The 516,238-nt window shown below is 53.2% G+C and overlaps 158 protein-coding genes and 3 non-coding genes across 161 annotated transcripts in view; 86 read left to right on the top strand and 75 right to left on the bottom strand.

Moving 5' to 3' along the window:
• Window positions 1-141, top strand: part of BDP55DRAFT_689655 (ICE2-domain-containing protein) — a gene marked incomplete at both ends in the record, with an annotated part of 1,445 nt that extends 1,304 nt beyond the window's left edge. Inside the window, one exon of the mRNA XM_060576761.1 lies at window positions 1-141. This exon is cut by the window's left edge and continues 648 nt beyond it. Within this exon, the coding sequence (XP_060436484.1) occupies window positions 1-141 (141 nt within the window).
• Window positions 142-609: 468 nt separating this feature from the next.
• Window positions 610-2,270, top strand: BDP55DRAFT_141613 (uncharacterized protein). Its single transcript, XM_060565564.1, has 3 exons — window positions 610-629; window positions 876-1,582; window positions 1,710-2,270. The coding sequence occupies exons 2-3, from the start codon at window positions 970-972 to the stop codon at window positions 2,198-2,200; spliced, it is 1,104 nt and encodes a 367-aa protein (XP_060436483.1). The 5' UTR covers window positions 610-629; window positions 876-969; the 3' UTR covers window positions 2,201-2,270.
• BDP55DRAFT_643993 (uncharacterized protein) lies at window positions 2,271-3,599 on the bottom strand. The gene is made up of 2 exons (XM_060573551.1): window positions 3,248-3,599; window positions 2,271-3,033 (listed from the first exon to the last, which is right to left on the bottom strand). The coding sequence occupies exons 1-2, from the start codon at window positions 3,451-3,453 to the stop codon at window positions 2,340-2,342; spliced, it is 900 nt and encodes a 299-aa protein (XP_060436482.1). The 5' UTR covers window positions 3,454-3,599; the 3' UTR covers window positions 2,271-2,339.
• Window positions 3,600-3,606: 7 nt separating this feature from the next.
• Window positions 3,607-5,429, bottom strand: BDP55DRAFT_643992 (Mur ligase). Its single transcript, XM_060573550.1, has one exon. It carries the CDS (start codon window positions 5,020-5,022, stop codon window positions 3,775-3,777), a length of 1,248 nt encoding a protein of 415 aa, XP_060436481.1. The 5' UTR covers window positions 5,023-5,429; the 3' UTR covers window positions 3,607-3,774.
• Window positions 5,430-6,023: 594 nt separating this feature from the next.
• On the top strand, window positions 6,024-8,247 carry BDP55DRAFT_141539 (uncharacterized protein). Its single transcript, XM_060565563.1, has 3 exons — window positions 6,024-6,236; window positions 6,571-7,132; window positions 7,188-8,247. Exons 1-3 carry the CDS (start codon window positions 6,226-6,228, stop codon window positions 8,097-8,099), a joined length of 1,485 nt encoding a protein of 494 aa, XP_060436480.1. The 5' UTR covers window positions 6,024-6,225; the 3' UTR covers window positions 8,100-8,247.
• Window positions 8,248-11,437: 3,190 nt separating this feature from the next.
• On the top strand, window positions 11,438-16,281 carry BDP55DRAFT_539367 (uncharacterized protein; the record flags this gene model as incomplete). Its single annotated transcript, XM_060568026.1, has 10 exons — window positions 11,438-11,611; window positions 11,718-11,852; window positions 11,915-11,944; window positions 12,002-12,066; window positions 12,116-12,557; window positions 12,614-12,986; window positions 13,047-14,044; window positions 14,094-14,237; window positions 14,292-14,781; window positions 14,831-16,281. The coding sequence occupies 10 exons, from the start codon at window positions 11,438-11,440 to the stop codon at window positions 16,279-16,281; spliced, it is 4,302 nt and encodes a 1,433-aa protein (XP_060436479.1).
• Window positions 16,282-16,962: 681 nt separating this feature from the next.
• On the bottom strand, window positions 16,963-17,569 carry BDP55DRAFT_723214 (uncharacterized protein; the record flags this gene model as incomplete). Its single annotated transcript, XM_060578714.1, has 2 exons — window positions 16,963-17,208; window positions 17,405-17,569. The coding sequence occupies 2 exons, from the start codon at window positions 17,567-17,569 to the stop codon at window positions 16,963-16,965; spliced, it is 411 nt and encodes a 136-aa protein (XP_060436478.1).
• Window positions 17,570-18,355: 786 nt separating this feature from the next.
• On the bottom strand, window positions 18,356-21,298 carry BDP55DRAFT_723213 (uncharacterized protein; the record flags this gene model as incomplete). Its single annotated transcript, XM_060578713.1, has 4 exons — window positions 18,356-19,387; window positions 19,440-19,709; window positions 19,760-20,641; window positions 20,693-21,298. The coding sequence occupies 4 exons, from the start codon at window positions 21,296-21,298 to the stop codon at window positions 18,356-18,358; spliced, it is 2,790 nt and encodes a 929-aa protein (XP_060436477.1).
• Window positions 21,299-22,318: 1,020 nt separating this feature from the next.
• Window positions 22,319-24,956, bottom strand: BDP55DRAFT_643985 (DNA repair protein/CtIP). The gene is made up of 2 exons (XM_060573549.1): window positions 24,585-24,956; window positions 22,319-24,528 (listed from the first exon to the last, which is right to left on the bottom strand). Exons 1-2 carry the CDS (start codon window positions 24,670-24,672, stop codon window positions 22,457-22,459), a joined length of 2,160 nt encoding a protein of 719 aa, XP_060436476.1. The 5' UTR covers window positions 24,673-24,956; the 3' UTR covers window positions 22,319-22,456.
• BDP55DRAFT_141317 (uncharacterized protein) lies at window positions 24,773-25,285 on the top strand. The gene has a single exon (XM_060565562.1). The coding sequence runs from the start codon at window positions 24,913-24,915 to the stop codon at window positions 25,210-25,212; it is 300 nt and encodes a 99-aa protein (XP_060436475.1). The 5' UTR covers window positions 24,773-24,912; the 3' UTR covers window positions 25,213-25,285.
• Window positions 25,286-33,461: 8,176 nt separating this feature from the next.
• Window positions 33,462-35,258, bottom strand: BDP55DRAFT_689648 (acyl-CoA dehydrogenase; the record flags this gene model as incomplete). Its single annotated transcript, XM_060576760.1, has 4 exons — window positions 33,462-33,798; window positions 33,874-33,982; window positions 34,059-34,335; window positions 34,440-35,258. The coding sequence occupies 4 exons, from the start codon at window positions 35,256-35,258 to the stop codon at window positions 33,462-33,464; spliced, it is 1,542 nt and encodes a 513-aa protein (XP_060436474.1).
• A 5,120-nt stretch (window positions 35,259-40,378) lies between these two features.
• On the top strand, window positions 40,379-42,026 carry BDP55DRAFT_539920 (flavin-containing amine oxidoreductase; the record flags this gene model as incomplete). The annotated part of the gene is made up of 2 exons (XM_060568075.1): window positions 40,379-41,051; window positions 41,128-42,026. Coding segments are annotated over 2 exons (1,572 nt in total), but the record flags the coding sequence as incomplete, so codon positions are not given.
• A 2,172-nt stretch (window positions 42,027-44,198) lies between these two features.
• BDP55DRAFT_626264 (ATG C terminal domain-containing protein) lies at window positions 44,199-50,520 on the top strand (the record flags this gene model as incomplete). Its single annotated transcript, XM_060571615.1, has 3 exons — window positions 44,199-44,372; window positions 44,456-50,440; window positions 50,503-50,520. 3 exons carry the CDS (start codon window positions 44,199-44,201, stop codon window positions 50,518-50,520), a joined length of 6,177 nt encoding a protein of 2,058 aa, XP_060436472.1.
• A 2,710-nt stretch (window positions 50,521-53,230) lies between these two features.
• On the top strand, window positions 53,231-54,452 carry BDP55DRAFT_539714 (family 8 glycosyl transferase; the record flags this gene model as incomplete). The annotated part of the gene is made up of 2 exons (XM_060568054.1): window positions 53,231-53,267; window positions 53,467-54,452. The coding sequence occupies 2 exons, from the start codon at window positions 53,231-53,233 to the stop codon at window positions 54,450-54,452; spliced, it is 1,023 nt and encodes a 340-aa protein (XP_060436471.1).
• A 280-nt stretch (window positions 54,453-54,732) lies between these two features.
• Window positions 54,733-58,305, bottom strand: BDP55DRAFT_643932 (SNF2 super family protein). The gene has a single exon (XM_060573548.1). The coding sequence runs from the start codon at window positions 57,988-57,990 to the stop codon at window positions 54,838-54,840; it is 3,153 nt and encodes a 1,050-aa protein (XP_060436470.1). The 5' UTR covers window positions 57,991-58,305; the 3' UTR covers window positions 54,733-54,837.
• A 273-nt stretch (window positions 58,306-58,578) lies between these two features.
• On the bottom strand, window positions 58,579-59,720 carry BDP55DRAFT_643931 (uncharacterized protein). Its single transcript, XM_060573547.1, has one exon. It carries the CDS (start codon window positions 59,405-59,407, stop codon window positions 58,829-58,831), a length of 579 nt encoding a protein of 192 aa, XP_060436469.1. The 5' UTR covers window positions 59,408-59,720; the 3' UTR covers window positions 58,579-58,828.
• Window positions 59,721-60,953: 1,233 nt separating this feature from the next.
• On the bottom strand, window positions 60,954-63,152 carry BDP55DRAFT_643929 (very-long-chain acyl-CoA dehydrogenase). The gene is made up of 2 exons (XM_060573546.1): window positions 62,874-63,152; window positions 60,954-62,819 (listed from the first exon to the last, which is right to left on the bottom strand). Exons 1-2 carry the CDS (start codon window positions 62,968-62,970, stop codon window positions 60,994-60,996), a joined length of 1,923 nt encoding a protein of 640 aa, XP_060436468.1. The 5' UTR covers window positions 62,971-63,152; the 3' UTR covers window positions 60,954-60,993.
• Window positions 63,153-65,346: 2,194 nt separating this feature from the next.
• On the top strand, window positions 65,347-65,913 carry BDP55DRAFT_626259 (membrane-associating domain-containing protein; the record flags this gene model as incomplete). The annotated part of the gene is made up of 2 exons (XM_060571614.1): window positions 65,347-65,619; window positions 65,692-65,913. 2 exons carry the CDS (start codon window positions 65,347-65,349, stop codon window positions 65,911-65,913), a joined length of 495 nt encoding a protein of 164 aa, XP_060436467.1.
• Window positions 65,914-70,931: 5,018 nt separating this feature from the next.
• BDP55DRAFT_643913 (uncharacterized protein) lies at window positions 70,932-72,763 on the top strand. Its single transcript, XM_060573545.1, has 5 exons — window positions 70,932-71,402; window positions 71,456-71,844; window positions 71,902-72,295; window positions 72,351-72,443; window positions 72,507-72,763. The coding sequence occupies exons 1-5, from the start codon at window positions 71,050-71,052 to the stop codon at window positions 72,673-72,675; spliced, it is 1,398 nt and encodes a 465-aa protein (XP_060436466.1). The 5' UTR covers window positions 70,932-71,049; the 3' UTR covers window positions 72,676-72,763.
• A 332-nt stretch (window positions 72,764-73,095) lies between these two features.
• On the bottom strand, window positions 73,096-73,664 carry BDP55DRAFT_643910 (uncharacterized protein). The gene has a single exon (XM_060573544.1). It carries the CDS (start codon window positions 73,622-73,624, stop codon window positions 73,358-73,360), a length of 267 nt encoding a protein of 88 aa, XP_060436465.1. The 5' UTR covers window positions 73,625-73,664; the 3' UTR covers window positions 73,096-73,357.
• Window positions 73,665-75,554: 1,890 nt separating this feature from the next.
• Window positions 75,555-75,977, top strand: BDP55DRAFT_140195 (uncharacterized protein). The gene has a single exon (XM_060565560.1). It carries the CDS (start codon window positions 75,675-75,677, stop codon window positions 75,888-75,890), a length of 216 nt encoding a protein of 71 aa, XP_060436464.1. The 5' UTR covers window positions 75,555-75,674; the 3' UTR covers window positions 75,891-75,977.
• A 1,814-nt stretch (window positions 75,978-77,791) lies between these two features.
• Window positions 77,792-79,410, bottom strand: BDP55DRAFT_140200 (WD domain-containing protein). Its single transcript, XM_060565561.1, has 2 exons — window positions 79,092-79,410; window positions 77,792-79,029 (listed from the first exon to the last, which is right to left on the bottom strand). Exons 1-2 carry the CDS (start codon window positions 79,307-79,309, stop codon window positions 77,811-77,813), a joined length of 1,437 nt encoding a protein of 478 aa, XP_060436463.1. The 5' UTR covers window positions 79,310-79,410; the 3' UTR covers window positions 77,792-77,810.
• Window positions 79,411-80,064: 654 nt separating this feature from the next.
• On the top strand, window positions 80,065-80,871 carry BDP55DRAFT_626256 (uncharacterized protein; the record flags this gene model as incomplete). Its single annotated transcript, XM_060571613.1, has 2 exons — window positions 80,065-80,200; window positions 80,258-80,871. The coding sequence occupies 2 exons, from the start codon at window positions 80,065-80,067 to the stop codon at window positions 80,869-80,871; spliced, it is 750 nt and encodes a 249-aa protein (XP_060436462.1).
• Window positions 80,872-82,366: 1,495 nt separating this feature from the next.
• Window positions 82,367-83,933, bottom strand: BDP55DRAFT_140165 (uncharacterized protein). The gene has a single exon (XM_060565559.1). It carries the CDS (start codon window positions 83,662-83,664, stop codon window positions 82,858-82,860), a length of 807 nt encoding a protein of 268 aa, XP_060436461.1. The 5' UTR covers window positions 83,665-83,933; the 3' UTR covers window positions 82,367-82,857.
• An 801-nt stretch (window positions 83,934-84,734) lies between these two features.
• On the top strand, window positions 84,735-85,842 carry BDP55DRAFT_140069 (uncharacterized protein). The gene has a single exon (XM_060565558.1). It carries the CDS (start codon window positions 85,011-85,013, stop codon window positions 85,611-85,613), a length of 603 nt encoding a protein of 200 aa, XP_060436460.1. The 5' UTR covers window positions 84,735-85,010; the 3' UTR covers window positions 85,614-85,842.
• Window positions 85,843-95,253: 9,411 nt separating this feature from the next.
• BDP55DRAFT_139965 (uncharacterized protein) lies at window positions 95,254-99,759 on the top strand. The gene is made up of 6 exons (XM_060565557.1): window positions 95,254-96,355; window positions 96,414-96,523; window positions 96,582-98,123; window positions 98,177-98,278; window positions 98,328-98,981; window positions 99,034-99,759. Exons 1-6 carry the CDS (start codon window positions 95,609-95,611, stop codon window positions 99,500-99,502), a joined length of 3,624 nt encoding a protein of 1,207 aa, XP_060436459.1. The 5' UTR covers window positions 95,254-95,608; the 3' UTR covers window positions 99,503-99,759.
• On the top strand, window positions 99,760-101,114 carry BDP55DRAFT_139958 (uncharacterized protein). Its single transcript, XM_060565556.1, has one exon. It carries the CDS (start codon window positions 100,016-100,018, stop codon window positions 100,943-100,945), a length of 930 nt encoding a protein of 309 aa, XP_060436458.1. The 5' UTR covers window positions 99,760-100,015; the 3' UTR covers window positions 100,946-101,114.
• Window positions 101,115-107,178: 6,064 nt separating this feature from the next.
• BDP55DRAFT_643882 (autophagy protein) lies at window positions 107,179-108,863 on the top strand. The gene is made up of 2 exons (XM_060573543.1): window positions 107,179-107,821; window positions 108,282-108,863. The coding sequence occupies exons 1-2, from the start codon at window positions 107,516-107,518 to the stop codon at window positions 108,801-108,803; spliced, it is 828 nt and encodes a 275-aa protein (XP_060436457.1). The 5' UTR covers window positions 107,179-107,515; the 3' UTR covers window positions 108,804-108,863.
• A 549-nt stretch (window positions 108,864-109,412) lies between these two features.
• Window positions 109,413-111,707, bottom strand: BDP55DRAFT_540111 (uncharacterized protein; the record flags this gene model as incomplete). Its single annotated transcript, XM_060568093.1, has 3 exons — window positions 109,413-110,896; window positions 111,053-111,221; window positions 111,303-111,707. The coding sequence occupies 3 exons, from the start codon at window positions 111,705-111,707 to the stop codon at window positions 109,413-109,415; spliced, it is 2,058 nt and encodes a 685-aa protein (XP_060436456.1).
• A 979-nt stretch (window positions 111,708-112,686) lies between these two features.
• BDP55DRAFT_139926 (uncharacterized protein) lies at window positions 112,687-113,240 on the top strand. The gene has a single exon (XM_060565555.1). The coding sequence runs from the start codon at window positions 112,795-112,797 to the stop codon at window positions 113,086-113,088; it is 294 nt and encodes a 97-aa protein (XP_060436455.1). The 5' UTR covers window positions 112,687-112,794; the 3' UTR covers window positions 113,089-113,240.
• Window positions 113,241-113,561: 321 nt separating this feature from the next.
• BDP55DRAFT_643874 (methyltransferase domain-containing protein) lies at window positions 113,562-114,989 on the top strand. Its single transcript, XM_060573542.1, has 3 exons — window positions 113,562-113,661; window positions 113,733-114,508; window positions 114,566-114,989. The coding sequence occupies exons 2-3, from the start codon at window positions 113,758-113,760 to the stop codon at window positions 114,733-114,735; spliced, it is 921 nt and encodes a 306-aa protein (XP_060436454.1). The 5' UTR covers window positions 113,562-113,661; window positions 113,733-113,757; the 3' UTR covers window positions 114,736-114,989.
• A 134-nt stretch (window positions 114,990-115,123) lies between these two features.
• BDP55DRAFT_626250 (uncharacterized protein) lies at window positions 115,124-116,635 on the bottom strand (the record flags this gene model as incomplete). The annotated part of the gene is made up of 1 exon (XM_060571612.1): window positions 115,124-116,635. The coding sequence occupies one exon, from the start codon at window positions 116,633-116,635 to the stop codon at window positions 115,124-115,126; it is 1,512 nt and encodes a 503-aa protein (XP_060436453.1).
• A 652-nt stretch (window positions 116,636-117,287) lies between these two features.
• BDP55DRAFT_643871 (malate/L-lactate dehydrogenase) lies at window positions 117,288-118,783 on the bottom strand. The gene has a single exon (XM_060573541.1). It carries the CDS (start codon window positions 118,589-118,591, stop codon window positions 117,521-117,523), a length of 1,071 nt encoding a protein of 356 aa, XP_060436452.1. The 5' UTR covers window positions 118,592-118,783; the 3' UTR covers window positions 117,288-117,520.
• Window positions 118,784-118,917: 134 nt separating this feature from the next.
• On the top strand, window positions 118,918-121,487 carry BDP55DRAFT_139890 (fungal-specific transcription factor domain-containing protein). The gene is made up of 4 exons (XM_060565554.1): window positions 118,918-119,146; window positions 119,205-119,299; window positions 119,354-120,401; window positions 120,457-121,487. The coding sequence occupies exons 1-4, from the start codon at window positions 119,048-119,050 to the stop codon at window positions 121,456-121,458; spliced, it is 2,244 nt and encodes a 747-aa protein (XP_060436451.1). The 5' UTR covers window positions 118,918-119,047; the 3' UTR covers window positions 121,459-121,487.
• Window positions 121,488-121,516: 29 nt separating this feature from the next.
• On the bottom strand, window positions 121,517-123,493 carry BDP55DRAFT_539803 (dehydratase; the record flags this gene model as incomplete). Its single annotated transcript, XM_060568062.1, has 3 exons — window positions 121,517-122,722; window positions 122,777-122,988; window positions 123,049-123,493. 3 exons carry the CDS (start codon window positions 123,491-123,493, stop codon window positions 121,517-121,519), a joined length of 1,863 nt encoding a protein of 620 aa, XP_060436450.1.
• A 451-nt stretch (window positions 123,494-123,944) lies between these two features.
• Window positions 123,945-124,769, top strand: BDP55DRAFT_539874 (oxidoreductase ucpA; the record flags this gene model as incomplete). Its single annotated transcript, XM_060568069.1, has 1 exon — window positions 123,945-124,769. The coding sequence occupies one exon, from the start codon at window positions 123,945-123,947 to the stop codon at window positions 124,767-124,769; it is 825 nt and encodes a 274-aa protein (XP_060436449.1).
• Window positions 124,770-125,005: 236 nt separating this feature from the next.
• On the bottom strand, window positions 125,006-125,851 carry BDP55DRAFT_643863 (uncharacterized protein). Its single transcript, XM_060573540.1, has 3 exons — window positions 125,585-125,851; window positions 125,291-125,519; window positions 125,006-125,205 (listed from the first exon to the last, which is right to left on the bottom strand). Exons 1-3 carry the CDS (start codon window positions 125,811-125,813, stop codon window positions 125,082-125,084), a joined length of 582 nt encoding a protein of 193 aa, XP_060436448.1. The 5' UTR covers window positions 125,814-125,851; the 3' UTR covers window positions 125,006-125,081.
• A 1,113-nt stretch (window positions 125,852-126,964) lies between these two features.
• Window positions 126,965-128,851, top strand: BDP55DRAFT_540233 (major facilitator superfamily transporter; the record flags this gene model as incomplete). The annotated part of the gene is made up of 3 exons (XM_060568102.1): window positions 126,965-127,955; window positions 128,011-128,248; window positions 128,302-128,851. 3 exons carry the CDS (start codon window positions 126,965-126,967, stop codon window positions 128,849-128,851), a joined length of 1,779 nt encoding a protein of 592 aa, XP_060436447.1.
• A 56-nt stretch (window positions 128,852-128,907) lies between these two features.
• BDP55DRAFT_139863 (uncharacterized protein) lies at window positions 128,908-129,401 on the bottom strand. The gene has a single exon (XM_060565553.1). It carries the CDS (start codon window positions 129,234-129,236, stop codon window positions 128,964-128,966), a length of 273 nt encoding a protein of 90 aa, XP_060436446.1. The 5' UTR covers window positions 129,237-129,401; the 3' UTR covers window positions 128,908-128,963.
• A 1,209-nt stretch (window positions 129,402-130,610) lies between these two features.
• Window positions 130,611-130,698, bottom strand: BDP55DRAFT_t23. The gene has a single exon. It is a non-coding gene; the product is annotated as a tRNA-Asp (tRNA).
• Window positions 130,699-130,997: 299 nt separating this feature from the next.
• On the bottom strand, window positions 130,998-135,106 carry BDP55DRAFT_643854 (subtilase). Its single transcript, XM_060573539.1, has 12 exons — window positions 135,004-135,106; window positions 134,685-134,800; window positions 134,285-134,626; window positions 134,172-134,235; window positions 133,990-134,101; window positions 133,883-133,940; window positions 133,773-133,832; window positions 132,423-133,720; window positions 132,154-132,366; window positions 131,889-132,096; window positions 131,667-131,836; window positions 130,998-131,607 (listed from the first exon to the last, which is right to left on the bottom strand). Exons 1-12 carry the CDS (start codon window positions 135,032-135,034, stop codon window positions 131,496-131,498), a joined length of 2,784 nt encoding a protein of 927 aa, XP_060436445.1. The 5' UTR covers window positions 135,035-135,106; the 3' UTR covers window positions 130,998-131,495.
• An 844-nt stretch (window positions 135,107-135,950) lies between these two features.
• On the bottom strand, window positions 135,951-137,749 carry BDP55DRAFT_626243 (Gpi16 subunit; the record flags this gene model as incomplete). The annotated part of the gene is made up of 2 exons (XM_060571611.1): window positions 135,951-137,346; window positions 137,397-137,749. 2 exons carry the CDS (start codon window positions 137,747-137,749, stop codon window positions 135,951-135,953), a joined length of 1,749 nt encoding a protein of 582 aa, XP_060436444.1.
• Window positions 137,750-138,113: 364 nt separating this feature from the next.
• On the top strand, window positions 138,114-138,992 carry BDP55DRAFT_540287 (uncharacterized protein; the record flags this gene model as incomplete). Its single annotated transcript, XM_060568107.1, has 2 exons — window positions 138,114-138,470; window positions 138,528-138,992. The coding sequence occupies 2 exons, from the start codon at window positions 138,114-138,116 to the stop codon at window positions 138,990-138,992; spliced, it is 822 nt and encodes a 273-aa protein (XP_060436443.1).
• A 673-nt stretch (window positions 138,993-139,665) lies between these two features.
• Window positions 139,666-141,051, bottom strand: BDP55DRAFT_626241 (uncharacterized protein; the record flags this gene model as incomplete). Its single annotated transcript, XM_060571610.1, has 1 exon — window positions 139,666-141,051. One exon carries the CDS (start codon window positions 141,049-141,051, stop codon window positions 139,666-139,668), a length of 1,386 nt encoding a protein of 461 aa, XP_060436442.1.
• Window positions 141,052-141,463: 412 nt separating this feature from the next.
• BDP55DRAFT_723184 (uncharacterized protein) lies at window positions 141,464-141,958 on the bottom strand (the record flags this gene model as incomplete). The annotated part of the gene is made up of 1 exon (XM_060578712.1): window positions 141,464-141,958. One exon carries the CDS (start codon window positions 141,956-141,958, stop codon window positions 141,464-141,466), a length of 495 nt encoding a protein of 164 aa, XP_060436441.1.
• A 2,222-nt stretch (window positions 141,959-144,180) lies between these two features.
• BDP55DRAFT_626239 (WD repeat domain-containing protein) lies at window positions 144,181-146,906 on the top strand (the record flags this gene model as incomplete). The annotated part of the gene is made up of 2 exons (XM_060571609.1): window positions 144,181-145,203; window positions 145,251-146,906. The coding sequence occupies 2 exons, from the start codon at window positions 144,181-144,183 to the stop codon at window positions 146,904-146,906; spliced, it is 2,679 nt and encodes an 892-aa protein (XP_060436440.1).
• Window positions 146,907-147,053: 147 nt separating this feature from the next.
• Window positions 147,054-149,060, top strand: BDP55DRAFT_643841 (asparaginase). Its single transcript, XM_060573538.1, has 2 exons — window positions 147,054-147,574; window positions 147,707-149,060. The coding sequence occupies exons 1-2, from the start codon at window positions 147,437-147,439 to the stop codon at window positions 148,982-148,984; spliced, it is 1,416 nt and encodes a 471-aa protein (XP_060436439.1). The 5' UTR covers window positions 147,054-147,436; the 3' UTR covers window positions 148,985-149,060.
• Window positions 149,061-149,575: 515 nt separating this feature from the next.
• BDP55DRAFT_139479 (Tim17/Tim22/Tim23/Pmp24 family-domain-containing protein) lies at window positions 149,576-151,188 on the bottom strand. Its single transcript, XM_060565551.1, has 9 exons — window positions 150,917-151,188; window positions 150,831-150,857; window positions 150,638-150,691; window positions 150,513-150,581; window positions 150,430-150,448; window positions 150,301-150,323; window positions 149,854-149,942; window positions 149,693-149,794; window positions 149,576-149,631 (listed from the first exon to the last, which is right to left on the bottom strand). The coding sequence occupies exons 1-9, from the start codon at window positions 150,957-150,959 to the stop codon at window positions 149,590-149,592; spliced, it is 468 nt and encodes a 155-aa protein (XP_060436438.1). The 5' UTR covers window positions 150,960-151,188; the 3' UTR covers window positions 149,576-149,589.
• On the top strand, window positions 151,141-152,238 carry BDP55DRAFT_643830 (acetyltransferase). The gene has a single exon (XM_060573537.1). The coding sequence runs from the start codon at window positions 151,403-151,405 to the stop codon at window positions 151,907-151,909; it is 507 nt and encodes a 168-aa protein (XP_060436437.1). The 5' UTR covers window positions 151,141-151,402; the 3' UTR covers window positions 151,910-152,238.
• BDP55DRAFT_643829 (uncharacterized protein) lies at window positions 152,239-153,439 on the top strand. Its single transcript, XM_060573536.1, has 2 exons — window positions 152,239-153,184; window positions 153,257-153,439. Exon 1 carries the CDS (start codon window positions 152,415-152,417, stop codon window positions 152,937-152,939), a length of 525 nt encoding a protein of 174 aa, XP_060436436.1. The 5' UTR covers window positions 152,239-152,414; the 3' UTR covers window positions 152,940-153,184; window positions 153,257-153,439.
• BDP55DRAFT_139490 (uncharacterized protein) lies at window positions 153,252-154,425 on the bottom strand. Its single transcript, XM_060565552.1, has one exon. It carries the CDS (start codon window positions 154,219-154,221, stop codon window positions 153,565-153,567), a length of 657 nt encoding a protein of 218 aa, XP_060436435.1. The 5' UTR covers window positions 154,222-154,425; the 3' UTR covers window positions 153,252-153,564.
• A 1,688-nt stretch (window positions 154,426-156,113) lies between these two features.
• On the top strand, window positions 156,114-157,061 carry BDP55DRAFT_643816 (uncharacterized protein). The gene is made up of 2 exons (XM_060573535.1): window positions 156,114-156,235; window positions 156,289-157,061. The coding sequence occupies exons 1-2, from the start codon at window positions 156,158-156,160 to the stop codon at window positions 156,889-156,891; spliced, it is 681 nt and encodes a 226-aa protein (XP_060436434.1). The 5' UTR covers window positions 156,114-156,157; the 3' UTR covers window positions 156,892-157,061.
• Window positions 157,062-158,687: 1,626 nt separating this feature from the next.
• Window positions 158,688-160,301, top strand: BDP55DRAFT_539419 (ASST-domain-containing protein; the record flags this gene model as incomplete). Its single annotated transcript, XM_060568031.1, has 2 exons — window positions 158,688-159,560; window positions 159,615-160,301. 2 exons carry the CDS (start codon window positions 158,688-158,690, stop codon window positions 160,299-160,301), a joined length of 1,560 nt encoding a protein of 519 aa, XP_060436433.1.
• Window positions 160,302-160,615: 314 nt separating this feature from the next.
• BDP55DRAFT_643807 (X-Pro dipeptidyl-peptidase) lies at window positions 160,616-163,121 on the top strand. The gene is made up of 4 exons (XM_060573534.1): window positions 160,616-161,733; window positions 161,791-161,960; window positions 162,014-162,182; window positions 162,236-163,121. Exons 1-4 carry the CDS (start codon window positions 160,814-160,816, stop codon window positions 162,777-162,779), a joined length of 1,803 nt encoding a protein of 600 aa, XP_060436432.1. The 5' UTR covers window positions 160,616-160,813; the 3' UTR covers window positions 162,780-163,121.
• BDP55DRAFT_139421 (fungal-specific transcription factor domain-containing protein) lies at window positions 162,969-165,792 on the top strand. Its single transcript, XM_060565550.1, has 4 exons — window positions 162,969-163,307; window positions 163,372-163,452; window positions 163,510-164,132; window positions 164,185-165,792. The coding sequence occupies exons 1-4, from the start codon at window positions 163,136-163,138 to the stop codon at window positions 165,757-165,759; spliced, it is 2,451 nt and encodes an 816-aa protein (XP_060436431.1). The 5' UTR covers window positions 162,969-163,135; the 3' UTR covers window positions 165,760-165,792.
• A 33-nt stretch (window positions 165,793-165,825) lies between these two features.
• BDP55DRAFT_700219 (unsaturated glucuronyl hydrolase) lies at window positions 165,826-167,526 on the bottom strand (the record flags this gene model as incomplete). The annotated part of the gene is made up of 2 exons (XM_060577909.1): window positions 165,826-167,425; window positions 167,450-167,526. 2 exons carry the CDS (start codon window positions 167,524-167,526, stop codon window positions 165,826-165,828), a joined length of 1,677 nt encoding a protein of 558 aa, XP_060436430.1.
• A 244-nt stretch (window positions 167,527-167,770) lies between these two features.
• Window positions 167,771-170,268, top strand: BDP55DRAFT_700218 (major facilitator superfamily domain-containing protein; the record flags this gene model as incomplete). The annotated part of the gene is made up of 10 exons (XM_060577908.1): window positions 167,771-167,906; window positions 168,290-168,415; window positions 168,478-168,510; window positions 168,563-168,668; window positions 168,714-169,328; window positions 169,390-169,646; window positions 169,702-169,736; window positions 169,792-169,872; window positions 169,938-169,998; window positions 170,063-170,268. 10 exons carry the CDS (start codon window positions 167,771-167,773, stop codon window positions 170,266-170,268), a joined length of 1,656 nt encoding a protein of 551 aa, XP_060436429.1.
• Window positions 170,269-171,087: 819 nt separating this feature from the next.
• On the bottom strand, window positions 171,088-172,338 carry BDP55DRAFT_723171 (uncharacterized protein; the record flags this gene model as incomplete). The annotated part of the gene is made up of 1 exon (XM_060578711.1): window positions 171,088-172,338. The coding sequence occupies one exon, from the start codon at window positions 172,336-172,338 to the stop codon at window positions 171,088-171,090; it is 1,251 nt and encodes a 416-aa protein (XP_060436428.1).
• Window positions 172,339-176,809: 4,471 nt separating this feature from the next.
• On the bottom strand, window positions 176,810-178,232 carry BDP55DRAFT_571250 (pectin lyase fold/virulence factor). Its single transcript, XM_060570746.1, has 2 exons — window positions 177,348-178,232; window positions 176,810-177,291 (listed from the first exon to the last, which is right to left on the bottom strand). The coding sequence occupies exons 1-2, from the start codon at window positions 177,964-177,966 to the stop codon at window positions 176,924-176,926; spliced, it is 987 nt and encodes a 328-aa protein (XP_060436427.1). The 5' UTR covers window positions 177,967-178,232; the 3' UTR covers window positions 176,810-176,923.
• Window positions 178,233-181,492: 3,260 nt separating this feature from the next.
• Window positions 181,493-183,919, top strand: BDP55DRAFT_626226 (uncharacterized protein; the record flags this gene model as incomplete). The annotated part of the gene is made up of 5 exons (XM_060571608.1): window positions 181,493-181,565; window positions 181,902-182,374; window positions 182,427-182,606; window positions 183,107-183,343; window positions 183,506-183,919. 5 exons carry the CDS (start codon window positions 181,493-181,495, stop codon window positions 183,917-183,919), a joined length of 1,377 nt encoding a protein of 458 aa, XP_060436426.1.
• Window positions 183,920-185,647: 1,728 nt separating this feature from the next.
• On the bottom strand, window positions 185,648-187,582 carry BDP55DRAFT_763492 (uncharacterized protein; the record flags this gene model as incomplete). Its single annotated transcript, XM_060580909.1, has 2 exons — window positions 185,648-186,376; window positions 187,577-187,582. 2 exons carry the CDS (start codon window positions 187,580-187,582, stop codon window positions 185,804-185,806), a joined length of 579 nt encoding a protein of 192 aa, XP_060436425.1. The 3' UTR covers window positions 185,648-185,803.
• A 653-nt stretch (window positions 187,583-188,235) lies between these two features.
• Window positions 188,236-188,960, top strand: BDP55DRAFT_139350 (uncharacterized protein). Its single transcript, XM_060565549.1, has one exon. It carries the CDS (start codon window positions 188,379-188,381, stop codon window positions 188,826-188,828), a length of 450 nt encoding a protein of 149 aa, XP_060436424.1. The 5' UTR covers window positions 188,236-188,378; the 3' UTR covers window positions 188,829-188,960.
• Window positions 188,961-190,042: 1,082 nt separating this feature from the next.
• BDP55DRAFT_540258 (glycosyl hydrolase family 61-domain-containing protein) lies at window positions 190,043-191,161 on the top strand (the record flags this gene model as incomplete). Its single annotated transcript, XM_060568103.1, has 2 exons — window positions 190,043-190,197; window positions 190,273-191,161. The coding sequence occupies 2 exons, from the start codon at window positions 190,043-190,045 to the stop codon at window positions 191,159-191,161; spliced, it is 1,044 nt and encodes a 347-aa protein (XP_060436423.1).
• Window positions 191,162-194,329: 3,168 nt separating this feature from the next.
• On the top strand, window positions 194,330-196,669 carry BDP55DRAFT_643787 (major facilitator superfamily transporter). The gene is made up of 4 exons (XM_060573533.1): window positions 194,330-194,680; window positions 194,741-195,583; window positions 195,642-195,880; window positions 195,958-196,669. Exons 1-4 carry the CDS (start codon window positions 194,478-194,480, stop codon window positions 196,275-196,277), a joined length of 1,605 nt encoding a protein of 534 aa, XP_060436422.1. The 5' UTR covers window positions 194,330-194,477; the 3' UTR covers window positions 196,278-196,669.
• BDP55DRAFT_710255 (uncharacterized protein) lies at window positions 196,653-198,246 on the bottom strand. The gene has a single exon (XM_060578151.1). It carries the CDS (start codon window positions 198,058-198,060, stop codon window positions 196,660-196,662), a length of 1,401 nt encoding a protein of 466 aa, XP_060436421.1. The 5' UTR covers window positions 198,061-198,246; the 3' UTR covers window positions 196,653-196,659.
• A 6,970-nt stretch (window positions 198,247-205,216) lies between these two features.
• Window positions 205,217-206,973, top strand: BDP55DRAFT_626221 (fungal-specific transcription factor; the record flags this gene model as incomplete). The annotated part of the gene is made up of 3 exons (XM_060571607.1): window positions 205,217-205,248; window positions 205,282-205,982; window positions 206,036-206,973. The coding sequence occupies 3 exons, from the start codon at window positions 205,217-205,219 to the stop codon at window positions 206,971-206,973; spliced, it is 1,671 nt and encodes a 556-aa protein (XP_060436420.1).
• Window positions 206,974-207,816: 843 nt separating this feature from the next.
• On the bottom strand, window positions 207,817-209,988 carry BDP55DRAFT_599301 (sugar transporter; the record flags this gene model as incomplete). The annotated part of the gene is made up of 7 exons (XM_060571032.1): window positions 209,511-209,988; window positions 209,287-209,430; window positions 209,131-209,237; window positions 208,933-209,067; window positions 208,494-208,867; window positions 208,292-208,413; window positions 207,817-208,232 (listed from the first exon to the last, which is right to left on the bottom strand). The coding sequence occupies exons 1-7, from the start codon at window positions 209,743-209,745 to the stop codon at window positions 207,817-207,819; spliced, it is 1,533 nt and encodes a 510-aa protein (XP_060436419.1). The 5' UTR covers window positions 209,746-209,988.
• Window positions 209,989-210,223: 235 nt separating this feature from the next.
• Window positions 210,224-212,818, bottom strand: BDP55DRAFT_139261 (uncharacterized protein). The gene is made up of 3 exons (XM_060565548.1): window positions 212,656-212,818; window positions 211,465-212,582; window positions 210,224-211,408 (listed from the first exon to the last, which is right to left on the bottom strand). Exons 1-3 carry the CDS (start codon window positions 212,734-212,736, stop codon window positions 210,328-210,330), a joined length of 2,280 nt encoding a protein of 759 aa, XP_060436418.1. The 5' UTR covers window positions 212,737-212,818; the 3' UTR covers window positions 210,224-210,327.
• Window positions 212,819-214,151: 1,333 nt separating this feature from the next.
• Window positions 214,152-214,214, top strand: BDP55DRAFT_t27. Its single transcript has one exon. It is a non-coding gene; the product is annotated as a tRNA-Lys (tRNA).
• A 3,009-nt stretch (window positions 214,215-217,223) lies between these two features.
• Window positions 217,224-219,873, top strand: BDP55DRAFT_539479 (copper amine oxidase; the record flags this gene model as incomplete). The annotated part of the gene is made up of 5 exons (XM_060568033.1): window positions 217,224-217,573; window positions 217,630-218,489; window positions 218,541-219,475; window positions 219,532-219,582; window positions 219,640-219,873. 5 exons carry the CDS (start codon window positions 217,224-217,226, stop codon window positions 219,871-219,873), a joined length of 2,430 nt encoding a protein of 809 aa, XP_060436417.1.
• Window positions 219,874-223,877: 4,004 nt separating this feature from the next.
• Window positions 223,878-225,344, top strand: BDP55DRAFT_513577 (uncharacterized protein; the record flags this gene model as incomplete). Its single annotated transcript, XM_060567733.1, has 1 exon — window positions 223,878-225,344. A coding segment is annotated over one exon (1,467 nt), but the record flags the coding sequence as incomplete, so codon positions are not given.
• A 428-nt stretch (window positions 225,345-225,772) lies between these two features.
• Window positions 225,773-225,867, top strand: BDP55DRAFT_t28. The gene has a single exon. It is a non-coding gene; the product is annotated as a tRNA-Ile (tRNA).
• A 2,108-nt stretch (window positions 225,868-227,975) lies between these two features.
• On the top strand, window positions 227,976-230,993 carry BDP55DRAFT_723161 (fungal cellulose binding domain-containing protein; the record flags this gene model as incomplete). The annotated part of the gene is made up of 9 exons (XM_060578710.1): window positions 227,976-228,030; window positions 228,081-228,259; window positions 228,312-229,166; window positions 229,218-229,832; window positions 229,886-230,028; window positions 230,086-230,177; window positions 230,236-230,511; window positions 230,589-230,896; window positions 230,985-230,993. The coding sequence occupies 9 exons, from the start codon at window positions 227,976-227,978 to the stop codon at window positions 230,991-230,993; spliced, it is 2,532 nt and encodes an 843-aa protein (XP_060436415.1).
• Window positions 230,994-232,624: 1,631 nt separating this feature from the next.
• On the top strand, window positions 232,625-233,561 carry BDP55DRAFT_643764 (uncharacterized protein). Its single transcript, XM_060573532.1, has 2 exons — window positions 232,625-232,897; window positions 232,966-233,561. Exons 1-2 carry the CDS (start codon window positions 232,826-232,828, stop codon window positions 233,476-233,478), a joined length of 585 nt encoding a protein of 194 aa, XP_060436414.1. The 5' UTR covers window positions 232,625-232,825; the 3' UTR covers window positions 233,479-233,561.
• A 600-nt stretch (window positions 233,562-234,161) lies between these two features.
• On the bottom strand, window positions 234,162-235,640 carry BDP55DRAFT_643761 (uncharacterized protein). The gene has a single exon (XM_060573531.1). The coding sequence runs from the start codon at window positions 235,177-235,179 to the stop codon at window positions 234,355-234,357; it is 825 nt and encodes a 274-aa protein (XP_060436413.1). The 5' UTR covers window positions 235,180-235,640; the 3' UTR covers window positions 234,162-234,354.
• Window positions 235,641-235,963: 323 nt separating this feature from the next.
• BDP55DRAFT_643760 (uncharacterized protein) lies at window positions 235,964-238,742 on the top strand. Its single transcript, XM_060573530.1, has 4 exons — window positions 235,964-237,862; window positions 237,914-238,258; window positions 238,323-238,402; window positions 238,459-238,742. The coding sequence occupies exons 1-4, from the start codon at window positions 236,017-236,019 to the stop codon at window positions 238,573-238,575; spliced, it is 2,388 nt and encodes a 795-aa protein (XP_060436412.1). The 5' UTR covers window positions 235,964-236,016; the 3' UTR covers window positions 238,576-238,742.
• Window positions 238,743-239,523: 781 nt separating this feature from the next.
• Window positions 239,524-240,411, bottom strand: BDP55DRAFT_626212 (uncharacterized protein; the record flags this gene model as incomplete). Its single annotated transcript, XM_060571606.1, has 2 exons — window positions 239,524-240,053; window positions 240,138-240,411. The coding sequence occupies 2 exons, from the start codon at window positions 240,409-240,411 to the stop codon at window positions 239,524-239,526; spliced, it is 804 nt and encodes a 267-aa protein (XP_060436411.1).
• A 1,482-nt stretch (window positions 240,412-241,893) lies between these two features.
• Window positions 241,894-242,547, top strand: BDP55DRAFT_626211 (uncharacterized protein; the record flags this gene model as incomplete). The annotated part of the gene is made up of 2 exons (XM_060571605.1): window positions 241,894-241,998; window positions 242,062-242,547. 2 exons carry the CDS (start codon window positions 241,894-241,896, stop codon window positions 242,545-242,547), a joined length of 591 nt encoding a protein of 196 aa, XP_060436410.1.
• A 349-nt stretch (window positions 242,548-242,896) lies between these two features.
• BDP55DRAFT_643757 (succinate-CoA ligase) lies at window positions 242,897-244,380 on the bottom strand. The gene is made up of 5 exons (XM_060573529.1): window positions 244,114-244,380; window positions 244,026-244,042; window positions 243,845-243,961; window positions 243,408-243,786; window positions 242,897-243,352 (listed from the first exon to the last, which is right to left on the bottom strand). The coding sequence occupies exons 1-5, from the start codon at window positions 244,268-244,270 to the stop codon at window positions 243,018-243,020; spliced, it is 1,005 nt and encodes a 334-aa protein (XP_060436409.1). The 5' UTR covers window positions 244,271-244,380; the 3' UTR covers window positions 242,897-243,017.
• Window positions 244,381-244,547: 167 nt separating this feature from the next.
• Window positions 244,548-247,081, top strand: BDP55DRAFT_643753 (cutinase transcription factor 1 alpha). Its single transcript, XM_060573528.1, has one exon. The coding sequence runs from the start codon at window positions 244,687-244,689 to the stop codon at window positions 246,790-246,792; it is 2,106 nt and encodes a 701-aa protein (XP_060436408.1). The 5' UTR covers window positions 244,548-244,686; the 3' UTR covers window positions 246,793-247,081.
• A 795-nt stretch (window positions 247,082-247,876) lies between these two features.
• Window positions 247,877-250,703, bottom strand: BDP55DRAFT_138908 (kinase-like domain-containing protein). The gene is made up of 3 exons (XM_060565547.1): window positions 249,347-250,703; window positions 248,480-249,292; window positions 247,877-248,412 (listed from the first exon to the last, which is right to left on the bottom strand). Exons 1-3 carry the CDS (start codon window positions 250,406-250,408, stop codon window positions 248,101-248,103), a joined length of 2,187 nt encoding a protein of 728 aa, XP_060436407.1. The 5' UTR covers window positions 250,409-250,703; the 3' UTR covers window positions 247,877-248,100.
• Window positions 250,704-252,222: 1,519 nt separating this feature from the next.
• BDP55DRAFT_626207 (uncharacterized protein) lies at window positions 252,223-256,597 on the bottom strand (the record flags this gene model as incomplete). Its single annotated transcript, XM_060571604.1, has 9 exons — window positions 252,223-252,949; window positions 253,007-253,769; window positions 253,841-254,180; window positions 254,238-254,240; window positions 254,291-254,293; window positions 254,380-254,382; window positions 254,555-255,664; window positions 255,719-256,416; window positions 256,543-256,597. The coding sequence occupies 9 exons, from the start codon at window positions 256,595-256,597 to the stop codon at window positions 252,223-252,225; spliced, it is 3,702 nt and encodes a 1,233-aa protein (XP_060436406.1).
• Window positions 256,598-257,920: 1,323 nt separating this feature from the next.
• On the top strand, window positions 257,921-261,001 carry BDP55DRAFT_710240 (glutamine synthetase). Its single transcript, XM_060578150.1, has 2 exons — window positions 257,921-259,372; window positions 259,425-261,001. The coding sequence occupies exons 1-2, from the start codon at window positions 258,245-258,247 to the stop codon at window positions 260,907-260,909; spliced, it is 2,613 nt and encodes an 870-aa protein (XP_060436405.1). The 5' UTR covers window positions 257,921-258,244; the 3' UTR covers window positions 260,910-261,001.
• Window position 261,002: 1 nt separating this feature from the next.
• Window positions 261,003-261,916, bottom strand: BDP55DRAFT_643741 (thioredoxin-like protein). Its single transcript, XM_060573527.1, has 3 exons — window positions 261,773-261,916; window positions 261,679-261,699; window positions 261,003-261,625 (listed from the first exon to the last, which is right to left on the bottom strand). Exons 1-3 carry the CDS (start codon window positions 261,817-261,819, stop codon window positions 261,013-261,015), a joined length of 681 nt encoding a protein of 226 aa, XP_060436404.1. The 5' UTR covers window positions 261,820-261,916; the 3' UTR covers window positions 261,003-261,012.
• Window positions 261,917-262,583: 667 nt separating this feature from the next.
• BDP55DRAFT_138787 (amidohydrolase 3) lies at window positions 262,584-264,596 on the top strand. The gene is made up of 2 exons (XM_060565546.1): window positions 262,584-262,792; window positions 262,841-264,596. The coding sequence occupies exon 2, from the start codon at window positions 262,922-262,924 to the stop codon at window positions 264,557-264,559; it is 1,638 nt and encodes a 545-aa protein (XP_060436403.1). The 5' UTR covers window positions 262,584-262,792; window positions 262,841-262,921; the 3' UTR covers window positions 264,560-264,596.
• A 134-nt stretch (window positions 264,597-264,730) lies between these two features.
• Window positions 264,731-265,494, bottom strand: BDP55DRAFT_689606 (DJ-1/PfpI family protein; the record flags this gene model as incomplete). Its single annotated transcript, XM_060576759.1, has 2 exons — window positions 264,731-265,377; window positions 265,464-265,494. 2 exons carry the CDS (start codon window positions 265,492-265,494, stop codon window positions 264,731-264,733), a joined length of 678 nt encoding a protein of 225 aa, XP_060436402.1.
• Window positions 265,495-265,905: 411 nt separating this feature from the next.
• Window positions 265,906-267,622, bottom strand: BDP55DRAFT_626202 (aldehyde dehydrogenase; the record flags this gene model as incomplete). The annotated part of the gene is made up of 4 exons (XM_060571603.1): window positions 265,906-266,887; window positions 266,952-267,144; window positions 267,223-267,422; window positions 267,495-267,622. The coding sequence occupies 4 exons, from the start codon at window positions 267,620-267,622 to the stop codon at window positions 265,906-265,908; spliced, it is 1,503 nt and encodes a 500-aa protein (XP_060436401.1).
• Window positions 267,623-268,440: 818 nt separating this feature from the next.
• BDP55DRAFT_643733 (uncharacterized protein) lies at window positions 268,441-269,916 on the bottom strand. Its single transcript, XM_060573526.1, has 5 exons — window positions 269,806-269,916; window positions 269,532-269,737; window positions 269,386-269,466; window positions 268,843-269,312; window positions 268,441-268,774 (listed from the first exon to the last, which is right to left on the bottom strand). Exons 1-5 carry the CDS (start codon window positions 269,820-269,822, stop codon window positions 268,505-268,507), a joined length of 1,044 nt encoding a protein of 347 aa, XP_060436400.1. The 5' UTR covers window positions 269,823-269,916; the 3' UTR covers window positions 268,441-268,504.
• BDP55DRAFT_643730 (aminotransferase class-III) lies at window positions 269,917-271,667 on the bottom strand. Its single transcript, XM_060573525.1, has 2 exons — window positions 270,383-271,667; window positions 269,917-270,319 (listed from the first exon to the last, which is right to left on the bottom strand). The coding sequence occupies exons 1-2, from the start codon at window positions 271,545-271,547 to the stop codon at window positions 270,270-270,272; spliced, it is 1,215 nt and encodes a 404-aa protein (XP_060436399.1). The 5' UTR covers window positions 271,548-271,667; the 3' UTR covers window positions 269,917-270,269.
• A 745-nt stretch (window positions 271,668-272,412) lies between these two features.
• BDP55DRAFT_599264 (fungal-specific transcription factor domain-containing protein) lies at window positions 272,413-275,208 on the top strand. The gene is made up of 2 exons (XM_060571031.1): window positions 272,413-274,095; window positions 274,149-275,208. Exons 1-2 carry the CDS (start codon window positions 272,710-272,712, stop codon window positions 275,115-275,117), a joined length of 2,355 nt encoding a protein of 784 aa, XP_060436398.1. The 5' UTR covers window positions 272,413-272,709; the 3' UTR covers window positions 275,118-275,208.
• Window positions 275,209-275,210: 2 nt separating this feature from the next.
• BDP55DRAFT_710232 (uncharacterized protein) lies at window positions 275,211-276,407 on the bottom strand (the record flags this gene model as incomplete). Its single annotated transcript, XM_060578149.1, has 1 exon — window positions 275,211-276,407. The coding sequence occupies one exon, from the start codon at window positions 276,405-276,407 to the stop codon at window positions 275,496-275,498; it is 912 nt and encodes a 303-aa protein (XP_060436397.1). The 3' UTR covers window positions 275,211-275,495.
• Window positions 276,408-277,631: 1,224 nt separating this feature from the next.
• Window positions 277,632-279,393, bottom strand: BDP55DRAFT_763468 (FMN-dependent dehydrogenase; the record flags this gene model as incomplete). Its single annotated transcript, XM_060580908.1, has 8 exons — window positions 279,058-279,393; window positions 278,893-278,995; window positions 278,603-278,837; window positions 278,356-278,538; window positions 278,224-278,298; window positions 277,905-278,158; window positions 277,767-277,843; window positions 277,632-277,707 (listed from the first exon to the last, which is right to left on the bottom strand). Exons 1-8 carry the CDS (start codon window positions 279,183-279,185, stop codon window positions 277,632-277,634), a joined length of 1,131 nt encoding a protein of 376 aa, XP_060436396.1. The 5' UTR covers window positions 279,186-279,393.
• A 796-nt stretch (window positions 279,394-280,189) lies between these two features.
• Window positions 280,190-281,939, top strand: BDP55DRAFT_539701 (Aldehyde/histidinol dehydrogenase; the record flags this gene model as incomplete). The annotated part of the gene is made up of 2 exons (XM_060568050.1): window positions 280,190-280,790; window positions 280,882-281,939. 2 exons carry the CDS (start codon window positions 280,190-280,192, stop codon window positions 281,937-281,939), a joined length of 1,659 nt encoding a protein of 552 aa, XP_060436395.1.
• Window positions 281,940-283,257: 1,318 nt separating this feature from the next.
• Window positions 283,258-284,903, top strand: BDP55DRAFT_539610 (putative proline-specific permease; the record flags this gene model as incomplete). Its single annotated transcript, XM_060568047.1, has 2 exons — window positions 283,258-284,247; window positions 284,310-284,903. The coding sequence occupies 2 exons, from the start codon at window positions 283,258-283,260 to the stop codon at window positions 284,901-284,903; spliced, it is 1,584 nt and encodes a 527-aa protein (XP_060436394.1).
• Window positions 284,904-286,132: 1,229 nt separating this feature from the next.
• Window positions 286,133-286,536, bottom strand: BDP55DRAFT_643725 (uncharacterized protein). The gene is made up of 2 exons (XM_060573524.1): window positions 286,465-286,536; window positions 286,133-286,399 (listed from the first exon to the last, which is right to left on the bottom strand). Exons 1-2 carry the CDS (start codon window positions 286,499-286,501, stop codon window positions 286,173-286,175), a joined length of 264 nt encoding a protein of 87 aa, XP_060436393.1. The 5' UTR covers window positions 286,502-286,536; the 3' UTR covers window positions 286,133-286,172.
• A 719-nt stretch (window positions 286,537-287,255) lies between these two features.
• Window positions 287,256-289,020, bottom strand: BDP55DRAFT_540023 (glycoside hydrolase superfamily; the record flags this gene model as incomplete). Its single annotated transcript, XM_060568085.1, has 5 exons — window positions 287,256-287,605; window positions 287,679-288,078; window positions 288,131-288,600; window positions 288,674-288,816; window positions 288,890-289,020. Coding segments are annotated over 5 exons (1,494 nt in total), but the record flags the coding sequence as incomplete, so codon positions are not given.
• A 587-nt stretch (window positions 289,021-289,607) lies between these two features.
• On the bottom strand, window positions 289,608-290,104 carry BDP55DRAFT_643724 (uncharacterized protein). Its single transcript, XM_060573523.1, has one exon. It carries the CDS (start codon window positions 289,860-289,862, stop codon window positions 289,689-289,691), a length of 174 nt encoding a protein of 57 aa, XP_060436391.1. The 5' UTR covers window positions 289,863-290,104; the 3' UTR covers window positions 289,608-289,688.
• A 1,976-nt stretch (window positions 290,105-292,080) lies between these two features.
• BDP55DRAFT_511834 (ankyrin repeat-containing domain protein) lies at window positions 292,081-292,560 on the top strand (the record flags this gene model as incomplete). The annotated part of the gene is given in 2 exon segments (XM_060567720.1): window positions 292,081-292,332; window positions 292,345-292,560. Coding segments are annotated over 2 exon segments (468 nt in total), but the record flags the coding sequence as incomplete, so codon positions are not given.
• An 8,575-nt stretch (window positions 292,561-301,135) lies between these two features.
• On the top strand, window positions 301,136-302,398 carry BDP55DRAFT_723140 (uncharacterized protein; the record flags this gene model as incomplete). Its single annotated transcript, XM_060578709.1, has 1 exon — window positions 301,136-302,398. One exon carries the CDS (start codon window positions 301,136-301,138, stop codon window positions 302,396-302,398), a length of 1,263 nt encoding a protein of 420 aa, XP_060436389.1.
• An 801-nt stretch (window positions 302,399-303,199) lies between these two features.
• Window positions 303,200-304,860, bottom strand: BDP55DRAFT_689597 (recombination protein rad52; the record flags this gene model as incomplete). Its single annotated transcript, XM_060576758.1, has 3 exons — window positions 303,200-304,086; window positions 304,144-304,799; window positions 304,853-304,860. The coding sequence occupies 3 exons, from the start codon at window positions 304,858-304,860 to the stop codon at window positions 303,200-303,202; spliced, it is 1,551 nt and encodes a 516-aa protein (XP_060436388.1).
• A 1,983-nt stretch (window positions 304,861-306,843) lies between these two features.
• BDP55DRAFT_689595 (Cut8 six-helix bundle-domain-containing protein) lies at window positions 306,844-307,893 on the bottom strand (the record flags this gene model as incomplete). Its single annotated transcript, XM_060576757.1, has 2 exons — window positions 306,844-307,688; window positions 307,815-307,893. 2 exons carry the CDS (start codon window positions 307,891-307,893, stop codon window positions 306,844-306,846), a joined length of 924 nt encoding a protein of 307 aa, XP_060436387.1.
• A 2,138-nt stretch (window positions 307,894-310,031) lies between these two features.
• On the top strand, window positions 310,032-311,923 carry BDP55DRAFT_643697 (uncharacterized protein). The gene has a single exon (XM_060573522.1). It carries the CDS (start codon window positions 310,169-310,171, stop codon window positions 311,435-311,437), a length of 1,269 nt encoding a protein of 422 aa, XP_060436386.1. The 5' UTR covers window positions 310,032-310,168; the 3' UTR covers window positions 311,438-311,923.
• A 1,481-nt stretch (window positions 311,924-313,404) lies between these two features.
• Window positions 313,405-314,475, top strand: BDP55DRAFT_626187 (ankyrin repeat-containing domain protein; the record flags this gene model as incomplete). The annotated part of the gene is made up of 1 exon (XM_060571602.1): window positions 313,405-314,475. One exon carries the CDS (start codon window positions 313,405-313,407, stop codon window positions 314,473-314,475), a length of 1,071 nt encoding a protein of 356 aa, XP_060436385.1.
• A 758-nt stretch (window positions 314,476-315,233) lies between these two features.
• On the bottom strand, window positions 315,234-317,080 carry BDP55DRAFT_723136 (peptidase M24, structural domain-containing protein; the record flags this gene model as incomplete). The annotated part of the gene is made up of 6 exons (XM_060578708.1): window positions 315,234-315,290; window positions 315,355-315,441; window positions 315,523-315,687; window positions 315,797-316,060; window positions 316,128-316,963; window positions 317,038-317,080. 6 exons carry the CDS (start codon window positions 317,078-317,080, stop codon window positions 315,234-315,236), a joined length of 1,452 nt encoding a protein of 483 aa, XP_060436384.1.
• Window positions 317,081-317,750: 670 nt separating this feature from the next.
• On the bottom strand, window positions 317,751-321,130 carry BDP55DRAFT_723135 (C2 domain-containing protein; the record flags this gene model as incomplete). The annotated part of the gene is made up of 2 exons (XM_060578707.1): window positions 317,751-320,823; window positions 320,895-321,130. The coding sequence occupies 2 exons, from the start codon at window positions 321,128-321,130 to the stop codon at window positions 317,751-317,753; spliced, it is 3,309 nt and encodes a 1,102-aa protein (XP_060436383.1).
• Window positions 321,131-325,816: 4,686 nt separating this feature from the next.
• BDP55DRAFT_138450 (SIS domain-containing protein) lies at window positions 325,817-327,733 on the bottom strand. The gene is made up of 2 exons (XM_060565545.1): window positions 327,656-327,733; window positions 325,817-327,492 (listed from the first exon to the last, which is right to left on the bottom strand). The coding sequence occupies exon 2, from the start codon at window positions 327,410-327,412 to the stop codon at window positions 326,153-326,155; it is 1,260 nt and encodes a 419-aa protein (XP_060436382.1). The 5' UTR covers window positions 327,413-327,492; window positions 327,656-327,733; the 3' UTR covers window positions 325,817-326,152.
• A 3,004-nt stretch (window positions 327,734-330,737) lies between these two features.
• BDP55DRAFT_643678 (uncharacterized protein) lies at window positions 330,738-332,018 on the top strand. Its single transcript, XM_060573521.1, has 3 exons — window positions 330,738-330,959; window positions 331,159-331,526; window positions 331,585-332,018. Exons 1-3 carry the CDS (start codon window positions 330,911-330,913, stop codon window positions 331,762-331,764), a joined length of 597 nt encoding a protein of 198 aa, XP_060436381.1. The 5' UTR covers window positions 330,738-330,910; the 3' UTR covers window positions 331,765-332,018.
• A 318-nt stretch (window positions 332,019-332,336) lies between these two features.
• On the top strand, window positions 332,337-333,311 carry BDP55DRAFT_539938 (phytanoyl-CoA dioxygenase; the record flags this gene model as incomplete). Its single annotated transcript, XM_060568077.1, has 2 exons — window positions 332,337-333,026; window positions 333,081-333,311. The coding sequence occupies 2 exons, from the start codon at window positions 332,337-332,339 to the stop codon at window positions 333,309-333,311; spliced, it is 921 nt and encodes a 306-aa protein (XP_060436380.1).
• Window positions 333,312-333,480: 169 nt separating this feature from the next.
• BDP55DRAFT_723131 (uncharacterized protein) lies at window positions 333,481-334,743 on the bottom strand (the record flags this gene model as incomplete). Its single annotated transcript, XM_060578706.1, has 1 exon — window positions 333,481-334,743. One exon carries the CDS (start codon window positions 334,741-334,743, stop codon window positions 333,481-333,483), a length of 1,263 nt encoding a protein of 420 aa, XP_060436379.1.
• Window positions 334,744-335,543: 800 nt separating this feature from the next.
• On the top strand, window positions 335,544-336,620 carry BDP55DRAFT_723130 (proteasome A-type and B-type; the record flags this gene model as incomplete). The annotated part of the gene is made up of 5 exons (XM_060578705.1): window positions 335,544-335,550; window positions 335,626-335,688; window positions 335,810-335,904; window positions 335,963-336,175; window positions 336,234-336,620. 5 exons carry the CDS (start codon window positions 335,544-335,546, stop codon window positions 336,618-336,620), a joined length of 765 nt encoding a protein of 254 aa, XP_060436378.1.
• A 1,746-nt stretch (window positions 336,621-338,366) lies between these two features.
• BDP55DRAFT_138022 (uncharacterized protein) lies at window positions 338,367-339,573 on the top strand. The gene is made up of 4 exons (XM_060565544.1): window positions 338,367-338,683; window positions 338,773-339,010; window positions 339,069-339,234; window positions 339,306-339,573. The coding sequence occupies exons 1-4, from the start codon at window positions 338,674-338,676 to the stop codon at window positions 339,435-339,437; spliced, it is 546 nt and encodes a 181-aa protein (XP_060436377.1). The 5' UTR covers window positions 338,367-338,673; the 3' UTR covers window positions 339,438-339,573.
• Window positions 339,574-340,599, bottom strand: BDP55DRAFT_743623 (uncharacterized protein; the record flags this gene model as incomplete). Its single annotated transcript, XM_060580495.1, has 3 exons — window positions 339,574-340,040; window positions 340,103-340,243; window positions 340,299-340,599. The coding sequence occupies 3 exons, from the start codon at window positions 340,597-340,599 to the stop codon at window positions 339,970-339,972; spliced, it is 513 nt and encodes a 170-aa protein (XP_060436376.1). The 3' UTR covers window positions 339,574-339,969.
• Window positions 340,600-344,175: 3,576 nt separating this feature from the next.
• On the top strand, window positions 344,176-344,485 carry BDP55DRAFT_723127 (conidiation protein 6; the record flags this gene model as incomplete). The annotated part of the gene is made up of 2 exons (XM_060578704.1): window positions 344,176-344,357; window positions 344,416-344,485. The coding sequence occupies 2 exons, from the start codon at window positions 344,176-344,178 to the stop codon at window positions 344,483-344,485; spliced, it is 252 nt and encodes an 83-aa protein (XP_060436375.1).
• A 133-nt stretch (window positions 344,486-344,618) lies between these two features.
• Window positions 344,619-347,367, bottom strand: BDP55DRAFT_643649 (ABC1 family protein). Its single transcript, XM_060573520.1, has 3 exons — window positions 346,705-347,367; window positions 346,483-346,633; window positions 344,619-346,425 (listed from the first exon to the last, which is right to left on the bottom strand). The coding sequence occupies exons 1-3, from the start codon at window positions 347,064-347,066 to the stop codon at window positions 345,103-345,105; spliced, it is 1,836 nt and encodes a 611-aa protein (XP_060436374.1). The 5' UTR covers window positions 347,067-347,367; the 3' UTR covers window positions 344,619-345,102.
• Window positions 347,368-347,820: 453 nt separating this feature from the next.
• BDP55DRAFT_626176 (uncharacterized protein) lies at window positions 347,821-348,571 on the top strand (the record flags this gene model as incomplete). Its single annotated transcript, XM_060571601.1, has 2 exons — window positions 347,821-348,138; window positions 348,194-348,571. The coding sequence occupies 2 exons, from the start codon at window positions 347,821-347,823 to the stop codon at window positions 348,569-348,571; spliced, it is 696 nt and encodes a 231-aa protein (XP_060436373.1).
• Window positions 348,572-348,782: 211 nt separating this feature from the next.
• BDP55DRAFT_626175 (Pex19 protein family-domain-containing protein) lies at window positions 348,783-349,980 on the bottom strand (the record flags this gene model as incomplete). Its single annotated transcript, XM_060571600.1, has 4 exons — window positions 348,783-348,878; window positions 348,927-349,505; window positions 349,562-349,782; window positions 349,839-349,980. The coding sequence occupies 4 exons, from the start codon at window positions 349,978-349,980 to the stop codon at window positions 348,783-348,785; spliced, it is 1,038 nt and encodes a 345-aa protein (XP_060436372.1).
• An 806-nt stretch (window positions 349,981-350,786) lies between these two features.
• Window positions 350,787-351,677, top strand: BDP55DRAFT_137732 (SUMO-conjugating enzyme ubc9). Its single transcript, XM_060565542.1, has 4 exons — window positions 350,787-350,922; window positions 350,986-351,149; window positions 351,214-351,237; window positions 351,299-351,677. Exons 1-4 carry the CDS (start codon window positions 350,888-350,890, stop codon window positions 351,550-351,552), a joined length of 477 nt encoding a protein of 158 aa, XP_060436371.1. The 5' UTR covers window positions 350,787-350,887; the 3' UTR covers window positions 351,553-351,677.
• Window positions 351,678-352,950: 1,273 nt separating this feature from the next.
• On the top strand, window positions 352,951-355,344 carry BDP55DRAFT_540301 (asparagine synthase; the record flags this gene model as incomplete). Its single annotated transcript, XM_060568108.1, has 10 exons — window positions 352,951-352,976; window positions 353,106-353,156; window positions 353,211-353,236; window positions 353,311-353,337; window positions 353,394-353,429; window positions 353,479-353,630; window positions 353,699-354,694; window positions 354,753-355,036; window positions 355,112-355,216; window positions 355,302-355,344. The coding sequence occupies 10 exons, from the start codon at window positions 352,951-352,953 to the stop codon at window positions 355,342-355,344; spliced, it is 1,746 nt and encodes a 581-aa protein (XP_060436370.1).
• A 1,240-nt stretch (window positions 355,345-356,584) lies between these two features.
• On the top strand, window positions 356,585-357,905 carry BDP55DRAFT_539744 (mitochondrial outer membrane protein porin; the record flags this gene model as incomplete). The annotated part of the gene is made up of 5 exons (XM_060568058.1): window positions 356,585-356,629; window positions 356,776-356,898; window positions 356,997-357,027; window positions 357,172-357,689; window positions 357,756-357,905. The coding sequence occupies 5 exons, from the start codon at window positions 356,585-356,587 to the stop codon at window positions 357,903-357,905; spliced, it is 867 nt and encodes a 288-aa protein (XP_060436369.1).
• A 137-nt stretch (window positions 357,906-358,042) lies between these two features.
• BDP55DRAFT_137886 (uncharacterized protein) lies at window positions 358,043-359,543 on the bottom strand. Its single transcript, XM_060565543.1, has 2 exons — window positions 359,027-359,543; window positions 358,043-358,814 (listed from the first exon to the last, which is right to left on the bottom strand). The coding sequence occupies exons 1-2, from the start codon at window positions 359,272-359,274 to the stop codon at window positions 358,181-358,183; spliced, it is 882 nt and encodes a 293-aa protein (XP_060436368.1). The 5' UTR covers window positions 359,275-359,543; the 3' UTR covers window positions 358,043-358,180.
• Window positions 359,544-360,894: 1,351 nt separating this feature from the next.
• BDP55DRAFT_643623 (uncharacterized protein) lies at window positions 360,895-362,926 on the bottom strand. Its single transcript, XM_060573519.1, has 5 exons — window positions 362,263-362,926; window positions 361,837-362,153; window positions 361,486-361,733; window positions 361,276-361,415; window positions 360,895-361,213 (listed from the first exon to the last, which is right to left on the bottom strand). The coding sequence occupies exons 1-5, from the start codon at window positions 362,479-362,481 to the stop codon at window positions 361,007-361,009; spliced, it is 1,131 nt and encodes a 376-aa protein (XP_060436367.1). The 5' UTR covers window positions 362,482-362,926; the 3' UTR covers window positions 360,895-361,006.
• Window positions 362,927-364,178: 1,252 nt separating this feature from the next.
• Window positions 364,179-365,956, top strand: BDP55DRAFT_599221 (cytochrome P450). Its single transcript, XM_060571030.1, has 3 exons — window positions 364,179-364,632; window positions 364,715-365,278; window positions 365,333-365,956. The coding sequence occupies exons 1-3, from the start codon at window positions 364,317-364,319 to the stop codon at window positions 365,923-365,925; spliced, it is 1,473 nt and encodes a 490-aa protein (XP_060436366.1). The 5' UTR covers window positions 364,179-364,316; the 3' UTR covers window positions 365,926-365,956.
• Window positions 365,957-366,215: 259 nt separating this feature from the next.
• On the top strand, window positions 366,216-367,468 carry BDP55DRAFT_643619 (Alpha/Beta hydrolase protein). Its single transcript, XM_060573518.1, has one exon. It carries the CDS (start codon window positions 366,337-366,339, stop codon window positions 367,321-367,323), a length of 987 nt encoding a protein of 328 aa, XP_060436365.1. The 5' UTR covers window positions 366,216-366,336; the 3' UTR covers window positions 367,324-367,468.
• A 3,717-nt stretch (window positions 367,469-371,185) lies between these two features.
• On the bottom strand, window positions 371,186-371,997 carry BDP55DRAFT_723117 (uncharacterized protein; the record flags this gene model as incomplete). Its single annotated transcript, XM_060578703.1, has 4 exons — window positions 371,186-371,341; window positions 371,402-371,569; window positions 371,650-371,886; window positions 371,956-371,997. The coding sequence occupies 4 exons, from the start codon at window positions 371,995-371,997 to the stop codon at window positions 371,186-371,188; spliced, it is 603 nt and encodes a 200-aa protein (XP_060436364.1).
• A 1,178-nt stretch (window positions 371,998-373,175) lies between these two features.
• BDP55DRAFT_626166 (major facilitator superfamily transporter) lies at window positions 373,176-375,204 on the bottom strand (the record flags this gene model as incomplete). Its single annotated transcript, XM_060571599.1, has 5 exons — window positions 373,176-373,364; window positions 373,444-373,586; window positions 373,671-373,992; window positions 374,068-374,588; window positions 374,661-375,204. The coding sequence occupies 5 exons, from the start codon at window positions 375,202-375,204 to the stop codon at window positions 373,176-373,178; spliced, it is 1,719 nt and encodes a 572-aa protein (XP_060436363.1).
• Window positions 375,205-376,080: 876 nt separating this feature from the next.
• Window positions 376,081-377,575, top strand: BDP55DRAFT_137682 (uncharacterized protein). The gene is made up of 3 exons (XM_060565541.1): window positions 376,081-376,599; window positions 376,711-377,058; window positions 377,257-377,575. Exons 1-3 carry the CDS (start codon window positions 376,316-376,318, stop codon window positions 377,294-377,296), a joined length of 672 nt encoding a protein of 223 aa, XP_060436362.1. The 5' UTR covers window positions 376,081-376,315; the 3' UTR covers window positions 377,297-377,575.
• Window positions 377,576-380,241: 2,666 nt separating this feature from the next.
• On the top strand, window positions 380,242-383,746 carry BDP55DRAFT_539356 (uncharacterized protein; the record flags this gene model as incomplete). Its single annotated transcript, XM_060568024.1, has 3 exons — window positions 380,242-382,295; window positions 382,472-382,887; window positions 383,211-383,746. The coding sequence occupies 3 exons, from the start codon at window positions 380,242-380,244 to the stop codon at window positions 383,744-383,746; spliced, it is 3,006 nt and encodes a 1,001-aa protein (XP_060436361.1).
• A 186-nt stretch (window positions 383,747-383,932) lies between these two features.
• BDP55DRAFT_763444 (DnaJ domain-containing protein) lies at window positions 383,933-385,722 on the bottom strand. Its single transcript, XM_060580907.1, has 2 exons — window positions 385,230-385,722; window positions 383,933-385,141 (listed from the first exon to the last, which is right to left on the bottom strand). Exons 1-2 carry the CDS (start codon window positions 385,397-385,399, stop codon window positions 384,067-384,069), a joined length of 1,245 nt encoding a protein of 414 aa, XP_060436360.1. The 5' UTR covers window positions 385,400-385,722; the 3' UTR covers window positions 383,933-384,066.
• Window positions 385,723-390,094: 4,372 nt separating this feature from the next.
• Window positions 390,095-391,201, bottom strand: BDP55DRAFT_626162 (uncharacterized protein; the record flags this gene model as incomplete). Its single annotated transcript, XM_060571598.1, has 1 exon — window positions 390,095-391,201. The coding sequence occupies one exon, from the start codon at window positions 391,199-391,201 to the stop codon at window positions 390,095-390,097; it is 1,107 nt and encodes a 368-aa protein (XP_060436359.1).
• Window positions 391,202-391,858: 657 nt separating this feature from the next.
• Window positions 391,859-392,412, top strand: BDP55DRAFT_137363 (uncharacterized protein). Its single transcript, XM_060565540.1, has one exon. The coding sequence runs from the start codon at window positions 391,997-391,999 to the stop codon at window positions 392,306-392,308; it is 312 nt and encodes a 103-aa protein (XP_060436358.1). The 5' UTR covers window positions 391,859-391,996; the 3' UTR covers window positions 392,309-392,412.
• Window positions 392,413-396,146: 3,734 nt separating this feature from the next.
• BDP55DRAFT_643595 (mitochondrial ribosomal protein subunit L20-domain-containing protein) lies at window positions 396,147-397,515 on the top strand. Its single transcript, XM_060573517.1, has one exon. The coding sequence runs from the start codon at window positions 396,418-396,420 to the stop codon at window positions 397,054-397,056; it is 639 nt and encodes a 212-aa protein (XP_060436357.1). The 5' UTR covers window positions 396,147-396,417; the 3' UTR covers window positions 397,057-397,515.
• Window positions 397,516-397,797: 282 nt separating this feature from the next.
• BDP55DRAFT_643592 (uncharacterized protein) lies at window positions 397,798-400,158 on the bottom strand. Its single transcript, XM_060573516.1, has 4 exons — window positions 399,456-400,158; window positions 399,082-399,373; window positions 398,684-398,916; window positions 397,798-398,610 (listed from the first exon to the last, which is right to left on the bottom strand). Exons 1-4 carry the CDS (start codon window positions 399,692-399,694, stop codon window positions 398,133-398,135), a joined length of 1,242 nt encoding a protein of 413 aa, XP_060436356.1. The 5' UTR covers window positions 399,695-400,158; the 3' UTR covers window positions 397,798-398,132.
• A 5,693-nt stretch (window positions 400,159-405,851) lies between these two features.
• Window positions 405,852-408,361, top strand: BDP55DRAFT_723109 (uncharacterized protein; the record flags this gene model as incomplete). The annotated part of the gene is made up of 2 exons (XM_060578702.1): window positions 405,852-405,935; window positions 405,968-408,361. 2 exons carry the CDS (start codon window positions 405,852-405,854, stop codon window positions 408,359-408,361), a joined length of 2,478 nt encoding a protein of 825 aa, XP_060436355.1.
• BDP55DRAFT_643580 (uncharacterized protein) lies at window positions 408,109-408,884 on the top strand (the record flags this gene model as incomplete). The annotated part of the gene is made up of 1 exon (XM_060573515.1): window positions 408,109-408,884. A coding segment is annotated over one exon (237 nt), but the record flags the coding sequence as incomplete, so codon positions are not given.
• An 85-nt stretch (window positions 408,885-408,969) lies between these two features.
• BDP55DRAFT_723108 (uncharacterized protein) lies at window positions 408,970-409,851 on the bottom strand (the record flags this gene model as incomplete). Its single annotated transcript, XM_060578701.1, has 1 exon — window positions 408,970-409,851. The coding sequence occupies one exon, from the start codon at window positions 409,849-409,851 to the stop codon at window positions 408,970-408,972; it is 882 nt and encodes a 293-aa protein (XP_060436353.1).
• Window positions 409,852-416,029: 6,178 nt separating this feature from the next.
• On the bottom strand, window positions 416,030-416,752 carry BDP55DRAFT_137209 (uncharacterized protein). The gene has a single exon (XM_060565539.1). The coding sequence runs from the start codon at window positions 416,698-416,700 to the stop codon at window positions 416,215-416,217; it is 486 nt and encodes a 161-aa protein (XP_060436352.1). The 5' UTR covers window positions 416,701-416,752; the 3' UTR covers window positions 416,030-416,214.
• Window positions 416,753-416,902: 150 nt separating this feature from the next.
• On the top strand, window positions 416,903-419,667 carry BDP55DRAFT_643571 (glutamine synthetase). The gene is made up of 5 exons (XM_060573514.1): window positions 416,903-417,213; window positions 417,365-417,400; window positions 417,508-417,600; window positions 418,490-419,399; window positions 419,461-419,667. Exons 1-5 carry the CDS (start codon window positions 417,211-417,213, stop codon window positions 419,496-419,498), a joined length of 1,080 nt encoding a protein of 359 aa, XP_060436351.1. The 5' UTR covers window positions 416,903-417,210; the 3' UTR covers window positions 419,499-419,667.
• Window positions 419,668-420,238: 571 nt separating this feature from the next.
• Window positions 420,239-420,748, top strand: BDP55DRAFT_643568 (uncharacterized protein). Its single transcript, XM_060573513.1, has one exon. It carries the CDS (start codon window positions 420,432-420,434, stop codon window positions 420,675-420,677), a length of 246 nt encoding a protein of 81 aa, XP_060436350.1. The 5' UTR covers window positions 420,239-420,431; the 3' UTR covers window positions 420,678-420,748.
• Window positions 420,749-421,255: 507 nt separating this feature from the next.
• On the top strand, window positions 421,256-423,034 carry BDP55DRAFT_643567 (WD domain-containing protein). Its single transcript, XM_060573512.1, has one exon. It carries the CDS (start codon window positions 421,412-421,414, stop codon window positions 423,017-423,019), a length of 1,608 nt encoding a protein of 535 aa, XP_060436349.1. The 5' UTR covers window positions 421,256-421,411; the 3' UTR covers window positions 423,020-423,034.
• Window positions 423,035-425,251: 2,217 nt separating this feature from the next.
• Window positions 425,252-426,512, top strand: BDP55DRAFT_743605 (uncharacterized protein; the record flags this gene model as incomplete). The annotated part of the gene is made up of 3 exons (XM_060580494.1): window positions 425,252-425,303; window positions 425,340-425,581; window positions 425,664-426,512. 3 exons carry the CDS (start codon window positions 425,252-425,254, stop codon window positions 426,144-426,146), a joined length of 777 nt encoding a protein of 258 aa, XP_060436348.1. The 3' UTR covers window positions 426,147-426,512.
• An 818-nt stretch (window positions 426,513-427,330) lies between these two features.
• On the top strand, window positions 427,331-428,261 carry BDP55DRAFT_137086 (uncharacterized protein). Its single transcript, XM_060565538.1, has 2 exons — window positions 427,331-427,588; window positions 427,653-428,261. Exons 1-2 carry the CDS (start codon window positions 427,378-427,380, stop codon window positions 428,204-428,206), a joined length of 765 nt encoding a protein of 254 aa, XP_060436347.1. The 5' UTR covers window positions 427,331-427,377; the 3' UTR covers window positions 428,207-428,261.
• A 717-nt stretch (window positions 428,262-428,978) lies between these two features.
• Window positions 428,979-430,789, top strand: BDP55DRAFT_137074 (saccharopine dehydrogenase). Its single transcript, XM_060565537.1, has 6 exons — window positions 428,979-429,171; window positions 429,232-429,516; window positions 429,575-429,633; window positions 429,698-430,146; window positions 430,204-430,441; window positions 430,509-430,789. The coding sequence occupies exons 1-6, from the start codon at window positions 429,075-429,077 to the stop codon at window positions 430,731-430,733; spliced, it is 1,353 nt and encodes a 450-aa protein (XP_060436346.1). The 5' UTR covers window positions 428,979-429,074; the 3' UTR covers window positions 430,734-430,789.
• Window positions 430,790-430,845: 56 nt separating this feature from the next.
• On the bottom strand, window positions 430,846-431,948 carry BDP55DRAFT_689577 (TatD family hydrolase; the record flags this gene model as incomplete). The annotated part of the gene is made up of 2 exons (XM_060576756.1): window positions 430,846-431,784; window positions 431,874-431,948. 2 exons carry the CDS (start codon window positions 431,946-431,948, stop codon window positions 430,846-430,848), a joined length of 1,014 nt encoding a protein of 337 aa, XP_060436345.1.
• Window positions 431,949-432,197: 249 nt separating this feature from the next.
• Window positions 432,198-433,872, bottom strand: BDP55DRAFT_643549 (haloacid dehalogenase). The gene has a single exon (XM_060573511.1). The coding sequence runs from the start codon at window positions 433,399-433,401 to the stop codon at window positions 432,679-432,681; it is 723 nt and encodes a 240-aa protein (XP_060436344.1). The 5' UTR covers window positions 433,402-433,872; the 3' UTR covers window positions 432,198-432,678.
• Window positions 433,873-434,549: 677 nt separating this feature from the next.
• BDP55DRAFT_710195 (uncharacterized protein) lies at window positions 434,550-435,074 on the bottom strand (the record flags this gene model as incomplete). Its single annotated transcript, XM_060578148.1, has 1 exon — window positions 434,550-435,074. The coding sequence occupies one exon, from the start codon at window positions 435,072-435,074 to the stop codon at window positions 434,550-434,552; it is 525 nt and encodes a 174-aa protein (XP_060436343.1).
• A 5,097-nt stretch (window positions 435,075-440,171) lies between these two features.
• BDP55DRAFT_643538 (Snf7 family protein) lies at window positions 440,172-441,880 on the top strand. Its single transcript, XM_060573510.1, has 4 exons — window positions 440,172-440,755; window positions 440,816-441,020; window positions 441,077-441,282; window positions 441,343-441,880. Exons 1-4 carry the CDS (start codon window positions 440,572-440,574, stop codon window positions 441,420-441,422), a joined length of 675 nt encoding a protein of 224 aa, XP_060436342.1. The 5' UTR covers window positions 440,172-440,571; the 3' UTR covers window positions 441,423-441,880.
• Window positions 441,881-464,795: 22,915 nt separating this feature from the next.
• On the top strand, window positions 464,796-466,734 carry BDP55DRAFT_723099 (multicopper oxidase; the record flags this gene model as incomplete). The annotated part of the gene is made up of 5 exons (XM_060578700.1): window positions 464,796-465,120; window positions 465,185-465,386; window positions 465,446-466,149; window positions 466,213-466,514; window positions 466,576-466,734. The coding sequence occupies 5 exons, from the start codon at window positions 464,796-464,798 to the stop codon at window positions 466,732-466,734; spliced, it is 1,692 nt and encodes a 563-aa protein (XP_060436341.1).
• Window positions 466,735-468,658: 1,924 nt separating this feature from the next.
• On the top strand, window positions 468,659-470,496 carry BDP55DRAFT_723098 (major facilitator superfamily domain-containing protein; the record flags this gene model as incomplete). The annotated part of the gene is made up of 4 exons (XM_060578699.1): window positions 468,659-468,900; window positions 469,026-469,218; window positions 469,310-469,807; window positions 469,873-470,496. The coding sequence occupies 4 exons, from the start codon at window positions 468,659-468,661 to the stop codon at window positions 470,494-470,496; spliced, it is 1,557 nt and encodes a 518-aa protein (XP_060436340.1).
• A 1,101-nt stretch (window positions 470,497-471,597) lies between these two features.
• Window positions 471,598-473,730, bottom strand: BDP55DRAFT_539902 (uncharacterized protein; the record flags this gene model as incomplete). The annotated part of the gene is made up of 2 exons (XM_060568072.1): window positions 471,598-473,257; window positions 473,327-473,730. 2 exons carry the CDS (start codon window positions 473,728-473,730, stop codon window positions 471,598-471,600), a joined length of 2,064 nt encoding a protein of 687 aa, XP_060436339.1.
• A 676-nt stretch (window positions 473,731-474,406) lies between these two features.
• Window positions 474,407-475,626, bottom strand: BDP55DRAFT_136631 (SAM-dependent RNA methyltransferase). The gene is made up of 5 exons (XM_060565536.1): window positions 475,052-475,626; window positions 474,959-474,976; window positions 474,778-474,888; window positions 474,596-474,714; window positions 474,407-474,506 (listed from the first exon to the last, which is right to left on the bottom strand). The coding sequence occupies exons 1-5, from the start codon at window positions 475,362-475,364 to the stop codon at window positions 474,450-474,452; spliced, it is 618 nt and encodes a 205-aa protein (XP_060436338.1). The 5' UTR covers window positions 475,365-475,626; the 3' UTR covers window positions 474,407-474,449.
• A 1,859-nt stretch (window positions 475,627-477,485) lies between these two features.
• On the top strand, window positions 477,486-479,520 carry BDP55DRAFT_626143 (serine carboxypeptidase; the record flags this gene model as incomplete). Its single annotated transcript, XM_060571597.1, has 3 exons — window positions 477,486-477,628; window positions 477,750-478,110; window positions 478,165-479,520. The coding sequence occupies 3 exons, from the start codon at window positions 477,486-477,488 to the stop codon at window positions 479,518-479,520; spliced, it is 1,860 nt and encodes a 619-aa protein (XP_060436337.1).
• A 646-nt stretch (window positions 479,521-480,166) lies between these two features.
• Window positions 480,167-481,377, bottom strand: BDP55DRAFT_626142 (cytokine-induced anti-apoptosis inhibitor 1, Fe-S biogenesis-domain-containing protein; the record flags this gene model as incomplete). The annotated part of the gene is made up of 2 exons (XM_060571596.1): window positions 480,167-480,474; window positions 480,573-481,377. The coding sequence occupies 2 exons, from the start codon at window positions 481,375-481,377 to the stop codon at window positions 480,167-480,169; spliced, it is 1,113 nt and encodes a 370-aa protein (XP_060436336.1).
• Window positions 481,378-482,864: 1,487 nt separating this feature from the next.
• On the bottom strand, window positions 482,865-485,490 carry BDP55DRAFT_643498 (U3 small nucleolar ribonucleoprotein complex, subunit Mpp10). Its single transcript, XM_060573509.1, has one exon. It carries the CDS (start codon window positions 485,384-485,386, stop codon window positions 483,170-483,172), a length of 2,217 nt encoding a protein of 738 aa, XP_060436335.1. The 5' UTR covers window positions 485,387-485,490; the 3' UTR covers window positions 482,865-483,169.
• Window positions 485,491-486,428: 938 nt separating this feature from the next.
• On the top strand, window positions 486,429-487,229 carry BDP55DRAFT_723092 (flavoprotein; the record flags this gene model as incomplete). The annotated part of the gene is made up of 3 exons (XM_060578698.1): window positions 486,429-486,762; window positions 486,834-486,913; window positions 486,969-487,229. 3 exons carry the CDS (start codon window positions 486,429-486,431, stop codon window positions 487,227-487,229), a joined length of 675 nt encoding a protein of 224 aa, XP_060436334.1.
• A 703-nt stretch (window positions 487,230-487,932) lies between these two features.
• BDP55DRAFT_643483 (glutaredoxin) lies at window positions 487,933-489,291 on the top strand. Its single transcript, XM_060573508.1, has 3 exons — window positions 487,933-488,166; window positions 488,272-488,548; window positions 488,638-489,291. Exons 1-3 carry the CDS (start codon window positions 488,140-488,142, stop codon window positions 488,808-488,810), a joined length of 477 nt encoding a protein of 158 aa, XP_060436333.1. The 5' UTR covers window positions 487,933-488,139; the 3' UTR covers window positions 488,811-489,291.
• A 221-nt stretch (window positions 489,292-489,512) lies between these two features.
• On the bottom strand, window positions 489,513-491,600 carry BDP55DRAFT_540093 (gamma-glutamyltranspeptidase; the record flags this gene model as incomplete). Its single annotated transcript, XM_060568091.1, has 4 exons — window positions 489,513-490,823; window positions 490,911-491,260; window positions 491,353-491,371; window positions 491,436-491,600. The coding sequence occupies 4 exons, from the start codon at window positions 491,598-491,600 to the stop codon at window positions 489,513-489,515; spliced, it is 1,845 nt and encodes a 614-aa protein (XP_060436332.1).
• A 3,248-nt stretch (window positions 491,601-494,848) lies between these two features.
• On the top strand, window positions 494,849-496,774 carry BDP55DRAFT_626138 (uncharacterized protein; the record flags this gene model as incomplete). The annotated part of the gene is made up of 3 exons (XM_060571595.1): window positions 494,849-495,391; window positions 495,449-496,421; window positions 496,497-496,774. 3 exons carry the CDS (start codon window positions 494,849-494,851, stop codon window positions 496,772-496,774), a joined length of 1,794 nt encoding a protein of 597 aa, XP_060436331.1.
• A 594-nt stretch (window positions 496,775-497,368) lies between these two features.
• BDP55DRAFT_723088 (uncharacterized protein) lies at window positions 497,369-498,229 on the top strand (the record flags this gene model as incomplete). The annotated part of the gene is made up of 1 exon (XM_060578697.1): window positions 497,369-498,229. One exon carries the CDS (start codon window positions 497,369-497,371, stop codon window positions 498,227-498,229), a length of 861 nt encoding a protein of 286 aa, XP_060436330.1.
• A 118-nt stretch (window positions 498,230-498,347) lies between these two features.
• On the bottom strand, window positions 498,348-501,435 carry BDP55DRAFT_643475 (hydantoinase B/oxoprolinase). Its single transcript, XM_060573507.1, has 2 exons — window positions 500,464-501,435; window positions 498,348-500,412 (listed from the first exon to the last, which is right to left on the bottom strand). The coding sequence occupies exons 1-2, from the start codon at window positions 501,333-501,335 to the stop codon at window positions 498,615-498,617; spliced, it is 2,670 nt and encodes an 889-aa protein (XP_060436329.1). The 5' UTR covers window positions 501,336-501,435; the 3' UTR covers window positions 498,348-498,614.
• A 2,474-nt stretch (window positions 501,436-503,909) lies between these two features.
• Window positions 503,910-507,206, bottom strand: BDP55DRAFT_539453 (PXA domain-containing protein; the record flags this gene model as incomplete). Its single annotated transcript, XM_060568032.1, has 1 exon — window positions 503,910-507,206. The coding sequence occupies one exon, from the start codon at window positions 507,204-507,206 to the stop codon at window positions 503,910-503,912; it is 3,297 nt and encodes a 1,098-aa protein (XP_060436328.1).
• A 1,331-nt stretch (window positions 507,207-508,537) lies between these two features.
• Window positions 508,538-509,118, top strand: BDP55DRAFT_626134 (transcriptional Coactivator p15; the record flags this gene model as incomplete). Its single annotated transcript, XM_060571594.1, has 2 exons — window positions 508,538-508,693; window positions 508,801-509,118. 2 exons carry the CDS (start codon window positions 508,538-508,540, stop codon window positions 509,116-509,118), a joined length of 474 nt encoding a protein of 157 aa, XP_060436327.1.
• Between the last annotated feature and the right edge of the window lie 7,120 nt (window positions 509,119-516,238).

The following is a 516,238-nucleotide window of genomic DNA, read 5'->3' as shown; positions in this document are numbered from 1 at the left end:
ACGTTGAGAGGAGGCGACCCGGGCGGCAACGTCTGGCGCTGGACAAACGTAGCAGCGACAATGACTCTGTACGCGATCGAGTTGTACTTGGGTAACGAGGATCACGATGGTGGTCTGACAAATCATTGGAAGATGGATTAAGAGCGAGGTTACCAACACTCGCGGAACAATTCGACCAAATTTGCTTCTCGATGGCATGGGGGGTTGCCCTATGTTGTCGGGACTTAATGAGTGCAGTCTGCCCAGGCAGGCTAACAAAGACGGATCGATCATCGTACATAGGTCGTAATGACACACGGGCTAAGGGAACGGAAAGGGAACGGACAGGCACAGAAATACGGCGTTTAGGGGGTGAAAGTCTGCATGCTCGAATGGCGATTCTTTTACTTGCGGACTCGGCTGAATAGCTAAAGGGAATTTTGATGATTGTTGCTTGAGAGCACTGACTGGTGCTTGGGCCTTTTCCAAACTACCTACATTAGTTAGAAAACTCATCTTTTAAATCAATGGCCTTGGAAATAATGTCTATTATATTGCCGACGATCGCCTTGATGGATTCCAAGATTTTGCTCCATCGACAGTGTGTCCTGGTCTTAATCCAAGTCCTAGGTCGGCTTGTTGAAACTGGTGTAAGTTTACATGATCGAAGTCTATAATCGGAGTCGAGGTTCGGACGGGCTGCGAGCTGCAAGCTTGCTCGGCCATAACCACGGGGCGCATCCACTTTGACGTTGCACTCGCTCCGTCGCAACTCCGGTCTTTTCTGGGGGGCCTCGGCAACTCCGCGCTTATCAACTTCACCTCTCTCTCACTTACACCTCTTTATCCTAACAGCATTCGTCCCTCGGTGGTTTCTTAACGTCGTTCTCCTTCAGAATACGGCCTAGGGGCAGAAGACTTTCCGCAAGTTTTGTCACCTCATAACATTGTATTCACCGATACGTAATTAACCTACGCATCCAAAGAGCCATGGCAGCAACGCACAACCCGATGCGGGCATCCACCCCGCCGCCCGCCGTCTCCAAGACGACGATCCACATGTCGGGTCTCCTCTGTGACGTCTACGGTCTCGAGGAGCTCGTCGCGCGTAAGCAGAAGCCGTCGGCGGTCTCGTGTCTTTGGCTTCATCACCCGCGCTTGCGTGCAAAGGAGGACATGGGTGATATCGCGAGCCGGGTGATTTCCCAATGGGAGGAGACATCGTCGTCGTCTGCGTCTGGCAGTACCAGGGCCCTCATCGCCGTGGCGTTTGACCAGCAGAACCACGGCACCAGGACGGCGTCGGCGGCGGCGCGGGATAGCTGGCGCGAGGGGAACAAGACGCATGCGCTGGATATGTGGGGGATGGTTTCGGGTATGGTGGCGGACACGAAGGGGTTGTTGGATGTTGCGGAGGGGTATGTGAAGATGGAGCTGGGGCAGAGAAGGGATGGGAAGGCGGCGGCGGAGGAGGAGGGGTGGGAGATTGATCAGCATCTGGTGTTGGGTGTGAGCTTGGGTGGGCATAGTGCGTGGCAGACTATGTTTAGGGAGGAGAGGGTTGAGGCCGGGGTTGTTATTATTGGGTGTCCTGATTATATGGGTAAGTCCTCTTTTTTTCCTTCTTTCTTCTCTCAGCTGCGGATAGGGGATGTGTTTGTCTCGTGAGATGGTGAGGTATGAGAGAGGGGTGAGAGAAGGTCTTGACTAATTCGACTTGTGTAAAACAGCTCTCTTGTCAGACCGCGCGAGGTTATCCAAGCTGGCAACCTTTTCTGCGCAAGATAACGGCGCCTCGTTCCTGGGCAGCAGAGACTTTCCCCGCGACCTCGTAGCCTCTTGTCTGCGTCACGACCCCAAGGGCATCCTCTTTGGCACCAGCGCCATCTCGGAACGGGCCGCCAGTCTCACTCAAGACGAACAGGAGCGTCTGCGCGGCGTCCTGGACGGCCTACGCCTCCACGGCAAGAAGTTTCTCATCTGCTCCGGCGGCGAGGATAAGTTGGTGCCCTACGCCATGTCGGCGCCCTTTGTGGAGTTCCTGACGGCTGCTACGGGGACGTGGTTTGCTGATGCTGGGGTCGAGGTTGAGAATAAGGTGTATGAGGGGGTTGGACATGCTTTTAGTGAGGGCATGGTGGAGGATTCGGTGAGGTTTTTGGTTGGGGCTGTTGCTGGGAAGGATGCTGGGGCGGGAGCTGGGGAGAAGTCGAAGATTTGAGGGTCCGAAAGCTTAGCAGAGCAGAGCACACTGAGGGATCAAGGAGGTTGAAGACAAGGGAATATATACATGTGTGTGTGTGTGTGTGTGTGTGTGTGTGTGTGTGTGTATGTGTGTGCGTATCCGTAAAGATACTGTTCTACGCCCACGGCCTCTTTGCATCTTCTACAAGCGCCTCATGCCCGTCTACAAATATCGTAACGAGACCACTCTGTCTCCTCTCCCCTTCGCTCGCGAATAAAGTATCCTCCAGGCCCCACGGGTTCCTCGCCTTCCTCTTGCCCGCTAGACTCGCGCCCACGCCGTGCGGATCAACCGTCCACTCGTCCGCGGCGTGCTTTACGCCCGCGATGGCTCCCGCTTTGGAACCGTCACCATCGTCCTCCTCGCCATCATCCTCGTCGTCCTTCCTCTCCCCGGGGGCAGCATTAGTCGTCGTCGAAGCAGCAGCAGCAGCGGCGCCCTCCATCCCCGGCGGATCGATCCCGATGTACCTGGTCTGATCCAAGGGGAAGCCTATGGCGGCGCAGTGGCCGTCGAGGATGCGCGGTTTTTTAAAGGCGTGGCTTATGATTGTTAGGGTGCGGGGGTAGGTTGAGTAGAGGCGGTGGAAGAGGAGGAGGGAGTGAAGGATGTTGTGGTAGGAGTCTAGGGCGAGGGTGTCTGTGTGGATGAGGGGTGTTATGGGAGGAGATGGAGGTGTGGTGGTGGACGAGGAAAGGGAAGAGGAGGGAGAAGGTGGAGGAGGGAGGATGCCAAAGTAGGCGTTTGCGGCGGCGAGGTTGGCGTAGGATTCTGCTTCGGAGAGGCGTGTTTCTTTGCGTGTTGGGCCCCTTTTGGTATTGGGAAAAGGGTATGTTAGTTTTTACAGATATAGAGGTGTAAGAAGCTATCATAAAGAAGGGTTGAAACGCATAGCGATAATATGAGAACACACTGATGAATGTGAAGTGACGCCTGAACCAAACTACAAAGTAAAACGAAAAGGAAATCACAATCGCCAGGGGTAATACAAGTGAGTGATCGGGGGCGGACTATGGCACGTACCCCGAAAACACGAGCGCGGATGCCGGGTACTCGTCCCGCAGCGCCGTCAGCCCGGCCTTGATGTGCTCGACAAACGTCGGAGTTTCGCCGGTTTGGAAGTCGGCGATGAGCCACTCGGACTCGGCGGCGCCGTTGGTGGGGCCGCCGGTCCAGATGCCGTGGCAGCAGACGACGATGAGGTTGGTCGGGGGAGGTGTTGTTGTCATTGTTTCGATACCTAGATATCAAATTCAGGGGTTTCTTGTTTACAAATGTGAGGAGACGGTACTTGTGAGTTTTCGTTTTGGAGCTTTGATGTGCATCAGATTGTGGATCATGTGATGTTGGTGGCGGTGAAAGTTGCAACTTCTCCATTGTATGATACACCTTGCTCATTCTCATTATTGAGCTTTGAAGCTGCCACCCTTAAGGTAGCTTGCGTCGCATACTGTGGATATACGGCACGAGAAAGGGAAAGGGCATCCTCGATGGATTATAGACCAGTGAGGTAGCGGATTTACAATTACTTTTGATTATCCCGTGGCTGCTCACGACAGAATTCTATATGCGTCACCGACTAGATAGAGACTCCCCGTCAAGACAACCGGACCGTCTTTGGCAGTCTCAACAGCCCATCTCGTAGCTTCTTCGAGACCGTCTTTGCTTTCAAACACCTCCTTGGCGCCCGCGCTCGAGGCCATCTCCCTCAAGGTCTTGAGCGGCAAAGGCTCAACCCAGGGCATCGTCTCCCGCCGAGAGAAGCCCACGCAGGCGACATTGTCTCCGGGCCTGAGCAGCGTCCGCAGCATGCCGCCGGCGTCCTTTCCGTCCTGCTTTGATACTGATACGATCCACGTCACGGGCTTATCAGCGTCCCGCAGACGTCGCTCGACGTATGTGGACAACGTCTCGGCTGACTGTGGGTTATGAGCACCGTCAATGAGGATGGGATTTCCTTTACGTGACGGATGCCTCGCCTCGACATTCAGCCATGACAGTCTACCCAAGTGACTGACGTCCTTCAGAATTGGCAGGGCCTTTTCCACAGAAAGATCGAGGTGCGGGTACGCGAGCTGGAAAGCCGCAATGGCGCACGCCATGTTCTGCGCCTGATGCGGCATCAGCTCCGAGTCGTACAGAGTCTCGAGCAGACCGGGCTGGCTCGTGGTGAGGTGCAACGGCGCTGAGACGCTAGCGGCGTGCTGCCGGAAGACCTCGAGGACCTCGGGCGGGTTGCTGCCGTCGACGACGCACGGCACGCCGGCCATCATGATACCGGCCTTTTCCTTTGCGATCTCGGGTAAGGTATTGCCGAGGAAGGCCTGGTGGTCGAGGCCGATCTTCGTGATAACGGTGACGCTCTTGCGGCGGAGAGCGTTTGTGGAGTCGAGGCGGCCACCGAGACCGACCTCGACGATGCCCATTTGCACGTCGGCGCGGCTGAAGGCGCCAAAGGCGATGAGAGTGGTCACCTCGAAGAGGCTGAGGGCCTCCTGGGCGGCATCCTGGGATAGACGAGCCTGGTCGTCGGCGAGGATCTTGCGGTTGACGTCGGCGTAGACGTCTTGCGCCACGGGTGTGCCGTTGATCTTGATGGCGTCGCGCGGCTCGATTAGGTAGGGCGATGTGAAGAGGCCGTTTGAGATGCCAAAAGATTTGCACAGGGCTGATAGGTACGTGCAAGTGGTGCCTTTACCGTTTGTGCCTGCGACGTGGATAGCATCCCACTTCTGGGGTACACCCTCGAGGGCTCGCGAGATGCGGTGCAGGCCTAGGCTGATGCCTTTCATCGCCATGTTGTCTGTCGTTTTCCTGCTAGGTCTGGTCCTTCGCCTCTCTGGTAGAAGGTGACGGAGTGGTTCTGGCTGCGTCCGGGTGTTAAGACCCAGAGGATCACCAACGGTCTATCCGTATCTCGGTCTCGGCTCTGGATCCGACAGACACTTTTTCGTATAGGGCTGCTCGGACTTCGTAGCCCGGCAACGACTCAATGTTGCTCTTCTACTCCCTCAGGAGTGAGTCACTGGAAAGCTGTGGGAATGATAGGGTCTTGGATTATCAGGATCACGAGGATGGTTTCCGGTGCCGAACGATGTCAGCGAATGATCATGAATGAGCATTCCAGATATTTGCATCTGATCCTGAACGTTAACGGAGTGGCTGCCGTTATGTGCAAGCAGGCACGGCAGGCACGAAGCTCAAGCAGGTAGGTACCCTGGGCATGGTTCCTGCTCCAATGGTAAGGCGAGGAGTACGTACCTGAGTAGGAGCCAAGAGGAGGTACGTACCGAGATGTATTCATGGAAGTTGGCAAGTGCCGCTCCAGCCACACTTCCATTGGAGGCAGGCGTGAAGGGCAAGGCAAGGCAGGCTCACCACGGACCAGTGACCATACAACGGGAAGGCTCCGTGATTGGCCAAAGATGACTTGCTTGAGGAAGCCCGCGCCACAGGGGGGAAAGAGAAAGGCAGAACTCCATGACTGCGACCGGGGAGGGATGGCGCGGCCAGCCACTCACAAAAAAGAAGTAAAGCGGCTATTCCCCAAAGACCCGCGCTTTTTTTCCATTTTCCTTCCTGTTCCTTTTTTCTAATTGTTCCGCAGTCTGCCTTTTTCCCCCCTCCCGTCCTCTCGCCTTAGGTTGCTCCATTTCGTCCTTGACCGTCAATCCACGTCCAGTTCCAGTGGCCCCGTCCCAGTCCGTCACCGACCCCCCAAGTCCCAAGTCCCAAGTCCCAAGTCCCCCAATCCTCGCTCCCGCTCTCCCGCCTGTCCGCCCCACGAGGGAAAAGCCATTTCGGATTCGCGCAACTCGCCGATTCCATCGCGAATCTATCGCGAAACACGGTACCGCGGACCCATTCTCCATCACTTTCATCACGACGATAATCGCATCAAATCTTGCGATCAAACCGAGACTTCGCACCGCCTATCTACCATCCCCGCTGCCTTTGAATCCAATCCATTCGTTGTGCGCGCGCGCCATTAGTCGGTCACAATGGGACTCCCGTAAGTTTCTCGCCTACCCCTGCGGCTTTCCTGGTCGCGCTGCATTACCTTTGCCTTTGCGCCTGGCCTGTGGGACGCTGGCTCAATCTCGACCTGCCAGTCGCATCGCGTAATCGCATCCGCTTCCACTCCAATGCCTCCATCCATATCCATCTCGTTCATCACAAATCCTCCGCATACTTTCGTTTGCGATTCGTCGACCGCCTCCAAAGACTGCCTCGGCCACGTCGTCGCCGCGGTCGCTGCCGAGTTGTGTTCCAGTCGCGGTGAATGCACACTGCTTCATACCCTGGCCTCGCATTCCATCACTAACATCACATCTCCCCATCCGCAGACTCTTCATCGCTCCCGTCGAGTCAGATGTTCCCGCTCAAATCGGCGACAAGTCTGCAGCTGCTCGGCAGCCTCGCTCTACCATTCGCCGCTCCCGCCGCAGCGTTGACGCCCGCCCCTTCCGCCGTCGCGCTGCTCTACTCCGCGATAACTACCCCACTCCCGGCCCCGAACCTATCCCGCGCGCCCGGTATCCATGGATCGAATCTGGCCATCCTCCGCCTCCCGAGGCGTACGTTGCACCCCCCTCGCGTTCGACTCCTCCAGTGCCCGAACGCCGTAATCCCGCTGCTGAAATCATCGAACGTGTGAACGAAGCACGCAATCGTCGACCTGACAACAATGAGCCCAGCGAAGCTCGCCTGATTTCCATGTATGGTGATGAATGGGTATTGAACCGCATGCCCAGGCTCTCCAGCGGGGTTACCGTCACACCCCCGACCGGGGAAGAGGACGCCAACTGGCAGGAACCCGACCAGGCTCAGCTTGAGGGCTCATCATCATACGCCGACTACAGAGAGCGACGGAGATTTCGTCGGGCACAGCTCGATCGCATGTCAATGGTAGGCATTTTTGATTGTGACTCCGGAGTACGCTGTTGACTGACATACCAAGTAGCCCGCCCCGCCAGTTGCAGCACGCTTTGACCGCAGTCCCGAGCATGCAACTTCCGCCAGGTTTGCAGGACGTATGCGTAGACCCGACTTGGAATCGCAACCGGATCGCGCATCGTCCCGGCGCGTACGCCGGATTCGTCCGTTTGGCCACTTGATCGAGGCCTCTCTCGCAGACGGCCTTGGCGACCGTAATAGAAGCATCAGCCCTGATGAGGATGGCGTCTGGGATACACTGTTGACCACGTTGACGCCCGACCCGCAGCCTCCCAGTGCTGGCTCGTCCTTCGCTTCGGCTTCGGCTTCCGCCTCTGCCTCTGCATCGCAATCACAGAGCGCTGGCGCATCCTCTCGCACGTCTGTAGACAGACCCGAAAGGGCTGAGGAGTCTACCGAGCAACCTTGCGAATCCGGGCTTGACAACTCGGATAGTGAGGGCCACGAAGACTTGCACATGGGAAGGGGCTGGCCTGATCACTGGTCGATGAACTACCCGTCCAGACACCGGCGATTCGTCTCCGACCTGGACGCGAATGATCCGAGCAGAATATCCTACGTTCGTGGGGACAGGGTTCCGGGAGCTATGAGGGCCATGAGTAGCCGCGACATCGAAGAGATGCGAAGTCGTCGGCGACTGGAGCTCGCTCGGCACTACAGGATCGCGACTCGAGATCCCACTCCGCTACCAGAGCTGCTCGACCACATTGTCAGAGATTCGAGCGAGGAATCACGCGATGCAGGCGGCCAGGGGGATGGCGACGGTGACGCAGCCCCCCCGAGCCGCACCGAGTCGTCCAACGACAACGCACTGGAGGGTATGCAGGAGATTGTACGGCATCTCGCACGGCGACAAGACATTCCCGATGAGTGGTGGGCAGGTGCTGGGCTTTCCCGGACTCTGCCAGATGAATCTTGAACCGCGCACGATTCGCCGGGCTACGATTTTCTACGTTTAATAAGAAAAAGCGAAAAAGCCTGGGAAGTAAAAGAAGCTTCCCAAGGCATGATGTTTGGAGTATAACGGCTATAGGACCTGCCATTGGGAGGCAGTCAGGGTTCATTTTGGGGTTTATAATGGCGCCATGCAGTTATCTGGGCGGGCCATCTGTATAATACGTGTATTGAGATGGAAGCGTGACGGTTTTGAGATCGATGATAACCGGATAGGTTCCGTATGGGGAGGGAGGCCTGCGAGAAACCCATGGTGAAAAGATGCAGAGGATCTTTGCTATTCGAGGCGAAGAATCATCAAGAGAAATGAAACGGCCGTCGGCCACATTTTCTTTCCCGAGGAGGCTCTTGTTTATGTTGATTGACGTGCCCGTGGTATGCTTGTTAGCATTGGACGTGAGTGAAGGGGTGAGAGTGGGTAAGAGCAAAAAGTGCCAATGGTCATGTTCCCCGTGTCTCAGTCGCAGAGAGTGAGGCCGCGAGGGGGGCATGTTGATGTCTCTGCTGTTTTCTCTTTTTGGTCATCCGACTGGTGGATCTACGGATCTACGAGCCTATACGTTTCTTAACTCCAGAGGGGCGCTCAGGAATGTGTCATGTATCTAATCTGAAAGGCTCGTGTTGTGTTGTTCTGAATGGTCGTTTATACCTACCTGTATTGGCTGCATGCTTGGGGAGTGAGATGAGATGAGACGGGATGAAATATCAAAGAGGGAATATTGGCTGCCAGGAGGAAGGTCAAATCATAAGGATGATCAACTTAGGTATGTATGTACTTGAATCAAGTAGGATCGTGAACGGACAAAAAGGCGTGGTTCTCCGAATCTGGTGTAGACGTTCGCGGCTGGGTGTCAAGGTAAGGTAAAGTATACATTGGGTAAGATGCAGGTCGTCGGGCTGGCCACTCACATGTCACGAAGCCGGGCGGCGTGCCTTAGTGTGTTTTTGTTCCCGCGCTGATCACCATACCTACCTCACCTCAGGGCAGTCCACGGGTGGGTGTGCGGACGTGTGTGAGCGAGCGCGGCTAGTGTTCGCTCTCCTGTCCCCATTCTTCCCCTGTATTAATACGTGGACGGTTAAGGTAGGTGATTACGGAGTACTTTCATAAGCGCTTGGATGGGGGGACAAGGGATTGATTCGTACGGATACCCAAGAGGAGTGATATTCGGAGTAAATGCCATGAGGAACTGAGAAAAAAAAAAAGACGACGTCAGGTAATGAGAGGGGGACTCGGTGGCCCTGTCGCTGACATGGGGGAAGGTAGGGGTAGGTATCCGTATTACCGTAACGGGGGTATGTTGATCTCGTCTAGACGAGACACTGTCACGCCGTTACCACGGCGAAGAGCGATTTCTCACAAAACAATAATGGATTGCGGGATGGGGTGTGCATTTTGTAGAGGACGGGGTTTCTGCGAAACCTGAAGTCACTCAAAGGGTTCAAGAATGCAAGGTACATGTCTATCCGTAGACGCGTGCCATATCTGGGGAAGATCAGGAAGGATGGAAACGTGTCTGTGTAAGACGACTGGAGCGCATTGACTTTCGAGACCGAGAAGAGGGGATTGGCAATGGGCAGCCCCAGAGATATTGACCTAGCACGCCTAGGTTAATCAATGTTCGGTGTGCATTTCCATAGCTAAGGTAGCCAAAGCGAGGTGACGATATGAGAGAGGAACAGGATTGAAACTCGGGTCGTTCTTTTTTGGTTGTTTCCAGTTCAGGTCGGGTGCGTGTTAGCGCGCTGGCGGAGTCTCTGGGGGGCGGCGTGCGAGAGCTTCTAGCGTTGTTAGCGCGAGAAGTTTGGAATGGGATTCAATGGAAGCGTGCCCGGATTGCCCAAGCCTCGAGGTTGTCCCACCTGGGCCCCGCCTGTTCCTCTGCACCGATGGCAGCCGGCCAGGGCCAGTTGTGAAGTACACTAATCCCAGAGCGCGGCCAAGACATGCCGTCACACTGCATCGATCTGTCTTTGCTGGGGTGGGCGATTGTAATCGTAGTACCGTAAATAATGGCGAGGTGGTGTATGTGATAGTGACTGGAGAGATGGACCTGAAGCCTTTAAACCCGTGCCTGAACGGATGACCTGGGTAAGGTAGTGGTGACTGGTGAGGTACCTGGGTGCATCGCTGCCCTGCGGCTACCTGACCACTGATGGCACTCGCCGGCTCGCCCATTCGCCCACTGGACCTTCCCACTTGTACAGCGAAGTGCCTTGGAGAGAGCCAAATGCGGTTGCGCGCGTCAGCACCAGCGAGTCGAATCTCTTCAGCTTTCATCTCCCATCTCCCGTATCATTTCTGGCCCGCGCGCCTGTAAGTGTGTGTACGGTGTGTGTGTGCGTGTAAAAGTACCTAATCCTAGACTCACACATCACCTTTCACAAAATACATCATTATCCCCAAAGCTCCAGCTTCAGCTCAGAGAGAGTGTGTGGTGCCGACACTTCATCTCGTGTGTCTTGTTTTTTCTCGTTCGCTTTTGTCTGTTGATGCCCACATCCCACCCCCGGGAACCCCTCCGACATCATCTTTGCCAAACCAACCCACCACCCACGACTTCGCCGCCCGTCCGCCGCCCAATTCCCGTCCGCTCGTTTACTCGACCTTTTGCACCCAAACCCCTCCACCGCTCCCGACCAGCAGACCGAACGCCTCTGACCCGATCGACCGGCCGTCCTTGACGACTGCAGCGACGACGTGAAACTCGATAGCGGAGGGCATACCGAACTTCTTTTGTCCCTCTGCCCAAGTACGAATCGCGGAACGGAGGCACTAGCTGGCTGGCCTTTGCAACCTCCAAGGGTAGCCTACGACACCCACGATTATTTCTTTGTGTGTTTCCGCTGCCGTCATTTCCCACCAGTCTGGGCCTCTCACATTGGGGAAATCACCACCACCAGCCGCGCACCCGCCCTCACGTCACCACCCTCGTTCGACTGGGTTTCTCTCTCCCCTCCCCCCGCCGCATGCCCACCGACATTTTCATGGTCTAGACAATTACCCTACCGTAAACTGCCAAAGAAGAACGAAGCCCGACGACCGAGAACCACGACCCCGAACTGCATCCGACTGGCATGCCGTCCTGCTGCCGGGCAATGTGCAGCGCGCCCTCACTTTTGCCGTAATCGCCGCTCGCTTGACCTTACGATCCTTTTGCTCGGCTACTTTAGTTTGAGAAGACCAGGTCCTTCTTCTACGGAATCGCTTCTGCTTTGCGACGGTTCATGCCGATACCCTCGAACACCGACTACAAGATACCTGCCTCGTGATTGCGCCAGGCCTCCCATCCGCCGACCACCATGCCCAATCCCTCGCCACCGTCGTCGGCCTCGTCCTCTATCGAGCGTCAGTACCACGTAAACGGCAGGGCCGCCGTGGTCGCCTCCCGCGAGAGGGGTCCAGGAACACCGCGCAAGGAGAAACAGGGCCCCAGAGAGAGCTCCGCGCTGCAAGACCCGGGTTTGAAGGATTATGTGCGTATACCCGGCTCTGAGGACTCTCCCTCGACGTGAAGATGGAGAAAGAGGAGGGGAGAATGATGCTCGAGGGCCGCAAAAGCTGACAGGTTCCTTCATACAGCGTTTGGGAGAATGTCTCGGCAAGGGAGCCTTTGGATCCGTCTACAAGGCTTTCAATTGGGGAACGGGCGAGGCCGTTGCGGTCAAGCAGATCAAGCTTGCTGATCTGCCCAAGAGCGAGTTGCGCATGATTGAGGTATACTTTGCCCTTCGCTCGCTTGCCTTGTCGGTGGGATACCGAGACTGACATCCTTCTAGTCTGAAATCGACCTTTTGAAGAACTTGCATGTAGGTGCTTCCGACTAAAGAAAATGTACAGGGCGCTTGAGCTGACGATGCTTGCAGCATGACAATATCGTCAAGTACATTGGTTTTGTCAAGTCGGCAGATTGCCTCAACATCATCCTCGAGTAGGTTGAGCTCTCATTTCATCCGATCATCGCTGACACATCGGCTCAGGTACTGCGAGAATGGCTCTCTTCACTCAATATGCAAGTCATACGGCAAATTCCCCGAGAACTTGGTTGGCGTCTATACGACACAGGTCCTGCAAGGACTGCAGTATCTTCACGATCAGGGTGTTATCCACCGAGACATCAAGGGCGCCAACATCCTCACCACCAAGGACGGCAAGGTCAAGCTCGCAGACTTTGGAGTTTCGACGAGCACACTCGCAGGCGGGCAAGACAAGGAAGCACAGGTCGTTGGCACTCCCTATTGGATGGCACCAGAAATCATTCAACTTTCTGGCGCAAGTCCTGCGTCCGATATCTGGAGTGTTGGCTGCACGGTCATTGAGTTGTTGCAGGGCAGGCCGCCGTACCATAATCTCGCAGCTATGCCCGCGCTTTTTGCCATTGTCAATGATGACCATCCGCCATTGCCTGAGGGCATTTCGCCGGTTTGCGCCCCGAGCCCCTATTCTCCGTCTGGGTTTGTATGACTAACACGATTTAGGCGTCCCGCGACTTTTTGATGCAGTGCTTCCAAAAAGATCCAAACCTAAGAGTCACGGCGCGAAAACTTTTACGACACGCATGGATCATCGGATGCCGAAGAAGCGATGCCCCCGTTTCCAAGGCGCCAGCTAATTTCAGTCAAGCTGTGGAGGAAGTAAAACAGTGGAATAAGGCTCTCAAGTCGTCCGAAAGCTCACTTAGGGCGTCCACCGGTTCCGACAGCGGGGTTCCGGGGATGCAAGGTCATCCCGGGTCAAGATACAGCGCCAACGAACCACTCCGACCGAGCCTGATCACTCAGCCCAAAGGACCTCTGGCCCTCGCGAAACCGAGACGGACACCTGAAGCCTTTAGGTCTCCGGAGCTTGCTGGTAAGTATTCCTTTGATGCGGCTTAGTTCGATTGAGGATGACATATTGACTTGCTAGTAGATGACGACAATTGGGACAACGACTTCGCAACGGCCATCTCACCGAGCGCACTGCACTTGCCTCACTTGAAGCCACAGGACAACTTTGGCGGGTTGCTCTCCGCAGATAAGCTCAAGGCATTTGCTTCGCTCACGGATGCTCGCAACGACTCTGAAAGTTACGATGACGACTTTGAAGGAGAATTGTTGACTATCAAGGGGCCGAGGCAATTTACAGATTTCGAATTCCAGGAACAGACACTCCGTCCGACGCCTCGTAAGAAGAGCGACAAGTTCCCAGAGCCGATGAAGCAGCAATCGCCGTCCAAGCCAAGTCCGCGAAAGGCTGGCCATGCGAGAAACCCGTCCCGTCCCAAGTCTCCTGTCAAGCCGCAGCTAGGCCCCAGCAAGTTTGAGATACCAGCTCCCCCAGACCTGGCATTCAGGGAACAGAACACAGAAGACTACTCGGATTTGTTCATGGAAAACGATTTCAACGATGGTGGACTAAACCCTTTCATCAAAAAGGTCGATTCTCCTCAACTATTTCATCCTTCAGATCTCACGAGCTTGCCTCGTTCGACACAATCACCCGTCCCGGGAAGCTCGAGACGACCACCTAGCGCGAAGCTGCGGCCTTCGGTTTTGCCAGATCGGCCCATGCGAAGGACGAGATCATCGATTGAGATTCAAAAATTTGCCGAGGACGAAGGCGACGAAGATTTCTCCGACATTTTCGGGCCCGAGGATGCAGTCACAGAGAGGGAGGAGAGCGATCGGGGCTCGGAAGATGGCGGCCTCATGGTGTTGTCCAAGTATTCCAACAATTCGTGGCTCGGGGACGACGAGGATGAGGATGATCCATTTGCCTCAATGGACCCAGGGTGGGACGAAATGGACCTGGAAGCAAACATTGCCAGGGACAGACACGCCAGGCTAGCAGGCAAGGTGGAAGAGCTCGTACGGTCTTTGAAAACGTCGGAAGGCGAGGAAAAGCTGTGCGAGCTGGCTGAAGACTTGGTAAGTTTCATGTCTTTGCGTCCAGGAGGCGTTTTACTCACGTGCGTAGCTCGCCCTGCTGTGGGAGAACACCGAGATCAAAGATCTCATTCTCAGTGCTCACGGCCTGTTGCCGATTTTGGAGCTTCTCGAGCCGTGTACAGTTAAGAGCAGGCAGCAGATGATTCTGTCTCTCTTGAAGGTCGTCAATACTGTACGTAGCTTACTCCTTGCGATATGAGTTGGTGTGGTTCTAATGCGTCGACAGATTATTTTGGACGATGTCGAGATCCAGGAAAATCTCTGCTTCGTTGGTGGCATTCCAATCATCACCAAGTTCTCGGCCCGGCAATACTCCAACGAAATCAGACTGGAAGCGGCAGCTTTTGTTCGGCAAATGTACCAGACGTCCACTCTGACCTTGCAGATGTTCGTCAGCGCTGGTGGTTTGAATGTTCTAGTCGAGTTTCTCGACGAAGATTTTGATGATGCTCGAGACCTCGTCTTGATTGGCGTCAATGGCATCTGGAACGTCTTTGAGCTTCAGGGCCCAACACCAAAGAACGACTTTTGCAGAATCTTTTCGAGAAGCAAGATTCTCTACCCTCTTGCTTTGGTCCTCCACAGAGTCCTCGACGAGGAGGGAGAAGACGAGCTCTCCGAACTGATAGAAGGCCGGATCGTCAACATCTTCTACCTGTTTTCTCAGGCTGAGAATTACGTCAAGGAAGTTGTCGCGGATCGACAAGTGTTGAAGAGTAAGTCTTGTATCAGATACAATGATGTTATCAACTAACAACTTCACAGGCGTCCTGAAGGATTTACGACGAATGACACCAAACCACCAGATCACGATGCTCAAATTCATCAAGAACCTTTCCATGCTGTCAACGACGATAGAAACGCTGCACACAGCTGACGCCATCGAGTTTTTGATTGATGTTCTTGGCTATAGCATGAAGAAGGGACACCAGCACTTCCGAGAGATCTCCAACCAGGTCCTGAACACCCTATTCAACCTCTGCCGTCTGAGTAAGGAGCGACAGGAGGACGCTGCTGTTGGTGGCATTATCCCTTTGCTGATGAAGATTATGAACACCGATCGTCCGCCCAAGGAGTTCGCATTGCCCATACTGTGCGACATGGCACACTCGGGAAGCAAGGGTCGTAGATACCTCTGGCAGAACAAGGGCCTGGACTTTTACGTATCGCTGTTGGCCGACCAATACTGGCAGGTCACAGCGCTGGATGCTATTTTTATCTGGCTTCAGGAAGAAACGGCAAAGGTCGAGAGTCACTTGCTCGACGGCAAGTTTACTGACGCCATTGTTGCCTGTTTTCACACAAACAAGCTCAACTCTTTTGATGCCAACCTACTGGAGCCCCTGTTGAAGCTCCTCCGCTTGAGTCCTTCGATATCAGGCTCACTAGCCAAGCCGGAGATGTTTGCTGGCATCGGCCAAAGACTAGGCCACAAAAAGGCCGTCGTACGGTTGAATTTACTCCGTCTAGTCCGCAACATTATGGACGCATGTGAGCCGGAGATGCTGGGCATGGGCAACGGAAGCAGCTCCCTGAACGTCAAACAAGTCAGGTCTCTGTTTGATACGATCCAAATGCTGGCGGACAAGGACACTGCTGTGCTGGTTCGCAACCTCGCGTCTGAACTTGTCAAGTCGCACAACGAAAGCGAGCTTTATGACATGCCCTCGGAGAGGAAGGGCTCTTCTGGATCGGTAGCGTCCCGACGCTCGGGATCCGGACCCAGACGGAAATCGTCCTATACCCCGCCCGGACTTCACCATGCCATGTCGATGCCCGCCACACCGACGCAGTCACAGTCCCGCCATCACAGGCTGTCACAAATACCACCAGGGTCAGGCGGCGCATACATTGAGGTCGCCGCCAGTCCGAGACGGACTGCGGTTCAGGAGCGCGAGGCCATCTTATACCGCCCGCGCAGCAGAGATGGTGTCACGAGCATTCCCAGGCGGGTAAGCGGCGAGATGTCGTCAAGCATGCCTACCGGGCCATCCTCGGGCAAGAGCAGGCTGCCTCGCCACTCATTTGCGAGACCCAGCAGCGCCTCTGGGCAGCCTCCTCTAATACGATCCGAGAGCTCTCTGTCAAATAAAGAGAACGTCAGCAGAAACACGTCCGCCGTGTCAGCTCCCGCCGCATCACCTGTCCTGCCAACGAGCATGGCCAACAAGCGGCGAAGCAGAGCTCCAAGTTCGGACGTCAAATGGTCGTCATAGTAGAGGTCATAACATTGCAGCCATGACCGGGCTGCACTTTCATTTTTCTTAACCCTTTTTACTTTTCCAGTTTTGCATGTGCGGGTTTTCGACTCGCAGGGCTTGGGCAAATGATACCTCGTGGGTATACACACGGCTGGCTCGGATGGAGGAGAAGGAGGCATGAATTTATAACGTTGCACACGTTTTTCTTTTTTTTGATATGAGACGAAGGCTACCATGAGTCTATTTATGTTCATGTTGAAGCGGGGAGAAGAGAAGAGACGTGAAGCAAAAAAAGGGGTCCACGCTAAAGATTCCCTATGTAAACGTTGGGTTTGACAGAGGTAGTAAAAAGTCCTCTGGTACTCTGGGAGGGAAACAAAATCTTGTTGTCTTTTGTCTTGCAACTCGGATCATGAGAGGGAGCTTGTTTTTTTCTTTTGAGCTCCCCTGCGATAGCGGATGGCATTAGAAACAAATTCATGGCAAGCAATTGCACCCCCTATTCAATGGCTACGGCCGCCTTGAGTTTTTCCGTGTCTGGTCTAGTATCCTGTGGCTCCAGTCTCTTGTTTGCTCATTCATGATGAGTTCCTTCCGTAGAGAACAACCACCCCGCCGTCATCGAAAGACGTGACTGACCATCCTTCCCGAAAGGAACCTTCTCTTCGAAATTGTGTTATACCCTCGAGAGGTTTCTTAAACAAGCCACGCATCACCACCAAGAACCTCACTCCACAGCTGTCCCTCGGCCCTCTCGAACCCCTTTACGTCCCCGACGTCGGCAGCGCCAAAGTTTCGTCCGTGGAGATGGGGGAAGGCGGAGGGGAAGGTGCCGGAGGGGGGAAACTCCCATTTCATTGAGGAGGCGAGGGGTGCGTAGGGGAGTTTGAGGAGGTGTAGGGTTGTGGTGGTTGCGAAGAAGAGGTTTGCTGTGTTGAGGACCTGTTGTATTTGTCAGTTTTGGTTGTTTTCATTGTGGGGGGGGGGAGGAAAGGGGGAGCTTGTAGGATGAGTGTGTGTGTGTGTGCGTGAGAGGGGGCGGGAAGGAATGAGAAAGAGGGAAGAGGTGAGTTTGGGGAGTGAGATGTCATATTGGGGTATGTGAGAGATAAGCTAGAGAGCAAGAAAAGCATCATACCTGCTCCGCCGTACTCAAGTGAATAAAGCCGTCGTTACGATCGAGGTCCGAGAGGGGGAACTCAGTTGGCAGCGGCGAGGGCGGCGCCTCGGGGACGATTTTGTAAATGTATTGCGGCTTTTGCGTCGGTTCGGCAATTTTTGCGTCCTGTACGGGAGTATTCATGTAATCCTGAGAGAGGTGCTGGATGGATGTCTATTGACTGAGGATGCTGTGTGTGGAAGAGGAATGTCGACTTCTGAGCGGGTTTGTGCAACTCTCCTCCCGTAAGAAGTTCGATAAACCCCCACTTTCCTCTTCTGGAAGACCTGAGCTCCGGCGGGCTTACACCTTGGGTGGGGGGGATCGGAGGCATTTCTCATCTCACATGAAGCACCGAGCGGATAAAAACCACAAATCGTCATCAATGGGGTTTTATTGTTACAGAGACCTCCCGGTCCGTGTGTCCTATCTCATTGATCCATTTCCACAACCTTTTACCCCCATACCTTTCTTCGTACTCCGGGACGAATAACCACGCCCCAAAGACAAAAAACCGACCGCCCCTACTCACTCACTCACACCTCCTAGCTTGGATCACTAACTGTCGTAAAGAAGCATCTACAAAATTCTGTAGATGACTAGTAAACTTTTGCTTTTTTCCCTCTCTCTCTCTCTCTCTCTCTCTCTCTCTCTCTCCCCCTCCCCCCAACCCTCCCAGAGATGCTGAAATACCGCTTCGAGTGTGTAGTCAAATTAGATTTGAGACAACCATAGCACCACCAGCCGTATCCTCTCTGTTCACTCACTTCCTCCCCTTTTTCTTACTTCGTAGACTTCAAACTCTTGCTTGATATAGCTCAGTCTGCGCCTTTTGAAGCAGTTCACCACCTCTCGTGCTCATCCCCACGCGCGCCTATCGACGCGACGGTTTCGGTTGAATGTTGGGATCCCAGACTATCTTTTCACCGGTCAGACTCGCTGGTAGAATAGCAGGTAGGCAACCTTGTTGTCCTTGATGTTATCCTTGGCCGGCTTGCCCTTGGACGCCGTGCCATTGCCGTTGGCCACGGCGCTCCACTTCTTCTCGCCGCCCTTGTCACCACCCTTGGCGGAGGTGGTGACCTCCTTCCAATCGTCGCCCTCGTCGTCATCTGCCATGGCACCGAACCGGTTGGTCGACGCATCACGCGAGGCAGGACCCGATCGGCCGGTGTCCTTGGCATCCTCCTCCGCACCGGCTTCGGCCACGTCCTCACTGCGGACACGCCGAATGATCGTATCATCCAGGCGGATCCACTCGTTTTCGTCTTGCCTTCGCACGTCCACGGTGTAGTGACCACCGTTGGCTTGCTTGCCGTGGTGGTAAACGACACCGATGAGCCTGTACTTGGGCATGCCGGCACCCTCAGAGACAAGAGCGTTGCGTCGTCTCTTTGAAAGAACTTCCGCCGGAAGCTGCAAGTCGAGAGGATATCCGACCTTCTTGCCAATCTTGGTCGTTCCTTCGGTGTCAAATTTGAAGCGCTTCAAGTGTAGAATGAGAATCGGCGGCAGAGTCTCGATCAGGGTTTGCTTAGTCATAGGAGCAGCATCGCCTTGGAGTCTCTCAGGTACTGTCAGTCCCTTTATCGCGTCAACAACGTTGTGAATGTACGGAGCACCAATGTCCAGCTGAAGAGATTGGAAAGGCTCGGTAGTCACCGAGTCCTTCACACCGGGACGGCGAAGCTCTGATCGATACTGTCCACTGAACAACCGAGTGATGGGCGTCGTCGAGCTGGCCCCGGACGAGCGCGTCTCGACTGCTCTCTGTCTGGACCCAACCTCAAACCATCCATCTGCACCATCGTTTGACTCAACAACGCTGGCGGCGGAGGATGTAGGCCGGGTTTCGGCGGCCCCGTTGGTAGAGCCACTCGTGGACATTACCTGGGCGCATTCTTCGTCGATGGCGTTGAGAATCAAACCCAGGAACTCCTGAGCGTCTTGCTGGTGTCCACGCTGCAGAAAAAGGTTAGCGACATGTAAGAAAATGAGTTATGAAATAACATACTCTCATGCTGGCAAACGCCGGGAGAGGCTGGATGGCCTTGTATACAAACTCGGGAATGAACGAGTCGCCGTATTGCTCCAGCTGCTCGCTCTTAAGCTTCCGGCGCAGTTTCTCGACTGTTTCAGTCGAGTCGATGACCCGGAACTCCCTCATAAACATAATCATGGCATCTATGACGGGCGTGTCGCTCTTGAACTTATGCACAGCCTTCTTGCTGACCTGATCCAAAAAGTTGTAGAATGGTGCGCAGAAGAGAAGAACTTGCAAAACCTGACCTGGAATTAGCACAATGCTTGGCTGTATGGGCACAGGATACTGACTGAATTCATGTAACACATATTGCCGGTGTTGATCAGGCCTCTCGGCTCGATGAACTGAACCTTGGCAGCATTGCTAACGCGGAAGTCCTGGATGGCAGATGCGAGGGAATTTGTGTTTCCTGCGGAAAACACGGGTGCGCTTCCGTTGACAACACCATCGCCATTCGTGGAGACACCATTGGCCACCGCCGGAACAGCAGGGCCGTTGGCAGTGGGCTGCGCTTTGGGAGCAGCTGCCGCGGCGGCTGCGGAGAACAGTCCACTCCATGACTTCGGCGCCGCCTTGGCGGGAGCCGCCGGGGGAGTGTCGACCTTCTCTTGCTCCGCACCAGCAACTTCCGTGCCCTCCGCTGCTTCAGTAGGCTTCGCCTCCTGAGATGCTGCTTGCTTGGGCTCTTCTGCGGGCTGGCTGATGCTTGCTGCCTTGGCTTCCTTGGGACTGCTCCTCGGGAGAGCTGGAACGACTGGGACAACAGGAACGGCGGGCCGGGACGCCGACGCGCTGGAGTTGCTTGTGGTGGGTCTGGCGCTGTCCTTGGGTGCCTCAGATGCCGGCGCATTCACCTTCGGGCTACCCATGTTCGAGACGCTAGTTGCCGACCTGTCGCTCTCCTTAGGAGTTTCAGACGTCAGGGAGTCTGCTCTCAGGGTCGCGCTCTCAGAGTCGGTGTCCTTGGAGCTCCAGGGCGCCGCCTTCTTAGAATCGGTCTTCGCTTGGGAGCTGTCTTCCGCGCCGCTTTTGGTGGCCGACTCCAGAGCGCCTTCGTGCTGCTCCACAGGCAGTGTCAGATTCTGGGCGTTCGCGCTCATCAATCTTCTTCGTCGTCTTGACTTGGGAGCCCTTCTAGGGAACGGTGCTTGGTCGGGCGGTGTCCAAGGGAGCTTTCTTTGCTTAGCTACGAAGCCAATATGACTAGGATGTGATCGACTTACTGGTGCGCGGAATTCCTTTGCATCTTTGGAAAGCTCTGGACTCTGAGGAGCGGGGGCAGGGGCGGGGACAGGGGGCGCCGCTGCCGGGTGGAATGGCTCAGCGAAAGGCGTGACAACTGATGAGGATACGACCGAGGACACTACAGAAGGTGTGACGACTGAAGGCTCTGGCGTAGGTTCAACGTGTGGAGGCGGGGGCGGAGGCGGCGTCTGGATAGCGTTGGCAGCAGGTACAGGAGGCGGGTGATACGGCGTTGACAGAGCAGGCGATGGTTGCGAATACGGCTGTTGAACGCTCACGCCGGCCATGGGTACATATTGAGGTTGAGGCATTGCCTGCGGTGACCGCACGTAGGGCTGCTGTTGCTGATAGTGCATGTAGCCAGAGGGCATGCCTCCGTTCTGGTATTGATGCGGCAGCTGATGGTAGTACGGCGTCGGTTGAGCGTAGGGGTTCATGTAGTTTGGATACATGGGCTGCTGCTGATACTGTTGATACTGCTGGTATTGCGCATACGTCGGTTGTTGCTGCATCCTCCGTCTGTTGCCTCCTCCGGGACCACCACCCATATCAACTCCTCCTCCTGGCCCTCCGCCCCCCGGCATGGCTTGCCCAGCCGGCAGATGACGATTGTTCATCCTGCCGGCTTGGGAGTCGTGTATTTGCAGTGATCGTCCACGGCTGGAACTATCACTGCCTTGAATCTGCGGCTTCCTTCAACACGGTTGTCGGCGCGTTCGCAATGGAGCGTCGACAAATTGGTCGGAGGTCGGTTCGTGTATCGAGTATTAGATTGTTTGATCGTGTGGGATGCACGAAGGGAATATTTCCAAACGCCTTCAGTCGTGCGTCGCTCTCGTGAGGGTTGCGGGGAAAACCGTTGGGAAGAAAATGGGCCCGACTTGAAGTATTGCGAATGAGCGAAGGTGGGAAGAAATAAAGTGAACAAGTCGCTCGCCACAGGTGATTAATCGCGCAGAGACGGAGGGACGAGCTGCGATGAAAGGCAGCAATGGTGAAGGGTCGAGGATTGGCACGGGGCGACGGCTACGAAGTTAGCTGTGCGGTTGCTTCCAATGGAGATGACAAAAAATTAAGCCGCGCGCGGGAGAGGTAGAACCGTAAACCTGGAGCTAGCGGGCAGCGGGCTCCGGGCTTTGTTGGCGCAATGCGATTGCCTGAGCCGAAGCCTCGCGCACAGATCACTATTCGATCATCGCAGGCATGTATTGGCTCTCTTCTTCCGCAATTTGCCCGAAGTCGGCCCCACTGTAGCTGGCTTGACCGGTGAATACCTTCGAGGCTCCAGGTGAGCTCGGTGAAGCTTGGTGAGCTTACCTGCTTGGCTTCTCATAGGGTATGCCGAAAGGGGTTACCATTACATGATACCTATATTTCTGGCATTCTGCTCACGGATCTTGCAACAAGCTCCGGCGTGTCCCGTAGCACTGTGCTAGGTCAAGACCTCGTCTCGCTAAGACAGCATTCACTCTTCCGTGTCCGGACGGAACTCGAAGGCTTCACGGCCTTTGAGTGATCCATAGCTCGAGTCTGCGCAAAAGCTTTCCGGCTTCTTACTGGTGTTGAGGCCTGCTTAATCTTAGTCATTCACTCCTCAATATGAAGGGCACGCCAGCTCGGCCTTGACTCTATTTTGAAAGTCCTGCTACGACAACCCAGTCTGTACCCAGACCATCAACATCTGCTGTTGAAATCAAAACGCTCCTATGCACCTCGCTAAGGATCCATCCTCGACAGCTACCTCACTCGTCCTTGAAGATCCAGCGTCCTCCTCCTCTCATCGCTTCCCGATACCGTTCTTGGACCATCTGCTTCTCCCTCTTCTCGCCTTCTGCCCTCTCAGCCTCATCCTCCTGCGTAGTAGGGAAATCCGCGTTCCAGAATCCCGGAGGAGATGGCCTTCGAGCATAACGGTGACGATGTTTGCTCAACTCATTCGCAAGCTGCCATGTCTTAGCTTCTATCCACAGATCTTCTTTCTCCGCCTTGGACATCCCCAAAATGACGGTGATTCTGTCACCGAGATAATCCTCAAACAATTTGGTGTCTGCCGCCGGAGTTCGCTCGACGTTGTTCTTCTGGGCTAAAGCCATGGCGCGGAATTGTGGACCACAGCAATTCATGTCTGTACAGCCAGGTAAGCAGGCTCTGTCGTCTCTGTTCCTGACCACTTCTGAGAATGCATAGTCGGAACCGCCGTTGAACTTCGGGTTGACCTTGAAGTCCTCGAGACGCAGAGATGAGGCGGGCTTTGATCTTAGTGAACTGTTCTGGGGTGACAGCTGTGGCCCAACCGTCGCACGATTTCGGGACTGCCCGTGGGTTATGACAGGCTCCATGTTCTCTTCGTGCTCCCTTTGATTACGGGGAGCTCCCATCGAAAACTTCTCCCGGCGTTCCTTATTGAATGGCAATTCCCGACGTTCAGGGAATTGAGGTCCATTCTCCGCCATTCGCCCTGTATCCCGGAGACGAGGTGCTGACCGTACTATGGCAGGAGCCTGCTCAGGAGACGGTGCATTTAGCAGCGTGCTCAAGCGGCCAGGCGGTTGCGGAGTGCGGAAAAGCCCTGCCGGCTCTCCACGACCTGTTCCATCATAAAAAACCCCGTCCTCGGCTAGACTTCTTATGCCTTGGGCGAGTCCTTTCTTTGTTGGCTTCTCCGCGGTTTCGAACTCACAAGGGCGCACCAGACGAGCGTTAGGATTGACCGGTGTTAGAACTGCTGTTGAATTGGATATCCTGGCCGTGGGCTTGTTGGTGTTGTCCGGCCTGACAAAGACAGGTGCGGCCGCCTGAGCTCTCTCCATGTCAAGTTGACCAGGCGTGGCCAGGGCATCGGCCAATAACCTATTCTTCCGTGGCGTGCTAAGTCTCTGACCGACCTCATCCAGATCCATGCTTTCTTGCTGAAGCTGGCTGGTGACAGTGTCCGTAGCAAGATTCGAGCTCTCTATCTTTATTCTGCGTCGTCCTTGTTGTTCCGAGGAGGAATCAGCGTGCTTTCTCTTGCCCACAAGGCGCTCGGAGACGATAACAGGACCGTCAGAGGAGGGCTCTGGTTTGATGCGAATGTCTGAATCCGTTTTGGCGGTCTGTCTCAATGGCGGAAGAGTGACAGCATCGGCCTCCCTACTACCCCCGGTCGTCTCTCCCTCCGTCGAGTCTGAGGCAGGCAGATCCTGCGTCTCTACTCCATCTGACTGTACGGGAGCTCTTTCGGCAGAAGATTGTCGCAAGGCCCCCGAGTTGCTGGGTGTCGTTAAGATACTAGTCTCGGGATCAAGCGTCAACCTCGAAGTCAAGTGAGCGCGCGGCCTACTTTGGTCTGGAAGGGCTCCTGTTGTGTACGCCGCAGCATCAGCGCCATCATCACGTTGCTCCAGAGAGCTTATCTTGGCCTCCAACTCCGTCGCATAGTCTTCCCATCTCTTGATCTCCTCCTTCCTCTCGTCCCTTCTCTTGTTGAACTCTGCCTTCAGGATTCTGAAGTTCTGATCCAGAGCAGTGTATTTCCGGCGTAGCTTGTGGCTCTCCCGTAGAACATTATCCAGATCGCCTCCACTTCCAGAAGCCTCTGTAGACGCAATGTCTGTGTTGGTGGCTTGGTCGCTGGTCACATAACTCGGCCGAGGGCTTCCTCGAGATGACTCGACGGATCGATTTTGCTGATGGATTTGGAGAAGTTTCCTCCTAAGCTTTCGGTTTTCCTCCTCCAACCGATCAACTTCGTTAGAGCGAGATCTCAATATTTCAAGCTCTTCTGCGAGAAATTCGCGTGATCGATCGCCCTCTTTAAGCCTCTGCTCGATCTCTGTTGAGAAGCTAGTATCACATTATCATTACGTCAGGGTATCTACGAGCACATACCGTTATCCAGTTGCTTGCTAACTGTTTCACGCAATACTTCGAAAGCATCTTGGATTGCTGCCCGACCTTCTGGCGACAAGTTCTCCATGATTTACGACAGCAGTTCTACCAGGATACATGGAAGTCTGCTTGTGGTTGTGCGATGGTCAGTTGAAGCTGGGTTTCACGTGGGTGCGTGTGACGCCAAATTAAGACGCGCCTTCCCTGAAGCGCGTCGTGCCAAGACATTTCCAGGTCGATCTACGCGCCACATTTTGGTCTGTGCAAATGTGGCTGATTCACCCCAATCAGCCACTAACAGCAGCTTACTCTGCTCCAACACCATTTTATGCAGAGCTCCTCGACCAGGGTTTCTGCATCTCGATTCCGAACTGTACCTTATCATGCAATCTTCCGAGTTCTGGGAGCCCTATTTTCTATTTCTTCTTGCCTCGCAGCTCCCGATATCACTACAACTTCGGGACGACCTAAGTACGAAGGCCGGCGGTCTGATTCTTTGCACCTTGCACCTTGCAATGGAGACTGCATCGGAGCCACTGCCGCAGTAAGAAGACCTCGGGCGGGGCGCAGGATGGAAATGCAGAGCAACATGCCTTCGGTCAATTGGTACGGCTGGAATGGCTTGTGATACGGATACTGGTGGGCCTGCACGGCTACTCCGATATATCTACGGATACTTCTAAACGTTTCAAGGCTAATAAGATTGAAGACACTTTCTGGCCAGTGGGCCCCCCCGAAGTTCCCCACGGACTACGGTCGTCCGGCCCGGCAGCTCTTCAACGGTCACCGACCCTAGCGAATGATCGTCATGGTAGACTACAACATGGGTTGATTCGCCGACCACAAAGATGTCTTGTAAGTCTTGTTTCTGACTCTGCAAGAGCTCGGTGGAAGCTCAAATTGGCAATGCCGGGCTTCATATATCTCTCGCCCCTCGACCTTGCATACTCGCAGGAACACCGGATCACTGATCACTCTGATGACCACAAAGCGCCACGTTTACAAGACCTGAATTATGGGAAAACGACATATCACAGACGAGGCCAGACGCACCACCTATCTGGGGTTGAGAACACTTGCGGGATCTTGGGCAAAGACATCTGGTGCTCAGCCTGGCTTTCGCGCTGTATTGACTAGGGACAGCCCAGAAATGCTCTCAATACCACACGCAGGAACGCAGAGCCAAGCTTGGAGAAGCATATCGCACGTGGCCAGTGACTCTCCCTGCACGGCCTGGTTATCAACTTAACATGCTTGGTGTTCTGCGACTCACAGAAGCTACAAATAATTACTAGCAGCCCACAACACCACTCGCACCCGATACCTATTTGGTTACAGCAATCAGCGGGACTCTCAACGCCTGTCAATGCCACGTCTCCGCTCGAGAGATATGTGGCAGACAATCTAGCGGACAAATGCCGGTATCCATGAGCAGGCTCCATTGCTGGTCTCCGCGCCGCCCCTATGACTTACGGGCTCTCCTGCATACTGCTGCGGTGGTTTGTGGTTACATGCCGTTCTAGCGTCTTGGGTCGCAGGTGCGGCCTCGAAGAGGCCAGTGGTCCGGTAGAGACTCCACACAAGTCGCATTCGAAAATGCTTCACATTTGCAGAGATGCAGTGGTGCCGTCATGTTTTCCCGGCGTCCGCCCATGGAGCTGATTCGGGCAGGTCGCGACCATCGCCGCTTCATTTCTCGGGTGACAGGTCTGCGCACTATGCGCCTGGAGCCCACGAGGTCCACGAGGAAGCCCGTTTGCTGCGTCGCAGCGGTTGGACACAAACCGCAGTCAACGATACCTAGCTTGCAGCTGCAGTAGACATGGGTTTAGTTGCACAGTGCACCCATTTCGTTGCGCGTTTGTTGCGTAATGGCTGGCTAAGCGAGAGAACATTCGATGGAATATCGGTGCCAACCAACAATTGCGGCGACAACAGGCACAAGCGAAGACGGTCGAATTGAACGTCGTGCGGAAGACCAGTACGAACGGGTAGGCCAGGACATGTTTCTTGGCAGTTGTGCAAGCGTCGCGGATAAGGGAAGGGTTGCCGGCGTAGCAAAGTACGAAGCGAAGTGGCTGTCGGTTGAAATGGGTGACCGGGTTCATCCGGTCTGCGTGACTTCACAGGCCCGGGCGAAAAGCTTACCACCAACCTGAAAGGGAAGACTGGCCGAGATTGAACGCGGCAGATCTGACCGGACCGGAAGTGCATCTCGATGGAACGAACCAATCCTCTGCTCTGGTTCGCTTGGAGGGCATGGCTAAATGCGTTTCCGAAACTCGAGAATGGAATGAAACTCGTGGGATTTGTGCGTTTATTCCTCCAGTGAGATATCACGAAATGGGTTCCGAGGTGAGTAGGGGAGTGGAAAGGACGGAGCCGATGATCAAGGCTTTTTGTTCATTTGGTCCTCTCTCTTCCGTGAATGGGGTTTGCCTTTCGATGAGGGGACGCTGCCGATCTAGAGGGGCCGTCCAAGCCTCGGTTCGGTTTAAACCTACCCTGATGGCATCTCCGACAGGGCTGTTTATCAGCCTGTGCCCTGGAGGCTGGAGCAGCGACAGGGCGACAGTCGAGGCAGATGGTTCTTGATTCGAAGGAAAGAGCTGCGAAGAGACACCATGACACGGGAAGCTTTCTGAGGAGCATCTTCGAGTTTCGGTATTCCGCCAATGATCTGCAGCGGGCTTACGAGCTTCATGAAGCTAAGGCTGGAGCTGGAGCTACGTAGTAGAACCACGCACACACCACTGACACCAGCAGTGCGAAGAGACCACAGTGAGGCATGTGTCATCCCACGGACGCACACCCAGCAACACCAACGAGTGGCCAGGCCAGGCCGGGATCGCGGGGTACGAAATTGAGGCATATGTAGCCGACTGCCCAACACAGGGTTAACAATACGCGAATTAGAGGCATACAAATGCAAAGAGTGCTCATACGGTGTAACCTCAGGTTGATTATTCAGACATTACATGAACAGCCAGAACATCCTACAGGCTACGGCTCGAAGCAGCACTTACCAGCGACGACTTCACACTCGAGGACAAGGTGAGCCTTGTCTGATTGACGACACAGTGTGAGCCAGCGTATCCGCAGTGTGCGAGATTCCCCCCTCTTCCATTCTCACCTCAGGCTCTGCAGGCTGTAGAGTGCAGACTGCATGAGAGGGGCAGGAGCTGCGGCAGTCTGGCAGAGGCAGAGGCTTGTGAGACGGGGAACTTATCAGAGCCCGCTCATCGGGTGAGGTGGGAGCGTGAGTGAGAAACCACTGAGATTGAGAGCCTGAGAGGAGCATGAGCATGAGCAGCCCCTCATCACACCTCACCCTCCTCGAATGTCAGGACAGGGAGAGATGCAAGGGACGGGAGCACAGTGGCACGAAATCAAGGATTTCCGACCCCTCGTAGGGATGGAAGGGGTTTAGCGAGGTTTGGGGCATCGGATTTCACAGTGCCTTGGGGCCTTTGGGTAACTTGGGGCCGGGCCTGGCCTGCCATTTTTGCCTGCCAATGCTGCCATTTGACCTGCCTCTCGGCGATTTTTAGAATCTTACACAGGGGTACCCCACCTGCCTGCCTTCGACATGCTGAATTTTCTGATTGGTATTTTTGTTTTCCCCATGGCAGAAAAAAAAAGTGTCGAAAAAAATGGAGGGGCAAAAGTGAAATACGGACTGCGCGAGGACAGCGACGGATGGTGGGGAGGAAGGGAGGGGGGGGGTCTCACGAGTAACTCTAGCAATTCACTTCATTCGATCGACTCAAGCAAGAATGGAAGCAAGTAAAGGAAAGCACTTTACTTTCACCCTGACCAACCCGGTCTGGAGCATCGACGATGGGAATTTGAATTTGTAGAGTCACCTGCCTTTGAGTTCACCGTCCCTGGAGTTTACGAAGAAACGGGCTCGAAGTAAGCGCTTCCATTGACCCCCGACGGCTTCTTCTCTGTTCCTCTTAGGCGCTTTCCCCCCCATCGGAAATGTTAGAGTTTTGTGTCCCGTCCTGTCCGGCCTTATTGGAAGGTTCTTTAGGCTATCAAGAAACCCGAGCTTCAAGTGTCTTCATCTCAACTTCTTGAACCTTCGTTGTTATTGGGGGGGGGGGGGGGGGGGGGGGCAGCACCCAAGTCTCCAGGGAATACCTACATAATGTGGTATGAATTTGACCATAGCCCTTGATGGCAAGCCGGGTTGCTTCCTGACGCTGCATTGGTGAGGCAAACTGATAGCTGGTGCCCCCTTTTGCCTGGCCTGATTTTGCCCAAAGGTGTTCCAACTGTGTCATTGTGCCCTAGTATCTGAAGCTGACAGACGGCACAATCTCATCTTCGGCTATGGGAAAAAGGCGCCGGCGCGTGTCGGGCATTTGGAGGCTACCTTAGGTTATTGGAGCTGTATTGCTGTAGCTAGGCACAAGCATAGAACAAGGCAGGCCAGCCACGATCATAGGTGTATGAGGGGAACGAGAGATGAACAGGCACCTAGTTGGGATACCGACTCGTCAGATGTGAGGCAGGTAAGGTATGTCACAACCGTATTGACTGACAGTGATATAGGTGTATCTGGTCTTGTAAGACGTGACATGGAAGTAAGCTGGTCAGGTTTATATGACGCTGGTAATGACAACACTCAAGGGCATCAGCTGAAGAGTACTACGGCAAAGTGTACTGAGAGTTGAGGTGAGGTGAATGCCAACTGTGTTAATCCGTCATACACACGCACACGCGCACACACACTCATCTTCATGGGCACTTCCCGTCACCAAGTTGCAATCAAAACACAAATGCCGCCTGCCCGGCCCCAAGCCAGAAAGCCCAAGGAAAGGCCATAAGGGGCGCCCAGAGACGGGCTCTTCCCCTTATGAGAAGAGACTTGCCTATCTGATTGGTGCCTCGGCGCCTGCCCATCTACCAGATTTTCTTGGGCTCCACAAGGCGGTCTGACAACCCAAATTCGTTGCCTTTTCTTTTTTAACCTTGGCCACTCCCTGCCGCAACGACCGCTTCCTTCCCCTTCTCTCCCACAACACAAAACCACCACCACCCATCGCAAACCTTGCAAAACCACTACGAAAAAACACCCCTCCTTTTTTTTCCTTTCCTTTCGAGCAGAGATTTTTTGATCACGGCTCGATTATCCGCCCTTCTTATGTGAGTATAGCCTCTTTTCTTGGCCGTCGTCCATAGAGGGGGGAAATCCCCCTCCTTTCACCAATTTGGGATATAATCATTCACTCGACTGGGATCCCGTCATCGACATCAACAAAACCCCTCCAGAGCTTGCCAGCTGCCAACCACAAATTCACCTCTTGTATCTGACGAAGGCGGCGCACACGCACCTCCATCTCCAACTTCCCCACATCGCGCACCGCACACACACACGCGCGCACACACACACATGCCACTTGCCCCTCCCCACGTCAACCACATTGCGACGAGCCATCTTCGCCTCCCAGATCTTTTTCCCTTCTCACACGAAAAGCTTGGCTCAATTCCTCCCCTCGACAAATCTCGAATCACCTCATCGACCTTGCCGTTATTCTAACGTCTTTCTTCCAGTCCTAAACAGTACCGTTACTACTCCTCACCAACCCAATATCAATTGCAATGGATTTCCAGGGATCTGCCGGCGCCCCCCAGGCTCGCACCTGCTTCACCTGTGAGTAGCCTTCCCAGCTTCAGCGCTCCTCCTCCCCCCCCGTCTCGCCACTTTTCCAACCTACGCGCTGCTTTCATGCTTTTCAATTTTTCCACTTTCGTTTCTGTGGGTGGCTTTGGATTTCGGTATCATCTGCGCACCTTATTCCGAGATTTGGTTGCCATTGGTTCACCGAGGTCTCACCGCTTCCACACTGAGCTTCTCTCGCCTGTCATTGGTGGCTGTTTCATTTATGCAGCTTGCCTCTGGGCCCCTTATGTCCGAGTTCACACTTCTGTGTCCACCGGATCTCGAGGTTGCTGGCAAAAGCGGGCGCTGAGAGCTCTATCAAGCAACTACATGACTTTTCGAGTTGGTGTTTGGTGGGGTCTTCTCAGCACGAAGCTGGAATTATCACTTGAAAGAAGGCCTGGCAAAGCATTCGCATTGGTGTAAATGCTTTGCCAGCTTCGCATTTCCGGACCAGATCTGTCAAAGAAGCCGCGTGTATGCCCTTACTGCGTCGTCTTACTGACTCTGAGCTGGCGTGCCAGTGACACCTTGATCCTGCCTTTCCCCCAAACCTCCCTACAATTTATGAGCGCAAGAGTCTAACCAGAGATATTTAGGCGGTGCTGCTGGTCACCAGGTACGACTTGCTGGAGGATGTTACGATGTCTAGCTTCCGACTTACTGACTCTGTGTAGGCCCGCGAGTGCCCTAACCGTGGCGCCGCCAAGTGGTACGTTGGCATGATCTTTTTTTTTACCGGGTTTGCTCCATACTAACTTTGACATAGCTACAACTGCGGCAGTGAGTTTTGATGTATCTGTGTATTGCCGACGAGATGACTGATTGACGTTCGCTCTAGACGAGGGTCACATGAGTAAGTTCTTCTCAGGATATTCATGAGATCGTTGACTAAAATGCTTCAAGGCCGTGACTGCCCCGAGGGCCCCAAGGACACCAAGTCCTGCTACCGCTGCGGCCAGGCTGGCCACATCAGCCGTGACTGCCCCCAGGGAGGCAACGTCGGTGGCGGTGGCCCCTCCAGCTCCGAGTGCTACAAGGTTCGCTTTCCTTTGCCCTGACCGCGATGTCTCCTGGTACTAATACGATATAACAGTGCGGTGAGGTCGGTCACATTGCCCGCAACTGCCCCAAGGCTGGTGGCGGTTACGGCGGCGGCGGCTACGGTGGTGGCTACTCCGGTGGTGGTGGCTACGGCGGTGCCAGCCAGAAGACCTGCTACTCCTGCGGTGGATACGGCCACATGTCTCGTGAGTGCTTGGGATGCTCCCCGGATGACCACCTTGACATTGCTAACATGACACAAAGGCGACTGCACCAACGGCTCCAAGTGCTACAACTGCGGCGAGAACGGCCACTTCTCCCGCGATTGCCCTAAGGAGTCTTCCGGAGGCGAGAAGATCTGCTACAAGTGCCAGCAGCCCGGCCACGTCCAGTCCCAGTGCCCCAACAACTAAGTCTGTGATGACTATCGGTGATGAGTTGTCTGCCCTCCCGGCAGACTCGGTTTCGAGACAGTTCGACGGCTTCGAGGCCACCGTGGCTCACTTTTACGATATCAACTAGGCATTGCGGACGGATGCTTTGTACATTTCCTTTTTCTCCACGTCTTTTTTCGTCTTTTCTTCCTTGCTCTCATGTTCTCACGGCAATCAACTCTGGGACTCGGCCCGCGGAAAAGTTTTACACGGACAACGGCATATGAATCACGGCTTTTTCTTAACGCACCAAGATACACCTTTCGCATTGGGTCCGTCAACAACCTCGGCAAAATGCGGGGTTTGGTTCGGATCGTTTGGATGACGATGGCACAGCAACGCAAAAGGGAGACACAAGCTTTTGCGCTGAACCTCTTCTCTGGTTTTTCTTTTTACGAAAAAAAAAATAACTAAGAGGAGGGGGAGTAAGCAGGCAGAGTGGGAGGGCCTCTTTTTTGTGGGCCGGAATAGCTTTCGACCTCTGATAGACTTGGTCTTTCGTTGCATCTTGAGCAGTCCAGGGAAAGGAAATGGACTCTCAAAAGTAACGAACGATCTGGGCAGTGTGGGCCGTTCTAGGCGGTCATGGCTGTCGTTCAGGGCAGGGAATGGAAAGTTTGCGTCGTAATCTCTTGTTTTCTTTTGCTCTGGTCCAGTGTCTGTTACAGTGCCCGTGATGTATGCCCGTCGTCCGTCTTGATGAAATGGTCTAACAGTCCAAGCAGGGGGCTACGGTCCTAAGTCAGAAGGTCTTTCTTCTGCCCACCGTATGAGATGGGGGACGTTGACGACAGAAAGGACAAATGTTTCTGAAACTTGGGGGTAAGCGCGTCGTCCCAACGCTGGAAAGTCTCCCCGTTGTCAGACTCCGTTGGGTAAACTTTGGACGCCCGCGTTTGGTTTTTGACATCCGTGCTGAGGTGTTGTGGGTGATCCAACCAAGTATGTACATGATGTTCCTTGGTATAGTCAATAGCCCGCCCCCATCGGGGTTTGCCTGTTGAACCTGGATGAAATACGGAAGGGGTCGACCGTGAGCCCCGAATCCCTGAAATTTGATTGTATTGTCTCTCAACGACTAGGAAATGTTGTAAATTTGTGTTGATACATAAGGTACGTAAAAGATGAAAGCTATTCGGTCTCCTTTTTGTGAGAGAGAGAGAGAGAGAGAGAGAGAGAGAGAGAGAGTCCTGAAGGGGATGATGAAAACGAAAACCGCACGTACCGTGACGGCGTCTTTCCCCCCCTTCTCCGAAAAGAGCAAATCAAGCCCGGTTCGAAACGAACCCCCCTGCGCTCTTAGTCCCGATTTTGGGCTGAGCACAGGTATAGGTCGTCTCGTCCCCCGGTGTATATCCGAACTCTGTTCACTCTGTTCAAACTCACGAGAGATGGCAAAATTGGGGAAGAAGGTTCAGGTCAGGATTGTCTTTGGAGCATTAGGGGGGCTCTTTGACCGTTGAGAGGGTAAGAGGTGATCATCCAATGTCTTGTCCTTGTTCAAATGCCTCTCTTCATGGAAGAAAGTTTGGCGAAATATTCCAGAATGATTCCTTTTACAGTACAGATATATAGCTGACAAATTAAACCCCCCTTCTTCATGCCGTCTCCGTGTCTGACAAAAGGCGTCATCTCGGCATGGTGTAGCGTAGTCTACCCCTTGGATAAAACGCAACGGGACACCGATCATGATACAATATGATATCCAGATCCCAAAGAGATTCCACCTTATAACCTCGACTTGGGCATAAATTTCATAGCCTGCCTGACCCCCAAATCACCAAGCACCTCCTCTGCGCCACCGAGGATAGCATCAAACTTGTACGTGCGGTTAAACATCTCAATCACGCGGCCCATGCCCGTCCGCGTGAGCCCGCGACCGCCCCAGATCTGGACCGACTCGTCGGCGATCTCGTGCGCGGCACGGGTGGCGCTCATCTTGAGGAGGCCAATGGGTCCGCCAAGGTGTTTTGCTTGTTCCTTGTAGGGCATCGAGTTCATCTGGTAGGTAATCGTCTCGAGCCAGGATTGGTGGGATTCTACGAGGGCGATCATCTTTGCGAGTCTGTTGGGGGGAGAAGTGTGTAAGTGGGAGATCGCGGGTGAATATAGCGGGTGGGAGGGGGGTTGAGGTCCTTACTTCAGGCGGATAACGGGTTGGTCGATGAGACGTTTGCCAAAGACGAGACGCTGGTTTGCCCAGAGGAGACACTCTTCAACAACGGCTCTGCATTGGCGGATAGTGGCGCCTGGAAACATCACGGTCAGCTCGTTCTACCCCCCTTACAACTAGGGTGGACGTGGCGTCCAGAGACGAAAACTTACAAGCCATGGTCCACCGCTCGTGGTTGAAGTTGCTCAGGATGACGTGAATACCCTTGTTCTCCTGACCCAACAAATTCTCTACTGGGACCTTCACGTTGTCAAAGGTGACGAAACCCGTTCCTGCGGCCGGAGAGTAGGATGTCTTGATAGGCCTGGTCTCAACCCCTTCGCCTCTCTCTATAAGAAGGACGCTAAGGCCCTTGTCTGTCTTCACGCCAACAACAAACAATGAGCAGTACGTAGCGTTCGTTATCCATTTTTTTGTTCCATTGACGATCTATTCAATGCTTTAATTAGTAAATCATCACTGTGTGTTGTTGTGGTGTTGTTGTGGTTGTGGTTGTGGGAGAAACAAGTGGAAACAGAAAACGGTGCACTCACATAATGTTTTCCGTCGGGCGTCTTTTCCGCAGTGGTTCTGATACCTGCAACATCACTTCCAGCAAAGGCCTCGGTAATGGCTAAGCAAATCTTGTCTTTGCCGCTGAAGACTGAATCCGATACGCGTTTACGCAAGGACTCGGAGTTGGCGAAGTTCAGGACGACAGGCAGGCCAATCGTCATACCCGCAAGCATACCGTCCTGAAAGCCACGACAGTTGGTTCTGGCCAATTCCTGGCTGAGAATCATGTCGTGGAAGTAATCAAACTCCTCGCCCTTGACAGCACCACCCAAGAGCTCTACACCGTGCATGTGCTTGCCGGGCCCGAGACGCATGTGCAGCACACCAGCCTTGGACATCTTGTCAATGAGTTCCTGGGGGATGACCTCGCCCTTCTCCTCGCACTCGAGGGCCACGGGGGTGATGTGCTCGTCGGTGAACTTGCGAATGGCCTTTTGCAAAGAGCGGTGCGAGTCGTTGAAGTAGGGGGACTTGAACTGTGGCGTGAGCCAGGTAGGCTCGGCGTAGGGCACGGGGGACAGCTCGCCGGGGCCGGTGACGACGACCTGAGGTTTCTCGCCCTCGACGGTGCCGATGACGAGGGTCTTGTCGTACTTTGTGAGGACATCCTGACGATGGAGGTTGTAGAACTGGGTCGTGGCGTCCTGGCCTGCGACCTGACGGAGGACGGCCTCGCCACCGGGGTGACCCATGGCGAAGTCAGTCAGGTCGTAGACCTTGGAATCGATGATGCACCATAGGGAGTCCTCCGTATTGTTCTTTGCGATCTCATCGCGGGAGAACGTCTTTGCGGCCATGGTGGGCGGTTTGGGGTTCGTGCTTGGACTCTTTGTTACTCGAACTAACGGGGGAGAATCGATGAGACAAGCTGACGGCAGTCTGGCAGTCGAAATATAGGTTCGATTCGTCTACGTGGGATGGGAAGTCCGTCGAGGTAGGAAGGGGAGTTGAAGTTCGCTCGTCAGAGTGCGGATTCACGAGGATAAGAGAGAGTCCAAGCAGGTCGCACCGGCGGTCTGGTCACTTTAGTTGAGGAGGCAGTGCGTCTCTCGGTTGACATCGGTCTGGGGGGAATGGACGGCGTCCAGCCATGTCTGGAAATGGTGCCGCGAGCCTCGGCTCTTGTGGAGCGTGGGCGACCTTCCGGGTTCGTGCTGATATTCGGCGGAGCTGTGATTGGACGGCGGGAGGCTGGGGAATGAGGCGGCGTCTGGGGATGGCACTTTAGCCTGGCCGGGGGGCAGCGGGGAGGATGTCGAAATGTTGACTAGGTAGGCCAGAAGCTTTCCATTGTGTTTGCACTTTCGGAGTCTACCGCGGCCTTTGTTGATTAATCACCCCAGTGAAACCTGAAGACCCTTAATCGAAATTGACTTTTGCCATTTGATGGGAATCTTGAGAGAAAACTTGCTGCGAAACTTGGCTCCAAAGTAGACATGATCGCTGGTTGAGACGTCTGAAAGACTGCGCGGCGCAGAGCCCCCCCTGTTGATGCTCCCCACAAAGGCGGGAAGCTTTTACCCCGCAGAGGGGCCGTCTCTCCCGTACAGTTGCATCTCTCAATTCAATATTGAGATTCCGAGGTTCGAGGTCCCCTTTCAGTAAACAGAAAATCAGCCAAATCTGTTCACACAGGGCGGTCTGACCACACGCGATAAGGCCTCACAGGTATGTGGTGTCGATACTGCAGCCTCTCAGGTAAAATGATCAAGGATGTGTATGTTGTTACTCACGGCTTTGAGAGATCTGCCCCCGAGCTCGCAGTGTCTTGATGAGTTCCTTGGTTTTGGTCAGACAGTGAACATTACGCTAACCTTGACATCAGACCACGCGAATAACTTTACCCAACATCGGACTGTTGTAGGTAGGCGAATATATCCGTCGTGAATATCTTTTGTCCAGCTGGGTACAGTAGACACGAGTAAGGCAGCTTTTTCCTACTTGGCTGGTCCCTGGCTCTTCATGGCGTGATCTCATCCCAGCACATCGGTCCAAGCCGGTTTCTAAGTACGACTCGGATCATACGCAAAGTCAAACATGGCCAGTGCAACCACAACATAGGCTCTCGCCAAAGTGGAAGAATGACGTCCACAGGCTTTGGAATGCCGTACCGATTGCCTGTTGTAAGGTGTATCCGGGCCCATCGGGATATCCCAGAGTCCACAGGACCAGTCCGATTCTTCAGACCCAATGACTGAAAGAGCCTTCGATGTCGATGACACCGTTTGCTTTAATCACTGCCAGCTAGTGGCACTTTCCTCCAATAGCAGTCACAAGTTCAGTTGACCACAAGACGTTACCGACGCCATATAGGACATAAAGACCTATGACATCTTTCGATGCTTGTAGGAACGCAGGCCGCAAAAGATACCTGACGTGATGCTGCCAAGAAAAGCCGTTCCGAGTATGCTAAATATAACGGCATGAAAGTGCGTCATGTTTGCTCGCGTAGTCGTTTCGACTACAAACCATCCTAGGAGCAAGTGGGAGGCGACAATGGCCAGAGCTTGTCTCAAAGTCGTGCGGCTGTCTCGAAGTTGGTCGTCCACAGCCGCCTCAAGTCTAAGGAGCGGGAAGTGGACCGGAGGACGGAGTAGACTCCCCGCCACGGCTTCGATCAGGCCGGTCGCCCTGTGCCGGCCGTCCGTGGGTCCGGCTATACATAGGAGGCCGAGCAACAACTTATCGAACGGGGAACTGGCGAGGAAGACTGATGCTAAAAATTGGCCCCGGAAGATATTTTTGCAAGAGGTCAACTCGATTGCTTTCAACAACAGAGAGCCCAGGATGAAAGCGACATTATGAATCAAGGTGTTGCGCTGCAGGTTGACCATGTCACTGTGGGAGATATCTATATTTGTGCAGTATTTGTGCGATGCGACAACTAGAGTCCATTCAGAGTCGTGGTAGTGGAAGCAAAAGAAGTTGAGAGCTTCGAGTGAGTTTATGACGCAGACAGCGGGCAACTATCTGAGGCAAAAGCCCCGTTCCGAGGGGAACCCGCAGATCCTCCCGCACGGTTGGATTGCCATGTTGAGTACGAGAGCGAGGAGGGTCCAAAAGGCAGACTGCCATGACAGGTGATTCTCTAAGGTGTCGGTGGATGATAGTGGCTGACTGTCATCCTGCGACTTGCCGGCACCGGTGTGTACTAGGAGAATGAAAGAGGACGAGTGATGATGGCGGAGGCGTCGTGACCTTGGGGGTTGAGGCTCTGTCTGGTACTTGGCCGGGCGCGGTAAGTGGGAAGGGAGATTGGTACTCCGTAGTCCGTAGACGGTAAAGGAGTAGAAGGGATTCTGTCCGTACTTTGTAGAAGATGGCATGATCGGCGGGATTTTGACCTAGTTGCGTCAGCAAGGCCCGATTGGGCGTGTTGGAGGGCCTATCAGCATCAGGTGTGGCTCCTTTGAGGAAAAGATGCAACAAGATGGATGTTGGCACTTGGCACTTTGTTTGCTGTCAAGACTCAAGGTAGAGAAGAAAGCTTGAGGGTATCGTCGGCTCCTCTTATTTGCAGTTTCAGTACGTTTCCTGGCAGAGCATCGAGTCAGTTGGTCGGCATCGTGACAGGGTGGGCATAACAGGAGGTGTGTCAGTCGACGAGAGGTAGGCTGGCGGAGAGGGATGTGGTGACTTGGTGAGTCTGTGACAGGTGGAAGGGGAGAGAGCATGGATTCATGGATGGAGATTAAGGTGGAGGAATGACGCTGTTGGTGGAGAAGGAGCAGTGAAGTGTCACCGGTCCCAAAGAGAAATGCCCCTCCTTCTTTTTCATCGAGTTCCACCTTCCCAAGCACCGTGGCACCCTACTCGTGCCTACCTGGGCTGGAAGTATTGATTCTGCACACACTTTCTCTCATTCTCTGATTCTCTACGGATAGTTTGTTTCTCTTCACCTGTGTTCCGTCAGGCAAGGTAGATGCGGAGTACGATATCAGAGGTACCTTGGTCCTTCCCTGTTCAAACGTAATGTAGCCTGTAGGTAGGGACAGCAGCAAAGTACCTCAGCATTCCATTTCTCACGACACTCTTGCGCCGTCGACGGGCTTCCCAGGTTCCACCGTTTCCAGTTCCACCGCACACCAGCACAACTTTCATTATCCGATCCCGCCCTTTCCTGGCAACTGGGATCTAACCCAAAAGACCCAGCAAGAAAGACCCTGAACGCCCAGGTTCATTGCCAAAAATTTCATGACGGGAGCTGCAGCTCACCGAAAATCCAAACTGGTCCCAAACCAGCAACATCAACCTCTTCCCGTTCCCTCTCTCCCGGGCCTCTCTTTCTTTGTCCCTTCCTGGGCCTTTCTCGTCTGCCTCTGCGCCTCCGTCTTCGTTTACGCCTACGCCCGAGTCCCTCGTTCTTCTCTGCCTCTTTCCTTCGTTATCCCACATGATATCGAGGCTTAGCGCGCGTGCAGTCTCCCCCGCCCGATCGCGTATTGCATTGTAAGTTCTCACCGTCGATACCGATGCTCTCCTTCGTATCTTGTTCTCCCTGCCCTCTGCTCTGCCTCTCAATTTCCTCCGTTCAGTTCTTAGTTCTCTCTTTGCCACCCCTCGTTTTCCCGTTACACAAACACACGAATATGCCCTGCGTCGCATCCCAATGGAATACCTGGCATAGCCAACCATCACCTCTTCCCCGCGGAAAGCCTCAAGAGCGATGGCGCCGCTGAACCAGTCGAGCCTCAAGCCTCAAGCGCAATTACTTTCCACGTGTTGGTGGCTCAATTGTAGGCTGAGCCAAATTGCGAAGGGCGTTGCGTCGGAGCACAAAGGCGCCTACACCCCCGGCTATTTGGACCATCTATTACGCCGTTTCTACGCGAGCCTAGTCGGCGACAGCCCCGAGTACTTGTTATTGCCAGTGCCTCGAGAGGGGAAAGATGACTTGGAGGTGTAGTTGGGAGTTGCTGTGTGTTGAACAGCATCTGCATGACAACCTTTGTCGGAAGAAAAGGATCAACGTGTTTTTTTTTTTGGCAAGCTGCAGAATCTGGAATGGCAAACATGTCCCCCCAGTCATCTTCCTTCTGCCACCTTCTCCGTCCGATGCACCTTTCAAGTCTTTCACGAACCTGTACGGCCACGCAAGGTATTACCATCACCTCCAATCGGTACTACCTCATGTGGCGCACACCTTGGCTCAATCAAAGGCACTTCCGTCATCAACATGGGGAGCCCATCACCTTCACCATACCTTATCTGGACTTTCCTCGCGCTTAACCTTCCCGGCCGCTGCACCCAGATCCACGGGTCCTCTATATCAATTTAACCACCCTGGATCCTGACCAGAACGTCTTAGCCGCTGCGAGCAAGACATTTCACCACTTTCCTCCCCCCCATTCTCATCCCCACAGTCATTCTACTGCCTCCTCCGCCTGACCTCTTCTCCCAACCCTCAAGACCGCAATAGCTCCTTTTTCTTTGTCTCACTCAGTCTGGGGTTCCCCCAAACCCATCCGCAGGCCCGCATCCTGTGACTTCACTTGTTTCCGCTGTGGATTAGCATTCAGCCGGCAGCGTTGCGGCTTAGTTCGCCCGCGCTCTCCCCCGTTTAATCAACTTCCGTGATCAGATTGTCAAATACTATTACAATACCCTCTCTCTTTCTTTGCATTTCCTCAGATACTTGCCGCCATGGACGCTTACTCAGTCTCTTACACCAGCCCTGCCAACCGGAGTACATCCCGCATTTACCAGGATTTAGAGTCCTGCCGAGCCCAGAGCGTCTTTGGGTCCGGACAAGACAAGCTGTTGATCAGATCGCTGACCATGGACTCACTTCTGCGGGTAAGTCTGCTGCTTCTTGTCAACTACGTGCCCAACGTTGTTAGTGGGATGCTTCGGGCCGGGGTCACCGACTGTCTCTTCTGACGGGCGAGAAACCCGCCTGATTCTTACCACGCCCGTACCTTTGATATGTTATATGCATCTCAGTGTACAAGACAAAAGCCACATGTCATGTTTGTCCAGGCAGTTTGCTCCTGACACGTTACAGCGCAAACAATCAGAGTCGGGTCCAAAACCTCACATTGCTGTCATCGGTGCTGGCCTCGCCGGTCTGCGCTGCGCTGATATCCTAATTCAACATGGTCTGCTAGTGACCATTATCGAAGGCCGAGAACGACTTGGAGGACGTATGTTCCAGGAAACACTACCCAATGGCCACACTGTAGACCTCGGTCCCAACTGGATCCACGGCACGGACGACAATCCCATCAATGACTTGGCCAAAGAGACTGGAACTGCCGTGGGCAGCTGGGATCACCGTTCGTATGTGTTTGATGATTCAGGGAACTTGTTTAAGCTGGATGAGAGCGAAGTCTACTCGAGTTTGATGTGGGACATTGTTCAGGACGCCTTTCAACACTCGAACAAGAACACGGCCAACATACACCCCGATGAGAGTCTCTGGGACTTCTTCCAAGAAAGAGTAGTCGAAAAAATCCCCGAATGTGAGGAGAATTTCGCTGAAAAGCGAAAAACCGTTCTCCAGATTGCAGAGCTCTGGGGCGCTTTCTCTGGCAGTCCAATTACAACCCAAAGTCTCAAGTTCTTTTGGCTTGAGGAATGCATAGATGGAGGTAAGTATTTTTTGACATGGAGTCTTGTAGACTTGCATGGCTCGTTGTGATGGTAGCTGTAACTGACCTATGGAAGAAAATCTGTTCTGCGCCGGTACCTACGAAAAGATTTTCGAGCGAGTTGCAGAGCCCGTGAGGCACAATGCCGATGTCAAGTACGATACTATCGTTACCAAGGTGGAGCTCAAAACATCGGAGCGTCCGAAGCCGAGGGTTCACACCAACACTGGTGAGGTCTTGGAGTTTGACGACGTCGTCATGACGGCACCCCTGGGCTGGCTGAAGAAAAACCTTGAAGCATTCGAACCGCCGTTGCCTGAGAGACTCGAGCGTGGAATCCAGGCCATCGGTTATGGATGCTTGGAAAAGGTATACATCAGCTTTCCCAAAGCGTTTTGGCTTGAGCCCGACGCAGAGGGTCGCGTGGTGCAGGGCTTCTGTCAATGGCTTGCGCCAACGTATACGCAAGAGACCAACCCGAAGAGATGGAACCAGGAGATTGTTGATCTTGCCTCGATAGGCGAGCATTCGCACCCGACGCTCTTGTTCTACATTTTCGGAGAGGAGTCCAAGTTCATTACGGAAGGAGTGTCGAGGTTGAAAACGATACCAGAGAGAAACTATTTCTTGTACGACTTCTTTAAGCCTTATTACTCCCGCCTACCACACTACGACGAGAATTCGCCCGATTGCAAGCCGACGGGAAGTCTGTCGACGGACTGGCTGCGAGACGATCTGGCCGGCAATGGCAGCTACAGCAATTTCCCAACGGGACTGTTGGAGGGCGACAAGGACATTGAAGCGATGCGGGAAGGCGTACCGGAAGGCGGTCTATGGCTGGCGGGCGAACACACGGCGCCGTTCGTGGCGCTAGGGACGGCGACGGGAGCCTACTGGAGCGGTGAGAGTGTCGGCCGAAGGGTTGCCGAGGCCCACGGGCGGGCGAGCAGCAAGACGCCAGGGGAAGACCAGTAGCTAGGGCACTGATTGTCGGCATTACGGAAGCCCGGCCAATGGAATCATCTCTCGGTCAGCCTTGATTGTGGTGGCATGGCTCGGAATTGGGCGATTCGTACGGCGAATGCTGCATGGTGGGCGATGGGTGGGAGTAGTTGGTGTCTTGCAGTCTGGCCAGGGTTACTCTGCCGAGAGCCTTTGTGCTGCGTTCTCTTTGATGTAGATGAGATGACCACGACGATGACGGCCGTCATTTGATTCTTCAACGACTATTTACAATGAGTATATTTTTTTTTAGGGCGAAGAGCCTCAACACTGCTATGCTGCATTCATCCCCGCTTGGTGAATCTTGGAAAGACTTCTTACGTCTGGATTGCATATCTGAGCTCTGATGATCTGAAACAATGTCACTCGGGCGAGAGAGGCTAATATGACAGACACTTCCCAGACCATTTCGTTCTGCGCCTTTGTTGTCTGCTCCTTGTTGTCTGCTCCTTGTTGATCCGAGTCTTGTAATGGGAATCGTGTTGAAATTGGCTAAGACATGCTAGACAACTTGATGGCTGGTGGAATGTGGGTCTGTCCTTCTCTCATGACAACTTCACATGCAGATAAGTCTCTGAGGGAAAGATAAAGTTGTGTACATCTAGGTACTGTACATAACCCCAACACTCTCTGGGCTATGTATATGCCTGGGCTACTATGTGAGAGATAGTTAGCATAATACCACAAGAAATTGAAGAGCACATAGAACAGTTCCCCCCATGGAGTGAATGAGCCTGGACAGTCAAGAAACATGTCAGTGGGTGAAGTTCATGTGTAGTTGAAGTCATCTTTGATTATTCGTGTCTGGTGTTTGGGGACAAGACAAAGAGGTACGTACTCCGCACCGTGAAGTGAGATCCAATATCGAGGCGAGCAACAGAGGCGTGGCGGGTTCTGCATCAATCAGGTGGAACGGACGCACGGGACACTGCACCACCATGGAGGGGACATTCCTCACAGTCACAGGTGATGGACTCATGGAGCCCCTCCCCTACCCTCGCCTCTCCAGTGTCCACCTCACTGAGGTGGTCCTGAATGCCCCCAACATCAAACCGTCCTATCGGCTTCAGCCACGGTCATTGCTCTCCCCTTGTCTACCTTACCTTATCGATAAAAGCCCATTTTGGAGCAAGTCAACTGATAGAGGACCCCTGCCATACCCTGTCGGTTGACGGTGACGTGAACTCGGCCAGAGTCACGCGCTGTTAGAGGCAGTGGGTGGGGGGCAACCAATCTTTAGTGCATTTGCTTGGCTGGGAGTGAGTGACGGGAGTGACCTGGATGCCTGTGTCCCGCCTTTCCTCCTCCTCATTGCTCATGCTTCGTTGTTGCTCATGCTCTCATGCATGCGTTTTGTCCAGACCTCCTTTGCCTCCCATCTGTACATGTACAGCCCAGTCAACAGTCTGTCTACCTTTTGCCTCACCTTACCTTACCTTAGTCACGGCTTTGGCTCATCACAACGTCCGGGCATCAATGATCTATCTGCCTTAGGTTTTACTCTTTTGTCACCACCACCACCACCACCACCACCACCGGTTGCCGCTGTCCAAGAGCACACCAAGGTCTCCTCCTCTGTACCTTACTCTTCTTGGAGTTCCATCTGCATTTGCCTTTGCCCAACTAAAGCGCTTTGGGTCCAACCTTGAACTACCTGACACCTTCTTGTCCTTCTTGTTTCTTTTTTCCCTTGTACATCTCCGACCTCTTTAATTCCGCCTCTCCGGCCCCCGTCGGCCTTTGCCTCCTCACTTGTACCTAGTTTCCACTCCACCTACGATCTATCTCGACATCTGAACCTCTGTCGTAGCGAAACCTTTCCCTGGATGACCAGCACACCATGAACAACGCCCCCGCCTTGGGCAGGGTGTCTTTTGATAACACGGCGATTGCAGCCTGCAATACCCATGCACGGTGAACCGCAGCGTATTGACCCTCCGAATTCGCTTCAAGACCAGCGCAGCTTCCTACTTCCTCCAGCCTAAGGACCACATTCGGGTCAACCTTCTGTAACTTCGAGGCTATCCTCCTACCTTGCACCTCCGAGACCCCCAAGCCGATCGATAAACCACGAGCTACCGTCGCTCTTCTCCCCCCCTCCCCCAACAGAGCAACCCTCCGAGGGTTGCGAACACCGAGCTCAACATGGCGACGATATTCCAGAGCTTCAGGAGCTCGACTCTGTCGAAGCGCCTTCTCATCTACGCTCTGCGACGTCTGGAGCTGTTGGACGAGGAGACGCTCGATATGGAAAACCTACAGTTTGCGCTGGGCAGGACAACAACGGCCGAGTTCAAGGATGTTGGAGTGCGCCTCAAGGTATGTCCCGTCTCACAGCCGGTCGCTTGATTGAGATTCATGACCAAGTCGGAGGACTAACAAGATCCTTACGTACCCTCTAGAAACTCGAACGACTTCTCCAGCTCCCCGCTTCGTTCCAAGTCCAGAAAGCCAAAGTGCTTAAACTCAACGTTACTATTCCCGTCGACTTTTACACGAGCCCTATAATTATCGAAATCGACGGTATCGACGTCCGGTTGAAGGTGTCAACTCTTGGCGACGACAAAAAGACAAAGCCCGTGGCGAGGAGTGACGATACTCAGGGTCTGCCGAATACGGTCAACCTCGCGCAGTCGTTCCTAAACGAAGATGCGGCGCTTAAAGATGCGAAACTTGCCGAAGAGAAGAGGAGGTTGGAGGATGCTCTTGCGGCCGAGACACAGGATCTGGGCGGTTCCACAATGAGTGAAAGTTCGATGAGCGACGATGGAAGCCAGTTCGGTACAGGGCAGCCGTTGTCCCTGCCGGGATTCCTGGCCGGCTTCCTCCAGGGCATCGTCGACCGCATCCAGGTGCGCATCCGAGGGGTCACATTCCAGATGGATGTCGAAGTCCCCCTCGAGCCAAACTCGACAACGCCGGAGCTCGTCACTTTCCAGCTCGCGTTAGATCGCATAGATGTTGAAGGTGTCACCGCGGAGGCGCACAACGACGAGGGTGCGCCGACGATTGTGCCGAAAGACGGGAAGCGGCACATTGCGTTGTCCAAGATACGTGCCTATTTGATTTCTGAGGCAACTGTCTTCTCGCAGTTTGCACGCTCTCCGTCCGTCTCATCTCCAGCCGTTTCTCAATCACCATCTTTCAGCGAGCGCACCTCGGCATCAAGACACAGTACCTTCCGACCAACCATGCAAGAGAGCTTTCTCTCTGATTCTACAGACTTGTCCGAGGTTGACGATACGTTATTACAGGACAGCGAAGAAGCGTTCAATATTCCATACGATTTCTCGAGTCAACCAGAGGAACAAGTAGAAGAGGAGGAACCGACAACGCCCAGAGCCTCGATATATCAAGACTTTTCTCCTCAAAGACACGTTCCACTATCCCAGTCCACCATCCAGGGAGACGAAGATGGGCCTGTACCGTGGGCCAGTTTCCAAAGAGAAGCGAGGTCAGAACCGTCGCTACAATCAGCAGACAATGACATGCTGAATGATGTGGGTGATTTCGGACCTACTGAGGCGCTGCAGCAATCCGTTGCAGCCTCTCAGAGCTCGAGCTCTGGCGAGGTAGATGATCTGGCGCAATCTCACGTTTTTACGCACGAAGAAGCTGAGAGCATGTACATGAGTGCCTTTTCGCAGGCCGAACCATCTGGATCGCGGATGCCAGGAGGGTGGGACGCAGATTCGAGTCCAGAAGCCTCTCCCAAGCTGAAGAAGTCGAGCCCCGTACCGAGACAACAAACTCCGCCAGCATTCGAAGCAGCCCCTAGTATTCCTGAGCAAAAACCTCTTGACAATATGGAAGCGCCGGCATCGCAAAGGTCTCAGTCGCCGCTACCAACAGATCAGGCCGATCCTGGATTTGAGGATGCAAAGGAGCCGCCATCGACGAGTTTCACAAGGGACGAGTTCGCAGATGCGCCAGCACCGGCCGACGACGTGGCAACTCCAAGAGGACCGACGAGACTGGTCAAAGAACTTGTTTCTCTACAAAACATTTCCCTCTATGTTCCATCGCTGCATCAGCATGTACATGTGCCAGCCGATACTCAAGCCTCCATTCTGAGCCAAACACCAGGCTCACCTGGTCTGGCGAGATCAGTCGCACCTCAACTTCCCGGAGCGTTCTCAGTGTATTCTCAGCCGTCAGCATCGAGATCAGGCTTTGCGCCAATGCCAACCGAGCTTCCCGTCGCCGAGCCAGACAACGATGGGGCGCTGGAGGTTCTTTTGTCGCCCTTGGAAATACGTTTCGACGCTTCACTGGCATACCTACTCGCGGTCGTGGCTGGAAAGCTGTTGGATGCATTGAAGAGTAAAGACAGTCCTTCTCCTGCTCCAAAGACGGCTGCAAAGCCACAGCAGGAATCGACCATGCCCGATATTAACGTTGTGTTTGAGAAAATTTCACTTCACTTCCTCCACCAACTGGGTGGTGTTGCCGATACGGCGGAGAGAATACTGGGCTCTCCTGGTTTGCAGATGCAACCTGAGATTCTCCTCCGAACAGATCTTGATAATCTCAACGTATCACTCAAGTCATCGCAGAAGGGTCTAGAAACGACCGTAGATCTCGAAAAGTTCCGCTTCGGCTACGCAAGGGACGACATCATCTCATTCGATCAGAGCCTTCAGATGAGGGCCTCTGTTATGGACAAGTTCCCTTCAGCCGGCTCCGACGTGACTGTGAAGGTGGTCAAGTCGGCCGACTCAATTCGGACAGAAGTGACTACTTTACCTCTACTGATACAGCTCGATTTACAAAGACTGGACGAGACATTCAGTTGGTTTGGTGGCCTGAGCAGTTTCCTTAACATGAGCTCCTCGATGTCATCGAATGCTTCGCCGTCCGTCAGAGCGCCGGTACAACCACCTCCCAAACCCCGAGGAGTTCGGTTTGACGCCCCAATCAACCCGGATGACAAGTCGGCCTCGGCAGAAAACAAGATTGATATGCGGATAGGCGGCTTCAATCTCGAATTAAAGGGCAGAGAGTGCACCGTTGGTTTGGAGACGAGTGCGGTTAAGATGGTAAGCCGAGATTTAGGAATCGGCTTTGCAATCAGCAAAGTTCGCTTGGCAGGGCCGTACATGAGGAATTCCCGATCAGAGCCGCCCATTTCCGCCGAGATTGGAGGTGTACGGTTCGAGTATCTCGCGACGCCAAAGGACAAGGACCTTGAAAGGCTCCTTGAACTCATCATCCCGTCCAAGGTCAAGTTCGACCAGGGTGACGATGAGATTATGGTGGACACGCTCCTACGACAAAGGCGCAAGGGCGGTGTTCTACGGGTGACTTTCGACCAGCTGAACGTAAGGGTCGATCGCATACATCAACTGAATTGCCTCCCCGCGCTGGGCGAAGAGGTGGCCCGACTGGCGACCGTCGCAAAATATCTCCCAGAAGACGACAGGCCTGGCATCCTCCTTCTTGCTGAGGTCAAGGAGCTTGGTGCTGTCGTCGACTTGGGCGGCAAGCTTGGCATGATCAACGCGAACCTGAAGAATTTCGAAGTCGCTCAGATTACGGTGCCCTCGTTGGTGGCATTCGGCGTCCACGCCATCTCCGTGAATCGCAACCATCGAGAAGAACTCGTGAGCTCTTCAACAACTTTACCGCCGGGAACGCTCACCCAAGGCCCTGTCCTCATGGTACGCATGATTGGAGATGAGATGGAGCCGGTGATCAAGATCAAGATGCGCGATATTACAGTCGACTATCGAGTGCCGACGATCATGGATGTCCTTGGACTCGCGGAGGATGCTACACCACAAGATTTCGAAGCCAGCCTTGCCGCATCTGTGGCCAATCTCGGCGAACAAGCACACTCTGCCTTGACCGGCAAGAAGCCTCAACCTCCTCGTATGACTGATCCTGCTCGACCGAATAGTAAGCCTATGACGGTCGACTTGGTCTTCCGCGATTGTTTGATCGGCCTCAATCCGTTGGGGCTGCCCTCGAAACTCCTCATCGCCCTGACTGATGCTCGGCTTCAAGTGGTTCTTCCAAAAGATGTGGATACCACGGCCAACTTGGATCTCCACAAGGCTTCGATCTTGCTCATTGACGATATTACTAACGTAGGAGCAAGCTCTACCGTAAACCGTCGGCAGTCCGCGGATATGTCTTCCCAACAGGTCTCGCGACTCGTTTCTCAAGGCTACGTGAGCATCTGCTACATCTCATCCGCAAAGGCGGTGGTCAAGGTGTCGGAAAGCCGTGACGATGGTGAAAAACATGTTGATGTCGAACTCCGTGATGATCTACTTGTGCTGGAGACATGCGCCGATTCGACTCAGACCCTCATCACCCTGGCCAATGCGCTGACGCCACCTACACCCCCGAGCAAAGAGAACAAGTACCGCACCTCAGTTGTTCCTGTCCAGGATCTGCTGGCTTCGATTTCTGCCGAAGCTTTTGGCAGAGCAGAAGGCGATTATGACTTTGACAAAGACTTTGAGCTCGCTCAGGAGCTAGGTGGCAGTGATGAAGACGACATGTCAGGCAATGACAGCCCGTTACAAATCGACTCACGTTATTATGAGGACGCTGGCCCTTCGGAGGCACTCTTTGACGCGGAGGGCTCAATTACATCGAACGCTACAACGACTCAAGATACACACGATGGGGTGTTGCTTACGAGCTTCAACGCAAGTGCATCACACCATTCCGATGATGGCAGTGACCTGGTGATTCACGAGAATTTCTTCGACAAGGGACCCGAGACCGACGGTAGAGCCCAGGTTTGGAACTCGTCGAGGAACAGCTACGACGCAGCGCCGAAGGAGCTTGTCAAGAGGAGCCCACTCCGAGTCTCAGTCCGCGATGTGCATGTCATTTGGAATTTGTTTGACGGATACGATTGGGAGCGCACGCGCGATGTCATCTCGAAGGCTGTGCGAGACGTCGAGGATAAGGCCTACGAACGCCGCCGCAGATCAGAGCGTGCGGTCTTTGAAGACGATGTGGAGGAAGACGAGACGGTGATTGGGGATTTCCTCTTCAATTCCATCTACATCGGCATCTCATCGAAGCAAGACCCCCGAGAGCTCGCACAAATGGTCAATCAGGAGTTGAACGACAACGCCACAGAGACTGAGTCTCTCGCAACAACAGCCTTCACGACGGCAACCGGCCGAACGGGAGCACCCAGACCCAAGAAGAGATTGAGGTTGAATCGGAGCAAGCACCACAAGATTACGTTCGAGCTGCAGGGAGTCAACGTTGATCTAATTGCCTTCCCACCTGACTCTGGCGAGACTCAAAGTTCCATCGACGTACGGATCCAGACTCTGGATGTGTTTGACCACGTCCCTACATCTACCTGGAAGAAGTTTATGACCTATGACCAAGACGCTGGCGAGCGGGAGATGGGAACCAGCATGGCTCACCTGGAACTGCTCATCGTCAAGCCACAGCCGGATCTTGCGGCTTCAGAGATGGTTTTGAGAGTCACTCTATTGCCACTTCGACTTCACGTTGACCAAGACGCACTCGACTTCATTACGAGATTCTTCGAGTTCAAGGACGACAGCGCTCCCGTGCATAGTTCAACGAGCGATGTGCCGTTCCTTCAGAGAGTCGAGGTTCATGATATTCCCGTCAAGCTGGATTTCAAGCCCAAACGAGTCGACTACGCAGGTCTCAAATCAGGCCGGACCACGGAATTCATGAACTTTATCATCTTGGACGAAGCCCGTCTGACACTGCGACACACTATTATCTACGGCGTTTCTGGATTCGACAGAATGGGCAAGATTCTCAATGACATTTGGATGCCTGACGTCCAGGGCACTCAGTTAGCTGGCGTTCTCGCAGGTCTCGCGCCAGTGAGGGGTATCGTTAACATTGGCAGCGGATTCAAGGAGCTTATCGAGGTCCCCATCAAGGAGTACAAGAAAGACGGACGCATCGTTCGAAGCATCGGAAAGGGCGCAGCGGCGTTTGCCCGCACCACCGGCACTGAAATGGTCAAATTTGGAGCCAAACTGGCCATCGGAACGCAATATGCGCTACAGGGCGCCGAGGGCCTCCTCAACAAGCCCCAGACTGACAACACGTGGGAAGAGGCTGATCTCGATCCAGAAGAGAAGAAGCAGATCTCTCTGTACGCGGATCAGCCCACCGGTGTCATTCAGGGGCTGCGTGGGGGCTACTCGAGCCTGACGAGAGACTTGAACATGGCCCGCGATGCCATCATTGCGGTTCCGGGCGAGGTGACGGACAGCCAGAGCGCGCAAGGTCTTGCCAAGGCCGTGTTGAAGAGGGCGCCTACCATTATTTTCCGACCGGCTATTGGAGCTACCAAGGCCATTGGGCAGACGCTCATGGGCGCGACGAATAGCCTGGACCCGCAGAACAGGCGGAGAGCCGAGGAGGTGAGTGACCCGACGTGTAGTCAGATGTTCCATGATGTCGTCCTTGCTAACTCTTGGATTAGAAATACAAGAGGCATTAAAGATTCCTGTGGAAATTCTTTTTTACAAAGAAATACACGCGCATTACATACACCAGATACCAGGAATAAGGCATTCGGCACTTTTTCTTCTTCACTTGTTTCATTGAATTTGAGTGCGGCGTTGTCATCAAACCGACAATTCCGATACGACCGCATGAAGACTCGCATCATAGACTGGCGAAGGAGGACTTCCCCCCCCCCCCCCCCCCCCTTTTTTTTATCTTTTTTTTTTTCTCTCAGTCTTGAGAGTTTTCAAATAGGGTTGCAGTTTTTTTTCTAATCGGCCATTGGTCATTATCAATTTGGACCTTTCTTTTTCTTTTGTTGTTGTTGACTCGATCTTCGATCTGGGATGTGGGGAACTCGGGAATGGGAAAGGGTTTCTGATTTTTGTTTGTTTGGTGAGATGGGGAAAGGCGGGAAGAGGCAGTTTGAGAGGCAAAAGAGGGTTGTAAGACTGTCTTTTGAATCATTGTAACCCGCCCGTAGGGTATTAACCATCAATTCCGTTGAAGTTGAAACATTTCGATGTCCTTTTCGTGGCGATGATGGGAGCAGTGCTGTTGAGCTTCTGTGCCGCTGTTGCTCTGGGTCAGGCCCATGCCGATCTCAAAATGATGGATGTCGCGGGGACAGGTCTCAGCTCAATGGCATCCCCTTCTTCTCTACGAGGAAGGTGACTTCCGGACACTAAACGTGGTGCAAAGCGCGCGAGTCTCTCATGAGACAAGATAATCACCACGACGATAATCGGAGTTTTTAAACGCCGGAATCTCGGAAACCGATGTACTCCATAGTGAGGGGTGCCTAGCTTACATATGCAAGCAAATACCAGCAGATGCGCCTCGCTCTCGCGCGCGCGCGCGCGCACATGCTGGATGCAGCCAGGTACTGGGCCGCACCGGGATCGCAAAAGCACGTCAACGGCCGTCGAGCTCTGTAATTGGTTGCGCCGTCCGATCTAAGCTGCGCGTTGACGAAAGCTAGCTGCAAGGGTTTTGGGGGATTTCCCGAAGCTCTTGCGACAAGTTGTCGGGGAAGCTCTGACGGCGAGTAGCGATGAATGATTGCAACTTGCGCAGTGTCATGGAACGGAATGATGGGAGTACGGACGTCGGGAACCGGGAACGGAGGAAGCTTAACAATCACAAGTGTGACTCGCGGATTTTCAATTGCTGAAAATAGGGCTGACAATGTTGCATCTTTTTGTTGAGAGTTGCCCAGCGTCTTTGTTTGCCCAGGCCGCCGGGAAACAACGCAGTTGCATTAGGTTAGAGGTGTCAGATGCAGGGATGAACTCTATGATAAGTTGCCGTGTTGTTTCTTGCCCGTATTATTTCTGGGCAGAAGCTGAGAGCGGAAAGTCTATGACTCTCACACACGGAAGCCATGGGAAAACACCCCCTCTTTTTTTTTGAACATGGGCATTTCTTATTATGCCATGTTAATCCATGCGACAAAAAGGAATAGAATAACTAAGAATGGAGACGGATAGTTTGTCAATTTCGCTCCACGCCCTTTGGTCGCAAAGCCCGGGCCCGTCTCATCACCACCACCACCATCAACACCACCAACACCACCTTGATCAACGAGTCACTTTCTCTGACCAACCCAGACAGAGTTCAGGTTGGGTGGAGGGCAAAGAGGAGTAAGTCCGAATCTCTCCGGCCCGCCTCTCTTTTACGGATACATTTCGCTATTTGTGTGTCTTGGGAGGAGGCATCCGTTTTGTTCTGTGAGCAATCTTATTAGCTGTCATAGTCTCTTCCCCCAAACCGCTCAGGTACTTCCCTACCTACTTTCCTCCGTGATCCGATTTTCCAAATAAAGATGGCGTCATCGATATGACGGCCGATCGGAATCAGTCGCTGTCTATCAGCGATTTCTCTGTTTCCAACCCCGGTTCAGCCTAGTTACTTCTCATGTCAGGAACTAGGAAGCAGGCCCGGCGAGGACTCCGTAAGGTGGAGGAAACCATTCTGGGTAAAAAGTTCCCTTTTGGCCCTTTTGGCAGCGCGTCCAATACCACATCGTGGGGATGACTCGTGGCCCATTCGGGGCTTTTATTTTGTTGCTTTGCTTGCGCTTTGTTGCATTTTCTGTGTCCGTAATCCCGCAACGAGGATAGCCAGCTGAAGGGGGAGGGGGGAGGAGGAGGAGGTATGGTAAGGTCAGGTACCTTTGGCTAAACACTAAATTAGTAGTTGCCATTGAGTACTACTTTGCATTCCCGTGAACATGCTAATCTCGTGAAACCGACTTTTTATTTTTCCCGTTCCCTTCCCTCCATCTTCATCTTTCTCTCCTTCTCTTTCCTCCCTCTCACACACCTCTTGCCTCACATCACGAAAGGAGCTTGACAACGACTGACCCATAACGCAAACGCCAGCGACACAAGAATCAGCGCGCGATATCATAGAGAGAGAAGCTTCAAGAGAGATCAACCACGACAAAAAAAAAATACATTCCGGTGATTCCGCCAGCTACTTGTCACTCGAGAGCGTGTTATCTCGCGATCTACCCCGCCTCCACCATCGGAATCTGCCCCGCCAGATTCGCACACACACGCATACGCACGCGCGGCGCGCATTACACACAGAACAGTCGCAATAAGATAAGGTTGTCTCCCTGAAAAAGTGAGGCAAAAGTCGCAATCGTGGCGATAATCACCGACACTACCACTCCTACCACTCCTACCACCACCGCCAATATGTCGGACGGGAAACGCGCCGTAGAGTCGGACAAGGGTTTGTAATCCCTTTTCCCTTTTGCGCCTTTGCACCTTTTGTCGCAATGCAAGAAAACATGGGATTGAATTGCTGTTTCTTTGATGTTTCCGCCGCAACCTCACTTGCTTTCCAACATGCCCAAACTCCTTACTCCGTCACATTGTCGCAAACGATGAATAACCCCCCCAAAAACACCAAAGCTGACTGCAACCCACAGTCTGGACAACCCTCATCACCAACCTAGACTACCTCTCAGGCCTCCTCACCCTCAACCACTCCCTCGTCAAGTCCGGCTCAGCCTACCCCCTCGTCGCCCTCTACACAGACACCTTTCCCGCCGAGGGCCTCGTCGCCCTCGAGCGCCGCGGCATCCCCGCCCAGCGCATCGAGTACCTCCTCCCGACAAAGGGCCGCGACTACTCCAACGACCCGCGCTTCTACGACTGCTGGAGCAAGCTCTCCCCCTTCTCCCTGACGCAGTACACCCGCGTCGTCCAGCTCGACTCGGACATGCTCGTCCTGCGCAACATGGACGAGCTCATGGAGCTCGAGCTCGACGACGGCGACTTCGCCGCCGAGCAGACCCCCGGCGCTGCCATCGGCGGCAGTCCCCCCAAGAGCCCGACGCTCGATGACCTGGCCGTCAAGAACCCGAGCACCCGCGTCTTCGCCGCCGGCCACGCGTGCGTGTGTAACCCGCTCAAGAAGCCGCACTACCCATCCGACTGGACGCCCGAGAACTGCGCCTTTAGCACACAGCACAACGACCCGGAGACGGCGCAGCACACGGGCCCGGACCCCGTCACGGCGTCGCCGCTGGGCTTCATGAACGGCGGGCTGCAGGTCGTGAACCCGTCCGAGGCGCTGTTCCGGCAAATTGTGAAGCACATGGAGCAAGGGGCCATGGACATGGATTTCGCGGACCAAAGCCTGCTGTCGGATCTGTACCGGGGGCGGTGGGTGGCGCTGCCGTACGTGTACAATGCGCTCAAGACGCTGCGGTGGGAGGGCGTGCACGGGGAGATTTGGCGGGACGAGGAGGTGAAGAATATTCACTACATTTTGGCGCCCAAGCCGTGGGATGAGATTGATGCCGTGACGGGGGAGTGGACGGGGACGGAGGAGAGTCATCGGTGGTGGGTTGATTTTAACCGGGAGAGGAAGGCGATTGAGGTCGCGAGGGGGGTTGATGACAAGTTTTGAGCATCGTGGCGTGGAGTTAATGACCGGGAGAAGATGTTTTGCTGCCTTTATGGCTTTATTTGCGCTTTGATATTCTTTTTGCAGTTCAGAGTTTTTGAGAGTCTGGCATAACCGGTATGAGTAATGGGGCTCATTAGATATATGTCTTCGTCGACGACAGGTTTGAAAATAATAATACCCGGGGTATTGATCACATACTGAAATGGGAACGAAACCTCAGGTTTTCCAATCAAACCAACCACACGTCTCATCAACATGGTACCCACCCACATTTTCAAAAGCTTGATTGGAGCCGCGAAGCTTCCTTTTCTATTACTCTTGGTAAAAAATCTCCAAAGATTCTAAACGCCGTGGGGTATCTCATAGCCATTGCCCAAAAACGCCATCAAAGTTCATCATCGTCACTGTCGTAGATGAAAATCGGCGTCCGCTTCGGACCACCACCATCCTCATCCTTGATCGTCAGCTTCCTCTCCGCGTCTCCTTCCTCCTTGACGTCTTCGTTCTCATCTTCGTCCTCCGTCTCTGTACTGCTACCTTCGACCGTCACATTCTGCTTCTTCACCTCAGCCTTAACCTCAGCCCCCGGCTCATCCTTCACCTCGGCCTTGACTTCCTCCTCCTTCACAGCCGCCGCCACCTCCGCCTGCGTCTGCACCTTGACAGTCTCCTCCGCCAACATCTTACCCTCGCGAATCTTGTAAAACGCCTCCAGGCAATTCCGCCTCTGCGTCTGCGTCCAGCTGCCGACGACAAGCGCAAACTCCGTCGCCGTCGCGAACCCGAACTCGCGCGCCATGGAGCAGAACTGCCGTCTCATGACATCCTCTGGCGGGTTATAGACATACGAGAGGCCCTTGAGCTTCTGCGCCTGCGCGTCAAACACCTGGCTATCCGCAAACAGAGCGCTGTCGCCCTCCCCCTCGATATCGGAGCTGGCGACCATCTCTGCCTTGCGCGAGAGCTGCTCCTCGATCTTGGACGTCCCAATCACTTCCGAGTTCTCGTGCGTGTACTCGACGCCCGCCGCAGACAGGATGGCCTGTACGGCATCGCTCTTGGCCTGTTGGTTCTTTGCCTTTTCGCCAGTCTTTGCGGCCAGGAACGCTGCGAGTTGGCCCATGTCGCTGTCTTCCGACGCATCCGCACCCACACCCCCTTCCAGCTTCACCTTGCCCAGCCCCTCACCTTCCTCCTTGGCGAGCTTCTCCATGTCGACGGCGGTCATTGCGATACCGGTCCCGGCCTTCGCTTCTGCGATGTTGGTCTTGTTGACGATGTCACGGATCACGAGCTGGTTCTCGCGGTACGTGAAGAGGTTCTCCAATCCAAAGATTTCTCCTTTGCGCTCAGAGTCCTGCTGAACACCTTTGAAGTAGCGACGTTCGGATGAAGCTGTATAACCAATATTTGCCTGCTGCTGCTTGTAAATCTGTCTCGCGTAGACAATCTCTTCAATGGTTCCGGTAGAGACGAGTCGAAAGACGTCGACATCCCGAACTTGACCGATACGGTATGCTCGATCTTGGGCCTGGAGATCGTACGATGGGTTCCAGTGAGGATCGACAATGACTACCTTGTTCGCAGAAGTGATATTCAGGCCGACACCACCAGCCCTGGTCGAGATCAAGAAGACGAACTGAGTCGGGTCAGAGTTAAAGTCATCCACAGCCTTCTGCCTGTTCTCGTAGCTAACGGACCCGTCCAGATACGTAACACTGTAGCTGGTATTGTGGAAGAGATGCTGAAGAATTCGAAGCAAGCGGACACTATGCGAGAAGACCAATACTTTGTCCCCGCTGTCATGCCAGTACTTGAGGAGTTTCTTCAAGACCTTCCACTTTCCGCAAAACTCCGGGTTGGCCAGGTTCATGATCGCGTCCCGGTTCTTGTAGAGGTATTTCCACGTGTCTGGACAGCAGGTTTGAAGCGTGCGCATCTCTCTCTTATGCTTGTCGTCTTGCTCGTTGCCCGTAGCCGGGATCAGGAGAGTGAGATGGTTTGACAGTTTCTGCAAAGTCGTTACGCAGGGGAAGATGATGGACTGCCACCCCGTGCCGTCGTCAAGCGTCTTGCGACAACACCATCCTTGCTTGTTGCCGGAGCCACATTCACAAGGGTCCGATAGGGTGCGCAGAAGTTCGACATCAGGCCTACTGATGAAGTTCTTGTACGCTTCCTGCTGCTGGTCCGTGAGGGGGCAAAAGACGACTCGGTCGCTCTTCTTTGGCAGCTGGTGGGCGATCAGCGTCTTCATCCTGCGCAAGAAGAAGCCGGGGAGCAGATTTGTGACGAGCTTTCTCGCGGTAGTTCGAGCGTCCCGCAATTGGTTCAAGGTCGCATCGTGGGATTGGCCCCGCGTCAGAGGTCTGGTAATGGTGGTGTTCCATTCCGACAGCGTGCCAAAATGGCCAGGGTTGGTCCAGTTCAGGAGAGTCCACAGTTCTTCGTACTTGTTCTGGATCGCCGTGCCCGTCAAGCCGATGCGACAAAGCGCGTTCACGTCGTTCATCGCCTTGGTGACCTCGGAGCTCCTTTCCTTCATTTGGTGGCATTCGTCGGCGACGACCGCGTCCCACTTGACTGTGTTGACCAAGCTCTTGTGATTCTTGTACGTCGAATAGGTTGTGATCATAATCTCTATCCGGCCTGCTCTGGCAGCGGACAGCACATCCTCTTTCCCCGCGCCGTGGAAAACGTCGACCTTCCACCATCCCCAGCGGTTCAACTCGTTCTTCCAATTCTCGATGATGGATCCTGGGCAGATGATCAGAACTGTCGGATACCAGCGGCCGGAAACGTCACGAATCTTCTTGAGCCGCTTCTTGTCCCGCTCGTCGGCGGTTTTGCCAAAAGCTGCCGTAAGGAATGTCGCAACCTGGACCGTCTTGCCAAGGCCCATGTCATCTCCGAGAATCCCTCCCCTTTGGTAGACGAACAGACGGTGCAGGAACTTGACGCCGACAATTTGGTACTCGCGCAAGTACTGGGCGATAGAAGCCGGTATTATACCTGCCGAATACTCGAGCTCGACATCTTCGTACGGCCTGCAAGGCTTGATCTTCGTGCTTTCGTCGAAATGGGGACGTCGCTCGAGATTTTGGGGTCGATCATCTTCGGGGAACACGACGTCCGAGTAGTCCGGTGGTAGCAATAGCCCTGCCTCCTGCAGCCTTTCCCGGGTCTGATCGAATTGTTTCCTTCGTTCTTTCAGATAGTCTGGCGCTTCCGCCACATCAAGGTCGTCCTCTTCCTCGGTGTCGTCGATCTTCACAACGCCGTTCTTCTTGGATGGCCTGCCTTTTCCCTTCGCCTTATCTTTCCTCCCCTTGCCAGTTGCGGCGCGCCGGCCCTTCTGCTTCTTGGGCTTGGGGAGCTCCAAGTCGGAATCGGCATCCCAGACTTCCTTTTCCTCGAAGTCAATGTCTACCTTTCGTTTCCCGAGGGCTTTGCTACTCGGATGTTGAGGTTCGTCGATTTCCGATACCGTCTCGCCATCTGATATCACTATCGCGTTTTTCTCGACCGGTCGGGTCATTGTGGCTGCGGTCGCATAAATCGCATGGCGTCATGGGTGTGTGGTAGCAGGACGTGAGGATGGTGGGGGTGTATGAGGACGCGACGGGACGCGACAGACAAGGTACTAGCACCTTGGGGTAAAGTTTCCAGGTGCCACAGGCCTAGGCAGCGCTGAAGGATGCGGGGGATGCAACCGGAGATGTCACTACCTCTTTTGGACATTATTATGGGTTTACTAGGTAATCGGAGATACGTATTCTACAAAATGCTATGAGCCTTCGGTTTAAGGTACTCCACAACTCCGCCCGGGGCCCGGGATTATGGGGCGACCGGAGCCCATCCCGCCGGCCAAGATGCCGGCGGAGTTTTCGGAGAGTTGCTTCCTCTCCCTCACAACCTACACTCTGCCCACACGAGTTGATAAACAAGAATAGTGTTTCAGCTGCACCGCATACCTCAATTGGATGGTCTCACACCGGGGTCGAGCTCGCAACACTGTCTGTTTGGCTTTACGCGCGTCTGAGACTGCTTTATCTGACCAGCACGTAGAAGCCCGACGTGGGAATCTTCCATTGACACTTTCGTACTTTGAGTACTTGAGACAAAACATGGTCTTACTTGGAACAGTCAATTTCTGCAAGTTTCTTCAGAGATACTTTCATTTGACAGTCAGTTCGCCATAGGCGACAATATTCTTACATAAGCACAGCAGCTTTTCCTGGCCTACACACTTTCCAGTCTTGAACCCGTCCTATTGCTCCTTTTGGGTATCAGTGTATATAAAGTCAATCATGATGGGGTATGCCTCGATGCTCCAGCGCCAAGTTCTCATCAAACCCCCCTTTGCTTTGAAAACGTCATACCGTCTCAATGCCTTTCAAGCTTTTCGTACTCGTATCACCGCTCTTCGTTTCCAGCTCGTAGCTTTCTCCGCTACCTGTGTTGTAGGAGCCCGCCCGCTCGGCATATTCCCGTCGGTATCCTGCCTCTTCCAACCGCTTCGCCGCGCTTGGGCTACGTAGCACATCTCCCTCTTCCTCATCAATGTACTTAAGAACCATCGTCCCCAGCCAATTACCAAACCTGGCGTTATTGGGAGGCGTTCTCGGACCGCGGAGCCGATCGTAGTAGTCTCGAATATACGGGCCGCGGCGCCAGAACGCTCTCGTGAACAGCGGGCTGAGGACCGGCAGGGTGACGGTGATGAGGCCGACGGCGGTCTCGCGGAACCCCCAGCGGTTGATATTGATGACGGACGGCGCACCGCCCAAAGTCGTGACCGCTCGAACGATTGCCGTCGAAATGACAAATACGCCGGATGAAAGCAGGATGCCGACGCCGATTTTGCGCTTAAAGGACACGCGGAGGTGCCAGAGAATCGGAACGGGGATGGAGAGGAGAGCCGCGTCTGTCAAGACGTTGAGCCACAATAGCATCCAAAAGTTTTGCGGTCGGAAGGTGCATTCTGGGCCTGGTAGAGGCCGAATTCGCCAGTTGTCGGAGTAGCTGTTCACAGTGTTAGGACGGCGATCGCGTTTGTCACGGGGAACGTACGGTTGACAGCTGAGTGTCACGGTGAGACATAGGACAATGTACGATAATCCACAGATCCAGAACAACGCGACCAGACTCCGTCTCCGTAGAATTCCAAGTGTTAGACGCTTGTAGAAAAATAGTACGGTGAACTTCAAGACCCCTAAGATTTCCGGGTCAGGGCGGTGTGTCAACTTGGGGGTAGGTAAGGCTTCTTACATATGCAACCTTTAATGACATTGTTAATCTCTAGCGATTCCAAGACACCGAAATATGCAGGTAGTGAATACGGCTTACCTGGGTATGTATACCAGGACATGAACTCCAACTTGGATCCCAGCTGGAGAACTGCGACATCGTGATCCGATAGCGATGGTACTGCATCTGCGGTGATGTCGATATTGGCTCCTGTGTAATAGCAGATTTGTACTACGTAAACATTGATGCTGTACAACACGAGATACTGCAGCAAACCAACATCAGTGCCAATTTGAGGAGTTTCTTCTTCCATCCAGTAACTCACTGGTAAAGCCAAGTAGTCGTCGCCGCGGAAGCCTCGAATCCCGACAGTACGAATACGAACCGCGAATCGCAGGAGGATTATGAAGACGCCGATGGCGTACCAGGCCTGCCAAGCAATACCCCATTAGCTACAAATGTCGATTATAGGCCGAGGAAACCAGAGCGGCTTACCCAGACTTCGGGCAGATAACTGTCGTCTTTTTCCAAGTGCACATTTGGACTTGGCTCCAACATGATCTCGTGTTGAGTGTGGCGAGCATCCGCATCTCGGTCGGTGGATGGTCAGATGGAATCGATGGAGAGCTATGGTGGAGAAAACGGGCAAACGATGGGAAGAATGTCCAAGAGCATCCCCCCTCACACATAAGGAAGAAAAAACAGCTTGTAACAATCCCGGGTAAACCCCTCTCCGGAGATCCCACGCCGAAGAGACAATGAACATGGGGGAAATCTTGCGGGCGGACAAAGGATAGCTTCCTTGCGAAGAATCCAAATCGAGCAACGCTAATCGGGTGGGCGCCCGGACAGAAACTCTAATTAGTGAGGTTGCCATTGGCACGTTGCTGCCACCGGCAGACGAGACTTGGGACGTGGCACTTGGGCCTCTATGATTGAGAATAGCAACGTGGGTGTGAGAGTCGGGGAGTCAGAGAGCCAGGATCTGCTATTACTCTCCGCGTGGCCGAAGTTGCCTGAGCAGGACGACAATGGCAAGTACATCACAATCTGCAAGAGATTGGGCTCAAGTCCGTCGTCTAGAGATGTAACCACCGGCCTCCCGGCTTTGTCCTTTTCGTCGTTGATCGATGGGCATCGAGTTAGTGTCGATCGGGCGGATAGACCATCGCCCACATCACGGACCTCTCGGGACGCCACGTGGGACTGCCGAGCGGTTTGCGTCTTTCACATCAGCTTGAGAGATGTCATGTTGAACTTTAATATTCTGCATATGGCAGGAAATGCGGCTCTAGAGCTTTGAAAGAGGCGCTTTGTTTGAGCCCGATCTACCGTACACGATGGTAAAGTTCCTCTCCAATCTGTCTTGTGTACCAAGCTGCGGCTCCTTCGACGTTCCTGGAGCCGGTTTTCCAAACGTCTCACCGCCACAGTTAGCTTGGTGGCGGGAGAGAATATCGAATGCTGCTTGACTCTCATCTTTTTGATAGTCTGCGTGAAGCAACGCGCCAATGAGCGCTTCTGCCACGATCCAGAGGATGCGTCTTGCGTCTCCAATGAGATCCGCCTGCGACTTTTCCATCAGGGAGGCTTTGACTGCAGTCCACGAGTCTTTTGGTTTCCAAACATTGGCCTCTCCTTCGACATCGCTTTGGGAAAAGACAGCGTCAAGCGCATCTATGGACTCCTGTCCTCCCTTTGGATGCTTCAATGCTCGCAAGAAGTCTGTTGCGAGAACATCCGTGGTGCCTTCCCAGATCGACAGCACGCAGCAGTCGCGGTACAGCCTGGCGATGTTCAGGTACTCGGTCTCTTCGTTCAGCATGTACCCGACACCTCCGAGAGCCTCCATACAACTGTACAGCAGCGGAAGCGACTTTTTGCAGACATAGGCCTTGCAGAGCGGTGTCAGGATGCGCAAGAGGGGCGCAATGTGTTCCTGGTCTGGTGTGATGGCAGCAAGAGCATCCGATAGACCAGACCTGCCCGCTTGCGGGTTCTCGTCCAAACCCAAAACGTATGCCGTGAAGAAAGTCAGAAGCATGAGACCGTGATACTCTCCAGTCACCTCCGCCAAGGTCTGCATGTGTAGCGGGCTTTCCGTCAGGAGCATCCGCTGACGCCTTCCTGCGCCGACTTGTCTGACTTTGGCGTATGCCCTCGCGACAGCCAGACCTCGACCCACGTATCCCACAGCACCTACGGCGGAGTGTATGCGCGTGAGAGTGAGGATGGTGCTAATCTCGTTGATGCCGCGGCCCTCTTGGCCCAGGAGCCAGCCTCGCATGCCATCGAGCTCGAGCTCGGCCGTGGGAAGTGACTGCGTACCAGACTTGTTCTTCAGTCTTTGGATCCGGACACCGTTTAGCTCCGTTCCGGCGGCGCCTTTAGGCCGTCCAGTCATTGTCACTGCCGTGGGGCTGTGTCGCCTCATTGGTGCGAAAAAGGCACTGATACCGCTCTGCGTCCTTGCGAGGAGGACAGTCATGGCTGAGTCCGTGGCGCTGGAAAACCACTTGAATCCTGAGATTGACCATGGGCCTAGAGGGATATTCTCCACTGCGTTTGCGAGGGCTGTTGCCGAGGATGGAATGTGCTGAGCAACTGTTTCGGTGAGAGATACATCGCTTCCACCGGTTCGCTCGGTCATCCACTGCCCGCTAGTCCAGGCAGTTGCTGGCTCCCGAGACAGAAGATGTTGAAGCGCATTCTCCAATGCCTTTCGTTGCGTTGGTTCCATGTCTCTTGAAAGATGAAGTTGTAAGAGTCGAGCTGCCCCATCTTGCATAGCCGATGGGCAGGTGACGTTGGAGGCCGAACTCCCCCACAAGTGAATCCTCAGGAACTGGACCACGCGAGCGGAGGAGCCGAGTGAAGCATCGTACCCTGTAGCGACGATGCCCTTCTTGATACCAAAGTCTTGCAGGCTGCGCCAGCCTTCGCCGACGACCAGCTCGGACGTAGGCCGGCCAAAGGAGTCACGGCCGTTACCGTTTAGGTACGGCTTGTTCTTCTCCGAGTCTGTGATCCAGGAGAAGACTTGGTCGGATAGTACATCCTCGCCGAGTTGCGCGATGTCGACTTCGACACGCTCTACAATGTCCCTTGGTAGGAAGACTAGATAGGTTCAGCAACATGGGACGAAAGCGATTCGACACTGACGGTACGTACGCCTCAAAGCTCTTTGAAAGCTGGCATCATCGAAGAATTGGTTCGGCAGAACCGGGAGCTCCTGGAAAAAGCCAGTATTCGAACTAGAGGGTTCCATGGCGGCGTATCTCGGACACTCAGATCTTTGGCAAGCGGCTAGGATGGGTGAGAGACTTGAACACTGTCTCGGGCTTCCTCCAAACTCAGGTGAACTAGGAACAGGTGCATGGCTATTGAACCCCAGATCCGGACCAAGATGTACCCCGGGTTCTGGGCCATGTATGATGTGAGACACTCGCGGGGCCGGCAATTTGTGGAGTTGCCGAGGGACCCCACACCCATAAAGTGCCGGGAGAGTGCCTTTCGGAGCCGACAGCTGTTTCGGCCGAGTTTCCGCGACGATTCTGCGAAGTATTTCCATCCCATCTTGATTGAAAAGGGAAGCCAGGCTTCCCGGTGGTCGGCTCAACAATGATCCCTCGATCTTCACTCCTCTGGCAAGTTCGGCACGGAAGCTCACATCTTTGGTCTTGGACAACATCATATCCCCAATCGAACGCGTGGCTGCGATCCACTCACCGCCAGATCGAGCCGACAACCCTCAATCTCGCAACTAGGACCATCGCCGGACGTGCCCTTGGCCCTACGTAACAGCGAAGGGCTAACTCCAAGCTTCCAATGTCTAAGTACCGGCATTCTACCTAGTATCTTTGGGCGGTACCAGAGGCCGCATGAAGACTACCTGGTAGGTAATATGTAGCAACGCCAGTACGACGAGACGATGCTACCAGAAGCAAGCGCAATAGTCCTGAATCCATCATCAATGTCCGACCGCGCATCAAGAGCTAAGGCAGGAGAGATTGGTCTCATTTGCGGATTCGGAGACGGCTCATGAGGCTTGCCGCTTGAGAGGCGTTTTGCGTCGTGTGGCTGAAGCTGGTTGGGCCGCTGAGCTATCAGCCCCGGATATTCGATGTGACTGTGACGTCAGACTCACCTTGTTCGGTGAACCATGATTTTCTGGTGATCATCTTGGGACAACGACATTCCAACGCAAACAGGGCAGCATCAGCCACATCTGGCCAAACATGTCGCACTGCGCTGGCCGCGTGACGGCCCCCTCAAAATGACACCCAAGCCTGCTTTTTCCTTGCTGATCTGGGAGAGTCTGGAACCAGTTGAGCCACAACGATCGCCACACACGTTGCAAGCCATTGGAAGGGCGGCCTCTTGTAAGTCACATTCTGGGCGATGCCGCAGTCCCGATGTTGCGCAAGTATTACTAATTCTTGTGTCTTTCAGACCGAAGAGAATTACGGCACAGAATGCCTCCATCAGTTGAATCGTCCGATGAAGTCATGCTGGTTGGATCTCATTCTTCTAATGGCCACAGGCCGCGATGTGCTACAACCTACACGAGTACTGCTGTTTTCATTTAGGGTAGTTCGACCTAGTGCTCTCGGCCTTGTTAGCCTTGCAATTTCCTTTTCTTTGCCCAGAAACCCGTCGCATTGGCTGACGGCATTCGAAATTTCGCCAATCTTACACCAACAAGCCTAACCGCCAGCCAAAACCCCCAACGATTATCTAAAGAAAAAAAGGTCGACAAAGGGGCAATCACCGCGCTTCCTGCAGTGCAGGGCAAGGATCGTAAGTATCGCGGCCCCCGGCAAAGGCTTGTTTCAAACTTCACGACCGGGATGGTAGACAACCACATCCTATCAGAGTCATGCTAGCCTGACATTGTCTATTCCTCTGGCCATTCCAGCCCCCGGTCTGATGACCTCACAAGACTGGGCAGAGACTCAGAGAGAGAAAGAAGAGCCAACACGGACTCCCGACAGAGTGCCACGAAGCCCAAACCCCGGTGACATTCTTAGCCAGTCCCGCCCTTGTTCCCTCCCTCCCTTTCCTCGCGTGTGCTACGGGTGCCGGGAGGAGGAGGAGGAGGAGGAGGAGGAGGTATCGTATCTTGGCAGGGACTCTGCGCGTGTACCGCCGTCTTCCTGCAGCAAAGGTCTCGGGACTTGTGTCGTTACACATCCCTCCTGTTAGACAACCTTTTTTCCCCCTTTGCTGGATGGATGTTGTTTGTCAAAATGGGTAAGCCCAGCGCTTTAGTCAAAAAGTATCGGCACATCCAAGCCGTGATCCAGACGCGTCTGTTGTGCTCGGCGGTGACGAGAAAGTCTGCAGGACTCCCCAAGACCATGGCCTACCTAACAAACCTGCTTTACCACCAGATCGTCATCCTGATGTGACTCTCCTCTTACTGGTCCGTGTCGCACAATTCTTCTTCGGCCTATCCTGAGGAGAGGTTGATAAATAGAGTAATATCATCTCATACTTTCCCCTTCCACTTTGGTTCTTCATCCATCCGACAACAAGATCAGCAGACCTTCCGTGCGACAAGTCCATCATCCCAAGCCACTCTAAACCCTCTTACGAAAAAAAGCTTGTAAGATTGTCAAAAAAGCCAACAACATCAATCACAATGGCGATTGATCGTATTGTGCAATTCATCCTCCGCGGAGCTCAGCTCGTGTTTGCCGCCATCGTGGCTGGTATCACTGGCGCCTACCTCCACGCGACTCAAAACACCTCGTCGTGGGACAATGGCCGTTACATCTACACCATCGTGGTGGCCAGCTTGTCGCTTCTTTTCGCCTTGATATGGCTCCTGCCCTTCTCGGGAAGCTTCATTCACTGGCCCATGGATATCTTCCTCAGCATCCTCTGGTTTGTCGCCTTTGGTTTGCTTGTCAACGTAAGTTCATCACATACTCTCTTCTACTACTGGAAACCAAACTCCGATCAAAACTAACATGGTCATCAACAGCTTATCGGTGATGGCTGCGGTCCCATCTTTGACTGGAGCAACGTCCACCCCCGCGGTGATGCCTGCGGTCGCAACAAGGCCAACATTGCCTTCTGCTTCCTGTCCGCCATCGTCTGGCTCGCCTCTGCCCTCGTCGGCCTCTTCTGGGTCCGTCGTCGCACCGCCGTTGCCGACAGCCGCCCCGCCGGCCGCCGCCGCTGGTACCGCTCTTCGCGCGTCTAAGGCAGCGTGTGCTGTACCTCTCGAATGCCGACACTTCCTTGATACCCTTGCCGCACTGTTCTCATTGGCTTGTACAATCCAAACGAAATGTGTGGCACTATCCATATTTGTCTTCTAATGATGTCCTGCGCTTACGTCCTTGATGGACAACGGCAATAGGAAGGAGTTGGAGGGCTAATCATGTTCTTTTCTTTTGCTTTTGCTTTGTTTACGAACGCATGAGAGAATGGCTTGACTCTTCACTGGAAGATCTGATACCCGATAATACCCTGCCTACTATATCATACACCCTAATACTATCGAATTTTGCCACCACTATACGCTGCTTTGTTCATGAATATCGTGCTTCCGTGAGCCCCTTACGTCACCGTGAGTGGGACGGTTTATAGACGCATTACACGATGAAAATATATACAGAACCTATCTACCAACGTTCATCCCGTCTCAACCATGGTGGATGTAGTGTTGTAGACGTCTGCTCGCCACTACAACAAGGGTTATGTTTCCAGCTTTCCTGGTCTCGAGGATTAACATGAACGGGACCCAGTCATCAAAGGAAACCACACAAAATGAGATGCGCTATCATACATGCATACTTCTTATATGTGCGTGTGTCTGCCGGGTGATACAGCCACAAGTCAAGCCACAACCTACCGAAGCATCTGAACAACCCCTGATAACCTTATTCCCGATTCAGAGTTCCTATCAGTTTAGCATCACCACCTGATCCGGCTGCTGACAGCCGGCAAGAGCAAAAAGCTCCGCGGTTCTTGGCAAATAGGCGATCCGGGGCAAGTGGGTCTCCCGTCGGGGCCGCAGCCCTAGGAAGTCCGGATGAGTGCCGCGACGTTTCGGGGATGCTGACTGCAGCCCACTTCGAAGGTAGATATTCGGACGTTCTATCGAACAATCTCCCGTTCATGATATGACTTCAAAAACGAGCGCTGTGTAATAATGAGGTAGGCGCAAGAGATCGGCATGTATTCAGAATGATTATGGTCACATGTTTCATTCGGAGGTTCACCGCCGCTGGAAGCATTTGAATTTGAAGTTACCAACGCAATTGCAGTCTTCTGACATTTTCCAAGTCTTTTTTGACGATCTTGCAGCTCATGTCTTGGATGGTCTGTTTTGTCAACGCCAGCGAGCCTGCACCAGCGTACGGCGATGCGTCAAGTTTTCAGCCCGGCGTGAGACAAACTTCGAAAACGTGTGTAACGGCACAGAACCGTTTGACTTTTTGATGAGACCGGTCTCATTTGGTTATCAACGGGGTCCAACGCTTGTGTGGACAGACCAGTGAGCTTACGGCGGCACATGCCATCTAATAAGAATGTTGACCCTTGAAGGCCTGCACAGTGGTGCGCAAAATTGACATCAAAACCCTGGATCGTGAGATGTGCGGGATCGCGATCACCACTTCCAACCCTCCTGTCTCGAAATGGTCTCAATTCATTGAATAAGGTGGATCATACGGACCACGAATCTGCACCATTTTTCGGCTTCACATGAACTTAGACTCTTAGTCCCGTTGCCGCTCCAATCGCCGCGCCATAGTGACAGCGGCACATCTCTACGTACTTGAGACAACACTGGTGCTAAGAGGAGTATCGGGATGTTGTGATAGACAGCAAACAAGCGATCGCGGACGCTAGGGTCTAGGAGACGGCTAAACCTCGTGAATGACGTAGTTTCTTAGCGAGCTCGCACCGAAGGATCAGACAACGTGGGAAGACTAGGCAAACAAGTGCCGCAGGATCTGAGAGGGATTCCCAGAGAATGGAATGGAATAGCAGAGCCGTTGGAAGCGCGATGAAGGGAAGCAGGCAAACCAAACTAGCCAAGTCTCACCAACAGCATTCTTACCAGGAGGGCGAATGCCCAGCCTCGGTTACTGACCGCCTCCCGGGCTTGCTGGGTCTCCTCTCTCTCTCTCTCACCTCACCTATGCACGCCACGGCCACCGCCTTTGCCCGTTCCGAAAACAGACGTGTGCTCCGCGAAGAAGCGTTTGAGAAAGGCTCCTCGTGACCCTTGATCATTGATGGACCGTGATGGGGTCTACGGAATCTGCAGTTCTGGACCGCTCCAAACCAGAGAACCACAGACCGTGGACCGTGTCTTGGGGGGGCGTGAGGCGTCAAGCAAGTTTCCCCATACTCTTTGCTCCGTACCTCGTTCGAAACTCCCCAAGCCACTGCAGTCTGCTGCTCCCGTGAGCGGGGTTAGGACGGGGACATCGGGAAACCATTGGGTCGAAAGCATTGTACCATTTGCAACTGAAATTACGTAGGATCCCGCCCTCCAAGCTCTTCTCCGACAACAAGTGAGATCTCTCTAAACTTTCACGATCCGCGATCACTCCAGAGGGGGAGACCTGCGACGTCTGGTGTCTAGACCTCTGGGCGGGCTGAGCAGAAATTGGGGGCCCCCCAGACCGCTTTTGAAGCTACTGTTGCCGTACCACCTTAGTTCTAACTCCAACTTGGGACTAGACTCTTCCTCGAGTTACCACGGCAGAGCAGCTCGAACTTTTGGCAAACACCCCTCGGGGACTGGCTTGTTCTCGTAAACGTGTGATTGAAGAGAGAGAGCGCCCGACTTGCGGGAAGACCAGCGCGTATTTTCTTCTTTCCCACTAGCTTGGCGTCGAAAAAATAGGTCACGCATACCCAAAGAAGATGACTTAGTGCGGGGGTCTTGCAGAAAGGAGGGTTTAGGCAGATCACTGTAAGGAACGGCGGCAAAGGTTTACGAGGCTTGAGTGTTGTGACTGCGTGGTGGGATGGGAATCGCGCAAATATGCCTTTGGTATGACCGAATTCCCGGCGATCTTTCTCTCTGACAATAGGTTATCACGGTTATTTCTGGACGTTATTTAGGCGGAGGGGGCCAAAAATGTAAGGGCGGGCAAGGGGCGGCTGGGTTTCTGCATCCAGGTTCCTTGTCAGGATCTCCCAAACGGGGACGGGGATTGTCAAGTTATCGGCTCCTCTGTGTTGTCACCCTAGAAACAAACAGAGAGGCATGGAGGGGTAAAAACAGACTGACGAGAAATGGTTGTCGAGCTACTTTGGCTCAGTAAGAGATGTGGTGGGAAGGACAAGTCTCTGTATGTCTCACTCTCCCCCACCTCCCACCTCCTTCATCAATGTTCCTCCGGCTTCCTCCTGACTGTCCGATGAGAGCCGCATGGCGTAATGCCCCGCAAGGCCGCGTTGAGGCGGGGTCAGAGAAGGAGGTCAGAGTAGGCTACATACAGGCATTCAGGCCCAGCTAGCGCCACGGCTTCGAGGAGCTGAGCATCGATGACCGCATTTTATGGAGTATGTGACGCCACACTACGGCACAATCTCACAGCGAAAACACCAAGGATCAGAGATCACTAGCCACATCACAATCTCCCATCATCTCCGGTCTCCAGTCCGGGTGTCCAATCATTGAGCTAACGCCACACGTGGGGCCGCTTAACCGAGCCTTCATACTGCGTCATTGGAGGGGGGTTTCTTTCTGTTGCCTTGGTTCTGTGGATGACTGGGTATCCCTGGCGGAGGCTGGAGCATACGCTTTCGGGAATGTCAAACCTCGATCCATGTCACATCACTCCACAAAGTCCACACGGCTCTGCACCTCAACCTCTAAGACCTCTCGCCTCCAGGAACACGACACGAACGAGAAAGCTCGGATCACGTCTTTTCCCCCTCGTACAACCGCCACCACGGATTGCGTTTGCCCGGCTCAGGCTCGTAGTCTATGTAGAGGTACCTTCGTAGGGACCCAAGTGTGAGATCTCCAATGTCTCACAACTCTCACTCAAATGCTCGCAGGAGTTGGAAAAAACTTGAGACTTCTCGCCGAATAGGCTGTGAGACACGACGCGCGGCGGCTGGTCCGTCTCTCGTTTTTGTCTCCAACGCTGCGCTACCCCAGTCAGATGCCAGCTCAGCTTGGCAACTTTGTCACGCTTGGACGAGACGGAGAGACGAACAGGAGCGCCAGGCGGAACAGCTAGGTACCTAGTTTCTGATTTCTCTGAAGCTTCCCCTCCTCCACCACGTGTGGTAGCGTACCTTAACGAAAAAGAGACATGATTTTCCAGGTTACCAATGGACACTCCAGTCCGAGCCAAAATAACCACACGTCCCCAATTCTTCTTCATTCGTCTTCGCCACATTTGCTGTCCATCTCGCAGCCCTATAACGTCACCAGCCACAGATCTTCATCCCTCTCGAACCGTCGTGACCCGCCGTGTCTTTAGACTATGACGGCGAATCCTTGACATGTTGCGTGCTGTTGAGTCTTGGGAGCCCTCTTCGGGGAGGCAATGAGTACCTTTGTACCCTATTCTCATGTGTACCATGTCAAACGGGAGGCTCCTATGAAGCATAGCAAAAAGGCTTGACGGAAACAAGCGCAGTGTCACGCCAGACAATGCTGCTGGGTCGTCATCCAGCCATGGCAAACTGGGTCTAGTTCACCAGTTCCCCATTGGTCTGGGGGATACATGCAGTATGGTAGGGGGGGGGCCCGGTCTCCCTCCGGAGCAGATGTACCGCATTACCGACCATGCTAGTCCTGGGCCAACGCCTCACCCCGACTGGCTGACAATTTTGAAGCTTGTATCCCGAATGAGACACCTGCGTCCAAGACCTATGACGATGTATGAAGTAAGTGCCCAAGCTGTCCCTCACCTCTGCGGCCCTTTCTCCTCCAAACCAAACCGAATCCATGCCGGCATGTATGGGCATTGGCGCTGGACTGGCCTAGACAAGCAGGCAAGCAGGCGCGGTGATGCAGGTTCCTTGATTGTTGTCAGTCACAGCGCAGACGTTGCAAGGGTGGTCACAGAGTGAGCGAGAGGTGGCCAGCCACGGGGCTTACTTGCTGGATCGGGATCGTAATTGTATGATCTACCATCGGAAAGGAGTTTTGAAGATGCAGCTTCTCGATGGTCTTTAATTCTATATAACCTCCAGAACCTCTCCTCCTCAGTCCAGTCTTTTCTTCTCTTCTCTCCTCATCATAACACAAGATACCCCAAAACAACCAACTCTCACAACCAACTTACAACCACAACCACCTCTTTCATAACCATTTGATTTAATTTTGATATCCCAAATCATCAGATAGCCCAATATGTCTTCCATTGTCAACAAGGTCAAGGACGCTCTGTCTTCGGACAAGAAGCACGAGACGCCTGAGGGAACCCACGGTCATCACGACAGTCGCGCAGCAAACGCCGCCGACCCCCGCATCGACTCTGACCGTGACCACCGCGCCAACCCTGCTGGTACCACCGGCACTCACACTGGCACTTCCGGCCTCACCGGTACCACGGGTACCCACACCGGCGCCCACGGAACCACGGGCACCCACGGCACACACACCGGTACCACCGGTGGCCTTACCGGCTCCCACGCGACGGGCACTCACACTGGTCACACCGGCGTTGGTGGCTACGATGGCCCTGCCCCCACAACTGCAGGCCCGTAAGTCTTACCTGCCGCAACTCTTATTTGAATTGTCACCTAACACCTCATAGTCACAAGTCTGACGCGCTGAACAAGGCCGACCCCCGTGTCGACTCTGACCACTCCAAAGACTACAACACCCACACCACCGGCGGCTTGACCGGCAACCCCGCTGGTGCCGGCCACCACACCACCGGTGCTCACTCCGGTACCCACACTGGTACTTCCGGTCTCACCGGCACTGGTACCCATGGTACCCACTCCAACGTCACTGGCTACGATGACCCCGCCGGTACTCACGGCACCCACAACTCCAGACTCGCCAACCAGGCCGACCCCCGTATCGACTCTGACCGCGACCACCGCGGCGCCACCGGTCACACCGGCATCGGCAGTACTGGCACTCACACCGGCACCCACACCGGCACCTCAGGTCTGACTGGCACTCACGGCACCACCGGTACCCACGGCACCCACACCGGCACCTCAGGTCTGACTGGCACTCACGGCACCACCGGTACCCATGGCACTCACACCGGCACCACCGGCGGTCTGACCGGCTCTAATGTCACCGGCTACGACGACCCCGCCGGCACCCACGGCACCCACAACTCCAGACTCGCCAACCAGGCCGACCCCCGTATCGACTCTGACCGCGACCACCGCGGTGCCACCGGCCACACCGGCATCGGCAGCACTGGCACTCACACCGGCACCTCGGGTTTGACTGGCACCCACGGCACTACCGGTACCCACGGAGTCGGCTCCAACACTCACAACAGCAGCCTCACTGGCAACCCCAACACCGGCCACACTGGCGGCGTTTCCAACACCGAGAACGCAGCTGGCCACGTTGGCTCAGCCGTTGGTGGCGTCCACGGCACTGGCCCTGCCCCAGGAACTGCTGGCCCGTAAGCTTCAACTTTCCAATCCTTCGCCCTGAACCTCAAGCTAATACCTTGCCAGTCACAAGTCAGACTTCTTGAACAAGGCTGATCCTCGCGTCGACTCCGACCTTGACGGCTCAAAAACCGTTGGAGGAAACAAGACTCACGCCCAGTAAGCGATTTCAGCGAGGGCTAAAACGATCCTGGAACGATGGGGGCTGACAACAGACCCCAGGGCTGGAACATCTTCTCACGCCAAGGACCCTACCGATGCCGCTCAGGTACCTCCTTCCGTGCTCGCTAAGCATATTGGAGAGCCGGAGACTGCGCACGGCGGTGTCCATGGAGACCATGGTCGAAGGAACTCGATCCCTTCTCACCAAGATACCCACCGTGGATTGTAAGGGAAGGGATGAGGAGGATTGCATGAAATGATACCTAGTACAGCTGTACCATAGCGATATGACCTAATGAAATTATTATTGCTGAAAACTTTCACTTTCTGGCGCACCTGGTTGAACATGTGTCTATAACTCAGGAATCTAGTGCAAATTCTATCGACCTTGTATTTTGGTCTTGTATTGCCAACGAACACTCTGCAGAACGTTGCCAGCGCTTATAACATCTTGCTTACTTTCTTAGATTAAGCTGCGGTCTTTGCTCCGTTTCCGAAGAAAGAGCTCCTAAATATCTTACTAACTCCACATGTGAGCCCCTGGAGAAAGATGCGTGATCGGAGCTCGTTAAGTATGCATGCCGACTTCTCAGATACTAGAAATTATTTGTGTTTCTTCCTTTTATTTTCTGCTTCCTCTTATAGCTACCAAGTGTTGACCTTACCTATTCACGGTGGACAAGGGCATCGGCGTTTGCCTACTCTCCCTTTTAGTTCACTTGATTAAGGTCACAAACAAATTCCTGTTTGCTGGATACATATGTTGGGCCATGTTTCACAAAAAGACAAAGTACTCGATGACCCCCGACACATTTCTAGCCAGAAACGCTTCGTCCTGTCTTAATCATTAGTTCTAGCCTCACGAGCGACCAGCAGCGCCTAGACTGCTCCTGATATGATGCAGATAGAGTCTAATATATCTTCTCCTCTGTGTTGTTCAGGCCATACGCCCCAAATCGACGCTTGGTGGAGGCGAGAGTAGGAAGAAGAAGAAGGCCGAGAAAGTAGTGGACAGCAGTTTCTTCGTGTAAGCTCATGGCAGGTAGAGGCTCGAGATGAAAGCGTCCGAGTTGTGGGCGGTCCACAAGACGCAGGATAGTATCCAAGTGGACACAACTGCCATTATTACATGAGCAGCCATAGAGGATCACGATTAAGATTACTAGAGTACCCAGCATATCTTGATGTTCTTCTGTGGCGGGCAAAAGTTGTATGACGGCTCTGTTTCCCTGCACCCCTTGTTCTGCTAGGCCGGCTCAGTGTCACGAGAGACTGTCCTGGCCGGTGCAGTCACGCCTCCGAATTCAGGCGCAGGATTAATACTATCAATGCAGTATCCTTGCAAAACACGCATGGGGAAAACCGAAGTACTCAAGCTCGATCTCAACTACTTGCTTGCAACAAGATCAGGTCGCAAGAGAGTCAAGAGCCTGCTTCCTGTCTCCTTCCTGACTCCAAGGGCCAAGAGAGAGTTAAAATTACACGGCCAACGTCCATCTTTATCTACTTGATCTGCTGTTGATACAGCCTCGTGGTCATATATTTGGGCAAAGCGTGGGACGTTCTAACTCTAATCTTCATTGAACGGGAATTTGAAAGAAACTCCATTCAAACTTGCCTCATAGGCAAGTTGATAGAGAGCCGTCTCTGCTAGCACACAGAGAGATGAAATTAACGGCCGTATATTCAATGACTTGCTCGATGCAGTGGATGTGCAAATTGTATCCAGTTCCGAGATGACTGGCCTCTTTCGCGACGTTCCTACCTAGCTCCGTCCTCCCCAGGCCAGGCCGCTGTTCTTATACAAGTAGCAGATGGGCCCGCTCAATACTGATATATCTTCTCCAGCCACTCAAACCTGAGACAAATACAATTCTCCCAGGCTTCGATTTTGTGACCCGATCTGTGGGCCTGTGAGTTGGCTGCTGAGTCGCCTATTGAGCTGGTGCATGTCGTTTCTAGCATTCACTCACGGAACTAATCTACCCAGAGACGCAAACATCTATGCCTACAAGTCACCGCTGTCCATGCATTCTCTTCGGTATATTCTATCAATGGGAGAAAGAGAAGGATAAGGGTTAAGTTTTAAAAATACTAAGGAGCAGTGTTCTGAAAAGCGAATCGTACCTTACTTCGGTAGGAACAAGGAGCAAGTTGACCCTGAGCCACACGAGCCAGAACCCAACGCTGATTGTATCACGTATGAACATTACATGGTGGGCAAGCTGATGAAAGTTCGCTTCACCGCTTAGCCTTATTATCATGTGTTCAGTCTCAGAAAGCTCAACGAGCGTAAGTGAGGTTGGTATCAGTGACCTCACCTAAGCAGAATAGATGCATTCATATTACACGCATGCCGCGATCCAAATGGATTGCAGATGATCATGGCAGACCACTGTTCCAACTGCGAGTCATAGATCAGCACATACAGCATGTTCGAGCCCCTTCCCGAACGTAGTATCAAAAGGAAGCAAACCGGAGATAATCTACTCATCAGCTAATCAATTTTTCCCTTAGTAGTCCGTCTCTAAGGGGTCACGAATAAGTTGAGTCCATGAAGGGCACGTCTGATATAACAACTAATAGACTTCGAATACCGCCAGAGTTTGCACGAATAGACGTCAACTCAACTCTGCTCCGGGCCCGCCGTCTCGGAGCCAAGCAGCGGCCCTCCGGCCCGGCCACATCACCGAAAGCCGGAGGCGTCTCACCGGCTCACGTCGGGGAGGCGGTCTCCCATCCGCCATCCTCCCCAACTCCCGAAACTCAAATTGACAACCTTCCTGTCTGATTACGTTTTTACCGTAACAAGCAACCCCCTTTTGCTTCTCTTTCCAGAATCCTATTCCTCCAATACCCAGTAACCAGCGGCAGTATCCATATGAACAACTCACAACGTGCCATCAAAGCGGCCAGCCCTCCATCAGCCGGGAATAGCGCCAAATACAGAGAACATGCCCGCGCGCGCACACACACACACCCATACATGAAAACAACGGCAGCAAAAGGATCTGCCCTACGTAAGGCAGAGCAAGGAAAAAAACGACCAAGCTAAGCCATATATCGAGCATGTCGCGGGTGTCCGCGGGCGTCCATAAAGATCTTCCTCCGCGCGCGCCCAAACTTTTGTCTTGCCTGGGTCGGAATACATGTATCCCGTTCTTTGGCCCAATACCACCCCGGAACAGCTCCGAGAGGAGGGCTAATTAGAGGTAAGGGCAGGAAAGAATGAAGGAAGGAGGGGGAAGGGAAGGATATGACGAGTCCCCCTTCGGGTTGCAGTACCCGAACCTCTCTCGCGTTCCTACTCAACCCACGATCTCGATACCGTGGCAAGCGTGGCCTCCTTTCCTGACCCGCGCGCCGGCACGCCCGCTTCCCACGAGTCAAGAGCCCCTCGAGGCTTGCGTGCAGCGTCGTAGGAGCATCGAATCTACTACGTAGAACGCCCTTCCTTTACCCCCCTGATAGCGCGCCATCGGAAGAGGGAAGTGGGGGCCCCGAAAATGATGTTCTGATGCCGTCCGTAGATCCTCTTGTTCGGGCGCGCTGGGCGGCGTACGCGGGAGAGGCAATCATACCGCATTCATAGGCATATAGGCAAAGAAACCCCCTGCATTATTCGCCTTGTGCTAATGTAAAGTCAGGGGGGAAGAGATAGTTTCGTGGGGCTGGCACGGCTGGTACGGAAAGAAAAGAATGTCTAGTGTGTATGTCTAGTATGGGGGCACGGGGGTTTGATAGCCCCAAGCCGTGCGTGGGACGGTTGGCTTGCATGAATGCGAGACCATGTGAGCCGGCTTGAGATGATGGCCTTGGCCTCTTGTGGATAGGGCGAAATGGGCGGAATGGGCGTGGTAGAGCGAGAGATGGTGCACAGTCGGTGAGGATTGAACGTCGTAGCGCTATGCGGGCTAGCACCGTCATCTTTGCAGTAGAGCGGATTTCCGCAGACACATTCGCTGAGAGCCAAGCAATGACAAAGTGACGACTAGCTCTTCTGGCTAGAGGAGAGTTTGGGTGGACGAGACACCTTGATTTCGTCTCATTGCAGGCCGGGGCGGCACAATAAGTTTGATGCCGTATGCCGTTGAGAACGCTAGGCCGTAATGGCGACTTCGGTCAGTATAAACCAAACCTTTCAGCTTTGACCTCGAGGGAGACCCCGGCTATTTGTTGCGAATCATCGGGTTACTCATTTCGTGCATCTGATCTTCGACAACCCCGTCTGTTCCCCCATTCCCCAGGTTCCGATCCGACGATGGTGGTGTTCTGGGTCGCTCATGACCATTGACCACCGACCGACCCCTGGCGGTTCATAACCCCTGCCGCGTCCGAGGTCTCTTTTGCTAATTTGCCCATCTCGATGCACTCTTGAGCCAGCCCCAAGAAAAAAGAGCTGAATTGCACGGTCCTACACATCTGGGCGTGGGCGAGAGGCCTTCCCCCTCCATGGCGAGTAAGATGCGTTCTAAGAACCATGATGCTGGGACGGCGCGGGAACTAATGCAGGAGGTCGAAAAAGGAGCGACGGGGAAGGCTTCCGGTGTGGTCCGGGCTGGCCGGGGGTAGGTTAGGTTGGGAGCCTCTAGTGCCGGGCGAATGACGGAGGAGAAGAGGGCGACGAAATATTGAAATGGACATGTTCCAGCCCTGTACGGAGTACTCACAATGTGAGGCAATTGGAGCGATGTAACAGCACTACACAGAGTTCCCATGGTTCAAAGGATTGATTGAGGGGTGCGCTGTGCTATTGATGCATGGACATCTAGGCGGGGATGATCTGAGTGATCCCCACAGGGCGACTGAGTAAAGTAATAAGACGATGGTAACCGCGACAGGCACGAAGTGCCGATGATACTGATGTCGGCATGTCGAGGGTGCAACTAGGCAGGCTACTTCCGACCATTGAATGAGTCGTCCTCAACGCCAGGCCGCGACGAGTTTTGCGTCAAGCATGATTGCCAAGTGGTCTCTTTCACCAAGCTGAATAGCAGGGCTAAAGAATGTAACCTCTCCACTGCTAAGAGATGAGTCCTTTGAAGAGGTGGCCTTTGGCTTTGACAAGCTGCAGACGCACCCCTCCTCTTTGCATGTCAAAGTCCGAGTTGACACGCATGGGGGAGCTTGTAGGCTACGCATCGCGGCTACGTGATGACGAGTTTCAGCCTCCCAGTAGTGGGCGGATGCGAATTCCGATGCGCCTGGAAGGGCCGAGGAATGCACGCCACACAGCATTTAGTAGATACCTGGATGTGAATGCTCTCGGCGACGTCGAAGACGAGACTCCGGATTCCCTCTCTTTTCTAAAAATCGGAATTGAATGAGATGGACGCACCGACGAGGCGTCAAAGTCAGACGGCGTCAACTAAACGTAATCTGCTTGCCCATGAGACTCCTAAAGGCGTCATCTAGTGCCTTGCGCTTGCGGCTTCTTTCCTCCTCATTGGCATCCTGGGGATCCGGGGTATCATCGTCGTCTTCGGGTCCAGGCAGCTGGGGCATCCATGAACGTATCTGGCCATCTAAGTGAGCCGTGTAGACGGCACCAAAAGAGCTCCCACCTCCCATTATAGGTCCCTTTTGCAGACCGGAACCACCACTGCCACGCCACACCATACTCATTGTGCGATTCTTGACGTTCAAGCCAGTGTTCTGATGCGCAGCCGCCGCCGAAGGTCCAGGAACTCGTAGACGCGTCACCAGGGTGCCATCATGTAGGTCCATGACTAGGATCTCTTGCTCGTTGGGGTAGAATAGCAGATCCCGACGTGATGGGGTCAATCGAGCGGGCGTCACAAACATGTTGATGGTCTTTGGCTGTCGATTCTGTATCATGGAACCAAAACTAGCTAGCGTATTTGCGCCAGTAGCAGCATCCCACACACGGATTCGACGATCCAAGCCGGCTGATATGATGTACTTACCATCGTCAGTCCAGGTCAAGCCGTTCACACCCTCGTTGTGGGCTCGAGCTGAGTCGCGGAAATGAGGCATACGTTTCCAATCGAGTCCAGAGGCCATAGCATGGTCGAAGCGGTGCAAGACACCAAGGCTATCCTCCTGATCAAGCTGGCCGATTAAGCCAGAGGCGCGCCGTATGTCCCAGACGCGGACCTTCCCGTCGACATGTCCAGTGGCAAGAGCGTGCTCCTGACGAGGACTCCAAGCTGCCGACAAAACAGCGCCCCCGTGGGCTACCAGCGAGCGAATCGATGATCCTGACCTGAGGTCAATCAGCCGAACAGATGAGTGTTGGGTTGCGCAGGCGACCAAGAGATGGTTGGCGATGGAACTGATGGCATGAGAGTAGATATTGGCATTGAGGTCGAAATTGGCGGACACAGTCATCCGTTGAGTAGACCACAGCTTGAGTGAGCGATCAAAGGAACTAGAGAGAAAGGCTTCATTGTCGAAAGGGTAGAAGTCAAGATGAGTAATACCGTGCTTGTGTGTGTTCGTCTCATCTCCAATGGATCTGGCAATATTGGCGATGGGTTCAAAGATGTGAGGTTTGCATGGATTACTCTCTTGATGAAGATCCCACAGCTTCACAGAGCCGTCTGCACCGCCAGAAAGTAGTCTGCCATCGAGTATTGGTATTAGATAATATGGAGGGGCAGAGGATCGAGCAGTGATACGTACAAACGACCGTCAAATTTGTCCAAGGCCAGTGCATTAACACCAATGCGGTGAGCCCAAAGATTCACATGGCGGCCCTCTTCTTCGATTCCAGCACCTTCTCCGTCAAACCGGTGCTGCGGAGCGGCAGCAAAGGATCGGACGAGCCGTGAAGTGGTAGCTTGCGCAAAGCCGTCCGGGCTCAGCTCACCTGTTGAGCGGGCAAACAAACGGGACTGCATTCATCTAGGCCTGGGCCTTGAACTGACAAAGTGACCTGGAATGAGAAATCGATTCGATTATTCTCAGGTGAGCTTGACGTAACTTGGAAGATGCGTGGTTGAAGTTCAACTTGCCGATGAGGCTTAGGTAGGTAAGACTCACGGAGGATGTGGTTGCCAGATGCAGTCGTGATGATGTCAGCAATCGACTCTCTCCAGCGCAACTATCCCCCGTGGACTGCTGTGGCTGCCCTGTGGCTGCCCTGCGGTTGCCTTTCCAGGTGCAATGGGCCAACTGGGAGTTCAAGGTACTCCGTAGGAATGAACCAGATCCAAGCTCTTTCATTGGCCTGATTATATCTAGACCCACTCTTCAGAGCCTTCCATTCTCTTTCAAGGCAAGCATGGCAAGGTCGGCCAGGACATTCCTGCCCAACCTGAGAACAAATTTGGAGGGCAGGTGCAAAGACTCAATTCTTACTCTCGTCTTTTCAGGCAGCGCCCTTTCCAACGTCTTCACAATTTCCTCGAGATATCTTCCTTTGACTGCGTTGACGACACCTCAATCTTCCGCCTCTTTTTGGCCCGCCGCAGAGAACCAGAAAAGCTGTCTTGAGAGCCAACTAGGTACCAGCAGCAATCATCGAACTAGACAGTACTCGGCACTTCCCCCCAAACAGCTCGCTGGTGTCTTTGTATGCCAGCTTTCGTCGACCAACGGCAACGACAATCTTACGGGATCTACCAGCTATCAAATAGGGACCTGACCATACATCATGGAGAAGCGGCTGACAGATAACCACTCAGACATCTACGACCAGTCTGATGCACATGACCCCGAGCTTGTTCAACGTCCAATAGAAGAGGCCAAGCGGTCGCAAAGACATGCTAACGTCTATGATGCCGTTGCAGGTAAGCATGACCCAAGTTCAGGCTTTTCTGTTTGAATTCGTACCAACTCCCTGTCAGGAAGAATCATATTTGACACCGCATTGAATGCCGCTGTTCGGGATGAGAAGACGCCTCACGCCATCTCCAAACCGCCCAAGCTGACTAGACATCCCCTCAACGCTTCCGCGTTAGCTCCGGAGGAGGTTCTGTTCCGCCGCAAGTCAGCACCCGAGCGCTTTGCCGAGTTCGATGTCTACATGGCACATGACCGGAACCTCGCAGATGGCGGCCACACATCCCTGCCAGACTCTGATCTCCTCAAATCGGTACACACCTATGCGAGCTACTTTTATTCTGCCCTTGGCGGCCCCAAGCGCAATCTCTCGTACCAAGTCGGCGCTCGCAATATTGACGAAAGAAGTATGGACGAATCGGCCTTGATCGCCTTGGGCATTCTGCTCGAAGAGGCTGGCAGAGACGTCTTAGGAAGTAAAGGCGATATAGTCTTCACCGAGGGCCTCGAATCATCTGCGGATAGCGACCCGACGGTTCAAGAACAATGTGCTACGTCCAACACATCAACGCATCCTGTTTTTGGACACGTGAGCCGAGAGGCAGCCCCTGTCGGTTTTGCTGACGTTGGTTCCTGGAAAAGAGCTACCAAACGACAAAAACTGGAGCGATTCCGATAATGCCTAGAGCCTCTCTGGATTTCTCACTTTCCGAGATGCTGGTTTCAAGACTCCATGCCAAACCCTTGCCACAACTCACTTGTTAATGCCTTTGCAATTGGCGACCGTTGCCAGCAATCCGGAAAAAGAATGGATCCTCGTTTAGCGACCGGGAAGCAATCGAGATACGGCAACTCGGCATCTGTTACTTGCATACACGGAGATAGTGTCGACTGACACAGCCTTGTTCATTGTTTGCTACTGTTAGAAAGACTAGCAAACACATCGGTCACAAGATCCACGGCACTCTCGACACGAGTATCCGGGCGTGGCCAGCGACGGCACATCCCAACGATAACCAAGCTCGGCAGTTCTTTTCATATCGAGACACAAAACGAGTTAGCCGCCAGACGCCCAATCTCTACCAGGGATCGCATTCTAAGCTCTAAGCAGCCTCGATCGTATACCTAAAGCGCTTCGAACAATCGGTTCATTGACAGACTGCTCTTGACTTCGCAAACGCTCTATATCCGAACATGCTGCATGTTTCTCTCCTTTCAGTCAACCGAGAGAAGGAGCAAGCTCATCGAGCTCAACGCAGGTGTGTTTCCCAGCATATCTATGTATTTTTCGTGGGTACTCGTTCTCATGGTGTACGATTCTGTATAGAGACATTACATCGTGGCCAAGTCCAATGAAGTTTGTTGGAACAAATGCTTCGCTTAACAAGATACCCACCAAGACTCGGGTGGAAACTGAAAGTTGTTTGCGATAGACTCTCAGCAGCCACCGGCCATACCCACCAGTTTGCGCGTCAGCCGTCTGCTGTCGACCGTTTTCGTACGACATCGTCTATGCTTGACGGAAGTGTGACGAATCGAAGCAGCTCGCGACGTCAGACGCTGTGTCGTCTTTCCTTAGGACCGATCAAAATCCCCTTCTCTTTGTTCCGAGTTGTGGCCGACACAAGGGGAGCAGTTCGGAGTCATTCACGACCTTGCTTGTGTCGGCATAGACAGAGATGAGTGCGAGGAGAGGATTGAAAAGTCTCGTTTCATTCCTGGAAGTAGTACCTCGATACCAGGTCGGAGCAGCGTAACGGAAACAATGACGCGAGTTCAATTCCCCCGTCCACCGCTAGCGATGGCAACTTTTCTCCACGGGCCGCAGAGTCCATGCCCACAACCAAATGTCATCAATATTGAAACCCGGACTACGTCAAGTTTGACGAAAAAGAAACTTTAGATATCGCAGTATCTTGGCGCGGATGATGACCTCTTAACTTTGTAGGCAAGGCATGTTCGGCCGTCAAGGATCCAACCCCTGGCAGCCGTTGGTGCTCAATCGAGGAACTCATATCACAACGGATTGTAAAAATCGTACGTTCTCAATATGAAGCGAAAGACTCCATTCCGGTGATATGGCCGACTCCCCGACTCGAGTGGGGTACACTACGAAGTACACACTGTTGTCCTCCTCCGGGCTAGCCTTCGATGCATCACTGACCGTTGGGTCACTTGAAGACGACATCATATCGAAGTATGAGAACAATAAAGACCCGTGAATCGCCGTCCTAACCAAGTTCTGTCGTTATGAAGACACATGTTCTGGCATGAAGGTTGAGAACACCGCCTGAGTCTCACGAGCGCGGGCTTACTAAGCTTAAGTAATACACTCTGACCGCTTTTCATACTCAACTAGGTGCCCTATTCTGACTTGAGGTTGCATACGACGCACCGGACCGGAATGGAGGTGGGTATGGATCTGGGCGTCCGGTTACCGGTGTGGGGGTCTCATCCGGCATGTCGCCCGATAACTTCACCCGCTCCCGGAGAGCTTCAGTGAAGGGTTCAGACTCTATTCTTGCGGCTGAGATCGGAATGTAGCGACAGACTCAGCAAACATGTTCCGTCAGTCGTCAAGCTGGATTTTATTGCTGGACACAATCGTACGAGATCGCGCCCATTCTGATTTCGTAGCTCGTCATATTCGCCAACTGTGAGAAAACTACAATGTCCTAGGATACGCATCAGAAGCAGTTCTGAAAGCCGATGAGGGCAAACCCCAGGACCCCAACACACAAACAAAAGGGAATCTCAATCCAGCTTGGCGCATCTCGACCAGGGCTTTGGTTGAAATCGGAAATCGGAGATCGGCTTGACTCCCTTGCAAGAAAAGAAAAGTCAGTTTCGTGAGCCCTGAGCCTCTGAAAATCTGGACAATACAGAATCTTGCTCTTGCTGCCCACCTCAGCTGTTGACACTGAGCATGGCCTGCACTGCAACGTAACAGAACCCCCTTTTCGGCGCCCGCTGTGTGTGAACTGGAACACGAAAATTTTGCCTCTGGCGGCGACACTAGGCCGGCGGAGATATTTAGGGGTACACTATCAGAACAAGGCATTGTGCCGTCCTCAATAGAGATCGAAGTCGGAAACGCCGTCCATGGTTGTGGTTGGGCATCGAGATCAACATTCATCGACCTTGCGACGAAAGTTTGTTCAACCATGTGAGTTACGCTTTGACCGCTTGACAGTCCTCGCACACCAGAACCCCCTTGGCTGCTTGATGGCATTTCCCACCTAGATTTGCAACATTCAGGCATCAGGCTCAAGCTGGAGTTTGATCCATCCCTGAGGGCCACGCGATCCGCAAGGGGGCGTATCACAGTTTCGGTGTCGCTCTCGTCATGTGACCGTAGATGCAACGGTACACCGATGTTGTAGTTGGCAGCACATCGCTTGTGCCAACAACTTCTTCGACCTGCATATGGATACCGCGTGCAATAGTTGCATTGGGCAAGAGAATTCCTCATGAATTAGGGACCGCCCAATGACCGCGCAAGCTTGAGAGATCTTCGGATATGATAACTATGGGCTGAGGCGAAGCAATTAGACATGTTGTATCATCCACTGTCATGAGTACTGCACGGCTCAATACCATTCGTCGCCGGCAGTATTGGCGCCACTGTACCTCGAAACACTGCAGAGGGGGCCAAGATTCTGTTGAAGAATATCACGGCGGATCGTTCGCAAAAAGGGATGCGCGTTGTCACGGCCAAAAAAATATCTATCCCGGTCTAGTGCCAGGATCTCCTTTCAAACTTGTCATTGACTGATTTCCCCAACCGTTAGACTTCGTGGCCACCTAATATGCGCACGGAGAATGGGGACGACGTCTGTCAGAACGGCATCTACCGACGAGCTGAAAAAAAGGAAGCAAAGGAAGAAGCGGAGCACCCCAAAAATGACAACTGTTTGGACCAACGGTCACCGTCTCGCAGTGTGTCTTGTGTCCATGCTCACCGACAGCCCACCGATGGATCCGACATGCCGGCCTCATGTCCAGGATCTCAGCGTGGCTGGATGGAGCAATCCCTTTCATCATGACGGTGGCTTAGTTTCAGCTTCTGGCTAAGCGACCACTTGTTCTTAGTCTCGGGGGTTGGAACGGCGGTCCAACCTTCTCGAGCTCTTGGCCCCGAATCTAAAATGGAATCCGTCTCCAGCAACAGAAAACAAGAGACGGTATTCGATGTGGACTTGTTTCGGCCCGGGCGCCATGAAAGCTGGATGTACCGAATACACGGCAATATACTCACGCAAGGCATGGTCGTTTCCAACAACTACCTAGAACGTCTTAAGTAACTATGGAGGCAAAGTTCTAACAACACGGCGCCTGATCCACGTGGCTTCCAGCTGCTGCGACTTTCTTGACCGACATACGTGTCATTCGCCTGCGGTACAAGAAATCACGTTCATCATAGGCGCTTGTTTGAAGCGAAAAAGACTGGTCCACCAAGCAGTGCGGCTGCTATTCTAAGACACTGCGCGCTCCGCTCCCGTTGCGTTGCTTGCCTTCCCGCCTGTGGCGCTGCCTCCAAAATTTGGACGCCATGCGAGGACCCCGATGCAGCTCGGGATGATCGACGCAATGCCGGCCGAAAAGTATTGTCACAACTCAAGTCACAAAGCCTTTTCCAACGACCGAGTCTCGAGTCTCTCAACTTGGCCAACTTGCACACACGTAACTCGCAAGGGAAATACCGGAGGCGCCTACTAGTTTGACCGGTCAAGACGACCAATGTTGATCCTTGGTTTCGGTGTGACAGTAATGGCCTGATTAAAGTGCGCGATCGGAAAATGAACCAAGCTTGGACCAATGTCGAATATTCTACACCGCCAACCGAGGCTCCGAGTTTCTCAAGAGTCAGGCGGGCGCATTCCAATTTCCAGATGCGAAGGTGTCATCGCTCGTGGACAGCCGGTGCATCAGCTCGTAAGAACACAAAGACCATGCGGGGTTGCTGGTGAAATTCGAAGGCATCTTGACACAAGGTTCGGAGAACAGGTCCTGTGCGCTGCAGACCGGAAGATCCTGAGAAATGACAAACGCGAGGGGTACCCAGCGGGTCTACGTTATTACTTTAATCCTATGGATTCGCGTTCAACGCTCACCTATCCGTCTCATGGATGCAAATCCTCGCCTCTCAGCCGCAGCTGTGTATCCCGAATACCATTGTTAACTCGTGCTGATACTTCAGAGCAACTGCAAATAAGCTATCGGATAATGCAGGGAACATGGCCGATTATATCCCTTACGAGCAAGCCCTCTGCGGCTCAGGCAATCGCTCGGGTAGTTTTTGGGCTGAAAGGGAACCTTCTGCGGCAATCAATGCTGGCCTCAAAACGGGATTGCCAGAAACCAAACAGTCCATACTACTGGCGCTCCTATGATAACACCAGTTGTGCTTTGTACCTCTGACGGCCATCCCACCCCGCCCATTGCGACCTAAGCCGTAATCGGCACGGCTATTCTTCTCATCGCCAATGTTCAGATGTCATTTTCGATAGACCGACCGTCAGCACGACGGTGGTATTCTGTGGAACAGTGGAACGAATTCTTTCTGACGCACGAAGCCGACGCCTGCCGCCGCCCGAAAACTCAAGAGATTGAGAGTGAGGAGTCAAGATCAGGCTTCCGTCTTATCTACAATGCGTTGAATGTTGCGACATGGCCGCCTGGTTCTCTCAAATACCCTAGCAAACCCTGGTAAACCTTCGTCTCCAGTCGGCGGTGCACCAATCTCCGAACCTCCAACATCTCCTCGGCTTGCTCTTTTGGGCCCTTTGGGAAAGCGACCGCGCCAGTCAGAATCGGAGAAGAGGCGCACTCGCAATCACCGATACTGATCCAACTTCCAAGGCTTGCTGCCGAAGGTGATGCCGGCCGGGCATGCACGTCGCCTATGTGTGACGGCTCTCGCTCAAGTCATCAGCCTTTACGAATATCGACTCCCCCATGGTGAAGAACAATGGCTGGGCGAACTTGGTGGCAGTCACGGCAGGCTAGTTTCGGGTCAGCCAGGAACAGTGGCAGGCGTCGCGAAGGACAAACTTCGGTCGTCAATGCGACTATTGAAGGCGAACCCTGTCGATCCTCCAACTAGATTTGTTCCCCGCATTCCGCGTTCTATGGAAGACAGCCACTTCCTTCGCGGACACGCCTTTGAGTTCCTTTACCGCCCAACGGTTGCTTCGCATTTGGTCGAGCCGCTCAGCGGGTATAGTCTACACTATACTACGGGCAGTTTTGAGACGAGACGAACAGAAGTCTAGCTTCCGCCTTCCCCGGCGCAACTCGCCGACCTGCTATCCCTACAAGGGTACTTTCGCGGATATGTCTGCTACAGATTTCTGATGGTTGTGTGCGCTCGTCCTGTTGTCTCTGACGACACTGTATCCTTTCTTGCACAATAACAGATTGGAGACATCGACTTCCTGTCTCGAAACCTCATGGTGGGCTTGTGCTCGGACGCTTGCCCAGGACCCTACCTCTGTTCGGCGTACTTGATACGCAGTTCACAATGCCGCCGCGTTGCTCTTCTGCACAGCTTCCTGCAGCTAAGCCCACGGACGTTGAGAGCAAGTCGGCAGGCTTATGCTACAGGGAACAGCCTAGCAGTGCAACCTACGAGTCAAAGTCACCCCATTCCCGATACTGCCATGTCTGCTACTTGGCGCGGATTGGAATATCTGCTTTGATGGCTGTCGTTGTGCAGCGTCTGCCTACGGCGGCTACTTGGCAGGCAGCAGGTTGAGCTAGAGAGCCTGATCAGTCACGTTGGTGGCGAGGAGCTGAAGCCATACCTGATAATCTCATCGAGGGTAAGGAATCAACAGGATAGCACCTGCGCCCCGGAACCTTACTTGGCGATCATGGCAGCTCGTGAGGAAAGTTGTGATACGGATACAGATCCAGCTCGCACACCTCACAACAGCTCACGTACCGTTTCTTAGGCGTAAACCCGGGAGTGAGCAGCCGCTTGTGCTGCGGCAGTTGCGATATGCGCCTAAGTGTGCGTAATTCTCTGACGAAATGAGGAAATTTGACCTCAAGCTTGCTGACTTTGCGGGGGTTGTAGACTAACAACGTTCTGCTGATTAGACTTAGAACCTACGAACCAGCCGATTTGGACGTATGGCCATCCTCGTCAACCACACCGGCCCACTGATGGTCGTCAGAGCCTGCAGATCAAGAACTCTACTCACGACCGCGGGCTACAAAAGGCGGTGACTGATTTGAAAGCAATATCGCTAGGCGAGTATGTTCTTCTAATGGAGTCTCTCAGATACGAGACGAAGCTGGATGTCATTAAACAACGCTGGCGTCTCGTTGGGTGGGTCGTATCGGCTCACATCTTGTGTCACTTGCACGGTCGATTGAGATACCCAAACCCGTCCAGTCATCAATGGCAGTAAACGGTGTTTCTTAGACTTTATGTAAGAAGCCTGTATGCCGGAAACCTTAACTGGGGAAGTGATCTCATCTCGAGGGGCCCGGCTGTGAGGTATTCTGCCCAGCATTGAGCTCGGGGACTTTGGAGGAGACAAGTGACCACTGACCAGGCACTTTCAACGGAGCGAACTCCGATACCTCTTTACCAGCTCACCCGCCTCGCCCTTGTTCACAAGAGACTACGCTCGGCACTTTCACTCCCATTGTCCTCGATAGGAGGTTGCAATAGCTGCGAAACCACTTTGATCTAGGCATCGGGTGCGAACTGGTATGTCTGATATCAACAGCGGCAGAGAAGAAAAGATATGTAATGTTATCCTTATTTTTGGGTGTTACTGGAAACTTCCAGGGAAAGCCTTGTGAAGCCTCTGCGACATAATTCGCAGAGAACGAATACCTCCTGTTACAGTTCTTCGCCATGAACATCTCGAGGGCACACTTCAATGGCTACTCGGTGCCCCTTTCGGACGTAGCTCCATGCTGTGGGGTCACATTCATATTTCAGACACTATGGTCGGGCATTTATTGAGGCGGCTCGACTGCGACGGGTGCTTCCACGACTCCCGACAACGAAATGGAGATGCCGACAGCCCGCTCAGGGACTAAGCTTGAATACGGTTCATTGGCGTAACGGCGTTACAAATTGCCCTTCACTGTCCATATGACGGGTGGCTAGGCATGGGCGCAGATTCATGGGAATGATTACTGAGAGTTCGGGACTGGCAACAGTGGACATGGCTATGACGACGGCCTCAGCAAAGAGTCTCAGCAATTGCTTGTCGGAGAGGCACACTGCTTGCATGTCACCATGTCCCACGATACAACTGGCGACCGCACGCCTCACTGTCCAGCCTCGCACGCAGAGTTGTCACGACCAAAAGCGCGCTTGTACTAGAGTCGGCAACATTGCGCTGGTCACGTTGACCATACCACAAATGTCAGTCGCTGGACGAGGCAGGGATCTTCCGCAGGATTTCCCTCGGTACCTTGCGCTCGGGCTGGGCTCGGCAGCCTTTGACCCGTTTTCGAAGCTAAGGAGATTTGGAGGCGTGGCTTTTTCCCTCTTCTCATCCCCCCTGCTGGGTGACGAGCTTCTTCCTAACAAGCAAGATGCGGCAATGAACTTGGAGTAAGTCGGAGGGAGCCGCTCTGATGCTTGGGGCGGGAAGGGACTAAAGCATGTACTTGCGGACCATATCCGCCGCATCTTTTATCAGCACTCGCATCTGTCGCACACAGCTATCTCACATTGGCCGCGGCGGCCCAAAAAGCCCCCGATGAGCTGTCAATTATCGATAATCCAAGGCTGGTTGATGGGATTTGCGGCCTCCGACATGTTCCTTGGACAAAGTATCCTGGGACAGAGTGGCTGTATCCGTATCTGCAACTGCATGCCCGAGCTCAGGCCTGGCGTGTTGGACATGACGCACTTAAGCACCGACGATGACAGAACGTCGTTGTCGTACAGTAACGGATGCGCGCTGTGTGTGTTGATGCGCGAAGGTACTCCATTCAAAGTACTAGGAGTGACAAGACACGGTACCTGGAGAAGAGGGCAACATGGCAGCGTTCCTAGCCCACGTTGCCCTACGAAACCTTGTTACAGACGACACAAGATTGACCAATGTTTGGTTCTGTCGATATGAACAGACTTTCGACACACGGCCGATGAGTCTACGACCACGTGCCTTCAAGCTCGCCGGCGCTGCCGAATCCGAATCCGGGACGGACTTGAGGCGATTATCACTTGCCGAGCACGCAAAATGATTCCTTGGCGCCTTTGCCCTCTCGTTTGGACCAGGTCGATGTTGAAAGGGGCTTTTGGAAGAGAACGAGTCAACTCAGGATGGCGCAACCGCGATCTTGTCAAGTCTTGACAAGCTCTCAGACAGACAAGCAAGCAATGGACCTGGACCATGCTGCAAGGAGTTGCACCACCCACCAGTGACAGCTAACAAACTCCGAGACACTTTTCTCTGTTTTCTGGAAGTTACAGGGCAGCATTTGATGCTCATTGGAAGTCCTGACAAAGTACAAACCGTAGAGGTGGGAAGAGGAGGGGCCACGGCGACTTGAGGGTGGGGGAGAAGAAAGAAAATTTCAAACCGTTCTGGGGTCAAACCCCCACTAATCAGCTCCACAGCGATGGGATCCTCTTGCCGAATTGCAGACGGCTCACGGCGCGTCCTCGAAGACTTGAGGCCCCACGGGCTGTTCGAGTTGAAAGTCGGTGCCCTCGAATGGTTACCCACTCGGGAGTCGAATGGTTCGGAGAGACGAAGATCATGTTGCAGAACCCGATGAGCGTTGGTGTGGAACATGAGCTGCCCAACAGTGTCCGTATACGCAGTAGGTATACCAGAAGCCAGCCATGAGTCGCAGGTCGATGTATCGTGTACGAGCCGGCGCTTTTGAGCTGTGCCGCATGTTGCGCCTTAACCGCCAGAGGAGGCGGTATCAAGTACGCGGACCGTCGGCGCGAACTGTCGGCCAGCGATCCCCCTCCAAGAGAAAGTGAGGGGGCTGACAGTACTTGAAAGATACCTGGTTCTCTCCCTGCGACGTCACCGCATCGCGAGTACACATGCTTGTCATCTGTCGAGACCACCGCCGCCGGCCAGGTGACTTAGAGTCTTGACCGACCCGGCCGACAGGAGCGGCCTTTCTAACTGCGCCCCGCAAGGGAACAGCTCCAACAGCTCCATCAATTTTCAAGTTCAACCCCGTTGCGCAAACGCCGCCATTGTCCAGAAGAGGCTTGAAGTGTTGCGACGAGGCCTAGGACGTGCAAGACTAAGACCAAGATGTACGGAGTAGAAGCAGACTCAAACAACCAGCCGGTCAGCAGACCAAGGGCAAACATTGCGCCCCCAGTGGCAGAGCGAAATCCCCCATCGGCGTTCTGGAAGGCATTCTTGTTGCATATCAATGGACAGAAACACGTACGGATCTACGAGCGTGTCAACGATGATAGGATGGGCGATACCCGTATCCGTACAGCACGATTTTGGACTTCAACTCTGTTGGCCAACTTTACTCTGGCCAACCTTCGGCTGGCACTTATCACACACACACACTTTTTGTTCAAAGTTTGGCTTCTCCGTCACCGCCGACTTTAGGATAGGGCGGGCAATCCGCAGGCAAGACTGCTTCTGTCAGTCTGTCTCGGGCCCCTCACCTCCATTTCGGCAGCTAACCACGACTGACGGGCAGCATATATCCTTGCTCCCTTGCTTCCTCTTACGCGGGCGTCAGCGAGCAAATGGACTTTGCCCACCACCCTCAGCTCTGCTGGCTTTCCGCTCGCGAGTGACTTTTGAAGATGGTTAACCTAATCTGTTCCCTCCATCCTCGAGCCAAAAAAGTCATCACAGTCCACCATTAGCACCAACAAGCAACAAGCAACTCTGAACAGGCTGCTGTCATATTTTGCTTTCCGCACGCCCCCTGCCCCTCGCCCGCCTGCCGAGGACCCCTCCCCCTTCCCCTCCCATCCCATCTCATCCCACATCTCCAAAGCTACTCAGACCGACCTCAGTCACCCCAGTCGAGCGCCAGCAAGGCAGGTCCCTCGGCGCTCCGAGTCTTTCCAGGCAGCCTCCGTGCTTCCCAGGTACCGGTCCCTTGGACCACAGCTTTGGAGCAAGTTTCTGCTCTTTGACGGTTCACCGTCTCTGCAAATGAATCGTTACTACTGGGCAGCAGTTCGATAAACAGTATCCGTATCCCACACTATCAGGATGGTTGCCAACAACTAGCCGGCTTGGCTCTGGTTTTACTTTGGCGAGTCGCATACTTTCGCCCGTCCTGCGGCAACATTGCGCGCCCACCACAGCTCATGTTTCTCTCTCTTGACATTCGTCAGTTACTGCGACGGAGGCAAGCTCCGGTCTTCAGCCCTTCTGTTCCGGCCTTTTCCGCCTTTACGTAGTCAGCAACGAACGGGCCTTTTCGTCCATGCATTTGGGTTTTATATCACCGATGGGGAACGTTATTCGTTAGATTATTGGTCAACCCCAGATCTGAGCAGCGAGCGAGCGAGAAATGAAGAGAGTAAAAAAGAGAGAGAGGTTGAGATGCTTCAGAGAGGGAACTTAAGGGAGAGTACTCCGTAGAAAAAAGGCTTTTTTTTTTCTTTCGCACACCCACCCTGGTATTCTTCGCCTCACGCCCGCCACCAAGGAAGGGCCCTGTGTACGACATTCAAGCCGCTAAAATAACGTCGCCGCTTGTTTCTCTTCACGACTCACGTCGATTCGCTTGATGAAGGCAAAAGTTGGAAAGACTCGCCCGCCACGTCCGCCACGTCCGCCACGCCCGCCACGAACAGCCTCGCCCAATCCAAACGTGGGCCAGTCTAGCGGTCGGCACCCGCGAAAATACCAAGATATCGCGCGTGCAGCACCAGCACCAACAAGCAAGCAAGCAGCACAGCACAGCACAGCACAGCGCAGCGGTCAAGTGACGAGTCGAGGCGGCGCATTGCGAACGGATACTAGTGTAGTTGGAGAGTTGGGGCATGGATTGCATGTCGCTGCTCCGCACTCGTTTTGTCATCCCATCCCATCCCGACGGCTTTCGCATAGCACCACATCGCACGCCCGCGGGTTTCCAAACCGAAAGAAAACCTAATAATACAGCAGACCCTTCTTTTACAAGGACCTGCCGTCTTTCTATTACACCGCAACCACACGTCAGCTCACCGTACATTACACCGGGACAGCTGGCCCCTCGGGGACCACCAGCGACGTAATGATCAATACAAGACAAGAGGGGAACCAGAGCCCCAGAAAAAGCGGAACTTGGACATTCCTTTGCACGGCCGTTACTGGAAAGCAAATTTCCTTCTCGAATCCCGTGACCACTTTTCCCCAGTTGTCTGCCAGTTGTCTGGCATGGAGTATGATCCAGAATGCGCCGGTCCATGACTCTATGAACAGACACCGGACGGCATACACCGAGAGATTCGGAGAGAATGGCAAGAAACAAAGATAATGAAGAAGGCTGGATGACACACAGAGAGAGAGGGGGAGAGAAAGAGGGAGAGAGAGCATGAAGATGGTCCCGTCTCTGAGGTTCGGTCATCCATGAATTTGCGCGCCGGCCCCCCTCCCCTCTTTCCTTCCGACAGCATCTCCGTGCGGCGCGTCCCGTCCGGAACTGGCATTGTGCCTTGGAAAGCCTACGAGAACTGCTGCTGCATCGGATCCAAACAAGCGTGGGAAGCGGTGTCGGGAATGGGAAAGGGATTGGGAATGCCATGAGTCGGTCTGCTAGCCGGCCACTACCCATCCCTGACATTGAGTAGTCAACTCTTGCTACCGCAGTATCCGTACGACTAGTGCGACTGCTGCGCAAGTGTATTCTGTTTGTGTGTGTGTGCGTGGTTGATGTGGGAAGAGAGAGAGAGAGTTTCTATGCTTAGCACCGCATCCGCCGTCCAGGTACGCAGTGCAGCTTTTCAGCAAGCAAGCAAGCAGCCAAACAACCAAGCAAGCCATGAGCAACACAAGAACGGATTCCCAGGCTATTGGAAGACTTTCCTAAGACAAGCATACCGACCTGGGGCATAGGTCCCTCCTCAAACGGTACTCTGCGCGGCGCAGTACACGTAGAGTACCGTACATCTGTCTGTACATGCGCGTGTACATGAGGATTTACCTGTAGGCTGTGGGAGGAAGCAGATCAAGTCGGGCCAGCAGCAGCTTCACACGCAAGACACGCGCTCCAACCCCGTCAGGAACGCACGCACTTCCACCCTCTCGTCCATTTCCAGGGCGGCGCGCGTGGGAGAAACGGCGGGGGGGGGGGGTGTTTGTCGATGAGGATGGATGTCAATGACACGCCCCTCCCTTAGTCCCTTTCATCTTCATTTTTCCCACACAGCGCAAAGCTCCAAGAGTCCAAGGCGAGGACGACGACGACGACGTGCTGCGGAGTAATCAGTACGTAGACGGAAAGGAAAAGTACGGTAGGTATTAGGACGCCCACCCCCCCCCTCGTTCGCTCACACGAAGATCCCTCGTCCTAGTCCAACTCCCCCAATCCCAGACTTTGTCCAGATAGGTAGTGTGAGGTCGCCGCGCTGCTGCTACGTTTTTTTATTTTTCTTTTATTTTTCTCCCCCTTCTCGTCCCTCCTAACCCACCCTTGCTACTTTTTTCATCGACCCCCCCTGAGCCCTGCTAGCTTTCTGAGACTTTTTTACTTGGCAGGGTCGATTGGATTTGCCAGATGGTCCTCTGTGTCTCTCTTCCATTCTCTTTTCTTGGAGGAAAAAGAGTCCAAGACTGAAGGACTTTGTCGCGAAAGTAATTCCCTGCCTTGTCTCTATCGGTCACTCTCCCCCCCAGTCTCTACCACATCCCACACATCCTTGAGGTTGAGATACTTTGAGATACCACGCTGCGTGCCCCTCGGCCAAGCTCCAGAGAGCTCCAAGAAGGCATAGAGAGTCAGACCAGGCCTCCAAAAGCAGACCGCCTTGGAACGGGTGGTGCCCGTTTTCTGCCTTTGCCTCCAACTTTTTTCACTCGCACCCTACATCCGAGTCTACACACCCAACCCGCCATCGTACATTAGAGTAAGGATACTCCGTCCAGCAAGCGTACCGAGTACCTCGTGCCGACACCTCCACTTCGTGCGTGTACCTTGTATACTCTCTGCGCGGGAGCAAGGTATATGGGAGAGACCAGGACATCACCATCCTTCCGTCCCGCCGCCGCTTGAGAATTTTGACGTTTTTCTCGACCTTCTTTTTCTTCCCTCCTCTACGCGCAAGTCAACAGTCGGACAGAGAGAGAGAGAGAGAGAGAGAGAGAGAGAGAGATCCCTCCCCACCTCGCTCACACCTTCACCCCCGTCAAACCTCCAAGGCAGCGCAACCCGAAGAAAGAGGAGAGAGCAAAAATAGCGGAAGCTCCATCTCTGCCCAACGCGCTGATCCCCGCCCCCCTCGAGTTCCAAGCCGACCCTTTGGGCATCCGGGCGCATTCGCAGAGTGGGAAAATCCCATTTCCCAAGTTTCAAGAACCACACAGCCGGGAACACTTCAAACCGCTCACCACATCGGGTCCCCAAGTCGAGTAAGAAGACTTCTCGAGTCGAGTCGAGTCGAATCGACGACCCTTCCCGTCCTCGCCGCGCGCCGCCGCCGCCGCGTCTCTTCCGCCCTTCCACTCTCCGACTCCCAGTCCCCCCCTACCTTACGGATACCTTCCTTGGTCCTTGGCCCTAGACACCCAAGATAGGTTCTACGGATACATCCAGGTCTACTACGGATACGGATACCTCGACTCCCAACGACTTAGATTCCCGACATTGGGTTGCCAAGTACCTCCTCCTACCTTCACTACTCCTCACCCTCACCCTCCTCTACTATCTGTACCTCTCCGACTTTCACACCGACCTACCTACCCTTCCCGTGCGCACTTCGTACACATACGTTGCACTTCTCAGTACCGGTAAACCGTGGACCACATTCTGTACACTGCCTACCGTACGTACAGACACGCCGCCATCAGGAAGAGGAACCACCACGGCCCCATGCTTTCATCCAAACACTGAGAGCCTCCAATTGTTGCTGCCCCAGACCCAGAACCCAACCTGATCTCCGTTCCCCGTCCCGGCTTCCCTCAACTCACACAGGCTTCCTGCTTGATTGATTGATTGCTTGCTTGGTCGCTTGGTTACTCGCTTGTCCGTCTTGCTCCTCCTCTCCTCTCCTCTCCTCATCCCCGTCCACTGCTGCTCCCGTCTCTGCGTCGCGTTGCGCTGCGTTGCGCTGACCCAGCTTTGAGAGACTACTGGACCTGGACCGGAACTGGACGTCTGGCTCTTCCTCGTTGCCCAAAGCTTTTCCATGGCCGCCACCTTCTCCTCCTCTGATCCGGCCTGACCCTATTTTCGCTTCGTCTCTTGTTTTTTCATAAGCATTGTACGTATGTACATATATATCAAGCATGGATCCTCCGGGGCAGCCTGACAACAAACGCCCCCGTCTTTCGAGCACCAACTCGTGGTCACCAACCGGCGCACCGCAACACCATCTACCACCACTCCACCCGCCGCCCTCGCACCCGTCGACGCCTCACCAGGCACATCCTCTTCCGCCTCATCAACAACACGCGCCGCCGCCTGCGCCATATAACCACCAGCAGCAGCCGCCTCCGTACCCTCCTCGCTCCGTCGAGCCTCACCACCCTCCTCACCCGGCGCCGCAACATCATCCCGACGACCGACGACACCATGAGCAAGAGCCTCCTTACACGCCGATGCAGGACCACTATCGACACCCGCCCTCACCTGCGCATCCGCCTTACCCACCGTTCCCAAATCGAGACCCTGGCGGTGTGAAGAGGGAACCGCACGACGAGAACCTTTCCCACCCACGAAGGCCTCACTCGACAGGAGGCGGGCCACCGGACGGCCTCCCTCCTCCGCCGCACTCTGCGCCGCCGCATCCTTCCCACCAACCGTACCCCGACGACTCCCGACGACACATGAGCTACGATAACGGGCCACAGCAGATGCCTCCCACGCCGGGGGGCTACCGAAGTAGCTTTCCTCCTCCGCCCATGGCCCAGCCGCCACCACCACAACCTCAGCATTATGAACAGCAGCCGCAGTACCAACCGCAACCTCCTCCTGAGTCGATCTACGCCCAGTTCTCTTCCACTGCCAAGCGCAAGGCAACAAGAGCCTCTCAGGTACGACCGCGCGAGTGTTCTCTCATGTATATCAGTTCGCGCTGACCATGTGTACCAGGCTTGTGACAGCTGTCGGCAGCTCAAGGCGAAATGTGATGAAACTAAGCCTTGCAAAAGTTGCAGAGAAAAGGGTGTCGAGTGCAAATATCGTGATCCTATTCCAAAGGCGTCAGTCGAGTTTGCCTCCCCTCCCTCAAATAATGTATCTTGCTGATGTTGGAAATAGGATCGACAAGGGCCAAACAGACATTCTGGAGGCCATCTCCGAGATGAAGAGCGCAATGGAGGCCAAGTTTGAGGCTCAGATTGCGGCCCAGCAAAGGTGGATGCAAAACATGGAACAGAGGCTGAACATGCACAACATCAAGATGGAAGCCGAGGCGCCGCTCTCGGATGACTCCCCAGCCGATAAGTCGCATGTGAAGTCGCTATCACCGGTCCCCGCGCCCCCTGTGGAAAACTACCCTCAACATGATGAAGACATGCACGAGCCGGAGCCGCAGCCCATGGCTGTTGGCGAGACGGACTTGGCCCACCAGATGCACGATACGGACATGGACAACGACGATGCGCCCGACAACCCACCTGGGCCACCTGTAGCGCCGGGTCCTCCTTCGATTCCGGTAAACCACACAACCAGAGCCGACACCATTCTGTTCTGGCCGGGAGTCAAGGAGATGACGCAGGGAATTCTGGAGAGAGAGAATGTAAAGTATCCTCAAGAGTACCCCATTGCTCAGGAAGAGAAGCGCGGCGTTCTGCGACTCTACGGACGTGGAGAAGGAAGTGGTCAAGATCCCAGTCGCGGCGTTGCAAGCATTGCGGCCTCGGAGGCGTTTGGCACCATGGACGTCATGGAAGACAACTTCTCAGAGACTGGAAACTCACCTTCTCCGGGCGAGGCTTGGGGACAGGTCGGAGGACTGAGCCCGCCAACAAGCATGGGTTACACCAGTGGGACGCTCACACCCGACGGGGCTCCGGATTTCTCTGAAGAAAAGGTCAAGGCCTATATCACCAGCTTCGAGAAGCACATCCTCAGCCTTCACCCGATTATCCTGTCTGGAGATCTGAGAATTCTGGTCAAGCGCTTCTTGGACAATATTGCACAGACCGAGAAGAAGCCCAAACCGCCCGCACCCGGCGTCGCCAAGTTTGTTGCGCCGACGAGCAGCTACCCCGAAATGTCAAACAAGCGGAAGCGGTCCTCGCCAGCACTGGATCAACCAGAAGAACCGATACAACTCCCCAAGAAGGCTGGCAGGCCGCACAGGACAATTGAAAACGCTCTTGTGTTGGTCATTCTCGCCTTGGGCAAGATTTGCCTGCATCAGTCCAAGATCCCGGACCTTCCCCGGGACATGGTAGAACACAGCCAGAACTCTCCCATGAACAGGAACGGATACCCGTCCTCCCCCGGTGCCCAGGCATCGCCTCCATCATACTCCTCAGCGCATTCATCCTCTGGGTTACCTTCGCCAAAGGAGCAGGCCAATAGTCTTCCCAGCAGACGGCCTTCGTTGCAGGGCAGCGGCGCCGGCAGCCTTAAGTCCAGTTCGACGTTGAAGCGCAACTACGATATCATTCCCGGTCTCGAGTATTTCGCCTATGCCTCTGACATTATGGGCAACCACATGGCTGGCTGGACGATGAAGCACGCGCAGACTTTCATTTTTGCTGGTCTGTATCATGGTCAACTAGGCAGAGTATTGGAGAGTGATGCCATGTTCTTCAATGCCGCCCGAGCTTTGAACATGATTATGCGTCGGTAAGTTGACTCAACACGAATATTAAAAATGATGAGAGACTGATGTCAAGCAGTGACATGGACCGCTTCTCGAAGATGGACCCTTTTAACCCAGTTGAGAAGAAGCGCGATAACATGGTCCTCCTAGCATACTGGAGTTGTCTGCAACTCGAAAAGTAGGTTTTGCCATATCCCGACTCTTGGTTCATACTAACAACTTTCAAGCGACATCATTGCGGAACTTGAACTCCCACGATCAAGATGTCTCGATTACGAGCAAATCATGCCTTGGCCCAACATGAAGCTCATAGAGAACGAAACCACTCTCAGAGTACGAGACTCTTACATCGGACAGCTGTACCTGCGAAAGACGTTGAACACGATCCACAACTTGCTCTACGATCCCCAGGACATACACGTTTCGATCACTGACAAGATGAGAAAAGTGCAAGACTTGGAGGAGCAACTGAGAAGCATGAAGTGGGTATCAAAGGACTTCCACTTCAACGAGGACGACGAGCCGGCGAAAGAACTCATTGACGCGCGGTTGCGTGCCAAGTACTGGGGTGCTCGAGTCATCATCTACCGACCCTTTGTCAGATTCGTCCTGGAAGTTTCGGACAGGCTAAAGCAACGGTCTGATAGTTCCGGCGTGCTCAACAAGGAAACGGTGGGACACATCGGCGTCTTCACCCAACACGATGCGACCGCGTTTGTGGGGCAGGGCTCTCACGGGATCCGCGGTCACGATGAGCTCACTCAAGAAGTCAAGTCATATGCCGACAGAGGTATCAAGGCCCTCATTGAGAGTACTCGGGCCTTCCACGGTGTCGACAGCAAGCGACTTCTCGTCACCAACATCTTTGGCACAGCCCATGCGTAAGTTGTGGCTTTTTCCGTGGCTTTCATGAAATCATACTGACCGTCACAGGCAATGGGGTAATCTTTTGATTTTGGCGGCCGCCTTCCGCGATCCTTACCTGCACCATCTCGTGTCGAGGGAAGAACTGAAGATGCTGTTCCGACGGACCATCAGCATGCTCGAGATGCATGCCCAGTCATCTAGCTCACTGACGATTGACATGCATATCCTGCAACACATCGAAAAGGAGCTCTTTTCTGAGCACCCGAGGGTTGGCTCCAGCAGCTTCGGCAGCACCAATAGCCACACGGGGCCGACAATCCCCCCGCCCCCGCCACCCACGTCCGCGCCGCCGGCCAATCACCACCACCACCCGGGCCCCATGTCTATGGCATCCTTCATCGAACCTAACCACCGCAGCGCGAACAACTCGCCTAACCAGGGACACCGCTCGCTAAGCAACGGATCGGGCCACGGTCATCCCCCGAATCACGGACACAGCTACCACGGACACCCTGGACACCCTATGCAGATGTAAAAACGGGAAACCCCCAGACGCAGCGCCCCCCTCTACCAAGCGGAGAACAGTACACGAAGAAAGCTCTCCTGCGACGCTCGCGATTCAAATGACGACAGAAACACCTGGGATCGGGATGGGACTACTTGGTATTATGGAAAGCTTTAAAGGCAACAAATTAATTGGGAGGAATCAAAACCGGGCGGAACGAAATGCCCAATGTGTATGCGCGGGCCAGAGAAAAAAGAGACGCGGGACGGACAGACGCGCCCTCAGCTCTTGGTCATGAAATTCTTCATACCCCAAACAACAAACATCCATGAACCGGCGTTTTGCGAATTCGAATATTGCTTTTTTACTTCATTTCTCGTACCTACTTGGAGACACTTTACCCCCTTGGAAACCTGGAAATCTGGAAAAAACATTTTTGTTACAAAGGAATCCCTATACGATTACGCAGTACAAAAAAAACACAGCCCTCGAATCTCGCCACCTTTTTGAGTTTTTTGACTGGATCCTCCCTGGTTTTGCGACATGTTATTATGCCTTGTATACGCATCAGGCGAGAGTGTGCTCTACTGGACCGAAAACTTTCTTCATTCACGGCCGACTTGTCAGCGACTATATACATATACCTACGCTCGAAACCGGACGAAGAAGGGAACGGACGGGGGAGGAAGGAAAGGGGTGGGTTGGCAGGGACAGGGCAGCATCGGGGGGTATGGGGTAAGGAGGGGAAAGGGGAAGGGGAATGGAGAAACGGAGGATTTGGACAAGAGCATGTTTAGCAACTCTCTGTCGTTCTTAGACGACGCTGGACCTCCGCAGGGTCGTTTTTGGAAATTGGTTCGGAGACAAAGGAAGGGATTGGTGCGGTGGAGGAAACTCTTTGGGGAGGAATTGCATATAAAAGACAAGACTCGTAGCGAGTCTTTGGTTCGCGCCCTTTCTTGTTGTTTTGTTCTTGTTTTTTTTCTGTTGTTTTTTCTCTCTCTCTCTCCCTCTCCCTTCTGGTTGCTGTTGTTGCTTTCGACTCTGAGAGAGCGATTTTTAAACAACAAACCCCCTCAAACAAAGCATTGCATCGAGAGTTTTTGCGTTTGCGTACCTATGTATCTGGCAGCATTTGCACTCTTTTCTATTATATATTCTTTTTCTGGGGTCTTTTTTCAGCCTTATCATCATCGTTGTTGTCGTCGTCTGTCCCCCACCCGATCGGAGAACTGGATTCACCAAATGTTTGGTTTTTGTCTTTTCAGTTCTGGTTGTTCCATGGCGGGGGTTTGCTTGGAAGGGTTTTATGGCGGCGGGAAGGCAAGGGAAGGGAAGGGACGTTTTTGTGGAAGGTGTTCTTCCATTGACAGGCTTTGTTATATTTCTAGGGTGAGATCCTTTTTAGCGGAGGAGATACCAAATGTGGAGAGAGAGAGAGAGAGGCGTGGTGGAGTGCCTTCTGTCTCTTGAGTTATGTTTTCCTCGTATATTAGTACGTATTATAACTATTGCCCTGAACTTGGTTTTCCCGGGCCGTGATGTGGTGATGATCTTGTTTTGCGTGGAATGAAGAGTTTGACATTGCCCGAGACGTGTGAGGTTGAGAGGGGAGTTTGGATGATGAATATCAAGCACCAATCCCTCCTGATCCATACGAATTGGTCAAACCCATCCTCTCTCCGACGAAGTGGTATATCGATGTCACGTCACTTATTGATAGCTTGACTTCAATGCCCTACCACTAGGAGAATTGAGATGAATCATTTTTTGAGTTATTGGTATAAAAGCTCCGTCTAAATCAGCGGCATCAAACTGTTATCTTGGCTTTTTCACATTCCTCGACGGCGTTGATAATGTAAATCGCAAATTGTAAGCCTAAAACAGAAGGGCACATCTGGAAGGAAGGGAAAAAAAAGTAGAGAGCTAACAAAAAAAAAAAAAAGGAGACGTTTGACTCGTTATCCAAGCCGTTTGAAGAGCCTCTCCAGCGCCGCAAAAATCGGAGGGGGGAGGGGGGGTTGTTTGCAAAACGCACGCGCGTTGCGTCCGTTCGCGACTCTTCAAATTCTTGAGAACTGAGCGATGGCAAGGTCTGCGCGATCTTCATATATCGACACAGTCCTCCAAAACCTCTAGCCAACTCCGAGAACCGAAACCCAGCAAACCCCACACCCACGCAATCTGCGGGCGTGGTACTCTGTGCCGCACCTTGGATTAAAAAAAAAAAAAAAGAAAAAACCTAAACCTGAAGTGACAGTTTGACAAGTAACGTCCCCCGTCGCATCACACTCACCTAAGTGAAGAATTACATGCAAGTATCTAATCGCAATCATCACATTACGCTCAGAACGAAAATACAGATACGTCAGTTTTCTGCCCTTTTTCGCCTTTTCGCCTCACCTGTTTCAGGCTAGAGAGGTGGAGAGAGGTGGGAACCACCCTGACCTGGAGTGTAGGCAATCAGGAAACCAACAACAGGCCCAGGCCGCCGCCTCCCCGGTCTCGGGTATCCTGATCGCTGATGCTGTTGCGTATACCGTATATCGTGCCGCGTTTTGCATTGCGGCCGAAGATTTGCAGCCGACTTGCCTTGCCTTACGTCCGAAAGGCAGTAGCAGGGAACACGAAAAGAGACGTCTGCATAAGAAGGCTCGATTACCGTACCTTACTAATAGGCACCATACTTCGCCGCACCGCCTTGGTAAGAATGTTCCAGTTCACTGATCACCATCACTGTTTACGGAGTCCCGTGAGTTGTAAATTGCCGTCCGTCGCGTCCGTCCATGTTGGGAAAGTCCCTCCCGTAGCTGGGCTGACGGGCGGACGGGAAACAGGGAAAAGCTATCATCTATAATATTCCCCCCTTGCGCTTTACCCCCGGCGTATGTTGTAACCCAAGTGCCTAGGTACTCAGTAAACCGGTGTGAGATTTTTTTTTAAAAAAAAAAAAAAAAAAAAGTGATCGATGTTGGGTGCGGGACTTGGCGGGTTGGGAATCGGAATCGCTTAGGAGTTGCATCAGTCATTCATCATTTTTTTTCTTCGCCCTCTGGTTCCCATTATAGTTGCCCTGTCCTGTCAAATGGCTATTGACACTTTGACAGTTTACCTAATCCCTTTTATTTCCAAGTCTTACTTTGACTAGGTTCAGAGACAATGGTAAAGGTTCCTAATCTACCTAGATAGTGGTAATAGAAACCTAGGCGGCGCATCTTTCTCAACCGTCACTTCACATATCTACAGGCCACCTAAGCTGCCCTCCAGTGTGAACAAGATAGGGGTTAAAGACACGTTAGACAATTCAACTCTTCCAAGGGAGCTATCTTCGCGTTAATTCAACTTCGGCACTTGAATCTGGCATGCCCACACGTGGTCAGTTGAACCTCTGCTACTTGTTCCCGCGCGTCGCGGCTACTAGCCCAGGTCAAACAGAACGTGACCAACTGGGCGGCAGAGCAGGCAGACGCGCACGATATTGCTAAGGTGAATCTTTACCTTGACACCTTAGGTACGGATAGGAGGTAAGCAAAAGGCAAGGCACATCATGCACCCCGATGCGCCGGCTGCTTTAGGCTGGGCTGGGCTCGGGGGGTAGGAGAGGTGTGATCGACCTGGCTGGCGTAGTATTTTCGCCATCCACACTTGACCGACAAACGACCTAGAACACTTCAGAGCCCCCCCCCAAGAGATCCAGGGAACCGGTGATGGGGAGATGTGTCGTGGCGTCTGATGGGGTGCCACCGAGTCTGTCATCTGCGTGGCGGCGGCGTGGTTCTCCGTCGTGCGTGTTCCGCTCCTCCAGATCACATCTCGACACGACGTTGAATCTGGAAATAAGGGAGAGAAAAGGAATCAAAATCAAGGATACCGCTTAGCTGTAAGCGTACTACCCATAAGGGGGACACCGGGGACTGACGGACCGGGACCCAGTGCCATGGGATCAGTTTTCTTGAGCCGGGTGGCCCCCTTCTCCCGGGGGCATGGGTACGGTAGCGGTAGAGCTCATCCAGGTTGATAGTGCGGTTGTTTAGTGAGTGAGGGACGGGGATAGGAGGGGGAGGGGGGTCTTGCATCTTGCTTACTATGGATTATCCGATTAAAAGTACTCCCTTTCTCTGCACTGGCGGACGGGATGGACGGGCACGGCGATGAGCGACTGACGGGGGGGCTGGGCAAGGCCAGGCCGGCGGCACGGACGGTCGATACGGATACGCAGGCGGGACACGGGACGCGGGAAAGGGGTGGTGAACGTGATGGTCGCCTACGAACGCAGACTAGGAGTTCTAGGACGTGGGCGGCGGGAGGCCCAGAACCAGAACCAAAGACACAGGGGAGGTGACTGCAAGCACGGGATGGGGCGGTAAGGCGACGGGAAGACCATACTCTGTTTGGGAGTTTGTGCCGGGTTTAGGGGGGTTAGGAAACGTGAGTTTACGGTTTTTGGGCGGTCACTCACCACACCTTTGAGAGTTGGAGGTTTTGGAGGAGCTAAGATGGATTTGGGGGGTTACGTTTTATTCTGGCGATTTTCAGATTCCCGGCCTTCTGCGGGCATCGTGGGATATGGGGAAAACGGCGAGAATGTGATGGGAAAGTGACGGGAACAAGCACAGGGAATAGAGAGTAGCAGGGAGAGGGGACGGAGAAGGGGGGGGGGGGCGTGTGAGCAAGGCAGAGAGGTTTGATGACAAGGGTAGCTTTGTGGGTTTTTGAGTGGGAGGTGATGGTGAGAGCCTCGAATTGTTCGAGACTGAGGTGATGATCTGGTGCTCTGGCTGACTTTGTCACTCAAAAGTCACTCGACCTCAAAGGTACTTTGGGACGGACGGACTGGAAACTGAGAGAGAGAAAGAAGAAGAGCAGGGCGGCGGCGTCAGCGGCAGAGCCAAGCAGAGAGAGGGACGCAGATGCAAGGACATGAAAGAAGGTCGCAGCGCATGTGCTGCTGCTGCGCTGTGCTGCGCAGCCATCTCGTTTGAGTGATTCTGTCAGGAATGAGAAGTGACGAGAAGAGGTGGAGGGGGTGTTGACCAAGTATTATGTAGACTCTACCAAGCACGCATAGAAGTCTGCAAATGGGGGCAGGAAGGGCAGGACATGCCAGATATAATCCAGCGCCAGCCTGCAACCTGTACGGCGGCCGGCGGAGAAGGAGAAAAAGCAAAGAAACAGAAACCAAGACTTACCAAAGTTACCAAGGTAAAGTAGCGTAAAAGGAGGTGCTAGACTCGCTTTCCATTTTGAGTCCCGTAAAGCTAAAACCCTGGATGGCATTCCAAGAGAGTTGGAGTGTGTGAAGTGTGTGAAGGTGCCTAACCAGCAGCGGAACACTGACAAGGATGCGTTTACTGGTACTACTGCGCGGTATTCTTTGGAAATCTGATAGCTCGCGTCGATTGCCGATTAGTAAACTGCGCTAGGACGGCATTAAAGCGCCACTATGGGATCCCCTCTTGGTGATATGGTGAAATTGAAATGAGAAAGCCTGAAAGTAAGAGAGACAAGAAGAAGAAGAAGAAGAAGAAGAAGGGTTTCGCTCTAGTTTGGTTGGGGACACATTGACTCGTCACCCCCCTCCATGTCCATGTTCCCAGGGCGGTCAAACCGCCGCGGATTCAGATTGGAGATGGAGAGATGTAGATTGAGTGCGCTCATGTGAGATACTGCAGTCACAACTTCTTGTGGCCGTGGACATGTCGAACGAAAACCCCGGCATTTTGATCTCCAAAGGATATTGGTCCCCCTCCCCTCCCAACCCCGCCCCGCGCCATGTGAACAGATCAATCATCACCTCACCGACCTCGTGGTCCAACGGTCTGACTGGGTTGGTGAGATTTATTCCGGGGAAAATTTGTCCATAACGTGCTGTGGCCACCGACACGGTCCCGAATGCGACCAAGACTGCTCTGAGACTGGGGAAAATAAAGAGCTTTGCGAAGAGAAAAAAGCAAATTAATGAAAAGGAATGTCTTGGAAAGAAGCTGTATGAGAAGGCGGAGGCTGGAGCTCGGAGCTCGTTGGCAAAGAGCTCGACGAGGGAGGGGTGTGCGAGTTGTGTAAGCTTCTGGTTGGTTGATAACACCCCCAGATGGAGAGAGCTCAGAGAGCTCAGAGCCAAAGAGAGTGTGAGAGTCTGAGAGAGAGCCTGAACATTATAGGAGGAGAGAGACACAGAGGGTGGGGAGCTCTCGTTCGTTCTCGTGTAACCAAACCTCTTGTCTCGGAGCTACAGCGTGGCACGCGGTGTATTCTTGCTTTTTCCTTACCTGCGTCCTGTGTTCTGCCTGCGCGTGCGGCGTGTCGCGTAGCATCGGCCGCCGGGTTGAAGAGAAGACTACGGGGTGTGCGAGGAGTGACAGTGTCTGTATCCGCAGCGTGGTAGTGCACCAAGTAGTGCGAGTGATGGATGGCGATTCAAATTATTGACGACTCAGTGAGCAGAAAAAAGAAGACAACCCCCCAGAGGGATAGCCTTGGTCCTTGGATACCTAATTCCCTTCCCGCCGGTGACCCATTTAGGAATCCAGTGGATAGTGTTGGGCCGGCGGACATTGGACAAGGCGGGCAAAATGGCCAAGCAGCGTTGAAAATAGCGATGGGTGTATGGTATCCATACGAAGTGACGGAGACGCATGTGAGCGACGACGATTCGGCGGTCGACGCGAAGCGAGGGTGATCGGCCGGGTCATGTGCACCCTCGACTGACCACGACATGCCGTTGAACTGCTTTTCAGGTTTGGCGTGCGACCCCTTTTGGCGCGCAGCGCGCGAGGCGGGCGACGAATCATGCCTGGATCGAACAGTAATCTTAGGGATTACCCATCGTCGTGGAAGATGCACAGGCATCAAGGCCCAAAGACTGATTCTCTGAGGAGTGATTCGACACTCGCAGGCGGCGTGTAAATAAGAGTGAGATGATGCAGGATGTGATGTCTGGCTCGCCTTGCCGGACTTGCTTCAAGAGTTTTGCCGCGGGCATCAGGATCTCATGGTCAGGGACTCAGGGGCTCTCTCCTCAACATCTCGCCGTGATAGCGCCGTCCACCAGCAGTTGCTTCAAGACGGTTGATGCTTTGCGCCGACCATGGATGACTATGTCTCGGTTCTGATGCTTGAAAGTATGACCAACAAAAAGCGCAAAATCCCAATGGCAGGCTGACAGCGGTCAGCAGGAGATGATGTTGTTGAGGTTGAAACCACAACCACAACGAGCTGTAGTTGCAGTAGCATCTTCTCAGCTCAGCGCCCTAGTGCCGCCCGGAAAGCATGGACTTCAAGGAGGGACGTTCCCTGTGGACGTGGAAGGAGCCGCTGTCAGGCAGAGAAAACCCCCGACCACCTCTTCCTAAGTTGCTCCTACTGGGACCAGGTAAGCACGTAAGGTACTGCGTAAGGTAAGGGAAGGACAAGGTCAGGTAGGACGAAATAATGCCGATGGTGTGCGAGCTGGAGCTGGAGGTGTGCAGGGTAAGCTTCTAGACACCCGGGCGGCTGGACGGCTTGCAAGTTGGGGTAAAGCAGCAAAGCTCCAGGCAGCTAAGCTCCAAAGGCTGTCTCAGCTCCAGGGATGACCCGGGTAACTCGAAGAGGCAACGCGGCGGTGCTGCTACAAGTTTGGGCAAGCTTAGGTAAGCTTGGAAAAGCTTATGTAATCATCGGACGGCGGGGCTTTGTTTCGGCCGGGCTCGTGAGTCTGACCTGGAGTTCGGGTGCCCCACCTCCGCCTCCGTCCCGACCGTCACTTGTTCAACGCCGGACAAACTGCAACGTCAGTCTCTTGAGACTCCGCGCCGTGCTCATCCGGCCTACGAACCCCATTTCCGCATACCCGCAAAATTGCCGCCGGCCATAGTGAAGATCCGATCGAGCGTCACACACTACTACCTACGATGACTCCTTGACCTGCCTCTCACCCGCCTCTCATCCCACCACATCATCGAAACCACCCAAACTCTCCATCCCACATCCCACATCCCACATCCCACCTTCATCTCAACCTCACTCTTACCACTCTCACCACAACTTCATCCTACCTCAATAATGTCCACAATCCCCCAAACCCTCTGGTCCGCCCAGATCCCCCTCCACATAATTCACCCCTCCGCCCCAAACACCCCGCTCGTCACCTCCCTCCCGCGCTTCTCCTACCTAGCCCTCCTCGTCCCGCGCTGCTCCGCCTTTTTCCGCCACCCCGTCTCCGCCTTCCACCACGAAGACCTCCTCCTCCGCAACCTGCCCCTCGGCCTCCTCGTCGACCTCTACCAGCCGACCTTGCCATGGCGCCTGACCGTCAGCGACGGCGATAGCTGGGATATCGGTGACACCTTCCTCAACTGCGTCAAAGAGGTGAGTAGAGTTACGCAAAACATGTCTTTCTCTCCTTGTCTCTGTCTCCAACCTCTTCAATGTCTCTCTTTCTCAACCCCCTTCCCGTCATATCTTCGCGCACACTCTCTCCCTTGTCTTACTCTGTACATCGAGAAAGGAAATCTCCATCTTCCCAGCGACATGTCCATTCCCCGTCACCCAGACACGTGTCTCTCGTCCAAGCTGTTTTTTTTTTTTTTTTTTTTTGCTTTTACACAACGCCACAAGAAATCACATCACCTGCCCCTCCATCTTTCCACATTCTTCTCCGTCATCACCTCACACTAGAACACAAACGCACGCACAATGTCCCATCCCACAAGGAATGAATCCACAGTAGAAGAGAGACACACCCGCCTCAAGAAATGTTTGAGACCTTTGCTCGCCAAACTGCCTTTGTCGACCTAACATGACCTAACCCGCTCCCCTCCCAAAACAGGCAGACTTTGTCCGCTACGGCAACGCAAAACGCATAATGTCTCTCTCAAAAGCAGACACCTCGTCCCTCTGGAACGCAGTCCAAGACAACGACTACGCCTCCTTTTCAAAAATAAACGCCCTCCTCCTCAACGCGCCCACCCCTCTCCGCAACATACCCCTGCGCGTCTACATCCCGTCGTCGCCCCCGGCCGGCACAACCACAATCCCCACCTCCACCTCCGCCGCCGCCATACCCCCGTCACCGACAGCACCAGCACAAGGAGACACACCAGGCCCAGGCGCCTTCAAAGTCCTCCAAACCCTCATCCCGCCCGTCGTCCCCGGCACACGCACGCGCCAGACCCTAGGCCGCGCGCTGCAGTCTCACCTGCCCAGCCTATTCCCCTCCAGCCGGGACCCTGTGCTCGCCAACGTCGTGCTGCACGGCTCGCCTGTGCCGTTTTCGGCGCCGTTGGAGGATTTGATGCGTGAGGCGGCGTATCCGGACGGCTGGCTTTGTTTGGCTGTCGTGTTGCTGTGAGGGATGGAGAAGGGAAGGAAAGGTGAGAGAGAGAGAGAGAGAGAGAGAGAGAGAGAGAGATGGAGTTATCGGTACTGGAAATGGACGTGGCAATGGGCATCTTACGGACTGGGCTGGGGTTTGGAGTTCACGGGGGTCGTCTTTGTCGCTAGAGCCGGAGAAAGAAGGATTCTTCAAAAGACGTAATCGGCTACATGAGTATGTACTCTATACACATCATGACTTTTTGCGAAGAGGCGATTTAATTTTCTTGTGAACCCAAGCCAGATTTACGTGGACAGTTGTACTCGAGACATTTCACTTACACGCAGCAGCCAATACCTGGGTTGTCTCTTTTCCCGCGTAACAAGGGTTGCGAATGTTCGTTCCCCGGCAATTGTACTCGTTATACACGAGTCGTTAGGAAACTGTAATCACGCAGCAGAGGAAAGCTCATTTTCGTCTTGGAACCGTGTTTGATTAAATCGAGTATGCATATCCGTGATTAGAGATGCTCTTCTCAAAGCGATCTCATAGTTGATAAAGTTATGACATGGAGATTCCCGAGCCGGTCGGAAGCACAAAACGCAAAACACAAAACTCAGATCTATATTCCCCGCCTACCTTACCTTACCTGATATACGGCGGTACAAAACCGCCCTGCTCAAACTCCGTCTGCCCAGCACCAGGCAACAACCCATTTAAATCAGCAAACAACGCCTGCGTATGCGTGTCGTAATACATGTTACCATCGCGGTTGAAATCAGCTTCCCCAAAGTCCTGGCCTGTGAACTGCACAGCCATATCCGGCGGCACCGGCATGGGTTGGACGATCGTCTCCTCTTGTGAACCATATTGCGACGCCTGCGTCCGCGTTTGCGTCCGCTGCGGCTGTGCCGGATCGTCTTCGCGCCGGGAAGAAGATGCCCCGTTTGCTGGGGAGGCACGGCTTGCTTCATCGGACTCTGTGCGCGGCGGCGTGGCGGAGACGTTGGCATCGTGAATCTGTCGAAGGCCGCGACGCGCCATCCATGCCTCGTAGATTCTTTCCTGTAGCTGATTGAACGCAACGCGGTCGTACATGGCGGCTCTCCTCTCGTCGTTTCCCGATTCGGGGTCTCGGGACGCCAGGTATTCCAACATCATATCCGTCCCGACACTGGTATAGAACTCGCGCAGGCTGCAGAGGTCCTCGGAGAGCACACCATCGATATACGGTGACGACGGTCGTGGCCTGGAGGGGAACACGATGTCCCAGATGGTGAACCACTGCTCCTCCGGACTATGACTCGGGTTCGCGCGCTTCGAGACCTGCCGCATCCGGCCCTGGGAGAGGCCTTCGTGGTTGGTGATGTACCCCTCGTTGACGACCTCGCAACGCCGTGCACGCGCGTGCTGGTCCCGTGTCTCCTCGTCCTGGAAGGCGGCGCCGCAGCAGGGGCAGGTGATGGGCGCGGCGTGGAACCGGTAGAGGTGGCTTTTGACGTACTTTATCTGGCTGAGGACTTTCTTGTAGCATTGGCGGTGGTTATCGGGGTCGTTTTTCCAAAAGGGGCACGCGAACATTAGCTTCGAGGGGTTCGCTGGGACCTTTGGCTTCTTGAACCCAGGTATCACGTTCGAGTCCCCGCCGTCGGAGGCGTCTTGGTCCGGTAGGTCGTCAGAGTGTGAGCGCTTCCTCGACGAGCGACCAGAGTCGGGCGTGTTGGTATTGGCGCGCTGTCCCGAGGCCCGTCGGCCTTGTCCGCCGCCCCTTTCGCGGACACTCCATTCTTGGTAGCGCTGGAAGATGTTGCCGACAATGACGCCCATGTGCGGTGCCAGCGGATCATCCCGATCGAGTTGGCATGGCTCTATTGGGGAGTCTGGAACCGAGAAGACGCTGGACTCGACCGATGATTCGTCTCCGCTGTCGTTGGCCGAGTCAGACTGCTCCTCGACGGGAAGGAAAGAGGGTCGAGGCGTCAGGTTTGCGTGCCAGTTGAGGGGTAGCTTGGGCGGGCCGGAGACAGGTCGTGGCATTCTTAGTGAGGCAGGCTGGATGGGCCGTTCGAACCTTTGGGGAGATTCCACCGAAGTCTCCAGATGTAGGCTCGGTTTGGCGATGCGTGTATCTGGACGGAAGATGGGATGACCATCTACGTCCTCCAATAGAGAAAAGCGATTCTTTGCCCTCCGAGTGAGATCATCTGCAAATGTGGAGCTTCTCCGAATGGGTGGTGGCCCAACGAGGGAAGGCCGTCGTTGTGGAAGATTATCTTTAGGAACACGCGGGACGTTTGGTGAAGTGGTGTTGGGCGCTCTCGTGACCCCGATATTCGATGTTGGGGGTCGCGAATTGTCAACTGGGTCGCGCAGAGTTGTGGTTCCTTTCATTCGTCGCAGACCTTTAATGGAATTAAAGAGAGAATTCTCCAATCCCTCTTTCTCAGCGTACATCTTCCCCTTGCGCATTGCCAGTCTTTCTCTCTGGGTCGACAGCCTCTCGCACATTCTCGTATTCTGCTTGGCAGGTCCGACCTCTTGTTGTGCTGCGGGAGATGGTCCATTGGGCTGAGCAGTCACGACAGCGGCGCTATGTCTGCGCAGATGCCTCTTGTATCGCCGTGGGATGCCCAAGGCCTCGTCGCTGTCTGACTGGGGTGATGGGCAGCGGGGGATGAGGCTTTCGCCTAGTCCGGCTTGGATGTTCACGCATTCGAGGCTCACGTTCCGGCGATCGGAAGCATCCCCGCTTCGGTCGCGACTTCGGCGCCGCGTATCTGACCCATAGCCGGAGTCGCCCGAGATCCTCTTGCAGTGTCTCTCCTCTGTCGAACCTGGTCGCTCTTCTAGGCTATCACCAGAAGGGCTTCCCCTCTGGTGCTTCCTCGGGTTATGCGGCTGTGGTTGTTGCGGTTTGACACGATATGCCAGGCTAGACATATTTCCTGATTCAAACGACGAGTGTCGGCGGTCTCCAGGTTGCAACGGAATATCGAGGGTCCAGGAAAGCGGACGCTCTGAAGAGACAGCACAGGGTGGAGGCATCGCGGAAACTTCGGTGATGTGGTTGACGTTCGTTGCACGGCGTGAAGAGCGGTTCATGTGAAGGAACTGATATGCAAGGTCCCTGGAGGCCTCATCGACCGTGGCTGACGCGGTGACTGATGACCTCGATGATGCAACACCATCGTGTCTTTGTGTTGCATCAAGCCTCGTTGTACGGCTGCTTGCGACTGTCTTGCACCCCATGCTGTCAACAAAAGTAGCGTCAAAATCCAGGTATCGGCAGAAACTCCGCAATTGCGAAGCACGAAATGTGGAAAAAAGGCGTCAGGAACAACGACGAAGAGATGGAAAGAGGGACAAAGGAGGGGGGGGAAATCAGGCTCTGAAATGCCCTCGAAAGTAAGCCACAGTGACATTTTGAAAGGGCGCATTTGCGCTGTTGCTCTCGTTCGAGTGAGCAGCTGCGCCTTGCCAGAGGGGCAGCGATCCGCGCCAAAATCTAGGCAACGCATGGAGATGCAGCCAATGATGACGATCATGTTGACCGAAATTACCCTTACCCTCCTTCGAAAACGACTCAAGATGGCAGTCTGCGAGACTGAAGGATTGCGCAGCGTCGCGTAGCGTCGCGCAAGTGATGCGTGAGGTGTTCTTCACCCTTCCCCACGATTTATGTATTGAGATTGAGGAAGATCTGGAAAGCCTCACTGAGGCCAAACGTGGGCCAAACAGCGCGTTCGTGCCTTTGCGATTCCCTCAATTGAGCAGAACTTGCTGGAGGCCAACCGCGCAAGTCAACGATTGAAATGGCATCCTCAGGTTCCCTATATGTACGGAAGCTTTTCCGTGCTGTGGATATGAGGCATCTCGTAGATACTATCGCGAACATTCATCTTCCTACAGCTGTAGTCGTGCATTGCAATCTGCAAGAAATCAATCACTCCAAACACCAATAATCTCTTACCCCTTTTCTTCCCCACGATGTCTCAACGATCCGCACCGTCCGGCACCACCACATCAAATGGCGGGTAAGCTTTCGCCTCTTTGCCTCTCTGGCCCTGATCAGTTGGTCGCAGAAGGAATATCAATGCTGACGGGTTGTGGGGTTGGTGTGTTTAGAGCAGCTGCCTATTACACGGCGTCAGCGCCTCAAATGGACAGGTATCTTCGAAGCCCGATGGAGCTGCCAGAGAGGCTTGTCTCTATTGGGAACGGCACCTCATCAACGCGGACGAGTTCGAGCAGTCGCCAGCAGACACAGCGCTCCTTGACAGCGTGGGATGCGAGATGGACGCAGGCTGGCCAATCGTCGTGAATGACACCCCCCTAGCTTGCATGACGTTGGAAGACCGGGGTCATCAGGCACGATGTCAGCATTTCGCGCGAGACATACTCCGTAGATAAGGAACCAACACGGCCACCGCAGGAGCGAAGACGTTTGAAAAGGTCGAATGGTGTGAAGTGCTGATGAAGCCAATGTTGCGATTGTGTGTGCACAAGTCGAGTAATACTTGGAGCCGCGATGGATGTAAAAGGAGACAAGACACAAGAAACAAGAAGAGAGAAGAGAAGATCACGCAAACAGAGAGGGGGGGGGGGAGAGAGAGAGAGAGAACTGTCAAAGGAAGCTGTCTAGATCTAGACACCGAGGAGAGTTTGGTGGGGTTGGTGGGGTTGCTATGTACGATAATGGCATCAACAGCTTGTCACTGTATTCGATAGATGCATATACCCGGCTGAATAATACCTCTTTTCTCAATCGGCATTTCGGCCATTCCCTGCGAAGCTCCCACTTATAACCCGGCCAGCCCTCGTCGGACACACCACTTTCCAGGTTCCCTCGGGTATTTCGTTCTTCTGATTGTGTATATAACCCAGTGTTCAGTCTGTAAGCTTCCCCTGAGCCCTGAGCTCGTTTCCCCTCACCTGCCAGATTCCCATTTCTAACACACACCACAGATACTACTCTCTCACACGGCGATAGATGTCTTCCCTAGCTGAAGCAACCGCAATCTTCTGGGCCCTCGTAGGCCCCTGGATGTTCCTTCTAAACGCCTTCTCCTACCTTCCCCCCACTATCCTCCGCCTCTTCCGCGAGGGAGACTATGCCGCCCTCACCACCCCCTCCCGCGTCCAAGACGCCTGGTTCTCCGCCTTTTGGGCCTGGCTCGGCCCCAACATCCGCGTGGGCAGGTCAGAAATGATGGTCGCTCTGCTAGAGGGCCGCGTCACGGACGGCAAAGTCGTCGAGGACCCCGTCCACCCGCCCGTCAGCGGCGTCGTGCTGGAGATCGGGCCCGGGTCGGGGATGTGGGTAGACATCTTCGCCAAGGGCCGCGAAGGTGATGAGAAGAAGAAGTCGGCCGACGCAGCGGCTGGCATGGCGCGCGGCGGCGTCAGGAGGCGCGTCGCGGAGGGTGTGAAGAGAGTCTACGGCGTGGAGCCCAACACCGAGGCGCATCCCGCGCTGAGGAAGAATATCCAGGCCGCAGGGCTGGAGGGCACGTACGAGATCGTCCCCACCGGCATCGAATCCCTCTCCGACCCGACCGCGTGGAATGGTAAGATTGAAAAGGGAAGTGTTGACTGTATCGTCTCCATTCTCTGCCTCTGCAGCATCCCTGAGCCGGAGAAGAACATTGCCGAGCTCTACTCCTATCTCAAGAAAGGAGGCAGGTGGTATCTGTACGAACACGTCGAGGTGATGCAAAGTCGACCCATACGCCTATATCAGCGCAAGTCAATTCGAGGAGAACGACTTAGGAGTCTACATCGATGCTAACTAATGCTAGGTATCGTCAACCTGGTTTGGCCGCGCGCTTTGAACGGCTGCCAATTATGCCGCAACACTGGTCAAAACCTTAGGTCCGCAGGATCATGGGCAAACATCGACGTTCGTCAGCCTCAAGATGAGACATGGTTTCAAATAGTGCCACACATCTTCGGAACTTTTACCAAGTGATCCATGGCACAGGAGAGTCGACCAGGCGCTGGGCCGACCACCAATGGCCGGCCTGGGGAAATTCACATCATAGTGCAGTTATGTTTGATAACGGGCAGGGGTTTTCTCATGTCGCCATCGCATTGCAATTGCATTCAATCATGCTGGGCATAAGCGATGCTCATATTATGTGACTTAGGTAGCTAGCTATACTGCTCGTCCCCATTCACCATTAGCGTGTACCTCAACCCATCACTCATGACCGTTGTGCCCTGATCAACAGGTGATTCACACCAATCGATGCAACAACGTGGTTTTTTTGCACTGCGTACACCAATCGCCCCCTCGTCTTTCAATCCGTCAAACTCCAGCAAACCTTTGGGTATCCTTTGCATCAAATCTCCGTAGTCTAGTTCAAAGCACCGGATGCATTAAAACGGGAAATGATGTCTCCAAGTGTTTGAAATAGCTTATGTTCGCCAGACGGAGAAAGACGGAAGTAAACGGATAAGCCAGCTCGGAGCAGCCTCCAGGTGCCATCAAGGCCGAGTGTTCTGTAGTCGATTTTGAAAGCGTCTACTAGGTCCTCTATTTTTGATGGTGTGGTGGAGAAGATGTCGTAGATGTCCTCAGCTCCTTCAGTTATGGTCTGGATGTCAGCTGCGGTGATTCTGGCAAGGTAATACTGAAACGCATTGGTAAGTTCCTCCAAGTCGGCATTGCCCTTCAATATCGAATCAATAATTCTCATAATTGACGGGATGTGATCACAGATCGGGCTGCAGAGCTCCTCGCAAATGAACTCCAGAACAGCTGAATGGAGAGCATTATCAATGACAGCAAGACTGCCTTGGTCGTTTGAATGCCCCGCCCGGGCGGAGGTGCCGCGGCTGGTCTCGGACAAGTCTGGTAAAGCTGGGCGATTGAAGTCCTCAAGACCTTGGCCTGTGAGAAAAGCCTTGTATAGCCTCGCGACGTCGGCAATGACTTCCATGGAAGACAGAACGAATTCCATGACAGAAGGAATAAAGGCACACGTGGGAGGATATCGCGTGCAGACGCGTTCCATAGCGTTTTGGATTGCTTGGACGGCCTTTGGCGGCGTAAGTCCAGAAATGTCGGAATGGTGACACCGACTGGAGACTTGACACCAGATGGAGCCAATGGCATCGTTGAATGCGTTGTCTGAATGAACTGTCTTGGAATTCAACATCCACGGCAGATAGGGGCATCTGTCTGACTCAGGATGATCTCGACACCATCTCAGATACTGGTGCCAGGCTGGGAGGGAAGGCTTGGCCCCCGTGCAGCGAGTTCCATCAGAGATTGGAGTGGGAGAAGGCGAGCTGGTGATGCTATGTCGGAGACTCAAGCGCCATGGGCAGAAGGTAAGTTGGGAACAATCGGGATCCGTTGCGTGATGAAAGCACCAGGCGCACTGAGCTTTCACCTTTTCCAAGCATATGGTTCTTAGCAAAGAGGTACACGGCGTCATTTGAGGGCGTACCGATGCCTTGGGATAGTCGACGGCTGGTGGTTGGCGAATGGCCAAAGTAAAGTTGGTCGTGGGAGATTCAGCGGAGCAGCGGAGACTACTGAGTCCGCCGTCAAAGACGCAATTGTTCCCTTTGCTATCTTGGACGACTCCCGTAGCATGAATGTGGCAGAAGCCATCGGTTAGGTGCCCGTTGACAGGTCCATGGACCAGAGAGACACTGAACTCGTCAAAGTCAAGGTCGAAAGTGCCGAGGATGAAACAGGTACGATCTTCGTGCTCCTTATGGTCTTTGGTGCCTTGGGGGATAATGTTGGAGACGCCTCTGGGAGTATATGCTTCTTGTGGTAAAGGAGGCGACACTGCGGCAACCAGTGAAGCTGAGCCAAACAGCAACGGGGCCGTAGCGAGAGTAGTGAATCTCATGATGGATACTGTTGACAACGGGGGCTCCAAAAAAGAACGATAAAATGAATGGGTATCGGACGGAACGGAAGTTGTGGGTGGATGATGGAGATGGAGATGATGATGATGTGTGGGCGAGGAAGATGATGTGGGAAGAATCGAGGTCTGGTCGACCACAAGCCACCGAGCACTTTGATAGCCTGTTCAGCGACACCTGCATTATTGGGAAGAAGGTTTAGCCGTTGATTCAGTTTGACCTCCTCCTAGAAGCAAATCGTTGCCTAAGGAAGGAAGAGGTGGTTGGAGATTCGGTTTTCTAGGAAAGGGGCAGGGCTGACTCTCTTGCCGAGTCTGTAAGATAGTCAAGTTGTCTTTCGGATTGAGAAATAGCCATGCTTCATTCAGCAAGGCACTCTCAGGTTCATGATACGTACTTTGAAGCGATAGGAAGGGCAGGAAGATGGCACATTACGCTGGATCCGGAAGAGGGTATCGATGGCCTGGGAGAAAGACACGGCTCATACCAATGGCTGCCATAATACTCTTCAGAAAATGTCTGTGCCGAATGTCGTGAAATAAAACTTAACTCGATCGCCGTTTGACAGTTCTAGGCTATATCTGCAACTATATCTGCCTTTCTCTCCTCAATACCAAATAACGAACAGAATACGTGGACGGTGACGACTTGAGAATAAGGAAGCTTGCTGGTCTCAGCAGTCCAACCTGGTCAACTACCTCTCAAGATCACCAACAAGGCCAGAAAAGAAATTTCTTCAACCTACCTACTAGCTCCATTCGAACTGGAAGCCATGCAACATAATTTTGCAAGATCCCGTTCGATAAAGACTCAATGTGATGGGATGTCGCGCACTTTCCCGGCAGATGCAATCGTTAGAGCGATGTATTTCATGCAGCTACCTGAGTTACCAAAGGTTTAGCGCCTACTCTTGTTGCCTCCTCGTTGAGAGCGTCGATCTCGGCCTGTACTAAGGGTATGCCTGTCTCTTCTCTCTCCTGTTGTTGCAGCTGTTCAATCTCACCCGGAAAGTATATCCTATCTACTCCTGCCGCCTTGTCTGACCCAACAACACGCTGGTAGAGATAGGCCATCCTTTCGCGGAAGTCGTCGAGACTCATGAAGAGGTCTGGCTTGATGGCGACTAGGAAGTGACCGACGTCCGCCGGTCTTGAAGGGTCGTACGGGTTAGTGACGTGACCGGCGAACGCAGAGCCAGAGAAGACACCAGAAAAAACATCCATCATGATGGCTAATGCCGAACCCTTGGGACCACCCATCGGCAGCATGACACCTCCCAATGCTGCCGTGGGATCATCCGTAGGACGGCCCTCGGCATCCAGCGCCCAGTCCAAAGGAATCTTTTCGCCGCGTCTCTTGGCCTTGTAGATTTTTCCTCTGGCAGCAACTGACGGTGCCATGTCCAGGATAAACGGCTTGTCCTTCCCCGGTGCACCACAAGCAATCGGTGAGACACCCATAAGCTTGCTCTGCCCGCCCCATGCCGGGAGCGCAGGACTCGAGTTGGTGAATACCAGGCTCATCATATCCGCATCAAGGGCCTGCTGCACCACCCACGCACTCATGCCAAAGTGGTTGGAATGCGACACGCTTGCCATGCCAATGCCGAAAGTCTTGGCAGACTCGATGGCGGCTGCCATGCCCATCTCCGCTGCAACGAAGCCGAAGCCGTTCTTGCCGTCGACGTGCGCCACAACGGGTGTGACCTGCTTCAACTCGGGTTGGGCAGTGGCGTTGAGTACACCCTGGCGGACGCGCTCCATGTAGGAAGGAATGCGGTTCATGCCGTGGGTGTCAACGCCGCGAAGATCGGCAGCGACGAGGCACCGGGCGACAATCTTTGAGTTTTCTTCGGGGACACCATTGCCTTTGAGGATATCTTCAACGAGACGGCGGGCCTCAGAGGCAGCCACGGGTATCTTTTGGGCCTCGTCGGCCATCTTGGCGAATGCTTGTGCGGAATTTAAGGCGCAGAGTTCCCAACGACGTGGCGTGCGAGATTTAGAGATGATGTGGAGTATTGCACGACGAGTTCGATTGAATAATCAACGACCGGATTGATTGAAGACGAGTTAAAACACCCGAATATAAAATCTTCCCTCTTGATATACCAAGGCAATGTGAATGGCGTCATGAGGAAGGAGGCAGTTGAGCAAACGCATTTGCACGGAGATCAGCCGACGGTGCGGGCAAACCCCGGCACAACAAACTGACAAAGGATCCGAGGCCGCGGGGTTTCCCCGCACCACATAGCAGTCCGCAGTCTCCCAACTTCATCCTCTGTTCCACCTCGGAGAATTCCCGCCTCGCTCCCTTCAACCTACCCAAACACCACATCGCTCTCTTATCGTTATGACGGAAACCAGCCAAGCACTGGCTGTCCTGAAGAACGCAATATGCCCGAAGAAGCCAGCTCCCGGCCGACGACCCGCCAGGCCCGCAGAACCGCGCGGTTGAGACTCGCTTGCTCTCGGTGCCAGCGGCGGAAGATCCGTGTAAGTGGACCTCCGGACCCCGTTGAAGACAGGATGGTGCTAAGTGGAGGTCTGATAGTGCGATGGCCAATTGCCCGCATGTAACAACTGCAAAAAGGCCGGAGTTGCTTGTACCGACGGCGAAAGTGTCCGCCTTCGGGATCTTCCTAGAGCGTATGGCCACCCTCAACGCTCGCTTCTGGGCAGATTTCTCTAACATTCAGCTAGCCAAATTTCGAACTTGATCGATAGGGTTAAGTGGCTCGAGAGCATTGTAAGGGAAAGATGTGCGGACGTCGACCTGAGCCAAGGTCCGTCTGGAGACTTTGACATGGAACTCGACGGTGATGAAACCTTTGCGAGGGATTCCACGATCAGAGTCAACAGTGCATCACCTGAGGATGGTCTCAACCTCACAGGCAGTCATCCTCCGCAAGCACAGCCGATGCAAACTTCGGAGCCAGTGCAAGCCACTCAGATCACCCGCTCAGGGCCTCGTTTGGTCGACCCCATTGCTAGCAGTACGCTATCACACGAGATCGGCATGGTGTCGTTGGGTAGTAGTCAAGACCCGAAGTATATTGGGCCGTCAAGCGGATACTTCCTCGCCCGACTAATGTTGACTTCGAGTCGACAGGATGACCAATCTTGGCCAGTCAGGGCCGGACCATCGAATCCATCCATACCAACCGCTCTGGTTGAGGCAATGCATGGCCCGATGTCACTGCCAAGCAGACATCACGCTAGACAGCTCGCAGACAACTACTTTGATGTTATCAACTGCCAGTTTCCAGTTTTGCACCAACCTAGCTTTATGGTTTTGATGGATCAAATGTACGAGAGCGGGATTGACATGGAGTCAACTCCCACAGGGGCCTTTCAAGTATTCATGGTCCTCGCTCTGGGGTCCACGGTGCTCTCTCGTCGAGTGAGAGCACGTCTTCCTGGAGAGTCATATTGCCTCTCTGCGATGCAATATTTCGATCGGATCAGCATTGACAGCTCGATTCCGGGACTACAATGTCTTCTGTTGCTCACAATATTTACGATGCATAGCTCCAACATGCGTCTCAATGTTTGGTATTTGAACTATCAGTGCATCGCTGCTGTCCTTGACTTGGGCCTACAGCGCGACATCAACACCAACGCAGGTATCTCCCTTCTCGAACAAGAGATGAGGACTAGAATATTTTGGGTAGTTTTTACGCTGGATAGAATGGTCGCAACCATGATGGGACGCCCCATTGGACTGCGAGACGAGGCATGTGATCTTCGGGTATGTCCATCTCAGTACAGGTTCTGTCACCCGAACTTGGCTAACATCCTCTTAGCTTCCCCAGCATCTAGAAGATGCCTCTCTGCAGGGATCACTCCAGCCACCTGCCCATAAATCCCCGGGTCATATGGGCTTCTCAATACACCTGTTCCGCCTAGCAAAGCTCAACTCAGAGTTCAAATACGTTGCGAATAGCATTATTCGCGACACACCACGTTACGCCTACCCAGCAGTCATCGACATCAATGAGTGGCAGCAAGGAATGTTGGAACAGCTGGACGAGTGGTACAGCCAAATTCCCAACACACCCGACTCGGACTACATTCGCACCATCTGCCAGATCAGATGCTACGGCCTGCGGATGCTCGTTCTGCGGCCTAGCCCCGCCATTCCGAATCCATCGCCCGAGATCCTCAAGAAATGCTTCGGAGCCGCTCTTGAGGTCATCCGTCTCTTTGATCATCTGTACAAGAAGAATTTGCTCATACATACATGGAACACCTGTCACTCAGCAGTCCTCAGTATCATAACTATGCTCTACTGCCTGAAGATGGTGCCCGAAATAGCAAAGCACACGGCTTTAGATGCCCTCATGTCTGACTTTAGCGCCGGGTTAGGAGTCCTGGCCGCAACGGGCGAGCACTGGTCTGGCGCAAAACGTTGCCGCGACATCCTGGACGACATGATCCGGGCGACCATCCGATGGGTCAAGGACATTTCTAGCCAAACCTTCGATATAGAACCTCCTACTCACCGCCGATCTTTGCGATTAGATCCCGCGCATTCGCATACAATGAGCCCGTACAATGAGAATGCCAGCCTTGGTGGGGTGGAACCCCCAAGACTAAACTTCTCGGAAGGCCTTACCCAACCACTGTCGATGAGTTCCGCGACTGGAAGTAACTCGGAAAGTTTTCTCCATCAAGACCCATTCGAATCCTTTCTCGCCAACACTGCATTCGGCGATCTGATGCACACAGGTGACAACACAAATCTGGACAGCATCATGCGAGGCCTGTTTGATGACTTTATACCAACTTACCCGAGCTTCGCTTGATGGCCCTGTCTCTGGGCATGGACTATGCAAGAGCCAATTGGATTCTAATTGTCTAAGACTATTGGGATGGGCCATTCGCTGTGAGGAAGTCAAAATCAGCTCCCCCTTCTGCCTGCATGACGGAACGCAGGTATAGTCCCCGATAGCCGCGGATTCTCTTCTTCGCCACCCAAGGCGCATTACTGCCACCGTTCTCTTCCTCCTTGGCCAATGCTTCCTTTTTCTCGGCAATCCTTTGTTTGATCTCCTCGTCAGATATCTCAACCTTGATGATGCGTTGTTCTACGTCGCAGGTTATAATGTCGCCAGTTCTGACTATACCAAGAACCGATTCGGGGTCTGCCGCTTCGGGGGAGATGTGCAGAACGATAGTCCCGCCTGCTGTGCCGCTCATACGCCCGTCAGACAGGCGGAGCATGTCTTCGACTCCCTGACTTGCCAGCTTCCGAGGGATGGGAATAAGACCCGCCTCTGGCATACCTGGGTTGCCGACGGGCCCAATATTTTGAAGAACGAGCACACTATCGGCCGTCACCTCAAGATCAGGATCGTCAATACGAAGGGCCATGTCGGCGGAGCCAGCGAAGACGACTGCTGGGCCGGAATGCTTAAGTAGTCGGCGGTATTTTGACGCACTCTGCTTAGTGACAGCCCCGCCGGGGGCGATGTTGCCACGGAGCACGGCCAAGGCCGAAGCTGGATATAGAGGATCATTGAAAGGTTGAAGACAGTTGACCAAGCTATCACGGGGAATAGGGGTGAATGGCGTGCTCTCCAGCTCCTCTCGCAGCGTCTTGCCTGTCACCGTCATCGCGTTCAGATGCAGCAGGGGCTTGAGCTGGTGCAAAAGTGCCAGCATGCCGCCAGAATTGTGGAAGTCGTCCATGTAGTTCTGACCGCTGGGCTTCAGATCAACCAACAACGGTGTCTTTCTTCCGATTTCATCGAACGTGTCGAGCGTGATTGTGCCGGCTACAGCAGGGTGACGACCTATAATGGCCATCATGTGTACAACGGCGTTGGTCGACCCGCCAATGGCCTGCAGGACGGTGATAGCATTGAGGAAAGACTCGCGGGTCAGCAGGTCTTGCGGCTTGAGCTTCTTCTGGTGGAGGGCCACAGCCAGGCCTCCGGTCTGTTCGGCGATGCGCAGTCTTGTCGACGAGACCGCTGGGGCTGTGGCACCTTTGAACGGCATCATTCCCAGACCTACAAGAATACAAGCCATGGTCGATGCGGTACCCATGACACCACAGGTACCTCCCTGTCATAGCGATCAGCAAACGAGAGTCTTTTTGTAGTGACAGAATGCGCCTACTGTGGGTGCGAGCTCGTCGTTGATAGCCGAGATGTCTTCGATATCAATCTTACCAGCTCTGTAGGCAGCCCAGTTGTTGCGACAATCTGTGCAAGCACCAATTCTCACACCTTTGTGGCTTCCCGGCATCATGGGACCAGTGACCAGGTGTAGGATAGGCTTGTTCGCCGATATACCACCCATCAATTGCGCAGGCGTTGTCTTATCACAGCCTGTCCGGATCAGTCAACACTCATCTCATCTTTCAACCTAGCTGAACACAGCTCACGTACCTCCAATCAGAACCACTGCGTCACATGGCTGCGCCTTGATCATCTCCTCCGTATCCATACTCATCAGATTCCGCAGATACATGCTCGTCGGCGACGCAAAGCTCTCGTGGATACTGATGGTCGGGAAATCAATCGCTAAGCCGCCATTGAGCTGGACGCCGCGCTTCACGGCCTCGATCAGCTGTGGGACATTTGCATGGCACGGGTTGAAGCTCGAGTATGTGTTGACAATGCCAATAATGGGCCTCGAGAGCGCATCTTCACTGTACCCGAGAGCCTTGATGAAGACCTTGCGCAGAAACAGCGAGAAGTGAGCGTCGCCGTAGGACGTCAGGCCCTGCCTCAACCCCGCGGCGTTGGGGTCGATTGGCGTCGAGAGGTCATAGTCCCCCGTCACCGGGGCCTTGCCGTCTTCTTTCTTTGGGATTGATGCTTGGTCGCTCATATCTGCTGTGGTTTCGGGATCTCGGAGTCTCAAGCGACTCCTCGAAGGAACGATGTAATGCGACGGCGGGAATTACAATTCCTCATCTTATGGTTGGTCCGAATCAGACTTATCCGGAGTCGTGTTGTAGATGCGGGGACTCCGCATGTCGTAATCGTCCGGTCTAATTCGGTAATAACACGAGCAAAGGGGCCGAATCGTCTTCGGCGCCGTCGGGATTTCTCCGTCTAAGTGCTCGCGGACAACGGGGCCGTCGACGGACATGTCCTCATAGGACCTTGTGATATGCTTGATGCATAGAGCAGATAGGCGCATGCATCACTGTTACTTATACCCAGCTTCAATATGACTTTTTGTTCGGTATTTCAACAAATTCGCCGAGGGCTTCTCACTGCATCTTGAATATTGCCGCCCGCTTTTCCGCCTCCTTATCCGCCGAAATCCATCACCAATGCTCAACCTCCAAGGAAAAGTCGCCCTGGTCATCGGCCTCGGCCAATCAGGCTCAGACGGCTGGGGTATCGGCGCCGCCTGCGCCGTGACCTTCGCCGCGCAAGGCGCCGCCATCTTCGGCGGCAACCGCACCGTCGAATCCACCGCCAAGACCAAAACCACCATCGAGGAAGCCGGCGGCGTATGCGACGTCGTCGCGACCAACGCCACGTCCTCCGCGTCCGTCAAGGCGCTCGTGGACATGTGCGTTGCGAAGCACGGCCGGATCGATATCCTGCTTGCTAATGTCGGCGGCTCGCAGCCGGGGTGTGCGGCGAGCATGGGCGAGGAGACATGGGATGCGCAGGTGGAGTTGAATCTCAAGAGCGTGTATCTCGCCTGCCACCACGTCTTGCCCGTCATGGAGGCGCAGGCGACGGGCGGGAGTATTGTTTGTGTGTCGAGTATTGCGGGGATGCGGTATATTGGCAAGCCGCAGGTGGCGTATAACACGACCAAGGCGGCTGTGATGCAGTTTGTCAAGGCGACGGCTGTGGTGTATGCCGAGAAGGGGGTAAGGTTGAATACGGTTGTACCTGGATTGATGGAGACGCCGTATACAAGGCAGTTGGCGGAGAGGTTTCCAGCCTCGGATGGTAGCACCGGCGGCGGGTATGAGGCGTTCAAGAGGATGAGAGAGAAGCAGGTGCCGATGGGGCGGATGGGAGATGCGTGGGATGTTGCGAATGCGGCGGCTTTCTTGGCGAGTGATGAAGCGAGGTATGTTACGGGCCAGAAGATTGTTATTGATGGGGGGATCACTTCATCTACGGGGCGTACTTGAAGTTGTAATTCATCATAGTGTGCGTATGCTGTATCATCTACGGTCTCCCAGTCGTTGCCACGTAAGGTTGAGAAGTTAGTTCTTTATCAGATTCAGATTTAACAGCCTGAGGGAAGAGTTCTGAGACTGAAGTCAACAATGGTCTTGTTCGTGGTCTTCAACCAACACAAGCGTCTCACTTCATTCACATGCCTGTAACGAGGAGCAAAAGCTTTCTAAAGGTATTGATGAGAATTGTTGTGCTTGGGCTTGGGTTTCTAACAAGTCTATACTCTAATCGCAACATCCGACCTGTACCTGACGCCATTCCTCCTACGCCGACCCATTTGCTAATCCTCTTGCCATGAACTCGCACATATACTCGTCCTCCTGATCAACTTCAAAGTCAAACCTCGTCACATCCTCCTTGAACGGCCACAAATACGTGCTCGTCACTCTAGAATCCCAAAACTTGCTTCAGCTCCATGTTCGACTTCCTTACACTTGGGGTTCCTCGACAGAGAACGCGGGGTGGGGCTTACCTGTGGTGCTCCGGACTAGCTTGATACGCCTCTAGCGCTTCCCGATCTTGATGGAAGCTCAGTAGCGCGAATTGGTATCCTTTGCTCCTCTCGATAGGATCCGTGATGGAGGGCCCGCCGACGATGAGGCGTTGGTCTTTGACGCAGGGGAGAGACTTTAGGGTTTTGAGTTCGCGGACGAATGTGGACCTGTGTTCTTCCGAGACGTCGGGACGGAACTTGAACAATACTTTGGAAAAGGGAGGTCAGAATTGTCTCACGGAACGTGAGGGAGAGTAACGATTTGGGGGTTACCGATGTGGACTACAGTCATTGTGAAGACGTCTTGAGTGGGTTGAGAGAACGGGACAGTGTGTATGTTTTTCCCAAATTTCTTGACTGAGTGAAATTCTATTTTCTCTAGTAATTGGAAAATCGAACTAGGGAAATTGGAGGTGTTCTGGAGATTCGTCGATGGTTTTCGTGGCTGAATCGACTTTAGAACGGGTTGTGTTGTGCCCTGCCGCGAGTCTGAGATGGCCATCCTGGTGGTGAAAGTCACTAACGGGCGAACCCCGCAACCTGAGCCCACGGGCTCCACGCATCTAACGGACGAACCCCGTCGCAGCGGCTTTGATGGACGGACTCGATTCCGTGTAAGTCCGGTGTTCGAAGACGCGGAGATTTTTTTTAGATTTTTTTTGCGCATAGTCACAAAAAATTTGAGGAGCCATCTCATCAAGACTGGTTGTGTTGTAGCATGAGTTCACCAAGCTAAGGTAAAGTAGACGAGGATGGTCCGGGAATGCCTGCTTGATCGTCATTGCCGACTTAGACGAGGGAGTGGGGGCATGGATGATAGAATAGTCAACCGCTCAGCACATTCTCGGGTCCTACTTCTATTATAACTACTACTTCCGTTACCTCTACTACGTCTATTTACATCGGCCTTGCTTTTTTTCCCCCGCTGGTTCCTGTCATGCATTCCCTGACAAATACACTTGAGATATTCTGGTAAAAGACATGTAAGGATAGTGACGGTGATAATGGAAAAGGCGGTCATAGGTTCTTTAGTACATGCTTGGTTGCCTCGGTGCGTTCGCACTATTCTTCGAGGTTGCCACATAGATGTGTGGTCTCGGTCATCCAGATTTCGGTCTTGATAGCACTCCGGTATTGAACAAGATCGGCCGGCTCGGCACGGGCGCCTGTTCATCCGTTCTTTGTTTGTTGGCGAAACAGCATGTGGAGGCAAACCGGAAGCAGTGATGCATCAACACAGACCCGGCGACGTCGACGAAACATCCAATAATGAAGAAAGTTCAAATATTGGTCTAATTAAGAGACATTTAGAGATGCAGTGCTGCCCTACAAGGCTAGCCATTAACCATATCTTGCGGGGTAATATCAAATATTGTGGCCAATGTCTGTGTGGGTGCATTGTTCTGAACGCGTTCCGTGTTTCGGTGCGCCATGGCGTCTTGGTCTGTGTTGAAATCCAGGGTATCAACATGGCCAGACCCCTCGTGGCTTTTGCATGTTATTCAGAGGGGTTCCTCTTTGTTGTTGCAATGTGAAATTCTCTTCCGACCTTTGGATCTAGTCACTGTTTCCTGCCTCTCCACACAATCAAGGCCCAGTATGGAGTTCAATGCTACAGCCGCACAGGATTCACGACAAGTCACTCAAGAAACCATGGACTATCACGTTCAAGAAACTACGCAACCCGCTCCCGTGCAGGCCGCGAGATCATCAGCGGGTTCCAGCTTCTTCGAACCGCTCTGGCGACGCAACGACGAAAAGGATGGCAAGCGAGGCTTCGAGGGCAATCAGAAGTCTCACTTTAGCAGTCACAACAGCTCGGTGACAGACATCAACAAGGGGGTGAAGCATGGAGAGACCTTCCAGACGTTTGATGTAGCGGCACCAGAGGGCGTCCTCTACAAGGACGGACAGCTCATCCTCCAGCCGGCGCCGACCAAAGATCCGCGGGATCCCCTCAACCTGCCCATGTCGCGCAAAGTCCTGGGGTGCTTCTGTCTCTGCTGCTTCGGTGCGCTGGCCGCTGCCGCCGAGCTGATTCTCGGTGCAATGTTGCCCGTCTTTGCTCTCGAGTACGCCGGTCTCGACCCGAAGATCCTCAAGCCCTTGACCGACAGCGGTGGTCTCCCTGCTGGTCTCGATCCCCTGAAGGTTCTTTCGAATCTGCCGAGCGCACCGCCAATCTTTCAAATCTATCTCTTGGCTTCGCTTCCAGTGTTAGTGATTGGACTGTCCAACCTGGTTCTCGTGCCAATGGCTATCTCCGTCGGCCGTCGCCCCGTCGTTCTTAGCACCGGTGTTGTTGCCATCGTCGGATGCCTCTGGGCGGGCAGCAGTCAGTCGCTGCAGTCGCATCTGCTTGCTCGTTGCGTCCAGGCTGTTGGTGCCGGTACCGTTGAGAGCTTGATTCCGTTCATTATTCAGGATATGGTCTTTGTGCACCAGCGCAATGTCTGGATCTCCTCCATCTTTGCCGCTCAGGGTCTCATCATCATTGTTCTTGGAATCGCGGCACCGTACATGATTATCGACTTGAGCTGGCGGTGGATTTACTACATCACGGCCATCGGCGCGGCATTCTTCCTTATTGGTGTTTACTTCTTCATGCCTGAGACCAGATGGCAACGAACACGCGCCGAAATGAGTAAGTTGGAAGCATACAGAGTCTTTGAGGGCATCGGCTAACTTTGAGCTTCAAGATGGTATCCCTCGTAATGAGATTGGTCATGAGCGTGGTCCCAGAACCTTCCGCTACAACATTGCTCTCTTCCACGGCAAGATGGACTGGCGCAAGGGCTGGAATGCTTTCGTCGACACTCTTCGCACCTTCTTCTATCCGCAAATCTTCTTCATCACGATGCTTAATAGCGTCATGATTGCTTGTGCTTTCGCTGCTGGATACACCGTGGCCCCAGCTCTCTTGACTGCACCCTGGTCGTAAGTACTTGGTTCTCGGACGTGGCTGAGAAACCTGACTAAATCCGAGACAGATGGGACTTTATGAACCTCGGCCTCTGCCTCGTGCCGGTCCTCATCGCCGCCGTCGCTGTTGCCTTGGTCACTGGAAGTGCCGCCGACTGGATGGCAAACCGCATCGCGAAGAAACGCGGCGTCCGCGTCCCCGAAAACCAACTTGTCAACCTCATCATCCCGACCCTCGCTGGTATCATTGGCTCCGTCATCTTCGGTCTGGCTGGCTCGAACCAGGCAGAGTACTCCTACTTCACGTTTCTCACCGGTCTCGGCCTCATGGCGTTCGGCTTCTTGGGTGCCAACACCATCGGCGCAGTCTACGTCCTCGAGTGTTACCCCCACCTCGCGGGCCCGGCCCTGGTCAATATTGCCTCGTTCAGAGGCTTGCTGGCTTTCGTTCTGTCATTCAAGATCTCCGACTGGGTTGTGGACATGGGTTACTTTAACGCGATGATGATTTACACCGGGTTGATCAGCGTCTTTGCTGTTTTCGTTCCTGTGGTCTACTTTTATGGGCCTGCTTGGCGCAAGAGGTGGCCTGCCGAGCATTTTGGTGACCACATTTGACGAAAGCTATGTTACAATGAGGATGTAACTGACCGGATGGAATATGTATACTAATCACTTGGGAAGGAATTCTGACTTTGGTACCGACAGGCCACACGTGTGTAATATTGTGCTACAGCCCGATGTCCGGTGGATGTTCACTCTGGGCGTGGGAACTCGAGGAAAATAACCAAAATGGGGAGTTTGAGGTGAGCCGCTGTAAATGAAGCAAGCGTCTGCGAAGAAGAACTGGTACAAATAATGCAAGATTCACCCGCTTAGTCTCATCTCTCCACGCTCCTGGAGCGACGTTAGATACTAGTAATATGCGAGCAATCTCTGCTTCCATGCCAAGTAAATGAATGAAAAATAAACCGCAACTACTCAGCTTCTGACAACTTTTCATAAGAGTAAGGTATCCCGTACTCCAGTTTCCTGAGAAGACAGGATACCGGAATGGCTGTTGGCCGTTTCCAGCGGCAAGAAAAGAGTTCTGCCAGCCATGGTAGAGCAATTGCCAACCCCGACAGAGACATATCTTAATGACTTGACCTGGCAGAGATGGGTCATGAATTCAGCGCGGCGCATGGCCAGCTTGGCTGGGGAACAAGAGAACCTAGTACCATTTCAGGTGCAAGGAGCTACAGACGGCCATACTCGTTCTTTCGTCACCTTTTCCTCAGCTGTAGGATTATCCGCGGTGCAATAATAGGGGGATAGGATAGTATATTGCCAACTAGTCGCTTTGTGGAGAGCAAGACATCTTACCAGGCACCAGGAAACCAAGTACCACGTAAGATGTGAGTCCTAGCTCCGACGAGACAAACGTGGAAAGAGGCAGGACAGGGCACCGGTTTCGCGTCTGAGCTATTGCGCGCCGGCCGGGTGCCCTATGCGGTTCTCGCGACAATCGAGGAGCTTGAGAACCGCCTCAATACTTCAAGCTCGGCCATTCTGACGGACATCGACCATCCTTGGGTGGAAGAACCCACAAGTCGCGTTATTGGGAGTCTACAGGCATGCAGGAGCTTCGGGAAGGACGTGACGTTTCCGACTACCATCGCATGAAGATGAGGGGTCCTGTGACGCCCTTACCAGCAATCCAGTCCTCAAAGAGTTATGTTAAGTTACTTAGCTTTAAACCGGCCATGGAGCTTAACTCTTCATCATTGTGAGGGCAGCGCTATGTTTCATGGACTTGAGCGTGGCGCTCTCTAGCGGCATGGTGGCCCAGAGGATGTGGGTGGCAGCATTGAATGCAGATTCGACATGGTGTCGCCACGCCTCGTCCAAGTAGTTGTGCTTCAGATGCTTGAGTTCAAGAGTCACGATCATGACCGAAAGAGGCTTAACCATGGAGTACACCAGGACTACCGAGTTCTTCAGCTGGGTCCCTGGGGTACCTCCGATGCAGAATAATGATTTGACATCCAAGCGCTGGGAGAACCCCATCTGACCGCGCCGGGATTCTCTACTTACCTCACACTGTTTGGGTCTCATCATATGTTGTGGCAGTCATGAATGCAAGAATTCGTGGTCATCAGTTGAGCTGAGCAGTGGCTGCAGTGAGGAGAGGAGGGTGCGAGGTCGTCGGGAAGTGGACACTTGACAGCAGCCCCGGGGACCCACATGCAGAAAGAACTGCAACTTGCCACCTACATTCACCTTGCACCCAAAAGCACAGCAACACCACCAACAATCACAGCACGCAAAAACGAACCCAGCATTCACTCAAAAACATTGCAATACTCGTAGATAGAGCTACAAAAGGCAAAAGAAACTCCTCGACGGGGAATTGAACCCCGGTCCCCTGCGAATCGTTGAAGATCAATGACAAGCAGATATCCTCACCACTAGACTATCGGGGATTGGTGGATGTGGGCATCCAGTGATAGTTGGTTGAGAGGTGAGGAGTGTCAAGGTTATAAGAAGGGTTGGACACGACCCCACACCTGCCTTAGGTCGCAGGTGGGGACCACAGCAGCTGCGCTGCTACGTTGTTCTGGCTGTAATTCAGGGTGTGCGTCTGCTACCAGTTTCTCTGCCGAAGACCCGGCGTTGATGTTTGTTTTATTCGGCCAATGAACCAGTGTTTTTGAATAGAATCCGATGGCGACGTGGGAAGAAAGACTGGACGAACATGTGAAGAATGAGGTTGCGGCGTTGGCAGACGGAGGCTCGATTGGGCAGACGGCACTGTTCCCATTCGCTGAGCGCACCGGACAGGGATTGCGAGGCGGCATTAATGCAAAGCTACTTCTCACCACGGTTCCCTCTTCTACTCTCTGTCATCGTATCGTGGACCTTGGCCCAAGGCCCGGACATAATGATTCGCATCGTATCCATAGCTCATCAAGTACAAGCAGAGAAATAAAGGGCGCTCGCTACTGTGGCTCGGATGACTCGTTCGTCACAGCGCCTTGGCGGACCTCATCAAATGCCGCAGCCAATACCATTGTGGGATGGAAGGTACGCACAAACACATTAGTTCTTCCACCTTTTTGACCTAGACTACTACCTATGCACTTGAATAGAAAACAAGTGTGACGAATGCACCTCCAAGGATGGGGAATCGTCTAGTTCTTGCTTGGACGACATCTAGCTCCCGAGCAAGTCGTTCCTAGCTTCACGAGCAATACCCACCTTCCAAGTCAAGATCTGTGACTTAATTATCAGACGGCGTCTGGTTGCCAATAATCTCGAAATCACGCCTCCAGATATCCCAGTGGTCGCTCTTGGTCGGGTCTCCAAACGGGCTCAGCGCAGCGACACGCATGCTGATGACGATTCATTAGTTCTGGCGACAGAATGGTATAGTCACACCAAGATGACTCACGTATAGTTTCCAGGCTTAATCTTTGATCCGTCAGAGAACCGTCCAAGCCACCAAACTCGCCAGGGAGAGTAATTGTAATCCTCCCTCGAGAACTCTCCCATGGGACCTCGAGTGAGGTCCAATTCGTTGTCATTGTCTGGGTCGAAGACGGTGGCGTGCTTCTCGTTGTCCTGTGTACAAGTCAGCGTTTTCTCAAACAAGTGAAACCCGTAAAATAACGACCATGGTGTGTATCGAGTGGCATGAACTAACCCAGGTCGCAGCATGCCCGATGAATCCACCTTCACCAGGAATAGGCGGATACGTCCCCCAACTCTTCTCCTCCCAGCCGCGCTCAAAGATATCCCAGCGCAAGACGGCGCAGCCCCATCGAAAGTTCATGTGGAGTTTCGGGAAATCCTGCGCTTCCAAGGAGAGGTCGAAGGAGAAGCTAGGAACCAACACATCAGTAAGTTTGTTGTGAAGGGCATGCCAGTTGGGGTCTTACTTGGTTTTGTACATCATAGGAAGGTCATCCGCTCCCGAGTTGACGTACGGGTAGTCGTCGACAAACATTTTTCTAAAAGTCTTGCGCAGATCGGAGGCGACGCCCATGTAGGGCACCGAGAGCTGCTCGCCGTTGGAACCGTGGATGCGAACCTTGCCGCTGTACAGTGGCATGGCTGTCTGGTTCCCGCCTTTGGGATGTTCGAAGGTGAACCTGGAGCAAGGAATGAGTTGAAGCTGGTCAAAAGGAACGCGATGAGGGGTGCTTACTTTGCCTCTCTGGTCTCTCCCGGGCCGACGGTAAACTCCTCAGGAAACGTCACGTCCGGGACCAACGGCGCAGCCAACGGTACTAAACCCGTATATTGGGGCCCTGTCTTAATATTGTCCCTATCATCGATAACCTCATACGTCCCCGCAGCCTCGACGCAGAAGCTGTACGTGATGGTACCCATGCAGTTGTTCGTAATCATGGCAGAGTGCGACGCGCGAAAGTTTGTCGTGTCGTTAAGCGCAAACTTGGCGTACGAAAGCTCCGTCCGGTAGTCCAGGACCTTGGTGGCATTTACCAGGCCGTTGCCAAGTTGGAAGACCGGGGCACGCGTCGTCCCATAGTTTGTCATGTTTAGCCCATTATTCCACGGAAGCGAGTCGCCGCTGGATAGGATCCGAGCCGAGAGCATCTTGCCGAACCCTGTGCCGTGGATGTTTCTGCCTCCATACTTTGAAATAAAGAGTGCCGCTACACCAGCCACGTACGGAGTAGCCATAGACGTGCCCGACTTTAGACCGTATTTGCCGTGAGGAATGGTAGAGAAGATATTGCTCCCCGGCGCCGCGATATCTGGCTTGATCTGGAGATCATACAGCCCACCCATAGAAGTGAAATAGGAGCTGACGACGGCGGGGTTCTTCACGTTCACTAGATCCGAGTCAGACTCGTTGAAGAACCTGGCCGTAACCTTGGCGCCCTTTGCCAGCGCGGCAAGGATCTCGACACCGGCGGCGTGCTCAGTTATACCCTCCGTACGGTAAATGTCGTAGCTGCTAGGCATCGGGAAGATCTCGTCATCGTTGAATAGCAACATGTATCTCGCGCCGGCAGACTGGAGGGCATAGCGCTTGTTGAATCCGTTGCAGTCACCACGAGGAACCATCACGAGGGCGCCAGTCAAGTTTACCATCCCAGGTGACAGGAAGCGGCACCCAATTGTGGTATTGAGGGGGTCGTAAGACAGCGCGGTGATGGGAAGACTTGAGTTAAGCGGGAAGCTGTGAGTGAGACCGCCGTAGAAGAACCCGTACCTCGACTTGTTGACATTGCCGTTTCCGTAGTCGAATGTAACCTCAAAGGGCATTCCGGGGACGTAGGAGGGCTCTGTGGACGCCACTGAGAGCACACTTCGTCCAGATTGACCGTTGTCCCCAAGGAAGGCACCACCTTCGCCTGTGTTGCCCGCGGATATCGTCACTACAACGCCCTGATCCACGAGACGGGAAGCAATTTCGGCCCAGGCGTTGGACGAGAACCCTCCGCGACCTCCGATAGAGGAGGTGATGATGTCAGCCTAACACGGGGTCAGATGAGGCAATATCAGGTTCCGAGATCATCAGACTTACGCCATCGCTATGAGCCATCAAAAACGCCTCAATCAAGGTTTCTTCGTCTGTGTCGCCACTCTGTATTCAGAGCATCAGTATATATATCAGATTGAGAGAGCTATGCTCACAGTTCCGGAAAACACCTTGTATGACAAGATGTTAGCTTCAGGGGCAACTCCTTGCCAGCTAGAATCGGGTTAGTGTCCTGCTCCAAGCCTTGAAAGCGAATACTGACGTATCTGATTTCCCAGCGACAATGCCAGAGACGTGCGTGCCGTGTCCACCAAGAGAATTTTGCTCGTATGGGTCCTTGTCGGGTCGTTTGGGCCCATCACCATCAGGCCAGTCTTCACATTCGCTTGTTAGCCCTTGCTATTTGAAGAAATGTTGAAGAAATGTTGGTGATTCTGCTCTCACCTGAGTCGCCGACGAGATCATAGCCACCAATGACCTTGAAGCCCTCACCAAAGCCACCGCCGAGCTAAGACATTAGATATCACCCTCTAGTCAGGAAGGGAAACGACACTTACAGCGGGATGTGTATAGTCAACCCCGGCATCAACAACAGCGACTTTGACACCCTTGCCTAGGACACCTTTCTCATGAAGCCTCTGAACACCAGTGATGCCATGAATGTTGTAGTTGTTCCCCGAAACATCCTCGCTGAACTCTTGGCTACTCTCGACCACGGCCCTCTGGACTCTGCGCGACGGCCAAACGTTGCTCGCTCCCCGAAGAAAACGCAGATCCTCCTCGTTAGGGCCCGTCAGCTCAACACTGACTCCGGTGAAGACATCACTACGGAATGTCTTGTACACTGTCGCACCGGGGAAGGAGGATATATCCGACGTGAGTTGCTTAAAGTCCGAGTCCTACGCCAAGTGAGTTTGTTAGTGATGTCTCGGAGCGACCAACACCGTGACATCTTACTTTCGCCAGCTCCACGATAAAACGTCTCGTTCTGGATGATGGGCTCTGGCTCGGGGTCTGCTGCTGTTGTCCAAAGCGAGCCAGACTCGCGCCCACAGTGGATAAAATCGCAAATGCTGATGTCAGGCGCATGATGGTTAGCGTAGAACGGACACTAGCTTTTGAAATCGTCTAGTGAAGAACAAGAGAGACGGAGAAGCGAGGTAATTTTCGCATCATATGTATTGCAAAACTTCCTGCTGTGCTCTTGGCAATGAAGAGTAGACTGACCCATCAGACCCATGTAAGATGCTGGGCGCAAGGACACTTGCATACTCACCTCGCTCAAGATCCATAATGGAAACAAACATATATACCCGTTCATGTCACAAACAGGTCTTCGGACACCGCTTCTCCCCAGGGCGATGGATGCGATGATGGGCACATTATAGCTTGAGAAGAGGCTTTGAAAGTCTGACCCAGCGGTGAAGCTTGCGTATTTCGCAGGGACAGTCGCGAGATTGAGAAGTACCTACGGTTATCAGGCTACATCTCGACGCTCGAAGTCGATCACCGGCAGTGGGAAAATGGGCGTAATCAGATGATCTGCCATTCACAAGGCACACAGGCAGACAGATCTCGTTCGCATGCCGTTCGCCGTGACGGACAGGCTGGCAGCTCTTGGCTACCTGCATCAACTGCCATGTTCACGGCATTCGTGTGGAACAGGCAGTGACGAGTGGCAGTGAGATTCTGATACAGCACAAGGACGCTCGTTAGAATAGACATCAGTAGACTGCACCTCATCGAGGTGGTGAAGTCGGACGCCAGTAGGGACTTACGGATAGTAAGGCGAGGTCGTTGACGAGTTTGCAGATAGGGCCGAAGGCAGTAAGGAAGATCCTGCAATTCCTGGTGACACGATACCGACGAGTATAATCAATAGGATACGGTAGGGTCACAAAAGATCAATTGAAGACGCCAATGCATCGTTTCACCCGTTCAGGTTCCTGCTACTCTGCGGCCGAAGGACATGACAGCAGATTGGGAACGTCTGTCAGACGATAGAGATGGCGTAATTTGCGTTGCACGACGGGAAGAGGCCGTTCCACAGCCCCTGAATCATGTCAAACTCCCGTATGGCAAACCTCGTGGCAGACGGATTCGGATCGGATACAATGGCAAACAGACTGTGGGCTCGGATAGCAATCGGTGCGGAACACGCGTCTACGTCAACGGAACATTGACAAAGCCGAACATCGGAACGGATAATACAAACACATTTCTCTATTTCTTGGCTGACCGAATGCCCTTGAGCTTCGCCAAGAGACCAGCTAGTTTGGCCTTGAGCACTGGACTGGGGCCTTCGTCGGCGCCGACCAATCTCCGAACTAGGATATTATACATGCCGCCGAAGGCGAGTGCGATCGCCGTCGAGGTGAAGATGATGACATTGTAAGGCATGCTGAAGTCTGGTGTGGGCAGATTCAGTAGCAGCGTGGTGGTGCGTGTACTTTGCGTACGGGGGCTGAGAGTAGTAATGACCGCCGCGGCGATGTCAAAGCCACGATTCGCGTCCGGCGGGTATTCTGTATACCGAAGAATTGACTTTTCAAAGTCGTAGGTGAGGAAGACTGTAGAAGCAGGAGGGATACGCATCCGTAGCTCGAGCTGTGTGCCTCTTGCACGGTCGACGGCGGGACGGTAGTAAATGTCCTCGACGATTGACGGCTGCGAGCCCGATGATCCCTCAATGCGCGCATTAAGAGTATGGAGATAAACTCGCATAAACCAGGGAAGCGACTCCATGTAGATGAACTCAACCTCTGTGTCCTTGCTTGGGTTCGTGAGAATGGCCTGCATACCACCATGCTCCTGTCCGTGTCCAGTGAAACTGCGCTCGGCATAGATGAGAGGAGTGGGCGGTTCGACCAGTTCTTTCGTGGGGTCCTGACCCTCCTCACCTTCCAGAGGTAGAACAATTTCCAGCTCTGACTCTGCACCAATCTTGAAGCAGCGCGATGCTCCATTTGGGTTCAAGATCTCCGTAGCTCCGCCAGACGTGTACACACCTCGGGTGTGAGGAACCTCGATACAGACCGGCGGTACGTCTTCGTCCGTCAGAGGGCAGGTACCCTTGATTGACTTTCCGAAGATCTGGGACAAAGTCCATTCCTGGCCAGTGGTAAGACCGGTAGGATAACATGTTTCGTCGTTGTGGTAAGGCTTAGAGGTATCACACTTAAGCTCGTGTCCAGGGGGTGGACGGGGAATCGGGTTATCTCTCGGTCGCTTGGATCGGTCAATATCGAGAACCATATCGATAGTCTGCTCAATTTGCAGGATACACTCCTGGCCCTCGGGGCAGACAGGCTTAATATCGATGGCCATGCTTTGGAAGGAGGAATCGAAGAGCTTGTGGCCGTCCAGCAGACTCGAGATTCCCGCCTTTCCCTTGCAAGGAAGCAGCTTCAAGAAGGGCGTCAGGTTCTCCGTGCACACCACCTCTTTCGGCAGAACACCGTGTAGGAGCTGCATGTTGGGGATGGACGCTTCGGGGTGGTCACCCTCGGGTTGGAATGACATGACCGGTCTGGTGGTTCGGGTTCCGTCGACGAAGTTGAGCGATGCGCAGAAGAGTCCTGAAAGAGCATTGGTAAGAGTCAACCACTTCTGATCGGCCCTATATATGTGTTAGTATAATTCAACTGCATTGCGACATGAGTGACTTACTCTTCGTCCGTCTCAGCCTCAAGCCACGCCCAGAGCTCCACACCCGTCCCGCCCTCGCGCTGACCATCCCAAGGTCGACTTCCCCAGCTCTCAGCATCCCATCTTCCCAAACTGAATCTCAAATGAAGCTCTCTCGTCCCAGCATACTGTAATATTTGTCCCAGTGAGCGGGGAAAGTATCGGAAGTTTTGCAAGTCGAAATCGGATAGCGACGTATTGGATCGGAAGTTGAAGCTCGCAAGGAGGGCGGACAGGGGCAGCGGGCGGAGGTTCAACTGCTCGTGGTAATCCGCAGCCAGGCCAAAGGAGGCCAGGCAAGAGAAAAGAACGGCCGCCAGAAGATGGCGCATCATAGAGAGAGTGTCGCAGCGCAAAAGAACGAGATTCGCGTCTGCTGCGTTCTCTCCCCTACACTGCGGCGCAGGTAGTACCGTTGTAGGTGAGGTCGTGTAGGTGGTCGTTTGGAGGGATGCCGAGGCGGTGGAGTCCGGCAGAATCCCTCTTATGTAACCACACCTTGGGGAAAGTACCTTTTGCAGCTCTCCACATTCCGCCCATGGTTCATCCCGCGCGACACGCTTTCCTCCCCAGAACTTTGCGAATTTCCTTACACTCCATTCTTCAAGATACCCAATTGACCCGCCCACGAAACATAATTCCAAGAACGATAGACGACACGATACGAATCATAACACATACTTCCGAGCATCACGTACAATGGCCGCAGAACAGAGAAAGCTGCTGGAGCAGCTCATGGGCGGCTCGGCTAGCACCCGGGCAGCCTCGCTCTCCATGACAGACCCCAAGGTCTGCAGATCTTTCCTCGTCGGCACATGCCCTCACGATTTGTTCACGAATACTAAGCAAGATCTCGGTCCTTGCCCAAAGCAACACTCTGAAGCACTGAAGGCGGAGTACGAAGGACTGTCAGATAAGGAGAAGCAAAAGTACGGCTTTGAGTACGACTACATGCGCGACCTTCAAAAGTACATCGACGATTGCAACCGGAGGATAGACTCTGCGCAGCGCAGGCTAGAGAAGACGCCCGACGAGATCCGTCAAACAAATGCCTTGGTACGGCCTCAGCATTCCCCCGCATTATTCTGTAACTTGTAGCTAACCAAATGACAGCTCAAAAGCATCGCCGAACTCTCCTCCACAATCCACAACGGTACCCTCGAAGTCGAAATCCTTGGTGAAATGGCCGAAGTATCTCGCGCGATCGACGAATTCTACCGAGTACGCCAAGCACAGCAAACAAAACTGGACCGCGAGAAGGAGCTCAAGGCCCTGTCAGACACCTCAGGCCCGTCTGGTCACCAGAAGCTGCAAGTTTGCGATGTTTGCGGCGCCTACCTCAGCAGGCTGGATAACGACCGCCGCCTAGCGGATCACTTTTACGGAAAGATGCATCTCGGCTACGCCCAGATGCGCAAGACCTTTGACGCGTTCCCCAAGGAGATGCGCCACCGCCAACGGCAACCGATGGATGACGATAGCATGGGACCCGGCGGCCCCAGAGGTCCTCGAAGCGGTGGAGGGTACCGCGGACGGGGTGGCAGGGGATACCGCGGTGGCGGTGGCGGTGGATGGTAGGCGTATCCGGGGAAGCAGAAAGAGTTGAAGAAGATTGCAACTCAACCCAAACCAGAGACTGAAGAATTGTTGGGCGATAATCGGATCTTGGAGATCAGGTCGACGCTCTCCGGCAGATCTCGGAGAAGAGCGACAAAATACCCAGAGCGCTTGGAATATGAATGAGTATTGCCAAGACCGGACGCCAACACTCATCGATCCACGAGTCAAACTTGTCGAACCCAAACAAACAAACAAACAGACAAACGTTCAGCATGATACCTACAGGATGTAAAACGTGGGTGACGATGCCACTGGAGGTCGATTTACTTCATACTAAGTCTTCTAGGCCTACTATCACAACTGATCCAGTCGGCGACAGCATGATAATCAGAATATGGTCTCAACGGTGCGAATGATCCAATTAAAGGGCACATAGATGGCGAAGTTCGGTAGTCCCGGACGGCATTCTGTATTTACGCTCGTAACGGTACCTACTAAACACGAGAGTCGCAACCTGGGTGCCCGCTTAACAAGGAATCATGCTTAGAAGCGAACTATAATGCACTCCAATTCCTCGTCATCCCCCCTTCGTGGCGTATCCAAAAAAAAGTGTCGTCGCTGTGTTTTTGGTGATCCAACTCGTTATGCTGTTCCTAGTCACGAAAATTTACCGTTAGCTCAGGCAAAGTCCTCACGAAGAAGACTGCGCGGCGGCGCTCTTGAGCTTCTCGTCAAATGCCTCCATCTCGTCGTCCCATCTGCCCAGAGGCGACAACACAGGAGGCGAAATATCACCGCCCGTAGCCTTGCCAGGCAGGGCAGGGAACTCCTCGGTGCTGATGACGGGTGCCGCCGCGGGAGCCTGGGCGACAGGTGCCTTGGCTTCGCGAGCACCATTTGAATCCCCCCGTTCGTGGTCATTCCCATACCCGCCCCGACCGCCGCGCCCACCCCGCCCTTGGCCACGACCTCTACCACGGGCCCTTCCACCCCTACGCTCCTCACCACCGGCATACCGATCACCCTGTGACGCCTCATCCTCCCGCGAAGCAAACCGACTCCCCGCAAGCCCCGCAGACCTCGTCCCCCGAACCCCACCATTCGCCCCGCGGAACCCCCTTCTCTCCTCCTCGGCAGCAAGCGCCTCCTTGCCCTCATCCCAGCCGCCCTCCTTGATACTCATCGCCTTGAGCTTCCTCTCGCGATTCTTGGCCCTCTCGTCATCCATGCGCCGGCGCTCCTCCTCGCCGCGCCGCCGCCTCTCCTCGTCAACCTTTTTGCGCTGCCGCGCCTCCTCCATGCCGCGCGCGTAGGCTTCCGCGTGACTGCGCTCGTCTTGCTCCGCCTGTTCGAACTTGCGCGTCTTTTCGGCGTTGAGGATGCGCATCTGTTCCATCTTCGCGGCGAGCTGGGATTCGCTCAGCTTTGTGCGCGGGTTCGCGCCTGAGCCGAGGCGGGCTTCGGCGTTGAGGGCTGTGTTTGCACCGGGGGCGGCGGCGGCGGCGTTCTTTTCGCGGGGCGCATGAGGTGCTGTTGCTGGCGCGGGGGAGTTGCTCTTTGGCGAGGCGGCGTCGTCTTGGGTAGCGACCGTGGCGGCGGCAGCAGCGGTATCCGCGGCGGGAGCAGTCGGTGCAGCAGCGGGAGCAGATGAGTATTGCGCCGCGGGACCGGTCGGCGGCTTAGGAGTGGTTGCGGTCGCGATCGGAGAGGGAGTCGAAACGGCGGCGGCCGGGGAGGCTGGCTGACGAGGGGCGCGCGGGGCAGCAGGGGCTGGCTTCGGGTCGGCGAACCTGGAGTTTGCGAGACCACCCCTCGGCGCCGTTGGCGGTTTCTTGTTGGCTGGGGCTTGCTTTTGCGGCTTCTGCTGCTGCTGCTGCTGCTCTACGGATTTGGGCGCAAGAGGCGCGGGCGCAGTTGCGGGTTTCGGAGGCTCGACTGGTGGCGTCGCGACAGCTGCGGGAGGAGGGGGTGGAGGATGAGGGGCGACAACAGTTTCGACTGTCTGGGGATTGCTAACGGGCTCAAAGTCGTCAAAGAAGAGGTCGTCGTCTGTGCGGCCTCCGAATTGGTCGTCCATTTTAACAGAAATATGTTCTAACAATTATACTAGACAAAAAGGTATGAAGGAGAGGTCGTTGGTAGGAAGCTACAGCAAGGGAAGCTAAGATATTTGGAGCAGATGCACGAGGTTGGTTTACGAAGGAGTTGCCCTCGAAGCTCTGGGTGTTTGGAGGGCCTGCGAACCATGTCGGATTAGGCAAGTGGGGTTATCAAGCGCAAATCGAGTCTGGAGCGGGACTCATCAAAAGGAAATACTCTCGGCCCGGCATGTGGGAGAAAGCGGGTCGAACGTCGTCGGACTTAACAGAGCCGTGTCTACGGAGCGTTTCGCACATGAACAGCAGCCTCTCCCCCGATCCTGAATCATCCAGGCCAAACATTAATTACGGCATGAAGTAGAGATCCGCAAAAGAGCAAGGCCATTTTCATCAAGCCTTGACACCGATTCGCGCCAGTCCTTGTATAAGCTCTTTGCAAAGAGCCTCGTAGCTTTCAACAAGCGGAATCTTGTATCTCGAACAGACGACTTGAACATTGCCCCTCTTCTTGTATCCTTCAGGACAAGCGACGATGACCCTGCTCCCCGAGTGAGCACAGAGGCCCAACTCGAGCAAGCTAATGTGGCCTTCTGTCTCTGGTTCAAAGTAGACCACAATGATGTCGGCCCTCTCCTGCATGTCCAGCTCCCACTTGACTTGACTGCTGAACCTCTCGTCCGAGATGTCTTCCTTCCAGGTGCTGTCCCAGTCTGGTCGGAAGGGGTCGAATATGACCACCGGCAGATGGGACAGTGAGTCTGCGAGATCCTTGCGCCAATCCTTCTTGCTTGTTGTGCCCGCAAGGAAGATTGTTGCTTCGCATGTCGACTGTTCCCTCGTTAAAGGGCGGATGATCCTGCTCTTCTTGGGTGGTGTGGTGCTCATGGCGGTGACTGGACAGTCTCAAGACAACGTGTGCAAGTCTCCAGGTTCTTAACTCAGCTTTTTGATGACTTTGTGCAAACTGAGGACGATTTTCCAGGGGACGCTTGGATTTCGTGGCTTTGTCTTCCGGAAGAAGTTGGTGGGTGAAATATATCAATCCTGCTGGTCAGCCTGGAGACGGATGACAGTCATCATGCAGCTCTATCATTGGCCACTACTGTAGTAGGCTTCCAGCTGGCTACCTCCCGTTCAGTTGCTGAAGGTCGTAGCGTAAAGTATCTCAGTCTTACTTGCCCAAGGAAACACGTTCGGAGCCTTCATGTCTGTTCAAGCCAGCGCCGCCGCTGTTTCTTCCCGGTCTACTGTGAACAAGACGGGTTTCGCAATGCCCCAAGATTCCCTTGCATTCCCTGGGTAGATGATCGATGGTGAAAACTTTAGGGAGTAAGGCGAAAGTTTGAGACCCATACTCAGCTACTGCTCCACCACCTCAACCCAGGTAGAATTGTTTGTGCAGTGATATCTTGTCCGCCGTCTGATTCAACCAAACAATGATACACGGCTTACGGCAGACTCCCTACCCGACGGATCTGCAGGTTGTATGTGGCTATGTGTGAGAAGAGAGACCTATCGGGTGAATCCAACGGACAGATGCTTCGATAACACCCTTGCCGGTCCGTGTCCCTTCTTGGACAGACTTGGCCGTTCACCGGTGCTCCGTTTTCGTCGCCGGGAGCGTGGTGCCCTCCAATAGGACAGAATGCAGATTGCTGGGGGCCGCGGCTTCGGAAGATCACCACGCGCACCCTGGAAGTGGATTGGGGTCTGCCCGTCTGGTCACTCTGGTGCTGCTATGCTGGCACATTTGGATACCAATCTTGCGGTGAGCTGCGCCGCTGTCCACTGTTGAGGCCCTCTACCATATCTCACAGGCTCATAGGGAGGTCGGCGAGCATCCCGGGCTGTCTCAGCTAGGTGTCACTAGCTGAGGAGTGACACCTAGCTGAGGAGGATCGTGGATGGCTTGAAATGGATGCCGAAGCGGACAGACTCCACGTCCGTACTGTACGAATAGAGATCCAGGCGAGAATAAGGGCTTGGCGCCCGACATTTGTCTTCGTACCAATGGAAGTTGTGAAATGTGAAATCACGCAACCGATCTCGGCCCTGCGGACACTTCTTCCTTGACGCTTAAGGTCATGGCCGCCCGCTTTCCTTAATCTCGTTTCCTTCAACTGAATCATACCTAATCATACCAAAGTTTTGCAGTTCCGTCTCTGTTTATCACGGGCGTATGATACCATCCCCTCCAATGTTGCGTCATGAAGCGGTGAGAGAGTCAAAGCCATCAGGACGTCCGTACAAATAGAGAAAAACCCTCCCCACCTTTGGCTTGGAGCGAGTTACCCCAGGATCGAAGTCGATTCAGCACATCTACGGATATATTTGCGCCCCTAGCTACGGAGACCCCGAGTCAGGATTGCGGACATAACCACAACGATCTCGAGGATCTAGATGGCTGTGGTATATAAGTCGGGGGAGCACCACGCTCCAGGCGAGGACGACTGCGAGGGGTGCCGGAAGATTCACCGGGACCTAGTTGAGCTATCGGTTGGCTCTGAGTCTTCTGAAGAATACGAAGATGGTGAGTTCTCTCTGTCTCTTTTCGTAACTTGATCAATTTCATTGCTAGGCTTTGAGTAAAGTTCAAACAAGGACAGGTGTCACGAGACGTTGATGCTTCAAAGTGACAATTCGTGTCACATTGGTCCCTGTAGTTCCCCTGAGAAAGCAGCAGTGGACCTTGTAGCTACGGGAGCTAGAGCACTTGGGCTGGCAAGAACTGCACCTAGGGACGATCCACTCAGCCCAAATTCTTGGGACGTCCACAGCGTCCCACCCCTAAGGGAGAGGTCCCCTACGGGGGGGATCCACGCTCCACTGGGGGGATGGTGGGCGGAGTGACTCCCCTTTAGCGCATTTCGTCATTCGCCATTTTCGTTGCGAGTTCGCAGCCAATTTGGCCGATTCATCTTGGGAAATGCGTCACAGCCTAACGTTCACTACTTCTTGCTTTCTGTCTCAACACGCCACTTGACTCTTCCTTTCCCTTCAAACTCGATCGGCCCATTCCTTTCTCACCGTTGGGTCGACCGTCGTATTCTTTCTCCCAAACATCACCGCTGACAAGCTTCCGCCCTCCCCGCGCGACAGAAGACACAATGCCGTCCGCCATTGCGGCCTCCGACCTCTCCACGAACCTGAGCGATACGGACGACTGCCCCCAAGTCGCCCCCGAACTCCTCCACAACCTCAAGCACGACAGCTCCGTCCTCGCCCTCGCCGTCAGCTCCGAGAACGATCGCATATACGCCGGCACCCAGGATGGCGAGATCGTCGTGTGGTCGCTGGCCACCTTCCACCAGGAGCGCATCGTCCAGGCGCACAAGAACAGCGTGCTGAGCCTGTTCCTCACCCCCGACGGCTCAATGCTGTTCTCGAGCGCCGGAGACCCTCTCATAAACGTCTGGTGCCCCAAGACGATGAAGCGGCTGTACGAGATTTATAGCACCTACGACGTTGGCGACATCTTTTCCGTGGCCTACAGCGCCCAGCGCGAGACGGTGTACGTTGGCGCGCAAAACACCTCGATACAATGGGTCAGCCTCACCGATCCGAATAACCGTACCACCCATGAATCTTCACAACATCCCGACCGTCGGAATCATAGGTTCTTCGACTCGCGAGCTGTGGGAGGAACCACGACGCCACGCCGTAACGATGAGAGGTGGACGTTGATCCCGCGATCTGAAAAAGTGGTGGAAATTCATCCGGGGGCTCTACAGATGTTTGCCCACTATGGCTACGTCTACTCGATGCTCATGGCCAAGGGCCCGACGGTGCTTGTGGAGCCTGACGAGGAGGTGCTCATCTCGGGCGGCGGAGACGGTACCATCAAGTTGTGGAAGCTTGGTGCTGAAGGGGATGATCAGGCGGCTGAAAACGAGCGCGAACCCGGCCTTCAAGAACTGATGTCACTTGGCGCCGACGATGCAGAATCAGTCATGTCTCTTGCGATTGACGGGTCTTTCCTGTATGCTGGCAAGCTGCAAGGAGTTATTGAGCTGTGGGACTTGGACACCAAATCCAAGTTGCGAGTGATTAAGAGTCACAGAGGCGATGTGATGACATTACAGATGGGTTGGGGCTATCTCTTAAGTGCCTCTCGCTCTGGTTCTGCGAGTGTAAGTTCTCTGGTCTTCTCAATTCTTTCATGGCTGACAACGCTTAGAAACACACTACTGCCCACTACGGTAAGTACCAAGACAAGCAGGTCGCGAACATTAGCCAAAAGTACCAGTGCGTGGCGCGCTGGAAGGCCCATGAAGGCAAGGTCCTATCATCAGCAGTAACAACATACAACAACAGACAGTACTACATTACCGGTGCCAACGACAACGATGTTGCCATCTGGCATATTGACTGCTCACAGTACGAGGATCAACAAAGGGAGGTGGAGGAAGCCAACGATGTCATGATCAAGACTCTTGGAGAGTTTGTGTCCTACCGGACAGTGTCATCACGCCCAGAATTCGCAGAGGATTGCCGAAGAGGTGCAACGTTTCTCGGATCCTTGTTCAAGAGGCTTGGCGGTCATGTCGAGATGCTGAGCACGGAAAGCAGTCCCCATAATCCCGTTGTCCTTGCCAAGTTTGACGGTGTTTTGGAGCCGGCTGAGAAGCGGAAGAAGATTCTGTTTTACGGCCATTACGATGTCGTCCCGGCAGATACCAAGAAGGGCAAGTGGGAGACGGATCCGTTTCAGATGAAGGGTGTCAACGGATATCTCTACGGCAGAGGCGTCAGTGACAACAAGGGCCCGATTATGGCTGCGTTGTTCGCTGTGACGGACTTGCTGCAAGCCAAGAAGCTTGCCAACGACGTGATCTTCTTGATCGAGGGAGAGGAAGAATCGGCTTCTCGCGGGTTCAGGGAAATTGTTCGCAAGAACAAGGACCTCATCGGCGACGTCGACTACATCCTGCTTGCCAACAGTTACTGGCTCGACGATGAGGTCCCCTGCCTGACCTACGGTCTGCGCGGTGTCCTGCACGCCACTGTCTGCGTTGACTCACATTTGCCCGACCAGCATTCTGGTGTAGACGGCTCCTACATGAATGACGAACCCCTGTCGGACCTTACCTCTACGCTTTCAAAGCTTAAAGGGCCCGGCAACAAGGTGCTCATCCCCGGCTTCTACGACGACATCCTCCCAGTTACGGCCGAGGAGGAGACGCGCTACGATGACATTGCGTCAACGCTCATGCGACAGAACCCAGAAAAGGGGCCTGCCGACAAGCTCAAGGCGGCGCTGATGGCGCGCTGGAGGGAACCCAACTTGACGATCCACCGGTATAAGGTATCAGGACCGGACGGCAGCCTGGTCAGCAGCCACGCGAGTGCTAACATCAGCTTGCGTCTGGTGCCGGGCCAGGAGGTCAACGACGTCATCGCCTCACTGGGCTCGTATCTCGAGAGCGAGTTCGCGCACCTCGAGTCCAAGAACTCGCTGTCCATCAAGATTGACAACAAGGCCGAGCCGTGGCTGGGTGATCCCACGAACGCCATCTTCCAGACGCTCGAGGAGGCCATCATGCAGTCTTGGTCGTCCGTCTTTGAGGGCGGAGAGGCCGCGGGCGGCAGTGCCGGGGCCGAGCCGGTAGAGACGGCGGATACGAATACGCAGAAGCCCAAGAAGCCCCTGTACATTCGCGAGGGCGGCTCTATTCCCGCAATCAGGTTCCTCGAGAAGGAATTTGGCGCACCGGCCGCGCATTTGCCTTGCGGACAGTCGTCAGATTCAGCGCACTTGGACAATGAGCGGTTGAGAGTCCTGAACCTCCTCAAGAGCCGGGAAATTATCGGGTCCGTGTTTGCTCGTTTGTAGATGGAGAGACCATCTGGGTATTATCCAGAAAGGTATAGTTTAGAAGGCGTTATGGGAATTGGGCAGCGGCACGTCCAACGGTACATTGTACAAAAAGAGAAAGAAAAGTAGAGGGATACCCCAAAAATCAATGCATTCTTAAAGCTTGTCTCGTTTACCTGTGATGCATCTGGTGAAAGTGCCGCTGCTTACTTTTGTGCCTGACTCGTATTTTTAATATTGCAAAGATGGCACTTCCAACCCCTCCGTTGACGTGATCCGACCATCGGCAAGCTGAAGCCGAGCGTCGGCCGTTGAGCTTCCCAATTCGGCTTGCCGGTTCGGACAGTCTTATCTTATCATTCAACCACGACTCTCTCTACCACCTTACGTCTCACTTGAGACGACTTCCGTACACCAACTTGATTTGCTTGCATTGCAAAATATCTGATACGAAATACTTGCACGAGGTAGTTTATCGGGCTTGCCGCGTTGTAACTCATCGGCTTTGGATTCAAGAGATCGTCAAGGACAAACCAGTGAGACAGAAGATGGAGTACAAGCGTCAGTCTCCGGCCGCCGTCAAGGTGAAGCCGCGCCTCATCATCCACGGCGGAGCGGGCAATATCAAGCCGTCGAATCTGCAGCCGCCAGAGTATGCAGAGTACCGCCACGCCTTGTTGACGATTGTAAGTTCAAGAACCATCAATCAACTCACCTCCCCTCGCCTTCACTGCCCGAGAACCACATCGAGACATCCCCTCAAGACTCTCATCAACAGCACTTCAACTCCCTCACACCTGTAACTCACACGCATACAGGTCAGCAAAACAAACGCCTACCAAAACACACCATCCCTCACAAGCACAAACACCACCACCGGCGCCCTCCCTTCGGCCCTAGAAACAGCAACCCACGCCGTCACCCTTCTAGAAAACAACCCCCTTTTCAACAGCGGCCACGGCGCAGTCTTCACTCGCGACGGCATCAACGAGCTTGAGGCCTCCGTGATGGTCTCCCGCGGCTTCGCGAAGTGCGGCGTAGGCGTCACGGGGCTGCAACATGTCCGGAACCCCATTTTACTCGCCAAAGCGATTTTGGAGCACGGAGATGAGGATCTGGGCGGCAATCCGGAGAGTAGCCATCCCTCTTCCATCAATAGTACTGCTATTCCTGCTTCTGAGATCGACGCCCCCTCAGCACAGGGACACACCCTTCTCCACGGCGCCACAGCCGAGACCCTCGCGAAGAAGTACGGGTTGGACCTCGTCTCCACGGAGTACTTCTTCACCCAGCGGCGGTGGGATGAACACATCCGCGCCCTCGAGCGGGAGAAGGCAGGCCAGGGGTTGAGCACGTACAGCACGACAGAGTTCCTCCCGCAAGGCACCGTCGGCGCCGTGGCGCTGGATGAAGAGGGCGTCGTGTGCGTTGCTACGAGTACGGGCGGGCTGACGAATAAGTTGACGGGCCGGATTGGGGATACACCTGTCGTCGGGGCCGGGTTTTGGGCTGAGGAGTGGGTTGAGGAGGGGGATCCGACGGGGGCGTTTGCCCGCGCTGCTGGTGGTGCTGGTTTTGGTGGAGATGGGTTCCTTGTGTTGAGTGAGGGTTTGAAGGGGTTAATGGCTGATTGCCTTCCCTCGCTGAAAACTTATTCCCCTTTGCCGAGCGGCGTAGCTGGGTTTCGTGAGGGACTGAAAACCACGCGGGCGATTGCAGCCTCCGGGACGGGTAACGGAGATTCCTTCATGCGCGTTGCGGCAGGCCGGACCGTCGGCGCCGTGGCGCGGTGGAAGCCGATTTCCGGGGCTGACGCCGTGTCGTTCGTTTCTGGCCCGGGCGGTGAGTTGCAGCGTAGTGCGGGTCCGCGGTGGAAGGTTACCGGCGAGGGCGAGGGCGGCATCATTGGGATCGAGGTTGCGGTTACGAGGGACGAGGAGGGGAACGTTGTGGGTGTGAGGTCGGAGGTTCTGCAGGATTTCAACTGCAATGGAATGTACAGGGCTTGGATTGACGATGATGGCAAGGCGTATGCCAAGATCTATCGCGATGGTGTTGAGGGGGTTGATGTGAGGGAGTACTCTGAGAAGTGGTGAGCTCGGGGGGACGCGGAACGTAGACTTAGATTTCGGGAGATGATCAAGTGGAATAAGACCAAGAGATGAGAAGAAATCAGCGAGTTGATGGTACAATTATGGACACCTCTATCCCACACAGATTCAGTATACGTGTCAAAAAATGGGAGAAGAGACTGTCTCTCTCCTCGGATCCAAACCCCAGCCGCGTCAAGGACAAACGCAGTCAGACTCTCTGTCCCTGACCTGCCGCCAAGACGACAGCATTCCCGCGCGCCGTTCGTCTGTGGGTTAAAGATCCCTTCAGAGATCAAGATGGCCGTCCAGCCCCTTGTCTCCAGTCTCCGGTGACTGGTAGCAAACTTTTGGCCCCTATTCTACATGTAACGCCACCCTCTCCGATGTTGCGATTTTTTCAATGGATTACAGAAAAATTGGGATCGAATTGCTTCGCTCCCTTATGATGTGGAAAACAAATTTGTCGAGCCCTCGTCAAAAGGACAAAAAACAGGCTTCGAGCGTTGGAGTAGAGAGGGGTCCGAGTTATTCTTCTTGTTGGCAAGGCGGTCGCCTCGATTCACCCGCCGTTCGTCGGTAAAATTGATGCTTCGCGAAGGGTCGATCGTTTATGCAAGAGCCCTCTCGTCGGAAGGAGGAGGCGCGGGCATCTACCAAGCAAATTGTCAGTCTCACTTTGCCAGTCAAGCGCTCGCGACTGTTTCAACTCACCTCCAGCTTTGTGCTACCCGCGAACATCTTCTGGAAACCAATACCGACACCCTCGATGACGGCAAGGAGCAGCGCGCAACCAATGGCGCCATTTCGGGCGGCCTTGCGAGCCAGTATGTTAGCAATTTGCGGCAATAGACCAGATGGACAAGTAGCCTTACCTTGTATCCTCCACGGATGGCTAGCGCACCACCTGTGAGGAAACCAGCTGCGATACTGTTCCAAGGGTCCTCCTTGTGTCCACGAAGACCTAAGCATAGAATGTTAGCGTCTGATACATCGGATTTCCGTGTCACAGAATACAGAGGGAAATTGCTGGCCCTGCTCTGGCTAGGAGGCAACGAGCAAGCTGTCGTCTAAACAAGTGCTCGATCAAGCCGACCCAGAATCCCATGATCAAGGCCTTGGAGAGCATTAGGGCCAAAGTACAGCGCCTTCTACTCCGTCTCCAAAGCTCTGAATATGATGTTTGCAGTTTCCGGGCCTGGAGCCTTGAAATGCTAGCTCAAGCTGACGCGCCATATTGCGATATCACCTTCGCTAGTGCGAGGCCTAGCCCTTTTCCCTTGTATCCTGTGACTGAACGGGTATGGGGGAGCGGTTCATACTTTTTACGGAGCAGTCGAATGTTCTGTTTTACATCATTGCAGTCAGTAAGAGGTCTTAACGTCGCCAGAAAGTTTGTAATGGCTTGGGGCATGATCGGTATTTCGGGAATCGCCGAAGAAGTCACTCACGAGAAAAGACCTCCCCAAACTAAAGAAAACTGTGTTAGCGCCTTATATGGGATCAAGAGTCCTCCATAGAGCTATATGCTTACCTCCAAAGTTTCCTCCCAGTACGGGAGCACGCATCTTGATGGCTGAGATGGCACCGATTCTTCTCTCACCTGATGCGCTGTTAATCATCACCATCTCTAAGATAGCGCAGAGGGGTAGTCGTTACCATAGGGCGAGTTGCGGTAACCCTTGATACCGTGCCATACCGTTCCACCGATGGCTAGATAATGTCAGAATGCAAGAGTCGTGGCGATAATTATCGATGCGGGAGCTCGAGGTTTCGAACACGAGGTGGATTCGAGATTCGAGATTCGAGACGGGTATCGATAACCGTAATCGCAAGTGGCTAGATTACTCACCTCCCATAGCAAAAGCACCGCCAAAGTCTTCAGAATCGTTAGCCTTGTCCTTCCAGGGGTCGAGGGTGATCGGCTGAGGACGTTACCATTGAGGATGACCCAGGGGCAGGGATCGCGGGTGTGGTCCATTATGAATGATTTCGTGTGCGATCGAAAGGTCGTGTGATGGTTGGCGTGAAGATGGGAGCTCTGGGACGCGACGTTTCGGTGTGGGTTCGCTGGGTGGTGGTTGACGTGGATGGTGAAAAACCAGGTTCGAGATGCGACTTTGGTGATGCTTGGGTGGCTACGGCGGGTCAGGATGCGACGGGTGTCGTGAATGATTTCTCCGACGGCGGACTTTTTCGTCTGATTTGTTATCTTATCGCCCTTCGCCCCCTCCGATTGGCCGCAGCTCTCCACTATCGGCGTTATCTCGTCATTGGCTCAATTAGGCAATGTACCTCCCGTCGTCAGCTACAGCAAGTCAGAGTCACCAGGAGTGACTAATTGTAGACAAGATCTCGTGCGACGAGATGAAATGTCAACTGAATGATCTGCAGCCCAATCCAATGGTTTATAAATACTGAGCCATGGCCGAACAACAATTCGAACCAACCTCTTCTCGTGAAGGCTGCACTCTCTCGAGAGCCAATGCGGAACATGTACCTCACATTCAGTCCATGACCAGAGCTGCGTACTCCAAGTACATCGACCGTATCGGCAAAGAACCAGCGCCCATGAAGGCCGACTATCACGAACTCATCGAGACGCAACTGGTCTACATTCTTGGCGAAGACGAGAATGACACAGTGGTCGGCGCCATTCTCCTTCGCCATGATCCCTCAGCCAGCGCAATGCATATCAACAACCTAGTCGTAGCCCCGGAGGCTCAGGGCCGTGGCTACGGCCGAGTCTTGATGAAATGCGCTGAGGACGTGGCTCAAGCTTCCGGATGTACATCTTTGCAGCTGTACACCAACGTAAAGATGTACGAAAACCTCATCCTGTATCCCAAGATGGGGTTCGTTGAGATAGAGAGGAAGACGGAGGATGGATATGAGAGGGTGTACTTTCGTAGGGAGCTGGTTGACGCCTAGGCTCCATTGTGGCCTGTGAATCCACAATCAGTGAATGAAAAGGACCTTACGAGCGCAACATCCGGAAGGCAACGGCCGCTGTACAACCCAATTTCTGTCGTTCCTAGAGAATAAGAGTCTGAAAACAAATTAGCAATGAGCAATACCTACGAGTTTGTCAATGTAAGACATTGCAAGTGCTGTAGGTCTTCAGCGAGCTAAACTCGATTGGCCCACTGCAACCGAGACAGCTCAACCAATGAGGGTCAACAGCAGTATTCCGTTCCGTCAGCGGATCAACTCATGTGGCACGTCATGTACCTTACCTCACCTGCAATTCTATTGACGTTCATCTCATTGATGTACGGACAGCTAATCCACCTTCACATCAAAGCCCCGTTCCGCAACTCATTCATTATCAACGGCATCCACCTCATTCGTTGACTCCTGAGTCCTGCCTCACTTCATCTTTGACTCTTGGGCCCGCCGTCGTCGTCACGAAGTGCAGGCCTTCGCCACCGTAATCATGGCCTCCGAAACCAAGCCCGACGACACAGGCTCTGACACGGGTTCAGAGTTCCACACTCCGATCATGACACCTGCAACAATATCCTTAGCAGGCGATGATGACAAAGATGATCAATTAAGCGACATACCTTGGCCCGGCAAGTACTTCTACATTATCGACAAGGAGTCTGGCAAAGCCATCACACTCGTCGATGACAGGCCAGTCCTCATGGACCTCCAAGGCGTGCGCGATCCCGCGACCATGTGGTATTGCGTCGAGAAGCAAGGCTATTTCGGGTTTCTCAACAAGAGTTGGGGAAAGTTCATCGGCCACAACAGCAAGAGCGACGTAGGTGCATGGGCTGGAGAGTTCAATGAGTGGGAGTCGTGGGTTCCAAGGCAACATCCAGATGGAGGCTACCAGCTGCTGTCGCCGTACTGGACCCATACTATGATGCAGCTTTGCGTTGCTACGGACAGGATCAATTTGTGTAGGCGGTCTCATGGCCCGACGTTGTGGTTTTTCATGCAGGTTCCGTGGTAGGTCTGGCCTAGGGATATACAGACCGAGGTCGCAGATTTCTTTGTCGGTGTTTGATCGTTAGAGCGGAATCGAAGGCGTTCAAGAGTTCGTCCAACAGGGTTGATTGGTGACACTCGTCTATTCACCCATTGCTGAATAACAGCCAACACTGGGACGTTGGCTGAGCTTCTGGGCGCAGTACCATGTTGGATTTTGTTGCCAGGCAACACAGCAATAACACGGTCACTGTCTCAACACTGGAAAAGGTGAGCTTCCTACGCCTCTCACCCTAACGCCGTCTTTTGCGAACATCTGGCATTAACGTCTTGCCTTCCTAGTCTGATAAGGACTACCAAGGATAGGGACTACCCAGCCTTCCTCATTAACCAGAAAAGCCAGTGGAGCCAAAGTCTGTGGATGCATGGGGAATTCTTCCGGCCAAACTGTAGGGTATCATTGGTACTCAGAAGGACACACTTTGCAATTGTAGGAGAGAAGAACACATGTAAGCATGAAAAAATAATCCATTGTCTATTACAGCATTATGATATTGGGTCCTAAAAGTTCAAGTCATGACCAGCTTCACAGTATCAGCTGTGGAGGTCTATTCGTGCCACGTCTATATATACATGTATCCTCATACGCCCTACAACAAGGCAGCGCCGATAGCAACACCAGCCACGAGACCAAACAGCTCGCGAGACGCACCAGTAGGAACGGCAGCGTTTGGGCTGCTGGTCGCAGCTGATGTCGCAGCAGAACCAACTGCCCGCGTGCTACGAGCAGACTGGCTTCCGGATCCCGACGCAGCAGAGGTTGTCATGGTAGTCATGGTCGCATTGCTGAAACCGCTCGAGGTAATGACAACAACAGCCGAGGCAGACGCAGAAGTCTCGCTCTCAGCGGCAGCGGAGTCTGTTGATGCGGTGACGGTGGCGACAGACGCGCTGTCAGTGACGCTGACGGTAGTCTCCGGAGCGGCAGTGGTGATGGCGGCCATGGTCGTCGAGGCCTCGACCGCGGCGCTGGTCTGCAGGGGCAGGAAGGAGGGCGAGTAGGTCTCGGTGCCCTCGTAGGAAGGGCAGCCGGGGACGGTGGTCTTGGGAGGGGCGCGGCCGCCGCCGCAGTCGAGTGCAGCACAGATCTCGCCGGTGCCGGGGACGTACCAGACACGGGTTGCGTAAGGTGTGCCGCCCTGGGTGGGCGTGTAGACGGAGTCTGAGGAGACGCAGCCGGCGAGGTCGGTCTTGGCCAGGGCGGCGGTGGCCATGATGGCGAGGGAGGTGATGTATCTGAAAGACATTTTGATGTGGTTTCGATTTGATGTAGATATGTATTAAGATGGTATAGTGGCTCTGGGTGCGATGTAAGAGCAGCTTAAACGACTGTGTTGATTATGAACGAATGTAATGACCCGAGGGCAGTGTAGGCTTCTAGATTGATGGCCGGTATTAGGGATGAAGAGAGCAAGGAGAACCAGAATATTCCTCGTTGTCAAAAGATCCTTTTCTCGCAGACTTATAGTATTTCGAGTTCTCAATAACGGCTGCCTTGATCCTGGGTCCAAACAACGCCCCTGGACGGAGCTAAGCGGGGTCTGAGACGGGAGTCTTGCGCCACCTCATCTCGGAAGCCGCCCTAGCGGTCATTAAGGCCATCCAACAAACGCCCGATCCCAACGGCTCTGTGATGCTGTGGCTGTTTGGTAAGTCTCATAATGGGGCCCATTGAGATGCCGTTGCAGCCGTTCCGGTCTCCAATGATCCATCGTTCCATGAGGGAAAAAAGCTTTTCTTCCTTGGATGCAAACGTAGGTAGGCACGTAGGTCAACACACTAAGAGTCTAAGACGCGCCAAAAATAATCCTCAAGTTCGTAAAAACTGCACCGCCCCCTTGACGGTAGTCCGCCGGTCTCGAACGGGCGATTACGGCGCGGTGGCCCGCGTCGGGATCTCGATCCTTGCATTGCTTTTTTTTTCTCCAGTGGTATTGTTGGTCCCCTCAATCCTATTTGCTGGGGCTTCGTATGCTAATTCCTTGCTGCAGGTACCAGTAACACGAAAAGCAAGCAGAGTGGTCCCAACAGTCGTTTGTTTTGAGAATGAAATGAAATCATGCATACATCGTTGAGTGAGAGTCCCTGCCGTGCCCGCCATGCCTTTGGACACCAGAATAGCCGTTCGCCAGGGACTCTCTTGAAAACCGGCCATGGCCTGGGCGGCCATGATGACACCACGTCCTGGGCCCCTTGCAAGTACATGTATGACAGGCTCGAGCTCTCCTTGAGTGAGCTTAACTTTAAGATGTCACATGACCGGTTGCGGAATTTCTTTTCTAACTGTCGATCAAATCTCCGACGATAGATTCGCTGGTATGCACGTATGGCAGATCAACAACAAAGAGGTCGGTGCTCCAACAACTTCAACCCTCAAGACGCGTTTTAGCTACTTACGAAAACAGCTGGATTAGCAAAGACCATGCGGCGTGGAGACTCTGCACGGTGAGAAAAGTTGTGAACTACATCTTCCCTGTCAAGTCTGAACTTGAAGGTAACTCTCAATGGCAAAGCCTCCATTCTTTTTTCAGTTCAAAGATAAGTCACGAACTAGAAGAAATATCTGAGCACATCAACATGACGGAAAAACTCAGAGAGATGATAGAGCCGTTCAGGCGGTTATTGCAGTCATTCTATCAGGTAATGTGCAACGGTTCGTGGAAAGCCAAGTCGGGAAGAAGATGAATCGTGATATTGAGTATAGATGCCAAACACTACAAAGGTCCTCGAGAGGCTCTTTGTTCATTTTTCTATTTGATCTTGAAAGGCACTAGATCATGGTGCGCGCAGATGGAGCATAATACCTTTGATATCTTGCGCGCAGAGAATTTTGATCCTCTTTATCCAAATGTTCGACTTCTGTTCTCCCGCTCCCGAGCTTCGATGATTTCAGACAGAAACCAAGGCCTTATACGGGTCCCTTCGGATTTTCAAGGTTGGAAAGTTGAATCTAGTTCTTGTTCCAACAAAGAACACGCCCAATGTCGACCTGATACTCGATCATTCTCGTCGAGTCCGACACCAGTGTGGTTGTTCCTCGGAGATGTCATTGTTCCAGGCGGCTCGATTAAGGACTATTTGACCGCAAGAGGTCATTTTGCCTGACGTGTTCTTTCAGATGAGCCCCTGAACAGGCAACATTGGCGGTTGATTTACTTACTTGTATGCCTAATGTGTTGAGCAATGAAACCCTCTTGTAATCAAAGTGTCTACAGTTCCGAACTATCACCATCACTCGACTATCAGCATATCTCGAGAGCTGTCAGTATACTCAATCATCACTCCTATTAGGACCACTATCAACTAAACCTCAGTCATCACAAGCGCCCAAACTCCATCAAACGGCCAAAATGTGTCAAAAGGTCGAGATTCTCATCGTCTGCTGCGAGCAGCACTGCTCCAACGTCTACAGCAACAGCCTACGAAAGCCTCAGATGCGTCTCATCCCCCACCCCGAAACAGCCTTCGTCCTCTGCGGTGCGGCCCTCGACCTGAACTACATCAGCGACCGCTTTTTCATGGACCTCCCCGTCTGTTCCACCGTCCCCAGAAATTGCCCTGACCTGCTTGAGAACTACAAATTCCAGCTTGTCCTCTCGCAGGTCGCTTCGAAGCACATCATGGAGCTGGAAACCAACTCGCGCGTACAGTGCAACAGCTGCTCTGGCACGGGAAAACCTCAGCTCGTTTCGAAGACTGGCAAGAAGTCGACTATACAGTCGATGGCTCCTTCTGGAAAGGCGCATGTTGAGGCTTTGTGGACGTGCTGTGCTGAGGGCAAGTGTAGGCCTGGACAGGAGTGCCAGTGTCAGGCTGCTGCTCTGCTTTGTCGTGATTCTGATTGGGCCAAGGAAGGTGAAAGTTGCATCATGCGAGGCGATGGCGGTTTCGATCTCGATGTTGAAAAAATCGCTTAGAGGTTGGACGGTCTCATGCTAAGATATTTTTAGGAAAATTGAGACGTTCATAGACTCGTGATAAATCAGGTTGCGGTAGAACTTAAAAGATTGATTAGTGGTCAGGCACAATAAATTGAAACGTACTTCCTCTGTGCGTGACGTGATTCATTGTAAATGCTTGCTCGCGGCTTCGAAAGTAGCAGTAAAAGAGAACGACCTGGAACTTGAATGTAGTAGTTACTTGCGCACTTATTGCTCCTTTCTCATGCAAAGAAGCCTCACCCGAGCACCCATGAAGTGGTTGGTCTTTAGCAGTGGGAATTCACTGCCATGCTTCCAGCAACTTACACGGAATCGAGCATGACTCAAGTTGTTTATCATCTTTAAAGCTCAGATGGGCATATGCCGTTACCCCAGGATGCATCGAGCCTCACATTGCACCATACAGTGGACCAAGCACGCCATGTGGTTGTCCCAGCACAGAGGATAAGCTTATTTTTGACCTTGCATGGCTTATTCTGGAACACATGCAGATGCCATCATGGCTCAAACTACTATCAGAGTTGAGTCGCTGATACTCGATGCGTGCGCGAAAAGCTTGCATACCATTCAGCTACATCTTTGGCTTTCAAGCGTGGGATAATGCTCGAACATGACCCGCTTCGAACAATTTTCATGGTCTATTGGCACAAACTGCTCCATTGACGCAGTACTTCTGGCCACTTTTTGGCCGAAAATTCGGCTTGTAGTATTATTGTCTTCCTAGATATACTCAAGTTGTGCTCCTTGTCTACAGCAGCCGTCATAGATAGCATATATGGCTCAAAATCATCGTGAAAGAGGATCCGGCAGTCGGCTGGTATGTGAGCGACCGAGACCGAAGACCGTTAATCCACCATTCCACCTCGATCCCCGAGAATTGACTGTCCAAGAACGAGCTTGGTCCCGGGACTAGTAAGGTAGCACAGTAGTTACTTGGACTAGGATCCACCAATATCCATGCTTAATTGCTTTCCGTCCCGCCCGTCGGGAAAAGTCCGACTCAGCTTGGCACTCACTTGGCAGCAGCATTTGTTGCCCACTCTCTCGTAGAATCCTGGGGTATTCAACTTCAATTTCTCAGGCGTTCCTTAATCTTGAATTCGACAGCATCGAGTCAAGTTTCCGAAGCAATGGCGCTATGTGAATTCAGGCGTCCGTCTAGATAAGGTACCGATAGTAATGTTGTCATTCGCAGACATGCAACTGGCATGATCGGAAGTCGGATCTCACATTCTGCAACGGCACTGAACACCGAATTCCGCTGCGGACTGACTCCTCAAGGTTGTGGAAATTTTAGCAAAGAAGCCTCCACGGTGGGTTCTTTGATTTATAGACCGGGACCCGATGTAACCAAAAACATAGGAAGATCCCCCACAAGCCGGCACTTTGAGGGAATTTACTGTCGACGATTTTTATCAATCTCATCTTATCAGATCCTTGATTGCCGTTTGGATGGAGACACATGACGATGATCTCTCAGGTACAGCCGGCGTACTTCTCGGAACAGACCCACACACCATGCAAGATCGCGAGAAAAACGGTCGAAAACGTTGGATCCATGACAGGGGCGAGGGCAGCCTGTAGTGTTTGTTGAAGAAAAAGTCGGATGTGAAGTCAGAGTCAATCGACCGATGTCGGGAACCACACGAATGCCCTTGAAAATGAACTACAGAGTACAAAAGCCTCGACGAGACTCCTTTCCTTGAGTCTGGTTTGTTCCGTTTCTCAAGGCCTCGCTTCCTGTCAACCATACCCCCAAGCCTACTGTCACCATGGTCCGCTCTACCTCCCTCCTCAAGGCAACCGCCTTGCTCGGCCTGAGCCATGCCGCCTCGGCCCAGAACAGCACCAGCAACCCCTGGCCGTGGCAGACCTACCGCTCAGAGCCCGCTCTGCAGCCCCCGTCTCTGAAGATCACCCAGACCGGTGACATCGCCGAGGGTCACCTCTTCTTTGACCAGTCCGGCTCCGGTGGCCACAACTACTCCGTGTTCATCATGAGCAATGAGAACGAGCTCATCTGGGAGGGCCCGTACGGCGACATTTCCGCATGGCGCGCCCAGACACTCTTCGGGGAGCCCGTCCTCACGTTCTACACAGGAATCACGATGCCGGAGCCCTACGGCTTCGGATACGGAGCTGTCTTCATCTACGACCAGACCTACAAGAACATCTACAATGTTACTCTGGACCAGTACGCCAACGGCCTGAACCTCCAGACCTTCACCGGCTGGGACTCGTCTGGTCTTACTGGCGGCAGCTGGCTGGATATGCACGAGGACTACATCACCCCCGAGGGCACCATGTTCGCTCCTGCTGTGAACGTTACCCAGACGGACCTCACTTCCGTTGGCGGCCCTGTGGATGGCTGGATCGTGGACTCGCTCTTCTTCGAGATCGACATCAAGACGAACGAGATCCTCTTCCAGTGGAGCCACCTGGACCACTTGGACGAGATCTCTCTGGCGTCTGCTGCCCCTACCTACCCCTTGGAGGACCTTGGACTCAACCAGACCTACCCCTGGGGACCTTTCCATATCAACTCGATCGAGAGATTCGCTGATGGTGGTTTCCTCATCTCCTCCCGCCACTACTGCTCCATCTTCAAGATCGCCAAGGATGGATCTGTTGAGTGGACCCTGAACGTAAGTACCTGCTTTAACATTGCCTGAACACGGACTTCAGCTAACAATACCCAGGGCCAAACCGGCGGCTCTTTCGCCCTCAAGAACGGCCTGTCCTTCTGCTACCAGCACGACGCCCGCATCCACGCCGAGGGCAACGGCACCGCCCTCATCTCCCTCTTCAACAACGACAACAGCGGTATCCGCAGCGGCGTCAACGAGACGTCGGGTATCTTCCTCACCGTCAACACCGCCACCTGGGAGGCCACCCTCAAGCAGGAGCTCATCGATCCCAACGACACAATCTTTGCCGTCTCCCAGGGTAACGTCCAGGTCCTCAACGACGGCAGCGGCCACACCGTCATCGGCTACGGCAGCACGCCCAAGATCAAGGAGTTCAACGCCGAGGGCGAGTGCGTCTTCACCGCGCAGTTTGGCGAGGACAAGATCGTCCAGAGCTACCGTAACCACCGCTACCCCTGGGTTGGCAAGCCCTACTATGCGCCCAAGGCTTTCGCCTGCGACGCCGGCAACCAGACCGAGGTCTACATGAGCTGGAACGGCGCGACGGAGAACAACAAGTGGACCGTCTTCGCCGGCGCTTCGGAGGATGCGCTGAGTGAGAAGACTTCTGTTGAGAAGACTGGCTTCGAGACCAGGGCTACCTTCTCCGGTTCGGCTCAGTTTGTGCGCGTCGAGAGCGTTGGCGAGGGCATTGAGACTGGTGTCAGTGAGGTTGTCGCTGTCGAGAGCCAGTGCTAGAGTAGTCTGATGTTCATACCAACGCACTCACTTGTGACTAATACCAAATTCGCTTACAACAAGAAAGATCAATTGCTTAGCTGAATAATGTAATCTCAAGAACATCCTTAATGAACGAGTCTGGCGCAGTGCGAATGAATCGTGTGTGAATCGGGTATGAGCTTAGCATGACCGTTGGCGAGGGAGGGGAAACAAGATGCAAGGAACCCGCTGCCTCCAAAAAGCATCTCTTCAGTGCACCTTCCCACTAGGGATGTTATCGGCCCCACTGAAAGAATGATGCCCGTGCTGCAACGTTCCCTCCCCTAAGACTCGGCAACTGGGGCCGAGATAAGACCCCGCGGCCTCCCGTCCGGAGTTCACGCCTCGTGTCTCGGCCGCTGCTTCAAGGACGAAGCTTTCCCCGCATTCTTTGCATATAATCATCACTGCCGGATGCTACGTCTCAGTATTGCACCTCACCAACTTCAGGCTTCTCTTTATAACAGCAACACAAGCTACACGTCATTGCCATGGCCACACATCATCTCGTAACGCGGCCTCATCTGGCCAGTGTCTCGGATGGTGAGTGGGTTGATGTGGGCGACAGCCGTGAACGACACGCAACTACTGCCAACCCGGAGTCCATGCCGGAGCGTATCACACGTGTTACCACGGACGAGAAGAATCTCAACAAGTTTTACAATATCAAGTTCTCAGCCACAAGGTCTCATCGACTGCAGATATACTACAATGAAGAGCTCGACAGTCTATTCAAGGCTCCATTTGATACCTACAACCAGGAGGATAAGGTAGACTTTTTACTGCTGCGAAACTACTTGAGGCGTAATCTCCGAGTCTTGCTTCTGGATCGCGAGCGAGACGAGCTGGTGAAGCCGGTTCTACCCTTTATCCAGCCGCTCATCGAGATCTGCGAAGCACGCCAAAACATGGTCCCAGTCGACTGCAAAAAGACGGCCATGATATTAAATGAGACGGCCAAGAGGATTATCGCAACGACAAAAGCCATTAAAACCAACGGAATTAAAGCCAATGACTCGACCTTCTCGCGTGCTATGAGCACCATTGACCAAATCCGAGGCCACGTCGATGAGTCTTACGGATTCTACGCCCCTTACGACCCCCTGTTCCCATTCTGGTGTGACGCGCCCAAGAAGGAACTGGACGAGGCCCTCACCGGCATCAAAACGGCGATAGACGCCAAGCTCGTTGAGAAAAACGGGTCCGGGTCTATCCGTGCTGCAGTAGAACCCATTGGGCGCTCCGGGCTGATCACCGAGCTCGAAGCGGAAATGATACCCTACACGCCTGAGGAGCTCCTCAAGTTGGCGCAAGAACAGTACGATTGGTGCGAAAAGGAGATGAAGAAGGCTTCACGCAGCATCAAGGTGTGCTCCGTTCGACCGGAAGGGAGTCATGGAAGCGTATCGGGGTATGTAAAGCCGACTGGCCCTTTGCCCCGGATCATGAACTAACCCTCACTCACTAGTCTGGAGGCTCCAGATACTGGCTTTGGCGACAACTGGAAGGCGGCACAGGAATATGTCAAAAATTCATATGTTGAGCCCGGGCAACAGCCTGAAATGGTGCGCCAGCTGGCCTACGAGGGCATGGCTTTTGTGAAGAAGCACGACCTAGTCACGGTCCCAGAAATCGCGGGCAAGTATTCCTATGAGCTTCTCTCGGCGGGACGACAAGCTGACTTCTTCCAGGCGAGACATGGCGTATGTTCATGATTTCCGCAGAACGTCAAAAGGAGTCGCCCTTCTTCCTCGGTGGCCCCTCCTTCTGGGTGTCTTATCCCACCGCCGCCATGGATCATGACCTGAAGATGATGGTCATGCGCGGCAACAACCCTCACTTCTCAAGAGCGACGGCATTGTCAGTCTTTCCTCTTCTTTCCCCTCTAGTATACACTGCTAACGTGATCATAGCCACGAACTAATTCCCGGTCATCGTTTGCAGCTTTTCATGGGCAAGCGTCACCATCCCTACCGCGAGCTCTTCTCGACGCCCTTCTTTGTCGAGGGCTGGGCCATGTACTGGGAGTTCGTCTTCTGGAACAGAGGGGACTTCTTCGTGGGCCCCGAAGACAAGATCGGAACTCTCTTCTGGCGGATGCACCGGTGCGCGAGAATCATCTTCTCCCTCAAGTACCACCTCGGCGAGATGACGCCCCAAGAGTGCGTTGACTTGCTGGTTGAATGGGTCGGTCACGAGCGATCCAACGCAGAGGGAGAGGTCACGAGATCCTTTGGTGGGGAGTATTCCCCTCTGTACCAGGCTGGATACATGCTGGGGGCATTGCAGATGCACGGTTTGCGGGAGGAGGTGTTGACAAAAGGGTTGATGGGCGAGAAGGAACTCCACGATAAAATTTTGAGGGCGAACACGATGCCAATCGAGCTGCTTCGAGCGCTTCTCCTGAACCAGCCATTAGGTCCGGACACGGAGGCTCAGTGGAGGTTCTACGACTGAACAGGAGCCTCACAGTCATCATTGCCCAAATGGCAAATGAACGACGCGCGTCACCCACTCTTGTACGTTACATTGCACTCGGCCGAGAATCTTAGCATTTTTCAGTTGGAAGGTTTTCTCTCCTTGATCGCTCTCAACTTCCTTCTCCCCGCAACCCCGGACGGCCCCAGCCCCATGCAGCCGCCGATGTGCAATGCGGGGGAAGACGGTGCGGGGCCGCCTCGGTCTTCGGGTTATGTCGAGCGGGAGCGCGGCCTATTGGCCGTGGAACCATAACTATGCCAGCCTCCGCTTTACTTTACGCGTAACTCGCAGAAGCCCCGGGCTCGCTTCCTGTCCCCGATCAATGCCTGACTATGGATAACGGTGCTGAGCTGAGCCACCAGGGCGACGAACTCGCCGATGCGGGCCATGATGACTCGGGGGGCGCGTCGGAGGCTGCGGCGGCACTCGCTTGCAACTGTTGCCGACGCCGAAAGCTGCGGTGTTCTCGACAAGTGCCAGCATGTCAGCAATGCCGCAAGACAGGTGGGTCATTAGTTTCACTCTGCAGATGATGAACCTTCCTCTTTCAGGAGTTGACTTGTGATAGGAAGCGATTGTGTCTACGAGTCGAAACGGTCCAAGCCGGGGATGAAGGCTGGGGCTATTGAGAACTTGCATCGGAGACTGGGTTTGTCTCGATATGCCGAGTAACCTTGCTTCATTGTTACTGATTACAAGGTCTCAGATGCTTTAGAAAGAACCGTTCACCAACAACGGACTAAGAATGAGTCAAGAGACCACAGACAATCCGAGTCAAATCACTCACCCAATCAAGACAGTGCCAATGGCACCAATGGCGGCCTTGAGAATAGTGCATACACCATAATGGCATTCTTCGCCAAAGAGCTACACAAGTTCAACTCTAAAAACGGAAGCTCACTTGGCGAAGAACGTGCAGAAATCGAGTCACTAGGACGAGCCAAGCGGCGTCGACTTGATGATCAAGAGCCGATTAACATTGCCTTCACGGGCGGCTACAGCCCTGGCCTCCCTGCCTTGCCGGATGAGGAAAACCTGGAGATTGTACTGAAAGCTTATTTCGCACACATTCACCCATGGATCCCGATTATACACGAGGCGAGATTCCGCCGTCGACTTCGCGAGCCCGGAGAAGCCAAATTTGTGTTGGCAGTGTTACATGCCATGGTCCTCTCTGCGTCAAGGTACATCTCAGATGAAGATGTTGCAACCAGCGTATTCGGCTCGCACCAGCAAAGAACTATGACTAGAGACTGGATCGTATCGACCTCGATGAAGACTTTCAACGTGGAAAGCCATCAAGCTCTCATAATTGTCGCATTCAACGACGTGTGTGTCTCAATGCCCACCAGCCTCATTTAATATTCGCTAATATCAACAGATCGGAAGTGGCGAGGCCGCACAAGCCTGGTCCCTCGTTGGTTCACTAACGCGAACCGTCGAGTATCTCCAACTGACCGTTGAACACGACGATGCCGACCGATCATCACTGTCTCGGCCTTTTGTCTCGCTTGTTTCGCCAGACAGTTGGACTGAAGCCGAAGAAAGGCGCCGGGTCTTTTGGAACGTCTTCAAGCTCGATAGACTCATCTCAGTCACCATGGGCTGGAACACAAGTCTCACCTCGGACGACGTCCACTGCCGCCTTCCCTGCGACGGCGTCCTATGGCGCAAAGAAGACAAAGTAGTGACGCCCTATTTCGGTATCTGGGACAAGGCCGCCGGCAGAATCGGGAACCCTATCGCCTTTATCCCGTCCCACTACGCGCCGACATTGCAGACAGGTGCCACAGAGGAAGAAATCCACACGCCCTCCGACGCCGGAACGTCACCGGGAGCACCGGCCGCCAGCATCGACATGTCCACCGTCGGCGCCTTCGCCTACTGCATCGAGGCGACCGAGTCCCTCAGTAGGGTCACGAGCTACTTTCTCCAGCAGAAGATCAACATGCGAGACCAGCGCGACATAAGCAGCTGGCTCACCCGCTTCAAGGAGCTCGACCTGCGTCTGGTCCATTGGAAGATGCTTCTGCCCCAGAAGTGGAAGGCCAACATGGCGCGGCAGTCGACGCGGATGGACCCCAACCTCACGCTGGCGCACGTCACCCATAATACCTCAATGATCCTGCTCCATCAGTTAATTGCCTTCCCACCGAGGGAGTGGCCTTTCAGGGCTCGGCTGCCGAGTATTCTGAGCGCGGACACGTGCCAGGCGGCCGCCGTGGAGATTGCCATTATTGCGGAGAATTATCTGAAGCACGCGCCAGCGGCGATGCCTGTTTCAAGCCAGTTCGTATTCTGTGTCTATGTCGCTGCCAGAGTCCTCCTTCTCCGTTGGAGGTATGATCTCGGGACCGAACTGGCTTCTGAGTTCTGGTCCTTGGTGCAAATATTGAACGATATGGCGACGCGGTGGGCTGGTCCGCATAGCTTGGAGCCTGCGAGAGACAACCTGGCTGGGAAGTATTCGAGGAAGCTCACAGAGATGCATTCCCGTTGCCGCGATGATGCGTCTTTCAACATCAACGTTCTAAGCTACACCACCGAAATCGATCATACGGCTCCTCAAGAACCTTTGGCATCTCCTCAGCTCAGACGGAATGGTAGCGGGCAGGGGGAGACTGCTTCCAATGGGCGGAACAAGCGATTTACAGATTCACAGCTTGAGCCTCCAGGCAGCCTCAACACTATTGTTGAAGCTCAACAACTCCCGCCCAACAACCCGGCATCATTCTCCAGCCCGCCGCAAAACGCCATGCTCGCACTCCCAGGACTAGGGTTGAATGGTGTTGAGCCAATGGCTCAACCTTCTCTATACCCCAGAAGCAGCATTGGTAGCGGCGAGTTGAGCAACATATCCCAGATGCTCCTTGACCAACAGTTCATGGACATGGACAGGATCATCAGCTACGATGACGGTATTTTCGAAACCGAATACGACGGTGGAGGGTGGTAAAAACAAAGAGTCTATATTGAGTACACAAAAAGCCAGGTCTAGCAACGGAATCCCGACACTAATGCTCTACGCCAAGCCCATGTTCAAAAGCCTGTTTCCAAATTCGACAAGATAGTAATCTCCATAAACGAGACCATGATTCCAGTACCTTCGTCTAGCATTCTCATTGTTATTGGCCGTTCCGTGCTTGATGATGCCCTCGAAACATCTGCCTGAGATGGAGTCTTTGACTTCCCACCCCGCCTCGTTGCTATCTCTGGTGAACTGAGCCTTGTCGCCTGCGAGAGAGTAGTCAAGGGTGTCTCTAACGATCTCAACCGCAGCGTCGAAGAACCGCTGCGCCAAAGCATGTTCTTGAATGCCCTTAAGCGCCTGTGATAGCACCAACATGCCGTTGGCAGCAATCACCCCGGCCGACGAGTCTCGCAGAGGCTCCATGGGGTCCTGTATCGGGGCATCAAAGTCCCAAAGAGGAACCCTCCGCCCCTTTGTCTTCTTTCGCTGCCCATCCCGAGAGCAACAGTGTGTTGTGTCCTCGTCGGCCACCGGGGTATCCACGCACGACGGTGCCGTGTCGAGGTGGTAAAGGAAGTATTCCGCAGTACCCAAGGCGGCCTCGAGGAAAGCTCTGTCTTGAGTCCATCGGTAGGTCTGAGCGTACCCCAGGATCGCCCACGACTGGCCGCGGGCCCAGGTAGAATCATTCGCATACCCCTGTGCCGTCCAGCGCCATTTGAGATCACCGGTGGCAGGATCGATGTTGGCGACGTGACACGTCGAATAGAGCTGACCTTTGTATCCGCTCTTCGCTAGTGTGCCCACGGACTCTGGACGTAGGTGTGTGTGTAACAGCGTACGGGCGTGCTTGGTGGCGATGTCGGCGAGTGTACCATCGCCTGTATGTGCTGCGGCGTAGAATAAGAGGTCCAGATTACAAAGACTGTCGACGATCGCGAGAAGATTCGTCGTCATGTCCGTCACAGTGATGTCCTTCTTCAACAGGCAGTCCCAACTGCGGATGGCTCCGGCGGCGGGGACATACCGAGTTGCAAGAGAATACGCAGCCTTGACGATGGAAGCGAGACTTATCTCATTACCATTCAGCTCCCAGTCTCTCTGCAAAGCTGGCAAAATGATGAAGCCGATGTCGTGCGTATCCGTCCGGCCGGCCATGTCGTGTAAGGGATCAGCCCAGACCTTACATAGCCCCCGCAGATACTGGCGGAAACTCGCGACATTGACCCCGGGCCCGGCACCAGCGAGTCGCATTGTCTGCGGATACTTGATGCTTCGCTCCAATAGGGCATACAGCGTTCCTGGGAAGAAACCGCAGGTCCAGAAGTCTGGATCTCGGAACTCGTAGTGGCCCGCATTGGGGCCATCCTGAGGTACGATCTCTGGGAAGACGACCGGAGTCTTCCGGATCTTGTTGGATGTTGATGATGTCTTCTCTTGGAGGGACTTGGTCGCGGTGCGGCAAATCTTGGCTGTGATGTTTTCTTCGAATAGCTCAGTGAGATGAGTAGAGAGCGAAATGGATGGTTGAAATGTTGGCCATTCGTTGATTTCTACCGCCGCATCCGACCATGAGGTTTCGCTGTTTCTGTCTGGACTTAGCTCTTTTGACGGTATGGTTGATATCGAAAGCGGTGTTTCGGAGGAAATGCTGTCGTGACGAGGAACCGTTGACGGCCTGTCCTTAGCGTCATCATGGGAGTGAGTATGCTTTGCCCTGGCTGGCAAGCTTGCTATAACAGAAGCGTCCATGCTGGATACTTCTTTGCTCTAAACCTGGAGTCGCAAATTATGGTATATAGATGTGGCAGATACCGAAGCTGTCATTTTGTACATTTTTCAAAAACCTGAGCCATCACGTAATTGATAGACACCAAAACCTTGAGGCAAATTAATCAACTCCGACGGGCCGTCGGAAGCGAAGGCACATATTCCATTGAAGCGGTCCTGCGGTTGATCTCTCGGTGAAAAATCCTCGCGATGCATCATGAATTGAATGGCCCATTTGCGACGCAGCAGTCGGGGTATCGATGCCCCTCGTCCCCGAGGACAATCCCCCGAGCGGGCGTCGTTGGCTAAGTATGGCTATCGACCGCAAGCAACTCCCCCACACCCCGCCCTCAGAATCGGGCGTGCGCAGACTGGGGTAGTGAATGCGGGGAGGGCATTAGAGACAACATAGCTTGGCCTTTCTACAGTCGGCGGACTACTCCAGCCTGTCACCATAGATGCGAAGCTTTTGAGGATGACGGCTTATTTTCCATGATATAAAGCATGGGGTTATATCACCAAGAACTTCACTCTGAGCTCTTGAGACTTCAAAACGACTCGACTTCCATATTCGGGTCTCTTGACCTTAGCAACAAACTACAACCTGAACTGCCTCTCGATCTCACAGGAACCTGACTACCGTCTAAGCGTTAGCACACCTCCAACATGGCGGACAGGGTCAGCCTCGACAGGACTGCTCGAAATGCGGATCCAGTTGCCACAACCAAGCCGCTCGATAATCAAGAGCTGGTTGTGAGCTCTTCGACGCCCAAGCCGCAGACAAGGTCGCTGTGGGTGGCTTGGCTCTACATCTTCGATTGGTACCCCAGCCATTACTCCAAGGAAGAGAAGAAGTTGCTTCGGAAGCTTGGTACAGTTCCACTTTCCACTCATCCCTGTGCTTTAGTCAAAGCTAACGAAGGTTCTCAACAGACAGCATTCTTCTCTCACTCTGCTGTTTGATGTGTATTACTTGCTGATAGTCAGTCCTGAAACGTAGCCACTAACGTGACATCAGTCTTTTTGAAATGGCTTGACTCAGCCAACATCAACCACGCCTATGTCTCCGGCATGGAAGAGGACTTGAAACTCACAGGAAACCAGCAAGTGAACCCTCAATTGATGTATCATCACACCCGAATTTGCCAGTATCTAACAAGTGTTACTAGATACTCACTCTTTGGAACATTCTACAACATTGGGTACCTCATCTTCGAGATCCCCTCCATGATGATTATCTCCCGCCCACACATCACTCGCTGGTACCTCCCCACAATGGAATGCCTCTGGTCCATCACGACCTTTGTTCAATGCAAACTCCGCAACGAATACGACATTTACGGCATCCGCTTTCTCCTCGGAGTTCTCGAGACCCCGGCAGCCACGGGCGCAATCTATCTCCTGACCTCGTGGTACCGCAGCGACGAGCTCTTCAAGCGCGCAGGTGTGTGGTATGTCTCGTCCAACATTGGCGCCATGTTTGGCGGGTATCTCCAGGCTGCGGCGTACAACAATCTCAACGGTGTCGCCGGCATGGCTGGCTGGCGGTGGCTGTTTATTATTGACGGCATTATCAGCTTGCCCATCTCCATTGCGGGATTCTTCCTGTTCCCTGGCTTGCCGACGAGTCCCAAGGTTTGGTGGCTCACGGATGCTGAGCAGAAACTTGCTCAAGCACGGATGAGAGATGACGGGGTCAAGGAGAGCAAGAGGATTGGGAAGAGGATGCTGAAGCGCGTCTTCACTCACTGGCACTTTTACCTCGCCGTTTTCACCTACGTCTTGTAAGTCATGGGTAGCATTCTAGCCGGACTCTGCACGAAACTGACACCGCCATCTCTTCAGCTTCCAATGCACCTCCTATGTCGCTGGTCAGATGGCACTCTGGCTCAAGCACGAGGCCACTTTGCATGGCACATACACTGTTGCTGAGATCAATGTCATCCCCACCGGCGTCCAAGCAATCTCCATCGTGGCCGGTGTCGTTGCCACTTCGCTGTGTATGATCTACCCCATATGGGCCGTCATGTGCGTCGTGGCAAGCATCCTCTTCTTCGCAAACGTATGTCTCCTGATCTGGGACATCCCAACTGGGCTGCACTGTAGGTTTTGCTTTAAACGGCGTAGATATTTGTTGCCTGCTCACTGTCAATACAGTTGCCGCCTACTATATGCTTGGCCTCACTAGTTGTGTAAGTCTCTGCTTATATGTAAACAACACGCTCATGGTCGCTTACGCTTGCAAAGTTCACACCGATATTCTTCCCTTGGATCAACATGATTATGAAAGACGACAACGAAGCCAGAGCTTTCACTACCGGAGCCATGGTAAGTAGAAACATCACCGTCGTTATCACCACTGACGAAATTCCTGCTAACATCATTTCCCTCAGATGACTTGCGGGTGGATCTTTTTCAGCTTCTACCCAATCACCGTCTTTCCAAAGCTAGAGGGTGAGCAAGCCATCACGGCATCCAGACGCTCGAAACCAGGCTGACTAGTCTTCCCCTAATCTAGCTCCCAAGTGGAGGAAAGGATTCACAGTCAATACCACCTTCGTAGCCATCTGGTGGACTCTTTTCATGGTTGGCCAGTACCTGTGGCGTCGCGATATCAAGAAGGGAAAGTACAGTACCGACGCGGACGCCAGCAGCGTACAAGATATCAAAGGAGACGACATGATGCATGTCGAAGTTTCTAGCGAGAAGGAGACAAAGGTGTAGAACATATCTACGGTGATTAAATTTAGCCGTTATCTATTGTGCGACGTAATGGGAAGAATTAAGCACTTGCTAGTCCATTGAAAACTTTTGGGGGTTCTCGTTCAACTCGATCACAGTGAGATCAAGGTATGAGCGCTCAAAGGTCGCGCTCTCGGTGTCAAGGTCCATTACTTGGCGGGCAACATCGAGTCCATAGGCTTGGGTAATGGTCTTAACGACGTATTTTCTGAGGGAGTAGAATTTAATTGCCTGTATCTGAGATCTCAATGTCCTTGGCTCTTGTCTTGATGTGTTCGGTCAAGGGGCCGCAAGTCACTGATAAGTAAAAATAGCAATATATGTCTCCCGCCCTTCTTGGCTAACTCGATTTCATACTCCTCTCATTTCTTCTATGTTTTTGCTTCGTTCTCCCTCTCCCCTTCTCCGGGTGTTCTTTTATGAAGACATTATGAGACGTTTAGGAGTGGAATAAGAAAATCAACGTTTGTCAGAAGGAAGGGAAATACTTATCAAAAGCTTAAAATGATTATTATCCTATACCTTGATTCAACCAGAGCAATTCAAGGTCGAACAAAATGCATATTGAGATGGGTTGAAATAATCCCCAATAAGGGAAGATGCTATGTCTAAGTTGAGTCTATATTATTCAAGCACTAAAAGCAAACATCGGACTCTCCAATTGTCTCGATGCAGGATCCAATAACTCCATGTTATGCTGGGTATCAAGCGTGCCGTCCGCTATGTCGCCGCATAAAACTTCAATCCCTCCGGCGATCAAATTCGAACCCGTGACTTTTACAATCCCTGCAGCTCCATCGCTTATTTCTCGTTCCTAACCTGCTCTTCATCGGACTGCAAAGTTACTTCTGTGCTAGCAGAGCGAGGCGGAATGGAGACTGTGTCGTCTTGCTGAGCCGGAGCTGGTGCCTTTGCAGCAGCGGCAGCACCAGCTGCAACAATGGCAGCAGCATCAGCGCAGCGCTTGCGGGTGGAGAAGACAGAGCCGACGTGGCCCACGAGCCACCAAGAGAAGAGAACAGGTAGCGCAACGCGCGTCTGATCGGCGCAGCCAGTCCAAGCCTGCACCAAGAGGGAGTAGACCTCGTGTGCCGGGAAGGCGTAGCCAATCCTGTAGAAGCCCGCTATGATCTCAAAGGGGAACACGCTGCTCGCAACGTTGGTGAGCATCCAGGTGAGGAAGAAGAAGGGGATGAGCTGCATAGGCACAAAAGATCCGATAAGGGACTCCAGGACCTGCCACTGCACGTCCATGTAGAGCCAGAAGACGAGGAGGGTCTTGCCGAACTCTGGGCCGCCGACGGCCCAGTTCTCCCTAAAGGCCCAGAGGTAACCCGTCACGGTGACGGCGGTGAGGAAGCCGTAGATCTTGCCGATGGCGAAACGGATGAGCCAGACGTCGCGGACTCTCATCTTGGCGAGGAGGCCGGAACTCATGCCGATGCCGTTCAGGGCCAGGATGTAAAAGAACTGGGCGAGGGTGGGGACGATGATGTTGACGGTGTTGAAGAAGACGCGGCTCGCTTGCGTCTGGGCGCCGATGAGGTCGGGGGTGGACGAGATCGGGTTTAGGTAGGCGGCGATGGCTGCCGGGTTGGTGGTGTTCAGAGATCGGAGGGCAGCCGTGCCGTTGGGCGACTGGTAGTAGAAGGCTCTCGATGCGCCGACGACCTTTTGGATATTGCTATTGATGGTGGAGTCGGCGATTGCAGGGTATCGGGCCTGGTTGTAGGTGTATGTGACTGAGTCGGCGGCATTGTAGGTTGAGGTCGAGGTGCCGTTGATGACGCTGGCGAGCTTCGCAGAGGCACCCTCGTTGATGTAAATGGCACCCCAGTAGTCTCCTTTGCACACTGCGTTCTTCACCGCTGCGGGAGTTGAGTACTTTGAGGCGGAACCGAACTCAATGGTCGGGAAGTTGGCGGCTTGGAAGCTCTTTGATGCGCCTACAATTGCTGAACCAATGGCGCCCCCGTCCAGGTCAACGGCCAGAATCTTGAGTGCGTGTGTGCGCTTCCCTTGCTCGAATGTTGCTCCAAAGAGATATGACATGTTGGCAAGGACGAGGACCAAGATCAGTACTGATGAAATGACCATAGGTATGAGGATACCCTTCCGTTGGGCAGCACTCCATTGTGAGAGTGGTGTCCTCTGTGGGACGTTGTTGGGTGACATGGCAAATGAATTTCTCGTTCTGATTTGTTACTGGCTCGTTACAACCGAAAGGCGATATCACACAGCTAGGTTAGATATGTTGAGAGCCGAATCTAATCTAGTTGGGTAGTTGATCTCCTGCGGCCTGCGGACGTGGTGTGAAAGGAAAAGAACCGATGATGTGCCAAGGGGTAGGGCTGAAGTTAACAATGGGGAGACTCGTAGTCTTAAAGAGGACCATAAAAACGAAGATCCTATGTTGGGCCATGTGGCTCCCTAATTGGCGCCAGAAAGGTAGGTATACTATTACTCTGTAGATAAAGGGAGACCCATTAGTTTGAGAGAGCGGAGGCCGGCCGAGACGGACGGTCAACGGGGTATGGTAAACCCGCCGGGGCTCGGAGCGCTTTGGATGCCATTATTCGCCATTATTCGTCATCATCCTCCTCGTCGTGACTCTTACTGAGTCTAAACTGGCATGGATAGCTTCGAGATTCTTCTAGGCTGCCGTCCATGACCTCGGAGCTAAGTCCAAGATGCGAGGTAGCGAAGGGCCGAAGCAACCTCGTTGGCAAGTTGGCCTACTTTTCAGGCATGGAAGAACCCGCGATGGAACTGGGAAGTGGGTTAACTTGGGTGTTGGTGTGGTCGAAAAGTCTTCCGATGCGTCGCGTCGGTGAGGGTGCAAGGGGTGGCCCCCTTAGTTTGAGTTATCTAATATGGATCCGGCCGCTAGACGGCGCATCGGTGCTTAAGTTCGCCGAGCACCGGACTTTTTTTTCATTAGCATCTAGCCATTCCCCCGGCCTGTTGGTCGTCCCAGTTCATCCTTTCTCCTGACCACTCTTTGAATGCTGACCAAGTTCCAGACTCATTGATAATCAGCTAATCCCCAACCCCAGATTCAAGAAATGTTCTCGGGCAATAGTGTTATCCGTACATTGACCAGCGTCAATCTAAGATTCTACGAAGTCCGAACCGAAGCCAAAATCCACACTGCCAACGCACAGACAGCTGTCACTGGGCAATTAGCACAATAACTACCAGCACTGCTAAACTTATGTATGACAAGGCTCGATACATCATTAGATCTTTGCAAATTTCATGATGGCATGCCACGAGCACATTGCACCACAATGTTGGGAATGTTGCTGCTGCGTACCCACGTACCATAAGCAAACGTTTTGAGAGTTGCTCTGGGTGCTAGGCGGGTTGACACAGGAGGCATGCTTGCGTGTCCATTCCACAGACCATGTTTGTCTTTGATAATTGATCGTTGGTGGCGGCAACGTCAACCCCCGCTCGCTTTCGGGTAGTAAATTGGAGCTTCGGCCCCGACTATTCTAGGTTCTGGGCCCAGTGATCCAGCAGCATTGTTGGTATGATCTCCCTAGGTCGTATCCGTACAGCTCTCGGATTTATGTACAAAGAGGCTCCGGCCGAAGCATAACCCAACACATTATCTCCAGAGGTGCTCCGGCCCGGCCGAGAAAATTGCCAAGTCGGGACGGTATGCTCATGGTCGCCGGAGCATGGCCCCCAGGCCTGATTATCGTTCGATCGGCAGCAAATCACGGGACACATGGAAAACAACGCGTGCACCGCGCAGCGAAAGGCGAGGCTTGAGACTAGGGTCTCCGGAAAAATCTGGTACTGAGTGCATTAGCACAGCGAAATCTTGAGTAGGATCTCGACTTTGCTCACGACTTAGTGCCCCAAGCAAGATGAAACAACTACGCGCTGTCAGGCCTTGTGAATTGCTGGTACCGAAGGCAAACCTTCATATTTTACCGCGCCTGATATGGGCTTCGGTTCCCTTCAAACCCTCTATTCGCTCTAATTTTCCTCGACTCAGAAGCGCACCGAGACTATTTTGAGTCAGGGGGGATATTTGCCATGTGTGGGTATCAAGTAGGTAGAAGATCCAACCGTACGGATGTCGGATTTGCCCCACCCGCGTTGGGATGGCAACATCTCTGTACGATTTCGCTTGCACACGTCAATCGGCAACTCTTGCCTCACACTAGAAGAAAATTCCGATCTCAGATACATACAATTCAAGCAATTTTCACGATTAAACTTTCATGTTTCATGTTTCTTGAAACCTGACATGACATGTGTTTGGTCATCAAGATGTGGTAACCCGACTAACCTCAGTTTCGATTTTCCAGCAATGTCACAAGCAATTGTCCTGGTTATATCGATATACCATCTCATTCAATGTCCTCTAACGTTTCGAAGTATCACCTCAGAATAAGTATTGAAGTCTGCGTGCACCTTCACAATCCAGGAAGTAGAGTAAAGCCAGCCCAGGGCTTCTGAGCAATCGTTTGCTTCGCGCTGGCGGCATGTATCAGCCATCTCGCCGCTCGGATTTCTTCAGCAACCACCAACGCAAGCACGACTTTTCGGAAGGCTATCCCATGAAAATAACGATCTGTTAATTCATACCCAGTCATACAACGGTGAATGCCGGACTTGGCAAGCCTTTTGGCGTCTTGGAGGATGTAGATGTTTTCAGGAACGACGTTTTGAAAGCTATCTCATTGTATCCCAGGGACACTCAAGTGATCGCTTTTTTTTTCCAAGTGTAATAAGTCATTTGCGACATAATGAGATGGTCATTTTCTCTGTGCTCTTAGCCCACGATTCATTTCCTGCAGATTTCCCCTCTTAATTACAATTCACCTATAACTCAGAAGCCTGGCAGTTACCTATACTTCATACTATGTTCTTCTAGAAAATCACAGACGATGGCTATGTCACACTGAAGTTCCCCATGTGTCAACTTTGTAGTGCCAGGGGTATGCTGAACCACTGTGAGAGTTGAAAGAGTGGCTGAAAGAGCGTCTGTCATTTGTACTTTCAACGTGAAGATACGTCGACTTTTCAATAGTTACCTTTGAAATCGCGGAGCAAACTCGCCTAATTACTAGAACACCGCATTTAACCTTTGAAAGAGATTGATTTTCGAAACCTGTCACTTCGTTAGGACTGTGATCCTATTGTGATAGACGGATTTCTCGTTTTTCTTCAATTATCTCGACATTAGTAGACTTAGCAGGAATTTTACCGTCTAGTGGCTCGGCGGAGACTGGCTTGAATCAACTTTGCCTACTTGATTCTTTATAAAGCTCATCGAGGAAGTTGACTTCCTGACTTTCCCTTCGTCTTCTAGGTTTCTGAGAATCCGCTGGGCATTGCTTAGAATTCTGGCTGATCACCGTGCCTAGTTTGACATTACGTGACCACAGATCATCACACGGTTTTACAGTCGAACATTCACTTACCCTGGCAGTAGGGCCCGATTGATCATGCTCCTTGCCGGGATGCCCTAAGCTGAGCTATCTAGTCAGAAACCAAAATACCTCAGTACACTTCTCACATCAAATTTAGAAGAAATCGTACCAACAACGTTTCTCATTTACGAAACTCACCTTTAATGGTCAGACTCCTTTGCAAGTCACTTGAACAATCTCTTTCCGCTTCCAGACTTTCTCCGTCAGAGACAAGTGAGTGGCTCTGGTCTCAGTCAGTACGCAACTGTGTTCCATACATTGTGCGCTGACCAAGACGGCGAGGTTTTCACCGCAATACTATCCGAAACGTATCGACACTCTGTGATTCTGCGTGAAACTTGATTAGCGCGTTTGCAACTTGTCAGTCATTTGTTTCGATCAAGCTAACTTGGATCATCGGGCAGTCTTTTTCGTATGCAAAACGAGATTCAGCTCAGCTTCGCAACATGCGTAGACCATGGCCAATTTGTCGAAGCTTTGATTCTGAGATTAAGATTAATATGTGGTGCAGCTAATGGCGCGTTGTCCTCGTCCTCAGGACAAGGAGCTTCTAAACTCTGCCGGGAACAGAAATGAAATCGATATTGTGCTCAGGCAGAACTTTTTGGTGTGGGCAGTTGTCAACTAAGTCACGTAACACCAGCTGAACATAGCGCTTGGCGCGGGGGCAGATGTTGCGCGGCCCAGGCCCTTTTTCTTTCCTCGCCCGTCCTTTTGTACCTGAAACTAAGCCTCAATTTGCAATGTTTCACCACGGGCCATAACTAGCAGGGGCAGTCCACGATGAGCAGAAAAGCAGCTCGTTCTTTTCCACGCTGGGTGTAGAAACAGTGGACGCGCAGCATCTCCTTTTTGAGTTTGCACTTTCTGTCCGTGAAAGAACCGGTCGATCGCGGGGCACGAATCGATGCGCATACTGCGACTGCAGTTATGGTTCAAGAGTAGAGCTACGTCACGGGCTGGGTGCCGAAGAGGGACTCAGACCACCAAAAGATGGAATCAAAGTCATATCGAGATTGATGTGGACGACACACAATGCGTTGGTTGGCATTCACAATAGTTCCAATTGGAACTGACGAATATATTCAGTAAAAGAATATGTACGAAGAAGATGAATATGGTTCTGCCCGGCAATCCGAGGCGTTTCCAGCTTAAGAAATCCTGATCATCCCTTACATGTAAGCTTACATGTAAGCGGAATCGTAGTAAGCTGCGCTGGTGTAGCTGCTGCCCAGAATGCTGGCAGGAGTAACGGCAGCGCTGAGCTTCTTGGAGAAGCTAGCACGAGTGCCCTGGGAACCAATGCCGGTGTTCTGGTACTCTCCGAAGAGGACGTTGGCGGTGCGAGGGTCGCCGTCGTTCCACTGCTTCCAGCCCGCGGAGTTGATGACGCCGGTCATGGAGGTCTTCTGGAAGACGACTTGGGCGTACTGGCCCCAGGGACGGCCGAGGTAGTAGGCGCCGTCGGCGACAGTGTTTCCAGAGGCGGCTGCGATGTTGCAGCTGTTGAAGACGTACTCGGACGTGTCGGACGAACTGGCACGGCCGTTGGCTAATGTGTTTGTTAGCTGTCTGTCATTTGACAGCGGCTTGTTAGGTAGCTCTTACCAGTGACATAGCCGAGAGAGGCAGTCACAACACGAAGGTCACACTTCTCGAACCAGGCCATGGCCTTCTGGCCAAAGATGAAGTCCGTAGCACCCTGGATGAGGCACTTGGAGTACAGCTGGTTGCCCTGCTGGGCAAGAAGGGTATCCTGGAAACCGGTGAAAGCGCTGGCGTAGTACGCGCTGTCGGCGTATGCGCTGAGAGCCACGGCCTGGCTGCCCTTGCCATAGGTGTTGGCAACGTTGACGTTGTAGAGCTTGAAGTTCTTGGCCTTAATACGGAGGGTGGCGCTGGCGTCGTTGTTGAGGCCGTCGGCCTGGCTCTTCTTGGCGGTGATAGTCACCTTGTTGCCGGCATAGCTGCTCGTATCGGCCGTGTATCCGTATATGGTGAGTTGAGCTGTCCGCGCGGGGACGAGGACCTGCTCGCTGTAGGTGCCCTGATCAATGAAGATGCATTGCTTGGCAGAGGCGGTGGTAGAAAGGGCGTCGACGGCCTTCTGGATGGTGCTGTATTGGCCGCCAGACTTCTTGACAGTCAGGCATCCAGAGGGGGCGGAGGTGCGGCTGGCTGCCAGCGCCGCCGTGACGAAGGTAAGAGCGGTAAGAAAAGACTTCATTGCGTCGAGTAAAAAGAAGAATGGAAAAGAATGTGGTCTTGGTTCGTCCCAAGGTTGGCCTAAGAGGAGATCATCCAGACTAGTAGCTATAGAGCGGCTTGGCTCTCCTTTATGTACTTCAGTCAAGAGGCCCACAAGGCTTCTGGTGCCGAGGGGTTGGATGCGAAAGTTCAAAAGTTACGAGAGCTTCGTCTTCCCTCCCTCTCCGCGTGTTCTGTGAGATGCCGGGTTCCTCGAGCTGCCCGGGCATGATTGGTGGAGACGGCCATCGGCAGACAGGAGTTGCTTCGTAGATTAAACCCGATTAAACAACCAATCCCGAGCTTTTGAACTTTAACAGGGATAGAGTGCTAGCTGGGGTACACCCCGTAGCGGCAGTCCGCGGCCACAGGGGGCTCATTACTCTGGAACCGAGCCTTCTAGACCGGCCTCATCCTGTTGGCGGATTAATTTACCGATGACCCCATCTTGTACCGCCACGGAGGTTGACTGTGCAGGTCGCCAAAGAGTCGATGGTGGAGAGCATGAAATTTGCGGGGTGGCCAGCCCAGCAATGGGCAAAGAGGTTCAGTAATCCGAGAGCGATTTTGGCTTGGTATCGTTTCTAGAACAGTGCTCACTGCGACGCAGGGGACCGACGAGTCAGACAGTCGCGATGAGCCCAGAGCGCCGTAGCATCCTCATCCCAACAGGGGAGATAGGGGTTATGTGGATCGTCTGATGTGAAGCTGACGAAACATTTGGGCTTTTAAACTACATACTAGAGAAAGCTTGACCGAGCAAGAACATTAAACTCTCCATCATGGCTTTTGCTGTCGTCAGCTATTGTCGGCATAGGGCCAGATCTAATATGGCCTATTTGTCCTGTGCGGCAACTTTGCTCGAAGCAACAGAAAGCGCCACAGCTTTGATGCTGGGTCAAGGTGTGCATCATGTTTGCGACTCTCGCGGATGGCGGCAGGAGTTGATATCAATGATAGTACATTCGATCTGTTGGGCCTCCACACCTCCGAGCCGTCCGGGTCTTCGTTACGTATCGACGTTTTTTCTTCTCAATAACCTATATTAATCCGTCCTAGAGAGGTATCCATTAACACGAAGCTATGTAGTGGCTGGGCGCTTGGCAGTTTGCTAGAAAAGCAACGATGAACCAAACCGCACCTGACAACTGCATCAAGTGACACAGCTCAATAGGGCAAACTAGTTTAGACTTATGAGGACCACACCGGGCCGATGTAACTATCAGCCTCAAATGCAACTGTAGTCTTCTCTGATCGTCCAAACTTCTGCTTGCATCCTTCCACCAATCAAAAAAATTAAGAACACGCCCAGTATTGATACAAGAGGGTAAGCCGCAACGGTGATCGGAACATGGGTTTCTATTAGATAGATCGAGACCTTCTGGGCCTGTCATTTACCAATTATTACATAACGCAAAGTACACCTCGCACAACAACTGCTATTCTCGCAGCCAGCCGCCAAATATCTGTACTTACCTATACGAGTTACTCTCGGCTCAGTGTCGTGTTGATTGTCTGTGTCTTTGGACTATATTGAGCCCCCGGTCGCGGTTGCAAGTCAAATCAAATCACTACAAACATGCGATCGTTGTATTGACAAACTCGCACATGACATAGACGCCATCTATCTATGGCTAACAACCAGTAAATACTAAGTGTCCATGCAGCTAGGTAGGATCTATATTTCAGGTCAATACAATTCTGCTCTCACAGTGATTTTGGAGAGTAAGCTTTTCCTCGGTGTTTTTACCCAGTAAGCTCATCCAGCCAGAGAGAGTTTCGAGTTGCATGCACTCTGGGGCGCAGCAGGCCCAGGGGTTGCGGGTATCTCGGCCTCAAAAATTCCACGCTATCGGGCAATCGGCAAAGCTTACAGTCTAAGAAGAGCCCAATCCCGGTCGTATTGCTCAATTGAATGTTAAAGGACTTTTAGCAAGTTTCACGTCATATTTGCACTTGAGGGTTCTCGGGCCACAAGTTCACGCGACATGAGTGTTTCGTTGCCGACATCCGATTGAAATTGAGTGAGATGCAATCATTGAGCTCTGCGAGTTCAATTGAAATGCTCATGGTTTTCCAAGATGATTGAATCTTTTTATGTAGCGCCAAGCTTCCTTGCATGATTAATGATTGCATAGTACTTTTCTTGGACCATCAAGAAGCAGATGAATCGACAGTCAACTCCATAGAACGGAACAAAATACTGTAGAGCTTGTGCTCTAAGAATACAGGAAGTCTAATTGTGGAAGAATGCAGGTTTCTATGCCTGTCTCATGTTGAATTGAATTCGAGTTGAGGTAGCTTCGGACCTACTCCATCATGGTAGTTACATGCATTGACTTAGTGAGTCTGGGTGTAATTTTTGCGAGAGGTGAGCCCTGGCAAGTTCAATGCGCAGACGTACCTAAGGTAGTTAACTGATATTTAGAAAATCCATCTGTAAATCAGACGTCCTATTCACGTGTTGCTTCTATCGCTCAGGGGTCAGCTACCATACGCAATCTTTCGTTTTCGGCTGTCTGTAATCGTTCAAATAATCTACCTATATTGATAGTACATTTGTTGTCAATGATGCTCATATGTGCAGCATATGATACGCCCTGGACTGGAAGCCTTCTTTAACATGCATGATAGTGCCTCGGATATGATCATTGATCATGAGCGAGGCGTACTTAACAGGCATTCGACGGTAGTAGTAGAGGTTTCAAATATTAATAGTGCGAGTTCCCAGCCGTCAGTATGTGCAAAGATCACTTGGGAACAACATATCTTGCAGATGAGATCGCACTCATTTGTACCTCATCCACACCGAGCGACCATAATTACCTTACTCTATGGGTCTATGACCCTCTTCGTACTTCAACAGACTCTCATAAAGGAAAAGACCGCCAAAACACATAAAAAAGGGTTAGCATCTCAGAGCGCGACACAGAGCTCCCCGAAATACACTGAATCGGCAAAGGGGCTGGCGGACTATGATATTCGAAGCTGTGAGATGGATAATATGATACGACACAATACAATGGAAGACTTTTATTTAATTATTTTATTTTTTAGCAGACATGGTTCTTGGCAAGGTTCTATCGTGACGATAAAGCTCATATTAGAAAGGGCTCTCGACTTAGACGTTCAATCCCTTGACATCGTCCAGAGGCGACTGCGATGTTGAATCAGGCCTAGATATGTTCATTCTCTCTGATAATTGGGTGCTCGTCGAACTAATCTCGGCTAAATTAGGCAGGGGAAGCGTCTACTATGTTCCATTTCTCGGGATTGCTGCAGTTGGAACACCCTGCAAGTCGCTTTTCTGGACGGTGACTGCAGCGTAATCTCGTCTCGTTAGGTAGAACTCCTCGATGAAAGATATGGCCAATGTTCTCATTTTCCCTGCTGGACTTCATGATCTCTCAACGAACTTGGTGAGCACTTTTGCGCGATAAAATCTGGGCAACCGTACTCATAACCAAAAGCTCCCTAAAAGACAACATTAATTTCACTCCTCGACAATGAGAATGATTGTGGGATGGTCATTGATGCTCTACCCTGCGGCTTTTCATATGGCGGTTGTCTTTGCTGCCAGTGAGAATATCCTGTCTGACTTTTACAATGAGTCAATGACCTTGTCAAAGATCTTACGCCCTTTCTCTCTTTCTTTGGCGAGTCCATGGCCAAGCAGTATCTCAGCGAAAGCACGACTTGGTGTGACTACATGGGTTTTGCCATGGGCCCGATGGATACATATTCTTACAACCATCATTTCCGTTACTCGACTTTGCGGCTATTCATGGCTCAGAGCTTTCATCGAGTGGTCTCAAGAGGGAACTGCTACAATTGAGGTAGAGCTTTGTACATCGACAAGCCGCGATGTCTGTGGACTTCACAAGTTTGGATTCTAAAAACTTGAATGAAAAATAGTCCGAGTTGGTGCCAAGGCAAAAAGCATAGCCGCTGCGATTTGTCGGATTGCAAATAGTTGTATCTATGGAAAGAAGGTATGGGGTGATCTCAACATTCAGATACCGAATACTGTCCAACGCGAAAACGGTCTATTTCACTCTTTCCACTGCTCCGCAGTGGAAGTCGCTCTCAAGGCACCTAATGGTTTGTCTTCCGTGGGTTGGACGATAAATGTGGTGCGACTTGAGGCGGTCCTGGGTCTCACTTTGTTGGCGCTGATGTTAAACGACGACCGTACACTGGAAGAATACTCTGAGATTGAAACCATAGAGTATGCGAGAATTATCTCTCTCGGCCGATGCAGCGAAATTGAGACGGGTCTCTGGTATTATTCTGACGTTGTGGGGCATCCAGAGGAAGGCGTCATCCATTTTGACCTCAAGGAGAAACATGACCTGTTGGATTTGTGGCACAACTCCTCAGATAACGAAGTGAAGCCCATATGATATTATTCCATGACAAATCGACTTTATTCGGACGAAGAGCTTACTGGTCGATATCTTTGCCCAAGAGCTTTTCACAAGTCTGCTCACCGGACTCAAGGATGGAATGCTCAGAGGCCTTCCCGGGAATGATTTCGATGATGCCAAAGGCGAAGTCTTAAGCTCCAGCCGGGGCCAAACCATGGAAAGCTCTGTGGTTGCAAAGGTGGTCGATGTGTTCGTAAGTGCCGGTGTGGGCAAACGTCTAGACGCATTGATTTGCGTGGTTCCAGCGTTGAGAAGTCAATTTCCTACCCACTTCCTTGAGCTCAGTATTTTGATCTCTCTCACGAGGGGAAAGCATGGAGACACCATTACTCAACTTAGAGCATCATGCAACTTCTGCATGGATTAGCTGGAAGGCCTGAATAATCATTCTATCGGCTCCTTTTACCGGCTTTTATGTGATGGTCTAAGATCAACGCACGCTCAGCAGCATCATAGATAATCCGAAGTGTACACCTTGTTTGAAGAGCTATACGAGCAACGTCATTCTATTAACGATCACGCACCCGATGCAGATGATAACTGTCACCAGCTTATGGATCATCTCGCGTCTCTGAAGTCTGAACCAACGCGCTGTCCAAGGCGCCATCCACGAAAGGACCGCGCAGTCTGCGATTGACGTTGCTACCCAATTGAAAGACTCTATGGTATCAGGTGGTCTAGACAACACGTTAGCTTTCCTGGCAAAAAATTGCCTTTGATGCGGCTCACAGGAATCTGCCAGCCTTAGGGAGGCTTTCCCTTGCCTTGACGGAGTCCGCGAGGCAAGGTCTTGTGGGGGTGCTTTGCATCTTATTGAATCTTGGCGTTGATTCAAACCTGCCTGACGAAAAAGGCGAGGCGCCTCTTTATGTCTGTTTCGAAAACGGTTACGAAGGATGCGCGAGAGTTCTCATCAGCTTTGGAGCTTCTGTACGCGGACCCCAACGTCGAGGACTGGGATCATGGAACCATGCTGTCATAGCCGGACAATAGAGAACAGTCAAGCTTTTGTTGACTCTACTGAAGATCCGACCCTTTGAGTCTATGGCGGCGGTAGGGTGGGCCTCGCGTCATACGGTTTACAAGATATAGGATCCGTCCATCCTGTCGATGCTTCTTCAACATGCGATCGACAGCGGCATCGGCCCGGTAAAGATCATCTCCACATATAGAACCCAATTCTTGGGCATGAACGAAGAATTGATCCTTGATGCGTGTCTTGGAACGAAGATCATTGACAGGTATGGGCATCACATGATGCTTTGGGCACTATCCGAAGACTATGAGATACACGACGACGTCGTGCGAAAGTTGGTTGAAATGGGTGTAAGCCCTGATGAACCACTTGCGATTCAATATAGTAATACGGCACTGCATCTTGCTGTCAAAAGTCCTGCTATGTTGAAAATCCTCCTCGCGGACTACTCAGACAGCTTGAACGACTCAGACGAGAAGATACCATCCAATCTCGACGTGAACAATGGCGCAGGCCAGACACCTTTGTGAAAGGCTTTTTGTGAAGGCAAGTACGATTTGGCCAAATTACTCCTGAGCAGACAGGCTGCCCTGGAACCTGTCGGTCGTGGGCAGAGACCTATGGACTGTGCTCCTCACAACAAGGATGAGGAGATGATGAAACTTCTTCTGAAGTATAGTGCAAATTTCACGTCAGTCGGTGGTAAGAATCAGTCTGGGATGAAGAAGAAGAGATGCCCGGCGGAAGTGGACAACATACTAAGTTCATGGAAGAAGGCCAATAAGTCAACTTGATCTGGCAAGTTCAGAGAGACCGATAGACCCTGTGACTGAGATGACTGGGTGCCTCGGCGGGACCTTGAAGTAGAAACTCAGTCCTACGAGCAGAAGCCGGACCGGTGAGGGGAAGTTACCATCATGGTATTCTGGAAGTCGATGCCATGTGGACCGTTGGGCGATTTATCTTTCCTTGGAACCATAGCCGCAGACATCGGTGACCAGACGAAAGTAGACGTGTCAAGAAGACCAAGTGCTGGTGCCTATCTTAGGATATTGTATTGGGGTAATAATGCCTTTGTTTTTAACTTTGGTTTGGTCTCATTTTCGGCGAGCAAAGGGAATGGCGCCTGATATTGTTTGTTCAGATGATGAGAGAAAAGACGGTGACAGGTATCATCTCAAAAATGAGCAGGGCAACACAAGCCCCTAATCAAGGCTTTGTTCACTTAAGTTCCTTCAAAAAAGAAATTGAGAGGTGTTGACGACTGTGAAAGGTACTACTTACACTATGGAGTGCCTATGGATGAGGATCAGGCGAAACGTCCCTTAGTAATAGATGAACCCGGATGAGAATCTTGCAGCTAGCGCTACCTTATGATTCGCAGTGATTCTAGCAACGAATATTGGCTTGTTTTCCCAAAGAACACCAAAGTCTCCCACGAACTCGTGTTATGGATGGAAATTTATCATCAGAAGCAAGACTACGTCCTCAAGACATCCACCTGGAGCTCGAGAGATGAAAGACTCTAAGGCACGTTGCGAGCCGACTTCCTTCTCGAGTCTGCATCAAAAGGCACATTCGCACTGGATGAATGATCCATTGGACCCAACTGCTGTCATGCTACCATGCTGCCATGGATGTCGATTTCCCCTGTGAAGCGTTGGACGGTTCCTCTATTGTTGAAACAATAGTGGCTGACGCGAAAACAATGGCTTGCTTTTCATTGATGAAGAGCAGCAAGCATCAGTTCCGATTTTCCCGATCTTCCCGCTCATGACATACCAACAAACAAATCCCAACCAGGGCCAACCGATGGCCGGGAATCATGAACAAAGGCCGATGTTCGAACACGTCGCTGTTCGCGGTGCAGGGGTGAAGGCGCTTACGAGGGGCCAAGCTTTGTGTCAAGTAACGGGCAGAGTGTGCCCAGCCGGCCGCGAGCGAGAGATGGAATGAAATGCTTGACTGGTTAAGATGGAGTATCGGGCCCTGAGACGGGCCAGGATGGTAGCGGTCAGGGCGATTGTGGACAGTGTTCGTGGTCGGGGGAAGCCGAGGCACTCCGTAGGGTACCGATGACTCGTCCGTGCCGGTGGCCCGGTATCCCTGGCCCACCCCCGTCGCAGATATATCGGTAAAGTGGCCGTCCCTTCCGCTTGGGTCCAGATACTCGAGTCATCTTTCCAACCGCCTACGATTAGCTGACATTTCCACGGCCGAGATATTCACGATATATTGGATAGTCTTTGGACCCATTGTAGATCAACATGCAATGATATGATTCGTCTTAATAGATTGTGATCATTCGCACTAGCCCAGATTATGCCCTTAATATCCCAAAGAAAACATGCTTAAACGAAGCAAGAGAAAAGGAAGCATAAAGTCAAAATCGTGAATTACACAGCCTCCTACGGCTAGTGGAAACGAGTCTTGCCGTACTTGTCAATGTGAGGCTTCTCACCGGCGAGACAAGTAACCCAACCATCCAGCTGCTGCTTGGTGTCCATGCCAGTAAGCCACTCCTCCTCCATCTCCTCTCTCATCTTCGTCTTGGGCTTGCCATCTCTCACTCGAAGCTTCTCAAAAAAAACATAGGCCGCATTAAACACGCTACTGGTGTCGCCGGACGCGGGGCCCTTCTTGTTCCTGAAGTTAGTGAGCAGGTTGGGGGCAATCTTGTGGTCTGACCCGGCAGGGTACGCGGCCTTGACGATGGTGCGGAGGAAGACTGCCTTTGTGACGCCCTCCTTCTTGAGCATGGCGCGGATCTTGGTGCGGACAATGTCACCCGTGTCCCAGACAGCGACGCTCATATCATCGTCGCCCGGGAGTTCGATCTCTGAGAGGTCCGGGAGGGGATCCTTCTTGTCGGCAGCCTTTTTGGTTGCCTGCTTCTTGGGAGCCGGCGCATCGGCGGCGGTAGTATCACCATCGGTAGCGGCGTCTGACTTGCGCTTGCGGGACTTGGGCGCTGACTTTTCGGCGGGCTGGACGTGTCACGATGTTAGCGTTGGGAGTTGTGTCACGGCATTGGATCCCAAGGTAACGGAAAGGAAAATTTTGGCATCCGAGTTGTGAGAAATGGCGATTGTGAGATAGCACAATGAAATGCGTCTTTGAGATTTTCAAGAAGTTCTAGGCGCCGTTGCGTATCTTTGCGGCCGTGTTTTGGCCCGCGATGCGATTCGCGTTGGCCTCACCCAACGGGATGGGCGCGGCGGCAGTGGCCTTCTTGGGCGGCATTCTCAAGACGTTGCGGTTTACGGAGAGCGGACACGGGTCCGGTGAAGTGGGCAGAAGTGGTCTCCGAGTCGGGTCCCGTGTGTGAGGTTTCTCTCTGATGCCTACTGTGTATGTAGAGCTGTCTACGTAAGAGACGCGTCGAATGGGCCGGTTTCGGTAAGTGGCCGCCAGGGGCCCCCAAAAGTCACGGTAGGTGGGAGGGCTGGGGCCTGGAGGGGAAGGAACATTGATGGAAGCATAACGTCATCGGATAAACAGACACGGGATGAGACATGGGAGCACGGAGATATTGATCCATAGACACTTTAGACAGATTGACAGAAGCCAGTGATACAGGGAAGCATCTCCATTTTCGATCCAATATCCGTCCTATTGGAGAGGAATGAGGAAAGCATTGGAAAATACTCGAAAAATTGGGAATGGGCGAGAAGCACGGGCCGGGTGAAGCGAGGGGCTCGGAAGGCAGGAGCTGGCGATGCCGTGCAGGACACTTGGAAGGAACAATCAAAATAAATTGAACTGAGGAGAAAAGTAAGGAAGAAAGGGACATTTTTGGCCCATGGCTGCCAAGAATTGATGATGGGTGGATACATCGAGGAAGAGGAATCCACTGACAGAGATCCATGGATCCATCCAACTCCATCCCTGTGGCGGTACGTATCCACGAGAACGTGGAGAGGAAGGAGGTGGAAGTGGAGGTTGCAGTTTCAGGCCGCGCGAATTTGGGTCTCCAGGAAGGCGCAAGGATGGCTATCAATGATTCGACAAGCAACGATTTGTTTGCTGGCAGGAAGGAACTTCCTGAATCATCAATGGCTCTTTCTCAGAAGAGACGCGGGTAAGATGAGCCCTGGTTGGGTCGTCCGAACCTGCGCCCAGCGGCAAGAACCCATGCAGCCATGCCTTCCCACGCAGCTGCCCAGCCTTGCCCCTGGAACCTATACGGACATAATGGCCGGAAAGGGGAGGAACCCTGCAACACTATTGGCTACTCCTTCCCGTCAAGCTCTGAGGTCCCATTGAATCCCAATGAGTCAGCAGTAGGAGTCCGAGGAAAAGTCGAGAATGGAAGAAAAAGAGGGTGTTGCCAGTTGGTCCAGGCATAGAGTTGCGGCTGCACCCTGCGGGAAGTAGGAGACGACGATCACCAAGAAATCAAAAATCCTCTTCCAGCTGCACCCCTGACCAGACCAAATTCATTAACCAGCAGCAATGAGCATGGCTACATGAACAGCATTACCCCTTGGTGACACCACATGGGACACTGCACTGCTCTGCACACACACACACACCAAAGAGACAGATTTTTTACTCGCCTGAACCCCGTCGAGCACAGATCGAGGCCTTTGCACAAAGTCGCAAATAGATTGCTGTCCCGAAGCCCAACGACATGCGCTCACCCAAAATCCCAGACTCTCCCTGTCATCCAGCTTGCGTTGTTGGAACTACGCGGCAGTTGACCCTTTTCTTTCCACCAGTTCATCTCGATTCTCGGCTTTTCCACCATGTTCGTCGTCGAGATTCTCACCGCTCGCGCAAGCGCCCACCGGCAGTTCCACTGGCCCCCGTGAATTTCGAACCAGAAAGGCAATGGCTACGGGGATGAATGGCCTGTTGCTCGATATTGATACGAAGCCTGCATGCAAGTCCATATCGAGGTTGATCAGCTCCCGAATCGAGGTTATGGTCAGCTAGGCTCCATGAGCAGGTCCGCTGCTTCGAGAACAGACACCAGGGGGCTCGACGATGTTGACAGTTCGGCTCCGTCGTCCACGGCCCAAGACTCCATGTCGGAGTCCAGGTGGGAAGCCAGACATTCGAGATGAGTACCAAGCATCGCCAAGCCCGCCACGCTTCCTTGTTGCGAACAGCTGGATATGCTGGATCATCCATCAACATGGCGTCAAACCCCTAAGAACTACGGCCTGCATCCCTCCTCGCCTCACCACAGACGTGCCAACCCGTTTCCTCCACCGCTATCCACCCCAGTTTGCTTCTTTACCCGCCTCGACTCGTCATCCCTCCCGGGCTTCAATTTCCAAGTCTCCAGTCAATCGGGTATCGGCTCACACTGGAACTCGTCCAGGCCCGGCCTGCATTTGCCCAGTCAGCCAGTCAGCCGAGGGTCACTCGCTGCTGCAGTGCAGCCAGCCAAGCACTGCCTTGCCGCCAGTACCAGTCAACAGCCAGCACTGACCACCCACCTCCCTTTTCCAACGCTCAGACGAACTGCCATCCCGTCATTCTCAATCTCATTTCTGCTCCTCACTGCCACTTATGCTTACTGAAAGCCTGGCTTAGAGTTTGCTATCTGACCCAATATGATGTGGGCGTAAGTGCGCTTCGGCTCATCGACTCCGAAATAACCTACGATTTATGTCTTTGCCAGTCCCAAGAGAGCTGGTTGTTCTCTAAGCTTAACCTTGAGTGGATCATAGATCTTCACAGCAGATGCTACTATGATTTTCGTCGTCGCTGTTATGCCACCACCTCTGAACCAACAGGTCTTACCACTCTCAATAAGCGAGCAACAAGATGGCCGCCGTAAGCACACCGTTTTGGCGCCAAAGATCTGCTTGCCGCGCCGTCAGCGGCCAACGTGCACTAGGTCACCTTGCTTCAACCCTGCACTGCGGGATGCAACAAGTCACCACCTTCATTTATGCTGAAACGGCTTGATCTCGCCATGGCTGCTCGGCATGGCCACTGCCCCCGCTTGTTTCCCGCCTTTCCACCTATGGGCACGTTTCCAGCCGCGATAGCCTCGCTTCGGCTTCTGCTTGCGGTTCTAGATCCCGGGTGAACAACGGGGGGCAGACGCCGGCCCCACGACCCCCTTCCTTTTCGATGCAAGGTGGGCGCCTCCTGCTTCAACGTCGAACCCCCGCCTTGCGATTCCACTTCATCACAACCCGTTCGCAATCAACTTGTGCCTGGGCAACGCAACCTGGACACCGCCTGGTCATGGATTTGCACAGGGACTCCTTGAACATGGCCCCTGGCTCTGCTACGTGAGGGACGGAGACGGGGCCGCAGTGGTGCTAGCATGGCTTACATGGGATGAGAATCGGTGCTGTCTCCTGATGGGCGTGGTCGAGATTGCTTGAATCCACGCAACGCAAGTATACGCCACGACCCACGACCATGAGCGCTACTCCAGTTCATCTCGAGATATAAGGTCCTCTCCTCTTCGTTCATAACATCTGTTCCTGTTCTCTTTTTCCTCATCCAACAGGCTCATTCCCGCAGCTTTCCATTCCCACACTCTTTTCCGCTTTTCAGCACATTTCTTTCATTTGAAGACTTCATTGATTGAAGTTCACTATCTTTACGACTTGAAGTCAATATCCACTCTTTCCGACCGAAACTACACCCAACACCAAACTCACACTTTTGGAAAATCTGCAAAAATGCCTTCCTTCAAGAACTCCGCTGTCCTTTCCGCCATTGCCGGCGCCGCCTCTGTCATGGCCCACGGTCACGTCAACTACTTCACCGATGGCTCTGAGCAGTTCGCCGGTTACGACGTCACCTCGCTCCCCTACATGAGCAGCCCCCCCGACGTGTAAGCAGACCCCCATCCAGAGAGAGAGAGAGAGAGACAGCCTCATTCGCGACTTTGATATTGACAATATTGTAGCTATGGCTGGAAGAACACCGCCACCGACAACGGCTTCGTCGAGCCCGCCTCCTACGCCGCTGCCGACATCATCTGCCACAAGAACTCCGAGAACGCCAAGCTCACCGCTAAGGTCGCTGCTGGTGACAAGCTCCAGATTTTCTGGAACACCTGGCCCGAGTCCCACAAGGGTCCCGTCATCGACTACCTCGCCTCCTGCGGTGATGACTGCTCTACCGTCGACAAGACCTCCCTCGAGTTCTTCAAGATCGCCGAGGCCGGTCTCGTTGACGCCTCCGCCAACAAGTGGGCTTCCGATGAGCTCATTGCTGCCAACAACTCCTGGGCTGTCACCATCCCTACTTCCCTGAAGCCTGGCAACTACGTTCTCCGCCACGAGATCATTGCCCTTCACTCCGCCGGTCAGGAGAATGGTGCTCAGAACTACCCCCAGTGCCTCAACATCGAGGTCACCGGCTCCGGCTCCGACCTTCCCGCTGGTACTAAGGGTGAGGCTCTCTACACTGCCTCTGACGCTGGTATCCTCATCTCCATCTACAACTCCCTGACCAGCTACTCCATCCCCGGCCCTGCCCTCCCCTCCGTCTTTGGTGGCTCCGGCTCCGGCTCTTCCGGCTCTGCTTCCTCCGCCGCTCCCGCTGCCACCTCCGCTGCTGCCGCCACCTCTGCTGCCGCTGCTTCTTCCACCGCCCCCGCTGCCACCTCTGCTGCCGCTGCCACCACTACCGCCGCCGCTGAGGCCGTCGCCACGTCCGCCCCTGCCTCCAGCTCTGTCTCTGCCCAGCAGCCTGCCGCCACTGGCAAGCCCTCCTGCGCCGAGAAGCGTAAGCGCAGCCTGGCCCGCCGTATGGCCCGCCAGCACGCCCGTGACGTCGTCCGCCGCGTTTAAATTTTGCACCTCAAACCAGAGCGAGAAGCGAGACTCACTTCGAGTGAACCCTAAGCCGTTTCAGTGATGGGGGTAGCTCAACCCAACAGGCTCATCAAGACATGATTGCTTTGTTGGACTTTTTCAATTGTATATACTATAACGACATTTGTTGGTTTTCGTGTACAACACCGACGTGGACTTTGGATAAAAGACTTCTACCTTACTACCTAGCTACATACGGCCGTGCCGGAGTATACTAGACGAATGGAAAGGGCGGACTAGAATGGTCCTGCTTATACACTTCACTTGATGTTCCCTCGCTTCTGTGACATATCTTTGCTCTGTGCCTGGCTAATGACGAAGAGTTGCCAACCGTCGCTGGCATGCTTGGCCTATGACCCATTCGGCATGCAGTTTAATTCGCCTTAATTGTGTTACTAATCCGCCTAAAAGACATGGACAACCCGGGAAGGCGAGTAATCAGCCCGGCAGATCTGTGGGGCATTTTCTCAAGGTTGGAGAGCCGTTTTCTCCGCCCCTCCGGGAGTTCGGTGCCTGTTCCCTCGTCAGGTCAAGCCCTTGAAGTTCGAGCATCAGGTGAATAATATGTTGGAAACGATGGTCATTTTTTGGAATCCATATCTCGTCCGAACTTTGTTTCCTTGCGGATTTCCCCTGGGTTTGGAGCGTGCTGGATGGTCCGTCCGCGCCGGTTCACCCGAAGATATGATGGAGTTGACGACTCGCTGAATCATGAGCAAAAGTGAGCTTTATTGAGGTCTCCTGATCGGGAAACATTTCGCCGGGTGATTGGTTGTTGGGTGGCTGCGTCCAATTCAATTTCTATTCTCTGCTCTTCTTAACATCATATTGGAGGTGACTCTCTGTTCATTTAAGTATCAATACACATCTCATTTCATTCGCCGGCTGGCTTCTTGTTTATTCCCGGTGCTCGCCATGCAGTGACTGAGGCACTGCTGTCTTCCATAATTAGGTATGCCTATTTAGAAACTTCAAAAAGATAGAGTTACCAAATATAGGAATTTTGTCCCTCATTTGGGGAAGACTTTATTCTAGGTACGTTGAATTCAAGGACTTGTATCAGCAGTATGACGCACTCTGTGCCGGCCGTCCTTAACTTCGATCAGCGAAATGCAAGCTTCACTTTTCGGGTGAAGGTTACGACAAGTAGGTTCTTTCTTATGGACTCGAGCTTACGTCAAGCGTCTCATTTAAACGCCGCTTGGGATACTTTAGCCTAATAAAAGTATTAGTACATGGCAGCATTCACAGAGAATTCTCACTCAGACGATGTTCATCGAATAACCTACTTCTGGCTGCTCCCGGGCATTGCAAATCTACAATATCAAGACCAGTTGAAAGATGATAAGATCTCAGGCAGCGCACCACTCAACACAACGCAGAAAACCAGACAACATCCTCGGTTGCCAGTACTATACTAATACTAATCGATTGAAAGGCTTCGATGAAGTTTTTTGCTTACAATGCGTGAAGCGCTGATTCGACGTTGCGGATATCCGGGATCACTTTGCTCATGTGCCAAACGACTCACATTAGACATAACATAGTAAGAAGTAACACTTATTTGATTCTTCATAGATCATCACAAGCAGGACTTATCGTGCTGATTTGGGGGGATTGTGGTTGGGTTATGAATGAGATGAGTACCTACCCACGCGAGGTCGTGCTTAACCAGCCACAACCTTCTTTGCGCCGCACTGATTACTCCCCTGCAGGTCCTGATGATGTGGCGTGGGATGGTGATGTCTGGGGATAGTCCGACCTGCAGTTGCTATTGGCTCCCGCCGAGCGATTTCGCTTATCGCCCGGCATGAAGATGTCGCATCGTTTTTAATCATCTGTATTGCTCAAACACGCTTCATCTTAGCCCAGTCATAGAGGGCTGGTCGACTCAACTCAGGCACGGTAGTCTTGAGCGTGTTTCTCGTCCCGTTCTATTGTCTTCATCACACATGAGTGTCACAGCTTACGAGGCTAGATGTTGTCTCAGATTCGAGTGATACATGAGTGCGAGTGAAAACTCTAGGCTCAGTGAGTCTGGCCATCCCTAGTACCGCCAAGGAAGGCAGTGAGTGAGTGACTTGCCCTCATCGGCCTTACGAAGAGTCGCAGTCGCTTAAAAATACAGAATCTCGGCATCGAAAAAAGATTTGCCATGTCCGACGAAACGATGGTCACCCACGCCAAGATAAGCCCTAAAGCGTTCGCGAGATGAGATGTGTATATTCGTCGACTAATCGCTCAATGTCTGTTCGATTTCGCATCGCCGGCATCTCATCCAGCCAAGGCCAGAATCATCAAGCATGAAGTCATCTTCAGACCCGGTAATAAGTTCGTGAGTGACACGAGTTTTAGACCCGGACCGCCACGCGAGACGATTGAATATTCCCCGCAAAAACTTGAGCAGGTAGCTGCACGTCGTGCGACAGACTTTCTGCATCGAGACAACAAACGTCAGTTCCAACATCTTGGGTCGCGGCATCTTATCAGTCGAACGGCAGAAAATCTGACTAGAAAGCGTCATCTTCAGCGGTAATGCCAGTTTTGGCGAAGCGTGGGAGTTGGGATGGAAAAGGAGAGGAGAGGGTTTGAGAGAGGGAGAGATAAGGACTTGAAGAGCTGCCGTTGCATTCTTCCTTATCTCTTGGCGGGTCCTCCCCTCTTGCCCCGGCACACTCCCGTCCCTCCGAGGGCCCCCTTCCCTTCCAATTTCTCCACCCCCCGGCCTTATCTCTTGACGTTCTGCGACCACTTATCGAGCAGAGATGCCCAGTTGCAATTCATGCCAGGGCAGGAAACCAGTAATCGACCAGTGAGATGCGAGAAAGGAATTATTCAATGGCATTGCCTAACACAAGTTTGGGGGGATGGCCCTCGATGGCAGGGGTTTTGTTGTGGTGGTTTGATGATGCTGCAAATCTTGTGCCCATCCGAAAGCTTGTCTCCCGGAGTCTTGGGTCAATGTCTGCCTTGGGATAAGGCACAGACGAGGCTACAAGGGTGCGGATGGTGTTCTCGCATTGCAGACGGCTATCGATTGATCATTGACTTTTGTAGATAGGGGGGGGTGGTGGTGCAGGCTTTTTGATATACATATGCGCAGGTCCGTCCCATCATTCCATCAAAGAAAAATTGCTTTGAATCACTGTGGTTTTGGAGGTTGTTTTTGTCTTTCTAACGATACCCCTAGCCTTTCCCAATGTCCTAATCACCTTCAATTCCAAGCCACTTGATCATTTGATTGCGCCACAACAACGAACCCTCACGAAGGACTACGAGTCTGCAACTCACAATGGCAGACTCGGTGAATGAGAAGGAGAAGATTGGTGCACCAACACGACCTGAGGAGAACGGCATCGGCAAGACGACACAGGAGGTCACACTTACCAAGGATGGCTTCAGCGTACACCCCCAGCCCGTCGTGGGCGACGCCATGGATCCCCTCAACTGGTCCGCCTTCCAGAAGAATACTATCCTCGCCATTGTGATGGCATTGTAAGTCTGGCCCCTCACGCCTTAATAAAGAACATCGGTGCTGACCTCATTTAATCGCAGATATTTTATGTTCACCTACATCACCACAACAACGGTACCCTCCTTCCCCGAGCTACAGGAGCAATATTCCCTCACCCTCGAAATGGTAAACTGGACCGTCGCCATCCCAGCCCTGGGCCTCTCCATTGGACCTTTGCTTTGGTCATCCCCCGCAGACATCATCGGCCGCCGGCCCATCTTCATCGCAGGCACCATCGTCGCCTTCGCCGCGACCATTGGCGCCGCAAAAGCCCCTTCGTACGGGGGCTACATGGCTGCTCGCCTCTTCCAAGGGCTTGGCGTCAGTCCCGCTGCGACTGTTGGCCTGGCCATCATCAACGACATGTTCTTCGAGCACGAGCGCGGACAAAAGGTCGGCCTATGGGTGTTGGCCATCGACTTGGGCCTTCTTGCGGGTCCGCTGATTGGGGGGTTCGTGGATCTGATTGACCACTACTGGATTCAATGGATGACGGCCATCTTCTTTGCCGTCATCCTCGTCGCAGAGCTTGCGTTTCTGCCTGAGACGTTGTATCCGAGGGACTACATGCTTTCCAAGACCAAAGGTGTCGTGTCTGGTGCCACGAGCGGAGCCGTGGACGAGAAGGCTATTGGTTCGATGGCGGCGCCAGAGGCAATGGAACTTGCGAGGACGAAGAATTTGGGCTTCTTGAACCTGAAGCCTGTTCCGGCAATGAAGCATCCCAAGCCGTGGGCATCGATTGTGCGGTTCGGGAAGTTATTCAAGTTCTCCGTGGTGCCCATCGCGACAGGAGTGTACTGCTTCGGATGGTACTGGTGGGTGTTGTCGGTCATCACGATGATTCCCGTAGCCTACATTGATTACTCGCCGCAAGTACAGGGGTAAGCGACATAGGAACCACTTAAGTTGAGCGTCGGGAGCTAACAACAGACGTTGCAGACTCTTCTTTATCGGCTTAATTGTCGGTACTTTGATCTCGGAAATTTTCTTCTCCGGGCAGCTGAGCGACTGGCTTGTGATCAAGCTCGCGAAGAGCAACGGAGGCGTAAAGACTGCAGAGATGCGTCTGTGGCTGGCATATCCCGCGGCTCTACTCACATCCATCGGTCTTATCATCTGGGGCGTTAGCATCGACAAAGCGTACCACTGGATGGTCGGACAAGTTGCCTTTGCTCTTTGTACGTTCATCCAAACACCTTTCCCAAGAACAAGAGCCCCAAAGCACAGACAGACTAACCTCGTTCTCAAATTATAGTCGGCGCAGGAATCCAAATGGGCAACACGGCCATCTGCTCGTACATTGTCGACGCGTACCCGCTCCAGAGCATGGCAGTCATTACCTTTTACGCGGTGCTGCTCAACCTTAGCGCCTTCATCGATCCCTTCTTCATCGCACCTTGGGTCACAAACGTGGGTTACACCTGGACATTTGCCGGACACGGCATCATTACAATATTCTTCTGCATACCGGCGCTAGGTCTGTTGCACAAGTTTGGAGGTACACTTAGACAGAAGGCGGGAGAGCCGGACTGGGTTAACCCCGAGTACGATCATGATATTGTACAGGAAGCTTGATTGTAGTCTACCTTTCCTGTCATAGTTGAAAGGATAGACTACGCGTACTCGTCACCATTTTACCGCCGTTTTGCCCGTGAAGCAAGTAAGAAAAGCGAAAACGAGAGTGCGACGTTAGCTTTCTGATCTCTACGGTACGCACGGCAAAGACTTTAACCGTTGAATGATGGACTCCGACAAGTTAAAGTATAAACTAATTCGGGGCGTTTGACTGAGTTGAACATACTGCAAACTAAGTTTGTAACTTGTCTCCTGCAGCCCGGAAGCCTCCTTAGCAGTCATGGGCCAGTGTAAGTTATATTCTTTTGGTCACAGAAGCTCTCTGGGAGACGTTTTGACCAAGTGGTAATACTCATTTGTCATTTTCTCACTTGACGCTACATCAAGACAACCATAATTCCACCAGCCGAAGGTGGTACTCCAACTTTGTGCGGGTTTCCTGACCCATAGCCCCCATCGCTTCTACCAAACTTTCCGATTCCAAATATGCAGGCTCTTCAATCGACTCCTTCTGTGTTTCGCCGCCCATCCCGTTAAGTACCCGCGCAAGTCTCCGAAGTCGGCCCTTGAGCAGTTCGTAGATACACAGATTCCCACCGCTGCCGCCGCCTAGACCCGCGTCGCCGACCTGCGGCGAACTTTGGCTTGATTGCTCGTATGACGGTGATGAGCTGCCGGGAGCAACTCCGCGGAGCAGAACTTTGTCCAGACTGTCGACGATCCAGTCGATGACGGGGCATAGCATCAGCATGAAATGGGATAAACGTGGCTTACAGTCCTCGCAGTGTCGGATGGTCTCTTCAGTCTGGTGTATGGAGTTCTCAATGTCGAGGAGAATGCCGAGTGGTACTTGTGAGTCCATCTCACTGGAAAGTTGCGTGTGATGATAGACAGACTCCTGTAGTTGACAGATGAGAGAGAAGCAACTGCAGTCTTTGGCCTTTGTGCGATGAGATGTGGGCTCAGAGGCGCTAATCGGGTCAGTGAGCCGCTGTTGTATTTCGCTTCCTTGCCCTACATCTGGCGTTGATACCGGGCTCAATCTTGAGTGTTCGGTCCCTGAAGTGTGATTTGGATAAGACATTCTGAAATATGGTAGCGAATCTGGAGTTGAAACGCCCATATACTGATGCATTGGTTGCGAGGGCGATGATTGTTCCATTGAGAAGCATGATGAGGTGAAAGTAGGACTTGGCATATCCAAAGTGAGTAGGTCATCAATGGGAAATTTTGTGTCGTAAAGAGGACTCGTGATATCGATACTGTAAGGCAACAACCAATCGAGATCTTGAGGAGCTGGTAAGCATTCCGGACGTTGGCTCCAGTTGGATGAGGTGCTGTCGAAATGGTTGAGAAGCTTCGCCTCCATGTTTTCGCCGGTTGAGGGGGTCGACGTCCGACGGTCTGAGAAGTCGGTTGCTGATGTGTCTGCCATGCAGTCAATACTGCCGATACGACTGCTGATGCTGCTAATACTGCCGAAAGAGGCATCACTCGGGCTGGGCGTGCACGGGAGAAAGTCGATCCTGTCGCGGTCTGCTTGAGTTTCCCACATCGGGGCGGCGGCGTTGTGACGTTTATTTGGAACCTTGGGTGGTCTGCCAGCTTTCCGTACCCGACTGTAGACGCAATCTCGCCCGCGGCGAAGACACCGGTGACAAGTTGGTTTTGATTGATCGCATTTCAACTTTGAGCGGGTGCAAAAATCACAAGAGTTTCGTAGCCTCCTGGTGTTTACGTCGATGCGATGCGCAGAGTTTGGGGCTGTGTTCATGTCTGTCATGATTGCGTTGATATGGGTGGTGTTTGTCCGGAATGCCAAGTCGATGAGAATTGGGTCTCAAGAGTTCAGCTTGTAAGCAAGGTAGGTAAGACCGGTGAACGTATAGCCAAGACAATTGGCGGGGCTACTACTTTTTGAGTGCGGCGGGATAGGTGTCAATTAGTCCTCGGGTCGACTCAGGTCAGTACACTAGCGCGTCTCCTCATTTTGGCTACGGGAAGTTAAACGGTCTTTCAAACAGGAATAGAGTTGATAAACACGACTAGAATGCCAGGTAGCTCTTAGTGGTGGGTAAACGTCCCGGCTGCCCGGCATGGAGCGCAACTCTGCTGATATAGGGTAAGGCTGTGGGTCACACTGGTGGGCAGGGGACAACTGCTAGGTGGAAAGTCTGAAAATGTGATTCAGATAAGAAGGATTCAAAGTGTAGTAGCAATGGAAGCAGCCAGAGCCGAGGCCGGTGTCTCGAGGGGTGTGTGAGAGTATGTGTGTGAGCCTCGGTGCATGTAAACAAACCGAAAGGCCGGGAAACCTGAACAGGTACCCTTGGTATGAACTACTCGCGATTAAGGTCGGCAGGCTAGAAGCAGGGCCATCTGCGGAATGGTGGTGGTGTACGGGGCGGCCGCCAACGATCGACGGCCTGCTCCTAGGGTTGAGCAGAAATTCGAGGTGACGGGGCCCGGTGGAAGAATATTGGCGTGTTCCACGGCAACCTTCTGTACCACAGGCAGATACATTGTATCGTCCAATCTTTCTCCACGGGCCAGAGTCGTACGCGCGGCCGAGTCATTTCCATGTCCCTAGGGCTGAGAAAGCTATGTTAATGTCGATGATGACCCGAGGGAGTTTTGCGGTTGCCGATAACATGGTACCGAGGTGTTGGTTAGCCGGCACTTGTGACAACAAGAACACACAGAAGGATCGCATACATACTTCTTCCTGCTGGAGATGATGGATGCGATAAGGTTTGTGGGGGGTATGTGGCCTGGTGACGCCGGCAGGCAAAGCTGTGCTATTCTGCCGCCTGGGATCCAAACCGCTCGATGTCGCGAATAACGTGAACCTTCCGCGCGGAAGTTTTATCCACAAAAAGTTGCTTGACAGTGGAAAGACTTGGATTTGCTCGGGAATCTTCTGCCCATAGCTCCTCTGCATTGTTTCATGGCATTGGCGGGGCAGAGAGGGCTTGATGAGCTTTCGCCAAGGTGGCCCGGGCTGTCCCCGACAGAGTTGAGAGAGTTGGACCTGCATGCAGGTATCTTACTAGAAATGACGGGCAAAATATTTGGCAGACGAGATTCGGTGCTCCAGGACAGATCTCCCGCTACATGACATTAAGAGCTCATTTCTCAGTGTTTGATTTCCCGCGGGGTTTGTTGCAAACACTTGCCTACGGCAACGTTTGAACTCAGAGTCTCAGAGAACCCCGAATGTACCTCAGTGTAAGAGCGTAAGTGGGGCCAGAGCGAGCCGATACCAAACCGAGTGCTGCTCTGCCGGCCGGAGTGTGGTAGAAGCCCGGCACGACGGAACTTTAAGTGGTCCTCAACATTTCCCGATCGGGCCTACGTTCAAAGTCGTCCTGTATCTCAGCCGCCAGCCTCAGATGGCCTCAAATGTGATCGGGTCCGCTCCCGTCGGCCTGCATTGGACGAAGCTCGAGCAAGCATAGCAAAAGGTTGCCCATCTTCTCATCGTTACTCACTTGGCAACAGTTGCTCAAAAGTGAAATTCATCAAGCAAGTCATCCGAAATAAGAGAGAAAAACACAGATCTCGTCTCTCTTCCGTAGTGAGCCAATCAGCACCAAGTCGCACCCTCGTGACGGGAGATCTCATACACCTAGGGGCTGGCAATGCATGCGAACGATTTCCACTGCAGCAAGAAAGGGAATGGTCGACATTAATGCCAGATTCACGAAAGCAACACATCTTAATCTATCGTGAGAGCGTCAACGACGCTTCGATAATGTATGACTTGTAATCAACGCTGGCTCTGGGTACTAATCAACACACCTAACACACACTGGCTTGAGCATCCGCAGAACTTCACGGGAAAAAGAGCAACGCCTGAAGTTAACGAAGCCTCCGTGCGGGCTGTTGTAGAGACGCAATGCTAATTCCTCACGGGCCGTAGTTGGGCGTGATGAGAAGAGCTTCTCCTCTCGACACTTAACCTATTTTGGACTATTGCTGCACAGATGTATCTGCGGTCACTGTCCGTGTACTCGGATTTTGAATATCGTGAGTGTATCTCATTGAATCATGAGTGGTGTTTTACTCTCGTGGTAGATCAGTTGGGATGAAGTAGAAAGCGTATGGAATCTGGACTCTGCACATGAGAATCAGGCAAGGACACACATCGTGTAAATTTCTCGTTGAATTCACCTCTAGTCATTCTAGAAGCCAGACAGAACGCCCATGGCGAACGATATCTGAACTCAGTCCACACGCAGGGCATAGAGTTTCGTTACTTAAGCAGACCAGCCCGGAAGAATTCTCGCTGCTTGAGCCCTACGGGCGAGTCAGACTTTCGAAACCCTTTACTATTCGAGAGCCCAATGGCACACTATTGAGCAGAACATCTACCTATACTGCCGAGGACGGCTTGTGCGACAACAACAAGCTACAAGTTGGCCCCTCAACGCCAAAAGTTTACCTGTGTTCGTCTCGTGCTGCAGACCCGAAACCGTGGATTGCCATGTGCAACGCCGCGCATTTTTCTCCCCTTCCAGATAGCAGGGCGATTCTCATGATTTACACCTCGCCCCCTGTTCAACGGAATCTTCGAAGACATAGCCACACACGCCATTCGTAACTTTCCGACAAGGGAGCCCTCTGGTTGGTGGAGACTTCCGGTGTTCTACCTCTAAGCTCTTCTCCATGGCACCGGATGCTCCAACCATCCGTCCCCGGAAAGCGACTGGGCCACCATTTCGGCTCGGAATTTTCCATACGGCGGACGCGCGGTCGCGGAGTTTCTCCGCCGTCGCCCGTTCACCCCCTCCTCTCGGCATGGACTTTGAGAAGTGTGTCCTGCGTAAGCGGCATGATGGCGCCCGCTTATGAGACTCTATCCCCTCCTCTACGCTAGACGGAATACGTTTAGGAGGTCGACTTTCTTTACACGAGCATGGTGAGTAGGCGTATAGAATACGGATATTCCAATGAGTACGATTGGTTGAATTGTAAAACTCCCATAAACTAAGAATGCTTCATCCAGCACCGGCCAAGGTTTGGAAGTGGAAAGCCACACGATGCTTATGTGGTTTTCCTATTCTGCTTAGATGGCCTCGACTTATTTCCTTGGGTGGGGCAAGTGATGACAGAAATCAGATGCCAAGAACCTTCAGGTAGCTGTTACTTTCAACATCGCAGACACGCTTCCCCGCATGTCTACTGTAATGAAGCTCTCTGTGTAACATGAAATAATAAGGGGACCATTTTGAAGTCATCGTTGCTGTAAATGTAAGTCAAAGCAGTTTGGACGCATTCTGACTTGCGCACCGAGCCTCATTCATGAAGCGTAGTAAACAGTACTATCGCATTTCTAAGCTTTAATATTATAGCCTATACAAATACTTACTGGAGCATGTGAAAAGTGCACAGTCATAACCGTGACGGCGCAAACCATTTCTCTATACGTCACCTTTCTACCGCCGCTAAAGAAGACATGTAAAGTGGAGAGTCATGCGACAGCCGCCACGAACTCACATGGTTTACGCTGCTTTACCCTTGTTGGAAGACGCCCTTGACACAATTTCCTACCTTTCAACTCTTTCCAATACTCAAACTCGCGACTTGTTACGTCAAATCGCTTGAAATTTCCGTTAAAGACAATTCATACATAGCAAGAGCAGGTTACCGCGAGAGTCGGGTATTCACCCAACCCCGGAACTTAATCGAGATTCGAAGTTCATCGCGATCTTTTTGGGCCGGGGATGACAGGTGGATACCGGGAAGCTTAATGCAGTCCCCGATGTCGTGATGAGAGACTATGCGTACCTGGTAAAATGGTGATGTGCAAGGTTAGGCTTGCACGTTGGCATTTTTCGTCAACTCGGCTTCACGACGGAATTATGTTCACTATTTCTATTCCGAAGAAAGGGATTGAGTTGAACTAGATATGTAAATATCAATGTCTTACTGTGAGCCCGTAATGTTCACTGCCCGTTTTGACAGCTAGTCTCAAGTAACGATTAGTGATGTGGCCGTGTTTACTTCGACGGCATTCATTTGGATTGGCGAAAGGGACACCTGCTCAGAGACGAAGATGATGTCAGAGAGCATGCTCTTGGAACCCACGATTATGGCACTTGATGATGGGCTTAAGAAGGGAAAAAAAAAAAAAAGAAAAAAGGGCTGTGTGTATTGAGTCATTCCTACCAACGTACCTAGCTAGCTACTATTGGATGCATCAAGCATCAAGGGAAAGTCAGAACGTGGCCTTTTCAAGGGGGGCAAAAGACCGCAGAGATTTCCATAAAAATTAACAATAGATGCTACTCAGAAAGCATTTTATCAGCTGAGTTTCATTGGGCTGTTTGTTTGTAGAAGAGACAACAGTGGAGGCAAGATCGCATGGCATAGCTGAGACATAACGATTCACCTGCAAGCCTGAGCAGGTAATTAGCGACCAAAGGGCAATGTAGTCTTTTCTTGCCTGGCAGTTTCTGAGAATATTCGCATTTTGATCCTTTCCAGCAAAACAACAGAAACATATCTTGTATGCCATTCAGGTGCTGTCTCTGACGACACGTCTTTACCCCTGCATATGTGGATGGAGCCATCAAATAGAACGAGCCGTGCCACATTCCGCAGATCTCCCCGCATTCTCCACGCCGTCCCGCGTAGCGGTTTCCCGCCACTAGCGGGTTTACTTTGACGGGACTGGCGGACATTGTTTTCTCGTCCACTCCTCCCTGGCGGAATTCGGGATTGAAAAATGGTTTACATAACATCTTTCCCGTGGCCATTTCCTCTTCTCTGAATAGAATGGAATTTTTTGCTCGTTGGTTTTGTTAGAAGAGCCTTTTCTTGCGAATAGCATCGATTCTTGTGACTCGAGAAGATTTTCGGTCGATGGTCTTCTGCACTGAAGGCCCTGCACGCTGCATAGCCTGAATTCTTCAACCTTCAATTCGCAAAGAAATAGAAAAAGAACAGAGCTCGCTTCTAGAAACGAAGTTCCATCAAATTCTTTGCCTTCAAGCCAGCACCACACGATTTGATCATTCAGCTTCTATCGGCCGAAATATGAGCTATTGTGGCCGATCCCGAAGACCGACCGGCGACTGTAGTACACATGTTTACCTGAAGGTTCGCAACAGGCATGTATGACAGGAGGGACGCACCGAAAAGAGACTGGCCGGGAGTTGATACCACATTATGACAGAAATCGGAATGAAGCAAAGATCTAAAGAAGTGCGCTTAGTTAACGAGAGGGTTGCTAGGTCGGATGATAGTCGAGCTTGCGGAGAGTACGATAACCATTCCCGACTAAGTACCCACGAAAAAAAGACCAAGAAAGCACGCCGACGTTGCTAGGTGCCCGGGCGAGTCGAGTTGGATAAATTCGCGGATCCAAGCATGAATTCGAAAGACGTGCGACATCACGCCTTTAGTTTCCTGGCTTCAGGAACATTTTGGAGAAGAGTTGAGCAGAGAATGCCGGAGACTGAGCCAAGTTACTTCTAGCAGGTTAGTTGAAACTTCTACTCGCAACTCTAGGATGGGTGACTGATGTGTGCAGTAGTCTGGCAAGCTCCCAAACAAGCGATATACTCCATCAATCTTGTATGTCGGCATACGAAACGAACGGTGGGGCAGCACATGAGATATTCATGACCTCAGTACTTTTCTCCACCAGTGCCCTCGCACTGATGGAGTTTGGAATCCGATCATCAGAGGCAGTGACATAGTGCCGCCGTACTTTGGGTCGTGAGCGCTTTCATATGAGACATCAGCCCAGGCGAACTCAGGCCGAGCGCCGTGGCTATATGCACAGGATCAGGACACATTTCACGATTGATACGTCGATCGGCGGAGGTATCTGGACATCCGTTGTATTCAAAGATGTAAGGCGAATGCAGCGGCTTTCTGGGGACTTCTCCGCGTGGCAAGTAGGACCATTAGTCTGCGGGAGCTCCCGTCTGGCCAAGACTCGAAAGGAAATCGGCCCTTCGGAAACGACGGAGAGGGACTGTCCAGTGTCTTTGTCCCAAACAAGGCTAGATATCGAAGCACTCCGATAAAGTGGGATCCCCTTTGGGCCGATGTTCAGCTGGCTACTGCAAGCAACCTGCCGATAAAGTGCTGGCAGACAGGAACGATCGGCGGACATTTCGGATCACCAGGATTATTCCAGGGCTCGGAGCAAACATTTTAGTACCGAGATGAAGGCAGGCTTCGAGTAAAGGCCCCTCATTTCGACTACGCCGCGGTGGACTGAGGTTGCGAGCGGGTTTGATTGGATAGGAAACACGACCAAGTTTGGAAGTGTTGCATTCACCGAGACCGTTTCCATCAACTTAAACCAACAAAACACGGGTCCTCGATCCGGAGAGTTATGCAGGCGCGGTATTGGAGGCATGAAGAGCGTCGCATTGAATCGTATTGTTCCCAATTCAGGATCAGGAGCATGGGGAAATTGAAGAGTAGGAACAAAACGACGAGACCTCAAAAAGCGGCCAGAAAATCATCGGCTCGTCGCTCCGCAATCCCACAAACGGCCCACTACCGAGCTAGCCCAACTGAGTTAGACCAGGAAATAGGAAGGCCCAGACGGATGTCTGTGATGCGGAGAAGACCCATAAATGAGGGGCGTTTGTGCTAGCCGAACCACTGGGGGTCCGGGAAATCGTTGTGGGAAAGCGGGGAAGATGCGCCTTCCTGGCCCAGTAGCTGCAGCTGTGGCTCGGGGGAAGGAGGCACTTGGAAGGAAGCAGGTGGCAGGTGACTTGCCGTTTTTTGATTTGATTGCCACATGCCGAACGTCGACGTCCCCTTTCGCGCAGCTTCCTGTCAGATCAGGCGAGAGAACGACATCATCGGATGAGACAGATCACGACGAGGCACAGGGCATCAAATATCGACTGCAGTCCACTTGGAATATTGGATTCTACTGACGGACAGCCGACACCCCAGGCTCAACAATGAGGTATTCTACAGCGTGCTCGGCGTGTCGGTAAGTCAGTTTGCGGATTCCTCCCTCTTGAAGATTGCTGGCGTTCCCCCGACCCCTTCGTTCATTGGCTTCGAGGCGCATCGCTCACCGACTGAATGACAGCGCACGACGGCGGAAATGCGAAGTTCCTAACGGCGGCGGCCAGTGCACTTACTGTGCGGCCCAGAACATTGCATGCTCGAGGGCTGGAACTATCATCCAACCTAAGGCGGCTCCTATCAGCCCCATATCTATCACAACACCGAAGACGCCGATAGTCACCGAGATCATTCTTGCCAGTCCGCCAGGCATCACTCCTTCCGCTGCTGTTGCCGACAAGGCGCTATGCTTCGAGCTTGTGGAGTTGTACTTTAAGTATATTCACGACCAGCTCCACTCCCTCTTCCACAGGCCCAGCTTCATGCTGGATCTACACGAGGGAACCGCCCCTCTGGTGCTTGTCTACGGAATGATGGCACTTTCAGCACGGTTCTCGTCGAATCCAATCTTCAACGGAATATCGCCAATGTCGAGGGGCGAGCTTTTTGCCAATGAGGGAAATCTACTGCTCAATTTGCGTGACGTTTCACTCACCACTGCACAAGCATGCGTGTTACTCGGCGCGTACTCTATCGTAGAGGGTGAGGCTGGTGCAGAAACCATCTTCTACTCCGCAGCGTGCAGGATAGCCAACTATCTCGATCTACCCAACCTACCGACCCCAGATCCGCTGCAGAGAGAGATCCACATCAGAGGTAGGAAGTCGGCCTTCGGATTCACGTCACGGTACAAGTACTAACTCTCTTAGTGTATTGGTCACTCTGTATGATCGATGTATGGTCGTCAACCGGAGTCAATCTTCCACGCCTCATGGATCGTCGAATGGACGTCCCATTACCCATGAACGAATCAACTTTTCTCAACATGACCCGGGCAAACAATAACCACTTTGACTTCATTCTCTCGCCAAATCGCGAAGATTCTTTGATTGCTCAAATGATCAAGCTGAACAGTATTCTGATGAGGGTCAATGATGCCATCAAGAGTCTTACATCCGATGTTGACGTGACTAACATCGACGAGACCGTGTCTCAACTGTCACAAGAGCTCGAAGCCTGGGAAGTGGCTCTACCCCATAATCTTCGCGATACCCCGAGTAACCTCCATGCCTTCGCCTCTCAAGGCCTGGGGCGAATCTTCATTGCCGTGCATACTGGCCACTACCACTACAGCCAGCTGCTGTACTACCAGTATCTTGACGAAGTTCAACGCTTTCCTGCTTCACCAACAGCACAAATGTTTGCGCGCAAATGCAAGGAGAACGCTATTTCCATGTCACGCATCATCGATCTCGCGAACACAACACCTGGCTGTGACGCCAAGTTCAATATGCTTGGGCATATCATTGTCATCACGTCTTCAATCTTTATCCACACTCTGTTGTTCGAGACGGACGAAGCTGAGATTGCAAATGCCCGTGCTACACTAGAGCGTCATTTTAATACCCTTGTCGCTCTGAGAGCGTACTGGCCAGCACTGGAGGTATGCTTCGCACGGCTCAAGACGTTCCATGAGCTATGTCGCAAGAGTATGAACACCAGCTACCGCATGGATCGGTGGATGTTGCGGTTCTTGACTGAGTTCGCACGACCCATCGACGAGAAGGAGCGTGACGAGGACGGCCACATGGACTTGGATCGCTGGAGCGTGGGTAACATCGGAATCAGTCCCGAGAACTGGGCATAGCAATGCAAGGGCCCGGGTGCATAGGCTTCACAGCACGTGCTCGTCGGCTGAGCATCCGGTGGCATGTCGAAACGAAACGAAGCACACGCATCAATGGATTCGGAAAGCCCATCCCCCGATCACAGCGGCAATGCGTTGCGACAACCTATTGGCAGGTTTATGCTGGAGATAATAGACACATGATGCTTGCCCAATTGCATGTGGGCCGAAGCTATATCGTCATGGACGTCAATCTCGCAGAGAGCGGATCCAAAAACCGTCTGAACCCAGGCCAAAGTCCAGTCCAAGGCGGCTCTGCTCAATGCCAACAATAACAGCCATGTCGAGCCAGATATGTGGTAAAGGGGGCGGGAGGGCCCGTATCGTGCGGCGTGCCTGGATGCCAAGCTAACAAGATATTGCCCAATCACAACTTTGCCGTCGGCAGCTTAAGCGCCGAGTCAAGGAGTCTGAGGTGCTGGGGAGGGTTTGGTGATGATCCAATATGCAAGGTTTGGCGGAAAGTAATGTGGGATGATTTGTGTCACCAAAAGGATGAACGACACGCTATCAAACTTTGATTCGGTGTTAACGGAAAAAGATGCCGTGGGGTACACCATGGGGTACACGTGGGGTCGAACATATGTTCTACAGTAGCAAGCAGAATTGTCGGGAAACAGAAACCTTGAACGCGCTGCACAGATGTCAAACTGGACTCAGAAAATGGATATTTTCATGCGAGAAGGACTTTCAATGCCCTCGAATCCATGGTCCCGACTCGAAGGTCCCGACTCGAATTGCCGAGTCAAGGGCTGCCGGTGGGCTTTCCAATTCATCCTGATTCTCAATTCCTGTCTTCGACCTTTACTTGACCTCCTCTAGCGTAGTATGCTGATCACCAGCCTCTTCCTCATCAACGACCTTGACCGTGCTGACCTGAATCTCGGATCTCGGATAGTCTCCAAAGTGCCTCACCGGCACGCCGTCGTGAAACATGCGATCAATCTCCTCCAGACTCCTCCCCTTACACTCTGGCACGCAGAAGAAGACAAATAGCGCGGAGCAGACTGCGATGCTGCCGAAGATGAAACCGACCTTGCTCTGTAGCGCGGCGTAGGGCGCGTTGAGGAGATAGGGCAGGGTGAAGTTGACAAGGAAGTTCATGAAGATGTTGACGAGGGAAGAGACGCGTTGAGAGCGGTCGCGGAGGCGGAGGGCTGGGACTTCGGTTACGACTACGTAGGTTAGGGGGCCCCATCCGAGACCGAAGCCGGCGCCGACTGTAGTAAAGTTTAGTCAAGTATACTCATCGTTAGCGTGGGTTTGGTATTGTCCTTACATAGGAGGAGCATGCCGACCATGCCTGACTTATTGGCATTTGGTACAGGCTTTGGCACGCCGAGGCCGGCCATTGTGTAAAGTGCAACTGCCTGAACCGTAGCACCAACAAGTAGAATTTTGCTTGAAGTAAAGTCAGTCCCACTCATCTTGACGTCGAATATCTTTCAACCACTAATTGCAGGGAACAGGATCTCACTTACCGTCGTCCAACCCGATCCGTTAAGAAAAGGCAGGTAATAATCAACCCCGTCGTCAGGGCTGACGACCCCAAGGTGACGTCAAACGGGTTCAGTGTGCCGAGCGACTTGACCCAGACGGCTCCATACTGCGACGCAAAAGCCTGACCCGTCGCCTGCTGGAAGAAAGACATGCCGACGGCGATGGCAGTGCGCTTGCGGTTCACGCCCTGGAAGAGCTCTTTCGTTCGACCTTGTTCGGGTTCATCGAGGAGAGATTGTTGAATCTTGGCAAACTCGTGGGCGATATCTTCTTCGGACATGGTTCCTTCGCGGAGGAGATGGTGGGACTTTCTAGCTTCATCCACGCGGTCTCGGAGGAGGAGCCAGCGGGGAGACTAATCAGGGGTTAGAAGAGTTAGTCTACCAATGTTGAAGGATGAGAGCGTTGGGACGTGTTTACCTCTGGAATGAACCAGATCAAAGCTAATACGATTGATGGAATGACGTAAAAGAGACCGAAGGGAATCCTGTAAGCACGGCTATCTTGAAAGTTTGAGGTTCCGCGGCAGATAGAGTTGATAACAAGTCCGCCAAGCTACAATCTGCAGATTAGCAATCGCCTAACGGAATAGGGGGGGTCTTATAGAGTTGTGCGTACACCAATGGAGAGTTGGTATGTTCCAACAACCATTCCTCGAACAGGAGCAGGGACGATCTCTGACTGGTACACGGGCACAACAGCTAGTTCAAATCCGACGTAGACATCTGGAGTCTGTCAATGATTGCTCAGTTGCTTCAGGTAGGTCTGTCATACAGTTGAGAATTCTGCCTACGAGAATTTGTTCCTTCGTTGTGGATATAACCACCACTGTGGCACTAATCAGGGCGTAGACACTCATAACGATCATCGTCGTTCGACGGCCGAAGCGTGCGCTGTTTAGACTGCCGACCACAAGACCTGAAATATCGTGTTAGTGACCACGACCTGCAAGTCGCCCTCCAGCACCCGAGCTTCAAGTTTCCAGAGCATGAACGTACCGGCAGCAAAGCCAATGTAGTTCAGACTATTCAGCAACGACAAAAAGTATGTCGGAATCTTCCACTGCCTCGTCGTGTCGTCGTACTCGCCAAATTGCCGCTCAAAGGCATCCATGGCCTGCGTCGAGGTGAAGGCCTGGTTGTCGAAGCCATAGTTGAACTGCGACACGGCGATGAGGAATACGGAGGCGAAGAGTCTCTTGTTGAAGTGCTGTGTAATCGATTTGAGCCCCATAATTGCTGATGATGCTCGTCGAGAATGAGCTCAAATAGGTTCAGGGAGCTAGTTCGTTCATCGTGGTTTCGGGCTTGGGGCGGGAGCGAGAGTTATATGGTGGTTACATACTCGAGCCTTTGCTACACTAATAAGACGTCGAGGTATGTCGCCATGCCGTGACGCTGACAGTGACCGAAGCCAGGGACATGGGATTCGTGACTAGTGGTCGTGGTGGAGTATTGAAATGCATGGAAAGTCTGGAGAAGTGAGTTGCAAACTGCTTGCAGATGGTTCGTGTCAGCGGATCTCGGCGGATGCGGCGTTGTCAAGGGGTCAGATGTTCCCCAAGGTGGTGTGAGCGAGATCCGGCGAGATGCGGTAGAGACCCACTTGTTCTTCGAAACATCATCTCGGCCCCGTCTTGCGTGCTTGGGCTGGACAGCTTCAGCCTAGTTCGTAGTTCCGCGAAAGTCTTATAGTTCCAAGTAGGTTTCTCCGTTGTTGAATATTTATTATATGGCATCTAGGTCTACTCAATCCGAAATGTACATATATCTTCCAAATTCCAACCCAGTCCGCTATTTCCACGTCTTCGCTTCGTCAAACATTGGCGGGATCCGGATCCATGTAGCCTGATAGAAACCAGCTTAGCTCACCGCTCATATCGAATTGCGAGGGAGCTACAAAGTAATCTGGCGCCAGTTGGTTCTCTGCAAAGCCAGACCAAGTAAGCGGTCCATCCAGGCTGGAACCAATGTCATTGAGATTAGCGGCGCTAGCTAGAGAAGCCGGATAGATGTCGACAGAGTCCGGCATCGTCAAATCCGACGTTTCTGAAGTCTGAAGAATTGACGGCGGTTGGGGAGGATCGGAGTGTTGAAGCGCGACTTCGTCGGCTGTCTTGGCATTGCTGTCGAAGCTCTGGGAAAGTGGGTGGTATCTGCTCAGCAAGTTGTTCCGCTGGACCTCACTACTAACTGGGGCGAGCTCTTGCGTCTCTGCGTCGTTCTGTCTTTTGTCTTTGTCGGCTTCAACCATCTTTTCCACGTCTTGCTGTAGCACCGCAATGATGGGGGCGATCTTGGCCATGTCGTCCAGCAAGGCGATGTTGCTATGGCATAAAGCCTCCACTGCCTCATCATTGAGCACTGCTGTATCGCCGGTTATCGGGTCAACTAGATCGTCGTAGAGCTTGCACCGTCTTGCTGTCAGGATAGTTTTGGTGCACTGATGCACCATGCTGCCATACCCTAGTCGGAGGGGAATACGCGTCTGCTTTGACTGCAGGGCGCCCCTGGCTCGAAGATTCTGGAGATGCTCCCACAATCTCGCCTGTCGGAGAGCGTGTGATACCGCGAGAGCGCGCCACTCAGATACAAAGTCTGGCGGGGCGCTCGCGAGGAATTTCGGCGATGCGCTCTCCCTATACGCAGCTGGGAGTGCGACGCGGAAGAGATCGCAGGCACACTGGAGGTACCATGAGTTGAGTGTCAGGTAGGACGAGAACTCTGATGTGGTTGAGTGGGAAAACATGTTGAGTTCGCTGAGTTGAAGGTGTTTTGGTGTGTTCTTGAGGAAGAGCCTCAGTCGGTCTCGTAGGTCTATCATGGTTGTGACTGCTTTGGAGACTGCGGCTGGGGAATGGTCTGAGTGGCTGTCTAAAACAATTCTCTTTGTCAATCTGTGTATGTCAGTGTCGTTACAATGACGAGTGGGGAAAGGTTTTCAAAAGCATACCGCAGTATCTCACAGCGAAGCGGTAAGAGCATTATCAAGTAGGCATTAGGACCAGCTTCATGAGATGCAAGCGCTTCTACCCCATCACTAAGCCTGCCCGTCGGCTTCATCAGCCCATGACAAAACGCATGCTCCGAATTTGGCAACGAAATCCTCATCCACCGATCTGGCAACGAGGTGAACTCATCCAGACCTGCCGAGAGCATCTTGTCCATGCTCCATACATGCCACACCAGACGCCGCTCGCACTCGCGCTTGATTAGTGCAGCTGTGGTCCCGTTGTCAGACGCCGGTTTCTCGTCGTTGAGCTGAAATGACACTGCTAACCTCGCGGCCATGCTGATAAGCAGCCACATCTTGCCAAACTGCCTGTAGGCGAAGTTTTGAAACATGGAGAGGATTAGCAGCTGAATATTGAGCACTTTGAAAACGTTGAGGTTGCCAAAGATGTAGGCGTCTACTTCTTTGGCCCACTGAACGGACAGGACTCGAGACTCGCGTGAGCGAGAGACGAACATTGCTGCGGTCGCGCATATTGATGTGCAGAGTATTGGCGGAAGCTTTCCGGCGTAGAATTCTTCCATTACGGATGGCCGATGAAAGAAATCGTGGCCTATTGGATAAACGTGGTCAAAATACACCTCAAGATGCTGGCGGATCACGTCCGTACTGAGGAGCGTGTGGTCTAGGGCCGTGTTCAGAGACATCCTGCCCACGCCGTACTGTTGGTGCAGTGTAGAATCTGCCTCGTAGGAGGCGCTCTGGCTGAAAGTGCTGCTCGATTCTGGAGAAGCAGACTGTTGCTGGTGTCCACTAATATGTCGACTCTTGCGCCTTGATGCCGATGATGGGTATACACATGATAGGTTCCTCCGATTGCAGTGGAAGCATTGCGGGCGGTGACCGGAGCACTTGGCTTTCTGGACGCGACACTCCGTGCATGCAGCCGCGATGCGCCGGCGTCTGGTCCCGGCTTCGGTTAGAGTGTCTGCCGGGGCTAAAAGTCCTTGTGGATTTGGGACATCTGGTGACTGGTTGATCTCTGAGTAATTGAACGTACAGCCGAGTCTAAGTCGACGACAGTTCTCACACGGCTCGGGCCCCCCGGTGCATTTGACCTAAGCTGTGTCAGTATGCTTACCCATTATGTGTGGAGGCGGGGAACGGGGAGCCACAGAGAGAATGCTTTACCTTTCGGCGCTTACACGTCAAGCACCGGGGCCTGGGTAGCGGTGCTGCTTCAGATTCGGCGACCGAACTGGGGCTGGGCATTGTGTCTCGGTCTCCTCCGTCTTTCAGGTCGTAAGTTTGAAGAAGAAATCTACCCGCCGCGAGGTTCGCTCATCGAAACTTCGTTGACAAGACTCGACGGCGGACCGGGATGCGGAACCCGGAAGAGACCGAGGATAATATGCCCCGGAAGCCCCAGTTTTCCCACCGAAACACACTGACGTGCTCAGCATGCGGGGTCGCTCTAAGCCCTTTTGGACGCAATGCAGCCCACAACGCATGGGATGTAGCGAACCCAAGGGCGGGAGGGGGCCCGAAGGGGTAGAGCACATCATTGTGAAGAAGAATTGCGGAAGAGTTGCCCGGCGCAATTGGATAGTTAAATTGGAGGCTGGTTAGAAACCCAGCCAGTATTATCCAAAAACACCGAATGGTTATCAGCCACTAGTTTCGTGATATTGACTCTACAGTCTGTTGCACTTTGCTGCCATCGTTCATGGCTAGGAGATGTACTGCGTATTTTCCCACGCAGCCGTCGATTTGAAGCTGGAAGTGAAGGATTCCGGCGAGCATCTTGCGAGTCATTTCACATACGCTTTCCATGTCGCCACAAAGCATCCTTCAATCAAGCGCAGGTAGCAATCGGTGCTTTCAACTGCCTTCTGATGTGGATTTATCCAAGAAGAATATAAGCAAGCCAACTTGGCCTTGGCGTCGGCTCGCACAATTAGCTAGAGGCCTACTTATGTGATATTAGAGGCATAGCTACCTCAACCTAATTTACGAAACCCATGTCTCGAGTCTCTCCTGACAACCCAGAACCTAGAATTCATAGTGAAAAAAATGGAAAACTCAAATTCAGAGAGCAATTCGACTTCTCGTTCGAGATACATATTTAGACATGAGTGGATAGAGGTGGAAGTCATCGCTAACTCGCAAGTGACAACCTTGACAGGGGTCCGTGTGAAAGTCGAGCCCAACGTGCGACATGGAAAGGCACAGCCACTGGGAAGTGATTGGGAGAGTCTATTTTGACTACGAAACTCCCTGACAATGCAGCAATCCTGTGTCATTCTTGATTCAAGCTGCTTTGTGGCTGGCTCCACAGGTGACAGAGTTGTGGAAACTTTTATGCTCGAGGGCGCAATCAAGAGGAAAAGGCAAGCCCTGGCTAGTGGGATGAGTTTGCATAAGACAGAGCCAGAGCCCTATTTCACTCATCAAGAGTCTTGGTTCTTCTAACATTTATGAGTGACTGAGCTGCCAAGGCCACATACCGGGAGCGGACTGGATCTCGTTCGGAGCCGACCCGGAGCCTTCGAGTGGAGTTTACTTCGGGGCATGCAAATTTTGTCGTCCCCATCGCACCAAATCGTACCAATTTTCTATATTCGAAATTTAACCTCTCCCATTCTCGGTCTTCCCATCAACCAGCCAATGTCAGCCTTGTCTGCCCGGCTAGCTCAATCGGTAGAGCGTGAGACTCTTAATCTCAAGGTTGTGGGTTCGACCCGTAAGCATACACTGTCTCAGACACATGTCACCAACACTAAACTAACTCAAACCAGCCACGTCGGGCTCAATTCCCGTCAGCGATTGACGATATCTTTTTGTCCGTTTCATTTTTGTATTAATACATAGGTGGGAGAGTTACATCATTTATTCCTTTGCTGACTGGCTTGCCTTCGATCTCACTGAGATGGTCGGATTACCTTCCTTTTTTATGTCAATCTGAGAATCAACTTGACCTTTTCCCGGCATCATTTCTGCTTTAAATCAAGAGATAAGTTAACTGCCTGCTTCAGTAGGCTTTCAAGTTGAGGGCATTAGCTTGCGGAACTCACTCTGGAGTCAATCACCAGGTCTTTCGGCTAGGTCTACTTTGGGCTACTCTACCTTAGATATGTCGATTCACCACAAGCATACGAGCAACTCGGGCAACTTCAAACTACTTCTGCCTTCCGCCAAAACACAGGTCTTTGAATCCGTCTAAGGCTTGTCGGGAATATGGTGCGCCAATCCGCATGCAGGCAGGATACCGGGAAAGTTCTCCCACTTCAACATTGACGGGCATACAATTCGGGTCTTGTGAGCGAAACGCCCGCTGGACCGTCAAGTCAGCTATCTATTGGCCCAGCCAACCCATGTGATACTTTCAAACGCCCGCTGAAACGCACCTCAGTCGCCGGATAGAGTGACTATCAGCCCTTACAGCTAGGCAGGGTGAAGACATGAGGACTAATATTTCCCTGGGTCTCAGTTGAGAATAACCATATTCTCCAAATAAAGATGCTGTATGCCCAAAACTCCGATGCGCCACCAACAAGACGCATTGTCCTTTTCTCTGTGAATAACTCATCACCATGGAACTACACACATGGCAACGGCAGTTGCCGATTTCCCGATGTTGGACCAAGCAGACATCAAGGTAAACAAAGACGAGACGAACACCCCCCATTTATTTCTTAGCTGACCTCGGTAAGGCTCTTGTTATGCTGGAAATTCTAGATGCCCCTGAAGGTATTGCAACGAGTCCTAAGTTATCCTTGTGATGGCCAGATTTCGAAGCCCAGCTTGGCCGTGATCATTCCGTCATCATGGATATGGGCACAACCAGCGAAAGACCCGACAATAACATTTCTCTGCATCTTTCCTCATCAATCCGCTGACACCGAAGTCGGAGCTCACGCGCGAAGTTGAAAGTTGAAGATAGCAAAGACCCCAGAAATGGTCTATCAAACTGCCAAATCTGGCGGTAGCGCATATGTGGTCAGCCGGACTTCCCCAGCTCTTCGTTGCTCGACCATCGATTTCTCCCCACGCCAGCCTACGTCAGACCGCTGAACGTGGCCGGGGGCGGCAGACAGCACCAGGGCTTTTGCATTCAACATGCACTGTTATGGAATTAGTCGGAGCTTGTTTCGCAAATCGCCAAAGCCCGGCTCATTTGGTTTACTATCCGACTATCAACCATGCAGGCTTATCAGTGATCCATCTGCCAACATCCCGGCGCGGGAAGTGGGAAGTGGGGGCCGTTCTACGGAGGACCCCAGTCTTTACTAACGGCAGTTCGTCGTCTTCAACCGTTCGTTGGTAAGCAAGTAAGTTTGTTTTCGCTCAGACTTACTGGATGAACGCAAAGCTAAGCTTATCGATAGATGGGTCTTCACCCCAACCATCCATTACGTCGATCTGTATTTCGTTGCGACTGGAGTTCTCATTCTGAATACGGATAAACTATCCTGCCTTGCCTGCCGGAGCTGATCTTGACACGCGCACGAGAGATAAGCTCGCAACACCAACGGCATAATGCGGCTGAAAACTTCAATGTTCCTGCAACGGTCTTCCATCCTTCATCGTACCAATTGTAAGAAGGAGCTTCCTGAGGCTCTTCACGACCCGACGACAGTACTCCGATTCAAGTACTGGTAGCAGAACTCGAGAATTGAACCGGCGATGTCAAAGCTCGAGAACCTCAACTCCCCCGCACAATGCTCACAGACGTTGGGTCAGCCCCACCTTGAATGCATCCCTGAACCTCCTCTTAGAGCTAGGAATGCCTTGCCCATGACTCCGCATAACTGGACTTCGAGATAAGAAATCACCAGTTAATTACCGCCGTGATGGCGACTTCGATTGTCGATATGCCATTCAATTCCCATTTACTGTCCTATCAGCACAATCTCGGATTCGACTGACGAATTTGGACTGGCGTTATCGACAGCTACCCCCGCCCCAAAGCTACGGGCCCGACGCCGTTGGCCCGAGTGACCCGACTACGCCGACCCATCTTGATGCACCATCTGAACGTTGAAGCAATTGCCAAGACTGAGGCCGGAGGAAGCAAACAATATCACGCCGCTGTATTACATACAGCCCCACGGGATGAACGGCAAGCAGTTCTGTCCGTAGGCCGCGGCCCGCAATATCATCGAGCCCCTGCCCTGGCTCGCTCGCATACCGTCGAGACATGGGCGCCACGTTCTGCAGCTCTTGAGCGATTATTTCTCGCTTGAGCAGCTCATCCCCGACATGATAGGATACTTTCAATGTTGCTCAAAAGTCATCAAGGCAATGATAGCTACTGTGTAGCTACCCTGCCCCAGGAAATCGAATTCCTCTGGGCTTCTGGAGCCATCCAATCCTCTGGACCTGGCTGTTCGAATAAGGCTCCCTCGTTTCTGCCTTCCCTTCGAATCTCTAGCGGCGCTTTCACATACTGAGAGTGGTTTAGCTTGCATTCTGCAGATTATTCGAATGTTGCTGTCAGTTGATGGTCTAATGAACAAGTCCACGATTGCCCATCGATGCAATCTTATCACCGGTGTCGGGGTAGTAGTAGGTTTAAAATGGCTGAGTCAAGTTACTCAGGTGCAACATCACTAGAGACTCAAGGTTCCACCAGAGCTTCAGCCATCTTTAAGCTGTCCATAAAACCCGCCAAGATCCACCATAGTTGAGCGGACGGGTTTGTGAAAGATCCTTACGCCTCTCTGAATCCCTCAGTGTCCATTGAGATCTAGGACAACATGGGCTTCACTTCAGTAACTCGCGCCTTTGGCCTGGGAGCACTGCTTCTGCTAGGCTCAGACTTGATTCCTCAAGTTCATGGCCTTCCCAAGACGTCATGGGCTCAACAGAGGGCCAAAGGGCACGGCAGGAAAGCTCTCAGCCAGTCCATGAACAAGCGTCACACCAGCAATGGCAGTGAGCCAGTAGACTGCGTGGTTCACGATCCGATGGACATTGATGCCCCCAAGGACAACATTTGGAGCGGGTTGACGGGCCCAGAGGCTGCTGGTGTCACGGAATGGCTCTTCGCACAGAAAGAGCTGAACCTTACTCTTAGTGACAACGCTACCTCGTGGGATAACACGATGTAAGTGAAGTCATGAAAGTCTCACTTCAACGCGATCTTGACACTGATGAGAATAGTGTCTTGGTCGAACTTATGCAGCCAAACAAGTCAGATGCTCTGGCATACATCGATGGTAGTGGCCATGCTCCAGCTCGATATGCCCACGTCTTACTTGACTTCCGCGCAACCGAGGAGCCTGAATATCAGGATATCCTAGTCGGCCCATTGCCAGTCACCAATGGCACCACTAAGTGGGAGCGACTGGATTACCCTTACACACGCAAGACGAGTGGCCGTGTGCGAAACCTGGATGCCGACGACGATGCTATGCAAGAATGGCTCTACGATGTCAGCAAGAGCATCGCCGACATCACGAAAAACCTTTGGAACGCAACTGCCCTTGGACTCGAGAACGACACCTTGGAGATCTGGGGTATTGATCCTTACTACCAAGATGATGGCCGCATTCAGCGATGGGACACCTTCTGGAGCATTCCCGACTCCATCTTTGATGTCGGCTCGATGATGCCCATGGGACTGTTCTTCATGTCTGACGTTACCGGCCGCGATCCTTCCAAGTGGATCTTGGAGGGATGGTACTACAACGGCGTCTTCTACGAGACCACAGAGGAGTTCCGCACTGCGTACTGGGGTGGTAATGTCGAGAAGCTCGGCGGCAACTTTGCGGGCGACTGGTCAGCTACCGATCAGCAAGGTCAGATACTCCCCATGGACACTATGGCTCCCCCGACTGCCGTTGCTCCCCAAGGTGCTAGATACTCTGTCGATGCTGGGAGGAAGTATGTTGAGTGGATGGGATGGTCGTTCTACGTTGGATTCAACAGAGACACCGGCATGGCTCTTTACGACATCCGCTACAAGGGACAGAGAATCTTGTATGAGCTGGGTCTTCAGGAGGCGTTGGCTCACTATGCTGGTAAGATCTAGCCCCAAACCTTTTGCGAATGGCTAACTGACAATTTGATAGGGAGCGATCCCACCCAGTCTCACGTGGCATACCTCGACACGTACTACGGATTCGGTCCCTTTGCCTTTGAACTACTCAAGGGCTACGACTGCCCCTCCTATGCGACCTATCTCAACTCATCTTTCTATGTTTCTGAATCCACCCACACTCACCTGAACAGCATCTGCATGTTCGAGTTCGACGCCGACTACCCCATGGCGCGCCACTCATCGCAAGAGTACGTCACGGCCACGAAGAACGTGTACTTCACCATCCGCTCCGTCTCAACCGTTGGAAACTACGACTACATGTTCAGCTACAGCTTCTTCCTCGACGGCAGTGTCGCGGTCGAAGTCCGTGCCTCCGGCTATATCCAAGCTGCATTCTACGCTGAGAACGACGGTTACGGCTTCAAGATCCACGACCAGCTGTCTGGCAGCATGCACGACCATGTCGTCAATTTCAAGGCTGACTTTGACATCTTTGGTACTGACAACACGGTCCAGCGCATGCACCAGGTCCCGACAACGCAAGTCTACCCGTGGTCCAAGGGTAAAGCGTTCAATACCATGAAGGTGGAGCGCGAGTTCATCGAGAACGAGGACCAGGGCCGCTTCGACTGGAGCTACAACAACCAGGATCAGCTCTTCGTCCTCAACCAGGATGTCAAGAACAAGCACGGCGAGTACCGCGCCTACCGCATCTTACCATACACCGGTGCCGCGCATTTGACTGTCAAGGACTCAAACATTCTCAAGAACTCGGCAAAGTGGGCAGGTAACGACATCATGGTGTCGAAGCGCAAGGACACGGAGCCGCGCAGCAGTCACCCGTACAACAACCAGGACACCGAGAACCCGCCGATCAACTTTGATGCCTTCTTTGATGGCGAGAGCCTCAACCAGACTGATCTTGTCATGTGGCTCAACCTAGGCATGCACCACGTTCCTCACACTGTAAGTCACCATATCTTTAGCCACCTGCCTTAGACGGGTACTGACCCGATGACCAGGGTGATCTTCCCACCACCGTCTTCACCACAGCTCATTCCGGAATCCAATTCGTAAGTCCAACTGGCTTCATCGAGTGAGAATTTGAGCACGTACTTACCCTATCACAGATGCCTGCCAACTACTTCGATATTGGTCCGAACGTGGAGACGGTCAACATGGTTCGCATCAACTACTCCAACGGCACCACGACGGATGTCTTGACCTTCAACGCCGAGACAGACACATGCGCGCTTGACTACGAGCCTACGCAGGCTGACTTGTGGACTTACAAGGGTGATGTAGTTGTTCGCAAGTTCCCCTACTTACCGGATGATCCTTACTATGAGACGGATAGCATCTGAATGTTGAAATATGATAACTCGCGTAATATTAATGATGGTGAATGATTTGACACGAGATAATGAGGAAGATGGATAAATAAGATTACCGGCAGGCTACAGTAGCAGATGAAATACACAAATAGTACAGACTACTTAGCAGGTCATCTTGCACTTTGCAGCGAGGCTTCGGACACGGGCGAACAAGGAGTGAAGCCACTATACTGCGGAGACCTAAAAGGAATCAAGGGCCGAAGTGCCTAAATCCTTCGAGAAGGCTATGGTAGCCTTGTGATGGCTGACATTTTGCAACATTAGGCTGCGGCGTTTCTTCAAGAGGGGATGAACCTCAAATTTGAATGATCAAGTCAGCAGTCAAGGCAAGGGGGCGGCACGAGCATCATGGCGTAGCATCGCAGCTTACTGAGCTAATGTATGGTGAAGGGTCATTGCTGACGACTATTTGGAGAAGTTTTTGGGTTTACATGACATTTTGTTCAACCCCAAAATCAGATCCGAGAAGGCGGTTGGCTCGAGATCGAGAATCTCGTCCAAAAAAGAAAGAAAACTGCGGGAAGGATTTTGAGTGATGAGAAGAGAGACGCCGTCAGGTACGACTCTCGTGCGCTGGTCCAATGAGGTCTTTGGCTCGGTAGAGATTTTACCCAGAATAGCAGCGGCGCTTCGGGGGCTAATTTTCCCGCGGCGGTGCGATACGTACCGATACCCGACCTCTGGGCTCCCGTCATCCCGTCAAGACATCCCCCATGTTCACATCTGCGCATCATTTCACCATCCATGTCTTTTCCATCCTGGCACCGATCGAACCATCTGGCATCACCATTTCAACAGAAAAAAAGTTGAATGAGAATCACCTCGGAAACGGCAGCATTTCCAATAATCGACAGGGGCACCCGTCGAAGCCAGCAACCGGGTGGGGATTTGCGGCCCAAGAGAGATGCCCGACTCAAGTTCGACTCTGATCAATGATTGATCAGCGCTGATCGTCCGGAGGGGGCTCCGCGTGGAATTCTCGGTTGTGGACCATTGACTCAGCCAAGTCACCGCAGTCATCCCAGCCGGCACTCATGACTCAACTTCCCCGGGGCATTCACGCCTGGGTCCAGTTCACGAACGCTGATCCGGGTCGTGTCGCACTCGACTGCGCAGTAGGGCAAGACGGTATCGGTCAATGACGATAAGCGACGTTCGATAATGCCGCCGACATGTTCCTCCTCGCCAGGCGACAGGCGGAAAATGAGGCGTTCTGTTTCCTCCCTCCCTTGCTCCATCGCCAAGTGGCTGGTTCACGCCTCGGACGTGCAGATTCGGCAACCCCTTGCGGCCCTGAGGCCTTGGGCCCGGTAGACGCGACGTAAGTCATCCATCTACGATCTACTCACCTAGTCAGTAGTCAGATTTCCCGATTCGACAGCCAATAGCCGCGGTGTGCTCAAAATACCTGCCCGTCAGCATGACCGCCGTGCCGTGTCGCGTCAAACCACTCGGCGGCTCCTCCAAATGGCACCGCGCCAGCGCCTGTCACCGTGCCACTGAACAGAGCACTTTAGGGTTCCGCCATCAATGCAGCCAATGTCACGTAACTAGGTCTCCGTCTGGCGGAAGCCTCAAGCGCCGCATGGAGAGAGAGACGCTTTTCCGAAAGAGGAGTCAAGTCTCTACGCCCTACTCTGGCCTCCCTTTCCCCGGCAACTTTTCGTTCGCTCCGTTCATCGCATTTTCCTTGATTCGGGTGGTTCTATCTTTGCTTTTCCTCTTCCCCAGTGAGACACTGGTTCACCTTGGCCATCAGCTGGAATCCGAGCGACAGGATGCCACTAGTTCGCCTTGTCACTGGGGCCAACGAGTTGATTGTCGGTGCAGCTCTTCAGCGTCCATCCACATGCGACTTGCTATGCGACGTTGAAGATTTCCCAGTGGCCTGGCGTTCTACGTGCCACATCCCCTCCTCCAAGAAAAAGGCGCCGCGAACCAAGCCAGCCCTCTCATCATCGAAGAGATATGCCACCTACCGCCCACCGAATTCTCCATGCCAGTGCTCCCAGCCACAACTTCGAGAAGGGAACTAGCGCGAATCCTCATGCGGCCGGGATCAGCTTCCTGGGCCTGGCTCTCTATCTCGGTGTCTGCCGTGCGAGCGAAGGCGTGGTGGGATGGGGCCAAGCCCACGGTTCGTACGTCTTCACTCACGTTACGCACCCGCACACCCACGGTAGCCAAGGGCGGGAGATAATCGGAGTCAGGGTCGACATCACCCATTCCTCGGCTCGGTCGAGCAGGTGCAAGTCAAGCTTAGCTCCCGTGATGACAACTTTGGGGCGAGACACGCATCCACTTTTGACAGGCTGACTCTCGGCCATTGAGCCTGTTTCGACGGCCTCGGTGTGTTCACCTTTGGGCTCACGAAAACAAACGGTCGAGTGAGTGTCCCCGGAAGTCCAAATTCCGACAAACGTTGTCTTGGGTCTTCAGTTAGCATTCCAGCACAGCATTCACCTCAGCTCAGTTGGACCTCCTTTTCGTGTCGAGGATCCTGGGAAAGTCGAGATATGATTGATTCTCGCCCGTTTAGGACGGATAGAAGGTGGACAATGGCCAGATGGGGGACAAGTCTCCAGCCCTTTTCCCTCTATCGCGCGCACAACAAACCGCTTTCTACTCTCCGAGTTGACTGCTCATCTCTTCCATTCTCCATCATCCTGTACTTCCAATTCCAGGCCAACACTTGTGGCATGATATCCATATGACAATCTGACAAGTGTCCGATATCTCGGATCAAGCCGCAGTGAAGGGACTCCTGTGACTTATGTGAGGCTGCGCTAGCTGCAAGCCTCACATCTTTCAACAGTTAAGCCTTGCTTCTCGTGGTACCATAGTTCGACCACGCCTTGCATCCATGATGCAACTAGTTACTAAGGATATCCCCTTCGATGCGCCACGGTTCCAAGGGCAGAGCAGTCGCTGAGCAGAGGAGAGAGAAAAGCAGTACTCAATGTCTGCGCAGCCAATCCCAAGTCCTCTGCGGACTTCCACATCTGACTTTCCTTTAACACGTCTATTTTGAGACCCGGCCACCCGGCTTGGCCGCATCCACTCTCGTGGGAACATCGGCCTTGGACGCAACCATGCCGCTGACCGTGCCGCCGCCCGCATTCTCTTCAATCCTTCCATCCCACCCCACGTGACTGGCTCGGAGACGACGGCGACCGTATGCCACCATCGATGATCCAAATTGAGCACCTTGAGGGAGGCTAGACCCCAGCGCCGGAGGGTATCTATTTCGGATGCGATTGTAGTCGAATGGCCCCCGTCATGGCGCACGTGGGATCAAGGATACAAGGCATGTGAAGGGTTGATAGAGACATTCCCTGAGGATCACGAAGGGAGTATTTATCAGACCATCGAGTCCCCCTCAAGTCGTGATGTTGTCTCCTTTCAGCCATTCAAGTATCAAACCTCATCATCTAGTGGTGCTCTCTGATTATCTCGCTCGCCCTCTTTTCTTTTTCGATCTCCCCATTCCTTATTCCACACGGGCCTCCATCTCTGTGCAAGAGTTCCTTCTTTGGGTCATCTATCTCGTACTGGCCACTCTCTCAGTCGTAGCATTTCATATACTTGGATCTGCTACCCACGTAGAAGGGCCACTCTTTCGTTCTCTTTCGTAAGTCACATCGATGAGCTGTCGAGGTTGGTGGCGGATGGCACTGACAGTAATGTTAGCTACTTGTCTTTAACCTGTATCAGCCATGTCTTTCACAACGTCTTCTTCAGTCACATTACCAGTGCCCGTTGTAGAAGATGCTCAACACGACCTTCCAGTCAAGACCAGCAGCGAGAACAGCCCCGAGCTCACCTTGACGCCTCCGACTAAAGTCTTCTTCCCGCCGAGCAGTAACTCATCAACGCATACTCTCGTGGTCACCGATGGCGGTCGTTCTCAACCCTCGACTCCTCCCGCTTCGAGTAGTTCAGTCGACGACACCGACGACGACGAAGACGAGATCCCCGTTCCAACAAAGAAGGGCAATCGTCCTTACCGATACCTGCGCTGGAACTTCGGCTCCGTTTACAGACGTATCTTCAGTCTCGCCTTCTTCGGCAACATTGCAACCCTCGTATTCGTCATCATCCGCTCCCTTGTCGGAGGCATCCAGCTCACTCCCCAAACTTGCGCCACGGCCGTCTCGGCAAACATCCTCGCCGCCCTCTTCATCCGCAACGAGCACACCGTCAACGCACTCTTCAAACTCTTCGTCCTCTTCCCATCTGCGAAGGCACCCCTACGTGTCCGCCGCACGTTTGCCAAAATCTACTCATATGGTGGCATCCACAGCGGCTGCGGCGTAGCCTCCTTCTTCTGGTTCGTCGCCTTTCTCGTCGTCCTCACGGCGCAGCTCAAAAGCCCATCAAACGCCGTGCGAGCCTACATCCTCCTCGACAGCTACCTCATCTGCGCCCTCCTCGCCGCCATCATCGGTTTTGCACACCCCAGGGCCCGCGTCCTTCTGCACAATTGGTTCGAGGGCACCCACCGCTTCCTGGGTTGGTCTGTCATCGTATTCTTCTGGGCCCTCGTCCTGATGCTCGCCGCGGATGATAGCACGACGACCAGTACCCCCTACGCCGTATCCCTCATTCTGACCCCGTCATTCTGGATGCTCATCGTCATCACCCTCCTGGTCGCGTACCCTTGGACGCGTCTCCGCCTGCGCGATGTCGAGGCCGAGGCCATGTCGGACCACGTCGTCAAGCTCAACTTCAACTACGCAGACGTCCACTATGGCCAAGCTGTCCGCCTCACCGACGCTCCCCTCCGCGAGACCCACGCCTTCGCCGTGATCCCGAACTCCGCCGCCCCATCCACCGACATTGAGAAGGCCCAGACAGGGGGTCTCTCTAACGCCGGGAAGAAGGGCTTTTCCGTTCTCGTCTCCAACGCTGGCGACTGGACCAACAAGATCATCAAGAACCCGCCGAAGAAGATCTGGACCCGCGGCGTCCCACAATACGGCGTCCTCCGCGTGGCAGGCCTCTTTGAGCCATGCATCGTCATCGCTACTGGCTCTGGAATCGGACCTTGCCTGAGTCTTTTCGTGCAAAAACCGGATCATCCCGTGCGCATCATTTGGTCGACGCAACGGCCGGCCGAGACGTACGGACAGGCCGTCATCGATGCGCTCCACCGGGCCGACCCGGACGCCGTCATTATTGACACCAAGAAGACGGGGCGACCGGACTTGGTTGCGATCACGTACCGTATCTGGGAGAGTAGTCGTCGCCAGGCTCTGGGTCTCGCACATAATGAGGGTGTTGCCGCGACGACGACGACGACGACGACGACTACAAACAAGAAGAAGATGGGTCCTTGCGAAGCTGTTGTCATTATTTCGAATCAAAAAGTGACGAGAAAGGTTGTATATGGTCTTGAGAGCAGAGGCATTCCGGCATACGGCGCCATTTTCGACTCATAGACTTGGGGGGAAGCATGAGCCGCGACTGTTTTTCTGTGTTCTTCACCTGTCACATCTTGTTTTTGTTCATCTTTTTAGACTTGTGCCATTTGTTAGAACTTGCATAGCGGGCATTGCGGCATATGTAGTGGGCGTTTGGGGGGGGGTTGGGCATGATAGATTAAATGTTCATATTTGTTTTATTTCTGTACGCAAAAAAATACCAGAGGTTTAGAGAGTGGGCAGCCATTGCTCTTTTGCGTGGTTGATGAAGAAAATAGATCGCATAATTGGATTCACTCAAATGCAAACATCCCATTCCCTCGCAGGTGATTCCTCTCGTCGCGAACATCGCGACTGGACTTAGACGAGAGTCTTCGTGCATTGATTCACCGGTATGGATGACGTTTAGCTACAATAACCCATCAGCCAATCAAGGCACGCTAACTGGTCGGTTAGCTCAGTTGGTTAGAGCGTGGTACTAATATTTCACCTTAAATGTTGTGTAATGCCAAGGCCGGGAGTTCAAGCCTCCCACTGATCATCTTTTGCTTCTCGTCGCGATCACTGTCTTCTTTTGCACTGGTGAGAATAGTTTGGTGTTTTGGCCTGAAAGAATGCTTTGTTTTTTTTTACCTTCGTTCCTTTTCGATCCTTCCCTTTCGGACGAACTTTCCTTGGTGGGAAGCGTCGCAAACGCACTGTGTACAAACGGCAAGCTGCCCTGCTCCTCATCGGCAGCACTTTCCCCGTCTTGGAGCTCCCTCCTGCTGTTCGGAGGGTGTCTTCCATCGGTTACCTTTTGGTAACTATACGGTGTGTGAAACCTTCGCTTCACCTCTACAACCTGCGTTTCTTCCACCCACTTCCATGTTCCAACATCTTCACCCTCGCGCGAGAGGAAACACGCAAAGACAGTGGCGAGGCCTTTCCATGTAAGTCGACAAGATCCGGCTCGGGGCCTGATGACTCATCATCAGCTCATCAATACGCAAGCTTCATGGCGTCGCACCCATCTCGTTTGAAGATCATGAACCACAAGATTGCCGTCAACTCAGAATTTCCTAAAAGAACCCCAATCTAGGCCAGCGACCGAACAAAAGACCCTCATCGACCTGTCGTTTACGGACTCGGAGCTCAATCCCGCATTCTTGTTGAGGGCCGCAGGCATCCAGAAGTCATATATTACGGGCCCTCCACCACTCGAATTGGGGCTATGTGACCTCCCATTTCCACCACCCCTTCTCGTTGCGTTTTGTGGTTCTTCCAATCGGCGACATCGCCAGCTCGTTGTCGCCCTTGGCTTCGGTTGAATCAGTACCGCGCCGTCGCATCGCCACGAACCGAAATGGAACACTACAGTACACGGCAGGCAGCCTGTCAAATTAGCCGGCTACATTTTCTTGCTGATGAATACGTGCGAAGCCAACAACGGACGATAGTGAAGAAAATGCACGAATCCGTGTAATCACACCTTGGCTGAACAATTCTTACGAATGACTCGCACCGCATTCGAGGGAGACGTCTGGTCCGGACTCGTTTCATACAAGAATCTAAAAGCAAGACACTACGCGCCGCCGCACCAAACGCTTGGGTTCTCGACAAACTGACAGATGCGTTTGCTTCTCGCCCATACCCCCGCACTCTCGTGGCAAAGCCTGTGGCGTTGTCTTGGTACGGATACAGGGGCTGTCGAAGGACGCATCAACAGCGAGATGCCCAGGTCTTCAGTGCACTCGAGGGTTGCATCCTGATGATCCTCTCTCCTGACAAGAAGCCAAGAAGTCCCAGCTGACGCCCCTCGACCCCGGCTAGACCCCCGTCGATTTGGGAAGCCCGGATCGAAATGCCGCACCGCAACGTGGGGCTGCGCCTTGTTGCCTCCGTATTCCGTTCCTGGCAATGCCCTGCACGCCTGTTTCGACCTCACTTCACTGTCCAAGACATTGCATCTTGACGTAGCCAGACTCGCGGTTTACCTGTCAAGATCAAGGCTTTCATATACGTCAAGCACAAGCTGAGGCTTCATCGGCGCTTTCTTCTTTTTTGATTTGCTTTCCCGAGCCTCGTTTCTTCTTTCTCGCCTGCTGGTTCGTCTCATGTGCAAACATCCGAGTCCCCGGCGTCCACCGCTTCATCCCGTCCCTTGCCCCTTCATCTGATTGTTGGTTTCTCCCGCTGCCTCTGGTAGATTGATGTACCTGGACCAACCCCGGCCATGAGGCTTGACCAACAAAGGCAATTCAGCACTGTTACATTCCGTTGGAAAGAGGCCCAACCCCACCACTTTCGACAACCTATGCCGCTGTCCCCCATACTGTGATGGACCCCCTGAACAAACACCATGCAACATTTCCTCCTATCGGTGCATTTGCAAACCATGCATCCATCCACAATCTCGGGAGATACCACTGGTCAAGCCAGGTGGTGGGAGTCTCTGGTCATGTGGCAACGGCGCCAACTCCAGGGTTTGATATCTGAAAGAAGAAAGTAGTAGGTCCTAGGATAGCGGCGAGGGAGAGGGCACAAAGGAGGTGCTGGGCCTTGGCAAATGTCACCGTTCCTTTAAATGACCTCTCGCCCTCCCCGATATCGAAGGCCAGATCCGAGGTTTCGGTTGCTATACCTGTGTTGACATTGACGTCCGGTACCATGAAGTTCTTCAGTCGTTCTGGTGCTCTGGCAGCACTCCTGGCTACGACATCTCGTAGGTCTTCGATATCACCAGAGAAGCGTTCTGCTAACATAGTGTGCAAGTCCTTGATGGAGCTGCGGCCCAGTCCCCGACACCGGTCGTCTTGACTGACTCCAAGACTGGCATCATCTTCGACACTTGGTCCGCAACGAGCGCTCAAACGGCCGGGGGCATGACATACGGTTTTGCTCTGCCTCAAACTGCTTTGACGACGGACGCCAACGAATTCGTTGGCTATCTCGTAGGTCTCATAAACCTGCTGTTTCCCTCGCCAACTGACATCATTCGTCCAGCAATGCGCCTCAAAGAACGGCCAGGGCACCGGCTGGTGCGGTATCTCCCTCGGTGGATCGATGACGAACAAGCTGCTTCTCATGGCATGGCCTAGTGGCTCTGATATCCCGACCGCGTTTCGTTGGGCAACGGGCTATGTGATGCCCGATGTCTACGCAGGGGATGCCAAGCTCACGCAGATATCGTCTACGATCAATGCGACGCATTATACACTCATCTACCGATGCCAGAACTGCTTCAACTGGAACCATAACGGTGCCACCGGCAGCGTCTCGACTAGCGCCGGCTCTCTTGTTCTTGGATGGGCTCAAGCCTTCACTAGCCCAACCAACCCCACGTGCCCAGCCTCGATCGGCCTGGTTCAGCACGAGAACCAAGGTATCCACGGAGCCTCTCTCGATGCTAACGCCGCAAACCCCTCGTACTCTGCCTGGGCCGCTTTGGCAACGAAGACCGTCACGGGCAGCTGTGGCGGCGCTACGACAACCTCAGCGCCACCCTCTACCACCACCACGAAGGCACCTACTGGACCTACTGGTGTGCCCGTTCCCTCCGGAACGTACGACTACATTGTTATCGGAGCAGGAGCCGGCGGCATTCCATTGGCCGACAAGCTGAGTGAGGCTGGCAAGAGCGTCTTGTTGATTGAGAAGGGGCCGCCATCTTCCGGCAGATGGGGTGGCACAATGAAGCCAACCTGGCTAGAGGGCACCAACCTGACCAGATTCGATGTGCCCGGTCTTTGCAACCAGATCTGGCGCGATTCTGCCGGCATCGCCTGCCAAGATACTGACCAGATGGCTGGTTGTGTTCTAGGAGGAGGCACCGCCATAAACGCTGCTCTTTGGTGGAAGGTTTGTTGTCGCCGGGTCAATACCAACAAAACTGATGCTAATATCTTACAGCCATATGCCCAGGACTGGGACTACAACTTCCCGGCCGGATGGAAGTCAACAGATGTCGCTGCCGCCACAAGTCGGGTATTCTCTCGTATCCCCGGCACTACGACTCCGTCTCAGGACGGCAAGGTCTACCTGACAAACGGCTTCAACGCCATTGCGGGCGGACTTCGCACTGCTGGATGGTCGGAGCTCGACCTCAACGCGAACCCAAACTCCAAGAATCGCACATTCGGCAAGACGCCCTACATGTATCTCGGCGGTGAGCGTGGAGGCCCCATGGCGACGTACCTTCTCACAGCGAGCAAGCGAAACAACTTCAAGCTGTGGACAAAGACGGCCGTAAAGCGTGTTGTCCGGACTGGTGGACACATTACCGGCATCGAGGTCGAGCCATACTTGGACGGGGGATACACCGGAACGGTCAACGTGACTAGCATCTCGGGCCGAGTAATCCTGTCCGCAGGAACCTTTGGCAGTGCCAAGCTTCTCCTTCGCAGCGGCATTGGCCCACAGGATCAGCTCGAGATCGTCAAGAGCTCCACTGATGGACCTACCATGATCTCCAACGCATCCTGGGTCAACCTGCCCGTCGGATACAACTTGGAGGATCACACCAACGTGGGTCCCGTTGACAGCTTCAGAACACCTGCACATAGGCTAATTGGGCACAGACTGATACCGTTGTCACCCACCCGGACGTACAGTTCTACGACTTCTACGAGGCGTATACTGATCCCAACGTCACTGACAAGAACCTGTATCTGCAGAAGAGAAGCGGTATTTTGGCTCAGTCTGCACCCAACATTGGCCCCCTGTGAGTTGATCCGTTGCCACGCGCTGGCCCTCGTTGCCATTGCTAACGTCATCGTAGGTTCTTCGAGGAGATTAAGGGCGCAGATGGCATCACTCGGCAGATGCAATATACCGCCCGTATGGAGGGCAGTCTCGGGGCTCCCGACGGCAGTAGGTGTTTACCTAGGCTCACCTTCGCTCGATTTTTGATGACTGACACGCCCTACAGAGACCATCACCATCAGCCAATACCTCGGCCGTGGCGCAACTTCACGCGGCAGAATGACTATACAGGCCAACCTCGGCACCGTTGTGTCCACCGTACCCTACCTTCGCGACCAAAATGATGTCGAGGCCGTCATCAAGGGCCTCGAGAACTTACAGACCTCTCTCAAGAGCGTGGCCAACCTTGTCTGGAACTTCCCTCCTCCAGGGACAACCGTCAGAGACTATGTCAACAACATGCTCGTCTCGTACTCGAACCGTCGCGCGAACCACTGGATCGGTAAGTTGATCCCCCGCATGCTCCACTCACACCCGTTCGTAGCATCGGAACCGCTGATTGGCAATGTCGCATAACAGGCACGAACAAGCTCGGCACCAACGACGGTCGTAGCAGTGGAGGCGACTCGGTTGTCGACGTCAACACAAAGGTGTATGGCACAGACAACCTCTTCGTTGTAGATGCCAGCATCTTCCCTGGTATGGTTACCACGAACCCGTCGTCGTACATTGTGGTCTCGGCCGAACACGCTGCCGCCAAGATCCTTGCCCTCGCGACCTCGACAGCGCAGCCGCTGTACGGGCAGTGTGGCGGATCGACGTGGAACGGCAGCTTCCAGTGTGCTGCCGGGCTGAAGTGCACCATCAAGGACTCCTACTACTCTCAGGTAAGCAAGCCTTCTTTCTTATCTCGTGCCCCGTTCTCTCTAGCCCTTTGCTCGGATGAGATGACGATGATATTAACGTGATTGACAGTGTCTCTGAGTGTGGGTTCCGTGGCAGGGCAACCCAAGTCGCGAGGCGCACGTGGCGCTGTTTATTTCCCAGTTCTATCCACCACCTCTTCACGTGTACATACTTTTTTGCATCGTCAATCTTCTCAGTATATATTCCATTGGATTCCTCGTACTTATGTTCCCGAGGTATATTTATATCCACACTTGACCCCATCAACCCTGCGCTATTTATGATGAACAAGTTCTTATTTACCCCTCGGTCCGGCGCTCTTCCCAAACATGCGCACCAATGAAAAGTCCCACTCGGCACCACGCCTAACCCCACACGCCAACTGACGTCGTATCTGAGATCTTCCGGCACCTGGGATCATCCCCAATTCTGCCTCCTTCTGGGGAGAGTCGTGAGGTCCGCCCCTCTTTCTAAGGTTTTGCATTAGTCGACTTTTCCCTGTTCGTTTGCCTGCGATGAACCACGTCCGGCCGTGCCTGGCAGAATTTTGCCATGTGCCTGCCGATGGCGACTGGGGATATGAGAGTATTGATGGGGCCGAAAACATATGGGATGAGCGGTGACCTAATTTCCCTGATTCGAGTATATGCAGCTCACCTCGAGCCGCTCGCTCAGCTCGTGAAGCATTCTGATTGAAAAGCATAAGGTACGGATATGGTATGATTCTATCCACTCTACTTATTTCGTGATGGTCCTCGTGACTATGTACTTGACGGGTACAAACCACGCCCAACCCGGCCCCGAAGTCCCCGGTGCCTTGCATCCCCCGTCACGCCTTGGGTACCCCTCGACACGACACTGGAAGCAGATCTTCCAGCGACGGGAAAACTCTAGCGCCCTCTTGGCACGTTCCGTGGTGACAGTTTGCGGTAGTGTGGGATGGCCGAGCATTCGCCAGTTACGAGGCCAGGAAACCTTGATTTAACCTCGGCGCCGGCCGTGGCGGGGACCAGCTCGTTCGGGCGCGTCTCTCGTCACTGGACTAGACTAGTCGCCCGTAGCGTATCTCCATCTCGGGGTGTCTTCGCCGACAGCTTCGCCGTTGTCAACGTTGCGCGACGATACCCGCCCCGCCATCACGACGCTTGTCCGAGATGAGAGTGACCGGCCCTCTTTCCACCACACCTATGACGATGGCCAGGAATCAACGTTGCGTTTCCCCAGATTGCGGGGTGTGTCAGTCAATCTATGTGGGTTTGACAGCTCTCAGGTCCTGACGAGGACATGATAAAAGAGTCGCCGTCCCCAAACCCAGTGCGACCCGTTCCTTCTCTTCCTCGTGTGCCTCAGCATCCTCCATCCCTTATACTCGATAATCACGATGCCCTCCCTCAAATCCCTCCTCCTCTTCGGCGCAAGTCTGGCCGCAACTTCGGTCCAGGCCACGCCCATCCAGTCTCTCGACTTCAGCGGCATGTCCCTTGCGCCCCGCGCCGACCCGAGTCTGACAGGCTACCTCGGTGCCTTCTTCCTTGGCGCAGATCCGTACGTGTACTTGTACCTCTCCAACGGGAACAACCCAACGTCGTTCCGCGCGCTCAACTCTGGTTCGCCTGTGATTCGGCCGACTAAGGGAACGGGCGGTGTGCGTGATCCTGCTATTGTCGTTGGTGGTGGCGCAGAGAAGGGGAAGAAGTGGTATATCGTTGGAACGGATTTGGACATCGCAAAGGTAAGCTTGTGTTCATGATTCTCTGTGTATGGGGACTCGCGCTGATCGTGATCTTGTTTAGACTACCTGGGATGCTGCTCAGAGACAAGGGTCCAAGGGCATTTTCGTCTGGGAGAGCACGGATCTCGTCAACTGGACCAACGAGAGACTCGTTGTTGTCGAGAACTCCAGTGCCGGCATGGTGTGGGCTCCCGAGGCCATCTGGGATGCCTCCAAGGGCCAATACCTCGTCCACTGGGCCTCCAAGTTTGTGAGTCAACCAGCCTTGACATGACTTCCCTCTTCCAAGGCAGTCGGAACTGACCAGGGCGTAAACAGTACCCCACTTCGGACCCGAACCACACCGGCAGCCCCGGCGCCATCGTAATCCGCTACGCCTACACTTCGGACTTTAAGACCTTCTCCACCCCGCAAACCTATATTGACAAGTCCCCCACCAACATCATCGACCTCAACATCCTCCCCACCGGCACGGACGGCAAGTCGTTTGTGCGCTTCCTCAAGGACGAGTCCCTCAAGACCGTCTTTGTCGAGGTCTCCACCACGGGACTGTTCGGCTCCTGGACCCGTCCCGGCGGTAGCTCCGCCGTTATTGCCAGCGGTGTCGAGGGTCCTGCTTCGTACTGGGATAACCAGGTTGCTGGCAAGGCGCATGTTCTGCTTGATTTCTATGGTGATGATGGGTATAGGCCGTATGAGACCACTAATGTGGCGAGTAACTCGGGCTGGACTGCTAGTTCGAGAACTGGGTTCCCTAGTGGGTTGAGGCATGGTGGTGTGCTGCCTGTTAACCAGACGATTTATGATGCTTTGGGAAAGCGCTGGGGTTAAGCGAAAGGAGGATGTAGAGAGGTTGTAAGTTGTGTATATAATCCGCAGCTGAGCGAGCTGTATGAATGAACATAATCACCAAGACTTTCTGTGCTGGTACCGTGCCCACTTTGCTCCTGTCGCCGCTGATTGCATGCCGCATTTACTCGTATTCCTCTCCCGTTTTCTACACGTACCGTTAAATATCAAAGAAAATGCACTTGTATACTTCGGGATTCCCGGAAGCATGAGCCAGTCCTTTCCGTCATCATATCGTGGCCTGAGAATGGAGTCAGGAGCGGACGGATCAAGTTGCTAACAGAGTCCTGGGGTAGCTCAACAACGTAGAATAGGTGCGAGAGTTAGAAAATGACTTAAGGCATCAGGGTAAGACACAGCCACGAGTATTGAGCAAAGAAAAATAGTTCTCGAATATGCAGACAGCCGGCGCGCCGGCAGGAGCCCCGTATAAAGCTTGGTCGGATGAAAAGAATCCATGAGTCTACCTACACCAATGAACACGTCAAGGCCAGGAGCATCTGTAGATTACCTTTCCTATCGTCCAAGATTTCGCGCGCATCATTGAACTTTAATGAGTCTGGGTTGAAGGAAAGTGAAAAGGATCAGAATGCCAAATAAAAAGAAGAAAACCAGATGTAAGGCAAGAATACTGAGCTACCTATGACTTTATGTAGGGCCACGAAATCCGAACTCGCATTCTTGCCAAAACCAGGCATACAACCATCCACCACTAGGCCATGTACACTTCAGGCGCTGCTCATGCCTTCCTCTGCGTCTTAATCGCACATAGAGCCTCGTCAGTGATTGGTACTTCCAGAAGTTCCCATTTACTCTTTACATGTATCTTTCCAGGCTTCCTCGAAATTGCACGTAGTTTCAGGCCTGTGCAGAACAAAAGTCTGGCAATAATCGCGCTTGGCCAGGATCTGAACAAGCCTGTGCAACGGATAGAAGGTATTGCAACCTTGTCAACTCCAGAGACTCATTAGACATATCCAGAGACACCTTAGATATGTCAATAGACTCCAGCCCAATCTGATAAGACAGCTTTGCGTAGATTATAGACACCAGTCCCAGAACGAATCCCACGATTGAAAGAAGCAGCGCCGCACTCGCAATGACGAAGTTCGCCGATTCCAAGACATTTAATCGATCTGGAGTGGGGAAGAATTGCCAAATCCCTCTTCTTGGGCCTTTTGCAATAGTCAAAAGGCGATCTAGATTCGTTCCCCAGTACATATATTTCTTTAAATCGGTGCTTGGGACTCTACCGCAATGACCCAAGCTGTAGAACTCTTGCTCTCGACTCTGTAGAAATCGTCTCGTGTGGTCATCATCAGGAGGGAAAAGCACATTGAGCGTATCCAGGGCTTCAAGCAACAGAGGCTGTGGTACTAGAGACTCCGATCGGCCGATTTGCGAAGATAGCCAGATTTTATGCTGGAAGATCCATACAAGTCTCGATTCCTCGTCGATAAGAAGATGCTGATTCAGAAAGTCCGTCCACACGACAGTGTAGCCGTGGAATTTGACCAGAGACCGTATCGTGAGGTGCGGGGTCAAGGCGCCATATTTCGAGTCCAGGCTCGGTACTTCCCGATAAAATGCAGACAATGTATTCTTCAGTGAACTTCCGCATTCCCATGACACTGCTTGGTGTTCAGATATGTTTGAATTGGGCAATATCTGAACACTCGTCATTGATTCGAGAGTTGCGGCCAATCAAATAACTTCCATCACTTGTCGATCCTGGGCTCCCGGCTTTGTAGTTTTGAGGCTGAATGCTCTTACAATGTCCTCTACGAACATTTGTTCTGGCCCTCTGACAGAAGCCACAACTGTCTCGACTGTGCCGATGTCATCGATTTCCGGCAGAACTTGTTCTATAGCCTCTTGTGAGGTAGTGATGGCATTTTTCACGCAGGCTGCCATCGTCATATATTGACCAGAAAGGTAGACTTTGTCTGCCAAAGCTGGCCAAACTCGCTTGCAAATTTCCAGTATCGTTGGGGTCGCCTCTCGCCGACTTTCTGAAGGCCATTTCGGGAGAATATTCACCGGCTTCGATGTGAAAATTGTAGAGATTCAGAATGATGGGCAAGGGTGTGGACGCCGACGTGACTGTAGCTAATTGCCTGTCGTCGGTCAGCGCGACTGTCGACACTACAAGTATTTGAAATGAACTCTTCGAAGTTCAAAGCTCGTTTGCCAAAAGAACATGTACATGGGCCCGAGGTCAAGGTTCCTATTGGTCCACGTTTCAATGCTTGAACATATCACATATGGTGGCTAAGATAATCAGGCTGTGTGCTATAAAGGTATCAAATCAACGGCATCGATTGGCTTTGCCGTTCTTTTGCGCAGTCTTGCACCGCCCCCTTTTCCAGATGCTAGAAAGCCTGTAGTCTGCCTTTCAGGCGCAGTACAGTTTATGGGCGGCTCTGCAGTGAGAATAAGAGTCGAATAGTACGCCACAGGCCGTTGACCAGAATTAGTCAAGAATCATGGGCAACAGAACAAGACGGGAGCCATCCTTCTATGGCTCGAGATCAAAGTCTTTTACTTTGGTCACCTCAGATAAACCTTTGTCGAAGAGAAATGCGTCCCGTTACTGGCGTGCAGTCCTTCGCACTGGATGACGATGATGATGACGCGACCATCGCCTCAGGAGATTACTGCCGTGGCCCAGAGACCAAACGACAGCGGACGCATATGATCACACAGGGCATATCGACACCCAAGAATACTATCTCACCACCATCAAGAACCAATGAGGACCTCACAGCTGGATGTTCACAAGATTTAGAGGCAGACGGACCTGTTGGGGCTACGCCGCTCCCACTGTATGAGACTCTGCTTCCGCCAACGGCCCAGTCGCCCCCACCTACGTCGGCCCCTATCATCAACCATGACTTAACTACTACCAGTGTTAGTCAGAACCAGCAGAGCCTCTCACAAATGCAAACAGACGAGGTTGCCACAAGTCACACACTACCAGTGAGCTCTCCCCATTTATGGCAATTTCCGAACACGACAGTCTGGGTTGCGCTAGAAGACCACATTCCTATCCCGTCAAAGCATTTGTCCGTGTGGACTGCCATTAAAGGCCAACTGCAGTTGGATCTGGACACAGTTGTCACGGCAATGGTTGCAGAGCAGGCGAAGGCAACGAACCGGGTGAAGCGGACGGATACTTCGAGGAGAACGATCTTCCCCGAGCTCCGAATGTCAGGTCATCAACACAAATTCTTTTCAGACTTGGTCACAGTATCACCTTGTGTGTGGATACTCTGTGGCAGCAAATCTTGTCGCAACAAAGTCCGCCGTCTTATGCGGCACCGACAGCTTCCCGAGCTCTTTATGAACCAAGCCGTAGAGATCCACGAGAGAGCGCCTAGATTCTCTGCTATCCAAGCAATCGTTCCCCTTCCTCAACTTCTTTCCGACATCGAGAGGCACACTGGGGTTGTTCACGGAAACGGTACCATACTCTATCACATGGAGTCACCTAGAGAAGTGTTCAAGGCCCAGTCAGCGTGTGGCTTACTCTGCTGCGCAACCTTTATCAAAAACGGCAAAATAGTCGACCAGCGTATATCTCGGATAGGAGGGCTATTATCCGATAGCACCAAAGACCCAAGACGTCCAATCGCAATAACAACCTCTCACGGTCTATTAATTTGCTTATGGGCAGAGAAAGAGGATACCGATCCATCCATGTCCGCCCGAGAAGACACAAAGCACCCTATGGAGCTTTGCAGTGACACCGGGGACTATGAATCACTGTTGGCAAATGGGTCAGATGATTACTCTGAGTCTGAAAGCGGAACTGAAAGCGGAACTGAAAGCGACACTGACAGCGACTTCCCACCTGGCTCAAGCGGTAACGGAAATGACGAGCCGAGTTCAGATATCGGTGGGACAGGAGACTCAGACTGGGATTACTTGTTGAACTACGACGAGCATGTTGAACAAGCTTTGCCTGATCCAGATGGATTTATTGGAACTCAAGAAGCGAGAAATTTTCTTGGAAGAAAAAGCCCTAGATCTATAACGAGATGGAGTTGTTTGGAAGACATTATGGGCGTCAGGCTCTGCGGGGAACGCATTCCTGCGTTATGCAACAGGCCCTTACCCACTCTACCAGCCGACTATGCGCTTCTCAAGTCAGATGTTCTATCGACTCTCAAGAATGTGTCCTCGTGGATATCAAACATCGAAATCACAAACTCTATTCCTAACGATACGCTGGAAGATGGCCATTTATCACTTCTTCTAAGTCCCGAAGAAGCGCACGACGTCATTTTATTGCCAGGGGTGACTGCAATGCCTTTCGCGGAGGAAAAGCTGGTAGTTCGGAAACTTCAGTTATCAAAGCCATTAGGTGCCGTTAGATTCCAATTTAGGATGAGAGACATAACTGACTGATATGCAGCGGAAGGAACATCGGGAACATGGCTGTCCAGAGGATCGTCGTTTGCCGGAATGGTGGTTGCGACATTTCTTGGCCAGCCTTTGGCCCTTATGGTCACTGCCGAGGACATTATGAATGATATGGGATGTTGGTTTCCAATCGAGGAAAATACTGATGCGCCAAAGCAGCTGGTTATTGATGACTCGAACGCCCAAGCAGCGTCCGGGAGAGTGTCTGAAGCCTACACCGTTTTTGCACCTTTGAATCGGGATTCAGTCGAAACAGAGAAATCAGTACACACTTTACTCAAAGAACCGCAAAGTATATCCAGTCGGAGTTTACATGACGAGTCACAGCCGATTACAGGTAGCGTTATACTTTGCTGAGGTCTTTTGACCACTGACACGTAAGTTTGCTAATAATATGTCAGTATCCTCTCAACCACCACTGGGAGGAAAGATTCGGAGTCATGGGAAGTTTACTCGAAATAAAATCAACGTGTGGTATTGTGTAAGTCGAGCGAGCTTGTTAATTCTTCGGAGCGTTCGAGTTGCTGACAACTCTAGTCCAATTGTTCATATGGCCCATGTAGCGAGCATACAGATACACACTGTCCCCAATGTGACCACTGGCGCTGTCACTATTGCCGAATATACACGATAGAAGCTCCTAGAGACCGCTAGTATTAATAGGGATATTCGCCCTGCAAACGTTTGCTTAACTCTAGGTAGATTCGAATTTCGAGATACTAGTTACAGTGGTTATCAAACGTCTAAGAATAATGAGGCGAGACGATCCGCCACTCGGCGCGATCGGCCTCTTCCTCAAATAAATAGATGTATTAAAAGCCTTTGATAGTTGCGACATGTGAAAGAAACCAAAGTCAAAGTAAACAAGCGATCATACATTGAATTGCTATAATGCTACTCAAAGTAAGGGAGTGTACGATGCACATAGCTCGCTCAGAAACCCATATCTATACATGCGCAGCCACTCTCTTCTTTATCATAGAAATCGAATTACTGTCAGTTTATATTCAAGGGCCTCTACATTGGAGTGGGACGAAAGAGTTGCTGTGGTAGGTGTCGCGGCTACGGGCCTATAACCAGGTCACCGGACGACGACTGAGTCTAAAATCCCAAGTATCCGAAGTCCGCAGTCGGTTGACAAAGCTCATTTTCAGGAAGATTATCCACGATGGAATACTGCAGATTCTGTGCCAGACATATGAAGATTTAATTATGTATTAAATTCATATTTAGTGAAGTACGACACGCTCGCTCGGCTGGTAAACAACATGAATTTACAGGGTTAAGCCAGGAGACAACTTCACTAGAATAACTTACACAATTATAGTCATCAGCCCTCTCGGGCCGAAAAGTAGGGATGAACTGTTGGAGGAGTTCGTGCGGGCCAGGAATAGCAGCCAGGGGAACAAATACCTATCGTGTCGGTCGGTAGTTCATCCGCCTCCCTACCCATCGGACACTTCTTCTAACAAGTTACAATTTGTTATAGCGAGTCAGCAAGCAACGATGTCCGTCGTTTAAGGTGTTTGATGTGAGAAGGAAATTTTGTTCCGCCAAACGCCAAGCTATTTTCCTGTTCCAAAGTCGTCTGGACAATTCCCGTCAACTCAACAAAGCTCCTCCCCTCTTCAAGCGCCAACCCTCCTTGATGAGCCAGTACGAAGCCATGACCGGCGTTGTGAGAAGACCGAGAACTCCTCCAAGGATCCCTTTGAAGGCTTCGGGCGCCCACGTGCGTTGGAAATACCAGTCCCAATCATTCCCTGATCCCCGGGCTCCGATAACGGTTAAAATTCCGACTGAGGCTGGCCAGAGCAGAAAAAATGAAACAACGAAAATCAAGCCGATTCGCATAACGTGTTCAGCAAACACCGAAAGCCTACTTTTAGTGTGCATCGCGTCTTCTAGATTAAGCATCATGAACCATCGCAAGAATGGTTGCGAAGGTTCTTCGATGAAGCCTATTGGGCGGACGCCCCCATTCTTCATGTCGCGGTTGGCCAGAAAAAGCTCGATGAACCATGTCATTGCCGTTTGGATGATCATGGTGACCACTGCATCGCCAGCTAGTGTGTTGGGCAACTGGAATAGGCGAATAGGATTGCGCGCAATGTTCTGAGTTGAGTACATGCCTGCATAGTTTGTGTCAATAAACTCTCATGTTCTTGCTTGGTTCGCCAAAAGCTTAAGCTCAACAAACTGTTGCGGGGCCTTACCGTAAGCGATGGCAAAATTTATGCCCCCAGAGAGAACTCCAGCACCAATACCGTCGAGTCCAAAGATATAAAAAATCTGATGTCCACTGATGCTCTCCGTTGGCTGCTTCTGATGAGATTCAGAGGGCTTGACTTGAACGCCAGCCTCGATGTCGCTTTCATTCGAGACCCTCTCATTAGAGACCCTCTCGTTGCTATTGCCGCCGGCATATGGTGAGGCCGTATTGTCTTCGAACGACTTGTCCGCTATGCGTTCGTGTTTCCTGAATGGCATGTTGTCCGAAAGTTTAGGATAGAGCCTTTCTCATGGAAGGAAAAAGTTGTCAATTGTCGAACCAGGACAAGTCTTTATTGCAAACTATGCCATCTGTCTTTGTTTTGAAGGAGGCAACTTGTTGCGGAAGAGGGTGTGAAGGGGGGCAACGAGCAGGGGGTCTGGAAGGGTTTTTTCCCTTCCTTTAAAAGGGGGTCCTAGGTGACTCGTGAGGCTGCTTCATGATCGCCGAAAATTTCCGGAATGACCGGGGGAGGCTGTCGAATATTGGTTGCTTTGGCGTTTCGGTCAGTGGGCTTGTGAGGTGACACGGGTAAGAGAATCAAGCGAACCGACAAAAGTCCACTAGCTTGACTAGCTCCTAGACGAAGCGGCACGGATGGAAAAGGGTCCGTGATCTTCTCTATCCGTCTACGGATAGATGTGGATGTTTATCAGCGCACAGACTAGATCGGGAGTGCCGGGGCTGATGGAGACTGGCAGATTCCCATCTTTGCGTCAGAGTTGCTATGCACAGCGGCAGCTGGACGAATCAGGTGACTTCTAGAATCTTTATTTCCCGTCGGTTGCGTTCGTCTGCATAATCCTCCTATCGAAACAGCCTTCTTCCTTTGGAGAACGGACTATGGCTGATATGCAGCAGCAGAATGCATCCGAGCTTGGGTTCCAGCCAAACGTGGCTGTGCAATGTCAACGACTTGCGCTGTTGTTTAGAATTAATCATGCGAACCAGAGGAGGAGGTTGGAGGGGAAAAGAGAACATCAACTCGTGCCACGATAGTCCCAGTCTTGGGCAGGCGAATACGGTCTACGACCGGAACTGGCCCGTGATCGACAGCTGGCAGCGCCGGCCTTTTGGATGGATTGCCCATGTAAGTCGGGGGCGGCCCCGCAGAGACCTTACTGATCCCCTCCGGAGCGGATAGGACCATCCCAGATGCCACGGCTGGGAATAGGATCTACTCCCGCCTCCACCACTTGCTCAGTGCCAACAAAGTCTTGCCAACATGGATCCCCCCACGAAGTTGTCTCCATCACGTTCCGCCTTCCAGTCGATCACACAGTGCATTGGTAGTAACATGAAAGCGCCGCCGGTGACCCAAAGGTCCTAAAGCGCATCGACGATTTGCGTCTCATGTTTGAGGAGACACACTGGGTTTTACCCCTCCCTTGGAGAAAGAAAGACCCGTCGTTTATGGTGTTCCATGCAACAAGATCGAATGAAAAGCCAAATGAAGCCTGGAATATGAGATCAATGACTCGGCATCCCTTGAAACATTGTTTTCCGTACATACATAAACGTGGCTGGCCATATCCGGTCGCGCACTCCGGTCCCCCGCCCCCAGCTTTCTCCTCGACGTGATCAGGAGTCACCTTACGAGTGCCAGGCGCACAGAAAAGAAAGCCTTCAATATCCGTTGTTTGCGCAAGTTGGACATAATCAACTTCTTTCATTTTACTCTGCTTTTGAACCCTGAAACGATGCTCGACGGCTACGAGTGTGACCCCGACGACAAGATGAGGGGCCCATCAATGGACATTGACGAGAAAAGCACCGCCTTTTCTCAAGCTCAGATCTCAACACCTGTATGACTCGACCAGCGCCAGTGCACCATCTGAATATCCAAACTGACTTTAACATCCATCTAGCCGGCAGCAACAAGGAGGCACACAATCAACACCATGATGACTACCACGATCATTCCAGAACCCACACCGCCGGTCGCGGACCCTCAACGGCGATTCTCCTGGCTGCCGAGATCCGCCACCCCATCCCTGCGCAGCCCCACATTCCGGCGGCGAACGGCGAGCCCGTTTGATGACGATGATTATTCATATGCCGAGAGCAACCCTTTCGGAGAAGACTTCAGAGAGCAAAATGAGCAGGCTGCGCGAGATTGGGACCGGGAGCATGGTCACGATCAAGGGGAGAATCCTTTTGAAGATTGCGAGTACGAACTGCCACCAGCGGCGGTGAAAAAGGATGGGACTTGGACCAAATTCAAGAAGGCTATGAGTCCACGACGTGCCATCAGTAAGTGGAAATATCGGAAGGTGAAGCATGAGGGTATGCGACCTGGGCCAGATGATCCAGACCACGGAGAGGACGGCCGTCATCAGGGACAAGTCTCTTGATTTTGAACACAGTTAGTCAGCCCGGAAAAGGCGGGATGACTGCTACAGCACACTTGATACCACTTGGGCGGTTATTTTGCTACAAGGATTTGCTTTCTTTTTTTGATCCAGGGGGAAGGGAAACGGCGTTGCCTTCAAAAAGAAGTGTTTTGATACCTAGATGCCTTTGAATTACCTGAAGCGACGAATGAAAAGACAACCAGGCATTGTCTACATGCGATTAAAACAATCAGAGTCCAATCAGATATTCCAGTCATCCTGCAGGCAGATTCTTATGTTGTTTCTGAAAACCAACTACAGTCGAGTTCATATCCGGGGTAAGCAATGGTAGATCACAGAAAAGTATCAGGGGTTAGGTAGTGTCCAATGATTGTGTGACTGTCAAGCATTTCAAGAAGTTGTCCTCGTCAATATGCAGAGAAATGAGACGCACTAAGCCGTCCAGACCTGTGTCAAACTTTTCACTATAATTACAGATTAAGAAGCCTTTTCATCTCATCGCCCATGACGCCTGGATGCGGCACGACTATTGCACCCGCTTCTTCAAGTGCCTTTGCTTTAACATCGGCGGGCACATCCCTCGGAGATAGAATAGCACCGGCATGTCCCATCGTCTTGCCTTGCGGCGCTGTTCTCCCAGCAACCATTGCAATTATAGGTTTTGGGTCTGTCGTCGATTCTCTGTAGTTTCTTATGGCCTCCGCTGCTCTCAGCTCAGCTTCGCCACCGATCTCGCCAATGACGATTATACCCTGGGTATTTTCATGCTCAAAGAACAACTTGAGCCCGTCCAAAAGTGTGGTACCTTGAACAGCAGATCAGAACACATTCAAGGGTGTGTTGGAGGGGTTTCCGCTCACCTGGCATCATATCACCTCCCATTCCGACAACGATACTCTGTCCTAGACCAGCTTTGCTTGTAGACCCTACAGCTTCGTAACTGAGTGTTCCACTCTTGGACACAATACCAACAACACCCTTTTTGTACTGCTTGTATGGCATGATACCAATGCGACATTGGTCAGGAGCGATGATTCCGGGGCAATTGGGCCCCACAAGCCGCGTTTTACTTTGTGTTCGGAGAATCTCTTGAACCCTAGCCATATCGTGAAGAGGCACATGTTCGGCAACTGAAACTACGAGCGGAATCTCAGCCTCGATTGCTTCAATGATAGCCCCTGCTGCAAATTGAGCGGGAACAAAGACAGCGCTTGCATGTGGCTTCACAATCTCTACGGCCTGTAGACATCACCTCGTTGGTTAGAACGCATAGGTTAGAAGATATTGAGTGTCATACTTCTTTCACTGTGCCAAATACAGGGAGGCCGAGGTGATCCTGACCGGCCTTCCCAGGAGAGACACCCCCGACAACTTGAGTGCCGCATTCTATCGTGTCTCTCGCGTTTTTGGTGGCCTAGTATCGGTCAGTCTCACAGGTAACAGAAGTCATAACGATTTCGCCGATGCATGCTACGCACTGCTTTACCAGTAAATCCTGATGAAAGGTTAACGAAATTCCAAAGTCTGAACACAACTCATGCATTGGCTTGTTATCACTTTGCCTACCTTGATATATCACTCTTGTATTCTCATCGATGCTCAGATTGGCAATGGTACTTTCGTATGTACCCCGTTTCTCGGCTGTTGACGAAAATGCTTTGGCGAATCTGGGAATGGGGAGTTTCCGAGGCAAGCAATTGAGTTGAAAGAATTTCGTTGCCATAGTGCCCTGCGAACTTTCTTAGCTCTATTTCTAACAAGGCTGAAGGTACTCTGTCTATTGGTACACGACCTAGGGCGGAGTTGGATGAGAGTCAACAATCAGAATGGTGCTAGCATGGATGGTATCTAGAGAATGAACACTGAGTCGGTTATATGACTGCATATAGCCGAATAGCTGCCGGGGTGATGTCATTGGCGCATCAGGGATCCCCGCATTCGGTAACACCAAAAGATTAGTTCCGGCTGCATGCCGCCCCACTCACTTCATTACCAAGGTTCCCTGATATCCCACAAGCTGTCGAAAACTTCTTGGGACAAACTGGTTTAGTCAAAGAAAGTATGGCTTCATACCTCATAATCCTCTACTCCTAGATTCCCTCGCGCCTGGAAAGAAATGTTGGCCTTCGGCAGGCGGCTATGACAAACCTCCGCAGGCGAGCCCGCCAGGCATGTCAGGCCTGCAATGCGCGACGCGTCAAATGCAATGTAACCGAGCAAAGACCTTGTCACAATTGTACAACAGCCGACACGCCTTGTGAACTACGCGAGTCGAGACGGGGCAAGCATCCTCGCCCATCACGGCGAAACGCAATTTCAGACAACCAGCATGAAGGCGGGCTAAACCAGGCCGGATCCTCGCCATCTTTCATCGACACGGGTCTTGTTGATGAGTCGTTGGTGACTGAGAGTGATGAGCACTTTGCCGCATCTCAAGCACTTGCTGATCTCGCGAGACCCCGGGAAGTAGAAGGTCCGGAAGATCAGGGAAGCATCACAGTACAGCCTCAGTCGCCTGCATTGGCACCAAGCAACAGGCAAGAGGATGATAGCTCGGTCTTCCTGGGCGAGTCGTCTTCAATACGTTATGTCACCAACAACAACCCAACGCCGCCAACAGCAGGTATATCACCACCAGAGAACTTGAGATTCCTACATGCCGTGCCTCACGCTGTAAGAGCTGAGAATTTGCTACCTGATTGGGAAGTCGAACGCAGAAGGTCGAGGATTCGTTCTCTCAAAGCAGAGGGCGTCTTTTCATTCCCACCTGCATCAGCGGTCGAGACGTTACTCAAGGCCTACTTCCAATGGTTTCACCCTTGTTTTCCTGTCGTGGATGAGATAAATGTCTGGGCGAGCTTCAAAGATGGCACTTTGTCCCCTCTGCTACTACACGCGATCCTCTTTATAGCCGTCATCCACTGCGAGGAAGACGCCCTACCAGCCATTGGCCTGGGAGGCCGTCACGTTGCCAAGTGGGTGTTCTACAACCGCGCAAAGGACATTTACGATGTCGAATTCGAATCAAAGAAGTTCACCGTCACCCAAGCTCTATTTCTGATGAGCTTTTGGAGGGCCGGCTTGCTCCTGGAGAAAGACGCCCGGCATTGGCTTGGCGCAGCCATCAGTCTTGCTCAGACAAAGGCGCTTCATCGGTCCTCGAGATCTGCTACCACCGAGAAGAAGACCGAACGACTTTCTAGGCGCTTGTGGTGGGCCATATACATCCGCGAAAGACAGTGTGCCGCAGCATTGGGCCTACCGAATAGGATTCGAGATGAAGATTGCGACATCGAGCCGCTGGGGAAACTTGACTTTGAACGCGCCTTTGACTCAAGTTTGCCGAATCCAAAAATACAAGAGTACAGCTCATACTTCATCGGCACAGCCCAACTCTCCAGAGTGCTTGGAAGGATTGTGCACAGCGGATACCTCCCCAGCAAGTCACTATCCCCGACCGATCGGTCTCAAATCAGAGAAGACCTTGTGAGATGGAGACAGCAATTGCCTGCAGTTATATCGTTGGCGAACAATGACTTTGGCGATGCGGCGGGCTTTCATGCAAGTATGTTGCAAATGGCCTACAACAATCTCCTCATCCTATTGTACAGATCAGGTTGCATCGGCACCGCCGAAGAGAGCAGAGAAGTGGACGGTCAGATCGCCCTTCAAGCCGCAGCAAGAAACTCCCGCATCATCGAGGATATGCTCCTGGAGGGAAACTTGCGTCACGGGCAAATCCATGTGATCACAAATCTCTTCAACACGCTTTGTATCCATACGGTCCATCTTCGCTCTTCAAATGGTGCTGGGAGATCCATCATCGAACACAGGGCGAAGCTTTGTCTCTTGGGCCTGCAAGAGCTACAAAAAACCTGGGAGGTCAGGATGTGGGTGTTACAGTTATTTTTTCAGTATCTAGATCAATCGACAGCTGCACGACTACGTATGCAAGACGACTTTGCTTTCTCTTCTGGGCTTGATAGTATGCAGGACGCAAATATAGTTTCGATGAGTGGGCTAGATCAAGGCGCAGCCGAACGTGATGGGACAGACAAGCTCGAGGTGTTGGCGTCTGAACCACCATGGTCCTGGTCTACGGAACAAGCAAACCAATTCCTTTTCACGCAGATTGAACATGACTTTGCTTTTGGCGAGGGTGGTATCTTGAACTGGAACCCGGGCACACCGGCAAACTTGTTGCCATCTGAGGGCAGCGATTCCCCGATAGTAGTAAGCTTCTAAATGCTGGCAATTGGTCGCCTATCTATAGAGTATGATATTACTACCAGACCTATGTAGGAGTAGGTAAAGTAGTGGCTAAAAGCCGTCAATACCAAATTCCTCGCGGAGAAATCAGTATACATGATATCAATATGTAGATACATGAAAGTCACGTCAAAACAGTGATTGGCCAAGTCGATGACTACTCAAATGCTAGAGAAGTGCGGGTATGCACATCAACAGGGAACCTAAGTCTTTCAGCCGGGATGGAATAGTATTTGTCGTATGTTTCACTGCGCTATTAGGATGCGGAGGAAGGGGGAACTGAGCATCGTCCACCCGTTCCTCTTCAGTGAAAGTATGTGGAGGCCGTTTGAAGCGCCCAAACCGCCTGCTAATTAGCGCTTCACTCGACGCAACTTCAACTATCAAAACAACAGGTAACACAAATAACTGCTAGAAATCTGCCCTAGATCAATGCAATTTCGAGGCGGAAGTTAATTATATAAGATAGCCGGATTGATTTCTTAGAATTTCCTTAATAAAAACTAAACCCCCCCCCCCTCCTCTTTTTTTTATACAAAAGTAGGTCTTATGAAGGAAAACTCGTACCTATCATACCGAAGTGAGGCAATTACTTAATTTGAACAATTAATGGAAAATCCCCCTCATAATCGATTAACTTAAAGGCCAGATTTGCGTTGATTGCGTTGATTGCGTTGAGTGAACCGTTGCTTTTCATTCCCCATTTCTGCCCAATACTCAATATCCCAACAGTAAATCAGTTTACGTACATCTTTCTGCAAGCCAGTCGACCTTTCTGAGGGCACCTGGGTACACCAAGATCTCCGTCTAAGAAGAAAACCGCTCCATAGTTCCATGTTAGTTTCCGGCAAAACGTTCAATCACTGAGTCCTACATTGCCCGCTTGAAAGGACTTTCAGGCATTATCATCTCTGGTCACCAAGAACTTGTTGAGAAAGGCGGTATGGTCCTCATCTGACTGACTAGGGGACGGCGAGGTGTTGGGTGTTGTGATACCTGATGTTGCCCTAAATGAACTTAGGCCCGAATGTGTGGATGTTTCTGTACTGAGGCTTGATCTAGACGGTCTTGGATTGACGCCAACCTCATGTAAGGTTCGCTTTGAATTAGATCCGGCCACTGTAGGAGGGAAGTAAGGAGACTGATCGAGGCCATCTGGCACGAGTGTTGGAATCGATTCTTGGCTGCGCGGTCGGGGCTGATTATGTACCTTCCCACCGGCAGCAGCATCTGGCGAAAGAGACGAGGAACTTTCTCGTCGGATACTCCTTTCAGGCGTGCCAATCAGAATTGGGCTTTCACCTCCCTGTATGTGACGTTAGCTAAGAGGTATGAGTGCCTGAGACCTCTACGTACAAAAGGAGACGCCGGAGATTGCGGAGGGAACTTTGACGGATCAGAAACACCGGAAGTTCCCATTGTAGCGTAATATGCGTTATTTTTGCTCCTCTGTAGCAAGTCTTTGATCACCGGTTGTATCCGAGAGCAAACCCATCTTTCCTTGGAGTCTGGCACAAGCATTGTGAATTGAACGAGGTCCAATAGCTCATGCAATGGCTCAGCGCAGTTGTCCTGCTTGTGTAGAACATCAATCCACTGTTTTCATTAGCATCTTGCACCATATAATCAATGAAAAGGGTAACAAGCCTGGTTATTCGCTTACCCTGAGAACGGACGCCTTGACATCGGCTGTAGGACATGTTGTGTTTTGACAAGAGTTGAGATTGAAGAATTGATCCTCGCCAAGAATCGATCCAGTATGGATGCGGTCTTCCTCAATTCGTGTGTCCGAAAATTCTTTCCGTGTCCGAAAATTGCCAACGAGAAACCAAGACACGAATTCGAGGAAGACACAACCTAGGGACCAGATATCATACCGCTGAGATATATTGCCTTTCAGGTCTATGTCAGGAGGTCTGTATGACCCTGAAAACCCCATGACTGAATCATGAGCAACTTTGGACCTTGAGTCAGCACTGTTGAACCGAGTTAACCCAAAGTCGGAAATCACAAGAAAATCACGGTGACACTCTTTATACTCCTGGAACCAAAGAATGTTTTCAGGCTTGATGTCACCATGTCGACCCCAGTGCTTGTCATCAAACAACATCCGGGGACGATCAGAAACAGGGGGTAAGGTATCTGAGTTAGACATAGTTCTCAGATGGTGTATCTTTCGAAGAGCACGGACGAGGCCCAACAATTGCTCTAGTAGCCAGACGGTCTCGATATGGTTGCTAGGGTCGGCGGTTCGTCGTTCCCAAAACTCACACAAGTTTCCATCGGCCCAGGGGAAGACGAGATAGTAAGACTGTCCATGTTTGTAGGTGAGTTGAAGCTGGATCAGATGGTCCGGACCGTGTTCATTCGACTGTGCTCCTAACCTCTCAAAGAGCTCCACTTCTCTTTCATACTCGTCTTGACATTCAGAATGGAGCTGTTTGATCGCGAAGTGCCGAGAGTCTTTTTCTTGATCCTGAGAATAGAGTAAGAATACCAGCGATTGTCTATCCATTCGTTTGCTACTCACTTTAGAGACAGTACCATTGTTGTAATGAGCTGGGTGGATTGACACTTTCCTCACGCTTCCATACCCGCCGACTCGGACCAGCTTGTATGTCTTGAAAGGTAGAATCGTTTTGGAATTGAGTTCGTAGTAGTGCACTACATGGCCTGCCAGTTGGAAAAACGGCGTGCAAATGATCTCCTGCCATTGAATGAAAGAGCTGAGATGTCTGGAATGCCAGTGGTCCAAGCAATGAAGAATCAGACCATTCTCTGTTTGTAGCTGGATGACTGGTTCTTGATCCGCTTCTCGTTTGATCTTCAGGGGTAAGATTCTATCATCAATGCCGTTTTCGATGAAATCTTTGATCAGCTGTACTTGCTCCATCAGGATTAATATGGCGAATAGCTTGCGTCTTTTCGGCTGGTACCCTGCTGTCATTGGATTTTGCTCGCCGCTAATATCAGTTGCCCAGCTATTGAGGATCACTGGCTCGGTATCCACGAATGCATGCCCCATGAGCCTTCGTACAACTGACGGAGTGACTAGTTGGCGAAGTGCATCTAGAGGCAAAAAACTTCTGTCCTCTAGAGCCGACGTTTGGCTAGCGGCAAATATGGCGTTGCTAACAGATTGAACATCCACGTAAGCGTCCGTTGTTGCTTGTGGCTGTGATGAAAGAGATTTCGATGGCGATGTCCCGGATTCGTTCTGATTAGAGTAAGACTCCCACTCAATATGGGCTGAATGGCCCATGTCTCTAACTGGTACGATGCTGATGAAGCTGCAACTAGAAGCCCCAGCATCAGATGAACAACCGTCGAATGAGCTTGGGTTCTGGATTCGTCCACTGACGTGACGAAATCCCCTTGGCGCCTCGTCAAGACATGTTTCGGTGATCTTGAAGTCGGCACCGTTGAAGCGCCATGACCAAGGTTGGGGAGGGACGCCTTGAACCGAGTCAGCTCCTGTTGGACCGTTGTTTTGGCGTGCTGTTCCTGCGTCTGACCTGTCCAATTTCGGCGGTTCGGGGATACCGAGACGGGACAGCTCCTCATCGATGTTTGCTCCTTTTGAGAATTCCATTCTCAATGGAAAGCGTATGATGCGACAAGAACTCTCGGTCCTCGGGTCTCTCTAGGTTACAATAGCTCTTCTTTCTCTCCGGGCAAAGAATGATGGGTCTTTCCGATGACCCTAAGGCGATGAGAAGCGAAACAGCGCTGTAGATCATGCGCAGGTTTGACTGAGGTATCATTGAGTAGGGCAGACCAAGTGTATTTGCAGGACTCTGCAGCCTCACATACCATTCGCCCCGAGCGACAATGCATTTTAATCATTTATTGGATCACTGGCGTATTTTACATCGGGTACAAGTAAAGAAGGCATTGTGCAGCTGAGACATCGTGATGGACTGGGGTGGGCTGAAGAGCACCGCCTTCTTTATTACTGCAGTTTTCTGCCCTGCTGTGTTACCTGCTCCGCTCTCTCAGCCTACTGTGTGTTCCATTCGAAGTATCCAATGATTTAACCTGACGCTACACCATACTTCCTGATGTCACCGAAGTTGGTACGCAATAAGCACTGCTCCCAGCGTAGAATGCCTAGTAGGCACCCACGGCACTCAATAGAAATCCTATGCAGGCTTGCGCTGAGCGCCAAAATGGTTCGCCCGGGCTGCAAATGGACTCTGATGCCTCTTCCTTCAGCCCACATGCTGCTCCCAGCTGTTGACTCGGATCACACCATCACATCTTCTGGAGAATGACTAAGGTCTCACCCCCGAATTTCTTTGGCAAGAGCAGGCTACGGTAGTTAAATATTAAAATCAGCGAATAATCACATGCGTAGCACAGCCCCATGCGGGCAACATTCCCGATGCAACCTGTAACTATTTTAGTCGCATAAGCATTCCTAGTCGCCTTTCGTGGCTGTTTTTCCATTTTATGAGTACGCTGATTCCTGAGGGACAGTGGGCTCTCGCGGCTTGAGTCTGAACCGCCCCCATTTCACACTTCCGATGATTTAAAAACAAACACCGCTCGATGAGGACGGAATTGAACGAGCCTTGAAATCAACGTCGACCTTACCAGCACACCGCTCAGTGGCACGATGTCACAATCCGAATCCATGAAGGATCCAGCATCAGCTTCATATTACTCCGATGGGGGGGAAAGCGTGGAATTTCAGATTCATTCGAATCTCACGAGTTCTGCTCAACTGCTTGGAGCTCTGGAGAGACGATTGCCCAGAGGCACTTACACCGTAGAGATGCGGCATAATATCTATACGGTACGGATCGATAGCGCAAGAGCTCCGTCCGCATGGTCAAGGTCAAAGACAAGTCCACACCGCTTGTAAGATTCAATCTGGTACGTGAAGCCAGCACCTATTGTCACAGATTGTATGAAGATAGAGGCTCATTCCTCGTGTCAGTATGAGTATTTCATAAGTTTCCTGCGATAAAACAGAGAAGACTATGTGAGTTGGAAACTCGCAACCAATGCGACGACAGCTAGATTATAATGGCGGGTCATGTCAACATGGAGATAGCAGAACTCTAAGAGACGGTGTTTCAGCGGGTAGCAATCGAAGCATTCCGTTGTTTGCACACACAATCATACGCTCCATCAGAATCAGTTAATTCAGCTAGCAAGGCTGACAGAGTTTCCGTCCTATTTCCCGGAAAGCGCATCTTGTCTGGCCGGTATTGGTGTATCAATGAAGCATGTTGAAAGTATCAGTGAAGCAAAGAGTATAGAATAGCATGGCATTCAAGATGCACCAAGCACTGCTAGAAAAGACCCCTGAGCTCGGGTATTTGCTAGATAGGAATAACAAGCTCTCACGGGGACCTACGCCTGATGAAAGAAACCATCATACAAAGCCATGATTCCCAACTATTGCACGTCTACTGTCAGCTGTGGCTCACGAATTATGTGTCCACCCAGCAGTCTTCCCACGCCAACGCGTTCGTATCGACCGCCTCTCTCATCAGAAAGCCTCGTTATGACAAGAACGTAATGCTCTGGTTCACGAGATACCATCTCTGTCTTTTCCTTTCCAATCACTATGCACCATAATCTATCCGCACTGTGATCCATTGACTCGTCGAACCTGACTCTCTTGCGAAGTTCGATCGCATCCAGGCTGAAGCGGCTCGCGGATCCACGGAGTAGGGGAATCTCACTTCCATCAGCGACTTCCCAATGAGTCTTCTTCCCGCTATTTGTATTGAAGGGTGTGGCGATGTCACCGGTCCAGTTAATGTGCTCGAACGGAGCTTCAAGATAAGCTATTGGGCCCCGATATGCCATCCAAGACCAGGAAGGGACTCGCCTATCTGGAGGATACAGGATCCTGTCCAGTGACGTACCGGGAGCTTTCTGCCAGAGAAGGCTTCTTTGCAAGTATGCTTCAAATATTCCAAATCCTCCTTTCGTTTCGAAATTTTTGACTAGTCTCTCTTCAAGACCCTTGATGCCAATGGATCGATCGCTTGGCACTGTGAATGCGAGTCGCGAGTACATTTGGTATAGAGTTTGGAAAGTTCTTATCCGGCCTCCCTTGAACAACTCCAAGGCCGATTCAGGGAAGTTCGAGTCCCCAAGGAGGGCCGCTTGGCGACTTATAGGTCTAGAGTTAGCGACCGGGGAAAGTTTCGAACCAAGAATCGGAGCTTACTTTGCAAGTCTCATCAAACTCTCGCAATGAACGCCTTTGCCACATTCCCAGTATACTTGAGTTGCTGTAAAATGCAATGTTCGACGCGACAGTGCTCGTTCTTGCAACACCCAGCCGCGCTGGTTCAACACAGCTTGCTCGACATCGTGGTGGAAGTCGTCGATCACCTTGCGCACGAAGGTGAAGCCGCCGTCTGATCCTGCCAGGGTTACAAATGAATGTTTTGACTTTTGACGCAAAAATCCCTCAGCTGATGAGGATGCCGCAGTGGCCGCTATAGTGCAGTAAGCAGAACTGAAGACATGTTCCATGCGGGTGGCCTCAAACGCCCAGTCTTGTTTGTCGTTCTGAATGATGCAGAGCGAGTCAATCCAGAGGTACTGTACGCCTAAAGCCCTTGAAACTGTTACAGCGTCTTGAAAACTCTTGGGGAGAATGCCAAAGTCAATGTGCATACGGAACACATCGATATTCTCCTTCAGGGTGCGAACTTGAGCTTGGGAGTTCACTCCCCAGCAATGGCTGAGGGCAATGTAGCGTTCATGAGGAAGAGACTTCCCATCGCAGAGACGAATGGTAGAGTCTGTATTTGTACCAACATCAAGGACACGAGTGGGTAACTCCGTAAGGTTATCGATGCCATGGTTGTGTTGCTCGTTACACACACGTAGCCACTCGTTAAGCAGAGCGAACTGCTGAGGAGAACTGGTTACCGGCAGATTAGGATAGCCTCTCTGTGCATGCGGAGGTGCCGGTCTATCGCCTATTTTTATTGTTTTCACTTAGCAGACAACTTTGCTAAATAACGAGGACGAAGCTGCATCCGCTGCTTACCTGGGGCGACATAGAGAGTCAAGACGACGGGGCCATCCGGTTCCATCTTCAGTGACGAGCCTTTTCTTCGACATTTAAATTGATCGTCATCGTTCATCTCATGTGACTCGACACTCTGAACTAAGAGAGCGCATAACTCGCAAGTCTGAGATCTAGATCTGAGGTCTCCAAGTCGCTCACTAATGAGAAACATGGGAGTCCAAATATCGTAGCTTGTGCAAGTCCTGCAAAGAATGGACCGTTGCAGGGCTATTGGGGGCGATGAGGATTTACGATAGAACTCGTTGGCAAAATTACTATCACTCTTCAACTCCCATACATCTCGAAGTTTGGCGAGTTGCTAGCAGTCGTTAGCTAAACCAGGATAAATATACTAGGCGCCATGGTCGAGGCTTACAGGCTACGTATTGTCAGCATCAATTTAAGCTACGGAAGCATGAGCCCACTCACCATCTGTCAGGAGTGAGTAAGTTTAATCGGTAAGCTGTATCTCACTAGCGAGGAATCGGGACAGGTTGTATGCATCAGTGAGACCTTACGTTCTGTTGCAGTTGGGGTTAGTACAGAAGAGAGAGAGAGAATCGCACGTCTACTACGTGCAGGAAACCATCCATATTGCATGCATTTGGCACTCACATACTGTGCGAGGAACATCCCGTCAGCATCAGTCTCTCTTTCGGATCATTAATCGTGGTAAATAAAGATATTACTTACTTCTTGAGCATTTGGAGTTGGGACTTGCACCATAATGCCGCCTGTTTCGGCACTGGGTTCAACGATCATGGGAGTTTCCGTCATGAGAGAGTGTGGTGTGCGCTCAGGATGTTCGGACTCTATACCACGACTTGGGGTTGCCCGACTTGGGGCAGGTCGTTGGCGAGGAACTTCTAGGGTAGAGCTTTTGTTCTCGGCGGGTACGGCATTTGTGCATATGCGATCCCATAGAGAAGAGTCCATGAGATACTCTTCTCGTACTTGAGCTTGCTGAAAGATAGTGCTCAACCTTTTGTACAGTTCTGTGGAACTTGTCCGACCTTCCAGTTCGGGTACTAGCATATTCAAGTCAATCAGTTTCAGTACGTCTTTGAGAGCCGAATTGGAGGCGATGTCAGCTCGCTTGAGGTCTTTGGACATGTTAAAAATCCATCTCTTAACCTCTCGGTGCTGATGGTAGCCGTCCACGTCCTTGCTCCAGAACTTTTCTTCGATGCTGGCCCTGTTGAAGGCTCTCAATTTGCTGTTGCCGTAGAGAACCCAGATCAGGAATTCAAGAAAGACACAGCCCAGTGACCACACATCGTAGAGTCGCGAGATTTGTTTAGTATGACCAAATTCTGGAGGCTCATAGCGAACGGTGCCCGTCATAGTATTCGATACCTGTTTCCGATCGCGTGTAGCCTCAATGTGAAATCTGGCAAGCCCGACGTCAGCAACCCTGAGAATGCCCCTTTCGTCACTCTCGAGGAAGTGAAGGATGTTCTCGGGCTTCAGATCTCCATGTCGACAATTCCTTTCGTGCAAGGAACTGATGGACCCGCAGATCCCCTGCAATTGCCGAAGAACCCAAAGTACATGTTTAGGATCCTTGACAGGCACATGTGGCATTCTTTCTTGATTGCCCCAAAGTTCCTTGAGATTGCCGCCCTCTCCCCATGGGAAGAGAAAACCTCTGAGATCGCCTCTTCGATAGGCAGCCAAAGGCTTGATGAGATGCGGACTGTCAATGTTGCGTATGGTTTCCAAAATTTCTGCTTCTTTCTCATAATACGAATCCATCCCAATTCTCATCTCCTTGGAGGCGACACGAATCTTCTTGCCTTCGACCTGGATCAATAGTAAGTGACAGATATGGGAACCAGAATTCAAAAAGGTACTTACTACTGGCAGTACCTTTTGATGTGCATCATGTACCACCACTTCGAAAACCGTGCTGAAGAATCCCGTCTTCTGATGGTTGATTTTCTGGACTATGGGAAGGGGGCAGTCAGAATGAAGCTTGTGGAGAAATGAATCTCCCGTGAAGATAGGCGCAAGGAACAGCCATTGATGGTGAGAGAAATTGCTGAGAGGTTGCTTTTTTGTGCTTGAAAACTCGGGCCAGATCCTGCCGCTCTTAATGCTGCGGATGTCATAGCATGCAGTGCCGGTGGGATCGCTAGGATTAGTCAAGACTTCCACTGGCAAGTCGTTGTCACGAAACCTCTCTGGAGCGTCCGCGAGAGCCTGGAGTCGCTTGAGATCATCGCAAACCACCAGGGTGAGGAAAACTCGCTTGGCAGGCTGCTTTGGATTCATCACGTAGTCGGTGAGGGATTCCGATCGCTCAGCTCCGACAATTGCTTTGAGCTGTCTCTCAACGATATACCTAGAGGTCAAACTTTCGATGGCGTCAGCCGGAACAAATTCCTTGTCGTCTGCAGTCCTGCAGACTCTGGCATGTACTTTGTCGTCGAGGTTTCTGTTGTCAGGAGAAGAAGTGAGAGATGAGCCTGATCCGCCCGAATGAGCTTGATAGGTCTTCGTCGAACCAGGCTCATCGGTCTTCGAGGAGTAGTTTCCTGACCCGGGAGATCCTTCTACGATTTCGGTCAGCCTAGTAAGTGATGATGTTTGCAGGGCGGGGCATAGATCATTGCAGCCATTGAGACTAGACTAGCAACTGCGAAGACGAATTCGGGGAACCGCAGCGCGATGGCACTCACTCGTAATCGACGAGCTTTCTAGGCTTCGTTCGTCAATCTCGTGTGGAGACGTCATTTCGCTTGCCTGAAGCTCCCGACAGTTGCCCTTTTGACGCAATTTGACCTGATCGTTCTATGAGGAGCTGGCCGTCAGCTTAAGTTGCAAAGTTTACTCGATAACTCCAGATGAGCATTGATATTGACGAACCGGTGGAGCGATCAAGTACAGTACTATCAACAGAATTATGGTACAGGAAAGAGGCCTTGCAAAGTCTTCGGCAATGTCGAATATTCTGGGTACAGACATGGCTCGAGCTGACATCCATCGATGCGAAAATTGCAGTGCGGACAGCGCGAGCTCTTGATGACTTCCACAGACCTCGAGGTGTAGGACAGCAAGAGTGACTTATGCGCAGTCCTTCGAAGTGGTCAGTAGGACAACCATCCGGCTGTGATGAGACATGCTCGACATGCAGGAGCTGAACAGGGTGGCTGTTCCTAGCGGGAGCCGGCGTAGCGGCTGAAGCACCATTATTGATCAGTAAGGCTCGGTGAAGGCGTTCTGGCACGAGTAGTCTGATCCCATTCTTTCGAGACCCGATATCTGTGACTTGTGATCATTCTCGAGGCAGGCTGCTGGTTGATCGGCTCGGTTGCAAGCAGGTGGTCTCACTCATATCTTGGGGGGAACAGATTTGAGAATCCGGTTGGACAGCCTGATATGAACATCCTTAGGTGTCATACAGGCAATACCTATATTCCGCAGTCCTGTGGAACACTCACTCATGTAAGACTTTGTTCAGCCTGCTTCTCTAGCATTACCGTTCTGGTGAACTCCGGCACCTTGAGCTCCGAAATCATATTAGTACATGCAAGTAGGTGGCTGAGTTCCATACGTTGGGGGAAACGGACAGGTACATTGCGCACCTCCCTCGGTGACGATTGGGTAGAGTGTCGTTTCCAACACACTCGTTGTGGCCGATGATAAGGGAGAGTTGATGCCGGTTGCCGGACCCGGCCGATGTCAACTTCCCGACCCCAGAACCGCCCCGAACGAAGTCGGTTGCCTACTCGGGCGGCGGGCCTGTGCAGTACGTCTAAGTGCGCTCTTAAAACCACTCGGTCTGAATGTTCAAGGCAGGTGCATCGACATCAGAGATACGTCCAAATGACTGCGAATTATTAGTATCATTACCAGATAGGGCTACGGCGGTCTGCATAACCTTGAAAATGATCTTCACATCCTGTTCAGCATGCACTTCTGGCGGATGCGTCTCATTGACGACTCTAGCTGGCACCTGTCATCCGTTGATTGCGGGGTATGAATCTTATTGAACCGACGAACACCACTACCTACACGTTCCAGCCCGTGACGTCGGCCACTTCACATCCACGAATGGGCGAAATGGGGCTGGGTTGTTTCCCCTCGCGACCTACCCAAAGGGGGGCGAGGATTCCCGAAGCTGTAAGACATGAACTCTCCTATCGGCATGGCACAGTAGTAGAAGCGATAAGAAGGTCTCACGTCATTTCACAGCAAGATCGCCTACCCCTCCCTCCCTTTCCCGCCAGCTGCATCTTCACACCTACGCAATCAAATTGCCAGGCCACAATCCATCTCGTCTGGGGGCTACATCAATCGATTTGCGGTTGAAAGGCTGTCATAATTGCTCTTCGACCTAAGCTGCAACCCTGACCTCTTTGGTGGTCTTCCTCCGCGAAGATGGATCCCGCGAAGCTTACTGGCCAGGCACTCCTCAGCCACACTATTCAGACAACGCCCATCATCGACAACCATGCCCATCCGCTCCTTGATCTCGATGCAATTGGCCGTTATCCTCTTCTTTCAATTACAACCGAGGCTCACGGCGATGCAATCCACGCCTCATTGACGAGCTTGGCCCACCTACGTGCCGTCAAACAGCTCTCCAAGATCCTTCGATGCGAGCCGAGCTGGGAAGCCGTTGTGAACGCCATTGAGGCGAAACGCATCGAGGACTACGATGCATGGGTAGCGGAATGTCTCAATGGGATTGAATCGGTTCTGGTTGACGATGGTTTAGATGGCGAAAATGCGGTCTACCCTTACACCTACTTCAGCGACCTCACCCGCAGCCCCGCGAAGAGGATTGTGCGCATCGAGAAGATTGCGGCAGACATCATCAATGACCATCTCCCTACAAATGAGAATGCCCCAAGAACTTCCAAAGACGCCGGGTCCGTCTTTGAAAAGGCATTGAAGGCATTTGACCACAGCATCGCGGAGGCTATAGCCGATCCAGAAGTCGTCGGCTTCAAGTCTGTGATTTGCTACCGCACTGGTCTGGGCATTCCCAGGAGACCGGACGCTGCCGCGGCTCGCAAGGTCTTCGAGGAGATCCATGAGAAACATACGAGAGGCACCGACAAGGCCTTTAATCGTGTCAATCACCGTGGGCTGAATGAGTACCTGGTGCACAGATTGGCTTGTCTCATCAGGAATTCTTCAGGCTCTGGCAAGAAGCCGATTCAATTTCACACCGGCCTGGGCGACAATGACATCACCCTCACTTCTGCATCTCCGTCACATCTGCAAGAGTTCATTCGCCAATACCCTACTGTGCCCATAGTGCTTCTGCACGCCAGCTACCCCTTCATGAGAGAAGCCGGGTACCTGGCTAGTGTCTACGCCAACGTTTACACTGATATTGGCGAGATTTTTCCCTTCTTGAGTCGTGACGGCCAGGAAACCGCTGTGCGCCAGGTCCTAGAATTGTGCCCCTGGTCCAAGATACTATGGAGCACTGACGGGCATTGGTTCCCGGAGACATACCTTCTCGCCGTCCTTCAAGTGAGGGAGGTATTAGAAAAGGTTAGCGATATCATGTGCTGCTTTTTCTTCCGCCAAGGCTAACAATATCCAGGTTCTGTCCGAATATGCCCGCAAAGGGCACATGACTTGGCGGGAAGCAACTCAGCTAGTCAAAGACATTCTCTTCAACAACGCCAATCGTGTGTACCACCTGGAATTAGAGTTCAGCTTCGATGAAACCATTGCGAACCCAAGGAGGCTGTCAGGAAGAAGCGATCTCGATATCCTAGAAGCTTTTCTGGATGGAAAGAAGCCCCCTCAGTACCTCCGCATCTACTGGAACGACCTGACAGCGACACCACGAGTTCGTGCGATACCAATGCGCAAGGTTCTGTCTGTGATGAACGAAGATGGGGACTTCTCCATCAGTATCACCAAAGCAAGTCTTGGGCTCTTGCAGAACGATCACGTGGTCCCAGGGGCATCCGGCACAGGAGAGTACCGTCTGCATCCCGACTTCACTTCACTCCAGGAGGGTCCCAGGAAGGGTCATATCAGCGTCTTTGGCGATTTCAGGGAGTACGATGGATCTGCTGTTCCCTTCTGCCCGCGATCTTTGCTGCAAAGGGTGATCGAAATCGCTGCTCGACATGGATTGACCTTCAGCCTCGGGTTCGAAATTGAGCTAGTTCTTCTCGAGCGCGTCGATAGCTCCTTCGAGAAGTATAAAACTCTGAGCAACGACGGACACGCATGGTCTACCTCACGCATGATGGACCACCCTGCCTTTTCTAAAGTCATCGAGAAAGCTGTTGCTGAGCTAGACGCAAACGGCATCTACATTGAACAAGTGCACCCTGAGAGTGCGGCTGGCCAGTTCGAAGTGGTTCTTCCACAGGCCCCTCCCCTCGAAGCAGTCGACACGTTGCTTTACGCCCGTGAGGTTATCTCAGGTATTGCCGCTGCCGAAGGTTACAGAATGACTCTTCACCCTAAGCCGTACCCAACAGCCTGCGGCACCGCGGCCCATGTCCATATGTCAATTTCTTCCGCTGGAGGGTCTAAGCCGGAGACGTACAGCCCCTTTTACGCTGGTATCTTGAGGCACCTTCGCGCTATCACGGCCTTCACATATAGCAATCCGGTCAGCTACGAGAGAGTCCAAGACGGTTGCTGGGCCGGCGGTCGCTGGGTAACATGGGGTACTCAGAACAGAGAGACACCGCTGCGCAAGATCGAGAGCAGCCACTGGGAGGTCAAATGCATGGACGGCATCGCGAACCCGTACCTCGCACTCGCTGCGCTCCTGGGAGCGGGTACACATGGCGTCATCGAAAGCGAAAAGATGACCTGGGGTGATTGCGAGGTTGACCCTGCGTCTTTGACGCCGAACGACCGAAAGGAGCTGGGCGTCGAGCAGATGCTTCCTTCAGGTCTGCCCGAGGCGCTCCAAGCTCTCCGCGCGGACGATGTAATGAATGAGTTGCTTGGTGAGGACTTGGTGGAGAGGTACATCACAGTCAAGGAGGAGGAGATGAAGAACCTGGAGGCAATCAGCAGTGATGACCGCCGACAATGGATCTTGGAGCGATACTAGGACAATATCTCGACTAAAAACAGAACCAAAGGCCAAAAATATCTTGAGTAGCTGCCTGCACACTATGAACTAAACAAAAGTTATAATACTACATACAGTACCCTTACTTGCTCTCCTTGATAATCGTCTGCAAAGCCTTGACATACTCATCAACTTCCTTGGCCCCGATGAGAGTGATATCTCTCCGACGGCCCTCGAACATGATATACGGCACAGAATCAACACCATCCATGGCTGCTATCCGAATCATGTTTCTAGCTTCCATCTTCCCCTCACTCTCATCACCCACAACTGCCCTCGCCTCCGTCTCCGGGATACCGACTTCGACGCAGGCCTCAACCAGCACATCCTTCGAGTTTTGGTCCTGCTCGCATTCAAAGTAGCGACTATACAGCGCATCGACTAGTTCATTCGCAGTCTCTGCACCCTTGGCTTCCTGAAAATGCTGGATGACCCGATGCGATGGAAACGTGTTGGACATGGTGCCGCCGAAGGAGAAGTTGATGCCGGCTGCGGATCCGAGGGCCCCCATTGTCGCTTCGAAAACTCCTTGCTTCTGATCGGATGCGTCGTGCTTGGCTGTCGTGTACCAGTGTCGCTTATCCTGCGGCTCTGATGGGAAGTCTGGGTAGAGCTGGTACGGACGGAAGACCAAGGTGAAAGAAACATCTTTGCCATTGGGGCTAGCCGCGATTTGTTTAAGAGCCTCTGCCAATCTACCTTCTGTCAGATTGGTATGGTTTTGCGTTCATGATTGCGCGCCTCATACCTCTTTTTAGCGATATAGGTCCTTCCCTCGAGGAGTTAATTTCCAATCATTGTCAAATATCAAAGTCAAATGTGACGGAATCTAAAAGACTCACCAAGGACAGACCGTATCCAAGGTAAATGTAATCTGGGACTGATACATTTTCCGAAAATGGTATTACGGAACCGTCTACTGTGGAAGGTATTGTCCAGCCTTTCTACATGCGTGGCATATCTGTCTTCTGATACTTGAAGCCTGCATGCAAATGCCGGAATGACGACACTGGGGTGCTTGCAAATCAGCTGGTGACGACCCCGCACCTGCGACCTTGGGTCGCGTTCACGTGGCCGGGAGATCGACCCAAGTGACTTGACGAATTGCATATAGGCTGGCATTGAACTTCAATTCTCTGGGACTGACTTGATCCCCGTTTTTCAATTTCCTCTTTTTATTTTCTACTTCTTTTCTTTTCGTACGATCCCGCTTCATTCGCTCTATGGACGAACTCGGCCTCCTCAATGGCGCCTCCTCATGTGCCCCGAGCTTCATTTCCTGACTGCTCAAAAGACCGGCATAAACAGCTCCACTCATGTGCCCAGTGCAGGTAGAAAGTCGATATACCGAGTAGCAAGCCATGATCACTTCCCGAATATCTATGGGATCATCGACAAGCCTGAATTGAGGGCGATGATGAGTTGGGGTGATGAGGACAAGAAAGCCGATTGTGGAAGCCAACGAAACGCGGTCTCCGTCTAACCGCGCTGTGTAGGATGCTAACTGGGTTGACCGGGGAGGAAACTCGAGCAGAGATATCGCCCCGCCTTTTGACTATTCGGGAGCTAGAATGGGGCATGATAGATGGGTGAACTGGGAAGTAAACTCGTAACGAGCGCTAAGTAATAGTGGGAAGCCCACTTAGACTTCCGTTGACAAAATCTTTTCTCGGAATCATTAGTGACTCAAGATAAGTATTATTGAGCATTTAAGGCTTGGCTGAGGGTATAAATACTAGCGAAGGCTCTGAACACGTGCTGCTACTTCAAAGTAGTTTTTGCCGGAATCAAGATTAACTTACACGCAGCTTTGCGGTCAAGGGTTGGACGTTGGAAAGCTACTCCGTACAAGCTTCATCATAGTACGTTGTCATCGGCAGTTTTGAGCGCCTCACTAACACAACCCACAGAGAGAACTCTTCTTGAGTGGAATCATCAGTTGTAATCTTCCTCCAACTGGATTCGGAATTGCAAATTTTTGCGCAATTGTAATGTCTAATGCAGGGATATTCTTTCACAATGGTAGAGTCCTCGCGAAAGCTGGAATCGGACTCAACGCCGAGGCAATATTCGTCGACAGTCTCTTGGTGATAGAGAAGAGAATCGCAGCCATTGGAACTCGGAAAGAAATAGAACCAGCAGACTTGACAGGGATCCAAGTTCACGATTTGCGGCAGCGAACAGTCCTTCCAGGCTTCATTGACGGCCACATGCACCTCCTCCTGCTAGGACAATCTCTTCGGAAAGTCGACTTGTCGAACTGCAAGACGCTGCATGACATCCGATCAAGCATCAAATCGTACGCACAGGCAAACCCTAGTCTTCCAACAATTCTCTGCAAAGGATGGAGGCATTCAATGACTCCGAACGGGGTCTCGGCAGCTTTACTCGACGACATTGATCCACGCCCTATATTTGTCGATGCGAGTTCGCTACACTCATCTTGGTGTAACACCGCAGCTTTGAAAGAACTCGAGGTCGCCGAAATGCCGGATCCAGCAGGCGGACGCATTCATCGCGATGAACACGGGAACCCCTCTGGTGTTCTTGACGAAGGGGCAATGATGTCCATCATCTGGCCGTACCAGGCCTCATCATCCCCCAAAGAAGAGCGCATCAAAGCCATTGTCGCTGCAGTAAAGGAGTATAATGCAGCAGGATACACGGGTGTGGTAGAGATGGCAATGGACGAGGAGGCCTGGGACGCAATCATCACCCTTCGAGATACCCAGCCCGATCTCCCGATCCGTGTGGCTGCGTACTGGCTGATCAAGCCAACAACAGATCATGAGGCCAACTCCCGTCAAGTTCGTCGCGCTCTCGAGCTAAGCCGGGCTTACAACTCCACTAATAGCCCGGACTTCCGGATTGTCGGCATCAAGGTGATTTGCGATGGTATTATCGACGCCTGCACGGCATTTCTCTCGGAACCGTACGCACCCGCGGGGAAGCCCCCGCCGATTTGGGCACCAGAGTACCTGGATCCCGTCGTCAAGGAAGCAAATGACGGCGGTCTCCAAGTCGCACTACATGCCATCGGAGATGCCGCGATTAGAATGGCAATCGATGCCATCGAGAAACACACCGCCGCTGGCCGCCGCCATCGCATCGAACATCTAGAACTTGCGTCACCAGAAGACGCAGCTCGTCTAGGTAGATTGGGTCTCACAGCCTCTATCCAACCAGTTCATTCAGACCCAGCCGTTCTCATAGAATGGCCCCGCTTGATTGGAGAAGACCGCTGTCATCGTGCATTTGCCTACCGCGAATTCGCCGACTCAGGTGCTTTGATGGCTATTGGCAGCGATAGTCCAACTTCGCCGTGGGCACCGATGGAGAATCTGTACGTTGCGGCTACGAGGCGATCTGCAAGGGATCTGACTTTCACTGGGACTTTCAACGAGCACTTCCGACTTGGACTCTGTGAGTCTGTGACAGCCGCTACTTGGGGCGCTGCTAGCAGTGTGTTTGACGATGAGCGTACGGGTAGTCTTGCAGCTGGAAAGTGCGCTGATTTCATTGTGGTTGATATGAAGTGGGACGAGAAGAGCATATTGCAAGCTCGAGTGGAAGAGACTTGGTTCGGCGGCCGGAAAGTCTGGGATGTCCGGGACTCAACGTCGGATTAGATTGTCTCAATTCAGTTGAGTACACCTTTCGGGCTTTGGTTGGCCTCGAAGACGACTACAAACAAAGCATCAGTCACCCGAAGAAAGATGTAGAAAGGCATCCAAACACCAGAGCCCTTCTAAATGGCTTGCACAATGCCGATCTATGAATATGAAATGTATGTGCACACCTTACTTTGATGACCCCCACAAGTCGGCAAACGGATCCCAGCTTGGATCCTCAACAGGCGTATACTCCATTCTGTTGGCGATATTCTTCGCAACATCCTTCCCATACACGGCCCCGATCCATGCAAACGCCAAATCGATGCCAGCACTGATACCTGAAGACGTCCAGACATTCCCGTCCTGCACCCACCGCGCCTTGTGAACCCAGTCGACCTGCGGCCGCAGTGCAACCGTCTGGTCCCACGAGAGCTTGTTCGTCGTCGCTCTCCTACCATCCAGCACGCCCGCTCGGGCAGCAACCCCGGCACCGGTGCAGACGGTCAGTAGATACTGCAGCGAGTCGAAGCGCTCCTTGACAAAGTCGATTGCGGTGCTGATGCCCGGGTTCCGGGTCCCTTGCCCGCCGGGGACGATGAGCACGTCAAGGGGCGGAGCGGTCTGGAATGTGTGTGTTGGGACGATGCTCTCGCAGAAGTTTGAGATGTGGTTAGGGTCCTTGACCCTTGTTGGCACGGGGTCCAATGTATCTGCAATGATGTAGAGGTTCATTTTGTATGACCCAGATAGCATGTTGAGAGCGTCCAGGGGCCCGAAGACGTCGAGAGACTGGAAGGCCGGGAAGAGTACCAGGCCAAAGTTGACCGGTTTGCCTATATCAAGTTAGAATGAGCAGCACTTAGTGAATCACAGCGTATGGACTCTGTAGGATTATAGTCCGCTCGCGCTGGCGACTCACCATCAGTGGCACGCTCGTCGTTCTGAGCCATTGGAAGGCTCTGGCTAAGACTTTTGACGCAAGAACAAAGTGTTGTTGATGGCTATAGAGGGTTCCCTGGAGATCACTGAAAGGCAAGATTGCGACTTCTAGCGAACATGCTTGTTCAGTGTTGCGAATCGTTCACCAAACCACCAAAACGCCGAGGGGCAGCGCTGGGACCCCGCGATTCAGTCACTGCTCATTTATCTCGAGCTACGCAGGCGGAAGACCGATGACCGGGCTCGGAGATCGGTGAGATTGTTTACGTAAGATCTCACTGTCCAGGTAGAGATTATGCGGGGATCATTACCAAAGTGACTGGGACAAGTCCCCCTCTGAATCGCGTCATCTTCCATGCAACCCCCACGATAGTTGCAATTTCTTCCGAGGCATTAGAAGGATGTGATGATGTTTCAAATGTCTAGAGCTTATTGCCCATATTCACATGAACCGCCTTGATCTGGCTGTACGCCTCAAGTCCAGCTTCACCAAGCTCCCGCCCGATACCGCTCTGCTTCACGCCGCCAAAGGGGACCCTAGGATCACAGTCCTGTGTGCTATTAATCCAAACCATGCCCGCTTCGATTTCAGCAGCCACACGATGCGCCTTTTCCAAGTTCGTCGTGAAGACTGCAGCGCCGAGGCCATAAACGCTGTCATTGGCAATCTCCACCGCCTCGGCCTCGTCGCCAAACTTTTGAATCACGACGACGGGGCCGAAGATTTCCTCACGCCAGATCTTCATGTCGCTCTTCACATCCGTAAAGACGGTAGGCGCGACGTAGTACCCCTTGGCGCCCAGATGTGCCGGCCTTTCGCCGCCCGTCTTGATTGTCGCGCCCTCGTCGCGACCGATCTGGAAGTAGGCCATGATGCGGTCGTATTGTTGCTTCGAGACTTGCGGACCCTGGTAAGTCTCGGCATCCCACTGGCTACCAACTTTACTGGTCTTGTGGACCTCGTCAATGAATTTCGCAACAAAGTTATCGTAAATGTCCTGCTGTACCAAAATCCGCGACGTGGCTGTGCAGATTTGCCCTTGGTTGGACATGATGCCCATATGCGACCACCGAACTGCCTGCTCGAGATCCGCGTCGTTAAAAACCAACAAAGGGGATTTGCCGCCCGTCTCAAGGGTAATGTTCTTTAGTGTAGCCGAAGCCATCTTCATAATGTTGGTTGCGGTCGCCGTTGATCCCGTGAACGCGACTTTGTCGACCAGTGGGTGGGAGACGAGGGCTGCGCCGGCGTCTTTACCCAGGCCATTGATGAAGTTCACAACGCCGGGTGGGAAGCCGGCCTCCTTGGTGAGACGGCCAAAGACGAGGATGCTAAGTGGTGTCTGTTCAGCGGCCTTGAGAACAACAGTATTGCCGCAGGCCAGCGCAGGGCCTAGCTTCCATCTGTGTTGCGGTTGACAAGTCAGCAGAGTGCACTCGAGTCTCTTATGGCAGGGCACTGTCTTACGTTGCCATTGAGATTGGGTAGTTCCATGGAATGATTTGACCTACAACCCCGACGGGTTGGCGGACGGTGTAGGCGAACTTGTTTGGCAGGCTGATGGTCTGGCCAAAGATCTTATCGCACCAGCCGCTGTAGTAGCGGATGACTCCGACAGCCTCCACCATGTCGTTCGTCAATGCCTCTTGATATGTCTTGCCTGTATGTGTAGGTTATCAGAATTGTGACCAAGTGGCTGTTGTCTTGAAGCCAGGTAGAATGCTTGAGGATTTCTTACCGTTATCCCAAGCGTCGATGGTTGCGAGCAATTCCTTATTCGACTCCATGAGGTCCGCAAGACGGGCCATGAGGATGCCTCTGTCTGAAGCGGACAGCTCTTTCCATGAGGGGTTCTTCAGTGCCGCAGCGGCGGCCTTGACGGCTTTGTCGACATCTTCTTCAGTGGCTGCGTGAACTCGTGCGATTTCTTCTTCGGTTCTAAATACCAGTTGAAGGTGAGCAAGTCATTCCACTCAGAGGAAAGTGAGCAATCGGAAGTTTATTACTTACGCTGGATCAATCGCAGGAATAGTCTGTCCGGTGGATGAGGGAACGAATTCGTTGTTGATGAAGAGGCCGGTTGGCTGAGTCCACTTCTGGCCGTTAGGCGCAGTCAACTCAATGGAAAGATCTCCCATTCTGTCGGTGAAATGTGAAATGAGACTGAACTGATTTCTCTCGGGAGTTCAGTGAGCCTGATGATGAGTGACAGCTTTTCAGGATCAGGTACTTGAAGCTGATGAGTCTTCAACGATCAAAAAGACGATTGAAGAATCAATAGAGTAAGTCGCCAAGTTTCATGAGATACGTTATCACGCTGAACCGTCATCTGATAAACGCCTGCGAGTTCGGCCTCAACCAGTGATCAGCTTCATTCCGCCCGTGACGCTGTATCTGTTCAGTATCGGCGTGGCCTGCCAGGCGGGGTCCAAGCTACCCCTCCCCCGCGGTGGGGGAAAGATGGAATAAGACAGCGTTTCCGTCAGTCAGTCAGTCATCGGCTGGCCTCCCGGATGAGCCTCCGAGACTTTCGTCTTCTCTGGATCACGAAGCGACTGAGATCCTCTTACCGATTCGGCATGTTCGACCCTTTTCGATCTCACTTGGAATTAGTCATGGTAGAGTGGTGTAGTTAAGAGTGATCGGGGAGACCTTCCTCATAGAATCTGCGTCTCATAATGAGGGGGCCGCAGTGACTTTTGGGAGAGGAAATGGAGAATGAGGGGCTGAATCTCCACTAATACCTTGCGATTCAGAGAGCTTGTTCAATTGTTTAGGCACTCATCCATCAGTTCGAAGCTAAATCGGCCCTCTATCTATCTCTCACCAGAGCATTGAGATAAGAAGTCCGGCTTAACGGAAGGGATCGAAGGGCAACGGTAGAACGCCCTTTTGAGGCCGGTGGAGCGTAAAGTTATCTATGACGTTCACTTGACGATTCAGTTTTGAGACTCTGTAAGATTGAAAACTCATTTCATTCATGATTTATGTTTCGCGAGTTATGGCCGCTCATCAAGTGCTCATAGCTTAAGCTCACTGTGCTGAACCTCGGGGGCTTCCCAAGACACAGCCTTGGGGATCTCTTCCGCCAAACTCTCGCCTGCTGGTGCCCATCCCAGTACCTTCTTGCCCCTAAGTGCCTCGCTGCGCGCATTGGTTCCAAAGAGCACCGTTCCGTGAGGCAGCACCTTGTTTGCTTCTTCGGGGCCAACTTCCTCCACCTCATCCTTGGAAATGAGACCCTTCTTCGCAGCGGCGGACGCAACCAATTTTGAGATATCGCCAAACGGCTGTGAATCGAACCAATTAGCTGATGCAGAGGAAGGGGGACGAGGGACCTAAAGTCATCTTCACTCACAATTTCACCAACACCAGTGAGATACAGTCCGTTCTCGTTCCAAACCTCACTCTCGCCCTTCCCCCCCGCCGCCTGCTCAACAAGCTGGGCAATTAGCTGCGCAATGTCCTCAACGTGCACATTTCCCCAGCGGCTCAGGCCCTTGCCAACCTGCACCCCGCGGCCGCGGTCCAGCGTGGCTTTCGCCAGCGATGGGATTTGTACGCTGCGCTGGTTGACGGGGCCGAGACCCCGGCCGTAGATGATAGGCGGGAACACCAGCGCCGTGTTGACTTTTGGCTCGTCGGCAGCGACCTTGAGGAGGTAATTATCGACGGCGCGGCTTGGGTACTTTTGGATGAAGGAGCGGAGGTCGACGATGCCAGTAAGGTCGTTAAAGACGAGGTCGCTTGCTGAGCCTGGGCTGTGAGACTTGTCGGCGAGTTCTGCTGCGGCGAGAGCGCTGGCGCCGGAGATTTGGATCCAGTGCGCTGCACCAGGATATTAGCACGCGTGACAACGCTGGAGGTGTGAAATACTTGGGGAAATTCTATATGGACTTACATGGGTTCTGCTCTGCCGATTTGGACGACAAGGCCTTGTGGATGGTCTCAACGCTCTTCAAATGGCCAGATGCGGCCAGATCTGGCGCGGGGTGTTAGTGATTTCGACAACTGATACCAATGTATGGGAGAAGTGCCGAAACGTACGGACAACGACATCGGCATTGGTAGCCTCCCGGGTGATGGTTTCGACATCATCCAGGTCGCCCAAGACGATCTCGACCTTGCTGAAGGCGCCAGTGATAATCTTGCCCTTTGCACTGTCGCGAACTAGCGCTCTCACAGCGTATTCGGGGTGCGACTTGGCCAACAGTGAGAGGACGCTGCCTCCAATGTAGCCCGTCGCTCCAGTCCTAGGGCGTTTCTGTGAGCACAGAGCACTTACACGGCGCCTGTCATCGCTGAGCTTCGGCTGACTTACAGGAAGATGCTGACCATTGTGTCAGAATGCTGCTATTATCTGTTCTGGATTCTTCCTGGTGGGGTTTGAAGGTGGACGAAGAAGATTTGGCACTGTCGATTGGGGCTTTGAGGATTTGAGGAGGTATCGACAGGTAGTTTATAAAGCGCATTCAACCAGCTCGCGCTGGCCTTCCAAACAGGGGTCGAAGCTTGGAACAGATTACCAATCTCTGCCCGTGGACGAGAGCTGTGAAGGTGCCAAGCTGCCCCACGAATTGCACAATGCGCTGCTCCATCGCGTCACTCCAGCTTTTTTCATCATCGACACCAATTGCCACTTGGCGAAGATATCTTGACTCCAGACGACCCACCGAAGGGCGTGCTTATATTTGATTCTATCTTCGAGAATGGTCTTTTGTATATTTTGCTTATAGATCAGTCGTTTTATCCTTGATCAAGGCATGTCCTTGACAATGCTTGAGCCTATGATAGCCGCCTGAATACCCCTTCCAATACTTCGAGGAAAATATCGGCTACAAATCGTCAGTTAGTCTCTATCCATACAAGGATTGTCGAATCTTTGGGTAAAAACTTACCATGATGCTTCTCAAACGCCAACATCGGCCGCAACCGGATAGCTGCATCACCGCTACCGCCCATATTCACTCCCTTTGACTTAGCCAGTGCTAAGACCTCGTCCCTCCGTGGACAATCCCACGCAATAAACGTCCCGCGATCCTTGCCACGAAGGTTCAACACATGTTGGGGGTACTTGCCCGCCAGCGCCTCCAGCTCCCCGTACAGGTACCCGCCGACCCGCGCCGTATGCTCAATCAACCCGTGCTTCTCAATCTCTCCGTAAATCGCCTTGAACAGCAGCGCACGTACGGGATCGCCCATCCAAGTATTGAACTGCCGGTAGGGCTTGTCGGGTCGTAGGCCGGCGTCGCCAAAATAGAAACCTGCTGCCTGTGCCTTCTTTGAGAAAGTGACCATGTCTGGCGGAGACGGGAGGTCCCAATGCTCGTGGGCCCAGAATTTGCCTGTGGCTCCAACACCTGTTTGGACTTCATCGACGATCATCAACACGCCTTTACGCTTGGTAAGCTGCCGAAGACCACGGAAGAAGGCGGGGGACGCGTGGTTGTCGCCGCCCTCGGCCTGGACAGGCTCGATCACCACCGCGGCAACGGTATCGTTGGCCTCGTCCAGTACACGCTCCGTTTCTTCAAGGCACCTCTTCTCCTCAGCAGCATTCTCGGAGGCGAATTGGTCGAGAGGGTATTTGAGTTGCGGAAACGGCGCCACAGGCCAGTCAAAAGCTGGCACATCGAGCTTATGAATCGGCTTGCTCCTAGTCGTAGACAGACTACCGAAAAGACGGCCGTGAAACCCCTTTGAAAACGACATTATCGAATATTTCTTCGCGCCTGGCGCCTGGTTGAGCATGACAGACTCCAGCTCAGCAGCACTGAAGTCTCTACCACCCCGGTCGCGGGTCCCCTTCCAGATACAGGCTGCTTTGTATGCCGTCTCGTTTGCGTCCGATCCGGTGGTTGCTGTGAAGACTTGGTTCAGACCTTTCGGGGCGGCTTTCAGGATGCCGGTCTTGAGGAGATCGGCGTAATCTGTTGAAGGGAAGCTCCCGAGAGCCGGCCGGCTGGCGATGGCGCGGACCATGGCTGGGCTCACAGAGGCGCGGTTGAGTTCTGGGTTGTTATACCCGAGAGGGATTGATGCGATTTGGGCAAATCTACCCATCGATTAGCCATGGTTAGCTCTGTGCTGGGCTGCGGATGTTGACAAAGATTGTAGCAACACTTACACGTCCAAAAATGTGTTCCCATCGGCATCAACGAGACTTTAGGAATTGCAATGTCAGCACCAACGAGTTCCTACAAGTAAGGCTCCTGGCAGGGTAGTGCGACTTACTAATTGCCGGTCGACTTTTCGTAGTCAACCAAAGTGTTTGCACTTCTCGTATCGAAGACTTCCTCCAACTCTGCAAGCCCATCCTTTACTCTGGGTCCTGGGAGTGAGGATGTCACAAGCTTTGGCCCGGAAGGCTCGCCCGAGAAGATGGCAGCTGCGCGATTGCATGATGCAACCGAGAACGTCCGCACGCCGACCACGTTTCGAGGAAATTGCCGGGCAGCGGTGACCAGGACGAGTGATCTTGAGTGTCTAAATGCCATCTTGACTATGTGTAGTGCAATTTACGTGTACTGTCAGGTTTTCAAGACGGAGGTTTGGTGATAAAATAGTCTCATTCTCTAATAAGGGACAGTAGGTCCAAACATCAACTTACACTCCAAGGTGCCACGGACCACCTTAGTTCTCGCGAAGGCATTCCCAATCACAATCTAGAGACAATACTACGCATCCGCTTACACGACAAAAACATCCCCAGCTTTTCTCCTCCGACCGTCATGTGTCTATGGATACTGTAAAGGCAAAGCCATGACTAAATGTCGAGGTTCTTGTTAGTGACCGATCCGGCATTATCCTAGGGGAAGAGACCGGCATCCCATCGGGGCCTGGAGTCTCCACCCCGTTAGCGCCGATACGTACCGCTTCACGTCGCGGAAACCTTCCCAGATGATTCTGGCAAGAACAAAGATTGACTACACTTGGCATCTACGGATAACGACGCCGAACTGTTCACGCATGATGAACAACACCCCTTTCTCCCAGCTGACCAAAGCTATCCTGCCGATATCGATGCATACGTAACGGCGAAGTTGTTTTGTGTCTCCTGTTGGCTTCCCTTTAAGTCACGCAAGAGCACGAGAGAATCGGCCCACCGGGAACACAAGCCTGATGTGTTCCTCATCCCCTACTGCAATCATCTCCTACGTGCCAAATCCTTCCAAACAGCTTTCTCGTCGCCCTTGCACTTAGATACCTTGCGTCATCCTCGAGAATGCCTGCCCGTCCGGTCACCAGAGGGTCCAGGTCCGGGGTAAAGCCGCCTCCCCCAAAAGGAAAGCCAACAGCGAAGACGAGGGCCACGACCAGCAGCGCCGCCCCAACGAAGAAGGTCCCTCGCTCGAGGACCTTTACAGGCTGCCGCACCTGCAGGAGTCGCCATCTCAAGTGCGACGAGACCCGTCCGGTATGCTCTTCCTGCCGCCGCCTCAATCTTGTCTGCGAAGGCTACGATGGCCAGCTTCTGTGGGTTCCAGACCCCCTGTGCTCCGCCGAGCAGAAGCACGCCCATCGCGGCACGTCCTACCGGTACCCGCTTTTCACCGAGGAGGAGAGGAAGATGATGAGCGTCGAGATTGTGACCAGCATGGGGCACCAGTCTGCCGGGGATATTGTTCTTGATCTCGATGAGAAGAGCGTCCACGCCGACGACGCGCATGTAACTGGCCCGTTTGGCGTGTTCAGAGCCTTTGATGGCTCTACAGATACTGGATCTTCGCCGTTGCAGCCTTCTGTCTCTGAGAGCTCACCTAATACCTCGCCCTCTGATGCCTTGCCAGAGATAATGGTTGGTGAGCTCGATGAAGACATCGAGGAGGTTGTAATTGAGCCTTGGTCTGTTGACGACAACTCGCTGGTCTTGGAGCCATACTTCTTGCCTGGGCCGTTTGACAATTTTAGTACCGATGGCATGCTCAACAACCTGAGCCAGCCATGGATGCACGGAGAAGGGACGGGGAGTTTGTCTCATATGATGGCAATGGACAACTCCGCTCTGGATCTTCTATTCTCTCCCTTATCGCCGCGTACGCCAGCAATGGCTCGTACCGAGCCTGGAATTGCTAATGACACAAATACCCGAGATTGGAACCATGATAGAGAACAAAACCATACACAGGAATCGACCAGTCCTCTGGCAGATGAGCAGGACCTGACGATCTCGCACAAAACTTCAAGCCCTTTCACTAACAATATGCCGGGTATCGAACCATGTTTGCCGTCACATGCCGCTTCCCTCTTACGATACTACAAAACCATGGAATCATCATCGTCAGTCAAGGGCATGAGGATATCACCATGGCAGCTCTGGCTTCTCCCTTGCGCCCTGGAAACATTTGCCGAACTGTCTCTTTGGAACACCACTTCGCATACCCGACACAGTATCTTGTGTACACTATTAGCAAAAAGTGCCTATCATATGCACCAATCGTCGAACAAAGAGAGCCAAAAGCCAACAACACAGTGGCTAGATATTGGACAGAACTATCAAAAGAGTGCCCAGTCACATCTTAAGATGGCTTTACAGGGCGAGTCTGATCAGGCAAGTCAGGCCAAGTACAACGAGATACTTATGGCCATTCTTGCTACAGCCATGGTATCGGTAAGTCGGCATTGATCTAGCGCTACTCTCTGAACTCTACTGACGTTCTTCAGGTCCTGTATAACGGATCTCGTGCAGTAAAGATCTTCCTCCTTGACGCCGAACGCCTCATCCGCCTCCGCGGCCTCGCGATGCCCAAATCCTTCAACGTCCGTGTCCTACATCACGTCTACACACACCTCCGCGTCATCGCAGAGAGCACAGACATTGCCATAGACTCTGCAAAATCCCAAGCGCAGGCAGCAACCGAGATGGCGGTGTCGCTACGTAAGTTCCGTATTGCAGAAGACTCTCTAGGCGCCGACCTCGACCTGTCGCGGGAGAAGCCCGCAGAGGTCGGCTATGCGGATATCCATCTTGATGTTTCTGGACACTGGCCCGTGACGATGTATCCAGAGATATATGGTGTACCAGAGTCGCTGATGACGCTGCTATCGCAAACCATTAGCTTCGCCAATGAAAAGACGAAGTTGGAGGCTATGGCCATGTACGATCACCGCATCTCCATGGCCTTGTCACGGCACATCAAACAGCTGGAGCAGAATATCTGGTCCTGGTCGCTCGGCTCATCAGACATGCAGAGCGGACCAAGCCGACCACGGGAACTCGTTACACAGGAAACGAAGCTCGTAGATCACCCCCTCATCAGATCCCTGACGCTCGCAATGCATCAAGCACTCATCATCTACTTCTATCGTCGCGTCTACAACATGAGCGCCATGGTAATCCAGGACTCCGTACGCAAGACCCTGGACTTTATTCAGCCGTGCCTCGAGGAAACAGCGGACGATCACGACTTTGCGACGAGCATCGGTTGGGCAGCGTTCATTGCCGCGTGCGAGGCTACGACGCCTGACTTACAAGAGAGGGGCCTCAAGGTGCTTCAAATGATCGATAATAGTGGCGTAATATTTGGCACCGATAAACCTAGTGTTTTGGCTCAGAGTGTGTGGGACAAGAGAACGGAGACAGGTGATTGGACGTTGAGCTGGCCGGATATGATGAAGACTATTCCGAGGTGAGGAGGTATATTAGTAGACTTTATGATGTAGATGATGAACGATGTACAACGACAGCGATTGAAGATCTTACATACTTGTAAATTTGAGCACCAAACTCTTCTCATAAGAGTCATACTACTTCGACCACCGACTATGAAATCCTACTCTCTGCGGAGTGATCCTGTGTTCCGAGAGGCTTAACCAGACTGCTGCACCGTGAAGGCGGGTCAATGTATTTTACCGGGAGATGATCTGTGCTGGAAACTTCGCGCGCCGATTTGTGTGACAACCATATCTGCACCATATCGAGGTCTGTCATGACATTAGGGAAGGGTCTTCAGCATGCAGTGTAGAGTACAGGTCAAATATTGACTTCAATCTATCTTCTAGTAAAGCACTCTACGCGACAACATCAACGCCCGCATCCTTCAATAACTGCGCAAGCTCCTTACGCCTCTCGCCCTCAAGCAGCTTAAACGGCTTGCGCATACCTCCCGTCTTCCACCCGCGCAACTCCATTCCCGTCTTCACAGCCGCGCCGTAGTTGTCGCCAGGTGCCTCGAGGAACTTGCAAATCGGGAAAATTCTGGCCCACAGTTCCCTGCCTTTAGTCAAGTCCTTCTTCTCCGCCAGCGCCTCCCACAGTTGGGAAGACAGCTCGGGGATTATGTTTGTCGCGCCCCACACGGAGCCCTTTGCACCTGCAGCGAGGCCGTAAAATGTGAGGGTATCCCAGCCGTTGAAGGCGGTGACCTTAGAGGAGGTGGCTTCGGTGAAGAGCATGTCCGTGAGAGCGGGCGCGTTGCCGGATGTATCCTTGAGATGCGTGACGCCAACTTCGGATAGCGAAGCAATCTCCTCGGGAGAAAGCGAAACACCGCTGGCGGACGGGATATTGTAGTACATGATCGGCAACTTTGACTCCTCGTGAATCTCCTTGAGCAGCTCCTTCAACTGCTCCAAGTTGGGCGCATCGTAAAACGGAGGAACAACCATCAGAGCGCTGGCGCCGACGGAGGCAGCGTAGATGGCGTGCTCGACGGCTTTTGCGGTGGACAGGTCGCCGATGCCAGCGACGACGGGGACGCGGCCCGCTGCAGAGTCGACGGACTGCTTGACGAGGATTTTGCGCTCTTCGGTGGTGAGGGCTGTGAATTCGCCGGTGCTGCCGCCGGGAACGAGGCCGTGGACGCCTGCGCCGATCATGCGCTGGATGTGTGCATCGAGGGCGGCTGTGTCGATTTCTTTTTGATCGGGGGTAAAGGGGGTGATTAGGGCGACGAGGACGCCTTTGAGGTCGCTGACTGCCATTTTGGAGGTTTCTTAATTGCAATATTTGGATTTGGAAGTATTCAGTATTGTTGTACAGTGAACTGCAAATTGAAATCTGCTAAAGAAAGACCAAGCAAGATGTTGGGTATAAGCAGCTTGGATGATATTATGATGGGAATATTCAGAGGACTTGAGCTTCTGATACCAACGTCATATACCTTACAGATTTCTCGAAGAAATCTCTCATGCAAACCTGTTAAATTGCGACTGTCATACGCCGGCTTCTCTTGCTTCATACAATGCAGGAAGCTACACGCGCAAACCTTCTAGTAACAACACGAAACGGCCGGAAGCCCTTCCGACACCTACATGTACGACCAATTCGAGCAGGCCTGCCTCTTCTGTCACTGTTGCCCCTCATGATAGCTCTGGAAAAGGGGTGTCAGGATGGCGGGGTAATTCGAATCGAGAGAAGAAGGACGGCACCGCGGGGTCAGCTCCGGTCCCGGGGACCCATAATGCCCCGCGGTGAAATTGTCCAAAATCGCTATCTTGGTTGAGATAGCGCGGGGTAGGTCCGGGCGGCAAAGTGGATCCCATCGCGGAGGCCTTCCTTTGAAAGGCCGGCTTGGCTTGCGTTGTATATGTTCTCCATACCATTGCCGGAAGGACTAAGCTACGGACGCCATGGGTAGTGCTTATTGGGATCCAAATCCTGGGCCAGCAACCAGTGGTTTGAGCGTACCCTTGCACCTCACGGAATAGGTAGCGGCCACTAAGTTTCCTGTTCAGGGTCTCGTGAGAATCAGGGTCTCCAAGTCGCCATGTATGGCACTTACAGACCCCTGGTCAGTATTCATTGAAAGCAAAAAAAAAAAAAAAGGTCTATTCCAGACAGAAGATATGCGTGGTAATCAGTTGGCTTTTGCACATGTCACCACGCTGTCCGTGACCAGTGGGACATATATCCAAGTTGAGAAATTCACTGCGTTGAGCAGCGGGCTAAATGTGTGATAGACGAATTAGAGCACGATGTCGCGTGATGACTCAAATGGGATACTTCTCAGCAGGCCAATATCCAAATACCCGACGTTGGGTGTTAAAACTGAAGCCGCAATTTGTGTGTTTTCGATGATCCCTTGGCGATTCTCAACATGGCTCGATTTGGAGATACCAAATACTTGTGCATATTTTACAACGAAGGATCAATCTTAGGAAATGCTAATTCGCTATGCAAATGCTACGAAAACAAACATATACCATCTAGAGCTTCGCCAACACCCCGCTACCGTTCAGATATGCTACATGACCCCTCGAGATTTCAGCAATGGTTCGAGTTCTGTTGGCGGTATGAGTTAGCTGTGATCAACGGTCTTCGGTCAGCGGCTAAAGACTTACCCTGCGAGAGCCATAGCAACCTTGAGCTCATACTGGAGGATTTTGAGCGCCAGCTCAACACCTTCTTGCCCGTTGTACTATCATACTTGTCAGCCACTACGTTACTTGACACTCGTGAGCAAGGATGTCCAAGCTTACGGCCAAACCCCAAATGGGGATTCTTCCGACAAAGCAATGTGACGCGCCGAGGGCAAGCGCCTTGAAGATGTCGGTGCCCCGACGAATACCACCATCGACCGCGATTGGAATCTTGCCAGCTGCCACCGGTGCGCAGATTCGCAGAGCATCAAGCGTAGCGGGTACACCATCCAACTGCCTGCCACCGTGGTTTGAGATGATGACACCGTCGAGACCGTGTCGGATTGCGAGAGCGACATCGTCGGGGGTGTAGACTATTAGAGAAATCCGTCAGTATGCTTGATTTCATCACAAGGTTCGAGCAGTATAGGCAACTTACCACCCTTGAGCCATAGTTGGAGTTTGGTGTGCTTCTTGAGCCAGGGAATCGCCGAGTCCCAGTCAAGCGAAGGGTCTGCAATAGTCTCTGTCAGTCATCTTTCGAAGAGAGTAAGCTTGCAAAATTATTTACCAAAGTCGTGTCGGTTTGCTGATTGGCCTTCCTTATCGTCACCGCTCAATTCGCTCTTTCCATCAGACAACAGGTTGGGCCATTCGATGCCTTCGGGTAGACAAAAATTGTTTCGGTATTCGTTCAATCGACGGCCTAGCAGCGGGGTATCGACAGAGAGGAAGATGGCTTTGTATCCAGATGCTGTTAAGATTGTTAGCACCTCGACTCCATGCTTGAAAGAGGCATGATCATGTGATGTGCCTACCTTCAGCGCGTTTCAGGATTTGCAGAGTGGTTTCTCGGTCTCTGAGCACACACAACTGCATCACGTATGGGTTTCCGGTGCCTTCGGCTGCCACATTCTCCATCGACTCGGTGGCGTAGGAAGAAAGTGCCATGCAGACGTTCATCTTTGCTGCCGCGCGCGACGTCCCAAGTTCGCCTTCTGGGTGTGCCATCTTGTGCATCGCAGCCGGACTGAAGCCCAGGGGAAACGATACCTATCAGAATAGCGTAAGCAGCATTCTCAGGTACCCGATCATGCGATCTACATACCCTGGCCCCAAAGATCGAGGTAGACATGTCGATATTGTCGACATTGACAAGAATACGCGGCATGATCTTGTATCGGTTGTATGCCTCTTCGTTATCTTTCAGTCTGTATGATGGTGAGAGTCAGCAATTTCCCAGGTACTCTCAAGTCGGCTTCGGGCGACTGACGTTACGAGGTCCATTGCGCCCTCATTGTAGTAGTCCCTGTACATCTTGGGGAGCTTCTTGCTTCCCAACTCCATCAGATCGCGGATGGTGTGGACATCGGGGTCCCATGTTGCGCCGCGGTTTGCCATTTTGGAAACTGGTGAGACTGAGATTATCTTGGTCGGGTGTGCTTTGAGGATCGATTGCACCGACTCGACATGGAATTGGTCCGGGAGATGATGAAGGGGAAAGCTCGATGTGAAGAAAGACTGCTACGAGTGAGAGCTCGTAAGCTTATGTGTACAAAACTCTCGGAATTGGTCCCGTCAGTGTCAACCTGGGTTGCTGACTTTCCTGCCTCGGCAAGTAGCTCCGCAGCCCGAAATCGGGGTCACAGCTAGCGAAGAGGAGACCAGACTTCAGCCCAACCTTCTGGGTCTCGCCATGGAACACGGCATCAAGAGCATTCGTATGTGAAGCTCCCGGTTTAGGTAGGAAGCTCAGGATCTCCGATCTGGAACATGCTTATCGTTGTGGTTGGGGGGAGTTTGGGGTAGCTCGGGGAAGGTTGCCATTTTGCTTCACACCAACACTTAGACCCAATCTAGCTTTCCAGATACGCACAGTGGTGCACCGATCAACCATTTGAGGTTTGATTCGTGTTGCCTCCAAGTTTACGTGTCTTGTCCACCGTGATGCGTCTGCAAATTTAGCTATCGAATCGGGGGTATGTCTCTGGCTGCAGGGATTAGTGTGCATAAGCTCTTGATACAGGCCAGGATGCCGAGATGATCGATCCACGATATGCACATTTAGCATCCATAGCTCTCCAGAACTTTGGCAGTCATCGCGAACAAGAATGCGGAGGCTACTTTCGGCGAGACTTTACGATCGACGTCACGGAAGCACATCCGATGGCAAGAGGAATTATTTTGAGCACGTTCAAATTGTGTAGGGATGATAACCCGCAAATCATGCGTGCAAAACAGCCCACTTGCCCTGTCCAACTTCTAGAACGTCTCTCTAATGAGCTGCTTGAGATTTATCTTGAAGTGGCTCTTCTTCTCTCCAAATCTCTTTGTATTCGTACGTTCAGAGACATTGACCTGTGCAATATTGTCACCAAGCTTCTCTTTCATCTCCCTAGGAAGAAATGCGTTGTATCAGGGCTTCATCGGCCGTCCGCGTGGCCTCCAAGCCAAGCAGCTTCATCTCACTATCTTCTCCAGTTGCTTCATCTCGTAGAGTTCTTTCTACAACATCATCCACACTTTTGTCCTGGCCTACCTCCCACACCAAAATCGCCAATCCTTCACCAACTCATAACTTCATCGATAACACCTTCAAATCGTCATCAGCCAGCAACTGGATCGACGTCCACGACCCAGCCACGAACAACGTCGTGACACGCGTACCAGAGAGCACGGATGAGGAACTTAAGGCCGCGGTCGAGAGTGCCCAGCGCGCGTTTCCAGATTGGAAGGCGACGAGCATTCTGAAACGCCAACAAATCATGTTCAACTTCGTAAACTTGATTCGAAGAGATTGGGATCGGCTTGCCGCTTCAATCACGCTTGAGCAAGGCAAAACTTTCGCTGATGCGCGAGGGGACGTTCTACGCGGCTTACAAGTCGCTGAGACGGCGTGTGGCATTACTACACAGATCACTGGCGATGTCCTTGAGGTAGCCAAGGATATGGAGACACGGAGTTATCGCGAGCCTCTTGGTGTTGTTGCTGCTATTTGCCCTTTCAGTAAGTCTATCTAAGCCCTATGTCTTGAGCTACATGTTTATGGAAGAGTCTAGTCTGTTGTTCAATTACTGACATATTCGTTTTTTGACAGACTTCCCTGCTATGATTCCTCTATGGTCGATTCCAATTGCTACGATTACTGGCAACACTCTGGTTCTCAAACCATCCGAAAGAGATCCCGGCGCTGCTATGATTCTCGCAGAACTAGCCAAGGAAGCTGGCTTCCCCGACGGTGTTATCAACATCATTCACGGCACGCACCGCGCAGTCAACTTTATCCTCGACGAGCCAGCAATCAAGGCTGTTAGCTTTGTCGGTGGCAACAAGGCTGGCAAATACATCTACACTCGTGGATCAGCCAACGGGAAGAGAGTGCAAGCTAATCTTGGCGCGAAAAACCATGCTGTTGTTCTTCCCGACAGCAACAAACAACGGACCATCGACGCGATTTCCGGCGCTGCATTTGGTGCAGCGGGTCAGCGGTGCATGGCACTCTCTGCCCTGGTTCTTACTGGTCGTGAGACACATTCCTGGGTTGATGACCTTGTTGAAAACGCAAAACAGCTCAAGGTTGATGGAGGTTTCGAAGACGGCGCTGACTTGGGCCCCGTAATTAGTCCTCAGAGTCTTGCCCGGATAGAAGCTCTTATCGAGAGTGCGGAACAAGAAGGCGCTAAGATTGTGCTGGATGGCCGCGGCTACCGCCCTAACAAGTATCCTAATGGCAATTTCTTGGGTCCTACAATCATTACTGGCGTCAAGCCTCACATGAGGTGCTACAGGGAGGAGATATTTGGGCCTGTGTTGGTGTGTCTCGAGGCCGAGACCTTGGCTGAAGCTACTCAACTTGTCAACGACAATCCTTACGGCAATGGTGTCGCTCTTTTCACCAACTCAGGAGCAGCTGCCTCTTGGTTCCAGAAGAACGTTGAGGCTGGACAGCTCGGCATAAATGTTCCGATCCCAGTGCCTCTGCCCATGTTTAGCTTCACAGGAAACAAGGCAAGCATCGCCGGCGGTGGTGTCAACACATTCTACGGCAAGGCTGGTCTGAACTTCTACTTGCAGACAAAAACAGTCACAAGCCTCTGGAAGCTAGAAGATGAGGAGGCTAGTAATGCAAGCGTGGTGATGCCAACCCAAAACTAGAAGTATGATAGACTCGCTAGATTTGAACATGCAAATTCAATAATCACACGCGTTCCTACATCCCAATCGAAGCCTCGTTATCTCAATGTCCGGGTACGTTTGCTCCGGGGAACATAATACGTAGCATCTACCTCGAACTCAGCGCCTGATACTTCAATATGGCATGAGTATCAACCGTCGCAGGCTTGCCAACCGGGTACAGCAGACTTATCAATGATCATACGTGGTTGAGTATTGTTGAGTGCGTTCCTAGTCTCTGAGGCAAGGCAAAACGTTGGTTACCCTCAGCTCCTGGATCAAATCGAACATGAGTCAGGCTAACTGCGTTGGACTCGATGAACTAATTACTTGAGGTCCAATCCACGTATGTACTGGTATCACTTTTACAAGTGGTTCTCTTGCTTGAAAATTAGAATGACATTCTTAAGGGTCTAGACCCCAGGTTGACATGAACGCCATCAAGGATAAGGCCTGCATTATTCAGCAATATGGTTCACGTGGTCTCAACGCCACGCGGGAATGCTTTCCACTTCACCTCCACTGCCTACCTATATGTCAATCTTCTGTGAGTTTTGTGTTTGCCACAGTCTTGGAAATTACGACCAGAGGCGGCAGCAAGTTTCGTATCGCACCTATCAACCGGATTCAGGGATATGTCCGGGGAAGCCGATAAATGCGCGGGGAAATTCACCTTGCCAGAGGCTTGGCTGATTAGGTAGCCTCGAAAGTTTAGGAAAGTAATAACGACAACGCCAACAATGAAACCCCTTAGCCTCCCTTATCAAGCTTAGTGCAAAATAACCCCAGCGTATCTTAAGTTATGCTACGATGAAGCTGATAGCATCCGGGAAACGTTCCTAACCAAAATTCAAACCCGCGCCCTTGGTACTGGGCTAAGTCGTAGTAGGATGCACAAGCCAATGACAGCTTCAATACTGCGTACCCCATGATGAACTCGTCGGCAGCGTTGCAAAAGTCTACACGACTCTTGAATCTCCTGTCATCCGTATCTCTCACTTCAGCCTGGCTGAAGTATTTAAATGGCAATCTCGTTGGCGTTGCTGATTTTATTTGATCAACTGGGTTCTAAATAAGACTTCACAACAATCACAACACAGAAACTGTATTACTGCAAACCAGTACCTACTTCATTCATCCAGGGAGGCTTTGCGTGGCTTCAGTCCTGTAACTTCATATCAATCACTTGAACGCTGTCGTAACTGACACCTGCAAGGCTACGATGTCTAATCTTCCGTCCTACGATACCGAAAAAATGAAGTCCCCAACCATCGCCAACACCGATATCGAGCTCCGTCCGATGGAGTCCGTACGTGGAGGCGTGCTGGGTCCCGAGGGGCGACAACAGGGCTCAACCCAACGCGGCCTCAAATCTCGACACGCACAAATGATCGCCTTGGGCGGGACAATTGGAACCGGCCTCTTTGTCGGTGTCGGCCAGGGTCTGAACATGGGCGGGCCCCTATTCCTCCTCATCTCCTACATCAGCATCACTCTTCTCCTCTACGGCGTGGCAACGGCCACCGGCGAAATGAGTGCTTACCTCCCGGTCCCCGGCTCTTCAGTCGCTTACTACGGTCAACGATTCTTTTCGCGTAGTCTTGGGTTTACACTGGGTTGGGTGTACTGGTACATCTTCTCCATCACGGTCCCGGCCGAAATCACTGCGACTTACATTGTCCTCAACTATTGGTCGCCACCTCTGCACATTGCCTTCTGGTTGACGCTCATCGGCGCAGTCATGATTGCTCTCAACTGCTTCCCAGTCAAAGTCTATGGCGAAGCCGAGTTCTGGTTTGCCAGCATGAAAGTCTTTGGTATTATTGGCCTACTCATCCTCTCAGTGGTACTCTTCTTCGGCGGCGGCCCCTCGCATCAGCCTCTTTGGTTTTCGAACTGGTCGAATCCAGGACCGGTAAAAGAATACATCGTGACGGGAGACTCTGGGCGTCTGGTTGCATTTGTCTCAACCATTACCTTCTCTGTCTTTGCCTTCGCCTTTGCGCCGGAACTACTTGTCGTCACCGGTGGTGAGATGGAGAGCCCTCGCCGGAATATTCCTACCGCAACGCGTCGATACTTCTATCGCCTCATCACCTTCTACATACTTGGTGCCCTGGCTGTGGGAATCATCGTCAGCAGCAACAACCCCAACCTTCTCAGTGGTGGTAAAGGCGCAGGCGCTTCCCCTTGGGCTATTGGCATCAGAGAGGCTGGCATCAAGGGTCTCGACAGTGTGGTTAACGTGGTTATCGTCCTGAGTGCTTGGTCTGCAGGCAATTCCTATCTGGTATGCTGTCCACACCCCTCACCACTTCCTCTTTTCTGAAACTTCTCTGATCCGCGTTATAGTACCTTGCTAGCCGCGCTTTGTATTCGATGGCCCTTGCTGGCAACGCACCGAAGATCTTCACCCGCTGTACAAAGTCGGGTGTCCCATACTACGCCACAGCAGCTAGTGCCTCTTTCTCATTGTTGGCGTACCTCAATGTTGCTTCGACTGGTGCAACCGTGTTCAATTGGTTCGCCAACTTGATCAACACGGGCGCTTATCAAAGTTGGATTTGCTGCTGTATTATCTACTTCAGGTACCGCAAGGCATCAGATGCGCAGGGCATCACAGACATCCCCTTCCGATCACGCTTTCAACCCTACTCAAGCATGTTCAGCTTGTTTGGCTTCAGTTTACTGCTCTTCATTAACGGATTCAAAGTGTTTCTGGTGGGACAATGGAACACCTCGTCCTTTTTTACGTCGTATATCGGCGTCGTAATTTTCTTGGTGCTTTACTTTGGACACAAGTTCACTGTGGGCCGACAGGATCCCTGGGTACTCAACCCTATGGATGTTGACTTAAAGTCTGGCTTGGACGAAATTTTCGCTGCAGACGAGCCTGCCCCATTAAGATCCAAATGGTACCAAAAGTGGAGGGTCTTATTTGAGTAAACGCACATGTATTCTACTTATTTTGCTGCCATCTCCTACTACCACATACCTTACGCATCATAGTCTTCAATTGAGAAACTGGGAATCGAAGTCTCTTCGTAAACTTTTCCCCTTTGTCCAAAGAAAACCTTTTGCCGGAGATGTCTCATGCATTACATGCATTCAAGTACGTGGTTCAACCGCCTAAAAAGAAGAGTGTTGTTGAAACCGAGCTTAGGATGCATCCTTCCACATCAGAAAAATAATGAATCAGTGTCATTCACATTATTCAGGCGCACAATTGTCCATTTTTGGAACATGAAACACCAGTCGTCGTGTAGGTCACGAACTTTCCATCCAGAGTGATCGGGTTGCCATGAACGCAAATCCACTGGCCGCCTCGGCATTTTCTCTGGGCGTTGGCGTTGCTGTACTTGCTACAGGCGCCTTTAACCTGAGACAAGAAGGCAGTCCAGACATTGAAATGGGTCGCATAAATTAGCGAGAGATATGATATCAGGTCGTGGATATTGTCACAAACATGTCCAGAGGCCCGTACGAGAGCTGCAGCTGGCTCAGCAATGGGGCTGGTCATCGTATTGGCAACAGGGGAGAGAAGAGAGACGACGTTGGTGATGATTTGCATCTGAAAGACTTGACTGTAAGATTTCATGGATCTTAAGCCAGTAGAGTGTATGATTGGTCTTGATGGAAGGGTTCCAACTTCGTAAGGCGCCCCATAGATGAGTCTTTCACCCGGAGCCTATCTGGGCCAGTTCTACCACACCCAATCACCCAGGGATGCTAGCATGCCCTCGCATTTCCTAGCTATCCTAGAATCGAGACTCGAATTTCGAGATGAGGTGGGTTCCGCAAGCCCCATCGCCGGTTTTCTAAACTTCTCCCATGATATAAAAAGCGGTGTTGTTCGGAATCCATGAACAAGCTAGTCGTAGAAGGTTTCTCTAGCATACAATATCCATTGAAAACTATCTTTCAGAACGAATCTGATTAGATCAGCTCCTCCCAAGAACAAACTACGGGCAGAAATGGGTATAAGTAGGTGACGGATGTACATAATCACTGTGGGTCATGGTCGTGAAGGGAAAGCCGATTGAGTACTATTATTGAATAAGGTATTTCAACTAGTCAGGTGTGCGTTTTTGCCGTTGCTATTCAGGCCTCTCCAGCCTCCAAAATCAGTCTGCAGACTTACTCACAATACATGGATCATTCAGCAAAAGGGTGCTGGAGGCTTCTTTTACGTGCATTCTAGATCCCACATCACTTTCAGGGATATCCAGCGTCTCCCTTCTTTCCGCTACCCTCCTTAAATTTCGTAGGCTTTGTGAACTTGACGACGTCATCAGCGACACTCGTCAAAGTATCAAAGACTTTCGCAAAGTCTTCAGGGACCATGTCATCGTCGCATGGGTTAAGCCAAGCCTTGAAGGCACCAATGCGATCCCCTGCCTTGTAGGTAAACTTGACCAGCTTTGCAACATAAATCAGGGTCTCTATAGTAGTGAAAGTCTGGTTAGCGTGCTGTTACTGTATCATTTATCGCCATTTGTGGACTTACTCATTCCTTTGGACATGAACTTGGCTTCCGGGATCATCTTGAGGCCCTCTTCAAAAACCAACTTCAATGAGTGCACATAGACATAACACGAAATCTGAATTAAGAGGCATTAGTAAGTTTCATCCAACTTGAAAGGAAAAGAGACATCAAGGATGTGCTAGACTTACCTCAGCCATAACGGGAAGCATCTTGACAAACGTCTCTCCGACGAGGTTGATGACGGGATTGTCGCAGGTGCACACTCCTGGGGCCACCTGAATTCCCGGTCCTTTTTTCTCCCAGGGAATCGTTTTGTTCAGAGGGTAGAAGCCAACGCAGGTGTATGAGGTGGTGAGTCCAGCAGCCGCATTAAGATCATTGGAGTCCTTGCACACCTCGCGGCAGTCGTTAGCCGTAGCCTCCCAGTTGGGCGGATTGTAGAAGATGCACTTCTGCGAGTTTGCAAAGTAGTCTTCCCAGCCGCCGTGGTTCAGCGCCGAAGGCAGGTCGCCATCCGGCTTTGACGGGTCCGTGGTGGTGGAACCTCCTCCGCTCTTGTCCTTGCAGCTGCCGCTCTGGCAACCCGTGCCGCAGTGTGCGTCGGTCGAGCCGCACCAGCCCTGGGGCGAGCAGCAGTCACCTTGAGGCCAAGAACCGCAGGTAGCGCCGTTGGCACCAACACCGCAGGTTCCGTCCGTCGTGACAGCGCCCTTGAGGCAATCGCCGCTCTGGCATCCAGAGCCGCAGTATGCGTCAGTGGACCCACAGTACCCAGAAGAAGAGCAGCAGTTTCCAAAGCCGCTCCCCTTGCAGATGGTACCTCCGTGGGCAGGACCGCATGACGCATCAGTCGAGACAGGCGCGGAGTCCGAGTCGCCGGTGCCGGAGTTGAAGTCGACACTCCAAGCCATGGTGCCGCCGAAGCAGTAGTTGTTGGCAAACTTCTTCTTCATGGCAACAGTCTCGTCGTCATCGTAGCCAATCCACTGGTCGTCGAACACGAGCTCCTTCATCATGGCGCCTTCAAGGAGGCGGGGCTTGAGGTTCTTCTCCTTGATAAGGCCCTGAATCTCGACAAGAGACATGACGCCGGCGTTGTTGGTGCATTTTCCTGGCTTGCTGGGCCCCTTGAAGCCACATCCAAGGGTGTTACAGCTGGCGTCTAATAGAATAGGGGTTAGTCAAGTTTGAAGTGACGTGCATGGCCTTCTCCCAATGCCCACAATACGACTTACCAGAAAGGGTGTAACCGCGGCCATACCAAGCCACGCCGAACACAATTTTGGAAAAGTCCATGTCATCGTAAGTAAGGGGAATTGTGTTGTTGTAGATCTCACGAACGTCGGCCTGGCCTCGAACGATGGAGCCAAGGGTCTTGGTGTCGGCGTCCCACGAGCCGTGAAGATCGTAGGTCATGAAACCAAAGTGATCGACATACGGCTCGAGGCCTTTGCCGTCGAACCAGCGCAGATACCAGTAGTCGGGAGCAAGCGTCAGACTGATGCCGTAGTTGGAGCCGTAGGCAGCACGCATCTCCTTGAGTAGCAGCACAAAGTTGGCAATATCGGCGCGCGAGCCGCCACGCTTAGGGTCACCGGGGTACTCCCAGTCAAGGTCCATACCCTGGAATCCGTACTAAGGCTCTCTGTCAGTGAGACTCTATTGCACTAAGTCATAGGAGACTGACCTTGTCCATGAAGCTTTTTCCAGATGCGATGAAGGCGGCACGGGCGGCAGGGCTGGCACAAATGTCGTGCCAGGTGGTGTGCGTTGTGCGGTTCACATCACTAAAGTCGTAACCACCAACGGCAATCCAAGTCTGCAGACCAGACTTCTTCAGAGCGGTAAACTCTCGCATGAGCGGCTCATCGGCGGCTTCAGCAGGTATGACGGCGTAGGTAGTAGGGTCGATGGAAGCGAAAGCGAAGTTGAGGTGCGTGTAACCCGTCGTCTTGATCTGGGACGGGGAAATGCGGTTGCAAACGCGATTGCGGACATTAGAAGCTTGGTAGTATCCGATGGTCCGCTTGGCAGACGTCCCCGAGTTTTCGCCACACGTCTTGGGACGGAGAGTCTCGCACTTTCCAAATCCCTGCTGGCAAAGCGAGAACTTGTTGGGGCCGACACAGTGGGTTTCCGAAGTGCCGCACCAGCCTCCTACGAACAGACAGCGATCAGTCCTTTACTCGTCCTAGAAAGAGTTGAATACAGGGTTGATAAAGATACGAACCGGAACTGCAGCAAAGGTTCATGCCGCACTTGATGGCACCGCCTTCGGACTGCGCGCCGCACATGGCAGTGGCATCACAGTTGCTCTTACAACCCGCACCACAAAGATCGCCATAACCACAGACGCCATTCTTACCGCAGCAGCTATTCGTCGAAAGATATGATCAGCTAGGTGGAACCTCATACGAAATACAGAAGTGACTTTTGTCCAGCTTACCTCCCGTCGGCACATTCGCCTGTCGGGCAAAGAAGGGCACCCGCACCAGGGGCCTCAGTCTGACGCCTGAAAATTGCAGCACGGATATCCCACTCTGAGACGGGAAGAGACGCCCGACGCCGCTCCGGCATGTACTCCGTGATGTTATCACGAAGATTCATGTACTCGGCTAGAGGGTCTCGGCCGACATCCGCGTCCGGGTTCTGGTGGGTGAGGGAGGGCGGTCTCTCGCAGCTACCGTCATGAACGAGAACCACAGCCGCTAAGACGGCTGTGAGCAAGCGAGTTCTTACCATGATCGAAGTTTGTTGTTAAAAAGAGTGAATGCGGTATTTGGAAGCAAAGAGTATGGGGAAAGAGAGTGACGAGGGCATAAAAGTGAATCGTCCAAGGACCGGGTGGTGGCCTTCACTTATACAAGGGGATACAACATGGCGATGCCTACATTTTCGATACAAAACGGCTCCTCCGATTTCCATTTGGTCTAGCCATACGATCTTACAGTCTCAACTTGCATCTCTAAGGCTCCAAAGCCACCTCAGGCGAGGGCTTTCCTGTTGTTGCTAGGGTGCCAAAAGTCTCCGCTCATCGCGATACGCATCAAATATCGCGGCGCGGATATGACAGTGGACCTCTCAAAAGATGAGCTAATGCTCATGCAACTTCGATACGAGATGCAGAAACTGCTCACAGAAATTTGATTCCATCTAGACTTGACGGTGGAGTTTGTCTCTACGCCCTTTATGGCTAGGTACTAGGGCTGATACCATCCACACCTCCGAGGGGCCCGCTAGAGCCGTCACCTTTTCTTCGGGCGGCCGGAGCGAGCCCCGTCTTCGACATGAGTTATTAGTACTGGTTGACCTGGCCCCCATCCTTGGGCTAGAGCTTTGTTGTGGATCGCGTTGAAAGTGCGCCGAGGCATGCCATACTTCTTCCATATCTCTTTGGTCGTCATTCGACCCGGTCCCATAGCGTCAGGACACCGACTCGAATACTATAACTCCACTCTTTGTCCTTTGTTGATGGCATCTTCAGAGCTAATCTTCTGCCGACGGTAGTTGGCGGTGGTAGATATCTGTACCCAAGCTAGGGTTGAGGGAGAGAGGAACTTGAAGTAGAAAATTGTATCAGAGCCCCTAATTGGCAAGTTCCATTGGCTGATGCACGGTCTTCGGGCAATGCAGCTCTCCGTTGCTAACAAGACAGGCACACGGTAGCAAGGGGCCCTGGAGAATGTGTGGATAGTTTAGGCCCCAGCCGAGCCCGGGCCCGCACGTTTGAAGCTGCTGCCTGCCTCAACCGGGTCCGAAGGCCAAGACGGATTCCGCGTAACAGGGCTGCAACCGTATTTGAAAGGTTCCTCCGGGGACTCAGGGATGGATAAAGTAAATCGGGTCACATAGCTCATGATGATCTGTCCGAGAGACCGAGGCATCAGCGATTCTCCATGAACACAGAGGGTCTAGTTATTCGACAGGTAGATCTGCCAGAATTTAGAGCTGCAAGGCCGGAATGCCAGTCCACATAATTTGGAGAATCACAGTAGTGAGGATGACTGTCGAGATTCTTGGCAACGTTCATACCTAAACAAATTTGGCATTTCGCAAGCCTACAGCCAATGACTGTGGGATGATTGCAAACTGGGATCGCCGGAGTCACCCGCTTAGCGAGCTCGTTGTCCACAGTGTCTTTTAGACTTATCTAATGTCGCCTCGTTCAGCTCCTCATGGGTCCCTTGGGCCGAGGTCTCGAGTGTAGATTAGGGCGAGGAGCCTTGTCGCTAAATCAAGCCTCTGTTCCTTCAAAGCCAAGGGATTTCGAGAAAGCTTAGCAGTGGATCCGCCGTCCGTGCTACGATCCTTGCTAGGAGACGGGAACGAAGACCAGTCTATTTCCACTTTGCCCCAGTTGCTCCTAGGGTTGTCTTTAGACTCAATCCTTAACCGACCTGACCAATGAGCAACTTCGGGTACCTTTGTTCTGCGGTGGATCGAGAAGGGTCGACCCGCGGTTCTTCGGCACTCCACAGGAGGCGTTTCTTGGCATCGAGAACCGAAGGGCCCGGGCTATTGGCTCGCGATGTTCTCAAAGCCGGTATTAGAGGTATAAGGTACCTCAGAATAGGTACCAAATGCAAATTTGCCCAACTAAGTCATCTATCGTTGATCATCTATGTCCCACCCTTTTCTGGGGTCGGGTTCGCCTTCAGATCAAATTATTCCGCAGTCTCTTTCGGAAGATGGTGACAGCCAGCCGAGCTGATGGCAACTTTCGCCTATGGCATATTTTCCTATGGACTCTTATCGATGTCAGTATTGTTTTACAAACCCAATTACTATTAGGAGAGTTGAAGACAGGGTTGAAATCAAGGGTTCGGATGCTCTCGAGATGGGGTCCTCTGTCCAAACCAGAGACAATGGCTGATGTTCTCTTTCCCCGATACGCAACGCGGAATGTGTTGCATCATGCAAATAATGCGGCCGACAATGTGTAGCAGGATTCATTCCTTGATCAATTTCCACTGAACGATTGGGTATCAACTACGAATGCCTCTGGGCAGGAAGATTTGCATCGCTACACTCCAGCATTCACATTGGCCTGCATATTTGCAGAACATAACCTTGTCGCACTCATCAAGTACATGTACGGCGTTTTCAAGAAGTCCATCAAAGAGGAGAGCGATTTGAATACCCATTCTTTGCTGCCTTAGCCAACGGACATTGGCTTGCAGCGAAGAGCCTTTTGGGACATGCTGCGCATAGCTATTCTGATGACGATCTTTCGGACATACAGCATTTTTCCATGTTTGTGGGCAAATTGAATCCAAGTCAAGTCCGGTTCAATGGGCCATAGAAAACCACTATCAGATCCTCACCAGCTTGTTGATCAAATCAGATGCTTTCGACTTAACGTTGCCAGATCGTGCAGGGCGTTCTGCATTCCATTCAGCTGCGACTGCTGGTAATGAGGTCGCCATGGTTAAAGTAATGGATAAGGTCGTTACCTCTGCTCGACTTTCTGAGGTAAAATTGGCGGTTGAAGACGCCAATTTTGACGATACGACGAGGCGCATGCTTGTGAGTGTGCAAGACGCGGAGGGAGCCTCGCCTTTACTGTTTGCCGTTAGAAGAGGGAGGGAAAATATGGTGCGGACATTTTCGAATTGGGAGTCAGATTTCGAAGACAACGACACAACCGGGAGGAGCCCTCTATCTTACGCTGTGAAGTTGGGGCACGAGGCTATGGCTAAGCTTCTTATTAACATGGGAGCGTCAATTGAAGCTATGAAAAGTTTGGGACAAACACCCCTTCATCGAGCAGCTATCAATGGCCGCAAGAAAGTAGCAGCGCTGCTACTCGAGAAGGGAGCATTTGCTAATTGCTTAGACAAGCTCGGAAAATCTCCCCTTCCTTATGCTGCTAAAAGTGGCCATGAGACAGTGGCAAGATAGCTTCTTGAGAAGGGGTCATCTATTGACAATACGGACAAGGATCGACAAACGCCCCTCTATCTAGCAGCTAATAATGGCCATACGCCAGTGATAAAGTTGCTGATTTCAAACGAAGCTTGTCTTGATATAAAGGACAAGCATGGGCAACTACCTACTCATCTAGCGGCCAACTACGGGAGTCGGTTTGATGTCGAAGTCTTGCTTCGAAATGGCGCCAGTTGATTTAGATGGCCGAACCCCATTTCTACTGGCGTCTCAGCATGGTTACCCGGATATAGCTTGTGCTCTAAGGAATAATGCTGTAGGGTCTCATTTCACTTGATCAAATAATTTGAAGGCCTGGGAGTGATCCAGCTAGTCTACGGGGTAGTCCGAACTCATCGACATTTACGTCTGACTGTAGATCTTGATTGGGTTTAGACACAAGATACCTAAAAGCAAACGTGCGCGAAACTCAGGCAATAGATTTGATGCAAATCAATCTATAATGTATGTCCTTTGCTCCCGCGCTCATGCTCGCGCATGACCCAATGTCCTGTCTCGAGCATCTGTAGCCGATTGGTTTTCCATCATGGATGTCCCTTCTCATTGCGACAAAAAGAAGAATTCTATGCTCTAAAGTGATTATAGAACAAGAAGTCTGTGATTCCCAGAGGCATTATTGGACGACGTTCTCGTATGCGTAAGCGACTATGGGCAGTTGCATAGGGAGTGGATGATGATGGGAAAAATAGGCCTACTGGGTATGGTTTGATAGGATATAGAGGTTTGAGTACATTGAATACACTTCCAGGTACTAGAACGGCCCATTTTACCATAAGATAAAGAAGTCAATAAATTATAAAACTCAAGGCCTCAATATTACTAATCTATGTCCGCGCTTGTAGTCGTGCACGAATACGTAGGGAATGAGCAATGGCTTTCAGAAGCAATGCAAGACCATAAAATGTATGCTTTGGACAAGCTTAACCAGCTGTCTAAGTAAACCCCTTGTCCCTAGTAATAAGGGGCTGTGTGATTGTCGTCACCTGGCAGACCGTAATTTCATGGCAGTATGCGTCCTTCTACCATCATTCAGAGAAACCGAAGATCACGTACTCTGAAAACTACTTTAATATTGCGCTTTAGTTCCACATTTAGGTTTTATTTTACAATTTCGATCACAACTATGGATCCTCAGCAACAACAGACATTCCGGACGTTAGGCTTTATCAGGACACGATGACTGCAACTTCCCTCTCGCCTAATTTTTCTTGGCATCTGCTGTTAGTGAATGAGTGAGCCTACCACCAAATTACTAACAGCCGAAAACTCTTCACCTCCCCTTGCCGGAGCCCGCATCCGCGATGGCCTCACAGCCGCCGTCGGGCACCGGACTGATGTCGGCCGACCAAGCCGACCCCGAATCAGGCTCCGGGACACCTCCGGAGCCGAACCCCACCTCAAGAGCTAAGCGACGCCGCGACGCCGAGGCACAGCCGACCCGGCCCAGCCTAACGGGAAGCCAGCTTGATGCCACCACCGACGCCCCTACCTCGGCCGAGGGGCCCGCAGCCTCTACCGCATCTGCTCCGAGCGGATCTGCCACAGGGTCCGTCTTGACAGCCCTTGCAGAAGAAGCTAGACAGTACGAGGCACGGAAAGACGTCTTTCTGACCATTGCACGGTCCGTCGACAGCGTTGTCGCCAGCTTTGACGGTTCTAGAAAGCAGATCGCGAAAGAAGCCACTGCCTATGTCATTCAAACCCTCAAGAGACTGATCAATCACGAGACAAGCCCAATAGCGGCCCGGAGTTGGGCGGCTGTCGTCGCACCGATGGCGGGCAACACCACTGCGGCGACCCGGAGCGGCCAGAGCTGCCAGAGCTCTGCCCGCCCGAAGGCCACACTCCCCGCCGAGGATCAGCCGCAGGCGCAGCCGAAGGAGGACCTCCGCATCTTTGCCCGCGTCCCGGAAGAAAGCTTAGCGGCCGCTCGGAAGATCGCACCGTTCGCCGTACGACAGATCGTCTGTAAGGCCGTTGGCCTGGGGCTAGCGGACCTTCCCCACGTCTACCATATCAGCACAGGTTACTCTCTGAAGCCGCGAAACAAGCAAATACAGGAAAGACTACTTGCAAGTAAGGCAAAGCTGGCGGAATGCCTCGGCGCCCACCAGGTCGAGACGCCTATCAAGTGGTACACTTACGTTGTGCCGCGATGCCCAACAAAACTACACAGCATTGGCGGGGACGTCCTGGACCCAGCCACACTCGTTGAAGATGAGGTCTTCGCACAGACAGGACAGAAGCCTGTCCTTGCTCGACCGTCCCGCCTTGGGCCCAACCCAGTCACGAACGAAATATCTTGGCTCATATCATTCACATCAGAGGTCACGCCCTTCAGGCTCTTCAACCAAAGCGGCAGATCTCTGCCCGTCAAGAAACGAAGGACGCTCATCCGACACGACCCCGGCTGCCAGGGCTACCACTCCAACCGGTTCTGCGGACGACGACCGATCTGCAGCAACTGCGGAAGACCTTCCGATTCACACGAAACGGGACCCTGCATGGCCAGGCCCCAATGTGCCAACTGCTGCGGCCCCTTCCAAGCCAGCCACACAGACTGCCCAGCGAGGCCCTCGGCCGTAAACGGCGTCGTCTCCCTTCCCGGTCGAAAGGAGCGGGCTCGGATCCGGAAGGCCGGCCAGAAAGCATCGGACACTCTGTACAAGGCTACTCGATCCGACAGTAGCCAGGAGGCGGCAGGCGTCCCTACCTCCACCAGCCAGAACCAGCAACCCGGCGCCAAGCGCGCGCGCATGAGAACGCCCTCCGCAAGCTCGATCGTTTGCCTCGGTGACGGAAGCACTGACAGCAGCAGCATGGATGAAGACGAGGCGGACGAAGGCGAGGCGAAGACTCCCCCGACAACACCTCCATCGACCGTCCCATGCTACCCATGCCAAGCAGGAGCCAACGGGCAGCACAGAAGCCAAACTACAACGTCGCGAATGCCTACACCCACCTCGAACTCGACTCGGAGACGTAAGCCGAGAGCGGCGACCCCACGGATGCTACGCGTTGCGCAGGGCAACGTCGGAAAGATCTCCCCGGCGCACACGGCTTTCCTGCAGCTCTGCTGGGAGGCTCAGATAGATGTGGTCCTCGTCCAGGAACCCTGGACGGGCTGGAAGGACGGAAACGTGCAACTGAACACGCACCCGGGTTTCGACTCTTTCGTCCCGGTCGACTTCTGGGACAGCGAAGGAACCAGACCAAGAGTATTGACCTACACACGCAAAGGGATAGGGATGACGGTGGAGCAGCAGAGGCCTGTCCACACGAGAGACGTACTGTGGCTGGTGGTCGACAAAACGACGACTATCGTCAACGTGTACAGACAACCCCGCGACCCCCACAGCCGCACAACAGGGATACTGCTAGAACTCAAACCCCCGGAGCGAGCTTTGATCGCGGGTGACTTCAACGCGCATCACTACTCTTGGGAGCCCGGGACGAGGAACGGGAACCGGGGAGATGACATCGCAGGCTGGGCAGACGGCCACAATCTCTCTCTTATCAGCGAAGTTGGGGTGGCAACCCAGGATTGCGGACATGTCCTGGACCTGGCTTTCTCTAATATCCCTTTTGCGCACGCGCAGGTCAGCCCACAGTTACACCCGGGAGCTGACCACGAGGCCATCGTGGCCGTCATACCACTATTCAAACGCCCAGTGTCACAGGGAGAGGGCCACCCGCAGCCACGGCCACTGTCAGTGCCCGACTCGGCGCTGCCTCGGCTGAGAGACCTGATCGAAGGGGGGCTAGCTGCGATGCCCAATCTGGGGGATCAACCTACTCCGGCAGACCTGGACGGGCAGGCAAGTCACATCGTCGAGCTCTTCTCCCGAGCCATTGAGGCGGTCGGCAAGAAGAGAGGAAAACAGGGAAAAGGCGCGGCTTGGTGGACGGAGGAATGCGCAGAGGCCCACAGAACGTACCGTGCTGCCCGCAACCCACAAGCCTGGGAGACGGAGCAGAACGCAAATCCTTCTCCAATGGAAGAGCGGAAGGCATTCCTGAGCATTGTGAGGAAGGCTAAGCGAGCATACTGGGCCGGAAAGATCGATGGAGTCGCTTCAGACCGGGACCTCTATCAGGTCATGGGTTGGCGGAAGGCGAGCCCACTGACCAGAGCACCCCCATTGATTGTGGACAACCAGACGATCGAGGATACTAACGAAAAGGCCCAAGCGCTCCGGAAAGCCCTTCTCGACAGGTTTAGTGCGGAAGATGACGCACCGGGTGACCCGTTTGACGTACCCGTCGTCCCAAGGCGAGCGATTACTTGGCAGGACAATGTTAGCGGAGAAGAAGTGAAGACGGCCACCTTAACAAAGACAACGACCCCTGGTGTGGACGGGATCACCACGCGCCTCCTCCAGGCCTGCTGGGGCGTCATCTCGGAGCCGGTCAGGCAGCTATTCCAGTCCTGTATGCGGGCCGGCCACTTTCCTCTGCCTTTCCGCAGAGCTGAGGTGGTCATGATCCAGAAGGCCGGCAGGGATGCCTCCAAGCCCGGGTCCTGGCGTCCGATCGCGCTCCTCTCGTGCCTGGGCAAGGGACTCGAGAGACTGATAGCCAGAAGGATGGCGTCCCTGGCGATTGTCGAGCGCATCGTCAGTCCGCAACAGATCGGAGCCCTACAGGGCAGGTCAGCCGTCGATCTGACGACCTGCCTCGCCCACGATATCGAAACGGCCCTCCTAAAAGGGCTCACGGCGACACTTCTGACTATGGACGTAAAAGGGGCGTTCGACTCCGTCCTTCGGAACCGGCTCGTCATTAGACTGCGTCAGCAGGGATGGCCACACGGCTTGGTTAGACTCATCTTCAGCTTCTGCTGCATCCGCATCGCCAGAGTCCGACTGGAAGAAAGCACAACGGAATACTTTCCTCTGTCATGCGGGCTGCCGCAGGGGTCGCCTCTGTCTCCCATCGTCTTTCTGCTCTACATCGCGGAAATACTTGAAGACGACCCGGACGCGCGATTCGGGTACGCGGACGACATCGCCACTCTGGCCATAAGCCCCTCCCTGGAGAGCAACGTCGCAATACTCAACCGAAGCGCAGCCGGCATTCTCAGATGGGGTTCGGAGAACAAGGTCTCCTTTGACCCGAGCAAGTGCGAGGTCATCCACTTTACTAGGAAGCACGGCCAGCCAGCGGAGCTGCCAGAGGTCAGGGCGGGGGATTTGGTGGTCAAGGCCTCGACAAAACCTGTACGCTGGCTGGGTGTCTGGTTCGACAAGAGACTGTCCTTCCGGCACCACGTCGACACAAGAGTAGCTGCGGCAAAGAAGGCAGCTCAACACCTGAGGCAGCTTACAAACACAAAGAGAGGACTGCCAGCGGCCGCCGTGCGAAAAGCCGTCGTCTCCTGCGTACTGCCGATCGCGCTCTTTGGCGCCGAAACATGGTACGCAGGTATCACGAAGCCGGCTTCGAGACGCCAAGCGGAGACAGACACGAATCCGCCTCTCCAAGGAAGACCCGTCAACACAGGCCAGAAGGGGCTCGTGCAGAAGATCGACAGCGTCATTACAGCGGCGGCAAGGGCCGTTCTGCCTGTCTGGAGGACAACGCCAACCAGCAGCCTCCTCCGAGACGCCGGCTTACCGTCAGCCAAAGTCGCTCTAGAGGGCGTCCGCTTACGGGCCGCAGTCCGACTGCAGAGGATCGATCGCCGACACCCGCTAGTCGCGCGGCTCTCCCAGCAGGGACAGCAACAGACGAGACTACAACGGACGGCTGAACTTCTGCCAAGATGCGGAAGACCAGCGTTCCTCCAATCACAGTACCTGCCAAGCTCACAGGATCAGATAGTAGTTCAATGCAAAGAAGAGGCTGCGAAAGATTTCGAGCGCTGGCTAAAGACAGTACCGGAAAGCCATATGATCGTCTTCTCGGACGGCTCCAGGGCGACGAACGGAGCCGTGGGGTACGGCTTCGTCATCTACCGAGACTCCAAACGCATAGCGCAAGGGTGCGGCCGACTCGGACTGGCAGAAGTGTTCGACGCCGAGGTCGAAGGAGCGCGAGCCGGCCTCAGAAGGGCTCTGCTCACCAATCGCGGTCATCCAATCCACATATGTATCGACAACACCAGCGTTATACAAGGTATCCGCGGCAAGGCGCCGGACTCGTCACAAGAGGCGTTCCTCGAAATCCAAGAAGCAGCCAGGATTTTTGATGTACGGACGCACTGGTCTCCGGGACACCAGGGCATCGAAGGAAACGAGGCCGCGGACCGGCTGGCCAAAGAAGGAACGACACTGCCGGCGCGGATGGGTCAAATGGCAACACTAGCGGGTATCAAGCGGCTTGCAAGGGAAAAACTACAGGGCCACCACAGGAGATGGTGGTATAAAGAGCGAAGGCCGCGGTACGCGGACTTGGGGCTTGAGGCAGCTCTATCCAGCCCTCCTGAACTGGCCTTGCCGCGGGCTACGCTACATCACCTGCTGGCGGCACGATCGGGTCACGGGGACTTCGAGCAATATCACCGACGTTTCAACCACGACGACGCTCTAATGATGTGCTCTTGTGGAGAGGCAAAAGACGTGGACCACCTGGTCTACTGTCGACTAACGCTGGCGAGGAGGCAACGGTGGCCGACCCTCCACTCTCGCAGTATGCCCGAGCCCATAGGCCCTATGGGATCTCTCGAGGCCTACTTCAAGAGATTAATCACCGACCCACGAGGCTTCGAGGCCTCTCTCCGCGTGACGGACTTCTTCCAGAAGATCTGTCTGCGGTAGCAGCATCCACACCTACGTAGATGTGAGTGCGGACTACAAAGAACCTCCCGATTCCAAGGGACGATTTGGGAAAGAATGAAACTGGGGCACCAGCGGGAACCGGGGACAGACAGAACGCGTAGTGGCCACAAGGCATGATTTGGAGGACGATGTAAAGAGACGACGTACTGTAGAGTAGGTAGCCTTGGCTCACGGCCCTCCACGCCATATACCCTTCGGGAGGTCTGCGGTAAGGGCTCTAGCCCGGCCGCCACGGCGTTAAATACAACAACAACAACAACAACGACACGATGACTGTTATATTTCCTATGATACATTTTCTTTGTTTGCTCCGGCCATCTCAAGTGGAATGCTACTGAGTGCATCCCAACCCGCAGTTCATCATCACGAAAGAGGTACTTGATGGACAAATTACAAAAGAAAAGCTTGAGTTACATACCGTATTCTTTACCTGACCAAGACATAATGTGCTTCCTAACTAGCAAGCACAAAGACTTTGTGCGTACGGTCTTGAATACTCCTACCTTGGATTGCATACAACGACCAACAACATTGTTCAATGACATGTTGTAGGTTTCAGAAAGAGGCTACTCTGATTTTCACAAATGTGGCAAATGGATGGCAGCAGGAAATACGCACTTAAGACAGTATGTCACGATGCATCCTTTCCATTGCCCTTTCCGAGACTTGGCACGATGCCCTCAATTATCATGCAGCCCGAGCATCGCCAGCACTGATTAAGGTAAGTACTTGAAGCTCGTAGTATTGTGTCGCTATCCACATTCAACCCTCACCGCCACTCGAATGGCTGGCATCTCAGCCCACAAAGGAGATGCTCGACCATGCCCAAAACCACATATTTTGCAGACGCCACAGACCACATACCTCCAACTCATGCCGGCGAAAAAGGTTGGTCTAGTTGCGCAAGTTTTCCTGGCCGCATCACCTGCCGGCTCTACCCGTGTTGATGCAGCAGCCGTGCCTTCATCCCTTGAGCGGCTTACAAAATCTTGCCATTTAAAAGAGAATTTCCTCATTCACAAGTCTCACCTCGCCATTAGCCCCATCTGTACTCAGAATGGCCTCATAAGACGCAATCCCCATCCCGCATTCCCTCACACAGCATTAAGCGAGCGAATGTTTGCAGGTTGAGAACAAGAGAAAGAGTTGGGGCAAAAGGCATCTCAGCTGGACCCTTGAAACGCCACGGAATCCCCCTCCAGCAATGTTTCCATCATGTTCCGGGCTACCGTAAACATCAACATGCAGGACCACGGACCGAGCCACGCGCGGGGCACCTGCCTTGCCGCCATTTAGCGGCCTATCAACTTACCCTAGAACAACATTGTGCGGCTGAGAAACGCCTGAGACACTGGACGGCACGTACTTCGTAGACGGCACGACGTTTAACCACGCGGGATGGGTTACCCCGCCCGCTTCTAGTCTTAATCCGGCGGACATTGTCAAAATTCTTAGGGTTTTCACGATCAACTGACCCCGTCTCCGTTTGAGCTGGAGCGGTATCACGAAAAAAGGCGTCATGAAATGGCATGATGGGCAATGCAACTGCCAGGGCCTAGAAGGCCCAGAAGCCACAGCAGGAGAGACACCGTGGAACTCTAAATGGCACGCAGCTACGGCAACGTGAATGGCTCAACATGCTCGAGACGAGAAGCTGAACGCCTTTGCTGCTTTTTGGGTTTGGTGATGTGCTGGTTTTTGACCGCATTGAGGAACCAAGACGACGGATTCATTCCAAGAGTCGGTGAAGGCTGAAACGAACGAGAAAATCACAGAGTTTTACGCTTTTGAGCATGGAGATACTGCTTGGTTCCGAGTATAAGAGTAGAGATGAGAACCTGTGAACCCAACACTTTTTCTTGCTCATTATCATCCGCTTCACTCTCAAACATCTACCCCAACCATACAACTAAGCACTTGAACAGTTTGCTTCGCTCAGTCGAAAGACAACTCCCAAATTCATCACCATGTCTTCTTCCCAGCAGCCCCCTAGGCCTCTCAGCCACCTCTCTCCGGTCCCAATCACCCAGCAAGGCCTTCAAGCTTGGTACGACAACGACAGCAAGCAACTCATCCTCAGAGCCCGGGGCAATGCTATCCATATCACCACGGGCATCGAGTTCAAGCGGCTTCCGTTCCTCGGTGGTCTTCTCTTCGAAGTCCAGGGATGGGTTGGCCCCGTCACCCAGGGAACCCAGCCCTACGATGTTGAAAACACTTTCAACATCGAGCTGCCCAGCCGTGTCTTCCCTTCCGGTTTCGTGCTCATCAAGGGTGCCGAGGGCGCCGAATACAAGATCAAGATCCAGCCCCTGCTGAAGGATGGCTCCAGCAGCAACAACAACAACGCCCAGACGGCCTCCAATGCGACAGCCAGCTCTGAAGCCCCCAAGTTCAAGCTTATCCCCCCCACGGAGCCCATCATCACCAAGCTCGGCAAGCCCGTCACAGTTCTCCAGAATGATCAGTTCACGGGCAAGGGAGGGAGCGTCGACATCACCTTCGACGACCGCTTCCTGAAGCTGACCAACGCCCGCATCGTCGATAACCAAATCGAGTGGACCTTCGACCCTCTGCAGACCGGCGACACCGAGGTCGACGTCTACGTCTCGCAGAACCTCCCCCCCTTCAGCTACCGCGCAGTCCACAAGGTCATCATCAAGCCGCCCACCTCCACCGAGACCCTCAACCCCCTGGCCCTCTTCTCCGTCAACCAGGCCTCCAAGGCCACAGACGACACCACCGAATCCGACATTGCAAAGTCCGGAGACAAGAACTCCAAGTTCGTCCTCATCTCCTGGGACAACATCGTCAACGCGGGCCTCGACACCATCAAGAAGCAATACCCCTCCGCCCAGCTCCTGAGCGCCGAGGGCCAAGCCCCGGCCGCCGAGAACCCCTACCAGCTCGTCAACGTCCGTGTCACCGCGAGCATCGGCGACGACAAGACGGCGACCATCCGCAGCCTAGGCTACTTCGATTTCGGTCCCATCAAGATCGGAACCCTCCGCATCGGCACTACCCCCTTCAACTGGCCCGTCAAGATCAATTCCACCGACGCCTTCGCCATCATCCGCAAGGACGGGTTCAAGCAGCCGGTCGAGAGACTCTCCCTGTCCCAGCCCGCCGCCCGTGACGTCGACCAGCCCCTCTACACATTCACTCTGGGTGACTTGACCGTTCAGCTCGGAGCTACCGATGGCAAGATCCACAGCCCTATCCGATCTTGAGTTCCAGGAATAAGTTGCAGTGAAAAAGCGTATAAACTTCAATCAGACTGGCCCATGTTGTTGCGCATGATTGGATTGGAGAAGTCTCCTTTGTTCAACACTCTGCAGACTGGTCGCAATTTGCGCTCTCTTTAAAAGTTGTCTCATTCTTGAGGACAAAAAATGGAGAGAAAAAAACACCATCGTTCTATCGATGTCTGTATAGTTCTTAGTACAATCCACCATATTTCTCCATGTGTGTTGTGTTCGTTAGGAACCTCGGAATACCTCCTGACGTGATCTTGAGTCCCTGCTCACGACCAGTGATCGAGGAGAGTCCATGACAACTGGTGTTGTCGTTGTTCTTTATGACGCTACGTCCCTTAGTAAAATTTGAGGGTGTTCGTTAAGGTTGACTTTGAAGAACCAAATTGCAAATTGAAAAGCTCACACTGGCTCTGCTGTAAGCCACTTATCTATCTTCGTTAGCAAATGGCAATTTCGTGAACAATATGCTAACCAATTGTACCTTAGTGGGGCTGACGTTGGAGCGCACTCGTTGTCTGCACTCTGCAGGCCTTATGAAAGTTATGTCAACGGGCACTGCAAGGGCGGGAGAATGGAGGAAATAGTTCATAAGGTTCCATAATATTCATCAGGTTCCATAATATTGTCTAGGGCACCGTGGCCAGACATCGATCACCCCAGCCCCAAGAACTCCGTGCATTATTATGCCACCCTTAGTACCTATAAAGTAGACCCCAAAGCTCCAGGCCAAAGCAATCTAACAACTGCGCTCGATCACGGCAATATCGCGCAATCTCAAGCCATCTTCTGACGTTTCAGGTCGGCTCCCGGTGCACCAGGAGGGTTGCTCGACGTCCCGTTGTTCGATACATCAGCGAGGGCCGGTCGTCCGGCGCCGTCCTGCTGCAAAGGGCGCTTCATCGTAGGCGGTCGATACGAGTTTCGGTTGGCCAAAGGACTAGCAGCGCCTCCAGGAGCTCCGATGCGACGACTCTGGCTGAACTGAGGGTGAGGCGTACCGGCCCCTCCCCCCGGGCCGGCATTACCCGGTCTCACCGGCGTGAAGCCAGATGTGGATGGCTGTTGCGATGGGGTGGGCGGGACGTGTTGACCAGATCTAGCGAGCGGCTTGGAGCTCGAGTGGTCTATGCCGGGGGTCTTTCGTATGGATGGGCTCTCTGCCTTTGGATTGAAGGCTTGTTGGCCGGCTGGCAGCAACATGGGGGCGTCAGCATTGTTCCCCTGCAGAGCAGATTCTGGGATTTGCTGTACAGCACGTGCAGAGAAGAAGCCGACTGGTTCGACGGCGGCGTTGCCGGCCTGGCCTGGCGTTGTCATGTTGGCGTTTGCTGGGGGGGCGGACGGAGCGGATGGGCCTGACGGGTTCGTGGGTGCGCGGGGTTGATTAGGTGGTTGAGGCCGGTTGCCGTAGCCTGTTGGAGGGCCCGGTCGTGATTGTGCTTGATTCGGTGTCTGAGGTGTTCGCTGATTTCCATGGTTTCCCAAGTTTCCTGCTGACGTGCTCCTGCCCATTTGTCGAGACGGTGCTTGCATGTGTTGAGGTACCGGCGCTGGGGCAACGCTCGCAGCTCTACTGTTCGAGTTACCGTTCGTTGTTGGCGGGAGAGCCACCTCGTCTGGATGTTCGCCTTCGGAAATGGCGAAATCCACATCGTCGAAGTCTAGTCATGTCAGTGAGATAGCTCTGCACCACATCAGAAACGCCAGAGGCTTCCTACCTTCACCCATCAGATCCTCGAGCGATTCCGTGACCTCTAGTTTCACTGGTGGCGCTGGTGTGGGCTTCTCCTCCACCTTCTTGACGACGAAGTCACGCTGTCTGTGCAAGTCGTCCTCATGGAACCTTTTCGGCTCAACCTTCATCTTGATGACCCTGGCGAGGTAATCCTTATCGTAGATGCAGTTGCCCAACACGTTGCCAAAGTTCCTCAACGCCCTCTTCAGCGCATCTGTGGTGCCCTCCTTTTTCGCCTTTTCAAACGCCGCGGCCTTGCCCTTGCAGTTCTCAATGTGTCCGTACCCGATATCCTCGTGAAACGTGCCGTCGCGGAGCGTCACTCTGATAATAACAGAGAGTCCAAGGCTGATCCTCATCGTCTGCGGGTGCTCGTCGACAAAGTCGACCTGGATATTTTGGATAGATGAGGACCAGCCATTGAAGCCGAATACTTCGTTGGCGAGGGCGATGCACTTCTCGGCGGTGATGTAGTGGACCTTTTGGCCCGAGGGACCGGCGCGTGAGGATAGGTATTCGGGGCCGAGCTGCTTCTCGAGACGACTTTGCAAAGTAGCGATTTCCTGTGCCGTGTACTCGCTCATTCGTTTCTGTGGCTCCTCGAAAGGATTCACCACGACGCTGTGCTGATCGCCCGGGCTATGGTGGAGTGTGTCAGCGGACGAGACGCGTCTGGAAAGTGGCAAGCATACGCGGGCATCTTGTCGAGCAGGAAGTCTCTTTTACACAATTTCGGGGTATGATTATGCTCGATGAGAGTTTGAAATCTGGAATAAGATCCTGCAAGGCAGAAGACTGGACGATGTTGGCAGAGCTGGTATGGGCTCTCTGCCTAAAAGAAGTGAGGTGCAACAGAAGTGGCGCGCGTTCACATCAACGCCTGCCTTGACGCGTCGAGTCGAGCGCGGGAGGCAGCAATGACGGGTAGTCATGTGACCGAGACACATGACATAAGCCCCCACTAACACTGGCTGGAGCCACCCGTACCTGACGGCAGCTCAGGGCTGAGGCCTAGCCCCCGGGGGGTTCAGCAGGTACTTTCAGCGGCGGCAGTACCTGAAAAGAAAGCGGGCGGGGGAGAAAGGGAGGGGACCTAGGCACCTTAACAAGCAGAGTTCAGTGCCGCTGTCGTCCGAACAGCGAACGATTGGAGTAAGAGCCTCCACAAACCTACCCCGCCATCTGCCGCCAAAACGAGGTTCAAAAGCTTTATTTCCCTGGAGCAACCCTGGAGCAGCCAAACAGTGTGTGTGGGAGCTAAGCGGGCGCGGCCAATGTCAGGTGCACCCCAAATGCCCGCAAGGTTGGAGGGTCATCTCGTAATCGGCGAAAGGGGAGGAGAAGATCCAATCTCATCACCACCGGCGAGAGACGTGCATCTCTGACGAGTTTCAGCCCTTTCTTGACTCTAGTCCGAATTATCGAGAAGGGTTTAGTCTACTGCTCAAACCACACGATACACAACACACGATACACACTCAAGGGGAAAAAAGAAGCTGAACAGGGACATGCCACCAGAAACATCGGAGCGAAAGAGGGAACGGAGAGGTCGGAGTGCTTTGGTGTAACATGACCAAAGCGCACGAACCGGGGAAAGAAAATGAGCAGTCTCAACATGTAAACTAGAGGCCTTGCCGGGCTCGCTCATAGTCGGTAGAGAGCAGAAAGAGGCAGCCCGGGGAGGACGGCGACGATCATGGGCGCTGCGGCTTTCCCCGGGCCCGGCATCTGTGAAAAGGCTGACGATGATCAGGCGCGCACAGAGAAGAGGGGTTGCATCAGAATGAACACCCATACATGTCTGCCGATACTTTTTCATCATCGGATTACAACTAGTTCCCTCATGAATCTAGGTGTTTGTCAACGCCAAATACACGAACATGCAACCTGCAAGACTGCTGCAGGCCGTTTTTGTTCTCGACTGATAAGGGGAACGCATGTGGCCATCGCGGATGTCACCGACTCAGTGGGCAGTTGAAACAGATGTGCCGTCTTGGATGCACGCAAACTAAGCGACTCGTGGAACACGTACGCTTGCATGAATACAACGTGCTAATACCTTAAATTCCATGCTACACTAACATGAAGTAGCCAACTGCTTTGAAACCGTTATCTGCCCTGCACGACTCAAGCCTGAACTAGTCTGTTCTCATTACAAAAAGCCTCTCGCTCTCACTCATCCTCAATCAACCGACGCAGCGTCTCCATCAAAGGCGGTAATTAGAAGTGATGTGTGGACTGAACTCTCCCAAGCGGGTGGGATCATCGATTGCTTGCTGTCCCCAGGATGCTGTCCCTTAAAACCTAAAAAACCAAGACTAACTACCTACATGAGAAACGCGTGACTCGATTTCCTCGTCAACCGCAGGGTGAGAAGAGGGAGAAAAAACACCCCAATTCCCAACCGCAAGAAGACTCGCAACTAGCGTCAGGAAAGGGATATCATAAATCAACAGAAAATGACAAAACGCCGCCCAACCCTCTCGTGGTTCTGACAGAAAAGTTGTCCGTGGAACCCAAATGTCTATGCCCGTTGCCGCCCCATGCTGAATGAAGTAATGAAGGAAAGAAGCCGTCGTTATAGTCGTCGTGATATGTTCAGTGGGTGCCGCCGATGTTGCGGCGATGCTTATTATTTGACGTTCGGATGATTTTGTTCTTTCGTCGCCCCAGTCTCGAGTTTCTACCAAGGTCCGACACGCACAGGTGCGCCGTATGTGCCAGACATGAGCTGGTTAAGGATTGAGTTCGGATCCGAGGATTGGTTTCCGGGCTGTTGTCCATTGGCGCCCCCGTTTGCCATCCAGCTGACGCTCGTCGCCATGGCATTCATCGCCGTGCCCATGCGTCCGCCCGAGATATCGTGGTGTTTCGCCAGGGTCTGGTCCCATCCTCCGGTGTGCAAGCTCAGACCGCCCCCGCGCTTAGCCGCCTCGTTGATGACCAGGGCCCAGGCTTTGGCGATTTCGTCATATGCGTTTTCCTTGTGGTGACGATACTGTTGGGGTTCCCAGTCCGGAAGGGCGTGGATAATCTTGGTGGCTCCGTCCAGATATTGCAGGGAAACGGTGGTCTGGTTCTCGTTGGGGGGGAGATACTGAGGGGTGAAGTCGAGAAGTGCATCGATCAGAGCCGTGAGGGGCGCCTTAACCCGGTAGTAGGTGTAGTCGGGACTAGTCTCTCCGTACGGAATGGCGACCTTCATCTTGTCCTGGTACTCTTGCAAAACGCCGTGGGCAGCAGCGACTGTCGGGCGAGGGGCACTGCTGACGACCTCCTGGCCGATGTCAGGGTGACGCTCGCAGATTCGTTCGAGAACGGTTCGCAATGCGGTCGGATCCAGAGTCTCCAGCAGTCGGGGGAGGGTGAGTGGGCGGCCGACTAGTTCGTTCGAGCGAACCTTTTTCGACGGGCGCTGAAGTTGTCTCGATGAGGTGGATGGGGAGCTTCGGGGGGAGAGGGACATCTCATCACCGTCCTCGTCAGCCTTGCGCTTGCGGCTGGTGGCCATGTTGTGAAATGGGCTCACTGTATAGGGGTTAGCGTCAAGATGCACGAGTCGTCGGGTAGCGGGTGCTAAAGAAAATCAAGAACTGTCTTTCGCCCCATGCTAAGCCAGCCCAGGGAGAAAATGGCGATGGGGAAAATACTCACAAGAACGAGAGGGAGAAATGCGGTTTGGATCGTGGGGGTGTTGGAAGAGAGGCGGTTGTGACGACAGCAACACATTCATGTTGTGATTGAATCCGAAAGATCGGGGGGTCGGAGTCGGGCGGGAGGCTTCCTGCTTTTTGACTCTGGCTGACGACGACAGTTGCGACCAACAACGACGGCGACGACGACGACAACAATTTAGGTGCGACCAGATGCTCGAGCTGCCTTGATTGAAGATGAGTCGGTCGGGCGGTAAAAGTCGGGAAGAAGACGGGAAGACGGGTTTTTGTTTGGATTGATTGTTGTGGGCTTTTTGTGAAGAGGGTGAATTGAGGGGAAAGAAGAGCAGCCGGCAGGAGGATTTGGGCAAAGGAAAAGAAGGACGATGGAGGCGAACGGAGCGAGGGATAGCACCCGCTGCACACCTGAGGAAGCGAAGGGGACTGGAGGAAAGGGAAAAAAGGGCCTTTTCCTCTTTCAGTGCTTGTACCGCACCTCTCGCCTTCTTTACAGTGGTACACTCCTAAGCTGCTGGGGACTAACCTGGTAGGCTTGGGCCTGCTGGACCTTGCTCAGATGGCGGCGTGGGATTTGCTGCTGCAAGCCCTGCAACTGGGTCACTGGATCGCTGGAACCACCTAGACCTAGCTAAGCAACGTGCGTTGGCTGGATGGGATGCCCACCTATCCACTCTCTGTGCCGAGTTGCAGGCCTGGAGACACAGAAGTATAGAGAAACACTCGAAAGGGCCTGGGTACGGGTTTAGAGCAAGAGGAGTGCTACCTACCTTGCCTTATTTGACCCGACTGCATTCACAGTAAGTAGCTTGCAGATGTTCCCGTACAAGAGAGGGGAGCCTAGAGAAAGAGGGTGCAGCACCGCTGGGTCGAGCTGCTGCAAGCCGCCTGTAATATTAAACGGAAGCGGTCAAGGGCCCGATGGATGCCCTATGCCGAAACAGCAGGCACCATCCACCAATGGCAAGCATGTACAAGTACCTACGGTACCTCGACGAGGCACACGACCACACCTTATCGAGGCGGCATTGGTTGTCACTTCTGCACTCTGCGAGTTGTTGTGACCGGGGGGGCAGCGGGATGGCGGCCATTGGGCGGTTTCGTCTGGGTGACTGGCGGATCCCATTCGTCGGGAATCGCCCGCACGTGAGTGGATAATGGGGGGCGCCAATCCGGCGGCGTTGGCGCCTCTGCCACTGGTGGGGGGTTGTCTCTGACTATTTTTTCCCTCTCCCTCTCGCCCTCTTGAGTCGGGAGTCTCACTCTGAAGGCAAGCACGCAAGGTAGGGTACCGTACCTTGGCTTACTAGTTACAACTCTCCACTCTCTCTTCCGCCTCCTTTTCAGCTGACTTTGTTACCTCGCCCACTCACCGGTTGTACTTTACCTTATTCTAGGGGTAATATCCGTATCTCGCAATTGGATTCGAGCTGTCAAAGCACAATTAATTACCTTCTGCAACATAGATGCTCATCTCAACTCTCTACGATTACCCGCGCAAAAGGCACTTTAGGTAAAGTAAGGCAAGCGGGTCGCGGGTGGCCCCATTCGCATCATCATCCATGAACGCCTTCCAACCACTCTAACCTTCTCCAGCGTCCCTTGATGGCAAAGAACCTGGAACTCCCCGGCCACAAAGTGGATGCCCCTCATTGTCCTTGACGACAAGTCCTTAGTTGGCACTTTATTCCTCATTTGCGTCGGGTTACATTGAGCCGCACTGCTATCTTCTGAATCAAAACAAGACAACTGACCCGGGCGAGAAATGACTTGCCAACAAGCCCGTATCCACAGTCAAAGGGAGAGAGACAACAGAGACCCAGAGACTCAAATCTGAGGCCCGGGAAAAAGTCTCAGTCACCGCTTCTTGTTCCTCTTCTTCGTTTTCCCTTCTGCATCATGGCCACCTTACTGTATCCGCTTCTTAGTCATGTAGGACATGAAGGTACTGCCAAATATGCAGGGCGCGAATTTTCGGGCAAAGTGCCAGCCTCCTCGACCGCTAAACAGGGTCAGCTCGCTGCAGCCCAAGCTGCCAACAAGTATCACTACATGTCTGGGTACATCCGTCTGACCTGGGCCCATCCATGTCTGCCTCGGTGAGCAGGCCTCGGCGGCGGGGTGGAGCGGTCGGGACCCACCGGGTTCCGCTCACGTTCTCTTATCGCCTTATCGATTGTGGTCCAGGAACAAAAAAAAAAAAACTTCCGGGCCCAAGCGGCCAAGGGTCTCAATGCGAGATTCTCACGGTGGTTTCCAGTAACATCTCGAATCACTCTCCGTCATTATTGGAGCGCAACCAGTCCTTCGAGATCATAGGGCTCACAATCTTTCACAATGGCGACCACCGAACCAGAGAAGCGGTCCAAGAAGGCCAAGGCCAAGGCCGAACCTGAAGCTGAAGCCGAAGTCGAAGATGCGCCAACACAATCCCCCGAGTCCTCCAAGAAGCGCAAATCCACTGCCGCCGCTGAGGAGATCGAAGTCGACCTCGAGGCCCCCGAACCCCCCTCCAAGCGCGCCAAGCGTGCCCTGAAGAAGGGGAAGAAGCTCCCCGTTAAGCTCGACAGCGATGACGAGAGGGAAGCCAAGAAGAAGGAGGAGAAGGACCAGGCCAAGGCCGCCGCCCGCTCCGAGCACGGCGTATGGATCGGCAACCTGCCCTTCTTCGTCACCCCTGACGAGTTGCGCAAGTGGCTGATCGATAACTCGGGCGAGATGATCACCGAGGAGTCCATCACGAGATTACACATGCCCACGACGAAGCAGGCCGGCAAGGACAAGCCTTCCAACAAGGGTTTCGCCTACGTCGACTTCAACGATGTCGCGCCCAAGGTCGCTGCCATTGCGCTTACCGAGGCCGAGCTTAGCCGTCGTAAGCTTCTTATTAAGGACTCCAAGTCCTTCGAGGGGCGGCCGAAGAAGGAAGAGGAGACTGCTGCCGCCGGTGGCGCTGGTGCGGCGGCCGCCAAAGAGGAGGTTCCTAAGAGCAGCAAAATCTTCATTGGCAACCTGAGCTTCAAGACGACCGACGACGACGTGTGGCAGCACTTTGAAAAGTGCGGGCAGATCGACTGGGTCAAGGTCGCCACCTTTGAGGATACCGGCAAGTGCAAGGGCTACGGCTGGGTTAAGTTCCGCGAGCCCGAGTCCGCCGGCTGGGCTGTCAAGGGATTCGTCAAGATCAAGGAGGAAATCGAGACGGAAGACGACTTTGTCGCCTCCAAAGACAAGGGCGGCGACGACGAGATGGCTGAGGGCGAAGAAGACAAGAAGACGGAAGAGAAGAAGTTCAAGCTGAGAAAATGGTGGGTCAACAAGCTGCTCGGTCGCATGCTAAAGATTGAGCTCGCCGAGGACGACCAGACGAGGTACAAGAAGCGATTCGGCAAGGACGCGCCCAAGAGGCAGGAGCAAAAGGCCAGGGGAGATGGCGAGGAGGGCGGCGAGGACGCAACGGAGGAGAGGAAGCCGAGGGCGCCCCGGCCCCCGAAGACGGAGAAGCCCAAGGCTCCGGCGGGCGAGCTCAAGGCGCAGGACGATCTCATGGTTGCGCGTTTGACGGGTGCGGCGGCGAAACATACCGGTACCAAGATTACGTTTTAGCGAATAAATTCACACTTATCGTTTCGTGGCAGCATCACTTCTTGCATGCCATTCATCGCGACTACAGGCTGAGCCTCTAGGGGGGATCTGCCTGCCGGTGCCAGCCAGCAAGAGAGCTCACACATGACCAACTACCTGATGGATGACCTTTCAGCTTCACTACCTTAAGCACATCAAAACAGGGTCTGATTCGTTGCAGCTCATGTCTAGACCGGGCAGAAAAGAAGCCGGCTTCATGACCCACGTACTATTGGGCGATCACTAGATCGGGTCAGCCACTATACTCGGCTCCAGCTCGAATCTCTCTTCGAACAATGCTATACCTGCCACAACCCTGGGACGAGCGACCACAGCTCCATGGCCACGAAGGAAGAGACGCAGAACAAATGAGTATCGCAGCCCCGTCATGTTTCCATTTTTCATCATAGTCAGACTCTACAAACTTATTGAAACACTGCTAGACGAGTGACGACCCTTAAGTAATGGACATAGAAAGTCTTGTTGATCGCCTGGCCAGAAGAAATGCGCTCCTCATTCACCTTCTTTGTTTCTACCGACGATTAAATCCCCCACGCCCTCACGGCTTTACCATCAATGCCTTCATCGTCAACGGAGCTACACAGCCCGTGCCGGCACCATACTTCCCCATACTTTTTGGTAGCTGGCGTGCCATGGCCTGTTTCATATTTTACAATTTATTTGTCGTCTATCATACAATCCTCTCCTCTCTCTGGTCAAGTTTCAGTGTGGTCATTATCTCCATCATACTTATCCAGGTCATTGCCTTGGTTTTTAGAGCGCTTGGGTTAGGAAGCGGTACTTTCGCTATTGGATCGTTACTTTCCAGAGTCGGTCATTATCTTGTGAGCCCAGTCCCTACCTGTTCCACTCCCCCAAATACTCCCCAACCGCTGGCTCATTCATCCGATAAGGCTATAAGTTGTCTAGTCTTGATGTCGAAAAAAGCTTCGTTCTGACCTTCTATCTGGTCGTACTTCTAGCTCACATACTGCCCGTTCGTCATCCGTCGACGGCGCTTCTCGCAAAACTATGACGGAGCCTGGATATTGAAGCACTCCGGGCACTACGTGCCCATTTTAATCGGACGGTCCGATTGCGTCCGAATACCCCTTCCATGTCCGGACGAACCTGGTGTGGATAACCATCAGATGTGGAAACACCTTTCTTTCTTCTATTGCTTGTCTAGGATTGAAGGCAGATTCTCCCAGGTCCTGCCCCCGAAGGCGCTGGTGAGATTTGAGATCGTAGAGGTAAGAAAGAAGGGCATGTAGTGAACAGCTACTTGACCAAGCATATGATGCGGTCGACAACACTTTCTAGATAGCTCACCAACACCGCGTTCCCTCTTCCGTAGATCATGGACGGTACTCATAAAGCGCCCTTGGTCGCTATCTTTGACGTGCCCTAACGAACCTTGAGACTGATTCGTTTTGTGAAAGAATATTCCTCTTACCGACGACGGAAGAAGTGGGTGGCTCATATCGACCTGGGAGTATACCTAGAAGCATACCTATCTACGCCCAGGTCTCTTATAGTAGCAGGTGGAGGCCTTCTCCATTTGTTCTACTACAGTGTGTTTCAAGGCGTAGTTCCTGCTGTGGAGGAGATCTTGAAGATGAACCCCGACTACGTCCACGCAGAGAGTCGGAATGGTAGCACCGCACTTCAAATCGCTGCATTGCATGGTCATAAGGGTATTGTGCAAATTCTCATCAACAAGGAAGCAAACTTGAATGCACTAGGTGGATCTCATGACAGTGCCCTTCATGGCCATTGCGTGAAGCGGCCATGAAGATGTTGTGAAAATTCTCCTTGACAATGGAGTAGACCTGCATCCACAGAATGCATCGGGCAGTACCACTCCCGTGGCAGCCTCAACCAATCGTCACAAAGCCATTGTACAGCTTCTCATTGAGAGGGGAGCAGACTTAAACCCACAGGTCAGAATGCCATGTGAAACCGCTCTAAGTGGCGCTGTTTCAAATGGTCATTTTGATGTGACGGTAATCCTTCTACAGGCAGGAGCGGTCGTAAGCTTGTCGTATGTTGGCGCCGATGTTCTAGCTAGGGCCATGGCTCGTGGGTTTGGAGCCGCTGTCGAGTTGCTTCTTAGCAAAAGTATCCAAGTTGGCGAGTGGGCCCTGGAAGAGGCATTCAAGGGCATCTCGCCCAGAATCAGCGACATGCTACTCGACAAGATTTCAGATGTGGACGCAGTTGCATATTTTAGCAACGCTCTTCTTCCAGCCTCTCAAGAAGGGCACTACGATCTTACAAAGGCCTTGTTAGAGAGAGGGGCAAAGACAAATGTCACGGATGCCTCTGGAATGAGTGCATTGAGCCTTGCGGCTGGAAACGGACATGAAAGCGTCTTCAAATTGCTCCTTCACCACGAAGCGCTGAATTTCATCGATGTCAACTACAAGTGTCACCCTCTCTATGCTGCATCTCGTGCAGGCCATAGCAAGATCATTCAGCTGTTGCCTCTGGACGACATTGGTTTAGATATCATCTACGAAAGTGCCGTTGTAGCACTACAATTCGGTAGCTTCGATGCGGTCGAGCTGCTTCTCAAGCGTTTCAATCCCTGTCAACTCGGCATACAGTATAATGTTCTTGTAGAGGCTACAAGAGCTGCAGTTCGCCGGGGAAATCATCGTTTAGTAAAGCTACTGCTTCAGTATGGAGTAGACGCAAATACGATGGGAAGCAACGGTAGCAGCTTGCTTCACAACATGTTTATACCAGAGCGTGCACCGCTTGGTGAAAAGTCCGTGAGAATAGGATTTAGCCGCAGGATGGCAATGGCTGACCTTCTACTTCAATATGGTGCGAGAGGTAGTACGCCAAGTCCCGACGCTTTTGGTCATGTGAAGCAGCAGTACGTTGAAATGGTGCATGCTCTTCAATCCAAGGTAATGTTCAGAGAAAGGGCTGGGGGGAGGGATTTCATTCCATACCAAGTATCCCTTGAGACACTGGAGGACGGAGAAATCAGGCTACACGTATCTCGCTAAGATACACGGTAACAAGATGGACCACGTACGAGAAACCTGTTTAGAACATCAATCGCCCTTTTCGCTCTTTGAAAACACTAGAGCACAATCATATAAAACTTTGTTTGGTAGAAAAATGCAAAAACATCAACCAAACAACCAATGGTTGTGTCAGGGCCGTCAGCTTTTTCAAAGTTTCAAGCTTTATAGAAGAAATCCACAGGCATAGAAACATAAGGGATTCGATACATTTTCACCGATACTGGGTCTTGCCGTCTTGACAATGTGTTATGAGCTCTACAGCACGACTCACTTCCGTATTGATGACAGAGAGGCATGTTGCCTTCTCTCACCATGGCATGATAATCGATGCGGCCAAAAACAACTGCTCTATATGGGGTCTCTGGATATCAAAGCCGTTTTCCTGTTTGTTCCTTATTCTGCGTAGTAACGCAATACAAGGACCAAATTACGTTTTATAGCCTTCCTGTTAGGTATCTCAAAGCCATCTTATCGAGAGCCAGTAGCACTAGAAGCACTAGAAGATGATAACTACAGTAAACGAAGTGAAGGGAAGCAAAGGAGTGTTGAACACCTGTGCCAGCATACGTGGAGAAGTGTTGAAACAACCCAACTGTAAAAATGAAACACAACTCCTCAATCATGCGGCGTTGAAGCCATGATGTCCAACGACGTGTTGAGACGTCAATTCGTGTTCTTGCACTAGCAATCCGCGATTCTCTCTTCTCGAAAAACATTGGGTCTTCCCACTTACTTCATCAATAGTCAGTCCCTCGACTAATGATCTCCTTGTTGTTCTCGCGCAGTAAGATGGTCTGCGTCTGTTAGTCTCCTCAATCACTTCTCATCATGGCCTCATGTTGAGGATTTGTAACTTACATGCTCAAACTGCGCAGACTGAGATCCCTTGATATCCGCAAGAGGTGCATACGACTCAAGGATGCCATGAGATTCCAGTGATTTAAGCTGTAAAAGGAACCGAGGCGTCAGTCAACCACCTTCTCTCTCTCAGGACCACAACCTCAATTTGACTTGATAAAAACTTACACCAGCCAAGTACCGGTCCAGACCAAGACGGTCAAGGTACCGACGGCAAAAGACGATGCTTCCGAACTGCTCCTTGATCGTCTTATACAGACGATTTGCAGAGGCGAAAGGCAACTTGACCTGAGCAGGAGCGTCGTAATCCAGCTTATATCCATAAATACCGACCTACTCATCGCCGTCAGTCTCCTGCACATAGCTCTTACACCGAGAACACGCGGTATAATCCCACTGTAGACACTTGGAAAGTAATCTACAGAAAAGGGGGAAAACTCACATCATCATACAACTTTCCACGCCCCGTCGTTCCAAACGTCTCAATCGCAAAGATCTCCCCCTCCTCCATCTTGGTCTGATCGTTGTTCTTGATAAACGGAATCGACTTGCCCGCATGAATCTGGTACCGCGCGATATCATGCGCGCAGATATTCCGCACCGGCTTGACTGGGTACGTCTTGCCGCCAATCTCAACCTCGTAGCTCTCCATCGTCTCCTGGATCGCGGCGCTGACGTCGCAGATGCGGACGTCGATGCCAGCAGTCTGTAACAGTCACATATCAGCTTTCTTTCCTCGCCCGAAAGTAGAGTAGTAGGGGAGGAAAATTGACCTTGATCCCACTCTCCGTAGCATCCCGAACCCCAGCCAACAAACTATCCCAAACCGGATCAAAACTCATCGTGAACGCACTATCCACAATCCACCCATTCACATGCACCCCAAAATCAACCTTCATCACATCCTCATACTTCAACACCACATCCTTTTGTCCGGGATTCGGCGTATAATGCGCAACCTCATGGTTAAGACAAAGGCCCGTAGGGAACCCCATCCCAGCCTTCAACGCATCCCCCGCCACCAACCCCTGATTCCCCAGCAAACTCCGCACCCCGTCCTCGATCCCCGTAGCGATCTCGAGGAGGGTCTGCTTGCCGGGCTTCACCGTCTCTTGAACCCACTGCCGAACCTGCCGATGAACTTCGGCGGCTTTACGGTAGTCGTTGAGGAGGCTCGGGTCCTCAAGGTGCGGACAGGATTGGTATCGCACCTCCGCTGCCGTCGTGCGTGCGGTGTTGACGCCAGTATCCGCATCCGTGTCCCGGGCCTTGGTGTAAGCCTGCGCCTCACCAGCCGGGTACGAGCCCGAAGAAAAAAGCTCGCTCAGCGGCACCCTCGGAGGGTCAGATTGCTTCATAGCAGTCGCCCCGGCAGAAGCCTTCTTCTTCTTCTTTCTAGGCTTTCGCTTCTTCTTCTTGGGTCCATTGTCGTTGTCATCATTGCCATTGTCTGCTACTTCGTTCAGCGATCCGGAGCCAGCGACAACTTCATCTTCGTCATCGTCGCCGTCGTCATCGCCTCCGTCGCCGAGGCTGCCGTCCCCGTCGCGGGAGAGGTGCACGCCGCACGGCTCTCCGCCGGAGGAAATGCCGGACGAAGTGGACCCGCCTGAACGACATCAATTAGCAATCACCGGTAAATGAAGACCGAAAAAAAGAAGCCACAGGCTTAAGATAATTTACCATTGCCTCCGGGAATCTGATCTTCGGGTGTCTTGGAACCCATTCCGACATGAAGCCTACGAGTCGCGAATGCGTGGTTGAGTAGAGGTCTGCTCCAGTCGTCAAAACTGGTGGTGGCGGTGGTATAAGTCAGTGAGAAATGAGATCGGGAGGGGGTAAAGAGAGATTCAAACGCAAGAGCTCTTTTATTGCTGCAAGATTCGTTGGGTATTGGAAATTTCCTTGACGCTCGTCAAGCGAAGGGCGTCGGACGGATTTTAATCCACTCAACATGAACGGGAGTGTGGCGTGAGATTTCTCACAAGGTGAGAAGGTGAAGCCGAACGGGATGGCAAGACTAAACGACGCGGGCACCATTTCCCGAGACAGCCACGGATCGGCCTTCCCCAAACACGGTTGTCGCTAAAATAAGACTTCAAGATCAAATAACCATCAAGTCATTTTAGGTAACACTTTCCAACCGAGATCTTACCTGAAATGATCACAGACAAAACCATGGAGGCGGCAAATCTTGAATATGAAGAAATGGAATTCCGGCTGTCTACAGCATTATCAACCCATCGTGTCCGACCCCGTAGCCCAAGCCGTGCTGCCCAATTCATTCAAACGAAACCATTCCACGCTCAAAGCGTAACCCGTTACCATTATATAGTACAATTACATAGACTCCGTATAAACATCACCTAGTCATTCGTACGCCGTATCAGTTTCGCCTAGTAGTGACGATGACGCCTGGAGCGACCGGCGCCTATGTCGATGCGGCTCATTTCCTGCATCAAAGCCCACTCATTATCGCCATTCGCGCCGCTCATGATGGGCAAAGGAACCTTGGCCGGGATCGGGGGCGCGCCACCATATCCACCTCCAGGAGAGTTACCATACTGCGGTGCATGGTTCTCGCTGGGGTAGTCCCATGTGCTTGCCCTAGGAAGACGCGGCGGCGTAAAGTCGCTACCGTGGTCTTGGTAGTTGTGTGACGAGATAGGGGCCAGAGGGCTAGAACCCGCCGGCGATGTCGAAGGCATTGCAGACATGCGTTGTGTCTTCTTCTGCAAGCGGTTTCGACCTCCACTCGGCGGGGTACCCGGGACGTGGTATGGATCAGAGCCGTATGTGACCGGTGATGCTTGAGACTGAGGTCGACCTGCAATGCGCAATTGCCGACGGCCAGTCGGCGGCATTGCCTGAGTAGCGGCCGGTGACGCTCGTGAGCGGACAGAAGCCGTAGCTGGGGTTTTGGGCCCCTTGGGCTCGGGTTCCGGCGCCCATGTGTCCATAGGCAGGTGATCTGAAGGGTCAATCTCACGTCCATCGTGGGTGATAATCTTCTCATCGGGATCCGGCCGTGAGACGTTGCTTCCGGTAGCTGAAAGCGACGGATTAAGAGCATCGTACGAATCTGGCCCAAATGGGATGCCGGACAGTCTCCGATGATCAGACAGAGGCGGCGCGGGACTAACAGACTTCCGCTTGATCGTGTGATGAGGGTTGGGAGAAGGTCCCCGCGACCTCATGTGCTGTGGGGGCGGTTGAGGCGAAGCTCCTCTTCTATCCATTGACATGTTCATGGGATTGGGCGATACGCCCCTCCTGGTGCCGTGGGGGTTTGGCGACACGCCTCTTGCCATCATCGGGTTAGGAGACGCACCCCGACCTCTCATAGGATTGGGCGATACACCCCGTCCCCGGTTCATATCAGGCTGTGGAGCACCATACGCCACAGAAGAGCGGTGGTTGTAACCTGGTGGAACATATGATTGATTCGAGTAGCTTCCATCGTAACCGACTGGCTCACTATGTTGTCTTCCACGGGTAGGGGTGGTCATGCTCTGATCGGTGTAGCGCCGTTGTTGTTGACGTCTCTCCTCATATATGCGTTCTGAGATATCCTGAGAGACACTGTGATCGACGCCTGGCACTAGAGAAGATGGCACGGCGGGCATGCCGTGAGCTGTGACTTGCGTTCCCCCCAATTCGGACCTCTGCGAGGTGTACTGGTTCTGGCTTCGTGAATGCGAGTGATAAGACGATCCGTCCATGGGACTTGGGGCGAAGTCACGCGAGGCGATAGGGGAAGCTTGTTGATGGCGAACCATCTCGTCACCCCGATAGGGCTGCGGTGAAGTACTGTAGTGGCCGGGAGAGACATTGCCCCTGCCAGCCAGAACCAGCTCGTCGCCTCTTGGTTGATAATCTTGCTGGTAGTCTGGTTGCGGCGATGTGCTATAGTGGCCAGGAGAAACAGCGCCTCTTCCGGCAAACACCAACTCGTCGCCTCTCGGCTGAAACTCGGGTCGTGGGGAGGTGCTATAGCGTCCACCTTGTCCCATCTCGTCCCCTCGGCCATAGCTTGGCTGCGGTGAGTGGCCGCGCTGGCGAGACGAGCTCGCGCTTCCCCTTCCGCTAATGTTCAACGGCGCCGGACTGGGAACCTGATCGTATCCCTGATCGTATCCCATTTCGTCATACTGCGGCGTATGGGAGTTTCGGCGCCGAGTCATCTCGGTCGACTGATGATGCTGCTGTTGCGGTGGCGGCTGGATCTGATCCTGACGGTAACTGGGCTCATCGTACTGGGGTGCGCGAGAAATTCTGCGTTGAGCATTACTCGCGGCGGTGTTGGGCGATTCCGGTACATCTTCCACTGTCGGTTGCATGGATCTATACTCTGCGTGGGCATCATATGAGTGATGTCTCGGCGGCGTTGCTTCGTGATGACGCTCTTCGGGAGCCGGCAGCGCGTTTGTTACCGCAGGTGCGGAATCGAAGCCACGGTACGTAGGTCTTCCGGGGTAGGCTGCCGTAGAAACGGACGCCCGATGGGCCTCGTTTCTGAGGACATCCTGCCTCATAGCATTAGCTGGCTTGGGAGGCGTGTCATATGCGCCCCTCACGACCATGTCTTGTGAGTTTCCGCTGTTGTGCCGGCTTCTGTGAGCGGGCGGAGGTGGTGGGCGATCATCCTCAGCAGGCGAAGCATGGCGCTGATCTTCCAAGTAGAGCATATCATGCGGCGGCTCGGAGCCTTGACGGTAGTGAGCCTGATTGACAATTTCCTGGGATGAGTATCTCGGGCTGTAGTCTCTCTCGTCATGGTGGGAGCTGGGGCTGTCGTAGCGCTCATGTCTTGGCGTGTGTTGTGTTGCAACTTCCGCAGGCGGCAAGGCAGCTTGGGGTGATTGCGCATGCAAGTCTTGTTGGCTAGACCAAGCGTCTGGAGTAGGGCTGGGGTTGTACTCGATAGTTTGCAAAGGCGATTGCGTAGGTATCTGAGCAGGCTGTTGCTGTTTGGGACCCTTGGGCATTGGCCGCGACCCCGAGAGACTGAGCTCTGAAGCTGTTGGCGAAGGAGCGCTCATTTCTTTGGGTCCTCTGGGACCTCCGGCTCGAGGCGGGGTTGGTGCCAGATCCGGGGCTGGGCCGGCGGGAGCTTCGCCCGTGAAGGGATCGGATGGCAGCGGTCGTCGCTTGATCTGCTTTCGGGGAATAGTACCGCCATAATTGTCGGTCGGCTCTGCGTCGACTGGCCTGGGCTTCGCAACAGGCTTCTCGGGTTTGGGCCGTTGATCGTAGTATGTAATCTCCATGCGCACCTCGCCGGCGTACTTGCCCTTGAACGCCAGGTTGCGCCAGATGTCGTTCTGGCCTCCACCTGGTACGATGATGTCTCTGAGGTCAATCCATGTCTCTCCGATGAGATCCGTCTTCTTGTCGTCGTGAAATACGGACACCTTGAGCTGGTAGTAATCTGGTGAATCGTGGACGGCGAAACGAAGCTCTTGGTCCCTAAGAAGGCAGTGTTAGTAGGTGGTCAATTGTTGATAGGGCGGAGTACGGAAGAAGGCAAATGTGGTTACCATCTGGGGGTCTGGCCTCCTCGAATATCTGTTGTGGTCCTCTTGGCTTCCTTGCCGAGACGAGCGGCGCAGTAGGGGTCTTGCTTTCCAATGGTCTTGCGGTTGGGCAAGTTCTTTGCGCGGTCGACAATAGCGACTAGAGTTCCGATCAAGGGACCGTCGACGGTGGGGTCGGCGAAGATTCCGGCCGTGTGCATCCCATTGAGGGGGTGGGCTTTGGATTTGGCTGCCGCCATGGCTGCGGTGTTTTGGCGGTTGCTGTTTGCTGCGCTGTTGTAAGAAGTGGTTTGTTTACAAGTTCAAATCCGCTGTAATGATGTGAAGTCGAGAAAAAGGCAATGGATCAGGGCTGTCGATGAGCCACAGAAGCGAGAGAGAATAGCTTGTCTGGAAGCTATTTACATGGGAGTCGAGGGGCCTTTGGAGACGGGTATCAAAACAATCGAGGTCGAGGAAAGCAGATGTGACGGTGGAGCGCACCGGGAGCAACACGATGAACAAAAGATGAAGATCTGGATGACGGATAACGAGAAGGAAAGGAAAGCGAGGACGTAGTCAAACGTGAATCAACGCTTCAGCCGAGGAATGAATGACAGCGGCAGCGGATGTGGTGGAGGAGGAGGAGAAAGGAAGTGGAAGCGTGAGAGAGAGAGAGAGAGTATGTGTGAGATGAAAAGACACAGAGAGTGTGGTGGTGGTGGTGGTGGTGGTGGGAGCGACACGGCCAGAGCAGAGCAGTGCGGTGCGACGTTGGCGAGTGATGAATGATGTCGCTCCAGGATTGTTTTTGGCGGCGGGCGACATGGACATGCAAAAAGACCATGTCAATTGGAGGGCAGGTGGGGGGGGATTGTCGAACCAAGGTACCTCGCCTTACAATATTATGGTGAAGATACCTGGGTGAAACCTTTTCGTCCTGGGCTTAGCTTGGGACCTTGGGTACCTAGACCTCTTACAGCCCTGGACCTGTCGAGTTTCCAGGTATGAGCTGCTAACCTTCCCGTTTTCTGAACTGCTGGGATGTTAACCGTCCAACCTCAGCTCTCCAAAGTTTTACTATGTACGCCCTGCGTTTGGCCGGTTCGGCTAGGCTTAACCTGATGTAAGGTATCCGTCAATAGGTTCTCAAGTTCCGTATCCGTACCTTCAGGTTGCGAATAGCAAGCGATTACCAGGCTGGATTGACTGCGCCAAGGCACTCCCATCGGCCAGAAAAACCAGAGGTGGACCGCACTGTGCGTGCAGGGGCCGTCCCAGGGCCGCGCGTGTGGTGGCTGGGCGAATGAGGGGCGACGTGCTCCCCACCTGTGCTCCACCGCCAACCTGGATTGGGGAATATGTTGTGGCTGGTCAGGCTGGGGGGGGAAAGATGCCACCAAAATGCTGCAACCGCTTGCAACTGTTTCTCACCATGACAGGTTTTTTCCCCCACCATCTCAGGTACGAAAGTACTCCAGGAGTCCAGAGCTCAGAATCCAGGCACCATGAACCAAACAAACGCCAGAAACGGGCTTGCCGGCACCCGGTCTGAGACGACGGATCAAGGAAACCGTCATTGTTTTTTTTTTTCGGGGTTCAACATGTCAAGTGGGGATGGCAGCGGACCGAGTGACATTTGACTGATGCCTGGGAGTCTACAGAGTACGGAGCACCCAGGTACGGATGCCTACCAGACGAATGCAGATGAATGCAGAACCAACAAATCATGCCACTCATGGTTCGGCACTCCATCTTAGGCCGTATCACTCGACGAGAAATCCGGGAGGCTGGTTATGTCTACAGACGTCCAGGCCATGACTTTTCCCCATCGCTCTCATCTCGAAGATTGGCAGGGCTTTCAATACCAGGAACCCCCAGGACATGAAGAGGTTGTGCTCGACTGCTACAGGGTTCATGTGCCGTAGCACAGGGGTACGCGAGCTGAATAGCAAGGGTTCAAGATTCCGAAAAGGCGCCCCTCCCAAACCTTTTTTTTCTCATCTTGCCGTCATTTCACGGTTCTTACCGCCGGCCATCTCGCCTCGCTTGACGACGAGCCATGTCAAAGATGCTACCCGAGCCCCCATCAAGTGCTTCCCGTGTCTGCTCCGCTGGCTCTCGACAGGGGGACTCGGGAGGGGCTTAAAGTGAGAGAAAGAGGAGAGGCCAATATGGCATTCTCGAACTGTGCCACTCGGATTACTCTATTTCTCACGGAATATCGAGGATTGGGTCCAAACCCGTGACTCGCTCCATCGCCCGTGGGCACAGTATGGGGGAAAAAAAAATACGCACAGAAAAGACCACAGACTGATGCAGACGACGTGGTCAAAAAAGTTGAAACATGAGATTGAGACCGTTGCATATCTCTGCGCTGTCACTGCACCGGTTGCGGGATATCAGATGGTTCTCCAAGTGAACAGGTGGTTGGTGTCTGAACTAAGGCAGCTTGACCTCCAAGTCTGACGTCTCTGAGCTATCATTGCCACCGCTAATCTCCTCACCAGTCTGTCCTCGGCATTTTCGAATTTCATTTGAAGTCCAACAGCATCCTTCACACGCGCGGAGTTGAACGTAACTCAACCCGTGTCTTCGGTTCCAAAAGCACTCTAGAGTCTACGGATACGCGAGAAGTTCTGCTGCGGACCTCTCTCAGACAGGCCCTCTCCAGCTTTAGCCATGGCCCGCAGCTGCAAGCAGGGTACATGCACATCATCCCGGACTGAGCCTCACTGGCTGACGCGCTCAATGGGCCCCAACTCGCCAAAACGCCGCCCCAATGAGAGATTCACAACGGGATTAAAGGCGAAACAAGCAGGGCCCGTCAACGTGAAGCATTCCCCAGAAGAGCCCGAAACCGCCAATCAGAGATATCCGACTTTCGCGTTCACGACATCATCTCTGGCTTCTTGCGGAGTACGGCTCTAAAGCTCCCTCCGCCAAGAGCTGGACGATGACGACTCCCGTCCTCGCCCCCTCCCCGCGAAGACCAAAATAGAAGCACGAGAACATCAAAAGAACCACAGCGGATCGATCGGCCCGTCGCTCATCTTTTAAGCTTTAAACAAATAAAGAAGAATTCGCGATCCCATCAAATTGGACAGATCACCCTTCACAGTGGGGTCCGTTCGCTAGATTAGAATGATCGATGCAGCTTCTTCTTCAAGAAATCCCCTTCGGCATATCACTCCTCCGCATCGATTTGAATGCGTTCGGGAGACGCTGCAACGTATTTACTCGTACTTACATAATCCTCCGTGTAGGATCGCGGGATTGCGTACATCATTACGACTCTCCGCAAAAGTTGATCCAGACGTTCTAGACGCTCGTCCATCCACGCAATGGTATGTACAATGCAATGACGATGAGTCCCCTTCGCCCCTCCCCGTCCCCGGCCGCTGAAAATCATCAAGATCCATCCTCGGACAGCGAGGCATATTCCAGTCAGAGCAGTAAGTTAAGATGCATAATACGTAAGCCTGTCTCAGCCCCAAAAACCACAGACTTGTACTCCGTACTCCGTACATATCGAACGTCTCTCTCAATCTTCCAGAGCCGCCACACAAAAACCAGCCATGTTTCGTTCCTAGCTTTTCCAGACGTTTGGTTCCTTCGCGCTGTCCTCGGGCCAACGGTCAATGGGTCAAGCTTGCCTAGCGCAGTGAAACGAAAAAGGGAACAAAGGGCACTGCTTGACATTGCACAGTGTCCGTGTTTTAGTAGGCCTTTTCTTTTGCTTCTCTTGGAACAATGGAAGCCGCTAATGTAGGTGGTTCGTCTGGTCTTCCTTTTTTTTTCCTTCTTCCTTTTTGGGGGGTGTTCAAAGTTTCTGGTGCAGCTGCCAAGTCGTCTCACTTTTCCATAGCAACCGACCTGAACTAGTGACGTTTTCTCCTGCTGCCCGCATCGTTGCTGTGGAAGAAGTATTTGATGCGTCGACGGTTTTGAAGCCATCATCACCACAAGTTACACCATGCGATTCAGATGCCTTTATCGAGTGCATTTCCCCTTCCTGATTGTATTCTGATTCTCCCTACAACCTCTATCCACCAGCCTTAGCATATGACTCGACTTTCCGTTGCGACGGCAATTTCGTCCGCGGAGGAGCAAGGTTCTAAATTACCACAGCTAGCGGCCGAGTCCACGGAGAATCCACCTCTGCCCGATCACACGGCTCATCGCACCCGAAGCCCAGAACACGGCGCAAGGGTTCTCCGTGGCGCTGATATGCTTACCGTATTCCTTGGCCCGGGTCCGATGCGGAGCAGGAAGCGAGACGAAAGAAGAAGGAATGCCTCGCACCGTGGAATTCGGCTGATGGCGAAGTCTAGAGGGGCACATTTCTCCCCATCTTTCACGTCATGCACGTTCCGATCCACGATTCGTGCATCTCGTCCAAGATTTCCCCCTTCCCGAGTCTCTAGTGATGACAGTCCGCACGTATCCATTTACCCATGTCCATTTTCGTTGCTGCCCAGAAAAAGATCAATGTACTCACGCACTGTCAAGATGGAAGTCTGGGGCAAGCTTTCATTCACTCCAAAGCCCAAAAGTGGATTCATCGATCTGACTGGGCATCACCGAGGGGAGGTTGGGACCACTTTGTAAACAAAGTTTTCCAACACATCAGAGGCTATTTGGAGTATGGACTAATACCACACTACCTAACCGAACAGCACTCTTGTAACCCTAGTGGACGTTCCCCGACTTTGTCTCTGTACGGAGTATGGTGTACAACCCTACTACGGTGTACACCCCGAAGAGACATCTTGGGCTGGTCCGTCGAGTTAGGCGGCTTCGATGACGCGCTGAGCTTGGCGGAGGGATGTTGCTTGTAGCCTTAACTCAGCTCAACTTCACGGAGTACCTGATAACGATATTTCCGGGCAAGCTTGGGGATAGTTGGGCATCAATCCAATTGCACAGAAGGCATTGAGGGGTCTTGGGCAGTATCATGAACACGTTACAACACATTTCACCATGACAGGTTTGGAACACAAAAGATTGGGCATATTCGCCATGCCACTCAGCGGACTCAATTTTGGCCCTGATCCAGTTTCCCCGTGTCTAAAGACAGTGTCGTAAAGCCAACTTCAAGAGGCTAGACAATTATTCTCCCAGATGATTCCCGATCAAATGAACGCTCCGCCCGCATACCTCCAGCAAGGGCAAATGTGAACGAGGACAAGTTCCGCATCCGATCCGTACATGCCGTTCCAATGGGCATGCGAGATGCCTTACAGTAAATTTCAAACATAGTAAATTCCAAATGACGCCTCTCAATCCTTCCACTCCAAAAGCTTGCCAGCTTCCAAAACGCCAACCATATCGCCCTGATCCAAAACGGCCAAGAGGGAATCCGAGGTGCAGACGTACTCGCCGTCATCCGCGGCACCTTGCATACTTCTCACAAAGTCCACGGCACGACGTATCGTCGTCCCGGAGGAGATGGACAGCATCTCCGCCCTCGGCACCATCAGCTGGGGGATGTCTCTGAGACAACGTGCAAAGTCCATCGTTGCCAACTTTCTGATGCGACTCGGCGATGCGACATCATTCCCAACCCGGACCCAGCCCGACGGCGAGTCGTACGCGGCCCGGAAGAGGTCCGCGCCGACGCTGGTGTCCGCACAGAGATGTTCCGAGTCATCAATGTCGACCCAGGGAATGGCCAAGTCCAGGATTGTCTGAGGTTTCCGGAACGCGGCGCCGATCGCACCCCCCGGATGGTTCTTGGAAAACACCTGCGCGACGCTCGGGTGCAGCTCCTGCGCGGCGGCAATGGCAAGCGCGTCGCCGACGGCCAAGGCAACCGTTGTGGACGTTGTCGGAGCCGAGACACCAAACGACGATGTCTCACTTTCGTGGACTGGTGCTGGAAGAAGAATCGTATCCGGTCGGAGTTTGATAAGCTCGCACGTGTCAGGTCTCGTATGTCCGGTGAGGATGACTAATGATGACGGCTTCTCCAAGTGTGGTAATAGGCTGAAAAGTTCGGAAGTCTTTCCGGAGAATGTGATGAAGAGAAGAATATCGTGCTTCTGGATAATGCCCAAATCGCCATGGAGAGCATCAATTGGGTTCAGGAACACGGATGTGAGTGAAAGGCTGTTGAAAGTAGCAACGAGCTTGTTCGCAATGTGACCGGACTTTCCAACACCGGTGATGATGAGCTTCCCCTTCTCACCCTTGTGCCGTGTGATTGCCGCAACTGTTCTGTTGAAGCCGTCCCGGGCGACGGGGTCTGTCTCGTATAAGTTTGCGACTGACCGAAGTGCTGCGGCTTCTGTCTTGAGAACGTGTGTCGCGGCGTGAAGTCTGTCCTGGATTTTGGCAGAGATGTCATCGTTTTCGGGGAGGTCGTCGGGCGATCCAAGGCTGAGTTCTTCCAATTCCTCCAAAAAGTCATCTTCTGGGGGTGAGACTGGTGGTGAAGGAGGCGAGGGAGGCGGCATTGAGTCGCAGTGGTTTGCGCCGAGGACAAACACTGCGCTGGTTTGCACCGGCCGGTGCTCCATGTGGTGGCGTTGATCTCCCATTCTGATATGTCTTATTCGTGAGTGGTGAACTTCACTGTGAAATGCGCTTCGTGTATGGGCGCAAAATATCTCTATCGTCGCTCAAGGAACAAATCGTCAACTTCGTTATCGTTATCGATCAATGAGGACCAGGTTCCGCCGTGGTCGAGAGTTGTGCGATAAGCTCTTGCTTCGCGTTCCTAGGTCCAGAGAAAAGATGGACACTTCTGTGTATGAGGAGTACCGGAGCTGGGCTTGAATCACCTAAAATTGAGTCGCGGGGAGCAGCAAGATTCAAGAGCAAGGTTGTGACAGGACTCCATGACGTTCAAGATTCGCAGCTCGGGGGATAATGGGATTTTGTCCGAAGCGCGCGGTCGAGTAAAAGAGGAAGAAAACAAAATGGACTACGTAAGTTATTGTAGAGAGACAGAGGACCCTGCGCTGAAGCGAGGTGACCTTCCCAAACTCACCTTAATTGCTGTCCCCTCCATTCGGGGCTACCCTTGACTTAGCTTCAGGCGTGGTGGGTAGCTCGCCCCGATCCGGTTCCTTGACTGGCCGATAAACCCAACTTTGGTGCGGCATGTCGCGCGTTGGAGGGATGGCTCTGCATGCCCTGCCTCTGGCGTGATCGAACGAAGCGCGGTGAATGGTTCCCGAGAAAGCATGGGTTGGTAATCAGATCCGGGAAGAATACCTAGGCTGGCTAGCCAGGGACGACACAAGCCTTCTTCCATAGGATGAGGATTGTGGACGTAGATGGCGCTCCCACCGCTTCCGGGCAATTGAGTCAGAGCAGACAGACCGAACAAAGATACGGGCGATAAAGAGGCTTTGCCCCAAGCGCGATAGGAGGTCGGCATCACAAGCAATCCGAGCCTGGTCCTTTTGGTGGGGTTCCGCGAGTCTATGATCCCTCGATGTTTCTCAAGCATGGATTTTGTATATCGATGCGGCCTAGCCTCGCGATGATGCGTACTTTTGACACATGTCAGAATCGACTATTCCCTGAGTATCAAGCTCCGAGTAAATTTTTTGTTGTGAATTCCCGCTTGACCGCTTCAGCTGGCTATTGCAGCTGCCTGGCATTGCCGCAAAACATTCTAGAATACGCCGTTCTGCTATTGTTGAGATCGCGGATCGGATTTCAGCGGAGATTTCGGTCGAACTTTTCCTAGAGTAAACAGATCGCCCAGGGCACTGACAGTCAACACCCTGGCCCCAAGCAATTGACAAGACCGCAAAAGGCCCGGTCCCCGCTTGATGAATGGAGCAGTGATCCGCTCTCGATGCAGAGTATTTTTTGACGGTTGCCGTGACTGTACAGTTGCGAGTTCCTCAGTTCTCAGTCAATTTGAGCCACAAAAGTCTCTCAAGAGGCGTACATCATCAGTTCAACGTTGCTGCCGGTGATCAGCGTACTCTCAGTTAAGACTTGGCGAATTGTCAAGCAAGCAACATTTGGCCAATCAAGGTGCCCATAAGCAACACGGTTCTCCCAATCCGAGTGTGCGGCAATTGAGGGTAGGTACAACAATAAACAACGATCGTTGGTGCACATGGCTTCAGGGCCAACCATAAAGCAGCATCAGGTCTGCGCATCGTCAGGGAGAATTAATGTTCTGGATGGACCATGGCGTCTTGGGTAAATGAGGGTTGCAGGTGCTGTGCTTTTTCGCGAGAATGTTTGATGAAAAGCATTTTGAGTCAACTCAAGAGCCCAAAGGTTTGGTGGAGCGTAGAAAACGAGAGCAATTCAAAGCTGTCGCTCATTGTAGTCGCTTTCGCAATCGTTCATTCCTTGCGATTATGCAGCTTGGCGCGGCTGTCATCGTGGCCCTGAGCCTCACTGCCCATGCTTCCCCGCGGCACGGGTACGGAGTACCTTTGGACTATCACTGTACCCCGGGCCAACGAACCGGCGATATTGTGTGGCCCGGAGACATACGGCCTCACCGAGGTGAGATCAGCGGCCGACACGGCTTGCCAGCACGTGGAGGCTGGGACAACGGCCGGCAACTCGCGCTGTCCGCATACGTACCGAAAACAGGAAAGGCTTGACTTCCATGGCGTCGACGACCCTTTTGTCGAATTTCCGATGGAGACAAGCGGTGTTGACAAAGTCGAAAGGGGGTGGGCAATCTGATTTGAGTTCTCGGGAGTCTGGCATTTCAACGACGATCGGCGATCTGGCGTGGACTCAATTTCTGGTGCTTGCACAGGTTAGGCGTCTTGTGCCAAGGCAGCTTAGCGGCAGGACTACCACACTCCAATACCTCACGGTCGTTATCGGAGCAGGGCGAAATTGCGAATTATTCCGTGAGGCTGGGATTGAGCTGATGGAAAGAAGGTAAATAGGTAAGTCCGGGGCCGACATAGTTGTTGTCGACGTAAATGTCCTTCGACAAGCCAAGTCTTCCATTCGGAGCCGCAAGCAACGATCCTTTTGTGGTGCGAGCAACCGACGTTGAAGATGTGTCGCTAGATATCGAGCGGGTGCAGATGACGGTCTTGGTGTTTATTACCCCCCGTGCCTCCGAACCCCCACGATCCAGGCGTCTGACAGAGCTGGGGTTTCACAGGCGGTTAGCACGGCAGGCCTGGTTGGTTTAGGCAGTCGCATAAGAAGGCTACATTGCCTCAATCTCGTCGTCTTGAACATCTGTTCTGAACTTTTGAATCCAACGACATTCGGATAGTGACTCACGGGCCCATCTGTCTTCCTGACAGCGTGTTCCTCCCGGAGTTGCTGGTGGGAAAGAGGGGAGGCTGCGACGAAGCTGGACTGTAGCAAAGAGCGATAGCTTGAGCTTTCATCAGATGGCGATCCGTGCAGGGTCGCAGCGGTGAAGACCAAGGTGTCGCTAAGGTGAGGCAAAGCAAGATGAGATGGTGCTTTGTCCATCACTAACAATATCGGGTCGACACTAAGCCAGCGATGCCACCCAAGCAATGGAATCTTTGCTGGTCAGAAACACGGCGGTTGCAGTAGTGGGGAGTGGGCGGTCTACTATGTAGCAGCAAGCAGCAAGCAGTGGCAGTGAAGCACTGCAAGAGGATGGGATGGGAGAGACGGGGGGCGGGATGGTGTGGCAGGTGTCCCCGTGACATGCATGTTCGTTGTAACTCTTAGCTGCAGCTGCAACTGCCTGTAGCTGTTTTCCTGCTGTCGAGGAAAGGTACTTCTAACTCGTATCATCTTGTACGACAAGATATGTATCTTTTCTACCTACGTAACTGGTGTTGCAAGCTTGCCCACGGCTTCCCGAATCAGTCAAGTAGCGTCATAACGACGACCGGTCTGGCCACCACCAATCGCTGATAGACAACCCCCCCAGCTGCCAGCTTTCCCATCTCAGATCCAGTTGTTCCTTCCAAGGCAATTTGGCCATCTGCAATTCTTGCCTCACCCATCTTCTTTTCTTCCCCAGGCAGAAAGGAGGGAAATAGAAGACAACAACGCCCTTGCTACACTTCCGCAGTGACCTGTTTCTATACAGCTGTCAATTCGCAAAGATGACCAGAGTCTCCGTCTACAGCGCCGCCCTCGTGGCCTTTGTCGCTGGTAAGTCTTTGCCTTGCGCCCGCCCCCCGAGAACCCAAAAGCAGAGGGATCCACCCAGCATCGTCATCGCTGTTTTTGTGAGCGCGTCTCAGCTGGGAGGCCTGCGACGGCACGCAGCTATGGTAGACGGAGGGGAACAACACCAACAAATCCCGCGAGACAATGAAGGAGATTGGACTATGCTGACATGCAAATTTAGCGACGGCGATGATTATTGCGTCTATTACGCTCCCCCACTGGGTCACCTACACCGTGACGACCGCCGAAGGCAAGGAATACTCAAAACACATCGGTCTCCATCGATCATGTTCCAGTGGGTTCAACGAGCCATGCCAGGTGTTTCCGACCGAGGAGCTGTGTAGCGCAAATGGCGAACGTTATTTCTGTTCAATGTGGCGCTCTGTTGGCTTCCTGGCTTCCTTCTCGACCATCCTGCACCTCGCGTCCATCGTCACGTTCCTTGTCATCATGGGCGGTGGCAAATACAAGCGCGAAACCGGCTGGACAGTTCTCGGCGGGCTTCTGGTATTTGTCGCGGCTATCGAGTTCACGCTGATGGGCATTGTGGTAAGTGATCTGCTTAATGCGCTTGACACCCAATAAGGCTAAGTACCATTCTTCACAGGCATACCTTTACGACAACGACGAGCAGTTCCAGGTTCCTGGCTGGGGGCTGGACTCCTCTTGGATCCTGTGTACCGTGAGCGCTTCAATCTCGATTCTGTGTGCCGCTGGATTGGCCATCTCCGCCTTTGTGCTCCCGCCAGAGGAGGGCTACGAGTTCCTTAACGATCCCATGCCGTAATCGACATGTTCATCGACCAAACTTTGAGTTTAGAACCAGCTTCCGAATCGTGGCGCATACAGAAAACCGGCGTCTTGATTTGGCTTCATGGGGGTGCATATTCTTTTCTTCCCGTTAGCTTACATGATGAAGGAGTTTTCACATTTGCAATTTTGAAGCGGCTTAAGATGACGAGATGAGTGGGATGCATCTGGTATATGCGCCAAATAATCTAGGTTTACAACACAGAATACACGACTTTTACCCTTTATGAATGTTTGGTCATGCCGAGAGCATAGAACCGAATGTTGAAAAGTGACGCAGTGAGGCGACGTAGATAAGCGTGGACTTAGGAGTTCGGGACCCGCCGCATCCCCGCATTCACATATCCATCTCTCCCGCCGTCCAATATCAAACGGTGCGCCACTGCGAAACTCAAATAAGCCCTTGCGATTTCGTCAAACCTCACAGTAAACGACAGATTTCTTTCAAGAACTCTCACCCGGGCCCATCAAAAAAGCTAAATCGTCCTGAATCTTATCAAGACAATCTTTACCCTTCTTCCTTATCAACCCAAATTACGACTCATCACCATGACGGTCCCCGCTCAAGACGAGGGTCTCACCCCGGAGCAACTCGAATCTTTCCACCGCGACGGCTACCTCGTCATCCCCGGCGCCCTATCCCCGGAGACCGTCTCCGGCCTTCTCGCCGAGACCCACTCCCTACTGGACAACTTCTCCCTCGCCGACCACCCTATGACGCGCTTCTCCACCGGCGAGAAGGCAGACCACGTCGGCGACGACTACTTCCTCTCCTCGGGCGACAAGGTTCGCTTCTTCTTCGAGGAGGACGCTTTCGACGACGAGGGCAACCTCGTGAAACCCAAAGCCCGTGCCATCAACAAGATTGGCCATTACCTGCACGTCCTCTCCCCGCCCTTTGCCGCCATCTCGGATCCCGCGTCTTCTACCACTGGCAGTGCTGGCAGTGGCCCCGTCCGGGGTAAGCCGGCCGCCGTGGCCCGCAGCCTCGGGTTCCGGGACCCGCGGTGCCTGCAGAGCATGATCATTTGCAAGCAACCCGAGATCGGCGGCGCCGTGCCCCCGCACCAGGATTCGACCTTCTTGTACACGGACCCGCCGTCCGCCGTGGGCTTCTGGTACGCCCTCGAGGACGCGACGTTCGAGAACGGGTGTCTTTCGTTCTTGCCTGGCTCGCATCGCTGGGCACCCGTGTCGAGCAGGCTCGTGCGCAAGGCCGGGGACGCGGGGACAGAGATGGTGGATAACGAGGGCCCGCGGTTCCCGCCTGGTGATGTGTACGGCGCCGAGAAGGCGAGCGAGCAGGAGAAGGCTGGGGAGGGGAAGTATGTGCCTGGGGAGGTCAAGGCTGGGGATCTGGTGTTGATTCACGGCAACTTGCTGCACAAGAGCGAGAAGAATTTGAGTCAGAAGGGGCGCATCATTTACACGTTTCACGTCATTGAGGGGGAGGGGAACAAGTATGACGAGAGGAACTGGTTGCAGCCGCCCAAGGCTGGGTTCACCAGGTTGTATTCTTCTTAGGTGGAGGTAGGAACTCGTGGGTATCCCTTTGATGTAGACTCAAGTCTGCTCCTAATGAAACAAATAGATCAAACAATCCTCTATATCCTGACATCGGGACGTTGTACTGAGTAGTGAGGGGGGGGTAAAAGTAGAGACATGAGGATAGACGCCAGACAGAGCTATGCTACTATTTCTTCGACCCTGTCCGCTTCTTAGGGGCTTCCTCCTCTTCCTCGCTATCGTCCTCGCTGCTGTCGTCTTCCTCTTCCGACGATGATGATGACTCGCTGGAAGACTCGGCTTCCCGCTGAGCGGCTTGGCGCTGTACCTCACTCGCGTTGTCCGATTCATCATCGGAGTCGCTATCACTGTCCGAATCCGAAGAGTTTGAATCAGATGATTCCTCAGAGCTCGAATCGTCAACGTTGGTACGTCTCTTGCGACGACGAGGGGCCTTTTCCTTCGTTGTGCCGTCGTTGAGCTTGACCCGCTTGTCAGCAGACTCCTCCTCCTGAGCCACAGCCGCCTGGGCAGGAGGGGCCGTCTCCTCGGTATCAATGGTCATGGCATCGCTATCCTCGCTGTCAGACAGCTCCTCCAATATCGTCTCGGCACGCATGCGCTTAATGACCCTCTGGGTGATGGCGACGTCCGTGGACTTGGACACGAAGCCGGCCTCGTCGAAGCGCTTCCTCTTGGAGCCGGAGCCATTGCCGAGCTGCATGAGGCCAGCCAGTACCTTTTCGTACTCTGACTGCTTCCCGTCCATGTCCGGCGTGCCTACGGGGAAGGCAGCCTTGCCCTGCTCGGCGTCCTCCTTCTTCACTTCAGCCGCCGTCTCTAGCAGCCGCGACCGCGTGAAGCCCTTGAGGTCTTGGATGTACTCGTAAAAGGTGCCAATGTCGCTCGACGGGATCGCGTCGGAGTGGAAGACCCGCTTCATCAGGATCGTTTGGTGGTTCTTGTTGAACTTCCACGTCTGGCGTGAGGACTTCCAGTTCTTGAGGTACTCAAGGGAGGGCTTGATGTCGGCGGTCGGCTGCTGGGTCGCTGGCTTGGAGTTCTTCTTCTTGTTCCTCTTGGGATCGGCCGCGGTGGTGAAGGTGTTCTTCTTGACGTCGTCGGCAAAGGTCACGGACTTTTGCTTCCTCAAGGTCGGAGTTGCATTGCTGTCGCCGTCGGTGCGGGTCCGTTTGAAGGGGGAATTGGAGTTGTACGCAGGGGGAGGAGTAGGCTGATCGAGACGTTTCCTTTTGGCGGCGGCGGCGGCGGCCGGCGAGGCGTAGGCGGCGTTGACGACGGGGCCGCTGGCGTCCCGGTCGTGGTGTTGTTGCCCGTTGGGCTTCGATCCCTCGGCAGGAGCAGGGCCGCCAATCTCTGCGCCGGATGCGGGCTGCTTGAGCTTGAGGCCCAATCGTTTCCAGGCCGGGACGTTTGGTGCGGAGGACATGACGGGCAGCGGGCACACCCTCTTTTTTTTTCTCTTCCTTTCGGCTTTGTCTATCGGATTTTCCTCTGAAGGGAGGGGAGGGGTTGCTGCTGCTGTTGCTACTCCTGCTGCTTCTTCGGGCCGCTGCTGGATCGGAATTTGCGTTTCTGCGCGTTTGGCCTGACGAGACAAGCAAGAAATGCAGAACTGGGCCGCTTTGATGTTTTCCACGTGCGATTGGCTTATTCGATTGGAATGCTGTGGCCTCGTATACCGCAGTCCTATTGGGCGCAATGGGTGGTGCTTGACACTTGAAAAGAGAGTATCGGGAATGGTCCCAGTACTTTTTTTTTTCTGGCTCTGAATACCGCCCTCCCAAATTTTTGGCAGCAGAGATGCGTTGTCGTTCCCACTGGGCAGGGGTGCCCCGCTGCTCCCCAGTCAATTGATGTACGTATCGGAAAGTGCCGCTTCAGTGTTAGACTCAGCACGTGTGACCTGAGGTGAGCAGCCAGAGCTGCCTTATGTAAGCTTTGCGTCGTGGGATAGTTGTTGCCTTAGAGAATGACCCCCAATGCAAGGCATCCACTCAGCCTTCCAGCCCAGGCCCTGGAGCTTCCCGGTGCCGTTGCCTCGCCTGCTCCAGGCAAGCTCCTGCAAACGCGTCGACGTCCAAGAGCTCCGCTAGAGCTCAACCCCATCTTCATTGACGACACCCACCTCCACCTTCTACCCATCAACGACTCTTCCAAGCTATTGACGACCGACCACGACTTTCTTCGACGTAATTTGATCAACGTAAACACAGCAATACCGCCAAGATGTCGGGTACGTCCGTCCTACAACAGCTAACCTCAACCCATGCGAATGCCCACCATAGCTAACATGTCTTCCCTCAATCAGGTGGCTCAGCTTACGACCGACACATCACGATCTTCTCCGAGCAGGGAAGATTGTACCAAGTCGGTATGTACAGTCTTCTTTCCAGCGAACCGATTGCCCCTCCCTGTGGTGATGCCGTCATGCGGGGCTCGAAACAACCTGGCCTGGAAGTAGTGGACAGGGCTGACGATACGACATCGAATAGAATATGCCTTCAAGGCAATCACAGCCGCCAACATCATGTCGATAGGCGTCAGAGGCAAGGACTGCGCCGTTGTCCTGTCTCAGAAGAAAGTCCCTGTAGGTCGAGAATCAGCTGAGTTACCAGTAGAGGGAGAGCGACTGACCCAGTTACAAGGATAAACTCATCGACCCCGCCTCCGTCTCCCATCTCTTCCAGCTCTCCCCATCTGTTGGATGCGTGATCACGGGCTCCATCGCCGATGCCCGCGCCTTCTCCCAGCGTGCCCAGGGCGAGGCAGCAGAGTTTCGCTACAAGTACGGCTACGAAATGCCCGCCGATGCGTTGGCGAAGAGGCTGGCCAACATCAGCCAGGTCTACACACAAAGAGTAAGCAGCATACAAACTTCGAGGTGGCTGTGTGAACAGAGACTGACGGGTGGTCTAGGCCTACATGCGCCCTTACGGCGTTGCAACGACGCTCATCTCATTGGACTCTGAGTTCGGACCTCAGCTGTTCAAGTGCGATCCCGCCGGATACTACATTGGCTACAAGGGTACTGCGGCCGGTCCCAAGCAGCAGGAGGCTCTCAACCACCTGGAGAAGAAGCTGCGCAACAAGGAGGCCGCCCCTGGTGACTGGACGGAAGTTGTTGAGCTCGCTATCACGACGCTCAGCACTGTCCTGAGCATGGACTTCAAGAAGGGTGAGATCGAGATCGGCATTGTTGGGGGACCTCGTGCGGACGGCAAGGAAGGTACGGATTCCGGCTTCCGGATCCTGACTGAAGATGAGATCGACGAGCGGTTACAGGCGATTGCGGAGAAGGACTGAGGTGGAGAAAACACATTCCGGCCGGTGGAGGCTGGGGATAGTTGGTGCAGCGGATGCTCAGTCCAAAGTGACACTGATTCGTTGACAGGCCAGATCACGCATGAGCTTCGCGGGATATTGCAGATGAGAATCAAGCTTAAAGTCCCACGAACCGAGATCCCCGCACACGATTGTACTACTAGCCAGCCTACCAATCACTATAGATCAAGACATTTGGAAGATGCTGTCATGATCAATCCCATGATTATCGATGCGAGCCCTATGATTTGTGGCTTGGCTGAGTGTTGATCGAGTAGGCATGTGGGAAAGTCATGGCTTGCCCGAGGCCAGCGGATATCGTGATTCACGGAGTTTGCGCCGGACATTACTTGGACGAGACATGAGACAGCAGAAAATATGGGCGCTCATCTAGCCCAGTCAGACTGGAGGAGCAATATCGAAGAACGGGCGTCGAATACTCCCATGAGGCTGTCAAAGTGTCGTGAAACGGTCTCATAGGGCGGCCAGTGGTATTAAGTGAGTCGAGCTTCTAAAAAAGCAAAAATTTGCATATGGGAAATGATGTTGATAGTAGCAGGTTGGACCATTAGGAGCGTCTGATTGCTCAGCGACCCGAAGTCAGAAATGCTGTGCAAATGCAAGGCCGTATTTCCTTTATTGGGGGCTGCAGAGTTCACGAGGCCGAGACAAGGGTGACGGTTCTCGAGGAAGATGGCGTCCCGAGTCAGAGCTGGAGATATCAGCCCCCAAAGGCTCCCGACCAGTCCTTTTCACAGCAATCGAGTGCCGTAAGGAAAACACCTCCCGAGTCTCCCAGTCAGCCTTCTGCTAAGTCGCAAAGGGTAACGGGGACGGGGGCCTAATGCGGGTGACGGTTTTACGATACTGGTTCAGCTGGAATAAAACGTGCCAAACGTGCCAGTCGTCGGCGAACGTCACAGTTTCGACAGTTGATTGGTTGTTATCCCCGTTAAGCCACGAAGTTGTGGAGCAGCACTACATGCAAAGCTCCAGCCCGTTTCCTATTCCGGCCGCCAAGTCTGGTGTGGATGCAGCTGAGGATCCACAAGCCTTACCTTATTCCGCATCCCTGCTACCGACCTGTCCGTTCTACCGGAGAAAAGACTCACTTTGCGATGGGCTGGATGTAGGCTCTTTGGGGTGTTTTGGTGGTTTTTTTTCTTCGTCATCCTAACTTGTCTTCCCCCCCGGCCTGCGGACGAAGACCATGTGTTCCATCCCACCGTCCCAGATCTTCCCACCCTCTCCCCGGCAGGTCTCACATCCCATGCAGCCTTGTCCGGGCCATGGTGAATGGCTGCAGCCATGATTTCCCATGCTGACCTGCCCGCATTACACGCCAGACTATCGTCAACTATGATAGCCGTCCAGGGCCGGAACGTGGTCTTACAGGCTTTCAAGATGCAAGTTGGCATCATTCCAAGGCCTCCTGGACAGGTGAAAAATATTTCTCTGTCGCATCATCTTGCCGGGAACCGGGGGTATGCCACCAGCTTGGCTAGGGTCTCCGTCTAGCTTTGAGCTTGCAAAGCCATCCCAACTGCCAGGACCCCGGCGTGTATTTTCCGATTCGTCAGCTAGCCCTATCAGCAAACTGGGGGACCGTGGGTGTCAATCCAGACAAACCAAGGGTTCATTGGACACAACCCTCTCAATGAGCTCATGCATCCCTATGGGGCTCCCTCCGCTCGAAGGACACGGGCATGGGTTCATTCGTGGTTCATTCATGGTTCCTGACGGGAGCCAGGCTTGACCTTGATTCGGACTATGCTCCGTAAACTTTCGCGGTTGAATTCTCGTGTCCTTGGGAGGCCGTCCAGAACATACAAAAGGAAAAGAGCGTGGCGTTCGAAGTTTGATGTCGATCATCATGCTCCATCCAGTGTTTCATGGTCTTCGAAAGTAATAGCCTCTCGTTCGCTGATCTGGCACTAATCTTTCTATCTAATCTTTCACTTTACTCGGTCCGTTTCCTTAACGTCGGATTTCCTTGGAGTACTGAGAGCACTAATATACCCTACGTGCTATCACAATGGACGGATGTGAGTTATCATACGGCAGAGACCTCAATCAGATGTACTCCAGATGGCAGTGGCTCTCTTGTTGCGCTTGGAACTAATACATTTGTCAGTGAACGACTACCGAACGACGAGAGTAGCCGAAGTCCTTTCCGATTTCCGCACGTTGCAGTACTACATCGCGGCAGCACCCACAGATCCCAATAACATGGAGGACTATTATACAGAAGGCTGGGCGGCGTTGCGCCAATGCTCCCTTGACGGGCAGCACATTCTCAACTGCGCCGCCGACACCAGCGTCCCCCAAGCAAGCGGCGGGACCCTTGAGCAGGAGAAAGCGGAGCTGAGGCAGTGAGGACATCTCTCTCTGACTTCAACTTGGGCTCGCGAGCTGACTTTGGCATTGCAGATGTTTGCTTGACGCATTTTCGAGGAGACACGAGTGTCAAAAGATCTACCTGCGACAAGCTGCTGCGCAGCGATGGGTCACAAACAGGGATGGAATTCTACAGGGCGCGCGACCGAACTCGAGGAACCAGTCGCATCTGAGAGCGTGTGATCAACAGCTACGAGCTGTAAGTCTATGATACATCGAGAGCGCTGGGAATACGGTGGGGGGCACGTTGGACTGATACGATGACTCTAGGAGCTCGCTACCATCACCGACGAGGCGATCTACAACGAACTGCTGGCATCCGATGCCACAATGGGCCGCTGGACGGCCGAGGACCCGAGCCAGCGAGGCGTGCAGCGTTGGCTCCGCGCACGTCGACCATAAGAGTTTCCGTCACGATATCCATGAGACGAACCAAGATAACTGGGATGTTCGATGATTCAAGACAAAAAAAGTAATGTTTCTTCTGACGACATCGGGGATGGGAATTTTTTGGCATAAACGGCGCATGGAGGATACCACTTACGAAGCGAGCGTTTCGATAATGTCTTTTTCTTTTTCTTGTTCTTTTTCTCTGGTGGCCTGCATTATTACTAGGTTTCACGAGCGAGCTGGACGCGCTTAAACGGGAAGAAGGTCCAGGTAGACCAAATGACTATAGAGAGGAAGTTTCCGAGGGGCGGAGAGATGAGTAGTAGATCTTGAACGGTAGAAGTTTAGATGACTGAAGCTGCCTGGAGCAGGCACGTTGTTCGCTTTTACTGTATATATATTTATTTACACACCTTCTACATGGGCTCAAATGCCAAATATGATATCGTGCATTATGCACCTTGAACGAGACATCAGGATTCACAGGTCTCATGCATGCTCCGTATCTCTTCTCGAAAGCGCCCCCAAACCATTGAGGCTCAATTCAGTACTTCGTCTTGCTATGCACGCATAACGCTATTCCTGAAAGAGATAGCACCATGCCGACCAAGGTTTCTGCAGCAGGTTAGCATCATAGCCAATGGATGGGGTTTCTCGGTCTTTGAAAGCACACTTACCTCGACTAATGACCTTCTTCTCAACCCACCAGTCTCCAATGACAGTGAAGAGGAACGCCAGGGTATTGACGATGGGGACCGTCAAACTCAATTCTAGCACATTTGCCGTCATTGACACAGACCTCTTTTCTTCCGCATTCTCTCCACTCCAAAGGAGAGGGTATGGATGGAAAGGGAAATTGAAGAGGAGACTCACCAGCTTGTCCAATAAGTAGGAAGAACCAAACGCTCCCGGTCAAGTTAATCAGCAGCGGCACGGCATACCGCGGGTTCCGCAACAGGTCGACGACGCCGAAGAAGGCGCCGTACACCCGACTCCGGACCCAGCTGTTCTTGACGGCGTCGGTGTCGAGAACCGGGTGCGGGGGCGGGTTGTGGTCCTTTGCGGCGCGGCGGATGAATGGGGTGGTGAAGCCCCACGCCAGGCCGACTAGGAGGAAGCCGGCGACATAGTTGATGGCTGCCGGTTGGGATTCGGGGGCGTCCGGTGATGTCATTTTGGAGGGGTTGGCCGGCGGTGATTTAGGGGTTTGATGCGCGGGTGTGTGTGTGTGAGTGATGTTTTGTTTCTCAGCCTCGTTTCGATATTTGGAGTGAGGTGTGGTTACATCAGCTGAGGCTCCATTAAACGCTGATTGTAAGAATTGACGGGAAAAAGATGATTTGGGGGTGTTTGCGACGGGATGCCGACGGTCCGGCGAGGACGGGGAATTGAGACGGGATGGAGTGTAGTCGGATTGGGGATGGGCAGGGGGCCCGAGCGAAGCCTCAGCTCAGCCACGCGGCAGGGTGGGTACTTTGCCACTGACAGCCGCACTTGGGGTGCTGATTGGTCGGTGAGTCCGGTCTGACATGGACACCGCGGCGGCACTAGCCGAGCGGCTGACTTCACCGACTTCAACATCTCTTTTGGCGCGGCGGTAGTCTTCTTTGCCGATAACGTCACCTGAAAGATGAAGCATCACCGAAAACAGACATCATCGCGAATATGGTGAAGAGGCCTCTGACGATACGGCACAGCACCATCGGGTTTCCTGCAATGGCTTGAGATCCCCTTCAATTACCCATGGATCCAATCATGCACCTGGAAGGTTTAGGGGATTTGGCGACACCAAGTCCAGCTCAAACGGGTCGGTCTACCCTGCAAGTGTGATTGTGCAGATGGGAATTCTGATGCCAGACCAACCTGTCTCACTTGTCAACAGACGCGAGGCATTAGTCGAGCATTGACTGACTACCCGAAGCCAGCGGGTTGTGGGCAACATCACCCGACGGTCGACATATCTGCTAGGCATAGGAGGCACGTGTATCCATTCACGTCTCAATCGCCGTTAGAACCACGCTGCTTCTCTATGATTATGCAAGGCAACGAATCCCGTCCTGCGACTGATGGACCGATGACACTAAAACTATCGATACGTGATGTCAAGGGTCATGACTCCTGAAGTATGCACAAGCAGTTGAAAATCTCGTGTTTCCAAGCGGCGCACAGCGAGGATTCGAATGATTGGTATCTAGTGAATACCGACGACGGCCTTCTTTTCATATGGCTGGCTGGACACACTGATACTTTGAACTTATTGGACCCGGCTCATTCATGAGCGGGTGACGAGTCGCCCAACGTAAGTGACAAGTGTCTAACAAGCAATGAGATGATTGAAGACGGTAACGATAAAGCAGTCGACGGGGCCCACGATTCTACATATCTATCAACCATCCTCTCTGACATTTCCCTACAGTTTCCTTCCCCTGGCGATCATTACGCAAAAGTCGTTCCATATCCCCTCATTCCCTCCGGACAAGAAGCTCCTGTCGCGGGGAGTCTGTGCTCTCCGCAGTATGCATATTTTTGCGTCTTGGCCCGGCTTAGCTCGCCCAGTCATTGACATCACCAAACAAAGCCGATGATTCATCACCTTCTGGCCCTTATTCACAGCCGCATTATCAGGCTACCAGCGGCACCACCACCGTGATGCGCCTAGCGTGCAGGCGAAGCTTTGTTACCTTGTGATGGGATTGTTCAAAACGCACCAATTTTGTAAAAACACAGACTTCACGCAAGATGAGGTCAAGATCAGCTTCCCCCACAGTACACAGGCCACACACAGCCGAATAGGTAGCCCCCGCCCGCGCACCTGGACCCTTGCGCGGTCTAGAAGCGGTCTTTGATGTTGTTTGCTTTGGGCTAACACCTGGAGGCTGGGAAGCTTGGCAAGGTTTGGGGCATGGCCCGGTACCTTGCATTCCTTTCCCGGATTGCCATGTCAGATTCCAATGTTTTTGGCGGGGATCTGACAATTGGATGAGCTCTTTGGCGGGGTTAGTTACCCAGTACATCAGTATCTCGTCCCATCGTGTCATTGTCACCGGGTCGGGCGATTCACGTCAAGGTTCGTCAATATGGAGCTCATCGTGCCTTCGTATTAGGCAACGCAGCAATTGGGCATCGGCATCCTCATGACAAGGTCCAGTAGATACCAATTGACTGAAGTGCCGGTGAGGTTGAATACCTCGATGCAATAGTGCACCGAGCATTAAGCATTTCTTTCTTCTTCGGCCTGAATAATGACGATGGTCTTTGGTCATGACGGCAAGGTTAGGCGTCCGAGAGAACGCAGCCTAGATCAGATCGATCTACGAGCCTCCCCAAAGCAGTATAGCTGTTTGAGCCTCGAGGAAGCAAACAACGATTCCACATTCGATCCATGTTTGCTTTGAGGTTTTTCTCAAAGCACCGAGCTCCTGCAACCACGAGCCGCATCTCCAATGCCCACTCTTCCCCAACCTATTGGCAGAGAAACCTCCCCGGAGTGTTTGCTACGCTGCTCCCCTCCCCTATACCGTTTCCCCGCTATCATCATCGGTCGATCTGACTTCATCCCACCTTATCGACCGGAAGTGTACCTACCTATCTAGATGGAGGGGCGGCGGTGGTGGGCGGACGGGCATGAACCGAATTCCCCTAGTGCCGTCCGTCCTTTTGCCCCCCTCGACCCCGCGTCTCCCGTTAATTGAGAAGTGTAACGTCGTAGGGGATTGTAGGGCTGTCACTGCGATTCACTTAACCAGTACCACCAGCCATGTTAACCACACGAAGCTCGTCCTTCCCCCTTCTAGGCTGATACCTCGAGGCTGTCACAGTAGCTTGCTACTTAGCCCGATCTATCATCTCTCTTCCCGCCCCTCCTCCACACTTTCGCCCGGCGCCCGGCGCCCCATCCTAAGGTACCCCTTTCCACAAAGTGTGCCTCTTTACGGAAAGTAATGTCTAAACCTCCCTCCAGGCACGCAAAGTACGACCGCTTGGGCGTAGTTGAATAAGAAACATGCAAAATCATTCAAGCCACGACGCACCGACCCGTGCCATCTCGATCTCGCTCATGCTGCTGAGACGACTCCTTCCTCCATAAACATACCTAGAAGGAAACAAAACCAAGGACGTCATGACTGTTTATCTCATGGCGAATGATCAAAAGGGATTGACTATCAAAAGTGTACGAGGAAAGAGCTCCCGGGACTAAGACCATACAGTTCAGACCGCTCGGTGGTTGGCCCGGTAGCCCTGCCGTAGCTCGGATGAGTTGATTCCACGTCGTGCTTCTTCCTACCAGGTAAAACTGTCATGCAAGAGGGGGTCGAGGTAAGTATCTTTTCACAAGCTCTGTGTAATGGTTTCTTGGGTTTAATGGGCATTTCGTGTGAAGTCGATGTGAAAACGCCATGTACATGAGGAGGGGGAATCGATGATGGCATGAATTACGTCGAAGCTACCGCTTCTCCCACTTGCGGATACCACCGCAAGCTCTCCGATGGCGGTCTGGGGAATGGGCTTGAAGCTTTGCTTTGTTTGGTCTGTTTGTCGACCTGCAGCTCAAACTCGACTAGGTCACGAGGTTCCTTACCGATGAGTCCAGAAGATGTATAAGAAGGAGAGAATCCAACACCTCTCGAACATGTTCTTTCGCCTCCCATCATCACAACAATAAGCAATCACCAATCTCAATACCTACAATCAGCTCGACAGCAAACCAATAAATTCTCCCAAACCCACCAAGGAACCCCCAACCTTCAATATGCCTACCGAAGCTCAGATCGCCGGCGGCCACAAGGCCAACATCAATAACCCCAACACCTCGGAGGAGTCCAAGCAGAACTCCAAGAAGATTCTCGACAACGAGTTCAACGGCGGCGACGTCGCTAAGGCTGGCGACGATGAGCAGAAGAACCCTGGCAACGTTGCTGGTGGTCTCAAGGCGTGAGTCTTTAATCCTCCCAAAAGGCTGAATTGTCATAACTAACAAACTCGCCTATAGCACTTTGAAGAATCCCAACGTCTCTGATGAGGCTAAGGAGTCTGCTAAGGAGCGTCTTGACAACATGTAATCCTTGATTCATGATCCGATACCCACCCTATCGCTTGGAATGGAGCCGGCTAGCGAGTATGACAAAGTCCAGCGTTGTATCTTAGTCAATAAGTCTGGCGCATGCAGGCGATAATGTGAACATTGTCGAACTCACTTCGATTTTCTTTCATAGCTGTGATGATGTGTCATAATGAAGGTGTCTCCAACTAACATTCAACCGAGCTCTGAACCCTATGTGCCAAACCACAAAAGATCGATAGTACTTCTATCGAATTGTACTCAAACCGGGAATATGTACACCTATCCAACCAACAGCTATCCAAGTATCATAAAGAGTTGCACGCACGGATTATTGTGGTTCGTGTAATTAATATTGGACTCTCGATATTGACGGAGTTATGTTGGATATATCATGGATGCAATAGTAAATATGTCAGCCCCAACTTCCTTTCCTAGAATGTTATCACTGGAAGTAGATAGGTGACGAGTACTTTCGTACCTTATCAGGCCAAACGTGAAACAGTCACGCCAGCAGACCCTTCCAAGTAGATACCCAATAAACATTTCGTTTTACACTCTCAAGTACAGTCAAATTACAAGTCTATAGCTCTATGTATGTCCAGGTATCTAATACAATCACATGCCCGGAGCTGAAAACTCAACACCCTTGAACCCGAACGCCCTCTTGGCGCTCAAATACAACTCAAAGGCCCCAAGCTTAAACTCCACCCTCAAGAATCCGATCCACGCGGACAAGAGGCGCAGGGTATTCGGCGGCCACAGCAGCGAGCCCCGCCGCTTCAGGTCCTCGAGCTGCTCCTCAAAGACGGTCCGCGTGCAGTACCGCGCGAGGATCATGAAGGAGCGGATAGGACCTTGGCGGGTGTGCAGGTTTTCGTCGAGGCTGCGGGTGAGGTCGTTGGTCTTGAGGATGAGGAGGATGATGCGCGGGACCTGGCCGAGGAGCTGGACGAGGTCGACGATGAGGCCCTCCTGCAGCGCGTCGCCCATCTCCTTCTTCTCGTCGTCCGTGCGGGTCTGGAGAACGGAGCCCTCGCTGTTGAGGACGCTCCAGTCGCGACCTGTGATGGCGGAGGCGAAAAGGGGGAACTGCTCGTCGTTGATGTTGGCCACTTCCTTGGCGTACTTTCGCATGCGCTTCATGTCCCCGTCGATGACGGCGAGCCACATCTTGGCGTAGGAGCGCTGCAAGTCGCGGGGAATTTCGCGGTAAAGGCCGTGGTCGTAGAGGATGATGTCAAAGTTGTGCCCGCCACGGAGGCCGCGTCGGGACTCGTTCTTCCGGATGGCCAGATTGCCGCCGTGGGGATCGCAGTGCAAGGGTGCATCGTGGCCGAAGATCATCTCATTAAAAACTCGCGCCAGACAGGCGGAAACTTCATCTCGGTCGATACCGTTGGCATCGAGGTACTCGAGGTCGTCCAATCGGTGTCCTGATACCCGCTCCATTACCAGAATCCGCTCCTTTGACCACAGAACGCCGGGAACGACGAGAGGGTGCTCGGGCAGCTTGGCGAAATGTTCCCTCGTCCGATTAGCGTTATGCTCTTCTTCTCTGAAATCCAATTCCTTCGGGAGCGAGATATCCATTTCCTTGGAGAGCCATTCTAAATCGTATTCCGGGAAGAAGCGCTTGAGCGTGGAAAACGTGAATCGTGTCAAGGCGAGGTCGAGTCGGGACCACTGAGCGAGTCCTGGGTGTTGTACCTTGACAGCCACAGGCATTCCCGTATCTTTTACTGTCGCGGTGTGTACTTGAGCCAGAGATGCGGCACCGATCGGGACTGTAGAGAATTCGGAGAAGTAGTCCCAAAGCTCTTTGCCCGTGTCTTGGCGGAACATTTCCTCAATTGACTCGAAGGACGATACGGGGCACTTGTCTTGTAGCGGGATAAAGGTGTTGGTCCACTCTTGCGGTAGGAGGTAGTTCATCGCACTCTGCCGGCATGTTAGTCTCCAGAGCTCGGAGAAACCCAGGCGTAAAGGGGGTCTCACCAGATGCTGACCTAACTTGATGAAGATTCCACCGTTCTTCTCAAGGACCTTCAATGTTCGATCGGCGCATCGCTGGTGACAGTCTTTCAAGATCTTGTTTGCTAGTTCGGAGTCGTCAATCGTTTCTTTCTGGTTGAGAGTCGTTCGGTAGCTGCAAGTAGGTGTATTAGCAAAGGCCGGACTGTGACACAGACCTGCTTCTCCGAGAAGGGTTATCCGTACTCATTAATGCACACTGCAAGCGCAGCCGCAACACGGCCTGCCCGCTCTGCCGCATCGTAGCCGTACTTGACATCGTCGCCGAACGCAAGGACACCCGCCGTCGCGGCGCCACCGCCCGAGGCAAGTAGCCACACGCGACCACCTTTCTTACCACTTCCGGTCTTCGGTGCGGCCCTGCTAATCGCGGCGTTCGTGGTTGTGGGGGAGAATGCGCGTGCGGTATTGCCAAATCGTTGCTGGTGCTGATGTTGTGCCCGGCTAGACTGCTGCGCCAACGGGCCTCCACGACAGTTGGAGCATGTCCATGGCCGTCGAGTGACAAGCCGGCGCAATGGGAGCGAGAAGGCGGTAAAGACTTTCATCTGGACGCTGGCCGACTGCCGCCGACGATAAGACAAACAGGAGAACTGTCTGCGCCGACACTCATTCTACGAGTTTATGTTGAGATTCGGTGTATGCTTTTGCATGCAAAGAGGCGTGTCTCGATATGGACTTCCCAACAGTCGCTACAGATAGTGGAGTCGTTTTCAAGGGATCGAGCTGCTTTGGGGGCGGTCCAGAGCTAATTAGTCGAATGTCATGTCGTCAGTCAACTTTGCTGGACTTTTTTTCTCTTCCCTCTATCTTCCTGGCTCTGCGCCTGCGCCTGCTATATGGTTGGGGCCCGGGGGGACGGTGGCACTCTAGACGGTCGTTTTCATTCGTCGAGCGCCACGTTTGTACCTCGGGGTCCGTTCGGAAACCGCCGGGATAGAGGTTCAGCCCCAAAAAAACCGTAATTAACTGCTTCTGCATGATCCGTCACCGGACCGGGAAGAAGACCCTTCGAAAAGTGGATTTCACGTGTCATCCATCCAAGCCACATGTATTGTGGCGCAAAACATCTCTAGTTCAACCGCGTTCTGGTCGCGTTCAATGACACCTGCCGCGCCGTAATCCAATTAAGCAACCTGCAAGAGGCGACAGCTACAACTACAGCTTCAGCACCAGAGCCCATTACCTACTTCGAAGACAGCACGGTCACCACACCACTTTGCACCCAAGCATCACCCACTTTCTCACGGCGTGGGCTCTATGCAACAAGACAAGACACCAGAAGTTAGGCAAACCTCCGAAATGTTTTCTGTCGCTGGACCCGTACCCATCTTCAGCGACCGGACATGGGATTTCAGGCCCGCGGTCCCCTCGCCTCTTTCTTCGTCGCCCATCCGCGCGTCATCACCACTTTCGCCCATCAATGACAACACCGTACGACACACACAATCATCGCCTATCCCTCAACCAAAGTTCAAGTATGCATCAAGAGCTACGAGACCGAATCCGATAGTCCGGAAACGCGAAGAGGCACAGGAGAGCAGGCGGCAGCAGTTCCTCCAAAACGTGAGGCAGCGCGCGGACGACCGTCAATACCAGCGACGAGATATGGAGGGCACTGTACGTGAAGGCGATGTTATTGAATCTTGATCTAGCATACTGACGTATTCGACAGCTTCTCAAGTCTGATTGGGATCGCGACATGCGGCAACGGCATTATGCTAAGCAAATGGAAGGCAACGCGATATTCTCCGAAGCAGATATTGAGGACGCGGCATCGGTCCTTCAAGAGCGCGCGCAACGCATCCCCGATGATGCTGACGACATGATGGTTGATGCCATTGCCCAGGAGGAGCAGGACGAGCTCGATGCGTTACTGCTGTCCTACGATCAGTCATCTGACGCGCAGCCCGAATCTGGCTCCTCACAAACGATGCAATCAGACCCCTATGGCCTGTCGGACGACGAGGATTATGGTTCATTATTCATGAATTTGGTATCACAGGAAAGCAGTCAGCAAGACGCGTCCTCACAGGATGTGGACATGTCTTGAAAACATGGCGTTGATTGCTGCTGGTCTATCTGCATTGTGGCGTTTATTCGAGACTATTTGGCTTTGGGGATCTGGGGGTTGCTTTTTGGAGTTCGGCATTAAACGGCGGTCGGATTACGCCATGAATGGCTCCTGTGTAGATGCAGACTCACGGGGCAAGGCATCGGTTGTGCAAGAACAGAATTAACGGGACGTCCATCGAGATGTCCAATTATTGAGGATTACAGCCCTCGTCTCCATTGAAGGCTTCTTGCGCTGATGGCATGTCACCAACTAGATCGGATGGGGGTGAGCCAGCAGCTTGCATCTGTCTACTGTTAGCGCGTGAAAACCCATGTTCGAACGGGGTTCATACCTTCTGCATCCTGTCCACAATGTATTCCCTGTCCGCCGCGTTGGAATCGGCATATGACTTTTCCTCAAACTTGGCCACGATTTCCTTGACCAGTCCTTGTTGCTCCTCGTACCGTTTGAGATCCTCTGCCGGGGTCTTTTCCCGATTCTTTGCCAACCATTCGGGAAACTTGTCGTTGAGCTCCTTCATGGGCTCATACAAGATTTCTTTGTTGGTGAGCTGCTCCATCATGCCCATGAGCATCTTTGAGAACTCCTCCTCGTTGCCACCACCGCCTTCGAGATTGCCTTCCCCGAGTTGCTTCATCATCTCCGCGAGGAAGTCTTCGGTCGAGGACTCTGCCGCAGCAGCAGTCGCCTGCTGTCCGGATGCTTGCATGCGCTCCATGGTTTTCTTAATGGTCTCCTGAAAAGAACCGTCGGCAATGGGGTCCGAGACGGGAGCTTTGCTTGAAGATGAAGCTGAGGCTGGCGGTGGTGGCGCTTTTGCTCCGGTCGTGCTTTCGGGAGTGGTTTCCGTTTCTTGGGCAGCTGCACTTATCTGTTTGAAAACGTTGTCGAACTGCGCCTGCATTTCGGGCTGTGGAAAACAGTCAGCGTTCGGATCGTTGTCGACATGCCTCAAAAGTCTCCTACATTCTTTTCAAATTCCCCAATCAAGTCAGCCATGCCAGCTTGGAGCTGCTTTGCAAAATCGTCGGAAGATAGCATCTCTTCGAGTGTCTTGTCCTCAGAATCATCTTCTACAGCTGCCGCGGGTCTCCCTGGGCCAGCCGCAGTGGTCTTCGCAGCTGGCGTAATAGGTGGTGCTGCTTTCTTTGGTTCCACATTCACGGCGGCAAAGTCGTCGAGCATATCTAGCAGAGTCAGTATAATCCAAGCCGCCGCAGAGGGCTCTGAATGACTTGCGTACCATCCAGGTCATCCAAATCGTCTTCATCGGGGTCTGGAACATCCTCAACGACAGCCGTAGGCTTCGTCTCTTCCACTGGCGGCACCGTGGGTTTTGCCTCGGCAGTGTTGGCGGCGCCGGCTGCGCTACCGTCCTTCTCCATCTTCGCAAAAACAAAAAACTTCAGCTGCGATGTCCAAGTATGATGCGTGTAACAGGAAATAGAAGTCGCTTGGGTGGTATCAGTCTCGATAAACGTAAGAACAGGCGCCCTGGTCAAAGCAACGCTATATGCGGTCGTGGCAAAGGTGTTGCACGGTACGCGGTCAGATGTAGGCGACAGGATCTAGAACCTCGGGGTGCTGCAGGTGATAGACAACCTCACAAGGGCTGGGATTATCGCCTTTGTACGTGCAGAAAGGTGGACTGTCAGATGAAAGCCGAGGAATCGGCCTGAAGCTCCAAGGTTGTCTTGCATCTGGGCAGGTCCAGTAGCCCCACGTCAGATTCCCAGCACCCCGCGCCGCCGGACAAACGTGGTTTAGGGCGGGGTCCACTCTCCCATTTGTCCATTGGGCGACCGCTACGCGCCCCTGCCGCCCCTCTCCATTTTCCACAGGTCCCGACGGCCCTGAGCTCCTGCGGAAGGTACCGCGGCTTCTCACGTTTGCCAGGTCTCGCACCTTCCGTTGGTCGATCCAAGCCGGTACGTACCTCTACTCCGAAAATCTTCCGCCTTCCAACGCGGCGCACCCAGTGAGGCAAGTGCAAGGCGCCTTACCTCAGGTAACTCGTTGACGACTTCCCACTCGCTGCGGCTTTGCCTCAGCACACCGAACCATCTTTGGAATACAGCCAGCCTTAACATTTTTCTCTTCTACATCGACCGGCGTGAACATTCTACGACACCTCCGCCATCCGAACGCACCGAGCCCTCAATCACGGCACGATACGAAGGCTGAATCGTCCCGATTGTGTACACCCGCAACCGCAACCTTGCGAAACGCGAGCCAGACGTCGCACACGACCTTGGACACAGACATTCTCAGTGACTATTATACATCGCCACAATGTCGCTTTGCCAGAACAGACTTCAGGAGGAGCGGTATACTGCCCCAACTGCTCTCTATCGTCCTACATGTGTCTAACAATTCTGGCCATACTATAGCAAGCAGTGGCGCAAGGACCACCCTTTCGGTTTCTTCGCGAAGCCTCAGCGCAATGCCGCAAGTGGAACACTCGATCTGAAGGTTTGGGAGTGCGGTATTCCTGGCAAGGAGAAGACAATCTGGGAGGGCGGCCTGTTCAAGTTGACAATCACATTCCCCGAAGGTGAGTTACTCGGAGTAATGGCAGTGGAGTGAAAGTCGTTTGCTGATGATTCTGCGCAAAACAGAGTACCCGACGAAGCCACCCAAGTGTAAGTTGCAAAGCATCCCTAAGCTCGCCCATACACGTCAAGCTGACAGAACCATGCGCAGGTAAATTTGTCCCTCCGCTGTTCCATCCTAACGTCTACCCCTCCGGCACCGTTTGCCTGTCGATCTTGAATGAGGAAGAGGCGTGGAAGCCCGCAATTACGGTGAAGCAGATCCTGCTCGGTATCCAGAATCTGCTCGACGACCCCAACCCCGAGTCTCCCGCTCAGGCTGAAGCCTACAGTCTCTTCAAGAAGGACAAGACGGAATACGAGAAGCGCATCAAGCGCGTCGTGAGAGAGAACCCGGCGCCTTAGATGCAACGGCAACTATGTGTGAATAGATTTACGAGATCACAGCGTCATGCGCATAGGCAGGACTTCGGAGTTACGGGAATACCATACGGTCTGCTTCTCTGCTTTCGATCTGTTCGATGGCAATGCAATGAGGATATTGTGACGGAAGCAAACAAGTGGGCAATCGACCCCCAGCCCAGCTGTTGATCTGGTGAATAGGTTATTTGTGTGTGAGACGCATCGATTGAGTGCTTGGAAAGATGAGTAGAAATGATATGCGAGTCGACTATACGAGCCCGGCACGCTGGTTATGATGACTCTTCTGGCGGTGATTTGAGACCCCACCAGTCCGTGGTGGGAGGCTCATTTATTACCCGTCGAAAGCCGCCGGCTCTTGTGTCACTGTCGGAGGAGCGCGCCTCCACAATAGCTTGCTTGGCCTGAGACCCGGAACCCTGACAACGGTGACGAGTAAGTCGGGGGGTGGAAGAGTCAGGGCTCAATGGGAGCGGGCGTATTACCAAACAGTGAAAGACACGGGCTGCCGAAAGCCTCCAGTAGAAGACATCATCCCGAGCACAGTGAGGTAAGTATGCCCAGCAGCATCAAGACCTGCAGCTTCGCAAATAAAAGGCGTCTCCGTGGCACCATATGTGGGCTGTCGTGAAAGAACAGATTAACAGCAGCAGCAAACAGCAAACGGCAGAACCACACCGACTCGTTGCTCTTCGTTCTCGTTGGTGGCTGGGCACGATGCAGTTTCTTATCAGTCGGTAAGGTTAGGTAATTGGCAGACTGGTGAACTCTGACTGGCCAGTCCGTCAATGGGTGCGAGAGCCGAGATCGGCCCAGGGGACCAGCTATGTTACACTAGTGCAGCGCAGCAGATTAGCGTATCGTGCAGATGCAGCCAGTCATTGTGGTTCCGCAGCGGCGGACTTGCAATTTTGGCACACTTTGACAACCCTTGGGGATACTTTGGCACAGAGTCGTAGACGGCCCTGACGTTTCCGACCCTTATCGAAGCACCGGCTACGGCCTCCGACAATCCAAGGTTGGTAAAGTACCAGGTGTCAGGGCTGGGCTTCCGTCGGATGAGCCAGGTGCTGGGGGGATGCCATTGAGGTGTATCAGTAGCGCGGTCCAATGCTTCCAAGTACCTACTCTCTGGGGCCGTTACGGCAAAAGGAAAGGGTAACTAAGGTCGGAAAGAAATAACGACAAAATAAAAAAACTGGGTGAAGCGCAAGAAGAGTCATAATTCTTTCACTCCCACCCCTTCACCCGGTTGCTCCCACCTCTTGCTCCGTATTTATTCTCCTGAGACACGTCTTTCGCCTCTTCCAACCTTTTCTGAGTTGTAGAGTTCATCCCATACACATACACAACACACAGCCGTAGCTTCGAGAGACTGCAATCATGTGTGGTATCTTCGCCTGTCACCGGTAAGCCCACCTGCGAGATCGTCCCTATTTCGGCGCGGATGGAGGGGCAACGCGAGCTCCCCTCCAAAAAAATAATTAACCCCGCCATGATGCCTCTGGAAAATGCGACTGACTGTTGTGCGCGCGCAGTCATCCCGACGTACAAAAGTTCAAGCCTACGGCTTTGAAGCTTGCAAAGGCGTGAGTTTTCAATCATTCATACTCGAGGCGCATCAATTGACCCCCGATTCGCAGCATCCGTCACCGTGGCCCCGATTGGAGTGAGTTCTGAGTCACCGCGATGCGCGACTTCGACACGAGCCAAGCAGACAACTGACCAATCTCCCTCGCACAGGCGGAAGCGTCATTTCCAACAAGACGAGTAGGTTATACTTGATCATGACTATTAGTATACCATCGATTGACCATCAATTGCAGTTCTGTGCCATGAGCGTCTTAGCATCGTCGGCGTCGGTAAGATTCACCTTTACCTGGCCACAACTTCCATGGCTAATCACCATAGCAGAGTCCGGTGCCCAGCCCCTTACCAACGAGGATGAGAGCATCGTCCTCGCCGTTAACGGTGAAATCTACAACCACCGTCTGATCCGCAAGTCCCTCAAGCACAAATACCACTTCAAGACCGGCTCCGATTGCGAGGTTGTCATCCCTCTGGTAAGTCAATATCGATCTTCGACTTGATATATCCATATTGGCAGGCATGGAGATCTGACGTATCACAGTACATGGAGTATGGCCTCGATGCCCCGAAGCACCTCGACGGCATGTTCTCCTTTGTTTTGTACGATAAGAAGCAGGACCGCACAATCGCCGCCCGCGACCCCATCGGCATCACCACCCTCTACTACGGCTGGTCCTCAAAAGAGCCCGACGCGGTCTACTTTGCCTCCGAGCTGAAGTGCCTGCACAGTGTCTGCGACAAGGTCGAGGCCTTCCCCCCTGGTCACATCTACGACTCTGCCACTGGCAAGACCACAAGATACTTCGAGCCTACCTGGTGGGACGCCGCAAAGGTCCCCGAGACCCCTCTCGACCTTAAGTTGATCCGCGAGAAGCTCGAAAAGTCAGTCAGAAAAAGGCTCATGGCTGAGGTACCATACGGTGTCCTGTTGTCCGGTGGTCTGGATTCCAGTTTGGTCGCGGCCATTGCCCAAAGGGAGACTTTGCGGTTGAAGCAGGCTGCCCTCGATGCCAATGGTGGCGCGCTTCCCATGACGGAGAACCCCGATACTGGCGATGGCATGGTCGGTATCGACGACGATAACAAGCTGTCGACTGTCACATATCTTCCCCAGCTCAACTCCTTCTCTATCGGTCTCCCAGGATCGCCCGATAACAAGGCTGCCCTCGAGGTCGCCAAGTTCCTCGGCACCAAGCACCATGTCATGACCTTCACGATTGAGGACGGCCTGAACGCTCTGTCCGACGTCATCTACCACCTCGAGACATACGATGTCACCACGATCCGTGCCTCCACACCGATGTACCTCCTTTCCCGTAAGATCAAGGCCATGGGCATCAAGATGGTTCTCAGTGGTGAGGGAAGTGACGAGATCTTCGGAGGCTACCTTTACTTCCACGCCGCTCCCGACAAGAAGGCATTCCACGAGGAGACTGTTCGCCGTGTCAAGAACTTGCATCTTGCTGACTGCCTGCGTGCCAACAAGTCCACCTCCGCTTGGGGTCTTGAGGCGCGTGTGCCCTTCTTGGACAAGGAGGTGAATAGAGTGCAAAACCCGTAATACCTTGACTCCGCTGACACTTTGTTTTCTGTAGTTCCTCGAGGCCTGCATGAACATCGACCCCTCAGAGAAGATGATCACCAAGGAGAAGATGGAGAAGTACATCCTCCGTAAGGCGTTTGATACCTCTGACGAGCCCGGCGCCGAGCCGTACCTCCCGGACAACATTCTGTGGAGACAAAAGGAGCAGTTCTCCGATGGTGTCGGATACGGATGGATCGACGGGCTCAAGGACAACGCCGAGCTCCACGTTACGGACGAGATGATGAAGAACCCCAAGCCGGAATGGGGCACCGACATTCCGGACACCAAGGAGGCGTAAGCATCGTCCAAGATTTATCCCTTGTCTGTTGCTATGAACGATCAGGCGCCGCTGACACGCGATTTTGACAGATACTGGTACCGCCTCATGTTCGACGAGCACTTCCCGCCGCATTGCGCCTCGACCGTTATGCGCTGGACCCCCACATGGTCCAAGCAGACGGATCCCAGTGGCAGGTGAGTCACAAGACAACCCCCCTCTCCCCAATTCCCCAGTGAAAATGAATTGGCCTAGTCAGTTTGCTGACCCGCTGCATGACAGAGCTATTGCCGTCCACGAGCAAAAGTACGAGACTGCCGCATAAAGTGGTAATTTGGAGGAAAGACAACCTGTATCCTAGCACTTCACGTCAATGCGGGCGGGTAAAGGTAGAGGCGTCCTGGTTTGTTGGATTATGTAGACACTCAACAAGTTTAGAGTCTCAAAAATGGGAATGGAAGTTGCAATTACTGTCTGCCGTTGCGCCTTCATGAATGTTCGCTTGGTTTGTGGTTGCGATGAAGACTCTGGTGATGGCGCAAGGGTTTCCGACCATTTCCCTTTCCTCTGTAATCCCCTCCGTAGGTAGGTATCTAAGGTAGGTCTTGGTCCGCCAGGGGTTGGTTCCCGGAGCTTACGAGAGAAAGCAACATCCCAGACTCCCAAAGCCTTCCCCAACTTCGATTGACTTCTTCCATACAAGAGTCCACTTTGTGTGCAACAATGATTGAGTGTGATTGCCCGGGAATGTCAACTTAGTGGCCAGTGCCGGGCACTGGTCAAATTGGCATCCACCGTGGCTCAGTTAGTCACATATGTGAAGAGTGAAAGTGATGGACAAAAGAATCGGTAGTGAGAAGGCGAGGTGACACCATGGAGTCATTTGGGTTACACCACGAAGACAGGTGTACGGGAAGAAAAATGAGCGACGGTGCAAACAGAGACAAAAGCAACCGGAAGAAGCAGGAACCACGGAGAACAACCCTATGCCTGCGTGTTCTCTCACGCTGACGGTAAGAATCTCACGCCTGCCGTTCTTGCTACCTACATTCCGTCCCAGACTCGTTCTTCCACTTTCTTTTCATTTCACCATCACGCTCACTCAATCACACACAACAGAGTACAACAACCAAAGGGCAAAGACGAAAAATCGCATTGAGTACCTGAGCCTTGCGTAGCCCGCACTGCTGGCAATCGACATCCACTCTCTCAGTGCTTTATTACTCTACCTTATTGCGATCCCCTGTCCTCCAGAGTCCCATCTGAGCTCTCCAGCCGACAACAATCCCAACAAACCAATAACAGATCCCCCACGTGCAGCCAAAAGCGTCCTAGTGCGGCCCCGTCACAGCAAAGCTCCTCCGGACCGAATTGCGCCGGGAATCCCCGTCAACCAATTGATGCAACCAAAACATTTTCTCGAACAGCTTCCGCCCCAGCAGACCATCTCCTGAAAGGACACCTGCAGCCCGCCTCTTTTTGCCCGTCGCATCTCGTCAACCGCTTTCCCATTGTCTACTCAATTTTCTCCCCAAAGTCCTTCTCCCCGTCAAAAATTAGCAATCATGTCTGTTCCTAACTTCGGAGACATCGCCAAGTCGGCCAACGACGTATGCGCTTTCCCTCCCCTCTCTCCCTCTATGTTTTTTTTTTCCCGGGTAATCGCGGACGGGGGAAAATCGAGCTCTAGGCTTCTTCCCCCGGCCGAGGTCATCCTCGACGGAGAAACCACTCAGCTGACATTGGCCTTCAATAGCTCCTCAACAAGGACTTCTACCACCTCTCTGCCACCACCTTCGAGCTCAAGAGCAACACCCCCAACAATGTTGCCTTCAAGGTCACCGGCAAGACCTCCCACGAGAAGAGCACCGCTGGAGCTGTAAGTCGCGCCCTAACATTCACCGCCTGATGATGCATTAGGCGTCCCATAAATAAACAAACATGGCCTTCGACTAACATCGTCTTCCTCCAATTCAGATTGAGGGCAAATACTCCGACAAGGCTACCGGTACAGCAACCACCACCCATCGTTTAAAGCGCTTGAATCTCAGCTTGGGTCGAATATATGGACGGCCTTACGGCAGTCCTGTCTCATTCGCAGCCAACATATCGCCGGGATTTGCACATTTGCTAATGTTCTACAATCGCGCAGGCCTGACCCTCACCCAGACATGGAACACCGCTGCCGCCCTTGACACCAAGGTCGAGCTTGCCGACAGCCTCGCCAAGGGCCTGAAGGCTGAGGGTGTCTTCTCCTTCCTGCCGTCCGCCGGCGAGAAGGCCGCCGCCAAGAAGGGCGCTAAGTTCAACCTCACCTTCAAGCAGAGCAACTTCCACAGCCGCGCTTTCTTCGATCTCCTCAAGGGTCCCACCGCCAACATCGATGCCGTTGTCGGCCACGAGGGATTCCTCGCTGGTGCCTCTGCCGGCTACGACGTCAACAAGGCCTCCGTCACCGGCTACGCCGCCGCTGTGGGCTTCCAGGCCCCCACCTACTCTGCTGCCATCACTGCCAGCGACAACCTCAGCGTCTTCGCTGCCTCCTACTACCACAAGGTCAACTCCCAGGTTGAGGCCGGTGCCAAGGCTACCTGGAACTCCAAGGCCGGCAACAACGTTGGCCTCGAGGTCGCCAGCAAGTACCGCATTGACCCCGTCTCCTTCGCCAAGGTGCGTAACTTTCTCTCTCCCCCAATATCTCTTCTAGAACCGTTGCTCATCAATCTCCGCGTACAGTTCAAGGTCAACAACAACGGTGTCGCTGCTCTCGGCTACAACGTCCTCCTCCGCGAGGGTGTTACCCTTGGTCTTGGTGCCTCCTTTGATACCCAGAAGCTCGACCAGGCTACCCACAAGCTCGGTGCCAGCTTCACCTTCGAGGGCTAAGTCTTTGTTCAACACATGTATTCTTGACGAGGAAAATTCTTTCAGCCCCTTTCTCCGGCCGTGTAGCGGACCCAATGCTCTTCTGGTTTCATTTGGAGGCTCCTGTCTGGTGTAGATTAGTTCGGGGAGTAATTGAGTTTGGTCGACCGGAATTCCTTGGTTTCTTCGCATTCGATTGTTTCGTGGTGATCTGAAGAAGGCTTTTATCGTGCGATTTATGTCTATCCTGGTAGATGTCTACTGATTGCTGCCCAAGCTCTATTGCCTGAACTCTATCATTTAGCATCTTTTTTCTTCCGGCGCAACCCGCCGGTTGCAACAAAGGGTATGAAAAAGGAAAAGAACAAGATCCCGCTGACCACCAAAAACGCTCCCACAGACGTCTCTTGCGGTCCGACCGGGACCTGCGTGCCCATGATCCTATGCGACCGCCGTGAATCCTGATTCTGCTGCGTCCTAGTATGCGTATGCGAATCAAAGTGCCGCGGCGCGGCAGACCTCGTGTGTCCGTACGGATCCGACCCGGGACCCATGCCAGGCTGCTCCTTCTCTGCGCCGGTGCCGGTGGTATTCTCGTGGGCCTCCCTCCTCTTCGCGGACTGCGCGCCCCAGCCGCCGGACCTGTAGAAGCTCGGGGGCGGGCCGCGGAAGGTTGTGCGTCGGCGGGAGAGGCCCGATGCGGGGCGGCCGCCCGCGGGACCCGAGCTGCTGTGGTAGGAGCCGCGTCTGTGGCCTGCGGCGTGGTGGCTGTTGTGGGAGGAGGAGGGGAGGGAGCGGTCGTAGGATGCGCGTTTGGCGGGGGTGCCAAGGACGGAGTAGGCTTCTGCTATTGCGTGGAATTTGCGGGATGCGTTTGGGTCGTCGCGGTTGTGGTCTGGGTGGTGGGTTTTGGAGAGGGCATAGAAGGATCTGGGAGGGGAGGTTGAGTTAGCTGTTTGTCGATCTCGGGTTGGAATGGGATTGGTGAGAGCAGATGGACATAGCAAGCATTGGGTATAGGCTGAGGCGGGGGAGTGTTTCTGTAGCTTAGACATGTGCCTATGTGAAGGCGACTGTAGAACTATAGCTTCCACAGCCAATTGGGGGGCGGGTAGGTAGGTAGGTAGGGACATGGCACGCACTTCTTAATGTCAGATGGAGAGGCATCGTGAGCAACCTTCAAGGTCTCGTAGTGGTTCGTAGAAGCGACGTCATCTCGAAGCGCACGCGATGTCGTGAACGTCCGACGCGGGAACCGAGCTCGGTAGCATATCTGCCCTGGCAGGGCGGGATGATTCGCTGATGTCTTCGTTATCGTCCTCGTCGAGAATGCGCCGGCGCGGCGGAGGGAACGGGCCGCTGCGGGTTGAAGCAGCCGGGGGAGGAGCATGCCGGGCTCAAGCCCGGGCGTTTTCGATGTGCTTGTCTCTCCGTGACGAATCGACTACGAGATTCAATTCAAGGCAAGAGGAAACCCTAGTGATGGGGGAGCTGGGGGGGCTTTATTCGGGAGAGGTGGTAGGATATGATGTCGTGGAAGGAGTGTAGGGAAAGTGAGCGTAAATTCGGGATCTGGGCCTCTCTCGCTTCGTTCGTTCGCGTGCGCCCGGGACGGAAGTAGTGACGAAATCGATGGTCGCTTCTGCTCTTGTCGGTCGGTAGATCGGAGCTTGGTTGTACCTACCCCTGCGCCTCTGGGGTTATGGCACTGATTACATAAGGCAATGAAGGGTCCTGTTGTCTACAGTGACGGAGAAGCAGAATCACAGAACAACAACACTCGCGCTTGTGAAGTGATTGCTGTAAGGTGATACTTACATCCTCGTCACTCCAAGAATGATGAGTATCTTAAAGGATGGTCTCTCATTCTGAGGGAAACTTTGGTATCATTGCTGCGGTGTGGGGTCTTAACGAGTCCTCGGTCTCATAACGCTAGTAAGTGACCCCTCTCAGCATAAATCTCTCAACTTGCACGTATGAACGATTCGAACAGCTTGCGAGCACATGGGTCGCATTTGAGCATAACAAAGCTGCTAGCTGATGCGTTCCCAAGTGAGTACCGACATTCTGCATTATGATTATGACGAGAGTTGTTCTCCACGGCGGCTTATCAAGTTGTTCTCGGCATACGCCCCGTGACGGGATCAGTCGCGTCACCTCGCTGAGGGCCTGTCCGCGCTGCTCTATGATGATTGATTAGGGGCGGCAGTGACTGTTTTGCCTACCAATTTCAATATTCACTCGTCTCGTTCCTTGCCATTTCCCTCTGCTCATCTCGAAGATGATTCGCAGTCTAGGCTTGTGGTTGGCACCTTTGTAGCGGTATGACGACCGCATAGGAGGAAGAGGACATAAATCTACACTGGAAGGTGCCAAGCAGTCTGACACTTAATGTCGGACACCGAGTTTCCTCAATGGTTCTGCCTTGAAATCAGCAGCAATCCTGCTGTTATTTTTCCATCACTACAGTGAACCTGCATCGCCTTGCCAGATGTTAACTATGTCTCCATGGCGGTATCATATGCCAGTCTTACCCCTGTCTCGTTACATATATTGAACGATGGTACTATCTCCTGCCATCTGGGCCACCGTTCGTTGTTCTGCCCGGAGAGGCTACATGTGCCTCCCGACCTCCTCCAGGGCTCGAGATTCCCGTTGCTTAACCATCTTCTGAACCTGCTTACGCTGAGAGGCACCGCCGTGTGCTGACCGCTGCTCGAGGAAGCGTGGGTATCACGGGCCTATTAGTTCCTCGTAGGTAGATTGCTGAAAACGTCAGGCTCCGAAGGCAAGAATTAGGGGATGGAGAAGAGGAGATGGGAGAAGGACGAGCTGTCCCCTTATATGTTACCATGAAAGCTCAAAGACACAAGGTCCTGTATTTCAGCCTGTGCCGGTACTTCTTTATCGAAACATACACCCTCCAACGAGACTGGAATTTGACTCCAGACAGTAAGTAATTTACCCAGTAGAACGTGTTTCTACAGATTGGCAAATGTAGAGACTTGACGACATGTGAAAACGCTCAAAGGCTTGAATGCTACTTTTTCTTCTATAAAAATACATGCGAATCAACTTCCACGCACATGTCGGTGTGTGTGAGCAATTGACGCTTCATTACACTATACATGGAATGTGGATGTGCTGACATGGATATCAGTCTTTCGTATGATCCCTTTTCGACTCGACGAGTCGTCGTCGTCGGTCTCATGTTCCCTGGCACCCGAACGTGAGGTACCCCGTTTGGCTGATGCATGATACGTTCTGTCGTTGCCGCTGAGTGAGCCAAGCTTGATACCTGGGCCAGCACTGCCGAGGGCGTCTCCGCTCTGAAAAAGGATTCCGGTCAGTCATAATTTACAGCATATACCAGAGTCACATTGTGGCTTACCTCGCCGGTGATCTTGTAGTTCCCATCGTGAGATGAGCCGTAGTAGAACTTGAACAGTTTTCGGAGAGGGGGTAGAGACGACCCAATGATCCCCAAACTACACTCAAGGTTGGAAGTAATGCTGATGACTCCAAGGTGATCTGTAGGATAGACGTGACGTGTAAGCTAATGTTCCAAGAAGGGCAGAGGTATTGAGAGACGATGACTCACAGGCAATCTCAGTAGGATATTTGGTAGTGTCGTAGTACTTGAGGTAGGGCATGCGGATGCAAGTAGCAATACTAGCAAAGATTCCGAGGCCGAGAATGGCTATGACAGACACCTTCTTACGGCGAGACATCTGAAGTCCTGCCACGATGAAGAATGGAACAATAGCACACGTCCAGTCCGTCAACATCTGAATCGCAGAGACGATATAGCTGACAGTCTGCAAGCTGATCTTCTTTTGGCACGATCCCCTATCAAACGAGGTTAGTAGACGAAAGAAAAGGGGCAACCCGATTTCGAGCAAAAGGTTGTTGCCCAATCATAATACCGATGCCATCGCCTAGAAAGACTTACAATGCAGGATTCCATGTTGCTGCAAGCGGGGTGCAGTTTGCAAAGACAAAGATCAAAGCCAAGATGGCTACAACCACCATCACGGACATATTGAGTATCATGCAGATGACCACTCGCTTCCGTCTATCCAGGCGTATACATGTGAACCCAATAGCGCACTTGATGATAGTTGACGAGATGAAATATAGCACTTCCCAGTAGGTCTGGTACTCGGAGGCACGAATCAAATATAGTTGCGATGGGAGGTCGGCATCGTGGAACCCAACGCCATAGCGTGACGCGAGGACGGCGAAAACCACTGTTGGTATGAAAGGAAGCTATCACGCTGCTGGTTAGCGAGTTTTTTGAGTGTGTTATACATAGTAGTATAAGTTTACATCAATAGTGGAAGAGGGCAAGGGGAGTGTTAAAGCTGGAGAGACTCACAGTTCCTATCACTGCCAAATAATCTTCTACGCCCCAGAGCCGTGATGAAGCCCCTGATAAACCAGCGCGAACATAGATTCGAAGCGAAACGACGATGACGCTGATGATGCCCAAGATAATGGCGACGAACTCTACGGCAGGCGCCAGGCCCTTGGGGGCAAGGGGCTCAAGCTGGTAGGCAAAGGCCTGGATCTGCTCCCCCGTCATAGAGGCCGCCATCTTGGGCGTAGGTCGGTCGAACCTATGGACTTCGCTTCGCAAAGCGGTCGTGCTATTTCGCTTCTTTGTCGCGGACCCGAGATACTAAAGAGGGGAGGGAAGCGAGTCTCGAGACGAACTTCGATCTAGACTCTAGACTGGAGACATCGGAGGTATTCAAAAGCGAAGTGGGATACCGGGAACATGCTGCCTGCCACATGGGAAGGGAGGCATTTTACTACAGACCGCGGTTCCTGGATTTGACTGACAGCTGGGTGCTGTGGGGGAGCTCCGACGTAACGTGCCCCCTGGTCAACGTCTGGTCTCATTCCCATGTCTTTTTTCCTATGGCTAGGTGGAGGATCTGGCTCCTTGAACGTCCCAGAAGAGGCAGATTTTCATAGTCAACCCCACAAACGGGACGTCAATAAGAGCTCGTTAAGGCTTCAATATGTAAAGACCAAGGCAGGTTGTCCATTTTCAATACGTCTACCTGGCCCTTGGGTTTCGGCGAGTCAGCAAAAGCCACACTTTGGTCAAGAACAGCCCTGCTTCGTGGGGCGAGCTGTCAGTTTCCGTCGAGGGCCTCGCGGCACCCATGGCGACGAAACTTCTTTCAAGTTTCCGCCATGGAAAAGACATGGCAGGGCATCGCGCACGCGAGACGTCTGTGTCCTCGGCTCATTGATACCTCCTCTCAGTCAAGGTATGTAGGTTTTCGCCAACAGCTCTAGCTGCAGTAGCTGAGTTCAGTCGTTAGGAGGATTGATGCAACCCAACCAGTTTTCGTGGTGCAGTACGAGATCGCCCCTGCCCGCGATCAACCGTCTCGTTACCGGTTTTGACGTGGTGGCCGCTGCGGACGCTTGTGCCGCGGGTTAGAGCAATCTCTTTTCGTCCCGGGCCTAGAACCGGGGGTTCGTTGGCGTTTTGATAGGACCCGGGGGAGGGGATCCGGAGGCAGGGGTGCGGTAGCGAACTCCACAGACTGATGATATCCAGCCAGTCAAAGGACGATGATCAACAGCACGGCACGTTGAAATAAATGAATCTAGCCGTACCATAGGCTGCAGTTTTCGTAAAACGTTCAGGACCCTGTCTAGGAAATACCACCTAGCACCACGTACTAGTCACTGACTCGACCTCAATGCGACTTCGGCCAAAATCTGGATGGTGGTTTTGTGCTCTGGGATAATGGCGAAACCCTACTGTAGAGGCTGGTGCTATGCCCAGTTCATCTGGGCTGATCTTCTTTTGGACCTTCATTATCACATTGTAACCCTGGTATGAAGTTCGTTCCTCTGGGAGTATTATGCACAACTCTGATGATACCATAATGCTGTGGGTAAATACCGTGATACACCAACATGATAATGGCCCACACGCTTCCCACGGGAACGGTCTACCAATACTTAATCCGTTGAAGGTATCCATCTGTGCAGCCGTTAACGCAATACCCAAGATTGCCATTGGCAGAAGATCCAGGATGTCCATACCCGGCCAGGCCAGCCAATTTGTTTGACACCTGATTGTTTACCAATGCGTCGGGCTTGGCCACATCACGGATAAAAACCCCGGTCTGAAAAAGCCGCCAATTGATCTAGGTTAGCCGTTGCACCAACAAATCACTCCATGCGGAGCTTCCTGCTGAAGAATGATGCACTGGGGTTGGAAGCCATCCAGGGGTCTTATCAACTGGCCACTCAGAAGCTTGAGATATTTCATCCATTCTCCGGAGATGTGCGAATTCCCACTACTAACTTTTGGAAGCTTCCCCCTCTCGTGATCACACTCTTCACTTCCTGTTTGCACAGACAACTCCTTTAGACCCGAGTCATCGAGCGTACTTGGCCATCATGCTGGGCACGATTCTTGCCTTTGTGGCGCTGTTAGCCCTCTACTTTATCGGCAGCGCCATCTACAACGTCACTCTCCATCCGCTGGCCGATGTGCCGGGCCCCAAGATCTGCGCCATTACTCGCATTCCCTACTGGCGTGTCGCATTGAAAGGCGACGACATAGAATGGATGAAAAGCTTGCACGAAAATTTTGGCCCTGTCGTTCGTTTTGGTCCCACGGACTTGAGTTACACGGCCGGAGAGGCTTGGAATGATATTCACGGGCCCAAGGTGACAGAGAAAGCCCAAGAGTTTTCAGTCCAACCTGTCAATGGTATGCGATAATACTCCAGAAGCTTCGCTGCAGATATTTGACTGAAAGCACATAAACTGGCTCTAAAGACTAATACCTGCAGGTGTCCCAAGTATGCTCACGGCGAACACGGAAGACCACTCTCGTGTTCGCCGCCTCTTCTCACCTGCGTTCTCGGAACGTGCGTTGAGGCAACAGGAGCCTCTATTCCGGAAGTACGTGGATCTTCTCATGTATAAGATAAGCGAGGTTGGCAAGGAGGGAGGAAAGCCCGTGGAAATGACCCAATTGCTCAACTTTGCGACATTCGACGTCATGGCCGAACTCTGTTTCGGTCAGCCCCTCGGTTTGCTGGCAAAGAACGAATACAGCCCCTGGGTCAGGTCAATCTTCGAGTCACTCAAGATGTTGCCCATTGTCTCCATCATCAACTACTACCCCATCCTGACCGCCATATTCAACCGCTTCGAGCCGAAGTCCGTCGTGGAGCAGCGCATCACTCACTGCAAGCACTCCGAAGACCGCGTCAACCAACGACTACAGGATGGCTCTGACCAGCCTGATGTCTGGAACTTGGTTTTAGCGGCCAAGGAAGGCAAAGGTCTTTCCCTTGAGGAGATGCATTCAAACTCTGAGATTTTCATGCTTGCCGGCTCGGAGACGACAGGTAAGCATATCTGATCACTTGAAACTGTGATATGAAGCTAAATGAATGCACTAGCTACACTCCTCAGCGGTTGCCTCTACAATCTGCTCATCCACCCGGAGAAAATGAAGACGCTCCTCGAAGAGATCCGAGGCAACTTCACAAAGCTGGACGAACTAACGTTCGAGCGCCTTCAGGAGCTGAAGTACATGAACGCCTGTCTGAAGGAAGCGCTGCGCGTCTACCCTCCAGTGCCCATCGGTAGTCCCAGAGTGGTGCTCCCTGGTGGACAACAGATTCTTGGCAAATGGGTTCCCGCCGACACGCGCGTGTCAGTTCACCACTGGTCAACATACAAATCTGAGTCCAACTTCAAGAACGCCGAAACTTTTACCCCGGAAAGGTGGCTCAAAACGGACCCCACCTATGCAGGGGACGCTCTGGAAGCTCACCAGCCGTTCGGCTTCGGACCGCGAAACTGCCTGGGCCAGAACATGGCAATGCACGAGATGAGACTGATCCTGGCTACCCTCCTCTTCTCGTACGACCTCGAACTATGTGAGGAAAGCCGGGATTGGAAGAACCAAAAGGCTTTCGCGCTGTGGATCAAGAATCCGTTGATGATTCGGGCCAAGCCTTTGGTTGCACAAACTAGAATGAAAATCTGAAAGGCGCACGTTACCTTCGAGAAGAGATCGTACTTACTAATATAAGTTGCTATCGATATTAAATACTGGGCCAATCGGAGCGTTCGTTGAGTGATGACATTTCCTAATGTGGCTCTGAGACATGCGAGGAATCTAGCCGGCGGGATTGCTCACGAGAGCGGGAGATCGACATTTTAGAGCGTGTTAGTCGAAGCACGTCCTCGGACACATTTCGTCGACTTTCGAGCTCAACTACATTTACTAATAAGGCCCCCTTTCCCCCGATTCCTTTGTCACCTTTGTAGCAATTATCTACCTTCAAAAATACAAACAACAGTTATTGCCTCGAGACCAAGGTCAAAAATAATCCAAAAAATCACTCGCAGAAGACTCCGCATTTGTATCGCCAAAACCACTGTGTCAACCTAGACGATGACGGCAGTATCCGCTAAATGTCTTCAAATCTCATCCTCCCTAACGTATTCATACTACTTTGCCAAGGCTACAAATATTGCACTCCCAACTCTTCTCTTCTTGCACGGATTTCCGTCAACTGCCATCGACTTCCGCCAGCAGCTAGAGCATTTCGCTTCCCAGGGCCATGGCGTCCTCGCACCTGATCTTCTTGGCTACGGTGGAACCTCCAAGCCAAAAGATCCACGAGAATACATGTGGCGCGCAATGAGCGCGCATATCAAAGCCATTTTGAATGCTGAGGAAATCGACGCGGTGGTAGGCGTAGGCCACGATCTGGGTTCATGGTTTCTGAGCAGACTGTACCACCTTTACCCGTCCCAGTTTAGGGGGTTGGTTTTCCTAGACGTCGGCTACTCTGTGCCGGGAGAGAAGTTTGACGTCGATATGATCAACCGTATGACGAAGGAGATGACGGGTGAAGAGAGATTCCGGTACTGGGATCTTTTCACGGATGACGAGGGTGTGGCACTCATGGATCGGAATGTCGAATCCGTAGTGTCTCTCATGCATGCTTCACCCGAAGTAATGGCTGCTAATCTTGGACCCCCAGGCAAGGCTAGAGACTGGGTTTCTTCTGCGAGGATTGCACCAGCACATTCTTTTGGCGACGCCGACGCTCAAGAAAGCAGCTACTTCCGGGAAAAGGTCGCCACATTCAAGGAAGGGGGGTGGAAAGGCCCGACAAACTGGTACAAGGCGCTACGAGACAACTTGTCATTTGAAGATGAGAAGGACATGGCCAAGGAACTTGAAGTACCGGTGTTGCTAGTTGGCTGTGGACGAGACGAAATGACGGTAGCCTCATTCCAGGATCAGGTGACGAGGCCGTGGGCAAAGGCCGGGTATGACTTTGAGGTGCTCGAGACAGGACACTGGGTTATGCTTGAGGATGCAGACAGTCTTACGCGTTTGTTGCAAGGTTTCATCAGCCGTTTTGGGTGAGGAAACGTGTGGTTCATTGTGGATATGAGCTATCTAACTCGGTTCCAATCGGTTTGTCCCCTATAACTCAAATATGCAAACCTGCAGCCTGCTGTACTGATCAATCGATCTCAAAGTAATCATCTTATATATATGTTGCATACACTATTCAAAATTGAGAAACGAATAAAAGAAATCAAGCACATCTTCAATAGGAAATAAGAGGCTGTAATAGGACACATGCAACGACTCAAGCTTCATTCAGACAAGAACAGGAAAGAAATCAAGGAAAACAGACAAAGAAGTCAGTAGGCCTGATTTAGCAGCTGCTGTATAGATGGCTCGAACATAGCATGGACACCTATGTTGATAAATTGCTGCACATTCTGTTGAGAAAGTACTGGCGTGTTGGTGTCGTCAGCGATGAACGATGTAGTTGCGGTGGGGGGAGTAACATGATCTCGCCATGCTACCTGAACCCTTGGATTAAGGGTTCGTCTTTGCAACTGGTACTCCAGGATAGTCCAAACATGGGAGATTGAGTATCATTACTAAGGCGGTTGACTGTCACAACTGCCTGTAGTGTTCAAGACCGCGTATCCTCACAATCTGGAATGATCAGAATGATAGGGATTCGGCGACTCAACTACATGGTCTAGTTTGGAGACCTTCTAAAACTCAATTTCATCAGCTGCCGATAGCAGTACCTCATACCGAGTATGCAGACTACCACAATTGAATCACCTCCTATCTAGGGAAACAACATACCGCCCGGGCATAGAAGCTTCTCTGGTTCATCGCCTGCCCACATCTAGCAATTGAACCATGAGTAGGGTCTTTGACACAAACAAACTCAACCATCCCGTCACACGAAAATCTACCTCCATTGTCGTTCCCAGAATACTTGCAATTCTTACGGCCATGTGCCGACTTCAAAGCTTTGATACTAACTAGCCAAGGCCTCTCTGTCAAAGAACAGCTTGGCGCCGCTTCTCCAGGACGGTCAGCCTTGCATACTTTGAATGTTGAGTCTTCTCCATCTCTCTACACCATCACCCACCCTTTTTGCGGGGCGATAGGCGATCTCGAACATGATAGCGACTCCCTCTGTGGGTTTTGAAGGGAGGTGGAGGCGGAGGTGGCGATCATTTTGAAGTTTGAGTGCTTTGCGGCGGCTTGCCTATGGTTTTAGAAGAAGCTGGTGCAGTCGGGTCCTTCGACCAGGAATAAGACCATAGCTTGGGAAGGCTCTGATATCTTACTTTGGGTGACAGTGACGGAATAAAAGACACCCTTGTGGGTTGCTGTCAGATTGACGGTGCACGACGAAGTTGAAGAAGGCGATGAAGTGGGTTTGGAAGTCGATTTGCGAGATTTGCTTTTGCCTCTATCTGTCGGATTGGAAGTCCAATTCGACCTCGAGGCAAGGGGCCCGCGCAGGGGCCACTTACAGACCGTACTTACGAGATCCACGGTCTGCCCAACCTCCGGTTGGAACCTCCCTTTTACACCTTACGCAGAAGTTAAATGTATATCGATTTTGACCTCTTCGTCACCCACGGTTCGAACCAATCCCTGTGATAGGAACACCAACATTATCGTTGTCCTTACCGTCGTCTTCATCGTCTCCCCCATCATCACGATCATAGTCCCTATTATCTGAATGGCAATTGCCGATTTTGAACTACACGATTTGGATACAGAATTTTGGAATCTTGACTTGAATGTTGGGAAGATTTGGTGCGTTGGCAGGTAGACAGCCAAAGCATGCGATAGGAGGCCCAGAATAGGGGAAGATGACTCATCGTAATCAGCATCAGAAAGATAGCAATGTGAAGGGGCGTACTGACATGGAACAACTGTGGGAGAGTCACTGCCGGAAGAAGTAGTGGTTGTGAAGAACGGCGTGGTACGCGTAATACTGCTGAGAGTAATGACAGGAATCAGGAGTGCGCCAGTCGGTAGTTCTGTAAGTTTCAACAACGTTGGAGTCTCATATACGACGGATAAGGTGGGAATCATGGAATCAGTCTTGGCTGGAGCGGTGGTAGATACAGGCGTGGCTAGGGAAGTTCCTGATTCTGTTGAGTACAAAGACGATGATGGGACGGAAACCAAAAATCTGGTATTTGGCGGTAATGATGATGTTGACGAGGTATATGGGTTTGACGTGGTTATCCTTGTATTCGTTGGGTCCCAACGAATGTGATATTCAAAAACGCCGAAGATAGTTCAGGTACGCTCGTGATTCTTCCGGCATTTGGCGTGAATGATGGCGATGTGTTACTAGTAGCCGAATGCTCTCTAGTAGCTGGGTGAGTCAAAGTTCCATTGTATCGCTCTGACGACACCGACGCCAGAGCGCTCGTGGAAGGGGAGACAGGACTTCCAGACGTTAGATCCCACGTCGAAGATTGGATATAGCCCGTGGTAGCAGGTACACTATTGCTCTTGCAAATTGTTAGCTTCGTAAACGACGGAGAGCCAATCAGCCTCACTTATGGAGTGTTTTGCCATGGCAAAGCGATAATCGAACTACAGATACCGGACTCTCTGAGGCAGGTGGGCTGGGCCGGTTGATGGACGAGCGTGGTCGTGTTCTGGCAGGGACTGGTAGAACTGATGGGTTCGAGATGTCCACGATAAACACTGATCTGCTTGTCTCCCGGAGTGGCTGTGTCGATTGGTTGAGTTCATTCAATTGAAAAAGAAAGAAAGCAAAGATCGCAAGATTGAAAAACTGATGATAGAATAACTAGCCCTTGATCTTTGACTCAAGGGCTCTATTAATAATTTACACCCAGTCTCTAGAAGCTGGGATGAGATAGACATAAAATCAAGTTAAGTCCTCGCTTCCTATGCACAACAGCAACCTGCAGTCCGGTGGCTTGTTTCTATCTGATACAAGGAGTATCAGAGAAATAGAGATCCTTATGCTTAATGAGGTGTTCTCAAGCTCTCAAGCGCAGTGTACACCGATGTAAGATAGCGTTCAGAAAGCATCCTTGCAGGCTATCGTCAGACAGCTCAGCCAGACCACAATAAAGAGGACGGAAATTGTGTTGCAACTCTTGCTTTCGTGAATCGTATGGCTCGGTTAAAGACAGTATTAGCATCGTACTAATGGATGTATGGCAAATGCACAACATGAGGCACGAAACGTTGTGCAACACAAAAAGGCCTCTCTTAAGCAATGGCACGGGCTTGTACGAACATAGAACGAGGAGAAATTCGGCGATGAGTGACGTTGTAGATCAATAAGAGCGTTTGGGTAGGACTCATTGAGAAAACTTCAATCTTCAACGTAGAGCCATGGCCCATTGAATTAAATTACTAGAAGCCTATCAGTCCATCCACTGATAGAAGGCATCTACATCATATCATTTTCCCAAGTAGATTGATAACGTGGCTTCAGTGTCGGGTAGAACGCCCCGTCGTGAAAGGCGGAATCAAGAATAATTATGTCAGCGTCTGCATTCTACGCGGAGCAAATATGAAGTATTGGGTATTCGAGGTACGTTTGGAACAACAATAATGACAAAATCTAAGTCACAATGGCTCCAAACTTAGACTTCATGTATTGCTCTCATATGCAGACCTCTGGAGTCCTCGCTTGCAAATTGTGCCATACCATCAGCTTGAAGATTATTGGCAAAACCTTTTGAATGTATTCACTAACTTCCACTATTGATCGTTTTATGCTAGGTTCGTCTCGGAAGGAATCAGGCTCTTAATGAAGTTGTTTATTTGGAGACATAATTTGGCCCGTTAATATCTCACGAGACGCATTGCCGACGGGTCATCATTTGTATTGAGCTACCATCAGAATATCGAAGTGGATCTGAACATTGACTCTGATAAATCAGCTATAAGGGTCATCCTTTCAGCAAGTCTGCTGGGTAAGAAAAGTGTAGTGACTCGGGAAGCTCAAAGTGCCTCTCGCCCGGGTGTCGCCGTCGGCAACAGTACCACACTTGCTCACAATGATGCCCATGTCGACAGCAATGTCACTGCAGTACACGCTCGTCTCAATAAATCGCTATTGGAGGGTTAGCATCTAGTTTTGATGTTGTGGAGCCCAACGAGGAGTGGCACTTACGTTGTTGCAAAGGTAGATAGAGCAGCTGTTGGAGCAGGCCACACGAGCGCAGGTGCTGGCAGGGACACTGCAGTAGTTGGTGCCCAGGTTAATCAGGCGGTTGATGGCGTTGGCGCATTGAGAGTAGTACGCTTCGACGTACGTTCCCGAGTTGCAGTTCCAGTTGTTCTTCATCTTGAGTTAGCTTTCGGTCGTCTATGTGCAAAAATAGGTTTAATAGCCTTCAAGAGTCCATCAAGTAGGCTTACGGTGGTCTGTCTAGCTTCCAAGCCTCCCTCAGACTCTTGGAAATCTTCCGCGTTGAATGAAGGGTTGAGGGCGAGGATCTGCTCGTAGATGGAGGAAGCATCGCCGTGAAGGGTGACATTCGGGCCGCCGACAGTGACCGGGCCGGTGAACGTCATCTCGGAGATGGGCAACAGCTTATCCTTCACCTCCTCAGCAGTTCGGTACTCCAAGCCATTGTCTGACGTAGCGGCAATGACCTGCGGGATTCAATTAGTCAAAAAGCTCAGTCGCAACTTATTCTATGCCTGAGTTAAGGTTATAATTACAGCCGATGCCAAAAGGGCAAGACCAGCGACAGTGAATCTCATGTTGAAAGGTACTTGGACTGAATTGGTCAAAGAGGTCAGACTGCTTCGAAACTGAAGATGGAGAGCGAAATAATTGCATGCTGCTGAGTACTGGTCATCTGTCTTTTATAGTTTTTCACATATTTTGAGTTATTTACACGTTAATAGTATTGAACCGACTCTGTAGTTGTGCCGTATTGCTTAATGTTGCATGTACGATCGCGGGCTGAATTCTGAATCCTTGGCAAAGCGGCGGCTCTGTTGCCCTGTCGGTTCCGCGATCCTACGTTTGGCTCCATGGGGAAGCTGGAAACTTAGGAAGGATCGCGGGCCGCACTAGCTCGTCAGCGCCACACTCAACTGGGGACCTCATGCCCTGCCAAGCGAGAATGCCATTGGTGACATCGGATAACCTCTTGAGCCTAATCCCATTTCTTCAAACATCAGGATTAAACCATTACATTGCCCCCAATGCGACTCTGACGACAGGCCACTTGTATCTTGGGTTCCTGGCCACGATTAGGCTCTCTTCGGGGACTGTGCAAGGCAAACGGATCGAAGCGAGGGCTTAGTCGCTTGGCCAGTGCGGAGACGCTGGGATTGAGGGGCCGAGCTCGCGGCGGCCGAGACCAATCGGTATTAATGAATAGAGAAGTTGAAGAGGCCCTTACTATGTCGGAAATCGAACCATCTCGTATTTCCATACCCTTGAGCGTTCCCAAGTCATGGTAGGTTGCTCTAGAGGAAGACCATATCGACGTTGCATAGGTAGTAAGCCAGCGTGGAACTAGTTGATGCCTACATGTTGAGTCCGAGGTTTGCGGCATGATCTACAGAATATTCATGGAAGAGGGATAGACTGTCTGGATCACGAGGTTATGGAACGATAGTTGCATACGAGCATACGAGCATACGAGCTGCGAAAGCATGACTAACTCAGATTATAGGTTCAACAAATTTAGTGACCTTATCGCGAGCTCTCTTGTTGCTATCTCCTCCATTTGCTTTTGTCTATCCTTCCGTATATACCATTCAGGTTCCCGATGACATGTTTTGCGTTCTTGGAGTGGACACTACGAAAGGAATCGTGTCCCTGGACATGTAACATCGTGTATTAACACAACCGGACGACTGCTTGCTGCTGAGGATTGGCTACAACCATACAACAGAGTCTCGGAGATGGAGTGACCAAACATGGTCTATTTGTGAGTACTTCGCAGACCGCGCGGGCTCGCGAAAAGTGCGGCGATGAGAGCAATGCCGGCAAAGGTGGTGGACGCGGCAAAGGCATACTGAATGCCTTCGTAGTAGACATGGCGGGCGGGTAAGCGCACTTCTACCGGGAGAGTCTTGAGGGCTGTCACGGAATGTCGAATCTCGTCAATGAGCTAAGTAGAGAAGAGTTGTCGTCAGCCTTATTGACCTTCTTTCATTAAGACCAGACAAGTAGAGACAAGAGGAACTTACTCTTGACTTGTCGGGAATGTCACCGAGGGCTTCCGGTAGCCGCACACTGAGCGTCGTCTGCACGATGGCAGAAGTTATCGCCACGCCCCAGACTGTGCCCAGAGAGCGAACGAGATACACTGTCGAAGCTGAAACGGCGTGGTCTATGGTAGTTGTGAAACGTGGTGTTAGTTGAGTCTACAATTGGCACCACGATTCCTTGATTCTTTCAAGGAAAGAAAACTCACCGGCATGGTCAAATGAAGCCAGAGTCGTGAAAAGAATCGCGGGGTAGATAATACCCTGTCCTAGATTCGCAGGGAAGATGTAAACCAGATACTTCCACTGCGAGTCCTGGAACTGGAGGGCCGTGACAAGAGAGTTGCCAAACAGCATCAGGAACGCGCCAGTGCGGACGAGCCAGATGAGCTTGCCCCAGCGAGACATGACGATGCCCGCAAACAGACCTCCGAGGGGTGTAGCAAGCGATGGGATCGCCAATCTCGCGCCGGCCTTGGTCGCTGAGTCGAGCAAAACTACCTGGAAGAAGAGCGGAAGCATGAAAAGATACTGAAATTCCCGTCATATCAGTAATCATGAGCCAAAGTTTGAGTAGTTCATAGCTTGCTTGTGCGATCTACGTACCGCATACGCCGCGAGTCCCGCGCAAACGTTGGAAATCTGCGTGAGAATGGGCAACTTTCCCCGTAGCATCCTCAAGGGGATAACAGGAATAGCCTTTGTCCGCGCCTCAACAATAAAAAACAACGCCAACAAGAGGACGCTGCCCATGAGCGTGCCAATGACGATGGGACTGCCCCAGGGCAGCTCATTGCCGCCCAAACTTAGACCAACGAGCTGAACAGAAATCGCCACGACCAGGAGGAGCGCCCCTGAAACGTCAACTCTCGACCAGATGGCCCTCCAGTCGTTGGTGTCGATATCGAATCCTCCCTCAGGGTTCTTGATCACTAGAGCACCCAGTGCAAGCGCCATGATGGAGACGGGCACCTGCAGCAGGAAGCACCAGCGCCAGCCGATGTGGTCGGCGATGGAGCCGCCAAACGAAGCTCCGGCCACGGCGCCGAAGCCGAACATGCCGTTCTGTAGGGCCTGGTACATGCCTCTCTTGCGGAAGGGAATCATGTCCGAGTTGACAATCGTAGCTATTCTCTCGCGTCAGTCGTCTCCTAGTTACATCGTTGCTAACTCCCGGGGGAACGAAATTATAAACTCACCCATCGTCATCAGACCGCCTCCTCCAAATCCAGTCAGCGCGCGCATGCAGTTGAGAAGTACCACATCACCCGCCAACCCGCAGCCGAGACATCCCAGCCCGAAAGTGATACTACTAACAAAGAAGCACACCCTCCGCCCGAAGATGTCAGAAAACCGCCCATACAGCGGCTGGAACGCGGTGCTCGTGACGAGGTACGAAGTCGTCAACCAGCTCGCCGTGTTAGCAGCGTCGAACTCGGAGCTAATGACGGCGTACGTCGCCGCCGTGATGGTCCCGTCGAAACCATAGAGGAAGACGTTAGCCATGATGGCGAGCTCGATCCAGACAAACCCTCGTGGCGGCTTCCATGACTCGCCGGCCTCGACTGCGGCGGCTGGGTCGCGGAGGAGGGGCTGGTCTTCGCGAAAGGCGGCTACGGCGGCGGCGGCTTCCGTGTTCGGGTCGGAGTACGGAGGCGGCGTTGATGCCGAGTTCGGAGGATTGGCTTGTGCTCTGCCGACTTCATCGTCCGAGAAGCGGGGCCGGGAGCGCGGGTTACTCATGGTTTGTGCCGGTTGGTTGATTTTTGATGGAACTCTATTTGAGTAAGGCTTGTTGAAATGCTGCTTTGGAGTGAATGTAGCCGGGATTAGATAGAATGCTTCCGTTGGATGTGAAACAATGCGATTGGGTGTGGGGATGGTAACTCGCGGTGCATGGGAAATCTCGAGCAAAGAGCAGAAGGGGAAACTCTAGAAGGTACTATGCATGAGGCAATCTTTCTTGCAACTCCTAGTGTACTTTACTAATTGATACTGGTCTGTGCTACCAGGGTATAAGGAGATGATGGCCCAGCGATATTTTGCCATGGAGAAATTTCTGCACTTTCATGACTCCCTCCCGATGGAGAACCGGCGCACAAGGCCCGGATAATGTCCGTTTCATGCATGCTGTTAGGGGGCTACCGGGTGCCGGGTCGGATCGACCAACGTCAACGATTTCTTCATGCTGGAGTTGATAGTGGAGGCAGATGTTGCACCATCGGCATGTAAAAGCACGCAATCAAGAATGACGGACATTGAGCTCGTAGATGTCGCAACTCTTTTCTTTCATCGACTGTCGTCCTACAATGCGTTCTGAACGGGTTGTTGATACTGACGGAGAGCCGCAGCGGCTCCCGGGCCACCGGAGTCGCAACTGACATTATCAAGTAGCCTCTTCTAGGTCCGTCTTAGTGGAAACGCTGTGCGTGTCCCACAAGTAAAGGAGTCTAAAATCCCGTGCCGAATCTGATAATTCCGCGGCAAGATTGAAAGATCAGAAGGCTCAACACCAGTAGGATATACCCGTGGGCATGGTGTACCCCGAATGGCTCAAGCCGAGCACGTCATCTCGACAGGGCTCTCAAGCTTTACGGACAGTTATTTAGGTTACTTAACCTTCTCGACAGGGCGATACGTCTCATTCGGCTTCTCCAGACTATGCCAATCGCCGCCGTCTGATACTAGGGTGTACCAAACGAGGCAAAGCAGTGGTTTCCCACTGCTATCTTCCAAAGCAAGACCTTCTTGAAGAAGAAATGAAACGAACAGCCTTATTGGCAGAACCAGACAGAACATTACACTGCGCCTGGACAACTTCCTTCGATTGATCGAGTATGTCACGTCGCGGCAGATGATAGCTAACCTATACTCCAGACAATCTCACCTGAAACTTCCGTGGAAATACATCCACCAAACGCACAAGCCTTGCAGTAACCATTCGAATCCATCAACAATGAGGCCAAAAGTGGCCGCAGCTACAATATTCTTGAGGCTATGGAAAGCTTGCAAACTGATGATGTCGACGACAACGCCCGCCACGGGCGTGTGCCCTCATGTTCGTTCACGACGCCTGCGTCGAGCGAGAAGATTCTGCGCATTCGTGCCGGTGATGGTCGCTGGCTTACTCAATCCTAGGTATGTTGGCGAACAAGCCAAACAAGTACATACAGAGCATGTGTTCTATGCCCCGGCTGATCGAATCTTTGGTCCATGAATACAACCAATTCGAAGCTAAACAACATATAGCTTGAACTTGGAAGGAAGATCATGCGACTTCAATTGCCCTCCGTTGAGACCTCAGAACCTGAGCCTGAAAAGTGGAGCATGTGCTAGACTTCCAAAATCTCGCTTACATAACTCTGACCCACGTCACCTGACAAATAAAATCGCAGCCGCCGCAGAAATTTTTGCATATGCCTTTCCTTTCGACCATCACCAAAAACCAGCAAAAGCCGATAACTTTCGGGGGATCAGACGCGCGAGCAGAGAAACGTTTCAACGAATCCAACATACAAGTCTTATTTTGGCTGCTGCTCGTAGGTTCAATATTGAAGACGTCTGCAGACGCCGTCTGATCCTCAAGAATCACTCCAGGTATGTGAACCTTTTCTCTTCGGTCGTCATGCGTACCTTCCCCCCTCGTCTTAAAGATGATTTGGATTAATCTCCATTTGTATTTGATATCTTATTAAATGATTTTTATTCACACTGAAAATTCTGAAAACGACATCACTTGTTATACTCTTGTTCGTTCAGTTCTGGAAGCACTCAGTCGACTAACAAGACTCTTAGGCTTATCTGCAATTATATATCTTCAGGTTTGAGGCCTTGAGTGTTGGATTGGTTGGCTAGATACTATGAATATCGTGGATTTTAATGCAAATGCATGTTTTCATAATGAATCTGTCGTACACGTGATGACTTCGTCTGACGCTCACGGCGGAAGAGAGAGCAGACATTGAATATCTTACGTGAATCGTCTTGGCAAGTCCCCGTCAAATATTGCTACCGAGACGTCGGTGATCCCCGGGGGGCGTGGTGATGCAGGCCCCATCTCCGATTGAGTGCCTCCGGGCCAATGATGACCCCGCCACGATGACAAGCCGCGACAGGACGCAGGTAGGCGGGCACTCGCGCGGCTCTGCGCCTCCAGCAAGCTCCAGTCTCCAGTGCTTGGGAGGTCTCGGGATCTCTGGAAACTCCGTACTTCGTAGGGACAACGACGGTGAGCGAGCAGTTCGTTGCCGCACGCGTGGGCGGTGCAAATGAGCCACCGGAAGGAGGGGGGTTTACCTGCAGGTCATGGTCAAGTGCCGGTTTAGCCTGGTTGGAAGGAACCAATGTCGATGAGGTTTCCCAATGGCACACTGACCTTGGAAGAGCACCTTAATGCAGCAAATTAAGGGAGTGATTCCTGGAAGTAGATCTGGGGGAAACGACCTAGTCGGTTTCCCGTCCAGAGTCCCAGCATTGTTCATAGAGTCAAGGAAAGTTGGAACTTGGCAGTGGGCGGCATGTCGTGGCAGACAAACAGGGCCTATCCCGACAAGCCGATCTCTTTGTTTCTCGCCAAACGACTGTTCAAACCGTGACAGAGTCGGCGATGGAGTTTCGGGCTCTCTGGTGACTTGAAAGGTAGCGACTAGAGAGTACCTTGGGCAATCTCCTCTCCATCAACCACGAGGCCAGACCAGGGCCAATGTGGGGGGTTTCTCGCTAGAGTGTTTCTTCGCGCTTCCCGAAAGATTCCAGCCTCCAGAATATGGCCTAGCAGCACATAGTGCAGGGCAACGATGGGATTGGGCGCAACTGTGAATGCCTATCTGTACCATGACGACACCAGGCTGCGATGAGGCGGGGCAGAAGTTTCCAGGGTTCAAACTGTGAGTATTGGACGCGATGCGATGCATCTTTGAACTCTGCCGCCACGGACGCCGTCTGATCTGTCAAGATTGTCAAGAATGCTAGCTTGGCCTCTCCCGAGGGTTAAATGTATACTTTAACGTTGTAGCCTCATGGGGGAAGGTTGCACGACGAGTCGTTCGTCCATTTCCGCATGCTGCGCACAGCAGGCTCAAACTGTGCCGGGTGCTACGCTCTCTCTCTCTCTCTCTCTCTCTCTCCTTTTCAAATCCTCCTGAACTCTCTTCTCCTCTTGGTCGTGTCCGCGGGGTATCCTTTTCTTCTCGAAGTCTGACCAGGTGTCCTAGATGACAAGGATGGGGGGCGGATGACAAGGCCGCCCGGGGATGTCACGGCCTGTCATTGCCCTGAGCCGCCCACCCTCCCAGCTTCGGATGGCGTGCCGCACCAAGTCTGCCTGGTCACAAGGCTGCCTTGCGCCGTGATCCCAGGTCTCTTGGTACTCTGGGTTTTTGTTGGGAAGGAGGGTTATTCAGACTGATGTTGGAAGGACTTGTCCGCTTCATGTCTCGCCCGTAGTCAGTTCTCAGTAGACTAGCGACGGACGAGCGTCTGATGCTTTTCTCGTGGGGTTGGATTTGTAGTTGCGGTGGCCAGTGCAAATGACGTAAGAGCATTGTTATCGCTAGCCCCTTGGCAACCCTTCGATAGCAGGCCAGGTGCAAGAGTATGTAGGCTTGGGCATTTCGGCGTCGCAAACTGTCGAGAAGTACAGGTCAGGAAGGCTGCCTGGAGGCGATTAGGTACTATCAAAATATGAGAAAAAGCGTCTCTTTCGGGTTAGATGTAGGTACTTACTTGCCTTCTTCTGTGCCCTGGTCGAGTCCGAACGCTTTGGAGACTGAATGCAAATAGTAGCGTGGGCTGTCAAGAGTCAGAGGTGACGGTGACATGGGACACCCTTCAACAGACCGTAGCTTGCTGCACATTAGTACTGCAATAGCAGTTCCTTTCCCGTCCGCTGACCTTGGCCGGACCGTCTGGAGTATTCGTAAGTCGTGGCCTGGGCGGCGGGCACCGACAAGACCGGGCCCAGAAACGAGGTCTGGCTGATCCCGTCCCATCCATCAATGTTTCGCGCCCTGGTCGGGATGGAAGGGAAAGCGTCAGGGGGATGCCTCACAATGATCAACGATAGCTCCTCGGAGAGTGAAGAGGAGAGTCCAGAGTACGCTAGGATATGTAGGAAGGTAGGAAGGCATGGCCATTATTGCCCACCTGCCGCTCTGCCCTGATTCTGCTGTTTCTGCTTTGGCAACAGCGCTGTGTGTGATCCTGCCCGCTACGGAGCATTGCACTTTCCCATCTCAGCCCAACACCAACTGGACGGCCCACGGGTGACGGACGGGTCGACGGGGCTGCCCCTCCATCTTCTCGCTTCCACGGTCCCTTGCCGTCCCTCCACTCCCCTCCTTCTTCCCCCTCTCTCCCGTCTTCTCTCACTCCCGAACGCTCTCTCCACTCGCTCGCTTTCTCTGTCCTTCTCCCGGGCACTTCCCTCTCTCACATCACCCACCTTTACGTTGGCCTGGGCTGGAATCGACTGGATATTCCTCTATTGGTGTGTTCAATAGACAGATTCCCATCCTCTTACCCAACCAGAGGCCATCGCAGTCCCACCAGCCTCCTAAATAAAACCAATGTACCACGTACACCCGTAAACCGAACTAGTCACTACTACACATGCACACCATTTAATCCGTGGGCTCCCCTCCGTCATCATCGCACATCCTTTGTTCAACCCCCCCGCCTGCAAATCTACACCATCCAGCCGAACCGTTGTCGCCGTTTTGACTTTCTTCTGCCGCTTCCCGAAAACAGCGTTGCCCTTCGACGCCCCCATCGCAGTTAGCGATGGCTGGAGTTTATAGAGAGACCACCCGAGTCTACCGGGACCCGACCGAGTACTCATCCGACGAAGACCGATACAAGACTTCCACAGTCCGCCGTTACAAAGTAGCGCCAAGTCGAGTTGAGAGGGTCGAGCGCACTGAGCGTGTCGAAGTCGAAGAAGACGACCGCCGCTCACGATACTCCGGCTACCCGCTGCGCACTTCTGGCGAGTATGGCTATGCTCCCGATCGCCCGCGCTCCGCCTTTGACTCCCGGAGTCAGGTCGTTGAGCGCACGGTAACCGAGCGTGAGCGCGAAGTTATTGACCCATACAGAGGTGACACTCGCAGCGTCGTCTACGAAAAGGAGTACGAACGTGAGCGTGAGCGCGCACCTCGCTTCGATGCCGGCCGTTTCGACGATGTTCGCAGCGTCGCCGATAATCGAAGTGTCATCGAAGTCGAGCGCGAGCGTGTCGACTGGGACCGCCGCTCTAATAAGTCCCATCGCCACCACCACCATCACCATTCACCCGAGACAGAAGTCAGAGTCGACAAGCGCGTCGAACGCCGTGAGGATGGAGACGTCACAGTCGAGAAGCGCGTCGAAGAATACCGGGACGATCATGGCGGAGCAGAGGTCGAGAGATACCGCAAAGAGACCGAGTTCTATTCTCCCGTCAGCCCCCCGCCTATTCCCCAACCCGTTATCATCCGTCAGCAAGCCCCGGAGCCACAGAAGATTATTGTTCAGGAAGCTGCACCACCCGCACCCATCATCGTACCCCGCCAGGAACCTGGTATTGTCGTCCTGAGAGAGCGCGAGTCTCCTCGCGAGGTTGTCCGTCGCGATCCCCGCGAGGACGAGTACTACTACCGCCGAGAGACAAAAGAGCTTGGTCCTTATCGCCGAGATGAGCGTGAGTATCACTACGACCGACGAGGCCGCGGTCGCGGCGAATACATCAGCGACGACGAGGATTACTACATGAAGCGGACTGTCATTCGCCGAAACCGAAGCTCCAGCTCAGACCATCACCACAAACGCCACCTTGCGGAGGGAGCTCTTGCCGGCGCCGGCATTGCTGCTCTCGCTGCGAGTCGCAGAGATGGCCGTGGTGAGCTTGGCGCCAACCGAGGAAGCAAAGTCCTCGCAGGTGCTGCTATCGGTGGCTTAGGCACTGAAATCATCCGGCGGGCTCGTAGTGCGTATGAAGACACTTATCATGACGACCATCACTACGGGTCTCGCTCGAGATCTCGCAGTCGCAGCTCCCGCATCAAGACTGGCCTAGGAATTGCTGCTGCAGCGCTCGCCGTTGCAGGCGCCGCAAAGTATTACCAGAGTGGAAAGATCGAAAAGGAAGAAATGCATCGTGGTCGAAGCCGCGGCAGAGGCTACTCTGTTTCAAGCTACTCTGTATCTAGATCTCGTAGCCGCAGCCGCAAGAGCCGCAAGAGTCGTAGTCGGTCTGTGGCCAAGGCTGCCGCTGCGACTGCTGCCGCTGCGGGCTTGGTACAGCACTTCCGCAACAAGTCCAAGTCCAAGTCTAGGAGTAGGTCACGGTCTAAGTCTCGCATCAGGACCGGGGCGGAAATTGCTGCCGCCGGTCTTGCAGGAGGAGTCGCTAGCAAGATTTACAAGAACCGCAAGGAGAAGAAGGACCGCGAGGTAGATCGTGAACTGGACGAGCAGGAATATGAGGAAGAAGTCCGGCGGGAACGGCGTGAACGTCGTCGGTCGCGCAGCAGGTCCCAGGCCCGCTCTCTATATTCCGAGCCGCGCAGCGCTGATCCTGAGCTAGGCTTAGTTGAGTACGGAACGGAACCGCTGCCGTCCGACCCGCCTTACCCGCCGGATGACGGGTATGAGTCCGCAGCGAACGAGAGGCGACGCCGTCGACACCGGCGTATGTCTGGCGATGATTACGACGGCCACGAGCCGGCGAAGAAGAGGAGCAAGAGCCGATTGAGAGACATGGCAGCAGCAGCAGTCGGAACGGGAGCTGCTGCAATTGGACTTAAGCAGTATCAGAAGAAGAAGGAGAAGGAAGAGGAAATACGCGAGGAAAGACGGTCGAGGGAGAGAAGCGCCCGATCCCGCTCCAGAGACAGATCGGTCACACGCGAAAGGACTTACTCGCGAGAACGCGCCTACAGCAGAGAACGCAGCACAGACGACAGAATGAGAAACAGAGAACGAGAGAGGGACCGCAGGAGTAAGAATCCCGAACCGCAGCACACGATAACAGACGGGCGATACTGACAGCTTTGACAGGATACGAAGAGGATGCTCGGGATGACGGGTATTATGACAATTACAGCCGGCCTCCCTCACCACCACACGCCTCTGGCGGCTCATTCTACCCACCACCACCAGCCGCCGGCGCCGGCGCCGGCTTCACTCAACACCCCAACATTTCGACAGCCAACCTAAGAGACCAGTATCCACCGTACCCGTCCTCAGACTCGGTATATCCTCCGGGACCACCACCAATGGGGCCATCTCCACCGATGGCTACAGGCGGGGCCGGCGGTTATCCTCCCCCTCCGCCTGCTGGTGGTCCTCCCCCACCAGACGGTGGCCCGCCGAGAACGAGATTCGGTCCTGACCATGTGAGTGAAGAAATATCTCGTAGCTCCTCACCACAAGCTGTCCAGCCAGCCGGTCTGGGTCGTGAGGGTGGGTTGATCTAATCGTTGTTTCTTTTGTGACTTTTCTTCGTTCATGTCTGTATCAGAAGCTGATTTTTCGTGCAGATGGTCTAAAGTGGCGAGAGCGTGTCAAGAAGTTTCTCCCCGAGTCACTATCTAGGTCTCGTTCTCAGTCCCAACCGCGATCTCGGTCTCGGTCGTTGTCTCCTACCTCTTCGTCGGTGTCAAGCACTTTGTCCGCAAAGCGTCCTCACACTGCACAACACTCTTCCTCCAAGTCCGTCGCCTTCACCCTGTCTCCTCAATCATCGCAAACTTTACGGTTGCACCGCTCAGCCCACGAGCAACAGGCCGAGGAAGAGGCTAGGAAGGAGGAGGAAGTGCCCGCTCTTAGCGAAGAACAGCTGGCGACTCTGCGGCCTGTGCTCAACCGCAAGCGCTCGTCCTCGGATCCACCTAGTAGCAAATCGGTATCTCATCGTCGTAAGCGGGAAATTGAAACGCCTTCCGAATCGGATGACGAGATCGAGGCACTGCCAGACCGCTTCGATGCCCAGGGACGACCCGTTGGCGGTGGCAGTTCGGGCGCTATGCGATGGAGACAGGGGGCCTTCGAAAGCCGGCCACGAAACGGCAACGGAGTACATTCAAGCGGAGCATGGGCTGTCGGTGGCACAGATGGCGATGTTGTGCAAAAGATCGCAAGCGACATTGAGGGGATGATTAGCGGGCAAGGCAGCTGGAAGAGTCTGCTGAAGGATGTGGTGGGAGCGGTTCAGGAAGCGCAACATGGCGGCGATTCGCGTAGGATAGAGGACAGTGATGACGATGATCATGGCAGTCGACGAAGGAGGCGGAGGAAGAGTGGATGACGATTTTATGACATTTCTTTGGATCTCACATATGAATTTTGCGACGTCATACGTTGGCGATTATTTTACATTCTCAGGACCTAGACACGACTTGATGGTACAGATAACGAATTCATGACTCTGGTTCGAAACACTTTTGGTAGACATCAATACATAAGCAGAGTTTAATGATTGCGCTACATGGGTTATTGATTCAGTTGGCGAAAACAAAGGTGCAGACAAGAGAGCACTTATTATGTACTTTGATTGTGGCCGTCTATTCTCTAATCTCTCACAGAATTCATCTACAGGGGCATCATATTCTCTCTTTTTCTTTTTCATCATAATTCGTCGTGCACCGGAGGCTTCTCTGGCCGCCCGCTGTCCTTGTGCAAATCGACGCCGACCTTGCCCCGCCACTTTTGGAAGACGCTCCAAAACTCCTTTTCCATGCCGCTCTCCATCTGATCGGGCAGCACGACAACGTAGTCGACGTACAGGTTGCCAAACTCCGTCTTGTGGTACACGCTATCCCCATCCTCGTGGAAAATGGGCATGCCCTCACTCTTCACAGTCTCAACGTGACCAGGCTGCACGACGGCGCCCCGATCGCGTGAGAGCCGCACGACGTGGCCGTCGAGGTGCGTTACGTTGCGCGTCCAGTCGCCCATCCACGCCTCGCGCAACGAGAGCACCTCGGTCCAGTAGAGATCGTTGTCCTTGCGCCGGAAGAACGTGCCGTCGACGCGGTCCGGGTTATCTTGTCCGATCTCGGGCTCCTTTTCGGAGAGCGTGACGACGAGGTTGCCCGCGACGTAGTCCGGGCTCGCGTCCGCCTCGTTCTCGTAGACGATCTGGCTGTCGCGCCCCGCGCCGCGGGCGACGGTGAGTTGCACCGTTGTGGGCTTCCTCACGACGCGCGCGCCGCCGCATGTGTGGCACTTGTGCTTGATCTCCTGCCCTCGTCCGCCGCAGGCGTCGCACTGCATCTGGACCTGCTGGTACATACCCGGCGCGAGCTGGTGCTTGACGATGCGCACGCCGCGGCCGCCGCAGACGCCGCAGGTGTCTACTTTGCCGTCCGAGGAGCCCGTGCCGTCGCAGTCTTCGCAAATATGCTGCTTGTCCCACTGGAATTCCGTGTTGATGCCGTTATAGAAGTCGCGGAGGGAGATGCCGATGCGGACGTTTACGTCTTGGCCGCGGCGCTGGCCGTGGCCTCCGAAATGACCGCCGCCGCCGAAGAAGCGGGAGAAGACGTCAAAGGGGTCGTGACGGTGGCCGCCGCCGTTTTGTTGTTGCTGCTTGAGGCCTTCGTGGCCGTATTGGTCGTAGATTTTGCGGGATTCGGGGTCGATGAGGGCTTCGTAGGCCTCGGAGACTTCGACGAATTTTTCCTTTGCGCTGTCGTCGCCTCTGTTGTTTGTGGGATTCTCTGGTTAGCCTTCATGCAACGAGTGAGTCGGGAGGAAAGTTCCCTTTGGTAAAAGGAAGGACTGCATACGGGTTCTTGTCGGGGTGGTATTTCTTGCTCAGCTTGCGATAGGCGGATTTGATCTCACGATCCGAGGCCTTCTTGCTAATGCCTAAGAGGTTGTAGTAGTCCTCGGCGCAGAGGGCCAGCTGGACGAAGCATAGGAGCAGCAGCACGAATGCTGCCCCTCGGAGGTACATCGTGGGTCCCCCTGTGGTGTACTTCGAGGTTTGGATACTTTATTTCGATGAACGTCGGAGCCCGGGCGCAAAAGAAAATCCTCGTTGAGTCGTAGACCTTTTGGGATCCTCGAGTCCTCAAGGAGTGAATAGTGACAGGGACTTGTCGAAGGAGGAATCAGGTTACGAAAAAAAAAAGGGGGGGGGGAGAGAAAGAGAGAAGTGTAGGATATGAAGATAGGTAATCGACCCAAAGGAAGCGCGCAAACCAGCTGTCCCAAAATGTAAAGTTCCAACGTGTTAAGAAGGGAGCTACGCAGGTCCGATAAGACATGTTATCCGGAGATGGTCATTGGGCGCTGGCTTCTTTGCAGCTTATGCCCCACTCTCTCGTTGCTAAAAGGTGTGGGGCCTTTTCTGGGAAGTTCAGACGAATGCGCAGAGACACGCCAGGCACGTCAACTGCATGAGGCCTCAACCTTCATGACTTGACATCGCCAGGCTTACTACAGGCTTCCTTTTGTACGACTTCCTTCCGAACTTCCAAGCCGAAAGCGCTGGAAATTTTGTGAGATTTTACATCTCGTACGTTTGGATCGATACATACGACCATGGCATCAAAAAAGTACGCCTTCCTCCCCATGGAGGACGACGAGGTCGGTCCCGCCAAAGTAGTCAAAGACAAGAAGAAGCACAAGTCGCGCCATCGCGACCGATCGAACGAGAGAAACCGGGATCGCGACCGCAGCGAAAGGACGTCGAGACAACGATCGCGCTCCAGATCACCGGCCCGACCTTCGAAACAGTACCGGAAGCGAGACACAAACGATGACGACGACAGGTGGGCGGACGAGGAGCCACCTTCGGAACCCGAAGAAGTCGACAACAACGACGAACCTGATTTCAAAGAGTCTGCCTCGAAGCGGGTAAAGCTCAGCCACGATGATCGCGACCGAGACGCTGACCTATCGGACGGCGCGAAGGAGGAGCTGGAGCGTCAGCGCGACATTGAAGAGCGCGAAGCCTTTGCGAAGCGGTTGCGGGAAAAGGACGACAAGAAGTCAAAGACAGCCGAGAGCCGACGGCCAGAGCTGGATCGCAAGGCGAACATGGAGGATCTCCGTATGAAGAGTCGACAGATGTACCTTGGGAAACGAGAGGCCGAGAAGCTCGCCCTGCTGCGTAAACAAGTTGCCGAAGAAACGGAAGAGTTGAGGAGCGGCGTCAGGTTATCAGAACGGGAGAAAGCCGAGTTTACCAAGAATCGCGAAATCCTGCGGCTAGCGGAGGAGCGCCTCAAGATTGACGATCACAAGGATGGGTACTACATACCGGAGGACTATATCACGGAAAAGGGCAAAATCGACAAGAAGAGGAAGGAGGATGCAATGTACAAGAGGTACGTGGAGAAGGACGAGTACGGACAAGAAAAGTTCGTCACGGAGCATGAAGAATGGGAAAGGGAACAGGCCACCAAGGCCAAGGCGCAGATCCAGAGGTCGGAGAGGGAGAATGACGATTACGCCTATGTCATGGATGAGGAGCAGTACATCAAATGGAATCTGGGATCGAGTATGCCGGGGGAGGGCAAGTTGACCAAGGAGCAACAATTCCTGGCGGCGCAGATCGAGGCAGCAGAGAAGAAGCAGCTCACGATCCAGGAGACGAGGAAGAGCCTGCCCATCTACGCATATCGAGACGATTTCCTTGCGGCGATGGAAAAGTATCAGATCCTGGTCATTGTTGGAGAAACAGGTTCCGGTAAGACGACACAACTACCGCAGTATTTGCACGAAGCTGGGTTCACCAAGAATGGGATGAAGGTTGGATGTACACAACCGCGTCGTGTTGCTGCAATGAGTGTCGCTGCGCGTGTGGCGGACGAGGTCGGCGTCAAGGTCGGACAAGAGGTCGGGTACTCGATCCGTTTCGAGGACAACACGAGCGACAAGACGATTCTAAAATACATGACGGACGGCATGTTGCTGAGAGAGTTCATGACGGAGCCGGATCTTTCCGGGTATTCGGCCATCATGATTGACGAAGCTCACGAGAGAACCGTCCACACGGATATTTTGCTAGCTCTGGTCAAGGATTTGGCAAGGGAACGGCCAGATTTGAAACTACTGATTTCGTCTGCGACGATGAACGCCGAAAAGTTCGCCGCCTATTTCGACGATGCCCCTATTTACAACATTCCTGGACGAAGATACCCAGTCGACATTTACTACACGCCAGCACCAGAAGCCAACTACTTAGCAGCCGCCATCACCACGATCTTCCAAATCCACACAACGCAGGGCAAGGGTGACATCCTCGTGTTCCTCACGGGTCAAGACGAGATTGACGCAGCCGAACAGCAGATAGTCGATACGGCGAAAAAGCTAGGGAGCCGTGTCAAAGAACTGGTGGTTTGTCCCATTTACGCCAACTTGCCCTCCGAACTCCAGGCCAAGATCTTCGAACCGACCCCAGAAGGCGCCCGCAAAGTCGTTCTGGCTACCAACATTGCCGAGACAAGTCTGACAATTGACGGAATCGTCTATGTCATTGACCCCGGCTTCGTCAAGGAGAACGTCTACAACCCCGCCACCGGCATGTCAAACCTCGTTGTGACACCTTGCTCAAGGGCGTCCGCGAACCAGAGGAGTGGTCGCGCCGGCCGTGTCGGCCCAGGAAAGTGCTTCCGCCTATACACAAAGTTCGCCTACATGAACGAGATGGACGAATCGCCCATGCCTGAGATCCAGCGCACGAACCTCAACGGCGTCGTCCTCCAGCTCAAGTCGCTGGGCATCAATGAGCTCCTCGACTTTGAGTTCATGGACCCGCCGCCGACCGAGGCCCTCATCGGCGCCCTGAACCAGCTCTTCGCCCTCCAGGCCCTCAACCACAAGGGCGAACTCACCAAGATGGGTCGCCAAATGGCCGAGTTCCCCACGGACCCGATGCTCGCCAAGGCCGTCCTCGCCGCCGACAAGGAAGGCTGCGTCGAGGAGGTGCTCTCTGTCGTCTCCATGCTCAGCGAGGCTTCTGCGCTCTTCTTCCGCCCCAAGGACAAGAAGATCCACGCCGACTCGGCCCGTGCCCGCTTCACCATCAAGGAGGGCGGCGACCACCTTACGCTCCTCAACATCTGGAACCAGTGGGTCGACAGCGACTTCTCGCCCATCTGGTCGCGCGAGAACTTTTTGCAGCAGCGCTCCCTCACACGCGCGCGCGACGTGCGCGACCAGCTCGCCAAGCTCTGCGAGCGCGTCGAGGTCTCGCCCTCGACCTGCGGCGCGTCCAACCTGCAGCCCATCAAGCGCGCGCTGACGGCCGGCTTCTTCCCCAACGCGGCGCGCCTGCAGCGCAGCGGCGACAGCTACCGCACCGTCAAGAAGAACGCCACTGTCTACGTGCACCCGTCGTCGGTGCTCATGGGCGTCGACCCGCCGACCAAGATGTTGGTGTATTTTGAGCTCGTGCAGACGACAAAGGAGTACATGCGCAGCTGTATGCCCATTGAGAGTAAGTGGCTCGCGGAGCTGGCGCCGCACTTTTATAAGCAGAAGGATGTGGAGGCTATGGAGGAGAAGAAGATGCCCAAGGCTAGGAATTATGATCGGTGATTTAGGTGTAACTCGTGTGTGAGTGGAAGGTTTAGTGGGTGCGGGTTTTCCAAGAGGAGGGAATGGAATGGTTCAGGGTAGATTGAATACAATGATCAACCTCTCAAGATACCGTCTTGATTCATCGGCGCTTCACCTAGCTATCTCAACTTTTCATGCGTGAAGCAGAGCTCTCATGTACCCGTCGAGCTCCCGCTTACTCAATACATCTCTACCAAAAAAGACAATGTATAACCCCAGTCTCGCTCGTTCGAACGAGAAAGTATTTTTGACTAGCACAAGACACTCATCCAATGTGTATGAGCTCAAGGCCGCACGAAACCCTCGCCAACCCCTTATAGATAAAGTCCCTTCCATGACAGCTGCACGTGGACTTAACTAGCCGTTGGCGCTAAGATGTTCATTCGGATGATTTAGCACACCTGTCAGAAATCGAAACCGGACTTGGGATCCGGGACACACCTCTCGATTGTATGAATGACACGAATGACATGTGTTAGGTTAAGGCCGCTTCAAATTTTCCTAAGCAGGTAGTCCGTCTCAAATCACAATCTGTATTTCCCACTACCTTGCGTGTATGCCTACGTTTTTAAGAAGTAGAAGAAAAGAAAAAAAAGAGGCAGCTGATCCAAACCTAGAAATCGGCGTAGGAAAAGGCCGAGGGGAAGGAAGATGTTCCTAGCTTCGAAAGGAAGATGAGACCACCCATTTTGCGGTGGCCACATACACACGCGCACATGCCACACGCATACCGCTCGCCAGATTGAGTGAAGCACATGATATCGATATTTATCTTTCTTTGCCCAACTCCAAAATCGAAAACTATCAAGGTAGTAGAAGAAAAACGCATGCGAAGGGAAGAAAGCGCGTTTGTTCCTCCCTAATTCGGTCAGCTAGCCTCCATCGACGAGTGCTGGCCCACTCTTCAGCATTTTGATAAGAAGAAAAAACGACAAAAAGTCAGTGGAAAAAAAAAAAAAAGTTTCATAGAAACGTCCACTTTGGTATCAATGGTTTCTCCGGTTTGCCTCCGACTCCGTAACGTAAATTTGTTTTGTTTCTCGCTTCAGTTTTCATCAAACGTCCCGTCATAGTCTTCTCCTCAACGTGACGGGCCCTCGATCGGGCTCGTGGGCAAGCTGCGGATCCCGCTGAGATCTGTGCTTCCCGTGCGCCTGAGCGCTTGCGACATCGTCTCAATATTGAGCTCGCCACTCATGTTGAGGTTGTGATGGGACGAAATTGGGCTGCCAAGAGATTTGCGCCCGGGGGACATTTCCAATCCCTTTACGGACGCGGGGTTGCTTGTCGGCGGCGAGGTGCCCGGTCCCTGAGAAGAGACGGGTGATCGGATGGGCGAGGGCGAGCGGGCGTTGATGGACGAGAGGGACGTCAGCCCAGCAACGTGGATGGAGTCGCGCGAACCTGCTGCGCCGCTGTGGCCGCCCTGCTCGGCCTGCACAACGTCAGCGAAAGAGATGAAGCTCAATCTGCGCACGTCGGCGTTATCGAGCGCATTGAAGTTGGAAGCATCTTCGCGATCCGCAAACGCACGGAGCTCATCGGTCCATGATGCGGCCATGGAGTCGGGAGGGTGGGGTGTTCCATTTCCGTTGGCGCCGGTGACAGCTGCTGCAGCTGGTTGATGCTGGGAGTGGGTGACGATCTCGACGCTGTCCGGATCAAGGTGGTCGTCCGTAATGGCTTCGGATGATGCATCCAGAACGGGAGGGATGTGGTTTTCGGTCTGGATATGTGACGGAATGGCAGGCGATTGGGGCTTGATTGACATATTGTCGACATCTCGCTCAAAGATCTGAGAGCCCGCCGGGGATGGCACTCGCGGGGATGTAGACATTCCGCGGCTCGGCGAAGAAGGATGCACGTAAGGCGATGTCGTAGAACGAGCTGATGCTCTCGAGGTGTCCCGTGTTAGGGAGGGGTTGCTGGTGACGGCCGGCGCGGGCGTGGCCGACGATGAAGACTTGTTGGAGACATTTGATTCTTCCTTCTTCTTGCCGAGTCCGAACAATCCGCGCACCTTGTTCTTCACGTCCTTCTTTGTGTTGTCCGTCTGGGGCTCATTGTGGCTCGAGGCGCGGGGTGTCGCATCGCCGCTTGTGCTGCCGGCCATGGTGTGAGCGACGGCGGTTGGGTGCGGTACAGCCGTCTCAGCGACGTTGAGGGGGTTTGCCTCGACTAGGCTCATCGTGATATGGTACAGGGTTGTTCGAGTAGTTGGTGGGGGTGATTTTGGTGTTTGCGAGGTAGTATGCAGACGGAATTGCTGATACAATAGTATTGGGTGGTTTCTGTGGGAAAAGGGACCAAGAGTTAATGGAATGTCTTTCTTCAACAAGCAGGGACCCTGAGATTGACGTGATGTTATGTAGGCCCAGGAAGAAGAGAGGGGGAGGGGACGTGGATAAACGAAGTCTGGGAAAACAGGTGGTGGGGGGACAAATAGATTGGCTTTTGGTGACCCTGTGACCTTGACGTATATTCCCGCGATTCGCCCTTTTCGGGGTCACTGCAAGGGAAGGGGAAAGTGGAAGGGGGTGCAAGTGTGCGAGTGCGGTGATTGATTGTCACAGGAAGCGTCCAGTCGGCAAGGCAGAAAACCAGCAGCGCATCGGTAGCAGCAAGCAAGCAATACATGCGCACGCCGTCCGCAGCAGGTAGCAGCGCCGCCGACGGAGAGGCCCCCGGCAAAGACACCAAGAAATATTCTTTTTTTGCCTGAACGGTACAAAGTACATGGATGGGGATGGGTATGGGGGGTGGGCATGGGATATCCGAAGGGTAGGATAATAGTATCGAGATGTACATACCAGAACGGTTCAGTAGCAGAGCAGCGGAACACCAAGGGAGAAGAAGCGAGAATGTGCGCAGTTTCCCCTGCGTGCAGAACTCGGGGAATGGAAGCGGACTAGCCGTTGAAAATCGAGAGCGATGGAGTAATGGGATGATTTACACGGAACGGTGATAGTCTTTTTTGGGGTTGATGGCGTTGTTGAAGGACACACAGTCAGGTGTCGTCGTCCGTCTTGGTCTTGTGTCTTGGTCCCTTTTTGGATCGTCTGCCGCTTGCTGGGTCACTTTTTTTTTTTCTCTTAGTCGCAGAGACGATGGAGAGACAAGTAGAAAGAGGGGGATGACCGAATCGCTTTTCTGCCGCAGGCACGCAGACAAAAAGATGCAGAATGCAGCCAGTAGTCTCGTTCGAATATTGGCGCTCGATAAAAACGGCCTCGAGAAGCGGTCCCTGACTGACGAGCGAGGAAGCTGGGGGGGAGAGAAAGGCGGGAGCGTGTGACGCAACAGGTCCAGACGACGAGCAAGCGGATTGGCGGTTTCCGACGCAGTAACAATATTACCCCTGCTGCAGGAGCCTTGTGGTGCTGATCTGTAAGAGAGGCCCAGGCCTGGGTCTGCTGTGCCTTGCTTGTGGTGATTGGAGACCTGGAGAAGCTCCGTAAGAGACAAATTCGGTTGGATAAGGTAGATGGGTTGGTCCAGTTATTTTATTTGGCGGATTGCGGGTGCGTTGCCGTTGCTGGTAGATGCGTGCAAGACAATGGACGGGAGAAGAATGAGGTGGGATCAAGAGTGCTGGATGCAGCAGATGCAACGGTAAGGTACGGATTCACAGAATTTGTTTGGAAGCGTTGGGAAATGCAAATTTGGGAGCGAAAAGGGAAGAACAGAATGGGGAAGAGGCAGCTATTATCGACTGTCAGGAGCATTCGCGTCGCTTTCTCGGCAGTCAGCAGATTATGTTTTTTTTTTTCGGTCCATTTACACTAATTGCTGTGTATACGTAAGGTAAGGAAAATATGGACAAGTAGGTAGGACGGGATACTTTCGCTTTCCTTCCTTTCCTCGCTCCCGCCCATGGTCCTTTTTTGTTTCCTGCCCAACCCAACGCTGCTCCGTCAGCTAAGAGAAACTAAACGTTCCCACCAACATCAAAGGGGAACGGTCACCCGTCAGTCACCCGTCAACAACGCCCACGACGAATTCCTTTAGCAGCTTGTGCGGCGTGTCCAGAAAAGGGGTGTCCCCGTCACGTTCCCACGTCGCAACGTACGTCTACCTACGTCGCCCGTCGCCCGCCCCGTATCTTCCCAACGTTGTTTAGAGTTTTTGCATTGACGTGATGCCGCGCCGAAGGAAGTTGCTGCGGGTGACATGTCTGGCCCCCCTTCCTTCTCCCGTCACACTCACCACTGGGAATCCTACAAAGTACCTTACACTACGAAGTACACGGATTTCTACCCAAGTCTTCACCCAAGTATCTCCCCACTATAGCTTGCAAGGCGAGATACCGCGAGCCTCACTGTGTCTATGCATTGTGCCCTTACCTCACTCTGTTACCTACTCTCGTGCCGCTTATCCAGAATGACGATGACAAACCACCAGCCCAAGGTAAGGTACCTAAGGTACGACAGAGTCTTCGCAGAGCCCGATATCTCATCGACGAACCGAACGCGATCTCATCTCGCCGCTCATCTCTGTTACCGGCAGTAGTGTAGCCCAGGCATCGCGTCACGTCTTTTCCCAAGTAGTCCCCCGTCCTAGGCTTTCTTGGTTTAGGCCCAGATTAAGAAAAGAAATCCTCCGTTAGTCCCCCCGTTGACTTCCGCAGCCTCCGGTGGCTCCTCGACCGGCGTCAGGGGGAATCTGACTAGGCATTCGTATGATATTCGAGCTGTCGAAACTCTGTTCGGACACATCCCCGTTGGCCTTGGGAGTATCATCGAATGCCATTTCCCCCCCTTCCTCGGCCGGCTGTGCGAGAGCGCGAGCCGATCGGCCGCCGTAATTACTTCGCGTCTTGGGCGCAATTAGTCCTACAAGCGACGATTACGTTGAAATGGATACGCGGGGAAAACGAAGATGACCGTCGACCGACCGCCTGGCGTTCCTTTGGCGTGTCTCGAGTTCGAGTTGGGATTACATGGGCTGACCGTCCGTGTGTTTCGTCCGTCCGCATCCAATCTGCAATCTGTTTGGGACATGACTTTCTCGTAGCTTTCTTTTCCTCTCTCTTCTTACTGTTAATCTCAGACGCGTTCTATGAGAGCTCATTTCCCTTCTTCCACCTGACCTGAACTCGGGATGCGACCCGTTGACTTTCGTGTCGTCTTCCAAGTTACCCGATTCGGACGCATCGCCAAGTCTTCCCCTCTGCCTTTAGTCAACTTTCGGTATCCGTAGGGACAGCTCAGCCTAATCTCGACCCCGGACCCCTTCTCTTCCATTTCACAATGCAGCAAGCAGTACGGATAGCAACTGGAGATTCAATGTCTTAGACCCCTTAATGGGAACTTTCCTGGTCTCGGTTTCTCTCGGGGAGTTGTTATATGTGTCAAGCCCCGTTATGATCCCCATCATCAGTCAATCCCCTTCCCGCGTTGTCTTTGACGTCAAGTCGGTGATTGGGCAATAGTAGCTCCATCCCTGAATCTATAGCAGAGTCAGTTGACTCGCGCACTTCTCTTGAGCATACCCAAGTGTCACAGCCCATGAACCTCCCGGAGATTCCCCCCGTCTGAAGTAAAGCTACGGATACTCACCGACCACCGAGCTCCCTAGTATCCTTGTCCCCTCGCTCTCTCTTGAGTCTTCTTTGCTGTTGTATCCGAAAACGCTGACCACTCTAGATCCTGGAAGGGGGGTTGTTTGATAGCTGATGGAACATGGCCGAAGAAACGAAGAGGATCGCCCCTCTTCCCTGTTCAGACGAAAAAAATAGGGACTCGGGAAGCATGCAACAGAGAGGAGTCAGAAGACACCTAGGTTCTGGCGTTCTTGGTTCTTGGTTCTGAGTTCTGCCAACATTGAGGTACCTATCCTCCCCCCCCCCCCCCCCCAAAAAGTTCCTTTTCATTCCCTGTTTTTGGCTTCAACTTGCTAGATCCTTTCCCCCATCCAGCACACTCTCCACCCTCCCACGTCGTCAGCCTCGGTCCCGGCCTTCTTTCTTCTTTGACATGTTCGTTCCCCACGGGCTCTACTGCCTTCATCAATGATCTCCATCACATTTGAGGGGTTTAGAAGAAAGAATTAAACTCGCAGGGCACCCCGTAACCGAGTCTTGTCACTGGGCCAGCCCGTGACTTATTCCCTCAGTAAGAAGAGATCTTCCAAAAAGCGGTCATGACAAACGTAGACGACATGCCAAACGCATAATGAAAAGGATCCTCTTCTGCCGCCTTGTTCTCACTTACCGCCCACTCCTCAGCAACAAGGACCCCTCTTTGTCTTCTATCGAGGTGAAGACCCTCCTGCGCCGGCAAGACACAAATCCCTGCGTAAATCGGGCTTCCCGCCTGCTTTACACAGTAGTCCCTTGGGAAACCGGGCCCCATGGAAAGCACGTCACTGTCAATTCTGCATAAACAACACCAATGCGTAGAATGACAGTAGAGTCTTTCCAACAACTTCTGTTGAGAAATATGTCAACACGTACTGTTGCGGAAAATAACGCATTGCAATGATGCCTTCTCTTCCTTGGTACGGAGCATTTCTTGAGGGAAAAACGCTACCCTGCGTAACAAACTCCCTTGGCGGATCAGATGCTCTCAACAGCAACAACAGGGCACAAGGAAAATGTAGCAAAAACCGACGGAAGCAGCAACCATTGCCGCGCCGCGGTTGCGAGATGCTTTTCCCGAAACCACAAAGTTATCTATCATGTTTTGTTTGTGTTGAACCTTCTTTTTGCTCTTTTTCGCCTTTCCACCTTTCACTGTAGCAATCGAAAGCGAGGATCGGGGGAGGTAGGAAGTAATGCGGGAGGTAAAAGGGGCGGCCCCCGGAAGCTTCGCAGACGTCACCGGCGACGCTGCGCTGGCAGAAAAAGCCAAGGTAACCTTGATCCAATCAGTCCCACTTCCTCGGACCAGCCCGTTTTCCATGGTACCGGTATCTTGTCTGTTGGATGTCTTACACGTGACCTATCATGTGATTCTATCGATAGAAAACTGTCCCTTTCCAACCTCATGCCTCAGGCGCGCACTTGGAAATAGCAAGGCAACAACCGTTTTGTTACCTAATCAGTTGAGCATCCCTTTCGGGACAGCTCGCTCCACAAGCCTTACCTAAGCCAAATTTCCAATCGGCTGCTCGAAAAACTTCAGATCATCGCCTCAGGGTCTCCCGTACAGCATCGCGAAAGAGCTTCCCCTGTTGCACGCGACCAACTCATCAAAGCCTCTCCCCCCAACGCCGCAGTCGACCCATTCGAGACTCTACACCGAAGCGACGCTGGCCGTGCTGTCACTCCTTCCCAAGAAAACCATTCAATTGGCCATCTCAAGCTCCTAACCGGCGTTCTCGAAGAAGACAAAAGAGAGACCACGATCATCACGAAACGCGGAAACTATTTCAAAAGCTTCATCACAACCTACAACCCCAAAAATGGAGGCCAGGACATTAACCAGACCAGCCGCCACGCTGGCATCCCTCCTCCGCCAACAACCAACCACCACTACCGTCCCCCGACGAGGCCACAAGACCTTCTCCCGCACAAAGCGCGCCCTCAACATCCCTCCCCACCCCAACTTCCTGCCCTCGACCCCAGCCGCCGGCGACACAATCATCTACAACCCGCCCTCCGCCGCCCCCTCCGTCTACCACACCCCCTTCAAGTTCCTCCCGGCCACCGACCCCCGCCGCCGCGCAAACCTCTCCACCCTCTTCGCCTCATCACAACCCTCCTCCTCAAATTCAACAGCGGCGACATCCTCCCCCCTCCCCCCAGCCCTCAACGTCCCCTCCCGCGGCGCCACCCCGCGCTACCACCTCTCCAAGGACGACGTCGCCGAGATCCGCAAGCTCCGCGCCCAAGACCCGGATTTCTGGTCCGTCTCGGCCCTCGCGCGCAAGTTCGACTGCTCCGAGACCTTCATCACCATCTGCACCCCCGCGCCCCGCGAACACACGGAGCGTCTCGCGCGCAAGCTCGAGGCCATCAAGGGCCGATGGGGTGGTATCCGTACAAAGGCCCGCGAGGACCGCTCGCGCAGAAAGGAGATGCTCTTCCGGGGTGAGCTGTAATTTAAAGTCACCAGCAGCAGACGCAAAAACAAAAAAGAGCTACTCGAGGCGGGGAAAAAAAAATCAACCCCCATGTGGACGGGGTTTTGGGGCGGCTTGGGACGGAACGCCTGAGTTTCTGTTACTGTACTTGTGGCGATGGAGATGAGCATTGGGGGAAGAAATTGCTGTTCCGAGGCAGCCGTGCTGAAAGCAAGGTTCTCTGTATCACCAAGGGAGAAGAGAAGGGGGCAGGCCAGGAGGGGTGGCATTTTGCACTCTATTCTCTGTACCATCAAAACCATTAGGAGGGAGTGTCACAAAATCGGCTGGGAGACATGTAGGATAGAGGCAGGTCACCATATGCAGTGACCGAAAAAAACTCCCAACCAATCTGTACAATGAGAGAGCGATGAAAAGATAAAAAGGCCATAGAAACTCGTGTATAATTCTTCTACCCATCTTCGCCCATCATACGACGTGTCTTTATTACTGAGTCGGTCGTTAAACCTCTAGCCGTAGCTTACGTCTTGATGATGCTGTCTTCCTCTCTCCAAGTATCAATACTCCATGTCCCCGGACTGTCGTTCACAGCGAGGCATGGATAAGCATCTTCAGTCCTGATTGGCACTAGATCAAAAAAGAGTTTAACACCGGTGAGGCTACATCTCTTGGTGCTCATGCTGGAATTCGAACTCGGGTACCCGTCAAGCCTGTCATCGAGTAGGCTGGCTGGCGTATGAAACTTGATCGTTGACCGTTAACCATTCCACCTGGCCAGTTTGTCCTGACCCGTCGACCTAGACGGGCGCCTGCTGGTGACAGTGATGGACTTGGAGGGGCATATGAGGGCTTGGTTCTTGTGTGTATTTCCCTGTGTATTCAGGCGGAAGGTACGACAATGGCACTATTGAACTTTTTCTATCCCTCTTTGCCCGGCTAGCTCTTCACCCGTCTTAGGCCAAGCTCGCCAACTCAGTTACAAGGTCAAATCCATTCCTGCCTCGAGGCAGATTCCCCGATAGTTCCCATACTATCGCGTATCAAAAAGTGTCATCAAATCATTAAAGAAGGAAATATCCCAAATACGCCAGTCCTCAAAGCTGACGCATCTTTACGCCCGCCTTGTCCAAATCAGGTTCACCGGGAATGACTCTGTAGCACCAGCCGCACCAACTCCTCCTAATGCCCTTCACTTCTCTTCCGAGGATATTGTGATGACTCTTCTCGTCATCCCACTCGGGCACGCAGGCACCAACTCTCACCATGCGGACTAACTTGGTCTTCACGACGCCTCCGATCCCCTCAATCTCGTGCCTCTCGTACCCGGGGCCGAGCTGGGGACTCGGCGTGCGCTCATATCGCACGGTGTCGAGGTGTACCTGGTCCGTGGCCGTCCATAGGTTGGCGCCAGTGACGGCGGCATCCTCGGCATCACAGTCGGTCTCATTCTCGCGTTCCTTGGCGCCAGCGCAAGCAGTCTCGCGGCCGCAGATGACGCCGCGGTCGCCCTCGCCGATGCCTGTTCCCAGGCCGCCGAGGACTTCTCCATAATGAGCACGCCATTTCCAAATACTGCAGCAGAGGGTCAAAGTTAGCAAGGACACATCTTGGGGCCTGAGCCAAGTAAGGAGCAGAGAATAGGTACCGCTGGTAGTCGTGATCGGCCCCGCGCATGCTTCGCCCACAGGGCTGGCACAGCCAGACGCCATCGACGTCGCATCGGCAAATCTCTCGTCGCACGGCGTCGTCGAGCAGAGGTGTTTCTGGCTCCAACGCGTGACTGACGAGAGATGCGATGGGGGCCTTTGTGCAGGCCTTGCACAGTCTACGATGTCGCTCACGAAGAGCGTTGTGTGCTGGCGGCTTGATAGCGCAGTTCTGTTTACAAGTGTCAGCAATCAACTTTACTTGGCAATCTCTATATCCTCCCCGGCCATTGCGTCAATGCTCCTGGTGCCCCTTCCCACCCTTTCACGTCTGTAATGGGATCGCTTCTCGGTGGGATGGGGCCAAGAGCATGCGGCAAGGCATAGGACGGCATACCCTGCACACGACGGTCCTGCACCTCCGACACTCCGTCACCAGGTCTCGGGCACAGCTGCCGCTCTTGCCGTTGTAGTTCCGGCCATCTTCCATGTAATACCAGTTGCCGGCCCTCGCACGAAAGCGGAACGTAGACTCTGGGTCGACGGGGGCGGCCTCGTTAGAGCAGTGTAGCGTCGAAGAAATGAGAATAGAGCGGTATTGCAGCAGACCCTGGCGGACCTGGCGCGAGGTGCGGGCGAGACTGTCAAGGGTGTTGAGATCGATATGTTCAGCTATTGACATGACGATGCTGCGGAACGGAAGGCATGGTGTCAGTCACGATGTTCCGCTGCCATACGCGCGTGATGCTAGGGGGGGTAAACGGAGCTTACGGATAGCAGCCAAAAGACTCAGTAGCAGCACTCTGAAATGTCGGTGTTGGCTCTGATACAGGAGCTGGTGTCACCAACGAAACTGTGGCAATCGCCGGCTTCTCAAGCATGTGCTCGAGCTCGCGGCTGCTTGATTCCAATGCATCAGTCGCGACAGCAGCAGCTGTTGCTAGGCGGCGTGCCTCGAGAACGTGAAGGGGCTCCATGTCCTCGTCGTCTAGATCAACAAAGACGACCATGGTGGGCGAGCCGTCGCCTAGGCGGGCAAAGGACCTATATGATTGATTTCAACTGTTGAGCAAAAAGCTCAAGCTTGCGTCGCTGCCGATCTTGACTCGGTTCCTGAGACCCGAGCCGAGCTGAGCTGTTGTGATGGATGGGCGGGGTGGGGTTGGAGAATCCCCCGATGCCGCAGCTTTGGCTTCGTTCCTGACCGGGGGGCCAGATGATGACGCAAGGTAGATCTTGGTAGATCTTGTGGATACAAAAAGGAGAAGACGGTGCAAGCAAGTAGATATGGATCAAGATTAGTGAATGGAAGGAAACTAGACAATAAGGACGTTGATTCTCGGTTCCATCGCAAGTTAACGATGTCGAAAAGATGGCACCGAAACGGCAGGTGATGGAGGGATGATGTTGGAGACTGCCAGGGGTGGGGGGTTGAGGATGGGGATGGGGAAAGGGAGGGTCACAGACATTGGCCCAGCTGGGAAGGTCTGGGCCAGGTGAGATCAGCACAGTAAGGCACAAGACCTCGGATGGAAGAACACCTGGACCACACTGCTACTTCTATCACCAACACACATGACAACGACACCAAACCAATTTAGATTCAAACAAGAGCTCGAAATAAAAGCCTCAAACCATGGATCGAGTACCATCGCCGTGTAATCCCAGCCGACAGTACAAACGTCGCACAAGCTCAAACGAAGCACATGCGCTGGAGACGACGACATGTACCTCTCAGTTCGCACTATCCGGGACGCCGTCGTGTTAGTTGGAGCGCCCTGTGGCTCGGGTCACACGCAAGCTTCGGCGGTCGCCTGTGCTCGAGGCATTGGCCGAAGCGCACACTGTGCCCTTTAGAAACGTCTAACGCACAGGTTGCGTGCTTCCCATCCACTTGGCGGCGGGGCATCCCCCGAAATCCGGAGGCCGTTACCCCACACCGAGCGCTCGACTACCGAGCCCGTCTTCGGCGATGGCCAGCCCTTCAAATTCTGTTAGCTAATATCCCCGATATCCCGAAAGGAACGCTCTGGCTCATATATTTTGCAGTGAAATCAATGAGTATTGCCCTTTCTGTCAATTACGTTCCTTTTCTGGGGTTAACTTTATTTCGACTCCTTTTTACCACAATCAACCGGCCCGGTTCCTGCTTCCGAGCTTTCGCGGAGCTCCGGGCCGAGTCTCTGCACCGGGCCGGTGACCTGTCTCCACTCACGACCGCAATTCAGTCAGAGTTGACCCCGAAGATGGCTCCAATCGCTACCGTCCGCCAGCATTTGGGCCACCAGAAACTAAGGTAAAAGTCTTCTTCTTTTGAATTGGATTGGCCCTCTTCCTATCATACAAAGAAGGATCTCAAGTGATGAAGAAGAAAGGTGTTTGCTGGCCTCCGTTTGAGTTCAAGCTCCACCAAATTGAACGACGAACTCATCAACATCAGCCATTAAGCAGCTCAAGGTACTGCTAGCGCTTGGGGTGCTGTGATATCACTCTATGAGATGTGAGGTAAATCAGAAGAGGAATTCCAACTGAGTGGACCGGCTCAGAAACATACCTGCCTTTTCAGAATGAAGTGAGATTGTAAGACCATTCACCAGATGCTTCGTAATTCTCAGAATCATCGACTGCACTCTCAACCATGCTGGATAGCATGCATCAGCTGATCGATACCACTAAATTTTCGGATGCACCGATGTAGAACTTAGCAAACTTGTCAACTCAGGGACTAAGGCGAACTGAACAGTAGTCACCATCGACGACAGGCTTGTCGACGGCAAATGACAACCAGTCCATTTGCAGTAGTAAGCGACTAATCCGGTTAGCTATTGGTCTTTCAGCATTTAGCGGATTCCATTCGCGCCATGGAATGCTGTTGCCAAGCCCAGTCGATTCCATTCCGTAACTTGACCTTGTTCTCCCTAAAATAGAAGGTGAAAGAGCAATGATAAATTGGAATAAAAAACAAAAACGAAGAAGACGGTTGTGGAATTCAAACTCACAAACTACAGTCCGGTGAACTTGCACTCAGGATTGGCGTATCACTATCTTAAGCTTCCGGACAACGTTCCCTTTATTGCTGGTGAGGGCGGATGAGGTGAATCAGACTATAGCCCGGCCCGCGCTGTTCCACAGTAGTGGGTGACCGCATCGCCATGATACTTCAGGCTGCGATTTAACGAATACGCATGCAAGTCATATTCAGTGCTCACAATGACAAAGCCACGATCTAAGCCCCAAATTAGCGCATCAAATGTCTCGAGGGGGTGTACAAAACACCTCAAGATCGATGATGCAACGCCGCTTAGCTATGTTCCTCAAGCAAAAAGAAAAACACCTCACCAAGAAGATAAGTGCGGCAGTTCCAGGCTCGATCGTCAAAGGGCGCAGCAGCACCACCCCGGCTCTCCCATTTATGCCGGACTTTTTACGGCAGGCTTAGGCTCTTAGTCTCGCAGATGATCTGCAGACCAGAGGCAGCATCCCTGATTCAGGCTACGGTATCGTACACAGGGCTGATGACTCTGGACCAGAAGGCCGGTTTCATGGTCTAGACGCATTCTTGTGTTGCTATATCTGACGGTGGCGGTTGCAGGATTGGGGGGGGGGTTCAGATTAGGGCGTAACCGCCCGTCTCCGGAGAGAGCGGGCGACCACAGACATTCTGGAGGCGGTATTTCCACCCTCAGGATGGCTGAGCCAGTTGCCTTTAGCAATCCTGGATCATTCTCTGTGTCTCTCGCTGGGACTGCCAGGCTTGGATGAAGCATAGCTTGTCAGAGGGCTCGCCGTGGGCTCATCCTAAGCACAAGTGACAGCCTCTTTCCTTGATGGTCCTCGATCTAGTACCGTTCTCGCTGCGCGCCTTGCGAGGCAGGATCCGTTCTGGTCAGTTTCCAGTCCTGACTGGATGTTCTTGGGGCATCTAGCAGAGTCAATGACTCTTAGTGACAGCCTGACAGACGAGTACCTTGTTTGCGAGGACCACGACTAGACCAAGAAGGAGAAAGTAGACCATCCACAAAGGCCCGCTCGCCAAGGGTAGCCGTTCACCGTCAAGGTCGCATTAGAGCAAACACGGCGATTCATCATCGATCCGTCGAGCTAGACTACTAGAGACAAAGGCCAAGAAGTCAGATTCGTAGTTCGACATATCGCGGAGGCCGAGAAGAGTCTATACCGCAGAGTGAACAGGTTGCCGATTCTGGGATGATGCTACAAGAGCAGTCTCATCCAAAGACGCGTGTGGCCCCTCTGCAATTTTAAACAATCAAGAGTGTTGGTAGGGTAGTCAGGGGACTAGAGGGGGAGGAAAAGGACCGCCGAAACCGAGGAGGGGATGCGGCGGCGGCGGGGGACCAGCCAGCCAGCGATCTCCCGCATGGGTCGCACAAGCCAGACCTTATTCATGGTTTGACGTGTCCGCGGGATCGACGAGCGGACCATGGTGATCAGCACAAATATGCGAGTGAGCGAGCGCCCGGCGGGCGGACGAACCACGGTAGTGGTGATGCATTAAAGGTTGCAGTGAAGAATCTCCGAAGGCTGTCGTGAGTTGACTGCCCGGGGGAGGATGGGTCTGAGAGCTATAATAGATGCGACTCTGCTCTGCTATTCATCTGTCGGCACATGCGAGGCTCCCAACGCTCCCCGTCGTGTGGTTGTCGTTATGTCATCGGGCCAAAGGTTGACAGGAGATGGGTCGTCAAGGGGAGGGGGGAGAAAGGCTGTAGTGTAAGTGAAGAGAAATAGAGTGATCCACAGTCGTCCCAAGTCTGCACGAAAGAAGCCTCCTGTAATTAGCCTTCGTGAAACCAGAGCAGGGGTGCCAGGTCTGGGGCGTTGGACGACATGACATCAGATGGAAGACTCAGGTGTGAGTGGGTGTAGTTCATGAAGGAAAGGAATGGGAAGAGGTGTGCGAACAAACAATCAAGAGACTGGCTGCACGTGATCTGGAGTCTTTTTCGTGAAAACAGTGTAGGACAGTCTCCAGACGAGGGGTGAAGCCTGAAGATGTCGTAGGGGTGAAGTTGATGGAGGGTGGAAACACTATGAAAGTTGATTGGATGAGTGGAGAATCCTCAGAGTCCAGAAGCCCTGGAATTCACAAGGAGTATCGGGTCAGGGACGAGAAGCCATAGTCTACGGGTGAAATTCAGGTACCCGAAGGAATACAGAAAGGGGAGTTGGAGTTGGGACGAGGCTGAGTCTTTCCTCTTTGGAAAATCAGCTGAAACAGGAACAACCAGGTCCAGGGGGAGAAGCGTGTTTGGGATGAATTTGGCGTGGATGCCACTGGGTGTCACTGGAGGTCCGTCGACGGGGGTAGCCACGGGTCCCAGGAGAAAGGCGCTGGCATCTTCAAACGGCCAAGTGGGACTAAGCCGCAACATTATATAAGCAGCACCGGACATATGCCCCTCCCGATTGGCTGTAATTCTCCGATGACCACGGCGGCCAGGTCCGATTGATCCTCGACCCCCCGCGAAAATCATGCGCTATCGCCGCCATCCCTTCCCCCCCCGATTGCCCCGATTCTCTCCCCCCGTCCCTTCCTAGCGCCGCTCCCGACTCCATTCCATCCAACGTCCCCCTTCTTCTGGGCACTCAAAGTGAACCTCAACTTCCTCCACCGACTTGCCCCTGAGCCTCCATTCAACATCTCCTTCAACCAAGCTGGTTCCCTGAACCGACCAAGCGAGCGGTTCTTCTTTTCAAGCTTGATGCTATTGGATTAGAACATCGGACGGCGAGCAGATTTCGATATCGCCTGGTCTTATTCCTTCCCCCTTACGGACAACACCCCTGAACAAGAAGGGGTTTTTTTTTGGGGGGGGGGGGTTTTTTGCTCGAGAACCACTCCCTGAACCCGTCTTTCCATCTCCTTTGCTCTGCCCACTGTTTCTTTCACTTCAAGCTGGGGGGTTCCTGCCTTGTTTGGATGTTTAGAAATTCGAAATGTCTTCGTTTTGGGTGGGCCGAACAGACACGGCTCGGAGAAAAAACAAGAAGCAGGACGGCAGGACACAAACGGACGCTTGTAGATCACGGGAGAACTAACGGGAGATCACTTTTGCTCCTGGACATTACGCACATCACACAACAGTACAACATCATCGAGTGATGAAGATTTGGATCTACACGTACCGTTGCATTCTTGAACAACATCTCCTCACCTTCTAATGTTCCCATGAACTTAGTTATTGAGCTCCGCTCTTTCACAACCGCTTCTGCAGAGAAGACGCGCATGCCTTAACAGTCTTAAGGTGTGATATAGGCTGTAACCTTCGGCCGAATCATCCTATTATGCACATCACCTCCGTCCAGAGCCCACAGACGTCGACGCCTAACCCCCGGCCATCCCACCAGCTATCCCCCGTCATCCCGGCATGGCATCACGGCCTTCACGTCGCTTCTTAGCAAACATCCAACGCCGCCCAGCCCGTCCACCTACGGATACTCCTCCCAGCATGGTGGTGGTGATCCTCCACAGGGTAAATACTCCGTGGACAAATACTCCATTCGCGCCCCGGCAAAGAGCCCTCCTCCACTCCCCTCCACCCCGCGGGCCTGCCCCTCTCTTGGAATCGTAAACACCAGACGACGGTTAAGCTCAACCCCTACCCTGGCCCCGCAGACAACCCGCTCTTCGACCGAACGTCTCACGATGTCTAACCCAAAGCGATGGCGAAGCCGTACTACCGTCAGGCTAGCTCCAGTCTGGTTCAGGAGGCGTAGGTGAGGTGAGGTATCCGTACTGGATAACCCCATCTATGACAGTTCGAGAGCAACCCTGGTCCCCAGGAAGGAAGAGCAAGCATCCATCTGGACTAACATGGCTCCTGGAGAGGTGGGAGGCAAGAGGCAAGAAAGAATGTTTAAAGAAGGGCTCGTTTCCTGTCTTTGGAACGGGATTCTTGTTTCTCACCAGCCTCATCGCTCTGCATTCTTTGGTGATTCCTTTGCCAGTTTCTTTCTTTTCGCTACCTTCTTTTCCAACAGCATCCTGTCATTCTCTTCTCGGTGCTAGTCGCCCATCTCCCTTGAAGGGCCTTGCTTCAGTCCATTCCTTCATCACCAACGATCCAAACGAAACCAATCACGACTCCATCCAACTTGAAAACACTTTAGCAATCCGCTAGCTTCACGATCCTTTCAGCAGACAACATGTTGCTCAAGTCAGCTGCCCTCGTCTGCCTCCTCGCCGAGCTCGGTCTCGCGCGCCACCACCAGCACCCCAACAAGCGCCAGGTCGAGCCCTCCCCGATCCTGTCGAGCATCAGCATCCCGCCCCCTCCCCCTCGACGGGAACTGGCGCCGCCGGCGCTGCTCCCGGCACTGGTGGCCCAACGGGAATCTTCCTCAACACCTCGATCCCCGTCGCCACCCCGCAGGTCTCGACCCTTACCGAGGTCGCCACCGTCACCTCCACCCTCGAGAACAACTCGACCGTCACCGAGGTCATCACCACCGAGCGCACCGTCACCGCCTCCGCCCCCGCCGTCATCCAGCAGCCCCAGATCATCATCATCTCCCAGGTTACCTTCTTCCAGTTCATCTCCGCCCTCGGTGGCGCCCCGCCCGCCGTCCAGCAGGGCGACCAGGGCGGCTTCGTCGTTGGCGGCCAGCAGTTTGGCCAGTTCCAGTCCGCCTGCAGTGCCGCCTGCGGTATGCAGTTCACCCAGTGCCAGAGCATCGCCGGCCAGAACTTTGCCATCTCCCAGTGCCAGACCCAACTCGTCAACTGCCAGAACGCAGCAAAGACCGCCACCGTCACCGTCTCCGTGCCCGTGACCGTCACCCAGACCGTCATCCTCCCCAGTGGCCCCGTCTCTGGAGGAAGCAGCCTGCCCTCCGCTACGCTCGAGAACGGTGGCTCCGTCATCGCGACTACCACTCTTCCTCCTGACTCTGGCGCCACCATCGGATCCGGAGGCGTCAGCTTCGTCACCGTTCCCGCTACCCCCGCTGCTCCTCCCTCCCAGACGCCCGCTGCCCCTGAGACCCAGGTCTTGACCACCACACTCCCGGCCAACCCCGACTCGCCCTCCGGCTCCCCCATCGTCTCGGTGATCACCATCACCCGCCAGCCCGGATCTGAGCCCTCTGCCACCGGCGGTGCCTCTGAGCAAGCCGGCTCAGTCGAGACCTCCGCAGTTGTGTCCACCCTTCCTCCCGTTTCTGAGGGCGGTGCCCCTGTCGTTTCCACCATTTACATCACCAAGACTGGCGGCGTTCCCGTTGCTTCCGGTACGGCTGTCAGCTCCGTCGATGCCATTGCAAGCGGCTCCGTCGAGACCTCCGCAGTCGTGTCCACTCTTCCTCCCAAGTCCGAGGGCGGCGCACCCATCGTCTCGACAATCTACATCACCAGAACTGGTGGCGGCGACGTCCCCGCTGCTTCTGGCACAACGGTCAGCTCCGCCGATGCCGTCGCCTCCTCCGCCGTGATCACCACTCTCCCCGCCCAGTCTGAAGGAGGCCAGCCCATCGTGTCCACAATCTACGTCACCGCTCAGCCTCCCGCCCCCTCCAACGAGCCCGGCGCCTCCGGACAAGGCGGCGAAGTCGTCACCTCCGCCATCGAGACCACCCTCCCTCCCCAGAGCGAAGGCGGCTCCGCCATCATCAGCACCGTCTACGTGACCGCAACCGTCTCAGGAGGTGTCCCCGTCGCCTCCGGCACGGCCGTCAGCTCCGTCGACGCAGTCGCCAGCTCATCCGCCGTCGTGACGACCCTGCCCGCTCAATCTGAGGGAGGCCAGCCCATCGTCTCAACCATCTACGTCACCGCGCAACCCCCTCAGCCCACCAACGGCGGCAACGGCAACGAGGGTGGCGCGGCCTCAGAGCAAGGCGGTGAAGTCGTCACCTCAGCCGTCGAGACCACCCTCCCTCCCCAGAGCGCCGGCGGCTCAGCGATCATCAGCACAGTCTACGTGACCGCCACAATCCCCGCGGCCTCCGCCTCCGCCTCCGGTGCCGCCTCCGCTTCAGCATCCATCTCCCGCCCAGCTGAGCCCCCCAGACCCAACGAGCCCAAGACCTCCGTCATCACAATGACCCTCGCCCCTCCCTCCGGCTCCCCCGTCATCTCCCTCGTCACAGTCACAATTCAGCCCACCGCAGGCCCCTCCGGCTCCGGCTCTCCCCCAGCCCAGACCGAGGTTGTCACCTCCGCCCTGACATCCACCATCCCCGCCGAGGGTACAACCCCGCCCCGCGTAACAACAGTCTACGTGACCGCCCAACCCCCCGCCCCAACCTCCGCCCCCGCCCCTCCCCGTGTCGTCACAGTCACAGTCGGCTCCCTCACTGGCGTGGTCACAATCAGCGACGCAGCGAGCTCCGCCTCCGGCACGACCATCGCCTCGGCTCTTCCCAGCGCCGGAGCAGGCGGCAACGGTAACACTGGCGGCAACGGAGGCAGCGGCGGCAACGGCGGGTCCAACAACGGCGGCAGCGTCGGCGACGAGAGTGGCGGAAGCTGCCCCTCGGCCTCGCCCGTCACCGTGACCGTCAGCGCGTGCCCCACCGCCCCCGTCACCTCCGTTCTGACCCAGACCGTCTCGGTTGTGCCCACATCCACCCCGGCTGCCGTCAAGCGCGCCGAGGAGGGCAAGCGCGAGGCCGTCTACCACCCCCGCCGCCACGGCCACGCCTTTGGCTTCTGGTAAATAGGAGGTGGTTGTTTGAGGAGAAGCAGAAGATGAAGAAGCAACGGTTGTGGCGGGTAAAAAGAAAGATGAGCCTGGCAGGAACGCTAGCCGCTCATCGAGTATGAACAATCCTGCCACGAATGAACCCTCTTCTCCTCTCTTCTATTCTCAGACTCACAAAACGACATCATGGGATATCAAGTCAAACCAACAAAAAAAGATGACATCGAGAAAAAAATCAAGAAAAAAATGGGCGAAAGGCAAAAAGGGTTCTGCATATGATACAGATGAGATCGATTGCCTCTCGGCAGGGACAGCTGTGCTGGGTTCTAGCCGGAGCAAACGGAAACGCAAACATTGTTTGGACGATTTTGGGTGAAAAAGGGTTTCATGGATTGGAGCAATCATTTTTGTTTTGGGTTTTTGTGTGTTTCTTCTTCTTTTTCTTGCATTGTACATTGTTCTGTCCGTTTCTAGAGTAGATAGGGCCAGGTCCCAATAACGGTCGATATCCCACGAATGTCAAAAGGATGCCACAACAGACCCATTCCAAAATTCAGCCATGCTGTGTGTGATGCGAATGAAGGTAGCAACCTTCCCTCCAAAATGCGAGTAATTGTTCTGTACTACTCATCTGATCCGCCTTCAATTGGATCGCCGTCATAGTCAGGCAGCCCTCTGATATTAGCACGTCCATCCTTGGCCTTCTTCTTTCTCGGTCTGCCCTTGGGTCTACCCCTTTTCTTGGAAATGTTGTGTACGCTCAGGGGCAAGACTGGTCCAGGGTCTCGGCTTGATGAGCTAGCTAGTCTCCCAACAAAGGTTTTGGGCTTGGCAAACCTTTGACCCACGTTTTCGCTTAACTCAGAGTCAGATGGTTGTGCAATCATCGACATAGAGTCCATAATCAGTGTTGGGGCAACTTCAGATGCTAGAGACTCTGTTCCGGCTCGTGGTTTGACTGAGTCCGAGTCTTCTGCTATGATAGAGCCTGCAATATCTGTGTCAGTGGATTGGTAGTGGCTGTACTCTGGTATACAGTCTACAAGATCTCTGCGGATAGTCATGTCTGTCTGGCCGGCTTTTGGAGAATATCTTGGCGATGACGGGATTATAACATCCCTATCTCGGCGTTGGTGCATTTCGTGAGTTGCAAGTTCTTTGGAGTCAAGGTCCGAGATGGGAGCCACAGAAGGTTGGTAGTGGTCGCTACCGGAGCTGCTTGATGGCCGTAAGTCTCGTGCAGCTTCTTTAAGCGATTCCTGGAAGGCAACGTCTTCATCGCCGTCGACATCTTCGCCGAATATGAAGCTCATCCACTCCGTATCCAAATCTACTTTTTCTGAGCTTGGCATTGGTGCAGCATGTTCAGCACCTGTATCTAGAGTTTGAGGTAGGAGCATCGGGTTTTCGACACCCTCGGGTTCTTCGTCGGCAGGTCCAATGCTTTTCTCACTTGGCTCTCGCTTTTTAAGAGTCATTTCCTCCTCGCCATCCGACTCAAACATTGACGGTAGCTGTCGAGGCTCCGTGTAATGATCGTTATCTGAGGAGGCTTCTGTACGTGCCAGGTATGCGTTCCAAGGGGAAACTCCCTTATCGCTGTCAAGGTTATTTTTCGCTCGATCAGCTGATAGAGTGGATGATCTGATTGGCAGCAGAGGTGACGAGAACTGCATTCTCTCTGCAACATTTCCTGGTTGGCCATCATGTTTGTTTGACGTGCCAAAGCTGCTGGACTGACCAGTGTGCAAGTTGTCTAGCGCCGTGTCATCACAATGAGGTCCCGGAGATGTGCTCATCGGAGGGTAGTCGAATCTTGGCCCTTTGGCTACCGAGTTTCTGGTATTGAGGATGTCGCTGACTCCGGGACTGATCTCGACGAATTTGCGACTTCCACCGGGATATTGCTCGACTGGACTTTTGGTTTGGTCCTCACCAGACTTCATCATCTTATGCCATCGCTCATTCTCACTCCATTCCGATGACGCAATTTCTTGCACTGGGTTGTGACCGACTTGACCAATGGTACTCCCGAATATTTCGGATGCTGTTTTCCCTGACCTCTCGAGCAGGACAAGCTGGCTCAGTCGTCGAGGTACAGGATGATGTACCCTCGAAGTAGATGATTCAATAAGCAATGGTCGACCTTCCTTTTGCAAACGCTCAAGTCGGGTCAGATGCCTATGTGAATTGGATGACCTTGAGGAGCTCGGAGGGTTTCCGCGGCACGCAGCACTCTGTCCGTGCTGTCGCTGTGTCGGAGATTCCCTTCTGGAAGCTGGCAGAGCTCTATAGTCATGCAATCCTGGAGGACCATCGTTCTGCGCATAATTTTGAGACGAGGATTGCCCGAAGTATTCCGACTGCCGCAGGTTTTTCAAGCTGGTCGCAGTTCGGAGAAGGCGGTTCCGAGAGCTTTTCCCCGTGATCTGACTTCCTATATCGTACCGAATATCTTCACTGCCGATTCGAATCCTGACGTCTCTGTCTCCGTCTTGCGTGCTGATGCAGCTTATAGCTTTGCCTTGTAGCGGTCTCCCTCTATTTCCATTTTGCTCCCAGAAGGGGGCAGATTGCCCCGCGGGGTGCTTGTTGCGAAAGCCCCAAACTTGGCGTTTATCTGCGCTGCTGGCACCTGAGAAATGAAGAGGCAGCGACTTTTGGACATTTATCCCAGCCCAATCGCCCTTTTGTAGCAAGCGATGCCTCTTCACATCCAAGAGCTCTGGCTCTTTGTCGGGAAGCTTTCGTTTCTTGACAGTATGCCGCAGATCAGGTTCTCGTAAAATGCCCCGATCTACTGCGAACAGGGGTTCTTTCCGCACATACTGGCGCGGCGACATTCGGGGACGGTGATCCAGAGGAACATTGTGCTGGAAGTGCGGCAAATTCTGTGACGGGACTGTCGGGAGACGCTTCACAGGATATGCCGAAGGATTGGCCTGTTGAGAGAGAAAGGAAATAGAGTCGAGAGCGGACTTGGGAGGACCATGAAATCCGGAACGAGCCTTTGCGAAATATTGTTTCTGTTTGGCGACTTCTGGTTTCCAGCCCTTCCCCCGAGAATGTCGAGCCAAGGCCCCTTCTGTCCAGTTCATGGTACGAAGACGGCGGGAGAAGATGGGTTGCTGGTGTTATGGAAGAATGCTGAATTGAATCGGAACGCAGGTGGATGAAGCCAGAAATCACAGCATGGAGCCGAAATGTTGGTTTAGCATTCACTTACCTTGGCCAAAAATATCGTTGGACAAGAGCTCCAAGGGCCAAGCGCGACTGTCAAGCGCGACTTCCCAGTTTGAAAACATCTTGTATTGCTATTTCCTGAACTGATTGTACCTAGGTATACCCGTATCATGTGATATTTTGGTTTGTCGCTCCTGCCTGCAAACAAAATAGAAGGAGCACCTGCCAGCAACCCAAGACAGGAAGTCGCGATTGCAGCTGCAGTTGCTGCCTCAACGATGGAAACAACCCCTATTTTCTGGTACAGTACGAATGCAGAGGTTCCTGCCATCTACGCACTGGCGCATATCCACTCTTTCCCTTCCAGGCCATCCTGCAGGCGGAAGAATTTAAGAATGGAAGGAGACGGGAAGGAAGGGGACACCCACCCGGTGCCTTCCAATTGTTGGGCCTGGGCAGTCTCGTTGGACGGTTGGATGCGGCGCCTCGCCTTGCCCTGCGCTTTCAGGCACGCCGCACATCGTGGGCGCGCTGTGACACATCAAAGTCATCCTCCACTTTGGTCCCTTGGACCGTGGACATCCTCCATGCAAGTTCCAGAACGCCCTCCCGTCTTATCTCCCACCGCTTGTCCCGGAACGATACTCCGAAAATAACCACTGACCGCCGTCGGCCGAACACGAGTCTGACTCAACCCGGCTCTGGCAACAGTGTCGACTGCGCCCTGCTGTGGGCTCGTGTCGCGTCGCCATGCACACATGTCCTCGGCCTCTCCATGTGGCGCTTGCCATCACCGAGATGTACCCCCCCTGAGAAATAGACAACTGGCTCCAGAAGAACCGAGTGGCTTGTGAGAGAGAAACTCCCGGTTCCCGATTCCGGTTCCCCACGCTGGCACATCGTAGTCGAATTCGAGATTGAGGCCCTGCCCGACACTTGTCGCGGCCGACGTCACGGAAGCGGTCTTTGTCTCCCGGCCCTGCTTTCCCGGCTGCCTCTTGCAGTCTCGATACCTCCTGAAAGACTTCACACCGGAGCCCATGATAGTATCGCCGCTATTCTGGGTCGGCTTCCCCCAATCGGCCATGCCAAAGACGTCATTTTCGACCTCGTGAGACTCTCGATCGGGGGCCCTGACATGCCTCGCCCAGGTGCCCCGGCAGTGTTCAGCCAAGTCCCGATCGTGGCGGGTGGCAGCCGACTAATGAGAGAATTACTGTGTGTCAACGCCGACCACTCAGCGACGAGACCGGCGAATTCTCGTTGTTCGTAGTGTTCGGACGGCGGGAAATGACGACTTTTCGCATGCGATTGAAGGAGAAAAGTCGACGAGGAAAACCAGCGAGTTCGTGGTTGAAAACGACAGAGGGTTGACCTTCGCAGGCGGTCGGTCGAGATGGGTCTGGTCCATGGACTGCCGGTGTGGGATGCGGACATCGAATGTCGTCGGAGCAGCCGACCGCAAAAGTCTTGGGCCGTGGTGGTGCTGCCGTGCCTCCTTTGCCGGCCGCATGCCGCTGCTCCTCCTTGCCCGGTCTCGGCGACACAGTAGGCGAGCCGATTCTGCAGTGTCTTGTTCTGGTCAATCAACAAGAGGAACACCACACAACCGATTCACCCACACTCCCCATCCCCGCCGGGCCGGCGCCCAAACCCAACATGGCTGCTCCATCCACATTTTCCAGAATCCAACACTGCGGCACTAGCCCTCGGGTTGAGACCCAAACAGCAATTGTCCGCCCTGGACGGGGTACCTTTGACTGCACCTCATGTTCGCAGCGTCCCCATGTCACTGCCGCGGCTCTCCACCGAGTAAGCTTGTCAGCTGTCACACACTTCACCGAGGTCAACGACACCTCGTGAAGTTACACATCGTTGCCCGTCAACTGGAGTCGCGAATGACAAGAGAGGGAAAGGTGCTTAGCAGTCAAGGGCACTGCGATAACTGAGGAGCTCCTCGAGAGATTAACGCCAGTCTTTAAGGAGACCTTGGAACCGACACAGCTCCTGAGAGAATTCAATTATTCTGCACTTGTGCTTCAACCAATCAGCGACTAGCGATAAGCCAGCAATGCAAAATGCACCATCCCCCACTAGCGTCCCACACTTGATGCTTTGGAGACACCCGAGATGGAGGTCTCCTGCAGGTCACATCTGGAGATCAAGTTCCATAATGGAATCATCAAAGTTTTACCTGAAGTTTGTCTAGGAGCGGCAATGATTTCCCAGAATACATTCAACATACAGCCTGAATCAACCGTGGTCGACGAGTGAGATGTTGGGATGGACTATCCGTATGGATATGTTGAGGGGTAATCGTGTATCCGGCGATGGGACGGAGGTACCGTAGTCCTACGAATACCCTGCCGAGAGCAAAAATTGCGGGGGAGCTCGACTTTGATACGCCGTATTATCAAAAGAAGAAGAATGCGTGTGATATGGCCGACTGGAGACCGACTGAACATGCGACGAATGGACAGCATGCCGTTCCTCCAGCTACGTCTTACGGGAGGGGCAATGGACCAGGAAGAACTAGAAAACCCAGCCTTCCTCTCGCGGGCAACTCCAGCTTTGTGCATCCTGCAGCGTCCAAGACGTTTGGGCTGCATATCAGCCAGATATTCACTCACGTCTTGCAGGGACGGGTTACGGCAGGCCATGTGGATTGGGTATCCCTCCGAAGATAGCTTCGACATGGTCGATTCGTGGAGCAAAAGCTTGGGGGTTCCTTGGGGGTTCGCTGACGAAAACACCATCGAATATTGGCCGGAAGGACAAGTTGGCTAGTGATTCCGAAGGTTCGGGCTCAGCAAGATGACCATCCCGCTGTCGGAGAGAAGCTGCGATATGGGGTTTCCTCCGAACTCCCCCAAATGACTCGGGCCTGGTTGTAAACACACCGTCGCTCACAGGATACCGACTAGAAGCCATCGCACTGACCACAGATCTGACCTTGGGAGCACATCTGGTCCAGAGCAACACCACACCCCACCTTTTGCCCCTCGCCGCCGCATTATGGGTCGACAGGCTCGATAGCCTTGTGGTGGGATTTGTGACGGCTTTGTCTGGGACCAGTCCAACTCGGGAGTCAAGATGACACAGAGGTACAGATACCTTGAGAATGAATAAGGGTCGCCGGGATATACCCCCACCAAGGGGTTACAGACTCGCACAAGGAGACGCACAAAGCCCACGACAATCAACGTTGAGGGTAATCGAGATATCACTCCCGGGAGGCGGACAAAATTTTCATGAGACGCCCAGCTGCACGACGTAGGCGGAAGCTGTGCCAACGACAGGACGAAGGAAGCAACTCCTCGAGGATGGGTGCCTTTCCTGTGCCGCGGGCAAGCATAGCCATGGCAAGGATTGGAGATTGATTATGATAGGGGAATTAGCGCAAGTGCGCGCGTCGCCATGCCGCGATGAGTTGCGCCGGCGGAACGAGAAAGATTTGTGCGATGGATAGGACGTTACGATTCTGGGGCCGGTGAGGGTGTGAGACTCCGACTCTGAGTGGCTGGTGCACGATGTATCGTCATCCTGGGACCTAGGGTCCTTTGGCGGGGAAACTGGGAAAGTCGAATCGAGGGAAAGGTCGTCAAGCTGACGAGATTTTGAAAAGTTGAGGTACCTGACGACACACCCCCAAAGCTGACCGGAAGAGTACAGTGCCATCCCAAGGAAATTCCGCGCCAGGAATATGCACGCTGTCGCAATATGGCCATGCGATCGTCGGCGTGGAACCTGAGCTCCCAAGTTGCAAGCGACGCTACTTTACCTCGGGGTATTCAGAACCGCCCAGCAAGCCATTCGCGGAGACAGCACCGGTTCTAGGAGGCGCTCTGGCTAGACCCCCCGGGATTTACGACGACGAGAGTTTACAGGAATTCGACACACTCTCCTTTCCGTTCTGGAAGCGAGATTCAGACGAAACGCGGCCTCACGAAAAGTCGCCATTACTACTCAGGAGCGGCCGTTTTTGGGCATCAGAGTTCCAGGACCCCTTTCATCGAAAGCGGTCTGGACCGGGACCAACTCTAGGAGTATCTCGTCTTGGGCTTCCCGGCCTGGCTCCGAAAGGCGGATGCCACAGCCACAGTCACCGTTAGCAGCGCTACATACACTGACAGCGACCATAGTGTACGGATAGTAGGACTGTAGGACTGCAGGAGCGGCGCCAGAGACCCGACAGCGGCGGCGAGGGCGAAGGCGATGGGCACGGCGGCGGGCGACAGTGCACACGAGCACCCCAAAGATCCAAGGATAGAAACAGCGGACAGCGGACCGAAGGACGTGGGCCTCGTAAATGACATGTACCGGTACGTGCCCCGCGTTGTGGCACGGTGGCTCCTGTGGGTGAGAGGTACCCAGTTGGTCCTTGAATCGTCAGTCACGATACCTCTCTCTATCTTTGGCTGGGTCTTTACAGTCCGGTTTGCCGCACCCGTTTATTACGCAGTATACCTGCAGTTTCCTTGTTGCCTGTAGTCTGTACGGACCTGGATACAAAGCAACAATTTCTTGAGGTGGTTATTGTTGGGTCGGTGGTGGCAGGTGCAGCAGCTAGTCGCAGATACTGCCGCAAGGGCGGTGCCGGGCGGCCTCTGAGTGGCTCGTCAACGGGCTACTGGGCGCACGTCGAAGTCATCGTCACACATTTTGATCAGTGATTTTCGTACTTATCAGTCTTGGAGACTAGGGTTGACAGAACAAAACCACCCAAGTGGAAGCGGAAGAGGAGTTTCCCAGGGGCCATTTACGGAGAAGAGGAAGTTGACGATACCTCTAGAGGTGAAAGGTCCGCCCGTCGCATTTCCGTTTCCCACGGAGACATGATACCGGTGGTGGAAGACCGCGGGGCCGTGGCCAGGCAGTAGGGATACTTGGGAGAGGTCTGATAGTGGCAGACGGGAGTGGTGGTGCAGCGCAGAAAGGCACGTTAAAGGGTGGGAAATGTGTGGGTGAAGAGGGTGTTCTGGGTTCGGGCAAAGTACCGCGACATTGTCTTCGTGGGACGCTGGGAACCGAATCAGAATTGGCATGTATCTGTGGTCCCCCAAACTCTGGGCTGGCGGACGAATGGGAGGGCACATGTTTCCGGGGCCACACCCCACCAGCCCACCCCTCTCACCCCACCGCAATCGATACCAGAAGCCAGAACCAGCCATACCCCTGCCACCGTCATGGCAGGCCTTATCTTGGGCTGAAGGACCAAAGAGGGACCCTCGAGAGACCTCGAGAGACCTAGACGGGAGCCAAAAGTTACGGTTCTGTACCGGTTGCACATGAGCTTTCCTCGCCAACAGGGCCGGTCGTCTGCGAAACATCTGAGGTATCTCGACGGTACCTTGCAGATTGCTGCCAGCACCAGCAAAAAAAGCATCAAGCGAACTGCCTCTCTCACTCTCACTCACTCACTCACTCACTCACTGTCTCTCCCACCAGCGCCCGCGCCTACCTTGCCAGACGACGGGCAGAGGAAAACATAAAACCCTCAACCGCCCGCTTCGACTGCTCTTATCGTACCTGCTCTTTACTTTTCCACATCCCATTCCTCTATTCCTCCCGTAACAATCCTATAGATCATTTGATCTCTACTGCTCGAACCTTTTTCGGATCTTCAAATTGGACCTTGTTCTTTCCCGTTTTTATCACATTACATACACACAACCGCAAAAATGGTAAGTCCCGAACTCTACCCCCACCACATCATATTATTCCTATTGCGACTTGAGAACTGGCTTTTTGCTACTCTCGAGTCACGATAAAGGATGTCCAGGTCCAAAAAGGAGAAAAAGAGATCACGGTTACTAACATGTCTCTTCCCTCCAGGCGACAGAAGCTGCCTTCACCTCCAGGCCCGAGACCGTGAGATTACACCAATACCCGGTGCCGAGCTTGGCGTAGCTGGAGCTTGCTCTCAGCCATCACCTTGGCGCACTCCGAATACGCAATCGTGCTGACCCGTCGAATAGTTGGCCAAGTACCTCAAGCTTGACCAGAAGGGCTCAATCATGGCCGAGTACATCTGGATCGACGCTGATGGCGAGACCCGTTCCAAGTCGAGGGTGCGTTCACTACAATCACCTTGTCTTTCTTTTCCCCTTTCGCCTCTTTATACTCTTCCCCGAGCCTCTCGCGATGCTGCCAACGGCCTAGCCTGCTATTCCACCGGGAAATGGTACTCGCCCAGCTCTTTCCTGTTACGACGCGACACAGTTTGAGCTGGCTCATGCCTTCGCTCTTACATCTGTGTCGACGGTTGCATCAACGAAAAAGCTGGGGCAGCGGGTCGCCTTGCTCTGGACTCATTCCCTACGGGACGTCTCCGACTTCCGGCTGGGAATAGCGGGCAAAAAGCTGTGGGCGGGCGAGCAAGCGGCAGCAGATGCGGCGGCGACATGCACTGGGGCTTGGCGGGGGTCAAAACACACACCACCTGCCCCTCCAGTGCGCATGTCTGGTGGTGGGTGGTACGTACCTGTTCGTGCTGCTTTGGTCTTGGTCTCTTCTTTCGAGGGGCCACGGCCGGACTGGCTGACAGGATCCGATCACGACTCGATCCTGCAAGGAACCCCACCCCACGTCCGCCTGGCTCCAAGGCTTTTGCCTCGCCTCCAGCTGCAGGGTTGAACGCCGCGGCTCGGGTATTGGAGGTCTTGCAAGTCGCTGCCGCATCGTCAGCCCCCCTTTTGGCCGACGGCGCGTCTTCGGTGAGCTGGTTGGCCAGCCGCCGGCCGAGGGTATTCGCTATTCTCCACGCAACACCCACGATCTCCAATGGGGCCACTGGGGGTAGCTCCGCCTGGCATCGTCAGCCTGACGGCAAAGCGCAGCGCATGATGTCAGCCTCAACAGCCAAGATGGCCCACGAGCTCGCCCGCGCATGCCTCTATTCACATTTGCATCATAGCGCCACTCACTATCATCATGAAGCTAACAGAGATGCCTCTATAGACCCTCAAGGAGAAGGAGTACACCCCCGAGGACCTTCCTATGTGGAACTTTGACGGTTCCTCCACCAACCAGGCCCCCGGCGACAACTCTGATGTCTACCTGAAGCCCGTTGCCGTCTTCCCCGACCCTTTCCGTGGATCTCCCAACATCCTCGTTCTCGCCGAGTGCTGGAACGCCGATGGCACCCCCAACAAGTACAACTACAGACATGAGTGCGCCAAGTTGATGGAGGCTCACGCCGCCCACGAGCCTTGGTTCGGTCTCGAGCAGGAGTACACTCTGCTTGACCTCAGCAACCGCCCCTTCGGCTGGCCCGCTAACGGCTTCCCTGCTCCCCAGGGCCCCTACTACTGCGGTGTTGGTGCCGGCAAGGTCGTCCAGCGCGACATCGTCGACGCCCACTACAAGGCCTGCCTCTACTCTGGCATCAAGATCTCTGGTACCAACGCCGAGGTCATGCCCGCTCAGTGGGAGTACCAGGTCGGTCCCTGCACCGGCATTGAGATGGGTGACCACCTCTGGCTCGCTCGCTTCCTCCTGGCCCGCATTGCAGAGGAGTTCGGCGCCAAGGTCTCCGTTGAGCCCAAGCCCATCCCCGGTGACTGGAACGGTGCCGGCCTTCACTCCAACTTCTCTTCCAAGGAGATGCGTGTTGAGGGTGGCATGAAGCACATCGAGGCTGCCATCAAGAAGCTTGAGGGCCGCCACAAGGAGCACATTGCCGTCTACGGCGAGGGCAACGAGAAGCGTCTCACTGGCCGCCACGAGACTGGATCCATCGATTCGTTCTCTTACGGAGTTGCCAACCGTGGTGCTTCCATCCGTATCCCCAGAGAGTGCGCCCAGAAGGGCTACGGCTACTTTGAGGATCGCCGCCCCGCCTCAAATGCCGACCCCTACAGAATTACTGGTACGTTCATACTTGCACAGCGACTGCACTTTGCCACACAGTTTGCTAACTACTATCCTAGGTATTATGATGGAGACTATTTACGGTACTGCCGAGTGAAGGGGAGATGGAAAAAGAGAGGATGGTATACCCTAGTTCAAACGACGACAAGTCGTATTGAATATGCTTTTATCAGCGTGTCACATAGATCAGAGAAGGTCATTACGGGTCAATGAAGATTCAAACAAGGTTCAAAAAAAAAAAATCCCATACTACAGTTCAAAGACAACTTGAAGATCCAACTTTTGTGACTTATAACTAACGCAAGACGTCATTTGGGGCCATGCACGGAAGAATGATGAGAAGTAGCTGAAACATGCTGCGCTCTCCGTATTCGCAGCTCTCAATCCACCCCTCACCGTCTCAGGGTCCCCCCATCGTCCCGTTAAGACCGTTTTCCCGCAGTCGTCTCCAAATTTCTCCGTTTGGACATTGTTGGTTTTGGCCAAGACTTTTTTTATTTTGGGTAAACACAGCCCGAGGAAAGAATTTGAGTACCTAAGTCTATGCTTAGAGTTTGATGAGGAATGGCAGGGTGGTAAGGAAGGTATCCCGGGAGTCAAGGGCCCTCGGCATAAGCCAGGTAGGAACTCCAGGGCTTGGGAGGGGCAGCTTGAAAGGGCCTGGTTTTTAGAGTTTCTGGATGCCAAGCCTCTTGTTCCCAACAGACGAAAGTCGTGCCTTTATCGTGAGAAAAAGAGAGAAGAAGAGTTGATTCTGGTACACTGGCGATGTGACGATCATCGATGGGTACGCCGACAAAGGTAGGATGTGGATGAAATTGACTTTTTTTTTTTTTGGGTCGAACCGTTAACAAGGGTGCAATTTGAAGTCTTTTTCCATCTTCGCCGTACCGGTAGGTAGTCCTTGACTCCTTGTCTTATGATGCTGGAATTAGTTTGAATTAGTTTACTATTGAGGCGGTGAGGAGTAAGACACCAAAACACAGGGACCCCTCCTCCGGTCTAGAAGGGTGAAGGTTTCCTATGATACATGGGGGGTTGGTTGTTGGATGGATGGACGGGATGGGTGTCGGCAGTGCTTGTCATCGGTCAGCCTTGGATTTTTGATGAAGCTGATGCAGATGCAGCCTCAAAGATTGTGGGGGAAAAGCCCGGAAAGTCGGAAGATGTGCAATTGCCGATGACCTTTGTGTATTTTCCCCGGAACCCCGCGCGTCGACTATCGTGCTGGGAAAGGAGATTGGGGACTGGAAGGGTGGATGGGATTGCGCGGTGATGCCTTTTCAAAACGGGACGAGGGACTGCGCAGTATGCTCAGTTTACGGGTGACCAGGGACAGAAGGAGGAATATGTCAAGGCAGAAACCCGTGAGCGTGGGGCCGATGGAATTCTTTATATGGATAGTTTGGAAATACTCGAGAGGTGTATTGATCTATAGTCACGGACGGAGACACTAAGCAAGCTGTGATGGTGGCCAGCTGTATCTACATTGGATGAGTTGTGCCAAACGGCAATGCTGTGGAGTCAAAATGGTGATAGGGCGTCTACAATCCACCCAAGTACGCCATTGAGCTGTCACAACATGAGGTCTATAGTTCGGTGAGAGATCTCGGTAAAGTAGACCTTGGAACACTACTTCATAAGAACTCTCCACCTGTATTCTGGTAGGTTGAACTGCTCTCGAGTCTTTTTCGGACCCGGATTGCTCAGGACGAAGTTCCAAAAGCTTGAAGGTCCCGGCCCCGCGCCTTATCTTATCGCCCGCGTGGGGTACCCGCTAAGCCCGGCCAGGACTAGCCGCTAAGAAATTCTCAATTGAGAATCTTTTTTTTTTGCCTAACAGCATTTTCAACTCCAAAAAATCACTGCCAACGTTCTTTACGACGATACCCTCACATTTTGCGACTTCACCGCAACACCAAGCTCCCCCAACGCCAGCGCCCAACTCTCTGCATCTCCTACAACCATACACCTCTCAGAATCTCAAGCGATCTACGCAATCACGTCACAATGGCAGCTACCGTGGGACCCCTCCCGCAGGTGAAGCTGCCCTCGGGCCCGTCCCCCGTGACGGCCGAGCAGCGCTACTGGAAGTCCTTCAAGAACCAGCTCCAGATCCCCTCGCCGACCTCGTACCCAATCACGCACATCTCGTCCACCTCCACCGACGGCCTCTTCGCCGTCACCACGGGAACCCGCGTCCAGCTTTACTCCTCCCGCACCCGCAAGCTCGAAAAGACAATCACCCGCTTTGCCGACATCGCCCGCTCCGGCTCCCTGCGCCGCGACGGCCGCGTCCTCGTCGCCGCCGAAGACACGGGTCGCATGCAGGTGTTCGACACCCACTCCCGCTCCATCCTCAAGACGTGGACGAAGCACCGCCAGCCCGTCTGGGCCACGCGCTTCTCCGGCTCGCAGCCCACCACTCTACTCTCCGCCTCCGACGACAAGACGGTCCGCCTCTGGGACCTCACGGCCAACGACCCGCTCAACACGTTTGTGGGACACTCCGACTACGTCCGCTGCGCAGAGTTCTTCCCGGCCACCTCCCCCTCGGGCGCCGGCAACGTCATCGTCTCGGGCTCCTACGACTCCACCGTCAAGATCTGGGACCCGAGAATAGGCTCCAACGCCGCCGTCATGACCTTCAAGCACGCCGCCCCCGTCGAGTCCGTCCTCCCCCTCTCCTCCGGCACCACCCTCCTCGCCGCCTCGGGCCCCCAGGTCTCAGTCCTCGACCTCGTCGCCGCCCGCCCCATCCACCAAATCGCCAACCACCAAAAGACCGTCACCTCCCTCAGCCTCGCCTCCAACGGCACCCGCCTCGTGACGGGCGGCCTCGACGGCCACGTCAAAGTATTCGAGACCACCGCCTGGAACGTCGTCTCCTCGACAAAGTACCCCTCCCCCATCCTCTCCCTCCGCGTCCTCCCGGCCTCCGACGCCGCCGACAGCGACGACCGCCACCTCGTCGTGGGCATGCAGTCCGGCGTGCTCTCCGTCCGCACGCGCCTCACGGGCCCCGAAGCCACCCGCCAAAAGGAGCGCGACCGCGAAATGGCCGCTCTCCTCGCCGGCACCCTCGACGAGCACGACAAGGTCGCCAAAAGCAAGAAGCGCAAGGCCTCGGCCATGCGCCGCCTCGAGAGCCTGGGCGAGGGCCAGGCCGAGGTCATTGTCGCGCAGGACGCGCGCACCAGCGCGCCCAAGGAAAAGGCGTGGGAGAAGGCGCTGCGTCACGGACGGTACGCGAGCGCGCTGGACCAGGCGCTCGATCCGCGCGGCAAGGATCACTCGCCACTCGGCGTGCTGACCCTGTTGCTTGCGTTGCGGCACCGGTCTGCTGTGAGGGAGGCGCTCGAGGGACGTGATGAGAGGACGGTGCAGCCGGTGCTGAAGTGGACGTGTGATCACATTATCGATCCGCGGTACGTGAGCGTGTGCGTTGAGGTTGGGATGGTGCTTGTGGAGCTGTATGCGCAGTACGCGGGTGACAGTGCCGAGCTGTTTGAGGGGTTCAGGACGCTCAAGAGGAAGGTCACGAATGAGGTTGATCGCGCGCAGACGGCTTCTTCTGTGGGTGGTATGGTGGAAAGTTTGATTCTGGGGTCTGCTTGAGAGATGAGAGAGAGAGAGGGGGGGGGAGGGGGGGGGGTTTGTTTGTACATGACATTTGTGGTTGCTTTTTTGATTCTTTGTGATGGGTGGTTAGGTGGGTTTATACCCCTTTGTCTTTCAAGTTCCAACGTGGCATCCCTGGGGAACATGACATTCAGGTCACGAGAGACTTTGAGTGCTGGACGATTGACCTCGAACTGATGGGCTCTTGTGGAGCTAGAGAAACAGGAACAACAGAAGGCAGCTAGGAAGCAAGGGCAGCTACGACTACGGGTGTGAGACTTGGATGTCGTGTGCATGTCAGTCAACAGGCTAGGGAGAGAAGCAGGGGAAGAAGAAGACATTCAAATGGTGGAAAGGAATTCATCATCTGGGGCTCCGTCTGTAGAGACGTTCGAGTCCGATGTGGACAAGAACTAGATCATCTTGGTCGACTAATGCATTGCGATGGCGTTGGGGATCCGAAAAAAAAAACAGGAGAAGGGAATTCAAAAGAAAGATAATTGTGTGATATAGAATGGCTACACAAAACCCGACTTTCACGAGATCTTAACTTCTTGTCTCTTCTCAAGGAGTGATTCCGGTATTTATAGTCGACTTTGGCACTGCCCCCTGGGCTTGTATCTCTCGTGGTTTGAGGGTTGAGAGTATTGTGTCCCACAAGACAGGCTTCGCCAATGTGAGTAGGAAAACACAAGTGTCAGATATGAAGGCCGCGGGCATTGCTTCTCTCCGTGAATTGAGTGGCTGCCGGCGGCCATGGAAGGCAGAATATCTAGCTTTGGGTGTATCGTTGCTGTTCTTACGTGTTGCTCAAAGGCAATGCCGAAAGATGATACGGCATCGATCGACGCAAAGCAGATGTGGCTCCATCTTAGCATTGCGCACTGAACTTCTAAACCTGCCGAGACTTTCGATGGCTTATACTAAAAGTAAAGGCTCCGGGAGACGTTGCCGTGCGAAACCTAATCCTAGAGCTCAGCCGACAAGCCATCCGATCCCTGGGCTGCCCTCACCAGCGACCACGTAAGTCGTGATGTTGTTGTCGTCTTTTGTCGTCCTAATTCAAGACTCTGCGACCTATTTCAAACTGGCCGTATTGCTTCATCGGCTTGGACATTAGTGTCATTTCCAATTACCCGAGAAAGCCATAGAGTCTTGACCGGAAAAGTTTGCGTATAGGAAGTGCACTGAACGGTCGTAAGACCTTTGGACTCAGCTATGCGTGACCGAAGTCCGTCGAAAGCCCGCTCTTCCTCCACGCGGTGTTATCTTCGTCGTTTTGTATCCTTTGACTGGAAATCAAACGGCGAGGATACTTTCGTTTCAACTACCTAGTCGCGCACAGCTTCGGGCCAAGCCGTGTTCTAGAAGGGCCAAGTGAAGCAAAGTCGAAAAAGTCAAGATAGTCCTGGGCAGATAAGACATGCCAAACCACATGGGCAGTTTTGCTTTGCGATGCTCTGCTCACATCGACAACTTCAATGTGTATGTAACCGGCACTAAAACTCCATCTGGAAGACTAGGTTGCTTGGTTGTATGTGTGCGAGAGGAAAGGGAACGGCAGATATAGACTTCGATTGCCGATGAAGACATGAAATCATGAGATCCATCGGTCCAATCAACAGGACTCCCGAAAAACCATCACTGCCCCTCTTAGTCTTTCATGAATCGTACCGAACTGCAGGCAGCCGGTCTGTTGCGAGTCGCACGCGGCATCAACCGCGCCCTTCAAGCTGTTTTGAGTTCATCTCTTCTTCTTCCTCCTCCTTCCTCTTCGTGCTTCTGTCCCGAGGGGGGAAGTTTCCGAGAGCAACGTTTCCCAACAACAACTAGCTCAACCTAGATATTCATACCTGGATCATCCTGCGCCGTTCGCTGATAAGTTCGCTTCACGCGGATACCTTAAGTCATGATACTTCGAATGGACTGGGGAGGGGGTTGAGCCTTCCAAACATTAAGTGCCCTGCCTTTCAATCCAGGTTTTTTGACAGACCCCAAGCAAAAAAGCAAAGCTGGGGGCGGGTGGTGTCCCCATTTAATAATTGACCTGGAATACCCTTCATCGCCTTTTAAATTTGATGTCCAATATCACCTAATCTCTCGCCTGTGCGAGATGCGAGATGCCACCTCGATGACCAGACGTCGACGACAATCCGAACACGCGTAAAAGCACACGCTTCTTCGCTATCCCAGTCTCCCGGGTGAGATGTTGTGAAAGATACTACAATAATGGCAGTCAACATATCGAGCTCGTCGCCAGTGCCATTACCGAACTCGGTCGGTATGCCCAACACCATCAACGCCACCTTCGATGCAGCGCCTAGCCTTCCGTACTTTGAACACGCTTGGTCGGTGCTAAGCATCATCGGCGTCTTTAACGTGTTCCTGGGGCTGTTGATTATTGGAATCACGTCATTTTCCAAGCTCACGGTCGTACCCATTGTCTCGTCCGCAGCGGGTGCCATCGCGAATGGACTCTACTTCCACGCTTACTATGATAAGCCGTACCCTCTTGCGAAGAGGGCAGCGGCGGCGGCCATTGGCGATATATGCTGGCTTGTTGGTCAACCCCCGTCTCTAGATCTTCTCATGGGGATTTTAAAAGAGTCCTGCATATCGTTGCTGACGGAAAGCTCGATAGATACAAGAAGCAGGGTTACCATTCTACAGCTTCATCATCCTCAACAGACTCCTTAGAGGGACGAAACGAAAAGTCTTCCACACGGTATTCTGGTCGACCCTAGTTCTCGTCACCGCCGTCAAAGTAATGATCATCTACTACCGTCTCCTCCGTATCCTACGGGAAGACGACAGCCTCCAAGGCACCATCATCAGGATCCACATCGCCTACTTTGGCCTCTTTGCGGTCAGCGAGTGCGTCAGCGCCTACTTTCTCCTCCGCATCTTCGCCGAAGTCAGGAAGTCGTCCAAGGAAGCCGGTCTCCGGAAGAGCTTTATACGGTACCTGATGCGCAGCACAGAGATCCGCGTCGCTTCGCTCGCTGTGGCGGCGGCGATACGGGTTATTACGCATTCGTTGAACGTGTGGCAGAGTAGCCCCGCGACGAGATATGTTGATCGGGCTGCTTATGCGCTGGGATGCTTCTTTCCCGTTATTATGTAGTAAGTGTTCTTAGGTGCTGATCATTGAGGCAGGCTCGAGAGTTTGCTGACTGGTTTGGGGATAGCGTTGACTTGTTGGCTTCCAAGCTGCAGTTTACGACACAGACGAATGATCCATCTTTCGCCAGTGATAGGCCACTACGGGGTCCGGTGTCGACTGAGAAGACGGCAGATTAATGACATTTTAGAGGTTCTTATTTTAGCGTACGCAGATAACTTCATAATACACGGTGTAGTTCCGGATATCATGCCGACCTCAATTATCTTAGAGAAGAGAGGGTGTCGCTCATATCCCCCTACCAAAGCCTGTTGTCGATAGTATGCGCCACTTGCTTCCTTATCTATAGCATGACGAAAAACCCCGACGCGAGGTCTTTTTGATCACCGGGCTAGCACATCAATTCAACCTGATTCGTTCAGCCTTGGCTGTTCGTGCTGCTAGAATACTTCCTTATTTGCCCACGTATTTGCAAGTACCTCCACATCCCCCGTAGGATATTTGCCCTGGTCTTTCTAAAGTTGGTTGAGGTTGCACGCAAAATGCGCCCCTTCCCTTGGCATTCTACTTTTACCATCACACTTCATCGATACTCCACCACCCAACCACATTCGCAACCGAAAGAACAGGCTACATGGAAGAAAACCCCACTTGGATACTCTTGATAGACGTACAGTTGCCAGCCTTACTGACTGATTGACTTGAACAGTACTACCAAGATGAGTACTGTCATTGGAGACTCTCAGATAGGGTTGATGATGAAGCCGTCTTCACTCTTGGTCGGTGAGTATCACCAGCACGACAGTCTCATTTGCAGTGGAATTCAACATCGCGTTGATGTGAGTTAACAATGACAAATGGCAACGGTGTAGTCACACAAGACTATGTCTTGTATCCCGTCAACTGCCGTGGCCCGCTCGCGAAGCGAGGCTGTATCAAACCCGGGCGCTGAGGTAAATCAATTTTCAAATTGTACACGAGAAAACAAGCCCCTTTGCTGAACTGGGCCGCAGCAAGACGCTCTAAAACCTAAAGAAGGAGGAGGGGGCCTGCACGTCTGCCTTGGGGTGGGGGGTGCATGCAATACTCTCATCACAGCCTGATGTCGAAGACTGAAGAACATGGCATAGGGAGCGACCCAAATAAATAAGTACCCGGCGTGGGCGACCAATGCCGTCCCACTCCCTTACCTCGAGTTTCGGCATCGTGTTCAAAGATCTTGGGCATCGGCAAGATGAACTTGTTTTCGTTACTTTTCGTACTTGCTTGGGCACGAAATGCTTTCGCCGACGACACCAAGTTCACCAACCCTACGAAGCCTTCTGGTCTTGAAGGTCCCACGTTCGTATCAGGTCAAGATGTCGTCTTCACCTGGACGACAGATGTTGACAAGCTTAACCTGCTACTGTGGACAAACCAAAACAAACAGTACATCACGTTAGGAAGTCAGTTTGCTCTAATTAGTTTGCTTGGATTTGGTATTGAAGGCTAATTGAAGTATCTTGTTAGAGGGTATCTCGTCCAAGTCCTTTACTTGGAAAGTAAACTTCAATGCTTTTTCCAACACAGACCCACCAAACGACACTTACTACTTCCTTGGCCTCTATCTTGATGGCTCGACGAGCTCTTTAGCTGAATCTACACATTTTTTCATTGGACTACCTGATGGGAGTGAATCCGGGTCTACTTCAACTTCCACACTCTTCACTCCTTCGCCAACTAGTGATTCGGCAACCACAACCTCGTCAGGCAGCTCTTCAGCAACGTCAGCAAGTGTTACTGCGACGTCCGGTTCCGGTACCAAAGGTCTCGGCGCAGGTGCCATAGCCGGCATCGTTATCGGGGCTATTCTGGGGGTAGGCCTATCCGTATGTGCAGGAATTCTACTGGCGAGGAGGAGATACCGGGGGAAAAGGGATCTTGGCGACCAAGGGAATAGTCAAGGAGAGATATCTGTATCCCCAAACGCCACTACCGACGTCAAATACCATTCGACTCCTGTGCAAGAGGCACCCAGAGGTGGGAACGTTGCTCATTCACCCGCACCAGTTGAGCTTGGATAGGGTATACACACAGTAGTAGATCAGAGGTATCATCAGTCTGGTTCGCCAAATGATTTTGGAGATGGTCGACTCAACGAATCTGGAATTGTCTATTGCTGGTCTATCAAGTATTAGGTAAATGTGGACTGTGGTTTGCTGTTACTTCGTTGATCATGACGCATTGCAAAAGGCGTCTCAAAGGATGTAAACGTGACAGGATGCATTCGAACGCTTTCGATTGCGGCAAAGTTTAAGGTTCCATTCATTATAAACAGGAGAAGAAAATTACAAGATCCAATTCTGGAATTCAGGATGCCGTATATCTAAGATGGGTTAATCTTGCTCGATTTCGTTGCCTTAACAAGTCGGCTTCAGGCACTGCCCCAACTTTAGCTTGACTTAGTAAGGAGTCCGATGGTCAACCTTGGGAGAACTGCACTGCACTCGATTTACTTATCCCATCAGGCGATGTTTGAAATCTGCGACCGCGAAGTGTGAAGGCTACATCGTACAACTGTGAGCGACCCGGTCGGCCGATCGGCCGATCAGACTGCCTGCGGGATCAACCTGCGGGAAGCCGACAGATCCGATTGCAAGACACTCCATTTGCGCACTTCGAGAACAAAATGTCACAATCTTTGAGCTTTTCCCTACAGGGAGGCTCATTGATATCTCTCGCCGGATGACTCAATTATATCTGGGTAGTTTGAGTGAAGAGCGAGGACGGACACTGACCGAGGCGATCAAGCAGTCAAGCCTATAAGACTGATGATGGCCTTTGAATAGTCCATCTTCTTTTCATTATGCTAACCGGAAATCATCAGAAGGAAAGATAACCTGATATCTTACCTCTTTCGAACTTTTCCAGATTAGCAACTCATTTATCGAAATGCCTGACAAGAAGATTCTCATCCTTGGAAGCGGCCTGGTAGCCAAGCCATGCGTCGAATATCTCCTGCGCAACGAGGGGAACCAGTTGACAATCGGTATCCTTCTTCACTGCCCGTTCAAATCACTCTCAGAGGTAGCTAACACTCTTAAAATAGCTAGCCTAACCCTCTCCACAGCCGAAGCGTTGGCTTCTGATCACCCTCGAGCCAGCGCTATTTCTTTGGACGTGACGTCTCCGGCACTAGATAGCCATGTGGCATCTCATGACTTAGTCATTTCGCTTGTCCCTTTCGTCCATCACCAGACCGTTGTGGAAGCTGGTATACGGGGAAAGACTCATGTCGTGACGACAAGCTACGTTTCTCCGGAGGTGAGAGAACTGGAGTCTGAAGCGAAGGCTGCCGGAATCACGGTTCTGAATGAAGTTGGCCTCGATCCTGGTAAACCATGACTCCTTTCGGCACGAAAGACAATTGAGCTCATCCATTAACCCCTTAGGCATTGATCATCTCTACGCTATTCGCCTCATTAACGAAGTCCACAGCAAGGGGGGAAAGGTACAAGGAGTCAATTTTATCCATACACATTACCATTGATAGGACTAATGCACGAAAACGGCAGATCAGAGAATTCCATTCTTACGCCGGCGGGCTTCCAGCTCCAGAGTGCTCCAACAACCCCCTGCGCTTCAAATTCTCCTGGTCGCCCCGAGGCGCTCTCCTTGCGCAACTCAACCCGGCGTCTTACCTCCAAAATGGACAAGTCATTGATGTTTCTCGCGAAGATCTCATGAAGCAGGCCAAGCCATACCACGTGATGAACGGGTATTCTTTCCTCGCATATCCTAACCGGAACTCCGTACCCTTCCGGGAGTTTTACAAGATTCCTGAAGCGGAGACGGTCGTGCGTGGGTCGCTGCGGTTTGAAGGCAACCCGGCTTTCGTAGCGGCTTTGACGCAGCTTGGTTTGTTAAACACGCAGCCACTGGATTGGCTGGAGAGGAACAGCGGTGGGTTGATGTTGCGGGGGGTTCTTGGACGGGCCGTTGGTGCTGCCGGGTCTGATGAAGAGTAAGTCATCCAAGCATCCATGCTTTCAGTTAAGACTAAGTACTGATGTGTCAAAAGGTCTCTGGTTACGCGAATCGACGAGATTTGCGACTTCTCAGACGTTGCCGAGAGGAATAGAATCATCGACGGTTTACGATGGATCGGCCTTTTCTCCGACAAGCCGGCAACCCTCCGTGGCAATCTCCTGGACACACTTTGTGCGCAGCTCGAAAGACTTCTTAGATATCAAGCATGGGAGAGGGATCTGGTAATGCTCCAGCACAAATTCATTGTTGAGTGGAAAGATGGAAGTCGAGTAAGTATGCACGCCAAAAAGTTGCAATCGAGTCAAAATCGCTTTTGATACTGACCTGCGTGGATAGGAGACCATCACATCGACATTGGAGCTTTTCGGGGAACCTGGTGGGTATTCGGCCATGTCTCGGACCGTGGGCATGACCTGTGGTATTGCCACCCAGCTATTGCTTGACGGGGAGCCTGCTTTGAGTGTGCCGGGGGTGTTGGCACCCTACACTTTGGAAATCTGTGATCCCATTCGCAAGATTCTTGAGAAAGAAGGGATTAGCATGGTAGAAAAGACATTTTGATGAAGACTTGCATAGACAGAACTTGGCAGCCGATTCAAGTCCTGTCAGATTGGTGTCCTATGCGTTAATTTGAGATTCAATGTTCGATACTTCCTTGTCATTTCATCTTATGTTAGCTCTCACCAAATCCAAACATCTTGACACTATTCCTCCAAGCCGCCTCAGCGATATCATCCAAACTCAGCCCTTTCAAACCAGCCACGACGAATGCAACCCTGTCCATTGTACAACTCTCATTCCTCCCCTTGACCATGAGACCCAGCTCGAACTTGTCCTTCTTCTTACTCTGCGGCAAAGCAGACGCGTTCCCGAGATACCTCTTCGCCACCTCCGAACCCGCTGGTATCTCACCCCACGGCGCATCCGTCTCGATCTGCAAGTGCTCCAACGGGATATCGCGCACCATCTCCAGACTTTCCCTGTCCTGAAAGCTGAAGCCGTTGACGCTGATGTCGAAGCCGAGCTCGACCAGGGTTCTCATCTGAGCCGATGTGCCCACAAAGGAGTGAACCAAGCCACGGCGGGGGAGGTTGGGGAGGTACGGCTTGATGATCTCCACGAAGTCATCGTAAGCAGCGCGACAATGGAGAAACAGGGGCAATTCCAGCTTTTGCTCGACAAATAGATCCAACTGCCGCTTAAAAGTGCGGATCTGTGCTTCCTTGGACGCGTGGTTTAGGCGGTCATAGTCGAGGCCCAACTCGCCAAAAGCAGCCAACGACGATGATTTGCCTTCGGACGCGGAACTCAATGCTTCGCGGACGACCTCTACCAACTTTTTGAAATGACCATCCTCGCCGCCGTCTTCCTCGGCATCGGGCTCCGCGGCGTGATACGGATGGATGCCAATCGTCACGAAACAGGTCCCTGCTGGCCGCGACTTGGCAATGGAGAGATTCGTGGGAGCGTCGCTCAGGGACATGCCCGTGAGCATCACCTTTTCGACGCCTGCAGCCGAGGCGCGGTCGAGGACGGCATCGAAGTCTGGTTGGTGGTACTGTTTGCCTCTGTAGAAGCCGACGAAATCTTTTGCTGTTGCTGTTACTGCAACCTAGTGCTGATGGTCAGATTTGGCGTGAGTGCTTCATGTAAGAACCCCGTGCAATTCGTCGGGAGTGGACTCGGGAATCGTCAACTTACATCTGCAAATCGAAGTTTGGTTTTGGGTTTGGGCGGCGCGTTTGCCGGGAAGCCAGCAAGCAGATCCGACGTCATGGTTTTGAACTTCTCTTCTTGCTGGCAAATTGCAGGCTGGTTTGTGGCTCACTCTCACGATACAAGAGGCCTCAATTGGGCGTGAAACGATTCCATCGATATGTGTTGCTCGGTAAAGTACTAATAGGTGTCTCTCTTGGTCCCTCCAGAGCTTCCCCCGTGTTCCCCACGCTTCGGTGGGAGATAGGCTAGTGGATGCGATGGCTTGGCGGGGCCGGTCTCGGCCGGACCGGCTTTCGGCTTTGGACACTAGAACGGGGTGAGCCCAGAACACAGACATGACTATACATGTGGTTCTAATTTCCGAGTCAATCGTGGAATAGCAGTTGTGTTATGGGGACTGCTTCTCGATTTATCTTCTAGTTGTCAATTTGCTGTTTGGCGTGCAAGTTCCTCGCCCTGTTATTGCCGCAGAAGAGTGAAAATGTTGCTTGCAATAGTTGAGATGCTTGTCATTTATTTCACAACAAAACCTGACGACTTAAATGACAAAGGCAATGAATTAGGGCCAGAGAGGAGATTCTTGAGGGATAAGAATATGAAGGTGAGCACGTTTTCGTGAGCGCATTGTTGCAGCTTCAGCGGAACAAAACCTCAAGATGTTAAATCGCAAGCATCCAAGCATCCAAGCATCCAAGACACTGCACTTCATTTAGATCAGCCCTTAATCCCAGCATCTGGACAGAAAATCCTGTCATTGAATATCTACGCACATATGAATTATCGCGCCTTAAGCCAGCTCCTTCTCAAGCGCATCAGCCATCTCCCCCAACGTATCAAACTTCCAATCAAACACCTCACGGTCCCTATTTCCCATCACCGCACCAGGCCTCACAATCCAAGACGATTTCATACCAGCCTCCTTGGCCGGATGGTGGTCATGGAACTGACTCTGCGCCGTCTGCAGCACCTGCTCCTTCTCAACCCCAAACTTGTCCTTCACCTCGCGGAGCATGTACGTAAAGTTGCGCTGGTCAGGCTTATACGAGCCCACATCCTGCGCCGTGACAACAAGATCAAACGGCACGCCCGCCATTGGTCCCGCGTTACTCAGCGCAAACGAGCCGCGGTCGACGTTGGAAAGGACGACGAGCTTGTAGTACTTGCCCAGCCGGCGGAGGGCGTCGACCGTGTCCGGGAAGGCGGGCCAGGAGCCGACGGAGTCGCCAAAGGCCTTTGAGGCTTCGGCGGACGGCAGGGATGACAGGCCGAGCTTGGCGGCGATTTGGGGGTGGATGGTGGTGAGGAGCTGGGCGTAGGGGAGGTCTGGGGTTTGGGCCTGTTGCGCGGCTTCGCACTCGTGGTAGATGTCTAGGAGGTGCTTGCGGGTGAAGTCGGTGCGGTTGTTGGCTTCTAGGAGGGGTTGGAGGGCTGTTAGGGCGCCTGTTTCCCAGTCGATTAGGGTGCCGTAGACGTCGAAGGCTAGGACGCGGAAGTCTTTGAGGTTGGCCATCTTGTTTGAATTTAATATGGCAGATGATGAGAGTTCGTCGAGGAATCTATTCTGTCTTGATGTAATTGTGCGGGGTCAGATCCGATCGGCGGTCTTTAATCGATAAACTGTTGGACCTGAAATATACGGTTTTTGTCCTCTATTTAATGAATATTGTAGGTCGTCTATGTTTTCGATGTGCTACAGGAACTTTTACCCATTCGTCTTCCTCGATGATAATGAAGCTTGTGATACGCAAGTAGCCTCCACCTCCTAAGGGCGCGCGATGTCATCATGTCAATGGGAACCTAGAAGGCATAGACACGGTCCCCCGATCCGTCCGGATCGCAGTCCGGCCCGATTGGATCATCGAGTTTAGTGGGGCTGCGGCACCGGCCCGGTGACCGGATGCGACCGGCACCGCTCCAGTCTGCCGCCGTGTAAGACGCCTGGACGTCAAACCAGAGATGGGAGTTTCTCAACTGCGCTGCATATGCCTCCCGGGAAGCTTTTTCGTAAGAGGCAGATGTTACTGATCGAGGAAACCTTCTGGCAATACTGTGGCCTTATGCCACAAGGAGACATGACATATCTGAAAGCTCATGTCAAAGCTAGATAAATAGCGATGGAGAAAGCTCTGGGGATTGCCAATCTTGTGGTAAAGTCTATCTTGGTGCTGGTGATTGTGGATGGCGGCTGCGAATGGCGATTCACGATGGAGGGTTAGCATCGGAATGTATTCGTCTAAGCCTTTGACAACCTCGTTGAAATTGCCAGACTAGTGTCATTACCCACATCGTATGTGCTGCTGAATGCGTTGAGAATGACACGAGCAGATGACGGGTAGCCCCATGTATCTCTGCGACGGTCTATTTATACTCCAACGCTTCCAACGAAATTATCTGGCCGTCGTGAAATCAAGGGACCTTATGCAGACGTTACTCCCTGAGATGATGGAACCATGATCTAAGGTCAGATACACGGACCACAAGACCATTGCGGATCTTGCGTTCAAGAGGTGGAATCCACAATATTTTTATAGTCACCTCGGACTCTACTTCGTACTCTCTCTCCTTGCCTTGCCATCGCGCCTTTCAGTCCCACCAATGCACCAATGCACCAGTCAACCCTCACCCCTCACAGCTGCAGATGCCAACAGACAGCATCCCCTACAAGCACTGATAATACCACTGATTCAAAACACTACAAGTACTCCCAGCAGCACACCTCGTAGCACCGACATAACTCGACCCCCCGCACTGCCCATACTTGCTCTGCGTTGGCTCGGAGACGGGAGGTGTCGTAACAGAAGCGCTTCGCGAAGAAGATGCTACAGATGAGCTCGAAGTCGATCGGACCGTCGATATGGTCGTCGACGGCGGGACCCAGACGGTGATTGTCTCGATTACAGTATCGATTTGCGTCCTAGTGATGATTTGGGTCGTCCAGCTGGAGACGGTGACTGTCACGATGGCGCGTCTTGGGGGGGTTGTGGAGGAGGTTGGTGCGGTTGTGATGGCTGCCAAAGGCCGGAGTGAAGTCGCTTTGGGTATGTTAACATGTTTTGGACCTGTGAGGTTGGCCTTGCGAATATCTCGAAAACGGAACCTACGTGTGACGGTATTAGTTGTCAATTTTGCAAGAACCATGCTGGTCGCCAACAGCGTCGCTGTGAGAAGATTGACTGAGTACATCGTGCGGGGGAGAGGGGGGATCTTGTCTCCTCGACTTCTGCGAGGCTATCATTCAAGCTTTGGCCGAACCTCGGAAGACCACCCTCCTACGTTACGAAGTTTGCATAGGTCGGGGTTGGGAATATTTAAAGTAAGTGCGAGACTTCCAATGTGGCTTCATGGCGAGGTTTCAGGGAGAGAGTGCATCGTTTTTGATCGTGCCGACAGCATACTATGGAAGAAGGACGAAGAGGGTGCAGGAAGCGGTGAAGTTAGACCCTCAGGCAGATTCGTAAACGGGCTTGGCAGAGAGATTTTATCCAAATCCAGTCTCGAATCGATTGTGGTTGGGAGTGGAATCTCAAAGTATGATACCATAACGCATCTCTCTCAAAGTCCATTTTCCCTTTGGAGACGCGGAGTAACATGATCCACTGTGAGAATAGCCGCATCCATCTCCCAAGCCCAGAAGAGCCAGCCCATGTCTACGAACCTGCTCGACTTATCATAAGCTTACGAGGGAGGGTAGCAGCATCGGCGTGTAACCGTTAACGGCGCCTTTTAGCCTGAACGATATCATGAAGTACCTTCATGCTATTCGTTGTGCAATTTGGATCAATTACTGAAGTAGAACACGCAATAAAGGCTTCTGCTCGCCCGCTGAGATTGTCAGAAAGAGGAGTCTTGTGTTTGGGTGTCTGACAACGACGCATAACCAGGATCATCACCTTGGCATTGGTGTTGAAGATAACATCGAAGGTTACGCCAAGGCGTGTTTCCTTCATGTTCAGGGACTCCTTGGGCCCGCAAACCTGATGTGTGTTTGTGCATGCATTTGGAAATATAGAGACGTAATGAAAAGGTAGAGGAAACGACGAGGATTGAGGCCATTGCATCCCGCAAACTTGTTGCTTCAATGAGGTGCACCGCTCTTCTTGCACTCAAAGATCACACAGACCAACAATCGAAGACTGACAAGCCCCTGTAAGTTGGACCCTGCGGCTCAACCAACCCACGGACTTTGGGTTAATCTTGACGTCGCGCGAGCGAAAGCATGGCTCGTCGAGTCTCGGCTCTTAGATCACGTATGAGACTGCTCGACCTGAGCTTACAATCATTTGTAGCCTCAATACCTCCAGACCCTGGTGCCTGTTCGGCACGCACATCCAATTGTTCAGTCTGCGCGACAAGCCTTGATTTTTAAAAACGCCGCGGGGAAGTGTCGAAAGGTGTCGCAGCAACCTATTTGGGTACTGCAGAGTGGATCTTCCGGCATGTCCTTCGCACGGCGTTGCATTGTTCGGTGTGCAATACTATGCTGCCCGCATTGTCGTATGATCGAGAAAACGTATGCTCTGGAAGACTATGCACCAAAGCCTTGCCTTGTCGTCAGATTCGCATGTGGTTGAATAAAAGAGGCGTCTGGCACTACGGCTGACAGCCAACCCCTCTTCGTAGGATTCGAAGATCGACCATCCTGCGCAAGGAGAGCACTTATAACGATCTTCGGGCTTATGCTACGCGCGGCCGCAAAGCCTCATATCGGCCGCCAAGTGATTGAAAGGCAGTCCGGTTCCTCGTTGACCCCGTCTTGATGCCGATAGTACTGTATAGTGTTGCGGTCGGTCTGGTCGGAACCTGTGTGATTCGGGTGGAAAATCATCGTGCACACCACTTGAGAACAAATGGGGGGCTGTATTGTCGAAATGATGACTTGTTTGTGATTACTGTTCATCGGCAGTTCCAGCACCGACGAATCCGGTGTTGACGGCGACGATCGCAGCAGCCTTGTGTTCCAAAAATCCGGGACCAACAGAAAAGGGAAGGGTCCAGGGTTCATCTGGATCGTTGAAGAACTCGAGATCCTAGATATATAAGAAACCCTGGTCAGCAATGACTGGCAGACGCTCGCCATCCCCGCATGCCCGCCTCGAAGTCGCGAGCGGCGATCGACATGATCTGCGCTGCTTGGCTGCCAGAAATCACCGGCGCGGCGACGCCTTACCTTACCCACCAGGGTTCATCCATGGAGGAAGCTGAATATGCCAGGAAGCCACGAGGGTAGGTCCCATTTCAGCATGTCCGGGAACGAAGATGGCGATGAGATGGACCTGCAGAAACTGCAGCCTAGTCCCGTCACTGGATCTCGCAGCGGATTGATCCATAGTCGAGAAGTGACTGGCGAATGATAGCCGACAGAAACCTCACTCAGAAAAGGGCGAGCAGTAAAGAGAGAATCGAAAGACTCAATTAAGGCCGCCCCGACGCGTATGGCGACTTCTGACGGTGATTCGTGGTCGCAGGTGGCGGGATCGTTGCGGGAGTGTGAGGCGGACCGTCATGGGGTTGCCGCCGTCCGCCTCACTTTGCCTATCTCCTGCAGGCTCACCACCCCCAACCTGTAAGGTGGAACACACCCAGATGGATGGGTTCCCACCATTGTGAGAACCGACATTGCAAAGGCCGTATGTGGCGTCTGTCCTTGCATGCAGGCATTGCAGAGGCAGGTTCCGACGACTGAGAAGCCAAAGCGGTGAGGATACCGACAATAACTGTGCCGAAAAGGCAAGACAAAGTGCTCCTTTTGTCTTGCTTGGTGCAATAATATGCCTTGGGAACTCGTAATATCGACTCTGTCGCAGCGTACGAGGATTGGCGCGCCCGGATCATCGCATTGTCGGCGAAGATAAATACCTTCTTCGTCCTCCTGATCGCCAGTATCTCAGGATAACTTGCGCCATCTTGTTCATCCAATGCGCTCGGGCAGACATCTCATGTTACCCATGTCCAAGCATCTGCCATGCCTTCGTCAACAGAGATGAACAGATACTGGATTCCCCGATTGGATATCCACAAGAAGATCATCACCCAAGAACTTCCCTATTATCTTGGGCCGGATGCAACGGTCAGACCGTACACAAATGAGGTGTGAATATCTCATTCACGATGACTGAGACGCCTCTCACAGCATCTACAGGGAGAAGATGGATTTCTCATCACCACTCCAGGCCCTTGTCTGACAGACGTAAGCTTGCCGCATGGTTCCTCTACCCATTCATTCTTCTTTGACTACGTAGACTTTGTTAATCATCGTTTCTGCGTGCAGGAGCAAATCGACGATATCTGTAGGAAATCCAAGGAAATATGGGAGCGTCAGGCAGCCATTCGAGCACAAGAAGCGGACAAGCCCCTCAAAAGACCGTTGCATCAGCCGGTGGTGATATCCCGAGGGTCAAACGACTCATCAAGAAGGAGACATGATGCACACCGAAGCCACGAGCGACACCGACGTTACGACGACAGGCGGCGTGAGTGAAGTCGGGTGGAACGGTGGAGTCGACTACTAGTGAATGAGATCTCGCATTGGGCCAGGTCTTTGGATCTAGGCATTGAATATTCAGGCGTTGCAGGCGGCCGGGTTAGTCCTTTCATGCATTCGGAAGGAATTTGTGGGATTCGATGATTCGAGGCATGCGCAAAAGGTCGTGTCTCTGGTGAGGGGGATCGAGTTGTGTGGCCTGGTGGTCGCAGCAGACGGTGGACCCGACCGAACACTCGTTCTTTTGACTGGTTGGGCGTCTGGCGAAACGACGCAGTATTATAACCAGATTTTTCTTTGATTGGGACGAGAAGAGTATGTGTCCCGAAACCATCCAGCAGTAGTCTGCCATCTGGCATTTTGGGGGTCCAATGGTAACGTCAAAATCTCTGACTTCTTTTGCACGCTGCTCCCTTTTGGTATGTGTATGCGGAATCGTTGCAAGAGGCGCGCATCAGAGTGCAGCGCCAGCGAATGCCATCGGCTGGCGATTCCTCAACCAGATACCTATTTGGTGCGTGTTTGCCCTTTCCAGAATAGACAAGTTGCATTTATACCGGACCAAATCGTCGTTGTAGGCTAGTAGCACATTCATGCGGGCCGAGAATATTTGTTCAATGAAACCTTCTAGGCGATGGCGTGGCTGACTGATGCTCGGACCGTGCTCCGTTGCAAATGCTCAAAGAAAAGTCCATCTTCAGTCTCATGGTAAGATCTCTTATCCATGCCTGTTGGTTCGTGGCATGCGCGACGAATTAGACGAGACATGGCAGCCTGGTTGCGGTGGTGAGCATGACACGTCTGCCTACATTGTTACCGAGGCCAATGTCCGCGTCTTCTCAGGTCATGCGGCAGCTTATGGTAGTATATGGTGTGTCTCGCCTTTCCCAATAGGCGGCATGGATTGATCCAGACTCCAGGTCAGTCCGTTGCGAAGGAAGCTTCGTATCGCTGAAGATTGAGAGGGCTAGCGGACCAGAGCATTAGTGCCTGGACGGCCGCTCTACGTGGCTCCCGGCTCATCCCTTTGGCCCGCGTTCCCGGAGGAGAAGCCGTGAGATAGCCAACCACGTTCACCCACTCGCCGATGCGTGTCTGATCTGAAGTCATGGTACTGAGTAAGAGTTGAACGTCGACCAATACCCTAATATCGGATCCTTTGGGGAAGCTATGCTCTAACGTGAGCACAGCTGAGTGCGTAGAGTACGACGTGACACTGGTACCAATCATGTTATTATACCAATAGTTGATTCCTGTTATACGACGAGAAAGAATCGCAGTGTGCAAGAAGTATTAAAACTTACCAGCCGAGAAATCTGACCTTGTCGCCCTGTGGCCGAGACGGCAAGTCGGACAGAAGACAAAGCTGAGAAGGCAGCGGGCCTCTGGACATGGCTCAGGCAGTTGTTCGTTGCTCAGGACTCGTGCAATGTGCATCATCATTTAGCAACGTTGATTGCGGAGTTCAGTCAGACGGCGGTTCAAAATATTTAGACAACGGTCGTCTGAGGTTGACAGACGGCGTGTGCCTGAGGGACGTTGTGCATGGAATCCTCCGTAGACATCGTAGTTTCCCCCAGCCGTGACTTTCTCACTGAGGTGGGAATGGTGGATAATGACAGCTGCTGGCGTCTGCAAGTCCGGTCACAGGGGTGCATGCGCTAAACGCCCCATCGGCGATAAGAGATGGCTTATCTGGCTTCGTGGTCACCAAGGTCACCGTCACGCGGGCGTCTCACATGATCGGCTGAACCGCGGCTAAATCAGGCGGCGGCACTGTTGCTGGGCACAACCGCCGTCATCGCTTGCCCACTAAACGACATCGCTGAGCCAGTCGGGAGCTTGCATCATACCTACCTACCGACTACCTGCCTGACTCTATCTATCAGCCTTCCAACTATCAACTTGGCGACAACTTGACTTGAGCGAGCCGCGGGTGTTCCTCGCATGATATAGGAATAACTGGCAACTTCGCCTATCAGTACGCCTTCGCTAAATTCACGGCCCGTTGACGACGACGAGTGCCCGCTTGTTTCCCGTTTCGGTACCCCGCCATCAAACTTCGGTCGAGTGCCACGCAACCCCGGAATACGGCTGCCTTCGAACGATCGCTGCCTGCGCACAACCTCTTAAACGACCGGAACCCTTTCGATCTAACCGACTCATACTACCAACCCCAAAACTTTAGCAAATTCCATCATGTCTGGCGTCTGGGGCTGGTTTGGCGGTGGCGGCGGCGCCAAGAAGAAGAACGATGCCAAAGATGCAATCCTCGGCCTTAGGGTCCAGCTTGATATGCTGCAAAAGAGAGAGAAGCATCTCCAGACGCTGATGGATGAACAAGATACTATTGCAAGGAAGAATGTCAACACAAACAAGAACGGTAAGTTATCGGAGCAAATGAGATAATTGAGCGTTGGATACTGACGAGACATCGCGATAGCTGCAAAGGCTGCCTTACGTCGCAAGAAGGGCCATGAACACAGCCTCGAACAGACCATTTCGCAAATCACAACACTCGAGTCACAAATCAACGCTATCGAATCGGCGAATATCAACCGCGAGACGCTCTTGGCAATGGAGAAGGCTGGCCAGGCCATGAAGGGTATTCACGGCAAGCTCACGGTTGACAAGGTGGACCAGACAATGTACGTTTCGAATATTGCAAGCCAGTATGAAGGAAAGCTACTGACTGCAGAAACAGGGAGGATCTCCGCGAACAGAATGCGCTTAGCGAGGAAATCGTCAACGCCATCACAACGGGCCAGACCGACAATATCATCGATGAGGACCTTGAGGATGAGCTGGATCAAATGCAGCAGGAGGCTCTGGACGAGCAAATGGTGGGCACTGGCACGGTACCTGTGTCAGACCGCGTCCACCAGATGCCTGCCGCCGCAAACGGACCGAGTAAGGGAATTTCGCCCTCCGATGTCATGATAACTGTGATGTACTGACGAGATAAACTAGTCAAAGGCAAGGCGCAAGCTGTCGAAGAGGACGACGAAGAGGCCGAGCTTCGCAAGTTGCAAGCGGAGATGGCTATGTAAGGATGTCGGGCGTGAGGCGATCCTGCGGGGATGGCCGAGAACGATGGCATAGCATTCCTGGTTCGGGATGGAGCTTCTAGAGGCTTTGCATGAGAATTGCGGCGCGATGGGATAAGCAGGTCGAATACCGCAGCTGCCCAGAGGAGTGGATACTGCACGACACACTCGATATACACGAACATGCCCACCACCAACGACGACTACGTCTTCGACGCGGCCCTCGTCCACATGTTTCTCAGCTACCTGCCCCTCTTTCTCAGACCTGTCTACTGGCGTTGGCGTTTGGGGTTACGTGGGTGCCATGAGTGCCATTCGATAGGAATCTCGCGGTTGTGGAGGCTGATGGGAGGGAGTTTGACGAGCTTTTCTGGTTTGCTGGAGTGGCACTTTTTACAGTCTCCGAGTACTACGTACACCTTACTTTTTTCATAGAAGACATATTGATTGTTGTTAAGAAGCTATTGCAAACCCGTTATCATCACGCGGGGGCCATGTAAACTGCGCGTTGGCGCCGTTTTTCGCGGCGAAGCACTACTTGCGGGCTAATGCGTCGGGAGCGCTGCGGCATCGTAGCTGTGTCAAGTCCGGTGAGCAAGCGGGCGAGACATTCTCTCGCTGGCCCGCTGGCAATGCCAAGTTCGCTATCTCAAAGGGATCCCCACCAGACCGGGACCGGGACAGGAGCCAGCTCTCACGTGTCTCGGCACACCGCTAGTCGTTAGGAGTGACCGATCGCGAGCCGGAGTGTTGGAACCCCGCGATCATTCCCCCCGGTGGCACAGTTGCGGACTGCGGCGCTGAGGTGGCGCATGTCAGTATTCCGGAGGACTCGGCTGCCTCTTCCGACTCGCGTATTCTATTAGTATAGTGTACAGACGAGATCCTTGATGTGGATCCGGATCCTTATGATTGCGATCACGATGTGGGCTCGATCATCGTAAGAGGTCAAATGAGGCTTTCACATACGATCAATGCAAGTTGGACCAGCGGGCACCGGAGTCCTCTGCGGTGTCTTGCGAACGGAGGCGCCAAAAATTAGGGCGGTTGGGCTGCCAGGAAAACCTTCGAAGGCTCAGCACGCTGAGAACATAGAGGGCTGGAAGAGTGGATTTTTCCCGAGATGCTTTGGAAGTATTTTTCTGTCACCATCATAGCCAATCAGCCACGATATTGGGCTGTGACGGGGACACCGATACATGCATGCTATCGAGTTCCACATGGACTGCTTATTCGAGCACCTAAGAACAGGCTTCGCAACTTTCTTAAGAGCAAAACCTTGGAATACGCCAACTCAAGAGCCAAACCTCAAGGTCGGTCGTTGGTTGTTCTACAAGGGTACCGGGGCTTACCTAAGTGGGCTCGTAAGGTATCAACGGTTAGGGGCAGGCACGGTAGAGTCGCAGGTGTTGGCGCCTGCCGAAACTTGCACCTGCACATGCCACACCGAAATTCTCAGCGGTGAGGTAGGGACGTTAGTGTACCTATCCGTAGGTGCCTTAATGTAACAACGTCTTTCCCAACACGCCGGCTGTGACGTGACAGCGACCAATGCTTCCTTCCCGAAGAAAGTGAAACCATCTTCCTGGCAAAAGCTCGGGTCAGGACTGCCAACTCAAATTCTTCCCCTTCACTTTCTTCTTCCGCCTCCGGTCCCTGCAAACAATTTCATGGATGGGTGTCCTTCCGCATAAACAACAAAACAATCGACGATGAGCCTTATCCACCTCAATTGTGCGCCCGTTGTTGCAGTCCACGACATCAATCAACAGCTGGCTTTTCTCATGACCATGTACCCGACGATTACCTGACTTTCCTGGTAATATCAGTATACGTATCAGCCTCGGAATCGCGATGGCTTCCCTCACAACTTCGATGTCTTGCCAGCTCAGATAGGTACCGACTCGTTCTCCCCATCTGTCATCAGTCTTCGATCATCGGTCCTCAGGCCCGCTCAATACCACCAGCCAGCCATGCTGTCGGCCGTCCTCTCAGCGCCCAACCGCCGAGTCGTGTACGGCTCCATTGATTCTTTCTGTCGTGTCCAGTGGCATGTCGTCGGACCAAGTCGGTAACCCGCAGGGCACCAATCCGCACCCGGCGGCATCACTGCGGCACACAACATGTGTATTCATACGCATCTGCTCGGGCCAGACTGGGCTACTGCACCTCTCAGACACTGACCTCGGGAGGAGCCATGCCATCCCGTCCCATCCCATATCGACGTCGGCCCAACCTCCGCTAACCTCACCAACTTACTCACCAAAATTTTCGCCCGAACACTCCCTCTGGCGGTTACATTAGATGGCACAGCAAGTCGTTCCACGGGAAACTCCTTGCTGACATCGTCATCATGGCATTGTATTCTTGTATTCTTCCTCGAAGTCTCATGCCCACGTTTCTCCTCATTCCCTTGCAAACAGCCGAAAAACATAGCCCGCTACAAGCCGTCGCCCAACCCAACCCCACCACTCCTCTGCTGGTGCCACTGTCACTGTCACTGCAGTCACATCCGCCCCTCCCGCCAGCCGTGGTCCGGACCTTTGCTGCATGGATCTTCAGAGACGAGCCTCAGCCAGGCGAGCCACGTTGCACTTCGCTGACCGGGGGTTTAATGGCCGATGAGAAACAAACCGCGCTCGCCTCCAACCCCCACCGTTGACATGCCAGTCGCCGGCGAGCTTCTATCGAAGCATAGTTTCAGTCAACAAGTGGCCAAGTGCACAAGCATAACGTCTCTCGACGTCGTCTAACTGCTTCTAGCCAAACCGCGGCTTCTCCCTTGCCCACCCTCCATCTCTTCGAACAACACGAATGACAGGAAGAAGGTTGGGTTTATTACCCTCCACTACAGTCCAGGAACCACTCTTTCGTCGGCAATCGTTACGTTGTGTCTTGACAGGCGCGATGAGGACCTGTGCTTACAAGGATATGCCTGGCCCTAGTGGACCGGCCCATCGACCTTCCCTGCTCCGGCTGCCCGATGCGTGCGAGTGCACTGGGCCGGAAAATCAACGACCAGCGCAGCACAGCAGTTATTAGCTCATAGCCGCTGAGTGGAGGGATGCTTGACGCTTCATCGATCCCAAAAAAATTCCCTCTTGCTCAGAAGAATTTGGGAGAGCCTAAGCCCTTTCGAGGCCTTTCCAGGCCAAGTATCCTGCGTACAAGTACATTCAACCTCGTCAGTATCTCACATCTCTCATCGCCGGGCGAAGACTATTGGTGGATGGTCATTGCGCCTTGTTCTTTTGTGGTCTCTCAGTCTTTGCCATTGCCTCACCGCAAAGACTGACCCGTATGTATTTCGTGCCTGTGGCCTCCGCAATGATGTTGGCTTCTGCGGGTAAAAGTCAAGCGACGCACTCATCCGATAGAATGGACTCAAACGGCATGGCGGTAGCGGTATGTCATCTTGAGGCCCGGGTACGGTCCTATGAGCCTACGAAAAGGGATAAGACCATAAAAAGTAAACCACATATCCCGGGGAAAAAATCACCGACGTTCATGCCCGGCCTCGTTGAGCCCGTCTCAATATGCGGGTTGGCCGCTCGCTCCAATCCCATCGTCGTTGGGCAGCCATCAACCCTCCTCCTTGTCTCCTTGTCCGTCTGATGTCCCAAGTCCAGTTCCGTTCCTCTGTCTCGCCTCTCGTCACATCATCTATCACATCACTCAAGCTCCCGAGTTCCAGAAACCGCACTCCCCAGTCCAACCCAATTGCGACGTGGCGCCAGTGCTTGTTCCGCCTCACTTGAGCCAATGGCTCTAAAGCACGCATGACAGTGATCACTTGGACTCTGGGACTGCCAGAATTTGTCTCCATTCGTGGAGACAGCGTGGGGTAGGCCTGCGTCAGGGACCCCTTACTCCCGCACCTTGAACCCTGCCACCGACCAGTGATGCTTGTGATGTTTGGCACCGCTGGGAAAGCTCCCCCCTGCTTCTCGAGAATCTACTTTTCTCCCACAGCTTAGCCCAATTGTGCCCTCCCGGGATTGTCGTAGTCGGGACGCATCTCGTCACTCTTGGTCCCTTAATTCCCAACTCTATCCAGTGTCAAGCCGAGACAAGAAACCTGTTGCTTCCTTGTCATAACTGCCCATTGCACTTTTGTCTGTTGTTTACACCACAACACGGTCTCACAGGCGACAAGATACCTCTCAATACATACATTTGAGTCTCGCGATACCAGCCCAAGAGACTCGAACTTCTCACTCCGGCTTGGGCACCGCACTACCACAAGAACATTGAGAAGTTGTCAAGAAAAGAAATCCCAATCTCATCTCTCGCCAAAGACAGCCGTCCAAGTGCGCCACAGACAACATCAGACCATCTCCCCGGATCGGCATTGATCAACTTTTGCGAAACAAGGACCCCCCATAATCCACGAGTCCCGGAAGCATGAATTCGGAAGAACCAGTCGATTTCTGCCCCTACCGGCAGAACCTTGATTGGAACCAAGTCCAAACCCAAGACTTCTCCAACGTCCAGTATTTCCAACCATCAGACTCGGAGCTGCAAAATGGTATGTCACTTTAGATTGCGCTTTGAGTATCGCATTAGCACGCCTAACCCCCTCATCTTACAGACGGCGACGTATATGCCAATGGCGTGACGTATCCCTCACAACCTGCACAGGCCAGCAGCAGCAGCAAAAAGAGCAAGAAGAAGGCCAAGAGGGAGAAGAAGGCAGCACAATACACTTATGAAGAGCCACCGGCTGCCGCTCCTGAACTTCCCACGCCTGAACCGCCTCAAGATACCGGTATAGCCGAAGACGAGTGGCCAACAACTGCACCTTCAAAAAAGGACAAGAAGAAAAAGAAGAAGGGCAAGAGGGAGGAAGCTGTGGCACCTTCGCCATCTCCGCCTCCGCCACCCGTAGAACCCGAGCTCGAACCGGAACCTGAACTGGAACCTGAGCCCGAGCCCGAGCCTACGCCTGAACCAATAAAAGAGGAAGAGGTCGTTGTAGAGGAGGCACCCGTGTCTCCGACGAAGACGAAGGAATCCTCCAAAAAGGACAAGGACAAGGAAAAGAAGAAAGACAAGAAGAAGAAGAAGAAGGGCAAGGGCGGAAAAGACGTCGAACCGGAGCCGGTCGAGAGCTCAAGATCGATCCCTCCCCCGCCATCGCCACCCCCGGTTGAGGACGTAAAGCCGCCAAAGATGGAGGTTGTCCCAGCTCCGCCTCCGGAGGCCTTGATTGAGGCCAAGGAGGAACCGTCAGCTGTCGAAGCGGATATTGAGCCCGCTGCTGAGTCCGCTGCTGAGTCCGCTGCTGACCGGAGTCTCGATGACGTCAAAGACGACGAGAAGGCAGTGACGGAGATATCGCCAGAAGTCGCAGCCGACATTGCAGAAACAACAGAGTCTGCAGCTGTAGATCCCGCCGCCGCCGAAGCTCCCGCCGAAGCTCCTGTTAAAGCGCCGACAGAAGACAGCCAATGTCACGCGGCCGATACCTCAGCCGTCGATGACACCTCAGCTACCACGCCGGCAGAAGCGACGACTGAGACAGCAGAGGCTGCACCCGAAGCTCCCACGGAGGCTCCCACAAAGGTTACAGCTGATGAGCCATCAGCACCGGAAGCCGAACCTGTTGCAGCGGAACCTCAGACTGACGACACACCACCTACCGAAGCTGTTCTTGCGGCTCCTGAGGCCCTGGCTGAAGCCGAAGCTGACAGGGAAGCGGACGACAAGTCTGAAGACGCATCTTCTGCCGACGTACCTGCTGATGTAGTCGCCGAACCAGCTGCAGAGAATAAATCTGACGAGTCTGCACCCACGATAGACGATGCGGCCCCGGGAACCGACGAAGACAAGCCCGAGGAGTCCACCGCCCCAGATCCGGCTCCCGAAGCTCCTGTTGAAGCAAAGCCCGAGGATGCTGCACCGACAGAGGAGCCCGCTAGCGAATTTGCAGCTGAGCCTGCTTCGGAAGATATCGCGTCTGCCACAGAGGCTGCGGTCGATGCCTCAGTCGAAGCCGAGTCTGGAGATGTTGCTCCTGTGGAGGAAGAGGCAACTGATGACGCTCCTGCTGAGTCAAAGCCTGAAGATCCCGCGCCAGCTCCGGAAGAGCCTGTAGTCTTGAAAGAGCCAGCAACAGCTCCAGCAGAAGATAAGCCAGAGGATTCTGCTCCGGTAGACGAGCCAGCCGCTGAGGCTCCCAAGGAGCCAAAGCCAGAAGATGCCGCACCTGTGGAGCCTGCGTCCGAAGCGTCAGTTGACGCCGAGCCTGCGGATGCGGCTCCCGTTGAGCCTGTTGTAGAAGCCGTAGAGGAGACTAAGCCGGATGGCACTGTCGCTACAGAGGAGACTGCTAGCGATGCTCCTCTCGATGCTCCAGCCGACGCTCCAGTCGACGCTCCAGTCGACGCTCCGGTTGAAACTCCGGTTGATGCCCCGTCTGATGTCACAGCCGAAGAATCAGCGCTCGCAGAAGAATCTGCTGCTGCCGAAGTCAAGTCTGAGGATCCCCCCTCAGAAGAGGCAGCTACAGAGGTTTCGCCTGAGGAGTATTCCGCTCCTACTGCTCCTTCGGCCGAAGAAACTCCTGAGGCCAAGACTGAGGATGCTTCTCCTGCAGAAGCACCGGCTGCTGGAGCCACGGCTGACGAGGCATCTGATGAACTAGCTCCAGCCGAGCCCTCAGCTGAGCCTTCGGTTGAAGCTACGGAAGAGGCGACTCCCGAGGAGCCAACGTCGGAAGAGCCATCCACGGTTGAATCTGCTTCGACGGAAGCATCTTCCGTACCTTCCGAGGTCACACCTGAGGTCGCCAAGGAGACTGAGACGGCCGACGCTGCACCGGCGGAGACTGATGCCGGCGATGCTCCGGCTGAGGCAGCTACTGAGACCTCGGCAGCTGGAGAAGTAGCGCCGTCGGAAGATGCACCCGCTGAACCTGCAGTCGATACACCAGCTGTGGAGGATGCAACCGAGGCCACAGTCGTCGAGACAGATGCCCCCGCGGATGATGCTGCAAAGTCCGAAGAGGCCGAACCAGCTCCCGCCGTCTCCGAAGAATCGCCAGCGCCTGATGCTCCGGCCGACGCACCCGAGACAGCGGAGGTTTCCGCTGAGACAGCCGATGCCCCGGCCGAAGCGGCTGAAAGCGAGGAGCCTATTCCCGCTGAGCCGACCGAGGTTAAAGAAGAGGCAGCTCCTGCTGAGGCCGAACCTCCGGTTATCTCAGAGGGTGCAACAATCGCTGATGCAGCTGCTGAAGAGTCCAAGCCTGACGACGCCGACGCTGAGGCAGAGCCAGCTGCGCCACACGAAGAAGCTCTTCCGGCTGTTGAAGATGCGCCAGCTCCCGTCGAGGCCGATGACAAGCCTGTTGAGCCTGTCACCGCTACCGAACCAGCAGAAGAGCAGCCTACCACTGCAGACAAGGAAGTCGACACGGCGACTCAACCGGCACAAACTGAAGACGAGCCGGCGGTCGCTGAGGCGGCCGAGGCATCAGTTGAAGTAGTCGCTGATCCTGCGGACGCTCCTGAGCCTGCCGCTGAGACCGCAAAGGCTGATGATGCCGAGACTCCCAAGGAGACTGAGCCCGAAGCCGAAGCTGAAGCCTCCAAGGAGACTGAAATTGAGCCCTCGACAGAAATTGCTGAAGACGCTAAACCTCCCAAAGACCCAGAGCCCGAGGCCGCTGTTGATGCCACACCTGATGCCCCTGAGACGGTCGAGGCAACTGCCGACGAGACAAAGGATCCTGAGTCTGAACCTGCCCAGGAGGAAACTCCCGCTCCTAAGGAAGAGGACAGTCCACCTGCGGAAACTGAGCCGGAAGCTCCCAAGGCGGAAGAAGCTGAAGTCGCAGACGTCGAGCCAGATGCTTCTGAGTCAGTCGAAGCTGAAGCTGGAGTCCCCAAGGAGGCTGCGGTGGAAGCTGCGGTGGAGGACGATGCCGTAGATGAGCCTTCCGCGGCTTCCGAAGTTGATAACACGGAAGAACATGCTCCGGCGGTTGCAGTAGAGGTTGAGGCTCCCTCTGACGCTGCTCCTGAGGGTGCTTCTGACGATACTACCGAAGTCGCTCCTGAGCCTTCTTCCGAGGATGCCCTCGAAGTCACTCCTTCGATTGCTGCCGAGGCTGCCCCTGAGGCAGCAGCTGCTACAGTTGAAGCAGATGTCACTAAGGAGGCTGAAGCCGAGGCTGCTGTTGAGCCCGATATTACTCCTGAGGTTGCAACAGCCGAAGCCGAGCCTACTGCAGCCGAGCCCAAGGCACCGAAAGAGGACGAAGCTGCCGCAACACCAGAAGACAGCCCAGAGGACACTCCAGATGTCTCCAAGGAAGCCGTAGCCGAAACAATGGACGCCGCGGCCGCCGACTCAGCTGAGGATGCCGCCGCCACGGAAGATGCAGTTGTCTCAACTGAAGGTATGGACGGATACGAAATCATCAGTGACGGCAAAGAATTCACTTTCACCGTAGCGATTCTCTCCCCAGGGACCAAGGATACTAAAGAAGAGACAGAACCTGCGATTGAAGCCGAAGCCGCACCCGAGGATGCCAAGACCGATGAGACAGTTCCTGATCCCGCCCCGGAGGAGCCGATTGCCGCCGCCGCTGCCGCCGAAGTGGAGACCGAACCAGAAGCTCCTGAGGAGACCCCAGCCGAAGCTGCCGAGCCCGAAGCCAGTCCTGAGGAGCCCAAGATCGAAGTCGACGAGAACGAAACTGCAACTGAGCCCGAGGTAGCCACGGAAACCACAGCCGCGGAACCAGAGGCACCTGCCGCAACCGAAGATCCTCAACTTGAACCCGCGGCTGAGGCAGAAGCTGAGTCAACTACCGTGACCAACGAAGAAGCCCCCGCTGCGGATCCGACTCCAGACGCCAAGGAGCCTGAGCCTTCAACTGAGGAAGCTCCAGAGCCCGAGGCCGGGGCCACCACTGAATCCCCTGATCCTGCCCCTGAAGAAGCTATTCCGGAGAAGGCTGCAGAGGCGGTCACAGATGATGGCGAGGCGCCACCTGAGACTGATGCTGCCGCTCCCGAACCCAAGGTTCAACCCGAGGAGTCCGCGGCGGCTGCTGTTGAAGAGCCTACTCCCGAAACAGAGGCCACCGCAGATGAAAACGAACCGGAGGCCAAGGTCGAGGACGATGCTGAGGCCAAGGATCTTGAAGCTGAAGCACCAGTAGCAGAGCCCGAAGTCGAGACGGCGTCAGATGAGGCAGCACCCGCGGCCGAGGAAACCAAGGAGCCGGAGGCCGAGGCTGTCCCAGAGGCTTCCCCTGAGACGCAGGAGGTCGATCCTGCTGCCGAAGCGGCTAAGGAGCCCGAGCCTGCTGCTGAAGCTGAGCCCGCTGCTAAAGCTGAGCCCGCTGCTGAAGCTGAGCCCGCTGCTGAAGCTGAGCCCGCTGCTGAGGCTGAGCCTATTGTTGAAGCAGCAGAGCCTGCCGCCGAATCTAGAGATCCCGAGCCCGAGGCAGACACACCCTTCGTGGCCGTTGCAGAGGAGGCGGCGGTGATCCCGGAGACTGTGGCTGAAGAGGTCAAGGAGGCTGATGTTGAGCCTGCTGCTACTGAGCCTGTTAATGAGCCTGCTCCTGAACCTGCTCCTGAGCCCGCCGCTGAGCCCGCCGTGGAAGCTGATCCAGATCCCGATGTCAAGGAGGCGGAACCTGAGACCGATGCTGTTACTGAAGCAGACGTCAAGGAACCTGAGGTCGAGGCTACAGCTGAACCTGATGCCGCTCCTGCGGTCGAGGCTGTCCCCGAGGTCGAGGTTGCCACCGAGACAGATGCTGCGTCTGAAGCAGAAGCTGTTATTGAAGCTCAAGAGCCCGTTTCTGAACCTCCTATTAAGGCAGCGGTTGAGGAGCCAGAGTCTACACCTGAGCCCCCAGCTGACGAAGCTGAAGTACCCGAAGCTGAGATCGAAGTAGCGAAAGTCAAAGAAGCAGAGCCTGTGGCTGATGCGGAACCTGTCGCAGAGGTCGCTGATCCTGCTCCTGCTCCCGAGACTGATTCGAAAGAGCCAGAGCCCGAACCAGAATCCATTCCGACAGATGCTGCTCCGGCCGAAGACGCTGTCGACGTTACAAACACGGCTCCAGAGCCTGAAGCGCCAGCAGCCGAGGAAGCCAAAGAACCCGAAACGGTTGCTGAAGAAGTCGCTGCAGCAGAAGAAGTCAGTGACCCTGAGCCTCAGGCTGAAGTTGTCGAGGATGCGAAGGATGCTGCCGCCGAAGAGACCGTTCCGGAGGTTGAGGAGGCCCAATCCGATCCGCCCTCTGCGGTGGATGAGCCCGCTGAGGCGGAGCCTGCACCCGAAGTCAAGGAGGCGGAGGCGGACCCGGCGACTGAGCCAGCTCCGGAAGAGACCAAGGAGCCTGAACTTGCCGAAGCTGTTGCGGAGGCGAGCCATGCTGCCGCAGTTGAAGAAACGCCGGCACCGGACCCTGAGCCTACTCAAGAGACCGAGGCCCCCGACGCCGTCGAAGCAGATGCTGTCACCGAACCGGTTGAGGAGTCTGCGCCTGCTGGGGAACCTGCATCGACCGAGGATCCTGCACCTGTGCCTGCTGAGCCTGACGCACCCGCTGAGCCGGACGCATCCGCAGAAGCAGCTGTCGAAGAGCCTGCCGAAGCACCTGTCGAAGAGCCTGCCGAAGTACCTATCGAAGAGTCTGCCGAAGAACCTATCGAAGAGCCTGCCGAAGCACCTATCAAAGAGTCTGCCGAAGAACCTATCAAAGAGCCTGCCGAAGCACCTGTCGAAGAGCTTGCTGAAGTACCTGTTGAAGAGCCTGCCGAAGCACCTATCGAAGAGCCTGCCGAAGCACCTATCGAAGAGCCTGCCGAAGCACCTGTCGAAGAGCCTGCCCCGGCCGAAGAGTTTACACTAGCTGAGGAACCCGCTGCGGCCGAGGAGCCTGTCCCAGCTGAAGAACCTGCTCTTGATGAGACAGAGGCGCCCGCGAAGCCAGAACCGGCTGCAGAAGCAGCTGTTGAAGAATCTGCACCCGTCGAGGAGCCTGCAACAGCTGAGCCAGAAGCACCAGCTGAGCCAGAGGCGCCTGCTGAAGCAGCTGCCGAACCTGTGCCAGCTGAAGAAGCCGCTGCCGCTGAGCCAGAACCACCAGCCGATCCAGTCGAAGAGCCTGCTCCTGCTGAACCAGAGCCACCGGTCGAGGCAGATGCTGAGGCACCCGCTGCGGCTGAAACTGAAGACCACACAGCAGAAGTCGCAGCGGCTGCGGTAGCGGCGGCAGCAGTAGCTACAGGAGCAGCGGTGGCGGTGGCAGCAGATGGTGAGAAGACGCGGTCTTTGGATGCTGAGGAAAGCAAGGATACAGTGGGACCAATTGCCTCTGATGCGAGAGAGGCAGAGAAATCAGGTGAGAACTCCCCTCCTTCCCCTAATCCCGATTCCCCCGATGGAGAGGCACGGGAAGGACAGGATGGCCAAGATCCCGAGGATGCCGAACCGGAACCCGTCATGGAGCCTGCCGAGAACGACGCCCCGGAGCCGGAATCCATGGAACCTGTCGAGGAGAATGAGACAGCGACGCCTGCCGAAGCTAGCGATGAAGATGCCCCGGAAGAGCCCGTTGCCAAGGTTCAGGAGAGCCAAGATACGGTCGAGGAAGAGCCTGCTGTTGAGGAAGCTGCCTTAACACCTTCGGACGAGCCATCATCTGCCACTGATGAAGCGGCACCACCACCCTCTGCCGATGAGCCTTCCACCGAAGAGACCGAACCACTAGCTCAAGCCAATATCGAAGTCGCTGCAGACGAAACGCCCACTGAGCAGCCCTCAGAGGAGCCAGTCCTCGAAAACACTACTGTTGAGGCTGAGCCCAATGAATCAGCATCGGATGAACCAGCCCCCGCAGAAGAGGCAGCTCCAGCCGAACCTGCCTCCGACGACACCGTCTCAGCTGAGTCTCCTCCAGAGGAGGCAATCACTGAGGAACTCGCCCCAGAAGAAGCTTCACCCGAAGAACCTGAAGCCGCAGTATTAGAGTCAGCCGTGGAGGGGCCAGTTCCTGGAGACGTTCCTTCAACCGATGTTATTCCCGATGCAGCAACTGAAGAGCCCGAATCCGTCGAGGCCAGCCCTGAAGATGCTGCTGCACTTGAGGAAACCTCTCCTGCAGAGCCTGAGCAAGTCGAAGACGCATCAAGAGAGATTGATGCTGCTCCTGAAGAAGTTCCAGCGGATTCAGAGCCTGAGGAGTCGACGGCAGAAGCCACACCAGGGGAGCCAGATGAGACGCAAGAAATTCCAAAGGAGCCCGCCGATGAACCCGCCGATGAACCCGCCGACGAGTCTGCACCAGAAGCTATATCCGAAGAGCCGGTCGTGGAAGATGCCCCTCCTGAAGAGCCGACTCCGGATGACACTACTCTTGAAGCCACACCAGAGGACTCCGCAGCTGCCGAAGTAACTCCTGAGGATGCCATTTCTGAGGCGCCCTCTCCTGAGGAGCCTACCCCCGAAGAAGCTGCTTCTGAAGAGGTTGCCCCCGAAGAGCCGACTCCTGAAGAAACTGCTCCTGAAGTCGAAGAAGCTGCCCCCGAAGAAGCAGCCTCTGACGAGCCTGCTCTCGAAGAAACCGTTCCTGAACAGGCTGTTCCCGAAGAGCCAGCCCCTGAAGAGCCTACTCCTGAGGCCGCGGACGCCTCGCCGATAGAGGCCGAGGTCGCATACGAAGCAACACCAGCTGCCTCCGAAGAACCCGCCTCAGAAGCTCCTGTCAACCCCAATGACGCTCCTGAAGACGCCCCTGTAGAGCAACCTGCAGAGCCCGACGCAGTTGAAGAGGCATCAACTCCGGAGGCAGACGCCAATGGGTCCGAAGAAGCTATACAGTCACCGGACGACAACGCGGAGCCAGCCGACAACGATGAGTCAATTGATAAGGACGTACTCATCGCGGGAGCTGCCGCCACGGGTGTTGCTGCCGCAGCCGGCTTGGTTGCTGTCAATGCTGTCAAAGACTCGGACGACGATGCTACGACTAAGGACGCTCCCGATTCTACTACAGCAGAGGCAATGTCACGTCGCAGCTCATCAGACAAACTGACCCAGACTTTGGAGCACGTTTGGGCACCGGACACAATCACTATGGCGGACCAAAAGGACTCGGATGTTGACGCCAACTTCAGCCCCGTACTGCGAGACGGATTCTCGGACTGTGGAACGCAAACCGATAGCTCAGTATGGGGTCTCCGGCCCTCGACTCCTGCCGTGATTCTCCCTGAGCTTTCCATGTCACCGGCCGCCAAGGACAGAGCGAGGGCTCTCAGACGGCAGCGCAAGGTCTCCATTAAGCAAGCAGAGGAACTCATAGCGGCTGCTGTGGTCATCTACGCCACAGCCGAAACCCTACGTCCCCCGATGAGTCCGTCATCGCAGAGCAGCTCGCAACTCCTCAAGGCAATGCCCAGCTGGGAGCAGCAAATGAAGATCAAACCGAAAAAGGCCTTTTTCTCGAGGGTTCTACCAGGCCTTCTTTCCAGACGCAGGAGTACTACCACTACGGGAGCGGAAAATACTAGCAGGTTTGATACTAACTACTTTACAGAGAAGAAGGAAGCAGAGCGCGAGAAGCACCGACGACGACGCCACTCCTCAACCCACCATCCTTCATCATTCTCCAGCCGTAGCCGAGGCGAAGACGAGAGCAGAGAACACGAGAGTAGCAGACGTCACTCTCACACGTCTCATCACTCAAGTAGTCGACGACACCGAACCGACAGCGAGCGATCTGTCCGAGGCGGCGAATCTGTGCCCCGAACTCCACCAGGTCCTCCCAAGAGACAAGATAGCGGTTTCTCCGAGAGCCCCCAGACTCATTCGCACCGCCATCGCAGCGAACGTAGCGAGCGGAGTGGGAGAAGCGAACGCAGCGAGAGGACCGAGAGAAGCGAGAGAAGCGAGAAAAGTGAGCGAAGCCACCACCGCAGTGAACGTACGCCCGAGGAGCAGGCCGCCCATGATCGACGCAAGGAGGAACGACGACTGCTTCGAGAGCAGGAGCGCGAACGCGATGCCGAGCGTGACAGACAGAAAGACAGGCATCGCGAGAAGGAACGCGAGCGCGAACGCCAACGCGAAGTCGACCGCGAGAACGAGGAGAGAGAGCGTTCGCGTCGCAAGGGCAAGGAGCCCGAGACCATCACCAAGCCCGAGGACACGCCCGAACGCAGCCATCGTTCGCGTCGCCACAGCACGTCAGAGCATCAGCGCCCTCACCGCACTCTCAGCAAGAGAGAATCCGTCGAGCCTCCCCCAGAGAAGCCTCGGCGATTCTTCAGCGTCAGAGGTGAACGTTCGACTGGATCCAAGGTTCCTCCCCAGGACCCTCCTGCGCCAGCCGCAGCAAAGGACGACACTCCAATGGATAACGACGCAGGCCGACAAGAGTCTACGCCCACACACGATACTCCCAAGCGTTCGAGCACAACGCGGGAGAAGCCCAGACACCGAGACAGATCTGAAGGCGGCGGCGTTGCCAAGTTGCAAAAGGCCCGCGAAGGTGTTGCCGAAGAGGCTCGCAGGGCTGCTGAGAAGGCCGAACGGGCTGCCGCAAGAGCTGAAAGGGCTGAGAGGGCCGAAAGAGCTGAGAGGACTGAGAGATCCGAGAGAGCTGAGGCGGCCGACAAGCCGAGATCAAAGCACTCGGATGACCATCGGCGCCAAGAGAGGAGGAGGGAGCGAGATGGCGAGAAAGTTAGAGACAGAGAAAGGGAGAGGGAGAGAGACAAGGACAAGGAGAAGGAGAAGTCGAAGGGTATCAAGGGCGTGTTCAAGCGTCTCTTCAACTAATGACTTGGGATGTGTGTAATGATTCTACGACGATGAGTGTACGCGGACCATGTGTTTTACGGGAACGGTATTAGACTGCATGTTTTCTCTTGAGATTTTTGGTTATTTGGGAGGCGCTTTGGAAATGGTTTGATGATTGTCTTGGATGATCTTGACGATGGATTCCATTTTCTAATGGTTAATCGGTTCATGATTAATGTATTTGGAGACTGAATATCAAATGCTGATGAGTTTCTTCACTTTACGCCGGAGATGACGCATTTTCTTTAGAATGTGCTTGTAGAGTTATTTCGTGAGATAGCGGTAAGAGTCACAGCTAAGACGGATGGCGAGAAGTTCTGAGCATTTGGCTGCGTGAATCGTCCGTCGGACTTTTTTTGCGTGATATTTCCGGGTTGAGTCCGCCAACGTTATGCGGGATGTGGGTTCTCGTGAAGTTTCCTCGTGCTTGTGGCAATGTTCTCGGCCGAGTGAGGTCACGATGCCCCCGCAAGAACTGTCTCTGGTGTTGCATCAGCTAAATCGATAGATTTTAATGTGACAACCGCCATCGAAACTATCGAACCTTGTTCAGACAACTATCTAGATGGCCTCGATTCACCAAGAGTATTGGTGTTCCTCTCCTTTGCACGGCGGATGGAAATCTAAGGGTGGGGGTGGACAGTCAGTGACCGGGATCCGGATTGTGGGTTTCCCGCCCCGCGTTCCTAGCGCCCTGCGTAAATTTATGCCTATCTTTTTTCTTCTTCTTTGGATTTGAGAACCATGGAACAGCACACAACTATAATTTTGCATGTGAAACTTTTGGTTGCACTACAATTGATTCGTGATCATGATGTCCAGTTGCATGTTCTCCGCCCTCTGCCATCTCGCTCTTCTCTTCGCTCCTCCGCGAATTCCTGAAAAATGACCCGGACACGGAGGGCGCGCCTTCCGGATTGTGGGGCCAAATCCCCGCCGGTACCCCCGCCAGCCCGAACGGCCCGCTAGCGAGGATTTCCCACTCCCTCCCCCCTCCCCCTTTCCAAGTTCCTGACGAATTTCCTTCAAAACCAAGACGATGGAAAACAAGAACCCGAGATCCAGTGACGAAGATGTTTAGTCCATTTAAAGAAGGTCGGTTGGGTAAAAGTGCTTGTTTCAAACTCCTCCGTGTTGTTCTGCACGCAACGCAGCCCGAACCCAGTCCCTTGCCCCCCGAGGCAGTGCTTATTTATTTTTTTCAGGGGGAAGGGCGGTCCGCGAGTACAAGTCCCGGGATGTGGGTTTCAGTAAACGACGTCCGTTGACCGCCGGTTCAATAACGTTATCTCTCCAACTTTCTTCTCCCTCTTCCTCTCGCTCTCGTTTCTCTGCCCTTTTTGGCGGTAAGTACGCTCAAGTTTAAGCGCCTGTCACCCACCGGCTGTGTATGCTTGACGCTTCTCTGAGGCACGGAAGCGCTTTGGAGGTGAGAATTGTAGGGGGTTAGATAGACAGAGAGTGTGTGCGCATGTGTGTGTGTGTGCCAATGTTGGGCCTCACTGCCTCAATGAAGATGCAGCCTCAGCTGGCCAATTCCCAAGATCTCGTAAATCCTAGGCAATGAAAACCCTCAAAAGCCGACAAACACCTGCCAGGTTCCAATAAAGCCTTGCGGATTCAACTCTGACTGGTCCCTCGTTTACGGATGATTCGGTTGTTATCGTTGGATGGGGGTCTTGTGCTCTTCTCAGCTCATTTAAACTACGTACGCGTCCCTCCCCCCGACCCTAGGAGCCCTCGGTTGCTGCCGCCCAGGGCCGAGAAGGCAAAAAAAATGCTTGTTTTTCTATCCAAGGGTTCTGGATAACAAGGCTTTCTGGATCAACAAGACTCTATCGTTAGCTTGTTACCCGCATGAAGAGTGCCTAAGCCAGTTTCTGAGCGTCAAGCGAAGCATGGGGTGTTTCTGTCAGTTTTGTTTGTTTGTCGGTTATCCAGGCTGCAGCCTGGCATAGGGGACGGGCTGTGAGAGGTACGGATAGTCATGCGGACACACAAGAAAACCGATAATTCGGTGCTTCTGCATGTTGCATATTGCATGACCTATATTCCGTATGTCCCCCCCGGTTTGACATCGGAGAAGGATTCCCTATTCAGGCCTCGTTGCCTATCTGCGGACTACGTGGAAGTTTTTCTGCCCTCTCGAACCTGTTCGCATTTCCATAGTGGAGTATCCTGCGAGCATTTACGCGAGGACCATGGTAGTCTCGTAGATAGGCAGACAGAACCGAGTCAACGTGAAGGGGTTGCGATTTCCAAAGAGCTGGAAGTCGTCAACTTTTCTGCCCATGGCGCCGGAGTCCGTTGTTGAAACCCTGGTTCAACGCATCACCATTGGACCGCTTGAAACGTGTTTCTCAGCTTGTCATCGTGTAAGGAAATCTATGCCTGCCTTCTTACCCTTGCCTTGTGGATTTGGTATATCCAGGTCGAGCTGCAAGCATACCTGCAGGCACTGCCGTGAAGAACCGAATCAGACGTATGCCTCTCCCTTGACCCTGGACTATCTTCGTCTTAACGCCGTTGTCTGCAATCTGTAAGTTGACGCCCCTCCAGAAGTCTGCAGCGGAAATATGTAACCCCTTCTCGGCTTTCATCTGTTTTCATTTGGCCATTGTTTTGGAATCAGGGCTGCCTGCCACATGTCATATTCATGTCTGGACTTACAAGGAAGGGGCAATAAAAGGTGTGGCGTACGGATACAGATATGGGTATCTACTCGGCCCGCTTAGCCTTAGATGAAGAGCCACGCCCCAAAAACGCGTACATCCAAATCTTGTTCTGACGCCTGTGAGTCTCCACAAGTGGAATGAACGCGAGGGGATGGTGGAGGGTGAGGATGCTGCAAGATAGTACCGCCTTGAAACCTTCAGCTTTTGGTGATCGGCCATCGCGGTGTCGAAATTGAGCAACTTTCAAGATGCATACTATCCCCTGCCAAGAGCTCTTGCGGGCGGTCCCGCCATCCCGTGAGGCCGAGGGCGCCGTGTAAGTCTATCCCTTCGGCCTGGTCCGGATCATCGTCAGCACCCCTCCAACCGTTCCTCTTCAGCTGACCCCCCACCCTCAAAAAGCATATCGGATATCGAGCCTTGCCCTGGACGTATGGACGCGTATACACACCGGATAGTCAACCTTGTTTGTAAGAAGTAGCCAGTGAGTTGCTATCGTGAGATACAACCAGCTGTCAGTTTCCGGTGTGAGTTCCTGCGTCTCTTGGCAGAAAAAAGGTTGTCCTCATGGCGGGAACGGCGGATGGGTAAGAGGGGTCTTCCAGTGATTCGCCCATCCAGCTTTGACAACCGACGATAGCGGGGCAAGACCGAAGTATCATCCAAACCAAGAAACGAGGTCGGTGGCAAATTGGAGGTGGCAGTCTACACTTCAGAAGCGCCTCTTTTTTTTTTTCCGAGCTTTTGTGTTTTGGGGGGGTTGTCCCTTTCAATGTTGCCGTACGATCCTTGAGTCAGATGCTAGCGCAAAGCCTCACTCCCTCTCTACATCGGCACATCGGAAAAGTGACTGAATCCGTCTTTGTGATATTGAATGTGACTTCTTCTAGCGCCAGCGTGCTGCGTTCCCTGTCGCCAACTTCGATGCAAAGCAGAAGGGTCGGATGGAGAAGCCGTCAGCTCAAGTGGCTCGTGCTATTACGGGCATCTCGTAACTCTCGCAAACGCAGTTGCCCAACACCCAGGCCGCTTACCAAGGGCAGGAAAAAGCGCAATATCGTCGATTTTCAGCTCTCCGTATTTGACTAATAGTCTCATGCGGCTCGTGCGGATGCTCCCGTAAAGTCAAAGTTAGAAAAAAAAGCATAGAGCAAGCGAGGTGCAGTTGTGCCAAGACCGTGGAGTACGGGGCGGGATGTCTCGGTGAACGATCATGCCCGAGGCCGAGAGTCGGCCAAGTCGGTGGCTGTGGCCGGAACACACGGACTAAGACAATTAACGACCGAAGGCCGTGATGATGGCAGACGGAAATTTTGCTTGTGGACCCGAGTATCCTGTGATAGTGACCGCTTCGCATGGCGATATTGTGATGGAGAAACTCATAAGGTTGCTTAGATGGTCAGCTGCAGGTAGACGAGTTACGGGCGTGTCAAGAGTCAGGAGCATAGTATTCGATCCAGGGGGAACGGCGGTGAAAGCAAGTGATCGTATGCATTGCGTCTAGACCGTATTCGCCGGGTCCTACCACAAATGCAGTAGGAGTACGGAAACTTCGTGTAGGTAGTAGACGCTGGGACGCTTTTCGTTCGGCAGATGGAATATTGGCCCATAGACTCCCCGAGCTCTGCTGATGTAGGAATGGTTCGCTATTCTCGTTCGAACAGGGCAAGCCAGCCGCCATGTAGCTGGCATGTGACTTATGCTCCTGGGTTAGAAATCAGATACTATCATATCAGTGGATCGAACGTGTTCAGGTTCGGCATGAACCTCGAAAGAACGGCAGGCAAGCCAGAGAATCTAAGGATTAAGCATATACACTGTTGCTTTTTGGGAGCTCGCAATACCCCCATGGAGGGATTTCGGGAGCAACCGACAAAGTACATACCAACGAACGGCGGGTGAAGGCCCATGGATCAGAACTTTGGAAGAAGGTTATCTCGAAGGGGGGTATAGAGGGGCAGAGGCGAAATTTGATGCGAGCGACTTCGGCAGCACCGTGATGGAGAGGTTGGAAATGCCAAGACATTATTGCCTATTCTGGCTATGGAAGACGAACAAAAACGGGGATTCGGCGACGGCGGCGAATCTCCGGATGACGGTAATGTATTAACCACGGGTTGGCGTTACTTGGTGAAGCCATGATCTGTTTTTTGGTTGTAGATAGATGGCTGGGTCATGGAAGAGAGCAGAGTGTCGTTCCATCGATGAGGTGAAGTTTCCAAGCGGCGATGTCGTCGTTGCACTGGGAAACCCGCGGGTTGTTTCCCGCGAAACTGGAGTATTGGGCGGACGAGGTTTAGGCTGGGAGGAAGTTGCAGTCCGTGGTTGTGGTCGTCGTCGTCGTCGTCGTCGAAATGGCGGCTCAGGGTAGCCCCTGGCCCCGGTGAGCTAAGACATTCCGGTATTAGTGCCATGCAATGCGGGAACCGGCATTTGTCTAGCGCTGTGCACTGTCCGCTAACGCACCCTTGCGGGGGCCACGTTGGTGGGTTCTAAAAGAGGTAGCATCCAGAGATGAGGCTTGCGCGGCCAAGCAGGGGGGGGGACATCCATCACTGAGAGAGCAGACTTGGGATTTAGGAAGGGGAAGGGGGCAGAGTGAAGGGGGGCAACGGGTGACGGGGGGAGTCTCGGAGGCGAGCTTCTTGCCATTGGCACTTTGCGATGTTTTCTGCCATTGTCCACAGTACCTCCTTCTCCTCATCCATCATCCGTAACACTCCGTACTCCATACATCGATACTCCATCTTCCCATCTTCAACCACCCATCATACACCCCTACTTCCACAAACCCAACAGCAAACATCGCCGGCCGACATCTTTGACAGGCACATGGGCCTCCCTCGTGCTCTCGTGCCCTGTCAACGCCGCTAAACCCCACCTCCTCCTTGCTTGACAGGACTCCAAGACAAGGGTGTATAGCTATCGAGGCACTGCTCCGTCTTCTTGCTCTTCTTACTTGCATATTGGATCCTGCCAACCTACACGAGGCTAGCATCTCACCTGCGTCAGGTGTCTCTCGTCTGTCTCTCTGTCTCTCGCTATCTCCATACCTATCTCTCCGTCACTCACGGCCGGCCGCCCCTCTCTTGTCTTGAGTCTACCTAACCCCCCTGCTCTTTGCGTGCCTACTGACCATCGATACTCCCCTGAACCCCCGCAGGGAGCCAGGGACTACGTACGCAATCGCAGTCCGATGGTGCTTCCCGCGAATGGCGCCTAAGCCCGCTACGGAGACTTGACGGGAGCTTCTTCTAATCAAGCATACTTTGCGCGCTTGCAAGATGATAACGAGATTGAATTCAGAGTCTAATTACCAAGAGGAAAAGAGTCGTGCTGATCCGGCACACGAGAGGCGCTCGCTCTCGGTTCCAAGCTGCAATTCCTGCTTTGAAAGCTGCTTGATGATTGATTTTAGGTACTCCGTGGTTCGCAACAGCCCCTCCCGCGCCATCGATAATCGAGATCCTGCGGGTGATCCTACATTCGGAACCAGGTTTTGCTCTTGCCGTCCCATGTTCGTACTTCGTCAACTCTCGGGCCTCTCTTGTTGCCTCTCATCCCGAATCTTCACGATGTGTTTCCCCTGATCAGCCAACGTCCGCCACTGTCAATGACACTTAACCCCACGATAGGGGGCCTTCAACGCAGTGAACGCCACTCAATACACGTGGGACCGGAAAAAACATGCGGCGTTACCGTTGCACTGAGTCCGAGAACTCCCAGCAAGCGTGTCTCAAAGACAGCTTCGCGCGGGGGAAGCAGACGAGCTGCAGCTAGAACGGTAGGACCTGCAAACATCAAACAATTCCCACCGTCGTTGGAGGCTTGACGTTGCTTTTTCCGAGTCAGAGGCTCAACATGGTTACAAACGACATCGGTCACCAAATCTCTATTGTTTTACGATTATTTCCTGTCTCCGTGTGTTCCAGCAAGGCTGTAACCTCGTTTGGGTAGACTCCATCCAGAAGTGTTTGTCTTGGCCACTTGGGAACTAGCCATGTTGGCTCAACTCTTCTCCATATCACCCTGACCCCCCACCCCACACTGTACTTCCCTTGTCCGTTTTTGACGCGCCCATGCCATATCGAACGGTTTTCGTTTTGACGCCGTTGCATTGGATGACGTTGACCGCGGCCACAATGGGGCCCTGGCGGCTTAAAGGATGGGATACCCTTGCCAAGACGCGTCTGCTCGTCCGCCCGTACGCAGCGGAGCAACGCCACAGATTCGGACGTTGAACGGTTCAACAGCATTTTTGCGCCCTTCTGCTATATCCCATCGTATCTTACTACTGGCCCAATTAGAGCTTTCTCACCGTCAATGTTTCCATCCAGCCTATTACGCTAACCGCCAACGGCTTTCCCACGTAATGCTTGGCATTCAATTCTATCTCATTGGACAGCCAAGGTGGGAATATCCCCCTTCTCCTTCATCTAGTTCGGGCACAATGAGGCTCATAGACTCTAGGGTTTTAGTGATGGGGATCCTTATTAGTCAAACCATGATGCCCAAATAGGCATGGTTCATCTCAAGGACATCTCTCAGGTCCTGATCGCCGTCGAGCAACACTACCCACGGACATGGAAGACGTCAATGTCATTCCATGTTTCGTTCGCTTCGTTCGGAGTGTACTCAGTATCCATTGCAGAAGAAACAACGGCGCACGGGGTTCGGGCCTGATGGCACTCTGTATCCGTACCCGCGGGGCTAATGCAGCCACACAAGCACGGTTTCGATAGTCCTGCCTGTCTGCTGTAGCCTGTACGGGCTACAGATACGCGTCAGCCAGTTTCGAGCACCTCTTTTGATGGGGAAAGAAGAAGCTGACCAGAGAGAGTCTCGTAGGCGAACTTTGCTCTGAATCGACTAAGCATGTGGACGGACTTGGCGATCAACGACGAATCTCCATCCTGTTCCCACCCTCACCGGTGTCTTACTTGCTTAGCCGCCTGAACTTCAGACGAGGGCATGACGGGCCAAGAATATGGAGACCTTTTTTTTTGCCCTGCCTCCTTTGACAAGGCCTCAAATCTCAACGCACATGTTCACCGGAATGGCGCCTATATGCAGGCTTACATGATCCATGTATAACATCCATATCGACCTGGGCTCAGGGGAGGGGAGGGGGGGTTCGTTAAAGTGGCCCACCGGAATAAGGGAAACAACACCCGACGATGGTTTTCGGCAGCAGAAAGCGAGAAAGTGAGCATGGCATGGGTCCTTGTGACTGACAGTAGACCCTCCTTTTCTCTCAACGTCGATTTTCGACATGGGTACTGATTCCTCGTATAGGTACAATGTTCGATAGTTGCCAGCCAAGCATGGAGTTCGTCCACCGGAGTCGATGTCACGGCCGAGCGGCCGAGTTACCGACGACACTCCTCCTTCACATCTCACCAAACCTACCTGGTCGAACGAGCGATGTGCCTCCCATGTGGATGTGGGCACGCCGTCTCTTCGAGTCAGGGGTGGTCGGCCTCTGGCACCGAACTAGGCCCTCAGAGCGCAACATCGAAGGGAACGCTGCAAGTTGGGATTGCGAATTCAGTGATTCACATTCGGGGTATCTTGGTCTAGCCAAGACGGCGTCAAACTTGGCGAGAGAGATCCTCTATTCGTCTATCCTGTCTGTTCGCGATGGACTCGAAAGCTCGTGTTCGATTTCTATAAGACGAGGCAAGTCTGCCCGTCTCTGAAGGAAAAGTTGTCTCACCCACCATCACTCGCTTCTTCAAGCCTCGGTCTTCCTTCCATCAGCATCTTGCCTTCATTCGTTTTTGAGGCAGTTTCTCACAATCACTCGTTGATTATCAAACTTTCAATCGTTTTTTTCTACATTCGTTCTGTAGTACATCGTCTTCCCGCCATGTATAAACGCTCACTTTTGGGATGCTTCGCGCTCCTGTTCCCTGCCTTGATCTCAGGCGCCCCTTCGTCTGTTGCCCCGAGCACACTCGAAAAGCGTCAAGACTGTGTCTTTGACTCTGCTCTCAACCCTTCTTGCTGGGATGGCACTCACGATCTCACGACCAACTGGTACGAGGAGGCTCCCAACACGGGCGTGATCCGCGAGTACTGGTTCGAAGTCACCAACACCACCATGGCTCCCGACGGCGTCGAGCGAATGGTTCTTTCCATCAACGGAACTGTTCCTGGACCTACCATCATTGCTGACTGGGGTGACACTGTTGGTAAGTGTTTCCTGATAGCACAGAACTCAAGGAGTTTTCTAGTTTGCTGACAAACGCGTCTCAGTCGTCCACGTCAAGAACTCCCTCGAGAACAACGGCACTAGCATTCATTTCCACGGTATCCGCCAGAACTACACCAACGAGGCTGACGGTGTTGCTTCCATCACCCAGTGCCCTACTGCTCCCGGCGACTCCATCACCTACACTTGGCACGCTTCCCAGTACGGCACGTCCTGGTACCACAGCCACTTTGCTCTCCAGGCCTGGTAAGACCAATCTCTCAAGGCTTCACATCTCTCGACATAAACCTAACAAACTCGCACAGGAACGGTGTCTTTGGCGGAATGATCGTCCACGGCCCTGCCTCAGCCCCCTACGACGAAGATCTCGGCACGATCGTCCTGAGCGACTGGTTCCACCGCACCACCGACGAGCTCTATGGCGAAGCCGCCAGCAACGGCCCACCCCGCGCCCAGACCGGTCTCATCAACGGCACTGGCATGTACGACGGCGCCGGCTCCCGCTTCACTACAGCCTTCGAGGCCGGCAAGTCCTACCGCATGCGCCTCGTCAACGCCGCCATCGACACCATGTGGAAGTTCATGGTTGACAACCACACCCTCGAGGTCATCTCAGCCGACTTTGTCCCCATGAACCCTTACAACACCACTGCCGTCTCCATCGGTATCGGTCAGCGCTACGACGTTATCGTCCGCGCCACCGAGAGCACCGGCGACTACTGGCTCCGCGCTATCCCCCAGCTCACCTGCAGTGAGAACGAGAACACGCTCGACATCAAGGGCATCGTTCGCTACGATTCCACTTCCACCGCTGATCCCACGACCGAGGCGCACACCTACATGGACGACTGCCTCGACGAGAGCATGTCCGACCTCGTGCCCGTTGTCGCTCTCGAGGCCGGCCAGCAGACCTACGATGACACCCTCACTGTCGGTCTCCAGACCGTTAGCAGCCAGTTCAAGTGGACTCTGAACAACAGCACATTCCTCTCCGACTGGGACTACCCTAGTAAGCTTCCCTTCCGCAGATGTGCGACAACATTGGCAACATGACACTGACATTGCAAAACAGCCGTTGAACAGGTCCTTGGAGGCAACGACACCTACTCCACCCAGCAGAACATCGTCCACCTCGACCAGGCCAACGTCTGGGTCCACTTCATCATTCAGAACCCCATTGGCCTCGCCCATCCCATTCATCTTCACGGCCACGACTTCTGGGTTCTCGCCCAGGCCACGGGCACCTACGACTCCTCCGTCGCGCTGCAGACCGTCAACGCGCCCCGCCGCGACGTCGCCATGCTTCCCGGCTCCGGATACCTCGTCATCGGCTTCTACACTGACAACCCAGGTGTCTGGCTGATGCACTGCCACGTGAGTCCCTATCATCCTCAAACCCATTATCGTATTTCATATACTGACATTTGTTTTACAGATCGGCTGGCACACTTCCCTTGGCTTCGCGCTCCAGCTCATCGAGCGTCCCACTGAGATCGCGGCCATCACCAACGAGGATACCCTCAACAGCACCTGCGCCAACTGGCGCACCTATGCCGAGGAGGACTCTGTTCACCAGGAGGACTCTGGTGTCTAAGTTAGACCACCCATCTCCGCCCGCGGTCATCCTCTGCACACACGCACACATGCACACACTTCAACACTCTTGCACATACAAACGACAAATAACGTCATGAAATGTTCTCCTATGTCAGCTCTCTGTCTCTTAATCCGGGAGTTTTTGGTACACAAGTAATTGTTTTATACATCCTTTTTCCTATCTTGTATATATAATCAATAATACAAAGGTTGCAACCCCATGAATACTCTCCAATTGCAACAATCAGTACGGTGAATGATTGTTTTTCTAAATTCTGTTGCTTTTGACGAAACGTCGGCCCGGTACCCCTAATTCCATCCGGTGCTGTTTGACCGCCGCCGCCGGTCGTCCGAAGCCGCGGAGCCGCAAGTCTGGGCCGAAAGCTTGGTCCCCTTCCATCTTGAGAAAGTGCCGAGCCGGTGAGTGGGGGCATATTTCCTTGGTCTTTTGTGGGGACCACTGTTTCTCCGCTCGGTGCCGTGCCGGCCATGTGCCGGCTTTAGTTGAATATCTCAATGTGCGCGCACAGCCGGTCCAATCATGGAATAGAAAAATGCATGTATAGAAGCCGTTTCGTCATTGGTTTTCCACATACGGTCTTGCAATGGCCTTTGGTTTTTTCGCCAAGGTATCGGTTCCGTGGCTCGCGTGGCCTGCGTGAGTAGATTGGTTCAATGATTGGCGACATTGGCGTGATTGGGTCGCGCGAGCAGAGATCAAGCTTCCCCGTTTACCCCCTGCGGCACAGCACCCAAGCTGTCAGTCACCGGGTGCCGTCATCGCCCCGAACTTGACCTTTCTCTCTGGTGCTAACCTCTCACTTCACCGCAATCGTTCGACACATCTTACAGCTTTGGTTGCCGTCGGTGGTTGCGGAGTACTCCGCCCCCCGACCCCGACCCCGGTCATTCGTCTCGATTCTGGTCTTTCGTCCCCCGTTCCCCCGCACCAATTTGCCTCCAACCCCGGATTTTGGGTTGGTCATAGAATGGATACGTGACGCTTTTCCGTGTGTGGGGATTTCCTTGGGAAGAGGAGGACGAACAAGCTGTTCACATTTCAAGCTTAAAAGCCGAGCACTTGTTGGTGCCTTTCTGTTTCTGGACTTGTTCTCCGAACGCGAGAACGAAAAAATGAAGTCTTGACTGGTATTATTCGTATGATCTCGTGTGATTTGATAGGTTCACGAGAAAAAAAGCAATTAGTGATCGATGCCGAGTGGTTGGGGAGCAGTAACCCAATGGAGCTTAATGTGTAGATTCTCTCGACTTTTCTCTCCTAGTTTTCTCGTAACGGGTTTTCTCAGTGGGCATATTTTCGATGATTCTTTGAATGTTCCAAGAGCACTGGTTTGGCTCCCGAGTTCAGACCGAGGAGGCTAAGTAGACAGGAATGATCGGACCGATATCGACTACCGCCGTGATGGGGGGGGCTGCTTTGGAGATGCGGAGGAAGGAATATTAATGAAGAGCTAGTGGACAGATCTTCATCACTCCAGTCAAGAATCAGCACTTTCCCCTCAGTCTCGATTCTGAATGGCTGGGAACATGTAATCCCATTACCCAGAGGGGGTTGGCAGTCAACGGTGATGATCCCGACTTGGGGGAAAAGCTGGGACGAAACCACCCATGCATGCATGCCACTCTTTTCCCTTTTCCGTTGCGGGAAGCCATTTGCCATATCTGGGGTATGTGCGGAGTTAAAAAGAAGCTTGTCCGCTTCATGGTTGAGTCGAACCTTACCAACTTTGGAAAAAAGAAAGAAGCAATTGTCACACACATACTCAATCGCCAGCGAGTCGGAGTGAGATGAAAGTGTTCCCACGAGGGCTGACAACCACCCGGACTCGGCAATTTCCAATCGACAACTCTCTGAGGAAGCTCCCCCCCACAAACTTCACGACGACTGGTGGGAACCAAATATGGCAGACGGGAAGCAGTCCGAGGTGGACCACGCCTCGCTACACCACGAGCACCGCGTCGGCGCCGGCGACCTGGAAGATGCGCCGCCCAAGCTCTCCATCGAAGCCGCTGAGCGGCGCGGGCTGCAGCCGCCGCCCATCGTCGCGGCCATGTCGCACGAGTACCGCGTCGACCTCGAGAAGAAGCTGAAGCGCAAGGTGGATATTCGCTTGCTGCCCATGATTGTCATCATGTATATTTTGTGAGTTTCAACAAGGGGAATTTTCTGGTCCTAAGACCTTTGGTCGCAAGAGTGATATTGCTATGAGGGGCCGTGACCGAGAGAAAGAGAGAGAGTAGTTGCTGACCTGTTGGGGTTTGAAAAAGGAACTACATTGACAGGAACAACATCGCCGCGGCGCGTCTGGCAGGTTTGGAGCGGGATCTCAACCTCGATCCCAATTCAAACCAGTTCCAGACGGCTGTGAGTATCTTGTTTGTTGGGTACCTTCTCATGCAGGTGCCCTCGAACCTGTTTCTCAATAAGATTGGAAAGCCTGCGCTATACCTTCCAACATGTGTAAGTAAAAAAAGGTCACTTCCATCCATCCTAGCAAGCTACCTTGCAAAGGAATGTCCAGTCACAGACCACTAACAAGACTGAATCATAGATGGTCATCTGGGGCGTCATCTCCGCCGCAACAGCCGCGTGCCGCAACTACGCAGGCCTCCTCGTGATCCGCTTCGTCCTCGGCTTCGTCGAGGCCGCCTACTTCCCCGGCTGCCTCTACTACCTCTCCTGCTGGTACACGCGCGAGGAGCTCGGCCTGCGCACGACGATCCTCTACACGGGCTCCCTCATCTCGGGTGCCTTTTCGGGGCTCATCTCGGCGGGCATCACGGGCAACATGGACGGCGCGCGCGGGCTCGGCGCCTGGCAGTGGCTGTTCCTCATCGAAGGCGTCGTGACCGTCGCCATTGCGTTTGCGGCGTTTTTTGTGCTGCCCAATTTCCCGAGGACGACGTCGTGGTTGACTGAGGAGGAGACGGCGCTCGCGGTCTGGAGGCTGGAAGAGGATATTGGCGAAGATGATTGGAAGAATAGCGGGGAGCAAACGTTTTGGCATGGGTTCAAGACGGCGTTGGAGGATGTCAAGACGTGGATTCTGGTAAGGCCATATTCTCTCCCTCGTCACACTGTTCTCCGTACATACACTAACGTACTCCATCCAAGCTGGTCCTCATCTTCTGCATCGTCGCCTCGGCATCCATTACAAACTTCTTCCCCACCGTCGTCCAGACCCTCGGCTACAACAGAGTAATCTCCCTCCTCCTAACCTGCCCGCCGTATGTCCTCTGCGTCATCACGACCTGCATCAACGCCTGGCACGCCGACCGCACGGGCGAGCGCTACTTCCACATCGTCGTGCCCCTCTGCGTCGCCATGGCGGCCTTCATCCTCGGCGCCGCCACCCACGGGACCGCCCCGCGCTACGTCGCCATGATGCTCCTTGTTCCTGGTGTGTATACCGGCTACACCACGGCGCTGGCCTGGATCAGCAACACTCTGCCGCGGCCCCCTGCCAAGAGAGCCGCCGCGCTGGCGTTTATCAATGCTGTTAGTAATTGCAGCAGTATCTACGCTAGTTACTTGTACCCGTCAAAGGATAGCCCGCAGTACACGGCTGCGTTTATTCACAACTGCGTTGCTTGCTTTATTGCCATCTGCGCGGCGACGGTGTTGAGGTTTGTGTTGGTGGGGTTGAATCGCAAGTTGGAGAGGGGGGAGCACGTCGAGGGTGCTATCAATGCTGCGCCGGGAGAGGCGGCGGCGCATGGGTTCCGGTTCAAGATATGAGTGATTGGTTCCTCGTTGGAATGGTTTGAAATCCGGACGAAGAATCACTAGTGGCGAGCATGAGCCGCAGACATCAAAGTTTTCTAGTATCTATAGGATGAGAAACGTAAATACTATCCAAGCACCGTACTTCAAATCATTGTGAGCACGATTCGACATGAATATTGGGAGTCAATATTTCCAACAGACCAACTTACTTGGCAAAGATCCATTCGATTGCAATTGTTTCACATAGCTAGATCGTTTCAATGCTTTCCAGCCGGTTAGTGTGTTCTCAAGGGATAGACTAGTATATACTTCAACCAGCCGTCACGCAAGCAGGATATTTTTTGCAGCTGATTTCGATGATTTTAGACTTATCTACCGTGCCACTGCACAAGAAACACTATGAGGGTCAATTTCAATCATGCTTGAATATAGCAGTCCATGGAGCAAGAGCCAAGGGATTCGTTAGCATGAAATCACCGGCAAAATGCAGTGGACTCAACCTGTAACGAGGACCTTGACACAGGGCCCATATACAAGGCGAGCAACGTTTTCCATTCGTTATAATGGAAGTGGAAAGACATTCTCGACTAGCAGAATACCTCAGGTTAGACTGTAAGCAAGAGAAGGAAGAAACCACTTACTAAAAATCAAAAAGAAAAGGAAGGAAGGGAGGGGGGATACTGACCTCATTATTCACGCCCCTGTCCGGATTCGAATAGCGCGCCCCTCGAACCAGCACTGGCCTCATTGGAGTATTTGTTTTAATGCGACTCTGCGTCAGAGTCGAAACCACTCGGCTAAATCGACCGGAGGTGCTGGTGATAGAGTGAGGTGAATAGGCGCCTTGAGTAGGAAGGTGGTGGCCAGGTTCTTCGGATGAAGGAGGACGGGAGGGCAGAAGGGAAGAGGTAGGAAGGAGTGAGGTGAGGTGAGGGTTGTGGCTGGGTGGGCATCACGTGGAAGCCCGACTTCACTTCACTTCTGGGTAATATTCGTACCTTTGTTCACTTTGAGATACATGACCCTCCGTGGTTCACTCTGCTCTTCCTTCGTATGGGTTCATCCTAAGATGGTAACTCTGCACTTGCCAACGTACACATAGATATCCTCAATTCACCTCCCATCATCCCTCAAACCAACTCTCATCTGCCCCTTCCCACCCCTATTCGACCGAAAGTAAAACGGCACAAACACAAGTTCCCTCTCCACCCCATCCTCGCCTCTCGCGAGAACCTCAGGCGACCGTTCCCATCCCTTAGTCTTCAACGCGAAATACCCCTCTCCGCTCTTCTCATCGACCCTCCACTCCTCCTCCACGGCCGTTGCCCTCTTGATCCCCACGTCCTTGAAGTGGTTTTCCTCCCACGGGTGATCAGCGTCCTCGACGCAGTACACAATCGGACCTCGCGCCAGGCTGAGCGTGCGCTGGTTGGTGTACGGATGCGGCGCAATGTACCGCGGCGCGAAGCTAGCGGCGCCGACATCGAGCGAGAAGACTGAGTTCGAGGCCGTGTATGAGGGATCTAGACGGAGGTAGCCTCCCTTCTCGAGCGTGGCTGTTCCCACGGGCGGCGTAGGCGTGAGGACGTGGCCGTGCTGTGTCGCCCAGGCTGGGATGCGCAGTCGTATCGTTGTGTCGAGTGTCTCTGCGCCCTTGAGCTGGAAGAGAATGTTGCCCTCCCACGGCCAGTTGGACTTTTGCGAAAACGTCACCTCCGCCTCTCCGACCTGAAACTTCACCTCGGCGCTGGTATACAGATGCACATTGACAAATGCCTCCTTCGTCGCTCCCTCCCCAACATCACTTGTACCCCCGTAATCCCAGAGATACCCGCCCAAGCTGCCAAACAGCCTCGTCACATTCGGCGGGCAACAAGCACACACAAACCAATCCTCCCGCTCGCTCCGCGCGGCCTCACAGCTCGCAAGCTGGTTCTCGTACGTAAAGGCTTTTCCGTCGGCGCTCATGGCCGTCATAACGTTGTTATACAAGCACAGCTCCATGATGTCGGCGTACCGGCCGTTCGGCTCCGGCCCGTCCGCGTGGAGCAGGCGCTCGGCGAGCATCATGACGCCCACCGAAGCACACGTCTCGGCGTAGCAGCCCCCCTCGTCGGGGCCTTGGGGGAGGAAGTAATCGATACCGAAACCCTCCCACTGCGCTACAGCGCCGACGCCGCCGGTGAGATACATTTTCTTATCAACCATGTTAGACCAAAGGCGGCGGAGGGCGGCTAGCCAGTCTGGAGCGGCGGTCAGGGGTCGAACTGGTGTTATGCTGTTGCCGGTGCCGGTGCTGCTGGTGCTGCTCCCCTGAGAGATATTCAAGAGGTCGGCGGCTGCGGTGAGCAGGTACATTGCACGCACAGCATGCCCTTCAACAGACTCCTGCTCGAGGATCGGGACGTGGGCCTGGCAGTACCAGTACGACCTATCCATGGGCCACGAATTGGGGCGTTTCCAGCGCGGCTCGTCGCGCCGCTCCATTTCCCAGTCGTAGTAGTGCTTCCCGTCCTGGCCCGTCGGGTTGCCGCGCTCCTCGAGGAAGAAGCGCGCAAGGTCGTAGGCTTCGGTGTTGCCCGTTGCCGAGTAGCATCGCAAGAGGGCCAGCTCGATTTCCGGGTGGCCTGGGTAGGCTCTCACTTGGTCCTTGCCTGGGCCGAAGCGGCGGTGGATGTGGGAGATGTACTTTTCGATGGGGTCCATGAGGAGGTCGTTTCTGTAGTATTGTCTGTGTGCTAGGGCTGCTTCGATGAGGTGGCCGGCGTTGTACCTAGTTTGATTTTTGTGAGTTTTGCTGTAGTTTACGTACTTTGTGAGCAAAGGCGAGATGGGATTTTACATTTCATGCATATCACGAACATTCGTCCACCTCTTCCCCGGCTCCACGACAGAGAAATGGACATTAAGGTACCCATCCTCATGCTGCGCGCCGCGAATCATGGCAACCAGCTCTCGCACGGCGGCGTCGACTTCTACATCGTACTCGTCCACGAGGAAGTAGCACGCGCCCTCAATCCATTTCGCAACGTCGCTGTCCCAGAAAAGGTGCAGAGGCGCGGGCCAGCGCGAGCGGTCGTCGTAGATGGGGTGCCAGCCGAGCTTGAAGCAGTCGTACTGGCCGTTTGCGCGGAGCTGGGCGAGTTGGGCGTGGACTGTTGTGCGGGAGACGGTGAGGCGGCGGGTGAGGAGGAGGGAGGGGGCTGTGAAGGTTGTTTGGCGGAAGGTTGTTTGGGGGTGGGACATGTTTGTTTGCTAATTGTGAGCTGGTAGGTATGTGAGTATACTGGGGATGAGGTATGGAAGATGTCACGATGTGTGGGAGAGGGATGTGAGGAAGCTTTTTGGTGAGAGAGGGTCTTGGCGGATGTCGAGATATAAATGAAAATGGCGGATTAGGAATTGAAGCTCTAATGAGCAAGGATACGACCTCGAGCTCGAGGTGCTTAGAATCGCCGAAAAGGGAAAGTCGAATTGATAAGGACGATGCGGAATGGTAATTGCAAAAGTGCGAGGACTAAGGCAACAGCAGAGTTCACCCGTAGATATGAGATACGTCAGGAGAATTGTGAGGTAGCTTAGCTGGACCTGAGTCCTAAACCAGGTTACTAGAGGCCCAGTCCAGATACGAGGCATGGGCCAACCAGATGAAGCCTCTCATCTCGGAGTCGAATAGAGGTGATGGCCGATCTCTTGTGCGGGGTCAAATCGAGTATAGCCCGGCCGGGCCGTCCGTCCGGGACCCGGCAAGCTGCCCGAGATTCTGGATCCTGAGTGAGTTTTGAGATAGGCTCACCGCGACCGATCTGAGATATCGGGTCAATGCCGGCCGGCCTTTATGATCGAGTGAGGGAGTGAGAGTTGAAGCATAGCCAAGTCCCGAGGGTCTAGGAAAGAGGCGCAACGCAAATTTTGAGACGCAAAGTTTTCATGACGGTCATTGAAATTCAATTGGAAGTGGTATCTTAGAAAAGGTCATCAATCGCCTTGTCAGCATCCTTCTTGATGAGGTCAACCATGCCCTGTAGAGGTGTCAGACTCATTCATTTAAATCTCATGCAACATGCACAGGGGAATATGAGAAAGAAAGCGAAAAAAGAGAAAAACTTACCTCTGGCATAATGGGCTGGCCGTCCTTGTCCGTGACATACTTGAAGGGCATCTCGGTGCTCTCGTGCTCACTGAACTTGAGCTCGGGGTATGTCACGTAAGGGATCTTATCCAGTGGTGCTATTAACTGTGAGCATCTCACTGAATTATGCGATGCCGGGGACGGGGGTCATTTGCACGCACTCTTCTCCTCGACGACGATTCTCGTGACGCGGACTGCCGTGTCAGTCGTCATCTGTGTGGGACCCAGGCGTCTGCCTTCGAAACCCTTCTTCCTCAACTCGGAGGTGCGGTCTACAGGGGTCAGTGAGAAGGGAGAAACATTAATGAGACCAAAGGTCCAGAGTGAAAAAGAGTAGTTTACCTCTTGGGGGGTCATCACCTAGAGACAAGAAGGATAATCAGCAAAAAGGTTCAATGTAGAATTGGCATTAATTTGCACCAGGGGGCCACATACCCAAAATACCACCAAACAGGAAGGCGTCGAATTTTTCACCGTCCTCGGGGCTCAGGTCGCTGGCGGCGGAGGGGTCGAGCAGACACACGCGGGACTTGTCGGCGGCGTAGAGCTCCTCGACGCCCCGGTTCTCGGCCTTGAAGGCCGGGACCTGCTGCAGCTTCCCGGGTGCGACGAAGCCGGCGGGCAGGGAGGAGAGGAGAAAGGTGCCCTCGGCGGCGTGGGTTTCTCTGGCGATGGCGATGTACTCGAGTTCGGACCAGGGGCCCAGCTCGGGGTCGAGGTGCTCGACAATGTACGTCTTGCCTGGCATTTTTTTTTTGGTGGTGTAATCTGGAGTTTGTGTGTTTGATGCTACTGTACCAGGGGCCGACTGACCGACTGGCTGGGCTGCTTTGTTTCTCTCGCTTCAGGTGGAATGGGCAGGCCGCGTAATAGCGCAGAAACGGGGTGTCGAAATGGGGGTGGGAATTGTGAAAATGGGCTGAAATTTGTGGTCAAACGCTTGTTTTGGAGTCCATTTTGATTTTGAGAATTTGCCCTGGACTAAGATCTGGGCGCTTGCCCGCTGGACTCTCTCCACTTGGCAGTCACTCACTCCAAAGTAAAAACCTACTTAGGCTTCAAGCCATCGCGGGCACCCTTTTGCGGCAAGGTACAATGCTTAACGCTCCTAGGTGTGCCCTAGCATATACGCCTCTTACGCCTCTTTTGGCTTTATAACCTCTACTAAATCACTTTCTACACTAGGGACGGTAGTTTCTACGCAGTAAAGTGAGAGCCTACAGCTGTTCCGTGGGTTCCGCATAATTGGCTTTCACTTGGCAACGGCTGTGCCGGTTCGGTCCCATTACCATTAATCGGCATTGTTCATCGTGGAGTTGCATAAGGAGAGCATGCCGTGACGGGCTCAGTGTCGAGGCCGGGAGCGGTCCTTGTGAGAAGAAGGCCTGGACTTCTTTCCGTCCTGCTCAGGGTCCTCATATCATCAAGCACGTATTAAAAGGGGACCGACGACGGAGGGTGAGAAACGGACAGGGCGGGCTGCTGTCTCAGGTTGCAATGCTCTAAAAGATGGAGATATGCGCGTACGGAGTAGGTACTTAGGTATCCGTAAGATACACGGTAAGGTAGTGACAACCCCGTATTACATAAGCCGGCTCTCCGAGCTCAGCAATCCGGGCGATCTGTGCTTCGGATAGGTGCCAAGGGGAATTTCGAGTGTTCCACGCGTATGACTGTCTACATGTAACCCGGCCGGTATCCTGACGGCTCCTGAGCATGATGAGCATATCATCCCGGGTTGCTCCCGGTCTGACAGTTGTAAAGAATGGGAGAAGCAAGCAAAATTAAAACAAAAAAGGGGGGTTCGATCGACGAAGCCAAGGCGAGGAAATATGGAGGAGGAGGTCTCTGTTCCCCGGCACTCAGCACTCTGCTGAATCGGGGAGTTCATCTCATGGTCGTACAGACTTGCCTGGGTTCAATGTTGATCTATCGACACTCTGATTCACAAGTATAATCAAACAGTAAGCCGGTAATCAGCGGTACGGATGGTCGACAGTGAAAAACGCGCGGTCCGTTGAGCGCCCGACTAATCCTAGCGGACGCCACGCATGGGCAGCAGTACTCCCTGGGCTCTGGAGTGGCTCAGGAAGCCACCGACTTCACACACTGGAGTTTGGAGTCTGGAGTCTAGGTACCTAGGCTGCTAAGAGAAGCCCCTGTTTGGAGACTTGCGTCAGGCTCAGAGGTAGGTACCCGTACCTGGACTCTCCGTCGTCCCTGCGGCACCATTCGGCTGCGCTACCATCCGCTGGGCGATAACAGGAAAGGTGACGGGACCCCAATTCCTTCCATGTCTGTGCCACGCCCGCCCGCTCCCTCAGTCCCTCTCACTCTCGCCCAGCCTATTTTGGTAGGCGGAACAGCGGGCAGGCAGGGGTTGTTGATCAATGGCCACTGTCTGACTGAGGTGGACAGGCTGACTGGTTCTCAGCCTGAGGACTTGACGGCAAGTGCGCGGCCGGGGTGTGGGAGGAATCGAATCGACTGGGGGGGGGAGACTCGGGAACAGCAAGGCACGGAAAGTACACATTTCAGATCTGAGCTGTAACTTCCGCTCTCGCCTTGGGGTCCACGGGTCAGGTCCTGGACAATTCAAACGAACTGCACCTTGAGCATTTGCGCATCGTCTTTTTTTTTTCCTCTTCTCTTTCCCATCTCTCTCCCTCCCGATCCTCCGCCCTCCCTTCAAGCAACCATTCTAATCTGCAAACACACCGTCCTGCTGCGGATTGTGGTCTTTCTCTTTTCTATTGTATTGTTGGGGGAAGACGACGTCTCTATGAAATCGCGGATTGGAACACATCCGTAACTCAATCTACCTAATCCGACCCAGGTAGCCTCGGGGAGGCCATACACTTCCCCCATCATGGCTATCCTCTCGATGGTGCCAGCGCTGCTTCTTGCGCTGGCATCATGGACGCCCGCCGTCACCGCCCAGAGCGCCGCCGACTACTTTGTTCACGAACTGCCCGGCGCACCCAAGGAGCCTTTTATTAAGATGCACGCTGGGTACGTTGTCCTCCGATGCTGCCGCGCTTGCAACATCTTCCCCCTTTGACCCCTGTGGGGAAACTGAAGAGGCATCCGTAAAATGCAGAGCTATCCAAAGCTGACGCGCGTTTCATCGCAGCCACGTCGAAGTAACACCCGAACACAACGGAAACCTCTTCTTTTGGCATTTCCAGAACCAGCACATCGCCAACAAGCAGCGCACTGTCATTTGGCTGAACGGCGGTCCAGGATGTAGTTCCGAGGATGGCGCCCTGATGGAAATCGGTCCCTACCGAGTCAAGGATAAGGACCATCTCGAGTACAACAACGGCTCATGGAACGAGTTCGCCAACCTGCTCTTTGTCGACAACCCCATCGGTACCGGCTTTAGTTACGTCGATACCGATAGCTATCTGCACGAGCTTCCCGAGATGGCCGACCAATTTGTTGCATTCCTCGAGAAGTGGTTTGCCATGTTCCCCGAGTACGAGCACGACGACGTGAGTATACTGGACACATACGACGAACGTGGAACCGGGTTAACAGTCAAATAGCTCTACATCGCCGGTGAATCGTACGCTGGTCAGCACATTCCATATATTGCGAAGCACATCCTTGAGAGAAACAAGAAGCCTGGCACGAAGCACATTTGGCAGCTCAAGGGCCTGATCATGGGCAACGCTTGGATTTCTCCCAAGGAGCAATACGACGCCTACCTGAAGTTCGCCTACGAGAAGAAACTCATCGAGACGGGATCCCCTGTCGCGCTCAAGTTGGAGCAGCAATGGCGCATTTGCCGCACCTCGCTGGCCGTCACAAACACTGTCGATTTCTCCGAGTGCGAGGCTGTCTTGCAGAGTCTGCTTGAGCAGACGGCCAAGGTGAACTCCAAGGGCGAGCGCGAGTGCATTAACATGTACGACGTTCGCCTCCGTGATACCTACCCTTCATGCGGTATGAACTGGCCCCCAGACTTGGTCAACGTTACCCCTTACCTACGCAAAACCGAAGTCGTCAACGCCCTGCATATCAACCCGCAGAAGAACACCGGCTGGAAGGAGTGTAACGGTGCCGTTGGTGCCGCCTTCAGAGCTCCCAACTCAGCACCTTCAAGAGACTTCCTTCCCGATCTTCTCAAGGAGGTCCCCGTTGTCCTTTTCTCTGGCGCCGAGGATCTGATTTGCAATCACATGGGAACCGAACAGATGATTGGCGACATGGAATGGAATGGTGGCAAGGGTTTCGAGCTCACTCCCGGCAACTGGGCTCCTCGCCGCGACTGGACCGTTGAGGGTGAAGCTGCCGGCTTCTGGCAGGAGGCACGCAACCTCACCTACATCCTCTTCTACAACTCTTCTCACATGGTTCCTTTCGACTACGCTCGCCGAAGTCGCGATATGCTTGACCGTGTCATGAAGGTCGACATCAGCTCTGTTGGCGGCACACCCACCGACTCCCGACTTGATGGCGAGACCGGCCCCGCTACTTCGGTCGGCAACATTGGCAACAGCACCTCCGACGACGAGGAAACGCAAAAGAAGCTGGACGATGCGAAATGGAAGGCATACTACCGCTCGGGCGAGATTGTTCTGATCATTGTCATCATCGCAGCGGGTGCCTGGGGTTGGTACGTCTGGAAGGAGCGCCGCAAGCGCAGGGGCTACTCTGGCATTATGGGCAACACTCCTCCCACCACTCAAAGAGGCGCCACGCGTGGTGGTCTCGAGGGATTCCGTGACCGGAGAACTGGCCGCGACGTTGAGACGGGCGACTTTGACGAGAGTGAACTGGACGACTTGCACGTCACGACACCGACGATGGATAAGGACCGCTACAGTGTCGGAGGCGACAGCGATGATGAGGCTCATGAGAAGCCCTCGAGAGCAAATGGCAGCCGCTCAGCGCGGTAAAAATGAATCGACGGCAGCTTTGCGATGATATCTCGGGTTGGCAAGGTCGAAAATATTGATGCTCCTTCAAACAATGCATGGAAAGTTTAGCGAAGGTTATCTTTTTTTCCCAAAGGGGCAGAGGGTGAACATTAGGCTTCAGCACGGAAACGGAGTTTTTATGTGATGTCTGAATAAGGATAGAGCAGGAAGAATTTTATGTTCCACAGGGAAATTTTGGTTATTTTAATTTGGCTGCGGCCTGATACCTGATGGTGCATCTACAGTTTTCTAGTGCTTTCCCTTTTGCGATTCATGCCTTGTCTCAAGGTATGCCAGTTATTTATGTCTTCTCTAGTCCAAGCAGACTGGAGTATCATTTTTCTCCTACGCCTAAACACCTCTTTCTCTTAAAACGAAGCGCCCTTTTGAAAGTACCAATTTGACTTTGTCGCCTGATGAACCGCCGCCCAATGATTTGATTCCCTCCCCCCTTCCTTTGAAAAAAATAAATGCATCTTGCAGATGGATATATGTTATGTGACAGGCTCCTCCCATACCATGACTTTGTAAACGCCAGTCGTTTGTCTGTGTGTTGTTGTTGTTGCTCCCCCCCAAAAGAGTATAGACAGTGATGAAGAGAAAAAAGGGACAAGGAGTCCCTTTTTTACAATTGGATATCATTATTGAGGATCCGCACCTCCTCGCCGGGCTTGAAGGGCGGTAGACCAATGTAAGGACACCCGTCGCATCTAAAGGCGTCGCCGAGGGCGCAGTTGCCGCAGGAGCCTACTTTGCCTTGGACGGTGAAGTCGACTTCGGCGAGGTCGTCTGCGCCGAGTTTGACGGCCGCGAGGGCTTTGTCGGCGGAGGCGCGGGCGGCGTCGTCTTCGGCTGCGAGGCGCTCTGCTAGGCCGCAGGTGCAGTCTTTGCAGGCGCGGCGACGTTTTCCTGCTTTGGGGGCGCATTCGGGAGCTGTTTTTTTCGGTATTTGTTAGTCATGCCATTATTTTCTTGTGCTTCCCGCTTGAAGGGGGAAAGGGAGGGGGGGGTAAGCATGAGAAGAGACGTACGGATGTTGATGGGGCGCGAGAGGTCTGCGTCTGTGAGGAGGGTGTCCTCGTCAATGAGGTCGTCGTCGTCGTCGTCCATGTCGAGGTCGTCGCTGAAGTCGACGAAGCCTACACCTGCGGGGGGCGCGGAGACGGGGGGCGCGGTGGAGGGCTTGCTGTTGAGGGAGACGGCGCCTCCGTTGTTCAAGGACACGGCACCGCCGTTATTCAGCGAGACGGCACCACCGTTGCTGCCCAACGAGACCGAACCATCACCATTAAAGACGCCAAGCTGCTTCGTCTTCTTCTTGCCAAAGCTCAACGAAACGACCTGATCTTCACCGTAATCCGGCTTCGTGAAACCACCACCCACCGCCGAAACGAGACCGGCGAGGACGGCCTCGCGCGCGACGGCCGGGTCGTTTGCGAGGTTACCGCCGTCTTGGGCTCTGACGCTGGCGCCGGGCTTGAGGGCCTCTGCGACGGCGGAGAGGACTGCGCCGCGGTCTGCGGCGAGGAGGGCGGTGGATTCGACGCGGGAGCCGTCTGCGTCTGTGAGGACGAGGACGGCGTCGTAGGCGGCGGCGGGGAGGGCGACGAGGCGGGCGGAGAGGCGGTCGAGCATTTGGAGGTCTGTTGTGGCGCGGTCGTGGGTTGCGAGGAGGGATTGGAGTTTGTGGGGGTGGGATGCTATGGAGGGGGGCGCGAGGAGGAGGGTGCGGGTTGAGGGCTGCATCGCGGGTGCGGATGTTGTGGTTGTGGTGGTTGTGGAGGGGGTGAAGTCGAAGTCGGGGGTTGTGTCGAGGGTTACGAAGGAGGGCGCCATTTTGGGGAGATGGGTGACTCTTGTTGGAGTGCGAAAGGGGTTTGCTGCGATCGGTCCTGTTGGTGTTGTTGTTGTTGTTGTAAAGAATTAGTCGGTGGGAGACGGGGGAGAATATTGCGTTAGGTGTAGGCAAAGATGAGGTATGGATGTAGAGAGTGCGTCCTTTATTGCGGAATTGATTTGAGGAGGTTCTTTTGCTTGGATTAGTCAATGACAAGAAGGACGGGAAAACGAAGAAAAAAAAACCACATGAACTGTGTAGCGGGATGTCAACGTACTGTAGGATGGCGGTGCTTGATAAGCGTGGAAAGGGTGAGGGGTCGGCGGGGTGGGCACCGTAATCTGGCAGGGTTGTCACACGGTATTGCGTAGGTTCAGGTTGATTTCAGCGGGGGGTTTTGGTCGGGTCGGGTAGACGAGGTTGAAGTGAGGTTTTGTTGTCGCGAACGTGGAGCGCGTAATGGGAGGGGAGGGGGGGAAAGGTAGTAATTAAGTGGACGTCGGGAAAGGGGCCTGAGACGGAGATGCAAGATTCTTTGCCTACAGATCTTTATCAGATGCCGCCTATATTGCTTACGTTTACGGTGAAATGGTCGAAAGTCGAGGTAAGGAAAAGGCACAGATTTGTAGGGTGCCGTGGCATTAGGGGTCCGAAAGCGGCGGCTAAGTAGCATCCCCGCCCCCATCTACGCAATGAAAACTTGACACTCACATTCACAAGCATGACATAGATGAGAGGCAGACACGGCAGGGTGACAAAAGCGACAAGGGGGGTGGTTGGGAATGCTGACGCTGCATTACAGATTCTCATGGAGCCAAATTGCCCAACCGGCGAGTTTGCAATCCTTATTTCCAAACATCCGCCTCACTGCCCTTTGAACTCGTATTTCCTTTCCTCGGGCGGATACCCGCTGGAAATTCTCAACTCTCAAATTTCTCTTAGTCTCTTTTTATTCCCCCCAAAGTGTGGGCGGCAAGAATTGGGAGTCATATGGACTGGACTGGACCGCACAGGACGGTCGGCGCGCCGCGGACAATGCACAGTGGGAATGACCGCTGACCAAACTGACAAAGGTGCATTCTCCGCAAGGTCATTGGTCAACCCGCCGTACGCAGTAACCCCTTGGCGATGTTTATCCCTACCCGACCAAGTCCCCGACTCCCCTTGGGCTCTTCTCGGTCTCCCCTTTCGCGGGGTCCAATTCTGCAGGACTACAATAGGCACCCCCCTCGCCATTCGGACTTGTTCGGCGCTGTGCCTATGAACCCTGATTAAGCAGATTCTGCCGGGATCGGGTCGGATTGCTCCCTTGAGTAAGGTTCGACAGACGGCAGCACGGAGTACCAGAGCCGTGTTGACCGTTTCTTGTTTGTCATCTCGTCCGGCCGTCTCCGGACTGGTTCTCCAGCGCCTTCCTTGGCATACCTGCGCGCGCGCGACGATAACCGCGGACCCAGAGGACCTACCTTACCTTTGGGAGCTTAGGGAAGTATTTCGTGTGCTAGGTAAGGTAAGGTAAGGTAAGGCACCATCGGTACACATGATATGTCTGCCTTCAATTCCATTGCCAAACTTTTGATTCGTCCCCAAGTGACCAGGTACTAGATGCATTGTGATACATGAGAAAATTACTCGCTGGAGTTTCTGTCGTCTTGTTCTCCAGACGTCGGTTCCAATATCCCGTGAGCCTCAACGCCGGTCCCGGAAAGTTGCCTCCTCTATAGATACTCCACATCTCAACGATGTCGACGCAGACGAAGACATGCTCTATGATGTGACTTGTGAACGCCTCTACAACTTGAAGCTGCTGCTCGTCGCCTTGACCTCCGCCTTGGCCTTGTTCCCATCGAGCCCGACAACCTCGCCCTTGCGGTTGATCACCTTGACCCCGCCCTTCTTCAAGTCCGCCATCGTATCCTTCTGCATCTGCGCCTTCTTGCTGAGCGGCTTCTTGTCCGTCCCGCCCGCCTTGCGGATCCGCTCCTTTTCGCGCCGGCGCCGCCGCACCTTGTCCTCCCGCGACATCTCCTCCCGCGCCATCGGCAGCCCGCTCTTGCCCAGCACCACCTCGCCCTTCTCCGCCGTCTCCTTGCCGGCCTTGTACACTTCTTGCGGCGCAACCATGCTCTGCCCGCCGCTGACGCCCTGCGCCGTCGCCGGCTGCGCGTCCTCCATCGCAATCGTCGCCGCATCCGACACCACCGTCAGCGACGGCGCCGCCGCCTTGGGCTTGTAGTGCCAGTTGCTCAGCGAGTCCAGCTTGGCGCTCAGGTCCTTCCACATGCGCTCAATCTCCGCCTCTTCTTTCGCGAGCTTCTCGTCCGACTTGCTAACGTAGTTGTCTGGGTCGGTGTTCTTGATGTGCTCCTCCTCGTAAATCTCCGCCAGGCCCTTGCCGGACTTGGAATCGTCCAGCTCAATCAGGCCCCGTCGCGTGCCCTCGGGCACGTTCTCGGCGCCAGGCCGGCGGCGGGGAACCTCGTCAAAGTCCTGCGCCAGGATCCTCCGCTTGATGAGGTCCTCGATGCTCTCGCTGACCTCGGCCGTGATGATGGGCACCGGCTTGCCCAGGTGCTCAAAGGACATATCCTCCTCGAGCAGCGAGTTCATCGGGCGCTCGGCGGCAGAAGCCTCACCCGTCAACGTCCACTGGCGCTTGGCGACCGACTCGGCCTCGAGCTTACGGATCTCCTCGGCGAGCTTGGCCTGGCGCCTCTCATGCGCGGACCGGCGCGACCGCGGGTCGCCCGCCGAGACGTCGGACAGGGCGTCGTCCGAGTCGTCGCCGTGGTCAGAATCGTCGTCAAAGAGGTCCTTCTTGACGTCTGCCATGGCTCGCTCAACGTCCTCCTCCTGAACTGCCTTGGGCGCGAACCGCACGGACTTGTTCTTCTTGTATTTACCGTCCTTGGATGCCTTCTTCGCCGGCGGTGCGAAGAAATCCTTGAAGTAGATGCCGTTCGCGTTGAATTCCTCCTCCTCGTTGTCCATGGCTTCATCCATGTCCTCGTCGTCACTGGCGCCTTCGGGGGCGTTAAGATCCATGTCGCCGAATGTGGGACCGTCTTCTTCGGAACCCTCCTCGTCTGAACCAGCGTCGTCGTCCATGTCGACGTCCTTGTTTTTTGATGAGCTGGACTTGCTTGGTGCTGACATGGGGTCGGCATTCCAGTCGATCTCTTCGTCGTCGCTGTTAGCGTCCGTGTTGGGGTCTCCTCGTGCATCCTGCTCCTCGAACCACTGGGTTTGCTTGTTGAAGGAGTCGATTGAGAAGAAACCGTCGTTGAGTCCGTTGGGGTCCTCGACATATTCCTCCTCGTCATCCTCTTCTTCCTCGTCGTCTTCTTCACCATCCTCTTCCTCGTCGTCTTCCTCCATGTCCTCGAGATCGCCTGTGAGACCTTCAACATCTGAGCCCTCAGGCTCCTCAGCATCGGAATCCTCCTCGGCGCTCTCCATATCAGAGCCCGACAGCTCTTCCTCGTCACTGGAGCCCTCGTCGTCAAGGTTTTCGGAAGCCGTCTCGAAAGACAGAATAGAGCTCTCTGAGCCATTGTCCTCGTTGGTGACAACCTCATTCCGGTCCTCAAGCTCCTGCAGTGTCTCCTTGGAATGGTTCAAAGCGCTCTGGATAATACGACGGGCCTGCTGCCAGACCTGGCTCGTCTCGAATCCGTCGACATGGACCTTGCGAATCTTGAGAACATCAGGCCCCGCGCCGCCGCCGTCGGCCCGCTTGCGCTTCTTGGTTGCCTCCTTCAATAGGCGCAGCTGCTCGTCGCTAATCTGACCGGCGAACGCATCGAGTGTGTCCTTGACAACCTGGAGAGAGGCCGACGGGATCGCGGGCGGCGGCTGGAGAAAGGCGTGTCGGTTCTGAGCGTCCAGGTTGTCGAAGAGGGCCTTTACGTCGACGACGCCGCCGTTGGGGAGCTGAGCGGCCATGCCAGGCGCAAATGTGAGGGTATTTGACGTCAGGGAGGAAGATGTGCTGCTGCCCGCCGCCATGATATGTTTTGTTTTCTTTTCCTTCCGTGGCTCGCTCGCTCGCTCGGAATATGCGTGTTTCGGCCGTGCAAGAACTGAACTGGACTTTTTTTTTTTGGGTCGGACATAGGCTTGCACTTTCCGTCAAAAAAATTTGGGACCCCGCAAAACGTCCGGGATCGTGGGTCTGATCGTGATTGGCCAATGAGATCTGTGCTGCCTGTCAAGCCTCATTAGCTAATCATTCTGGTTCATCCGTTCTGCACCTCTTTGGGTCGGCTCGTTTGTGAAATCTACGCAGTAATGTTAGTTGTATTCGCCATTAACTGTTAGGTACCTTGATGGTATATCCTCTTGGTAGATAGCTCAATCTCGATGTAGGCAGAACTTTGTCGGCTATGGTCAGTCGAGTTCAAAGAACCAAGTGTTCACACTGGCGCTCTACAGCTCACTGATATCGTGACGATAACTGCCTGCACCATCTTCGAATGCAACGGTCTACATGAAAATATGTCCAGAGTCCCCTGGGTCGAATTTCCGTTGTTTAATGCTGCTCGACTACTAATCCAGGTACTCGTAAGCTTCACTCAAAAACGTTGCGGCTCGGTGGTGGGGCCGATCCGGTCCCATGATGGAGGTACCTCCGAATGATTACTAAGAACGGCGAGGACCCCAATGGCCTCGACTTACATCTCACATCCCGTCAGTATTCGCTTCGCCTTACATCTTAGAAGATATAGGACTAAAGAACCATTGGTGCCGTCAATTTCAAGACCGTACTTCTTATTGGATTCAGTACGACGAAGATCCACGCGCAAATCGGGTTCATACGCAAGTCTTCCGACTCTTTCAGACTTCCTAGTAGGAGAAGCAACCAGTTGAACCCGTGGGCTCATCACACCTTGGCGAACCCCAAAGGTCCCGCCTTCATGTAAGTTCACGTATACCACAGCTAACTTCTCTCTGTGTTATTATGGTCATCATTGATGACTTGGAAGAGAAATCTGATCACGGGATTCTGCATTATGACTCACAAGCTGACCCTCCAAACAGCACCATCAAGATGTCAAAAGTAGGCGTCTCAGACGATCCGGCCGCAGCAGTCGCGACATCCCGCTCCGACGGCAAGACTCATCTGCTCCTATGCGCCAGCGGCTCAGTGGCCACCATCAAGTTGCCCAACATCATCAAAGCCCTCGGCCACCACAAGAGCCTCGCCATCAGAGTCATCCTCACGGCCTCGGCGACAGAGTTCCTCAATGGTTCAACAGAAGAACAGCCCTCTCTTGCCGCGATAAGAGTGCTGCCAAATGTCGAAGGCATTCACTTGGATGCGGATGAGTGGGTGCAGCCTTGGCGGCGCGGTGCGTCGATTCTGCATATTGAGTTGCGACGGTGTAAGTCAAATAGTCTCCCGTAAATTTGTAACTTGTGCAGTGGCCTTGCTAACTTGTATTGCGGATACTAGGGGCGGACTTGATGCTCGTCGCTCCACTTTCGGCAAACACACTGGCCAAAATCGTCAACGGCTTCTCAGACAACCTCTTGGTAAGCACTAATTATCCCAGATATACAACTTTTCCTGGGACTCATGCTTCTGTAGACAAGTGTGGTCCGAGCATGGGATGCAGATGGACTCATCGATGGCCGGAAAAAGAAGATCCTTGTGGCTACCGCGATGAACTCGGCCATGTACGCGCATCCTATTACTGCGAAGCAGGTCAAGGTGCTAGAAGAAGAGTGGTCGTGGTTCGAGGTACTGAGACCGATTGAGAAGACGCTTGCTTGTGGTGACACTGGCAGTGGTGCAATGATGTCGTGGGAGGATATAGTCAAGGTGACGGAGACGAGGCTTGGCCTTTGATGCCATATCACGCATGTAAGTTGTCGAAAGAAAGATTAATGAAGCTGGCATTTTGGCAGATTTTGGCTTGGAGTGAGGTTGTTTCTACTCGCATGACATTTATGTTGTTCGCTCACTTGGCCATCAAGGCATCCAACAAACAGATAGAGACGAAGGTGGGAAGGCCACTGACAGGTGAGGACTGATATATCGTGTCGACTTGGCTAGCGCAGAAAGTCCAATGGCAGTCACTTGAGACTGTTACTATCAAGTCCACGTTTCAAATGGCCGTTGATGCTGTGTTAAGGCTTTCAACCTATTGCACTGTATACGGTGACCCAAGAAAATCAGTCAGCTTGCATTGCCATTAACAGGTACTGAATACATTCTTGGATGACTTTCGCGTGTCCATAGTCACAAACATACTTTGGACGTGAAACCTTCCACATGTGCTAGGTGCTTGATATATGTGTAGCGGAAGAGAACATCGCGCGTTTCTCCTGATCTTCTTCTTTGAGGTCCACTTCGATCAGAGCACAAATTGAGATGTTGGCACGTGAAGGGGTTTGGCGAGGGGAAGAGATGGGAAGCGTATTCGCACTGATCAGTCATAACCGCTTGTTCAAAACATGTGAAAATGAGACAAAGAGCAGTCAGAATGAGAGCTCAATACTTAGACAGGTAACCTGAAGTGGGTATCATAAGCTTGGGCTAGGGGGATGACATTTGCCGTGCACTGATTGGCGCTCTGCACAGCCAACATGGAGTGCGACATCGGTGACCTCGGTGAGGAAAGGCCCAAGCTCCCTCACCGAGAACCACACCTCGGATTACATCACCCATTTCGCAATCCCATGACATTTTCGCATTTCTCATCAACTGCTTGCCCCCCGTTGACCACACCTTTCAACACACCTACTCCACAGCAAAGATGCTCTCAAGGACGTTCCTCCGCTCAGTAAGTTCAGACCCAATTATACAAATAACCCAAAAGACCCAACTCATCCCGAGACCGTCAACCTCGCCGTGCGCAATCACTAACCTCTCGGTGTCTTTTTCGTAGAATTTCGCAAGGCAAGCCGTCCGGCCGGCGGCGCGCCCAATCGCCTTCCGGGCCCCGCTTCCCTTCCTCACACAGCACCGCCTCATCTCCGACGAGACCAAGCAGGCCATTGAGAACGCCGTCGGCTCCGCGCCCGTCGTGCTCTTCATGAAGGGAACCCCCGAGACGCCCCAGTGCGGCTTCTCCCGCGCCTCGATCCAGATCCTCGGCCTCCAGGGCGTCGACCCCTCCAAGTTCGCCGCCTTTAACGTCCTGGCCGATCCCGAGCTGCGTCAAGGTATGTCGATACACTCTTTATGCATGGCAAAACTTTCTAGACTATGGCATTGGGACGAACGAAATGCTGACTTGTTTTGCTTGTGATAGGTATCAAGGAGTTCTCCGACTGGCCTACGATCCCCCAACTCTACGTCGACAAGGAGTTTGTCGGCGGCTGCGACATTCTTGTTTCCATGCACCAGAACGGCGAGCTGGCTAAGCTTCTCGAGGAGAAGAAGGTCCTTGCCGAGGGCGAGGGCGAGGGCGAGAAGAAGGAGTAAGAGGAGGGAAAGAAGGCTAGATGCCCAGCGCTGGGAAGCGTTTGGAAAACTGTACAACTGTATCATACCAAAGGGAAGGCAAGCCATGCGTGGGCCACGGCCGGAGGAAATAGAGTGGTATTTATTGGCAAACTCCTAAACAATGCTTTTATTTTATTTAATTTTGTACCCCTTTTTGCGCAGTTGAGAATTTCGTTGAACAGATGGTGAGGTAGATGGGTGCTGCGATGCTATCCCCTATTCCCCCTATGCAATCAAATGAAGCCATCGCGAAAGAGACCAGAAAGTTGGCATTTCAACGCAGCGGAATCCGATCAAAATTCAAAAGGCAACCCGATTATGATCGAACGGATCCATTCTTGTTGACATGCTGCACGGAGGCAAATAATCCACGGGGTGAGGGAGAACCAGAGGAGCAAAAAATGATTCTTCCATATGGGATCGAATAAAAAACCAAACGCCAGAATATGGTGATCAAAGGGACTTAGATCCACACTCGGGTCTTCCAGTGATAGGGCTGGACACTGCATCGAACACAAGGCAACAGGGTGACTCGGGAGCTCAAAGGTTGGTAGTATTCGGGATGCATACTACGGTGGTCGTACCTTTTGGTGATCCAAGACTAAGTCCGTTTCCAATTATCCACACCATGGCTAATAATATTACGGTTACGAATTATCTGAAAACTCGACCTCAGGCACCTCAAAGTGCCGGGTACGCTGCACCATCACCGCGCGGGTCACTTCCCGCAGACCACACGCCAGTTCCCTCAACCGTGTCAACGGTATGTCTAATGATCTGCCCGCGGCCAAACAGCCCCCTCTCAGATCCGGTAACGACCTCAACCTTGTGCCCAAGCTTCCGCAGACCCTCCACTGTCTCCTCCGGCATGCCCTCCTCTACGCTGACGGTCCAGTCAAAATCCGCGTCCCTCTCGGGCAGACCAGCGACAATACACACGCGCGGCGCATCGAGCGTCTGCTGCGGCGTGAGGCCCGCGACCAGCTGTCCGAGGAGAACCTGCACGTGGCCCTGAGGCTGCATGAACCCGCCCATGACGCCGAAAGCGCTATGCAGCGATCCGTCTGCCGCGTTAGTTACCATGCCGGGGATGATGGTGTGGTACGGGCGCTTCCTGGGCTCCAGCTTGTTAGGATGATCCGCGTCGAGGCTAAAGTTCGCCCCGCGGTTCTGCAGCGTAAAACCGCAGCCCTTGGGGATGATGCAGGTGCCGAAACCGCCGTAGTTGCTGTTGATAAAAGATGCTGCGTTGCCGTGCTCATCCGAGACGGAAAAGTAGACGGTATCGCTGCTCTGGAGGGCGGGGGAGATGTGCTTGGGCGGTTCGCCGACGTGGAGCTTCTGCATGGCCTTGGTCGGGTCGAAGAGCTTTGCGCGGGCGGCCGAGTACTCGCGCGAGATGAGGCCTGCCGAGGGCACGGAGACGACATTGGGGTCAGTGACGTACCAGCTCGCGTCGGTGAAGCCGAGGCGGAGGGCCTCGATGATGGCGTGGAGGTAGGGCGCCGTGTTGTGGTCTTCTGCGGACCAGGCGGGGACGACGCCTGAGTCTTGGAGTTCTTGGATGATGCCGAGGGCCATGAGGGCGACGATGCCCTGGCCGTTGGGCGGATGCTCCCAGACTTCGACAGCGCCGTCGCCACTGGCGCCGGATGACGCTCCGTTGGCTTCTTTCTTGAGGGCCGGCTTGAACTTGAGTGAGATTGGGTCGACGGGCTCGCTTCCCAGCTCGAGGTGGTGAGCCAGATCCTCGAGTTCCAGGTGGCCGCCGAGATCTTTGACGACCTTGACTAGCTCTTCGGCGATGCGCCCCGTGTAGAAGCCCTTCTTGCCCTCCTTTGCGAGGGTGCGGAAGGTCTGCGCCAGGGTGGGGTTCTTCATGATCTCGCCGGGGTTGGGCGCTCTCACGCCGTCCGACGCCTTGGGGTCCTTCTTCAGCATTTCTGCAAAGTTGGGCGAGGCCTCTCTGATCTGGGGCTCTGCTGTGTTCCACTATCAAAAGGTGTCAGCAATCTTATCCTGGCAAGTGCCTATTCAGAACTCAAAAACGATGGGATCATAGAAGACGTGAGAACATACGTAGTGGCTCGTCAGCTCTGAGACAGGGAATCCCTTCTCTCCGAGCTCGATAGCTGGGGACAGCACCCGCTCGAGGGAAACCTTGCCGCTGCCGAAGCGCTCGATGGTGTCGACCCAGCCCGAGGCGGCACCGGGGACGGTCACGGCATGGACGCTCTTCATGGGGATCTTGCCGGACGCGCCCTCTTTGATGCCGAGGTCCTTGCGGATGGTCTCGAGAGTCGACTTCTGAGCCGAGCGGCCGGAGCCGTTCATGGCTGATACCTTCTTGGTGGCTGCATCGTAGAAGAGGATGAACATGTCGCCGCCGATGCCTGTGGAGCACGGCTCTGTCATGTTCAATCCGGCGGCTGGAAACAGGACATAGGTCATTAGCAATCTGGAAATCCACGTCTAATCATGGTCACTCATTTCAAAAATGGATGAAGAATAGTAGACTAACCAACTGCGACGGCGGCATCCTGATCACTTGCTATTAGTCTTGACCACGGATGTATTGACTCAGGAGAGAGAGGCGTTACTTACAGCGGCATTACCGCCGGCCTGAAGAATCTCAATACCACATTTTGCGGCCAGCGGCTGTGTGCAAGATACGATTCCCTTTGTGCTGTGGACGACACTCCTTCGGCTGGCGAACTTTGCGAATTCGCTTGCTTGCGCCGAGTGGAGGGACTCGCTGGTGAGGGGCATGGTGAATCGCGCGCGGTGCGGGGTTATCGATCGCGATAACCGATAGGGACAGTGGTGATGATGAGACGGCGGGGCAGTTCTTTTTTGGGGGCCGGAGGAAGTCTTATGAGATGAATGCGATATTATCTCAGTCTTTCAAGAGACGATTTTTACTTAATGAACAACAATTGTACGAGATCTTTTGGAAAATATAGATGGCGTCATACAAAAAGGGCGTAAGGTGCAGCGAGTTCGGAGATGGGATGCACTGGACAGATAGGTAATAAGCCACCCCAGGTCCAGGTTTTCGGGAAATCTAGCCGATGAAGAGGGAAGGGTGTCTAAGTGGTAGTCTAGTCAACGGGGGATATGATGCCGGTAGTGGGTTAAGGAGGAGCAGCAGTCAATAGGATAGGTCGGAACTTGAGCGTTGAAGATATAATGATCCTGTACGTAATGCCTAGGTTGGGGGGCCCAAGGGTGGTTACCGAGAGAGGTAGGTCGATAAGTGAACGGCGGTACGGAGCAGGATGTGGACGGGGGAAACTGGCGCTAGTGGAGTTTGTGCTCCGCATGAGAAGCTCCCCGGGGTAGATGCCGAGAAAGAGGATACTCGCGAAGTTTGGCACTCAGTTGACAGCTGAGTGGTGCGTGAGTTCAAGTGATGCGAGTGAGGGTGAAATATGAATGTCGACACGGGGCGCGGAGGAGTCTTGAGGGAAGACTCTGATTTTCAGAAGAAAGTCTGTTTGTTCAAGTGGCATGCTGCACGTCCTCCATCACTCTGCCTAGATGGAATGGCAGATGGAGGAGACCGACTTATTTAAGCCATCATATAGAGCTAGATCGTTCATTACACGTGGAACTATCCCGCGCGGTTATACAATGTCAGGTACTTGCAGGGAGGGGGGGCCCCTCAACTTCTCAAGTATCCGATCTGGGAAGAAAAGACCCCGAAACGGTCTCTTTCAGCACTGTCGTTCCCACTGTAACGCCGCATCGGCGGCCGCCGCCGGCCACAGGTCCGAAACTCGGGGCTTGTTTCAACGGCACCAGTGTGGCATTGTAGCACGGTCAAAAAGTGCCCGGGGAAAAGTAATGGCAGTTGTAGTTAGAACAGTAGTTGTAATGAAAGTCTAGAAGTGAAGAATTGGAATTATTTGAACTCTCTCATGTACGTCCCATCCTTTTTCGGTTCGTCATCCCATGTTCTTGGTTCGTCTTCCTTGTTATGCCCTCGGGGTCCGGATCCCATGACCAATCTAGCACTGCGCTCTTCCGTCATATAACAAGTTGACCCAAACAGGCGGATCATCCCGCCGGGTCTTGAAGTCTATGACTGCGAACTGACACCCCGAAACGTGGGTCTGATCCGAATAACGATCGCGAGCCTAGCCAAGCCGGATTTTTTAGACTCCTTGCCCAGAGAGCTAGAACCAGTAGTCCAGACACTTCTCGCAGAAACATAAGCTGTCCTTCTAGAACAAAGTCAAAAATAAGCTGTCCGGGATGAGCGCAGGGATGTGAGCTTTAATTCGCATCAACCGGCTCTTTCCCCCTCCAACTCAATTGAGACCTCCTCCCTTTTAAGAGAGGTGAGAGAAGAAAAGGATAGCGTGTCTGTGAGTAGTCATTGGAAGAGCCCCAATGAGGGTTGTTTATGCGATGAAAGTGTTTCAACTCATCTAGGTTTAATTGCGCTTGTCGTCTTTTGTCTAACGTGTTCATGCGGCACTGACTCTACACTGCAGACGTCGTCTGGTTGTCAGGATGATTGGGCTATCACATGCTTATGACATCGACTGACCTCCCAAATGTATTTATGAGACCATCGAGATCATTGATTGCGTTCAAGTCTCTTGCCCATGGCCAAGCCTCGATGCTTGTCAAAGAGTATATCCGTCGTTATCGTAAATGCTGGAATATTTCCCTTGAAATGAACCAATTCTTAGTAGGGTGACTTCTAAACCGCCTTGCTCAAAAGAGTCGCACGATCGCGGCGGTATTTCACCCTCTGCGATTGGGTCAACAGCTCAAGTAAGAAGAACACATGGCAATGTCTTCGATGTAACGCCAGTCAGCCTTGAAACGGATCCGCAGGAACTACGTAGGACGGCATACGACCCTCCTACTGTGGTGACTTGCTGACTTGCCAGAAACTTATACGGCACTACCCACATACTTTTTCGGGAGTTTTTCTGGCCGCTGTCAACTCATCGTCGTCCGACAGGCACTCGCAATTCGAAACCTGGGAAATCCTGTGCCCAACGAACCAAGTGGTCTCATGTCGTCTGCTCTGATGTCTTACGAGTTCACACGGCCTGTACGAGTCTGACTTTAGACGGCCGTCAGCCTTACTGTAGGAATAGCTTAGCTTCAGAATATCATGGTGCAGAGAATACACCTCAAGACTTTTGAAGCACTTCATAGGTTGTATTCGTGGGAATCCCAGCGTGCATTACTCACCATTATACGACTTGACCGCCTTCTTCTGCTTCATTTGTTAGTCTGCCATACTCAGGCCATCATTGAGGCCACACTCGGGTAACGCTGAGAAGACCCGCATCGACCGCTGCACGACGGTCGACACATTTCTAAGGTACTACACTATTGTCCTTGATATGAAGCCTATGACGAATGTTTCAATGCGGCTCAGCAAATGTTCAGCTGAATTCAACGAAAAGTCCGCAGTCGCGTGCTACATGAAGCTCACGGATTACTGTTGCCTATGCGGCACCCAAGAAGGCTGAGATGGCGATGCCGGATTGAGTGACAGTGAGACAAGATGTAGGTAAAAATAAACGTTCGGTCCCTGGCATACATCCGAGATTCTCTTCTCTAGTTCATTGGATTAAGGGACTTTGTGGCCCCCGCAGCCTGATTCTGACGATATTCCTCCGCGCGCTAATTGGTTGTGATCCTGCGAGGTGCGACGCACACAACATGCAAGTAAGCACGTAGCCTTCCTGATGACATTAGTGTCTTCAAGGGGGGCTGGAACTCGGGAGGAACGTAGCAGCTGCACGAGTATGGCACAATTTGCCGCTGATTAAACCATGGATATTTAGTGTCGTTATATGACCAGCCTGAGAGCTCAATACTTCGAGTTCTGGCTCGTCAGTCGCAAATACCAACGTCAGCGATGCCAAGCAAATGGCAAGGTGAAGTCTCAATTCGACGATATTTGCCTACATTGCGCTATTTTGACTGGGCTCTAAGAGCAGCCTCATTTCCAATCGCCTGGCCAAGGACCAGCAAACCATTTCGACATGGCGGCCAATCACACTCTTGGGATGGACTTTGACAGCTATTCTTACCAGTCTGGCGGTCCAGGTTGGCCTCAGTCGGTGTACAACATCTATGAATCGAAGGACTCAGCTTATCCCATTACCGTCGATCTTCCATACGCTTGGAGGTCTGTACCAATCAACGCCCATGAGGACTGCTACGATCCGACATTTCTGTTTCGTGACTCGGCTCCGAATGTCTACGGTTGCGCTGCCCTCGCGACTTCAGCGTTCCTCGTGCAGAAACATGATATCGTCGCCGACAAAACTGTCAAAGAAGCGAATGCAAAAGTCAATTTTGGCTCTCTGGACACGTTCAATGCCTCGCGGGTCATTGAAATAATCGTCGGCTGCGTCGAAGCATCCTGTACCGACAACAATACCTTGGGAGACTGCGATCCGAAAGTCGCGGAGCTCACACATGATCAAGTGGTAGCCGCTGATCTGAACGTGGTCTTGCATACCCTTGAATCCTTGTGCTCTTTCCTGACAAAAGAGCCAGAGGCCGATATTGCTGGCCCCGGAGTAAGAGATGATGTTGATCCGAGGGAGGGGGGCGACTCTGTGCTGACAATATTATAGATTGCCGTATCATACTACATACAAATTGCGCTGTGCATCTGGTTCTTCATTTTTGGCGGCCTCCTCCCACACGAGCCTGACTCATCCACATTCTTTGGTATGCTAAGTGTCATCAGATGGTGCTTCAGGAAGTGTCGCCGACGTTCAAATACGGAAATGGACCGCCTTCGCTCAACCTTGACATACCTACGCTCAACTCGCTTTTCCGTGGCCTTGTACTCGGCCATGATCGAGTTTCAAGAGACGCAGGCCTTCTTCGTCATGGCAATCGAGACAGCGACCCTCACCATGGTCATCATGAACAGCGAGTCCCTCGCCATCCGAGTCGACGTCAGCGCCGCCAAGGCATTCGCCACGGCCAACACGCTGTTGGTTCTCATCACCCAAGCCATCATGCAGCGGAGAGGCATATACTGGTGGTACACATTCGTGCTCACAACGATCGTCTACGTCCTCTGTGCCATCATTCAGCTGCTCAGCCTTCCGGCGCCGTCGTCCTCCCCGAATTCTTCGGATTCCTCTCTTGAGCTCCCGGCCTGTGGCGGACAGCGAAGTATCCTACAAACGTGTATGCAATTCGGTGACGGCGATTTCTACTTCGTCGACGGATATGGGCGGTCGAGTGACAAAAGCACTTATTTTGTCATTTACACAGCAATCATGGTATTTCTGGCAGCAGATCATCTCGGACATACCCCTCGTCTACGGAGGATGAAGGACTCGGCACGCCAGGCTCTCGAAGACCGCAAGATTCGCATACCCGCCTGGATATTCAAAATTTCGTCCTTCTTGGGAAAGCTCTTGTGGTTCCTCCTGGTTATCGTAATGGCTATGGCTATATTTGCCAACGTCATCCAAGTACACAAGTTTGTTCGACAAACAATGCGCAACAAAAAGCAGTGGACATTTGGCCAAGTTGTTGCGGTACTGGTGTGGGCGCCAGTGCTATCCAAGTACATCTACTACAACATTTGTAAGCTCAGTTCTAGCATAACACCAGGCGAAGGCTTGAAGCTTGGCACATTAGCTGACTTTTAAACTCCTCTAGTCGGCATCGAGCTCGGCGTTGGCAAGCGAATAGACGACCAGTACAAGGTCGTGCTCAACGAAGAAAAGCTACCATCAACACCTACCGGAACACAAGAGCGATTCGATTCTTCGAGGAACTTGGTGGACGAAACCAGCTACATCAGCCTTAGCGCCATCGGGGACGGTTATGAAGATCAGAGACCCCCAAGGATAGAGACAAGGTCGTTCTCAGGAGGGGTTAAGCGCAAACCGTTGCCGCCGGGGGCCGACACTCAGTGGCCCAGATGTGATGCGTAGAGCTGGGAGCACAGCAGACGGCTAGATCGGAGTGGATTCCATCTCATAGAACTTAACGAAGCTTGGATTTAACATGAATTTGACATTTCAAAGTTTTCAGGATGGTTGCTTTTGACATACTTGGCAACGTCCCTGCCTAACCTTAAGTACTACGCAGAGAACTTGCCCAGGCTTGGAGATCTTTCTACGATGCTATATATTCGATGGAACTACCCAAGAATACGGCTCTGCAACGGTTCTGCGGTCGGTGATGGCGTGGCTGAACCTTGTTGGCCTATTCATGGTGTATTTCAACATGATCCTCGTGGTATCCGCAACGGTTGTCCGCAACCTTGTATCAGTTGTTCCTGAAAATTCCAACCATAAACTTCAACATCAACACCGTGATGGCTATTTCTTTTGCGGGCCTGCTCGTGACTCTGGTTTTCTCAAAGCTTTCTCCGAAATATCTCTCCCAGAAAGCTATATAGAGGAAGCCGGTTCCCTCCCAAGACCATAATCCTCCCAATCTTCCATCTCTCCCACACACAACCATCCATCATCAATTTAAATACCCAACTCCAAACAGACAAACAAACAACCAAGTCCTTCAAGATGCCTTCACAGACTTCTAATCTTTACTTCCTCACCCTGGCCCTCGCCGCCACAACCTCAGCCATCGCTATTCCGGCTAAGATGACTCCCACATCAACCATCGGCTCAGTCATAACAAGCCCCTCTCCCATACCAACTGAAGTTACAAACTGGAAATGGGTCATCGGCTTGTCTGACTACGTCGAGTCGACAATCAAGGAGGAGGAAGACAGTTCCGACATCAAAGAGGACGAGAACGCCTCTGTTACAGTACCCACCGTCCCCGAGACTTTCAGCACGGTGACTCCTTCAGCTCCCAGCAGTGCCGCCATCGTCACCCCCACACTCACCCTCACCCCCGAGACCTCAGCCAAGGCCGTCCCAACAGAGGATGCTATGGCCTGGAACTGGGCCCTCCCCGCCCTCCAGCTAATCGAGGCCCGCGAGCTCGGAGACTCCACCACCTTTGCCAACCGCCGTACAGGTTCTGGAACCGACAAGGTGGACAAGTCCTACGTCGTAGAGGATAAGAAGAATGAGCAAGATCCCAAGCCCCGTCTCGATGAGGTCGCAAAGGAGATCATCGGACAATTCAAACCCCCTTCCCTGCCGCTGCAGACCGACGGCCCCAACAAAGTCGAACCCTCCAAGAAGAAGGCCGAGTCCACCATCCTCACCGAGACCCGTCTCTTCAAGACCGTGGCAACCCCGGCTATCAAGGCTCGGGCTCCCAGCAGCATGACCATGGAGATTGAGCCTACGCCTACCAAAAAGGCCAAAGCCGACTTCACGATTCAGACGGATATGAGGCTGCATCCAACCGTTACAGCTCCGACAGCAACGGCTCAGGAATCTAAAGCCACAGCCATGATGGAGGGTTAAGCCTACTCAGTAGAGCTTGAGAGGGAGGGAGCATCATTAAGACCATGAGTGGTCGGTAGCACCCTAGGGGTATTCTTCTCAGTATAATGCGGTAGGAATAAAGAGGGATTACTGAATCTATGAACCGGTGAACATGTTGTTTCAATGCTGTCTGTTTACTCTTCCGTCGCCTTCCTAGTCGAGACTATTCCCACCACCACTGGCATGACTTCTACATCAATTGTTAGCTCAGTCGTGAGAAGCTCCATCGCCGCTTCTACACTCTCCTCTACAGTCAAGGTTCCAGCCGAGCCACTATTTTACACGGAGGTTGAGCGAAAAAGTAGACGGACTTTCCTACTCAAACGCTAAATATCCTGATAGCAGGTGCCCATTGGAGCTTCTCCTAGACCTGCAGAGCAGTATCCTCCCTATTCGCATGACTCCCCTTCCTCCACCCATCCGTCGGGTCCTTCTTACTACTGACCCCCTTCTCAGCCCCAACCTTGCCCCATCCACCACCACCAGGAGTATTGATAATAATCCTTTCCCCAGGCTTCATCGGCGCACTATTCTTCGCCCCCAGATTAAACCTCCGCTCCTCATACTCCACCACCTCTTCCTTCTCCTCTCCAGCAGCACCCTTCAACCTCTTCAGTGACTTCTCCCAGCTCCCCTTCTCAACTTTCCTCACCCAAACATTCAACCCAGCCTCAGCATCCTCCCCACCAGCAAGCCCGTACGGCCTATACACCCTCCTCTCACTCAAAATCGACACCTGCACAGGGATTCGGAACTCGATGTCCCTCACGACACCATCACCGCCCCTATGCTGCCCATTGCCACCAGACCCCTTCCTCAACGAAAATTCCCTCAAAATCACGGGATACCGCCTCTCGAACACCTCTGAATCGGTGATGCGGGTATTTGTCATGTGTGTATGCACACCGCTCGTGCCCTCCCAACTCGGCCCCGCGCCGCTGCCGCCCGCAATTGTCTCGTAATACCCGAACCCCTTTACCTCTTTCTGCCCCGTCACGTTGCCGCCAAACCCGAATGTAAGGTTGTTACAGTCGCCCTGGCTCGCGGCGCACGCCTGGAAGGCCTTGAAGATGACGTCCGTCACGCGCTGGCTCGTCAGGACGTTGCCACCCACGACGGCTGCCCCGTCCGACGGTGACAGCAGCGATTTGGGCGGGATCTTGACGTTAATCGGCTTCAGGCATCCCTGGTTCAGGGGTATGTCCTCTGAAATAAGACAGCGGAGGCAGTAAATGATTGCACTGTACGTCACGGCTTCGGGGGCGTTGACGTTGCCGTAGACTTCGGGCCCGGTACCCTCGAAGTCAAATACCGCCTCGCCCTTGTCAGCATCGATCGTGACCTTGAGACGAATCGGGCTGCCGTCATCCATGAAGTCCACCGCTTGCAAGTCTTTGCCCTCGAATCGCTTGCTAACCTCCTTCAGCAGAGTACGGACGCACAGCTCGGCGTTATTTTGAATGTGCACCATGTAAAACTGCACAGTCTCCTCGCCATACTCCGCAATGAGACCCTCAATCAGCGCAATACCCTTCTGGTTCGCCGAGACCTGGGCTCTCAGATCGTTGATGTTGTCAGCCAAGCAGCGTGTTCCACTACAACCGGGATACTGCGCAGGCTCGTTATACAACAACTCCGTCACTCTCTTTTCATCGAAATGCCCTTCGCTAACAAGCTTCTCGCTCTTAATCGCAGCGCCCTCCTGGAACAGCTCCTTTGAGTGGGGAGGCATACTACCAGCCGTGATACCTCCGATATCAGCATGATGCGCTCTTGAGGCGGCATAGAAGAGGATCTTGTCGCCCTTGTCGTTGAAAGCCGGCATCACGAGGGTGATGTCTGGCAAGTGGGTGCCTCCGTAGGAAGGGTGGTTGGAAATGATGACGTCGCCCTTTTTCAAATCGCCTTTCCAAATTTCGGCCTGTCGCTTGACACAGGTTGACATTGAGCCCAAGTGAACAGGGAGATGGGGAGCATTAGCTACAAGACCGCCCGTCGCGTCGAAGATGGCGCAGGAGAAGTCGAGTCTCTCTTTGACGTTGGTGCTGACACTCGTTTTCTGGAGTGCTCTACCCATTTGTTCTGCGATAGCCATGAATCGATGACCAAAGATGCTCAGCATAATCGGGTCGACTTCTCGTTCGCCTTGGTTCTTTGGTAATCTACAACCAGAGGTAAGCTTCACGTTTTCGAATTGGACGAGTCTTACATGCCCGTCGTCCTTGGATCCTTCCTTCTCAATATCGATCACGACATGAGTATCAAGAACCAGTGCAGTGGCCTTTGGCGTAACCACGATAGTCTGCGTACCATCCGCAAGCATGGCAGGTCCTTTAATAGTCTCGCCGGTACTCAAGTCCTTAAGCTTGTATACCGGGGTATCAAGCCGACCCTCTTCGAAATACACCTGCTGTCGGTTATGCGCCTTACTCTGCTCCACATCCTGTCTCTTCAACTCCTTGAGCTGCTGATCCACCGTCTTCTCCGCATGCCTGAAGCTCTTTCCGATACCGCGAACGCGCACATCATCGACAATGATATCTCGATCGTCGAGGGTGAACCCAAACTCATAGCGATGCTGCTGAATAAAAGCCACGCCGAAGTCCCAGTCCTTGGTATTCTTCTGCTCGTCCTGATCGGGCCTGATAATCATCAGCGCGGACTCGGTACCGCGGTACCTCATGTTGAGGTACTCCTCAAACACAATCTCCTTTTCGTCAAAGCCTTGGTCGCGCAAGGCCTTGCGGGACTTGTCCTTGAGCTTCTCCATCTTGCTCTTCAGCTCGTCCACTGCTTTGCCGGGGTACTCCCAAACCTTGGAATCAGGTTCTTGGCGCTCGTCGACGACGTCTGCGAGTGCCATGCCGTAGGCTGATAATACAGAAGAGTACCTATGGATGAGAATCTGCTGAATACCTAGAGCCTCGGCAATGGCAACAGCGTGCTGTCCACCGGCACCACCAAACGTTGCCAATCGGTGCTTGGAGGAATCATGTCCCTTGGCTTCCGTGATAGACCTGATGGGTCTCGTCATAGTTTCATTCGCAACAGTCAAGAAGCCGTACGCCACCTCGTCGACGCTCATACTCTTCCCAGTCTCCTTATTAACCTGGTCCGCAAGTTCCTGCAGGACCTTCTTGCTAGCCTCAGGATCGAGCCCTTGATCCTCCTTCTCGCCAAAGATCTTGGGGAAGAACTCGGGGAGCAAACGGCCAAGGTAGAGATTAGCATCAGTCACAGTCGCCGGGCCTCCCTTCCGATAGCACGCCGGACCCGGGTGCGCGCCAGCAGACTCGGGCCCCACGGCAAACAGCCCATTCTTCCAGAAAAGCATAGACCCGCCACCCGCCGCGACCGTGTTGATGTCCAGCTGCGGCGACTGGATAGTCACTCCGGCCGTGGTTGTCTCAAACACGTGCTCGTATCGTCCCTCGCCGAACCGAGAGACGTCGGTGCTCGTGCCGCCCATGTCGAATCCGATCACGGGTATCTTTGTCTCTTCGTCGTACGACGTGATGGCGTACCCCACAACACCGCCAGCCGGCCCGGAGAGAATGGCCTTGAGTCCGGTGAAGTTCTCCACGTCGACTAGACCGCCGTCGCTCTGCATGAATTCGCACCGGGCGCCCTTGGCACCTTCTTCCTGCTGAACGCTCCTCGTCCCCAAACCGCCCTCAAACCCAGCCTGAAAGCCCGAGATGTACTTTTTGATGGCTGGTGTCAGATACGCGTCCGCGCAAACGGATGTCGCCCGTGAGACCAGTTTGATCATGGGCATGAGTTCATGACTGAGAGAAATGTGCTTGAAGCCAATCTCCTTTGCAATCTTACCGACCAAGGCCTCGTGGTCGGGAAAGGTGTATCCGTGCATCAAACACGCCGCAATACTCCGTATCCCCGAGTCGTAGATCTCTTGCAACTGATCCTTGATAACCTGTGCCTCAGGACGCCGTAATATCCTCACAGCCTCTCCCGATGTCCCCTGAACAAGCTCCTCTTTCGCTGCCTCCGGCGTCCCAGCCTTGGCAGACACCTCAGTCAAACGCCTCGTCGGGTCCTCTGCATAATCCTCCAGCGTAACACGCTCGTCGACCTCAACTACCTTCTCATACAACACATCCGGCTTCTGAATCGCCAGATCAAAGATCTTGGGCCTGCTCTGGTTACCGATGGCGAGGCAGTCCTTGAACCCCTTTGTCACGACCATGGCGATCTTCTCGCCCTTGCGCTCCAGCAGGGCATTGGTGGCTACGGTGGTGCCCATGCGGATGGAATCGATCCTCTTTGTGTCGAGGGCTTCGCCGCGGGGGATTTCCCTCTCGAGGAAGTGTGACATGATGCGTCGGATGCCCTCGAGCGGCGCGTCTTCGTAGTTGGCTGGGTCTTCGGAGAGGAGCTTGATTATTGTCTCTTTGCCGTTGAGTTCGCCGACGCAGTCGGTGAAGGTGCCGCCGCGGTCGATGGCGATGCGGATGCCGCGGTCTCGTGAGTCTGAAGCCATTGTGACGGTAGACCTCGATACTGTAGGAATTAGGGGAGGTATGTGCCTGAGAGTTACGTCGCCCAGGGTTTCTGGTTCACTTTTCAACTGAAAATATCAGAAAGTGTCACAGAAAGACCAAAGTAGAATTCAAGAGTAGAGACGAAGGCTAAAGATCATGAATTCAACTCGATGATCCGATGACAAATCGTGTAGGCATCGACGTCAACGGGATCATACAACGGAGGGCGCTGCCGATAAGACAAGGAGCTTGGAGCTCCGCACCCCACTACTAGCGTGATCTACCCCGCCTTCCGCACCCGTGGAGTCGCGGACGGACAGGTGCAGAGTGGAGGCGTTCTTGCGCTTCGAGCTGTTGAGGCATTAGAGTGGACTCAATCAATCATATCAAATGTTAAAGTGAGTAAGGTTAAAACAGCAATGGAAAGGGTAAACAAAAAAGAGTTCACCCCCCGGTGGGGCTACATCTCTTGGTGCTCATGCTGGGAAATCGAACTCGAACTCGTAGCCTGTCGTCGAGTAGGCTGTTGGCGTACTTTTATTTTAATTATTGACCATAACCACTCCACCACCCAGCCAGTTTGACCTGACCCCCGACCTAGAGGGCGCCTGCTGGCTGGCGATGGGGATGGATCTGGAGGGGTATTTGGATGCTTGTCGTGTATTCGGTTGGTGGAATATGTCATGGAATGAAGGCTTGGGAAGGGTGCCTGCGGTATGGCCTTCACCGCTCGCTACCTTTGTAGTCACGGGGTCGATACACCATCTTTCTCTGCCTCGCGAGGTAAATGGTGGTGCTGAACTGTTTTCCCAGGAACTTACTTTTCATCCTTGCCTCAACTCTTTGAGGGTGCGATTAAGAAAGAGACACTAGGCGTGTAGTTTCACGCAAGTAATCGTCACCGATCAAAGAACGCAACATCTTCATGGTTTGTATATGTCCGTCAATTATTAAGTATGTATGTATAGTAATCTTGTTCTCGTCCCCAGCGATGCCAAGTTGCCTGGCATCGGTCGTTTCCATGTCTTTCTTTCAAGTCATATAGTCTTACAAACAGCGACTGCTTTGCGCTGTGCTGCGCTCTCTCGTCTTCTTATCCGATAATTGGTACTAAAAGGGTGTATCGCGCCGGCGCCAAAGGGATGAAATGGTGGAAACTAGTGGGTGACGACCCTCACAGCCTGGAGCATCATGCCAAACATGAAGCCCCGCGCCACCTCTTGAATCTGAAGACTGTCAAAGATACGGCCCAGTGCGTCGGTCGTCGCCGCCTGTCCCATAACGCCAGTCAAAGCAGCCGGAACACCTCGTTTGATGAGAAGGTTGCGTGCCTTGACGCGTAACTTCTCCTTCTCTTCCTCCGTCATCTCGGCAGGCCAGGTGGCCCGCTCTTCATCAGTCGGCATCGTGTTTTCTCTCAGCTTGCGCAGGTGGTACGCGAGTCCTTCATCCTTGGTGTTGGCATCGATGACGGATTCCTGCATCATCTTTTGGATTGCGATCAAGGACGGGTTGCCAGGTCGCAAAAGGAACGACTTTGCTGCGGCTAGCAGAGTTCGTCGAATGTTCCAAGCGGATGAGAGCGTGTACATCTCATTAATAATTGCGAAGACCAGCTCAACTGCCACGTTTGTTTCTTGTTCCTGGAGAGGGGAGTATTGCCGTGCAGGCTTCGCTTCCTTCTTCTTCGGTTGCGTCTGTGGAAGACCCGGTGAAAGAGCCCCCATAGAATTGCGCGGGGAGATGACTTCATCCATTTTAGCCTGCATGTCCCCTTGGGTAGGTGACTGGTAGTCTTCCGGCATCTCGTCCGGCGGCGGAGGCAGGTATTGAAGGTTCATGACATCGAGACTTGTTGACGAGGGAGAACGCAGGGCGGGCGACTGCAAGGGCGCCAGGCTCGAAGCTCTACTATGTTCGCGACTGCCAGTAGCACTTGGAGTGTTCCTCTCCCAACGATCGGAGCGAGGCTTGAGGCTGTCTGTCTCGGTATCGCCTCGGGGGTCAAAGCTAGGTCGTCGTTCCATAGGGGCGATCTTGCCTGGCTGAGTTGAGACAATCGACGATCTTTGGCTGTCGAGACTGTCCCGGCCCTTCCGAGGGCCCACTCCAGTCGTCGGCGAAGTCAGTGCCGCGTTGAGACTGGTAGTGCTGTCCATCCTTGGCGGTGTTCCCGTAGACCAGCGATGATTTGATGTTTGAATCTCCGACAACGAGGATGCGGTGTTCTTTCTTGGGCCGAGACCGATGTTGTTGAACATGCCAGTCACCCCGCCAAACACTGCCTTGCCGCCCTCCATGGCACCCTTGGGGCCCATGGTCAAAACATCCAACATGTTCTTGCCAACCGCGTCCCATGGCAGACCCGACTTGGAATTGCTGTGACCGTGACCCGAGTCTTTCTCGAGGAAGCGTTTCATGCCCTCGCTCTCTGCGAGTGACTTATACCAACAAGCGTCCTTGACGTAACGCTCCAACTCACCACGAAGCGACTCCCGCGTGTGCGACTTCCAGTTAGGAAGCGCAGCATGCTGTTCTGTGAAAGCTGTCACGCCCGAAATATTTGCAATACGTCTCAAGATCTCGTGCAGAGTCTCAAAGTCGGAGTACTGCCTAACAATCATCCAGCCGGGGTAATGAGACGAAGATGGCTCGATCTGAACCATGTAGTCCCAGTTGGGCTTGCTTCGGATACGGTTTTTGTCGTCACCATCCTCATACAGAGTAATGGTGGCATTGTGCAGCGTTAAAGGAAGCTTGCGGGAGCTTTCGTCAGGCACCTCAGGCTCCTCCTTCGCGGGTGGCACGATCTGATCAAAGTTCAAGAATTGGGACGCGCTCCCGGTAGAGACGTGTTTGGATGAAGGCTGTTTCGGTGACGACTTCTGGCTGGAAGAGTCCGTGACAGGCGAGTGCATGCTTTCCCGCTTAGAAACGTCGGACTCATTCGAACCACTCGAACCATTCGTTGAAGGCTTCTCCGCGGAAGACAAGGATCTCGGTGACAGCTCTCCGGGGGAAGACACAATTTTGCCTTCGGTAGTCTGGACTGTCGGTTTAGACACCGAATCAACGCTCTGTCGCGTCTTGACTCTCTTAGACTCTTCTTCGGCGATCAGGGCGTTCATTCGCTTCATTTCCTCCATGGCTTCCTCCATTTCTTCGTCAGCCTTGCTGAGCTGCTTCTTGTGCGAGACCAGGGATCCTTTACGACGCTCGCGTTCCATATCTAGTGAGTTGCGGTTTCCCTTGGTCAGGGCGATGTTGCCGACGTTTCCGTCAATGTCGATGAATGCATTCGCATTGCTGGCGGCGCTGGCAGTGGCTGCCTCGGGGCCCGTCTGCATGCCAACGTCGATGGCCTGACTAAAGTCAGGTTCTCCGGCTTCCAAAAGGTAGACAATCCAGGCATTGATCCACTCCGGCGTCGAGCATGACTGTAAGCTCATCTCAAGAATCACACCTGCCAGGATTTCCCGGAGGAACACGCGAGCAGGATCGCAATTATATGCCGACCGCTCCAGGAACCCAAGCAGGTCGTCTGCGACATTGTGAAATTTCGCAGCCTGTTGGGGCCGACTCAGGAGATTGGCCAGATTCGAGTTTGGGTTTTCTTCGAGATATTTAGAGATAACCTCTGGGGCTGTCGAGTTTGGGTCGTTGTTTTGGTCGGTGAAAGCAGAGGATAACTCGGAGAGGAAGACGATGAACATGGACGATGCATTGGTCATGAAGTCGAGGAAGGAATCGGCAGGTCGTTTGCGATAGAGGTGGTTCGACACAGAGAGAAGAAACGAGTTGAGGAGTCTACGGCAGGAAAGAGGGAATGAGCTGTCCGTCGGAAGGATCGGGTTATACCACCACTTGACATAGTCGCGGATGACGGCGTCGACAAGGCCCGTCAAGGCCTCGCGCGTCTCCGGCTGAAAGTCGTCGAATCCATGAATTAGTCGATCTTCCTCTTCCTCGTCGTTTTTGGGTGGCTCTGCGATCTTGACCAAGGCCAGGCGCTGGAGGACGTCGATTCCTTTCTCGCCCCGGACCGCCCGGGACACCTCTGGATGGCGCGCTTCGTACGAAATAAAGGCGACAACACCGCCAAAAGCGCCGATCAGGACGAGTCCAACCTTGCCGAGAATGAAGTATGTCGAAGCTGCCAGGCCGACTGCGATAGCGCCTAGAGTCTCCGGTGTCGCGGTCGACAAAAACTTGAGTACTTTGGTGACCAAGTCATCTTCTTCCTCCACCTTTCCACCAGGCGTTGGCGCTTCCGACCTGGCCGCCGCTGTTGTCAAGGGAGCAGAGGAAATCGTAGTATTGTCTTCGATCGTAGGAGGAATTGTGGATGGTGTCGTTGCAGTTGTTGCCGTTGTTGTTTCAGTGACCGGGAGCTTCTCATCGGCGACGGGAGATGCGCCGCCGGGTGGATGCACTTCGGCCGGCGTCGAGTCCATGTTTGCTTAGTTCGTCGGTCTATTGAATTCGGGGGTCGCACCCTCTCTCACACATCCCTGATGCTGGAGGTGAAAAGACCAAGCGTGCATTAATCGAGCAGAGTAAGAAGCAAATTCGAGAAGGCTTCTTCTGGCCGTAAGCGTAAAGCAAGAGCAGCAAGTGATGGTCGCTGTCAGCTGCAGGCGCAAGCTCAAAAAAAAAAAGTTGGTAGAGGACAGTTGGCCGACCTTTCCGTGAGGTGGTTCTCTCGTCAGCCACACGCAGCTATGGACGGTAGGTACGGAGTAGTGTTTCGAAAAAGTCTAGCAGAAAAAAAAAGAGGCGTGCGTCAACTTGAAGTGAACCAGAACCAGCCAGAATCAGATGTTGTTTTAGGGGGGCCTAAGCGCTGATGGGACTGGGGGAGGACGGGAAGCGAATTCTTGTTGACGTCCACGGTGGAGTTTCTGGCAGATTGGCCCGCCTTGAATGGGAACGCAGATGTGCTCAAAATGCTCGCCAAAGCTCTAGACTCCTAATTTTAGTGACGGAACCCCTGCAATGGTCCAGTCGCCTAGGTAAAAATCCCCGTGTTTCTGGGCAGTGTCTGTCCACTCTGGTAGCTCTGATTCCACTTGTTTATTAAAACCGTCTATTGGATCGTCAATAATTGCAGCATGCTTGAGTCCGTAGGCATGGGATCATCAGAATTGAATAGGGGAAAGGGATAGGGATAGGTAGTGCGGCGCGAGGTACGGACAGATGGACAGAATATGGGGTTGAAACACATCTCAAGCAGCCGTGGAAGGACCATTCTGGTTCAGCTGGTTCAGGAGGCGGCAGATGCGCGCTCGAGGTGAGACAAGATAGCGATGTCCCTTGCATCGAGTGACGCGACAGGGTCTCAATGTTGGAGATTAACGTCTTTTTGGTGCACTGCGCCGCAAAATTATTCCCCAACTCCCTCCCGTCCTTGGCGTGCAACGTCTCCCCGGATGATACCTACCTCACCTTACCTTAGGTAAGCTATCTAAGGTACGGAGTAAAGGAACCTTATCTCGAGTACTACAATTCATCACGTGCCCTCGCGTCACATGCGCCGGACTGGCCGATTACGTCATCTGCTGAAAGTCGCGACAGACCACTTTACTCAACCGGCCACAACGCGACTGCCAGGTCATTGACAACTCATTGTGCATGCGATTGACAACACATTCGTGATTGCATCTCGACTCTTTCAATTTCTTCAGCCTTGCTCACCGCGCCAATCTTTCCGTCCCGACTTTCAGCCACAATCTCACCTAACACCTAGCCGATTGGTACAGCGAGTTTAGCGACAGTCCAGTCCACCATGCCATTCACCAAGGGTACTAAGCGCGCCGCCCCGCGCGACTCGCGCAGCGATTCCGAAGACGAGGTCATCACCAAGTCCAACAAGAAGACGAAAACAGCTAAGACCGGCGGAAGCAAAGATGGAGTTGACAAGGACGGCAACCCTTTCTGGGATGTGAGTTTTCTTTCTTCTTTCCACCTTGAATGCCCATTTCCATGTATTCTATCAAACTTTACTCCCTCACAGGTCGTCTTCTAACATGCCTGGCTTTCCCCTCACAGCTCTCCAATAAGCGCCGCATAGGCCTTTCCCAGTTCAAAAACACCACTTTTGTCAACATCCGCGAGTTTTACGAAAAGGACGGCGACATGCTACCCGGCAAGAAGGGCATCTCCCTCACCGTACCCCAGTACGAGGCCCTCGTCAAGGCCATGCCCGCCATCAGCGAGAAGCTGCGCGCCATGGGCCACGACGTCGAGGACGTTGAGGAGGATGGTGGCGCCCCCACTGCAGTCGAGGCTCCGAAGCCCGCGGCCAAGGAGAAGTCACGAGCCAAGAAGTCCAACATCGAGGCCACTAGTGACGAGGAGTCGGACTAGGACTCGGATTCGAGTGACAAGGACGATGACAACGAGTCTGAGTCTAATGCGGATTCGGAAAGTGGCCAGTTCGACTCGGGTTCGGAATCTAACTGAGGGAAAGGGGGGCAGGCGTTATTGAGATCAAAAGTTACACGCGTCATGCGGATTTGTTTTGTTGCTTTGTCCTGATCATGATAAGACGGGATTTGATGTTTGACAAGGGAGCGCGGGCGGGAAATCAAGACCATATTCTTCGCGGGTTGCAATTGGTGGCTAGCTTAATCTGATCGAGGTTCGGACTCTGGGCCTCGTGTGTTGTGACCTCAATTATCTCAAAATCGAGTTCGTCTCGGGAATATGCCTGCATGCTTCATTACTTTTTTGCACGTTCGTCTGGCCACGGACTTACATCAACCCATCTCGAACCGTGTAAACGGCTGGGCTGATTCTGATACTGGCCGGACGCCTTCCACGAAGATATGAAACAACAGGATACACGAACAGGACTTGTTCAAAGACTTTCTGGCGCGTTCCACGCTAGCGAGGGTCGAGGACTCCGGCAAATAAGTCTTGCATGGAATTCTGCGAGCGTGTGTAATAAGGATTCTGAGCTAAACGCAAGCCTCCACCATTTATAGCCAGTGAAGTAAGAACGATACCAACTTTGTGCGTCTACCATAGATGGTCCTCTAGTCATTCCCGGCTGCCTAAGAGCTTGCGTCAACACTGCGTTGTGATCCAGCAAACCTCAGTCAAATTATGTGTCGTCGACTACCGAGGAAAGTATAGAAAGCCATGTAGGCGGCGGATATTCCGACCAAGAAAATTGACAGGAACTTGCCTTTACACGTTTTGTAGTCTTGGGGATTGAGGTATCCGGTTGATCCTGATTATAGTGAATGTATTCTGAAGAGACGCCAGAGCGATGTCGGGTACCTACACACTGGGGCCCCGGCTGGAACCTAGCCTTACTATCGATCCGGTCTATGTCCTAGGTTTTCTCCTAGGTTGCATGTTGTAGACTTACCTCTTTTCTTCAATCCAGTCGGAATGCGAGATAGCCCTTTCCAATGCTTCATGAGTGAGAACCCAATAGAATCTCGTCTTAGATCTGAACCGGAGGATCACACAGCACGGTACCCTTTTGGGAGAGAGGAGACATCCGAGATAGATATCGCACTCTACCTGAAAGTGAGAACAACAGTCTTGTGGGACTCTACTTGAAGGTGGAAGTGACAGAGCCTGTTGAGTGTTGGCAAGACTTTAGCAGCGTTGTTCACAACGTTTGCTGTATTCATGTACTTAACGAGGTTACAGAAAATAGTCCTCAGATCTGAAGTCCTCATTGCAGATCATTCAGAAAGGCTTCGGCTGTGATGTATGCCACATCCAGCATACTGGCGAAACATGTTGAGCCAACGATGTCTTTGGCACAAGAACCAGATTGTATACGAGGCAATTGCCAGTTAAAACGCGATGTCGGTCCTACACATGTACCTGATGCTCTACACATCTTGTTCTCTCATCGTAGAACTCTGGCAGAATACAGACCCCTCACAGCATAGGGTATCTATGCGACCTTTGAAGTTGAAGATTTCCTGGTATTCTACGAAGCACACTGGTTGATAGGCACGTCTGGCTGGCCGGACTCCAAGAAGACGTGGGTTTACCAAGTCCCTCCCATAAGAAGCGATTAGGTACCTAAATTACTGACTTGAATCAACCGGGCCGCTGACTTGCCTCTTTAATTTCATGGCTGAGATCTTTCTGCTAGTCCGCCGGTCGACCTACAACGCCCTGTTTGATTGGTCTTAAGGGAAGTAGGCTTGGAGGGTCACACAGAGAGAGAACGCAGCCGTCACGCCGGAAATTTCAACGGACTGCCAAACGCTACTCAAGATCGCAACGGCCCGAATGGATCCACGACCACCGGATACGCCCCGGCCGGCTTCGGTCCATCAACGGGACAGATGTTGCGACCACCTGTACACGAACCCCCGGCCGCTATCCGTAGATCATTTCGCGCAAAACGGATCTAGACAAATGGTCTGTGATTTAGAGATAAGGCAGGAGAACCCAATCAGCCCATGCATATCCTACAGACTCCCCCGGCTTCGCTTTTGCGCCAGCGCAAATTAAACAAGACCCATACAGATATCGTCATCGCGCAATTACAAGCGGGAGGTACTTTCATCTTCAGTGCATGTTTCCGGCCGAGGTGTACGGAAACAAACTCCAGGCCGCTATTGGTGGCCTTAACGATCATTGGCAAGCACATGCTTTCTTCTCTTTCCACCATCAAACACATTGAGAGTTTCCCTCCAATTTCCCAATTTCCAAATTTCCCAATTTTACGTCCCTCCCATGTCAAATGTTTGATGATCCCTTCGATAATCATCAGCATTAAATTCACTAATACCATTTTCTGGGGGGCAGGGCCTGTTTTAGTATATGGTTTGGGGTCCGAAAAATGAGAAGTTAGTCGCCGGTGTCTGCCCCGGCGCCCGTTGTAACCCCCCGCAATCCTCCCTTCATTTCGTTGAAACGCTTCTTTCCTTTCCGTTGGAAAACGGTTGTCACAAACGGCCTTAAATAATTCTGTCTGAAAGTGTACCACAGCACTCCGTAAGCTACACTAAGGCCGGATCCTTGTCTGGGAAATCATGACGATCTCGTCTTGTTTCAATGTCTCTTCACCGAGTACGGAGTACCTACCTCACTTACGCCCAGGTGCCCTGCGCCACGGATCCAGGAAATATCTCAAGCCCCGGGAACTTGGAACTTCAACGTCCACGATATGAGGAGTGCCGTGGTAGACTCGCATCACCGTCTTAGATGCTGCTCCCCCGCCCGTGCTGGATGATCGTCTCCCTCGCTATGTCAGGTCTCGAAAGCAACCCCTCCTCTCTCTATCATGTCATCAATGATCGAACCCAATCTTCGCGACCGGAGTAGTGCACTCGCGGCTTAGCCCACGCATTACGGCCGCGAATAAGCCCGGATGCCCGATCCGGTGACCGGGTGGCTGTGCCGTTCGGACGCCCCCCCCGGCGGACCGTGGGTGACGACGACGTCCACGTCGCCCCCCGATGTGCTATTGGCGGTCTTGGTCTTGGCTTCCTCCGTGAGCCGTATTTAGAATCATCCGACTGTCTGCCTGCAACGAGGACGGTGTAAGTGCAACTGCTGCCGCATTTCTCCCTCTCTTCGCCGTCGAATAGTTCGTATCGAGGGTTGTGTACGTTTTCCTTCAAATAATGGAGTAACGTATAACGAGAGCCATCCCCTTGTGTCCTAGTGGGTGGGATGGTCCTCTCCCTTGTGCCTGGTATCTTTCCCCCGCAGGCCGTCGGCGGGAATTACACCCAATATGTCTACAAGATTCTCATGCCTCAGGAGCTCCCGGTACCAATGCAGGTGCGAATAATCATCAGATAGAGAAAGGCGATAGACGGGTAATGTCCGGCCTCTATTTATAATTTCCCAAGACGATGAGCTTTTTGAAGTCACCGACGCCATGTTAAGCAGGAGAAGGACAGACGATGTGATAGACGCTGCAACCCTTCGTCATCGCCGAGTGCTGTTCTCCAAACATCCCGCTTCGCGGAACTGGTTTCTTGGTCCTTTTAAGCCGAATCAAGTTTTACTACTGTTTTTTTCAAGTGAAGTCATTTTGCTCTGGTTTGTTCGCTCCACCGAAAAACACCGTGACGGAAGTAGGTGAGCGCATGCCAACCTCCTAGCCGCACATCTTCATATCTACTTGCCTTCGATGCGAGGATTGATGCTATGGACTACCTGGTGATATCCTCGGAATTCACAGATTGGGTAGCCTGCGTTTTTCTTTGGCATCGGAAGGCGGATCAAGACTCATGTTGCCAAGTGTGGGGTGTCAGGATGCGAGTTGTGTTCTCCATCGTGGTTTTGGATGGTTACACCTGTTTACACGATGAATTTCTTACCGCTAGTTGTTTTGACTCAGTCGAATTAGGCAGCCATTTAGGAGACTTTTTACGAGCGCAAACACAGCTTTGTAATGTGATTGCCCAGTCCATATCAGCCCATAGACTCAGCCACCTTCAAACACGCACCTTCACAGACCAGAGGACGAATTAACTTGGCTTCACATCCCACTGAGCGGGAACCAACAACTTGGCGTCGTCGCAACCGTCGCGATACGTTGCAATCTGTCTAGTGGAGGCCACCGCATTTACGTCGGGCTGGCCCGCCAAAGTCTAAAAGGAAGCTGAGGGACTAGGGAGACCGCGGCACCGAAGACGACAGCGAAAAAAAAAAAGTTAAAGGACCTTGAAGGGGAAACTTGACGGACGCCCGCAAGTCCGCAGATAATGACAGAGAAAAAGGGCTCGGTCTAGAATGGCGACTGTGAGTTGCGGCAGAGAGGGTGTGGTGTAGAGTTCGGATTGATTTGAGTTTGGGGGATAACATCGGATTATCGTCATTGACGGGAAGTCAGGTATGTTTACAGTCCATTTGGGAGTAAGAGACAGAGAGAGAGAGAGAGAGAGAGCTTGGCCACTTGGAGACGGCGGTATCATGTGACGATCAAACAGCAATGCAAGGCCCGCATGCCTCGGTCAGCGAAGCGAGCTGAAGAGCGTAAAGTAAGGTCAGGTAAGGGCTTCCCTTTGCATCGCTCAGAAACGGGCATATGGGATGGGGATCGGATAGATTTCTCTTCTTCCTGTTCCTGGGATGTTCAAGCGAGTGCACGTCATTCGCAAGAATAGGCGGATGGACCTAGAGGAAGCCCATTGGATTACCTAGGCGCGAGAGAGGCGAATGAACAGCAAGCAGAAACATGAAGTCGTTGTGGCCGCAGCAGGTTTTCTGGTAACGGACGAGGCGATTCAGCCCCAATGGCGGGGAACAAGGCCACCCGGGTCGGTGTGTGGCGTCGGCGGGGAAAAAGCCGGGTCCGGGATGGTGGCCTTTTCTCGATGAGGGAAGATTCCGCGCATGAGGTAAGGGCCCTCGAGGGCTGAACAGAGGCAAGGCGAGACCAAATATGGACGTTGGAATGCTGAAGTTCCGCGTATTGGGTATGAGACAATGGGTGCCAGTGGGTGAGATGGTTTCAATGGTGAGTGCTTGAATGCGAGAAGGAGAGCGAGGCTGAGCATCTTGAAGTGGAGACGCAACGGGAAGGCATGCAGACACATTGGCGCACAGCAGGTTGGAGGCCGTGATCCGTGGAGGCGTCGTCACCTTGGGGCAAGTGTGGCGTCGATACGTCTTTTCCTTCCTCCTCTCTCTCTCTCTCTCTCTCTCTCTGTCTTTTTTTATTAATTTTATTTTTGGAGACACACGCAAAGGTTAAGCCCCCGCAACTTGCAAAGATGCGCATGTCTACAGGTACGTACCTACCAGGTAGTGCGGTACGGAGTAAGGTACTTGCCCATGGCCCATGCTTGAAGTATGAGGAAGGAGGTCCACAGCGTTTGACCCCTGGTCATCAAAGGGAAAGCGCCGGTTACCCTGTCAATGGGCTTCGGAAGATGACCCCCTCTTTGCTTAGAATTAAACAACGGATCCTAGCAGCACATGCAACCACGGGAACGCGACACATCGAATGGGCGACGAACGGCTGTTGCGGCACTTGCTGATTGCTTGGAATCTCTGGCGATCGTCGCGGGTACCTTGCGCGGCGCAGCGAACAGGAACTTATTCGGGAGATGGGGGGAGGAGAGAAGAAAGAGCTAGGGCTCCAACTTGCAAGTCGAGGGTGAGAGTGCGTGTTCTTACTGAGCCTTTGAATTCGGATTCGACCCAAATACTGACCATGCAAGAGGCATGCCTTATGAGAGAAAATACGGAAGCTTGTTGAAAGTGCTACTAAAGTCTGGCAGATGAACGGACAGAAAGGCCGGGCGGGAAATCGGACATGTGGACAGACATTTTTGACGGCTTGCCGTGCAGACAGACAGCACCTAAGTATCCGCAAATTATCAGGGACAGACTTTCACGTTACCTTCATGTAAAAAAAAAAAAAAAAAAAAGTTGCAGTCGACTCTGGCGTGGCCATCCCATCCACAAATCTCGAGCACAATGCCGGCCTGCTTGCTTTTTGGTTCAGGGACCCAATCATGGCCCGTACTCAGTCACATCCCTCACTCGCAAACCTGGAAAGCTAGGTCCCCCCATAGCCACGGTGTCACTGTTGGTTGCCCCCCCTCTGCCCGCTAAGCTCGTCACACGCACCACAACCACCTCTCACATCTTTTGGGTTGCTGGCATCCGCAGGCTTTCAGAGCCGAAGGGGACCCTGACATGTCCACCCGTGAGGCCCGCGGCGACGTCACCCCACCCCCATTTGCTCCGATGAAGGCCGCAAATCACTATCCGTACATTGAGAAGTCTTCTCGAAGCTCTTGATCAGAGGTACAAGACGCTGGCGCCGTTGAACAAGCATATCCTGCCAAGGTACCTATCTTTGTACCTATAAGGCAGGAAGGCAAAGCAATCTGGCACTAAGCCGATATCAAGAGTACAGAAGCGAAAAAGGCGCCGCGCCACACTTGAAACGCGACAACTCAACCTCCATTTTGGATGGCGCAAACTAAGAGGTACCACCGTAAGATACCTTTGCTGCGGATCCTTCCTGAGTTCCTCCAACTTGGAGTCCACACTGCCTTACCGATACCGCGTAATTATGTGTGAGATCTCATGGGGCAGAAAAAGGCTGACTGCACTTGCCTGCACTTGGTGAACAGCTCCACGTCTGCCTTGCTACTGCTGGATGGCTGCTTCTGTTGCTGCTGCGCAACGGTGTTAAACGGGTACCTTCCCTCTCAAAGCCTCCACAGCTTGTTTGCGACTGGCAACTGCGCACCTGCGGTCGCTCCTTCAACCATCGCTACCCCTGTCCATAAGGAAGGTACACATGAAGGTACTCCTACCACGCTCTTTCTCAAAGGCCCATCCCATCAACACAACCACACAAACCCCCCCGGAACCCATCCTGGTCATCTTGCGTCCTGCCCTGCCTCCCGCAGACAATCTGCTACGGCTCAATCAGCTTGAAACCGTGCCTACCCAGGTTTCTTGAGAGACGTCCTCCTTGACCTCTCCCACCTTTCAACGTTTCGACCGAACACATCCCTTCTTCTCCTCCTCT

Source organism: Colletotrichum godetiae, assembly GCF_030913485.1.
Source record: "Colletotrichum godetiae strain CBS 193.32 chromosome Unknown BDP55scaffold_2, whole genome shotgun sequence".
Lineage (NCBI taxonomy): Eukaryota > Fungi > Ascomycota > Sordariomycetes > Glomerellales > Glomerellaceae > Colletotrichum > Colletotrichum godetiae.
This window is presented reverse-complemented; position numbering and strand designations above follow the sequence as displayed.

Bases quoted from the DNA above. Each gene is read 5' to 3' on its own strand.
- BDP55DRAFT_763444 (XM_060580907.1), bottom strand. From the start codon at position 385,399: ATGTACCTCCGAGGGGCAGCATTCGTGCTGCTGCTCCTATGCTTCGTC. The intron at 385,142-385,229 runs GTATGCAGTCCT...CACAAACAACAG, and splicing joins TACCACCCCGACAAGAACCC to AGGCGACGACAGCGCAAAGG.
- BDP55DRAFT_643592 (XM_060573516.1), bottom strand. From the start codon at position 399,694: ATGGTCGTCTTTGTTGATCTAGACGACGAGGACATGGAGCCCCTTCAC. The intron at 399,374-399,455 runs GTAAGCTCCGTT...TCCGTTCCGCAG, and splicing joins GAGTCTTTTGGCTGCTATCC to CATCGTCATGTCAATAGCTG. The intron at 398,611-398,683 runs GTACCTATTCTC...CCTCTGCTGCAG, and splicing joins GCCGATCACGACTACCAGCG to TATTTGGAAATGGCGTGCTC.
- BDP55DRAFT_643761 (XM_060573531.1), bottom strand. From the start codon at position 235,179: ATGACGAGTGTTCAGATATTGCCCAATTCAAACATATCTGAACACCAA.
- BDP55DRAFT_643697 (XM_060573522.1), top strand. From the start codon at position 310,169: ATGGCGACCACCGAACCAGAGAAGCGGTCCAAGAAGGCCAAGGCCAAG.
- BDP55DRAFT_599221 (XM_060571030.1), top strand. From the start codon at position 364,317: ATGCTGGGCACGATTCTTGCCTTTGTGGCGCTGTTAGCCCTCTACTTT. The intron at 364,633-364,714 runs GTATGCGATAAT...TAATACCTGCAG, and splicing joins TTCAGTCCAACCTGTCAATG to GTGTCCCAAGTATGCTCACG. The intron at 365,279-365,332 runs GTAAGCATATCT...TGAATGCACTAG, and splicing joins TGCCGGCTCGGAGACGACAG to CTACACTCCTCAGCGGTTGC.
- BDP55DRAFT_643816 (XM_060573535.1), top strand. From the start codon at position 156,158: ATGAAACCCTCTTGTAATCAAAGTGTCTACAGTTCCGAACTATCACCA. The intron at 156,236-156,288 runs GTCAGTATACTC...ACTAAACCTCAG, and splicing joins ATCAGCATATCTCGAGAGCT to TCATCACAAGCGCCCAAACT.
- BDP55DRAFT_140195 (XM_060565560.1), top strand. From the start codon at position 75,675: ATGAAGGAAGGAGGGGGAAGGGAAGGATATGACGAGTCCCCCTTCGGG.
- BDP55DRAFT_138022 (XM_060565544.1), top strand. The intron at 339,011-339,068 runs GTGAGGACATCT...TTGGCATTGCAG, and splicing joins GAGAAAGCGGAGCTGAGGCA to ATGTTTGCTTGACGCATTTT. The intron at 339,235-339,305 runs GTAAGTCTATGA...CGATGACTCTAG, and splicing joins GTGATCAACAGCTACGAGCT to GAGCTCGCTACCATCACCGA.
- BDP55DRAFT_141317 (XM_060565562.1), top strand. From the start codon at position 24,913: ATGCAGAGCTCCTCGACCAGGGTTTCTGCATCTCGATTCCGAACTGTA.
- BDP55DRAFT_136631 (XM_060565536.1), bottom strand. From the start codon at position 475,364: ATGCCAGGCAAGACGTACATTGTCGAGCACCTCGACCCCGAGCTGGGC. The intron at 474,715-474,777 runs GTGCGTGCAAAT...CACAGTTAATAG, and splicing joins AATCGTCGTCGAGGAGAAGA to CACCACTGGATAAGATCCCT. The intron at 474,507-474,595 runs GTAAGTTTTTCT...ACACCTCTACAG, and splicing joins GCCAGCCCATTATGCCAGAG to GGCATGGTTGACCTCATCAA.
- BDP55DRAFT_643929 (XM_060573546.1), bottom strand. From the start codon at position 62,970: ATGGAACCCTCTAGTTCGAATACTGGCTTTTTCCAGGAGCTCCCGGTT. The intron at 62,820-62,873 runs GTACGTACCGTC...GAACCTATCTAG, and splicing joins CTTTCAAAGAGCTTTGAGGC to TCTTCCTACCAAGGGACATT.
- BDP55DRAFT_643595 (XM_060573517.1), top strand. From the start codon at position 396,418: ATGGAGGCCAGGACATTAACCAGACCAGCCGCCACGCTGGCATCCCTC.
- BDP55DRAFT_137074 (XM_060565537.1), top strand. From the start codon at position 429,075: ATGCCTGACAAGAAGATTCTCATCCTTGGAAGCGGCCTGGTAGCCAAG. The intron at 429,634-429,697 runs GTACAAGGAGTC...CGAAAACGGCAG, and splicing joins TCCACAGCAAGGGGGGAAAG to ATCAGAGAATTCCATTCTTA. The intron at 430,147-430,203 runs GTAAGTCATCCA...ATGTGTCAAAAG, and splicing joins GCTGCCGGGTCTGATGAAGA to GTCTCTGGTTACGCGAATCG.
- BDP55DRAFT_643992 (XM_060573550.1), bottom strand. From the start codon at position 5,022: ATGGCGATGAAAGGCATCAGCCTAGGCCTGCACCGCATCTCGCGAGCC.
- BDP55DRAFT_140200 (XM_060565561.1), bottom strand. From the start codon at position 79,309: ATGCAGTCCCGTTTGTTTGCCCGCTCAACAGGTGAGCTGAGCCCGGAC. The intron at 79,030-79,091 runs GTACGTATCACT...ACTCGATGGCAG, and splicing joins GACAAATTTGACGGTCGTTT to ACTACTTTCTGGCGGTGCAG.
- BDP55DRAFT_139350 (XM_060565549.1), top strand. From the start codon at position 188,379: ATGTTGACAGTTCGGCTCCGTCGTCCACGGCCCAAGACTCCATGTCGG.
- BDP55DRAFT_643760 (XM_060573530.1), top strand. From the start codon at position 236,017: ATGGCTCGAGATCAAAGTCTTTTACTTTGGTCACCTCAGATAAACCTT. The intron at 237,863-237,913 runs GTGCCGTTAGAT...ACTGATATGCAG, and splicing joins TCAGTTATCAAAGCCATTAG to CGGAAGGAACATCGGGAACA. The intron at 238,403-238,458 runs GTAAGTCGAGCG...TGACAACTCTAG, and splicing joins AAATCAACGTGTGGTATTGT to TCCAATTGTTCATATGGCCC.
- BDP55DRAFT_137209 (XM_060565539.1), bottom strand. From the start codon at position 416,700: ATGGCTGGTTCTGGCTTCTGGTATCGATTGCGGTGGGGTGAGAGGGGT.
- BDP55DRAFT_643741 (XM_060573527.1), bottom strand. From the start codon at position 261,819: ATGTATCAGTCCCAGATTACATTTACCTTGGATACGGTCTGTCCTTG. The intron at 261,700-261,772 runs GTGAGTCTTTTA...CCTCGAGGGAAG, and splicing joins TTGGATACGGTCTGTCCTTG to GACCTATATCGCTAAAAAGA. The intron at 261,626-261,678 runs GTATGAGGCGCG...GACAGAAGGTAG, and splicing joins ACCTATATCGCTAAAAAGAG to ATTGGCAGAGGCTCTTAAAC.
- BDP55DRAFT_139261 (XM_060565548.1), bottom strand. From the start codon at position 212,736: ATGCCCAGCCCCAGTTCGGTCGCCGAATCTGAAGCAGCACCGCTACCC. The intron at 212,583-212,655 runs GTAAAGCATTCT...GACACAGCTTAG, and splicing joins TGACGTGTAAGCGCCGAAAG to GTCAAATGCACCGGGGGGCC. The intron at 211,409-211,464 runs GTATGCTTTTGA...TGACATACACAG, and splicing joins CTTCGCTGTGAGATACTGCG to ATTGACAAAGAGAATTGTTT.
- BDP55DRAFT_643807 (XM_060573534.1), top strand. From the start codon at position 160,814: ATGGCCACACATCATCTCGTAACGCGGCCTCATCTGGCCAGTGTCTCG. The intron at 161,961-162,013 runs GCAAGTATTCCT...GACTTCTTCCAG, and splicing joins CACGGTCCCAGAAATCGCGG to GCGAGACATGGCGTATGTTC. The intron at 162,183-162,235 runs GTCAGTCTTTCC...ACGTGATCATAG, and splicing joins TTCTCAAGAGCGACGGCATT to CCACGAACTAATTCCCGGTC.
- BDP55DRAFT_643830 (XM_060573537.1), top strand. From the start codon at position 151,403: ATGGCCGAACAACAATTCGAACCAACCTCTTCTCGTGAAGGCTGCACT.
- BDP55DRAFT_643725 (XM_060573524.1), bottom strand. From the start codon at position 286,501: ATGATCCCGGAAGCCAAGTTCATGTCCAAAGGAATGA. The intron at 286,400-286,464 runs GTAAGTCCACAA...TCACTACTATAG, and splicing joins GTTCATGTCCAAAGGAATGA to AGACCCTGATTTATGTTGCA.
- BDP55DRAFT_643882 (XM_060573543.1), top strand. From the start codon at position 107,516: ATGTCCACAATCCCCCAAACCCTCTGGTCCGCCCAGATCCCCCTCCAC. The intron at 107,822-108,281 runs GTGAGTAGAGTT...CTCCCAAAACAG, and splicing joins TCCTCAACTGCGTCAAAGAG to GCAGACTTTGTCCGCTACGG.
- BDP55DRAFT_137363 (XM_060565540.1), top strand. From the start codon at position 391,997: ATGGCGTTGTTGAAGGACACACAGTCAGGTGTCGTCGTCCGTCTTGGT.
- BDP55DRAFT_139490 (XM_060565552.1), bottom strand. From the start codon at position 154,221: ATGTCTTTCAGATACATCACCTCCCTCGCCATCATGGCCACCGCCGCC.
- BDP55DRAFT_139890 (XM_060565554.1), top strand. From the start codon at position 119,048: ATGCCCGAAGAAGCCAGCTCCCGGCCGACGACCCGCCAGGCCCGCAGA. The intron at 119,147-119,204 runs GTAAGTGGACCT...GAGGTCTGATAG, and splicing joins GCCAGCGGCGGAAGATCCGT to TGCGATGGCCAATTGCCCGC. The intron at 119,300-119,353 runs GTATGGCCACCC...ACATTCAGCTAG, and splicing joins CTTCGGGATCTTCCTAGAGC to CCAAATTTCGAACTTGATCG.
- BDP55DRAFT_137732 (XM_060565542.1), top strand. From the start codon at position 350,888: ATGTCGCTTTGCCAGAACAGACTTCAGGAGGAGCG. The intron at 350,923-350,985 runs GTATACTGCCCC...GCCATACTATAG, and splicing joins AACAGACTTCAGGAGGAGCG to CAAGCAGTGGCGCAAGGACC. The intron at 351,150-351,213 runs GTGAGTTACTCG...TGCGCAAAACAG, and splicing joins GACAATCACATTCCCCGAAG to AGTACCCGACGAAGCCACCC.
- BDP55DRAFT_643829 (XM_060573536.1), top strand. From the start codon at position 152,415: ATGGCCTCCGAAACCAAGCCCGACGACACAGGCTCTGACACGGGTTCA.
- BDP55DRAFT_141613 (XM_060565564.1), top strand. From the start codon at position 970: ATGGCAGCAACGCACAACCCGATGCGGGCATCCACCCCGCCGCCCGCC. The intron at 1,583-1,709 runs GTAAGTCCTCTT...TGTGTAAAACAG, and splicing joins TGGGTGTCCTGATTATATGG to CTCTCTTGTCAGACCGCGCG.
- BDP55DRAFT_643483 (XM_060573508.1), top strand. From the start codon at position 488,140: ATGCTCTCAAGGACGTTCCTCCGCTCA. The intron at 488,167-488,271 runs GTAAGTTCAGAC...TCTTTTTCGTAG, and splicing joins CAAGGACGTTCCTCCGCTCA to AATTTCGCAAGGCAAGCCGT. The intron at 488,549-488,637 runs GTATGTCGATAC...TGCTTGTGATAG, and splicing joins CGATCCCGAGCTGCGTCAAG to GTATCAAGGAGTTCTCCGAC.
- BDP55DRAFT_643871 (XM_060573541.1), bottom strand. From the start codon at position 118,591: ATGGCCGACGAGGCCCAAAAGATACCCGTGGCTGCCTCTGAGGCCCGC.
- BDP55DRAFT_643623 (XM_060573519.1), bottom strand. From the start codon at position 362,481: ATGGCGGCCTCTATGACGGGGGAGCAGATCCAGGCCTTTGCCTACCAG. The intron at 362,154-362,262 runs GTGAGTCTCTCC...GCAGCGTGATAG, and splicing joins ATTTGGCAGTGATAGGAACT to CTTCCTTTCATACCAACAGT. The intron at 361,214-361,275 runs GTAAGCCACAAT...ATCCTTTTTCAG, and splicing joins ACTACAAGATCACCGGCGAG to AGCGGAGACGCCCTCGGCAG.
- BDP55DRAFT_571250 (XM_060570746.1), bottom strand. From the start codon at position 177,966: ATGAAGTCTTTTCTTACCGCTCTTACCTTCGTCACGGCGGCGCTGGCA. The intron at 177,292-177,347 runs GTAAGAGCTACC...CAAACACATTAG, and splicing joins CTCTCTCGGCTATGTCACTG to CCAACGGCCGTGCCAGTTCG.
- BDP55DRAFT_137086 (XM_060565538.1), top strand. From the start codon at position 427,378: ATGAACTTGTTTTCGTTACTTTTCGTACTTGCTTGGGCACGAAATGCT. The intron at 427,589-427,652 runs GTCAGTTTGCTC...GTATCTTGTTAG, and splicing joins ACAGTACATCACGTTAGGAA to AGGGTATCTCGTCCAAGTCC.
- BDP55DRAFT_643724 (XM_060573523.1), bottom strand. From the start codon at position 289,862: ATGGGACCGGGTCGAATGACGACCAAAGAGATATGGAAGAAGTATGGC.
- BDP55DRAFT_643498 (XM_060573509.1), bottom strand. From the start codon at position 485,386: ATGGCGGCGGGCAGCAGCACATCTTCCTCCCTGACGTCAAATACCCTC.
- BDP55DRAFT_710255 (XM_060578151.1), bottom strand. From the start codon at position 198,060: ATGACAGACATGAACACAGCCCCAAACTCTGCGCATCGCATCGACGTA.
- BDP55DRAFT_643757 (XM_060573529.1), bottom strand. From the start codon at position 244,270: ATGGCAACGAAATTCTTTCAACTCAATTGCTTGCCTCGGAAACTCCCC. The intron at 243,787-243,844 runs GTATGACACTCA...TGATGTCTACAG, and splicing joins TATTTGGCACAGTGAAAGAA to GCCGTAGAGATTGTGAAGCC. The intron at 243,353-243,407 runs GTGAGCGGAAAC...CTGCTGTTCAAG, and splicing joins GGGAGGTGATATGATGCCAG to GTACCACACTTTTGGACGGG.
- BDP55DRAFT_643874 (XM_060573542.1), top strand. From the start codon at position 113,758: ATGTCTTCCCTAGCTGAAGCAACCGCAATCTTCTGGGCCCTCGTAGGC. The intron at 114,509-114,565 runs GCAAGTCAATTC...AACTAATGCTAG, and splicing joins ACCCATACGCCTATATCAGC to GTATCGTCAACCTGGTTTGG.
- BDP55DRAFT_138450 (XM_060565545.1), bottom strand. From the start codon at position 327,412: ATGGGAGATCAACGCCACCACATGGAGCACCGGCCGGTGCAAACCAGC.
- BDP55DRAFT_139421 (XM_060565550.1), top strand. From the start codon at position 163,136: ATGGATAACGGTGCTGAGCTGAGCCACCAGGGCGACGAACTCGCCGAT. The intron at 163,453-163,509 runs GTTTGTCTCGAT...ACAAGGTCTCAG, and splicing joins GAACTTGCATCGGAGACTGG to ATGCTTTAGAAAGAACCGTT. The intron at 164,133-164,184 runs GTGTGTGTCTCA...TAATATCAACAG, and splicing joins TAATTGTCGCATTCAACGAC to ATCGGAAGTGGCGAGGCCGC.
- BDP55DRAFT_138908 (XM_060565547.1), bottom strand. From the start codon at position 250,408: ATGGAATTCTCAAAAGGAGCAAACATCGATGAGGAGCTGTCCCGTCTC. The intron at 249,293-249,346 runs GTGAGTAGCAAA...CTCTATTCTCAG, and splicing joins ACAATGGTACTGTCTCTAAA to GATCAAGAAAAAGACTCTCG. The intron at 248,413-248,479 runs GTAAGCGAATAA...TAATGAAAACAG, and splicing joins TCAAGGCGTCCGTTCTCAGG to TGGATTGATGTTCTACACAA.
- BDP55DRAFT_139958 (XM_060565556.1), top strand. From the start codon at position 100,016: ATGTTATTATGCCTTGTATACGCATCAGGCGAGAGTGTGCTCTACTGG.
- BDP55DRAFT_643841 (XM_060573538.1), top strand. From the start codon at position 147,437: ATGGAGTACAAGCGTCAGTCTCCGGCCGCCGTCAAGGTGAAGCCGCGC. The intron at 147,575-147,706 runs GTAAGTTCAAGA...ACACGCATACAG, and splicing joins GCCACGCCTTGTTGACGATT to GTCAGCAAAACAAACGCCTA.
- BDP55DRAFT_643863 (XM_060573540.1), bottom strand. From the start codon at position 125,813: ATGGCCATCTCAGACTCGCGGCAGGGCACAACACAACCCGTTCTAAAG. The intron at 125,520-125,584 runs GTAACCCCCAAA...CCTTTTCCAAAG, and splicing joins AATGACTGTAGTCCACATCG to TATTGTTCAAGTTCCGTCCC. The intron at 125,206-125,290 runs GTAAGCCCCACC...TTGGGATTCTAG, and splicing joins GCTAGTCCGGAGCACCACAG to AGTGACGAGCACGTATTTGT.
- BDP55DRAFT_710240 (XM_060578150.1), top strand. From the start codon at position 258,245: ATGGATCCCGCGAAGCTTACTGGCCAGGCACTCCTCAGCCACACTATT. The intron at 259,373-259,424 runs GTTAGCGATATC...AACAATATCCAG, and splicing joins TGAGGGAGGTATTAGAAAAG to GTTCTGTCCGAATATGCCCG.
- BDP55DRAFT_140069 (XM_060565558.1), top strand. From the start codon at position 85,011: ATGTCGAATATTCTACACCGCCAACCGAGGCTCCGAGTTTCTCAAGAG.
- BDP55DRAFT_643854 (XM_060573539.1), bottom strand. From the start codon at position 135,034: ATGTTTGTTTCCATTATGGATCTTGAGCGAG. The intron at 134,801-135,003 runs GTGAGTATGCAA...GCCTGACATCAG, and splicing joins CATTATGGATCTTGAGCGAG to CATTTGCGATTTTATCCACT. The intron at 132,367-132,422 runs GTAAGCACCCCT...TCCTTGCTCCAG, and splicing joins GGAGAGACCAGAGAGGCAAA to GTTCACCTTCGAACATCCCA.
- BDP55DRAFT_643787 (XM_060573533.1), top strand. From the start codon at position 194,478: ATGGCAGACTCGGTGAATGAGAAGGAGAAGATTGGTGCACCAACACGA. The intron at 195,584-195,641 runs GTAAGCGACATA...CAGACGTTGCAG, and splicing joins TACTCGCCGCAAGTACAGGG to ACTCTTCTTTATCGGCTTAA. The intron at 195,881-195,957 runs GTACGTTCATCC...CTCAAATTATAG, and splicing joins ACAAGTTGCCTTTGCTCTTT to TCGGCGCAGGAATCCAAATG.
- BDP55DRAFT_137886 (XM_060565543.1), bottom strand. From the start codon at position 359,274: ATGCTCCTCCCCCGGCTGCTTCAACCCGCAGCGGCCCGTTCCCTCCGC. The intron at 358,815-359,026 runs GTGCGTGCCATG...CTCCCCTCCCAG, and splicing joins TCTCCATCTGACATTAAGAA to ATCCTTCTATGCCCTCTCCA.
- BDP55DRAFT_643475 (XM_060573507.1), bottom strand. From the start codon at position 501,335: ATGAGCGTCGACGAGGTGGCGTACGGCTTCTTGACTGTTGCGAATGAA. The intron at 500,413-500,463 runs GCATGTAAGACT...CTCTGGTTGTAG, and splicing joins GAAGGATCCAAGGACGACGG to ATTACCAAAGAACCAAGGCG.
- BDP55DRAFT_643678 (XM_060573521.1), top strand. From the start codon at position 330,911: ATGACCAGAGTCTCCGTCTACAGCGCCGCCCTCGTGGCCTTTGTCGCT. The intron at 330,960-331,158 runs GTAAGTCTTTGC...ATGCAAATTTAG, and splicing joins CCTCGTGGCCTTTGTCGCTG to CGACGGCGATGATTATTGCG. The intron at 331,527-331,584 runs GTAAGTGATCTG...CATTCTTCACAG, and splicing joins TCACGCTGATGGGCATTGTG to GCATACCTTTACGACAACGA.
- BDP55DRAFT_643993 (XM_060573551.1), bottom strand. From the start codon at position 3,453: ATGACAACAACACCTCCCCCGACCAACCTCATCGTCGTCTGCTGCCAC. The intron at 3,034-3,247 runs GTACGTGCCATA...CAATACCAAAAG, and splicing joins TCCGCGCTCGTGTTTTCGGG to GGGCCCAACACGCAAAGAAA.
- BDP55DRAFT_643538 (XM_060573510.1), top strand. From the start codon at position 440,572: ATGTCTGGCGTCTGGGGCTGGTTTGGCGGTGGCGGCGGCGCCAAGAAG. The intron at 440,756-440,815 runs GTAAGTTATCGG...ACATCGCGATAG, and splicing joins TGTCAACACAAACAAGAACG to CTGCAAAGGCTGCCTTACGT. The intron at 441,021-441,076 runs GTACGTTTCGAA...CTGCAGAAACAG, and splicing joins GACAAGGTGGACCAGACAAT to GGAGGATCTCCGCGAACAGA.
- BDP55DRAFT_138787 (XM_060565546.1), top strand. From the start codon at position 262,922: ATGTCTAATGCAGGGATATTCTTTCACAATGGTAGAGTCCTCGCGAAA.
- BDP55DRAFT_643619 (XM_060573518.1), top strand. From the start codon at position 366,337: ATGACGGCAGTATCCGCTAAATGTCTTCAAATCTCATCCTCCCTAACG.
- BDP55DRAFT_643571 (XM_060573514.1), top strand. The intron at 417,401-417,507 runs GTGAGATTACAC...CCCGTCGAATAG, and splicing joins TCACCTCCAGGCCCGAGACC to TTGGCCAAGTACCTCAAGCT. The intron at 417,601-418,489 runs GTGCGTTCACTA...ATGCCTCTATAG, and splicing joins AGACCCGTTCCAAGTCGAGG to ACCCTCAAGGAGAAGGAGTA.
- BDP55DRAFT_643549 (XM_060573511.1), bottom strand. From the start codon at position 433,401: ATGGCCAACCTCAAAGACTTCCGCGTCCTAGCCTTCGACGTCTACGGC.
- BDP55DRAFT_140165 (XM_060565559.1), bottom strand. From the start codon at position 83,664: ATGAGGAATTCTCTTGCCCAATGCAACTATTGCACGCGGTATCCATAT.
- BDP55DRAFT_643568 (XM_060573513.1), top strand. From the start codon at position 420,432: ATGGGGGGTTGGTTGTTGGATGGATGGACGGGATGGGTGTCGGCAGTG.
- BDP55DRAFT_643985 (XM_060573549.1), bottom strand. From the start codon at position 24,672: ATGGAGAACTTGTCGCCAGAAGGTCGGGCAGCAATCCAAGATGCTTTC. The intron at 24,529-24,584 runs GTATGTGCTCGT...GCTTCTCAACAG, and splicing joins TAGCAAGCAACTGGATAACG to AGATCGAGCAGAGGCTTAAA.
- BDP55DRAFT_139926 (XM_060565555.1), top strand. From the start codon at position 112,795: ATGGCGGGTAAGCTTTCGCCTCTTTGCCTCTCTGGCCCTGATCAGTTG.
- BDP55DRAFT_643764 (XM_060573532.1), top strand. From the start codon at position 232,826: ATGGTGTGGGCTCCCGAGGCCATCTGGGATGCCTCCAAGGGCCAATAC. The intron at 232,898-232,965 runs GTGAGTCAACCA...GGGCGTAAACAG, and splicing joins TCCACTGGGCCTCCAAGTTT to TACCCCACTTCGGACCCGAA.
- BDP55DRAFT_139479 (XM_060565551.1), bottom strand. From the start codon at position 150,959: ATGGACCACACCCGCGATCCCTGCCCCTGGGTCATCCTCAATG. The intron at 149,795-149,853 runs GTAAGGCTACTT...CTGGCTCGCAAG, and splicing joins CCATCCGTGGAGGATACAAG to GCCGCCCGAAATGGCGCCAT. The intron at 149,632-149,692 runs GTGAGTTGAAAC...TTTGCTTGGTAG, and splicing joins CGGGTAGCACAAAGCTGGAG to ATGCCCGCGCCTCCTCCTTC.
- BDP55DRAFT_139965 (XM_060565557.1), top strand. From the start codon at position 95,609: ATGGATCCTCCGGGGCAGCCTGACAACAAACGCCCCCGTCTTTCGAGC. The intron at 96,524-96,581 runs GTCAGTCGAGTT...TGTTGGAAATAG, and splicing joins CGTGATCCTATTCCAAAGGC to GATCGACAAGGGCCAAACAG. The intron at 98,279-98,327 runs GTAGGTTTTGCC...ACAACTTTCAAG, and splicing joins AGTTGTCTGCAACTCGAAAA to CGACATCATTGCGGAACTTG.
- BDP55DRAFT_643733 (XM_060573526.1), bottom strand. The intron at 269,467-269,531 runs GTACGTTTCGGC...ACCCCGCGCCAG, and splicing joins CAATGCCGATGTCGTTGTCC to ATCTGGCCGCATCTGGCCAT. The intron at 268,775-268,842 runs GTGAGTGAAGAT...TTCGATTCACAG, and splicing joins TCACTGGTGTTGGTGAAATT to CCGTTTGGCGATATCTCAAA.
- BDP55DRAFT_643649 (XM_060573520.1), bottom strand. From the start codon at position 347,066: ATGAAAGTCTTTACCGCCTTCTCGCTCCCATTGCGCCGGCTTGTCACT. The intron at 346,634-346,704 runs GTACGGATAACC...ACCTACTTGCAG, and splicing joins CTTGCAGTGTGCATTAATGA to CTACCGAACGACTCTCAACC. The intron at 346,426-346,482 runs GTGAGACCCCCT...ACATGCCGGCAG, and splicing joins TCAAGTTAGGTCAGCATCTG to AGTGCGATGAACTACCTCCT.
- BDP55DRAFT_643913 (XM_060573545.1), top strand. From the start codon at position 71,050: ATGTCTTCCATTGTCAACAAGGTCAAGGACGCTCTGTCTTCGGACAAG. The intron at 71,403-71,455 runs GTAAGTCTTACC...AACACCTCATAG, and splicing joins GCCCCCACAACTGCAGGCCC to TCACAAGTCTGACGCGCTGA. The intron at 72,296-72,350 runs GTAAGCTTCAAC...ATACCTTGCCAG, and splicing joins GCCCCAGGAACTGCTGGCCC to TCACAAGTCAGACTTCTTGA.
- BDP55DRAFT_643910 (XM_060573544.1), bottom strand. From the start codon at position 73,624: ATGCTGGGTACTCTAGTAATCTTAATCGTGATCCTCTATGGCTGCTCA.
- BDP55DRAFT_139863 (XM_060565553.1), bottom strand. From the start codon at position 129,236: ATGAAAAGTTGTCAGAAGCTGAGTAGTTGCGGTTTATTTTTCATTCAT.
- BDP55DRAFT_141539 (XM_060565563.1), top strand. The intron at 7,133-7,187 runs GTAGGCATTTTT...CATACCAAGTAG, and splicing joins AGCTCGATCGCATGTCAATG to CCCGCCCCGCCAGTTGCAGC.
- BDP55DRAFT_643567 (XM_060573512.1), top strand. From the start codon at position 421,412: ATGGCAGCTACCGTGGGACCCCTCCCGCAGGTGAAGCTGCCCTCGGGC.
- BDP55DRAFT_599264 (XM_060571031.1), top strand. From the start codon at position 272,710: ATGCCTGCCCGTCCGGTCACCAGAGGGTCCAGGTCCGGGGTAAAGCCG. The intron at 274,096-274,148 runs GTAAGTCGGCAT...GACGTTCTTCAG, and splicing joins TTGCTACAGCCATGGTATCG to GTCCTGTATAACGGATCTCG.
- BDP55DRAFT_643931 (XM_060573547.1), bottom strand. From the start codon at position 59,407: ATGCTATTGTGGCTCAACGTCTTGACAGACGCGGCTCTCCTCTCCATC.
- BDP55DRAFT_643730 (XM_060573525.1), bottom strand. From the start codon at position 271,547: ATGGGTAGATTTGCCCAAATCGCATCAATCCCTCTCGGGTATAACAAC. The intron at 270,320-270,382 runs GTAAGTTTTTAC...GACGATTTGTAG, and splicing joins GGCGTTTGAGAAGCATCATG to CCGATATTTTCCTCGAAGTA.
- BDP55DRAFT_643932 (XM_060573548.1), bottom strand. From the start codon at position 57,990: ATGACCCGACCGGTCGAGAAAAACGCGATAGTGATATCAGATGGCGAG.
- BDP55DRAFT_137682 (XM_060565541.1), top strand. From the start codon at position 376,316: ATGATAGCTAACCTATACTCCAGACAATCTCACCTGAAACTTCCGTGG. The intron at 376,600-376,710 runs GTATGTTGGCGA...AACAACATATAG, and splicing joins GCTGGCTTACTCAATCCTAG to CTTGAACTTGGAAGGAAGAT. The intron at 377,059-377,256 runs GTATGTGAACCT...CAAGACTCTTAG, and splicing joins ATCCTCAAGAATCACTCCAG to GCTTATCTGCAATTATATAT.
- BDP55DRAFT_643753 (XM_060573528.1), top strand. From the start codon at position 244,687: ATGACAAACCTCCGCAGGCGAGCCCGCCAGGCATGTCAGGCCTGCAAT.